Source organism: Anolis sagrei, chromosome 3 (assembly GCF_037176765.1).
Source record: "Anolis sagrei isolate rAnoSag1 chromosome 3, rAnoSag1.mat, whole genome shotgun sequence".
Taxonomy (NCBI): domain Eukaryota; kingdom Metazoa; phylum Chordata; class Lepidosauria; order Squamata; family Dactyloidae; genus Anolis; species Anolis sagrei.
In genome coordinates, this window is record NC_090023.1 from 176701471 (window position 1) to 177278186 (window position 576716).

The 576716-nt window shown below is 41.7% G+C and overlaps 2 protein-coding genes and 2 long non-coding RNA genes across 6 annotated transcripts; 1 reads left to right on the plus strand and 3 right to left on the minus strand.

The window, feature by feature from the left end:
- Nucleotides 1-74511: 74511 nt before the first annotated feature.
- Nucleotides 74512-130601, minus strand: DNAJB12 (DnaJ heat shock protein family (Hsp40) member B12). 3 transcript variants are annotated; one of them, XM_060768824.2, is made up of 9 exons: nt 130418-130601; nt 118570-118744; nt 114740-114885; nt 104833-105012; nt 97402-97481; nt 94892-95001; nt 84363-84535; nt 80957-81108; nt 74512-77417 (listed from the first exon to the last, which is right to left on the minus strand). In XM_060768824.2, the coding sequence occupies exons 1-8, from the start codon at nt 130548-130550 to the stop codon at nt 80987-80989; spliced, it is 1119 nt and encodes a 372-aa protein (XP_060624807.2). In that variant the 5' UTR covers nt 130551-130601; the 3' UTR covers nt 74512-77417; nt 80957-80986. The 3 variants fall into 3 exon arrangements, with proteins under 3 accessions (XP_060624807.2, XP_060624806.2, XP_067321801.1); XM_060768823.2 differs by having other exon boundaries at nt 74512-77696; XM_067465700.1 differs by lacking the exon at nt 130418-130601 and adding an exon at nt 130280-130360 and having other exon boundaries at nt 74512-77696.
- A 58746-nt stretch (nt 130602-189347) lies between these two features.
- MICU1 (mitochondrial calcium uptake 1) lies at nt 189348-470464 on the minus strand. The gene is made up of 12 exons (XM_060768821.2): nt 470340-470464; nt 436533-436694; nt 383895-384078; nt 371498-371660; nt 358178-358221; nt 334260-334374; nt 315427-315509; nt 301111-301308; nt 267812-267949; nt 245402-245510; nt 207093-207182; nt 189348-190365 (listed from the first exon to the last, which is right to left on the minus strand). The coding sequence occupies exons 2-12, from the start codon at nt 436691-436693 to the stop codon at nt 190205-190207; spliced, it is 1446 nt and encodes a 481-aa protein (XP_060624804.2). The 5' UTR covers nt 436694; nt 470340-470464; the 3' UTR covers nt 189348-190204.
- Nucleotides 335031-337507, minus strand: LOC137096496 (uncharacterized). Its single transcript, XR_010909496.1, has 2 exons — nt 335743-337507; nt 335031-335445 (listed from the first exon to the last, which is right to left on the minus strand). It is a non-coding gene; the product is annotated as an uncharacterized lncRNA (long non-coding RNA).
- On the plus strand, nt 351979-354551 carry LOC132771150 (uncharacterized). Its single transcript, XR_009631051.2, has 3 exons — nt 351979-352077; nt 352579-352765; nt 354385-354551. It is a non-coding gene; the product is annotated as an uncharacterized lncRNA (long non-coding RNA).
- Nucleotides 470465-576716: the final 106252 nt, after the last annotated feature.

Below are 576716 nucleotides of genomic sequence, written 5' to 3' on the forward strand. Positions count from 1 at the left end.
GCAACTCCACTGGCTGCCGGTCCACTTCCGAGCACAATTCAAAGTGCTGGTCTTGGCCTATAAAGCACTATACATTTCTGGCCCAGCTTACCTATCCGAACGTATCTCCCTCTATGTTCCACCTCGTGATTTTAGATCCACCCGGGAGGCCCTGTTTTCGGTCCCACCGGCTTCACAAACGCGTCTGGTGGGGACAAGGGACAGGACCTTCTCAGTGGTGACTCCCCGCTTGTGGAATTCGCTCCCCAGCGAGATTAGATTGGCGTCCTCCCTCCTTTCCTTCAGGAAAAAACTAAAATCGTGCTTCTGGAACCAGGCCTTTGGCTAGTGGATGCAGCAGCACTTTGAACATGGAATTGGACCTGATGACTGTTACGATAATTGGAAACGGATATGTGATTATGTGATGATATAATTAATTGTTACTGTTTTTAACCTTTTGTGTATTTATTATATAAATACAATAAATAAATAAATAAATAAATAAGATCTTTCAATGGGCCTATATGAAACCGCAGAGGTCAATATTAGGCACATGCAAATCCAGCAGCCAGGGATTGCCTTCTGTGACATACAGTTTTAGCACAGCTACCTTTTTGGACTGTAACTCCCAGAATCCTCCAGCCAGAATGTCATGGGAATTACAGTGCAAAAGTATAGTCTTTCATAGTTCTGTGTTTGATAGTAGAATTATCTCCAAATTTGTTAGGGATTATTTCCATGCAGGCATGTAGCCGGGGGGGGGGGGGGCCTTGGGGGGCTTCACCCCCCCCCCCGAAATTCTCATGGTGGTCCGTGAGCAGGGGCAGCTCAACCCATTACGCAAAGTAGGCATTCGCAGTATAGTTGATTTTGCCCAGGGGCGCTCTTGGAGGAAAATAGACCTTGACATATGTGAGTTGCAGTTACTGGGATGTATAGTTCACCTATAATCAAAGAGCATTCTGAACTCCACCAATGGAATAGAACCAAATATGGCACACAGAACTCCCATGACGAACAGAAAATATATATCAATAATTGGTTGGGGGGGAGGGGTGCCAAAATACAGTTTGCTTACCGTTGAAAATTACCTAGGGCCACCTTTGTCCACGAGAAAGGCCTTACTGGTACATTATTTACACTGTTACATTTATTCATATCATGATCTGATCACCATGCTCAATATATCCCATATGCATGGGGGTATTGGGTTAATGATACAAAAGGTTTGCTAGGGTAGACCCTCTTTCACTCAGACTCAACCCCCCCCCCCCCCGAATCAAATTCAGCTCCCCCCAAAACAAAATCCTGGCTACAGGGCTGCTTCCATGCTTATGTGTCTAGGATCATAGACATAAGACCAAGAAAGCACACAAACCCATTATTCCCATTAGTGTGGGTGTAGGAAGAAGCTTCTGAGGTCCTGCTTTTCCGCACCCTAACAGAATGCAAACTGCTGCTCTGAGTAAGCCTGCCATGTCCCAGTTCCCTAGATTCTGATATCGTCCTTTGCATAATATGCAAATATCAGTTACTGATGCATTTGCAGGTGCTGTGTCTGCGAAAACATTATCTGTATATGTTAATATGTTTTAAGCCTTTAACAACCATTTTTATTACAAATTCAATGTCTCTTATCTCAAATGCTTGTGACCAGAACTGGGATTTTGGAGCTTTTCACGTTTCGGAATAAGTGTATTTGCATAATGATGTTTCTTAGCAATGAGACCCAAGTCTAAATATGAAATTCATGTATGTTTCATATGCACATTACACATATAGCCTGAAGGTGATTTTGTACAATAAGTTTGAATAATTTCATGCATGAAACAAAGTTTGTGTACATTGGCTTATCAGAAAGGAAAGGCATCACTATGGCCCCCAAACCCCACATTATCTGACGTAGTGAGGTGACATAGTGATGATGTTAACGTATGTAGAAGCATGTTTCTTTGTTTGCCTGCATTTGAAGTCGTATAAAAAGGAAGGTCAACGCCTTTATCCTCACTCTGGTTGGCTTTTGGACGTAATTCTAACCCAGGGTCTCAGCTGACAATAAAAATGTATTTTTTTGTTCTCCCAGAAAGGATTGCTCTTGGTATTATCTCTCCTATCTGCTGCTACAATGGGATTTGTAGTGTAACCCACTGCTTCTTAAACTACGGGTCACAACCCTTAGTGGGGACTCTGTGGCTCAATGTTGGGGCCCCAAAATTTTTCAATAGTAAAAGTTTCCTGAATGTCAGCTAGTGGCTATTTTAGACATTTACACAAATCTACTGTACAATGTTTACAGTGGACTCCGCAGAAGATGCTTCCGCTGTATTTCAAAAAAGGAAAATCAGCCTGTTTAGAAAACCTTGCAAATGTTGCATTGTTATCCATAAATGTTTGATTTTTATGCCTGTTTTATAAACCTTTTTTTATAAACCTGCTAGCCGTCCCCTGCCACGCATTGCTGTGGCCCAGTCTGGTGATCTAGAAAATAAAGTAATGAGAAAGTGTTGGTTTCTAATATATGTAATTTCTCTATCCTCGTGGGTAAACAGTATTTCTTGTTTCTTTGTCAGTGCTGATGTAAAGATTGTCTGGTTTCCCTACTCTGGAACAAGCAACATATAATTGTCCTTTTTTATGGGTCCCTTTCAAATCTATGGTACTATATCTGTCATAAGTGTATGTGTGTGTGTGTGTGAATCATATATATTTATCTATATCTATGACTGGATGGCTCTTTGTCAGGAGGGCTTTATGTTTTCTTGCCCTGGTGAAGGGAGTTGGACTGGATGGCCTTACGGCACCATTTCTCAACCTTGGGTTTGGGACCCCTGGGGGGATGTGTGCGAGGGGGTGTCAGAAGGGTCACCAAAGACCACCAGAAAACACAGTATTTTCTGTTGGTCATGGGGGATCTGTGTGGGAAGTCTGCCCCATTTCTGTCATTGGTGGGGTTCAGAATCCTCCTTGATTGTAGGTGAACTATAAATCCCAGTAACTACAACTCCCAAATGTCAAGGTCTATTTCCCCCAAACTCCATCTGTGTTTACATTTGGGCATTTTGAGTATTTGTGCCAAGTTTGGTCCAGAGCCATCATTGTTTGAGTCCACAGTGCTCTCTAGATGTAGGTGAACTACAACTCCAAAACTCAAGGTCAATGCCCACCAAACTCTTCCAGTGTTTTCTGTTGGTCACGGGAGTCCTGTGTGCCAAGTTTGGTTCAATTCCATCATTGGTGGAGTTCAGAATGATTATAGGTGAACTATAAATCCCAGCAACTACAACTCCCAAATGACAAAATCATAATTTTTTGAGTGATGGTCACTCCTTGTGTTGTGAGACGTCTTGTTGCCAAATTTGGTGTGATTTCGTTCATTGGTTCTTTTGTTTTTAATGTACTCATTACGCACAGAGCATTATATATATGCATGAAAAAATGCTCGTGCCAAAAAGGGTCCTGAGTGGAAAAGTTTAAGAAGTCCTGATCTAATCTATCTGGGTCCCAGATGGTTTCCTTTAAGGCAATGCAAATAAGGAAACCACGGCAGCTAACCAGCAGCTGTAGGAGGAACCAGCATAAGATTGCAAATAAGGATAATTTAAGGCAACCCCAAAACATGGAACTTCACTAGACAAGATGGGCTTTTTGCACGTAGTAGAGCAATCCAGGAAAGGCTAACTCATTGCCGTTAGCATCAGGTGACGTGCATGGTGCAAGGGCTTGGTAGTTCCATGCAAGACAGGCCACTTCTTTCACTACATGAGTTGCATCATAAAGGCTTTGGCAGTATCTGCTTTTCAGAAATGAAACGCCTGACTCACCCCGCTTGCTAAAATAAGTGCCGTAGGTGGCCTAAAGGGAGGGGGTGTACTTCCTTGTAAGGGAATCACCAGCCAGCCGGAGGCCCAGCTGTGGATCATGTTTCTTTATTCTAAAATACTGGTGTTAAGGAAAGGGGATCCCCCTTTGGAAAAGTCTTCCCCCACCTCCTTGGGGAGTCACTGTAGGCACGAGAGGCTCACTGAGGTAAGATTAGCTTCTCAAGATGATAAACTAGACAGTGATCTCAGGAAGGGCAGAAGATTCATCTCGGCAACTTTGGTTTCTCCGTATGAATGGACACAATGAAATGGAACCATTCACAAAGCCCTAAATAAAAGCTCCCAAAACTTGAGAAGCTGTTACCATCCCCATGTCCTGCATATCTCTTTCCATGTTGTGTCTAAGATTAGAGAGGTTTCAGAGACTCAGACCATTCAGACTTCAGAATTATAATAGTTTGACACCATGTTAATTGTCTTGACTCTATTCTATAGGATTTGTAGTTTGTTATGGCACCAGAACTGTCTGACAGGGAAGGGTAAATAAAAACTATAAATCCCTGAATTCTTTAGCATTGAGCCATTGGCAGTTAATGTGATGTCAAACTGCTATCATTCTGCAGTAGAGATACAGCCTCAGCCTCCTCATTTACGAGGGTTGAATGAAAAGTAATACCTCCATCTTCATAACTCCACAACAGATGGCAGTACTAGTATGCAGCAGGTACTGGCTTGTTCAGTAATAATAATAATAATAATAATAATAATAATAATAATAATAATAATAACAATTTATTTGTACCCCGCTACCATCTCCCCAAGGGACTCAGTGCGGCTTACATGAGGCCGAGCTCAAACATAACAATAAAAGCAATAATAACACAGTACAAGCAATTAAAAACACATAAACAATAAGATACACAAAATTATCAATAAAACAACACATAATTTAAAACAGTGGGAAGGCCAAATGTAGAGTTAAAATTGGAAATAATGCTGGGACATGAACGGAAGGTGGTACTGGTGTTTGTGGAAGGGCATACACGCAGACTTAAAGAAATGTAAAGTAATTTGGAGGACAAAGTGCTAAGGGGTCATTATTCCGGGAAGGCACAATGGAACAGCCATGTCTTCAAGTTCCTCCTGAAGACTGCCAAAGTTGGAGCCTGTCTGATGTCTTTAGGGAGTGAGTTCCAGAGTCGAGGGACCACCACCGAAAAGGCCCTCTCTCTCGTCCGCACCAATCGCGCCTGCAATACTGGTGGGATCGAGAGCAGGGCCTCTCTGGATGATCAAAGGGATCGTGTGGGTTCGTATACAGAGATGCGATCAGTAGACTATCCTCTACAGATCCATTTTGGTGGGAAGCCTTAGCATTGAACGGTTGTGTTGTTAAAGTATGGATCCCTGCGCAGACGGTCGGTCAATGCAACTTAAGCAATGTGCAGTCATTGAATTCTTGACAGCGGAAGGTGTCACCCCAAAGGAGATTCATCAGAAAATACAAGCAGTTTATGGTGATTGTGCTGATGTGAGTACTGTATGTCATTGGGCGAGTAAGTTTAATAATGTAGAAGTGGGAACATCTGACTTGCGTGACAAACAAAGAGTTGGACGTCCTGTGACAGCAACCACCGAGTTTCACAAGCAAAAGGTTGACAGATTGATTCAGGATGATTGTCATATCACTCAGAGAGAAATTTCAAGCATAATCGGCATTTCACAAGAACGTGTGGGTCACGTTATTGCTTTGCTTGGCTATCGGAAGATCTGTGCACTATGGGTTGCGGAAACAGAGTGTCCACTTCTTCCGTGACGGCTTTAGAAAGCTTGTACTGATGTATCCGATTGTCTGGTGATTATGTGGAAAAGCGGATAGTGGTAGTTAAAGAGCACATTCTAAGGATTATTTCTGCATTTGATTTATTAAAACATTCCCATCCAAACCCAAGTAATGGAGGTAGAAGCATTGCTTTTCATTCAACTCTCATACCACGAAAGCCCTGGCATAGGGTTGTCAAGAGATGAAGTCAACTTGAAGCTACAGATCAACAATGTACGGTTAGGGTTCAATCTTGCACACAATAGGCAGAAAGTCTCTGTGTGAAATAGATGTCAGCCTTAAGAGAAAAATTATGGCTTCTGCTTTTATGGAGCTACAAGAGATGGTCTTATTATTTTTTACTAGGTGTTAAGATGTTAAGAAGAATGATGAGGGGTCAAGATTTTCTAAATAGTGATGACTCACACAGAAGTCTGTGAATTTGCTCATAAGTGGCAGGAACTTGTGAAGCAACTGAACCAAAGAGCATAGTAAGCATACGAAGCTTTAGGGGGGAAACCCAACTCATCTGACAGTATATTGAGGGTTTGTCCAGTGTAACATTCATTACGTATTTACAATGGACCATTTTGAATGAAGCAGCTCCACCGGCTGAAATTTATAGTGATGGCAATCCTGGTTTTACATGCATAAATGCTTAAAAGTAGTGCTTTCACTGTTTAAACTGTTGTATATTGTGTGCTCCTACTGCAGCGGAATAGATGTGGGTACATTTGTTTTCCGGCAAACCCATCCAAAAGCCATATGAAGGCAAGACTAGGGCAATCTGAAAGCACACTATTTTGTGCAGTCAGATTTAGCCTAATAAGCACATTCTTTTACAACGCTTTTGGAAATTTCTCTCATCAAAGGTTCCTGAACAAATGCAGCACCCATAGGTTAATGTGGAAGGTTATCTCATGGGTCAGTAACTGGTTACAGCCTAGAAACAGAGTAGGAATTAATGGGCATTTTTCACAATGAACAGTAAACAGTGCACGTGCTCCATGGATCTGTATTAATAACAGTTGCTTTTTGTTTTGTTTTGTCCTCCCCCCCCCCCTCCATGAATTATGGATGAACAACAAGGTGACTATGTTTACTGATAACAATATGTAACACAATTTTGTTGACGGGTTCTAAATATCATTTCCTAATTGGTCCTATCATGAAAACATGGAAAAAGTGTGGGGTTTTTGGGTTGTATGGCCATGATCTAGAAGCATTCTCTCCTGACATTTTGCCTGCATCTGTGGCACGCATCCACACCAGCCCAATGATCACATAACCAACATGCACTGTTCGGGGAACCCTTGCTGGCTGTTGTAAACTTGTGTGGATGTTTTGTTTAGATTTATGTTACTATAGAATTCGGTTTGACATGTGTAGTTTAATTAATTGATGTCATGTTTAATTTACTGATGCTAGGTTTTTAATTTGATGTTAGGTTTTAATGCTACTTTTATATGTGGGTTTTTTCTGGGATTTTATGTCAGTATCGTTTGTTTTATTTAGGCATTGAATGTTTGCCATTGCTATGTCGGAATCCGCCCTGAGTCCACTCGGGGAGATAGGGCGGAATACAAATAAAGCATTATTATTATTATTATTATTATTATTATTATTATTATTATTATCATCCATCCCCTGCCATGCGTTGCTGTGGCCCAGTTTGGTGATCTGGAAAATAAAGTAATCAGAAAGTGTTGCTTTCTAATATATGTAATTTCTTTGTTTGTGGGTAAACAGCATTTCTTGTTGTTTCTTTGTCAGTGTTGATGTAGAGATTGTCTGGTTTGCCTACTCTGGAACATGCAACATATTATTGTCCTTCTTTAGGGTCCCTTTCAAACCTATGATACTATATATATATATATCTCTGTGTGAATCATATATTTCTAATATCTATGGCTGGATGGTTCTTTGTCAGGAGGGCTTTGTTTACGTTTTCTTGCCCTGGTGAAGGGAGTAGGACTGGATGGCCTTAAGTATTTCTGTTGGTCAGGGGGATTCTGTGTGGAAAGTTTGCCCCAATTCTATCGCTGGTGGGATTCAGAATGCTCTTTGATTGTAGGTGAACTATAAATCCCAGTAATTACAACTCCCAAATGTCAAGGTCTATTTCCCCCAAACTTCATCTGTGTTCATATTTGGGAATATGGAATATTCATGCCAAGTTTGGTCCACATCCATCATGGTTTGAGTCCACAGTGTTCTCTGGATGTAGGTGAACTACAACTCCAAAACTCAAGGTTAGTGCCCACCAAACCCTTCCAGTGGGAGGTCTGTGTGCCAAGTTTGGTTCAATTCCATCATAGGTGGAGTTCAGAATGCTCTTTGATTGTAGGTGAACTATAAATCCCAGCAACTACAACTCCCAAGTGACAAAATCAATTTTTTTTTTTTAGTGATGGTCACTCGTTGGCCTGATAGGTGTATTCTGCCAAATTTGGTCCAGATCCATCATGGTTTGAGTCCACAGTGCTCTCTGGATGTAGGTGAACTGCAACTCCCAAAATCAAGGTCAATGCCCACTAAATCCTTTGAGTATTGTCTGTTCGTCATGGGAGTCCTGTGTGCCACGTTTGGTTCAATTCCATCATTGGTGGAGTTCAGAATGCTCTTGAATTGTAGGTGAACTATAAATCCCAGCAACTACAACTCCCAAATGACAAAATCAATTTTTTGAGTGATGGTCACTCCTTGGGTGAGTAGGTGTCTTGTGTCCAAACTTGGCGGCAATGCATCCAGTGGTTTTTGAGTTATGTTAATCCCACAAATGAACATTACATTTTTATTTATATAGATTGACACAAAAGCACAGCATGTCACACCAAACGAGATCTATATCCTGGATTTCGTATCACAAAATCACAAGTCGAACACTTCCCAAGCGTCTAGGACTGTGTGATGTATTATTATTATTATTATTATTATTATTATTATTATTATTATTATTATTATTATTATTGTGCAGGTACAGCTGTACCAGGAGCTCCAATTTTGTTTGCTTTGCGTTGAATGTTTTTTCTAGTCCTAAGTTTCAGGGACTCTGCAGATAGGTGGCGTCTTTTGGCTGCAATAATAGGGCAAGCCACTTGTCAATTATAGTTAGGTTCCCTGGTCCCGCCCCCTTTTTGGGTTTGGGAGGGAATAGGAGCCAGTTTGGGTTCAGTCCACACAGAGAAGCCTTTCATGCAGGACATAAAACCAAGAGCTCCTGTAGAAAGCTTCGTCTTCTACAACTTATACAGCCCTACAGCTCCTTTGCTGAGGGACTTCAGTCAGCCATCACTGAAACCTGAACTCCTTTTTCCCTGGAAATCTACAAAGCTCTGCTTGGTAAGGGTCACTCGCAGAAGCCAGAAGCAGTTGGTACCGGGTGCAGGGGCTCCACGCCAACAGAGGCAAAGACAGACTGCCCAGATTAGAAGTTAAGGATTTCCCCATTAGTTAGTATACAGTTATGAAGATAGTGCCTGTTCCCTGTGGACAAGATTGAGAGAGAGCCAATAGACTGTTAAGAAAGCTTTAAAGTACCTGTTTGTTTTCATTAATAAAGAACATTGTTGAACCTTTAAGCAATCTAAAGACTCTGTTTTAAGGAAATCCAATGGCCTTTAATCTGAGGCATCCCCGGCATCCCGTTGGGCACACAGAATTTATGTCCTGTCTACAGTCTTATGCACAGGCCCAGCGTGTGACAGCACAATTATTATTATTACTAGCTGTGCCCTGCCACGCGTTGCTGTGGCCTATAGTAAAAGTTATCAAAGTTGAGGTAGATATCTGGACTATTATGAAAGAGAGGTACCTACCTATTCCTTCCCCCTTTTCCTCCCCCTTTCTCTCCTTTCTTCCTTCTTTACCTCTTTCTTTCTTTCACTACTTGGTTTCATATGTTTGTACCTTGTGGGTTGTGTTATGGGCATGGGAATTGTGGTTAAGTTTCGTTGGGGGGTTTTTGAGTTTTGTTTTTTTGCCATTTTGAGTGTGTTGTTGTGTTGTTTTTCATTTTGAGTAGATATGTTTGTACCTTGTGGGTTGTGTTATGGGCATGGGAATTTTGGTTAAGTTTCGTTGGGGGATTTTTGAGTTTTGTTGTTTTGCCGTTTTGTGAGTGTGTTGTTGTGTTGTTTTTCATTTTGAGTAGATATGTTTGTACCTTGTGGGTTGTGTTATGGGCATGGGAATTTTGGTTAAGTTTCGTTGGGGGATTTTTGAGTTTTGTTGTTTTGCCATTTTGTGAGTGTGTTGTTGTGTTGTTTTTCATTTTGAGTAGATATGTTTGTACCTTGTGGGTTGTGTTATGGGCATGGGAATTTTGGTTAAGTTTCGTTGGGGGGTTTTTGAGTTTTGTTTCCTCGTTGGATGCCCCTAACAAATTTATATATATAGATTATTATTATTATTATTATTATTATTATTATTATTATTATTATTAGCCCATATTATGCAGTTTGACTCTATGCTGACTATATAATGCAGATTCAAACTGCCTTATCTGGCAGTGTAGATCCAGCCAGAGTGCCACCAAACTCAATAATAGTTTTGTAGAGCCAGCCTGGTAGAGTGAGTTGAACGTTGGACTATAACTTTGGAGACCAGGATTCCACTCAGCTATGGAAACCCCTTGATATGATCTTAGGGTTGCTTTAAGTTGGAAACAACTTGAAGGCACACAAGCACAAGAGACAGTATGGCAAGGAAGAACCAGAATGATCAAAGTCAACTATGGGCTCTTCCAGGTAAAGAAAGCATAATGTCTCTCCATATGGCTTATTGGGTTTTCTTGTTTTTGTTGCCTAGATACCTGCTTGTATCATTCATTTTGTGGCTTACTGTAATGATTTCTTAGATTTGCTTGGAAGGTGGGGCGATGGTGGTAGTTTTCTTCCCAAGTTCTTTAAAAAACAAAACAAAACTGGAGTGTGCTTTGTTGAGGAAGTATTACGGTTTGAGGGACACATTTTCTCTTCTCTGCCTTTTAAAAAGGTATTTTTTGAATTACAGATTTATAGGTCCAAATTGCCATTTCACTGATACACTGCAGCACTATAAAATTAAATGAGGAGAAGAGAACATATTGTTCTGATATGTTTCAGCATTAAAAAAAGAAATCCACTCAAGGGTGAGACTAAAATCTTGCAGCTGGTGATGAAAATTGCCAAGAAATGTTGTTTGCATATTTTAAGAAACTCTCAAGACCTTCAGCATCAACTATTGCAATCTTCCCATGCATTTGACCCATTTGGAGGAGCCCCATGCTTGGGGGGGGGATGAAGGTTGGAGAAACATCATTTAGGGCAGAATTAGGGGGTCGGGACTCCTGGAGGGGGGTCATGAGAGGGTGTCAGAGGGGTCGCCAAAGGCCATCAGAAGACACTGTATTTTCTGATGGTCATGAGGGTTCTGTATGGGAAATTTAGCCCAATTCTATTGTTGGTGGAGTTCAGAATGCTCTTTGATTGCAGGTAAATTATAAATCCCAGTAACTACAACTCTCAAATGTCAAGGTCTATTTTCCCCAAACTTCACTAGTGTTCACATTTGGGCATATTGAGTATTCAAGCCAAGTTTGGTTCAGACCCATCATTGTTTGAGTCCACAGTGCTCTATGGATGTAGGCGAACTACAACTCCAAAACTCAAGGTCAATGCCCACAAAACCCTTCCAGTATTTTCTGTTGGTCATGACAGTTCTGTGTGCCAAGTTTGGTTCAATTCCATCATTACTGGAGTTCAGAATTGATTGTAGGTGAAATCTAAATCCCAGCAACTACAACTCCCAAATGACAAAATGAATCATCCCCCATCGCCACCAGTATTCAAATTTGGGCATATTGGGCATTTGTGCCAATGTCCCCTACATGCCATGTTGAGCACCTTCAATATCGCATGTCTCTCCAGTAGTGCAATGGCACCAATGTGCCATTTGGTGATTTTTTAAATTTTCATTTTTAGGGCATTATGCAATTCAGGCATTTAAAAACAATAAAAGGCAAATGTAAATGAGCACACAGTGGTGTAGTGGGTTAAAGCACTGAGCTGTTGAACTTTCTAACCGAAAGGTCACAGGTTCAAATCCGAGGAGCGGCATAAGCTCCCGCTGTTAGCCCCAGCTTCTGCCAACCTAGCAGTTCGAAAACATGCAAATGTGAGTAGATAAATAGGTACGGCTCTGGCGGGAAGATAACAACGCTCCATGAAGTCACATGATCTTGGAGGTGTCTACAGACAACGCTGGCTCTTCGGCTTAGAAATGGAGATGAGCACCAACCCCATAGTCGGACACGACTGGACTTAATGTCAGGGGAAAACCTTTACCTAAATATAAACCATAAAAGCAAAGAGAAACAACCAGCTCAGGAATAACAAGGTGGGGAGGGCGAGAGGAGCAGAATCCCCTCCCCTGACCTCACTTTACTGTCGACATGCTGGCACAGAAGCTGAAGCGAACCATTGTACCAAGGAGATGATGGCAATGTTGCAGGATTGGGTTTTACCCATTAATCGTGAGAGATGGGAGAACCACAAGCAGGATGCACACAGTGTTGTGAGATAACTGCAATTTGACATTCTTTGCCTCTTGTGCGAAATTAACACAAGTTAATATCTTCTGGAGTTGTATCTTCTGGAGAATGTGAGTTCTGGGAGTTGTGAAGGAAGCCAAGGCACTATGCTGCTGAGTCAGACTTGCACTCCGGGTGTCATTTGGTGATTCAAAATGAATTACTGGCGGGGGTGCAGGTAGGATGGGCGGGTAATCTGAATCACCTGATCAAGAGTGCCAACAATCCACTCATGTTCGCATAGCAACCGGTGATATCACATCCTGGTCATACTGTCTCTTCCCAGGGAAAAGAGGGCCAAATCCCAACTTGCATGCAGTCTTCCAAAATCAATGTGATCACAGTCTTCCAAAATCAATGTGACCTCACAACCCCTGAGGATGCTTGCCATAGATGCATGCGAAACTTCAGGAAAGAATGCTTCTAGAACATGGCCATATAGCCCAAAAAACCTACAACAACCCAATGTGATCTCGTTTTTCAGGTCAGAATCATACTAATACTGATCTAAAAACGAGTTACAGACTCAGTTGCCATGGCTAAGGGTGGCCATACTTCTTCCCAAGCCTCTGGGAGTATTTTCTGTTCCCTATAATGAAAGAAGATCTGCGGGGACATCAATACGCTTCTGATGAAGACATTGAGAGAACTGTGAGACACTGGTTGCGAAAACAGAGTGTCAACTTCTTCTATGACGGCTTCAGAAAACTTGTTTAAGAGTATGGCCACACAGTTTGGCACCACTTTAACTTCCATGGTTCAATGCTATAAAATCATGGGAATTGTAGTTTTCAAGGTTTTTAGTCTTCACTGCCAAAGTGAATGATTCCATAGCCTTTAGCCATGACAGTTGGAAGTGAAGTTAAACTGCATTCATTCTAGAGTAAAGATACATCCCAAAGCTCTGAAAACCAGGCTTTGAAACCCCGCTCTATCAAGGAAACCCATTGGGTAACCTTCAGCACGTCACACTCTCTCAGTCTCAGAAGAAGACAATGGTGATCCCCTTCTGTACAAATCTTGCCAAGAAAACCCTGTGAAAGGATTGCCTTTGAGTTACCTTGAGTTGGAAATTACTTGAAGGCACAAAACAACAACAACAACAACAACAACAACAACAACAACAATAACAACAATAATATAAATATATTGGCACGGAATTCACTAGCCATTTTTGTTTTACAAATTTTGAGCCAACTTTGGTTTGAGGCCCAAAGGCAGAACATAGATGCTGCAATTAAAAAAATACACATGTTTAAATGAATGTCTTAGAAAAATTCCTTACTGGTGTTGCCTTAAATCCTTGCCCACTGCTATCAATTTGGGAAAGGTTTATTTTTACTACAACTCCCAGAGTCCAAAATCATTTATCTTGAAATCTTTAACTAAATGAAGACTTTTAGGTTGGGAACATTTGCATCTTCAAGGTGTGCGGGAGGCAGTGGACCAAGCATGGAGGTGTGTTTGTGTTGCACAAAAGTAAATCAGGCCAGGCACCACACCAGCAGATCAGGCTATTTTAAGTCAAGTGGGACAGGAGCCACTCCTAAGGAGAGGGCAAACAAACCATTATGAGGAAATTAGTCACTTGGAACGTCTCAACAGATGAGGAGGCATGAATGCCTCCATTCACGTGAGTCCTTCCCTCACAGCTCTCCCAGGAAGGGTGTTTGTGATACCAGTCAGGGCACAATCCAGAGGATGACAACACAGTAAACACACTGAGACCAGGAGTCATTGTAAAGACCTTTGTCTTCTTGTTGTTGCCTGCTGCTGTTTGTCCGATACCTGGGAGGGGACTCACCAGTGCAATACATCCCTGGAAGGTGTAAGAGCAGAATTTCAATCTATTTAATCAGCTTTTCTTAACCTCAATCCACATTTGCTGTTGAACTACAGCTCACATCTATAGCAGTGGTTCCCAACCTGTGGTCCATGGACCACCCTCTTATAGTACTGGGGCAACTGTACTGTAGGAGGGGAGAGGCTGACCACCCGCAAAAGATTGCTGCTACGATATGGGATGGCAGGATGCTCAACAGTCTCTTTGTCCTGTGTAGCTGATGACTCAGGTCCCACTGAAGAGGATCCCAGATGGTAATCATAAGTCCATCAGCTGGGCTGCCAATAAAATATGAGGGTTGAATGAAAAGTAATGCCTCCATCTTCGTAACTCCTCAACAGATGGCAGTACTGGTACGCAGCAGGTACTGGCTTGTTCAGTAGACTCTCCTCTACAGTTCCATTTTGGTGGGAAGCCTTAGCATTGAATGGTTGTGTTGTTAAAGTGTGAAGTATGAAACCCTGTGCAGACAGTTGGTCAATGCAATTTAATCAACGTGCAGTCATTGAATTCTTGACAGCAGAAGGTGTCACCCCAAAGGAGATTCATCAGAAAATGCAAGCTGTTTATGGTTATTGTGTTGATTGTGTTGATTGTGTTGCATTGTGCATCATTGGGCAAATAAGTTTAAAGCTGTTGAGGTGGGAACATCTGACTTGCATGACAAACAAGGAGTTGGACGCCCTGTGACAGCAACCACCGAGTTTCACAAGCAAAAGGTTGACAGGTTGATTTAGGATGATACAACAATCTGTTGTATCACTCAGAGAGAAATTTCAAGCATAATCAGCATTTCACAAGAACGTATGGGTCACATTATTGCTTTGCTTGGCTATCGGAAGATCTGTGTGTGATGGGTACCCAGGATGCTGATGCCTGAAATGAAAGCGCACCGACTTGAAACTTCAGAGACTGGATCTCACCACCGTACAACATCCTCCATACAGTCCAGGTTTAGCACCATCTGGCTTCCATCTGTTCCCAATAATGAAAGAAGATCTGCGAGAACATCATTATGCTTCTGATGAAGATGTTGAGAGAACTGTGAGATGCTGGTTGCGGAAACAGTGTTGACATCTTCTGTGACGGCTTCAGAAAACTTGTTCTTTGGCTGAAATGTATCCAATTGTCTGGTGATTATGTGGAAAAGTGAATAGTGGTAGTTAAAGAGGACATTGTAAGGATTATTTCTGCATTTAATTTATTAGCACCGGGATTGTGGCGCAGCTGGCTGAGTGTCAGCTGCATTAAGATCACTCTGACCAAAAGGTCATGAGTTCGAAGCCAGCCCGGGTTGGAGTGGGTTTCCAACCAATTGTGTGTAGCCTGTTGTCGACCTTTGCAACCCGAAAGACAGTTGCATCTGTCAAGTAGGAAAATAAGGTACCACCTTAAACATGTGGGGAGGCTAAATTAACTGATTTATGAGGCCATAAAGAAGACTCCACCAAAGCATTCCAGCGGGGAATCATGCGGGGAATGCGGAAGTGCTTCATCATTGTCACAGATGGACAATGAAAGCGACAGCTCCCCTGAAAAAGTTAAATAGCCTCTGTGTATGTCTGTATATGTTTGTATGTCAAAAATTGGCATTGAACACTGTACACTGTACACTGTAATCCGCCCTGAGTCCCCTGCGGGATGAGAAGGGGTCCCGACCCCCAGGTTGAGAAACACTGGTCTAGGAGTTCTGGATTGGTGGCATATCCATTAAAGGGATTGATATATGTTGTTTTTCCTTTCGATTATTTAATTCCTGTGCACGTGTGCATATCAAAACCAGTGGATATGCATACGATCTGAGTAAATAAAAATACAGAGCAAGGCAGGATAGAAAGTGTCAAGAAGTTCATGAATGAAAATACATTTAAGTGTTAAAAAGATATGTTTTATTTTGGAAGATCTGATGTTTAGTTGTCCTTAGAGAGACCTCTGGCCACAAGCTAGATCCTATGGAATATGAGCTAGTTTGGATTAGCACAGATTAAAGAGCCTGGGTTCCATGGGATAGGTACTGAGTTGGAACTGGCACAGATTAAAGATCCTCAGATGCAACGAGGGAGACTTTTGGTGGTAGACTCAGCTCCATGGGATAAGTTCTCGAACTTGGGCCAACATACATTAAGGAGACCGGGCTTCTTGGGATATGCGCTGATCCAAACCAGCGCAGATTAAAGAACTATGTCAAAAAGTGGAAAATGGACTTCTTGGGGAAGATTAGCTGCTGGTGATCTGCTGCAGGGTGGCAAGGACTTCACATAACAGGATGGATCCTGCGGAGGCTTAATGTCCTTTTGAAAAATATAAATCTTTTTGGGGTGGGTGGTCCTGTGTTCGACACCAATATTGGGTTAGATCGAACTACAAATTGCCACCATATAGAACTGCTGTAGATTTACCAACAATATAGGGTTACCCGTCCGTATTTTCCAAGAAGCCAGCCTGCAATAAAGTATTTTAGAACAATGTGACTCTGCCAAACCCTGCCCGCCTCTGCTTGTTTCCAATATCCACTTTCCTTTGTTTTTCTCACATTTTCCAAACCATTACACAATTTTTCAAGCGCACACCTGCAACTCCATAAACATTCAAATAAGTGTGTAATTCAGGGGTGATGTTTAGATTTGTTCTCAAACATCTTTTGTTGTTATGTGTCTTCAACTCAATTCCAACTTGTGGCTTTCTTATGCCATCCCAGGATTCTTGGTCAAGATGGGTTCAGAGGGGGTTCACTATTGCTATTTAGAATTATTTTTTCGTCAGAGAGCTGTGGTTCCTCAACAAACTACAATCCCGAGGATTCCTCTGAAAGCTATATACCGTAATATGAAATGTTAATAACTCATGCAAATTAATTAATGCTCCAGTTAAGTTATTCGTTAAAAGTAACTTGTCTAATTCAGTAAAATATCTCAAAGAATTGTATTACTTGAATAAACTAGAAAATTATTAACTTTATTTGTACCCCGCTAGCATCTCCCGAAGGACTCGATGCGGCTTACACAAACCAAATGTTGTATTTTCAGATACAGTAGAGTCTCGCTTATTTATTTACTGAATTTGTATATTTATTTACTACATTTGTATACCGCCTTTCTCAGCCAGAGGCAACTCAAGGCGGTTCACAATCGGCAACATTTTGATGCCATAACAATATCAGGATTCAGTTAAAAACAATTATAAAACAGTTCAACATTAAATAGAAAAACAATAATATCTATAAAACAATCCTCAACGTCTCCTTACTGAAATCATAATCCAATTACATTGTCAAACGTAACCAACATAAACGGGCCGGGAGTACGCTGGACAAGCAAAAATGTTGGATAATAAGGAGGGGTTAAGGAAAAGCCTGTTAAATGTCAAATTACGTTATGATTTTACAGATTAAGCACCAAAACATCATGTTTTACAACAAATCAAAAGAAAAAGCAGTTGAATACAAGGTAACGTTATGAGAATCATCAATTGCTCCCCAGGCCCCTTTGTCCCCTTCTACACTGCCATATAATCCAGATTATCAAAGCAGATAATCCACATTACAATCTCTGTAACAATAAATGTTTCCTGGGACCATGTAGGTTCCATTGTTTGTCCCATGCTGGGACCCATAATCCAGTGGTTCTCAACCTGTGGGTCCCCAGATGTTTTGGCCTTCAGTTCCCAGAAATCCTAACAGCTGGTAAACTGGCTGGGATTTCTGGGAGTTGCAGGCCAAAACACTTGAGGACCCACAAGTTGAGAACCATTGCCATAATCCAATTAAGAAATCATTTCTGGCACCTTTCCCTGGACTGCTGGCCCCTCTCCAGCAATTGGTCAGAGGGAAATCTACATTGGGAGCGGGGAACACTCTCCTATTAGCCAGCAGGGACCAAGCTCCTGCCTCCACCAGGAACCTCCCCTGATGACATTGGGGCTCAGCCAATCACGGTGAAACTGGTACATCTGGGTGAGAGCGGGAAATTTGAATGTGCACTGTATAAAAATGTCTGTTTTTCACGATAATGTATAATGTATGGAGCCCCCGGTGGCGCAGTGGGTTAAATCCCTGTGCCGGCAGGACTGAAGACTGACAGGTCGCAGGTTCGAATCCGGGGAGAGGCGGATGAGCTCCCTCTATCAGCTCCAGCTCTTCATGCGGGGACATGAGAGAAGCCTCCCACAAGGATGATAAAAAAAATCCAATCATCCGGGCGTCCCCTGGGCAACGTCCTTGCAGACGGCCAATTCTCTCACATCAGAAGCGACTTGCAGTTTCTCAAGTCGCTCCTGACACGACCAAAACTATAATGTATCTCATCTTATTTTCGTGGATTACTGCAAGCTGGCATCACTTTCAGCTGAATGAATAAACCTCTGTGGCTTCTCTTAACTTGGTAAGCTTTGTTTCAGGCTTCCTTGCTTGCCAAGTACACGGATCCACATGCAGCCTAGATCTCACTATTAGTTGCTGCTCTAAATATCTGTTTTTCAGTCACCTCCTAAACAAATCCATTTTAAAGAACTGAATGAGATGGTTGATCACATGTCTCCCTGGTATATGAATAAATCAATCTGCTTTATTGCCCAGGAAATGGTTTTCCCCCAAGACTTAAAAACGCACTCATAATGTCACCACTGCCCACTGTTTCAGACTACTTAAAATTTTATTTGCAGTGATCTTTCAGATTCTTCCAGAAGTACTGTAGCCACCGTGCTGTGGATATATTCAGGACTACATGTTTACTCTAAGGATATTTCTACATGTTCAACTAAAAGCTTCTTTTAGCCTGTATTATGTCAATTTTTAACGCTTCGACGTCAGAGCAAACAGTGCAGAGAGGCATTTTGAAAAACCAAGCATGCGTTCCTTTTAGCCGATGTGAGATTTACTTTACAGATTCAGGAAGCGCAAAATCCAATTTAGGGCTCCGTCATCAAAACAGTGAGAATTAAGTGTGGTTCCCTTCCCACAAATAAAGAGCATGATGATAAAGGTTAGAGGATAGAGAACAAGCTGGAATAGAATCAAAGCAAAGACTGTTGTTGTTGTTGTTGTTGTTGTTGTTGTTGTTATTGTTGTGTGCCTTCAAGTAATTTCTGACCTATCATGGGTGTCCTTGGCAAGAGGGAGGCAAGGGTTGAGAGAAGGTGTGATTTCCTGAAGATAACCTAGTGGGTTTCCTTGGTAGAGCAAGGTTTCCAGAGCCTTAAGGTGCATCTTTACTGTAGCATGAAAGCAGTTTGACACCACTTTCAACTGTCATGGCTCAAGGCTATGGAAGCATGAGACTTGCAGTTTGGTGTGGCACCACCACTCTTTGGCAGGGAAGGCTAAAATCCTTGTAAAACTACAATTCCCATTATTGCATAGCATTGAACCATGGAAGTTAAAGTGGTGTTGAACTGTTAATTCCATACAGAGCAGGAATCTAAGACAAAAATGTGGAGTGCTTGTCAGGACAGGGCTAATGCTGAAGCATTTGGAGAAAGAAGCGAAACATATAACTCACCCAGAAGATAAACCTACAACAGGGGTCCTCAAACTTTTTAAATAGAGGGCCAGGTCACCGTCCCTCAAACTGTTGGAGGGCCAGATTATAATTTGAAAAAACCACGAATGAATTCCTATGCACACTACACATATCTTATTTGTAGTGCAAAAAACATTTAAAAACAATGCAATAATTAAAATGAAGAACAATTTTAACAAATATAAACTTATTAGTATTTCATTGGGAAGTGTAGACCTGCTTTTGGCTGATGAGATAGAGTTGTTGTTGTTGTTGTTGTTGTTGTTGTTGTTGTGTGCTTTCAAATCGTTTCAGACTTAGGTTGACCCTGAGCGAAGGCTGGGTAAATTACCTTGGAGGGCTGTATCCAGCCCTCGGGCCTTAGTTTGAGGACCCCTGACCTATAACTTTCCCCAGAGGGGAGGCCACAATGTTCCTATAGGAATGCTTAAATTCCCTTTGTTTTTCGCTCCTGATTTGTTCTATCGTTATCATTGGCCAGGCTGGTTCTTCCCAACGCATTTTGCTGGAGGAGGTAGGGAGGAAAATAATCCTTGGATCAAATTGATCCACAATCAGTAGATCTTTGTGAACTCCATCTCAGTTGTTAACTAGTTGGCAAGGTGCCTGTGTTGACTCTCCACAGTGAACTGGATCTCTTTAATCCATTTTTGACCCGGATTAACTGGATTAAATGCGCCCCCGGTGGCACAGTGGCACACTGCTGAGCTTGTTGACTGAAAGGTCACAGGTTCGAATCCGGGAGGCGGTGTGAGCTTCCGCTGTCAGCCCCAGCTTCTGCCAACTTATCAATTCGAAAACATGCAAATGTGAGTAGATCAATAGGTACTGCTCCGGTGGGAAGGTAAGGGCGCCCCATGCAGTCATGCCGGCCACATGACCTTGGAGGTGTCTACGGACAACGCCGGCTCTTCAGCTTAGAAATGGAGATGAGCACCACACCCCAGAGTTGGACACGACTGGACTTTATGTCAGGGAAAACCTTTACCTTTATCTTTACCTAAATGGCAGTATAGAAGCAGCCTAAATCCAGCAGTTGAACCACTACATCACACTACCTGTATTTTACTGTTGATATAATAAATATGAAAGGTTTCAAATTGTTCATTGTATTGATTTTAGCACTATTCACTGCTTTGAGTCCCTTTCAAAAGAGAAAAAGTGGCATAAAATCATAATTATTATCACAATTTTTGGTGATTCAGAGAGCTGTAGATTAAAAATATTTTCCCAACTTGTCTAAGGGCACATCTACATAATGAATGCAGTTTAACATTGCTTTAACACCATTTTTAATTGCTATGAAATCTGAGTGTTGTCGTTTGGTGAGACACCGGTGCTCTTGGGCAGAGAAGGTGAAAAAGTTTGTCAAACTACAATTCCCAGGATCCCAGAGAATTGAGCCATGATCACACAGAGCACACTAAGCAAGCCAGAGACTCAATGTGCTTAAAAATACAGTCTTTCACAAAATCAGGGTATTCTAGTTCAAAACACTTGAGCAGATTTTAACCCTGATTTTTTATGTACTGTATTTGTATTATTTTGCATTTATATTTGTATTATTATGTATTTTATTGCGACGTAATTTTTGTTGTTTTGTATTTTATTTTGCTGTATTATATTTTGGGCTTGGCCTCATGCGAGCTGCCCCAAGTCCCCTTTGGGAAGATGGTGGTGGGGTATAAGTAAAGATTATTATTATTATTATTATTATTTTACAGCAGATGCATTAGGGTTTATCAGCAGCCCTTTGCATTATTTCCATTGGCAACAGCAACACACAAAGGGAAAAAAGAGATCTGACCAAGGAGGACAGGCCCCCGAGGCCACCTCTTGACCTGTTCCCTGCAAGCCTCTACTGCTCCCAATGGAATTTGTTCCCATCGTTTCAAAACACTGTGTTCCCCTGGCATGGCTCAGTGCATGAGGCGCTGTGGCAGCGTGACGACAATGCCAGTCGGGCCGGCTGCCCATTCACAAGGGCTTGTTTATTTCTTGCTCAGAGGAGACATACATGGCCAAGGCAGTGAAGGAGGTGGGGCTGTTCCCAGAGATGATTCTCAGAAAGACTGAGCTCATGTGTCCCAGCTGAGAAGAGGCACAAAACAAAAACAACGCTGAAGCACATGCAGCAGCACAGATCAGCCAGAGAGAAGCCGAGCCCAACAAAACCAACAGAGGATGAAGAGAGAGGCGAAAGAGAGGCAGCCCTGTTCATTATCATATTGCGGCTGATCAGGAGCTGCATTTGCCCAGCGCAGGGATCTTAGCCATGATTTAGACCAGGGGCCCTCAAACTTTTTAAACAGAGGACCAGGTCACAGTCCCTCAAACTGTTGGAGGGCCGGATTGAAAAAAAAAATGAATGAATTCCTGTGCACACTGCAGATATCTTACCTGTAGTCCAAAAAACACTTAAATGCAATACAATAATTAAAATGAAGAACAATTTTAACAAATATAAATGTATTAGTGTTTCAATGGGAAGTGAGGGCCTGCTTTTGACTGATGAGATAGGATTGTTGTTGTGTGCTTTCAAGTCATTTCAGACTTAGGTTGACCCTGAGCGAGGGCCGGGTAAATGACCTTGGAGGGCCGTATCCGGCCCTCGGGCCTTAGTTTGAGTGGCCCTGATTTAGACCAACATTGTCTCCTTTCTTGAAAGATAATTATTTGCAGAGCTTACAAACATTATTGCAGTGGTTTCCAACGTTGTTTTGACCAGGGACCACTGTGACCAGGGACCACTTTTCCTTTTAGTACTGAAAAGGTTACAAATCAGTTTTTTGTCAACTTTAGATCAGGTTTGGTTATTTGGGGTGCTAGTTCAGAAAATTGCATTGGATAGACCACATCAGCTCTAGTTTTTTTTTAAATTTTTTTATTTTAGATAACAAAACAATACAATATCAACCTTAGCATCTAAAGACAATATCGAAAACGGATTACAATTTTTATGTCTAGGATACAGGTTGCAATTGTGCTTCCCTTAACCATATATCTTCATTAATCACCCCTTTAAAACTCCCTCCCCACCCACCCACCCTTACCACCCTCTCCTCACCTCCCTCCCACCCCCATCTGGGTTACTTGAATCAATTCATTGATTTAATTGTCTGGAAGGCCTGATTTAAAGTTCTGTACCTATCTTTTCCTTTCGTTTTTTTTATTAAACAAGACCATTTTCTAAACCAATCTTGTCTTGACTGAATATTCAAATATTTATTTTTCTTTTCATAAATAAAATCACTAATTAAATATTCAGAAAGATAAGACCACCAAGTTTTCAGGTCCCACCTTGTTTTATCTTTCCAACCTCTGGCGATTGTGGCATGTGTAGCAGCTATCATAAATTTCAATATCTCTGACCATTCGTTGTTTCCCTCCTTTACCTCTATGTTGAGGGACAGAAATCGAGCTTTATCCCAATGTAGTTTTTGCCCTATTATTTCCTCTATTACTTCTCTAACAGTATTATAATATTTTTGGATTTCAGAGCAGTCCCACCACATGTGTCAGAAAGTACCAGTCTCTCCACATTTATGCCAGCATTTGTTAGAAGTGTTTTTCATAATGTGAGCCAATTGAGAGGGGGTCCTATACCATTTTGAAATTATTTTCTTTTGTGTTTCTTTGATTCTTAGATGTTTAATTTTTTGAGTTTTATTGATCCAGGAGTTTACTAAGTTTTCATTAAAGTTTATATCCTGTTTCCAGGCCTCTACTAAAGTATGTTTTGTATTGTAGGATAAGGCTATTAGTTCCTTGTATATTTCCCCTATAATGCGTTTCTCTTTTTCTATTTTCCAACCTATTATTCTATCCAATGGAGCTTCTGATGTTTCTTTCTTTTTTATTTTTTTATTTTTAATTTTTTTTCCCTTTCTTTCTTTCTTTCTTTCTTTCTTTCATCAGCTCTAGTTACTGATACAGAACACATGCCATCCAGTAGTCGCCATCTGCTCGCCCACAGAAAACCATATTTATTTATTTACTAGCCATCCCCTGCCACGTGTTGCTGTGGCCCAGTCTGGTGATCTGGAAAATAAAGTAATGAGAAAGTTTTGAATATATGTAATTTCTTTATGCTTGTGGGTAAATTTATTTATTTAAAAGTTTTGTATACCGGCCTTCTCACCTCTCTTGAGGGACTCAGACTGGTTTCCAACCATAATATCACATACAATCAATAAAACATCATAATACATATTACAGTAAAACATTAAAACAGCAATTACAATCAATAACTATGATGGTCAGTCGTCACACTAAAATCGTTGCTCATCATCCTCCCTCCATATCTCAGGGTGTTGGCTCACTCGTCGAATGCCTGTCTCCATAACCAGGTCTTCACCTGTTTCCTAAATGTCAGGATAGACGGGGCGGTTCTGATCTCCAGTGGGAGAGAGTTCCAGAGTCGAGGGGCCACCACCGAGAAGGCCCTGTCCATCGTCCCCACCAGGCGCGCTTGCGAGGTCGGTGGGACCGAGAGCAGGGCCTCTCCAGACGATCTTAGTAATCTTGATGGTTCATAGGGGAGAATACGTTCGGAGAGGTAAACAGGGCCGGAGTTGTTTAGGGCTTTATAGGTTAACACCAGCACTTTGAATTGTGCTCGGAAGCTAATTGGCAGCCAGTGGAGCTGGTGTAACAGTGGAGTGGTGTGCTCCCTGTACCCAGCACCCATTAGTAGTCTGGCTGCCGAGCGTTGGACTAGCTGCAGCTTCCGGGCAGTCTTCAGAGGCAACCCCACGTAGAGAGCATTACAGTAGTCTACAGTATTTCTTGCTGTTCCTTTGTCAGGGTTGATGTGGAGATTGTCTGGTTTGCCCAATCTGGAACATGCAACATATAATTGTCCTTCTTTAGGGGTCCCTTTCAAATCTATGATACTATATCTCTCTGTGTGTGAATCATATCTATCTATCTATCTATCTATCTATCTATCTATCTATCTATCTATCTATATCTATGGCTGGATGGCTCTTTGTCGGGAGGGCTTTGATTACGTTTTCTTACCCTGGTGAAGGGAGTTGGACTGGATGGCCTTAAGTATTGTCTGTTGGTCATGGGGGTTCTGTGTGAGAAGTCTGCCCCAATTCTGTTGTTGGTGGGGTTCAGAATGCTCTTTGATTGTAGGTGAGCTATAAATCCCAGTAAGTACAACTCCCAAATGTCAAGGTCTATTTCCCCCAAACTCCATCTATGTTCATATTTGGGCATATGGAATATGCATTCCAAGTTTGGTCCAGATCCATCATTGCTTGAGTCCACAGTGCTCTCTGGATGTAGGTAAACTACAACTCCCAAACTCAAGGTCAATGCCCACCAACCCCTTCTAGTGTTTTCTGTTGGTCATGGGAGAACTGTGTGCCAAGTTTGGTTCAATTCCATCGTTGGTGGAGTTTGGAATGCTCTTTGATTGTAGGTTAACTATAAATCCCAGCAATTACATCACTGGTGGAAATCAGAATGCTCTTTGATTGTGGGTTAACTATAAATCCCAGCAACTACAACTCCAAAATGACCAAATCAATTTTTGAGTGATGGTAATTCCTTGGGTTAGTAGGTATCTTGTGGCAAAATTTGGTGGCAATTCATCTACTGGTTTTTGAGATATGTTAATCCCACAAACAAACATTACATTTTTATATAGACTGCATTTATATCCCATACTCCTCACTACGAATAATCTAGAGTTGATGTGGTAGTAGTAATCTTTTGTGGGAAGTCAGCCTCCACTATCCCGACATCCCTGTTGCCTCGGCACTATAAGAGGGTTTTGTGAGACCAGTTGCTCTCGTTGCCACGTGGTTTCGAGGCAACGCTGTAGTAATGGTGGGGACGCGGACCATATTTTTGTTCTTGTGGACCACTGGTGGTTAACGGACCACAGGTACTACTTTATTGAAAGAGAATAGAGTTTTCTGAACTGTGTGTCATGACACATTTGTGTGCCAGTTGCAGTGTGCAGTAGGCATGGTTAGGTTCGGTCAGAATCTTCATAATTCGGAATAAATATATTTCATTGACATCACCCAGGTGTAGGAACGTGCCTCAAAGACAATGAATCCTGATATGAGAAGTTACTGGATGATATTGAGATCTGATAGGATTAATAAACAAACACGCGACTTCCTGATCTGCATTTCAAAAGCCCCAGCTGGTTGTGGAAATTCACAGGGAACAGACTGTGGGCCAGAAGTACATTGTTTGGATGTTCAAAAACAAATCTGCCTATATCACTGCAATTTTGGGGGCTTTTTGCCAGTCTAAATGCGCTCTAACTGTTGTCCATGCATGTATCAATAGGACAGCCACAGTTTTCATATGAATTATAATCTGGATGTTAAACTATGGTATTTGCTCCTTGGTAGACTTTTCCTGGCTGTGCAGTGCAGGGATTAATGGGAGCTGGAAAACAACAATTTCAAGTTCTGATGTATGCATTCCTCCTGGGGAGCTTCATTCACATCCCTCCAGTATATGTTGTTATTGCTGTGTGCCTTAAAGTCACTTCTTACTTTTGCCCCTGGAGGAAGACCCTCGTGGGGGGGGGGGGGCACCCAGTTGGGATTTCCTGGTTTAGCTGCCCAGAGGGATACCCTTGCTGTTGCTGGGGGGACGCCAAGAGGAGTAGTAGTTCTCATAAAGCTTTCCCTTGATTTGAGTCTACTGGGAGGAGGCTGGTAGCCATGTGGTGGATGGTTTTCACAGTGTTCAACCTTATTTCTCTCACATTTAGCTGCAACTTCCCGTCACACATCGGGCGGGAGCTAGTTTGTAGAGTTATCAACAGCTGTAGGTTTAAGACATCCTGTGATTATTCTGCATGTTTCATTCAATGCTATGTTCACCTGCTTTGCATGGGCAAACTTATGCCAAACAGGGCAGGCATACTTGGCAGTTGAGTAAGACAAGACTAGGGCTGATATTCGTACTAATTTTGGGTCTGTACCCCATTTGCTGCCAGTAAGTTTCCACAGGATGTTATTGCGTGCAGCTAGTTTGTGCTTGGTGTTCAAGCAGTTTCCTATATACTAATTCTACAGTGTATACCCTTAAGTCAACTGTGACCATACCCCGGGAAGGCGGATCTGGCCAGGGTGGTCCACGCCTTAGTCACCTCTAGACTGGACTACTGCAATGCACTCTACGTGGGGCTGCTCTTGAAAACGGCCTGGAAATTTCAGATGATCCAACGGGTGGCAGCCAGGTTGTTCACTGGGGCTCCTTACAGGGAGCGGTCAACCCTCCTGTTCAAGGAGCTCCACTGGCTGCCATTCATTTACCGGACCCAATTCAAGGTGCAGGTTCTTACCTACAAAGCCCTGAATGGTTTGGGACCCGCCTACCTGCGTGACCGCATCTCTGTATACGAACCCACGTGATCTCTTCGTTCATCTGGAGAGGACCTGCTCTCAATCCCACCAGCATCGCAGGTGCGATTGGTGGGGACGAGAGAGAGGGCCTTTTCGGTGGTGGGCCCTCGACTCTGGAACTCACTCCCTAAGGACATCAGGCAGGCCCCAACTCTGGCAGTCTTCAGGAGGAGCTTGAAGATGTGGTTGTTCCAGTGTGCCTTCTTGGAATAATGATCCCATAGCACTTTGTCTTCCAAAGCACTTTACATATTAGGTCTGCTTGTACGTTTTCCACAAATGCCACTTTCATCTTTTCGCCCATGTCCTGGCATCATTTCCAATTTTAACCTTACATTTGGCCTTCCCACTGTTTTTTATTGTGTGTTGTCTTATTGTTAATTGTTGCATATTTTATTGTCTATGTTTTTAATTTTAATTGCTTATATTGTTGTTATTATTGCCTGTATTGTTGTGTTTGGGCTCGGCCTCATGTAAGCCGCACCGAATCCCTTGGGGAGATGGTAGTGGGGTACAAATAAAGTGTTGTTGTTGTTGTTGTTGTTGTTGTTATTATTATTATTATTATTATTATTATTACTGCCAATGGAAACATAGGACTTCTATTTATTTTTTTAAAAAACAGCTTGCCAATAGGTTTGTGTGTTGGGGGGGGGGGGTCACATTTATTATGGCCCAGAGACCACAATTGTTTATTTTTTATTACATATATTTCTATCCCATCCTTCTCCCACAAGAGGACCCCACAAGGATTGCATCGATATAAGTCGTAAGTCGTTTGTAAATAAGACGGTTTGATACATTCAGATTTTAGGTTAAATATCATGTTCTGTTCCTTAGTTTGAAAATGTGCTCAATTAGAAAATGTGCACCATGTGATCAATGAGACTGATACTCCAGCCTTACATGCTTTGCATGGACTGAATCTGAAGAATGTTACAGCAATTCAGAAAAACTTGGGAGGAGGAGGGGATAGAAAAAGGAAGAAAAAGAAGGGTGTCTTATTACTTCCTTTGCTTCTTTCCAAGCCCATCAAGAGCATTTTTTGTCTTTGGGAAAAACAGTTCTTAGAAATGTAAAGAATGAATGAAGGCTCACACTCCAAAACCAACGTCTGTCTCTCCCTTGCCCACCATCCCACAGGCCACAAATTACTATCTTCTTTTATTTGCAGTTGAATACCACATTATTCCTTGGCTTATAAAGGACACTGGATTTGACCTAGCTGTGATCAGCAGTCTCACTACATCTCATAAAGAGTAACCCGAGTCTCCTTATGGAGAGAAAAAACAGGACATAAATAAACAATACTACTACTACTACTAACATGGAATATGGAGCCCCTAGTGGCGCAGTGGGTTAAACTCTTGTTGGCCGGACTGAAGACCGACAGGTCGCAGGTTCAAATCTGGGGAGAGCATGGATGAGTTCCCTCTGTCAGCTCCGGCTCCCCATGTGGGGTGTGCTTTCGCACGCTGGGCCTGTGCATAAGACTGTAGACAGGACATAAATTCTGTGTGCCCAATGGGACGCCGAGGCTGCCTCAGATTAAAGGCCTTTGGATTTTCTTAAACAGAGTCTTTAGATTGCTTAAAGGTTCAACAAAGTTCTTTATTAATGAAAACAAACAGGTACTTTAAGGCTTTCTTAACAGTCTATTGGCTCTCTCTCAATCTTGTCCACAGGGAACAGGCACTATCTTCATAACTGTAACTAATGGGGAAATCCTTAACTTCTAATCTGGGCAGTCTGTCTTTGCCTCTGATGGCGTAGAGCCCCTACAACCGGTACCAACTGCTTCTGGCTTCTGCGAGTGACCCTTACCAAGCAGAGCTTTGTAGACTTCCAGGGAAAAAGGAGTTCAGGTTTCAGTGATGGCTGAATGAAGTCCCTCAGCAAAGGAGCTGTAAGGCTGTATGATCCTCAGCCAAGCTGTGGGCTGTATAAACCCGGCCAAGCTGTAGGCTGTATAACCCTGGCCAAGCTGTAGAAGACGAAGCTTTCTACAGGAGCTCTTGGCAGGCTCGTAGCCAGGATTTCGTTTCGGGGGGGGGGGGGGGGCTGAATTTTTTTCAGGGGGTTTCGGGGGAGCTGAGATTCGTGGGGGGGGGGGGGCTGAGTCTGAGTGAAAGAGGGTCTACCCTAGCAAACCTTTTGTATCATTACCCCAATACCCCCATGCATATGGGATATATTGAGTATGGTGATCAGATCATGATATGAATAAACATAACAGTTTAAGTAATGCACCTAAGGCCTTTTCACGAACCACGATGAGAATTTCGGGGGGGGGGGGGGCTGAAGCATGGAAAGCTTGTCTGTGTGGACTGAACCCCAAAAGGCTCCTATTCCCTCCAAAAACCCAAAAGGGGTGGGACCAGGGAACCTAACTATAATTGGCAGGTGGCTTGCCCTATGATTGCAGCCAAAGGAAGCCACCTATCTGCAGAGTCCCTGAAACTTAGGACTACAACAAACATTCAATGCGAAGCAAACAAAATTGGAGCTCCTGGTACAGCCGTTCCAGAACATGGGGACATGAGAGAAGCCTCCCACAAAGGATGGTAAAACATCAAAATATCCTGGCATCTCCTGGGCAACGTCCTTGCAGATGGTTAATTCTCTCACACCAGAAGCAACTTGCAGTTTCTCAAGCCGCTATTGACACGAAATAAACCTACTATTACTACTAATTCTCCATTCGGGAATAAAAGGCTCACCCTATCCACTGACCTACATGGAAATGCAATAACCCAGAGGCCATTTCCAGATTTCTCTTACGAACCAAGCAAGCCTATAGTTCATACTCCCCAGCTGTCCCAGTTTGGCAGAGACAGTTCCAAGTAATCCTCTGATGTCCTAATTTTGGGGAGCTGCTTTCAAAATGTCCCACTTTCTCTCTCCTGCTCCCAGGGGCGGCTCAACCCATTATGCAAAGTAAGCATTTGCAGTATAGTTGATTTTGCCCAGGGGCGCTCTTGGAGGAAAATAGACTTTGACATATGTGAGTTGTAGTTACTGGGATGTATAGTTCACCTACAATCAAAGAGCATTGTGAACTCCACCAATGATGGAATTGAACCAAAATGGCACACAGAACTCCCACGACAAACAGAAAATATATATCAGTGATTGGTTTGGGGGGGGGGGGTGCCAAAATACTGTTTGCTTACCGTTGAAAATTACCTAGGGCCGCCTCTGCCTGCTCCCACTTTCTCCCTTTGCTCTTGGTTTGCTTTTATTGCGGGAATGGAGTTCTAAGTATAAAAGTAATTTATACTCAGTTTACTCAGTAGCAAGGAGAGAAGAGGAGCAGGAAATAATCTTTCCATTCCCAGTAGGCTTCAGCAAAAGAAGCCTCACCTAGTGCGTGTGAATAACTTTTGCCATCTTGACCACAAATTGATATTGTTCGACCACACATCTCAGTTTTCATTATGAAATGTTGGGGGTCATGGTAGCTTGCTCACTTATTTTCCTTTTCTTTTACCTTTTGCTCTGCTCATTTAGCTTCTCAAGAGAGGAATCATCTCGGTGCACCAAGAACAAATATAAATCATTTTCTGTTTGTCAGAGCTGAGAAATTCCTAGAAAGAGTGATGTTTGTTACAGGCGCCCGAGAGAAACACCAATGTTGACCTCTTTTTTTTCTGGAACAGCCCCTCCCCACTCACTCCCATAAATGAAAGCATCCGAACCATACTGCCAACAGTTCCCTGAATGCTTTTATGGTTCCATTTGTAATTCTCAGAATCTCGATAATAATAACAACAACTAGGTCATGTAACATGATTGCAGAGCTGCCAGCAGAAAAACCATTTGGCCTTTGGCTGGGTTGTTGTGAGCGCTATTTGAATGTCAGCCACTTTCTTGGCATCACTTATGCATCCCCTATTCCCAGTTCTCTGCAGGAAGGTCAAACATGCTCCACTATCAAATATGTGTGAATGTCAACATCGAAAGCACTTGCACCTTGGAAACACAAGCAAATCATTACATCAGATAGAGAGAGGTGTGCGGAATGGCTGAAATCTCATTAGTAATTCATTTCTGAGATTCAGATGGCCCACACTTCAGTTGGTAAAGATTTGGAGGGGGTCTCGTTTTGATTCGTAATCTTCATCTCTGAAACTTCATAACTGCTTCATTAAGATTCGTTCCATTAGTGGCAATTGGGAATTTATGGCTACGAGGATGAAACTTGGCACACTTTATAGGCAACATTTGTGACTTTAAGCCTGCCAAGTTTCAGAGTGTTTCAGTCTATCACTGACTTTTAAGAAAATTTTAAAAGTTTTTAATTTTTTTTTAAAAAAACTGCTTTCTGCACAATAAGACAACATAAGCAGGGCATTAATACTGCAAAAATTCAGAAAGATTCATTCATCTACTGATTTCTAGGAATTTTTTAAAAGTTGTTTCAATTAATAAATTATTTCAAAAAAAACCTACAAAAGTTATCTTTTTATTGTTTCATATCAAAAGCATTGCATAAATTAGTATAAAACCGATAAAAATAGAAGGATGGCATACCCAGCAGCTGAGTAAGACAAGGCTAGGGCTGATGTTCTTACTAATTTTGGGTCTGCACCCCATCTGCTGCCAGTAAGTTTCCGCAAGATGTTATTGCGTGCAGCTACTTAGTGCTTGGTGTTCAAGCAGTGTTTCCTATATGCTAGTGTTCGATCTAAGGTGACACTGAGATATTTAGGATGGAAACAATGTTCAATCTCCTCAAATTGGGACACAGTGAGACAACATGAGAAGGGCAGCAGGCCTACCAAGTTTCAGAACAATTGGTCTACCCATTGATTTTAAAGAATTTATTCCATTTAAGCACATGTGATTAACCAACACTGGTTTTAATGTGGATTTGAACAGAATTCTGGGGAATGTAGTTTAGGGTGGAGCCTTTTGAATACTCTGCTACAGAGGTCCTAGCCTTCCCAAATTATATTTCCCTGAATTTTGCTCGCACAAGAAGAATGAGGTTGCAGTTTGGAGTTGGATATAATTCCAACAGGGGAAGGTTATAGACTGGATATGAATGGACAGAAACAGAAAAAGCTTCTATAAGTTTAAGTTTTAAAAAACAGAAAGGAGCTTGAAAGAACACATCTTATCTATTTCTCCTACAAATACCACGTCACACAAAGGAGGGGAATATATAAGATCACCTTTACAGAAAGCCATGTGATTTGGCATTCTTCTTGATTGGCTGACAAGGAAAAAAACAGCATACAGCTTCCCTTGTCAATCACATGCACCACTATCAAACATGTGTGAATCTCAACATTGAAAGCAAATTCCACGTCACACAAAGGAGACACTGAGGGGAATACATATATAAGATCAGCTTTATAGAAAGCCACGTGATTTGGCATTCTTCTTGATTGGCTGACAAGGAAAAAAAAAACAGCATACAGCTTCCCTTGTCAATCACATCAGCTCCTGGCCCCTCCAAGTCCAGAAAATTATGGGTGACAAAGTATGCTACATTGAAAAATCAAGCTCTAAAACAACAAATCTTTAATGAATCTCTCTAAAAATGTGTAGCTTGTGTTTCGATTAGTAAATGCTTTGGAAGGGTCCTTTCTGATTAGTCATTCGAATCGTCCAAATCTCCCAGTTACGAAGCAGAGCTCTGGAACTTTGCACACCCCTAATAGATACACATGTGCAGTTTGCTCCTATATCCTACATAGAATAGCTTTTAGGGGTAGCAGGTGGGTCTGTGTCAAAGGCATGGTGAGTCTATTCCGGGGTTTAATTTGAATTTTACTGTGGACGTTATGTGGACACGAATTTTACTGACATTATGACACGAAGCTCTAAGAACAGGTTCTGGAGTTGTAAACAACTAGAGGAGGGCTGGATAGCCACTCTTTCCATCGCACTGCTACTTTCACTTACCTTTCATGTGGTTATCTTATCATATCACTGTGTGTTAACTCATCCCAACCCATGCTTTGCCCTCTTCATCTCTGTTATTTTATATGCCAGTGTTGCACAATTGCACAATTTCAGTCTTACCATTTCATATTTTTGGACTGGCGCAATTGTGCAGTAACATTGAGAGTAATGACTAAATTCCTTCTAAAATTCGATTCTGCACCAGTGCATCTTCCATCCTCCTTTACAGGTTAGCAATGGGTCATGATGGTGTAATTTTCCTACTACTGTGGTTTCCAGTGTAATTTTCCTAATGCTTGCTACTCTTACAGCTAAATCATTCCTTTTGGTTTGATGTGGTCCTGGGATTAGTCATTGGATGCGGGAGAAATTGTTTGGTTCTATTACTTTTTTATTTTAAGTAGGGTACTTCTAGGAAACTGCCTTTGTTTGGTGCTGTATAAACTTAGAAACTGTTAAAGGGAAGCATGGAAATATTTTCATAGCAATACACAGTACATTTATGCAAACAGATGGGAGCTGAAGGTAACAATGAAAATCTTCCTGACAGGAACTCTTCACAGACTGAAGCCTATGCTGCCAAGGAAGGTAAACAAACCATGGAAAGATGCCAGAGGATTTTAACTGAACATACTTCAATATAGCTCCATGGCTCATGCCAATACCAAAAGAGCTCTCTGAAAAGAGTGATTTGATTCTGTTCAGGCTCTTATTCGGGCTTTGATTTCAGTGAAATCAATGTTCAAGATCTTGCATTGTCAGACATGATCGCAACATCAGGGTTTCATCGTTACAGCTATGTCTGATGATAAGTGTATCTAAATTGTAGCATTAATGCACTTTAATGATCATGGCTCAATGCTATGGAATCATGGAAATTTTCGTTTGGTGGGGCACAACATCTCCCATGATTCTATTGCAGTGAGCCATGATGGTTAAACTGGTGCCAAACTCCATTATTGGGTCCGACTATTGGTTTTTGTGCTGCTGTTTTTATTTTGCTTATTCATTTGTGGGTTTGATTTCTGTGTCACCATGTCTAGAATAATGCACACGTGTGAACAAAGAGAATCAAATTTTGAAACTGCTCTAAGGACTACCAAATAGCTCAATCCACCATTGGCCATGGAAAAAATGAATTGGCTAAAACTGAGTTTATTTATCATGTAAGACGCGAATTGAGGTTATAATGTATTTAAGAAAACACAAACAAAGCTTGCCCTGGAGACTAGGATGCAGAACAATGGCTTCAAACTACAAGAAATGAGATTCCATTTGAACATTGGGAAGAACCTCCTGACTGTGAGAGCTGTTCAGCAGTGGAACTCTCTGCCCCAGAGTGTGGTGGAATCTCCTTCTTTGGAGGCTTTTAAACTGAGGCTGGATGGCCATCTGTTGGGGGTTTGAATGCAATTTTCCTGCTTCTTGGTAGGGGTTTGGCCTGGATGGCCCATGAGGTCTCTTCCAACTCTATGATTCTAAAGTTTAAAACTTGGCATTATACTAGATTTACTTTGACCAGAAGCTGGTCACTTGGCGTGCCTCTGGTGTCTCTATGAGAAGTGACTTGCAGTATGCTAAAAATGTGTGAGGGCACATTAGAGGATGTAGATTTCACTTTCCACTCTGTATTTGCCTTCATAATTTGAGCACTAGAAGACGTTACAGTAGCAGAAGTTCGGTAGTAGTGTAGCGGCAGATAGAAGAGATAATATACCAAGAGCGATCCTTTCTGGGAGGCAGAAAAGTACGCTTATTTTTAGCTGAGACCCTGGCGTGGAATTGCATCCAAAAGCAAACCAGAGTGAGGATAAAGGCGTTGACTTCCCCTTTTATGCATCTTCAAATGCAGGCAAACAAAGAAACATGCTTCTACATATGTAACATCATCACTACGTCACTTTTGCATCATAGAAATATCAAGTTATATCTTCCAACATGCAAGGGACATGTCTCCGTATTTTTTCTAAAGAGCAGCTTACATCCATGAGGGGCCTACTTTTGACCTGTCAGGAGGGAGAAGATTAACTTCTTGCTTTTTACTTATATCTGTTGGTACCACGACTTTCTTATTTCCCCCCACTGGAACGTTCACCCCCCTCTTGCCTGTGCCTTGGACACAGATCCTTCAGCATCCCTTTTGTCCTGTCAGCTTGGCTTCCCAATACAGAGAGAACATGATTTCCCCCCCACATTTCAGTGCTCCTAATGTATATATCTATCTAAAAATGCTCTGTGCATAATGAGTACCTTAAAAACAAAAGAACTAATGAACGAAATCACACCAAATTTGTCAACAAAATGTCTCACAACACAAGGAGTGACCATCACTCAAAAAATTATGGTTTTGTCATTTGGGAGTTGTAGTTGCTGGGATTTATAGTTCACCTACAACCAAAGAGGATTCTGAACTCTATCAACAATGGAATTGAACCAAACTTGGCACACAGAACTCCCATGACCAACAGAAAATACTGGAAGGGTTTGGTGGGCATTGACCTTGAGTTTGGGAGTTGTAGTTCACCTACATCCAGAGAGCACTGCAGACTCAAACAATGAAGGATCTGGACCAAACTTGGCACATGCACTCAGTATGCTCAAATATGAACACAGATGGAGTTTTGGGGAAATAGACCTTTACATTTGGGATTTGTAGTCACTGGGATTCACAGTTCACCTACAATCAAAGAGCATTCTGAACCCCACAAACGACAGAATCGGGGCAAACTTCCCACCCAGAACACCCAGAACCAACAGAAAATATTTAAGGCCATCCAATCCAACTCCCTTCATCAGGGCAAGAAAATGTAAACAGACCCCTCCTGACAAAGAGCCATCCAGCCATAGATATAGATAGATTTATATGATTCACACACACACAGATATATTACCATAGATTTGAAAGGGACCCTTAAAGAAGGACAATGATATGTTGCATGTTTCAGGGTGGGCAAACCAGACACTCTCCACATCAACACTGACAAAGAAACAGCAAGAAAAACTGTTTACCCACAAGCAGAAAGAAATTACATATATTAGAAATCAACACTTTCTCATTACTTTATTTTCCAGATCAACAGACTGGGCCACAGCAATGCGTGGCAGGGGACAGCTAGTAGAATATATGTATAAATATCCATATTTCCAATATCTCCACATCAGTAGTAGTAGTGGTAGTATAGATTTAAGTTTGGCTGGGGGAGATTATGGGAGTTGTAATCTAATATTTCTGTACAACACCAGTTAAGAAGAAAGCTGTTTTCAAGATGGGTGGCTATGGTGATTAACCATGAGGTAGACCATCAGTTCTGTGCCTGGAAAACATCTACACCTAGTAGAAAGATCCAGTGTAAGTGCAGCCCCAATATGTGGGCTGGACAATCCAAGGGTGGATTGAACCAATAGATGCAGAGTAACAGCTGGATGCAGTGGTTGTGGTACAAATCCAGCTGCACATCATGTGAACTCTCCACAGCAGTTGAGTGGTAAGCCTCTTTTATTTTGGTTATGTAGACAGTCCTTCCAGATCCAACATGGATATTTTTATAAGTTAGCATCTGGTCTTCCTAGACAGCTTCTAGGTTCTGGATATCTGCCTGTCAACTTGTGTGTTCCAGTCTTTTTCCTGCTCTTCCTGTCAATCTGTCAGCATCTCTGCCTGTTCGTCATTATTGTGTGCATCCTTAGTTTGTCCCACTTTATCTGGACGTTTTGGCTGAAAGGTCAGCCTATAACTGACTCTACCCTCAGACTGACCTCCTTATGGATCTATCCTAGTGTACTAACCATGTATTGTTCTGACTCCTTTGGGAGTCACTCTTTAGCTCTTTACAGCCCGGCCTTGGCACCGAGAAATTGTGCCAGTTCTATCCGCTGCCAACACTCCCAGCACCACTTAGACTGAAAATTTTATCTTTGTTAAGGAAACAGGCCTGTAAAAGAAGAGATCCTGTTTGCAACTTCCAAGACTAGAAGGAAGGAAATATGAAGTTAAACCCATGCTCTCCTTTTGATAGATGTTTTCACATGTGTCTTCAATAAAACATGTTCCAAAAAAGCATAATTAATAACATTAATGTGACACTAATGAAACAGTGGGAATTCAGAAAACCCACTACATCTATTTTATGTAGCATTTTTTACCTTTTCCTGGCTAGCTTGGTAGACTACATCCAACTGTCAGGTCACTAGCCGTTTACCCGTCCCTGATGCCAATGGTTCTTGTTGGGATTGGAAGCTGATTTGGTGACCAAAGTGCTCTTCCAGCAGTCACCAGCCAACCCCTCTTCAATGCCAGAAATACAGCTTAATGGTGTAACATTAGAAAATGTTGACCATTTCTGCTACCTTGGCAGCCACCTCTCCACAAAAATCAACATTGACACTGAAATACAACATCACCTGAGCTCTGCGAGTGCAGCATTTTTCCAAATGAAGCAGAGAGTGTTTGAGGACCGGGACATCCATAGGGATACCAAGGTGCTTGTTTATAAAGCTATTGTTCTCTCAACCCTGCTTTACCCCTGCGAAACGTGGACAATATACAGACATCACATGCAACTCCTAGATCCGATTCCATCAGGGCTGCCTCAAAAAAATCTTTGGGAAGAGAGGCGGACAAATGTCAGCGTGCTGGAAGAAGCAAAGACCACCAGCGTTGAAGCGATTGTCCTCTGCCATTAACTCTGCTGGAACGGCCACGTTGTTTGGATGCCCGACCACCGTCTCCCAAAGCAGTTGCTCTAGTCCAAACTCAAGAATGGAAAACGGAATGTTGGAGGAAAGGAAAATAGATTTAAAGATGGACTCAAAGCCAATCTTAAAAACTCTGGCATAGACACTGAAAACTGGGAAGGCCTGGCCCTTGAGCGTTCCAGCTGGAGGTCAGCTATGACCAGCAGTGCTGTAGAATATGAAGAGGCACAAATGGAGGGTGAAAGAGAAAAATGTGCCAAGAGGAAGGCGCGTCGAGCCAACCCTGACTGGGACCGCCTTCCACCTGGAAACCAATGCCCTCACTGCGGGAGAAGATGCAGATCAAGAATAGGGCTCCACAGTCACCTACATACTCACCACCAGTATACCAATTTTGGAAGACAATCCTACTAGGACAACGAGGGATTGCCTAAGTAAGTAAGTAAGCTGTTTGGGACAGAGACTTATCTGTCTTTCATCCTGTGACATAACAGTGGGCAAAGTGTAATCAACTATATGGTTGGACTAAAGCTCCTTTCAATCCCCACCAGTACAGCCAACAGTGAAGGAATGGTAAGAGTTCAATAATACTTTTTTTCCCGTGCCAAGAGTCATTTGAAAAACTGCAAGTTGCTTCTGGTGTGAGAGAATTGGCCATCTGCAAGGACATTGCCCAAGGGACACCCAGATGTTTTACCATCCTGTGGGAGGCTTCTCTCATGTCCCCACATGAGAAGCTGGAGCTGATAAACGGGAGCTCACCCTGCCCCAGATTCAGACTGCCAATCTTTCAGTCAGCAGTCCTGCCGGCACAAGGATTTAACTCATTGCATCACTGAGGGTTCCTTCAATCATACTGAGAGGATGCAATGTGCTTACCACTGATGTAAAAGCTCCCTGACAGGGTTGAAATCCAACAGGTGAGTTGTCCCACCTGATAGACCTCTGCCTACACATAGCAATTAAAGACATAAGAGTCTCAACAGAAAAAAAGGAGGGCAGAAAGGAATAAAGGTGGTAGCGCCATCATTATGTCTGCCTACAAAGTATATATTTACGAGTAAAAGCATTTTTAATTGTCTTTTCACAGATCTTTAACTCTGCTGTTTTGTCCCTCTCCAGATCCACCACCAATAAACGCTGGCAGTTGTGTGAAAGACAACAATCTGGCTCTTAATGATAGAGTGAGCAGAAACAATCACAGGTATTTCTGAGACTGTCTCCTGCTCACACCCTCACATTAAGCTAAATGTCACCATCTCTTCCCTTGTTACTGGAGATTGCAGTGACATTACTTTGGAAAACCTGTTCTGCTGTTATTTGCTCCCATCTGATTGACCATTTGACACAACTAGCACAATGAAACAATAGCTTAGAGCCGTTCCTAGTTCCTGCACATTTAAACATAGGCCACCCTTGACTGATAGAGTGTGTTGTGCTATTGGACATGATGACATGATGGCAACAGTCTTGGACAGCAATGGCTCCCAAAGTGATCCATTTAAGGTGGAATCAGGTGTCAAACAGGGATGTGTTATTGCCCCAACTTTATTCTCCATCTTCATCGCTATGATACTTCATCTTATTGACGGGAAGCTTCCCACCGGAGTGGAAATCATCTATTGGACAGATGGCAAGCTATTTAACCTCAGTAGACTGAAAGCCAAAACCAAGGTCACAACAACATCTGTTATAGAATTCTGGTATGCTGATGACAACGTTGTCTGTGCGCATTCAGAAGAAGACCTACAAGCCACTCTAAACACCTTCGCAGAAGCATACGAGAAGCTCGGCCTGTCATTGAACATTGAGAAAACCAAAGTGGTTTTCCATCAGTTACCAACCAATCCCTCTCCAATGCCAAAAATACAGTTTAATGGTGTAACATTAGAAAATGTTGATCATTTCCGCTACCTTGGCAGCCACCTCTTCATGAAAGTCAACATTGATACTGAAATACAACACCGCCTGAGCTCTGCGAGTGCAGCTTTTTTCCGAATGAAGCAGAGAGTGTTTGAGGACCGGGACATCCATAGGGATACCAAGGTGCTTGTTTATAAAGCTATTGTCCTCCCAACCCTGCTTTTTTTTTATCATGTCAGGAGCGACTTGAGAAACTGCAAGTCACTTCTGGTGTGAGAGAATTGGCTGTCTGCAAGGACGTTGCCCAGGGACGCCTGGATGATTTGATGTTTTTATCATCCTTGTGGGAGGCTTCTCACATGTCCCCGCATGAGGAGCTGGAGCTGATAGAGGGAGCTCATCCTCCTCTCCCCGGATTCGAACCTGCGACCTGTCGGTCTTCAGTCCTGCTGGCACAGGGGTTTAACCCACTGCACCACCGGGGGCTCAACCCTGCTATACACCTGCAAGACGTGGACTGTCTACAGACATCACATGCAACACCTAGAACAATTCCATCAGCGCTGCCTCCAGAAAATCCTGCAAATCTCTTGGGAAGACAAGTGGACAATGTCAGTGTGCTGGAAGAAGCAAAGACCACCAGCAATGAAGCAATGATCCTCCACCATCAACTCCACTGAACTGGCCACGTTGTCCAGATGCCCGACCACCGTCTCCCAAAGCTCTCCTCCAAACTCAAGAATGGAAAACGGAATGTTGGTGGGTAGGAAAAGAGATTTAAAGATGGGCTCAAAGCCAACCTTTAAAACTCTGGCATAGATACTGAAAACTGGGAAGGCCGGGCCCTTGAGCGCTCCAGCTGGAGGTCAGCTGTGACCAGCAGTGCTGTAGAATTTGAAGAGGCACAAATGGAGGGCAAAAGAGCGAAACATGCCAAGAGGAAGGAGCATTAAGCCAACCTTGACCGGGACCGCCTTCCACCTGGAAACCAATGACCTCACTGCAGGAGAACATGCAGTTCAAGAATAGGGCTCCACAGTCACCTATGCACCCACCGCCAATACACTGATCTTGGAAGACTATCCTCCTCGGACAATGAGGGATCACCTAAGTAAGTAAGCTGTTAGACATCCAACTCTGGTGGTGGTTGTTTGTCTGCTTAAATCCAGCGTTACCTTGAAGGAGATGAATAATGTCAAACTCATTGTGATGGGAGATCACTCTTAAGAACAGATGAGAAGTGTGAGGCGGAGACAGGTAGACAACAGCAGAATCAGGTGATAACATTATGTATGGCAGGGATGCCCCAGCTCTTTACTCTGGAAATCTGCTTTGCCCTCTAGAAAATGGTCCGTGTATGTCAAAAACAAACCATGTCTCCAGTGAGTCTCCAGCTCCATTTTGTTTTAGAAAGGAGGGATTTGAAAACGTAATAATTATATTTTCCTGCATAGGAATATAGCTGGGTTTAGGAATATAGCTGGGTTTGTGGGTATGCTAAAATGAAGGCATCAGTCCCCAAATAAGAATTCTGTCCCCCAAGTTAAATTTTTCTTTATTTCCCAAACTTCTAACATTTCAGTTACTTAAAGCATCAGTTGGGTATTTAAAGGGCCACCTGGCAGATTTGGGAAGTCTGATCTGGCCACAGTGGTCCACACTCTTGTTACATCCAGAATAGATTACTGCAATGCACTCTACGTGGGGTTGCCTTTGAAGACTGTTTGGAAACTTCAATTAGTCCAGCGGGCGGCAGCCAGATTACTCACCGGAGCGTCATACAGGGAACATACCACCCCTCTGTTGTGTCAGCTCCACTGGCTGCCGATCCAGTTCTGAGGACAATTCAAAGTGCTGGTTTTGACCTACAAAACCCTATACGGTTCCGGCCCAGTGTATCTGTCCGAACGCATCTCCTTCTACGTCCCACCTCGGAGTTTAAGATCTTCTGGGGAGGCCCTGCTCTCGCCCCCGCCTATATCACAAGTGAGGTTGGCGGGGACGAGGAGCAGGGCCTTCTCGGTGGTGGCCCCTCACCTGTGGAATTCACTCCCCGGGGAAATTAGGTCATCAACATCCCTCCTCTCATTTAGAAGGAAATTGAAAACTTGGATCTGGGACCAGGCTTTCGGGGAATCTGGCAGATAAAAGGACAAGCAATGACTAGTACTGATGGATTCGACAATGTGGAATTGAATTTATTGACTCTGAGTAGGTAAACGTTGAGCATTAGATTGGTTTTTTAGGGACTGTGATGTATAAGTGGATTGTTTTTAATTGTTTTAATTGACTTAATTGCTGTTTATATATGTTTTATTTCTTACTTTGTTGTTGTACCGGCATCGAATTGTGCCTTTTTGTAAGCCGCCCTAAGTCCCCTCTCGGGGGTTGAGAAGGGCGGGGTAGAAGTGCGAGAAATAAATAAATAAATAAATAAAATAAAAATAAACCACTGAGCTGCTGAACTTGCTGACCAAAAGGTTGGTGGTTTGAATCTGGGGAACAGGGTGAGCTCCCACTGTTAGGCCCAGCTTCTGCCAACCTAGCAGTTTGAAAACATGGAAATGTGAATAGATCAATAAACATTGCTTCTGTGAGAAGGTAACGGTTTTCCATGCAGTCATGCTGGCCACATGACTATGGAGGTGTCTATGGACAACGCCAGCTCTTTGGCATAGAAATGGAGATGAGCACCACCTCCCAGAGTTGGATACAACTAGACTTAATGTCAGGGAAACCTTTACCTTTACTTGTGCATTTAGAAATACAATTTAGGCATCTGAAGAAGAGGGGCAGGTAAAGTGACCAAGTAAATACCAGCTCAGCAAATATAAGCATTCTAGGTCTGAAAAGGCAGAGGAACGAGAGACCAGATTGCAATTATCCGCTGGATAATGGAGAAAGGCAAGGAGTTTCAGAAAAACATCTATTTTTGCTTCATTGACTATTCTAAAGCCTTTGACTGTGTGGATCATAATAAATTGTGGCAAGTTCTTAGTGGGATGGGCATACCAAGCCACCTTGTCTCTCTCCTGAGGAATCTGTACAAGGACCAAATAGCAACAGTCAGAACTGACCACGGAACAACAGACTGGTTCCAGATTGGGAAAGGCGTACGGCAAGGCTGCATACTCTCACCCAACCTTTTTAACTTGTATGCAGAACACATCATGCGATGTGCGGGGCTGGATGAATGCAAAGCTGGGGTGAAAATTGCTGGAAGAAACATTAACAACCTCAGATATGCAGATGACACCACTCTGATGGCCGAAAGCGAGGAGGAGCTGAGGAGCCTTCTAATCAAGGTGAAAGAAGAAAGCGCAAAAGCCGGGTTGCAGCTAAACGTCAAAAAAACCAAGATTATGGCAACAAGAATGATTGACAACTGGAAAATAGAGGGAGAAACCGTGGAGGCCATGACAGACTTTGTATTTCTAGGTGCAAAGATTACGGCAGATACAGACTGTGGCCAGGAAATCAGAAGACGCTTACTTCTTGGGAGGAGAGCAATGTCCAATCTCGATAAAATAGTAAAGAGTAGAGACATCAGACTGGCAACAAAGATCCGCCTAGTCAAAGCCATGGTATTCCCTGTAGTAACCTACGGATGTGAGAGCTGGACCTTAGGGAAGGCTGAGCGAAGGAAGATCGATGCTTTTGAGCTGTGGTGTTGGAGGAAAGTTCTGAGAGTGCCTTGGACTGTGAGAAGATCCAACCAGTCCATCCTCCAGGAAATAAAGCCCGACTGCTCACTGGAGGGAAAGATACTAGAGACAAAGTTGAAGTACTTTGGCCACATCATGAGGAGACAGGAAAGCCTAGAGAAGACAATTATGCTGGGGAAAGTGGAAGGCAAAAGGAAGAGGGGCCGACCAAGGGCAAGATGGATGGATGGCATCCTTGAAGTGACTGGACTGACCTTGAAGGAGCTGGGGGTGGTAACGGCCGACAGGGAGCTCTGGCGTGGGCTGGTCCATGAGGTCACGAAGAGTCGGAGATGACTGAACGAATGAACAACAACAACAACAACAGGTCTGAACAATATTCCGCAATGCTAGAAATGGTAAGACCGAAAAAGAATTTAATTGAGGAGGGGAGAATTCTTATTTCGGTGGCAAATCCTTCACTTTAACCCTCCCTGTAGCTGCACCCCTCAACTTGCATTTCTAAATAATATTCACATTTATACCAACTGCAAAAACATGCTGCAATAATAGTAAACAGTGGGGGAAGGGATACAAACATAGACACATCTGTAGTCCATGAGAAAATAACCCCGATATTTTAAGACCAACCAAAATACCACAGAAGTGTGAAAAGTTTTGGTCTCTCTAATATTTTTCATCAGGCTAAGTGGCACCTAAACAAAACGTTGTGTCCACAAGGTCTGCATAGTGAAGAGCTTTCAGACTTAAAAACAGATCAATCAACACATGGAAAATGGAAAACAGAATCCCAGTAATGGGAGCCTACAACAACAGCAGCTAGGCAAAGCCACTCTAAGCCTTAGCAAACAACCAAGCCTTAACATGTCTTACTGCCTGGTGATTAAAAGGATGGATAAACTTTTCACCCCACCTTGATTAAAATCTCGTATGGCAATCAGGAAACCAGTTTAACCAAGGAAGTACCTCGACGTTCCCATCTATACCTTATGGCATTATCAATATTCATGAGACTTTACAGAGTAATGTAAACAGCAGGAGCAAAAACAATATTCAGTTAATAGATCCCTGAACCAAAGAGTATCCATGAAGTGCTGGCCCACAATTTTGGATAAATCCTCTTTGCTGCTGAAGGTCTCCTCCCAATAGTCTTAGAAATAGATGGAAAGCAAATGGAATGGGTTCACAAAGCCCTGTTTCATTTGTAGAGCAAACCCAAGGTTGTTGTTTTGTCTCAGGCAAAGGCAAAATGGTGCTCCCGCTTCCTCAAAATGAACCAGATGGATAAGTGAAGTTTATCTCAGCACGGTCAGTGGGATTGGACCTCCACCTCTTTTGAGGGCATCAGTTAGGGTTGCAATGTGTAGAACAAATTGTGTGGCAATGTTCTCCAAGGAAAGGTGAAAAGTTGGGACTCAAGGAAAAGTTGACAGCTTGCAATTCCTCCCCACATCTACCACATGAAGAGACAACCTCTTTTCCCCAATGGCAAGGCTAACTACTCCACTAGTGATTTAAGACTGATGTTTACAGGGTTGCTGCTCTGCACCCTATACTTGTCCTCATCCAGTCTATTACTGAAGATAGGCACTAGTTTAAGGTCAGAATAGCTTCCTCTGCTTTAGGTGAGAAGGAGTAGTAGAATTGGGTGTTATCTGCATATGTGTGTCACCGCTTTCTGCATATATGTGACTGCTTTGTCTGCATATATGTGACTGTTTTGTCTCTGTTTAATGTTGACCCACAGTTAAGCCTTATAAAAAAAAGCAAGTCTTTGATGCAGTCCATCTTCTCTCACATCTCCTTGTGCACTAATATTGTTGTTGTTCATTCTTTCAGTTGTTTCCGACTCTTTGTGACCTCATGGACCAGCCCATGCCAGAGCTCCCTGTCGGCCGTCACCACCCCCAGCCAGGCATGTAGCCGGGGGGGGGGGGTACTTGAGGGGCTTCAGCCCCCCCCCCCGAAATTCTCATGGTAGTTCGCGAAAAGGCCTTACTGGTGCATTATTTAAACTGTTATGTTTATTCATATCATGATCTGATCACCATATTCAATATATCCCATATGCATGGGGTATTGGGGTCATGATACAAAAGGTTTGCTAGGGTAGACCCTCTTTCACTCAGACTCAGCCCCCTTCCCCAAAACTCAGCCCCCCCGAACCCCCCGTGAAAAAAACTCAGCCCCCTCCCAATCGAAATCCTGGCTACGGGCCTGCCCCCAGCTCCTTCAAGGTCAATCCAGTCACTTCAAGGATACCATCCATCCATCTTGCCCTTGGTCGGCCCCTCTTCCTTTTTCCTTCCATTTTCCCCAGCAGAATTGTGTTCTCTAACCTTTCCTTTCTTCTCATGATGTGGCCAAAGTACTTCATCTTGGCCTCTAATATCCTTCCCTCCAATGAGCAGTTGGGCTTTATTTCCTGGAGGATGGACTGGTTGGATCTTCTCGCTGTCCAAGGCACTCTCAGAACTTTCCTCCAACACCACAGTTCAAAAGCATCTATCTTCCTTTGCTCAGCCTTTCCTCTGGTCCAGCTCTCACATCCATAGGTGACTATGAAGAATACCATTGTACTAATATTAGAAATACCCAATCATAGTTTGTGGCAACAAATGTTTTATCCGAACCTAGCTGTGGTGAAGTGTGAATTTTAATCTACAATTATGTATGATTATAGATAGGGTGAAGTAATTTGTTAAAGAAAGAAACACATTTTGAAGGAAATTAAGTTTGAAACCTGTTTAGTGGAAGGAATATTCCTCTTAAGAGTTGTTTTATGAAATGTTATAAATATAACCTCTGAAGATATGTGCCTCTAAGAGTTAAGAAACACCGAAACCATCAAGCTTGTTCTATACTTCAATAAACTTGTTACAGTTTCTTCTAAAGCCAAGTCTCTGTTACAAATACTTTCAAGTTATGCCACGCTACACATTGAAGAAAGACCAATTCAATATTACAATTAGTTGTGTTATTAATTTAGTAAATCCTTATAAAGTGGTGGCTCCTTTACAAACCGTTATAAACTGGTGCCTTCTTTACAAATTGGTGGCCTCGTTACACTAGCAAACCGTGATTGACAAGCAAATAGACTTGCAGGTCAACAATGATCGAAGATTGTAGTATGTAAGCACCATAGACTTGGGAGTGAGATGCCTGCTTATTCTTTTGACAACAAGCCATGGTTTGCCATTATGCCTGAAAGTTTAATACATTCGGATAGCCTTAATTTGTCCATATATGGATTTCTGTGAAAGAATAGAAAATCCCAGCTTTAAACAAAAGGGCGAAGTCATATTCCAGTCTATGACTCTACTCCTGTGTAGCATTATGACTGTCATCTTTCACATTTCATCTTAGTTCTATCAATACATGCGTTTCAGATGTAGCTCCCCCTTCCCCAGGCAATTTTTGATTATATTTTTTCCTTGAGCTTGGCATCACATATTCCAATTATGATTGTCAATACAAGAAAGAGGAAATTTCAAAATGATCAATAGAGCCAAATTATTTTATTGAGTACAGTAACACAAGCACAATCCATCTGTGTTGGCTTGGAGGTGATGCCAGATGGCATGGAGGAATGTGGTTTGGCTATACTATCGGAAACTTTTATTTGGGGAGTTTGGAGGGGACAGATGGTGTGTTCTTCCACAATACAATCGCCGCTTTGTCTTCTGGCAGTTTTCTTGTGTTTTTCATATCTGCACAAAGGCAGAAATGCATCAGATCTAGCTTCCTCCCACTGCAGTTATCTTAGTGCTGGGCAAAGTTGTAGCCGCTGAGTTTTTGCCCAGTCAGAAGAACTGTGCCAGAAAAAAACGTTGGCAACACTATTTAAGGATGACCTCTCATATCTTTAATTTTGATATTATAATGTTAAATTTAAAACACTCTCAAAAATCCATTTTGTGGAATACTTACTTACTTACTTAGGCAATCCCTCGTTGTCCGAGTAGGATTGTCTTCCACAATAGATGTCCTGGCGGTGGGTACGTAGGTGACTGTGGAGCCCTATTCTTTACCTGCATTGAGAGCATCAGTTTCTAGGTGGAAGGTGATCCCACTCGGGGTTGGCCTAATGCGCCTTCCTCTTGGCACATTTCTCTCTTTCACCCTCCAATCGTGCCTCTTCAAATTCTACAGCACTGCTGGTCACAGCTGACCTCCAGCTGGAGCACTCAAGGGCCAGGCTTCCCAGTTCTCAGTGTCTATGCCAGAGTTTTTAAGGCTAACTTTGAACCCATCTTTAAATCTCTTTTCCTGCCCATTTTGTAGAATAAAGTCTCAAGGATTCACTTGTATTTTCCAGCTGTAAAGCCATTGGCACATGAAGAGATTTGAGGTTATGACTTTCTTTTGAGGAGATGAGAGGAAATGACTTTCTTAGCTGTAAGCAGAGACTGTATGACTTTGAAAGTTACCTTTAAGGATTTGAAATCCTAGAAAACAGTTTTGAAAGGACATTTTGTAGCAAACTCTAGAGAGAACTTCTATACTTTTAATGGCTGTATAGAAAAAGACCCTGCAGCAAATCAAGCCCGATGTCACTTAAGAAGTCAGGATGACTAAAATTGGACTGTCCTACTTTGGAGATAATATGAGAAGGCATAACTCACCAGAAAGGAGAGGTCAAAGGTTCAAATCCGGGGAAAGTGGGTTGAGCTCCCTCTGTCAGCTCTAGCTCCCCATGTGGGGACATGAGAAAAGCCTCACACAAAAGATGGTAAAACATCAAACATCTGGGCATCCCCTAGACAACGTCCTTGCAGACAGCCAATCCTCTCATACCACAAGCAACTTGCAGTTTCTCAAAGTCACCCCTGACAAGAAAAAAAAAACTAGAAAGGACAATAAAGTAGGCCCTTGGTATTTGGTAGAGTTAGGTTCTGAGACATACACACATATGGCATGGACACACAGATCTGTGGATGTTCAAGTGTCCAGAGGAGGGCAACTAAAATGATCAAGGATCTGGAGAACAAGCCCTATGAGGAGCGGCTTAAAGAGCTGGGCATGTTTAGCCTGAAGAAGAGAAGGCTGAGAGGAGACATGATGAGGGCCATGTATAAATACGTGAGAAGAAGTCATAGGGAGGAAGGAGCAAATTTGTTTTCTGCTGCCCTGGAGACTAGGATGCGGAACAATGGCTTCAAACTACAAGAAAGGAGATTCCATCTGAACCTTAGGAAGAACTTTCTCACTGTGAGAGCCGTTCAGCAGTGGAACTCTCTGCCCCGGAGTGTGGTGGAGGCTCCTTCTTTGAGGGCTTTGAAACAGAGGCTGGATGGCCATCTGTCAGGGATGCTTTGAATGCAATTTTCCTGCTTCTTGGCAGGGGGTTGAACTGGATGGCCCATGAGGTCTCTTCCAACTCTATGATTCTAAGTTCCATTATATATTTACAGTCAAATGCTGTTCCACTAAATAGCAAAATCAAGCTTTGCTTTTTGGATTTTGCTTTGAATATACTCAAGTTGTGGATGAGTGAAACTGTGGATACAGAAGCTGTAGCTGTGGAGGAACAAAGCGCAATGTTTAATATAGGCAGTCCCCACTTTACAAACATCCGACTTGCAAATGACTTATAATTATGAACCCGGGTGAGATAACAGGAAGTGAGAGAAATCTATCAATCGGAAGGGAAATTCACTCCTGGAAGAGTGATCATGGGGAAAAGGTGTCTCCACTGAAGTTTTCTCACCAATCCTTGTTTCTATAACAAGCCAAATGTTTCCCAGGGACAGAAAGTAAGGTGAAATCTTCTGAACAGGAGCACAGAGAGCAAAACAAACACCACAGGGGTGTTACCCCTTCCATATGCTATCCAAAGTGTGTGTGTGTGTGTAAGTTACACTCAGTAAATGTACCTGTTCCAACTTACATACATATCCAACGTAAGAACAAACCTACAGAACCAATCTTGTTTGTAACTTAGGGATTCCCTGTAAGATAGAAGGCACTGGGAAAAGAGGAAAACTACAGTATATTTCACATGGATAGACTCAATCCGAGTGGCACAGCTCTGCGTCTGCAGGATATTGATGACAGGGTGGCTTGGAGGTCTCCCATTCATAAGGTCACCATAAGTCAAAGTTGACTTGACAGCAGTTAACAACAAGAAGAGGGGATTTTGGCAGATGGTGTTTTTTTCTTGCAACCAAGTAACAGAAAGCAGCTGCCGAATTTCCTTCTCCAACACAACTTTTGCAGGCAGTTTTAACTCTGGCAATTTTAGCACATTACATACAGTCATGGCATATACAATATGAAACTGTATGTAAAAGATGGTTCAAAACCAAGGAATTCATACTTTTACCAAGGACACTAGGCTGGAATGATCTCATAACCCCCTTTCTCTCCCCCATGTGGGAACCTAAGACTCTTTCAATGGCCACACATGGCAATGCCCCTGTAATTCACAATTTATGGACTTTTCTATGAACTTTTAGAAATTTTTCCTTCTCCAAACCTCATGGATTTCCATTATGATTTTAGACTTTTAATGGACTCTCGGTGGGTGGGATGGGTTGATATGAATTATTTTCCCCTTTATGAATGCATGCCTTATGAACCCCATATATGTGTCTGTGTATAAAATATGAAATGCCACCTTTTTGTGACTCCAGCAAACACAAAGTCTTAGGAAAACCTTTCCCATTTCCTGAGACAGAATTTCCCCTTAATTAAAAGGACTCAACAAAGACTTATTGCATGGACAGAAACAATGGTGCCCCTCAGGCCTCGGAGCATGGTCATCTGAAGGAAGCACACCATGGTGACTCAGTCACTCATCAACAAAAGGGACATCCTGCCTTCAGGAGGATCTGGGTGCCCCATCTGCCTCACCTATTGTCTTCACACTCATGGCCGAAACCAAAGACCAGATAGCATCAACTGATCCCATACCCAGGGCTAGAGATTACCGGGGCTTGGCATCTGCGCCAGCCACTTTTGTGTATTTCACCCCCATGAAACAATACAAGGCTAGCTTGAGGAATCTCTGGATTATCACCAGCAATTGGACTAAACATTAAGTTACATTAACCCACTCATTTTCCTCCCGGTTCATTTTTTCCTGCTTGAACCCCCTCCTCACTCCTCATTGGTTGAGAAGCCGAAGCGGCGCTGACTTTCCCATTGGCTGAGGCATGCCTAAGCCGGCTGAGCCTCCCCTCCAGCTGATGACAACAGCCAATCAGCATGAAGCCAGCAAGAGGGCGGAGGGCGGGAAGTTTGAACCCTGCAGTAATGTTTTCTCTATAAAAAATGCAATGTTTTGCCCTGTGCCTTATGTCAGTTTTTGGCAAGGGATTACAGCTTGACATCCGTACCAGCTGGGATGAAATAAATGCAACTCGGTGGCATTTTCTTCAACTTGATAAGACTTTTTATTGGAAAATCAGGGAAAACTCTATTGGGTGCTTCTTTTCTCACCAGGGATGAAAGGACTCTCTTTGATGGGTCTGGCCAGTCTCTGCCTCCTGGCAAAGACCCCTAAATTCTTGCTCGATATCAACCCCCCCCCCCCCCAATATATAGATATGGCATGGATAGAGTCGCATCGGATAACGCGTTGCTCGTAATCATTTCATTAAAATTACCTTTTCGAAGTGATATCAAAGCTTTTTTTACAACCCGGAAGTCACTTTGTCCTTCTGAAGCTTTTTCTACCATTTTTGTTACGACTCATGAAGTGAGTCGGAAATAATTCAGCATATTTTCAGCCCTCTACTAGCCTGCTGGGAGGCAAGCAGCTTGCATGCTGGGAGGTTCCTTGTCTCCCAGCCAATCAGGGGAGAAGTTTTGGGGGACCTCATGGCTCAGAGGCTCATTCAGAGCTGGGAAGGGAAGGGAGAAGGGAGAAGGGAAAGAGAAAGAGAAAGCGAAAGAGAAAGGGAAGGGAGGTTGTGTTGAAGGGAGGTTGGAAGAAGAGGATGGCGAGCAAGCAAGCAGAGAAAAAGGGCTCTTGCCTGCTATGCCTGCTTGCTTGACTGGCTGGCTGGCTGGGGTACTTGTGAGTTGTTGCTGCTGTTGGGGTTTGGGACGGGTGGGCACCACGAGGGTAGTGTGTGGGTGAGCGGCGTGGGTGGAAAGAGCAACACGGAGGAACCAAAGCACTCACTCCAACATTTTAAAAAGCCAACATTGTAGCAAGTCTATCTGGCCACAGCGTTTTTTAGTTTGTGTTGCACATTGCCTCAAAAGAACTAGATTTCCCATCAATTCAAGCCACTCTTTGAACACAAGCTCTCCTTCCTAAAGTTGTGAAATCAGCTTCCAAGGCAAAAATGGTAGGGCTGTTTGCTATTTTCTTTGTTTGCTGTGAGTTGCCTAAAAAGACAGTACAAATTCCATACTTTCAAGTCTTGCGTATTGCCATTAACCAAGCAATTCTGAAATTTTGGAAAGTTCTGAAAATTCTGAAATTTTGGAAAGTTCTGAAAATTCTGAAAATTTTGTCTGAAAATTCAGAATTCAAGTCCAAATCGAAACACCAGCGCCCCCTACATCCAAAACGAGTTTTGAACCATTTTTTTTTATCTTACTTACCTTATTTAATTACTTAGGCGATCCCTTGTTGGCCGAGTAGGATAATCCTCCAGGGTGGGTCCATAGGTAACTATGGAGCCCTATTCTTGATCTGCATTGTCTCTCACAGTGAGAGCATTGGTTTCCAAGTGGAAGGCGGTCCCGGTCAGGGTTGGCTTGACGCGCCTTCCTATTGGCACATTTCTCTCTTTCACCCTCAATTTGTGCCGCTTCCAATTCTACAGCACTGTTGGTCACAGCTGACCTCCAGCTAGAACACTCACAGGCCAGGGCTCCCCAGTTCTCAGTGTCTATGCCAGAGTTTTTAAGGTTGGCTTTGAGCCCATCTTTAAATCTCTTTTCCTACCCGCCAACATTCCATTTTCCATTCTCGAGTTCAGAGTAGAGCAACTGCTTTGGGAGATGGTGGTCAGGTATCCGGACAACGTGGTCGGTCCAGCATAGTTGATGGCGGAGGACCATCGCTTCAGTGCTGGTGATCTCTGCTTCTTCCAGCATGCTGACATTTGTCCACTTGTCTTCCCAAGAGATTTGCAGGATTTTCTGGAGGCAGCGCTGATGGAATTGTTCTAGGAGTTGCATGTGACGTCTGTAGACAGTCCACATCTCGCAGGCGTATAGCAGGGTTGGGAGGACAATAGCTTTATGAACATGCACCTTGGTATCCCTACGGATGTCCCGGTCCTCAAACCTTCTCTGCTTCACTCAGAAAAATGCTGCATACACACACATAAATGCACACACACACAAACACAACCCACTTGCCTCACTAGCATCAGAACCTCTGAAGATGCCAGCCACAAATGCAGGCTAAACTTCAGGAGAGAATGCTACTGGAACATGGCCATACAGCCTGAAAAACTCACAGCAACCCAGTGATTCTGGCCACAAAAGCCTTCGACAGCACATTAACAGCAACATTATGGAACAAATTTGGAAAAATGTTCAGTTGCCGGTTTGAAAGTGCTATTTCCTGTGTCATTGTGTGGGGCTTACTTTGAAAGTAGTTGTGATACTCCAGAGAAACTTCATCTTTGTGGTTGCCACAAATGATGTGAAATTGGTTGAGACTCAACGAGATAGTAATTGAAAGACTATCGTAAGATTATTGCAGGATGTCCCGCAAAACAAAACACAAAAAGTGTTTGCAGTTTAATCAACTTTCCCCATGTTTGAGTGATTGAACCAATTAGGAAATTACACTCATAATTTAGGAATCAAAAGTGTGCTACATAGTGTAACCATAATAATGGTGGGCTAGAGCCACCCGGGCTTTCTTTGCAGAGGAGTTCAGAATTTATGGTGGGCGAAGACAAAGAGCTAGGAGGGAGGGAAAGAAGGAAGGAAGGAGGGGGGAGACCACGGAGGGCACGTAGCTCATGTCCCACTTGGGGGAGGGGAGGGGGGAATGTGGAAACCCCAGCAGCTGAAGCCAAAGCTTGCAGCTGCAACCCGGCCCTGGGAGAAAGGCGAGAGAAAAGCCCGAGTCAGCAAACTGGCCCCTCTTCCACAACAGGCTGCCAAGCACATTCCTGGCCTTCTCCAGGCCCGCAGGGGGAGGGGGGCTCTGGCTCTTGCCAGATAGGCCTCTCTAACCCCCCCCCCCCTTTTTCCAACTCCTTGGCACTATGCCAGACTCCCCTCTCTATATACCCAGCCAGTTTCAATTATGAATGTTAAACTCTTGTCTTGCGTCCACTATATTTAAATCACACTACGGGCCTTATATCCCAGGATCTGATCCCAGGGTTTCTCTTTATCCCAGATTATCTGGCAGGGGGGACTCATATAATTCAGTTCAAAACCTGGGATCAGATCCTGGGATATAGGGCCTGTCTGGAAGGGCCCTAAGTAACATGATTTTCGTTCCCGGGTTATCAATATTATTTCCTAATTGGTTCCATCATTAAGGAATGGAAAAAGTTCTTCCTTTCTTCTTTATAGTGGTGATGATGTATGAAAAAAGTATAGAAAATATATAATTTAGAACATTGTCCATTGTGTTTATCTTAATCCTTACAAATATTTTGCTTTTTATTTTTATTTTTTACTAGCCGTCCCCTGCCACACGTTGCTGTGGCTCACATGGAGGTTCTGTGTGGGAGGTTTGGCCCAATTCTATAATTGGTGGGGTTCAGAATGTTCTGTGATTATAGGTGAACTATAAATCCCAGCAACTACAACTCCCAAATGTCAAGATTCTATTTCCCCCAAACTCCACCAGTGTTCACATTTGGGCATATTGAGTCATTGTGCAGAGTTTGGTCCAGACCAGGCATGTAGCCGGAGGGGGGGGGGGGCTTGGGGGGATTCAGCCCCCCCCCCCGAAATTCTGGTGGTGGTTTGCGAGAAGGTCTTACTGGTACATTATTTAAACTGTTATGTTTATTCATATCATGATCTGATCACCATGCTCAATATATCCCATATGCATGGGGGTATTGGGGTAACAATACAAAAGGTTTGCTAAGGTAGACCTACTTTCACTCAGATGCAGCCCCCCCGAACCAAACTCACCCCCCCCCCCCAAAAAAAAACAAAATCCTGGCTAGAGGCCTGGTCCAGACCCATCATTGTTTGAGTCCACAGTGATCTCTGGGTGTAAATGAACTACAACTCCAAAACCAAAGGACACTGCCTAACAAACCCTTCCAGTATTTTCTGTTGGTCAGGGGAGAACTGTGTGCCAAGTTTCGCCCAATTCTAATGTTGGCAGGGTTCAGAATGCTCTTTGATTGTAGGTAAACTATAAATCCCAGCAACTACAATTCCCAAATGTCAAGATTCTATTTCCCCCAAACTCTACCAGAGTTCACATTTGGGCATATTGAGTCTTTGTGTAGAGTTTGGTCCAGACCCATCATTGTTTGAGTCCACAGTGATCTCTGGATGTAGGTGAACTACAACTCCAAAACCAAAGGACACTGCCACCAAACCCTTCCAGTATTTTCTGTCGGTCATGGGAGTTCTGTGTGCCAAGTTTCGCCCAATTCTAATGTTGGCAGGGTTCAGAATGCTCTTTGATTGTAGGTGAACTATAAATCCCAGCAACTACAACTCCCAAATGACACAATCAAATTTTTTTTGAGTGAAGGACATACATTGGGTTGTTAGGTGTCTTGTGTCCAAATTTGGTGTCAATTTGTCCAGTGGTTTTTGAGTTCTGTTAATCCCACAAACAAACATTACATTTTCATTTATATAGATTTTTTCCACTACAACCCCTTTTTATATATATTCTTTCTATTTCTTCTCTTTTTCGATGTGATTGATTTTTTCTTTTTTTTCTTTTCTTTCTCTTCCTTTCCCGTTCCCCTCTCCTCCCCCCTTTTTCCGTTTTCCTAATCCATTTCACCTACCCTTCCATCTCTTCCCCCATTTCATACCTCTCCCGAAAATTATCAATAAAAACTATTTCAAAAATGGAAAAAGTTTATTAAACCGAAAAAAACAAACATTTGTTTTGGTGGGACATCCTGAAGCATCTTCTGCTATAGTTTTTCAATGAATATCTCACAACATGGTTTGTGGCAGCCACAAAATGGAAGTTTCTGGAGTAGAACAACTACTTCCAAGGTAAGTACTTCACATCTATGCACGAAATAGCACTTTCCAACCAGAAACAGGAAACATTTCACATTTGTTACATTGTGTCATTGTTTGGTGTATTTTAATATATGTGTTTTGTAGAAGCATGTTTTAACGTGTGTATTAGGAGCCCCCGGTGGTGCAGTGGGTTAAAGCCCTGTGCCGGCAGGACTGAAGACCGACAGGTCGCAGGTTCGAATCCGGGGAGAGGCGGACGAGCTCCCTCTATCAGCCCCAGCTCCTCATGCGGGGACATGAGAGAAGCCTCCCACAAGGATGATAAAACATCAAAAATAATCCGGGCGTCCCTTGGGCAACGTCCTTGCAGACGGCCAATTCTCTCACAACAGGATGCTCCTGACACGACAAAAAACAAAACAAAAAGAAGTGTGTATTTTATATAACAACTATGTGTTTTTAAGCAGTGTTGCAAGCCTTCTCAAGCCAGGAGGAGAGGTGAGTAAGGAAGCCAGGCTTTGAAGCTGCAAGGCCATTCAATGCTAATAAAGCTGGCCAATTGCAACATTCACATGTGCCTCAAGCAGAGAAAAGTTCTTCCTCTCGCCCTGGACATTTTACATCATATATATATATATATACATACATACATACACATACACACACACACACACACACACACTAGCTGTACCCGCCACGCGTTGCTGTGGCCAACCTTCCCTCCCTCTTTCTCTCCTTCCTTCCGTCCCTGTTTTTCTTCCCTTCTACTTTCCCTTTTTCTTTCTTCCTTCTCTATCTGTTTCTTTTCTCGCTTCCTCTGCCCTTCCTTGTCTCTTTTCTTCCTTCCTTCCCTCTCTCTTTCTCTCTTTCGTTCCTTCTCTCCTTCCTTCCCTCTTTCACTTTTTTATTTCCTTCCCTCCTTCCTTCCTTCTCTTGCTTTTTCTTTCCTTTTCTCCTTCCCTCCTTCTTTTCCTTTCTCTCCCTCCTTTTCTCCTTCCTTCCTTCCTTCCTTCCTTCCTTCCTTCCTTCCTTCCATCCATCCATCCATCCATCCATCCATCCATCCATCCATCCATCCCCCTTTATGTGCATGTGTTTTGTGTGTGCATATATGTGTGTATATATTTCTGCATATAATTGTCTATATGTGTATATATGTGTGTTTGTGTATATATGTGGTTTTGCGCATGCGTTGTAATGTATTTTTTGCCGGGTACTCAAGCTAGTTAATAATAACAGTAAGATTGTGTCTGTGTGGTTTTGGAGTCCTCTGGACAATGTAAAGACATCTTGTTTATTGAATTGTTTTTGAGTTGTGTACCCAGTGACACAGGGGGTCAAACTGTTGAGCTGCAGAACTCGCTGACCAAAATGTCAGCAGTTTGAATCCAGGGAGCGGGATGAGCTCCCGTTGTTAGCCCCAGCTTCTGCTAAGTTAGCAGTTCGAAAAAAATGCAAATGTGAGTAGATCAATAGGTAACACTCCAGCAGGAAGGTAATGGTGCTCCATGCAGTCATACCGGCCACATGACCTTGGAGGTGTCTACGGACAACGCCGACTCTTCGGCTTAGAAATAGAGATGAGCACCACCCCCCAGAGTCAGACATGGCTAGATTTAATGTCAAGGGGAAATCTTTACCTTTACCTTACTAGTTGCGTTCAAGATCAGCTCTGACAAATTGTGACTCAAGTGTGGGATTTGAATGAGGTTTTACGATCTATTTCAACTCCAGTGTACGTCGTTCCTATCCCAGAATCCCTGTAGGGATGGCTAAGGGCCATCCCTACAGAAGCAGCTTGGATATGGTTTGGGAGCGTTCATAGCCGGACTTTTCCTACGCTTTGCCCCATATTTTTCCTTTGCTTATATTTCATTTCAGCTCCAGCTGTCCTTCTGCCAAGTAGGAAATGCGTCTTACTTCAAGGCAACTATATTTCCTCTCTGAACAAAGGCAGGTCAGATGTCTGCTTCTCCGCCCTTTCAGGCCCAAGCAAAGGGAGGGACAGGTCCTAAGGCGATTTCCTGATTAGTCTTGGCTGTCACATGTAGGGATTTAATAAGGGATCTCAATGTCCCATGTTGATGAGAAACTGACAGCAATAACATCATGCAAAAGAGAGAATGCTGGCCTGACACATGGCTGGAAAAACCCAAACTTTTCCCATGATTCCAATTGTGGCTTCAAGCAGCCTGAAACTCTCTTAAACAAGCCTCACTGGAGTGACTGGGGGTGCATCTACATTATAGACTTAATACACTTTGATACCGCTTCAACTGCCATGGCTCAATTCTATGGAATTCTGGGAGTTGTAGTTTGGTGAAGCACCTGCATTCTTTGGCAGAGAAAGCTAAAGTATAGCTTTTGTGATTCCATAACATTGAGCCACAGGGAGGAGGGAGCAAGCTTGTTTTCTGCTTCCTTGAAGACTAGGACGCGGAACAATGGCTTCAAACTACAAGAGAGGAGATTCCATCTGAACATTAGGAAGAACTTCCTGACTGTGAGAGCCGTTCAGCAGTGGAACTCTCTGCCCCGGAGTGTGGTGGAGGCTCCTTCTTTGGAAGCTTTTAAGCAGAGGCTGGATGGCCATCTGTCAGGGGTGATTTGAATGCAATATTCCTGCTTCTTGGCAGGGGGTTGGACTGGATGGCCCATGAGGTCTCTTCCAACTCTTTGATTCTATGATTCTATGATTCTATGAAAGTGGTATCAAACTTCACAGATGCGTTTGGCAGGAATGACAGACATGGCCTTCTCAGTGGTGGCCCCTCGGCTGTGGAACGCCCTTCCCAGGGATATTAGATCACCCGCCCCCATCTTAACATTTCGCAAAAAAAGTTAAAACTTGGCTTTTCGAGCAAGCATTTGCAAATGTAATGTAACAGGCAGAGATAGACCCATGGAACGACAGGACGACGTGATTGAATAATGATATCAGTAAGGAGACGCTGAGGATATATGTTTTTATTGTTTTTATTGCCTTTATATGAATTTATATTTTACTAGCCATCCCCTCCCATGCGTTGCTGTGGCTCAGTCTGTGTATATGTGTTTTGTGTGTGTATATATGTGTATGAATGAATGAATGAAGCAGAGAGTGGGTTGTTGTAGGTTTTTTCGGGCTATATGGCCATGGTCTAGAGGCATTCTCTCCTGATGTTTCGCCTGCATCTATGGCAAGCATCCTCAGAGATAGTGAAGCAGGAAGTGTTTGAGGACTGGAACATCTGTAGGGATACCAAGGTGCTTGTTTATAAAGCTATTGTCCTCCCAACCCTACTATATGCCTGTGAGACGTGGACTGTCTACAGACGTCACATGCAACTCCTGGAACGATTCCATCAGCGCTGCCTCCGGAAAATCCTACAAATCTCTTGGGAAGACAGGAGGACAAACGTCAGCGTGCTGGAAGAAGCAAAGACCACCAGCATTGAAGCGATGGTCCTCCACCATTACCTCCGCTGGACTGGCCATGTTGTCTAGATGCCTGACCACCATCTCCCAAAGCAGTTGCTCTACTCCAAACATAAGAACGGAAAACGGAATGTTGGTGGACAGGAAAAGAGATTTAAAGATGGGCTCAAAGCCAACCTTAAAAACTCTGGCATAGACACTGAGAACTGGGAAGCCCTGGCCCTTGAGCAGTCCAGCTGGAGGTCAGCTGTGACCAGCAGTGCTGCAGAATTTGAAGAGGCACGAATGGAGGGCGAAAGAGAGAAATGTGCCAAGAGGAAGGTGTGTCAAGCCAACCCCGACCGGGACCGCCTTCCACCTGGAAACCAATGCCCTCACTGCACAAGAAGATGCAGAGCAAGAATAGGGTTCCACAGTCACCTACGGACCCAAGACAACACTGATCCTGGAAGACTATCCTACTCGGCCAACGAGGAATCGCCTAAGTAAGTAAGTATATGTGTATGTGTGTGTGTGTGTGTGTGTGTGTGTGTGTGTGTATATATATATTTGTGTATATGTGTATATATGTGTGTTTGTGTGTATATGTGGTTTTGTGCATGCATTGCAATGTATCTTTTGGGTTTTTTGGCTTTTTAAGTCTCTCCTGCTTGTTTTTTTTTTTGTGTTTTTATGAGTGATCGTCACTTGTTAGCCTGATAGGTGTGTTGTGTTCAAATTTGGTGTCAATTCATCCAGTGGTTTTTGAGTTATGTTAATCCCTCAAACGAACATTACATTTTTATTTATATAGGTATGCTAATGTTTTAAAGTGTTTTTATGTTGTTGGGGGCATTGCATTGTGCCGAACGTAAACCGCCCTGAGTTGCCAAATTTGTTCTAGATCTCGTTTGTTTGAGTCCACAGTGCTCTCTAGATGTAGGTGAACTACAACTCCCAAACTCAAAGTTGATGCCCACCAAACCCTTCCACTATTTTCTGTTGGTCATGGGAGTTGTGTGTGCCAAGATTGGTTCAATTCCATCGTTGGTGGAGTTTGGAATGTTCTTTGATTGTAGGTGAACTATAAATCCCTGCAACTACAACTCCCAAATGACAAAACCAACCCCCCCTCCCCCCAATCTCACCAGTATTCAAATTTGGGTATATCGGGTATTTGTGCAAAATTTAGTCCAGGGAATGAACATACATCCTGCATATCAGATATTTACATTACGATTTATAACAGTAGCAATATTACAGTTGTGAAATAGCAACGAAAATAATTTTATGGTTGGGGGTCACCAGGGCCGTAGCCAGAAAAAAATTTCGAGAGGGGTTGAAATTTTGGGGGGGGGGGGTTGAAAATTTTGCGGGGGGGGGGGGGGGGGGTTGAAACCTGCCTTCTAGCTCACGCTGAAGCAAAGAGCACAGCAGGGGCAGAGCAGCCTTCAATAGTCTGCAGTTCCGCCCCTGTCAACCACCTCCACCAAGTCTGGCCTCCTTAATGAGAGCATTCAACACATACACCCCACAATGACAGTAATAATAATAATAATAATAATAATAATAATAATAATAAAAAAACACCTTTATTTGTACCCCGCTACCATCTCCCGGAGGACTTGGTGCGGCTTACAAGAGGCCGAGCCCAAATACAACAACAACAACAATACAGCAAAATAACTCAAAAACAAGGCAATAACATTAACAATACACCATGACACAATTAAAATCTGTGGCAGGGCCAAATGTAATAATTAAAATTAAAAAGTGCTGGGCATGACCAGGTGAAAAGGGTAGGCGTTTGGAGGGGGATGGGCATGCAGTTATCCTGTCTGGGGCTTGCCTGAAGTCCTTAGGGAGAGAGTTCCAGAGTCAAGGGGCCACCACCGAGAAAGCCCTATCCCTTGTCCCCGCCAATTTCACTTGTGATGCAGGTGGGATCATGAGTAGGGCCTCTCCAGATGAACGAAGAGATCGTCTGGGTTTGTACACAGAGATGCGGTCACGCAGGTAGGTGGGTCCCAAACAGTGTGAATAAATTGTCAATATTTGCCTGAGGTAGTGCTTGCAGTTCTGGAGGGACTCTTACTTTTTTGCATCTCATAGACTTAGCATGGGGATTTGGTTAACCAGTTAAAATTCATGAGTAAACCAGGTTTTTTTAAAAAATCTGAAACATTTTTGGGGGGGGGGTTGAACCCCTAAACCCCCCCCCCTCGCTACAGGCCTGGGGGTCACCACAACATGAGGAACTGTATTAAAGGATCATGGCATTAGGAAGGTTGAGAACCACTGCTCTAATCAGAGATGCAATATTTATCTGTATCTAGAGTGTATGGAAGGAAGGATTTACTCGTAGCCTGTTTATGGGCCTTTATGTGAACAGATTGACCTTTGATGTGATCCAACGGAGTTCTTCTCATAGTCTTGCAAAGCTCCTGTGTTGCTTTTGGTGGTTTTAGCATTAGCATGGGAGGCCGAAAGTCAATAGATGAGCTTGCCTTGCTCTGCAGAGATCTATACTGTAAGACCTGGTTAATTTCTGCCTGGCGAATCCATGTTAAAGGCACAGATACGAGACCCTTCAAGGGGAGAGAGTAGCAGCTGAATCAACTTGCAAGCCTGCTTTGCTATCAGCATAATAAGCCTAATTTAAATGAAACAGATCATCTCAACCATTTTTTTTCTTAAGAGGAAGGAGAACCATCAGAACAATGGTAGGTCGAATTGCCGTTTTCGGTGGTAATTTTCCATCTTTTAATTGACTGGCAAGCGGCCCAGAACACCCACTTTGTTTACATTCCATCTGCTCCTCCTGTTTTTCAGTAACAGCTTGGTGTAACAGTCTGCAGTTTCAGCTTCAGGCAGCTGGAGACTATTCCCTCTCCCAACATCCCAACACTTGTAGTTAAACATCTTCATTAATGACTTGAAGGAGATGAGCAAACAGCATGTGATGTGGTCTGCTCCAGGTAGAGCCAGTAGACTTGACTTCCACCTATATCAGATGCATATCACAGATGGAGGTTGGAGGTACAAAGAAACGTTCAACTAATTCAGGAGAATGTTTTTTCCTCAAAGTCCAGATAGAAAAAATACTTGCAAATCCATTTTTTACAAGATTGTGCATCTACACTGTAACTTTAATGCAGTTGGATACCACTTTAATTGCCATGGTTCAATGTTATAGAATCCTAGGGGCTGAAATTTGGCACGACAGCTGCTTTTTGTTGTTTATTCATTCTGTTCTGTCGCGCGCTGGGCCTGTAACAGCTGTACTTTTCTATAGGACGTATACTTTAAGCCCAGCGGGAAGCCAGGGGGCCTCAAAGAGAGGTTCTCAGGGATTTTTCTGAAGTCTTTAGAGTCTTTAATGATACAACAAAGTCTTTATTATGGAACAAACAACAAATCTTCAAAGGTTCAAACAACACTTCAAGGCTTTCTTAGACCAGTCTTCAATGGACTGGCACCTGACTTGGATCAACTGAACCTTTTCTGTAGGAAAAACCCTTTTTAACCTCTCCCAGGCTGCTTTCTATCTATGCCTCATCAGTGTGGGTGCTACTACCAAATCCAAGTGCTTCTGGGTATCGAGCAGACCTTACCGGCTGAGGCTTGAAGATATTTCAGCTGAGTTCAGTACATTTCAGTTTCCTTGGATATTCTTTTTTCCCTGGATGATTAGTTTCCCTGGAAGCTCTTAAGAAAGGAAGCTTTTCTATGGGAGGAGCTGGTCTACGTCCTATAGCTTAGCTACCTTGTGTGAGACTGCCCAAAAAATGGCTCCTTTCCTTCCCAGAGCCCAGAACAAGGGGCGGAACCAAAGCTTAATTAAGATGGACAGGAGGCCTGCCCTATAACTGCAAACTTTAACAGAAGGAAAATAAAGTTGGACCTCCTGGTACAGCCATACCAGCACACATTCAGTCACTTTTGACTCTTCGTGACCTCATGGACCAGCCCACGCCAGAGCTTCCTGTCGGCCGTCATCACCCCCAGCTCCTTCAGAGTCAAGCCAGTCACTTCAAGGATAACATCCGTCCATTTTGCCCTTGGTTGGCCCCTCTTCCTTTTTCCTTCCATTTTCCCCAGCATCATTGTCTTCTCCAAGATTTCGTGTCTTCTCATGATGTGGCCAAAGTACTCCATCTTTGCCTCTACTATCCTTCCCTCCAATGAGCAGTCAGGTTTTATTTCCTGAAGTATGGACTGGTTGGATCTTCTTGTGGTCCAAGGCACTCTTAGGATTTGGACCTTCACCATTTGGAGCCATGGAGAAAAAGAACTAAACAGGTTCCTGGACCATCTCAACAGCATCCACCCAAACATCCAATTCACCATGGAAAAAGAAAATGAAGGAAGACTGCCTTTTCTAGATGTCCTAGTCATCTGCAAACCAGATCAACAACTGGGTCACACTGTTTACAGAAAACCCACACACACAGATAGATATCTACATAAAAACTCCAACCATCACCCAAGTCAAAAAAGAAGCACCATTAAAGCCTTGGCAGACCGTGCAAAAAGAATCTGCGAAGCCCACCTCCTCCAAGATGAACTGAACCACCTCAACTGGGCTCTCCAGGCCAATGGATACTCCACCTCAGACATCAGAAGAGCTGCAAGACCAAGAACAAGCCATGAGAGTAAAGACAAAGATCCACCCAGAAGAAAAGTGTTCTTGCCATACATCAAGGGAACCACTGACCGCATAGGGAAGCTGATGAGGAAACACAACATACAAACTATCTACAGACCCACCAAGAAAATACAACAAATGCTTCGTTCAGCAAAGGACAAGAGGGATCCTCTCGCTTCTGCAGGAGTCTACTGAATACCATGCAGCTGTGGACAAGTCTACATAGGGACCACCAAACGCAGCTTTGCCCAAACACGAATCAAGGAACATGAAAGGCACTGCAGACTACTTCAACCAGAGAAGTCAGCCATAGCAGAGCACCTGATGAACCAACCCGGACACAGCATATTATTTGAGAACACAGAAATGCTGGACCACTCTCACAACCACCATGTCAGACTACACAGAGAAGCCCTTGAAATCCACAAGCATGTGGACAATTTCAACAGAAAGGAGGAAACCATGAAAATGAACAAAATCTGGCTACCAGTATTAAAAAATTATAAAATTGGAAGAGCACAACAACAGAGAGGAAACAAACAAGGACATCTAATCACCTCTCAACAAAAGATTGCTCCAGGCACTGCCAGGCAATCAAATGCTAATCAAGGTGGTCAGTTGAAACATTCACACCTAGCTCCAGCAGATAAGAGTCCTTTGTCTCACCCTGGTCATTGCACAGATATATAAACCCTTTTTCTTAGTTCCGACAGACCTCACTACCTCTGAGGATGCTTGCTATAGATGCAGGCAAAATGTCAGGAGAAATGCCTCTAGAACATGGCCATATAGCCTGAAAAAACCTACAACAAACCAGTGATTCCGGCCATGAAAGCTTTCGACAATACACTCTCAGAATTTTCCTCCAGCACCACAGTTCAAAGGTATCTATCTTCCTTCGCCCAGCCTTCCTTATGGTCCAGGTCTCACATCCATAGGTGACTATGGGGAATACCATTTCTTTAACTATGCGGATCTTCATTGCCAGTGTAATGTCTCTACTCTTCACTATTTTATCGAGATTGGTCATTGCTTTCCTCATTGCTCTCGCGTCCCCACAATTCGCACTTGCGATGCGGGTGGGAGTGAGAGAAGAGCCTCTCCAGAAGATAGAAGAGATCGTGTGGGTTCGTAGACGGAAATGCAGTAGCGCAGGTAAGCAGGTCCCAAACCGTTCAGGGCTTTGCAGGTCAAAACCTGCACCTTGAACTGGGCCTGGAAATAAACGGCAGCCAGTGGAGTTCCTTAAAAAGTAGTTACTTTATTATAGTTATGATAAGATTCCGTCCAATTTTGGAAACACTTTAGAAATTATTTTTCCTCCACCCCCTAATTTTGTAGAGTATTAAAACATTGATTTCACTGATCACACAGGCCTAGTAGTATCATATTCTGCTAGATCAGTTTGAATTTTCAGTTAAAGATTTGGACCCCCCCCCCCCCCGGCAATAATTTGGAGTATAGAGCCAGAGTGGTATAGTTATTTGAGTGTTGGTCTACAACTCTAGGGACTAGGGTTCCGTTCCCACTCAGCCATGGAAATTCACTGGACGGCTTTTGGTGAGTCACAATCCTCACCCAAGAAAACCTTGTGATATATTTGCCTTAGGGTTGCCATGATTCAGAAACCACTTGAAGGCACACAACAACAAAGGGCTGTTTGCTGAACCTCCCAATATGTGTCTTGCCCCATAGAGATATGCTCCCATGCAAAATATTATGCAAATTTCCTCGTAAGTAGGTCCCATTAACCTCAGTAGAGTTCAACTGTCTATGTCAGTTGGACAAGTACTTCTTGTGGCATGGAAACACATTAGTGTGTGTGCAACTTTTTCCTGCACCAAGCTGCTTGATCCCAAGAAAGATAACATTTCTTGCCCAAAAAAGAAACACCAGGCAACAGAAACGCTAACCAACTTTTCCGCATAATAAACTGAAGGGGGAAAAGGTCTGCACTAAGGAGACCTAAATTATATAAAATGTCCCTCAATTGGGAGTTGTTATTATGATGCGAAAGGGGAAACGTTATAGTATGCAGGCAGTCATCAAGTTACACTTACTTAGGTGATCCCTCGTTGTCCGAGTAGGATTGTCTTTCAAGATCAGTGTACTGGCGGTGGGTCCGTAGGTGACTGTGGAGCCCTATTCTTGACCTGCATCTTCTCCCGCAGTGAGGGTTTCCAGGTAGAAGGCAGTCCCAGTTGGGGTTGGCTTGATGCGCCTTCCTCTTGGCACATTTCTCTCTTTCGCCCTCCATTCGTACCTCTTCAAATTCTACAGCACTGCTGGTCACAACTGACCTCCTGCTGGACTGCTCAAGGCCCAGGGCTTTCCTGTTCTCAGTGTATATGCCAGAGTTTTTGAGGTTGACTTTGAGCCCATCTTTAAATCTCTTTTCCTGTCCACCAACATTTTGTTTTCCATTCTTGAGTTTGGAGTAGAGCAACTGCTTTGGGAGACGGTGGTCGGGCATCTGGACAACGTGGCCGGTCCAGCGGAGTTGATGGCGGAGGACCATCGCTTCCATGCTGGTGGTCTTTGCTTCTTCCAGCATGCTGACATTCATCCGCTTGTCTTCCCAAGAGATTTGCAGGATTTTTCGGAGGTAACGCTGATGGACTCATTCTAGGAGTTGCATGTGATGTCTGTAGATAGTCCACGTCTCGCAAGCATATAGCAGGGTTGGGAGGACAATCTATATATATAAATTTGTTAGGGGCATCCAACGAGGAAACAAAACTCAAAAATCCCCCAACGAAACTGTACCAAAATTGCCATGCCCATAACACAACCCACAAGGTACAAACATATCTACTCAAAATGAAAAACAACACAACAACACACTCACAAAACGGCAAAACAACAAAACTCAAAAAACCCCAACGAAACTTAACCAAAATTGCCATGCCCATAACACAACCCACAAGGTACAAACATATCTACTCAAAATGAAAAACAACACAACAACACACTCACAAAACGGCAAAACAACAAAACTCAAAAAAACCCAACGAAACTTAACCAAAATTGCCATGCCCATAACACAACCCACAAGGTACAAACATATCTACTCAAAATGAAAAACAACACAACAACACACTCACAAAACGGCAAATCAACAAAACTCACAAACCCCCCAACGAAACTTAACCAAAATTCCCATGCCCATAACACAACCCATAAGGTACAAACATATCTACTCAAAATGAAAAACAACACAACAACACACTCACAAAACGGCAAAACAACTGAGCATGCGAATTGGTGCCCAGCCGCAAGTTCCCTGGAGCGCGCACACAGTTCCCTCTGCGGAAGCCATGCCCACTCCAAGCCCCGCCGCGCCGCTTCCCGCACACACATACCCCCGCCACACGCACACACACAACCCCACACTCCATCACTCCCCCCGCCGCACACACGCACGCAACCCCACGCTCCATCACTCCCCCACCGCCACACACACGCGTGCAACCCCACTCCCCCCCGCTGCCGCACACACACACCCAACCCCACGCTCCATCACTCCCCCCGCTGCCGCACACACACAACCTCACGCTCCATCACTCACCTGCCCCAATCTTACCTCCTTTTACTTCACGCCACCTCCAAACCCCACCGCACCCCTTCCCGCCCTGTCAAAATCCAGGAAAGACAGGAAGGAAGGAAAGAAGGAAGAAAGAGAAAGGGAGATAAAGAAAAGGGGGAAGGAAGGAAAGTTAGAGAAAGAAGGAAGAAGAAAAGGAAAGAAAAGGAAAGATGGAAGGAAAGAAAAGAGAGACAGCAGAAGAGAAAGAAAAAGGGGGAAGGAAGGAAAGAGGTAGAGAAGGAAGAAATGAGAGACAGAGGGAGGGAAAGAAAAAGGGGGAAGGAAGGAAGGAGAGAAGGAAAGAAAAAAGGGAATGAAAGAAGGAAAGAGAGAAGGAAGAAAAGAGACCAGAAGAGAAAGAAAAAGGGGGAAGGAAGGAAGGAGAGAAGGAAAGAAAAAAGGGAATGAAGGAAGGAAAGAGGGAGTGAAGGAAAGGGGAAGATGTAGAGAAAGAGGGAGGGAAGGAAAGAAGGAAAGAGAGAAGGAAGAAAAGAGACCAGAAGAGAAAGAAAAAGGGGGAAGGAAGGAAGGAGAGAAGGAAAGAAAAAAGGGAATGAAGGAAGGAAAGAGGGAGTGAAGGAAGGGGGAAGATGTAGAGAAAGAGGGAGGGAAGGAAAGAAGGAAAGAGAGAAGGAAGGAAAGAGGCCAGAAGAGAAAGAAAAAGGGGGAAGGAAGGAAGGAGAGAAGGAAAGAAAAAAGGGAATGAAGGAAGGAAAGAGGGAGTGAAGGAAGGGGGAAGATGTAGAGAAAGAGGGAGGGAAGGAAAGAAGGACAGAGAGAAGGAAGGAAAGAGGCCAGAAGAGAAAGAAAAAGGGGAAGGAAGGAGATAGAGAAGGAAGAGGAGAAGGAAAGATGGGAGGGAAGGAAGGAAGGAGGGAAAGAAGGAGAGAAAGAGGGAAGGTTGGTCACAGCAATGCGTGGCGGGTAAAGGTTGTTATTTCTATGATTATTATGATGCTATTATTCCTATGAGACCCTTTTAGGGGGAATGGGAGAGGTGTCAGGTCCCAGAGGCAATGCATTGCATTATTGTTATTGTTATGATGGTGGTGAAATAAAAAGAAATAAAAAGCGAAAGAAGGAAGCAAACAGGGAGGGAAGAAAGGCAAAGGAAGAAAGGGGGAGGGAATGAAGGAAAGAGAGAAGGATGAAACCAAGGAGTGAAAGAAGGAAAGAAAGAAAGAGGTAGAGAAGGAAGAAAGGAAAGAAAGGGGGAGGAAAAGGGGGAAGGAATAGGTAGGGACCTCTCTTTCATAATAGTCCAGATATCTACCTCAACTTTGATAAGTTTTACTATAGGCCACAGCAACGCGTGGCAGGGCACAGCTAGTAGCTTTATAAACAAGCACCTTGGTATCCCTACGGATACCAAGTTACAACCATCCGACTTACAAATGACTCATAGTTAAGAAGAGAAGCGAGACAACAGGAAGTGAGAGAAATCTACTCCACGAAAGGGAAATTCACTCCTGAAAGTTATTATGGGGAAAAGAGGTCTCCATTGAAGCTTTAACACCAAGCCTTGTTTCCACAACAAGCCAAATTTTTCAAAACCAAATTATCCCAGGGACAGAAAGTGAGGTGAAATCTTCTGAACAGAGGCACAGGCAGTAAAACAAACATCACCGGGGTGTTAACCCTTTCCTATGGTACCCAAAGCTTTAATATGTGTGTGTGTGTTTGTATGTGGCTGGAGTTACACTTAAAAATGTACCTGTTCCGACTTACAAACAAATTCAACTTAAGAACAAACCTACAGAATCTATCTTGTTCATAACTTAGGGAATGCCTGTGTAGGTTCTGAACCCCAGGTGTTGTGGTCTACAATTCCCAGAAATTTCAGCCAGTCTACCAGCTGTTAGGATTTCTGGGAGTTGACGGCCAAAACATCTGGGGAGTCACAGGTTGAGAATCACTGCTGTATAGGATAAAACAAACCAGTTAGATTTAATGTATTTTCGAAGGCTTCCATTGCTGGAATCACTGGGTTTTTGTAGGTTTTTCAGGCTATATGGCCATGTTCTAGAAGCATTCTCTCCTGACATTTCACCTGCATCTATGGCAGGCATCCTCAGATGTTGTGAAGACCTCACAACCTCTGAGGATGCCTGCCACAGATGCAGGCGAAACATCAGGAGAGAATGCTTCTAGGACATGGCCATATAGTTCGAAAAACCTACAACAACCCAGTTAGATTTATTTGCATCAAAACAATTTGGATCCATAACAAAGAACTGACAAACTTGAAGCACAGTGGTGCTCTTCGTAGGTTAGTGTCAAACCACTTAGCAATATTTGTCCTACAGGAGAGGTGGAAGTATTTTCAGAATATGGGTATCCAAATTGGACATGTTCTTTTGGTGGTTTGTGGGGAGAGAATGCAATGTTTACAATCCAAACAAAAATGTCTTCCCCCCCCCCCCCCCCTATTTTCCTTAAGAGTTCTCAGTTGGTGGTTTCAATTCTCCACTGGGATCATTTTCCAAACTCAAGCAAGCAAGCCTTTTCCTGACAGCCCCGATGAAAGTGTCAGTGACAGAGCTATTTCTAGTCTCAGCAGCTGTCACTAACAAGGTTATCAAGGATTTGTGCTTAATGCAATGCCTTGAACACATGGTACAGTTTAGATCTGCACACCCACTGGCATCTTTTGCCTAACCCTATTCCAAATTTGCATGGGAAAGTTGTGGAGGCCACGCATCCCGACCTCCTTGTCCCTTCAGCTTTGGAAACCTTGTACACATTGTCCACATCGCAAAGCAAACCAACCCCAAAACCAAAGTCTAGAAGTTTGGTTTTCATCTTAAAGGAAAGTGCGAGATTTTCAGTAGAATCAGAGTTGGAAGAGACCTCATGGGCCATCCAGTCCAATCCCCTTCCAAGAAGCAGGAAAATCGCATTCTCCGATCAGCCTCACGTCGATAATAGGCAAGATTCTGGGAAAAAAATGTTAAGGAAGTGATCTGCAAACACTTAGAAACAAATCTGGTCATCACTAATAGTCAACATGGATTTATCAAAAACAAGTCATGCCAGACTAATCTGATCTCTTTTGTTGATAGAGTTACAAGCTGGGTAGATACGGGGAATGTTGTGGATGTAGCGTACCTGGATTTCAGTAAGGCATTCGACAAGGACCCCCATGACCTTCTGGCAAACAAACTAGTCCAATGTGGGCTAGGCAAAACTATGGTGAGGTGTATCTGTAATTGGTTAAATGGACGAACCCAGAGGGTGATTCTCATCAATGCTTCTTCTTCATCCTGGAAAGAAGTGACAAGTGGAGTGCCGCAGGGTTCCGTCCTGGGCCCGGTCCTGTTCAACATCTTTATTAATGACTTAGATGAAGGGTTAGAAGGCAGGATCATCAAGTTTGCAGACGACACCAAATTGGGAGGGATAGCCAATACTCCAGAGGACAGGAGCAGGATTCAAAACGATCTTGACAGATTAGAGAGATGGGCCAAAACTAACAAAATGAAGTTCAACAGGGACAAATGCAAGATACTCCACTTAGGCAGAAAAAATGAAATGCAAAGATACAGAATGGGGGACAATGCCTGGCTTGAGAGCAGTATGTGTGAAAAAGATCTTGGAGTTAAGCATGAGTCAACAATGTGATGTGGCGGCAAAAAGGCCAATGGGATTTTGGCCTGCATCAATAGGAGCATAGTGTCTAGATCCAGGGAAGTAATGCTACCCCTCTATTCTGCTTTGGTTAGACCACACCTGGAATATTGTGTCCAATTCTGGGCACCACAACTGAAGAGAGATATTGACAAGCTGGAATGTGTCCAGAGGAGGGTGACTAAAATGATAAAGGGTCTGGAGAACAAGCCATATGAGGAGTGGCTTAAGGAGCTGGGCATGTTTAGCCTGAAGAAGAGAAGGCTGAGAGGAGATATGATAGCCATGTATAAATATGTGAGAGGAAGTCACAGCGAGTTGGGAGCAAGCTTGTTTTCCTGTTTCCCTGGAGACTAGGACACGAAACAATGGCTTCAAACTACAAGAGAGGAGATTCCATCTGAACATTAGGAAGAACTTCCTGACTGTGAGAGCCGTTCAGCAGTGGAACTCTCTGCCTTAGAGTGTGGTGGAGGCTCCTTCTTTGGAAGCTTTTAAACAGAGGCTGGATGGTCATCTGCCAGGGGTGCTTTGAATGCAATATTCCTGCTTCTTGGCAGGGGGTTGGACTGGATGGCCCATGAGGTCTCTTCCAACTCTATGATTCTATGACTCTATGATTCTAAAGCATCCCCGACAGATGATCAGATGACAGTATGTTACATTCTGTATAGAGGAATATATTTAAACTGGAAGGTGCTTGCAACATTGGCCACAGCAACAATGGCATATAAGAGATAGCATCCCCATATTGAATAGTTGACAAAATTAGTTTACTGGACACTTGTTATCCACTGGGTTTTGTTCCAGGACTTGTGCAAAACTTGTGAATATGTAAGACTTACTGTTTGTGTTTATGTGTTTTAACAAACTTTGTTCTCAGCAAAACCATTCAGTGTTAATTGAAACTGCAAATATTATGCATGACAGAAAAATGTCCCTGAAATATATACAGTAGTAATCAGATTCTTTTTTTTAATGCTCAAAGATTAAAAGTTCAATGATAAAACAAATAATAAGCTACAATGAGGTAATTTGTGTACAGAAATATCTATGTGCATATTATGCCACCTACTCATGCAAGAGGCAGCTGTGGATGCAAGACTGTCTCGTGATACAGCCAGCTCTATTTGCTTAGGTAATTGTGTTGGCACCAGTACATTCACAGCTGTTTTGGTACCATGAAGGGCAAGACAAGCTAAAACTGCCAAGTATTCTAATTTGCATTATTAAAGACATGTTAGTGTTGCCTTTCTACATCTAGGCGCTCAAAAAAGTTCAATAATACAAAGAACAGAGTGGGAAACAGATGCCTAATTTGTTGAGTAATCCAGTACAGCAGGGCGGAGTTAGAAACAAAATCAAATGTATATTATGGTTGTTGTTGTTGTTATTTGAAACACAACAATATGAGTCCACAGCAGACAAGACCACTCTGCTGGCTGTTGTATTGGATCACACGTCAGACACTTCCCAAGTGTCTAGGACTGTGTGATGTATCACTGAATATTGCGTGCAGATCCCAGTAAGGTGGCCTTCTGCAGCTGGCAGATGGTAATGTCAGCACCGATTGTGTTTAAGTGCAGGTCAAGGTTTTAGGCACTGCACCCAGTGTGCTGATCACCACTGGGACCACCTTGACTGGCTTGTGCCAGAGTCTTTGCAGTTCGATCTTTAAATCCTCATATCATGTCAGCAAAGTGGAATCCATGACATGTGAGTGTGGAGAAGAGCATACCACAGGCCACCTACTGCAATGCAACCTGAGCCCCGCTACATGCACAACGGAGGACCTTCTTGCAGCAACACCAGAGGCACTCCAAGTGGCCAGCTACTGGTCAAAGGACATTTAATAGAATACCAAGTCTGCAAACTTTGTATTTTGTTTGTATGTTTTTAATACAATACAACTGTTTTGGTTCGCTTCTGACACAATAAATACATATTATGTGCTTTGAACTGGATTATATGGCCGCGTAGATTCCTATAATCCAGTTCAAAGGAGATAATGTGGACTTTCATCTTTGATAATCTTTCATCTTTGATAATACACAGTCATATCATCTTTGATATGACAGTGTAGAAGGAGTCAGTGACTATTCCAGGATTACCCATTTAGCTGCTGCAACCTCCTCATGGTCATTCAGTGACTGGTGGAGTGGGTGGAACTGGAGAAGTAGCTAGCCATGGCCCAACTTTTCTTACAATTGGCCATGCTGGATTTTGGCTATATGATGTGTACTGTGTCGTCTATACTAAGACACCCATTGCTCTATAATTATTGGTCCTGTGTTGTTGTAGGTTTTTCCGGGCTATATGGCCATGTTCTAGAGGCATTTTCTCCTGACATTTCACCTGCATCTATGGCAAGCATCCTCAGAGGTAGTGAGGTCTGTTGGAACTAGGAAAAAGGGTTTATATATCTGTGGAATGATCAGGATGGGACAAAGGACTCTTGTCTGCTGGAGCTAGGTGTGAATGTTTCAACTGACCACCTTGATAAGCATTTAATGGCTTGGAAGTGCCTGGGGGAATCTTTTGTTGGGAGTGATTTGATGTGCCTGATTGTTTACTCTCTGTTGTTTTGCTGTTGTAATGTTTGAGTTTTTTTAATACGGGTAGCCAGATTTTGTTCATTTTCATGGTTTCTTCCTTTCTGTTGAAATTGTCCACATGCTTGTGGATTTCAATGGCTTCTCTATGTAGTCTGACATGGTGGCTGTGGGAGTGGTCCGCATAGGGAAGCTGATGAGGAAACACAACATACAAACCACCTACAGACCCACTAAGGAGATCCAACAAATGCTTCGTTCAGCAAAGGACAAGAGGGATCCTCTCACTTCTGCAGGAATCTACCGTGTACTATGCAGCTGTGGACAAGTCTACATAGGGACCACCAAACGCAGCATTGCCCAAATATGAATCAAGGAACATGAAAGGCACTGCAGACTACTTCAACCAGAGAAATCAGCCATAGCAGAGCACCTGATGAACCAAACTGGACACAGCATATTATCTGAGAACACAGAAATGCTGGACCACTCTCACAACCACCATGTCAGACTACACATAAGCATGTGGACAATTTCAACAGAAAGGAGGAAACCATGAAAATGAACAAAATCTGGCTACCAGTATTAAAAAACTCAAAAATTACAACAGCAAAACAACAGAGAGTAAACAATCAGGCACATCAAATCACTCCCAACGAAAGATTCCCCCAGGCACTTCCAAGCCATTAAATGCTAATCAAGGTGGTCAGTTGAAACATTCACACCTAGCTCCAGCAGACAAGAGTTCTTTGTCTCACCCTGGTTATTCCACAGATATATAAACCTTTTCCTAGTTCCAACAGACCTCACTACCTCTGAGGATGCTTGCCATAGATGCAGGCGAAACGTCAGGAGAAAATGCCTCTAGAACATGGCCATATAGCCTGGAAAAACCTACAACAACCCAGTGATTCCAGCCATGAAAGCCTTTGACAATACATTATTGATCCTGCTTGGTATAGCCCAATTCACAGTTGCATAGGAAACGGATGGCTCCAAGTCCTTTTGTAACACTCTCATCTATTTCAACCTCCCCAATCCTCCAGTAGCAAATGCCGCATTAGCCATTCACATTTTGGGGCTATTTTGGTCTTCCTCGCCTCTGACCCATTCAGTCATAGGTGGATTTTGATTTTTGCTCTCATTGGAGTATGACAGAATGTGAGGAGGTAACATTGCCTGAAATGTGGGGACAGAACATCCATTCTCCATCAGATACTCTGACAAAGATTTTCACAATACAGCAGCTTTTCACATACAGGACTAGAAAACTCCATGGCTTATGTTGTTTGTACCAGCAGAACACTTAATCCTCACTGTCGCTAACAACTGGGTTTTGCCAGTCTTGGAGAGCAGCAATATGTGCAGTAATAAAAACAAGCATCAGTTCAGCACAGTTCATAGTCAGGGCAATTGTTTGGACCCCACGAGTGTGGATGGGATGGCACCACAACATCCGCTTTTGATGACTCCAACCCGTTTGTACAATCTGAGCTTATGACACAAATGCCAGCAGAGAGCTTTCATGTTATAAACCTTTATTTATAGATGTACAATTGTATAATTGATTCTAAATTAAAAAATACAGCCTTTGCGGATTATCGTTCAGGATCTATGCTTCTTTATTGCACTTTGCTCATTCCATCCATGGCTATCTCTACGTAAGAAATCAAAAGGGCTGGACAGGGAGGCACTGGGGCAGCCAATGCCGTTTTTCAAGATGTCGGAAATTTCATGCTGAACTGTTGAATGGGCGACCCTCTGGAAACAAGAGCTGGGATGGCTGCAGGTCAGATGTTGGGGCTTTAGACAACATCACAGTCCATTACCTGTCATCACAGGGCAATGCGAAGCAGGTAGATCTTCTTAAAGCTATACACTGAATGAATTTCCCCTTCAAATGTGGGTAACATCACAAGTAGTGATTAAATTCATGCGGTGTAACTTGCATTTAATTAGCATACAGTTTGTCAATGCTAAATGAAGTACAGGATTAAAAGGTTATTGTCATATGTTCCATAGTTGATGGTAGTTGGTAGTGGTAGACCTGGCGTTTGGTGATGGAAGGGTTAATGTAAGTCTTGGTTCTAAAGGGCTGAGTAGTTTGTAAGTAACAGTTTACAGGTAAAAGCAATTAAGGGTGGAGGTATGCAGGGGATAGGTTGCAGTTGGGTGTTACTGTATTTAAGGAGCTAACATTGGGACTGATCTTTGGGAGAAAAGTATTATGTCACGTTGCCAGGGCTCTGCCTTATTTAGATAGAGATGAATCAAACTCCCAGTTTTATCAAACAGTTTAATTAAAACAGCAATTAACTTGCTGGCTGTTTTAATAGACCAAAATATAAAACATAAAGATACCACTCAGCCATAAAATAAACAAAAACTGATAGCAAAAGCTACACCGTAGTCAAAGGGTCCAGTCCAGTGGTCAAACGGCGAGAGTTCAATAAACAAAGTCCAAGAGTCTATACCGTAGTCAAAAGGTTCAAGGTTCCAAGATTACAGGAGACAGGTCAGGATACCAAAAATCCAACAGACTTGGGGGAAAAACCAGCAGCATCCACCACCAAAATGTGACAATAATTTTAATTGCTTTTACCTGTAAACTGTTACTGACAAACTACTCAGCCCTTTAGAACCAAGACTTACATTAACCCTTCCATCACCAACTGCCAGGTCTACCACCACCAACCACCATCAACTATGGAACATAGGGCAGTTATCCCTATATACATAGGAATTGCTTAGGAAAGTTCATTTTTGGGAATAAAGTCTCAGAAACCGTGCTCTAGCTCCAAAAATGGAACCTTCTGAAGCACTGCTCCTGACCTGTATTTTGGTATCTCCCTTTAGTCCAGTGGTTCTCAACCTGTGGGTCCCCAGGTGTTTTGGCCTACAACTCCCAGAAATCCCAGCCAGTTTACCAGCTGTTAGGACTTCTGGGAGTTGAAGGCCAAAAGATCTGGAGACCCACAAGTTGAGAACCACCACTACCTCCAGAAAGAAGTATAAAATTCTTTATTGTAAATATATCTGGATGAAATTTAATACAGAAATACAGAAAAAAATCAGTCTGTGTGGTCAAGGGAAATCTCCTCTTAACGGAACACATTTGCCCATTCAAAACCCCCATTTTGTTCCAAAGTAGGGCAAGATCCATGCATGCCTCTGTTGACATGAACTCAGGATCCCTTGCAAGGACAGGAACAATCCTTGTGGATTATGGCCAAACTCGGAACAATTGGGTTTATCATAACTGGGAGCATTCACCTCTCTACACTCAGGGTTATGGCTCAGTTGCATGAAATAACGTATCTTAAGGCTGTTCTGATAGCACTGTATCAGCTTTATTTTAAAAGACAAAACAAAAAATGAGATGAGCATTACGAAGAAAAGGGGCAGGGAAGAGGGACAACCCAGTCCAGGTATGGTAGTATTGTCCTACTTTGGATTTACCGAAAGACATGTAGTCACTATAGCAAACCCTCTTTTGACAGAAAGTCTTTTTTGAAGAAGTTGACAGAGGACTTGTAAACAACCATTGTTGTTGTGTGCTCTTTCCTGCAAGAGGATATGGAGCAGCTCTTCGTAGGCCAACAGACACCAGATTTCTGGAATGAAGTCAGCAGTAGCAGTATGTTAAGCAGAGGGCGCTTTGCTGACTACAGCTTTGTAGCGCCGCGAGATGGAAGAAATTGGGGAGGGAGGACCAAGCGACCAAGAGGACACAGCTTGTGGAAAGCTCTGTGTACCAGAGCTAACACTGATTGGCAAGGCAGATACGTTGGGCCACCAAAACATTAAAAAACAAAACAAAACAAAGAAGCTCCACACAAACACCCAAGCAACCCTGATGAACTTCAAAAGATTTGGGACAACTTCCCCTTCTTCCTCTCTAAAGGAATAAGAACTCTGCTGAGATGCCATCAATTTAGACCCAGACCCAAAATCAGGTCCAAATGTGGATGTAGAAATGTTTTGCAAGATTTGACTGATTTCTCTGATACAAAACAGGGAATAATGGTAGGTCAAATTGTACACATTTTTTTTCTTCTCCAGCAAAGGAGAAGCCGTTAAAAAATACAAAAAAATGTTTTTCGTGTCATTAGACAAGGCTGCCTTATGTAGGAAAGGTATCACAAGGCTGGTTTGCAGGGCGTGGAGGGGAGAAGAGGACAAATTCACACATCCTGGGTTAAGAAGTTCAGCATAAATTGAAATAATTTAATTCTATCCCTGCATAGTTTAGAAGTACAACATATTTACAGCTAATAAGTTAATTCTAAATAATTTCTTTTTGCTTTTTTAAAAAAATTGATTTTGTTTTTGCTCCTACAGATCTTCCAATTTCACCCTCTCTCATTGAAGTGACCAGTGCAATCGCAGAAGGCTCTCTTCTTCTGCTCCCAGGTTTTTCAGCAGGCCTTAAAAGAAAAATAACAACTCAACACTGGCTCTCAGGATAGCGGCATCCCGAGAAAGAGACATTTGACAGCGAAGGAAGGGGGAAGAAAGACATAGAGGTCTTTTTCTTCTGTTCTAAGAGACATTCGAGTCTAATGCTGGACAGAGAGAGAGAGAGAGGAGAGGGCAGTTGTGCGTTGCCAATTCTCCCATTTTAATTTAAGGTCTGATTCTTTAAATAGAAAATCTGTCTCCTTGGCTCAGTGCACTTCCCCAAAGTCTTCAGGCATTTGAAGAGTCTGAGAATAAAAGCAGTAATAGTGTCAGACTACAGTGCATTAAGAGGATAACAAAACCACAGAGGGCATATTTCCATCACCTCCCTTTCCCTGCGATGAGCAATATGTGTATTTCACTAGTATAGCTGAAAATGCTCATGGGCATCCTTAAAGTTACTATATATCAGGGGTCCCCAAACTAAGGCCCGCGGGCCACTTCCGGCCCGCCAAGGGCACTTATCCGGCCCGCGGAGGAGGAGCGCCTCCCCCCCACAGTGCCCCTTCCTTGGTGCTCCTCCTTTGGAAGGCTCACGCTGCCCATCCGCCCGATGAGCAGCGTGAACCAGCCAAGGGCAGCTGCTCTGCGCGTTGTACTCGCGTGTAAAGCACCTAGCGAGGTGCTTTACGCCAGAGTAGGCCACACAATGCTGCTCCTCCCTTGGAAGGCTCACGCTGCCCATCCGCCCAATGGGCAGGGTGAGCCAGCCAAGGGAGGCTGCCCCGGCGCTCCATGCAGTCATGCCAGCCACATGACCTTGGAGGTGTCTACGGACAACGCCGGCTCTTCGTCTTAGAAATGCAGATGAGCACCACACCCCAGAGTCGGACACGACTGGACTTCATGTTAGAGGAAAACCTTTAACTAGGATAATTGTGGAAGATCCAGGAGAAAGAACTCTTGTGGGAGAAAGAACTCTTGTCTTTTGGAGGTAGGTCTGAATGTTTCAATTGGCCACCTTGATTACCATTTCATGGCCTGACAGTTTTTAGGGAGAATCTTTTCTTGAGAGGTGATTAGCTGGCCCTGATTGTTTCTTGTCTGGAGTTCCCCTGTGTTTGAGTGTTGTTCTTTATTTACAGTTATAATTTTAGATTTTGTTCAGACTAGAAATAGGAAGATTTCCCATTCTCTGCTCCTGGAATTACTGCCTAAAGAGGGCTAGAAACAACCCCCTCTAAGGGCCCTTTCACACAGCAAAATAAGATATGTGCAATGTGCATAGGCATTTTTTATTGATTTTTTTTTATAAAAAAAACTATAGTCTGGCCCTCCAACAGTCCGAGGGACAGTGGACTGGCCCCCGGTTTAAAAGGTTTGAGGACCCCTGCTATATATACTCGAGTATAAGCAGACTTTTTCAGCCCCTTTTTATACTTGAGTCCATACATTTTCCAAACTGCCCTGAGTTGCCTGAGGGCTGAGAAGAGTGGCATACAAATAGAGTAAATAAATAAATACTCGAGTCAAGATTATTTATTATTTCACTTTGTTGTTGTGGTTGTTATTATTTTACATTATTTTACTCTATTTATTATTATTATTACATTTAAATTATTTTATTCTATTATTTTTATTACATGTATTATTTAACTCTATATATTATTATTTTTATTACATTTATTATTTTACTATATTAGTATTAAAGGTAAGTCCAGTCATGTCTGACTCTGGGGTGTGGTGCTCATCTCCATTTCTAAGCTGAAAAGCCAGCATTGTCCGTAGACACCTCCAAGGTCATGTGGCCGGCATGACTGCATGGAGCGCCGTTACCTTCCCGCCGGAGCGGTACCTATTGATCTACTCACATTTGCATGTTTTCGAACTGCTAGGTTGGCAGAAGCTAGGGCTGACAGTGGAAGCTCACGCCGCTCCCCAGAATCGAACCTGCGACCTTTCGATCAACAAGCTCAGCAGCTCAGCGCTTTAACCCACTGCGCCACCGGGGGCTCCATATATTACGTTTATTATTTTACTCTATTATTATTGGAAAGATACGTAAGCACATTTACAATGAAGTTGATTAGAATAATGGTTTAATCCGAGTTGGATAGTCTTACCTTAATTTACAGTTTTATGTAAATATTCAAAAACATTTACTGTATATACTTGAGTATAAGCCTAGTTTTTCAGACCTTTTTGGGGGGCTGAAAAAGTCCCTCTCGGCTTATACTCGAGTCAAGGACTGCGTGATGTATCGGCGAATAATGCATGCAGATCCCAGTAAGGTGGCCTTCTGCAACTGGCAGATGGTAATTTTGTCAGCGCCGATTGTGTTTAAGTGCAAGCCAAGGTCTTTAGGCACTGCACCCAGTGTGCCGATCACCACTGGGACCACCTTGACTGGCTTCTGCCGGAGTCTTTGCAGTTTGATCTTTAAATTGTCATATCGTGTCAGCTTTTCCTATTGTTGTTGTTATTATTATTATTATACTGCCTTCTGATGTTGTCAGATGCTTTATCAAGGCGAACACAGCATACAAATCAATGTAACGATGAAGGATGATAATAACATCAGGAGATGCACAATTCTAACTGAAGAAACTATATATGTGACAGAAGCATTGGCCGAGTCATGCGATTCCAGAAGTACAGCTGCTTTTAAATAGTATTAGAAGTGAAAGTAAAAGGGGAATAAATAATGCTTTTTTGGCATCAGATAATACCATTACTCAGCTTTTATGCCATTTGCGTAACATGTAGTCTGAGTTTCAAACTAGGAAAGGTAGAAGCCAACATACTTTTCTAGGCCTAAAGACAGAAATGACTGATATTTCCACACAATCCTTTTCCCTGAACTTTGCACTTCTGATGTTATCTCAGTTGGCTTTGTATATCTCTTGTCCAAGGCTAAGCAATCTGTAGTCTTCCAGCTTTTGGTCGACTACAACTCCCATCAGTCTAAAGCAGTGGTTCTCAATCTATGGGTCCCCAGGTGTTTTGACCTACAACTCCCAGAAATCCCAGCCAGTTTACCAGCTGTTAGGATTTCTGGGAGTTGAAGGCCAAAATATCTGGGGACGCACAGATTGAGAACCAAGGCATTATGGAAGCTGTGGTTCAAAAACAACTGGAAGGTCACAGTTCCCCCAACCTTGCTTTAATCGAATTTTGTCAAACGCTCACCAGCAAGGGATAACTCTTTTTAATTCTGTACAAACATATAGAGACTATATAAATAGACCAAGTTGTTTGCACAAAACAGCTCCCAATACAACTCTAATGATTTCATCATGCCATTGCGCAACTCATCTTTATTTTTTCTTCTGGCAGTTTCCAATGGCATGATGAAAATCCTGCCAACTCCTCAAGTAAAGTATTTCCTAATCTCTTTTATTTTGAATTACCACATTTTTCATTTTCAAAGACAGCAGGAAACACAGTGAACAAATGAAGTGTTTCAGCTGGCCTGAATGCCTTCATATATCACAGAACGTAGATATGGACTCTGTCGGAAAATAAGCACCACGTGACCACAGAAAAAGAAACTTCTTGCACTTACTCAAATCTCTAGGAACTGTTTCGGTGACAGCTATCCATGCATCGATGCTTGAACTTCAGAAAGTCTGCTGCAACTTGGGGTGCCCATCTTTTGCGCTCGCTGATAGAGATCAGAGTCCCCAAAGTAACGTGCCCGGTAGAGTAGCCCTTCCTCTGAAAAAGAAAGCCAAATATTTGGCACCATTGTTGTAGTAGTAGGAGTAATAATAATAATAATAATAATAATAATAATAATTGTGAGACTTTCGAATCCATACTGACAAAGTTTTGGAACACAATACACCAGACATCACGATTGTGGAACAGAAAAAAGTTTGGATTATTGATGTTGCCATACCAGGTGACAGTCGCATTGAGGAAAAACAACAGGAAAAACTCAGCCGTTATCAGGATCTCAAAATCGAACTGCACAGTGGTTCTCAACCTTCCTAATGCCACGACCCCTTAGTACAGTTCCTCATGTTGTGGTGACCCCCAACCATAATCCTAAGATTAATAACTGCCATGTAAATAATGGTCTGCAGGATGTACTTTCATTCTCTGGAGCAAATTTGGCACAAATATCCGGTATGCCCAAATTTGAATACTGGTGGGGTTGGCGGGGGGATTGATTTTGTCATTTGGGAGTTGTAGTTGCTGGGATTTACAGTTAACCTGCAAACAAAGAGCATTCTGAATCCCACCAACAATGGAATTGAACCAAAGTTGGCACACAGAATCCCATGACCAAGAAAATATTGGAAGGGTTTTGTGGAAATTGACCTTGAGTTTGGGAGTTGCAGTTCGCCTACATCCAGAGAGCACTGTGGGCTCAAACAATGATGGATCTGGACCAAAGTTGGCACGGATACTCAATGTGCCTAAATGTGAAAACGAATCGGGTTTGGTAAAAATAGACTTTGACATTTGGGAGTTATACTTGCTGGGATTTATAGTTTGCCTACAATCAAGGAGTGTTCTAAACCCCACCAATGATAGAATTGGGCAAAAGTTCCCACCCAGAACCTCCATGACCAACAGAAAATACTGTGTTTTCTGATGGTCTTTGTCCTCGTGGACAACAAGTTAAACATGAGCCAACAATGTGATGTGGCGGCAAAAAAAGCCAATGGGATTTTGGCCTGCATCAATAGGAGCATAGTGTCTAGATCTAGGGAAGTCATGCTCCCCATGCTCTATTCCGCTTTGGTAAGACCACACCTGGAATATTGTGTCCAATTCTGGGCACCACAATTCAAGAGAGATATTGACAAGCTGGAATGTGTCCAGAGGAGGGCGACTAAAATGATCAAAGGTCTGGAGAACAAGCCCTATGAGGAGCGGCTTAAGGAGCTGGGCATGTTTAGCCTGAAGAAGAGAAGGCTGAGAGGAGATATGATAGCCATGTATAAATATGTGAGAGGAAGCCACAGGGAGGAGGGAGCAAGCTTGTTTTCTGCTTCCCTGGAGACTAGGACACGAAACAACGGCTTCAAACTACAAGGAGATTCCATCTGAACATGAGGAAGATCTTCCTGACTGTGAGAGCTGTTCAGCAGTGGAACTCTCTGCCCCAGAGTGTGGTGGAGGCTCCTTCTTTGGAAGCTTTTAAACAGAGGCTGGATGGTCATCTGTCAGGGGTGATTTGAATGCAATATTCCTGCTTCTTGGTAGGGGGTTGGACTGGATGGCCCATGAGGTCTCTTCCAACTCTTTGATTCTATGATTCTATTCTATGATTCTATGACCACTCTGACACACCTTCGCGACCCCCTCCCAGAGGTCCCGACCCCCAGGTTGAGGAAAACTGCTTTAGTATAAACCAGTGCAGGTGGTCCAAGTGGTCATCGGCACACTGGGTGCCGTGCCAAAAGATCTCAGCCGGCAATTGAAAACAATAAACATTGACAAAATCATTATCTGTCAACTGAAAAAGGCCACCTTACTTGGATCTGCACGTATCATTTGAAAATACTTCACACAATCCTAGACGCTTTGTATTGATTTGTGATTTTGTGATACGAAATTCAGCATATAGATCTCGTTTGCTGTGACGTACTGTGTTTTTGTGTCAGAATAATAATAATAATAATAATAATAATAATAATAATTTATAACCTGCCCTCTGGGCAGTTCAAAAGGCTTGTCAAGTGCCACTATTCTCTTAGGACTGCAAAATTCTCATTGCCAATTTCACTGGAGAAAGGATAAGCTTCCCAGTTTCTTTGGGAAAGATTTCTCACCTCTCCCTTTTGGTCTAGTATGTCATTTCAGGCAGAAGGCCAACACAAATGTTTATCAAGTGCTCAGCCTTACTTCAGACATTTGCAATTATAGTTTATCTTAGAAATAATTTTCAAAGTAGGTTATACTGAGGTGGACAATCTGGTCATCACTAAACCGCTGAATGTACTTGCAGTCAAACATGTCCCCAAGTCTTAAAGGACTACATTAGCCAATCTATTGTGTTCAGCCACGGACCATGACAACTGAGATTGCATTTACCTGCAAGGTCTAAAAATAATGGACAAGGTCCTTGGCCGAATCAGATTCTCAAATGAATCAAGGCTAAGCTTATCTTTGGACAACAACATCCCAACACCTTTGTCAAGCACGGTTAGCATTTGCAAAGCTCTAAAACCCAAAGGACAATAATAAGTCAAGTTGGAGAGATAGCTTCTACTAACAGGGGCGGGAAAATCTGCAAACCCGATCTGGACCCGAAAACAATTTAATCTGACTCTTTACAACCCCACCATTTCTTAAACTATATCCACTTTGATGGGTCAAAAAATGTTAACAGAAAGAGTCTAAACAGGAATGCTGCCTTTACTATTATCTATTATTTTTATAAAGGTTAAACCCCTGTGCTGGCAGGACTGAAGACCGACAGGTTGCAGGTTCGAATCCGGGGAGAGCGCAGATGAGCTCCCTCTATCAGCTCCAGCTCCCCATGCGGGGACATGAGAGAAGCCTCCCACAAGGATGGTAAAACATTAAAAAAATCCGGGCGTCCCCTGGGCAACGTCCTTGCAGACGGCCAATTATCTCACACCAGAAGCGATTTGCAGTTTCTTGTCACTCTTGATACGACAAAAAAACAAAAACAAAAAAAAACAAGTAAAGGTTTTCCCTTGACATTATGTCTAGTCGTGTCCGACTCTGGGAGGGTGCTCATTTCCATTCCTATGCCAAAGAGCTATAGACTCACATTTGCATGTTTTCAAACTGCTAGATTGGCATAAGCTGGGGCTACCAGCGGGAGCTCACCCAGATTCGAACCACTAATCTTTCCGTCAACAAGTTCAGCAGTTCAACAGTTTAACTCAATGTGTTACCAGGGCCTCCTTACTTTTCATAGCATTGAATTATTTCATTCCACAGAGATGTTTGCTTATAGCTGGTCTTAAAACTTCTGGGGTACTCACTTTGTTGTTTTTCCTTCCAACAGTTATTTCTGAGGTTTGCAATGTAATCGTCTTCAACACTCCTTTCCACGTTTTTCAGATTTGTGCCAGTATATTCTTCTGCGAAGCTGTCAGCTACATAATAAGCTACTTTCAAATGATCAGTCACTCTCTTGTATATATGACCGACAGATCTGGTGAAGAGGAAAAAAGAAAGGGAGGATGAAATTCAGGATAAAAAAATAGGTCTTATCAACTAATAAGATGTAGAGCAGTGTTGCCAAAAGAAGAAGCACCCATAAAGCTCCGTAGCCTAGATGGTGGCCTATTGAGGGGGAAAATGATACATTTTCCCATTTATTTGAAGCTGCAAAATTGAAATGCTTATGAAGTATCTGGCTGGTCACACAATATGTGACTTCTGATCATAGTTCAATTGGATGAGTCACACTGTATTGGACAATGACAGGTTATCTGTAAGCAAGAGCAATGTAAACCTGCAAGGGTATGTCTGATTGATTGATTGATACATTGTTCAACGGAGAAAAAGTTTTGGGCCTGAAAATAGTTGTTCTTTTATGATTTTGGGGTGCTGAAAATGCAAATGACATTTAAAAATGTATATTGGCTCTAGTTTTTATGATATAAGCAATCACGTGATCATGTATGGTTGAAAAAATGCATGTTGCGACTTACACTATGGAAGATTCTAGAATACTCTAGAAAGTTTGATGACGCAGTATTAGTGCCGTGTGCAAAAGCCAGAAAGCCCTATATAAGGCCAGACTTTTGAATGGTGAGGGTCAATCAGTTGAAGACTGAGACAGTATCGTTAAACATCATTTTACATTGTTCTTTTTACTGTAGTTATGCCTCGCACGTGTGTAAATAAAGCACTATGGAAAAAAGATATCAAGGCAAATGGACTCCGTCAATGCTGTCAGACTACTGCTGGAGCATTGTAAGAGACAATCCTTTCCTTGAATACAAAAGAAAAGTCAAGAGAAGCAAACAGGATATAAACTAAAGTCACGATTAAAGCGACATTTAAACTTTCAGACTTTCCAACTGCATTAGGCCTACTAATATAGTTTCTTGCTGCACAAACATAAACAATAGACTAATTAAATAAATATTTCTCATGTATAAACTATTGACAATATAATTTGACTAAAATTTAGTAAATATTCACGGTTTATATACATGCAGTAAGGTTAGGCGCGTTATCATAATATTGTGGAGAAAAATGAAATAGCTGTTACATAAAAACCAGAGCCAATTAACACATTTAATTATTATATTTGAATTCAGCATGTTAAATTTATTAAGAAACGGCACATTTCGTTTCCGTAACTGAGAAAAACTGAAAATTTGTAGAACAGTGTAATCCACCTTTCTCCTAATGCCCAAGGTGGCAAAACCTGATTTTGCAGATAAGAAAAAAAACATTGAGGGCAGAAGAAACATTCCTGGCCACATAACATCAGAGAAATCCAGCAATTAATTTTTTGTAGTATATCTATATCTTCTATATCTATATAAATAAAAATGTAATGTTCATTGTGGGATTAACAGAACTCAAAAACCACTGGACAGATTGACACCAAATTTGGCCACAAGACACCTACTAATCCAAGGAGTGACCATCACTCAAAAAAATTGATTTTGTCATTTGGGAGTTGTAGTTGCTGGGATTTATAGTTCACCTACGATCAAAGAGTATTCTGAACTCCATTAATGATGGAATTGAACCAAATGTGACACACAGGACTCCTATGGCCAACAGAAAACACTACAAGGGTTTGGTGGACATTGACCTTGAGTTAGGGAGTTGTAGTTCACCTACATCCAGAGAGCACTATGGACTCAAACAAGGATGGATCTGGACCAAAATTGGCACAAATATTCCATATGCCCAAATATGTACACAGGTGGAGTTTGGGGGAAATAGACTTTGATATTTGGGAGTTGTAGTTACTGGGATTTATAGTTGATCTACAATCAAAGAGCATGCTGAACCCCACCAACTATGGAATTGGGGAAAACTTCCCACACAGAACCCCCATGACCAACAGAAAATACTTAAAGTCATCCAGTTCAACTCCCTTCACCAGGGCAAGAAAACATAATCAAGTACTGGGATTTATAGTTCATCTGCAATCAATGAGCATTCTGCACCCCACCAATGAAGGACCTGGACCAAACTTGGCACACAGAATCCTCATGACCAACTGAACGTCCTGGAGAGATTTGATGGGTCTGACCCGCCATGGTGAGAGTTGTAATTCATATTGCAGTCAGAGAACACACTGAACCTCACTGATGATCCATCTAGAGCAGTGGTTCTCAACCTGCGGGTCCCCAGGTGTTTTGGCCTACAACTCCCAGTTTACCAGTTGTTAGGATTTCTGGGAGTTAACGGCCAAAACATCCGCGAACCCACAGGTTGAGAATCACTGATCTAGAGCAAACTTGCCCAATATGACAAACTTCAAGCATTGATGGAGTTTCAGGGGGTTAACCTGGCCATGATGTGAGTTGTAGTGCACCCACCCACAACCTTATGCATCTTGTAAAATAAAAATAAAAATGACTTCTCTTAAGTACCCAGACAACACCGGGCACACAAGCTAGTTTTTAAATAAAGAAACCAACCAACAAACCTAGTAGTGCTTTGAGAAGTGAATTACAAACATAATTGAAAGAAGAGTACTACTATTCACATAATTCTAGAACCAGTGCATCTTTTGCTGTTTCTTTCTGACAAGTTTTACTTCTCTTATGTCCTCCAGATGTTCAGCAGCAGATCATCAGGTCTGGGCTGCAAACTGAAACAAATCACCATAGAGGATACACCTTTGCTCTTTCCATTCATCCACAAGATGGGTTCAGAACAGATGGGTTTCATTAAGCCAGATTCATTTAATATGGCTAACAGATGGAAGAACACAGCTCTCTTCTCTCCTTCTCATGTCAGCCAACCCTGAAAGCAACTAGAAAATCTACTGCTAATTATAATTTGGAGATATTTTTATGAATCTGGAAAGTAAAAAAAAAGTTCTGTTCCTTCTCTATGGAACAGGAGGGCACAGTAAGATTTATTGTTGGCAAGGGTGCTTCTCTTGTCTGAAAAAAAAATCCATAGGATCTTATCTTTCCAAATATAAAAAGGCCTAGATATAGGTGTTTGTTACGATTTCCTCCTGTTCTGAACATTAAGGCTTCATCATATTTTAAGCAGAAGCAAGAGACACCTAACTGAGAACACACGCATATGAGAAACTATGTCTGCTCACACTGAAATTCACACAAATAAGAGTTACTCTAGCAAACTAATCTGTTGACTGCCCACACAAGAGAGTTTGGAAGTTGCAAAGTACGACTCCAAGAATGCCAACACTAACAATTCTGGTCATGATGGCTGGGGAGATTCTTGTGAGTTGTAGTCCACCCCAAAAAGGACTCAAATGCCTTGCCACATATGTCACAAATGCAGTGAGATGAAAAGAATCAAACTCATCCATCAGCCTTCATCAGAAGATTAGTTTAAAGGGGTTATAGTAAAAAAAATCCAATGCAATTTCATTTACACTCGGGATAGAATGATGATCAATGTTGAAATACAGGCATGCCTCATTTAACAAAGTAAATTGACAAACAAGCCCCCTCCCCCTTTTCTTTAAAAATATATTTTTATATTCCTGTTATTCCTTTGACTATCTGGAAGTTTTGCAGATGGTGAAAGAGGCTATGGTGCTTTTGGTTGCTGAATTGCAGCAGTGTGTCTCCACTAAACAATGCAGTAAAGCTTAAGATACGATCTTAAGAATGGCTCCTGCAGTTGTGTGTGCCTGCTTGTAAAAGGCAAAGTAAACAGCAGCTGCCTCCAGAATCTCTTACTGAGCAAAACAAAGAGAAAGGGGAAAAGAAGATGAACTCCTAGCACAGGGGTCCTCAAACTAAGGCCCATGGGCCAAATACGACCCTCCAAGGTCAATTACCTGGCCTTCGCTTAGGGTCAACCTAAGTCTGAAACGACTTGAAAGCACATAACAACAATAACAATCCTATCTCATCAGCCAAAAGCAGGCCCACGCTTCCTATTGAAATACTAATAAGTTTATATTTGTTAAAATTGTTCTTCATTTTAATTATTGTATTGTTTTAAGTGTTTTTTTGCACTAATAATAATAATACTTTATTTATACCCCGCCACCATCTCCCCAAGGGGACTCAGGGTGGCTTACATGAGGCCAAGCCCAACAACACATCAGTAAAAACAAAACAGCAAGCAAATAAAACAGTACAATTAATATAACTCACATATAAACAATAACATACAGTATTTAAAACCTTATGGCCAGGCCAGATGTAATAAATTAAAAAAATTAAAATAAACATTGGGCGTGAACAGAGGTAGGATGTATCTAAGCAGGAGGGTTTTAAAAGATAATGTAGGGAGACCAATATGTGCAGTGTGAATAGGAATTCATTCATCTTTTTTCAAATTACAATCCAGCCCTCCAACAATTTGAGAGACTGTGACCCAGCCCTCTGTTTACAAAGTTTGTGGACCCCTTTCCTGGCATATTAAAAAATTATAGATCTACAGGTGTGCCCACCACAAAATAAGGAAAGCGGAGGCTGCTAAAAGAAAAAACTGTAGTTAGATGCAGTCTGGAAGAAAGTTTTAAGTGGTCTCTAGGCAGTTCAAAATATTTTGTTTTCTTATGCAATGCTCCCCCTGCCCTGGCTGTTTCATTTCCCATGGGCGTATTATTATTCTATATTTAAAAAATGTAATGTTCGTTTGTGGGATTCACAGAACTCAAAAACCACTGGACGAATTGACACCAAATTTGGACACAAGACACCTAACAACCCAATGTATGTCCTTCACTAAAAAAAAAATGATTTTCTCATTTGGGAGTTGTAGTTGCTGGGATTTATAGTTCACCTACAACCAAAGAACATTCTGAACCCCACCCACAATGGAATTGAACCAAATTTGGCACACAGTTCTCCCATGACCAACAGAAAATACTGGAAGGGTTTGGTGGGAGTGTCCTTTGGTTTTGGAGTTGTAGTTCACCTACATCCAAAGATCACTGTGGACTCAAACAATGATGGATCTGGACTCTATAAGAATACTCAATATGCCCAAATGTGAACACTGGTGGAGTTTGGGGGAAACAGAACCTTGACACTTGGGAGTTGTAGTTGCTGTGATTTATAGTTCACCTACAATCACAGAGCATTCTGAACCCCACCAACGATAGAATTGGTCCAAACCTCCCACACAGAACCCCCCATGTGGGCCACAGCAACACGTGGCAGGGGACGGCTAGACTATATAAATAAAAATGTAGTGTTCGTTTGTGGGATTAACAGAACTCAAAAACCACTGGACGAACTGACACCAAATTTGGACACAAGGCACCTAACAACCTAATGTATGTCCTTCACTCAAAAAAATTGATTTTGTCATTTGGGAGTTGTGGTTGCTGGGATTTATAATTCACCTACAATCAAAGAGCATTCTGAACCCCACCAACGAGGGAATTGAACCAAACTTGGAACACACTTCTCCCATGACTAACAGAAAATACTGGAAGGGTTTGGTGGGCAGTGTCCTTTGGAGTTGTAGTTCACCTACATCCAAAGATCACTGAGGACTCAAACAATGATGGATCTGGACCAAACTCTACAAGAATACTCAATATCTAAGTGGAGTGGAATTTGGGGGAAATAGAATCTTGACATTTAGGAGTTGTAGTTGCTGGGATTTATAGTTCATCTACAATCACAGAGCATTCTGAACACCACCAACAATAGACTTGGGCCAAACCTCCCACACAGAACCCCCATGTGGGCCACAGCAATGCGTGGCAGGGGATGGCTAGTTTTGGATAAAGTATTGTCGAAGGCTTTCATGGCCGGAATCACTGGGTTGTTGTAGGTTTTTTTGGGCTATATGGCCATGTTCTAGAGGCATTCTCTCCTGACGTTTCGCCTGCATCTATGGCAAGCATCCTCAGAGGTAGTGTGGTCTGTTGGAACTAGGAAAAAGTGTTTATATATCTGTGGAATGACCAGGGTGGGACAGAGGACTCTTGTCTGTTGGAGCTAGGTGTGAATGTTTCAACTGACCACCTTGATTAGCATATAATGGCCTGACAGTGCCTAGAGCAAACTTTTGTTGAGAGGTGATTAGATGTCCTTGTTTGTTTCCTCTCTGTTGTGCTGTTGTAATTTTAGAGTTTTTTAAAATTTGGATAAAGTGTTTGCTGAAACGCATTGAACTGTGGTTTGTTTTGGATTTGGTGGTGGTTTAGAAATTCGTCCATATTCTTCCCATGCAATTTCTGCCTCTGGTGCCAAATGTTAACACAATAACACCTAGGAACGCATCTACCTGTCCTAACATGCCAGTGAGCTTAGCTTCTTCTGATGAATTTGCTTCCACTAATGACAATGTAAAATAAGAATCAGACTGATAGCTCAGAATAGCTTCTAAACTCCTGCCTCTTTAACAGAGGGAACATTTTGCAAAGAGAGCTAGTGAGCTCAGATTACCAGATACTCCCAACAGCTCCGGTTAGTTGGCAAATCAGACATAGTGACAAACCATCACTGCCACCTGCAGGCTGGTCCTAAGTACTGACCTGGCACTTCAGCTTGAATGACAAATGCTGCTAGCAGAATGCATTTATATTGAATTCTGTTGCTCAAGCAGTGAGTGGGGCTGCTGCCAAGATGTTTGCCACTTGGTTGATACAGCTAATCTGCTTGTGATGAATCAACAGTGGAACGGATGTATTTGGCTTCCTATTCCAATCTGTATGTGTGTGTATGTTTGTGTGGTGCCTTCAAGTCACCTGTCGACTTATGGCAACACAACAGCATGAATTTCACAGGATTTTCTCAGGCAAGGAATACTCAGAGGTAGTTTTACCAGTTCCTTCCTTTGAAATATAAACAATAGCACCTGGCATTTGTTGGATATTGGGGAATGATAAAAAATGAGACAGCTAAGTCTGGAGTTGGTGAGCAGGGATTAAACACAATGGAAAATGTCAGTCAGCAGGGTTCAAATCTTTCCGTATTACTTCTTCCAGTGAATTAAGCCTGTGCAGCCACCCAAAGAAAAACCCAGCAATGGTGGCTTACACAGAGGAATATAGAAAGGAATAGTTCCAATCTTGACAATTGTTCGGATGAAGGTGCTTGAATGACGGCCCATTTACAGCTCAGAATAGCTATTTCTTACAGTTTACTTATTACCAGCCATCCGTTGCCACACGTTGCTGTGGCCCAGTCTGTATATATGTGCTTTGTGTGTGTATATATGCATATATGTGTGTGTGTGTATATGTGTGTGTTTGTGTATTTATGTGGTTTAATGCATGCCTTTTGTTTTTGGCTTTTTAAGTCTCTTCTGCTGTGTTTTTATGAGTGATGGTCACTTGTTGGCCTGAGAGGTGTATTGTGTCCAAATCTGGTTTCAATTCGTCCAGTGGTTTTTGAGTTACTGTATATACTCGAATATAAGCCTAGTTTTTCAGACCTTTTTTTAAGCTGGAAAAGTCTCCCCCAGCTTTATTATTTTACTTTGTTGTTGTTGTTATTATTATTATTATTATTATTATTATTATTATTATTATTATTAATGCCACCTCTCAACAAAAGTCAACATCGACACTGAAATGCAACACCGCCTGAGATCTGTGAGTGCAGCATTTTTCCAAATGAAGCAGAGAGTGTTTGAGGACTAGGACGTCCGTAGGGATACCAAGGTGCTTGTTTATAAAGCTATTGTCCTCCCAACCCTGCTACATGCCTGCGAAACGTGGACTGTCTACAGACGTCACATGCAACTCCTAGAACGATTCCATCAGCGCTGCCTCCAGAAAATCCTACAAATCTTTTGGGAAGACAGGCGGACAAACGTCAGTGTGCTGGAAGAAGCAAAGACCACCAGCACTGAAGCGATGGTCCTCCGCCATCAACTCCGCTGTACTGGCCACATTGTCCGGATGCCCGACCACCATCTCCCAAAGCAGTTGCTCTACTCTGAACTCAAGAACGGAAAACGGTATGTTGGTGGACAGGAAAAGAGATTTAAAGATGGGCTCAAAGTCAACCTTAAAAACTCTGGCATAGATACTGAGAACTGGGAAGCCCTGGCCCTTGAGCGCTCCAGCTGGAGGTCTGTTGTGACCAGTAGTGCTGCAGACTTTGAAGAGGCATGAATGGAGGGCGAAAGAGAGAAACGTGCCAAGAGGAAGGCACGTCAAGCCAACCCCGACCAAAACCGCCTTCCACCTGGACGCCAATGCCCCCACTGTGGAAGAAGATGCAGATCAAGAATAGGGCTCCACAATCACAGACGGACCCACCGGAATACTGATCCTGGAAGACTATCCTACTCGGCCAATGAGGGATCGCGTAAGTAACTTGACTTGAGAAGTATAAGGCACACAAATGGGAAAAGAAATTGTTAAGGGTGTGTGCGCGGTCAATTGCATTCTGGGGTCAAATCCAAAAATCTGTTCTCTGAATGAAAAATGACTATAAAGAAAGGGTCCAAAAAGGAAGTAAACATTCCACAGCATTGTCCTTTCAGTACATCTAGTACTTTTCCAGATATCATCTACGGCTCTAGCCTTCGTCACATCTGTGCCTTAATCAGTTGGTAAAATTGGTCATTGCACAATGTATCAGCTAATAATAGTCTCAGCTGATACTGTAACTGTAGGCATTCTTTCACCTGACAGAGAAAATGCCTATCACTGGAGAGGAACCAGGTGGCTTGCCAGAAGGGATGTCAAACACTGCAGGGGAATATCCAAAAAAGAAGAGTAGGGGGAGAAGCCAACTTTGCTTTATAGCCTTGCATAAAGGGAAGGGCATTTTTACACTCAGCAATCTCAGTTGGATCCCAGACCCCTGTATCAGTGTCACCTTAATATTCATAAAAGGAATGCATGAAAAATGCCCCAAATCCAAGACTTCCAGACCCAGGAAATGCAAAGCAAACAAGATATCTATCTAGAAAAGGGCTTCTTAAACCTTTTCCACTCATTACCTCTTTTGACCTAAGATTTTTTCCCCCGCAATCCCAGGTATATCTATATAAATAAAAATGTAATCTTCATTTGTGGGATTAACATAACTCAAAAACCACTGGACGAATTGACACCAAATTTGGACACAATACACCTATCAGGCCAATGAATGTCCATCACCCCTAAAAACACACAAAAAACCAAGCAGAACGGACTTAACCCTCCCCCCAAATAAACTATATCTACATATACACATACACTCATATACACATGCACACATATATACATACATACACACACACATATATATACACAAGTACACACAAATATACACATACATATACACATGCACACATACATGCACACATACACATATATTACATATACACATGCACACATACACATATAGACATACATACACACATATATAAACAAGCACACACATATACTCAATATACATATACACATATAATCACAGAAATACACAAATATGTACACACGTATATACACATACACATAAACTCATATACATATACACATGCACACATGCATGCACGTATACACACAAATACACATACACTCATATACATACATACATAGACACACACATATATATACACAAGCACACACAAATATACACATACATATACACATGCACACATACACATATATTACATATACACATGAACACATACACATATAGACATACACACACACATATATATAAACAAGCACACACATATACATATACACATATAAACACAGAAATACACATATACACACATATACACATATACACACACATACACCATCTATCTATCTATCTATCTATCTATCTATCTATCTATATCTATCTATATCTATCTATATCTATCTATCTATCTATCTATCTATCTATCTATTTATATATGCAAACACACATATATACACATATACACAAATATACACACACATAAACACATATACACACACACAAAACATATAAACAGACTGGGCCACAGCAACGTGTGGCAATGGATGGCTAGTAGATATATAAAATAGGTATAAAAATAAAACATTTACTGATAATATACCAGCATTTGCAAGGCTTGCTAAACAGGCTAATTTTCAATGTTATAAAGTACTGTTGGGAGTATTTTCTGCAGAATCCACTGTAAACACTGAAGATTTGTGAAAATGTTTAGGTGGTGTGCAGAAACCTTTTGCTGTTGTCATTTTTTTCGAGACCCCAATACTGAACTAAGGAGATCCCAAACCCAGCCAGAGACTGGCAAATAGTTCCTGTTTTAGCTCTCTGACCCATCCAATACCCTCAAGTAATATTTAATACTGATATTGTACTATGCTAATAATATAATATAGTGTATTGTATGTATATATATCTTGTAAGCCGCTCTGAGTCCCCTTCAGGGTGAGAAGGGTGGCATATAAATATCGTAAATAAAATAAAATAAATAATAAATAAGTGCCAAATATACTAACGGTCTGTGACTCAAACTATAAGGTGGACTGGAGACCATCATCTGGCTGAGAGCCGACACAATGATGAGGATGAGAATAGGCATCAGCTGGACAAACAGCCCAAGGCCACCCTGGAAAAGAGGAAGGAAAGGTGGTTAGTGCATTTGTATTCAGAGAACGGCTTGCCATTGCCCGCTCCTGCCTCACTCTGAGCCATTTTACAGCTCGGGGGTTACAAGAAGAATAAATTTAACATGGAATGAGATTGCCAAGGCAGCTGTAATAATATCCAGTGCTCGGGTCACATTTCTACAGGTTATTCAAAATGCTTGGGTTCAGAAGTATTTTGGATTTTTGATCACTTGAATTGGAATATATGTACATAATAAGGTATCTTGTTAATGAAATTAATTTATGTCTCACTGTATACAGATATGAGAGCCAGCCCGGTATAGTGGCTTGTGTGTTGGATTATGACTGGAGACTAGGGTTTGAATCTTCGCTCAGACATGGAAACCCAATGGGTGACCTTGGGGAAGTTATACTTTCTTGGTCTCAGAGAAAGGTGAAAAGAAAGGCAATCCCCTTCTGAATAAATTCTGCCCACCAAAAGAGTTGTGATACGAGTCTTAAATCAGAAATGACTTGGAGGCACACCATAACATAAATAAATCTTGTCATATTTTGTTGCCTTAAGTTGTTGAGTACAATGTCAGAGCGAAGCTTAAATGCTATAGGTGATTATGTATGTATGTATGTATTTATTTACTTCTATACCGCTGTTCTTAGCCCAGAGGCAACTCACAGCGGTTCACAACACACAGGAAACAGCAAAATTCAATGCACCAATATAAAAACAGTTAACAACCTAATCTAATACACAGTTAGTACACAATTACTATAATAACCATTCACTAGCGTCTCCTCACTAAAAAACATGATCCAGATTCGTCATCCATTGTTCCATTCCTATGTCATTACCATTCATTGCACTAATTATTCGAACGCCTGCACAAATAACCAGGTCTTTACTTTTTTGCGGAATGTATCTATAACCTGGACCATAAGAGCTGTTCAACAGTGGAACTCTCTGCCTCCAAGTGTGTTGGAAGCTTCTTCCTTGAAAGCTTTTAAACAGAGGCTGAATGGCCATCCGTCAGGGGTGCTTTTCCTGCATGTCAAGGGGTTGGACTGGATGACTCATACAGTCTCTTCCAACTCTATGCTTCCTGGAGGCATGTTGAATTTCTGGGCTTTTAGGGCATTTTCTTAGTGCAATTCTTAGGAAAACGTGGCTGTTCCAGTGTGCCTTCCCAGAATAAGGAAACTCTATGCATTATGTCCCCAACGCACTTTATCAGAGATTTAGAATATCTGCATACCCATCCCTCTCCAAAACCCCTTTCACCTGATCATGCCCAGCACTTTTTAATTTTAAATATTACATTTGGCCCTGCCACCGATTTTAATTGTGTCATTGTGTGTTTAATGTTATTGCCTTGTTTTTGATTTTAATTTGCTGTATTGTTGTTGTTGTTGTTTTATTGTTGTAATTGGACTTGGTCTCTTGTAAGCTGCACCGAGTCCTTCGGGAGATGGTAGCGGGGTACAAATAAAGGTTTATTATTATTATTTTCCCCAATGGGAAGGCCCAAAGTCCATGGAGAACTGATGCTGCAGCTCAGGACAACAATGAAACACATTAGCCCTGAGGATTTAGTACTAGACTTTCAATGGGTACTTTTAGGCCAGTGGTTTCCAACCTGGGGTCTGTGGACCACCAGTGGTCCGCAAGAACTAAAATATTTTCCACGACCTCACCGTTACTACACAGTTGCAATGAGAGCGACTGGTTTCACAAAACCTTCTTATAGTGCTGAAGCTTATTAAATATGGTTTTCTGTGGGCGAGCTGATGGCGACTACTGGATGGCATATGTTCTGTATCAGAAACTAGAGCTGATGTGGTCTATCCAATGAAATTTTCTGAATCAGCACCCCAAATAATCCAACCAAATCTAAAGTTGACCAATGTATTTTCAAAGGCTTTCATGGCCAGAATCACTGGGTTGTTGTAGTGCCAGGCCATCAAATGCTAATCAAGGTGGTCAGTTGAAACATTTACACCTAGCTCCAAAAGACAAGAGTTCTTTGTCCCACCCTGGTCATTCCATAGATATATAAACCCAATTTTCCTAGTTCCAACAGACCTCACTACCTCTGAGGATGCTTGCCATAGATGCAGGCGAAACGTCAGGAGAGAATGCCTCTAGAACATGGCCATATAGCCCGAAAAAACCTACAACAATCTAGTGATTTATAACTCTTTTGGTACTAATGTTGGCGAGTGGTCCCTAGTCAAAGTGGTCCTTGGTAAAAAAAAGGTTGGGAACCACTGCTTTAGGCTGACAAAGTGAAAAAAAGTGTATAGAATAGTTATGATGGAGCGGTACAAACCACAAGGTTTTTTTTAACTGAAAAAATACTGCAAAAGGTTTTGAAGGGGCTTCCTTTCTTCTTGTTGCAACTTACATCGCCTTGGTGCTCCCTCCTGTCTTGTCTCTGGTGGTAGGTATATCGCATTCGGCCATTGCTGTATACATGAACATTACCTGTACAGGAGAAAAAAAACATGTTGTGAATCGAAGAAACATTGTTTCAGCCTACCAATTCAGGAATTGCCATGAAATTCAGAACATTCCACTTCTGGAATGGTGTTTAATAGGGTGCCATCAACCGCATGGAGAAGTTCTTAATAACAGGAGTTGACTCTACCATTATTGAGTTCTCAAGATTGGGCGGCACAAAGGGAAGAAGTAGGAAAATCAGTTTCTCAAACTAGCTGAAATTAAACTGGACTTCTACTCAGATCCTGAGCACAATATTTGGAAGCTTAATTCTTCTGAAAACACAGTGGTCTACTTTTATGTACAGCATTTGGGAGTGTTTAATCCATAGAGAACTGGCTGATGTGCCACTGGAAAAAGGTATGAAAGGAGGATGAAAATTTAACGTTGCCCCCACAAGTGCCAAGGAAAATTGGTTGAGACACAACTGCAAAAGAGCCTATGGATGTGAACTCTGTTCCAATTGCAAGAGTAATACAAGACTGCTTCAACATCAAAGATTTTATGCTCTCCTTACAAGACCTGGTAGGTACAGGACCTCAGCATCATTTCACAAGGATCTGCTGCTCTCTAAGAGGCACCTGGTAAGGGTTTGGCTTGTTGTGAGAGGGTGTTGAGACCAATGGATCCTTTGACATTCTTGGGCCCTCTCCCCGCTCACCCCCATCTTCTGCCAGCACCCCCAGGGAGTTGCTCTTTGGCCACCCCCTCCCTCCTTAGCTCCCAGGAGGTTCATCTCACGCGGCTCTCCCCGGCGTTCCCTCCAGACAGGCTCCACCACTCTCGGAGGCTTCCCGTTGCGGGCAGGGGCGCTGGGCTCCCAGTGACGTCTTCCTTTGGGCTCTCTATAAAGGGTGGGGCCTGCCAGGGAGACTCGGATAAGTAAGACCCCTGCTGCTCCCTCCCACCACATCCCTTTCCTGGTTTTTGGGAGCCCTGAGGGCTCATTCTTGGTAAGTTCCCCACCTACCCTACCATTTGGGCTTTGGACATCTCCATAAGCTATTAATGGATATCATCTGAAGCTTGTAGAACTGATATTTATCAGGCCAAGCAATCCCGCAGAAAGGGGGAAAGGGACCTTCCTAAAATGGACCAGGATATGGCATAGGATGTCCCCACTCCCTGCTCCTGCAAATCTTCATATCTACCCGATCTTCTCTCAGCCAAGTGCTGACTGTTATGCATCTGTTTCGAGAGGTTGTCCAAATTTTACAGGGGATTTAATCAGAACTTGGAAGTATTAATTTTGAGGACCACAATCCCCAGAATCCCCTCACCAGCACGTCAAGGTGCAATAGTATTCCCTAGATCTGCCTGTAGTGCTCTAAAATATCCAGGCTCTAATACTGGGTGAGGCAGCATAACTTCCTTTTTTAAAATGCATGCCATTCAGTTGGTTGAAGACGTAGCGGAGCACTAGTGGTCTCATTCGAGAGGCGGGAGTATAAAGTTTTGTCCTGACACAGTTCAGTCGCCATCATGCGTTCGAACAGTGAGGAGTGTGCTTTTGCCGTTGAGGCATACTTTTCGAGCGGATTTGGAGTGGCCGGTCCGCTCTCCAGATTTGGCCCCTTGTGATTTTTTTCTATGGGGTTTTTTGAAAACCTGTGTTTATGTTAACTGTCCAAGGACCCTACAAGATTTGAAGACCAACATCCAGGAGACATTGCCAACATAACGCCTGCTATGCTGGCAAGAGTCATGACAATTGACAGAAATCGGTTTACTCAGTGTATGGAGAATGGGGGACGTCATCTACCTAATTTGATCTTCAAAACTACGTAAAGCAAAACTTTAGGTATGTGCCTACATTATATTTAAAAAATTCTGATTCATACAATGGGTTTTGAAAAAAGGAAGTTATGCTGCCTCACCCTGTATGAGGTATGCTAGAAAACTAAATGCTCCCTAATCTATTGGGTATAGCAATTGGAAGCCCACACAAATGTTATCAATAGAGTTAGGAAGCCAAAACCACTGTAAGTACATGCACTTCTTTGCTCCTTAGCTGTGCTTTTCTAGCTGCCTTTAAAGCCCAAGCCAAGAAACAGTCAGATAGGAAGAGTCCCGGTAGGGTGAGCCCTTCCAGATTATCTAAATGCTTACAATGTGCAAGAATGAAAGCGATCATACACAGCATATCAATGTTTATGAGTGCTTTGAAAATGGAACATGCACTAGTCCCGCTGTGGATGTTCTGCTGAGCTCAAGTTCTCTGTTTGTGCATGTTAGTTATGATTCTGAAAAATGCTGAAATCCACTTTCACCTGGCCCATTGTGGTCAGACCACTTACTACAATGTAGCCTGAGCCCTGCCATATGCACAATGGAGGACCTTCTTACAGTGACACCAGAGGCACTCCAAGTGGCCAGCTTCTGGTCAAAGGACATTTAGTATAATGCCAAGTGTTTAACTTTATGTATTTAAATACATTATAACTGTACACCAAACTCGCTTCTGATATGATAAATAAATACCTGGCCAATTGACCACCTTTCTGAAATGGGATGATAATAAACCACTGAGCACTGCATCCACTTACACACTGGGAGCAACTTCTGTACAGCACAATATTTTTAAATATTTACTAGCTGTCCCCTGTGGCCCAGTTGCTGTGGCCCAGTCTGTGTATATGTGTTTTGTGTGTGTATATGTTTGTGTATATGTGCATATATGTGTGTTTGTGTATATATGGGGTTTTGCACATGCGTTGTAATGCATTTTTTTGTTTTGGGGGGGGGGTTAAGTCTCTTCTGCTGTGTTTTTCAATGTTTTTATTAGTGGTGGTCACTTGTTGGCCTGATAGGTGTCTTGTATCCAAATTTGGTGTCAATTCGTCCAGTGGTTTTTTAGTTATGTTAATCTCACAAATGAACATTAATATTCTTATTTATATAGACTAGCCGTCCCCTGCCACCCATAACTGTGGCCCAGTCTGGTTATCTGGAAAATAAAGTAATGAGAAAGTGTTGGTTTCTAATATATGTACATGCTTGTGGGTAAACAGTATTTCTTGTTGTTTCTTTGTCTGTGTTGATGTGGAGATTGTCTGGTTTGCATATTTTGGAACGTGCAACATATAATTGTCCTTCTTTAGCTTCCCTTTCAAATCTATGATACTATATCTCTGTGTGAGTGAATCATATCTATCTATCTATATCTAGGGTTAGACGGCACTTTGTCAGGAGGGCTTTGATTACGTTTTCTTGCCTTGGTGAAGGGAGTTGGACTGGATGGCCTTAAGTATTTTCTGTTGGTCATGGGGATTCTGTGTGGGAAGTTTGCCCCAATTCTGTTGTTGGTGGGGTTCAGAATTCTCTTTGATTGTAGGTGAACTATAAATCCCAGTAACTACAACCCCCAAATGTCAAGGTCTATTTTCCCCAAACTCTATCTGTTTTCATATTTGTGCATATGGAGTATTTGTGCCAAGTTTGGTCCAGATCCATCATTGTTTGAGTCCACAGTGCTCTCTGGGTGTAGGTGAACTACAACTCCCAAACTCAAAGTCAACACCCACCAAACCCTTCCAGTATTTTCTGTTGATCACGGGAGTTCGGTGTGCCAAGTTTGGTTCAATTCCATTGTTGGTGGAGTTCAGAATGCTCTTTGATTGTAGGTGAACTATAAATCCCAGCAACTACAACTCCCAAATGACAAAATCATTTTTTGAGTGATGGTCACTTCTTGAGTTAGTAGGTGTCTTGTGGCCAAATTTGGTATCAATTCGTCCAATGGTTTTTGAGTTATGTAAATCCCACAAACTAACATTACATTTTATTTATATAGATAAAGGCACAAACATAGAGAAGTTAGTCAAGGTTCCGTTTTGAGGCTGAACAAAGCACAGGCAACAAACAGCTGTGTTTTTTTTTTCTGAATAAAGATGATAGCCCCGTTTGTGGACTACAGAGTTCTGACTTGTGGCATGCAAGGCATTCCATTTAAAACAAGGCTTCAATTCAGAGGAAGCTTTTCAATCACAAATATCATCCAAGTAGCCAAGGGGAAAAATCCCAAACTGTAAGAGCTGGAGAGTTGTTAGGCTTGTCTTTTCCAAATATTCTAGCCGCAAACAATAATTATATCACAATACATTTCCATGAGTAGAGTCTGCTTGAGTTGACAAAGGCATTGTCCAAATTCTGACCTGAAGATAGCATAACGTTTTAATGTGTCCACCCACAACTTCAAGTGTTACAGTCCAGAAAAAGTGTTACTATCTTATCTGACTTATGTGCACAAGAATTTCTTTAGAACAGGTTCAGATGGAGATAGAGATGCCAAGCCGTTTCCTATAAACTGCACCCATTATTGGGCTAAGATGTGATTAAAAGAAACTGCTCAGATCAATTCCAGATAGTTGAGAGTACAGCTTCTGAATTAAATTTGTGGGACAAAAGAACCAACAGATGGAATGCAAGAAGTGTGAGATGAGCCCATCCAATTTTTTTCTGCCAGGCATGCTTCTTTCCATCCACTTTAGCACAGAAAAACAGAAACAAAACTTGTAAAGTTCATCTATGGTTGACTTTTCTTTCAATCGTTTGTTATAGTGCTTGGAAAAATAATTTGTGGTTGTCACTGCTACTCATTACAATGCTGTCTGTTATTTTCGATTACTTCGGGGAAGATCCCCTAGGATAGGGGTGCCAAACTCATTTTCATCAGCCTTATGGTTGTCTTCAACTAGTAATTGCAAGATTGTATAAAGGTAACTGTATTGCCTTGCCATTGAAAATGTCACAGGCCACATAAAATGACCTCACAGGCCGGATTTGGTCCACGGGCCTTGCGTTTGACACACGTGCCCTAGGATTCATGTGAATTTCTGTCAAAATGCTTCTTTTAATATGCTTTGAAAGTAACTTAAAAAGTAATTAGAAAATGCTACTTGTCAAATCAATAACGAAATGTGCAGCTTCACTGTGGGCGGTTCCAGACAACACTTTAATGCGATTCCAATCGGGTTTTAAAAATGTGATTGGACTTGCATTGAAGTCTGCACACAGCCCAGAAAGCTCGTGCTTTTCTGGGGAAGGTGTCCAGATGCCCTGCCGGACTTTCAAGCAGAGCACCAGGACACTAAACAAAAGCCCCCAGAAAAACTTAAAAATTAAAATAACTTACCCGGCCACCATTTCCCTTTCTCTGTAACTCTCTTAGCGCGTAGAAATGACGCACCAATGAGGCCCTTCTTAAGGATATTAGATTGGCCCCCTCCCTCCTAACATTTTGTAACCAAGTTAAAACCCGGCTTTTCGAGCACGCATTTCCGAATAACAGACAAATAGAGATCTATGGAATGACTGAACGATGCCACTGGAAAATGTTTTTAGTAAGAAGACGCTGAGAATTTATGTTTTTATTGATTTTGTATGGTTTTTATATTATATGCAAAATGTTTTAAATTGTATTTTAGGTTGTTGGGGGCATCGAATTGTGCAGACTGTAAACTGCCTAGAGTCGCCTTCGGGCTGAGAAAGGTGGTATATAAATACGGCAAATAAATAAATAAATAGGGGAGGAGCTCCCCGCCCCCTTCTGCTGACACGACACGCACCGGGAGAGCTCCGGAGAAGGGGGAAGGGCAGCTAGGTAAATTATTTTATTTTTAAGGCTTTTCTGGGGGGTCTGAGGGAAGCATTAGAGCCCCTTCTGATGGAGCCCAGAAAACACGAGAGGGTTGTGCGGATAGCCCCCTTAGAGGGGGCAGTCCAGACACTGCCCACAGCTGGAAAGATCCAGGTCATAGAATCATAGAGTTGGAAGCGACCTCATCGGCCATCCAGTCCAACCTCCTGCCAAGCAGGAAGACTGCATTCAAAGCACCCTCGACAGATGGCCATCCAGTGGTTCTCAACCTGGGGTCCCCAGATGTTTTTAGCCTACAACTCCCAGAAATCCTAACAGCTGTTAAACTGGCTGAGATTTCTGGGAGTTGTAGGCCAAAAACATCTGGGGACCCCAGGTTGAGAACCACTGGTTCAAAAGCTTCCAAAGAAGGAGCCTCCACCACACTCCAGGGCAGAGAGTTCCACTGCTGAACAGCTCTCACAGTCAGGAAGTTCTTCCTAATGTTTTTTCAAGAAGACCCAGGTCTTTCCAGCTGATAAATTACTTTAGAGCAAAGCAGGGTTTTCCTGCTTTGGCCCAAAAGCATTTGTTTTTACGTGGGACATCGTTTGAACGCCTCATGTGAAAACGTGGGAGGGTGTGCACTTTAGGTGCTGTCTGGATGCGCCCTGTGTCCTAACGGACAAACAAATAACTAGGTCAGATTCATTGCTCTTACCACCTGAGTACCAAGATTTGGAGAAGCAACCAGTGAATGGAAGTCCACCCCCTCCCCCCTTTAAAGCCAAGATTATGTTGTATCACTAACAGAGAGCAGGCACATTGCTGGCAAACAAAGCTTAAAAGAAACACATTCAAGCAAGAAAATGCCAAGTAACATGCTGTCAGGAATATATTATCTATTTAGCAAAATCCAGCCGGCATCTTGAATTAAATATTGGGCCTTAAAAAATCTTTCTACTATGTAAGCTATTAATGGGGGACATATGATGCTCCAGATGTGGTTGGACTGTAATTTCTAGCATCCTTACTCCTGAAGGGTGTTAGGGTCCATTAACACATGGAAGGACACATGTTCCTTATCTCTGAATTAAAGGGGGAGGGGTAATTCTTCTTTGAGAAGAAAGGAAAATATTTTCCTTCCCCATCCCTTGAACATTCAGCGAAACACATCTTATAATGACCAAATCTTTTCACTCAGAAATGCCATTTTCAATTATGTGGCAGAGTAGTGCTATTTTAGAGCTACCTCAAAGAACAGGAAGGTACATTGGGTCAGAACAATTTTCATTATATTGAGTCATATCTGACACAGGAGAAAGGAAGCATTCTCAGAAAAGGAAACATTTTCCAATACTACAAGCAAATATCTTTCCCAAGGATTCCAGGAATTCCTGTCTCGAATGACATTCTTTGCTAGAAAATCTAATACATAGAACATATTACCACAGGCTACCATTTTGTCAGCTAAAGCAGTGGTTCTCAACCTGGGGTCCCCAGATGTTTTTGGCCTCCAACTCCCAGAAATCCCAGCCAGTTTACCAGCTGTTAGGATTTCTGGGAGTTGAAGGCCAAAAACATCTGGGGACCCCAGGTTGAGAACCACTGAGCTAAAGGGTTTCATCTGGCATAGATTTACTAAAAGGGGCAAATAGATTTATGCATGAGATGCTTCTACTTTGGTTCAAGAAGAAGCCAACTAAGGGATGTCCCATTCCCCTTACAACCGCGCTCTACAATCACATTTAGGCTTACTAGAAGGAAAGCCTCCACCGAAAAACATATTGAAGAGATCCTCTGGAGAGATGTCAGCCTCAAACCCTCGGTTGAAATCTGTAGGGCTGTGTCGCGTGGGACTGATTTTGGCATCTCCGAACTGGTCATACTGCTTCCTCTTCTCTGGGTTACTCAATACTGCATACGCATTACCAATGGCTAAAATGCAAGGAAGAAGAACATGGTTAGATTCTTTCCATGGGGAAAAGGTAACATTAATCAAAGGTGGAAATGGAAGTCCTGCATCCTTTCTCCCCAGACACAAGCCTGTCACACAAGAACGCCATGGAGGTTCTGTCCGAACGTATCTCCCTTTATGAGCCAACTAGACCCTTAAGATTGGCTGGGGAGGCCCTGCTCTTGGTCCCACCCCCTCACAAGTACGACTAGTAGGGACAAGAGGCAAGGCGTTCTCAGTGGTGGCCCCTCCATTGTGGAACTCCCCAGTGACATCAGGCTGGCCCCATCACTCTTAGTCTTCAGGAAAAGGCTAAAGATCTGGCTCTTTACACATGTGTTAGGAGAATAAGATAGCATGGAATTGACCTCAACAGTTTGAATAAACACCAAGAAAAAGTCAATAAATAAGGAAACCAAGACTTGGCACTTTGTTATGCTTTTAATCTGTTATGTTTTTTTAATTTGTTTTATTGCTTTTATGTATGTTAATTGTTTATATGTTTTAACTGTTTTATAGTTTGATATGGTTTGTTTTATGGGTTTTTTTATTATGTGGCATTGAATTTTTGCCAGAGTTTGTAAGCCACCTTGAGTCTCCTGCGGGGTGAGAAAGGCGGGGTATAAATGAAGTAAATAACTAATAAATAAATATACTTTACAGGATTGGTAAAATCAGTGACTCAACACATATGAAATATGTTGACTATTCATAATATGGCATCTGAATAATAATAATTTATTTATTTCAAACATTTATATTCCACCCTTCTCACACCGAAGGGGACTCAGGGCGGAGCATTGCATATATATAGTAAACATTCAGTGACGGGACAAGAATTCATTATATGCTTACATAAACATTAAAAACATTTATCAAAACATTAAAATACACTGTTTAAAACTGTCTTGGTTATCTGTGTCAAATCTAATTGGCCTGGTAAAGTTTCCTATCGCTGCTTTATTGCACTGTCCCAAAAGCTTGGTCCCACAGCCAAGTTCTTTTGAAGGACAGGAGAGAGGGGGCCGATCTGATCTCACCAGGAAAGGAGTTCCATAGCCGGGGGGCAATCACGGAGAAGGCCCTGTCGCTCATCCCCACCAATCGCGCCTGTGACAATGGCAGGAAGGAGAGCAGAGCCTCCCCAGAAGATCTTAATCTCCATAAGGGTTCATAGGGGGAGATGCGTTTGGACAGGTAAATTGGGCCAGGGCCGTTTAGGGCTTTATAGGCCAAAGCCAACACTTTGAATTGTGCCCGGTAGCAAACTGGCAGCCAGTGGAGCTGGCGTAACATGGGAGTTGTATGCTCCCTGTATGCTGCCCCAGTTATTAACCTGGTTGCCTCTCGTTGGACTATTTGAAGCTTCTGAGCAGTCTTCAAAGGCAACCCCACATAGAGTGCGTTGCAGTAGTCTATCCTAGATATAATGAGAGCATGGACCACCACGGCCAAGTCTGATTTCCCAAGGTACGGGCACAGCTGGCACACAAGTTTTAATTGTGCAAAAGCTCCCCTGGCTTTTCTCCACACTATCAAACTTTTGTATGACTCCATACTTGAAGATCTGTTTCAAAGGTCTTTGTTATGCATCCCTTAAACAAAAAAAGGAGTTCAGTTGGTGGGAACCTAGAACTGTACTTTTTCTACAGCAGGTATCTATTTGTAGATTTCATACATCTGATCCCGTACAAACTGTCAGAAGTGCTGTCCAGCAATGAAAGAATTATGTGAGGCTAAATCTGTTAGCTTCACTTGTTGGCCTCACCTAGATGTAATAGATCCTGAATGAGTCACGTTGATTCAGTGCATTGAAGAAATCTGGGACTAACAACTGGGTTTAGCACATGAGGATGCAAATGTATTTTGTTCTTTATCAAATATATTTAGCCAGCAGAGCTGATGGGATTTTCAACCCAACATCAGTAGGGCTCCAAGTTTCCTACATTTCTTTTTAGCCACTAAATAGATCAAGTAATAATAATAAACTGAGTATTTTTTCTTTGGAAAGACTGCTGTATCAAATTACATCTGCAAAACCATGGTACAATTCAGGTAAAGAAATAGAGTTCATACAAAGACCTAGGGCACAGAGGCCATCTGAAGCAATGGAAAAGTGCCAAACAAGGTCCAGTCAGTGATCTGAGCTCCCCAGTGTTATTACATTTGGTCTGCTATGGTTTCTGTTTAACTATTGGTACATGTTATATTTCTTATTTACTCTATTCTGACGTCTTGATTTCTCAATTCCATTCTCTCTCCTTACAGGAAACTGTCCTTGACTCGCATTTTCCTGTCTGTAGTTCCCAGATGTTTAGGACTAGATTGACACATTTTTTGATTAAATAGTAGACACAACACTAGTAATCCTACAATCAAACAATAAAACCTGATTATAGGAGTGAACCTTGCAGTGTGTTACAAACAATATTTCAAATGGACAGAACAAAAAATAAATCATAAGGAGTGATCATTTGCAAGGTTCAGCAAGTCAATGCCTTAAACCTGCTTTTCTCACCCCGGAAAGGGGGGGGGGGATGGACTCAAAGCCGTTTCCAACATATTTATGGCAAAATTTAATGCCTCACATACATATGAAACCTAACATAAAACAACAATAACATATAACAATCAATTAGATCATAAAAAGTAAACAACATTTAAACATTAAAACGTGGAGTTAAAAACATATTAATATAAATGTTAAAATCACATAATCCAAAAATCATGGTCAAAGGCTATTCCAGGAAGAAATAGCTTCCTAAGATCTACAGAGATACTTGCAGGAACATCTCAGCAAGCAAGAGTACAAAAGTGGCGGGGTATAAGTAGCAGAAATAAATAAATAAATAAATAAAACCCGGAACCTCAATTGGTGGCTGAGATCGGATGGGATACTCCCTCCTGGGCACACAGAAGACAGGGTGATTTGGAAGGTGGTGGACAGACTGTGCTCTGGCACGAGATGCAGAGCTAATCTCAAGAAATGGAGCTATAAAGTGGTGTCCACGACATGCAAGTGTGGAGAAGAGCAAACCACAGACCACCTACTAGAATGTGGTCTGAGTCCTGCCATATGCACAATGGAGGATCTTCTCACAGCGACACCAGAGGTACTTGAAGTGGCCAGCTTCTGGTCAAGGGAAATCTAGCATAATGCCAAGTTTTTAACTTTGTTTATGGTTTTTTATACATTAATAGCTGTCCCCTGCCATGCGTTGCTATGGCCCAGACTGTGTATATGTATTTTTGTGTGTATATATGTATATGTGTGTATATATTTGTGTATATGTGTAAATATGTTGTTTTGTGCATGCATTGTAATTTTGGTTTTTTAAGTCTCTTCTACTGTGTTTTTCAGTGTTTTTATAAGTAATGATCACTTGTTGGCCTGATATATGTATTTTGTCCAAATTTGGTGATTATTTGCCCAGTGGTTTTTGATTTATGTTAATCATAAATACACGGACAGTATTTTATTTATTTTTATAGAACGTCTTAAGAAGTGTTTCTAAACTTTTTTAATGCCACACAACCTCTTAATGCAGTTCCTCACGTTGTGGTGTCCCCCAACAGCCAGGCTTTCCTTGCAATCCTCCAATTTTGGGGGGAGGGTTGCCTGGTAGCCACTTGGGCCTCAGGGAGCCTCTACGGTGGCCCCAGATGCTGCCGGGGCTTGCCTCGCCAAGCCTCCACACACTCTGTCTCTCCTTCCTTCTTTCCTTTCCTCAATCCCTCCCCTCCCCAAAAGAAAGTGGACTCTGCCTTTCTGCTTGGAAAGGGATTCCATGGCTAGGCTTCTCTTCCCTCACAACGGTTGGTGCGTCAGTCTTCTTGCGCACTGGGGAGGGGGGCTTTTGCGCATGCTCTGTTAGGTATTTTTTTCTGGGGGGGGGGGAATTATAAAGTTATTTCCCCTTCATTTTTAAAGGTTTTTTTGTTTGAAAGACATAGATTGGATTAGTATGTGTTTTGCTGCCAATTTTAGTGCTAATTCGTCCAGGGGTTTTTGAGTTAACTCCACAAATGAACATTACGTTTTTATTTATATAGATAACTGTATTCTCAATTTGCTTCTGACACTATAAATAAATAAATAAATAAATAAATAAGAAATATGTATTCTTAAATGTAGTCAAACTTTCAAGGTAGTTGCAAAGTTATTTGATTTACAACTTTTTAACCAAAATGGTGTGTATTACATTTTTTGATTTTACTGAAGATACAACTATTGTGTTTCTACACTCTAATCCTGGAAATCGTTTTTCATTTCCTTACCAATGTACACCAAACAAGCAGAGAAACATGACTGAATAAAAGAAGGTCTGAAGACAGAAATGTCATACTTATCAGCGGTCACTGAGAAATGGAGCACTAAAAACACCAGTTGACGTACGTGGCAGAAAAATATTAACCAAGAAATTTCGAGTGTCACTCTTTCCGTGCTCTAAAGTCACAGAAATGAACTTTAGCAGGCAGAAGGAATACGAACATGGGAAAGATAAAGGGACCACTGAAATGGGATTGGATGAAGATAATCCCATGAAAGATGTCCCTGCTAAAGATAAGTGCTATCTAGCTTTGTGCTCCCATTCCTCAAGTTGTGACATGCATCTCTTGGTAAAGCTCTCAGTAAATAATATAAACTCTGCAGGTGAAGAATTCTACCTTTTGCCACTTTGAATACCACAGTTTGATACCCAATGCCAGCCGAGTGTCTGGATAGGCAAGTGCAGATTTAATCAGATCCCAATCTATGTCATCAGAGCCCTTTTCTGTCCCAAAAGAACCCAATAGAGCCCATGGCAGTGCTTTCCATTGCAGTTTGTGTTTGGAAACTTAAATTGTATATCTTTTATTATCGGCCTCCGCAAGGCTGTGGAATTATCTGCCAGAAGAGCTAAATCAGCTGTCAAAATTTAAGATACAACTGAAGACCTACCCTGTCAATTTTAATGTGCATTTTATTGTCAATTTTTAAGCTGTATTTTACCTGTGTATAGATGTTTTATGTATTTTAATAGTGCTTTGTTTTACTTCACTGTTTTAACTATATGGTACCCTGCTGTGAACTGAAAGAAGGCGGACAATAAATAAACCAATACATTATAATAGTAGTAATTATCATCATCATCAACCTCATTTTCAATGTCTCTCTCACTCACTATATATATATAGATATAGTTATATTTGCAGTTCAGTCAGTCCCCAAGTTAGCGGTGTGTTTTTTTTTTATGTATGTAAATAGTGTTTTGTTTTACCTCGCTGTTTTAACCATGTTCTACCCTGCTTCGAACCACAAGGAGAGGCGGGTAATAAATAAATCATTATTATTATGATCATCATCAACCTAATTTACAACCCCCCCCCTTCTCATTATATATCAATACAGGTATATTTACAGTTCAGGCAGTTCCCATGTCACAGACAGAACCTATAGGTTCTGTAGGTTTGTTCTTAAGTTGAATTTGTATCTAAGTCAGAACAGGTACATTTTTAGAGTATAATTCTAGCCAATTATATGTATATTTCAGCTCTGGATAACATAGGGAAGGCTTAACACCCCTGTAACATTTATTTTGCTGTCTGTGGACCTGTTCAAAAGATGTCATCTCACTGGAGAACAAGCCCTATGAGGAGTGGCTTAAGGAGCTGGGCATGTTTAGCCTGAAGAAGAGAAGGCTGAGAGGAGATATGATAGCCATGTATAAATATGTGAAAGGAAGTCATAGGGAGGAGGGAGAAGCTTGTTTTTTGCTTCCCTGGAGACTAGGACGAGGATCAATGGCTTCAAACTACAAGAAAGGAGATTCCATCTGAACACGAGGAAGAACTTCCTGTGAGAGCCGTTCAGCAGTGGAACTCTCTGCCCCAGAGTGTGGTGGAGGCTCCTTCTTTGGAGGTTTTTAAACAGAGGCTAGATGGCCATATGTCAGGGGTGCTTTGAATGCAATATTCCTGCTTCTTGGTAGGGGGTTGGACTGGATGGCCCATAAGGTCTCTTCCAACTCTATGATTCTATGATTCCTGTCCCTGTAATAACTGGATTTCGAAAAATTGGCTTGTTGTGGAAATGAGGATTGGTGAGAAAACTTCAGTGAAAACACCTTTTCCCCATGATAACTATTTCAGGAGTGAATTTTCCTTCTGAGGGGTAGATTTTTCTCACTTTCTGTTGTTTCACCACCGTTCTTAACTAGGAGTCATTTGTATGTTGGATGGTTGTAACTCAGGGACTGTGTGTATTTATTTAGTTATTGTATTTATATCCCGCTCTTCTCACCCCAAAAGGGACTTAGAGCGGCTTTACAAAAGGCAATAGTTTGATGCCATATCAACAACAAATATAAAGTAAACATAAATTTAAGAGCCATACAAAAATTAAAGCTCCAGAGACTAGGACACAATGGACCAATGGATCCAAACTGCACAGAAAAATATTCCACCTAAACATCAGGAAGAACCCCCTGACAACAAGAGCTGTCCAACAGTGGAACAAGTTGCCTCGGAATCCAGTGGAACCCCCCTCCTTCTCTGGAGGCTTTCAAGCAGAGGCTAGATGGCCACCAGCCAGGAGGGTCTGGACGGTGTCCTCCTGCCTGGCTAGGGGTGGGGTGGGGGGCAGGACTTGATGGTCTTTTGGAGTCTCCTCTAACTCTATATTCTTATAAAAACCATGTCCTGGAGCTCCAGGCACCTCCTCACAAGTATTTCTCTCTCACACACATATACACACATATATTATATCCCTTCCTGGTGCTTCAAAGTAGCATAGTCCAACTCCCTTACTGTTTATTTTCATAATCATCATGTGAAGAAGGTTAGGATGAAAACTAATGATTAGCCAAAGGTTACCAAATGGCAGAATGGAGATTTACACCTAGGTTAGGTTGCACTTTTGACTACTAAAAAGAAAACAGTTTCCTAATAATTCTATATCACTAATCCTTAATTAAATGATAAACTTCTTATGATTCACACTATTATTATTAATAGTTATTATAATGATTTATAAATTGTTCCTATTCAGGAAATCATTTTTTTCTTGAATTTATAAATAAAGAGAACTTCTGGTTTTGATTTTGCTGTCTTTGAACTAAACCAAAGGTTGTTTTTGAGTTACAATTATTATTATTATTATTATTATTAACTATATTTATACCTTGCAAAATCTCCCGAAGGACTCGATGCGGCTTACAAAGGCCAAGTCCGCCAACAAACAATAACATACACATACATAATAAAAGTCATAAGCAAATAAAAACATCACGCAAGGCATTAAACAATAAAAACAATGACAAAGTGATGCATTTAAAAACCAAGGGCCGGGCCAGTGTAATAGACAAAATTTAAAAGTGCTAGACTTGACAAGTGAAATGTAGGGATATTTGGAGGTAGGTGCAATGTGCAAATATTTCTGAATCTCTAACAAAGTGCATTTGGGACTTGATGCCAGGAGTTTCCTATTCTGGAAAGGCACACTGGAACAGCCAGGTCTCCAAGCTCTTCCTAAAGACAGCCAGCGTTGGGGCTTGTCTGATGTCCTTGGGAAGAGAGTTCCAGAGTTGGGGGGCCACCACAGAGAAGGCCCTGTCCCTCGTCCCCACCAAACGCGCCTGTGACGCAGGTGGGATCGTGAGAAGGGCCTCTCCAGATGATCGAAGGGAACGCGTGGTTTCATATATGGAGATGCGGTCACGCAGGTACGCGGGTCCCAAACCATTTAGGCCTTTGTAGGTAAGCACCTGCACCTTGAATTGGGACCGGAAGATGAACAATCTATAATAGTAAAGAAGCTGTTGAGATGGAAGTAGTTCTACTCCCTAAATATATAGGTATAAATTTTCTCCCAGCAAAAACAACAAGAACAATTGCATGAATGACATCAGAGCAATTCCCATTCTGTTGAACTGAGCTTGCATATTTGCAAGTATGGCTGCCTCTGAATGAATGTACACTGACTTTCATAGGGTTTCACAGATAAGGGGATATAGTGCTGCAATTTTAAATTGGGCTAAAATTTATTCAGTCCTGAAGGAAGTCTATTGGGTTCTCTGAGAATGAGCACAATTCAAATTTCTCGTGATCATCTTTAAATCTTCAAACAGTTTAGAGTCCAAATATCCAAAGAGTCTGTTTCCATACCATGCTATACACATATGAAGTATTCAGAAAGCCCTTCAAATGATGCTACCAGTGACAAAAATACATTATGCATTTACGAAGGACTTCTCAGTCATGGGACTGAGAGTTTCAAATTTCAAGAGAGGCACAACTGGCACCAATCTTTTTTATTTTTCTGATACAAATCAACCCCTCCTCTCTATCTCTGCCCAGGCAGGGAACAAACATGAATGTCAAATTTAAAATTTAGAGGTTTTCAATTGACTTGTGTTTTTGTCTCATTGTTGAGGAATTGTTATGCCTCTAAATCTGTAATGGCATATTTCATCTTGCATTTCTCATTTTAAAATGGTGTGCTGAGTTATATGAATTATAGATGCATTATAATTCATACCATATAACAATATAAAACCCCGAAACATCCCTAAAAATATGTTGCTCCTCTTTAATTTGCATGCATTATCCTGAGCTCTTTAATTTGCTGTTCCTTACTGATGACTATAAAAAAAACCTATGGTACTTCCAAGGCCATGCCAGAGAAAGCAAGGGCAGACTAGGAAAAGAGGGGCATCTCTTTCTCTTTTTTTCTTCCACTTTTTATCACTTTTTTTAAGGGGTTGTGGTGGCGCAGTGGGTTAAACCACTAAGCTGCTGAACTTGGTGACTGGATGGTTGGCGGTTTAAATCTGCAGGACAGGGTGAGCCCCTTGTTGTTAGCCTCAGCTTCTCCCAACCTAACTGTTCAAAAACATGCAAATCTGTGAGTAGATCAATAGGTACCGTTCTGGCGGGAAGGTAACGGCACTCCATGTAGTCAAGCCAGTCACATGACCTTGGAGGCATCTACAGACAATGGTGATGAGCACCCCCCCCCCCCCGTGGGAAAGCTCGATTCCACAATCCTCGTTTTAATGGGCCCCCTCCGCAAATAACCTGCTTCTCCTTTTATCTCATCCATGTTTTTAATCAGTTTTTTAACCATTTTCTTGCATATGTAGCCGTCCATTGTCACTGTGACTGTGTTTATTGTAATCTTATATCGTTAATATATTCATATTTTTATGTAATTATGATGTTGTTGTTTATTGCATGTGTTTTTTATTTTATTTTGTTGTAATCTGTTGATTGGGCTTGGCCTCATATAAGCCGCCCCGAGTCCCCATTCAGGAGATGGTGGCGGGGTATAAATAAACTTGTTATTATTATTATTATTATTATTATTATTATTATTATTATTATTATTATTATAAACATGACTAGATTTAATGTCAAGGGGAAACCTTTACCTTTTATCACCTTTTTAATTCTCCTGTTGTAACCTGAAAATTTTTAACCATGTGTTTTTTACATTTGCAAGCCACTCTCAATCCCAAACTAGAAAATGGTGGGACAGAATAAATATACTTAATGAGACCAAAGAACTTCTCTGCAAACATGAACACAAACACATGGGTTTTTCAAACTGTTTTAAGATGACAACAAATAATACATTCCCACCAATCCTATCCTTTCTTTAATACATAAATGCATCACCACTTCCATGCCCAATCGCAATTTTCATCATAAGCAAGAACTCTATTTTACCTTTAAAGGCCTCTGTTGCACCTGGTGCATGATTCTTGTCAGGGTGAAATTTCAGCGCTAATTTCCGGTATGCTTTCTTAAGGTCCTCGTCGGAGGCGTCTCTACTCACACCCAAAATTTCGTAGTAGTCTTTACACTGTTTCACCCTAGTAGTTAAAAAGATAAGCACACAGAGCCATTAGATATATGCATATAAGGCTGCATAGCTTCATGTCTCGTTACACCCCAAATAAAATGTAGGGTGAGTGATGCTGACTTCTGGGTTTTCCTTCCTTGAAGGAGTAAAATGGATTAATTACTAGTGTCACAAACCCAAGGCACCAAGTCAATTTTTCTTGCCTGTCAGTGGTACAGTCACACTTAATAATTAAATACTTATATTCAGCAAGCAATGATTCCTTGTCTTGAGTATTCAAGCATTAATATCTCACTGAAACTACACAGGAGGAAAACATAGAGCTGTGTGCATGCAGTGAGCTCATTTATGCCAAAGGTTTGGAAGGAGTTTATGAATCTTTTTGAACATGGGTCTTCTTTCTGGGTTCTCTCTCTTTCCAAGACCGCAGCTCACTGATGGCCATTCCTTTGGTGGGTAGGCACACAGTAAACTCATCCAGAGTGGCATACATACATATATACAAGGATTTACAGACTGAAACATCACTTTCATCATCAATATTCAAAGAGGTCCAGCCCAAGGCATCCTTAATATCCCTGTAAAATCAAGGAAGAAGCTGCTGCAGTTAGAACTGCCCCCTTTGCTATTATGAAGAAAGTCTCTTTCTCTCTCTCCCTGCCAAAGGATATTTTATCGTTTTTCTTCATGAGAAAAAATTGCTGAAAACTGTGCAGTTTTTAAGAACTATTAACAGTCTGTGAATAAGTACATTTTAAGGACAGCAGAAAAAGAATTCCCCATAAATTTTCAGCACATTCACAGTGCCTTGAAGATCAGCATCAACTCAGTGAAAATAGTGCCCCCAAGTGGCATAGGACTTTTAGGCAATGTTTTGATGACATTTCACTATAAACCCAACTTACTGCAAAGAGCTCTCCATATTCATGGATTCAGCACGTACTGCTTAAAATAGTGGGGGGAAAATCTTAATAGCAAACTTTGATTTCCCATTATATATAAACTGCACTGAAACTTCAGCATCCAGGTTTGGTATCCAATTTGGGGGGGGGGGGGAACCTAAACCATAACTGATACCACTATATATGCTGAATTATCTCTAGAATTGAATTTTTAAAAAGAGAATAAAGACTATCGTTCCATAAGAAGTCATCAATTTTTTAAAATTATTTCTTATTCAGAAAAAGAAGACATAGTAAAAGAGCAATAATACAAAAGTAGATTTTTTTTACAATGCATAATGCTAAAACTATACAGCTGTCTAACAAGTTATTACAACATATTAAGAGCTAAACTAAAACAAAAATACAAACAAGGGGTAAAACTCAATAGTGAGTGTGATGTTTGCAGTATTGTTGTTGTATTTATTTGTTTGTTGATTAGTATAATTTGTGTTGATTATTGTAGGCCTGTGTATTGTTGAAGTTGTCATCAATTCTAATCCAAATAAATAGCATTATATAACAACAAGAACTTGATTCTTGTATCCCGCCACCATCTCCCTGGAGGGACTTGGGGCAGCTTATACACAGCACAAGGTGCCTAAAAACAGAACATAAAATAAAAACAATTTTAAAATACAATTAAATAAAACATATAAGCATATAAAGGATTACAGGTTGAATATCCCTGGTCCGTAATTCTGAAATCCCAAATACTCCAAAATAAAAAATGGCCCAATATGGTAACTGAGATTGCGACACATTGTCTCATTCACAAAAGTATTATGCATAAAATTACTTTCAGGCTATGTGTATAAAGTGTATATAAAAATATAAATGTGTCCTCATCTTGAAGATATCTCATAATTTATATGCAAATATTCCAAAATCTTTAAAAAAAATCCAAATTACGGAAAACTTCTGGTCCCTAACATTAGACAGAAAGTCCAATTTTTATCATATTCTGAGATGGTTCCACCACTCCCCATCCAAAACTAAGGCCCCCTGATTTAAAGGAAACATTTTGCCCTGAAAGTCTTAAAAACAGCCTTGGGACACTGCACATTTCCCATCCGTGAATTACAGTATTGGTTCGAATCCGGGGAGAGGCGGATGAGCTCCCTCTATCAGCTCCAGCTCCTCATGCGGGGACATGAAAGAAGCCTCCCACAAGGATGATAAAACATCAAAATCATCCGGGCGTCCCCTGGGCAATGTCCTTGCAGACAGCCAATTCTCTCACACCAGAAGCGACTTGCAGTTTCTCATGTCGCTCCTGACACAACAAAAAAAAATTACAGTATTGCAGTCTATGTGTACAGGTATATAAAGTAATTCCAGTCTTGAAGCAAAAGAGCCTGACTGATATGCCTGAATGAAAGATCTTATAGTAATCGTATCAACTGCTGTGAGGAGTCTACAGAAAGAGAAGAGTGGAAGAATAATACCTGTGTCCAATGTCCAACAAAAATATATAAAGACGTCTCTCTGTATCCATTGCTTCTGGACCCACAAATTCTGTCCTCAACCACTTGAAAATATATATTTTTAAAAACCTCCCAAAAGCAAACCTTGATTTTACTGTTTTATTTAAGGGACACTATTTTACTATACCATTGTATATAATGGGAGATAAGCATCCATGATTTTTGGCATCCACAGGGGGGTTCTGGAACCAAACCTCAGCAAACATCAAAGGCGTCATTCTTAATCTCAATGATACAGTGGTTCCCAACCTTTTCTTGACCAGGGACCACTTTGACCAGGGATCACTCTCCAACATTAGTACCAAAAGGGTTTTGGTCAACTTTAGATTTGGTTTGGTTATTTGGGGTGCTGGTTCAGAAAACTGCATTGGATAGACCACATCAGCTCTAGTTTCTGATACAGAACATATGCCATCTAGTAGTCACCATCTGTTCGCCCACAGAAAACCATATTTAATAATCTAGAGCTTATGGGGTAGTAGGAATCTTTTGTGGGTTAGGCAGCCTCTCCCCTCCCAACATCCCCATTGCCACGGCACTATAAGAGGGTTTCGCGAGACCAGTTGTTCTCATTGCCGCCTGGTTTTAAGGCAAAGGTGTAGTAATGGTGAGGCCGCAGACCATATTTCTAGATAGTGGTTTTATCATGCAAAGTTTTTTTTACTTTTATGGGGGTCCTATGACCCTAGCTTTAGCAAATGTGGAAGGCAGACCATATTCAATACAAAGGAGATTAAATTCTGTGTGGATTTTGCCCCTTCGGAGGACATAAAATAATATGAGGGTAAATGTATTTTATATGTGAGTATGCATGCTTTATTTATGTGCAACCAACCCCAAGGGTTCTTTTGAACAATTTAGATAAACATTAAGAACAGACAGATAACTCTACATCGTGAATGCCATGCAGGATCTCAGCAATAGTAATTGGTTATTAGGTTTTTTATTCTTTTGATGATGCACCCAAAGATGTGATTTGCAAAGTGAACATATAAACTGTACCACAGACATTGGTCCACAACTTCACCATTATGAGGTCGATCTGGAGTTGGAAACCAGATCTGCAGGTTTTGTGTAATTACAATCAATCATGCTGCCTGGGAATAATGGGAGTCAGAGTCCCACAACATATGGAGAGCCACACCACTGCTACTGATCAACAGAGGCTAGCAGCTGCATCCTAATGTTTTCCTCCGACCTCCAAATGTAACTGGAAAAAAATATTCTGAAAGACAGTAAGAATGCAATTCTGAATTATCCACTTACCGTTTCACTGCATCTACCTGATCCTGACTGTAGCCTTTACTGATGTCCCCACCTGCCTCTCCGTTGGCTGAAGGGAAGTCGCCACTCATTTTCCTACGGGTTGGGTTTGTGGGTTCCTTGGGCTGAGAATGGCCATTTGACGACTGTTCACTCTTGGTGAGAGATTCAAGCAGCACTACAAGTAGAAAACACAGTTTGGGTTCAAAATCTTCATTTCTTGCATAGATACAGCCATATGTTATTTTACTCCCTGCCTACTCCCACTATGACCACCCGTCCTTCACTGGCCCTCTTCCCCAGCATTTCAGTACATCCATCCAGGGAAACAGAGCTGGTTGAATCAATGACTGCTGCATCCAGAGAGAAAGAGGATCATTTGATATAAATAATTTGTTGCCTGGCAATTTCATGCCAACAAACAAATCATCCCAAACATTTTGGCTTTTTTTCTGTAGGTCTACTTCCATTATGAGAATAAGAGGCAAAATTACCGTGTTTTCTGGCATACAAGGCGACTGGGGGTATTAGACGACCCCCCAACTTTTAAAGGTAAAATACAGAGTTAGGGATTTACTCGGCGTTTAAGACTACCCCTCCTCCGCCCTCGCTGCTTACCTCCTGGGAAGGCCACTGGGTTTGCCTAGGCCCAAGGAAGCATCTCTGGATGCTGACTCTGAGCAGCGCTGGGCAGCAGCGTGCCTTGGATGTGCTCCCAGAGGCATTCTGGGAGCCGACAGAGTCAGGGAAGTACTGCACTTTGAATTGGGCCCGGAAAATAAATGGCAGCCAGTGGAGCTCCTTAAATAGGAGGGTTGACCGCTCTCTGTAGTTCGCACCAGTTAATAATCTGGCTGCCACTCTTTGGACCAATTGGAATTTCCGGGCTGTCTTCAAGGGCAGCCCCACGTAGAGCACATTGCAATAGTCCAATCTAGAGGTAACTAAGGCGTGGACCACAGTGGCCAAATCTAACTTCACGAGGTACAGTCGCAGCTGGCGCACGAGCTTCAATTGTGCGATGGCCCTCCCAGCCACTGCCGACACCTGAGCTTCAAGCGTCAACGCTGAGTCTAGGAGGACACCCAAGCTGCGGACCTGTGATTACAGGGGGAGAGCAACCCCGTCAAGTACAGGTTGCCACCCTATACCTCAATCTAATCTAGAATTGACCAGGAGGACCTCTGTCTTGTCAGGATTGATCCTCAGCTTATTCATCCTTATTTCAAAGGAAATTTAGTACAATGCCAAACTTTTAACTTTGTTTGTGGTTTTTGTATGCACTATAACCGTATTCTCAATTCACTTCTGACACGATAAATAAATAAGCCAGAAGTAATCCATACTTCAGCCGAGATTTGAACCCTGTTCTCCAGTTCACTATACTATACTGACACTTATCAGAATGCCTGGATAGCCATAACTAGGACACTCTGTGGAACTTTTCATGCCTGTTTCTAAAAGCAGGTATATCTCCTTATGTAACAAGTGATAGCAAACCACAAACTAAAGTGTCATAAGTAAAAGAAAAGTAAGTATGGCTATTATCAGTTGAAAGCAGAGAAGCACAAAAGACAGGACACCATAAAAAAGGTGGGAGACAATTAGCTGCAACTACTGCTAGTCCTAACCTACATAGCTAATGTGAGGAATGATATATGTTGTAGTTCAGTAACATACAGTCCTCATCAACTTCTGTGATCTCAGTATGCTAACATTAAAAAAATCTATTTTGCATTCATTACATATCCTCACAAAACATCAATTCTAGTTTTAGCATATATCATTTCATATCAAATACAGTGGATTGATGCAACCAAACATATACTTCCTAGAGTTAATTCTGCATGTTTTGTTGAGTGGCATGCCAGTTTGCCCCATTAATGCCACTGAAATGGAGCAAAGTCTGTTCTTAATTAACCTGGAATTATTACTGCCTTGATCTAAACATAGAGTAGATGGAAGTTTATTTTAAAGTAAGTTACCGTTTATACTCAAGTATAAGCCAACCCGAATATAAACCGAGACACCTAATTTTACCACAAAAAATAGGAACATTTATTGACTCGAGTATAAGCCAAGGGTGGCAAATGCAGCGGCTACTGATAAATTTCAAAATAAAAATAGTTACCAATAAAATTACATTAATTGAGGAAACAGTAGGTTAAATGTTTTTCAATGTTTACATAGAACTGTAATTTAAAATAAGAGTGACCAACTTTGATTAAACCATTATTCTAATCTTTTTCAGTGTAAATGTGCTTACGTATCCTTCCAATAATAATAAAGTAAAATAATAAATTTAATAGCAACAATAATGAAGTAAAATAATAAATGTAATAATAATAAATAGAGTAAAATAAATGTAATAAAATAATAACTGAGTAAAATAATGAAAATGTAATAATACCAATAATAGAGTAAAATAATAAATGTAATAAAATAATAGTAATAAGAGAGTAAAATAATAAATAACTTTGACTCGAATATAAGCCAAGGGCAGCTTTTTCAGCCTAAAAAAGGGGCTGAAAATCTAGGCTTATACTTGAGTATATACAGTAAATATCACACATTTTAATTAGATATCCTCTGACTTTTTCTAGATACAATCCAATTTAGTCTATAAATGATGGAGTTTGGCTGGGCTATTTAAAAATCATTCTCCTCCATCTCCCCACAATTTCTTCTAATGGACTGACCACACATAGATCTTTATATAGAGAGCAAGGGTTGTAATATGAGGCCTTCCAGATTTGCTGGATTGCTGTTCCTATCACTCCACTGCCATATAAACAAATACTGAAAAATACTGAGACCTCTAGCCCAGCAAGATCTGGAGGGCTACACTTCCTACCCTGATTCAGAGTGATACTCTATTTTACTTAAAAATACCAATAGCAGCAGATTAATTCCGCCTCAGTAAGCAACACTAATTTTACACACAGAATCATTAACCTGCATTAAATTATCAGCTGAATGCCTTGAAGCTATGGGTGGGGGAGATCATTTTAACCATCCTAGATGCTGTGCTAATGAATAATGTAAGCAATTATTTTAAGAGTGTTCTTCAGTACATACTATGTTCAAAGATTTGCACTGCAAGGCTTGAACAAGGCTTCCCAACCTCTACTAAAGTTGTCCCCAAAACAAGTACATCTATGATGAGAATGGACAGCAATATATATATATATATATATATAATCACCTAAAAGACTATAGAAAAGATGCTGTAGAGACAAATGGGTCAGAGACCATTAAAAAAGCCTCACTGATAAATGATTATCATCTTGATTTAAGTAAAGAAAATGTTTAAACTAATAATGGAAATTAATGTGGTGTTTAACATACTGTTAAGGAAATATTTTTCTAACCCCTTTGTTAAAATATTCCAACACAACAGGAAGTAATGAAACAAGAAAAAACACCATATAGGTTGTCTAATGTGGTGCTGGAGGAAAGTTCTGAGTGTGCCTTGGACTGCGAGAAGATCCATACTTCAGGAAATAAAGCCCAACTGCTCACTGGAGGGAAGGATAGTAGAGACAAAGATGAAGTCCTTTGGCCACATCATGAGAAGAAAGGAAAGCTTGGAGAAGACAATGATGCTGGGGAAAATGGAAGGAAAAAAGGAAGAGGGCCCGACCAAGGGCAAGATGGATGGATGGTATCCTTGAAGTTACTGGATTGACCTTGAAGGAGCTGGGGGAGGTGATGGCCGACACGGAGCTCTGGTGTGGTCACGAAGAGTTGGAAACGACTAAACGGATGAACAACAAGATTGTCTAAGAAAAACAAAGGAGCAGGGAGAGGAAGTGAAGATAATCCCCAGTTCTAAATATTGGGCTAACTCTTCCAAAAACTGTAGTACATCCCAAAGTTAGAATTCATCATTTACAAATTGGTAATTCTAAGGATGTAATATCCTGTAGGAGATCACTATACACTCTAAAAGGAATTGTTTCACATCTGGGGAGGAAAAAGTGATTTCGTTTTGGTATGTATTACACAAGAAACAGGAGATATTCATCTAGAGGTATTTCCTGTTAGGTTCCCTTCTGCCCTACTAAAGATCTCAACATTGAGATTTGTTCATCCAGAGCAAGATATGTTATTGCATCATTGACCTATAAATACACAAAGCATACTTGATTAACATCTTCATTAAGATTTAATGAAAACTTTAAGTCTGGTTTCCATTATCTCCTATTTAGTCATTTTCAACTTAGGAAAAATATGCTACAAACCTTTTTTTAAAAACAAGATGTGACATCATGCAGAAAAAAGGAAACAAACAGAATCTCAAACAGTACAGTATTAGAATTTTTGACTGCTTCTAGCTTCCAAATCACTTTTAATAGTGATTTCAAAGGGATGGTGCCCTATATCAGAAAAGGGTCTCCTCAGAACATTACATCCTTAGAAAGAAAGCACAGTCACTGATAAGGCTGGAGGAACGTCATATGGACCACCTCATATTTTGTCCCATATACGTTGTAATATGTGTACACAAGCACCTGTTGGCCTTATCTTCATAGTTTGCATGCTGGCTTATCACATTTGTAGATTACACCAAAGTAGGAGGGATAGCTAATTCCGGAGAGGAAGGAATCAGAACTCAAAATCACTTTAAGTTGGGCCAAAACTAACAACATGTATTTCAAAAGGGAGAGATGCAAAGTGGCAAAGAAAATGAACTGAACAGATATAGGATGGGTGATGCCTGTGAACTAGGAGTCTTAGGCCCATTCTACAATGCCATATAAATTTCAGATTATCTGATTTGATAATCTGGATTATATGGTAGTGTAGAAGGGACCTTTGTTGTTGTTCATTCGTTTCCGATTCTTCGTGACCTCATGGACCAGCCCATGCCAGAGCTCCCTGTCGGCCGTCACCACCCCCAGCTCCTTCAAGGTCAATCCAGTCACTTCAAGGACAGCATCCATCCATCTTGCCCTTGGTTGGCCCCTCTTCCTTTTTCCTTCCATTTCCCCCAACATCATTGTCTTCTCTAAGCTTTCCTTTCTTCTCACAATGTGGCCAAAGTACTTCATCTTTGTCTCGAATATCCTTCCCTCCAATGAGCAATCGGCCTTTATTTCCTGAAGTTCGCTTAGGCGATCCCTCGTAGTCTGAGGATGATGGTCCTCCAAGTTCAGTGTCCTGGCGGTGGATCTGTTGGTGACTGAGGAGCCCTATTCTTGATCTGCATCTTCTTCCACAGTGAGGGCATTGGTTTCCAGGTGGAAGGCGGTCTCGGTCGGGGTTAACTTGATGCACTGGTTGGATCTTCTGCCAGTCCAAGGCACTCTCAGAACTTTCCTCCAGCACCACAGTTCAAAAGCATCTCTCTTCCTTCGCTCAGCCTTCCCTATGGTCCAGCTCTCACATCCGTAGGTGATTACGGGGAATACCAATGCTTTGACTATGCAGATCTTTGTTGCCAGTCTACTAAGGGACCTTAGTAGACCAGAAACTGAAAATGGGTCTACAGTATAATGCAACAGCTAAAAAAGCTAATGCGATTCTAGCCATGGTCCCACTCTAGTCTTCTTTGGCCAGATCTCACCTGCAACACTTGTCTCAAGTTCTGGGCACCACAATTCAAGAGGGATATTGACAAGACGGAACATGTCCAGAGAAGAATGACCAAAATGGCGAAAGGTCTAAAAAGTCCTATGAGGAACAACTTAGGGAGCTGGATATGTTTAGCTTGGAGAAAAGAAGGCTGAGAGGGGACATGAGGGGATGTCAGATTGAGGAAGGGGCAGTCTTGTTTTCTACTGCACTGGAGACTAGAGAGTAGAGCAATGGATTCAAACTGCAGGAAAAGAGATTCCATCTAAATATCAAGAAGAACTTCCTGAGAGTAAGAGTCTTTCGGCAGTGGAATAGACTGCCTAGGAGTGTGGTGGAGCTGCCTTCTCTGGAAGATTTTAAGCAAAAGCTGGATGGCCATCTGTCGGGGGTGATTTGACTGTGTATTCCTGCATGGTAAGAGATTGGCTGGACAGGATGGCCTCTGGAATCTCTTGCAACTGTTACAATTCTAAATCTCAAACAGATAAAGACATATTTGTGAACGTGTCATCATCAAGCAGACACAGAGGTGTCCTTATTTAAGGCTCAGTTTAAGAACAGGTAGTGACACCTGTCTTGAAAAATTACTTCCATTTCAAATTACTTCCATTTGAAACTCTTACCGGGAGTGTGAAGGGCTAGAACATGGAAAAAGGTTTGCTTCTTCAAATGAAGAAAGAAAGAACATTGTTGTCTAAGTAGTTCTTGTAACTGCACACCATGATGACTATGAGATCTCTAACTCTCTTGGATCACCATTCCATTTATTACCATGTCTTCCCATGAAGAAACAACTCTTGTTTAAAAACAAACTGGTCTGAGGACAGTCTTCACCCCAAATACTACGTTTCATCACATTCACGGCCACATTAACATGTGAATGTTTATCATAATTTGACTCAGTAGGTACATATTATACTATCATCTTTCCTAGCTAAAAAAAATTAAAAGGTTTTCTGCTATTTCTTCTCCATGCTCCAAAGCTTGATAATGAGACTGTTTGTGCCCCCCTCCCCAACACTTCATAATGGAAATCTTTGTTATCTAGGTATTAAAAGCAAAGGCAAAAGACTGAATTCTCTCAATTCACCACAAAACTGACATGGATAGAGCACATGTGAGTCCACATTTACAAGTGTACAGTTTTGACATATCAGTTCACACTACTTGTGTAAATTAATAATTCTGTGTAGGGTGATGTACAATGAACAGATGATTCAACAGAGGTCTTACTGCAGACAGAGCAATAGGAAATGTTGCCAGTTTATAAACCCACCCCACCCCCTTTATACAACTTTTAATGTCTGTCACATTTTAAAACAAAGCAGTATTTTCTAAACAGGATTCATTTGGCTTCTCCTGCCTTCAAAAGAAGAGTATTGCAGGAGAGAGCACCACCAGGGGAGGAATGCAGATCAAAGTGTGTTGTTTCTATAGAAATGCAGAGATATCAGATTTTGATATAAGGAATGAAGTAGAGAGATCACTGCGAGTGGGTCAAGAAAAATAGTAATGATCTGAGCAGTGTTAAAAAAAACTCCAGAATCAAGACAGTAAATAAAGAACACCAGTCGGAAACAGGGGAATTCCAGACAGCCAACAATCAAGTTGCAGTTAACACCTCCAAAACAAAGGATGCTCTCAAGCAGTAGCAGCTAGACTTCGCAACTGCAAAGCTACTCAATGCTAATCACGCTGGCTAAGTGCAACATTCACACTTATTTCAAACAGACATCTCTATCCTACCCTGGACATTTCACAAATATATATACACCCCCACTCATTTCCCACAGACCTCTGAACAAACCTGAGGATGCCTGCCACAGATGCAGGCAAAATGTCAGGAGAAAATGCTACTTGGACATGGCCATACAGCCCCAAAAAACTCACAGCAACCCAATGATCTGAGCAGTCAGACAAACCTGTGGCCGCCAACTAGTAAAGGTAAAGGTTGTCTCCTGACATTAAGTCCAGTTGTGTCCGACTCTGGGGTGTGGTGCTCACCTCCATTTCTAAGCCGAAGAGCCAGCTTTGTCCGTAAACATCTCCAAGGTCATGTGGCCAGCATGACTGCATGGAACGCCGTTATCTTCCCGCCGGAGTGGTACCTATTGATCTACTCACATTTGCATGTTTTCGAACTGCTAGGTTGGCAGAAGCTGGGGCTGACAGTGGAAGCTCATGCCGCTCCCTGGAATCGAACCTACAACCCTTCAGTCAACAAGCTCAGCAGCTCAGCGCTTTAACCCACTGCGCCACTGGGGGCTCCTTGGCGGCTAACTAGATTGAGGGAAATGGGAGCTGTAGTATATAGTAGTTGCAGGAAGCTAGGAGTCAATAAAAGGCTAGGCTACTTGGGGAAATGTGAGTGTGTGTGCATCAATTTCTTTCGAGGTCATCTGTCAAGAGTGCTTTGTGTGTTCCTGCATGGCAGACAATGGCAGACTGGATAACCCTGGTGGTCTCTTCCAACCCTTGGGAACATCTATAATGTATAATTAAGGCAATTTGACACTTTACCTGCCACGGTTCATGGAATCCTGGGAGTTGTAGTTTGTTTGGTGAGGCAGGGAAGGTTTGTTTGTTTGGTGAGTCGGATTTCAGGCCTGGTTATGGGACAGAGGCAACTTTGGTCATTTTGGTGGATGACCTACGCAGAGAACCGGACAAGGAGAGTGTGTCCCTGTTGGTTCTCCTCAACCATTCAGGGCTTTCGATACCATCGACCATGGTATACTTCTGAGTCATCTTTCTGGGATGGGGCTTGGAGGTACTGTTCTTCAGTGACTCTGTTTCTTCATGGAGGGGGGGACTTCTTTTCGACTCCTTGGCCACTGGCCTTTGGGATCCCTTAGGGCCCTGTGCTCTCCCTATGCTGTTAAACATATACATGAAACCACTGGGAGAGGTCATCTGGAGTTTTGGAGTAAGGTGCCATCTATATGCAGATGACACCCAACTCTATCACTCCTTTCCACCTAATTCCAAGGAAACCGCTCCTGTGCTAAACTGGCAACTGGCAGCAGTAATGGACTGGATAAGGGCAAACAAATTGAAGCTTAATCCAGACAAAACAAGAGTTGCTCCTGGTCAGTCCTGAGATCTAGGAATCAGGAGTCAGCCTGTTGTCAGATGGGGTTACACTCTCCATGAAAACGCAGGTTCGCAGTTTGGGAGAACTCCTGGATTTGCCTCTGAACCTGGGGGCCCAGGTATCAGCAGTGACCAGGAGTGCTTTTGCACAGTTAAAGCTAGTGCGCCAACTGTGCCAGTTTCTGGAGAAGTCAGATCTGGCCATGGTAGTACATGTTTTTGTTACATGCCAGTTGGACTACTGTAAAGTGCTCGCAAACTTCAGTAGGTCCAAAGAGCAGCAGCCAGACTGCTAACTGGGGCTGGCTACAGGAAGCATACAACTCCTCTGTTGCAACAGCTCAGCTGGCTGCCAACGCATTTCAAAGCACAATACAAAGTGCTGGTTTTGATCTACAAAGCCCTATATGGCTCCAGTCCAGGATATCCCTTCCAATGAACCTGAGATATATCTACAATCTACTAGAAAGGGCCTTCTTTCAATCCCACTATCTGCTCAAGAACTCTTGGTGAGAACATGGAAAAGGGCCTTTTCGGTGGCTGCTCCGAGTGTGGAACTTCCTCCCAAGAGAAATCAGGGTGGTCCCATCCCTGCTGGTCTTTCATAAGTAAGTCAAGACCTTCTTCTGACAACAGGCATTTGGGGAAGTGGAAGGCTTTGGGGAGGTTAGGTGAGATTGAGGGGAATATGAGTTTTAAAGGCCATTTCATTTATTTACTATATTTATATACCCCCCCCTTCTCACCCCGAAGGGGTGATTTGAATGCAATATTCCTGCTTCTTGGCAGGGGGTTGGACTGGATGGCCCATGAGGTCTCTTCCAACTCTTTGATTCTATGATTCAGAGAGGCTTACAAGATATAATTTTCATGTATTTATGTAGTGTATTTTAATTGTTTTTACTACACTTTTATTGAATTGTTTTTGTAACTTTTGTATTGCACATTTTAAACTTGTTTAGTGTAGAGTGCTAGCCGCCTTGAGTCCCCACAGAGAGAAAGGCAGGGTATGAATAAATAAATAAATAAATAATGATAAAAAGCTTGTAAAATTACAGCTTCCATGATTCCAAGCACTAAGGCAGTGTGATTCAAATGGCATCACCTGCATTCATCCTACAGTGTAGATACACCCAATGATTCAGGACTGAATGAATCACAAATCAGCAACCTGTTTTCAAAAACCCCGCAACACGTCTCTGTTATCCCAACAAGGGCATGAGGTCTTTACCATGACTTCCATCTTAACATTTTGTTTTGGGAGAGACTCTGTGGCGAATGTGTGAATAAGCGAAGTGCAATAAGGAAGGGAAGTCCTTTTAACCAGACAGGCAGGAGATCTGAGGGTCCTTCTACACTGGTGTATAGTCCATACATTGACACTGAAATACAACACCGCCTAAGCTCTGCAAGTGCAGCATTTTTTCTGAATGAAGCAGAGAGTGTTTGAGGACAGGGACATCCGTAGGGATACCACGGTGCTTGCTTATAAAGCCACTATCCACCCAATTCTGTATACACCTGTGAAACGTGGACTATCTACAGACGTCACATGCAACTCCTGGAACGAGTCCATCAGCGTTGCCTCTGGAAAATCCTGCAAATCTCTTGGCAAGACAAGCGGACAAATGTCAGCGTGCTGGAAGAAGCAAAGACCACCAGCACTGAAGCGATAGTTCTCCGCCATCAACTCTTCTGGACCGGCCATGTTGTCCAGATGCCTGACCACCATCTCCCAAAGCAGTTGCTCTACTCCGAACTCAAGAATGGAAAACAGAATGTTGGTGGGCAGGAAAAGAGATTTAAAGATGGGCTCAAAGCCAACCTTAAAATCTCTGGCATAGACACTGAGAACTGGGAAGTCCTGGCCCTTGAGCACTCCACCTGGAGGTCAGCTGTGACCAGCAGTGCTCTAGAATTTGAAGAGGCACAAATGGAGAATGAAAGAGGGAAATGTGCCAAGAGGAAGGTGCGTCAAGCCAACCCCGTCAGGGACTCCCTTCCACCTGGAAGCCAATGTCCTCACTGCGGGAGAACATGCAGATCAAGAAGAGGGCTACACCGTCACCTACAGACCAACCGCCAGTATACTGATCCTGGAAGACTATCCTACTCGGCCAATGAGGGATCGCCTAAGTAAGTAATAATCCAGATTATCAAGTAAGATGCTCCACATTATTTGCTTTGAACTGGATTATCTGAGCCTACACTGTCATATAATCCAGATCAAAGCAGATAATCTGGATTTTATACAGCTGTGTAGAAAGGGTCTGAGATAAATGGGGAAAACTGAGGCTCCTTCCACACAGCTGTATAAAATCCACATTGATCTGGATTATATGGCAGTGTGGACTCCTCAGATAACAATTAAAAGTGTATATTGTGGATTATCTGCCTTGATAGGAGCCCCCGGTGGCGCAGTGAGTTAAACCCCTGTGCCGGCTGGACTGAAGACCAACAGGTCACAGGTTCGAATCTGGGGAGAGGCAGATGAGCTCCCTCTATCAGCTCCAGCTCCTCATGCGGGGACATGAGAGAAGTCTCCCACAAGGATGATAAATACATCAAATTCTGGGTTATATGGCTGTGTAGAAAGGCTACGAAGTTTAAGAAAAGCCACTGAATATGACCAGGACAGTTCTAGGAAGGGGAGAACCGAAGAATGGGGTCGATACTTAGTCTCCAATATTTATAGGCCTCAAATCAGGGCCTAGAGGAAAGAGAATACATATTATTAATATTATTAAGAGGCACAAATAAGCCAGGCATGAAGAGAAGGCCCAAGAGGAGGAAAAAACCCCATCTTAGAGTGAGGGGGGAGCAATAACGGGGCAATTTCTCTCTCCCGGGAAGTGTTGCCCCTTCCCACGCAACGCAATGGCTTCTGGGAGTTGTAGTCTCTCAAACTCATTGGGGGCCAACACTTTATCCTCGTCAGACATGGTACGAAGCCGGCTTTGACGGGCGGGACTCCCACTCTTCCCCTTCACCCGGAAAGCAGGCAGGGACCTTGCAAAAGTGGCCTCCTTTCCCCGGATACCTTCTCTCCAAGCTGGGCCCCCGGACTCCAACTCCCAGGGAGCCCCGCGCGGCGGCAGCTCCCGCGCAGGCGCAGTGCGGGCAAGAGGTCAAGCCGGCGAGTGTAGGCCTCCCCCTCTCCCTCTCCCGCCCCGCTCACCGCGGACCCGCTGCGACGGGTAGAGGCGCTGCGCCTTCTCCAAGAAACGCCGCGCCTTTTCCGTCTGGTTGGCTTTGATGGCGGCCACCGCGATGGCGATACAACGCTCCGCCTCGTCCCGGTTGGATTCCATGGCGGCGGCCGCGGCGGTGGGAGGCGCCGGCGCGCGGTGATGGCGTCACGCGGGGAGGGCGCGGCCTCCCCCTGCTGGACTCTCTCGAGCAGTGCAGGCGGCGCGCGCTGCCGTAGTGCCTGTGGGAGAGGCGCGCGCTTGCCATATTGCCTGGAGGAGAAGGGCGCTTCCTTCCTTCCTTCCTTCCTTCTGAGGCTGGACAAGGATCCTAGTCTGAGGCCTTGCTTACAGAAGGGCATTCGCAGCAGTATACAGAATTAGAAGTATGTACACACACACATACACATTTCGAAATGCAGTTACTCTCGTTATATGAACAAATTCGTCACAAACTATGTGTGCTTTCGCACGCTGGGCCTGTGCATAAGACTGTAGACAGGACATAAATTCTGTGTGCCCAACAGGACGCCGGGGCTGCCTCAGATTAAAGGCCCTTGGATTTCCTTAAAACAGAGTCTTTAGATTGCTTAAAGGTTCAACAAAGTTCTTTATTAATGAAAACAAACAGGTACTTTAAGGCTTTCTTAAGTCTATTGGCTCTCTCTCAATCTTGTCCACAGGGAACAGGCACTATCTTCATAAACTTTACATTAACTAATGGGGAAATCCTTAACTTCTAATCTGGGCAGTCTGTCTGTCTCTGTTGGCGTGGAGCCCCTGCACCCGGTACCAACTGCTTCTGGCTTCCGCGAGTGACCCTTACCAAGCAGAGCTTTGTAGACTTCCAGGGAAAAAGGAGTTCAGGTTTCAGTGATGGCTGACTGAAGTCCCTCAGCGGAGGAGCTGTAAGGCTGTATATCTTCCGGCCAAGCCCCGGCCAAGCCGTAGAAGACGAAGCTTTCTACAGGAGCTCTTGGTATTATGTCCTGCATGGAAAGCTTCTCTGTGTGGACAGAACCAAAAAAGGCTCCTATTCCCTCTAAAAATCCCAAAAGGGGGAGGGACCAGGGAACCTAACTATCATTGACAGGTGGCTTGCCCTATGATTGCAGCCAAAAGAAGCCACCTATCTGCAGAGTCCCTGAAACTTAGAACTATAACAAAAATTAAATGCAAAGCAAACAAAATTGGAGCTCCTGGTGCAGATCTACCTGCACACTATGCTTTATAAAACTATACACAAACTTAGGGGTCCTCAAACTTTTTAAACAGAGGGCCAGGTCAAAGTCCCCAAAATTGTTGGAGGGCCAGATTATTATTTGAAAAAAAATGTGAATGAATTCCTATGCACACTGCACATATCTTATTTGTAGTGCAAATAAACCTTAAAAACACTACACTAATTAAAATGAAGAACAATTTTAACAAATATAAACTTAGTATTTCAGCGGGAAGTGTGAGCCTGCTTTTGGCTGATGAAATAGGGTTGTTGTTGTTGAGTGCTTTCAAGTAGTTTCAGACTTAGGTTGACCCTGAGCGAGGGCCGGGTAAATGATCTTGGAGGGCCGCATCCGGCCCCCGGGCCTTAGTTTGAGGATCCCTGCACAAACTCTGCCAAATCACCTTGTCTCTCTCCTGAGGAATCTGTATAAGTAGCAACAGTAAGAGCTGACCATGGAACAACAGATTAGTTCAAGACTGGGAAATATGTACGGCAGGGTTGTATACTCTCGCCCAACCTATTTAACTATTCACTATGAAATCAAACTTCTGTTTTGAAAAATGTAAGTTTAAAAGGCAGGTAAAAAGCTCAGAACCAAAAGGCAACATTTCTAAAGCCCAAGAGTGAGGGAATATTCATCAAGGCTTCGCCCCAAAGTCTTAAAGTTTAGATATGTGAATGACACTTTCACCATTTGGAGCCACGGAGAAGAAGAACTCAACAGGTTCCTGGACCATCTTAACTGTATCCACCCGAACATCCAATTCACCATGGAAAAAGAAAATGAAGGAAGACTGCCTTTTCTAGATTTCCTAGTCATCCGCAAACCAGATCAACAATTGGGTCACACCGTTTACAGAAAACCCACACACACAGATAGATATCTACATAAAAATTCCAACTATCACCCAAGTCAAAAAAGAAGCACCATTACAGCCTTGGCAGACTGTGCAAAAGGAGTCTGCGAACCCCACCTCCTCCAAGATGAACTGAACCACCTCAACTGGGCTCTACAGGCCAATGGATACTCCACCTCAGACATCAGAAGAGCTGCAAGACCAAGAACAAGCCACGAGAATAAAGACGAAGATCCACCCAGAGGAAAAGTGTTCTTGCCATACATCAAGGGAACCACTGACCGCATAGGGAAGCTGATGAGGAAACACAACATACAAACTATCTACAGACCCACCAAGAAAATCCAACAATTGCTACATTCAGCAAAGGACAAGAGAGATCCTCTCACCTCTGCAGGAGTCTACCGTATACCATGCAGCTACATAGGGACCACCAAACGCAGCAGCATTGCCCAAACATGAATCAAGGAACATGAAAGGCACTGCAGACTATTTCAACCAGAGAAATCAGCCATAGCAGAGCACCTGATGAACCAACCTGGACACAGCATATTATTTGAGAACACAGAAATGCTGGGCCACTCTCACAACCACCATATCAGACTACACAGTGAAGCCATTGAAATCCACAAGCATGTGGACAGTTTCAACAGAAAGGAGGAAACCATGAAAATGAACAAAATCTGGCTACCAGTATTAAAAAACAACAGAGAGTAAACAATTAGGCACATCAAATCACCTCTCAAAGAAAGATTCCCCCAGGCACTTCCAAGCCATTAAATGCTAATCAAAGTGGTCAGTTGAAACATTCACACCTAGCTCCAGCAGACAAAACTCCTGGTCATTCCACAGATATATAGACCCTTTTTCCTAGTTCCAACAGACCTCACTACCTCTGAGGATGCTTGCCATAGATGCAGGCGAAACGTCAGGAGAGAATGCCTCTAGAACATGGCCATATAGCCCGAAAAAACCTACAACAACCCATTAATAATAATAATAATAATAATAACACTTTATTTGTATCCTGCTACCATCTCCCCAAGGGACTCGGTGCGGCTTACATGAGGCCGAGCCCAAACACAACAATACAAGCAATAATAACAACAATACAAGCAATGAAAAAACATAAACAACAAAATACACAACATTACCGATAAGACAACACACAATTAAAAACAGTGGGAAGGCCAAATGTGGAGTTAAAATTGGAAATAATACTGGGACATGGACGAAAGGTGATACTGGTGTTTGTGGAAGGACATACGAGCAGACCTAAAGAAATGTAAAGTGTTTTGGAGGACAAAGTGCTATGGGATTATTATTTCGGGAAGGCACATTGGGACAGCCACGTCCTCCTGAAGACTGCCAAAGTTGGAGCCTGTCTGATGTCTTTAGGGAGTGATGCTGGGGAAAATGGAAGGAAAAAGGAAGAAGGGCTGACCAAGGGCAAGGTGGATGGATGGCATCCTTGAAGTGACTGGTTAGACTCTGAAGGAGCTGGGGGTGGCCACGCCCGACAGAGAGCTCTGGCGTGGGATGGTCCATGAGGCCATGAAGAGTCAGAAGCAATTGAACGAATAAACAACAACATCTACAAACACACACACATTTTGAAATTTAGTTACTCTCGTTCTAGTAATGAGTTGTTTACAATCTATACTTTAGAAACACTTTAGAAACAAAGTTCCAGCACCCTACAGTTTTGCAATAACTTTTGAACCATTTTTAATGGATTGCACATCCAGATAGATAGATAGTAAGGTAAAAGTTTTCCTCTGACATTAAGTCTAGTCATCTCCGACTCTGGGATTGGTTCTCATCTCCATTTCAAAGCCGAAGAGCTGGCGTTGTCCGTAGAAACCTCCAAGGTCATGCGGCTGGCATGACCAATGGTTGTAGACTCAAGGCAAGGAATCATTGCTTTCTGAATGTAAAAATCCTGTTGTTAAGTGTGACTGTACCACTGACAGGCAAAAAAAAAAAATGACTTGGTGCCTTAGATTTGTGACACTGTAGTAATTAATCCATTTTATTCCTTCAAGGAAGGAAAACCAGAAGTCATCATCACTCTGAGTTTTATTTGGGGTGAAATGAGACATGAAGCTATGCAGCCTTACCTGCATATAGCTAATGGCTTTGTGTGCTTATCATTTTAACTTCTAGGGTGAAACAATGTAAAGACTACTATGAAATTTTGGATGTGAGTAGAGACGCCTCCGATGAGGACCTAAAGAAAGCACACCAGAGGTAAGGACAGCATTGATCTCAATGGAGTCAACGGCCTTTTAGTAATGAACCAAAGCATGACAAACCAGAACTCGATAGTCTTTGCCTTTTTCCAGTTGCTGTTTGACTGTGTGGTTTGATCGAGGGTGGAGTAGCTGCATCTGAAGCATCTGAAGCCCACTTGTTCTCTGTCCTATTTTTGGCGGGGTCCAGTTTGTGTGCATGTGTGCAGATATGGATCTGCAGATTATGACTGATGGGTTTCTGGTGGTCATCTTTTTCTAAGGATGCGTTCATTCTGAAAATGTCCCAGAAATTCCTTCGTGGGATCAGCGAGAGGTGGTGACCCTAGCACTGTCTCTGGCAAAAATCATATATATATTGATAAATGGGTATAGACATATAGGAGAGGATGGGATAGGGAATGAAAACATAACGAAGCAAGAGGTTGTAAAGCAGGATGCAAAATACGCACACTCAAGCAGAGGAAAAGATAAATTTTATCAAAGGGGAAATTTGTTTTGTTGTGCAAGAATTCCGCTTCTCAGTTCGCATATGTGCTGGTATGAATCAGCGCTTATCTACTGGTTATTAATAAAAGAAATAAGAGTATATAAAATGGAGAATTGGCTTTGGGAGGGTCTGCTAGTGGTGGTCCATCATGGAGGTTAGGAAGACCTCACAGAAAGTGGTGAAAGGAAATGATTTCCTCGGCTTTGACACAGGTATCCTTGGTGAACTATAAATCATTGGGATGGTGGGGTGTGTTTGACAACATATCCTTCCACAAACTGCATCTTTCCTTCTTTTCTTTTTTTTTCTTTTTACATTTTGCCTGGACTGTTAGAAAGAATTGCTTAGAGAGAACAAAACCTCTGAGATTATTGGGAACCGTTTTCTGGATATTGCCAAGAGCATCATGCATTTAAATAAATCAATAGGGCATATACACAGACTGCATACAGATCATTATTGTGTCAAATAAACACTTAGTTCAACTCCCTCTGTATTCAGTTTCTTCCACGCAGATTGAATTAAACTGGAGTTATGGTTTCAGCTCAGGTTGTAAGATCTGGTTGGGAAACTTATCTTCCGATCTCAAGGCACATGCAAAGAAATCTCGGAGCAAGAAGTGTGTGTTTATATATTTTTCAGCTGAGGTTAATGTTTAAGGTCTCAAGTTTAATGGCATCGCCAGGGTTTGGCCTTTCTGATTGCACCAAAATTTGCTCCTGCAACATTACAGGCGGTGCCTGAGTGTCAAACATGTGACTTACAAAGAACTCTTAGGCCCCTTGTACTCTACCATATAAAACCCAGATTGTCAGCTTTGAACTGGATTATATGGCAGTGTAGACTCATATATCCAGTTCAAAGCAGATAATGTGGATTATCTGTTTTCATAATCTATATTATAGGGCAGTGTAGAAGGGACCACAGTTAAGAACAGGACTGAGATAACAGGAAGTGAGAGAAATCTACCCCTCAGAAGGGAAATTCACTCCTGAAAGAGTTATCACAGGGGAAAGGTGTCTCCTCACTGAAACTTTCACGCCAATCCTTGTTTCCACAACAAGCTTTTTTTTTTTTTCAAAATCCAGTTCTCACAGGGACAGAAAGTGAGGTGAAACCTTCTGAACAGCGGCACAGACAGCAAAATAAACACCACGGGTGCTAATCCTTCCCTATGTTATCCAAAGCTATACACACACACTCAAACTCACACACACATACTGTATATATAGTCTGAGTTACATGCAAAAAAATGTACCTGTACCAACCTACATTCAAATTTTACTAGAAAAATAAACCTACAGAACCTATCTTGTTTGTAAAGTAAAGTAAAGTTTATTACGGTCGATGACCAAATCACAACATGGGGACCTAGTCCTGTACATTCACATCAAACCCAAGGGGTTATACACTTCAAACTTCAACAAATTTTAAAATCTAAGCTAAAAACCAATACAAGTAGTTATTAGAATCTAACTCAACCCACAAGATCATCCGACAGAGTCTAAAGAGAGGTAGTGGGGATGGGACCGGGGGGGGGGGGGGATATCCAACTCTATAAAGTCTATATCTTGTTTGTAATTTAGGGACTGCCTCTATAATGAGCTGAATTTAGGTCTTAGGAGCTGGCCTTGAAATTTCAGGTCCTGGTCCTGGAAATCCGTTTTCTCTTTTAGTTCTTTTAAATTACATATTGATGTATAGTTTCAGCACCGCAAAAATTGCGGATTCGAATTCCTGGCGTGCCTGAGCTCTAATCCGAAATAAGACACTGTTGGGGTGGGTGAAGGCAAGAACCAAAGGCTTTATTTACTTTGGATAAAAGTGAATATTGTAGTGTCTTTGCTCTCAAATCAGACACAGAGCAGTGGATATAAACAGAAGAATTTATACAGACTCGACAGCAAGATCAACAAACATTTGCCTCTCCGGGCACTGATTGGTACATGTTACAATCCACACACTGACTGGTTGAAGTGTGCCATCTCTTGCTAATTGGTTCACTAGACTGGCGGTAAATTTAATAAACTGTCATTGCTCAGTTTGAGACTTGGGGCTGTTTCTTGAGTCTGCCCTCTGGGTGTTGAAGGAAAGGAATGTGGGCAGGGTTCAGGGCTGATGAGTGTTGATGGCTTTAATCTTCTTAGCCAGAGAATGGAAATGTATCCCACTGAACAAAAAGACAATCCCAGTGCATCAGATTGCACCTTGGCATGGACTTGGAACCTTCCAAGCATAAAGGGATGAGAGTTACGGGTCAAAATAGCATGTGTTAAATTCTGAATATCTATTAACGTTTGCACAATAGAGTCATAAACACTGAACCTTTGAAATCTAAACAGCATTACAGAGCTCAGATAGTAGGAAAGCTTAGAAAATGTATGTTTGATTGAGGATGCAAAGGATGGCATTTTTAGTGGCTGCTTCTGTTCTATGAAATTCCTTTCCAGGGAGGGTTACTTGGCCCCCTCCTTGTTATCCTTCTGCAGACAGGTAAAGATAGCACCAGCTGTTAATGAAACCGAACACACAAGAGGTTGGAGCAGTTTACTTTTGCCATACCCTGCTGGAAAGAGCAAAATTATATGTTGTCCTTTTCTCTTGCCCTATTATTGTGCATTAATTGTGCTGTGTAGATAGATACACCCTATGTGTGCACTTTCAACTCAGTTTGCAGCAACTGAACTGAAGACAAAGGGAGGAAATGGGAAGAAGAGAGAGAAACTAGGTCATTTTAAAAGCAGCGGAAAACTTTGAGGACTGAGGCTTAACTGGAACTCTTCTCTGTCAAACTGGGAGGGTTTGAGGACATGCATTTGGGGGGAGGCTGGAAAGGGTGGCGTGGGAAACCCTACAGTCGCTAGCATATACCCAGCATTGCCAAGGTCACTGTCTCTCTGGTTTCATCCCTTGTTTCTCCCCCCCCTCCCCCTCTCTTTCTTTCGCTCCCTCCATTTCTCTCTCTCTCTTTCTTTTGCGCTCTCTCTCTCTTTCCCTTTCTTTCCCTCTTTCTCTCTCTCTCTTCCTTTCTTTCACTGCGCTCATATTTTCCCCCTTTTCCTTTCTCTCCCTCCCTCCTTCATTTATTTCAGATATCTGTACCCTGCCCTTCTCAACCCCCAGGGGCGGGGAGGAGACTCAGGGTGGCTTCCAGCCGGTAAAAATTCGATGCCTCCAATCTACACAATAAAATCCAATAATTACACACATTTAAAACATTAAATCACATTAATTAATTAAAATCTGTTTCTGTTTCAATAACAGCCTGGTGGCCTTATCTGAGCTGAATTCTGTAGTCAGAGACTCCATCAAGCATGTCCATAGTCCATTTTCATAGTGATTGTCATCATCATCACTGTCATTGTCAGCAAGATTACCCAAAGGCCTGGTCCCACATCCACGTTTTTAACTTCTTTCCAAAGGAAAGGAGGTACACCAATAATCTAATTTCACTGGGGAGTGAATTCCACAGGTGGGGGGGCCACCACTGAGAAGGCTCTGTCCTCATCCCCACCAAGCGTGTTTGCGACAGAGGTGGGGCCAAGAGCAGGGCCTCCCTAGAAGATCTTAAACTCCAAGGTGGGACGTAGAAGGACATACGTTCGGACAGGTACACTGGGCCAGAACTGTATAGGGTTTTATAGGTCAAGACCAGCACTTTGAATTGTGCTCAGTACTGTACTGGCCGCCAGTGGAGCTGACATAACGGGAGTGGTCTGCTCCCTGTATGACACTCCAGTGAGTAGTCTAGCTGCCACCCGTTGGACTAGTTGGAGCTTCCAAACAGTCTTCAAAGGCAACCCCACGGAGAGCGCGTTGCAGTAATCTATTCGGGATGTAACAAGAGCGTGGACCACTTTAGCCAGATCAGACTTCCCGAGGTACAGGTGTAGCTGGCCCTTGGAGGGTTTGAGGACATGCATTTGCGGGGAGGCTGGAAAGGGTAGAGTGGGAAATCCTACAGTCAATCCTCCCTTCTCCTTTCCTTTCTTTATGTTCTTTTTCTCTTTCTCCCTCCCTCCCTTCCTCATACAGATCTCACCTTTCTTTCCCAGTGACATCACAGAAGGCCACTTCACCTAGCAGCAGCCAGTCCTTCAGCTAGCAACAGCTAACCAAGTGACATTGCAAAGGGCTACTTTACCTAGCAATAGCCTCTGGGGTACAAACTTACAGACAGACAAACAGATATAGTTTGATTTTCACATTTTCATATAGATTGCACACACTAAAGCCAGAATCCAACCCAATACATTTGCATTAAGTTTGGAATTAATTTTTAACCAGGTTGTTTTTCAAAGAGAGCTTTGTAATAACTGAAATATTCCAGCGGGGTATACTGTTTTCATTATTTTTCCCCAGTATGAACTGTCCACAATGGGTACAAAATATTGCAGAACAACGTATCAGCCTCTGGCATAGAGTGCATAGCTCTTTTCTGGGTTTTCCCCCCAATATGAAACTAATATCTGTTTTCTTCTAGCTTGGCTTCTTTTTCTCAACCATGAGATGAATGTGCCCAATTTTAAAAAAGCAATTTTGAATTATGGCTCTATAACGCTTTATATGAGTTCAGGTAATTCTGAGTTCTCCTCTCATATTTTGTTTGATCACTTGGGCAGAATTACAGCTCTATATAATCCAGTTTTTAGGTACTTAACTTGTTCTCTTTACAACCCGCAACTATGCTCTAAATTATGACCTTGCGGCTGACAGGAAATAACAAAAGCTGTAGCAATAAGATGGCCCTCAAAAACATCTCATATACGAGTTCAGATGGCATGTTTTCAAGATGTGTGCTGTCCTTAGAGAGTGCCTGGACTTTGGAGAGTTTTCAAAGAAGTAGCCATGTTAGTCTCTTGCATTATGAAAAGGAAGAAGGTGGGTGGAGAGATCTATAAAGAACATAACAGCGCATTTAAACTAACTGGCTTTTATTTTGCAGAAGCTTCTGTGAATAGTTGACCCCTGCATCCATAATGGATACATTTTGGGACTTGTGAAACCAAGGATTTTGTTGTTGTTTATTCATTCAGTCACTTCCGACTCTCCGTGACCTCATGGACCAGCCCACGCCAAAGCTCCCTGTTGGCTGTCACCACTCCCAGCTCCTTCAGAGTCAAGCCAGTCACTTCAAGGATACCATCCATCCATCTTGCCCTTGGTCGGCCCCTCTTCCTTTTTCCTTCCATTTTCCCCAACATCATTGTTTTCTCTAAGCTTTCCTGTCTTCTCATGATGTGGCCAAAGTACTTCATCTTTGAGAACCAAAGCAAAACTACTTGTCCAAACATATCTCCCTTTATGAGCCAACTAGAGCTTTAAGATCTGCTGGGGAGGCCCTGCTCTTGGTCCCATCCCCTTTGCACGCGCGTTGTGCTGGTAAGGAGCTCCAACTTTATTTGCTTTCTATTTAATGTTTGCTTGCAGTCCAAGGTTTCAGGGATTCTGCAGAAAGGTGGCTTCCTTTGGTTGCAGTCGTAGGGCAAGTCACCTGTCCATCATCGTTTAAGTTTTGGTTCCGCCCCTTTGTCCAGGGCAATTAGGAAGGGAAGGGAGCCATTTTTAGTTAGTCTCAGTAAAGAAAGCTAATTTAGAAGACGTGTACAAGCTTCTTCTGTACAAAAGTTTCAACCCTTAAGACTTTCCAGGGGAGAACAGTCTTAAGAGCATCCAGAGATTTCCAGGGAAACAGCCCTAAAGCTTTGAGGAATTTCGGAGGGTAAACAGTTTGGAAGACCAAAGAACTCCAGCTGGAGAATCTACTGGCCTTACTAGTAGGTCCACTCGGTGCTCGAGACGCAGTTCGACCCGGTAGCGGAGCCCACATCAGTAAGGCTTAGATTACAGTCAGCCTGGGAGAAGTTAAAAAGGGATTTTCCTTTAAAGTAAAGAAACAGTTATTGAAGACAATTGCTTGTCCCTCGTGGACATGATTAGGAAGCCACCAGTTGTTCATTAATAAAGGACTTTGTTATACTTTACAAGCCATCTAAAGACCATTTGTGGTGGAAAATCCTTGAGAACTTCTCTTCGGGGGGGCCTGGCTTCCCACTGGGCTCAAGTTGCACATCCTATTTTAAAGGCAATTCTTTACAGGCCCAGTGCATGACAGAACATGCATCTGGCAGGGATGAGAGACAGGGCCTTCTCAGTGGTGGCCCCTCGGCTGTGGAATTCCCTCCCCAGTGACATCAGACTGGCCCCATCCCTCCAGGCATTCGGGGAGTAGGATAATACAGAATTTGACCTCAATCAAGATAATCACTATGGAAATCATGACTTTGCACTTTGTATGTTTTTAATATGTTTTATGGTATTTATAAGTTTTAACTGTTTCATAATTTAAGATGGTATGTTTATTGTTATGTGCACAATGCGGCATTGAATTTTTTCCATAGATGATAAGCCACTCTGAGTCCCCTTTGGGGTGAGAAGGGCAGGGTATAAATATAGTAAATAAACAAATAAACAAACAAACAAATAAAGACAACAGTAGTGATATGTGTAATGAGATAGGGGATTTCTATTTACTAAAAATGTCTTCATGCCCATCTTTCTAAGGGCATTATCACACCACTCCTTAATGCCATGTTGTTCCATGTAAAATCTACTCCAGCCATTTTTGTGAGGGTAGTGGAATGTTTTTTTTAAAATGTTTTAAATAATATTGATACTCTATATCACACCCTTGCTCCAATTTAACACATCCACTGTGATTAGGGCAATAGGACCCTGCAAAAGTTGGAAAACTACACATTTTTAAAATGCTCATTTTTAAAACTGGAGAGAACACTTCTCTAGGAATCTCTGTGCCCTGCACTTCAACACAACAATAGTAACACATACAATTAAGAAACAAAACATAAAATCATGACACATTTATGTTTATCCATGAAACAAATGCTGAGGTTGTTGTAAACGTTGTAAAATGTGCCCCAAAATAAGAACTTTTCATTATTATTATTATTAATTATTATTATTATTATTATTATTATTATTATTATTGCCATTTATGCTGGATATGAGAGTAGACGGTATTTTGCGCCACCAACTGAAATGCCCTATTCCAAATGAGTATATGATTGTATTGAAGTCTTACCTTAAAAATAGATTTATAAATGAGAAGGAAGCTTCTCAGAAAAACAGATCATGGGTTGTTTAGGAGTTGTTTATTATTTGGCCTGTAAACATTATGCAAATACTGTACCCTTTTTCTCTCTGTGTTTATTTGCATAAAGAAATCTATTTCTAATCATCATAGAAAGAAGTCAGGATAGAATCTAAGCCCTGGAATCTTTATTCATTCGCTCGTCTATTGCTTTTGAAACTCATGCATAATTAAGTGGATCTTTACCGACATAAAATCTCAGACATTTCTTTTGGTGCGTGTGCAAATACTAAATTTGCAAGGAACTGAACCTTGTACCCAGTCTCACATTCTGTCCCCCCCATTATACTTAATATTTGCTTTCAACCTCTGCCCAACTCATTCATTTTTATGAAATCTGGTGGTAGTGAGCATGCAGTGAAGAAGAGGTATATGCCATTCACCTGCAAAGTCCTCCATTAATGCGTATGCTCCATATTTATCAAGAGCAGCTTCTGCTTTCTATTACCTGCTTCTATTCACTCAACATTAGCCGTGTCAAATGGATGCGCATACACAAGGGGTTTGCCAATTTATCTCACTCTCCCCTTCACATTTCTTTCCCTTTTCTTCCCAAACCAAAACATTTCTCTCTGATATCGGTTAGTACAGTGTTTCTCAACCTGGGGGTCGGAACCCCTGAGGTGGTCGCGAAGGGATGTCAGAGGGGTCGCCAAAGACCATCAGAAAACACAGTATTTTCTGTTGGTCATGGGGGTTCTGTGTGGGAAGTTTGGCCCAATTCTATCATTGGTGGGGTTCAGAACGCTCCTTGATTATAGGTGAACTATAAATCCCAGTATCTACAACTCGCAAATGTCAAAGTCTATTTTCCCCAAACCCCATCAGTGTTCACATTTCGACATATTGAGTATCTGTGCCAATTTTGACCAGATCCATCAGTGTTTGAGCCCACAGTGCTCTCTGGATGTAGGCGAACTACAACTCCCAAACTCAATGTCAATGCCCACCAAACCCTTCCTGTATTTTCTGTTGATCATGGGAGTTCTATGTGCCAACTTTCGTTTAATTCCATTGTTGGTGGGGTTCAGAATGCACTTTGTTTACATGCTAACTATAAATCCCAGCAACTACAACTCCCAAATGGCAAATCAATCCCCCCGCCAACCCCACCAGTATTCAAATTTGGGCATACCAGGTATTTGTCCCAAATTTGCTCCAGTGAATGAAAATACATCCTGCAGATCATTATTTACATGGCGATTCATAATGTTAGGGTTATGGTTGGGGGTCACCACAACATGAGGAACTGTATTAAGGGGTCGCAGCATTAGGAAGGTTAAGAACCACTGTAGTGGTTTGCGAATTGGACTGTGATTCTTGTGATAATGGTTTGAATCCCAACACAGCCACATAGAATCATAGAGTTGGAAGAGACCTCAAAGGCCATCCAGTCCAACCTCCTGCCAAGAAGCAGGAATACTGCATTCAAAGCACCCCTGACAGATGGCCATCCAGCCTCTGTTTAAAAGCCTCCAAAGAAGGAGCCTCCACCACACTCAGGGGCAGAGAGTTCTACTGCTGAACAGCTCTCACAGTTAGGAAGTTCTTCCTAAAGTTCATATGGAATCTCCTTTCTTGTAGTTTGAAGCCTTTGTTCCGCATCCTAGTCTCCAGGGCAGCAGAAAACAAGCTTGCTTTCTCTTCCCTATGACTTCCTCTTACATATTTATACATAGCTATCATGTCTCCTCTCAGCCTTCTCTTCTGCAGGCTAAACATGCCCAGCCCTTTAAGCCGCTCCTCATAGAGCTTGTTCTCCAGACTCTTGATCATTTTAGTCGCCCTCCTCTGGACACATTCCAGCTTGTCAATATCTCTCTTCAATTGTGGTGCCCAGAATTGGACACAGTATTCCAGGTGTGGTCTAACCAAGCCACAAAACTCATTGGATATCCTTAGTTAAGTTACAGTTTGATCCTCAGAGGAAGGCAATGGCAAATCTTGCCAAGGTAATATCTATTATTTATTTATTTATTTATTTACTTCATTTGTATACCGCTCTCTCTCAGCCCGTAGGCGACTCAGAGCGGTTTACAACCAAATCAGTATACAAAGTGCACAACATTAGCATTTAAAACAGTAATCATGGCAACTAAATCAATATAACAATACATCAATACATCAATATAACATCAATACATCCATATAACTAATCCATCACGTCTCTACTCACATTTGCATGTTTTCGAACTGCTAGGTTGACAGAAGCTGGAGCTGACAGCGCTCCCCGGATTCGAACCTGTAACCTTTCGGTCAACAAGTTTAGCAGCTCAGCGATTTAACCCACTGTGCCACCAGGGGCTTCGGGGAGATGGTAGCGGGATATAAATTATTATTATTATTATTATTATTATTATTATTATTAGGCTTGTCTCAGCAATTACGTAAAGGCATACAACAACTACCAGTTGAGATAAATATAAATGGGTCTACATCTATCTATCTATAGGCGGTCACACGTTGCCGAATATTATTGTCTTCCAACTTTAGAGTTTTTGGAAAATTGCATTCATAACTATTTGTAGATCATAATTTTTTAGAAAAACATGACCTTTTAGATATCATAACCAGATCCTGTTTGAGTAGAATCTTCTCAGGTGGTATAAACCAAATGTAATTATGCAAGGCAGTTGGCTTCAGTTGTTAGACTGAATAACCTGTTGTCTCTGATCAGTTAGGAAACAGAGAATGTGCCAGTGCATAAAAATAGCAGGTTTAAACAAAGCAAAACAAAAAAAGTAAGCAGAGTTGGGCAATAATACTAGGATGAATAAAATGTGACAAGTGTCACAAAAGATTTGGTGCTTTCTAGGAGCTCCCGGTGGCGCAGTGGGTTAAAGCTCAGCTGAGCTGCTGAGCTTGTTGACCGAAAGGTTGCAGGTTCGATTCCGGGGAGCGGCGTGAGCTTCCGCTGTCAGCCCTAGCTTCGAACCTAGAAGTTTGAAAACATGCAAATGTGAGTAGATCAATAGGGAAGGTAATGGCGCTCCATGCAGTCATGCTGGCCACATGACCTTGGAGGTGTTTATGGACAACGCCGGCTCTTCGCCTTAGAAATGGAGATGAGCACCACACCCCAGAGTCAGACATGACTGGATTTAATGTCAGGGGACAACCTTTACCAACCTTAGAGCTGTTTATCAAACATGAGCATACATTATTTGTATTGCAAAACTAAAAGCAACATGTTTAATATTGGATATTTTTTGGACTCTTTCTTCAAACTTGCTATTGGGAAAGAGGTTCCTACCGTTATATAGTGCAGAACAAAAGGAAGGACCATGGATATAAAAAGCAGGGGGATTAAAAGTGGGGACAATAGTGCACATTTGTTTTTGACATCATGTTCCTTTTTTGTGAATCCTTGCAAGACATAGGTTCAACCAGATGGCCATCGCAGTCCTGCCTATATTTATAATTATTCTTTATGTTTACTTTTCACTAGTTTGGGAGACCTGGTAACGGTTTAAATGTCTCACAAAATGCCCAGGAAAACATATGATTAGGTGAAATGGGTCTCTCTCATTGCCTTTATGATCCTATAAGTCAGAGAGAGAGATTCTTTAAATAGGAAATGTTGCACTCCGTTGAATCAACATTAGAATTAGACTTGGAAATGGGGGAAATAACACCTTGATGCTGAACAAATGTAAGTATAAAGGTTTTTTCATTTTGTGAATTTTTTTGCATACACATTGTACAATAGCTAGACATTGTCTAAGCTTGTCGGATATGCCAAAAATAATGAATGCCCATTCTGTTCTTGCAAAGACCTTGCTACAAAACCATTGTGACTTCTGCAGAGCGACTTTTTTCCAGGATGGAGAGTTGTTTATTAGGTTGCTGTAAGTTTTTCGGACTATATGGCCCTGTTCCAGAAGCATTTTCTCCTGACATTTCGCCTGCATCTATGGCAGGCATCCTCAGAGGTTGTGAGGTCTGTTGGAAACTAGGAAAATTAGGTTTATATATCTGTGGAGAGTTGTTTAATTCATAAGCTTCCAGGGTCTCTTTAGGCTACTATCAACAAATTACACCTGGCTTGCCAAGCATATTGGTTGGCTCATGGGCATGTGTACTATGCCCACATGTGTGAGCTATAGGCCAAAGCTTTGGGTCCTTTGTTTACCCCTTAATTTCCTTTAGCTGAAAGGTCACCCTCTCGACATGCTGAGTCAACATCCCCAGCCACCCCTGTTTACACCAGGCCAAAGGTAATTATGCACCTTTTTCTGGTGGCTATTGTATCAAAGAGGTTAATTAATTCCAAAGCTGACAAAGCTCGGAATCTATTAGACTGAATTCAATAGAGGACAAATGGCAAATGAGAACAGGGAAGTGCAAGGCTTTTATGTCGCAGAGATTAATTAGGACTTGGCCACGCTTGCAATGAGGCCAAAGCTTGGAGTTTTGCCACTTCGCTGATGGTCAAGAAAATACTAAAAGGTTATTGTCCTAAAGCAGGGGTCCTCAAACTAAGGCCCGGGGGCCAGATACGGCCCTCCAGTGTCATTTATCCGGCCCTCATTCAGGGTCAAGCTAAGTCTGAAACGACTTGAAAGCACACAACAACAACAACAACAACAACAACAATCCTATCTCATCACCAAAAGCAGGCCCATACTTCCCATTGAAATACTAAGTTTATATTTGTTAAAATTGTTCTTCATTTTAATGATTGTATTGTTTTAAAGGGTTTTTTGCACTACAAATAACATATGTGCAGTGTGCATAGGAATTCATTCATGTTTTTTTCAAATTATAATCCGGACCACCAACAATTTGAAGGTCTTGACCTGGCCCTCTGTTTAAAAAGTTTGTGGACCCCTGATCTACACCATAGAATTACTGCAGTTTAACAGTGCCATGGCTCAATGTTATAGATCAGTGGTTACACAAAGTATTATGTTGTTGTTGAAACTTCAATGATGCCATATGACAGGTTAATTACTTATAAAAACAATATAGAGGAACAACTTTTCTTTGTCATGGATAAATGTCCATATTCATGTAGGTAAACATAATAGTCCAGTCTGTCTGATGATTTAAAGAGTCACTTGTAGATGTTTTGAAGGACTATTTGTGGCATCCAAAGTTGTGTCAGAGAGAGTTCTACACGGTGGCCAGGTTACAACAAGGTATCCCGGGTGTAGTTCCTTGTTTCGGTGTTAGCAATGAAAACACCTTATTCAGGTAATGAATTCTTAATATTTCAACAGGAGACAAGTCTCTGGTACTACAATTCCATGAATGAAAAGAACAACATTTACATGTGACTCTTTAAATCAGGGGTCCTCAAACTAAGGCCCGGGGGCCGGATATGGCCCTCCAAGGTCATTTACCCGGCCCTCGCTCAGGGTCAACCTAAGTCTGACATGACTTGAAAGCACACAACAACAACAACAACAACAACAACAACAACAATCCTATTTCATCAGCCAAAAGCAGGCCCACACCCCACTGAAATACAAATAAGTTTATATTTGTTAACATTGTTCTTCATTTTAATTATTGTATTTTTAAAGTGTTTTTTGCACTGCAAATAAAATATGTGCAGTGTGCATAGGAATTCATTCATGCTTTTTCCAAATGATAATCTGGCCCTCCAACAGTTTGAGGGTCTGTGATCTGGCCCTCTATTTAAAAAGTTTAAGGACCCCTGTCCTAAAGACTTCCGTTAGTTTGCCCTCCATCAGGTACACTTGGGAATGCATGCATCTGCATGGTAGAATGAATGCCATTTGACACCACCTTAACCACCACCGCTCAATGTGATAGAATCATGGGAGTTGTAATTTTACAGAAATGTAGCTCTCTCTGCTGGTGCCTCACCAAACTACACATCCCAGGATTTCTAGCATTGAGCCATGGCAGTTAACATGGTGTCAAACGGCATTTGCTCCATAGTATAGGGATGCACCCTAGGTGTAAGGCAGGAGTCCCCAAACTAAGGCCCGCGGGCCAGATACAGCCCTCCAAGGTCATTTACCCGGCCCTCGCTCAGGGTCAACCTAAGTTTGAAATGACTTGAAAGCACACAACAACAACAATCCTATCTCATCAGCCAAAAGCAGGCCCACACTTCCCATTGAAACACTAAATTTATATTTGTTAAAATTGTTCTTAATTTTAATTATTGTATTGATTTTTGCAATACAAATAAGATATATGCATAGAAATTCATTCTTTTTTTTTTTTTCCAAATTATAATCTGGTCCTCCAACAGTTTGAGGAACCGTGATCTGGCCCTCTGTTTTAAAAGTTTGAGGACCTCTGGTCTAAGGTTTCAAGGCCTGGGATGAACTGAACTGGCAGCCCTACCTGGATAGGTCACAGGTTGTGAGCTTTAATAGCAGTTTTCAGTGAAATGGGCTGAGCGGGGTAGCATAAAAGGAAAAAAAACCTGGACTATATTGGAACCATTCCTTTTTCAGGTTGACGTTTTAGAGAGCTGGTGTCACCAAGATGGATGGTCTCTTTCCATCATCATCAAGGAGATAGAGGAGGACCCGTGAATTGCAGCAGCCAAGTAGGGAGATCAGCAGATAAGTTATAGTCAATCGAGACAGGTCACTTCCAACAACCGAGCAGAGAAAACAGACTGTTAACACTGCTGTAATTGCTTAGCAGCAGATTTTCAAGCCCTGATGGAGCCATAATGTTTATCGCCTATAATTAAGAAGTAATCAGCAACCCCGGCACCTTTGCCAGCACAAACCTTGCCCTTAATTAACAAAGACCCCCCAACAAGACTGGAAAGGGATATAAGAAGAGCTCCAACCTAGAATTGTGGCTCCAGTTTAAAAGCATCAAGGACTCAGACCTGGCATGGAATGTTACCATATGGAGAAGGTGGAAAACGAAGTTAATGTTAGACATTATTAGGAAAGATAATGTTGCTAATTATTATTCTTAACAGTACTGTTCCATTAGCCAGGCGGAGGCTACTAGGGGGCACTAGAGAGAGAAGGATAGTCCATTGTATGTCCGTTTCCCCCGTTTTCCTGTTATTTTCCCTCCCCACAGCTCATATCATAAATTATTATTATTATTATTATTATTATTATTATTATTATTTACAGTATTTATATTCCGCCCTTCTCACCCCACAGGGGACTCAGGGACTCAGAGCGGATTACAGGATTACAATGGCAAACATTCAATGCCATAATTACACAACATATATAGACAGACTCACAGAGGCTATTTAACATTCCAGCTTTTTTCATGCGGGTATTCTGGCCACCAGGGGAGCTGTTGCTTCACCCTCCATTTGTGACACTGATGAAGTACTTCCTCATTCTTAGCATGCTTGCTGGAGATTTTTATTAAGTCATAAATTAGCCTTCCCGCATAAGCAGTACCTAAATTTCCTACTTGACAGATGCAGCTGTCTTTCGGGCTGCAAAGGTCGACAACAAGCTACACAAATTGGTCAGAAGCTCACTCTGACCCGGACTGGCTTCGAACTCATGACCTTTTGGTCAGTAGTGATCTTAATGCAGCTGACTCCCCACCAGCTGCGCCACAGTCCTGGTGCAATAAATAATAAATAAGGATTGTTTCCACAACGGTGACATGGGTGGGGGGAATAACAGGAAAACTGGGGGAACTTGTTTTACCTCTTCAACCCACCTTCCACCCCCATAAAATGGACTAGCCTCTCTCTCTAGCACCCTCTTGTGGCCACTGCCCAAAAATGAAACAGCACCCTTTTAACTTCTGTGCAGTGTTTTGAAAGATTTAAAGCACTATATGAGCATTACCTACTCTTGTTAACTGCAAGTTGACTTCTATATATGGTGAACTTATCTGCTCAGGTCTAGCAGATTCAGGGCTTATTTGGTTGAGCCTATCCTTCAGGAATGCGGCCTTCCTATTCTCCTGCTACTTTACCAAATATTATAGACTTTTCTAGTGTGTCGGGTGTTCTCAGTCTGGTCTAATTAAAATAACCTTGTAAGATGAACTAGTGGTATGCCTCATATTTGGCTGCTGAACAAAGAGTATTATTTAAAACTAGCCATCCCCTGCCACGTGTTGCTATGACCCAGTCTTTGTATATGTGTGTGTGTATATTTTTGTATATGTGTATATATGTGGTTTTGCAAATGCATTGTAATGTATTAATTTTTTTTTGGCTTTTTAAGTCTCTTCTGCTGTGGTTTTCAGTGTTTTCATGAGTGATGGCCACTTGTTGACCTGATAGGTGTATTGTGTCCAAATTTGGTGTGAATTTGTCCAGTGATTTTTGAGTTATGTTAATCCCACAAACAAACATTACATTTTTATTTATATAGATGAGCTCAGCAAAGCTATTTGTTGGACTACAGCTCCCAAATCCCCTGCCATGCCTGACAGTGGCGGGATTGTGAGGGCTGTGATCTTGAAGCCAAGATGTGTGAGAAATTATGTTATGGGAGGAACTGAGGCATTTTAAAGTGGTTCCTGCTGGTACAATCCTAGTGAGAGCAACACTGCATTCAGGTGAAGCGCTCTCAATTTTTGGGCCTATGTTCTTGGAATTCATGTATTTAAGTTTCTAAGCTGTTCTTGCTTTTAGTTCATGTGTGGCATAATGTGCTTGTCTTCGATTCATGTTACTTTGTCCTTGGATATCCCTGTGGATTGATTGTGGAGATGTTATATGCCTGGATTTTGGGGACTCTCAGCTTTCATGGAAATGACCTTTTCAATTTTGATTCCCCCTCCTTTGGATTTGTTTATTTTTTATATACTCTTCTTTTAATAAACTTTTACTTTTTGGACTTTTTGAATCAATGAAGATTTTGTTAAGAAATGGAGGCTTGTATTTGGATACCTAGAAAAGAAGACAAAATAGATTTCAAAGTAGTAACAAGGGGAATGTATTAATGTAGGATAAGGGTAAGGTTTGTTTTTTTTTGGAGACATTAGTTTCACACTGGGTGGTGCTGGAAGTAATGGCTGGTGGTTTATGGGTGGGGGAGGGGGAATAGTATACCTGTATTATGTATATTCGATTACCCAGGGTTTTCTTGCCAAGGTTTGTTTGGGGAGGGGGGTGCCTTTGCCTTCCCATGAAGAAGAGAGAGAGCGACTTGCCCTTGGTCACTCAGTTAGGGAATTCGAACCCTCGTCTCCAGAATCCTAGTCCAACACACAAACCACTACACAATACTGCAGTGGTTCTCAACCTTCCTAATGCCGTGACCCCTTAATACAGTTCCTCATGTTGTGGTGACCCCCAACCATAACCCTAACATTATGAATTGCCATGTAAATAATGATTTGCAGGATGTATTTTCATTCACTGGAGCAAATTTGGCACAAATACCCGGTATGCCCAAATTTGAATACCGGTGGGGTTGGCGGGGGGATTGATTTTGCCATTTGGGAGTTGGAGTTGCTGGGATTTATAGTTAACATGTAAACAAAGAGCATTCTGAACCCCACCAACAATGGAATTGAACCAAAGTTGGCACACAGAATTCCCATGACCAACAGAAAATACTGGAAAGGTTTGGTGGGCATTAACCTTGAGTTTGGGAGTTGAAGTTTGCCTACATCCAGAGAGCACTCTAGACTCCAACAATGATGGATCTGGACCAAACTTGGCACGGATACTCCATATGCCCAAATGTGAACACTCGTGGGGTTTTGGGAAAATAGACCTTGAGATTTGGGAGTTGTACTTGCTGGGATTTATAGTTCACCTACAATCAAGGAGCATTCTGAACCCCAACAATGTTAGAATTGGGCCAAACTTCCCACACAGAGACCTCCATGACCAACAGAAAATACTGTGTTTTCTGATGGTCCTTGGCGACCCCTCTGACACTCCTTCGCGACCCCTCCAGGGCTCCCGACCCCCAGGTTGAGAAACACTGCAGTACTGTCTCTCTAGCTTTCACCTAAGGATTAACCTTTCAGATTAAGTTGATCTATTTGCAATTGAAAAGAATGACTCAAAGAAGCAGGCTGATCAGCATTATCACTGCAGAGATAAGGCAGGGAATTTGTTTTCCCCAATCCCATTGGAAAGCTTTTACGTCCTCTAAGGTTAAATTGCCCTTCCCTTCTGAAGAATAATCCCCTTCCCAGGCTATTTTCATTTGTAAAAAGATAAACTATTCAAGCAGTTCCAAGCGACTGCCTAGTATAGTTTGCCCCTGACCTCCCTAACATTTTAAAAGGTTAGGCAAACTCACAAGAGACCAGCCTATGGGGCAGAGAAACACTGGCTTTCTGGCAAACATTTCAGACTCATTCTTACCTGGGTTTAGTTTAAAAGCATTTAATCTGCAGGAAATTTAGAAATGCAGTTATCAGAAGGAATTCCTCTCATGAAGGAATGAACAATGTCTTCTAGAATTCCCTGATGGACCATTGACAGTAATGAATGCAAGCGATAGCAGTGACAGAATGCTGATATGGACAGGCAATTTCTCACTCCGATGAGATAAACCTCTAATGTTACCATATAGTTACGGTTGCTTTCAACCACGTTCTTGAAAGAACATAAGAAACTGAGAGAATGGCTAATTTGTATTAACAATTAAGAATCACAACACTGAAAGGTAAAAATAAAAGGAGGAGGGAAAGAAAAGAATAAAAATGAAAAACTATTTTCAAGCACGTTCGCTTTTTCCAGGACTAACTGGATGAGGAGGGACCTTATCACATTGGGATATAATCTGCTTATATCAGTATGCATCCCATATTTTTTAGGACTGGATGCATACTATATTGAGTTGTTGTTTATTTGTTCAATCTCTTCCGACTCTTCATGACCTCCTGGACCAGCCCACGCCAGAGCTCCCTGCCGGCCATCACCACCCCCAGCTCCTTCAGAGTCAAGCCAGTCACTTCAAGGATACCATCCATCCATCTTGCCCTTGGTTGGCCCCTCATCTTTTTTCCTTCCATTTTCCCCAGCATCATTGTCTTCTCTAAGCTTTCCTGTCTTCTCATGATGTGGCCAAAGTACTTCATCTTTGCCTCTAATATCCTTCCTTCGGGTTTTATTTCCTGAAGTATGGACTGGTTGGATCTTCTCGCAGTCCAAGGCACTCTCAGAACTTTCCTCCAACACCACAGTTCAAAAGCATCTATGTTCCTTCGCTCAGCCTTCCCTATGGTCCAGCTCTCACATCCGAAGGTGACTACGGGGAATACCACTGCTTTGACTATGCGGATCTTCATTGCCAATGTGATGTCTCTGTAGGGATACCAAGGTGCTTGTTTATAAAGCTATTGTCCTCCCAACCCTAATATACACCTGTGAGGCGTGGACAATCTACAGACGTCACATGTAACTCCTGGAATAATTCCATCTGCGCTGCCTCCAAAAAATCCTGCAAATCTCTTGGGAAGACAAGCGGACAGTGTCAGTGTGCTGGAAGAAGCAAAGACCACCAGCATTGAAGCAATGGTACTCCGCCATCAACTCTGCTGGACCGGTCACGTTGTCCGAATGCCCAATCACCGTCTCCCAAACAGTTACTCTATTCCGAACTCAAGAATGGAAAACAGAATGTTGGAGGACAGGAAAAGAGATTTAAAGACGGACTCAAAGCCAACCTTAAAAACTCTGGCATAGAACTGAGAACTGGGAAGCCCTGGTCCGATGCCCTCACTGGGAGAAGATGCAGATCAAGAATAGGGTTCCACAGTCACCTACAGACCAACCGCCAGGACACTATATTTGGAGGACCATCATCCTCGGACTATGAGGGATTGCCTAAGTAAATAAGGTGTATGACAAATACACAATTTCTCTTTACAACCGTATATCCTTCTGAAAAAGTATAGGAAGGGAAAACATTGTGTTTAGAGTTAAAAGGCTTCTGTTTTGCAAGTGGTTGCAGTGGTTGGACGTGTACAGAAGCGTTCTGCTGCAACAGAGACTCTCAATCATTCCCTCTCATGTACAGACCCATTTGACAGCTTAAATGTCAAGATAAATCTGTGTTTGAATCATGAATTTACAAATAACTCAAGTTGCAAGGCACTGGATTGTGTCTTTTTGATTGTGCTCAAAACTCTTTTCAGGCAGGCATCTCTTTTGTCCATAGAACCATTGAAAATACATAATAAGGAGTCCTTGTGTGCTGCTAAGCAGAGTGTAAATGACATATCCATTTCATCAAGGAAGCTATGGGGAGTTACAAACATTGACATCATGTTACAGGAGGTCATTTCCTTACAAATCAAAAACCAAAATGTAAAAGCTGAAACACAAGAAAATGTTGTTGACATGCAATATGTGTAATACACCTAGATTTGTATCTCAGTAAATGGTTAACTGCAGTACATGCACTAAATTCAGTAGTTAAGCCTCAGAGCAAATGAATAAATATGTTTCCAGATACTTTGCAAGAAAAGCACAAAATGCTGCTTAGCTTATATAGGAGATCCAGATACACCTCTCTCAATCCTAGAGACCTAACATTTGTTCTAATTTGTTCTAAGTCTTTCAGTAAAAAGTTTTGGCTTTGATTCCTTTGTCCCATGTCTTCAACCCATGTTGTTGTTGGAACTAGGAAAAAGGGTTTATATATCTGTGGAATGACCAGGGTGAGACAAAGGACTCTTGTCTGCTGGAGCTAAGTGTGAATGTTTCAACTGACCACCTTGATTAGCATATAATGGCCTGAAAGTGCCTGGAGCAAACTTTTGTTGAGACGTGATTAGATGTCCTTGTTTGTTTCCTCTCTGTTGTTGTGCTGTTGCAATTTTAGAGTTTTTTAAATACTGGTAGCCAGATTTTGTTCATTTTCATGGTTTCCTCCTTTCTGTTGTTGTTGTTGTTGTTGTTGTTGTTACTTGTTCTCAACATAATTTCAAGTTATGGTGACCCAATGAATGAGTAACTCCAAAGAGCTCCAAGAGCAAGAGTTCCAAACTGCATTATTTAGCCGCGTAGATCTAGTCCTGGTTATCAACTGCCCTACTTGGGTCCTGCAAACCCAGGACTGTGGCTTTCTTGACTAATGAATCAATCAACCTATGACCTTACCAGGTGAGCTGTCAGAATCACCATGTATAGTAACAAATTCAGCAGTGCGCGGAGGCGAGTGTTGAAGCCTGGTCGGAGGAGGAGGAGGGGGACCCTTTGGTAGGGACTTGTGCTCCTGAATTGGAGACTGAATTGGAGCCCGCTACTTTTGTAGTGCCTCAGGAAGAAAGTAGTTCTTCCCTGGATGATGGGAATTGCCTTACAGACCGATAATAATAATAATAATAATAATAATAATAATAATAATAGTAATAATAATAATAATAGTAGTAGTAGTAGTAGTAATATTTATTTATCTCCCCAATGGGGACTTGGAGTGGCTTACATGGGGCCAAGCCCAGACAACCAAAACATGAACAACAAGCAACAGCATCAAAATCACATAGAAAAACCATATGAATACAATAACAAAATACAATAACAGATCTGTTTTTGGAATGTTTCACATGAAACTCTTCCAGAGACTTTCCCTGAACCTGAGAGGAATGCGAGGGAGGTGGAAGACACCACATTGTTGCCTATAACTCAGTGTCTTCAATTACAATAAGATAGTGCCAAGCAGAGGAAATTACGGTTTTCTCGGTGTTTGAAAAATAAACAGAGGGATTCCAGGTGTCGGACATATACTGTTTCCATATGGAAAAAAATAGGTTTCTTAAGTTTTCTTCTTTGATTGCTCTGTGTGAGTGCAACATTGTATTTTCAGGAGAAAGTCACTTTTTCCTTGAGCTCCATGGTAAGAGATTCTTGCCTTAGTTTCATGTCATGTTTTTTCTGTTTGTGATCGGGGAATCTCGTTTGGATACAGTTCTTTGCTTAACTTTTGGGGACTCTGGCCTTATTCTCAGTTCTGGAAATTGTTTATTGCTGCATCAAAGAATACTATGACTGTAAGATATATTTTAGAATGACTTTTGAATCTTTTGCCTTGAATATACTTTTGTTTTGCTCTATTACGTATACCTTGGAAATGCTTTTGTATCTTTTACCTTGGAATTTATTTTTGAAATAGCTTTTTTTCTATAGAACACTCATTTCTTTAATAAACTTTAAACCAGTGGATTGAATATCTTTTGGCTGAGCTATATTTGGGCTAATTAACTCTTCATTTGGGGTGAAAAGGTGTCACTCAGGTGGCTGGGCTGCAACAGGGAGTTTGGAGAACCCCTCACCCCATGCACCACATCGCCAGACTCACCAGTTGTCCCATCCCATGGGTATAAGTGTTGGCTGCCCAGCTCCCCCCCCCCCACCTCACCCCACCATTGATCTCAATTGAACCTCCTATGGCATATACTGCTTCCTCTACAGTTTTATGATGGTGCCCTACTGGAAGTAGTTCAATGTCATGAGATGGGAGGCTGCAAGCTCTGTCATAAATCTGCAGAGGAAGCAGAGCATCCCACCAAAAGTCACACCATCTGATGAGCTTGTTACAGTATGGACCTCCATTTTTTTTCTGAATGCTCTTCACTTTGCCAAACATTATTGGCAGGAATTCTATTGGGCAGTTATGAATTCATAACTACAGTATTTACAGCATTGCGCTAAATTCTGGCTCAATTCTCATTCTCTATCTTCTATACTTACTAGGAGGCAACTGCTGTGATTGACAGAGACCCATTCCGTCACTTGGGAAGCAGCTGATTGATGATCCCAATGTTTAGGTGGATTTTTTTCCCTGCAATTTGAATCTATTGCTCCATGTCCTAGGACCTCATCACAATTGGGCTCCGTCCTAGGACGCTTGCAGGGCGGAGCCTTCTGGAGCCCATTACATAATGCAGGGCTACTTCTAGTGGGGCTCCATCCTGGCTCCATCCTCGAAGCATCATAGGACTGAGACCTGAGAACATGGGAGGCTTCTCATGTTTGCGTTCTCATTCAATAAGCCAAGGAAAGCGCGGTGGGAAGTTGGGCAGCAACAGATTCCCCCATGGGATGGGGAAGGGGGCACTGTGGGCTGTGGGGTGACAGTTTTCCCTGCTGCCCACTAAATTTACCCCACTGCCCCATGGATGACCCCACTGTTCCCTGGCTTGAGGATCTTGATGTGATGAGGTCCCCAGAGCAGAAGGAGACCAGCTTGTTCCCTCCTCAATTTGATAACTTTTCAAATATTTAAACATGGCTATCATGTCCCTTCTTAGCCTTTATTTATTTCTTTCGGGTATTTTTACCCCACCCTTCTCAATCCCCTCTTCTGTAGGTTAAACATACCCAGTTCCCTAACCGGTCCTCATAGGGCTTGGTTTCCAAACCTTTGATCATTTTGGATGCCCTCTCTGGACATGTTTTGTCAATATCCCTTCTGAATTGTGGTGTCCACTAGTGGACACAGTATTCCCAATGATGTCTGACCAAAGGATAGAGCGGAACTTTGACTTCCCTGGATCTTGACACTATACTCTTATTGATGCAGAATCGCATCGGGTTTTTAGTTGCTGCATCACACTATTGACTCATGTTCAGCTTGTGGTCTACTAAGGCTCCTGAATCCCTGTCACTTGCACTGTTTTCAAGCCAAATGTCACCCGCCCTATATCTATATCTATAGCTTCTGCCTTTGTATCCTTGAACCAAGGGCTACATAGGGATCATTAATACTTCATAGTTACAAATGTGTAACTCCAGATTACCAGTAGGAGCCTATCACTGCCTTTGCCATTGAGTCTTGCCTTCTCAGGATATGTCCAAGGTATGGCAGTTTCAACATAGTCGTCCTGGCTTCTAGGAAGAGTTCAGGTTTTATTTGCTCCAAGGCCAATGCATTTGTCTTTTTTGACACCCCACAGCTCTACATTTCAAATCAGTTAATTCTCTACCTATCAGCTTTCTTTGCTGCACAGCTTTTCCAATCATACATATAAATTGGAAGTATAATGGCACAGACAAACCTAATTTTGGTATTCAGTGATCTTCAGTGATATATATGAGGGAAGAGGAGGGGGAGGAGAGAGAGAGAGAGAGAGAGAGAGAGAGAGAGAATGGAAGAGACAGAATAAGAATTACTATTTTTAATGGTAACTTATAATCATTCTTTTTGAAAAGCTCTTAAGAAAAATCTTCCTTCCCAATCCTCCTAAATCTTCAACCAACTTTCCCAGCAAGCATGGCAGCCAGGGTAATGAGAAGGTCAATGGCCTTCGTACGAGTACAAGCGATCGACACGAGCAACCTCATTTTACAGAAGAGGAAAAACGAGTGTTGGTTTTTGATGAAAAAGAGTATGATTTTCTGGAGATCTACTTGGCTTGATGAACTGTAACATTATGTTCACAACTATAAATAATATCTAGCAAGGAGAAATGTTTATTTGCCACTATGATGTTAACATTTCTTTTATTTATTTTGCTATGTCGGTGGTTATTATATCCTTTTATTTTAAAAAAAACACACACAATGAAATGTAAATAATTTTAGAAGCATTTTAATAACATTAGACTCATTTCAAAGCAATCCAATTTGAATTTTATGTTGCTTTCTGTGGTACCACTTTCCAGTTAGCTCTTTATTGTGTGAAGAAGTGCTTTGTTTCATCAGTCCTGAATCTCTCATTCCCTGGATTTGGATGTCAAATATCTACTTTCTCTGCACTACACATCATTTTATAGATTCTCTCTTCATATGTCTTGTAAGTAAGAATGATTCAGATGTTATACCTTGGATCATAGGAGATTGCTCTGCATTCAGATGCAGCATGCATGTTGAATTTTGAACTTTGGCTACAGTCATTGAAGGGGAGGGAAGGCACCACAAAAACCTACAGCTGAGATATAAGAGGAAGGAAAGAAGAAATTCACTTTTTCTGCTCCCATGGTCTTAGCAAAGGCATCCAGGAAGGTGGATAGTGATAATAACTTCTCCTGCATAAGGCCCTCAATTTAATATTTGGCACCAACAGTAAAAAGAATCAGGTAGCAGGTTTGGAAGTGATTTCTCTCTGTGACATTGGAGAACTACTGTTCGTCAGATTAGACACAAAAATGGGTTTGAGAAACCTGTGGTCTTCCAGATTGTTGGAAATGGAGAAGTACAATCACACACCACACACAACTATGTGCCTACAGGGAGAGATAAAGACAGGGAAAAAACAGCATCCTCTAGTGAAGCGATGCCTTCTACCCACATACACATACACACACCCCATGGGATGGAAGGAGAAGGGTGTCTCGAATTCTGATTCCTTCTCCTTGAAGAAGAGTGAGCCAGACTAGTCAACTTCTTCAGACAGCAACAGAACTTGGAAATAGTTGCTTTTCTGGACTACAACTCTCGAAATTCCCAGAACTCCCTCCACTCAAAGAAAAGGTTCTATAGGGTGGCCTAAGTTCCTTATTCAGGGTTTAAGGCCTTGCCATTCTAATGAACAATGTGATTCTATGGCCAAAAGGAATCCCACTGGAGCATTGCAGCACATCCAAATACCTGGGAGTTATCCTGGACCGTGCTCTGGCCTACAAGTAGCACTGCCTGAATATCAAGCAAAAAGTGGGCACTAGAAACAATATCATACTGGCACAACCTGGAGATCACAACCAGATACAGTGAAGACATCTGCCCTTGCGCTATGCTACTCTGCTGCTGAGTATGCATGCCCAGTGTGGAACACATCTCCCCACGCTAAAACAGTAGATGTGGCTCTTAATGAGACATGCATCATCATCACGGGGTATCTGCACCCTACACCACTGCGCCCTACACCACTGGAGAAATTACACCACCTGACAACCGCTGGGGAGTAGCAACCAATAGTGAAAGGACCAAGGCCCACCCCCTGTTTGGGTATCAACCAGCACGCCAACGACTTAAATCAAGAAATAGTTTTCTAAGATCTACAGGGACACTTGCTGGAACACCTCAGCAAGCAAGAGTCCAAAAGTGGCAGGCTAATACCCAGAACCTTAATCAATGTCTGATACCAAATGAGAGACTCCCTCCCGGGCACACAGAAAACTGGGCGACTTGGAAGGCGCTGAACAGACTGCGCTGTGGCACAACGAGATGCAGAGCCAACCTTCAGAAATGGGGCCACAAAGTGGAGTCCAAGACATGCGAGTGTGGAGAAGAGCAAACCACAGACCACCCACTGCAATGCAAGCTGAGCCCTGCCACATGCACAACAGAGGACCTTCTTGCAGCAACACCAGATACACTCCAAGTGGCCAGATACTGGTCAAAGGACATTTAATAGAATACCAAGCCTGCAAACTTTGTGTTTTGTTTCTTTGTTTGTTTGTTTTTAATGCAATACAACTGTTTTGGTTCGCTCCTGACATGATAAATAAACAATAAACAAATATGGCCAATTTTTGCCTGAAGATGACCATATAATCATATTGGAGGACCTACAGATTTTTAGCAAGAACACTCCTCTGTCAATACCTAGGTCCTTCAGTTGACCACAGAGTTATGTTATAGAGGATCTAAAGATTCCTAGAGGTGAAAAAAAAGAGTTTTTAAATTCAGTTTTCTCAGCTTGGTAGGGTTCCCGGACCCCTAACCCTAGTGAACATTGAAAGCTGTCAAAAAACAAGGTCAAAATCTACACAGTGGAGAGAAGTCCTAGGCTTCTAAGAAAAACGTTCAGGTTGTAAAATTGGGGCACACAACTTGAATCCTTTCCCATTATATTTGGCTGCAACTCTCATTAGCGTCCAACACTGTTTTGGCTGAGTAGAATGAATTATGTGTTACAAATCCATTTTCTAGTTCCCTTTAGAGTTAAGTTGGTCAGCATACATGTTGACCTACTATTCAGCAATTAGCTGCTGAATCAACATGTATGTACATCCTATTGACTTAATGGATCTACCTTAATTGGGACCAACAGCTGGATTCATACCCAAATTGCCAGTGCATGCTTTTAGTAATTTCCAATTTATTATGACAATAATAATAATTTTTATTTCTTACCTGTCTTTCTCAATGGCTCAAGATCACAGCACAGTAAAAACACCCTCAACTATTATAAAAATTTCACACATATTTAAATGCAGTTCCATAAAAGATACATATCACTAAGGCAAACCTATGTTGGCAAGATTTGTTAGACTGGGTTAGTATTTGCCTTTCTTTGAGGCTGAGAGAATGAGTTTTGCCAGAGGTCAGTCAATGGGTTTCCATGGCTGAGTAGTCTTCAGTCACAATCCAAGGCTCAATCCAATATGCCACACTGGGTTACAATTTCCCTGACTCTTGGCCATATAAGAGGATAATAGGGAAAAAGATCAAACAATAAAACACCAATTTCTGATATACATTTCAGACGGAGCATGGAAATGTGTTTCAGGCTCCTACTCCCCAGACCATCAGCTGGTATGAAATATTTTGATGAGTGCCTCTTTGTTTATAGGGTTTTTTTCCTAGCTCTTCCTTTAATAGCACAAAAATGAATGCAGGATCACCTCATTCCTAGGGCAGGGGAAAGTCTCAAAAGAAAACCAAGTTGGGGGACCAGAAAATGTCTGTAAAAAGGTCTTACAGCATATGCTGACTTGTCCAAGGCTTTGCTGCAGACTTGCCCTCAGTTTTTTCTATGTGTTCAGAACACACGGGCACAGTTTCCTCTAACGCTAGCTATAGCTGATGAGAAAAAAAGAGATTCATGCATCATTTTGGCTGTATCCACCACCACAAATAAGCAAAAAAAGGAGAAAAGTCCTCACACAATAATCCTAATTATGCACCGACCTGTTCAGAGGGTCGTTTAAGATAACTGAGCAGGTCTTGTAATGCAAATTACTGATGTTACTCTGATATTTGTGAATGTAACATAATCTGATTATTCAATTCTGTTCCATTATCATCAACAAAGTTTGTGCTCGAGAATCGTGCAATTGAGTTACACAATAAATAATGATCGCATAATGTTTTAAATAAGTTTACAATTTTGTGTTCGGCTCCATTTATTTATTTATTTATTTCGAACACTTTTACCCCACCCTTCTCAAGCCTTGTGGGGACTCAGGGCAGCTTCCAATTGGCAACAATTAGATGCCGCATAATAAAATACAAAACACCAATAATTACAAGAGTTAAAAGCATAAAAACATTAAAACAATGTACTTACAGTCTACCAAACTATTACCAGTCTGGAGGCCATCATCTAGCCGTATGCTATGATTGAGAACTCCATTTAACTTATCCATAATTCATTTCCAAGCCATTGTCAACATTGTCGTTGTCATTCTCTGCCTAATTACCCGAAGGCTTGGTCCCACATCCATGTTTTTATCTTCTTTCTAAAGGTGAGGAGGGATGATGATGACCTAATTTCCCCGGGGAGTGAATTCCACAGGTGGGGCGGGGGGGGGGGCACCGCCAAGAAGGCCCTGTCCCTCGTCCCCGCCAAGCGTGTTTGAGACAGAGGTGGGGCCGAGAGCAAGGCCTCCCCAGAAGATCTTAAATTCCGAGGTGGGATGTAGAAGGAGATACATTCATTGCTGTCTTGGCCTGCATGTGGCCCAGGCTGCAGGTTGGACAAACCTGGAGTAGATGCACCCTAGAGTGAAAGCTGGTACTTTTCAGCCTTCTAACTATTCAGCAATATGTCTCTCTTTTTATGACCTCAACAAACGCTTTCTTAAGTAAGACATCACATGTGATACCAGCCCAATTACTGAAATATATATACCCATATGCCTAGCATTTCAAATGTGTAGTCCTCAGCCAGTGCATGTGTGTAGGAAGATGGATGCAAGACAGGGCAAAGACAAGTGTACATTTTCCTTCAGTTTACACCTCCTCCTGTCTTGTTTTAATTTCTCAGCATATCCTTAACCTTTCTAGCTGTGTTTAATCAACACTTTTAAATTGCCTTTTCATGTCCCAAGAGAGACTGGGGAGTATTACTTAAAACAAGCCTACAGACAGTGTCTTAGATGAAGCAAAAGCACACATTTGTTTATAAACGTAGACCAGAAGTTTATTGAGAAGTGAAATCAGGGTAGCAGACAAGCTCCAGAACTCAATCTGAATAAGGGTAATTTATGGACTGCTTATACTGAGCGGTGAGCACTGCACAATGAGATAAATATATAAGACAGACCATTGCTGGATTGATTTTAGATTGTGTCTTGTAATTTGCACCCTGTCCTCTCTATGTTGTACACCGCTGTGAGTCGCCCCCGGGCTGAGAACAGCGGTATATAAGCACAGTAAATAAATAAATACATACATACATACATACATAAATCTACTATAGAAGACATATACCAGATCAGATGAACAGTGTTTCAATGTGGAAGTGGTGGGACTGGTAGAGGACAATTTATATAGGTAAGGGATGCATCTACAACAGGGGTCCTCAAACTAAGGCCCGGGGGACGGATACGGCCCTCCAGTGTCATTTATCCGGTCCTCACTCAGGGTCAAGCTAAGTCTGAAATGACTTGAAAGCACACAACAACAACAACAACAATCCTATCTCATCAGCCAAAAGCAGGCCCATATTTCCTATTGAAATACTAATAAGTTTATATTTGTTAAAACTGTTCAAAGGGATCCCTGTTCAAGTGGTCTCGAGTCTAGTGGTCCCTGATCAAAGAAAGGTTATAATAGAATCATGGGAGTTGCAGTTTGGTGAGGCACCAGCACTCTTTGGCAGAGGAAACTAAAAACCCATAAAACTACAGCTTGCATGATTCCCGCATGAGCCATAGTAGTTAATTTTTTTTCCATGTCAGAAACAACTTGAGAAATTGCAAGTTGCTTCTGTTGTGAGAGAATTGGCCATCTGTAAGGACGTTGTCCAGGGCACGCCAGGATGTTTTGATGTTTTACCACCCTTGCGGGAGGTTTCTCTCATGTCCCCGCATTGGAAGCTGGAACTGACATTGTAGCTTAATATTCTCACAAGTCACATAAATGTGTTGTGTCAGGTGGAGCTGACAGACAGAGGGAGCTCATCTGCTCTTTCCCTGGATTCAAACCTGCAACCTGTTGGTCTTCAGTCCTGCCAGCACATTGCGCCACTGGGGGCTTCTCGGTAGTTAAAGTGGTGTTAAACTACATTTATTCTATAGTGTAGTTGCATCTAGGGCCTATCTTTGAGACATGGACACAAGTAAGCCCTTGTACAGAAGATCGGACCTGTTGTTGAAGCTGAAGCGTGGAGGGCCAAGGAAGTCAAAGCTTCCTTGGACTTCCGAGGAAGCACAGAAGTGCCAACCAGATCTTAGAGAAGTTACTTTTTGGGACTTTGTCTTACAGCATCACAGACACCTCCTGGTTGTGTGGCCGGCATGACTGCTTGGAGTGTCTTTTTCCTTTTTCCTACCGAAGTGGTACCTATTGATCTACTCATATTTGCATGTTTTTGAACTGCTAGGTTGGCAGGAGCCAGGGCTAACAGCGGGAACTCACCCCATCCCACAAATTTGAACTACCAACGTCCAGGTCAGCAGTTCAGCAGCACATGGGTTTAACCTCAACAAGTTAATCTCATGTGTTTAACCTTAACACACGGCCTCTCAACAAGTTGACCTGTGAACAAACCTCCGAGGATGCCTGCCATAGATGCAGGCAAAAAGTCAGGAGAGAATGCTACTGGAATATGACGATACAGCCTGAAAAACTCACAGCAATGCAAAACCTACTCAGCTTGTTCCCCATTCCTTCCACAATATATTTTGCCAGCATCTTCAATGTGAAGTTTGAAGCCTTCCTCCTTATGTAGCCAGAATGGATCGTGGACCCTGGGGTATCAGACAGTATCATGTCTGGGTCTCAATGAAGATTATAATTTCTCTCTATTTGATTTTTTCCCACTGCCAAAAATGAATTTTCCCATAATTGATATGCCCTGAATGACCTTTCCTTCAGTTCGGGCACACATATTAATTTATAGTCTGTCTTTGGGGAGCAGAGCTGTCTCAGACAGTTGCCAGGTCATCTGGAGCATCTCTTTCCCCGTCTCTGTTCCTCCAAACCAAGACATCTCGCATCTTAGCATAAAAATAATAATGATTTTTAAAATCCTCTCCTGAGATAGGGCTGTTATAAGCTCCCTTGACCAGAAGGTGGCAGCATTGTCCCTTGGACTCCAAGGGCTACTTTTGATCATTTCAGCAGCTGTCTTGTCCTGATGGCCTTGGGAAGAAGGTCTTTAGCTGCAGTGCAGGCAGTTTTGCTATGATCTATCCTTCTTACTTATTTATTTTCACCCAGGCGTTTGCTTCTTATGTAATGTGCACCGGGTAGCACGCACATGGTTTGTCGCATTAGATGGGGCTTACAGTAAAGGCAGGGTGTGAAGATAAAAAGTAATATGCTTAGTCTGCTATTTAAATGTGCTTCGGCGTGGGTGGAAGCCTGGTGTGGGTGGGTGTGCGTGACTGGAGCCAAACCAGCATTTACACATGCATGGCTGCTCCTGTCCCATCCTGGAGGCGGTTATTTCAAATCCGTGACTCCCCTTTGAGAAATATATTTTGCCAGCAGCAGTGGCAATGGGTTTTAGAGGGTAGTTTAAATATTTAAAATAATCTTTATTAATTTTCATTAAAAACATACAGTATCTGGGTGGGTGGGTATAAGAAGTGGGGGGGCAAAAGATAGGAATAGAAGGGGGATGATAGTATAGAGGGGATAGAGTGGGGAGAATGCTTTTTGATGGTTGTTTGAGATAAATAGTGTGCCGGGTGTAGAAAAGGAAAATTGGAGGGGTCACTGTGGGGGAAGAGGGGTGTGTGATTGACGTAGGTCTGACGTTGACTTCCCGGTATCTTCCGGAGATTCTTCCTCTTCCTTCGTTCCTTCTTTCTTTTGTACTACTCCTCTCTCGTCTCTCATCTGCTCCCCTCTGTTTGTTTTGCTTACGGCTCTTTCATGTAATTATTTTCATATTTTTTTCTTTTATCAAGTATGTTGTTACTTGTTTCCAGTCTGTTTCTACTGATGGAGTGCCCCCTTTTTTTTGAGAGTATGTAAGTTAATTTGTTCATATTTCTTATATCCAGGATCTTTGTTAGCCATTCCTCTTCTCCCGGAGGCTCTTTTTCCTTCCAGTGCTTTGCATAAATTATTCTGGCCGCTGTCGTTAAGAGGAATAGGATTTTATCCTTATTCTTCTCCATTTTTATGTTGTGAATCCCTAATAGGAATGTTTCTGGTTTCCAGGGTATATCTATCTTTAGGATTTTTTGTAGTGATTTTTGTATATTTTTCCAATAGGTTGTCGCTTTTGGGCATGTCCACCATAGGTGGTAGTATGTCCCTTCCTGTTTTCTGCACTTCCAACATTTTTTGTTCGTATTTTTGTTAAATTTCCCTAGCCTATGTGGGGTTATATACCACCTATGTGCTATCTTGAACCAATTTTCTTTGAGTTCCATTGCTTTTGAATATTTTAATTTCTTATTCCATATTTCTTCCCATTCTTCTTTCCTTATCTCTCTTCCTAAATTATCTTTCCACTTTTTCATATACGATTTCTCGTTTTCCGTGTCTCCTTCTTCTAATAATAATTTTTTGTATATCTTTGAGATTAGTTTATTTTCGGTTTGCATTATCTTGTCCCAGAAGTTTGTGCCTTCTTCAAATCCTTTTTCTTTGTCTAACTTAAAGTGTTCTTTGATTTGTTCGTATTGGTACCATGAAATTCTATTGTTTATATTTTTTTAATTCTTGTTGGGTTTTAATCTTGAATTCTCCTCCTTCCTTTTTTATTATATCCTTATATTTGGGCCAATCATTCCATCCTAATATTCTTCTTTGGGAGGCCTCGAGTGGTGATAGCCATAATGGAATTTTCTTGTATAGTTTATCTTTATATTTGTTCCAAACTTTGATTAGGGATGATCGCACGAAGTGGTTGCCGAAATGTTTTTCTTTTCTTGCTTTATCATAACCTAGATAGGCATGCCAACCTGATCTCAGTCCTTCTCCGTCTATATTTAAGATCTTCTCCTTCTCTAGCTTTGCCCAATCTCTTATCCAAATTAATGCACAGGAGTCGTGGTATAATTTAATGGGTAGTTTAAATGAGATGTCTCAAGTGCTGAACCTGTTTGGTGAACTAGCTTGAATACTACCGCTATATCTCAAACTAAAGCCAGGAGTGTGGCACATAGATCTATAAGGCCCCAACCAGCAAGGATGTCTCCGTTTCAGAAATCAGTTACCCTTTGACCGGCACTGTTTCTGAACTGAGCGGTACGTGTGAAAAAGATCTTGGGGTCCTCGTGGACAACAAGTTAAACATGAGCCAACAATGTGATGTGGCGGCAAAAAAAGCCAATGGGATTTTGGCCTGCATCAATAGGAGCATAGTGTCTAGATCAGGGGTCCACAAACATTTTAAACAGAGGGCCAGGTCACAGTCCCTCAAACTGTTGAAGGGCCAGATTATAATTTGAAAAAAAGCACGAAATAATTCCTATGCATACTGCACATATCTTATTTGTAGGGCAAGAAACAATATAATAATTAAAATGAAGAACAATTTTAACAAATATAAACATTAGTATTTCAATGGGATGCGTGGGCCTGGTTTTGGCTGTTGTTGTGTGCTTTCAAGTCGTTTCAGGAGTAGGTTGACCAAGCGAGGGCCGGGTAAATTACCTTTGAGGACCGTATCCGGCCCTCGGGCCTTAGTTTGAGGACCCCTGGTCTAGATCCAGGGAAGTCATGCGACCCCTCTATTCTGCCTTGGTTAGACCACATCTGGAATATTGTGTCCAATGCTGGGCACCACATTTGAAAAGAGATATGGACAAGCTGGAATGTGTCTAGAGGAGGGCGACTAAAATGATCAAGGGTCTGGAGAACAAGCCCTATTCGGAGCCACTTAAAGAGCTGGGCATGTTTAGCCTGAAGAAGAGAAGGCTGAGAGGAGATATGATAGCCATGTAGAAATATGTGAGAGGAAGTCACAGGGAGGACTAAATTATCCACCCCCTCCCTCAAAGACCCCAAACCCCTTTGAAAAGTAAAGAAAACTTACCCGGCCTCCAGAACACTCTCGGAGCAGCTCTCCTGGTGAGTAGAAATGACGTATCAGGAGAGGGGGGGGAGGGGGAAAATTGCTCCCTCCCCTCAGCTCTCCTGGTGCATCTGGAGAGCTGCTCCGAGAGTGTACTGGAGGCCAGATAAGTTTATTTAACTTTTCAAAGGGGTCTGAGGGCTTCGAGGAAGGGGGGGAGGGCCTCTAATGGGTCAGACCTACCAGAGCATCTGGACACCTACCCCAGAAAGCGTGCGCGTGAACAGGCCCCCAGGAAGATCTGTGTTTTTAAAATGCAGATTCTTCTGGGATAAAGGCCTGTCTGGATCTGGCCCAAGGTGGAAACCACTTGAAGGCACACAACAATGAAGTTTTAGGCCAGGGGTCCTCGAACCTTTTAAACAGAAGGCCAAGTCAGAGTCCCTCAAACTGTTGGAGGGCTGAATGATAATTTGAAAAAAAAGTGAATGAATTCCTATGCACACTGCACATATCTTATTTGTAGTGCAAAAAACACTTAAAAACAATACAATAAATACAATAAATAAAATGAAGAACAATTTTAAGAAATATATACTTTTAGTATTTTAATGGGAAGTGTGGGCCTGCTTTAGGCTGATGAGATAGAACTGTTGTTGTGTGCTTTTAAGTCGTTTCAGACCCTGTGCAAGGTAAATGACCTTAGGGGGCCATATCCGGCCCTCGGGCCTATGTTTGAGGACCCCTGTTTTAGGCTAATAAGCAATGTGGTTTTACATGATTAATAGATGAAGTAATCCCATGGCACACACCTGTAAGGAAACCTGTCCTATTATAGGCTGAGACACCTTCCACACAGCTGTATAAAATCCCCCATTATCTGCTTTGAATTGGAATATATGGCAGTGTAGACTCAAGATATCCCAGTTCAAAGCAGATATTGTGGGGTTTTTTGCCTTGATATTCTGGAATATAGGGCTGTGTGGAAGGGCCCTACATTTCAGTAATGAAGCTGGGAGCAAAATATCCAAAGAACCAGAGCACAGGTTGAGAACCACTGGCATATGACAAATAACCTGAAATATTACCAAAGAGCCTGTTTATTTCCCCATATAAATATCCTGAGACTCTAATACTTAATTGTGCTTAAACTGAATGTTTGTGTTAATTTTGCTGATTTGCTTTGGACACTTCAGTTGCCAGAAGGTGATCATGGGACCCCAGTCAGAATTCACAGTATGGATAATGGCAAAGGATCTTCAATCCCTTATTCTAAAGCAGTGGTTCTCAACCTATGGATCCCCAGATTCGTTGGCCTTCAACTCCCAGAAATCCTATTAGCTGGTAAACTGGCTGGGATTTCTGGGAGTTGTAAGCCAGAACACCTGGGTACCCACAGATTGAAAACCACTGGTATAAAGAGTTGGGGTGAGAATCCATAGCTATTTCATATAATACTCCTAGCCACCATGGCCATGCTGGCTACCAATGATGGGAATGGTAGTTCAACATATCTGGAGGGTGGCAGAAAAGAAATGTTTGTAACCAGATCTAGATCTATCTATCTATCTATCTATCTATCTATCTATCTATCTATCTATCTATCTATCTCCCTGGTTTATTAAAGAAATGCTGATCCCTCACATCAGATACCCTGAGAAATACTGGCACAAGCTACATTTCTCAAAATCAGAAATGTCCATCGCAGGCCCGTAGCCAGGATTTTGTTTCGGGGGGGGGGGGGGGCTAAGTTTGGTTCCGGGGGGAGCTGAGTCTTAGTGAAAGGGGGTCTACCCTAGCAAACGTTTTGTATCGTTACCCCAATACCCCCATGCATATATGATATATTGAGCATGGTGATCAGATCATGATATGAATAAACATAACAGTTTAAATAATGTACCAGTAAGGCCTTCTCGCGGACCACCATGAGAATTTCGGGGGGGGGGGGGTTGAAGCCCCCCAAGCCGCCCCCCCCCCCCCCCCGGCTACATGCCTGGTCCATCTGATGCAATGTTGAATATAATTTGCTTTGTATCTGTAGGAAGGGGTCAAACAGGGACGTGCTTGACCCCTTTTCAATTTGATTTTTTTCTATCAACCATTCTGTACCTCAGGTATAAAGTTTTTTTTAATGCAATAGATGGCAAAAATAAATTGCAAATGTTACTTTGGGCCGACTTTATTATTTTGCTTCCATAAGCACAGATGTGCCTGAAGCGATATTAAATGCTTTGTGAAACTTCTGTACATCTGAAGAGTTATGTTTTAATGATGATGAAACAAACGTAAATGTTTTTCAGAGGAAAATAATTTATCTCCTTCTGACAAATGTGGTGGTGATATTGTTTAATCATTGTTATCTTTGGGCAATCTTTTTCTAAAGAGGGGCAGATGGAATTGCATTTTAGCCAGTACACTAAAAATGCAACAATCTGTTCAGAATACACAGACTCTGGACTCACAAGCGGGAAAATCTTTTTCCATATTATTCGGAACCAGAAGTTCTCTTATATAAACCTAACATTTAGGACCTTAGTGATACTTCCAGTATGAAATCATTTCAAAATTCTAGTTCTGAGAGTTAGATTGGGAATACATCGAGAAGCAAGATGTTGCTTCCTCTGAGGCCGAGAGATTGTGATTCACTTAAGATTGCCCAGTGAGATTCCAAGTCCAGTGGGGATTCTGGTCTCCAGAATCATAGACCAATTCCCAAACTTAAACACTACTTGACTATTGTATAAGCATATTAAATGCAAATTTCCAGTTGATGATCAAAATTCATGCATTGAGGAAAGTGATTAGGGGTGTAGTTTTTTTTGTTAGTCGTTATAAGTTGGATCAAATTTGTTAAATTCGTACTTATAATGTGATATCTGACGTGTGTGCAGCCCGCACCAAAAACTTAAGAATTGAAACTCCCCCAATACTTTTTATTTGAATTGTGTAAACCTTAGAAGCCTCCCAAAGTCAGTTTCATTTTCAGCACAAGCAAACAAAGCAAAGCCAAAAAGGCTGCTATTCCTCTTTATTAATTAATGGCCTTTCATCATTCATAGAATCATAGAATCATAGAGTTGGAAGAGACCTCATGGGCCATCCAGTCCAACCCCCTGCCAAGAAGCAGGAAAATTACATTCAAAGCATCTCCGACAGATGGCCATCCAGCCTCTGTTTAAAAGTCTCCAAAGAAGGAGCCTCCACCACACTCCGGGGCAGAGAGTTCCACAGCTCTAACAGTCAGAATGTTCTTCCTAATGTTCAGATGGAATCTCCTTTCTTGTAGTTTGAAGCCATTGTTCAGCGTCCTAGTCTCCAGGGCAGCAGAAAACAAGCTTGCTCCCTTCTCCCTATGACTTCTTCTCACATATGACATGGCTATCATGTCTCAGCCTTCTCTTCTTCAGACTAAACATGCCCAGCTCTTTAAGCCACTCCTCACAGAGCTTGTTCTCCAGACACTTGATCATTTTAGTCACCCTCCTCTAGACACATTCCAGCTTGTCAATATCTCTCTTCAATCGTGGTGCCCAGAATTGTTGAGAGATATTGACAAGCTGGAATGTGTCCAGGAGAGAGAAGCAGTAGGGAGAAAGCAAAGTTCACTGGGAAAGAAACAGTGAAAGCACAGAATTCTGGGAAATGTAGTTTGGGAAGGTGGGGAGCCCTATGCCTGAAAATTCAGAAGGCCCTGCCCTAAACTACCTTTCCCACAATTCTGGTCAGCATCAGAAAGTTCCAATCAGGATGGAGGAGAGATTTGTCCCTTCTTAGCAGTAGCCAGCCTGCCAGAGTTCCAATAAATTGTTGAATCTGCAAAGAGGAGGAGTGACTGATACTTCTAGTAAGTAAATCTCTCTGCTGGGCTGGGAGCAAATCCCTAAATGGAAGTGCTATTGGTTAACATGAAAGACATTCAATGAGACAAAATTCAAGGATATAGCTCTTGTAGGGTTTTTTTCCTTTAAAAAGTTGTTTATAAATACTTTGAATATTCCCCAAAACTCTATTTGAAAACTTGATGAACTAATAGTGGTAAATGTATTCTACCATTGTAGCAAGTTTCACCCCAACAGCTGTAAAAATGAGAAAGAAAGGAGCCCCTGAAGTTTCCCCATTTGCGTAATTACTGTAACAAAAAAGTAACACAATTTTATTACTCCCGTTATAGTAACAACATTTTTACTATCGATACTTTAGAAACAGTGGGTTGTTGTCGGTTTTTTCGGGCTATATGGCCATGTTCTAGAGGCATTTTCTCCTGACGTTTCGCCTGCATCTATGGCAAGCATCCTCAGAGGTAGTGAGGTCTGTTGGAACTAGGAAAAAGGGTTTATATATCTGTGGAATGACCAGGGTGGGACAAAGGACTCTTGTCTGTTGGAGCTAGGTGTGAATGTTTCAACTGACCACCTTGATTAGCATATAATGGTTTGACAGTGCCTAGAACAAACTTTTGTTAAGAGGTGATTAGACATCCTTGTTTGTTTCCTCTCTGTTGTTGTGCTGTTGTAATTTCAGAGTTTTTTAATACTGGTAGCCAGATTTTGTTCATTTTCATGGTTTCCTCCTTTCTGTTGAAATTGCCCACATGCTTGTGTAGAAACACTTTAGAAACACCTTAGAAACAAAATGCCGGTGCCCCCAGTTTTCTATTGACTTTTGAAACTTCTTTTCCGATCGCACATCATGCATTTAGGGAATAGTTTCAAACATGCTTACTAAAAGTGGCTGAATCTACACTGAATGTAGATTAACTGCATCAAATTGGATTATATGGCAGTGTAGATTGGGCCAGCGAGTACTAAAAACATTGTTCTGCTTTCTCCATGATTTTTCCAGTCTTGAGTCTTTGTCTATTAACACCAAAAGCGGTATTCAACAAAGGCATGCCTTCATGCAATGGAATATGTTTCTCCGATCAAATATGAGAATTCCCATAGGGGCCATATTATAAAATTTGATCATAATTTATGAATGTCCCTTTCCTAGAACCATCTAAATCAAAGAGAATGTATGCAATTGGGATGCCAACTGATGGGGAGGGGAGGAGGGGACATTATAGGAATCACTCCATACCATGAAAAGGTTGGAGGACTCAATGAAGAAATCTCCACCTCTTCATTTATACCAAAGCTTTTTTAAAAAGTGGGGCTAGCAGGCGTGTTCCCATCTCAAGCAACCCATCTTGGGAGACAAAAGAAAAAGAAATAGCATTTATACTTCACCTGTGAGCAGTAGGCCTGGGTAACAACGGAAAAATTTGTTTCTAAAATCGATTTGTATTTGGGGTTTTTTTTTGTTTCGATATTTAAAATAATTACAAAATTTTCCTTTTAAAAAGTTCGATATTTACGAAATTTCGTAAATGGTAAAAAATTAACGAATCGATTTCCGAAACAATAACGAATCGATTCGTTAATGGCGGACGCGACCGCGAAATACGCTAAAAAACCTCCAAAACCTTCTGAAGCTTCCCTCTCCCTCTGTTGTTGACTGTTGGTGTGATATTATAATTTTTTTTCACTAATTAAACCATAAAACTGGCCCAGACATGCGGAAATAATAACGAAACGACCTCAAAACAATAACGAATACAATACAATATCGAAATACGAAGCATTTACAAAACGTTTTTGAAAATTCATTTTTTTTAATAATTGCTCCAGAATGGTTCGTTATCGTTTTGTAATTGAAAAAATTAACGAATTATTAACGAATTACGAATTAACGAAACGAAACCGCCCAGCCCTAGTGAGCAGGGGCGGCTCAACCCATTACACAAAGTAAGCATTTGCAGTACAGTTGATTTGCCCAGGGGCGCTCTTGAGGTGCACTTGGGGGAAAATAGACCTTGACATATGCGAGTTGTAGTTACTGGGATGTTTATGCCCACCTACAATCAAAGAGCATTCTGAACTCCACCAATGATGGAATTGAACCAAATATGACACACAGAACTCCAACGACGAACAGAATATATATATATCAGTGATTGGTTGGGGGGGGGGCACCAAAATACTGTTTGCTTACCTTGAAAATTACCTAGGGCCACCTCTGCCTGTGAGCCACTCTCATATTGAAAGTATAATAATAATATGGTCGCAATGAGTTTTCGGGCTGTATGGCCATATTCCAGTAGCATTGTCTCCTGATGTTTCGCCTGCATCTTCAGAGGTCTGTTGGAAATGAGGAGTGTGTGTGTGTGTGTGTGTGTGTGTATGTATATATATATATATATATATATATATATATATATATATATATATATCTGAAATGTCCAGGGTGGGAGAAAGAACCCTTTTCTGTTTGAAGCAAGTGTGAATGTTGCAATTAGCAAGCTTGAATTAGCACTGAATAGCCTTGCAGCTTGGAGCCCCCGGTGGCGCAGTGGGTTAAACCGCTGAGCTGCTAAACTTGTTGTAGGTTCGAATCTGGGGAGCAAGATGAGCTCCCTCTGTCAGCCCCAGCTTCTGCCAACCTAGCAGTTCGAAAACATACAAATGTGAATAGATCTTTATTTATTTATTTACTGTATTTGTATACCGCCTTTCTCAGCCTGTAGGCGACTCAAGGCGGTTAACAGGGCAAGATTCAATGCTTACAATGTCATAAATACAATTAAAAACATAACATATAATAAAAACTAAACAAATCAATAAAATATAAATTCATAGCGTCTCCTTGTTAAAAACGTTGTCCGGACTCATTGTGTAGTCGTTCCATATTCTTATGTCAGTTACTCTGCATTTGCAAACGCTTGTTTAAAAAGCCACGTCTCTGGCGGGAAGTTAACGGTGCTCCACACAGTCATGCTGGTCACATGATGTTGGAGGTGTCTACGGACAACGCTGGCTCTTTGGTTTAGAAATGGAGATGAGCACCAATCCCCAGAGTCGGGCACGATTGGACTTAATCTCAGGGGAAACCTTTACTTTTACCCTAACCTTAAATAAAATAAATAAAACTTTATTTATACCCCACCACCATCTCCCCAAGGGACTCTGAGCAGCTTACATGAGGCCAAGCCCAACAACAGGTCAATAAAAACAACAAGCAATAAGCAAAATAAACAATACAATTGGTATTACATAGACAATAGCACACAAAATTTTGCAGCTGCAAAGTCAATCAGTGGGGGTACTTGCATAGAGATAGCCTGGCTATGGTTTGCCTGGAGGCATCCTTTGTTTAACTGGCACTCGATTGGGTTGTTGTAGGTTTTTCGGGCTATACGGCCATGTTCTAGAAGCATTTTCTCCTGACGTTTCACCTGCATCTGTGACAAGCATCCTCAGAGTCTGTGTACAGTCTGGAATTCCTGTTTTTGTGTGCTGTTTTTTATTTACTATCTTGATTCTGGAGTGTTTTAATATTAGTAACCAGATTTTGTTCATTTCCCTGGTTTCCTCCTTTCTGTTGAAATTGTCTACGTGTTTGTGGATTTCAGTGGTTTCTCTGTGTAGTCTGACTTGATGGTTGTCCGAGTGGTCCAGCATTTCTGCGTTCTCAAATAATATTCTGTGTCCAGGTTGGTTCATCAAGTGCTCTGCTTTAGTTGACTTCTCTGGTTGGATTAACAATAATAATAATAAAAATCACTATAGCCAAAGCAACACTAAATCCCATGCTTGCTTGAAGTGCAGGGATGGAAGGAAATGTGAGCAGAAGTTAGAGAGCCATGCTGTTTACATGAATCTGGATTGTGTGACAATTGAAACAGAGCAGTTGACATTGTTTTGATTTGAATTGGGGGGCCCATAGCAGCAAACCTAATTATTCCTAAGGGAGTATCTGTCTTTGCGACAGTGACAGCAACGACTCCTTGGGAGCTTTTAAAATAACATTTCTGCTTGCTGTAGAGAAAGACAGATTATAATTCAGGTGTTATGTTTATGAAGTGAGGATCCTGTTGGAAAAGTGTTCTTGCCATACATCAAGGGAACCACTGACCGCATAGGGAAGCTAATGAAGAAACACAACATACAAACTATCTACAGACCCACCAAGAAAATCCAACAAATGCTACATTCAGCAAAGGACAAGAGGGATGCTCTCACTTCTGCAGGAGTCTACCGGATACCATGCAGCTGTGGACAAGTCTACATAGGGACCACCAAACGCAGCAGCATTGCCCAAACACGAATCAAGGAACATGAAAGTCACTGCAGACTACTTCAACCAGAGAAGTCCAACGATAGAATGGACCAATGATAGAATTGGGCCAAACCTCGCACACAGAACCCCCATGACCAACAGAAAATACTGTGTTTTCTGGTTGTCTTTGGCGACCCTTCTGACACCCTCTCACAACCCCCCCCCCCCCCAGGGGTCTCAACCCCCAGGTTGAGAAATGCTGCCTTAAGGCCATCCAGTCCAAATCCCTTCACTAGGGCAAGAAAACATAATCAAAGCCCTCCTGACAAAAAGCTATCCAGCCATAGATATAGCTAGATAGATGTGATTCACACACATACACACACATATATGTATATGACATATAATATCATAGATTTGAAAGGGACCCCCAAAGAAGGACAATAATATGTTCCATGTTCCAGAGAGGCAAACCAGACAATCTCTACATCAACACTGACAAAGAAACAACAAGAAGTACTGTTTACCCACAAGCATAAAAATTACATATATTAGAAACCAACACTTTCTCATTATTTTATTTTCCAGATCACCAGACTGGGCCACAGCAACGCGTAGCAGGGGACGGCTAGTAGTAATACAGATTGCCGTGCTCCAGCTTTGTCCTAAAGCTATTATTGAGTAATTACTGTTCATTATAATAGGACCAGGTAGATGTTATGCTACAGAGTTCTATTTGGCCTCCCTTGTTCTTTAACCTCTGTGTTGAACTGCTGGGAGAAATCATCCAATAATTTGGAGTGAGATGCTGCCAATATGCTGATGACACTCCGCACTGTTGTTGTCTGTCACCTAAACCCTTCAGAGAGAAGAGAAGGCAATGATGTAGCTGGGAAAAAGTTCCTGATAAGCCTCAACATGCTGCCCTAAAATGCTGATTCTGGAAAAGCTAGGAGATATATACTTACATGCCATTACTGCAGTTAAGAATTGCTTCTAGTGTAACCCTTGAATGCCTGTGTTGCACAGAAGCCTGATAAGAGTTGTAATATTTCCTCAAACATTTACTAAGAATGTGATAAGGGACAAGATTGTGAATATGTAAAAGCCTTTTAAAATGTCTGTACAACGACTTGGCAGAGAATATGAAAACCTTTGTTATTAGAGAGAACCTAATTATGATGATATGAGGATAATATTACGTTAACCGATTTGAAGGCTTATGTGCTTACATATTTCACGTACTTACTTATTTACTTACTTACTTAGGCGATCCCTCGTTGTCCTAGTAGGATAGTCTTCCAAGATCAGTATACTGGTGGTGGGTCCGTAGGTGACTGTGGAGACCCATTCTTGATCTGCATCTTCTCCTGTAGTGAGGGCATTGGTTTCCAGGTGGAAGGCGGTCCTAGTTGGGGTTGGCTTGATGTGCCTTCTTCTTGGCATGTTTCTCCCTTTCGTCCTCCATTCGTGTCTCTTCAAATTCTGCAGCACTGCTGGTCCCAGCTGACCTCCAGTTGGAGTGCTCAAGGGTCAGGGCTTCCCAGTTCTCAGTGTCTTTGCCAGAGTTTTTAAGTTTGACTTTGAGCTCATCTTTAAATCTCTTTTCCTGCTCACCAACATTCTGTTTTCCATTCTTGAGTTTGGAGTAGAGCAACTGCTTTGGGAGATGTTGGTCGAGCATCCGGACAATGTGGCCAGTCCAGCGGAGTTGTTGGTGGAGGACCATCGCTTCAATGCTGGTGGACTTTGCTTCCTTTGCTGACATATGTCTACTTGTCTTCCCAAGAGATTTGCAGGATTTTCTGGAGGCAGCGCTGATGTAATCATTTCAGGAGTTGCATGTGACGTCTGTAGACAGTCCATGTCTCGCAGGCGTATAGCAGGCTTGGGAGGACAAGCTAGATAAATAAAAATGTCATGTTTGTTTGTGGGATTAACATAACTCAAAAACCAATGGACAAATTGACACCAAATTTGGACAGCATATACCTAACAACCCAATGTATGTCTTTCACTCAAAAAAATTGATTTTGTCATTTGGGAGTTGTAGTTGCTGGAATTTATAGTTCACCCAGAGAGCACTGTGGACTCAAACAATGATAGATCTGGACCAATCTTGGCACAAGCACTCAATACACCCAAATATGAGCACAGATGGAGTTTGGGGGAAATAGACCTTGACATTTAGGAGTTGTACTTACTGGGATTTATAGTTCACCTACAATAAAAGAGCATTCTGAACCCCACAAACGACCGAATTGGGCCAAACCTCCCACCCAGAACCCCAGACTGGGCCACAGCAATGTGTGGCAGGAGACAGCTAGTAGCTTTATAAACAAGTACCTTGGTATCCCTACGGATGTCCCGGTCCTCTGCTTCCTTCGGAAAAAAGCTGCACTCGCAGAGCTCAGGCGGTGTTGTATTTCAGTGTCAATGTTGACTTTTGTGGAGAGATGGCTGCCAAGGTAGCGGAAATGATCAACATTTTCTAATCAACATATTTTACTTATTGTGAATCCAGTTAAAGAACAGAATAGAAAGATAAAGTCCTTACGGAGGTCCTGCTGAATAATCTGATGGTTCTATAACTTCACATAAGATGCCTTATGTGCAACATAATGGAATAATGCCTTATGTATAATGTTTTGGAATGCAAATTACTGGTAACTGAAGTGCTCAGACAATGCTCTGTCTGTGATTCTCCCTCAGGAGAAATCTATCTATCTCAAAGAGTCTGTTCCCTTTCATGTAAATGTATTTATTATTTATTTATTTACAGTATTTATATTCTGCCCTTCTCACCCTGGGACTCATATACATGGCAAACGTTCAATGCCATAGACACACAATATATATAGAGAGAGACACAGAGGCTATTTAACATTCCAGTTTCATGAGAGTATTTTGGCCACCAGGGGAGCTGTTGCATTAGTGACACTGATGGAGAACTTCCTCATTCTTTTTGCACGCTTGCTGGAGATTTTATGGCATTGTAAATTAGTTAAATTAACCTCCCCGCGTAAGTGGTACCTAAATTTCCTACTTGACAGATGCAACTGTCTTTCGGGCTGCAAAGGTTGACAGCAAGCTACACAAATGGTTGGAATCTCCCTTTGTCCCGGACTGGCTTTGAACTCATGACCTTTTGGTCAGTAGTGATCTTAATGCAGCTGACTCCCAGCCAGCTGTGCCACAGTCCCAGTGGATTAAATGTAGGATTCCAGGCAAGGATGATAGAACCCATTATTAATCCATGGTTTCCAAAAGAACAGGGATAAGAATTCTTTATAGAGTCATAAACAGATGTTAGGGAAATAAGATTTTATGTAGATCATTAGAGTGATATTAAGATGACCTCTATTGTCATGGATAGGATATGGATCTCACATTACACCAGGCATAAGCTTGGGAGATATTGTTGCTTGCTTTTCTTTAATTTTTTCTAAAATTGTAAATCCCATCACAGAGCCTTGTGCCAAAGACATACACTTAAAAACAAAGAAGTCTTAACTTAGGAACTCATTTTGAGTCGCACAGTCCTTCCACACAAAAATCCATTTTGTCTGCAAGTTTTTTCATTTCAACCATATAGCCGGGGGCAGAAATTGAGTCCTTTTCTTGACATTGTTATTAAACAATTGGGAATCAAAAGATCTTTACTGATTTACCTATTACTTGATCTACTTTTGATGTATAGCACACTGAATCCTTATGGAGGGTAGAGTATAAGCAAATATCTAACTCATAACTCAGAGGCAGGGCTGGTTCTATGACATGGATGGATCACTCCAAATAGTAAGAATTTGTCTATTGCATTCTGATCAAAGATAACATTCTGCTAGATTGGTTTGCACACTTCTATTCTTCAAACATCCGTTTCACATTAATTTTGTCTGTGAAGGCGACACTGCAAACTTGTCAATGAAACACAGTAGATACTTGGAGAGTGTTATCTAGTCTACTGAAATGGTATCCTATTTATTTATTTATTTATTTATTTATTATTTATTTGCAGTATTTATATTCCGCCCTTCTCACCCCGCAGGGGACTCAGGGCAGATTACAATGTACAACTACATGGCAAACATTCAATGCCATAGACACACAGCATATATAGACAAACACACAGAGGCTATTTAACATTCCATCTTTTTCATGATGGTATTCTAGCCACCAGGGGAGCTGTTGCTTCACCGACCATTTGTGACCCTGATGAAGTACTTCCTCATTCTTTGCATGCCTGCTGGAGATTTTTATGGTGTCATAAATTAGCCTCCCTGCATAAGCGGTACCTAAATTTCCTACTTGACAGATGCAACTGTCTTTCAGGCTGCATAGGTTGACAGCAAGCTACACAAATTGGTCGGAATTCACTTCAATCCAGGCTGGCTTCGAGCTCATGACCTTTTGGTCAATAGTGGTCTTAATCTAGCTGACTCCCAGCCAGCTGCGCCACAATCCTGGTGCCATACACACACCCCATGGAATGGAAGGAGCAGGGTGTCTCGAATTCTGATTCCTTCTCCTTGGAGAGGAGTGAGACAGATTAGTCAACTTCTTCAGACAGCAACAGAGTTTGGAAATAATTGCTTTTCTGGACTACAACTCTCAATATTCCCAGAACTCCCTCCACTCAAAGAAACCGTTGTATAGGTTGCCCTAAGTTCCTTATTCAGGGTTTAAGGCCTCGCTATTCTACTGAACAATGTGAATCTGACTCCCAGGCAGCTGCACCACAGTCCCGGTGCAAGAGCCCAACTGTGCAGAGTTGTGGTCTATGATCTAGACCGGTCCATGAGCTGCCAGCTACCGGTCCCTAGTAAATCTCTATCAAGGAAACAGTTGTAACCAAATATAATACCACTAACTGGAAGTAGTGATGGGGATGAGAACTTGTGAAGCATTTCCCTGGAGTAGTGATTGCAAAAATCTGATCCTCTGGGTGTTTTGAGCTCCAGTTCTCTGAATCTTGAACATTGACCAAAGTATATGAGACTGCTGGGAGCTGAAATCCAAAAGACCTGGAGGACTAGAGTTCGGGAATAACTGGGAATCCTACATCATGTCTCAGTAGTGCCTTATAACTCATCCAGCTGCAAGAATGGTAGTGATGGAAAAGGTTCTTCTCAGGGCCCTTCCACACAGACTATCCCAGGATATCAAAGCAGGAAATCCCACATTATCTGAGTGTGGACTCGGATAACCCAGTTCAGATATTATGGGATTTTCCGCCTTGATATTCTGGAATATAGGGCTGTGTGGAAGGGCCCACAGATGCGCCTTTTGTTCTTCTCACCGAAAGAGAAGTTTAATAACTTTACTAACATGATCATCTAATGAAAGGATGGAAATTGTGCAGAACTAGAAATTGTTGAACTGTAATTCCCAGTATTCCCCACCAAGGATGGGAGTGGTTACGGTTTACGGGAGTCCCTTTCCAGCAGCATCTGGAGGACCACACAATTTCTACCCCTGTTGTGAAGAACCCATGTCCTATCCAGGATCCATGCGCATAGAGCTATCTACCCATTAGAGTCAAACTCCTTTGTTGTGTTGTTGTAGGTTTTTCGGGTTGTATGGCCATGTTCTAGAAGCATTATCTCCTGACGTATTGCCTGCATCTATGGTGTGGTGTTGGAGGAAAGTTCTGAGAGTGCCTTGGAACGTGAGGAGATCCAACCAGTCTATACTTCAGGAAATAAAGCCCGACTGCTCATTGGAGGGAAGGATATTAGAGGCAAAGATGAAGTATTTTGGCCACATCATGAGAAGACAGGAAAACTCAGAGAAGACAATTATACTGGGGGAAATGGAAGGAAAAAGGAAGAAGGGCCGACCAAGGGCAAGATGGATGGATGGCATCCTTGAAGTGACTGAATTGACTTTGAAGGAGCTGGGGGTGGTGACAGCCAACAGGGAGCTCTGGCGTGGGCTGATCCATGAGGTCACGAAGAGTCAGAAACGACTGAACGAATGAACAACAATAGCCATGTTCTAGAAGCATTATCGCCTGATGTTTTGCCTGCATCTATGGTGTGGTATTGGAGGAAAGTTCTGAGAGTGCTTTGGACAGCGAGAAGATCCAACCAGTCCATACTTCAGGAAATAAAGCCTGACTGCTCATTGAAGGGAGGAATATTAGAGGCAAAGATGAAGTACTTTGGCCACATCATGAGAAGAAAGGAAAGCTTAGAGAAGACAATGATGCTGGGGGAAATGAAAAGAAAAAGGAAGAGGGGCCAACCAAGGGCAAGATGGATGGATGGTATCCTTGAAGTGACTCGGTTGACCATGAAGGACCTGGGGGTGGCGACGGCCAACAGGGAGCTCTGGTTCATGAGGTCACAAAGAGTTGTAAGTGACCGAATGAATGAACAACAATGGCAGGCATCCTCAGAGGTTGTGATGCAGGGGAAACGTCAGGAGAGAATGCTTCTAGAACATGGCCATATAGCCCGAAAAACCTACAACTCCTTTGTTGTATTTCTTTTTTATTTTTCTTCTCCAAAACATAATACATGGTCACTACAACATAATCCCAACAGAAGCCTTTGCATTTGAAAGAAGCAGAATCCATTAGCATGGCGAGGATCTCATTACAGAGGTGCTTTTTGAAGTGGCGAGACAAAGGCTACTGTGTCAACTGTAGTATGAAATGTCATCAAAACACAGAAGAAAGTGGAATATCAAAAAGCAAATGCCAGAGTCCTGCTGGATGAAAGAGAGATTTCACTGTAGAATGCCAGGGGGATTTTCACAAGGTGGGGGGCTGAGGGGTCAGCTTCATGGGGAGCTACCAGTCATTTGCTTTAGGTAGTCAGCTCACCTTGTGTGCCATCTTTATATAATGGAGAAATTTCAGACACACACACAGTACCAGATTTTGGGGCGGGGGGGGGGGGGCATGGGGAATGTCATTACCTGCATCCACTTCCAAGTTCCTATTTTAAGAGGAAAACACTGTGGGAGACAGGCTGCTTAGATGTCTCCCTGGCCTGATTCACCAACAGCTTTAAAGCAGCAGCAACCCCAGTAGTCTATAAAGCTACTTAGGTGACTGAGATCCCTACTGTTTTCAGGCAGTGTGATGTTTAACAAATGCTGATGGGAAGAATGGAAATAAAATTACAGCTGGCACAAAAACAGTCCAAGTGAAAGGGATTTAGGAGTCTTCGTAGACCACAAATTGAACACGACAACTAAAAAAGCCAATGTGATTCTAGGCGGTGTCTAGATCAGGCATGGGCAAACTTGGGCCCAGGGGTGGCTCAACCCATTACGCAAAGTAAGCATTTGCAGTATAGTTGATTTTGCCCTGGGGCGCTCTTGAGGTGCTCTTGGGGGGGAAATATGTGAGTTGTAGTTACTGGGATGTATAGTTCACCTACAATCGAAGAGCATTCTGAACTCCACCAATGATCAAATTGAACCAAATATGGCACACAGAACTCCCATGACAAACAGAAAATATATATCAGTGATTGGTTGGGGGGGGGGGGGCAAAATACTGTTTGCTTACCGTTGACAATTACCTAGGGCCGCTTCTGCTTGGGCCCTACAGATGTTTTGGACTTCAACTCCCACAGTTCCCAACAGGCAGTGTTTTGGACTTCAACTCCCACAATTCCCAACAGCCGGTGTTTTGGACTTCAACTCCCACAATTCCCAACAGCCGGCGTTTTGGACTTCAACTTCCACAATTCCCAACAGCCAGTGTTTTGGACTTCAACTTCCACAATTCCCAACAGCCAGCGTTTTGGACTTCAACTCCCACAAATCCCAACAGCCAGCATTTTGGACTTCAACTCCTACAATTCCCAACAGCTGATGTTTTGGACTTCAACTCCCGCAGTTCCCAACAGCCGGTGTTTTGGACTTCTACAGCGGAGTTAATGGCGGAGGACCATCGCTTTAATGCTGGTGGTCTTTGCTTCTTCCAGCACACTGACATTTGTCTGCTTGCCTTCCCAAGAGATTTGCAGGATTTTCCGGTGTCATGCTTAGTAATCTGTAGTAATGCCCAGTGTGGAACACATCTCACCATGCTAAAACAGTGGATGTGGCTCTTAATGAGACATGCTGCATTATCACGGGGTGTCTATGCCCTACACCACTGGAGAAATTACAGTGTTTAGCCGGTATTGCACCACTGACGTCCACCGGGAAGTAGCAACCAATAGTGAAATTAAGCCGCTCTGAGTCAGCCAACAGCTCATCCCTTGTTTGGGTATCAGCCAGCACGTCAATGACTTAAATCAAGAAATAGTTTTCTATGATCTACAGAGACATTCGTTGGAATGCCTCAGCAAGCGAGAGTCCAAAAGTGGCAGGCTGAAACCCAGAACCTCAATCAATGGCTGATACCAAACGAGAGACTCCCCCTGGGCACACGGAAAACTGGGTGACTTGGAGGGCGCTGAACAGACTGTGCTCTGGCACCACGAGATGCAGAGCCAACTTCAAGAAATGGGGCTACAAAGTGGAATCCGCGACATGCGAGTGTGGAGAAGAGCGAACCACAGGCCACCTGCTGCAATGCAACCTGAGCCCCGCCACATGCACAATGGAGGACCTTCTTATAGTAACACCAGAGGCACTCCAAGTGGCCAGATACTGGTCAAAGGACATTTAATCAACTACCAAGCTTGCAAACTTTGTGTTTTGTCTGTTTGTTTGTTTGTTTTGTTCTATTAGAAATGTAATACAATTGTCTGGTTGTCCCTGACACGATAAATAAAATAAGTGCAATTTTATGATCAGCTTCCAGTGATTTCTAGCTTGACCAGGTTGTCTTAATAAGTAAAAGCAAAATTAATATCTGTTTTGTGCGCCAGCTGCGCCCATACCTTGGGAAGCCTGACTTGGCCACAGTAGTCCACACTCTGGTTACATCCCGTATAGACTACTGCAACACGCTCTACAATCAGTGCATTTACAGTCTTATTTATGGCATTTATATGCCACCCTTCTCACCCCGAAGGGGACTCAGAGCGGCTTAATTTTTTTTTCATCCAATATATTATATTATTAACATAGTACATAATATAATATAATATAATATATTGGATGAAAATATATTTTTTAAGCCGCTCTGAGTCCCCTTCGGGGTGAGAAGGGTGGCATATATAAATTATTATTATATTATATTATATATTATTATTATTATTATTATATATTATTATTATATTATATATATTATTAGCATAGTACAGGAGCCCCTGGTGGCACAGTGGGTTAAACCCCTGTGCCGGCAGGACTGAAGACCGACAGGTCGCAGGTTCGAATCCGGGGAGAGGTGGATGAGCTCCTTCTATCAGCTCCAGCTCCTCATGCGGGGGCATGAGAGAAGCCTCCCACAAGGATGATTAAAACATCAAATCATCCAGGCATAGCCTGGGCAACATCCTTGCAGATGGCCAATTCTCTCACACCAGAAGCGACTTGCAGTTTCTCCACACAAAAAAAAGCATAGTACAATATCAGTATTATATATTACTATATTTCACTATACCATTATATTGTAATATTATTAGTAATATTACATGTAATGTAAATATATACTGTATATACTCGAGTATAAGCCTAGTTCTTCAGCCCTTTTTTTTAGGCTGAAAAAGTCCCGCTCGGCTTATATTCTGATTCAAGGTTATTTATTATTTTACCCTGTTAGAAATACATAATAAATGTATTGTTATTGTTGTTGTTGCTATTATTACATTGATCATTCTACTTTATTATTGTTTTTATTATATTTGTTATTTTACTCTATTATTACTGTTATTATTACATTTCCATTATTTTACTCTATTATTAGTAGTAGTATTATTACATTTATTATTTTTATTGGAAGGATATGCAAGCACATTTACACTGAAGAAGGTTAGAATAATGGTTTAATCAGAGTTCCACAGTCTTACCTTAAATTATAGTTTTATGTAAATATTGAAAATATTTAACCTATTGATGCCTCAATTAATGTAATTGTATTGTATCTATTTTTATTTTGAAATCTACCAGTAGTTGCTGCATTTCCTACCCTCGGCTTATACTCGAGTCAATACGTTTTCCCAGTTTTTGTGGTAAAATTTGGTGCCTATATTCGGGTATATACGGTAATTATAATTATAATATTGTATTATTATTACTAGCATTATATTGTATTACATTATGATATAATAAATATTATATGTATATACAATATACTATATTATATTATATTAGTAGTAAAAAAAAAATATTATCATTTCCCTAATGCCTTCTGCACCCCTCTGCAGGCTCACAGCTTTGCAGAAACAAAAGCATATGGGCAGCGGCTGTTCCAATCTGCTCCACATGCAGAAAGCATCTCCCCACATCCCGTTGCTACAGTGAACTTCTCACACTCCTGTCACCAACAGTGACATAGCTGTATCACTTCTCACTGCTCCCTTGGCACACAAACAGGAATCAGGGCAGAGCTTGGAAATGCTAGCTCCGAGAACTCCCCAGCCAGCCTGTCTGTTGGGAACCATAGTTCAAAAAAGTTATCTTTCCATACTCTAAATCAGTACAGTATGGAAGTCAGAAAGAAACATGCTTAAGAGAGGATGCATACACTAGCAAAGACGCAGACAACAAATGCAGACAGATCTTCCCAGCATTTTAAAGTGAAAGCATGGGTTTGTGATTTTTTTTCCTGCAATGCAGAAATTCTACTCTTTGCTTAATGAGAACAACAACCCACACCTTTCTTTTTCCTGTTGGGCTGCAGTGCATTCTTTCTTGATAAAAATGCTTCTTTTTATTGTTGAAGGCTTTCATGGCTGGACTCACTGGATTGTTGTAGGTTTTTCAGGCTATAGGTCCATGTTCTAGAAGCATTCTCTCCTGACGTTTCGCCTGCATCTGTGGCAAGCATCCTCAGATCCTCACCCGCCTCATAGGAAACCTGCTACAAAACAGGAGCTTTTTTGTTGAGTTCCAGGGCCAGAGAGGTAGATGGCGGAACAGAAGAACGGCCTGCCTCTGGGAAGCGTGCTTGCCCCATCCATGTTCAACATCTAGACAAATGACTAGCCACTGCCAGAAGGGACATAGAGTTTCATCTATGCTGATGATCGTGCCATTACTGCTCAAGCAGGGAGCTTTGAGATTGTAGAACAGAAGCTCCTTGAAGCTCTAGGTGCTCATACTGCAGCCAATAGTGAAAGGACCAAGGGAGAGACATCTCCAGCTCATCCCCTGTTTGGGTATCAGCCAGGACATCAGCGACTTAAATCTAGAAATAGTTTTCTAAGATCTACAGAGACACTTGCTGGAACACCTCAGCAAGCGAGAGTCCAGAACCTCAACCAATGGCTGATACCAAATGAGAGACTCCCCCCTGGGTACACAGAAGACTGGGCGACTTGGAAGGCACTGAACAGACTGCGTTCTGGCACCACGAGATGCAGAGCCAACCTTCAGAAATGGGCCTACAAAGTGGAATCCATGACATGCGATTGTGGAGAAGAGCAAACCACTGACCACCTGCTGCAATGCAACCTGAGCCCCGCCACATGCACAATGGAGAACCTTCTTGCAGCAACACCAGAGACACTCCAAGTGGCCAGATACTGGTCAAAGGACATTTAATCAACTACCAAACTCGCAATTTTTGTGTTTTGTCTGTTTGTTTGTTTGTTTTGTTCTGTTAAAAATGTAATACAACTGACTGGTTGCCCTGACACGACAAATAAATCCTCAGATCACTCTCTATGTATGTTGTTCTGAACTGTGAAGAGTAAACTACTTGTTATTTACTGTTCACCTGCATGGCATTATTTTCTTTCTCTGGCAAGGCAGTGTGTGGGCTGATCGAGTGTGAACTACATGTGGTTTATTTTACATTACGCCACAAACTTCACTACAAAATCTAACAGTAGTTCTGACTAGATGCTTACTTGTGCCAGTTTTGATAAGAGGTGACACAGATTAAAGGAAGAAATAAGGTTTTGGGTTTTGCTGTTTTGGGGTTCCTGTTGTGACTCAGCTGAAACCACAGACACAGACTGAGTTGTGACTCAGATGGGGTCTCAGAATGACTCTGATGAGGATAATGGGATTCAGGTTCCCAATCAGGTTCAAAATGTTCCTCTTGTAGACAATGAGGAACAGGGTGTGCAAGTTCAGTTTCCCACAGCAGGGAATGATGTTTTTGGTACTGAAACTAGCCAGATGCAAATTGACTCAGAAAAGAAGGACAGTTCTCGGCCTGATAGTAGGCAGGAAGGTAACCAGGCTGACACTAACGAACAGCCTGACCTTGATGAAATGGGAATCCTAGATCGTGCTGACTGTTTGGAATTCAGAGTTCGAAGGAGTGTGAGAATAGCCAACAAGAAGGAGGTCAGAGGCCAAAGAAATGCTTTCATGTATTGCAAAGGGTATTAAGCAGTGTGCTTGAAAACAAACCTTTGTCAGAGCAACTTCTTGTTCAACCAAGCAGCTTGTGCTCGTTTTCCTGTGTCGATGGTCTTGGGATTTTGTCATGTTCTCCTGGGACTTTGCTTCGTTGGTGCCATTTGGAATTCTGCTTTTTAGTGCTATATTTGATTGATCTTTGGAACACTATTTGCTTTTTTTCATCTTTTACTTTTTAATAAACTACAAAAACTTCGGTTTGTGTGCAGTTCTGGTGATTTTAGCAAGGTGAATCTATTCTGAGGTGCAACAGTTCCTCACATTTAAAAGCAAACTCACAGTGCTCTCCACTCTTTCTGTAACAGAGTGCTGTCAACTGACTCAACTTGCTGCTTCCTCCCTTTTTCTATCTGGCAGCAAGACAACCTCATTTTATGGACTCGCTGCTGGGAAAAATGTATGCCTGTTTAAATTCACGAGGCTTCCCAAAGAAAGAAAGAAATGACATAGGTGTTCAGGTGTTTGGCTGGGAACCATTATAATTAAAATTATATTTGACAAGCATTCAAGTGCTCTGTAAAGTTCAGCTTCGAGGCTGTATGAAAGAACACATCATAAAGAACTCATTAAGGGGAAAAATTATAGGTAACAGCATACAGATTGGGTTGCAAGTACAAGTCAAAAATCCAAGCAGAAATAGGTTTCTCGTATCACACAGTCCTTGGCCATATTTTGCCTTGAAATTTATGGGTAGCTTAAAGAATAACTGATGTTTTGATATTTAACACGGAAAAAATCACCACTGGCTTTGGTCCCCCTTAAATCCCCCTTTTAAAAAATTCTAAGAAACATCAAGGATAGGGCAGGAGTGACAACCTCAAGCATTATCACTCCTACAATGCTCAAAATATCAGTTACTACGGATACAAGCAATACTGTTATTTTGTAGTATCCATGCTCAAACATTTTATTTTCGGAGAAGGAAGCAGCCGCTGCGATATTCAAAGCTAATTACTGACGATTTGCTTCCTGAGATATATAAAGTAAAAACCTAAGAGAAGACAAAGAAATAGATTGTGTATGTGTACAGCGAAGGCAGTTATTAAGATAGAAAGCTATTTGACAACGCACTCAAGTTTCCGCTTAGGAATTTTTGAAGGAAAAATTGCAGTCATTAACAGTCTTTGCCTTCCAAGGTTGATTTTTTTCCCCAGTGCAGCAGTGGGATCTGGTCATTCTGTCACAGAAGGCCTTCATTATTCCTGGAGCATCTAACACGATGGCCGTTGATCAGGTGGCACAAATGCAGCAGAATGTATAATCCTCCGCCTTAGTGTTGCAGCCAGGTTTCCAGCTCCGGCTGCTTGGGGTTATTGTTTGGGCATGGCAAAATCCCAAGCAGTCTCCTGCGCACATTTCCACATGGCTCTCATCAGCCGAGTAAATCCCATGTCTTTAGGCTTTTCCAAGCCCCTCATAAGCCTCTGCTTCATAATGGCGACAAACTCCTTGTTGCTCAGCTCGCCATTGCCTAACGGAAGGAAAGGAAAAAGAATTAAGATGGTGCCAAAACCAAAATGGTCCCAAATCCTGAAAAGGCAATGGCAATCCAAAAATGGAATATGACAAATTCATTGAGAGCTTACTTAAACTGTCACTGCACTGGGCAAAGTAACCATTTATCATTCATATAATATACTACTCATCTAACTAGCAAAATCTAGGGGGTAGCCATGAACTCCTTAAAGTCTTTTGGGAAAACCTGGGAATTTGTCACAGTTTCGGTCCAACTTACCTATCCGAATATATCCTTATGAACCATCTAGGATAGTGTTTCTCAACCTGGGGGTCGAACCCCTGGGTGGCTCGTGAGGGGGTGTCAAAGGGGTCTCCAAAGACCATCAGAAAACACAGTATTTTCAGATGGTCATGGGGGTTCTGTGTGGGACCTTTGGCCCAATACTATCATTGGTGGGGTTCACAATGCTCTTTGATTGTAGATTAACTATAAATCCCAGTAACTACAACTCCCAAATGTCAAGTCTATTTTCCCCAAATTCCACTAGTATTCAAATTTGGGCATATCGAGTATGCATGCCAAGTTTGGTCCATATCCATCATTGTTTGAGTCATCAAACAATGCTCTCTGGATGTAGGTGAACTACAACTCCAAAGCTCAAGATCAATGCCCACCAAACCCTTTCAGCATTTTGTTGGTCATGTGAGTTCTGTGTGCCAAGTTTGGTTCAATTCTATCGTTGGTGGAGTTCACAATGCTCTTTGATTGTAGGTGAACTATAAATCCCAGCAACTACAACTCCCAAGTGACAAAATCTATTCCCCCCCTCCCCCACCTCACCAGGATTCAAATTTGGGCGTATCAGATATTTGTGCCAAATTTGGTCCAGTGAATGAAAATACATCCTGCATATCAGATATTTACATTACAATAACAGTTATGAAGTAGCAACGAAAATAATGTTGTGGTTGAGGGTCACCACAACATGAGGAACTATATTAAGGGGTTGCGGCATTAGGAAGGTTGAGAATCCATGTAGGATCTAGGACGTTAAGATCTTCTGGGGAGGCCCTGCTCTCCGTCCCACCTTCCTCACAGATGCGTTTGGCGGGGACGAGAGTCAGGGCCTTCTCAGTGGTGGCCCTCGACTGTGGAACGCCCTGTCTAGGGATATAAGATCGGCCCCCTCCCTCCTGACTTTCCAATAAAGGTGTAAACCTGGCTTTTTGAGTAGGCATTCCCAAATACGGCATAGTTATACGAAATCATGTAAGCACTTGACGGCGCAATTGAATAATGACTTGACATGGAGATGCTCACGATAATGTTTTTAAGGCTTTTTATATTCTTATATTGTATGCTAATGTCTTTAACAGTATTTTATTATTGTTTTACTTGTAATAATTGTTGAGACATCAAATTGTTGCCAATTGTGAATCGCTGCGAGTTGCCTCTGGGCTGAGAGGGGTGGTATATAAATGTGGTAAGTAAATAAATAATAAATGTCCCCCCACTGTTGTCCTCCATTCACTAGCCACTCATTTCATCTAGAGCAGCCCCCTCGCTGATGGTGTTCCGAAGAAGATTAAAAACCTGGATGTTCGGACAGGCATTTGGTTAATTCGGTGCAATGAATGTGATGATTAAACGATTGGTAATATGGACGACGAAACTGGATCACGATTTTAGTCAGGAGATGCATTGGATTGTTATTGATGTACCAATATTGTGTATTATGTTTTTATGGTTTTAAATTGTATACTGTTGACTATTGGATTTGATATTTTGTTGTAAACCGCGTTGAGTCGCCAGCTAGGCTGAGAAACAGCGGTATACAAGTACAGTAAATAAAATAAATAAAATAAATAAATGATGTACACTACAAAAAGCCTGTTAGTGGGAGCTACCCCAGGGGCCATCCAGTCCAACACCCTTCTGTCATGCAGGAAAAGCACAATCAATTCACCTCCAACAGATGATCACCTAGCCTTTGCAATAATGATGATGATGATAGGAGCAACAAATATGAAAGTTATTATAAAAAGGATTCAACAAGACCCTTAGTTTTTTAAAATTACATATGCTGTGACTTGTCTCACTGAGATACACACAGTCTCTGAGTTACAAAAATCCAACTTGCACATGACTCCTACTTAACAAGGCTGAGGGTGACAACAGGAAGTGAAAGGAAATCTATCCCTAGGAAGGAAAATTCACTCCTGTAAGAGTTATCATGGCGAAAAGGTGTCTCCACTGAAGCTTTATCACCAATTCTTCTTCCCATTACAACCCAAAATTTCCAAAATCCAATTGTCACAGGACTGAAGGACTTTGCCTGTTTTCAAAAGATCTGCTTTCTGTCTTCACTCTTATTAAATTCTGTATCTGACAACTTATCTTCAGAAGACAGTTTCTCAGAGAAAGTCTATTGAGGGCCTCTCCCAGGAATGTGACCTTGTGAATCTTCATGAGACACCTCAGTCCTCTCGTCTGGGCTTAACTCAGACCCAGGCAAACCCTCATCCCCATTGCCAACAGACCCAGGCCCACCATCAGGAACATCATCCCCACTCCCAACATGAACCCAGACATAATCACAGGCTGAACTACAACAATACGTGCTGTTCAACAGTGGAACTGTCTGCCAGGGAGTCTGGTGGAAGCTCCTTCCTTGGGGACTTCCTAGGAGGCTGAATGGCCATTTGTCAGGAATACTTCGCTTGTGCTTTTCCTGCACAGCAGAAAGGGGTTCGACTAGATGACCCATGTGGTCTCCTTCAAGTCTATGATTCTATGAAGGTGAGGTTAAATCTTCTGAACAGGAGCACAGACAGTAGGCCTTCCCTATGCTCTCCAAAATGGAAAAAAATATGGCTGGAGTTACACCTGTTCCAACTTACATACAAATTCAACTTCTGAACGAATCAACAGAACCAATCTTGTTTGTAATCCGGGGACTGCCTGTATAGGCATGTTTTCCAAATCAAGGAATGTCCTTGAAGGAGGGCTTCAAGGGTCTTTGAGTGAAATTAAGCAAGGGGCTTTGAATGAAATTAACAGCAAAAGAGAAACATACCCTTTCTCTGTAGAAAAATAGCAATACAGAAGAAAATGTTTTAAGAAGAATGTTTTAAGGTACAAGAAGGTACTTTCTTACACAGGATGTGTTGTGGTTAACTTCAAAGGTTGTAGTAAAGTGCAGAGTATGCATGTGCATGAAGGTACTTTCCATCAAAAAGTCAAGGGAGAGGGGCTGGAAAGAGAGTACTTTCCATGAAAAAAAATGTTTTCTTTTGTTAAAGGTTAAAATTGTTGATGTCAAGCAGTGGTACTTTCCCTTTTTGTTTGCACTGGGGTATAAAGATATGCAGATTTCAAGGGAAGTGCGCGGCAGTCACTTGAAGGATAGCATCTGCGTATGCTGTCAGGCTGTCTGTCTTCTTCATGAAAAAACTAAAATAAAAACTTGTTTTTTGATCTTTCATTGGGACAGTCTCCTTCCTTTTGTGCTCCCGCGACGTGGACCTAAGAAGACCCAATTTAGGGTCTCTAACATCCTCTATACATGGAAACAATGCTATTCTACAAAACGACTGCAGCAACATCCTGAAAAATGTGCATCTTACAGCACACATCACGGATAATTAAACAGATCATGAATATACTGAAGGTCACATGGAATTTATTTTTATTTTTCTAACTATTTCCAAGTGGATACAGTTTCTGGCTACGTAGCTGAACTTGTATCTTCATCTTGGCTGTCCGTATCTCATGAGATTACTTCCAAGCCTCAGAAGAGTATAAATACAATGAAGCATGACCACACAATTTACAACTGGCAGTGCTGTAATCCATACACCGGCTGATCTTTCCCATGGAAAGACAAGGAAGATTACTTTTTTCGCAACAGAAAATCATGTATCAAAACGTCTATTAAACTAGAGGTTTGATGACCTCCTGACAGCAGTTGTTATCATTCAGCATATCTTTTCCTTGCACTATTCCAGGAAATCATCATTTTGAAAATAGGTTTTCAAAACAGTTTAAGTTTTTTTTAAAGGCCATATACTGAGTACAACAGTGGCACACAGCTACTTCTTTTTAAGTATGTTTTACCCAAATTACAATTTTTTGCATCCATCTCCAAAAATTCCCATGTTTGTTTTTGATATTAATTCAAAATATCAAGACTTTAGATTGCAGATTGCTATCTTAGCCTGAAATAAATGAGGGTGAGTGAACAAGCTCCCTATTGACACACTTGCGAGCTGCTGCTGCATTCTTTAAGTGGATGCAGGTCACAAATCAACCAGAAATACATATCAAATCTATATAAATAAAAATGTAATGTTTGTTTCTGGGGTTAACATAACTCAAAAAACACTGGGGGAATTGACACCAAATTTGGACACAATACACCTAATAACCCAATATATGTCCCTCACTAATAAAAACACTGAAAAACACAACAGAAGGGACTTAAAAAGCCCCCAAAAGCTAAATGACGAAAAGCTCCTTCTTCCCTTTTTTCTGTATTATTTAATACAGAAAAAAGGGAAGAAAGAGGGAGGGAAGGGGAGAAAAAAAAGGAAGGAAAGAAAGAAAGAGAAAGGAGGAAAGGGAGAAGGAAGTTATGGAAACAAAGAGAAAAGGAAGGAAGGAAAGAAGTAGAGAAGGAAGAAAGGAGAGAAAGAGGGAGGGAAAGAAAAACGGGGAAGGAAGGAAAGTTACAGAAGGAAGGAGAGAAGGAAAGAAAAAAGGGAAAGAAGGAAGGAAAGAGGGAGTGAAGGATGGGGGAAGGTAGAGAAAGAGGGAGGGAAGGAAAGAGAGAAAGAAGAAAAGAGAGACAACAGAAGAGATAGAAAAGGGGAGAGGAAGGAAAGAGATAGAGAAGGAAGGAAGAGAAGGAAAGACGGGAAGGAATGAAGGAGAGAAAGAGGGAAGGTTGGCCAAAGCAAAGCGTGGCGGGTACAGCTAATCTATATAAATAAAAATGTAATGTTCGTTTGTGGGATTAACATAACTCAAAAACCACTGGACCAATTGACACCATATTTGGACACAAGACACCTCTCAGGCCAACAAGTGACCATCACTCATAGAAACACTGAAAAACACATCAGAAGGGACTTAAAAAGCAAAAAAAACAAAATTACATTACAACGCATGCGCAAAACCACATACATAAATGCAAACACGCATACACACACACAAAACATATATACGCAGACTGGGTCACAGCAACGCATGGCAGGGGACGGCTAGTCTATATAAATAAAAATGTAATGTTCGTTTGTGGGATTAACATAACACAAAAACCACTGGACGAATTGCTGCCAGATTTGGCTACAAGACACCTACTAACCCAAGGAGTGATCAACACTAAAAAAAATATGATTTTGTCATTTGGGAGTTGTAGTTGCTGGGATTTATAGTTCACCTATAATCAAAGCACATTCTGAACTCCACCAATGATGGAATTGAATCAAACGTGGCACACAGGACTCCCATGACCAACCGAAAACACTAGAAGGGTTTGGTAGGCATTGACCTTGAATTTTGGAGTTGTAGTTCACCTACATCCAGAAAGCACTGCAGACTCAAACAGTGATGGATCTGGACCAAACTTGGCACAAATATTCCATTTGCCCAAATATGAACACAGATAGAGTTGGAGAGAAATAGACCTTGACATTTGGGAGTTGTAGTTACTTGGATTTACAGTTCACCTACAAACAAAGAGCATTCTGAACCCCACGAATGACAGAATTGGGGCAAATTTCCCACACAGAACCCCCAGAAAATACTTAAGGCCATCCGGTCCAATTCCCTTCACCAGGGCAAGAAAACGTAATCAAAGCCCTCTTGACAAAGAGCCATCCAGCCATAGATATAGATAGATAGATATGATTCACACACACAGATATAGTATTCTAGATCTGAAAGGGACCCCTAAAGAAGGACAATTATATGTTGCATGTTCCAGAGTAGGCAAACCAGACAATCTTCACATCAATACTTATATAAAAATTACTTATATCCATCAGTGTTTTGATTTCAAGAAAGCAAAATGGTGCAATGCAGATGAAATTAGTGGGAAATTGGAATTATAAATGCATTCGAACCATACATTTATTCAAGAGGTGCGACTCACATGGGCTGCTTCAATATACGTGGAATAAACCAAGTTTCTGTACTTAGCTTCAAGTGACCATTTTAATAACTGTTTTGATATGTTTTTTGAAAGCCAAATGAGGTTATATTAAAGCCAAATATAAAACCTGGAGACATGGGAAATCAGAAAGTTAAATGCTTTCGAATACGCATATTAATTTAAGAGGTGGAACCAGGCAGGTTGCTTCACAATGTTGTACAAACAAAATCCTTGAACCTTCCTAAGTAGGAGGTATAATTATGTTTTGATATTATATTGTGAATGTAGAAGAATTCCTACGCTGAACAGAGTTAATTAGACAATGTATTTCTTTTTTCCCCTTAGATTAATTATTGCTTAGATTCAGGCTCGGTTGTCTCCTATTCTTTGTGCATAACAAGGATGTTGCCTATTGCTGTTAGCCTTCAAGTAATTTTTGACTTATAGTGATTCTAAGGGGAACCTATCACAGAGGATTCTCAGCAAGACTTATTCAGAAGGGGTTTGCCCTTTCCTTCCTCTGATGCTGAAAACACATGACTTGCCTATGATCATCCAGTAAATTTCTACAGCCAAGAGGGAATTCAAACCCTCACCTCCAGTCATAAGACTTCATCACATGCAGTAAAATCAGTGTTTCTACACAGTGGGTTAAAGCACTGAGCTGCTGAGCTTGTTGATCGAAAGGTCGCAGGTTCGATTCCGGGGAGCGGCGTAAGCTTCCGCTGTCAGCCCTAGCTTCTGCCAACCTAGCAGTTTGAAAACATGCAAATGTGAGTAGATCAATAGGTACCGCTCCGGCGGGAAGGTAATGGCGCTCCATGCAGTCATGCCGGCCACATGACCTTGGAGGTGTCTATGGACAACGCTGGCTCTTCGGCTTAGAAATGGAGATGAGCACCACACCCCAGAGTCAGAAATGACTGGACTTAATGTCAGGGGACTACCTTTACCTTTACCTTTACACACTTAAGAAACAAGGTATCTTGCCATTTCTAAAGTATGGGTTTTCTTGATGATTCCTAAGTTGGTTGACAGGTTACTTATTCTTCGATTCCCCATGTAGAGATGTGTAAAAATGCACAATTTGACATGTGATGGGAATTCCTCCTTGCCGACTTGTAAAGATAATGTCATCATGGAGGAAGGAGCCATGACAGACAGTATTACTCCCTTTCTTCCACCATTACAGTTTTGGCACCGAGGAGGAAGGAATGGTAATTTATATATCTTTTTAAATGTAAAATATATAGACTTAACTTTTGAATTGAGAGCTATCTGTAACAGATTGAAACTAAATCCAGACAAGACAGAGGTCCTCCTGGTCAGTCGAAAGGCCGAACAGGGCATAGGGTTACAGCCTGTGCTTGACGGGGTTACACTCCTCCTGAAGGCGCAGGTTCGCAGCTTGGGAGTGATCCTGGACTCATCGCTGAGCCTGGAACCCCAGGTCTTGGCGGTGGTCAGGGGAGCTTTTGCACAATTAAAACTTGTGTGCCAGCTGTGCTCGTACCTTGGAAAGTCTGATCTGGTTACATCCCATATAGACTACTACAACGCTCTCTTCGTGAGGTTGCCTTTGAAGACTGCCCGGAAGCTACAACTAGTCTAACGAGCGGCGGCCAGACTACTAACAGGACCGTGGTACAGGGAGCATACTACTCCTCTGTTACATCAGCTCCACTGGCTGCCAATCAGTTTCCGAGCACAATTCAAAGTGCTGGTATTGACCTATAAAGCCCTAAATGACTCCGGCCCAATCTACCTGTCTGAACGGATTCTTCCCTATGAACCATCAAGGTTATTAAGATCTTCTGGAGGGGCCCTGCTCTCAGTCCCACCACCCTTGCAATCGCGTCTGGTGGGGACGAGAGACAGGGCCTTCTCGGTGGTAGCCCCTCAGCTCTGGAACTCTCTCCCACTGGAGATTAGAACTGCCCCTTCTCTCCTGACTTTTAGAAAGCTGGTGAAAACTTGGCTTTGGAATTTAGCATTCGATGAGTGAGTCAATAACTCTTGACCACACTGACAGATGGTGATGAATTGTGATTTCATTCTGATGACTTGGCCTTATGTAATTATATGATTGTATTTTAATGTATTTTATGTATCAGTGCATTATGTGGTGTGATATTTTAAACTATTGTTTATGAATCTTTTGTTGTGAACCGGCCTGAGTCCCTCTGCGGAGGTTGAGAAGACCGGTATATAAAAGTTCTAAATAAATAAATAAATAAATATTTCGGGCATTTATACCCCGTCCTTCTCACCTCTGGAGAGGGACTCAGGACGGCTTACAACAGGGAACCCACGGTGCCGATCCAATACACTAAAAATCACAATACAATTGAACTCAATAACGCCATATAAAACAATAATTTTAAAACAGACCTTCTCAACCTCTGAGGATGCTTGCCATAGATGCAGGTGAAACGTCAGGAGAAATGCCTCTAGAACATGGCTCTATAGCCCGAAAAAACCCACAAGAACCTAATTTTAAAACAGTTTGCCAGTATAAACATCATCCAGGTCAAACCATTATGATTGTTAAAACATTCTCTTCCCAGTTATTCCAACTTATTGCTCAAAAGCTTGACCCCACACCAGCTTTTAAGTTTTTTACGAAAAGTCAGGAGGGAGGGGGCCGATCTAATGTCATTGGGGAAGGAGTTCCACAGCCCAGGAGTCACCACAATGAAGGCCCTGTCTCTTGCCCCCCCCCCCCAACCGCACCTGCGAAGGTGGTGGAACTGAGAGCTGGGCCTCCCTGTATGATTTTAGCATCCTTAGAGGTTTGTAGAGGGAGATACATTCGGACAGGTAAACTGGGCCGGTGCCGTTTAGGGCTTTATAGGTTAAAGCCAGCACTTTGAATTGTGCTCTGTAGCCAGGGGCGGCTCAACCCATTATGCAAAGTAAGCATTTGCAGTATAGTTTATTTTGCCCAGGGGCACTCTTGGGGGAAAATAGACCTTGACATATGTAAGTTGAGAATTAAACTTAAACATAAAAAATTAGTGGAGGGGGAAACTGCTCTCTCCTGGAAGGAGTGGACACAAAACTCGAAGGGCAAGTTTAGTAAGTTAGAAGAACAAGGTGCCCTGAATTGGTTTGAGAGACAACAGCTGTATAATTGGAGAAAGGATTGGTTAAGCAAAAATCCCAGATGTAGAGCACTGAATAAATTTGAGGAATGGTTAAGTAAGCTCAAAAACCAAGAAATAATGGGGAAAGGATTAATTGGGAAAATATATAATGGTTTAATTGGTGAAGAAATAGGGCTGAAACTGTTAGAAAACGTATGGGAGGGAGACCTAGGGCCTCTGATAGATTATGATTGGAAAAGGGTCCTGAAGTGGAGAGTGGCTAAGAACCTATCAATAAGATTAAAAGAAAATGTATACAAAGTGATATGGAGATGGTATACTACGCCAGTCAAACAACATCAGATGGATAGCAAGCAAAGTAACCTCTGCTGGAGATGTGGCAAACACAAAGGGACATATTTTCATCTATGGTGGGAATGCCCCCAAGTGAAGAATTTTTGGAAGGATATATTTACCGAAATAAACAACATTATAGGATCAAACATTATGCCGGATGCTAGGTTAGCATTATTAATGGACACCACGAAGCTGAATGTAGAAATAACTAAGAAAGAATTGGTGACTATTTTGCTCACAGTGGGAAGAATTATAATAGCAAAGAACTGGAAAATAATAACTAATCTAACACTGGATGCATGGTATGGGGAAGTTTGGAATGTAGCTTTAAATGATAAACTAACAATGGAAATGAGGGTATTCAGGGGGGAAATTAACAGGTCAGATTTTGAGACATACTGGTCGGTCTTTATTAAATATGTCTTAGAGAGCGAAAATGGAAAACAACAGAATTTGGTTGGTCAGGAATTTTGGAGATGACATTTGATTAATGGCTGATTTATAAATACATGGTGAAGGAAATTATACTTGTTCAGGCCTTGGTGGTGGGGTTATGTGTTTGTAAAATGTTCACTGTTTTGGGTTTTGTCTATTTTGTAAGTTGTTATTGTATTTAAATAAAATCTTTAAAAAAAAAAAATAAAAAAAAAAAGACATATGTAAGTTGTAGTTACTGGGATGTATAGTTCACCTACAATCAAAGAGCATTCTGAACTCCACCAATGATGAAATTGAACCAAATATGGCACACAGAACTCCCACGACGAACAGAAAATATATATCAATGATTGGTTGGGGGGGGGGGGGCAAAATACTGTTTGCTTACCATTGAAAATTAACTAGGCCCTCCTCTGTCTGTAGCCAATAGACAGCCAGTGGAGCTGCCGTTTGTACGCCTATAGAATCATAGAATCATAAAGTTGGAAGAGACCTCATGGGCCATCCAATCCAACCCCCTGCCAAGAAGCAAGAATATGAGCTGGGGATGAGCTGGAGATGTCTCTGCCTTGGTCCTTTCACTATTGGCTGCTACTTCCCAGCAAATGTCAGGTGGTGCAATACCGGCTAAGCAGTGTAATTTCTCCAGTGGTGTAGGGCGCAGATACCCCGTGATAATGCGGCATGTCTCATTAAGAGCCACATCTACTGTTTTAGTGTGGTGAGATGTACACTGAGCATGCGTACTCAGCAGCAGAGTAGCATAGCGCAAGGGCAGATGTCTTTACTGTGTCTGGTTGTGATCCCCAGGTTGTGCCAGTCAGCTTTCGTATGATATTGTTTCTAGCACCCACTTTTTGCTTGATATTCAGGCAGTGCTTCTTGTAGGTCAAAGCACGGTCCAGGGTGACTCTCAGGTATTTGGGTGTGTTGCAATGCTCCAGTGGGATTCCTTCCTAGGTAATCCTCAGAGCTCGGGATGCTTGTCTGTTCTTAAGGTGAAAAGCACATGTTTGTGTTTTAGATGAATTAGGGATCAGCTGGTTTTCCCTGTAGTAGGCGGTAAGAGCACCTAGAGCTTCAGAGAGCTTCTGTTCAACCATCTCAAAGCTCCCTGCTTGAGCGGTAATGGCACGATTATCAGCATAGATGAAACTCTCTGTCCCTTCTGGCAGTGGCTGGTCATTTGTGTAGACGTTGAACATGGATGGAGCAAGCACACTCCCCTGAGGCAGGCCATTCTTCTGTTTCCGCCATCTGCTTCTCTGGCCCTGGAACTCAACAAAAAAGCTCCTGTTTTGTAGCAGGTTTCCTATGAGGCGGGTGAAGTGGTAGTCCTTTGTGATATTATACATTTTTCTCAGGAGGAGGCAATGGTTTACAGTATCATAAGCCGCTGACAGGTCTATGAAGACAGCTCCTGTGATCTGCTGCCTTTCAAAGCCATCTTCTATGTGCTGGGTCAGGATCAGCACTTGCGATGGGCATAAAATTGCACTGGCGGACCGAGAGATTCCTTCATAGAATATTTTAATTAAATTTGCGAATAACCAAATCCACAAAAGTAAAACCCATAAATGTGGAAGGCCAACTGTATAGCACAACAGAGTTGTACTTTCTGGACTTTGATAATGCAAATTTCACCACCTTTGAGAATGCAGATGAATTTAAAATACGAAACATGAATACTGGATGTTGGAATGAAAGGCAACACACACAATGAAGCCTTGGGTTCTTTCTTAAGCTGTAATCTTTTCCAGCCTGCCAAACTTATGTAAATATATCCTGAGTGGCTCCTGCCTCTTGGACATGCAAGAATGAACAAGCTGAAAAAACGGAATCTACAGGAGAGCTTCCAAGTGAGAAAAGTGTCACACAACAAAGGTTGACAGCTTATTAAAGAGGAATATGGGAAATCGCAAGAGCACTAGCCTCTGCCGAAGAGATGTGAGTGGCACCAAAGTAATTGAACTCAAACCACAAGCCATACCATGTGTTAATTTCAATGATCTCCAAGGACAAGGAATTGTTGCTTGGTTAAGTTTTACTTGCAGATGATTCAAAAGGGGGAAAAGAACTGGACGCAGAGGAGAAGGTTACCAGCAAGACAGACAAAATTATGCATCGACTTTGTCATCCACTGGACTGATCTGGAAGCAGGCCTTCGAAATCCCAGTCCAATTTACTATTAATTTTCTAGGCCTGTTTTGTTTCTCCCAGACCTTCTGACAGTGAAAGAAGAGACAATTTGTGCCAGCTCTAATCCCAACACATTTTGCCTCATCACTTAGAGCTTCGCTTAAGAGGCAGCCTGTCTCTTCCAAATTATTTCTTTGTGGCAAGCGATCCCCTCTCACTCTCCACACATAAGTCAAAGGAGACATGATGGAAAGAAGGAATTCAAAGGCAATTCAAGGAAGTTCAGCCAGAAGTGAGCCCTTGATCAGTGACTTTCAAATAGCCAGAAAGCTCTCTGAAGCACCTTATTAAATCTCTACTGTGAACTCTGCTGTCCTTTTAAGGCCGTTTTAACATAATCTATTTACTCTATTTGAATAGGAATCCTAGCTATTGCATATTCTTTCATAGATCACCCAATAGTATATATCTTGCAAAGGATTATCCTTGTACAACTGTCTCTTTGTCTGCAGTATTTCCATTATACTAGCACACAAATACTGCAGAATTAAGAAATAACTCCAAGATATGGAACATGAATTTAGCAAAGCAGAATTTAGGAACTGCTTTGCTGAACCAATATAAAGTGGGTACCTAGTATAACCTATACAAGCAATTATTCCCAGGAAGTTCATGAGCACCACGTCTATAAATCAGCTCATTGGTCTCTTACACTTGCTAAGCCATGGTTCAGGGAGGGATAGTGTAAGAATGTGAGGAATGAAGAGGGAACTACAGTTAGGAAAAAGAAAACTTACCCCCTTGCTACCACCTCAGGACTACTACCTCACCCGCCTCATAGGAAACCTGCTACAAAACAGGAGCTTTTTTGTTGAGTTCCAGGGCCAGAGAAACAGATGGCGGAAACAGAAGAACGGCCTGCCTCAGGGGAGCGTGCTTGCTCCATCCATGTTCAGCATCTACTCAAATGACCAGCCACAGCCAGACGGGACAGAGAGTTTCACAATTCAAAGTGCTGGTGTTAACCTATAAAGCCCTAAACGACTCCGGCCCAGTTTACCTGTCCGAACGTATTCTCCCCTATGAACCATCAAGATTGCTAAGATCGTCTGGAGGAGCCCTGCACTTGATCCCACCGGCCTCTCAAGCGCGTCTGGTGGGGACGAGGGACAGGGCCTTCTCGGTGGCGGCCCCTCGATTCTGGAACTCTCTCCCACTGGAGATCAGAACTGCCCCCTCCATTCTGTTGTTCAGAAAACGGGTGAAAACATGGCTATGGAGTTTGGCTTTCGACAAGTGAATGAATATTTCTGTGATCGGATGGATGACGATGAATGACGGACAACGAATTCACTATGACAACTGACCATTGTTATTATGTGATTGCATTTTGTTGTTTTAACATTTTAATTGAATATGTTATATGACTTTTTAATAATTGTTTTGTGATATTATTGTTGGAAACCGACCCGAGTCCCCCGATAGAGGGGAGAAGATGGGTATACAAAATTGCTACATAAACAAACAAACAAATAAATAAATCTATGCTGATGATCGTGCCATCACCGCTCAAGCAGGGAGCTTTGAGATGGTAGAACAGAAGCTCTCCGAAGCTCTAGGTGCTCTTACTGCCTATTATAGGGAAAACCAGCTGATCCCCAACCCATCTAAAACACAGACATGTGCCTTTCACCTTAAGAACAGACAAGCATCCCGGGCTCTGAGGATTACCTGGGAAGGAATCCCACTGGAGCATTGCAGCACACCCAGATACCTGGGAGTCACTTTGGACTGTGCTCTGACCTACAAGAAGCACTGCCTGAACATCAAGCAAAAAGTGGGTGCTAGAAACAATATCATACGAAAGCTGACTGGCACAACCTGGGGATCACAGCCAAACACAGTGAAGACTTCTGCCCTTGCGCTATGCTACTCTGCTGCTGAGTACGCATGCCCAGTGTGGAACACATCTCATGACACTAAAACATTGGATGTGGCTCTTAATGAGACATGCCGCATTATCACCGGGTGTCTGCGCCCTACACCTCTGGAGAAATTACACTGCTTAGCCAGTATTGCACCACCTGACATCCGCTGGGAAGTAGCAGCCAATAGTGAAAGGACCAAGGCAGAGACATCTCCAGCTCATCCCCTGTTTGGGTATCAGGCAGCACATCAATGACTTAAATCTAGAAATAGTTTTCTAAGATCTACAGAAACACTCGCTGGAACACCCAGGCAAGCGAGAGTCCAAAAGTGGCAGGCTCAAACCCAGAACCTCAACCAATGGCTGATACCAAATGAGAGACTCCCCCCCTTGGCACACAGAAAACTGGGCAACTTGGAAGGCGCTGAACAGACTGCACTCTGGCACCACGAAATGCAGAGCCAACCTCAAGAAATGGGGCTACAAAGTGGAATCCATGACATGCGAGTGTGGAGAAGAGCAAACCACTGACCACCTGCTGCAATGCACCTTGAGGCCTGCCACATGCACCATGGAGGACTTTCTTGCAGCAACACCAGAAGCACTCCAAGTGGCCAGATACTGGTCAAAGGACATTTAATCAACTACCAAACTCACAAATTTTGTATTTTGCCTGTTTGTTTGCTTTGTTCTGTTAGAAATGTAATATAATTGACTGGTTGCCCTGACATGACAAATAAATAAACCTCCTTACTTCAATGGAGGTTCGACTAGTCACTCATAAAAACACTGAAAAACACAGCGGAAGGGACTTAAAAAGCCAAAAAAGCAAAAAGACGCTACAGTGCATACGTAAAAACAACTCCCCTGGCAAACAACATACACAATAGCATATCCACACTCTCTTCTGGATTACAGCTCCCAGCATCCCTTAGACCAGGCCCTTTAGGAGAGAAGGATGATCCAAGCTGCAAGTTTTCTTCTCCTTGGATTTCTTTGAGAGCATCCCAATCCCTGAATATTTCCAATTTCCTATTCCTGGACTGCAACTCCCAGCAATCCTTCAGGTAGATAAGATTAGATAGAGATAGAAAGTAGGCTTGGGTAACCACGGAAAATTTTTGTTCTAAACTCGTTTCGTTTTTAGGGGGGCCCTTGTGTTTCGTTTTTTTAAAGAATTCCGAAATTTTCCTTTTCAAAATTTCAAAATTTACGAAATTTTGTAAATTTTGAATTGATTCGTTAATGGCAGACGCGATTGCGCAATATGCTAAAAACCCCTCCAAATGGGACAGGGGGAACTTCTGAAGCTTGCCTCTCCCTATGTTGTTGACTGTTGGTGTGATAATTTATTTTTTACCACTGATAAAACACACAACAACTATAAAACTTGCACCAGACATACGGAAATAATTACGAAACTATTACGAAACAATTTTGAAACAATTTTGAACCAATTACGAAACAATTACGAAACAATACGAAATAAATTGGAAAAATTGTTTCGATTTTTAATTACTCCTCACAGTAGTCCTGCATGGCTCAATATTGGATCGTGAGCTAATTTAAATACGAATTAATAACGAATTACGAAATTAACGAACGAAACTGCCCAAGCCTAATAGAAAGGTAGGTAGATAGATAAATCGATCAGGAGGACTGCTGAGAGTTGGTAGAGAATAGGTAGCTGCTGAGACTACCAAGAATAGGTAGAGAAGGAAGAAAGGGGAGAAAGAGGAAGAGAAAGAAAAGGGGGGAGGAAGGGAAGAGGAAGAGAAGGAAGGAAAGAGAGAAGGAAAGAAAAAAGGGAAGGAAGGAAAGAAGGAAGGAAGAAAGGAGGAAAAGAAAGAAGGAGAGAAAGAGGGAGGGAAGGTTGTCCACAGCAACGCGTAGTGGGTACAGTAAGTAAGTAAATAAATAAATTTCAATATTATGGAAGCAACTGTTGGAAGACCTCTGAAGGGTATTTCAATCCCCTGCAGCAAATGGGAAGGGGAGGCTGAACAGGTAATTACAGTACAGCTGTGGATCTGATACAACCTATTATACTTAATGACATTAGTATCACGGTTTTCCTCTAGGGAGGTCTATACCACACAAGGTCCTTCCCTGCTCATTGTAATCTTCATGAGGCCACCTTGTACAACAGACTAGACCAGGGGTCCTCAAACTTTTTAAACAGAGGGCCAGGTCACAGTCCCCCAAACTGTTGGAGGGCCGAATTATAATTTGAAAAAAAAAATGAATGAATTCCAATGCACACTGCACATATCTTATTTGTAGCACCAAAAACACTTAAAAACAATACAATAATTAAAATGAAGAACAATTTTAGCTTATTAGTATTTCAATGGGAAGTGTGGGCCTACTTTTGGCTCATGAGATAGGATTGTTGTTGCGTGCTTTCAAGTCATTTCAGACTTAGGTTGACCCTGAGCGAGGGCCGGGTAAATGACCTCGGAGGGCCATATTTGGCCCCCGGGCCATAGTTTGAGGACCCCTGGACTAGACTGAGAAACAGACACTGCCCAGAAGTTATTTAGCAAACATTATAGACGCAAGGAGAACTAAACACAGCTCTCTCTGGTCCAAAACACACTCAGCACGGCTCTACAACATGAACACTGACAGTACTCACCATCACAGTCAAAGAGAGCAAACACCACATCACAAACATGGTCTGACAGCTCCACTTTTGCCACCGTCTTGGCTACCTGCTGCATAGTATCTGAAAGAGAAAGCGGAATATACTGCAGGTCAGGTAAGTGATATAGTGGAAGAGATGAAAGGACAAACATTCATCATACTCATATTGCCTCTGGTCATTTAATCACTAAACACAACTGCAGCAGGAGTTCTGTCCCCCAAGTCACTCATCCCCACCTCTTCTGTCCTGAAATGACAAGTACTTTTAATACAAGATGCACTTGGTAGTTGGAAGGGTAAAAGGTGCTGAAACCAGCATGTAATTTCTCATCTAACTGCACTGCTGAAGCCAATCATACCAGATGTAGCCTGTCGTTCTGCTGATGGGCATTTCATTACAATCCATTTGACATGCCAGTGGAGAATTGGGTAGAGAGATGAGTAGCTCTGGTAAAAGGAATGTCATCTTAGAAAACTGCAGAAGCTCAGAAGTATGCAATCAAAGGAGTGTGTTTGGTATGTTCAGGAGGGGACATAAGGATTGAACCTACAAGGACAAAGCTTGATAATCAGTGGGTTGTTGTAGGTTTTTTTCGGGCTATATGGCCGTGTTCTAGAGGTATTCTCTCCTGACGTTTCTTCTGCATCTATGGCAAACACCCTCAGAGGTAGTGAGGTCTGTTGGAACTAGGAAAATTGGGTTTATATAGCTGTGGAATGACCAGGGTGGGACAAAGAACACTTGTCTGTTGGAGGTAGGTGTGAATGTTTCAACTGACCACCTTGATTAGCATTTGATGGCCTGGCAGTTTTTTGGTGTAGTTTGTTAGTGCCTGGGGGAATCTTTTGTTGAGAGGTGATTAGATGTCCCTGATTGTTTCCTCTCTGTTGTTTTACTGTTGTAATTTTAGAGTTTTTTTAATACTGGTAGCCAGATTTTATTCATTTTCAAGATTTCCTCCTTTCTGTTGAAATTGTCCAAATGCTTGTGGATTTCAATGGCTTCTCTGTGTAATCTGACATGGTGGTTGTTAGGGCGGTCCAGCATTTCTGTGTTCTCAAATAATATGCTGTCTCCAGGTTGGTTCATCAGGTGCTCTGTTATGGCTGACTTCTCTGGCTGAAGTAGTCTGCAGTGCCTTTCATGTTCCTTGACTCGTGTTTGGGCAATGCTGCGTTTAGTGGTCCCTATGTAGACTTGTCCACAGCTGCACAGTATACAGTAGACTCCTGCAGAAGTGAGAAGATCCCTCTTGTCTTTTGCTGAACGTAGCATTTGTTGGATTTTCTTGGTGGGTCTGTAGATAGTTTGTATGTTGTGTTTCCTCATCAGCTTCCCTATGCAGTCAGTGGTTCCCTTGATGTATGTCAAGAACAACAACAGAGAGGAAACAACCAGAGACAGCTAATCACCTCTCAACAAAAGATTCTCCCAGGCACTAATAAGCCACACCAAAAAACTGCCAGGCCATCAAATGCTAATCAAGGTGGTCAGTTGATACAGTCACACCTAGCTCAAACAGACAAGAATTCTTTGTCCCACCCTGGTCACTCCACAGATACGAGGGGTATTTTTTAAGTAAGGTCCGTTTTGTTGTAGACACTAGTAGTTCGCGTGCATACCACAACAAGCGCATGCGTTGTGTACCGGCATGCCTCAGGAACAACTGTGCTCAATTTCCGCTCTGTAGCTTGCCTGTACGGTTCTGTTCTGTGCTTTAAAATGTTTAAGACTATCAACTCACCCTCCGCATGTGAGGTTCGCTCAGTGACACGGTTTTTGTCAGCAAGGAACCTGCCCACTGCAGAAATTCATCGACGGATTTGTGAAGTGTACGGTGATACTGTTATGAGTGAAAGCAAAGTGCATAAGCGGGTACGACAATTCAAAGATGGCTGTGACAACGTCCATGATGAGGACTGCTTCGGTTGCCCTTCTTTGATTACAGACGATTTGGTTATCGGAGCAGGTGGCAAGTTTTTATGAAGAGGGTATTTTAAAATTGGTTCAGAGGTATGATAAGTGTTTGAACAAACTTGGCAACTATGTCAAAAATAGAGTGAAGTATGTACTTTCTGAAAATAAATTTACTTTTTTGAAATAAACTTTCGTTCCAACGGACCTTACTTAAAAAATACCCCTTGTATATAAACCCAATTTTCCTAGTTCCAACAGACCTCACTACCTCTGAGAATGCTTGCTATGGATGCAGGTGAAACGTCAGGAGAGAATGGCTCTAGAACATGGCCATATAGCCCGAAAAAACCTACAACAACCCAGTGATTCCAGCCATGAAAGCCTTCGACAATACCTTGATAGAAAGCTTTCCTTTGTGGTTGCCTGAATGACAAAGGTGGAAAGTATACTCAGACCATGAACATGTTCTTTTTAAGGATCACAGCTCTCAGAATCCACAAATCATTAACTTGTTAATTCTTAGATCTATGCTGTCTAAGTAATTTCAATATAGAAGCAGTCCCCGGGTTATAAACATCCAATTTACATATGACTCATAGTTAAGAATGGAGGTGAGATAACAAGAAGTGAGATAAATATACCCCTCAGATGGGAAATTCACTCCTGGAAGAGTTATCATGGGGACTGCGTGTAGGAATACCTACAACTCCTATAAATCATGGTGAATTCTCCCCAAACCTCTGTAGTATGTTCACTTGCTGAACAACCTCTCAATAATATCTCAGCCTGTTTATTATTAATATGGTGGCAGCGGAAATCTTTTGAAGAATCATTTTAAGTCTCTTTGTTGTGTGCCATAGAAAATAATCAGAAAGGTTTAAGGGAGAGGCAGTGGGCAGAATCTATACCAACGGAGAGAGCCAGAAACACTGGGATGTCTGTGGTGGAGGAAAAACAGAAAATCTAGGGTGAAATTGTTCTCATATGAAGGCCTTCACTTGGGTGGTGGACAGTATGGTGTTTGGGAGGGCTCTTGTACATTTTCATGGTGCTCACTTAACCTGCAATTTCATTGGAGGGAGGGCCATTGGTGTCTCCTGTGTAGTGGGAGCTATAGCTGTTTGTGGGGGCATGAGCTTGTCTATGTAAGTGGACACCCCAGCCACAGCCATATACATATTTTCACTTATGGCTGGAGTTACACTTAAAAATGTATCTGTTCTGATTTACAAACAAATTCAACTTAAGAACAAACCTTTAGAACCTGTCTTGTTCATAACTTGGGAGACTGCCTGTACTTGAATGTGTTTTGTTCATCACAGTAGATTGTGGACTTGGTTGACATATATACACATGAAGGTATGATTCCAAACAATTATTTCAGCATGTACACCCTACAGTCAATGTCAAACTTTTTAATCCAAATAAAAAACTATGTGTCAAAGATAATAACAAATCAACTCTATTGCAATACAACTGTTTTGGTTCGCTCCTAACACAATAAATAAAATAAACAACTCTATTGAGAAAATAAGCACAATATACCATGTTATTTATTGTGTATATTCTCACAAATCCATTTGAAGAAAAATTCCCATCCCTCCCTCATTATCCTTGGCGGAGAAAATTTCACCCCATCACCCAAGGAATAATAAAGGAAATGAGAAATGATAAACAAAATCCATTTTGTTCTTGCTGGACCCCACAAAGAAAGAAGTAATCCCTAACGCAATGAGAGCAAGCAATGAAGAGCCTTTGTAATAATCTTTGCAATTTCAAGGATTAGTTGTAAGTGAAAATCTAAAATGTCCAAAGACGGCTAAGTACCTTCATAAACAAATCTGCCTGGGATAATTCCAGTGTAATAAATGGAATATGTTTAATGTCGAACAGGAGGACAAATTCAAGATTTAATTAGCCTTTTTTCTCATTAAAGAGAGAAATAAATAAAACAAATTTCTCTATATCTAGAGAATAAATTAAGAATGACTTTACTGTTATTCTTCATCTACTTATCATCTACATTATTTCAAATACACAAACAAAATTTTACAGTTATAGTTATGGTTATATATTGAAGTGTTCTGCCTCATGCAATTAATGCTGCATGAGGGGTACTGAATTGTGTCTCTACCCCATTTCTACCATCGAAGTGTTGGAGAGGAAGGACTCAAGGCGTGTTCAAGTCTAGGAAGGAAAATCAGAAGGCTAGGATTGGTTAGAAAGATGGGGACGGAGCCTACGTGATCGAAAGGAAAAAAGTGGCTTTTAAACTGAGGTTTGAGGTCCCAGTTTGCCAGTTGGAGGTTGGAAAGAGTAGAGAGAAGACGTGTGGGTGTTAGCAAGAGCAGTTTGTCGTTTGTGTAGTATTCAGAATAGCTATTGAGAATATAGCTAGAATACTGTGTGGAACAGCACCCCGTTAGTGGTCTGTTCATTTCCTAAGGAAGTCTAGTTCAAGGTTTTTGGCTAGATTCCTAAGGGGGATTTTTGGGAGTTACTTTCAGAGATTCATTTTCTGAAGTAATTTTCTGTGTTGTAACTGTGAAGACTTGTAACCCAGAAGTTTTAAGATCTTTACTCTCATGGAACCACAAGCTTTTTATGCCAATATTTTACTGAAACCATTAAGCATTTGTACCTGAATTATTCAAGTCTGTTCAATAAATGTTCTTGTTATTTTTATCAACTTATACCAGCCTCAGTGTGAATACCTTTGTGGTCAAAGAGTTATTCAAGTCAGCTTTTAACAGCCTTTAAGAAAACTATAGTGACACAGAATGTGTTACTGAACAACCTCTCAATAATACCTCAGCTTGTTTATTATTAATATGGTGGCAGCAGAATTCTTTTGAAGAATCATTTTAAGTCTCTCAGTTCCAGTGGTTCCCAGTTCCTAACCTTTACAAATACAGTTGGTTCAGTAACCATACTCACTCTATATTTTGGTGAGCTAGTCTGTAGTGATGGTGTATCGTTATAATTTGGCTGAGCAGCGTTGGGATTATTTTTCTATATTTCCCCGTCCATAAATTACATTAATTTAAAATCTCACTACTACTACTCGGCTGCTCGTTATAAGCATATGCACTACATTGTGTGGGCTCCTCTTACTTGGTAGTTTAGAAACTCTTGGCCTGAATCTCACATCCACTGATCATGCTGGTTAGGGGAGTTTGGGAATTGCAGTCCAAAAAAACTCTTTCGAACTCTATGCAACTATAATTGTAAGCCATTGTGAAGGAGTTAAGGAAGTGAAGCTGTCCCACCTCCTCAGATCTCCTGACCAACGACAGAGAACAAGGGACAACTGTGACTGTAGATGAAAATCACAACCAAAATATTGTTGCATAATTGCTTCAGAAATGCCTATTCAGGATTTTTATACTGATGGTCTCCTTTGGCTTGCTTACAATTGTCCTGATTAGTTTGTCCTCCTACACCTGCAAGAAAAGAGGACACTAGGCTGGCACAAATACTATCCTTCGACGGATTGAATTCCAATGAAGGGCAAAGCAGAGGCAGCAAAGATATCATCCCTTTGATTTCTTCTTATTCAGTGGTGCAAATCAGGCCAATGTCTACTTTGAGCATAATGACCTGGAGAATGGTTCCCTTGGCTGGAAAGAAAAATTGCCAACTTACTTTCCAATGTACAGTAATGGAAACCCCTGACCGGTCATGAGCATCAACACTGACATTTAAAAGTGCAGCCACTGGAAAACCACAAATTCCAATGGCTGAATTGGTGGTTTTTATCCTCACTTATGTTGCAGAGGAGATGAGAAACTCATTCATACTTCTGCTCTTACTACATCCAGGGGTATCATTCACCTGGGTTTATCATTTGAGTCTGCTACAAGTTCAGTCTCTGGAACACACTGGACCAGATGCACAGTGAATATACTCATAGTCAATTTACCATTTTATTCCATTTCCACAATACATTGTGGAATCAGTACATAAAGCAGTTTGCAGCTGAGTAGTACAAGTTGAATACCCCTTAACCAAAATGCTTGTGACCAGAAGCGTTCTGTATTTCGGATTTTTGGAATATTTGTCTATACATAACTGGATATCTTAAAGACAGGACCGAAGTCTAAACATATTTGTTTATGTATACATATCACCCCAAAATCATTTTATACAATAGTTTTAACTATTTTGTGCCTGAAACAAAGTTTACATAGACTGAACCATCAGAAACCAACTATCTCAGCCACCTTATATAGGCAATTTTGTACTGTAGAACAGATAAGGGATACTCTATCTGTATAAACTACTGCAACGTGTTATTATTATTATTATTATTATTATTATTATTATTATTAACTTTATTTGTACCCCGCTAACATCTCGGCATGAGCTTCCGCTGTCAGCCCTAGCTTCTGCCAACCTAGCAGTTCGAAAACATGCAAATGTGAGTAGGTCAATAGGTACCGCTCCGGCGGGAAGGTAACGGCGCTCCATGCAGTCATGCCGGCCACATGACCTTGGAGGTGTCTACGGACAACGCTGGCTCTTCGGCTTAGAAATGGAGATGAGCACCACACCCCAGAGTCAGACATGACTGGACTTAATGTCAGGGGACTACCTTTATCTTAACATCTCCCTAAGGACTCGGTGCGGCTTACAAAGGCCAAGGCCCTCAATAAAACAATAGCATAACAAATACAACAATAAAACTCATAAAGCAAACCAATAAACATTAAAGCTACATGGGGTTGCCTTTGAAGACTATCCGGAAGCTTCAAATGGTCCAACGAACGGCAGCCAGATTGCTAACAGGAGCGGCGCTAAGGGAGTGTACAACTCCTCTGTTGTGCCAGCTCCACTGGCTGCCAGTTTGCTACTTGGCACAATTCAAAGTGCTGACTTTAGCCTATAAAGCCCTAAACGGTTCTGGCCCAACTGACATGTCAGAACACAACTCCCCTTATGAACCATCTAGGACAGTGGTTCTCAACCTGGGGTCCCCAGATGTTTTTGGCCTACAACTTCCAGAAATCCTAACAGCTGATAAACTGGCTGAGATTTCTGGGAGTTGTAGGCCAAAACATCTGGGGACCCCAGGTTGAGAACCACTGATCTAGGACCTTAAGATTGTCTGGGGAGGCCTTGCTCTTCCAGTTTCCTATAGGAGGGCAAAAAGCAATCCCCTGGGGGAAAGATGCCACGTCCATCCTTCCTTTATCAAGAATAATAGCCCCCAGGCGCGACGGCACACTTGTTCTCCAGACCCTTGATCATTTTAGTCACTCTTCTATGGGCACATTCCAGCTTGTCAACATCTCCCTTAAATTGCGGTGCCCAGAATTGAGATTACCTAGTATGCTTTGATGCATTTGTTTTAACTTTCAAGAAAATACGTTTTTCCTGTTTTTTCCAAATCTAGGCAAATGTAACCATAGTAGGCTTCACAGAAAAAGCTCCATACACCACATTTTACATGCATTTCCTGTCCAACATGCTGATATATTTATGAATACTTGCAAATAGGCAGAGCATCAAAATTTACTCGAGTGGTGTGTGGGTGGGGGGTAGCTAATTCCCAAGCAATTTCTGTATAAAATCTGTCTCAATGGGGCTAAACAATTTTGAATTAGTGAATCACTTTTGCCAAGTGAACAGCAGGGGAAGCTCATTATGTGTAACCAAAGCACACATCGAGCAAGATGGTAAATTATGCTGCATCACTCAAGGTTTCAAGGGGAAAACAAGTATAGATACATGGCGGGAAAATGCCATGGCCACTTATAGCTTGCCAGAGCTTCCAGCTATTAAAAATTATCAAGCATGCATACGATGTATCTGAAAACACGTCTTTCATCCCAAAGGTCCCCAGGCATAAATTACAAATTACACTTGGGTAAATGCAAGGCATTTGACTTGATAATGAACTGTAATTCACGTTAATGGATGCACCGGATGAAGGCAATCAGTCCTGCCAAAAGGGCTCAAGTGAAGGTCTTTTGTGAACCAACCTATTTGCACATGCTTCAAACACCCATGAATCATAATTAAATTAGAGCAGCCCAGTCTCCCCACCACCACCACCCCAGTCGCGTTACCTTTTATCAGGTAGTTAGAGACAATTAATCCCAAGGTTCTTGCATTTATCAGGACTCACCTTCCTATTTACGTTGATAAGGACACATATGACAACCAGAGACAAACTAGAGTAAGTGTTGATATTTTTGTGCTCTGATCCTCCTTCCAAAGGGCCTCTAGAGTACATGAGCAAAAACAATCTGTTGCTGTCCTGAAGTCTAATGAATCTTGGGCCCAAGCTGACACAAAACAGATGGGACAAGCACACCTCTGCATAATGTTGTTGATGATCCTCTGTTTGCAGTTAATCACTTGGCATGGACTGGTAAGCACCCCTCTTGGGATGGCTTTCAGATTCTGCAGTTTGCAAGTATCTGCTGTAGAGTCTAGTGGCATTCAGGACAAGAATTATTGGTTATAACACCACTTGGATGAGAGACCGCCAACAAATACCAGGTGCTGTCTGCTATATTTCAGAGAAAGTATTCCTTGCGAAAAAAAATCGTATATGAAATCTCTAAGTTGACAGGTGGCCCGAAGGCAAAAATTACATGTACACAGCACCACCAAAATAACCTATATCAGAGCTCTGAAAGGTTACAACTGTGCTCAGTTTCCGCTCTGTAGCTAACCTGTACGGTTCTGTTCTGTGCTTTAAAAATGTTTAAGACTATCAACTCACTCGCCACATGTGAGGTTCGCTCAGTGATACAGTTTTTGTTACCAAGGAACCTGCCTGCTGCAGAAATTCATTGACAGATTTGTGAAGTGTACGGTGATACTGTTATGAGTGAAAGCAAAGTGCGTAAGTGGGTATGACAATTCAAAGATGGCCGTGACAACGTTCATGATGAGGACCGCTCCAGTCACCCTTCTTTGATTACAGTGAACTCTTGGTTATCAGAACAGGTGGCAAGTTTTTATCTTTCTCTTATCCTGGCAGAACACCTAACTCCCCTGTCCAGGTGGCGATCCTGGCATATCCACCCTCTACGATCAAAGATAGCCTCCTCCTCCAGGTTGCTCATTAGCACATTCCTTTCATAGAATCATAGAGTTGGAAGAGACCTCATGGGCCATCTAGTCCAACCTCCTGCCAAGAAGCAGGAATATTGCATTAAAAGCACCCCTGACAGATGACCATTCAGCCTCTTTTTAAAAGCTTCTCCTATCTACAGTCTCAAGCTGGTTCACATCAAACTGTCTCACAACATCTCTGTCTTGGGAACTAGGCATTCCAGAATACTTTCTTTCACTCTGGCTAACTGTATTTTCTAGGCCATCTTCTGCATCCACAAACCCCTGACAATCTAGAGCAGTGTTTCTCAACCTGGGGGTCGGGACCCCTGGAGGGGTCACGGGGGGATGTCAGAGGGGTCGCCAAAGGCCATCAGAAAACACAGTATTTTCTGTTGGACATGAGGGTTCTGTGTGGGAAGTTTGGCCCAATTCATTGGTGTGGTTCAGAATGCTCTTTGATTGTAGGTGAACTATACATCCCAGCAACTACAACTCCCAAATGACAAGCCCCCCCCCTCCCCCCCCCCCCCACAAGCTTCACCAGTGTTCACATTTGGGCATATTGAGTATCCGTGCCAAGTTTGGTCCAGCTCCATCGTTTGAATTCACAGTGCTTTCTGGATGTAGGTGAATTACAACTCCAAAACTCAAGGTCAATGCCCACAAAATCCTTCCAGTATTTTCTGTTGGTCACAGGAGTTCTGTATGCCAAGTTTGGTTCAATTCCATTGTTGGTGGAGTTCAGAATGCTCTTTGTTGTGGGTGAACTATGAATCCCAGCAGCTACGACTCCCAAATTACAAAATCAACATCACCAACCCCAACCCATCAGTATTCAAATTTGGGTATATCGGGTATGTGTGCAAAATTTGGTCCAGTGAATGAAAATACATCCTGGATATCAGATTCATAACTAGCAAAATTACAGTTGTGAAGTAGCAATGAAAATAATTTTATGGTTGGGGGTCACCACAACATGAGGAACTGTATTAAGGGGTCATGGCATTAGGAAGGTTGAGAAACACTGATCTAGAGAGTCCTGTTCATTAAAATCAAACGTGGAAACCTCTCTAGGGTCCTACTCTCAAAAATATGAACATAGTCATATTCTTGAGGCACAGAAACCATCCCAGGCTGTACTTCTACAAAGTGGTCCTTGGTCAAAATGGTTCCTGGCCAAAACAAAGGTTGGGAACCACTTATATAAAGGAATATATATGTTTGGACATTCAAATAAGAAGGTCTGAAAATAATTTTCAATCACAGTAACCCTGCAAATCTGATGTGTGCTTTGCCGTAAATAAAGGAAAGCTACAAACTATGAAAAGAGCACTTAGTTAGAAGGACGCTGTGCTCCCTGTGTGTTAATGCTTCTGAAAACATGCCCCAATTTGGTTCACCTGGAATGGTAGCCATGGTCTGAATGCATGAAAGAAAGCTCATTAGTGTAGGTTGGTTGAAAACCCGTTAGTTTTGAATTAGTTATAAAAGTCATCCTGTGAACAAAAACTTAATAGGTTTTCTGGGGTCAGACCAACAAGTGTGCACAGAGAATATGGTGACCCAGTTTGCAGGGCACTGGTGTATTTTTTCCAACCTTTTGCAAAAACTGCAGTAAACAGAGTGCAATCTGCTTTCAATTTGCAGGGGACATTGTTGTGTCATCATTTTAACGTAAGTCTAAATTATGTGGGGGGCGGGCAAATGAGGGACAGAGACAGATAGATAGTGTTTAACTAGAGCAAGGTGTCTCCAGACCAAAAGCAACATCTGGTGCTGGGGAAAATCTCATGGCAGGAGAAGGTGCAACAGAATAGGCAGTTCTCACACCATTCCCCTATGCATGCATGTTGTTATCAAAAATAGATGCTACCAGCAAACTTTTGCAGCAAAATTGGCTTGTTCCCAGATCTCAAAGCCCGGCGTTGATTCTCCAGTCCTCTGAGGGAAGAATCTTGGGACAAGAAAACTTCCTTTAACAGTTTATATGAATCCTCATGCATTAGATTTTACATACTCTGAGCAAGTGTGGTTGATGCTTAACATATCATGCTTATTGCCAGGGTTTAATCCTGATTTTTTAGGCCTGGCAAGCAAAGTCTAGTCATTGCTATTTAAAATAAAATTCCTACTGCAAAATGCATCCCAATTACACATTCTCTTTAACCTCCTTGATCCATTTGCTATCAGAGCAATGGACCTTTAGACCAGAGCTTTCCAAACAATTCATATTGGTGACACACATCTTTTAGCAACACAGTAATTCAGTTTTACTAGTAAATCGAAGGTTAAGTCAACCCCTTATAAGAAATATTCTAAATGTGCTATTCTATTAATATAATATAATATAATATAATATAATACGAGGGGTATTTTTAAAGTAAGGTCCGTTTGAACATAATGAACTTTTTTTTTCAAAAAAGTAAATTTATTTTCAGAAAGTACATACTTCACTCTATTTTTCGACATAGTTGCCAAGTTTGTTCAAACACTTATCATACCTCTGAACCAATTTTATAATACCCTCTTCATCAAAACTTGCCACCTGCTCCGATAACCAAGAGTTCACTGTAATCAAAGAAGGGCGACCGGAGCAGTCCTTATCATGGACGTTGTCACGGCCATCTTTGAATTGTCGTACCCACTTATGCACTTTGCTTTCACTCATAACAGTATCACCGTACACTTCACAAATCTGTCGATGAATTTCTGCAGCAGGCAGGTTCCTTGCTGACAAAAACCATATCACTGAGCGAACCTCACATGCGGTGGGTGAGTTGATAGTCTTAAACATTTTTAAAGCACAGAACAGAACCATATAGGTTAGCTACAGAGCGGAAACTGAGCACAGTTGTTCCCGAGGCATGCCGGTACATAACGCATGCACTTGTTGCGGTATGCGCGCGAACTACTAGTGCAGTGTTTCTCAACCTGGGGGTCGGGACCCCTAAGGGGGTCGCCAGGGGGTTCCAGAGGGGTCGCCAAAGACCATCAGAAAACACAGTATTTTCTGTTGGTCATGGGAGTTCTCTGTGGGAAGTTTGGTACAATTCTATCGTTGGTGGGGTCAGAACGCTTTTTGATTGTAGTTGAACTATAAATCCCAGCAACTATAACTCTGAAATGTCATGTTATATTTTCCCCAAGTTCCACCAGTGTTCAGATTTGGACACATTGAGTATTCGTGCCAAGTTTGGTCGAGATCCATCACCGTTTGAGTCCACAGTGCTCTCTGGATATAAGTGAACTACAACTCCAAAACTCAAGGTCAATGTCCACCAAATCCTTCCAGTATTTTCTATTGGTAATGGGAGTTTTGTGTGCCAAGTTTGGTTCAGTTCAATCATTGGTGGGGTTCAGAATGATCTTTGATTGTTGGTGAACTATATCCCAGCAACTACAACTCCCAAGTGACAAAATCAATCCCCTCCCCCAACCTCACCAGTATTCAAATTTGGGTGTATTGCGTATTTGTGCCAATTTGGTCCAGTGAATGAAGATACATCCTGCGTATCAGATATTTACATTATGATTCATAACAGTAGCAAAATCACAGTTATGAAGTAGCAACAAAAATAATTTTAAGATTGAGGGTCACCACAACTTGAGGAACTGAATTAAGGGGTTGCGGCATTAGGAAGGTTGAGAAACACTGTACTAGTGTCTACAACAAAACGGGCCTTACTTTAAAAATACTCCTCGTATATTGTATATACGTATAATATTTATAATATAATGTAATGCAATATAATACTAATAAGATATCATAATTATATATTTATATTACACGTAATATTACTAATAATATTACAATATAATGGTATAGTACAATATAGTAATATTTAATACTGATATTGTACGATGCTAATAATATTATATATTGTATGTATATATATCTTGTAAGCCGCTCTGAGTCCCCTTCGGGGTGAGAAGGGCAGCATATAAACCCGCATGGGGAGCTAGATCTGACAGAGGGAGTTCATTTGCGTGCTCCCCAGATTTGAACCTTTGACTTGTCAGTCTTCAGTCCTGCCAGTACAAGGGTTTTTACCACTAATGCAACAATACAAAGTGAAGGGACTGGGACAGGGAAGACAGGTGCTGGCATTCCAGATGCATGAAGCATCTTTTAATAACCCCATCCACAACCTCTGTACAAATCTCTATCACACCATGCTGCAGTTAGCATTAGTGAGACTCCCACTTTGCTCAGGTTTAACAAAATTATCTCAAGGGCAACTGAACAGGGAGGTTGCAGACCTACATAGGCTTAAATAGCTCTGTGTTTGCAAGTTGTACTCTTCTAAGCTCACATTGACTACAGATAACATTGTAAAAGGAAAATCATTACCACTTAATGTGAAGGTAAACGTGTCTAGAACCAGGGTAAAATAAAGGGCTTTGAAATCTAACTACAGGTGAGGAAAAACACTTTAGAAAACAAGATTTAGCAAAACCAGTCATGATGACTACTTCACGCATCATTCTTAAAGACATCATTGGGGAGAGTGCAGGGCCGACCCTAGGTAATTTTCAAGTGTAAGCAAGCAGTATTTTGCCCCCCCCCCCCCCCACTATACGGCCATATAATCCCTTCGCCCCTGGGGGCGCCTCAAGAGCGCCCCTCGGGGGTTCGCGTTATACGCAAATGCATAACTCGTCTATTCCTTCAGCCACCCCTGGGAGGGTGCCAACTTGCCAAACCTAGATTCCACCAATGCCATTTTTCTGCTGAAAACCATTCCCAGTCTATTTGTCAGAAAGTGTAGCATGGGGAGGAAGGGAGAAGAGAGACTGCGGGGAAAGGATCTTCAGGGGAAATACTGCATGATCCAGATCAGATTTGCTAAGAGCAAGAAAATGGCCAGTTGTAAGCTTTTTAAAGCATTTCCTTAATGTAACATGCAGTCTTGCTGGTAGATTTCCAAGCTGGAGGGAGATTAGGCTTAAAGCATGCTACCTCCTACTCAAATGGAATAAATTCCTGTTAGGATTTTGCTCAAGCATTGGTTCCATGGAAAATAAAAGCAGTAAAATTACTTGTTGCCAAGGACTGTATGAAGCAATGCTAAGGAACAACACCAAAGCTAGCCAAACTCATTTGAAGTTTGGTTGCTGCGAGTTTTCCGGGTTGTATGGCCATGTTCCAGTAGCATTCTCTCCTGACATGTCACCTGCATCTATGTCAAGCATCCTCAGAGGTTTCTTCAGAGGCCTGTATGAAGTACTGAGTAGCCTTGCAGCTGCAAAGCCTGGCTGTTGCTGCATCCTTTGTTTGGATGGTGTTAACTGGCACTTGATTGTTTTGTTGTCTGGATTTCCCCTATTTCTGAGTAGTGTTCCTTAATTACCTTCTTGATTCTGTTGTTTTTTAAATACTGGTAACCTGATTTTGCTCATTGTCGTGGTTTCCTCCTTTCTGTTGAAATCGTCCACATGCTTGTGGATTTCAATGGCTTCTCTGTGTAAATAACAATCAAGTGCCAGTTAACATGGGCTATGATGAGGACAAAAATATGTTTATCAGCTGGCAAGCACAATGGATTTTAGAAGCCCTAGTATTATTATTTTTTAGGTTAGATCTGACAAAAACAGGGGCCATCTGGGAATACACAGATTTGAACACGCAACAATACAGGCATACTTTTTTTGTTCTGTTACAGTAACCACTGGGACCTGTGAGCAAATGAAGTGCTAACAGCTTGTATACTAATATCATTTATTTTCAGAATTCAAGGCCATCAGAAATCTGAACATGAAGCCAAAAGTATTTGGTTTTTGAGCTGCCAAACAACCTTTGGCTGAAGAGGAATGGTTATAGAGAATGCAGCCAATTCAGGAAGAAAGCGTCTGAACAGCAATAGGTCTAAAGAGGGTCTTGGGGTATGTTTCCATGGCCCCATAAAGACTTTTATACCTGGCTTGCTCATTGGTTTCGGCAACAAAAGGGTTTTACTGATGCTAATGATGATAATTATCTTCATTTTGCATGCTGTCTCCACAACTTTGGCAGGAGATTAGTGCAGTAGAAAGTTAATACTATAATATTATCTCAGACTTTATCCAATCCTCAATTGATTTATTTCATTCTAATATTACAGGTAAGGAGAAACCCTGAAAAACTAACACTAATACTTTTGAGTGAAGGAATAACTATTCTGAGAAATATTCAGCGCTACCCAAAATAGGTGTTTACAAATCAGTGCTGGTCTACATGCCTTTGGTTGCCAATCCCTGGAAAGCTTCCAAGAAAGAAACAAATAATTTTACCCAAAGGTATCAGTCTCTACCACACTGAAATACCACACTGAAATATGCGGAAACGAGCGCATACACTCCTCCAGAGGAGCCCACAACTGGTGCAGTCATATCGGCAATAGACACCGCCAAGGAACCTTGGAAAGAAAAGGCACTTTTATGATATAATCCTGCCACGTGTTAATCGGCACCTTCCTTCCTGGTATAGCTTGTGCACTAGGCTTGCGTGATCAATGAAAAAAATGTTTTTAAACTCATTTCAGATATAGGGGGCGCTCATGGTTTGTATCTAAAGTCAATTCCGATTTTCAATGGAAAAAAAGTTCAAAACTTTTCAAAACATCCGAGACTTCCGAATCCTTCGTTAATGGTTTAGCAGTATTATTTCCTGTTTCATTGGGTGGTCTTTACTTTGAAAGTAGTTGTTTTACTCCAGAAAGGGGGGGGGGGGTGGCAAAGGGAGGAAATTCATCCACTCTGGTTTAAAATGGTTTAAAACGGCTTCTCTGTAATAACCCAGCTATCCCAGGGCATTTTAAAATGCTGCTCGTGCTAATCACAGGGAGAAGGAGATGGAAGAGAGGGGGGGGGGGGATTCTCTATTCCGTTTTAAAATGCTGCTCAATAATAATAATAATAATAATAATAATAACAACAACAACAACAACAACAACAAACCCCCTTCTGCCTTCTTGCAGGGAATGCATAATTAAAGCATCCCTGACAGATGGCCATCCATTCTTAATAATAATAATAATAATAATAATAATAATAATAATAGTACTAGTAGTAGTAGGAGTAGTAGTTTTAACCTCCTGGCCCAGGAAGTTTAGGCAGGCAAGCTCTGTGAGTGCTGCACCCGCTGTGTCCTCCTTGCCCAGTGCAGGCCAGAGTAAGAGCCATCGCAAACTAGCCTCCTGCGAGAGCAAACGGTGCCAGCACATCCATGACGTCATGAGACTCCACCTCTCTCTCCGTCCCTTTCTCTGCCTCTTTCTCCGTGCCAGAGTGGTTTTTCCTTTGCTAGGGCAGCATTGCCGGCATACTCTCGTTGTTGAATTCTGTTGAATTCCTTTGCCCTAGCAAAGGAAAAACCACTCTGGCACGGAGAAAGAGGCGGAGAAAGGGGCGGAGAGAGAGGCGCAGTCTCATGACGTCATGGACGTGCTGGCACAGTTTGCTCCCGCAGGAGGCTAGTTTGCGATGGCTCTAAGGAAAGAGGCCAAAGGCTACCTTCAGGAGCAGCAAGCCCCAGCTGTGCCCAGAAAGGACAGAAGAAGCATGAGGAAGGAGGCAGGAAGCAGCAGAGGTCACACTCGCCAACTGCTTCACTCAGCCAGAGGCTTCCCAACGCTGGGAGAGAGGTGCCCCTTGTTGGCAATCCGCAGAGGAAAGGTGACCGGCAGGAGGAGAGAGAGAGGAAATTCATCCGCTTAAGCTGAGGCCAGGGACCGGAAGAGGGGTAAACGCAGACTCACTTACTGATTCGTTAAGAGAAATGGCAGAAAAAGCTTCGGAAGGGCAAAGGGACTTCAGGTTTGCTTAAAAACGTCGAAATCGCTTCAAAAAGCAAATCTTTCAGAAGATTCCGAGGATTCCAACGGTACCTACCCATGCCTATTGTGCATGGATTCAGAGTGGTCGGTTCAGAAACGGATTGGCAGAAACGGAGTGGCAGAAACGGATTGAGGTTCAGCTGAAATGCACCAGCGTAATAAATACTAGCAGTTCGAAAACATGAAAATGTGAGTAGATCAATAGGTACCGCTCCGGCGGGAAGGTAACGGCGCTCCATGCAGTCATGCCGGTCACATGACCTTGGAGGTGTCTATGGACAACGCTGGCTCTTCGGCTTAGAAATGGAGATCAGCACCACACCCCAGAGTCAGACATGACTGGACTTAATGTCAGGGGACTACCTTTACCTTTTTAATAAATACTAGTCTGCCTCCTTAGATTGCTTGAGAGACACTGTTTTAGTTAAGGTGAATCTCTGCAGACAGAATAAAACAAGCCAATTCCAGGGTCTCCGGAAAATCAGCAATGAAATTAAGTGCTGAAATGAGCAGTGGAGGCAGCAGCCCCTGGTGTATTTCTGTGTTGCTGCCTTAATGCAAAACCTTTCCCTGAGTAGTTATGTCAGAGGCAATCCAATCTGGATCATCTTTTTTTTTCCAATGAAGAAAAGATTGGGGAAGTGGGGTTGTGAATGAAGAGATTTGTGGAAGCTTAGGGACATTGAAATCATTCTTGCTAACCTAAATGTTGATTTTAAAAGCGCTTTGAAATGGTTAAATTAATAATCTGCTGCTACAAAACTATCTCAAAGGTCAAAGGGACATGTATAGAACAAATTCAAATCCATTAAACTTACATTACTTGCAGTGCGGTATAACATTTTCTCCCCAAGATTTAAGAATGCATGCCGTGCATATAAATAGAGCATATTAGCCAGGACATTCTGAATGTTAATATAATTCACCAAAATATGCTAATATATTTCAGAGCTCTTTCAGCAAGTGAAAGAAAATAAAGAACAAATAAAAACCAAACACCTCTCTCACAGAGGCTGGATGGCCATTTGTCAGGGGTGATTTGAATGCAATATTCCTGCTTCTTGGCAGGGGGTTGGACTGGATGGCCCATGAGGTCTCTTCCAACTCTTTGATTCTATGATTCTATGTGTTAGTTTTTGAGATGCCAGAAGAATCTCTGTCATATAATAAACTGTAGTTTAGTTCTTGTTGCACTCCAGGTCAGGAAAAAGCCCTCTCACTTAAAACACACCGCTTGATGAGTGAAGAACAAATCCTCTTTTGCTCAAGCTTAGTAAATAGCCAGTAGAAATAAATGCTTGTAAGGGAATAAGAAGGTTCCAAAAAGTAATAAATCAATAAAATGCAGGAACTCAAAGCAATGCCCACACAAGATATAAAAGTAATCCAAGACAGTGTTTATCCAGACAGGAATCAACAGGATTCAAAGACAATCCAAAAGGCTAAAAATCTCCACAGGAACAAGACCACTTGAACAGGATTTCCATGGTACATGAACTTGATTTCCCAACGATGCCTGATCTAACAGGTTTTCCCTTGAAGCAAATCTTATATCCCAAAAGCCAGAAACTGGTTTCGCTTTCCCCCACACTTGCTCCTTATCTGACGGAGCCTTTCAAAGCGAAGTAAACACTGAGTTTGCTGTCGATCCTGGCTGATATCTAGACGCCTATTATTCAACTCCCTATCTGGCTGCTCATTAAAATTTCCAGGTGTCAGACTGTTTTCCAAACCCAAATCTTGAGAGCTCACTGAAAGAGGGAGTCGGCCATTATCCCTATGCTCAGCAGGAATATTCTCATGAGAAACTTCCCTTTGCACTGGGGCCTCTCTGTCATTGTCTGTCTGAAAATCATTGACCAAACCATCTCCATCTTGCACCCCAGCCTCATCATTTCCCACATAGTAAACACTGAGTTTGCTGTCGATCCTGGCTGATATCTAGATGCCTATTATTCAACTCCCTATCTGGCTGCTCATTAAAATTTCCAGGTGTCAGATTGTTTTCCAAATCCAAATATTGAGAGCTCACTGAAAGAGGGAGTAGATTATCTTCCCTATGCCCAGCAGGAATATTCTCATGAAAAACTGCCCTTTGCACTGGGGCCTCTCTGTCATTGTCTGTCCAAAAATCATTGACCAAACCATCTCCATCTTGCACCCCAGCCTCATCATTTCCCACATTAGAAGCCTCATGATCCTGGAACACAAACACAGGCTGATTCTCAACATTTCTCACCATGGCTATATATCTCAAGATCCTTGGCTGCTCTCTGTGCTGCCTGAAAACTGAAGTGACCACACCTACCATATATACTCATTTGTATGTTGATTTCATGTATTGGTTTGGGACCAAAATTATGGATCTTGAGATGACCCATGGATAAGTTGAGGATCATATTGTGAAGAGGCACTAGTGGTGCCACAGGGGACAGACCACCTGCACAATTTTCCAGCTTTTGGTGCTTTTTTAAAGGTTCTCCTGAGGTCGACTAAGCTCTCATCATCCACTATTCTACTCAGATAATGGGATGGTTCATTTTATTTTCTTTTTTTATATAAGAGAGAAGGTACAGTACTTACACTGAGAAATTGATAAATCAACCCAGGTTATTTTACTCAAATTCTTAAGACTTAGAAAAAAGCATACAGTGTTCCTTCGCTCCTTTACGGTTCGCTTACCACAAACTTGCTGTTTTGCAGTTTTCCTTGCACGGCCCTCCTCCTCCTCACCTTCCCTCCCTCCTCCCCTCTCTCTCACTTTGCCATCTCTTTCCTCTCCTCTTTCCCCTCCCTCCCTCGCCTGGCACTTTCGCCTGTGCGGCACTTCTCCTCCTTGCCTTCCCTCTCTCCCTCCTTGCCTTCCTTCCTCCTCCGTTGGCCTGATAGATGTATTGTGTCCAAATTTGGTGTCAATTCATCCAGTGGTTTTTGAGTTATGTTAATCCCACAAACAAACATTGCATTTTTATTTATATAGATATAGGGCTGGGCTTTAGCACAGCAGGCTAAACCACTGTGCTGCAGAAATATCCTCCTGATCCAAAGTTCAGCAGTTCGAGCCCGGGCTGGGGATGAGCACCACCATTAGCCCCTCCTCACCTGCCTACCTAGCAGGTCGAAAGCAAAAATGCGAGTAGATAAATAGGTACTGTTTTAGTGGGGAGGTTATAAAGGCACCTTTAAGGACATTGATCAGGAGGAAGCTCCTTGGCATGGAAGATGGAGTGACAGCACCCCCCTGTGGTTGGAGTCGAACACAGTTTTCAAGACTTTCCTTTAGGAAAATAACTGAAATCGTGGTTTTGGAACCAGGCTTTTGGCTAGCAGGCACAATGGCACTTTGGACATTAAATTGGACCATATGATTGTTATGATAATGGAAATGGCTAAATGACTGTATAATGTTATTGTTTTTAATCTACTGTGCATTTATGGTTTTTATACTTGTTATACTGTGACACTGCGGCATCAAATTGTTGCCATTGTTAGTCACTCTGAGTCCCCCCCTCGGAGGTTGAGAAGGGCGGGGTAGAAATGTTGTAAATAAATAAACAAATAAATAAATTATCCTCGTTTTTTAGTCAGACTGAGTTTATTTGCTTTTTACAGTCATGGCTTTTATAGCTTTAATTAGCACTTACATTAGTCAATTACTACAACCTTTCTAATCTAACTGCACTTTGCTTGCTTTTCGTATTTAATAACTGATAGATGTACTTCTGTTGCTAGATACCCATTTATGCAAGATTCATTCAGTGTTAAAATAATGTTTTTGCCCCCTTTTCTTTCCACATCTATTTAGACTCTTTTGACAGCTTTGTTATTATTTTTTTTGAACGGCAATAATGAATCTCAGAGCAATTTGATTTTTTCCCCCTTCTCTGCACGCTCGCTTAAATCACGCCACAGACTTGATGGCAAAGATAAATTCAAGTGAGCCCTGAGACAGAGAAGCTTTCAGGATTTAATGAACATAAGCAGGCTTCTCTAGAGAAAGCTTCTCATAAAACAAACATTTTTTGCATTCAAGGTTTTTTTTTAAAAGTTCACTGTCAATCTTTTAATATCAAAGCCAGTGAGAAACTTAAAGCTATTTGCATTTGGTTTTAAAGGCTGTATTTTTAAAACTTACTTTTCATCACTGACAAAAGATTGTCAACATGTATAACACTTTACTTTACATCAGTACACACTGTGAATCAATAGAAAGTGTCACTCTTCTTCAAGTTCTTATTGTGTCTTTGAAGCTAATGCCTCAGATCTACTGAATAAGCTCTTCCCTACATACCAAAAAGCCTTGAAATGCTCTAACCAGATGATGAAGCTTTAAGAGCATAAACTAAAATGTGGAAGCTGCTAATATTGCAGGATTTTTATCTCTCAGGGTCAGTGGGAAATACAGAATATCCCGGGAATCTCTTGGCAATACCACTCAATGTGTCTCTAGGCCTTTCACGTGGTCATCTTTCTACATGACATTTCCAGATTAATATTTTATTATAGGCTCATGGTTTCAATACATGCAAATTAAGGAATATTTTAATTTGGATAAAAATAGGCTTTGGAGAGAGGAAGACTGTAATGAATCCCTTGGCGAGCTAGCTTAGGCCTAGGAGAGTGGGCCTGGCAAAGCCACGGCATTCATTTTGGAGAAGGGAGACAGGGAGATGCCATCTTAGGTTAGGTTTGCCTTAAGGGGCGTGTTCTAGTCTTGGAGGGAAAGCTAGAAGGGTAGGATTGGTTAAAAAGATGGGGGCGGAGCCTAAGTGATCTGAAAGAAAAAAGTGACTTTTAAACTGAGGCTGGAGTTTTCCCAGTTTGCCAGTTTGGAGTTGGAGCTTGGAAAGGGTGTTAGCGAGAGCAGTTTGGGGTTTTGAAGAAGGACTTTGGGTCAGTCTTTTGTTTAGTATTCAGGGTAGCTATAGAGAAATATAGCCAGAATACTGTGGGGAGCAGCACCCGGTCAGTGGCCTGTTCTTTTCCTTAAGGAAGGCTAGTTCAGGTTTTGGCTACATTCCTAAGGGGATTTTTGTGGGAGTTACTTTAAGAGATTCATTTCCTGAAGTAATTTTCTGTGTGGAAACTTTAAGGCTTGTAACCCAGAAGTTTTTAAGATTTTTTCTCAAATGTAACCACAAGCTTTTTACTGAAACCATCAGGCATTTGTACCTGAAATATCCAAGTCAGTTCAATAAAGGTTCTTGTTATTTTTACCAACTTATACCAGCCTCAGTGTGAATACCTTTGTGGTAAAAGTGTTATTCAAGTCAGCTTTTTACCAGCCTCTAAGAAAACTAGAGTAACACAGAGTGTGTTACTGAACAACCTCTCAATAGTACCTCAGACTGTTCATTGGTAATATGGTGGCAGCAGAAACCTTTTAAAGAATTCTTTTAAGTCTCACAGTTCCAGTGGTTCCCAGTTCCTAGCTTCTAAATATACAGTTGGTTTCAACAACCATTCTCCCTCTATATTTTTGATGAGCTATTCTGGAGTGGTGTGATCTTTATAAAGACCTTCTGGGATAATATACTGGATATGGAAAGGAAAACAATCACTAAGATATATGACAAATTAATTGGTTGGGCAACGGAAACAGAGATTAAAAACCTCTATGATCAAGTGGGCAAGAAATGTTGGCAGAACAATTAGTTTAAAGGAATGGGAACTAGTCTGGACAAAGCGTTTAAAATATACTTATGCTTCTGATTTAAAAGAAAATTGTTTAAAAATGTTACATCATTGGTACATAATGCCAAAAAAATTAGGAATAATCTATAAAAATTCAGATAATAGATGTTGGAAATGTAAGACACAAGAGGGATCGTGGTGGACATGTGGAAAAACATCAGATTATTGGAAATTGGTACATAAGGAATAGGAGGTGACGGGAAGGGTGGCTGTCCAGCAGCACTCAACTGGATGATCAGCACTGTCTCTGGAACAACTAAGGTTGTTGTTATTGGTGGTCTATCTGAAATTCGCCACTCTAAATCAGCCGTGAGGTAAGTGGTCCATGCAGATCCATCCCTAGAGGGTATGTTTTAAATCAAATCTGTGAATAATGAAATTCATAAAAGTCAATCTCACACATGTGGAGGTCCGACTGTTTTTTGTGCCCTTGGAACATATGTGGCCTACTGAGAGGTGAAAATTTGGCCTCCACTCCCCATGCAGTTGCTCACCCTCTGTGTACATCAACATATGTTCAGTCAGTAGCAGATTTTTTTTTTTGATATTACAGTTGCTACACTTTTCCAGCCAGCCAGACCAATGTGAAAATAAGTGCAGCCCTGCTGAGTGTATACTGAACCTATGCAAAAAGGGTTGTAGTTTATAGTTTTCTTGCATACTATCCATTTTATACATTAGATTGTGGTCATGTGAAATTACTACACACATGTATCTAATCACAGGAAGAAAAAGGTTTAGTTGTCAGTCCCTTACTAGTCCCAATTACCATATCAATTGCTGAACTGTAACTCAACCTTTTTAGAAAATCTATTGATTTAATGAGCCTGTTCTGGTTGGGAGCAGTAATAGTATTTAGATCTTTAGTAAGTAGTCTGAGAAATCCTGGGATGGAAAGGGACTGTTTTGGTCCTCTATCAAGGATGGAAAGTCTATCAGTCTGAGGCCTACTTGCAACCACCGTCTTCTGCATCTGATCTGTTCACATTCATACAAGGGTTGAATGAAAAGTAATGCCTCCACCTTCGTTATTTGGGTTTGGATGGGAATATTTCAATAAATCAAATGCAGAAATAATCCTTAATATGTGCTCTTTAACTACCACTATTCACTTTTCCACATAATCACCAGATAACTGGATACATTTCTGCCAACGAGGAACAAGTTTTCTGAAGCCATCACGGGAAGAAGTCGACCGGCGTCTCACAGTTCTCACATCCTGGGTACCCATCGTGCACAGATCTTATGATAGCCAAGCAAAGCAATAATGTGGCCCACACGTTCTTGTGAAATGCCAGTTATGCTTGAAATTTCTCTCTGAGTGACACGACGTTCATCCTGAATTAACCTGACTACCTTTTGCTTGTGAAACTCGGTGGTTGCTGTCACAGGATGTCCAACTCTTTGTTTGTCATGCAAGTCAGATGTTCCCACCTCAACATCTTTAAACTTACTTGCCCAACGATGAACAGTACTCACATCAACACAATTACTATAAACAGCTAGCATTCTCTGATTAATCTCCTTTGGGGTGACACCTTCTGCTGTCAAGAATTCAATGACTGCACGTTGCTTAAGTCGCATTGACTGACCATATGCGCAGGGTTCCATACTTTGCACTTTAAAAACACAACTGTTCAATGTGAAGGCTTCCCGCCAAAACGGAACTGTAGAGGAGAGTCTACTGAACAAGCCAGTACCTGCCGCATATCAGTACTGCCATCTGTTGAGGAGTTACGAAGGCGGAGACATTACTTTTCATTCAACCCTCGTCTATCCATTTATTTATATCCCACCTTTCTCCCAGAATATGATTCAAAATGGCTCAAAAAAGACAAAATGTATAATACAAATAAAATATTTACAATCTAGTTCATATCTCTATCAAGAGATATCTCTATCTATTTCCCCTTCAGCAACCCAGAGGCTAGGGAGAAAAAGAATTGGGAGGTTTGGCAAAATTATTTCTGGCTTTGATCTTACATACATGCTACTGAGTCAGTGTGATCATTACTTCTAAACAAGACCAACTCTTGGCTTTTTAAAAAAATTTAAAAACTGTTTCTTTCTTTGATATTTTAAACCATGAACTTTAGCGATAATTGTTTCCAAAGCAGAGTCTGAGATGTGGAACAAAACAGAATTTTCAGTCTGCTAAGGTAAAAATGAATTAGCAAGAAGCTTCTTCAAGGTCACTGATCAGTTGCTGAATGCATTACTGCCAAGGATCCTAACCATCAATCTTCTCTCCATATCTCCAGTGTTTTGTGGTCCCCTGAAGCCTAAATCCAAACCTTACATCTTCCCCTCGAAAGCAGCTGTAGGAACATGACTTATGACTATCGTTGCATTAATGCTTCTAACAGATTTTTAAAAAATAATTCTGTCAGACTAAAGACTGAAGAGACCCCTCTACTTTCTGCCTGCCCACTGCAACTGTGGCAAAAATACTCCTCCCCAGGGTATCACTTGGTTTTCTCGAGAAGAATGCATCCATCAGTGCCAGTTATGAGAGCAGTTGCTCAAAAAAGAAATGGAAACTGACAGTTGCAGATTTCAGTGGAGCACATGGGTACAATTGTGTGCTAAAGCCAATTATCTGCTGAAACACTAATTTTATGCACCATGGAACACTTGGTCAAGAGGGGCAGAAGTACCAGCAATGTGATATGGAACCAAGGTGGTCTTCTTCATGCCTTAGACTGCAGTAAGGACACAGTATTACTTAGGGCAGTGGTCCCCAGATGTTTTTGGCCTACAACTCCCAGAAATCCCAGCCAGTTTAGCAGCTGTTAGGATTTCTGGGAGTTGAAGGCCAAAAACATCTGGGGCCCCAGGTTGAGAACCACTGACTTAGGGGATCCCTCGTTGTCCGAGTAGGATTGTCTTCCAAGATCGGTGTACTGGTGATGGGTCTGTAGGTGACTGTGGAGCCCCATTCTTGATCTGCATGTGCTCCCAACCGGATCAGACTCATTAAATCAATAGATTTTCTGAAAAGGTTGAGTTACAGTTCAGCAATTGATACAGTGAGGGCATTGGTTTCCAGGTGGAAGGCGGTCCCAGTCGGAGTTGGCTTGGTGCGCCTTCCTCTTGGCACATTTCTGTCTTTCGCCCTCCATTCGTGCCTCTTCAAATTCTACAGCACTGCTGGTCACAGCTGACCTCCAGCTGGAGCGCTCAAGAGCCAGGGCAACCCAGTTCTCAGTGTCTATGCCACAGTTTTTAAGGTTGGCTTTGACCCCATCTTTAAATCTCTTTTCCTGTCCTCTAACATTCCATTTTCCATTTTTGAGTTCGGAGTAGAGCAACTGCTTTGGGAGACGGTGGTCGGGCATCCGGACAACGTGGCCGGTCCAGCGGAGTTGATGGCGGAGGACCATCGCTTCAATGCTGGTGGTCTTTGCTTCTTCCAGCATGCTGACATTTGTCCGCTTGTCTTCCTAAGAGATTTGAAGGATTTTTCGGAGGCAATGTTGATGGAATCGATCTAGGAGTTGAATGTGACATCTGTAGATACTCCCCGTCTCACAGGCTTATAGCAGGGTTGGGAGGACAATAGCTTGGTATCCCTACGGATGTCCCGGTCCTCAAACACTCTCTGCTTCATTCGGAAAAATGCTGCACTTGCAGAGCTCAGGCAGTGTTGTATTTCAGTGTCAATGTTGACTTTTGTGGAGACTTTTGTGGAGAGGTGGCACCACACTGCGGGGCAGAGAGTTCCACTTCTTAACAGCTCTCACAGTTAGGAAGTTCTTCCTCATGTTTAGGTAGAATCTCCTTCCCTGTAGATGGAAGCTATTATTCCGTGTCCTAGTCTCCAGGGCAGCAGAAAACAAGCTTGCTCCCTCCTCCCTATGAATTCCCTTCACATATTTATACATGGCTATCATGTCTCCTCTCAGCCTTCTCTTCTGCAGGCTAAATAATGCCGAGCTCTTTAAGCTCCTCCTCCTAGAGCTTGTTCTTCAGACCCTTGATTATTTTGGTTGCCCTCCTCTGAATGCATTCCAGTTTGTCAACATCTCCCTTCAATTGTGCCCAGAATTAGACACAGTATTCCAGATGTGGTCTGACCAAGGCAGAATAGAGGGGTAGCATGACTTCCCTGGATCTTGTCACTAGACTCCTATTTATGCAGGCCAAAATCCCATTGGCTTTTTTTGCCGCCATAAAAAATTGAGCATGTTCCTAAAAACCTTCTTATGAATTCGTAGACTTTTCCATAAGAACAGCTTCTTGATTTCTTTACTGCAATTTATCATAACTAAATCAAATCACAGAGGATCTCGGGTGCAACAAATCAACACAGCATTTTGTTTGCTTCATTAAAGACCAATAGCACACCGATGAATGCAGACGGGACCACAAGCTAGATACATGTTTCCTTCAGGTTTTTTTTAATCCTCATAAATAGTTTTTTGTGCTTTGACTCCAAATTTCCTCAACTACACTTCTGTTCAGTTCTTGCCACTGGTATATGAGCCTCGATTGGATTGCTTTTTTCTCTAGCTTTTTCCATCACTGCACACTTATCTATGTACTTGCCACCCTTAAACAGGCCAGATTTCTTGCCTCAATCTTGGTATTTATAGAGATTTACTGGCTAACATTCAATGAGGAATCTACTTAAACAGATTTTATTTTCTTGCGCTAGAATAGCTTTGGGTGTATTGCTGTGGAAGCAAGAAATACTTCTTGCCTTTTCTATCTCCATAGTCTTCAATACCCCATCGAATAATTTCTCCATTCTCTTTTCTGCAGGTTCTTGGTGTACCCAAGGAGAATTAAGAGGGTATATACAAAATTGTAAAAGGTATTTTCCATTTTCTTTCACACTCACAGTTTTTCGCCATGTATATTTTTGATTTGAGATTACTTAACAGAGATCCTATTACAATTCTAATACCCAAGCACTAAAAAACCTAATCCAAGCTTATTGCGTAGATAAGATACCACAACTGAGATTTCTGATTCATTATTTATGATGATGATTCATCCAGCCTAGTGGGTATAAGTCTCCAATTAAAATAGGACACCTCTCAAAAGGATGCCTTTATGCAAAAAAAAGAAAAGAAAAAAGAAATGTGGAAAATATTTTTAACATGTATGTTCTTTATCAATGACCAATCTCAATAAAATAGTGAAGAGTAGAGACATCACATCACATTGGCAACGAAGATCTGCATAGTCAAAGCAATGTTATTCCCCATAGTCACCTACGGATGTGAGAGCTGGACCATAGGGAAGGCTGAGCGAAGGAAGATAGATGCTTTTGAAATGTGGTGTTGGAGGAAAGTTCTGAGAGTGCCTTGGACCGCCAAAAGATCCTACCAGTCCATACTTCAGGAAATAAAGCCCGACTGCTCATTGGAGGGAAGGATATTAGAGGCCAAGATGAAGTATTTTGGCCACATAATGAGAAGACAGGAAAGCTTAGAGAAGACAATGATGCTGGGGAAAATGGAAGGAAAAAGGAAGAGGGGCCAACCAAGGGCAAAATGGATGGATGATATCCTTGAAGTGACTGACTTGACCTTGAAGAAGCTGGGGGTGGTGACAGCCAACAGGAAGCTCTGGTGTGGGCTGGTCCATGAGGTCACGAAGAGTTGGAAGCGACTGAATGAATAAACAACAACAAAATCCTTGGTTTCACCAGTCCCAAAATGTATCTATTGTGGAAGCAGGGGTCAACTATTCACAGAATGTTCTTTATATCTGATTGGGTTGCAATTGAGAAGGAAATACTGAAAGCTTTCAATTGAAAAAGTGCTGCCTACTATTCAGAGTGAGTATATGCATTGGAATTTCTATTGCTGTTTTCTTTTGGAAGTCTGCTTCCAAATCAATGATGATTGCTTAGGAAAAAAACAACAGCTGAAGTATGAAATTTGGTATGAAAATTCCACAAAAAACTGTGGTTTTGATAGTTATCTATTTTTATTTCATGTCAAAAGCATTGCATAAATATGTATAAAGGTAAAGATCAAGGTTTTCCCCTGACATTAAGTCCAGTCGTGTCTGACTCTGGGGTGTGGTGCTCATTTCCATTTCTAGGCCGAAGAGCCGGCATTGTCCGTAGACACCTCCAGGTCATGTGGCCAGCATGACTGCATGGAGCGCTGTTACCTTCCTGCTGGAGTGGTACCTATTGATCTACTCAGCACCGGGATTGTGGCGCAGCTGGCTGAGTGTCAGCTGCATTAAAATCACTCTGACCAAAAGGTCATGAGTTCGAAGCCAGCCCAGGTCGGAGTGAGTGTCCGACCAATTGTGTAGCTTGTTGTCGACCTTTGCAACCCGAAAGACAGTTGCATCTGTCAAGTAGGAAAATTAGGTACCACCTATGTGTGGGGAGGCTAATTTAACTAATTTATGAGGCCGTAAAACGACTCCAGCAAAAAGCACTCCAGCAAAGCATGCGGGGAATGCGGAAGTACTTCATCAGTGTTACAGATGGACGATGAAAGCGACAGCTCCCCTGGCGGCCAGAAAAAGTTAAATAGCCTCTGTGTATGTCTATATACGTTGTATGTCTAATTGGCATTGAATGTTTGTCATATATGTGTACATTGTAATCCGCCCTGAGTCCCCTGCGGGATGAGAAGGGTGGAATATAAATGCTGTAAATAAATAAATAATAAATACTCCACATTTGTATGTTTTCGAACTGCTAGGTTGGCAGAAGCTGGGGCTGACAGCGGAAGCTCACGCCGCTCCTCGGATTCAAACCTGCGACCCTTCAGTCAACAAGCTTAGCAGCTCAGTGGTTTAACCCACTGCGCCGCCGGGGGTTCCAAACAAGTATAGAACGGATAAAATAAGTATAGAACTGATAAAATAGAGGGGAAACAAGTGGCTAAATAATTTTAGACCAAAAACGGGAAACAGCGACTGCATTGTCTGTAGCTTTAAACAATTCTTCTTCTGTGCATGCAGGGCATTGTGGGCAAGCATACAGATACTGAGAAGTGCCATTTTGCCAGGTTGTCTTTTGCTCTGCCTGCTACACTTCTGAGTCTGTTCAGGGACTTCCAAGTCGCCCATTCTTGGTTTGCCTCTGGAGACAGACCCTCATGGAGGGCCATCCATTCAGGATTTCCTGGTTTAGCTGCCCAGAGGGATACTCTTGCTATTGCTGGAGGAACATTAAGAGAAGTGGTGGTTCTCATGAAGCTTTTCCTTGATTTGAGTCTCCTGGGAGGAGGCTGATAGCAATGTAGTAGATGGCTTTCACAGTGTTCAACCTTATTTCTCTCACATTTAGCAGCAACTTCCCGTCAGGGAGTGCAATGCCAGCTAGCTTATAGAGTCTATCAACATGTGTAGGTTTGAGACATCCTGTGATTATTCTACATGTTTTTTTTCAGAGCTATATTCACTTGCTTCACATGGATAGACTTGTGTCAAACAGGACAGGCATACTCAGCAGTTGAGTAAGACAAGGCCAGGGCTGATGTTCTCATTATTTTTGGGTCTGCACCCCATGTGCCGCCAGTAAGTTTCTGCAGGATGTTATTGCTGTTGATAGGTGTTGACAGTAACAAGGAAGAAGAGAATATCACATGCACAGAGAGCATCTTCTCATTATACGAACTTGTGCTGTGGCAGAAATAGGTTGAATGTAGAAGTCTGAAGAACAATAGTGGCTATATAATGAGAAAAAGCCTATCACCCTTATACATCTGAGCCTTTACATGCTGGATTGTGGGTGTTATATGATAGTTTGGATACACAGATTTAAGACAGTACATGTTGCACTCCAGGACAAGAAAAGCCTCTGACTGTAAACACCACACTGTTGATTGGAAAACAATCCTTTTACTGAAGATAATTAAAAAGCAGCAAGTAAAAAGCACTTAAAAGAAATAGGTAAATCAATTAGGTAAGAAGATAAGCAGGAGCAAAAATAGTCCAGGGTAAAGTTCAGCAAAGTCCATAAAAACAAAGTCCACACTTCTCTAATATAATTCAGAAAACCAGGAAACATTGATCCAAGGCATGAGTATGCATTCATACAATCCAAGAATCCAAACCATGAAACAAGAAATACTTAGACAAGAATCTTCCATGCAAGGCTTCCAAGACTAAGGATGAAAACTACACTTGACTCCAAACAAAGCTTCATCTGACTATATTTCCCATACTTGGAACTCCACCTCCCCCCCCCCCCCTCGTTCAACTATTCCATGGGGGACACCTGGCTCGAGAGCAGTACATGTGAAAAAGATCTTGGAGTCCTCGCAGACAGCAAGTTAAACATGAGCCAACAATGTGATGTGGCGGCAAAAAAAGCCAATGGATTTTGGCCTGCATCAATAGGAGCATAGTGTCTAAATCTAGGGAAGAAATGCTACCCCTCTATTCTGCCTTGGTTAGACCACACCTGGAATATTGTGTCCAATTCTGGGCACGACAATTGAAGAGAGATATTGACAAGCTGGAATGTGTCCAGAGGAGAGTGACTAAAATGATCAGGGGTCTGGAGAACAAGCCCTATGAAGAGTGGCTTAAAGAGCTGGGCATGTTTAGCCTGAAGAAGAGAAGGCTGAGAGGAAATATGATAGCTATGTATAAATATGTGAGAGGAAGTCAGGAGACTAGGACACGGAACAATGGCTTCAAACTACAAGAAAGGAGATTCCATCTGAACATTAGGAAGAACTTCCTGACTGTGAGAGCCATTCTGCAGTGGAACCCTCTGCCCTGGAGTGTGGTGGAGGCTTCTTCTTTAGAGGCTTTTAAGCAGAGGCTTGATGGACATCTGTTGGGGTGCTTGGAATGTGATTTTCCTGCTTCTTGGCAGGGGGGTTGGACTGGATGGCCCACTAGGTCTCTTCCAACTCAAAGGCTGAGAGGAGACATGAAAGCCATATATAAATACATGAGACGAAGTCATAGGGAGGAGGGAGCAAGCTTATCTTCTGCTGCCCTGGAGACTAGGACGCGGAACAATGGCTTCAAACTACAAGAAAGGAGATCCCACCTGAACATTAGTAAGAACTTGCTGACTATGAGAGCTGTTCCGCAGTGGAACTCTCTGCACTAGAGTGTGGTGGAGGCTCCTTCTTTGAAAGCTTTTAAACAGAGGCTGGATGGCCATCTATCAGGGGTACTTTGAATACAATATTCCTGCTTCTTGGCAGGGGGTTGGACTGGATGGCTCATGACGTCTTTTCCAACTATGATTCTATGATTCTTAGCACTCAGAAATTGGTTTAACTTTAATTGAGATTCCCTTATCTTTTTCTGTTGGATCCTGGCAGACCGCCGAAGCCACTGTTCGGCCTGCCTGTTTTGATTAATCTCCTGCCTCCTATCTATTTGCTCATTAAGTTTTGCAGCTGGGCCAGGTGCCCAGTTGTTTTCAAGCCCCAAATCCTGGGAACTCTATGGTAGCAATTCAGGGAGTACACCAACATCCCAACACCCTGCAGGAACCCTCTCATGAGAAACTCCACTTTGCATAGGGGTCTCCTGGTCCTTCTCTGCATCAGTATCATTGACCAAACTATTGCCATCTTGAAATTCATTGGCATCACTTCCCACATCCAAAGCACCCTGATCCTGAAACACAATCACTGTTGAACTCCAACAGTCCAGTAAATGCCATTTATAATTTCAGGGACTTAGGGCTTTTCCACACTGCCATTTATCCAAGGATATGATCCCAGATTATCTGCTTTCAACGGGAATATATTGTGGCAAGTTCTTGGTGGGATGGGCATACCAAGCCACCTTGTCTCTCTCCTGAGGAATCTGTACAAGGACCAAGTAGCAACAGTAAGAACTGACCACGGAACAACAGACTGGTTCAAGATTGGGAAAGGCATACGGCAAGGCTGCATACTCTCACCCAACCTTTTTAACTTGTATGCAGAACACATCATGCGATGTGCGGGGCTTGATGAATGCAAAGCTGGGGTAAAAATTGCTGGAAGAAACATTAACAACCTCAGGTATGCAGATGATACCACTCTGATGGCCGAAAGCGAGGAGGAGCTGAGGAGTCTTCTAATCAAGGTGAAAGAAGAAAGCGCAAAAGCTGGGTTGCAGCTAAACATCAAAAAAACCAAGATTATGGCAACAAGAATGATTGACAACTGGAAAATAGAGGGAGAAAATGTGGAGGCCGTGACAGACTTTGTATTTCTAGGTGCAAAGATTACTGCAGATGCAGACTGTGGCCAGGAAATCAGAAGGCGATTACTTCTTGGGAGGAGAGCAATGTCCAATCTCGATAAAATAGTAAAGAGCAGAGACCTCACACTGGCAACAAAGATCCGCCTAGTCAAAGCCATGGTATTCCCTGTAGTAACCTACGGATGTGAGAGCTGGACCTTAGGGAAGGCTGAGCGAAGGAAGATAGATGCTTTTGAGCTGTGGTGTTGGAGGAAAGTTCTGAGAGTGCCTTGGACTGCGAGAAGATCCAACCAGTCCATCCTCCAGGAAATAAAGCCCGACTGCTCATTGGAGGGAAGGATACTAGAGACAAAGTTGAAGTACTTTGGCCACATCATGAGGAGACAGCAAAGCCTAGAGAAGACAATGATGCTGGGGAAAGTGGAAGGGAAAAGGAAGAGGGGCCGACCAAGGGCAAGATGGGTGGATGGCATCCTTGAAGTGACTGGACTGACCTTGAAGGAGCTGGGGGTAGTGACGGCCGACAGGGAGCTCTGGCGTGGGCTGGTCCATGAGGTCACGAAGAGTCGGAGACGACTGAACGAATGAACAACAACAAATATGAGTCCCCACTGCCAAATAATCTGAGATAAACAGATAATCTGAGATCAGATCCTGGGATATAGGGGCAGTGTGGAAGGGACCTTAGTTGCTTTTGACATATCTCCTTTTTCAAGTGGATGGTATTCCACTGTAAGAAACCAGATTTTACAAGAACCAGCCTCATGTACAATTCCATTCCTGTATGTATTCCTATTCATTTTGGAAAATAACAACGCATCAAAAAAACCAATTACCCCCTTCCATGTGAAATGAAAAGCAAACAGTTCTTGAAGCTTGTTTACATGACTAACTTTCTACCCATTCCTTTCAATTTATAAAATTTCAATTTTATACAAACAGAACATGTTGCCACAGGGCTAACAATGATTTACACAGTGCACATGGCATATACTTAACTATGAAATAAAGGTCTTGCTGCAACCATCAGTCAACTTATTTTTTAATACTACACATTACAGGAAGAAAGAGTAACGTTCCTTAGTTGTTTAGGTGCTTGTTTGAGAAGAAACAAGCAGATCCTTTCCTTCATTCAGCTCTGCTGTTGATTTGTTTAGGACAAGCTGCATTATGCTTGAAGAAATTGCTTGAATAATGAGATTATTAATCATCATCAGAAATGCGTATGTGTCCCCAAATCTAGACACAGAAAATGTGACTGCCTCTCCCCAAACAGCATCCGACCCCCTTTTCAGGATTCTCAAAAGACAACCCTTTGCCATCTTTAAAAGCTTCGGCTTGCTCTGTCACGCCCACATGGGCTGACAATATGGAACGCACACAAAGAATTGGGACAGTGTGAAAAATTAATACTTGCATCAGCAAGAAGTATGCAAATATTAGTTTTTAAAATGTTATTTACAATCCACCTCACTTACGATTCCACTAGTATCTATTCACGGTCTGAAAATTTTGCAGCCGCTTAATTTTACGAAAATTCAAGACTGCTGTACTATATTCCAGCACAGGAAACAAAACAGTGTAAGGAAACTTAAGTTGGTCTACTGCAAATAACATCTCTAATTCATGAGAAGTATTGCAAACACTGACTACATTTGTATGCAAGTAAGCCATGATATGAAGATTCAAAACTAGGACAGGTAAGTGATAGAAATAAATTATTATTATTATTATTATTATTATTATTATTATTATTATTATTATTTGAAACACAACAAGATGAGTCCACAGCAAACAAGATCACTCTGCTGGCTGTTGTACTGGACCACACTGCAGATTATAGTGAGCACTTCCCAAGGACTGTGTGATGTATCGGCGAATAATGTGTGCAGATCCCAGTAAGGTGGCCTTTTGCAGCTGGCAGATGGTAATCTTGTCAGCGCTGATTGTGTTTAAGTGCAGGCCAGGGTCTTTAGGCACTGTGCTGATCACCGCTGGGACCACCTTTACTGGCTTGTGCCAGAGTCTTTGCAGTTCGATCTATAAATACTAATATCGTGTTAGCTTTTCCAGTTGTTTCTCTTCAATCCTGCTGTTACCTGGGATGATGATGATGATGATGATGATCTTTATTTATACCCCGCTAACATCTCCCGAAGGACTCAGTGAGGCTTACAAAGGCCAAGGCCCTCAATAAAACAACAGCATAACAAATACAACAATAAAACTCAAAACCAATAAACATTAAAGCAATAACAGTAAAACATTAAAACAATAACATCATGACACATTTAAAACTAAGGGGCCGGACCAAATGTAATGAATAAAATTAAAAGTGCTGGACATGACAGGTGAAATGTAAGGATTTTGGGGTAGGTGCGATGTGCAGGCAATCTTAAATCTCTAGTAAAATGCGTTTGGGACATGATGCTGGGAGTTTCCTATTCTGGAAAGGCACACTGGAACAGCCAGGTCTTCAAGCTCTTCCTAAAAACTGCCAATGTTGGGGCTTGTCTGATGTCCTTGGGGAAAGAGTTCCAGAGTTGGGGGGCTACCACAGAGAAGGCCCTGTGCCTCGTCCCCACCAAATGCGCTTGGCAGGGCCTCTCCAGATGAACAGAGGAATCGTGTGGGTTCATATACGGAGATGTGGTCACGCAGGTAGGCGGGTCCCAAACTGTTTAGGGCTTTGTAGCTGAGCACCTGCACCTTGAATTGGGACCGGAAAATGAACGGCAGCCAACGGAGCTCCTTAAACAGGAGGGTTGACCTCTCTCTGTAAAGAGCACCAGTTAACAACCTGGCTGCCGCCCGTTGGACCAGTTGGAATTTCCGAGCAGTTTTCAAGGGCAGCCCCACGTAGAGCGCATTACAGTTGTCCAATCTAGAGGTGACCAAGGCATGGACCACTCTAGCCAGATCAGCCTTTATGAGGTACGGTCGCAGTTGGCGCACAAGTCTCAATTGTGCAAAAGCCCTCCCGGCCACCGCCGATGCCTGAGCCTCAAGCGTAAGTGATGAATCCAAAAGGACACCCAAACTGCGGACCTGTGACTTCAGGGGGAGTGTAACCCCGTCCAACACAGGTTGCCACCCTATACCCCGATCCGGTTTACGACTGCAACATACTTTGTTTTTTAATACGATTGTGAGATCTGGAGTATTGTGCTCCAAAACTCTGTCTTTCTGAATCCGGAAATCCCAGAGTAGTTTGACATGTTCATTCTCTGTAACTTTTTCTGGCTTGTGTTCCCTCCAGTTCTTTGTTGCAGGCAGATGGTATTTGTAGCGCAAGTTCCAATGAATCATCTGAGCAACAGTGTTATGCCTCTGCTTGTAGTCTGTCTGCATGATCTTCTTGCAGCAGTTGAGGATGTGATCTATTGTTTCATTTGCTTCCTTGCAGAGTCTACACTTGTGATCTGTTGTCGACTTTTCAATTCTGGCTTTGATGGCATTGGTTCTAATGGCTTGTTTTGGGCTGCCAAAATCAGGCCCTCCGTCTCCTATTTCAAAGTTTCATTTGTGAGCCACAGCCATGTTTTTTCTTTGTCAATTTGGCTCTCAGTTTTTCTCAGGAACTGTCCATGGAGAGCCTTTTTTCACCAGTTTTCTCTTCTGCTCTGGATTGTGTTTTACGGTATTATTATTATTATTATTATTATTATTATTATTACTACTACTACTACTAAAGATGAAGCACATTTTTCTTAAGTGAAATTCTGCTCAGCTGTGTGATGCAGAGCCCTGGGAGGAATACTGGTAAACAAGCGCTCACAAAGAAAATCCAAGGCCACTTCATCACAATCAATTCTGTTCTCTAGTTTGGAGATGCTGTGTGTCAAGGCATAAATATGTAAAAGATATATAGCTATATTAAGATTATCCATGAAACATCTTTCTTAACTTGTGTCCCACTCACACTACAGAATGAAAAAAATGCTGTTCTATGGAATACTGGAATTGGCAATTTGGGGAAAGGCAATGTACCCCCCCCCCTCAAATGGAACCAAGACAGCTAAAATGGAGTAATCTATACACATAATAAAAGTGAAAATATGTATGTATGTGTGTGGCTGGGGTGTCCACTTAGACAGACAAGCTCCAGCCTCAGCAAACAGCTATAGCTGCCACTACTCTGGAGACACCAATGGCCTTCCCTCCAATGACATTGCAGATTATAGTGAGCACCACGAATGTGTATAAGGATCCTGCCAATGTCCTCCACAAACACCATACTGACCCCCACCCAAGTGAAGACTTTCATATGGGGACAATTTTATCCTAGATTTTATGTGTTTCCTTCACCACACGGAGGAATTGATCAGCAACTGAACATACTAGAGAGGTCGGGGGAGAATTCACCATGATTTATAGGAGTTATGGGTACTAGAATGTAGAGTTCACCTGCAATCTAAGAGCATTCTGAACTTCAACAATGATGGACCTAGAACTAACTTAGAACCCCATGACCAACAAAAAATACTGGAGGTCTTTGGTGGGATTTACACCTACATGCAGAGAGTGCTGTGAACCTAAAAAATGATGGATCTAGACCAAACTTGGCATGCATACCGGTACCCAATAGGCCCAAATTTGAATACTGTTGGATTTTGAGGGGAATTGGCCTGGACATTTTGGCATTGTAGGTCCTGGGATTTACAGTTCAATTAGCATTCTAACTCCACCAAAGATGGAATTGTACCAAACCTGGCACTCAGAGCCCTCATGACTAGCAGAAAATATTGGAGGTCTTTGGGGAAAATTCATATTGATTTGGTGAAGTTGTAGTTCACCTACATCCAGAGAGCACTGTGAACCCAAACACTGATGGATCTGGACCAAACTTGGCACAGATACCTGATATGCCAAAAAAATTTTACGGGAGGATTTTGGGGAAAACTGACCTTCCTTTCTGGGAGTGGTAGTTCACCCACAACCATGACCTCCATCAATGATGGATCTGGACCAAACATGGCACACAGAACCCTCATGACTAACTCAACCTCCTGTAGGGGTTTGAAGGGACTGACTCACCATAGTGGGAGTTGTAGTTTACAACCAGAGAGCACACTGAACCTCACTGATGCCTCTACAGCAAACTTGCTCAACGTAACAAACTTTAAATAGTGATGGTGTTTTTCTGGGTTAACCTGGCATGATGTGAGTTGTAGTTCACCCACAACCTTATGCATTTTGCACAATTAAAAATGACTTTTTCAAATAACCCAGGCAACGCTGGGGGCACAAGCTAGTAACTTTATAGTTATGAAGTCTAAATTGGTCCCTGGATGAACTAAAGTAAAAGACAATAAAAAACTAGCATTTCAGAGAGTTTGCCTATCAACTCACCGTGGTATCCTGTTTTCTAAATATAGAGAGCATAAGTATTTTTAAGTGGATCATGAACAATATGCTGCCTGCTTCTTTTACTATAAAACTGACAATTATTTCAGCAGACTTTTAAAAAATTACCTGAAACCAAGCATAGCCACTCAAGGGTGCCGGAGGTCGCCGTCAAAAAAAAATATGAAGGACCATGCCTGCCACCCCTGCTCTAAACATTACAAAATGTATAATTTACAAGCAGTCACATAAAGGGGAATATGGAAGCTTGGATTTCTCTCCAAGTGAACAAAGGAAAATCACAATGCTCAGTACCTTTATCAAGTGATGCTCCAGCCATGTGATAAAAGCTTAAAGCTGTATCCACATCATTTATATTTTTTAGGAAGGTGAAGAAGTTTTCTACCTCTTCAAAGGTCAGCCCCTGCAGTGGATTGAAAATGCAATCTGGTTAGGGTTCAAACAATAAAATTAATAGGAAAATCAAACAGCATGGGTGTTTAGTATAATTTCACATAGTCTGTTATCTGTAAGTCACTGGAGTACTTCTATATAAATAAAAATATAAATAAAAATGTAATATTAATTTATCAGATTAACATAACTCAAAAACCACTGGATGAATTGACACCAAATTTGGACACAATACACCTATCAGGCCAACGAGTGACCATCTCTCATAAAAATACTGGAAAACACATCAGAAGAGACATAAAAAACCAAAATAATAAAAATTACAATGCATGCACAAAACCACATATATATACGCAAACCACATGTACACAAATAATTTGGTTGTTGCCCTACCTTTTGCAATAGCTTATGAATCTCAAATACTACTGGCACTGTTTGATGGAGTCTGACACAAGGTTTCTTTAACTTTAATCCCTAACATTTCTTGGTGATGAAGTACCATCATAAAGAACCTTATGGACCACCATTTTGAGCTGAAGCTGTCTCCTCCCAATATGACTAATGGTTCACAACTGAAGAGCAATTGGAGGGTTTTTTTTTTTAGCTCTGATCTTGTCACTAGACACATCTGAGAAGTAACTGTCATGCTGGAAGGGGATAGGTACATTCACCCTACTTGGTGGAACTTTATGGTACTTCATCCTGCTTCAAGTTCTACTAAGAGTTATAGTTACAGAAGCCCTATCCTGGATCTAATACAGCAACTCTAGACTGCCCTTCATGGCAGTTCACACTAAACATACAAACATCAACTTCACAATTGGTCAAAACTCAACTAAACTTTGAATTGTTGAAGGCTTTCACAGTTGGAATCACTGAGGTGTTCTCTGGTTTCTGGGCTGTATGGCCATGTTCTGGCAGCATTTTTTCCTGATGTTTTGCCTGCATCTGTGGCTGGCATTTTCAGAGATACTCTGAAACATCATGAGAAAATGCTGCTAGAACATGGCCATACAGCCCGGAAACCACACAACACTCTACTGAACTTTTCCTATCCCATCAAGTCAGCATGAGACAGAAATACCAGTTATGAGACATGCCGCATTATCACGGGGTGTCTGCACCCTACACCACTGTTTAGCCAGTATTGCACTATCTGACATCTGCCAGGGAGTAGCAAGCAATAGTGAAAAGACCAAGGAAGTGACATCTCCGGGCCACCCCCTTTTTGGATATCAGCCAGCACACCAACGACTTAAATCAAGAAACAGTTTTCTAAGATCTAGAGAGACACTCTCTGGAACACCTCAGTAAGTGAGAGTCCAAAAGTGGCAGGCTCAAACCCAGAACCTCAATCAATGGCTGAAATCAAATGAGAAGCTCCCTCCTGGGCACACGGAAATCTGGGTGACTTGGAAGGCGCTGAACAGACTGAGCTCTGGCATCATGAGATGCAGAGCCAACCTTCAGAAATGGGGCTACAAAGTGGAATCCACGACATGCAAGTGTGGAGAAGAGCAAACCACTGACCACCTGCTGCAATGCAACCTAAGCATGCACAATGGAGGACCTTCTTGGAGCAACACCAGAGGCACTCCAAGTGGCCAGATACTAGTCAAAGGACATTTAATAGAATACCAAATCTGCAAACTTTGTGTTTTGTTTGTCTGTTTGTTTGTTTTTTAATGCAATACAACTGTTTTGGTTCGCTCCTGAAAAGTGACTGAAATTAAATTATGCCAGTGCAAGCTACTTGCCTCAAAATAATCTTAAGAAGGGAATGAGAACAACCAAACAAAATTGATTAGATACAAAATATGCAGCAAGTATAACGAGAAACCATTGTAGTGGAGACTTAGCCACTATTACTTGACTAATTATTACTTTTGCTTAATTTATTTTGTTTTTATGTATTTTATCTTAATGGTTATATGGTTGTTATTTTTATTTTACATGGGGTCTATCTTTACTGATTTAATGTTTTGATGTATATTGTATGCTGCTTCAGTTGTACTGTTATTGTCTTGTAAGCCACCCGAGTCCCTCTGGGGAGATGGGGCAGAATAGAAATAAAGTTGTTGTTGTTGTTGTTAGCTGGTAATTATATTAAGGAAGACAGTCTTGCTCTGAATTCTTGCCTTCTAAATCTTCAGACCAATACTGTCTTCTCTATATTCTATGGACTTGTTTTCCTCTCATTATACCACAATTGACTGTTCAGAACTAACATCTCTTTTGAAAGACCTTAATCCAAAATTCACTTTATTATACCTCTGAGTAAACAGGGCTATCCCTAGTATTTATCATATCTTTACACCTATTTAAATATCTATCTGCCATCAAAGCTATTTAAAATCAATAAGAAAGCAAAACCGGCATCAAATTAATGGAAGTCTTCATTTTGACACTGCTAGGTTTTGTTGGAAAGGAGAAGAAAAAGTTAGAATTCATTAGGTGTGAATCTAAGCATTTTCCAATAAAATCAACATGCAGAGCAAAACTCAGATCCTTAGATACTTCTCCAAACCAGAATGTCGAAGTATTAGATACTAATTGAAAGCCACGAATTCAGTCTGCCAAGAAAAACAAAGGAGCTCACTGAACTTAGATCTTCAGATAAAATGCAACATCTCTCATTATATTGTATGAAATATGTTTTGTATTATGAGCTGCCCTTGGCACGAGACGCAAGGGACACAAACAACATCTTCCAAAAACTTTGTTACAGCTCCAACACACTATTTATTTACTTACTTACTTACTTACTTATGTACTAGCTGTCCCCTGCCACGTGTTGCTGTGGCCCAATCTATGTATATTATATTTTGGCTTTTTAAGTCTCTTCCGCTGTGTTTTTCGGTGTTTTTATGAGTGATGGTCACTCATTGGCCTGATATGTATATTGTGTCCAAATTTGGTGTCAATTCATCCAGTGGTTTTTGAGTTATGTTAATCCCACAAACGAACATTACATTTTTATTTATATAGATTTAGAACATTTATACCCCATCCTTCTCGACCTCCAGGGAGGGACTCCGGATATCTTCAAACAAGTAACAATCCCAGGCCGACACAATATAAAACAGATAAAATATAGCAAAAATACATTAAAATGGTTATAAATATACATTAAAACAGTTCGCTAGGTTAAAACGTCATCCAAATCAGTCCAAATTGCAGTCAATAGAACTCATCATCACCAGTAAAATCAGTCTATTCAGCAAATGCCGAATTTTACTGACATGCACAAATATTTTATATTGCAAAGAAGAGGCTAGGTAATTAAAAATAACTGATTTTTCAACATGTCTTGCTTAGAAGTTAATATGCTATACAATTGAAAAAGGGAGATCAATTTTTTATCTTTGCGATACCTAAGAGAATGAACCTCGTTTTATATTCAAGCCATGCACTGTATTATCATCAAATCTCTTTAGAAGTTCAAAGGAAATGATTGGATGCCGGCAATCTAAAAACTACAAGGCATCAGCAATATTCACTATTAAACACAAACAGTCCAATCTCTTATCTATTAGTGCTTTAAAAAGAAAAGAAAAAGGACTCTTCTTGTTCAGCAGTGACTTTGGTGATGCTCCAGAATAGAAGATTTCAAAACTGGAAATCTACTCAAGCCCACTAATAAAACATTGTTTGGGTGAGACCAACTTTCTCATTCTACCCATCAGGTAGATCTAATGATAGATGATGAGGTCCATTCCTCTTCAGGACACGTGTCGGACTAACCATGCAGATTCTGTTCTCATCACAAGCAGATTCTCATTACAAGCTGTCTTCTCCTCTATGTATTAAGAATGGTTTCATAATAAGACCAGTGGCAGCACCCCTATTTACACAGTAGTATCCAACTGAAACATCTCTCTCCCAGGCGATGACACTCCTGCTCTTCCCAGCAAGGTGCCTCCTCCCGCTGCCACAGCCAAGGTTAGTGTTGTGTTTCTTGGGCGGAGTAATAATAATAGTAATAATAATAATAATAATAATAATCTTTATTTATGCCCCACTACCATCTCCCCCAACAGGGATTCGGGGTGGCTTACATGAGGCCAAGCCTGAACAACAAATTACCACAAAAGAAAAACCAAAAACACAAGCAAAAACATAGTAAATACATAAAAACATAAGAATACAGTGAGCAATATACAAATACAATATCCACAATCACAATGACAATGAGCCGGCCGCGTGTGCATGATAAAATGTTAAAACTCAGGGGTGAGATAAAAGAGGAGCAGATTATTTGCAAGAAAGGGCTCAAAGAAGAAACGGGGTTGTAAAAACCAAGCTTTCCTACAAGGGGGGGGGGGGGGGAAGTGTACTCCAGGGACAAAACATTGAGGGGAGCAATAGTGTAAGGTTGTGTGACGCAACGGAAAAGCCAGGTTTTAAGATTCTTTTTAAAGGTTTCTAAGGTAGGGGCTTTCCTAATCTCTCCGGGCATGAGTTCCAGAGTCAGGGGGCCACAGAGGAGAAAGGAGGAAAGTCACGTGGGCAGTTAACTTTGGTGCTGTTTTTGAGGGAAAGTATGTTTTCACCTGTCTCTGGTATGACATCTATATAATAGTAGGCATGTGAATATCTTGAAACACTCATCATTTCATATGCTGCGTTGTGTCCAAATTTAGTAGCAATTGGTGAAGTAGTTGGGGAGATATGAGGTCCCTCACAAACGGACATTACATTTTTATTTATATAGATGTGGTTCAAATTTTCAACTTCGAATTTGGGGGCACTGCAGATACAGCTTTTTTCTTCAAGTGGGATATGACTGAATCTCTATCAACTCCATTTGTTCAAATCTGGTCCTTCTAAAAGCAATTCTTAGGTGTCTTGGCATGTCAACTTTTAAGTAAAGCTGAAAGTTTTAATGACCAAACTACTTCAAGGAGCCTGTGTTTGACAGAATGGCTATACCATTGTAGTGAGGGAGAGAGACTATTTCTGTATTTAAGAAAAAACTCTTTACTCTTATAATAATTCAGTTTCTTCTTTTATCTTGGCTGGGACTTTTTGTGTGCTGGTTAATCTTTGTACAGACAATGAGACTTCTGTATAACAAAGTAACACAGTTTATTTATAACTTCTGGCTCCAACGCTTGTGGTTACATTTGTGTTTTGTTGCAATCTTGAGGCTTACAGTCAGTATAATATGCTTGGTTTACTTTTCTGAAATAGACTTTCAATGTTTCACATTCCCAAACATGTTACTTGCTTTACACACTCTTGACTGAAATTATATTCTGACTAAAGCACCACTGGCTTTCTTTATGTTCCTTAAACTTGAGCTCTATTTAACTAACTGCTTCTATATATCAGAAGTCTTTAACACATCTTCATAACTGCTTATTTCTAACAGGAGTTCCTAACTCTTTTCTCTCACAGAAGTTCCTAACTGTCTCTCACAAACAGGAAACCCTAACTCACTTCACAAACAGCAATTCCTAACTCACTCTTTTGACTCTCTGACTGCCTATTTTTAAACTTTGGCTCCGCCCCTTTGGAATGTTTAGCTCTGCTCTCTCTCCAACTGTCATTTTGGCCTAGCAGCCTTTTCAAATCCTGGGCCTATGCTAATCTGCATATGACCAATCGGCTTCCATATGCAAATGAATCCTATCTCTGCTGTTGCTACCCTGTCTGTGCCTATTCTTCCCTATCTGCCATATATAAACATAGAGCTATACACCAAAAATTTAACATAGAGTAGCAATTTCGCTACAACCATCCTTTGAGTTACTAACCTTTTCTCATCGTCCCTATTATGACCTAAGCAAGAGATCTGTACTCTACAAGTAAAACACCAATTTCTAACATTCTGGGAATCTTGCAAAGAACAGAATTTGCAAGGTTAGTCCGACATATGTCCTGAAGAGGAAGCACTACAGTGCGTTTAATGTGGCATCCTGCATAGTGATTTTAGGATTGAAGTCTTATGGTGTGTGGAACACTGATCCCTACGGAAAGTTGCATAAAAAAGTAGCAAAAGTATCTGGACATCAGATTTAGACTTCAAAAACTTTTGCTGCTCCGAAGGAGGGAAAAAGATAAGAGTCTCTAAGAACACAAAACTTAAACAACCCTGATGGCTTATCTTCAAATGAAGGGCTGGTGTATCTAGACATGGTATAAGGATTCGTTCTGTATCTTGATTTACTTGGTATTATGACTTTGCAAACATCTCAAAGGTATCTATCTGTTGCCCTTTGGGCAAACGGAGATCTCAATGACACACATTTTCTATAGGAGAGCAGTTGTAAAGATGGTCCTTCAGCTAAATGGCTCATCCAATCCCATGAGTCTTGATGGTGTAACTGATTCAGAAGAAATAAATGGCTTGGCTCAAAAGAGACACTTCCATAAAAATAATCTACTGAGTGGCAAAATAGTGAAAACTGACCTCAACTTTTCTTCTGAAGTGCCCTCACTGTCACTTCCTCTGGCTGGTAACAAAAATTCAGTGACATCAATTTACTGCAATGTATGGCATGAAATGGATGAATGGATTCAGTATTATTTTCTGGGCTCAGGAGATTAACAGAAGGGAGTACTGCCAATCTTTACTTCTTTAAAAACACTATTATAACATTGAGCTTTGACTAGAAAGGTTAGCGAGGCAGCTGCTTGTCCATCCATCCCCTTAGGATATGTTCACTTAAAGAGAAAAAGTAGGATGCCAGTGGGCAAGATTATACACCCAATGAAGAGAGAAAATCTGTGATTTAAAGCACATTGCATGCTTGATACCAAAATCCAAAGCCTGAGAAGGATGCCAGTTGATAACTTAATTGAAATGCTATGTTAATTGAAATGTCACCAGAACTGTAAGCAACACTGAACACATAACCAACCAACATCCAACTGCTGGTCTCACATTGACTCATTGGACCTACTCTAATTCATATTAGCAACTGCATTTAGATGTAAGAATGTAAGTAAAGCCTTTTTATTTGAAGCTAGCTGGCATGCGCCCCCCCCCCCCCCCGATGTGCGATGGGAAGTTGCTGCTAAATGTGAGAGAAATAAGGTTGAACACTGTGAAAGCCACCCACTACATGGCTACCAGCCTCCTCTCAGTAGACTCAAATCAAGGAAAAGCTTTATGAGAACTACCACTCCTCTTTGCGTCCCCCCAGCAACAGCAAGGGTATCCCTTTGGGCAGCTAAACCAGGAAACCCCAATTGGATGCCGCCACCCCCCCCCCCCCCCCCACGAGGGTCTTCCTCCAGGGGCAAACCAAGAATGGGCAACTTGGAAGTCCTTGAACAGACTCAGAAGTGGAGTGGGCAGATCAAAAGACAACCTGGCAAAATGGCACTGCCCAAAAGAACACCACACCTTACTATGGAGCAGAACAGACAACTCCGCATCTGTATGCTTGTTCACTATGCTCATGTACAGAGGATGAATTGTTGGAGGCTACAGACAATGCCATTGCTGTTGCCTATTTTTGGTAAAAAGATATTTAGCCACCTGCGCTCCTTTGATTTTTATCCGTTTTATACTAATTTATGCAATGCTTTTGATATGAAATAAATAAAATAAATAAATTTGAAGGTTCTATGGATCTCCTACTTTGTAACTGCTGATTTACTGTACTTAGTATTATGGTGATTTCAGTGGTGTCAATTGTTTCACTCGTATTTTTGTGACTTGCTGTATTTACAATCAGTTTTTATATTGCCATAAAAAGCTTTCATAGAAGGGGTAAATAAAATTGTAATCTGTGAGACGCAAGTCCTAGAAATAGAAGCAATAAAAAGCTTGTTGACGCTTTTGTCACTCCCGCTAACTTACTTTGGAGAAAATAAACTGCTAGTCTATCAGAGCAAATAGGAACACATAAATAGAATACAAAGTGGTTTATTGTGCTACCTCCTTTGGAAATGCAAACAGGCTAGGACAGATAAGAACTTTTAACTAAAGCACACACAATTAAATGAAAATATTTCTGGAGCAGACGTTGGAAGCACCACTGAACAGCAGGGTTTCCAAATGTAGCAGGGTTGGCTTATTACTACATCCAGGGGTGAGGTGACCCTTCCTGTTATGACAATTAAGTCCAATGACCTAACTCTTCTGTTCCTCCTTGGAAAAGGAAGGTGCCAAGTTGGAAAGCAGGCAGGTTAAGTCCCATGGCTGCTCACTCTTTCTCCCCTAGAGAAACCTGCTCTCCTTTTTTGCAAACACAAAACTGAAAATCTTGTGTTTGCCATCAACTATCTAGTTACATCTCAAATAGAAAAAAGGCCCAGCCAATGCTTCGTATGCACCGGGAACCCTCAGTGGCACAATGGGTTAAATTATTGTGCTGGCAGGACTGGTCGACCAACAGGTTGGCGGTTTGAATCCGGGGAGCGGGGTAAGCTCTCATCTGTCGAGCTCCAGCTTCTCATGCGGGGACATAAGAGAAGCCTCCCACAGAATGGTAAAACATCAATCATCCAGTGTGGAACACATCTCACCACACTAAAACAGTGCATGTGGCTCTTAATGAGACATGCCGCATTATCACGGGGTGTCTGCGCCCTACACCACTGGAGAAATTACACTGCTTAGCTGGTATTGCACCACCTGACATCCGCCAGGAAGTAGCAGCCAATAGTGAAAGGACCAAGGCAGAAACATCTCCAGCTCATCCCCTGTTTGGGTATCAGCCAGCACGTCAACGACTTAAATCTAGAAATAGTTTTCTAAGATCTACAGAGACACTCGCTGGAACACCTCAGCAAACGAGAGTCCAAAAATGGCAGGCTCAAACCCAGAACCTCAACAAATGGCTGATACCAAATGAGAGACTCCCCCTTGGGCACACAGAGGACTGGGCGACTTGGAAGGCGCTGAACAGACTGCGCTCTGGCATCATGAGATGCAGAGCCAACCTTCAGAAATGGGGCTACAAAGTGGAATCCTCGACATGCGAGTGTGGAGAAGAGCAAACCACTGACCACCTGCTGCAATGCAACCTGAACCCTGCCACATGCACAATGGAGGACCTTCTTGCAGCAACACCAGAAGCACTCCAAGTGGCCAGATACTGGTTAAAGGACATTTAATCAACTACCAAACTCATAAATCTTGTATTTTGTCTGTTTGTTTGCTTTGTTCTGTTAGAAATGTAATATAATCAAATGGTTGCCCTGACACGATAAATAAATAAATAAATAAATATCCGGACGTCCCCTTGGCAACGTCCTTACAGATGGCCAATTCTCTCACACCAGAAATGACTTGCAGTTTCTCAAGTCACTCCTGACACACACACACCACACACACACACAACTTTTAATAGCAAGCACCTGAATGACACAGTGAAGAAACACACTTGTATAAAGTACCAATAAAAGCCAGGATCCTCAAATATCTGATGGATACATGGGATATACCATGCTGGGAGGTACCGAATATACTCGAGTATAAGCCGACCCAAATATAAGCCGAGGCACCTAATTTTACCACAAAAAACTGGGAAAACAGATTGACTCGAGTATACACCGATGGTGGGAAATGCAGCAGTTACTGGTAAATTAAAAAAAATAGATACCAATAAAATTACATTCATTGAAGCATCAATAGGTTGTTTTTGAATATTTACATAAAACTGTAATTTAAGGTAAGATTGCCCAACTCTGATTAAACCATTATTCTAACCTTCTTCAATGTCAATATGCTTATGTATCCTTTCAATAATAATAAAGAGAGAAAAATAATAAATGAAATAATAATAATAATAATAATAATAATAATAATAATAATAATAATAATAGAGTAAAACAATGGAAAGCTATATAAATAAAAATGTAATGTTCGTTGGGATTAACAGAACTCAAAACCACTGGATGAATTGACACCAAATTTGGACACAAGACACCTAATAACCCAATGTATGTCCTTCACTCAAAAAAATTGATTTTGTCATTTGGGAGTTGTAGTTGCTGGGATTTATAGTTCACCTACATTCACAGAGCATTCTGAACCCCACCAACAATAGAATTGGGCCAAACTTCCCACACAGAACCCCCATGTGGGCCACAACAACACATGGCAGGGGACGGCTAGTGTAATAATAGCAGTAATAATAGAGTAAAATAATAAATGCAATAATAATAATAATAATAATAATGTAAAATAATAAATGGAACAACAACAACAACAACAACAACAACAACAACAACAGATTATAATAAATAATCTTGACTCGAGTATAAGCTGAGGGGGGCTTTTTCAGCCTAAACAAAGGGCTGAAAAACTAGGCTTATACTCAAGTATATACAATAAATTCTCTGATTCATGGCATCACTACATATCATGTTACTGGTGTTTTTGCAAATGACCTTGCAAAAACAAAGGGAGTTTTAAAATTTTTTCTTACGTGGGTTGTTTTAATAATAGAAAAAATTGAGCAAAAAATGAAATGTCCGAGGTTTGAAGATACTAACTTGCGTGATATGGAGATGAAAACAGAAATGGTTTTTGCACGGACAACCAAATCCTGACGATGAGATGGAATGACAACGACTGAATGTAAGCGAGAGATGACATTTGTAATAGATAGCTCCTCTAATTCAATTAGTTACTATATTGCTCTCTGTAAAAGGCTGTCAAAAGTTTGCTGTGTGGCAGTAAACACAAAGTGCTACCCTTGCATCCCTTTTATCTGTGCTAGAGTCCATCCTCAAGAACAATTTGTTCCAAAGGTTATAAATGAAGCCATTTTCTCAAGTATGGAACCTTGAACATTTAATGACTCTTCAGCCTTGGATCCTGCGTAATCCTTATACAGAGGGTCATCTGTACAAAGCCAACTTTTAAAAAAAGATTTTCTACTCTGTTAGTCAGCTTGTTTCTCTTCTACCCCTATTCCTTTTTCCCCAATAAAGATGTAACTTTGTTGTTAATTATCATTGGGAGGAAGAAGCCACATGTCCACTCACTTGGTTCTTCTCCTTCTCACAATTGTTCTTTTATGGTCCTGTATTACAGCTGATCAACAAAACCACAAAATACAAATTCAGAGGCACAGAAAGTTGGTTTAGCCACAGTTAAATGTACTTAGGGTGAAACTAATTTTGATTAGACTGGTTTTGATTAACCATGTGCCCCAATGATAGAGTAACTTGGTATTTTCTATTTTTACCCAGAAACACGGGACATGCAAAGAAAAAGAGTGAGCCTTTGTAGCCCAAGTATTTCCCAGTAAAAACCACTGGCCCAGCAGGGAGAGAGGTCTCACACAAGTAAAGACTTTCTGTATATATTTCACATTTCAATATTAATGTCAAAAATATGTAGTATGATTTTACATTTGCCATTCATCTACCGGACCCAGTTCAAGGTGCAGGTTCTTACCTACAAAGCCCTGAACGGTTTGGGACCGCCTACCTGCGTGACCGCATCTCCATATATGAACCCACACGATCCCTTCTATCATCTGGAGAGGCCCTGCTCTCGATCCCACCAGCATCACAGCCGCGATTGGTGGGGACGGGAGAGAGGGCCTTTTCGGTGGTGGCCCCTCGACTCTGGAACGCACTCCCTAAAGACATCAGACAGGCCCCAACTCTGGCAGTCTTCAGGAGGAGCTTGAAGGCGTGGCTGTTCCAGTGTGCCTTCCCGGAACAATGATATCATAGCACTTTGTCCTCCAAAGCACTTTACATTTCTTTAGGTCTGCTAGTACGCCCTTACAATACACCTTATCTCCTTTTGTCCATGTCCCAACATTATTTCCAATTTTAACTTGGCCTTCCCACTGTTTTTAATTGTGTGTTGTCTTAGTGATAATGTTGTATATTTTATTGCCTATGTTTTATTTTTTATTTTTTAATTGTGTTGTATTGTTGTATTTGGGCTCGGCCTCATGCAAGCTGCACCGAGCCCCATGGGGAGATGGTAGCGGGGTACAAATAAAGTGTAATAATAATAATAATAATAAAAATAATACATAGGATTTGTGCTACATTAGAACAGTAAAGACAAATATCACTTAAGTAAAATAAACATTAAATATTAAATAACCGGAAAAATAAAATAAGGTGTAAACACTAAACTAATCTGGGAATCTGCTATTGCAATACATCCAATGAAGTGGTTTAAAACCAGTAGAAAACAAAGATTAGGACTAAGTATGTTCCAGTCTATTTGAATACACGAAGCTCATTCCAGAAGCGTGTTGAAGAACTGGTCCAAGAGTCCAGAAAAGCCTTGACTCCCAATGTGACCATCATCCCACTTTCTTTGCTAGTTAACTTGCACCCAGTATGCTTTATTATGCCAATAATAAAGTTGAGCAAAGAGTTTTCCTGGTTGAGCAAAGAGTCTTCATGAAAATAAGAAAATCTGAACGTTATCTCCCTCTACGAACCACCAAGCATGCTAAGATCATTCGGGGAGACCCTGCCTGGTGGGAATGAGAGATAGGGCCTTCTCCATGATGGCCCCTTGGTTATGGAATGCCCTCCCCAATGACATTATATCTGCCCCCTCCCTTCTGACCTTTTGGAAAAAAACTTAAATCCTGGCTTTGGGATCAAGCGTTTGTGCAATAGTTGGAGCAACTGGGAAGAGAATGTTTTAGTGGACCGTAAAGGACTGATTTGGAATATGTTTTGAACCGGCGTACTGTTTTTAATTGATTGGTCATAATTGTTTTAATTGTGTTAATTGTAATTATGTTTTTATTTTATTTTATTTTTGGCATCTAATGCAGGCGTCCTCAAACTTTTTCAACAGAGGACCAGGTCACAGTCCCTCAAACTGTTGGAGGGCCGGATTATAATTTGAAAAAAACACATATGAATTCCTATGCACACTGCACATATCTTATTTGTAGTGCGAAAAACACTTAAAAACAATGCAATAATTAAAATGAAGAACAATTTTAACCAATATAAACTTATTAGTATTTCAATGGGAAGTGTTGGCCTGCTTTTGGCTGATGAGAAAGGATTGTTGATGTTGTTGTGTGCTTTCAAGTCATTTCAGACTTTGGTTGACCCTGAGCGAGGGCTGCATAAATGACCTTGGAGGGCCATGTCTGGCCCGCGGGCCTTAGTTTGAAGACCCCTGCTTTAAAGTAATTGAAAAGTCATTCATGACATGAGCAACTATATATTTTGATATCTATGGTGTGTGTGTTCTTGGAACCATATCCCAGTGGAAAGTGTTGGCCTGCTTTTGGCTGATGAGAAAGGATTGTTGATGTTGTTGTGTGCTTTCAAGTCATTTCAGACTTAGGTTGACCCTGAGTGAGGGCCGCGTAAATGACCTTGGAGGGCCGTATCTGGCCCGCGGGCCTTAGTTTGAAGACCCCTGCTTTAAAGTCATTGAAAAGTCATTCATGACATGAGCAACTATATATTTGGATATCTATGGTGTGTATGTTCTTGGAACCATATCCCAGTGGGAAGTGTTGGCCTGCTTTTGGCTGATGAGAAAGGATTGTTGATGTTGTTGTGTGCTTTCAAGTCATTTCAGACTTAGGTTGACCCTGAGCGAGGGCCGCGTAAATGACCTTGGAGGGCCGTATCTGGCCCGCGGGCCTTAGTTTGAAGACCCCTGCTTTAAAGTCATTGAAAAGTCATTCATGACATGAGCAACTATATATTTGGATATCTATGGTGTGTGTGTTCTTGGAACCATATCCCAGTGGGAAGTGTTGGCCTGCTTTTGGCTGATGAGAAAGGATTGTTGATGTTGTTGTGTGTTTTCAAGTCATTTCAGACTTAGGTTGACCCTGAGCGAGGGCCGTGTAAATGACCTTGGAGGGCCGTATATGGCCCACGGGCCTTAGTTTGAAGACCCCTACTTTAAAGTCATTGAAAAGTCATTCATGACATGAGCAACTATATATTTGGATATCTATGGTGTGTGTGTTCTTGGAACCATATCCCAGTGGGAAGTGTTGGCCTGCTTTTGGCTGATGAGAAAGGATTGTTGATGTTGTTGTGTGTTTTCAAGTCATTTCAGACTTAGGTTGACCCTGAGCGAGGGCCGTGTAAATGACCTTGGAGGGCCGTATATGGCCCACGGGCCTTAGTTTGAAGACCCCTGCTTTAAACTGATGGAGGGCCGGATTATAATTTGAAAAAAACACATATGAATTCCTATGCAGACTGCACATATCTTATTTGTAGTGCGAAAAACACTTAAAAACAATGCAATAATTAAAATGAAGAACAATTTTAACAAATATAAACATATTAGTATTTCAATGGGATTGTTGATGTTGTTGTGTGTTTTCAAGTCATTTCAGACTTAGGTTGACCCTGAGCGAGGGCCGTGTAAATGACCTTGGAGGGCCGTATATGGCCCACGGGCCTTAGTTTGAAGACCCCTGCTTTAAAGTCATTGAAAAGTCATTCATGACATGAGCAACTATATATTTGGATATCTATGGTGTGTGTGTTCTTGGAACCATATCCCAGTGGGAAATGTTGGCCTGCTTTTGGCTGATGAGAAAGGATTGTTGCTGTTGTTGTGTGCTTTCAAGTCATTTCAGACTTAGGTTGAACCTGAGCGAGGGCCGCGTAAATGACCTTGGAGGGCCGTATCTGGCCCTCGGGCTTTACTTTGAAGACCCTGCTTTAAAGTCATTGAAAAGTCATTCATAACATGAGCAACTATATATTTTGATATCTATGGTGTGTGTGTTCTTGGAACCATATCCCAGTGGGAAGTGTCGGCCTGCTTTTGGCTGATGAGAAAGGATTGTTGATGTTGTTGTGTGTTTTCAAGTCATTTCAGACTTAGGTTGACCCTGAGCGAGGGCCGCGTAAATGACCTTGGAGGACCGTATCCGGCCCTCGGGCCTTAGTTTGAAGACCCCTGCTTTAAAGTAATTGAAAAGTCATTCATGACATGAGCAACTATATATTTTGATATCTATGGTGTGTGTGTTCTTGGAACCATATCCCAGTGGATATTGCTGGCCCGGCATATGTACAAGGAAAAGAGAAAGCCTTTCTAAAATAAACAAGCAGAGAAACATAGATGCTTTCAGTAACTCAATGGTCTGGGTAATGCAGAGGAAGAAATTCAATAGAAAGGATGATTCCCATGTAATGAAAGAGATCTTGCATGCCTACGTGGCTACGTAAGAAAGGACCACTATCAATCCTGAATTGGTTGCTCAAGAAGGGAGTTCCTTGCAAACTGTTAATGGAACAATATAACTGGACGAACGCTTTATTGATATCATAAATCTAGCAGAGCTTCTGAACAACAGAGAGATTCTTTCAGTCAGGTTGGTTAGCTTTAGATTAGAGAGGAACACTTTTTTCCTCACAGGTTTCCTTGCAAAACCACCGAGGCTTAGAGCTGACAGGAAGACTATATTTCAGGCATCATTAGCTTCCCTTAGCTTTATAGGACAATCCCAAAACTGCTCTGCTAGCATCTGCATTAGTAGAGTAAATGCAACTTGCGTTGGCACAGTCATTTAGGCAATGGAGCTAGAGACCAAGATATTTTAATGAGATTCTGACTAAATGGGAAGAAGTGCCCTTTTGCCTTCTCCTTTGCTGTGAATGCTTACATCATCTTATCTTGCAAGCAGTGCTAATATGCATGTCTAAGATGCACGACAAATAAATAACAGACCCATAAGGATGTAGATTTGTAGATTACTCTGCAACCGGTTAACACATGCTTTGTTGTGGGGCATGGAGTGGACTAAAACAAAAAGGGTGAGACGATAGAATCACAGAATAATATAGTTGGAAGAGACCACCAACCCCCTGCCATACAGAAAAAGCACAATCAAAGCACCCCTGACAGATGGCCCATGTTTAAAAGCTTCCAAGGAAGGAGCTTCCACCACATTCTGAGGCAGAGAGTTCCACTGCTGAACAGCTTTTCTTATAGTCAGGAAGTTCTTCCTAATGTTCAGATGGAATCTACTTTCCTGTAATTTGAACCCATTGCTCCAAGTACTAGTTTCCAAGGCAACAGAAAACAAGTCTGGTTCACTCTTCCTTAAGGTGTCTTTTCACATATTTATAAATGGCTAGCATGTCTCAACCTTTTGTTCTGCAGGCTAAGCATACCCAGTTCTTTAAGACGCTCCTCATAGGGCATTGTCTCCAGAATTTTGATTATTTTAGTTGCCCACCTCTGGACATCCCCTAGCTTGTCAATATATCTGTGGTGCCCAGAATTGGACACAGTATTCTGCTACAGTAAATTGTAGTAGGACCAAGTGTGTGTGTGTGTGTGTGTGTGTTGAAGAAATACCTTATGATGGTAATTATTATGTGCAGCTGGTAATGTAGGTCAACCAGCAATCTTGGATCACACCCGGTAACTGTATGGGTTTCTAGAATACAGTTCTGGAGAGTTTTTACTCTGAGATCTATGCTCAAAGGCTCTGCTCCGAGGAGCAGGTTGGAGAGAAGCCGTTATGCTGCTCTAAAGGAGGCTATGGTGGAATAGCTGTTTGCTCAAGGTTTATGTTTTGCTTTCTCATTTGACTTAAGATGAAGATGCCTTATTTTGTGTTATTTACAAAGACTATGTAAGTTTCTTGCACTGTTTGTTTTTTGTATGCAACATTGCAAGTTTGTGTTTCATCTCTGCTACTAAGAGTAAAGATTTTTCTATTCATTTCTACTCTTGTCTCTGTGTCTTGTGCATGGGAAGTGGCTAAGATCCGCTTGCTGCGCAAAATATTCTAGGTGAGGTCTAACCAAAGCAGAATAGAGAGGCATTATGAGTTCCTTCAATCTAGACACTAGACTCCTTTTGATGCAGCCCAAAATCCCATTGGCTTTTTATCTGCCGGATCACAGTGTTGGCTCATGTTCAACTTGTTGTCCACAAAGACTCCACCAGGCATCACCCATCCTGTATCTTTGCATTTCGTTTTTCCTACTTAAGTGTAGTATCTTACATTTGTCCTTGTTGAAATTCATGTTAGTTTTGGCCCAGTTCCCTAACCCGTTAAGCCCATTTTGAATTCTGCTCCTGTCCTCTGGAGTATTAACTGTCCCTCCTAATTTGGTGTCACCTGCAAACTTGATCAGCATGCCCTCTAAACCTTCATCCAAGACATTAATAGAGACAGTACTGGGCCCAGGACCAAACCCTGTGGCACTCCACTAGTCACTTCTTTCCAGAATGAAGAAGTGCTCAACCTTCCTAATGCCGTGGTCCCTTAATACACTTCCTCATGCTGTGGTGAACTCCACCATAAAACTTCATCACTGAAATTTTGCTACTGTTGTGAATCATAATGTCAATACCTGATATGCAGGATGCATTTTCATTCACTGGCCCAAATTTGGCACAAAATACCTGATACACCCAAACATGAATAATAGTGGGGAAGTCGGGGGGGGGGGGGGGTGTTGACTCTATCATTTGGGAATTGTAGTTGCTGGGATTTATAGTTCACCTACAATGAAAGAGCATTCTGAACTCCACCAATAATGGAATTGAACCAAACTTGGCACATAGAACTCCCACGACCAACAGAAAATACTGCAAGGGTTTGGAGGGCATTGACCTTGAGTTTGGGAGTTATAGTTCACCTACATCCAGAGAGCACGGTGGGCTCAAACAATGAAGGATCTGGACCAAACTTTGCAGTACACCCAAATGTGGACACTGGTGGAGTTTGGGGAAAATAGACCTTGACATTTGGGAGTTGTCTTTGCTGGGATTTATAGTTTACCTACAATCAAAGAGTATTCTGAACCGCATCAATGATAGAACCCCCATGCATTGAAGGGACTCGCTGGTATGTATGCTTTGTATGTATCCCTTGTATGCTCTCCCTTGCCCGCACATGTTAACCACGTTGCCATACACCAAGCACACCTGGTCTCCCCTCCCCGCTTTGAATCTCAGAAACAGCCCTCCTCTTGGCTGAGAGGCTGGCCAATCACAGCGAAGAAGGGTTTTTGGTGGAGGATTCACTGTCACGTTTCCAAAAAGGAAGAGAAGGATGGGCGGAGAGTTCTTCACCCTTCTCTGCCAATGGGGTTCCTAAGACCATAAGAAATATATGTTTTCTAATGGTCTTTGACGACCCCTCTGAAACCCCCACGCAACCCCCCAGGGGGTCCCGACCCCCAGGTTGAGAAACACTGATATTTTTGAACTGCTCAAGTAAAGCTGAAACCTGCTTTTACCGGAGACTCCAGAGTCTGTTATTCAGTGCTTCCGCGATTATTTTGCCCACATTAACACAACAATGCATGTGATTTGACTACCTGCAAATGCTCCATAATTTAAATATATTCTTTATCTTTCCATGCACATTGTTTCCTGAATGTTTACTACTGTCCTCAAAAATAAAGCCATTTTTGGAACTGAGAAGGATTGCTAAAGAAGGTCTACATTGGCCAGAATTAGGGTTTCAACTTCAATATATTCCCTACCTAGTGCTGGAATTAAGCAATTAAAGAATAAAAAGGGGGTTAATGATTGTAGTTGTACAGGTCCTTAATTCTTATTTTTACTTGCATTCTTACAATGCAATTTAGTCAGAAACGGAGTGGTATTGGTTTTCCAAGGAGCGGACATGACATTTCTTCCCTAGCATCACTGAGCACTTTTCATTAGCAGACCAGAAAATGTCCTTTCACTTTAAGTGTTGCTATTCAAAGTCTCCTCACATGTATCAACTTCAGCAATGGGTTCAACCATTTTCCCCTTAAAATTATGAGCTTAAGTTTCCATAATTTATTTTCTCCATATAAATTCATAATGTATAAATGACAAATTACCCAGTCATAATGGGCAATTAATTCAAGGTCACAATAGAGGGTTATACATCTTTTCCTGGTTAATTCAGGCAAACAGGTGGAAATTAACACAGGCGGGGTGTCACAACCCTGAGTTGTGAAAGCTATGGGCACAGAGATAGCACTATGATCCCACTTTTTAAAAGATTAGAAATACTTCCATTTATATTTTGTTTATTAATATTTTTCCAAGGGTTATGATGGGGAAATGGAAAGGATAGGGATGTTATTATTAATTTTAGTGAATTGTTAAATCTCAGCAAATATTTGATGAATCATCAAGAGAGGCGAGAATGATATAGGGGGCAAAGGGAAAGCATCGTATAACATTTTTATTGTATTAAATCCAGTTCTTAATCTCTATTACCCTAACATCCATTGTTTAAACTACTAAGTTTCTGAAAAGTCGATATATTTTCTATATAAAAGAGTCTTGTTGTTGTTCATTCGTTCAGTCGTCTCCGACTCTTCGTGACCTCATGGACCAGCCCATGCCAGAGCTCCCTGTCGGCCGTTTCCACCCCCAGCTCCCTCAAGGTCAGTCCAGTCACTTCAAGGATGCCATCCATCCATCTTGCCCTTGGTCGGCCCCTCTTCCTTTTGCCTTCCACTTTCCCCAGCCTAATTGTCTTCTCTAGGCTTTGCTGTATCCTCATGATGTGGCCAAAGTACTTCAACTTTGTCTCTAGTATTTTTCCCTCCAATGAGCAGTCGGGCTTTATTTCCTGGAGGATGGACTGGTTGGATCTTCTCGCAGTCCAAGCCACTCTCAGAACTTTCCTCCAACACCACAGCTCAAAAGCATCGATCTTCCTTCGCTCAGCCTTCCCTAAGGTCCAGCTCTCACATCCGTAGGTTACTACAGGGAATACCATGGCTTTGACTAGGCGGATCTTTGTTGCCAGTCTGATGTCTCTACTCTTTACTATTTTATCGAGATTGGACATTGCTCTCCTCCCAAGAAGTAAGCGTCTTCTGATTTCCTGGCCACAGTCTGCTAAGTTTCTGAAAAGTCGATATATTTTCTATATAAAAGAGGAGTCTTACTGTCCTTTATTTTAAATTGAATAACCTGTCTTCTTAAACCTTCTCTAACTTTCATATGTAGAATCAAATTTGCAGTTTGGTAAATTTAGAATTATAAAACAGAGAGTTCTAGTGCTTGTCCAAATTATAATTTACAGGATTACACAATTTTCAGTTCCTGTTATTAGTATTTTTAAAATCATCATCTGCATTTTGAAAAAAGGCATGCATATATTCCCTTACATTAAGCCTAGTTGTGTCCGACTCTGGGGAGTGGTGCCCATCTCCATTTCTAAGCCAAAGAGCTGGGGTTGTCTGTAGATGTCTTCAAGGTTATGTGGTCAGCATGACTGCATGGAGTGCCGTTACCTTCCTGCCGAAGCAGTACCTATCAATCTACTCTCATTTGCATGTTTTCAAACTGCTAGGTTGGCAGAAGCTGGGTCTCACAACAAGAGATCACCCTGCTCTCCGGATTCGAATTGCCAAAGTTTTGGTCAGCAAGTCGACAATGTGTAGGGCTGAGTTAGAACTGGTCATTTTCAAAGGCTTGTTGAAACCACCAGGTCTTCAAGCTCCTACGAAAGACCTGGTGGTTTCAACAAGCCTTTGAAAATGACCAGTTCTAACTCAGCCCTACACATTGTCGAATATGGCCTTATCCTTCCTACCAATTACCCAGATCATTTCCTCTAATCGGCCCCGGAATGAATAGCCACAGGCCCGTACCTAATATTATTATTGCCTGCCATAGCATTGCACTTAGTTCCCGGGGCCCCTAGAATTTTTGGGCTTGCACAAATCTTGGCCCGGCCTTTTAAATTTTAAATTGCCTTGAACAGGCAGGATTACTTTTAGTATATGTGTGTTCTGGCGACAATTTTTATGCTTATATTTTGTTTTGTTAATCTTATGGTTATGTTGTTTTTACTTTGTATGTTTTGTGATGTTACCTAGGAACTGCTCTGAGTCCCCTCAAGGAGATGCGAGTGGTATATAAATAAAGTATTATTATTATTATTATTATTATTATTATTATTATATAAGTTAGGCACCTCAGTCGTTTAACTCACGGCGTCACCAGTGTGTATACACACACACCAGTATAGGTTGAGTAAAGGGTATCTGAAATGTCTGAGAATAAAATTGTTTGGGATTTTTAAAATTAGAATTTCTGTATTTGCATTTATGTACACAATGACATATTGGAAATAGGTCTGTAATCTAAACAAAATATTCATTTGTCCAGAATGTGCACCTTGTCTGGAAGCAATTTTATACAGAATGTTCTTAATAGTTTTGTGTAAAAAATTAAGTTTTTGTACACTGGGTCATCAGAAATTTCAGCACCTATGTGGACAATTTTGGATTCTGGAATATTCTGGAATTCAGGATTCATTAAGTTAATGAATCCAGTTGAGGGCTATGGTATTGTGTGGTGTAGTATGAAAGGACTTTATGTTAACAATTCTTCATTTCAAAGGTATGCTCTGAATTTCTTCTAATATAGCACATCTAGATAATACCAATTCAGATTTCTCCTATCAATTTGCTTCAATCTATACAAATATTCTGGCCTCAGTCCTATTGTTATCCCTAGTAGATTTATGGAATCAATGGGATTAATGTAAGTCAGGGGTCCTCAAACTTTTTAAATAGAGGGCCATGTCACAGTCCCTCACACTGTTGGAGAGTTGGATTATAACTTGAAAAAAAAAATAAATGAATTCCTGTGCACACTGCACATATCTTATTTGTAGTGTAAAAAACACTTTAAACAATACAATAATTAAAATGAAGAACAATTTAAACAAATATAGATTTATTAGTATTTCAATGGGAAGTGTGGGCCTGCTTTTGGCTGATGAGATAGGACTGTTGTTGTTGTTTTGTGCGAGGGCCGGGTAAATAATAATAATAATAATAATAATAATAATAATAATCTTTATTTATACCCCGCCACCATCTCCCCGATGGGGTCTCGGAGCGGCTTACACGAGGCCAAGCCCGAAACAACAATTGCAATAAAGAAAAACCAAGACACAACCAAAAACATGAACAATAAACAATAACATCATAATTACATAAAACATATGGATACACAACAATGTAAAAATTACAATAGGCACAGGCACAGTAACAATGGGCGGGCTATATGTAATGATTAAAAGACAAACTGATTAAAACTAATTAAAAACTCGGGCGAGATAAAAGAGAGAAGCAGATAATTTGCGGAAGAGGGCTCATTATGGCGGGGGAAGTGGAATCAAGCTTTCACCACGAGGGGGGACACGTCTAATCCAATGACAGAGCTTTGAGGCTGAGCAGTCATGTGAAATTGTATACCTAGGCTGTATCCGGGCCCCTGAGCCTTAGTTTGAGGACCCCTGATGTAAGTGTTACTTCTCCTAGAAACAATTCAACAAATCTTCTCTAGTTGGAATGACCAACTCATTGGCTCTATTAAGCTTCACAACAAAGGAACCACTTTCTTCCCGCTTCATGGTGGGAAAGGCTACTCACCTCTCCATCCTGGAAATGCTTCTTGAGTTGCTTCAGCATGAGACTGAGTTTTTTGGATTGCACTCCACTGTAAGCCAGCAACATGCTGCCAAATTGACGCTCTGTGATCCGCCCATTCACGGGATCATGCCTTTCAAACTAGAAAAGAAAAAAAAGAACGATATCTAAATGCATGCATTCATTTAAATGCAGAAGACCACTTTAGCAAGCTTTGCAACTGCTGGTTTGTTATCAGTAAATGTTTGGTTTTTATACTTATTCCCCTGGTAGCGCAGTGGGAATAAGTATGTGCTGCCAGGACTGAAGACCGACAGGTCGCAGGTTCGAATCCGGGGAGAGGTGGATGAGCTACCTCTATCAGCTCCAGCTCCTCATGCGGGGACATGAGAGAAGCCTCCCACAAGGATGATAAAAAAACATCAAAATCATCCAGGCGTCCCCTGGGCAACGTCCTTGCAGACGGCCAATTCTCTCACACCAGAAGCGACTTGCTCCTGACACAACAAAAAAATATATCTATATGCTCCAATCGAAAGGAGTTCTGAGTCAAAAAGTTTAAGAAGAAAATAAAGAACAGTTTATTTCCAAATCTTAAACCCATTTTTATTTTCATTTATTTCACTGAAATGTTTAGAATCTGCATTATATAAAACGGACTAGTCCCATTTAAAACAATCTGAAACAATAAAAGATGATTTAGAGGTAGTAAAAACATGCTGGGCAAGTTAAACAAAACCATTTGCTGTATTACTTATTTTATAATATATTAAAGTATTTACCATATATCTCACCCTATAGTTGACAATCTCTATACACAATAAAATCAATAAAGAGCAGTTTAAAAGAATTTTAAAAGAGTAAAAACATATTAAAAACCATGTAACGCTTGAAGATAATTTAAGATGAGTTTAAACATGTTAAAATAATAATGCTGCTAAAGTCCTTTGTATAAAGTATTTCATCTTGGCTTACAGGACTTGGAAGATAAAACTCCTGTCTTTGTAGAGAGCGGGGTGGAGGAAAAATGATAACATTCTTATCTGCAAAAGCTCTTTGCTATCAGGGGATGGAGATAAGTGAGCCCTGGACTCAAAGGCACTCTTGCCTCACTCTCTCAGGGTAGAAGTCCACACTCCAGTTCAATAGCATTTTCACTTTTACCCAAGAGGTTCACAACATAAATACCCATAATGAAAGGAGAATACAAAAATCATTTTGGGATAAATCGCAGATATAGCTGAAGTGGCATTGTGCCCAATCACATATTGCCTCTTATCTGGAAAAAGCAAAGTATGATAAAAGACATTTTTCTAAACATCTATGCATTTATTAAATCAGATTCAAACTTTGAGGCCAGAATCATAGAATCATAGAATCACAGAATCAAAGAGTTGGAAGAGACCTCATGGGCCATCCAGTCCAACCCCCTGCCAAGAAGCAGGAATATTGCATTCAAATCACCCCTGACAAATGGTCATCCAGCCTCTGCTTAAAAGCTTCCAAAGAAGGAGCCTCCACCACACTCCGGGGCAGAGAGTTCCACTGCTCAACGGCTCTCACAGTCAGGAAGTTCTTCCTAATGTTCAGATGGAATCTCCTCTCTTGTAGTTTGAAGCCATTGTTCCGCGTCCTAGTCTCCAAGGAAGCAGAAAACAAGCTTGCTCCCTCCTCCCTGTGGCTTTCTCTCACATATTTATACATGGCTATCATATCTCCTCTCAGCCTTCTCTTCTTCAGGCTAAACATGCCCAGTTCCCTAAGCCGCTCCTCATAGGGCTTGTTCTCCAGACCCTTGATCATTTTAGTCGCCCTCCTCTGGACACATTCCAGCTTGTCAATATCTCTCTTGAATTGTAGTACCCAGAATTGGACACAATATTCCAGGTGTGGTCTATCCAAAGCAGAACAGAGGGGTAGCATTACTTCCCTGGACCTAGACACTATGCTCCTATTGATGCAGGCCAAAATCCCATTGGCTTTTTTTGCCGCCACATCACATTGTTGGCTCATGTTTAACTTGTTGTCCACGAGGACTCCAAGATCTTTTTCACACGTACTGCTCTCGAGCCAGGCGTCACCCATTCTGTATCTTTGCATTTCATTTTTTCTGCCAAAGTGGAGTATCTTGCATTTGTCACTGTTGAACTTCATTTTGTTAGTTTTGGCCCAGAGACCTTGGAGAAATTCATACGTTCGGGATTCTTTACTTACTATCATGCAACTGTGGATAATAGTTTAAATATGTGAAAAGATACAGTATTTCTAGTAGAAAAGCTTATTCTTTTGTAGTTTTTTTTGGGGGGGGGGGGGATTTAGGTGATCTCTCATTGTCCGAGTAGGATAGTCTTTCAAGATCAGTGTACTGGTGGGTCCGTAGGTGACTGTGGAGCCCTATTCTTGATCTGCATCTTCTCCCATAGTGAGGGAATTGGTTTCCAGGTGGAAGGTCCTTCCTGGAGGGTCGATCCCAGATGGTGAAGCTGGGAGACACCTGCTCGGACTCCTGGCCTTTGACCTGTGGGGTCTCGCAAGGTTCCATTCTGTCTCCTATGCTTTTTAACATCTACATGAAACCGCTGGGTGAGGTTATCCAGAGTTTTGGAGTTGGGTGCCATCTCTATGCAGATGACACGCAACTCTACTACTCTTTTCCACCTAACTCCAAGGAAGCTCCTCAGGTGCTGGACGAGTGTCTGACCGCTGTGGCTGTCTGGATGAAGAAGAACAAGCTGAAGATCAATCCCGACAAGACAGAGGTCCTCCGGGTCGATCGTAAACCGGATCGGGGTATAGAGTGGCAACCTGTGTTGGACGGGGTTGCACTCCCACTGAAGTCACAGGTTCTCCTGGACTCATCACGTACGCTTGAGGCTCAGGCGTCGGCGGTGGCCAGGAGGGCCTTTGCACAATTAAGACTCGTACGCCAACTGCGACCATACCTCGTGAAGGCGGATCTGGCCAGGGTGGTCTATTCCTTAGTCACCTCCAGATTGGACTACTGTAATGTGCTTTACGTGAGCTGCCCTTGAAAACGGCTCAGAAATTTCATTTGGTCCAACGGGCAGCGGCCAGATTGTTAACTGGCGCTCCTTACAGGGAGCGGTCAACCCTCCTGTTTCAGGAGCTCCACTGGCTGCCATTCAAGGTGCAGGTTCTTACCTACAAAGCCCTGAACCGTTTGGGACCTGCCTACCTGCGTGACTGCATTTCTGTGTACGAACCCACACAATCTCTTCGATCATCTGGAGAGGCGCTACTCGCGCTCCCATCTGCATCACAAGAGCGATTGGTGGGGATGAGAGAGAGGGCCTTCTCGGTGGTGGCCCCTCGACTCTGGAACTCGCTCCCTAAGGACATCAGGCATGCCCCAACTCTGGCAGTCTTTAGGAGGAGCTTGAAGACGTGGTTGTTCCAGTGTGCCTTCCCAGAATAATGAACCCTTAGCATTATGTCCTCCAAAAGCACTTTATACTGATTTAGGACTGCTTCTACATTTCTACATTTCCCCCAATGCCCCAACTCCTCTATCTTGTTCATGCCCAACATTATTTTTAACTTTATTACATTTGGCCCAGCCATAGTTTTTAAATGTGTTTTGTGCCACTGTTCAATGTTTATGTTATTTTGTGTATGAGATTTATTTTAATTACTTTAGATTAGTATTTGCATTTTGTTTCGTTTTGTAATTGTTATTGCTTGTATTGATATATTGTGAGCTCGGCCTCATGTAAGCCGCACCGAGTCCCCTGGGAGATGGTAGCGGGGTATAAATAAAGTATTATTATTATTATTATTATTATTATTATTATAAGGCGGTCTCGGTCGGGGTCGGCTTGATGCGCCTTCCTCTTGGCACGTTTCTCTCTTACGCCCTCCATTCGTGCCTCTTCAAATTCTACAGCATTGCTGGTCATGGCTGACCTCCAACTGGAGCACTCAAGGGCCAGGGCTTCCCAGTTCTCAGTGTCTATGCCAGAGTTTTTAAGGTTTGCTTTGAGCCCATCTTTTCCTGTCCTCCAACATTCCGTTTTCCGTTCTTGAGTTCGGAATAGAGAAGCTCCTTTGGGAGACAGTGGTCAGGCATCTGGACAATGTGGCCGGTCCAGTGGAGTTGATGGCGAAGGAGCATCGCTTCAACGCTGGTGGTCCTTGCTTCTTCCAGCATGCTGACATTTGTCCGCTTGTCTTTCCAAGAGATTTACAGGATTTTCCGGAGGCAGCGCTGATGGAATCGTTCCAGAAGTTGCATGTGATGTCTGCAGACAGTCCGTGTCTCACAGGCGTATAGCAAGATTGGGAGGACAATAGCTTTATAGACAAGCACCTTGGTATCCCTATGGAAGTCCCAGTCCTCAAACACTCTCTGCTTCATTTGAAAAAAAGCTGCACTCACAGAGCTCAGACGGTGTTGTATTTCAGTGTCAGTGTTGACTTTTGTGGAGAAGTGGCTGCCAAGGTAGCGGAAATGAGCAACATTTTCTAATGTTACACCATTAAGCTGTATTTCTGGCATTGGAGAGGGATTGGCTGGTGACTTCTGGAAGAGCACTTTGGTTTTCTCGATGTTCAATGACAGGCCGAGCTTCTTGTATGCTTCTGAGAAGGTGTTTAGAGTGGCTTGTAGGTCTTCTTCTGAATGCACAACTCCGTGGTACATATTTCAACCACTAAAGAATATTTACTACAGCCATCTGAGATATAATGTGGTTGCAGTGCCTGTCAAGCAGTAAACATATACTAGAGCAGATGATAAACCAAAAGAACAAAGCATAACAAATGCTGTCTGTTGGGAGTCATAGAGTTTCCACCTGTATCGGGAAGAAAAACCTGCCAATAAAGTTATAAAGCCACAGGAATATAATAGGTCGGTGCTAACTTGACAAGCTATGCTCTTCACAGAAATGCTTCCTTCACACTGTCAAAAGCTGGATAGAATACTGCTGTATCATTTAGACAGGACTGCATAATAAACCAAAACCAGTTGCAATTTGTCAGTCACTTTGACAGCATTTAAGTGTTTTCCAACTTTGCAAAGGTTTGCCAAAAGCTCTGGAGTAAGCACATGTTGTGCTCATCAAAATAGCAAAGAACTGCAGTAAGCATGCCAACATTATGCCTTACGTAACTTACTAACCCTGTGCTCCCTTGAGCGGATGTCCCCTGCCAAAAATGTTCTTTATACAAATCCTTCAAATATTTGGCAGACGGACACCAAAAATCCTTCAATGCTTATCATGGGTTAACATTCTCTGTATATTTAAAAACCATATTGCTTCAGTTTTCTGGCATAGAATAGGATCAAGGTTTGAAGAGAGAAACCTGGGTTTTACATAAGACATTTTCCCCAGTTTATTATTGTATACTAGCTGTCACCTACCACGCGTTGCTGTGGCCCAGTCTGATGATCTAGAAAAGAAAGTCATGAGAAAGTGTTGGTTTCTAATATATGTAATGTGAGTAAACAGTATTTCTTGCTGTTTCTTTGTCAGTGTTGATGTGGAGAGTGTCTGGTTTGCCTACTCTGGAATATGCAACATATCCTAGTCCTTCTTTAAGGGTCTCTTTCAAATCTATGATACTATATCTGTGTGTGAGAGACAGAATCATATCTATCTATCTATCTATCTATCTATCTATCTATCTATCTATCTATATTTATGACTGGATGGCTCTAATTACATTTTCTTGCCCTGGTGAAGAGAGTTGGACTGGATGGCCTTAAGTATTTTCTCTTGGTCATGGGGGTTCTGTGCCCGGGGCATCTTCCTCGTTCCCCTTCCCTTGTGCTCTGTGCCCACTTCTCCCACCGACGGCACCACTATCGCCATCATCTTGGGCTCCCTTGGTAGTTGGCAGACAGTGCCCACCGAGGCCAGAGTGCATCAATAGCAGGCGCCCCAGGCAGATGGTTGCCATCAATCACTCTGCCATCTGCTATCCATCTTTGGAGGCCAAACAGAGGGAACAGAAAAGACAGAGCAGGAAACACTAAGTGTTTTGGACTTCAATACCCAGATTCCTTTCTCATTTTACAAGGTAGCAGAGACTTCTGGGAGTTGAAGTCTAGTGTGTGGGAATCACCTCCTTGGGTCTCATGGAGACACTGCGGTGGCTCCAGCTGCTGCCGGGGCTTGCCTCGCCAAGCCTCCATGCCCTCCATAGGGCCAGGCTTCCTCCTTCCTTCCCTCAATCCCTCCTCTCCCCAAAAGAAAGAGGACTCTGCCTTCATGCATGGAAAGAGACTCCACAGCTAGCCTTCTCTTCCCTCACAACGGTTGGTGTCATTCTTCTTGCGTGCTGGGGAGGGGGATTTGCGCATGTTCTGTATGGTATTTTTCTTTTTGGGAAGTTTTAAGTTATTTCCCCTTCATTTTTAAAGGTTTTTTGTTTGAAAGACATAGATTGGATTAGTATGTGTTTTCCTGCCAAATTTGGTGTCAATTCATCCAGTGGTTTTTGAGATATGTTAATACCACAAACTAACATTACATTTTTATTTATAGAGATGATGAATGCATATGTCTCTTCCCTCCTTCTATCCCAAAATCACATTTCCTTTCATGAATACCTTGGAGAAAAGATGTGTTCTCTGTAATCAGCTACTCACAGGATCCACTCTGTAGTAGCTTAACATTTTGTGCAAAATAGGACAACAGTTACAATTTCAAGCACACATATTAAGGGCAAAGACCACATAACTTAGTGGAATTTATCTTCGAGTCAATATGCTTTAGGCTGTTCTGTGTATTGTCTGTGTGTGGAACAGCAGAAATCTGAACTACAGAACAACCATGAAATGAGGTATAGCAGAATATGATTTATTTTATACAAGCAAACATCCCTTTAAAACACACTGAAATGAGAACTGCTTTAAGTTCAAAATTAATCTAGTCAAACGTGATGCTTCAATATGGGATGTGCAAATACTTCATAAAAGCACTTAAATATGTAATAAAAATAGCTAGTTATATAGTCCCCCCAAGGAAGCACTCCTCCATGAATAATCATACCCTATTTGCTTTCCTCCAGAAGTAGTTGAAATAAGAAATATTCTCTTCCTCTTCGGTTGCCCTTGTAGAGATGTAAAACATACATACAAAATGGCCTTGAGATCAAGCCTCCTTTGAGACACCATGGAATAAAATTTAACCGATCAAGGATAATGGCTTCTCACTGAAAGCCATTTCACTGCTGTTGAATAAATGATGTAAGGAACTTTCTATTGTTGCACAATGAAACAACACCGAGTTGTGGCAGATAGCTTAATATATTTCCAAAAAACATCATTGGTATTTTTCAGTGTAGCTTTTGTCCTTTCCCATACATTTGTCACACAATGAGGACGGACACTTTAAACAGAGCAAGATAACAGATCAGATCTCAAGACTGCCTCATTTCATGCACAGGCCTATATTCTTACAAAAATCTGATAAGTGAAGAGTTTCCCTGAATGAAAATTGAACGCTCTCACAACTCTTATACTATGAGGGTTGAATGAAAAGTAATACCTCCACCTTTGTTACTTGGGTTTGGATGGGAATATTTTAATAAATCAAACACAGAAATAATACTTAGAATGAGCTCTTTAACTACCACTATTCACTTTTCCACATAATTACCAGACAATTGGATACATTTCTGCCAACGAGGAACAAGTTTTCTGAAGCTATCACAGAAGAAGTCAACACTCTGTTTCCGCAACCAGCATCTCACAGTTCTCTCATCCTAGGTAGGTACCCATTGTGCACAGATCTTTCGATAGCCAAGCAAAGCAATAATGTGACCCACACGTTCTTGTGAAATGCTGATTATGTTTGATATTTCTCTCTGAGTCATACAACGATCGTCCTGAATCAACCTGTCTATCTTTTGCTTGCGAACCTCGGTGGTTGCTGTCACAGGACATCCAACTCTTTCTTTGTCACGCAAGTCAGATGTTCCCACCTCAACATCTTTAAACTTACTCACCCAACACAGTACTCACATCAACACAATCACTATAAACAGCTTGCATTCTCTGATTAATCTCCTTTGGGGCGACACCTTCTGCTGTCAAGTATTAAATGACTGCACATTGCTTAAGTCACATTGACCGACCATCTGCACAGGGTTCCATACTTCGCACTTTAACAACACAACCATTCAATGCTAAGGCTTCCCGCCAAAATGGAACTGTAGAGGAGAGTCTACTGAACAAGCCAGTACCTGCCGCATACCAGTACTGCCATCTGTTGAGGAGTTATGAAGATGGAGGCATTACTTTTCACTCAACTCTCATACAAAAGATTTATTTTCATAGCGTAACAGTTTACATACAAAGCACACTGAGGCAGTGAGACATAGGACCCATCTACACCATCATATAATGTATTTTGAAACTGCATTATATTATTTTACACTGACCATACGATGCAGTTTTAGACTGCATTATATGGTAGTGTAGATGGGACCATGGTGTTTTGAGTGCTGGACTACAACACTAGAAGACTAGCATTGAAATCCCTACTTAGTCATGGAAATCCACTGGATGACCTTGGGCAAGTCACACTTTCTCAGCCCTACAGGAAAGCAATTCCAAACCTACTTTTCAATCTTTCAAGAAAGTCATAGGATAGGGTTGCCATATATATATTGAGGATATATAAAAACAACAAAGCACGATTTCTGAATGCTAGAATGAAGGCCACTGTCTATGCTTCTGAACAGGTCATTATTTTCCACAGGCCTCCTGATTCAAAGGAAGCAACTGTGTGTTATAAAGCCGCAGTACCCCACCCCCCCAAGCTTATGATTCACAAAGAGACTACAAATATGTATATGATTTCCCTCCTTTATTAAAGTCCTTTCCCGGAGGTGCAGATTTGCGCAAGTTCGAAGCTTTAGAAGATCAGGAAAAGGCATAGAAGCAGATGTACCCCAGAACTATATATAGTGTGTCTAACCATTCAATACATTGTATCAACTTGTTGATTTCTGTGCAACTTGTATTTTTAAAACTCTGCACTGTATCTATTTCTTAAATAAAGTATATATAAACTACTTCTTTAAAATGTAAGCTTGAGACAGCCAGTCTTCCTGTTTAGATAATCTCCAGGGAATGGGAAAGATTGAGAAAATCCCCCTAGCCATTTCCCACACCCGATAATAATCAGATCCATAGTGTGTATGCAAGGATAGCTGATCCAAGAAGTTTGTGCATTTTACTTGCCTTTCTCTGTATGTTTATGCTTGTACATTTTGAAGCAAATTGCTCATACTTGTATTCTTTGTGGCCAAATAATAATAAATCTCTGCGGCTTTGTTCTGCCCCGAACATGTTGTTTATAAGGAGGGTGACTTGAATTTCTTGAGAACAGATTGAGGTGGCACAGATGAATGTTTAACAAGAATTAAATAACAAGAAAGTTGAAATCCTCACTCCTCCCAAGATTAATTAATAAAAGTCTTTGTAAGAAAAGGCAGACGTCTTGTTGCATTGAGGCTTCTACGAAGGTTGAATGAAAAGTAATGCCTCCACCTTCGTTACGTGGGTTTGGATGGGAATATTTTAATAAATCAAATGCAGAAATAATCCTTAGAATGTGCTCTTTAACTACCAGTATTCACTTTTCTACATAATCACCAGACAATTGGATACATTTCTGCCAATGATGAACAAGTTTTCTGAAGCCGTCATGGAAGTAGACACTGTTTCCGCAACCCATTGTGCACAGATCTTCCAATAGCCAAACAAAGCAATAATGTGACCCACACATTCTTGTAAAATGCCGATTATGCTTGAAATTTATCTCTGAGTGATACGACAATTGTCCTGAATCAATCTGTCAACCTTTTGCTTGTGAAACTCGGTGGTTGCTGTCACAGGACGTTCAACTCTTTGTTTGTCATGCAAGTCAGACAAATTTACTCGCCCAACGATGCACAGTACTCACATCAACACAACCACCATAAACAGCTTGCATTCCCTGATGAATCTCCTTTGGGGTGATGCCTTCTTCTGTCAAGAATTCAATGAGGACCTTAAGATTGTTTGGAGAGGCCCTGCTCTCGGTCCCGCCATCATCATAAGCACTGCTGGCAGGGACGAGAGACAGGGTCTCCTCAATGGTGGCCCCTCAGCTATAGAACACCCTTCCTATGGAGATTAGATCAGCTTCTTCGCTTTTAGCATTTCAGAAAAAACACAAGACACGGCTATTCGAGCAGGCATTTGCGAATACTGAGTAATGGACATAAGAACGGAATCAACTACAAGATGGACTGGACATTGTTTTAATGAGTATTTATTGAATTATGTTTTATTTCAGCTGTTATGATTTTATTGATATTAAAGTTTTTATATTGTAACTGTGGTTTTGGTGGCATTGAATTTTGCCTTGTAAACCACCTCGAGTCACCGGAAGGCTGAGAGGGGTGGTATACAAATACTGTATATAAATAAATAAATAAATGACTGCATGTTGCTTAAGTCTCATTGACCGACCGTCTGTGCAGGGTTTGATACTTCACACTTTAACAACACAACCGTTCAATGCTAAGGCTTCCCACCAAAATGGAACTGTAGAGCAGAGTCTACTGAACAAGCCAGTGCCTGCCGCATATCAGTACTGCCATCTGTTGAGGAGTTACAAAGGTAGAGGCATTGCTTTTCATTCAACCCTCTTATTCACTTAACTTTGCTTCTTGTCCTCTTGCAAAAGAGCGCCAATGTTAACGTGCTGAATGGTCCTTTCTCCAGACTCATTCAACCCTCCTTAAACAAAATAACTGACTTTAGGGGTGTAGCTGGGTTTGGCTACGAGGCTCTGCCTCTGGGTAAGTGTGCAGAAGTTATTAATACTTCACATGTTTTAAACTGTATATATATGTGTGTGTTTGGGTTAGCTACAGTAACACTGGAGCAGCCTATTTCACAGATCCTCAGTCAGCGTTATCATGGAGACCAAGGCAAGCTGGCAGAAGGAGAAATGGGAGGAGCCAAGTGGAGAGAGTTTTGAAAACAGACAGTTTGAGAGTCAGTTAGGAATTGATTTTGTATCTGAGAGGAGAAAAAGAGTGGAAGTGAAGAGTGGGAGAGTGAAATGTGAAGCAAAGAATTGTGTCTTTTGGGAAGCCTGAATAGCTACTGGAGGTTTCTCAGTCTAAGGAGGCTAAAAGGAGAAACATAGCCAGTTTTCTTTAGTCAAGGAAAAGGCTAAAGGATAAGCTTGGTAATTTATTTGATCAAGGAAAGATCAAATAGGGAAGATATTCCTGTACTGAAACATTGTTTAGTAATAAGAGCTTCACCTCAGTAAGATACTGTGTAACCTGGAAGAGTGAAATGTTTAACTAACCAAGTATTATTCAAAGTTCTATAAAATAAGTTACAATCTTGCAACCACACGCTTTGTACTCAATAAACCAGTTATCTTTTGTTGAAGACAGTCTCATCTCCATCCATTCTGCGTCTGTATTGCCACATCTCACAGTAATACCTCATATCTCACGTTGGTGGCAGTTACCATAGATTACATATAACAATTGGCCTCCACTATACCAGTTGGTGGCAGAATTCAGAGAAATAAACAATAAATCTCCCTCTACTGTCCTGTCACACGACAGCATGTGTGCTTTCTCTCCACTCCGATCACCTCCTCGCAGTAAGGTTCATAAAAGGATGCCTTAAAGGAAAAAGCTAACTAAGTTATCTCTCATAATTATTGTTCACAGAGAACTAAACTTTTTCTAACTAATAGAGGCCCAAACACAGGGAAAATGGTAGGAGCTTCTGTCAGGGTATGACAGCTTGGCCTCAACCTGGCGAGTTTGTTTCTTCATCCTGGACTATCTAGTTTAGCTTACGCTCACCAGGCACAACATCTTTTAACCATAGTCCTAGGTGAAATCACTACACATGCAGAAGTACACCCTGCAGAGATATTACAGGCAGCCTTCTCAAATAATTCTAGTACTCTTCTCAACCAAAAGCGATCAAGCAATTGAGTCATATACTCAGTGGAGATGACTAACGAATGTAGGTGGAAGAGACAATGCCAGATCAATAAATCTCATTAGGAGACATAGAAAAAAAATCAGGCCTGAGGACCAAATTAATTTTTTTACTTCAAGTCTTCTTGAAGTCTCCTAACAAGATGAAGATAAAAATGTTGACTCAGTATGCAGAACTAATTACTTATCACATTCTCCAAGCCATGCCCCTGGATGATGTGGATATATACAAGTGCAAATTCCATCTACATTCCCACATAATTAGGGAACCTTATGGTTTTTTGTGAGAAGGATAGAGACATTTCACTATCATTGTTTTTAAGCAATTGGGAATCTGACAACCTTGCTGATCCACTGAAAAATCATTCCCTAACGTCTCAGTCTGTATACAAGTGCAAATTCTATCTACATTCCCACATAATTAGGGAACCTTGTAGTCTTTTGTGAGGAGGATAGAGACCTTTCACTATCACTGCTTTTAAGAAATTGAATGGTCCCCCAAGAGGATCTGCCTCCAAGGGCAAACCAAGGATGGTCAACTTGGAAGTCCCTGAACAGACTCAGAAGCAGAGTGGGCAGATCAAAAGACAACCTGGCAAAATGGCACTACCTAAAACAGTAGTTCTCAATCTTCCTAATGCTGCGACCCTTTACTAGAGTTCCTCATGTTGTGGGGACCCCCAATCATAATTTTTTTCATTGCTACTTCACGACTGTAATTTAGCTATGGTTATGAATAGTCATGTAAATATCTGGCATGCATGATGCATTTTCATTTGGCACAAATATCCAATACACCCAAATTTGAATACTGGTGGGGTGGGGTGGGGGGGGGGGGGAGGGATTGATCTTGTTATTTGGGAGTTGTAGTTGCTGGGATTTATAGTTCACCTACACCTAAAAGAGCATTCTGAACCCCACCATCAATGGAATTGAACCAAACTTGGGACACAGAACTCCCATGACCAAGAGAAAATACTGGAAGGGTTTGGTGGGCATTGACCTTGAGTTTTGGAGTTGTAGTTCACCTACATTGCTTTGGACTCAAAACAATGATGGATCAGGACCAAACTTTGCATAAAAATCAGTATACCCAAATGTGAACTCTGGTGGAGTTTGGGGAAAATAGACTTGACATTTGGGAGTTGCAGTTGCTGGGATTTAAAGTCCACCTACAATCAAACCACATTCTGAACGCCACCAATGAGAGAATTGGGGCAAACTTCCCACACAGAACCCTCATGACCAACAGAAAATGCTGTGTTTTCTGATGGTCTTTGGTGACCCCTCTGACACCCCCTCACAACCTCTCCAGGGGTCCCAACCCCCAGGTTGAGAAACACTGACCTAAAAGAATCCTCCACCTTATGTGACTGTGGAGCAGAACAGACAGCTCCGCATCTGTATGCTTGTCTGCAATGCCCTGCCTCATGTACAGAGGAAGGCTTGTATTGTTGAAGGTTTCCATGGTTGGAATCACTGGGTTGTTGTACATAGGGACCACCAAACGCAGCGTTGCCCAAACACAAATCAAAGAACATGAAGGGTACTGCAGACAATTTCAACTAGAGAAGTCAGCCATAATAGAGCACCTGGTGAACCAACCTGGACACAACATATAATTTGAGAATGCAGAAATGCTGGACCTCTCTAACAACCACCATGTCAGACTACACAGAGAAGCCACTGAAATGCAAAAGCATGTGGACAATTTCAATAGAAAGGAGGAAACCATGAAAATGAACAAACTCTGTCGACCAGTATTAAAAAAAAGTCTAAAATCATAACAGCAAAACAACATTCAAACACAGGGCAACTCCAGAGAGGAAACAATCAGGGACAGCTAATCACTTCTCAACAAAAGATTCCCCCAGGCACTAACAGGCCACATCAAAAACCTGTCAGGCCATCAACTGCTAATCAAGGTGGCCAACTGAAACATTCACACCTACTCCAACAGACATCCTGGACATTCCACAGATATATAAACCCAAATTTCCTAGTTCCAACAGACCTCACAACCTCTGAGGATGCCTGCCATAGATGCAGGCGAAACGTCAGGAGAGAATGCTTCTAGAACAGTGGTTCTCAACCTGGGTTCCCCAGATGTTTTTGGCCTACAACTCCCAGAAATCCCAGCCAATTTACCAGCTGTTAGGATTTCTGGGAGTTGAAGGGTTGAGGACCACTGTTCTAGAAAATGGCCATATAGCTTGAAAAACCTACAACAACCCAGATGAAGACTTGTTTGAGGCAACAGATAATGCAGTTGCTGTTGCCCGTTTTTAGTCAAAAGATATTTAGCTCCTTTTATTTTTATCAGTTTTATACCAATTTATGACATGCTTTTGATACAAAACAAACAAACAAACAAACAAAAGCAATTGGGAATCATATGATCTTGCTGCTCCACTGAAAAATCATTCCTCTCTCTATTTCTGATTATCTCCATGGCAAAACTACAACTGGGAACCTGCAGGTAGGTGGGTAGTTTGGACTCAAGGGAGTTTTTTCTTATTTACATTTTAAATAGATTATCATCACATTTTCTATTTCCCAGCTGGAGATATACTTTGGTGCCACATACAACAAAGAGTGTCAGAACACCTGAGGAAACAAGGTTTATTATTTGTTCTTTGTTCCTGTTGTCTGTCTACAAAGGGTGAACATCTGCTTAAAGGCCCTTACATACATGCCCAATTTGTTGAAAAAAGGACAAACTGTTGTCCTGTAAAGACTTGTTTGGAGAAATCCTGGAATCCTGCCAGTGTCAGAAGAAGTGGGCCTTGAACAGGCAGAAAACAGTACAGTAAAAATGCACTAAGAATGATGGATTCTGTTTGAATACACAAGCATCAGCATGTTTGAACATTTCCCGTCCATTCGGATGATTGTAAAACAGCAAATTCAGGAGAAAGCTCTTGGTAGCTTGGATCAGAACTACCCTATAAAACAAAATAGTCGTGGCCCAATCGCTCCTTTTTTCAAACGAGAGCAACAGAATTTCCAGGCGACTGGATGCTATGTCTGAGCAGATGAGATCCAACACAGTTCTCCGGAGCTGACATTTAATTTACTTTATATTCCTTAGTGTCAATGAAAAAAAATGTGAGAGGAGAAAAGAAGAAGTGGGGAAGCATCTTGAACAGAAGAGTCACTTGAAGAGGAATCAAGTTGGCAATCAAGATCTATGCCTCGCAGATCTCAAAAGTAGTTAAAAAAAACTGGGGCTGAGCAGTGCAAAGCAACAAAATTTTCCAAGGGCACTTGTGTATTGTGCAACGACGACAGAAAGGAGAATCCTCCAAAGAAATAGTAAAAAAGAAAGACAGAAAATCTTTTCAGTATTTTCAACTGGATAGCAATGTTAGAAACAAAGATTAAAACAGAATTTACTCTTAAAAACACCAGTTGATATGTGAGGTATTCCTTGCTGTAGCAAGAAATTTTATAAACAGTGATAGCGGATGGAGTTGCTAGGGCAATGCTAGTTATTACACTAAAGAGTATGAGCTATACAGCATTTTCAGTTTTTCACCTGGACACCTGAGTACAGTATAGTGTCAAAACTCTTCTTTTACAGAATAGGATTGAATAGAATAACTTTATTGTCATTGTACATGGTACAAAGTCAAATGGCTTCACTTTGAAGGAGTTGGGGGTAGCTATGGCCGACAGGAAGCTCTGACATGGGTTGGTCCATGACGTCACCAAGAGTCGGAAGTGACTGAATGAATAATGAATGGACCCCTCCCCCAGCACCAACTGCTGCTCTGGGCCAGAGTGAAGAGAGAGGGGGCCAGGGGACAGTTCCATCTTGTCTCCTGCATATGTCATCAGCTGGGGACCCCTCTTCCCAGCACCAACTGCCGCTCTGGGCCAGAGTGAAGAGAGAGGGGGCCAGGGGACAGTTCCATCTTGTCTCCTGCATATGTCGTCAGCTGGGGACCCCTCTTCCCAGCACCAACTGCCGCTCTGGGCCAGAATGAAGAGAGAGGGGGTCTGGGGACAGTTCCATCTTGTCTCCTGTATATGTCATCAGCTGGGGACCCCTCTCCCCAGCACCAACTGCCGCTCTGGGCCAGAATGAAGAGAGAGGGGGTCAGGGGAAAGTTCCATCTTGTCTCCTGCATATGTCATCTGCTGGGGACCCCTCTTCCCAGCACTAACTGCCGCTCTGGGCCAGAGTGAAGAGAGAGGGGGTCAGGGGACAGTTCCATTTTGTCTCCTGCATGTGTCATCAGCTGAGGACCCCACTCCCCAGCATCAACTGCCGCTCTGGGCCAGAATGAAGAGAGAGGGGGTAAGGGGACAGTTCCATCTTGTCTCCTGCATATGCCATTAGCTGGGGACCCCAACCCCCAGCATCAACTGCCACTCTGGGCCAGAATGAAGGGGGGGGGGGCAGAAGACAGTTCCATCTTGTCTCCTGCATATGTCATCAGTTGGGGACCGCTCCCCTCTGTATCAACTGCTGCTCTAGGCCAGAGTGAAGAGAGAGATATGTGGTCCATGAGAAATATGTGGGTCTCCACATCCTTTTCTGTAGCTCTTCTGCATCCTGCTCACACTCCCGCCAATTCTTCCACAGAGATTTGTTAACGTGAAAGCAAGAAAAGCAACACCTTTATTTTCAGATTCCAATTTTGCCTTCAATCATGTTTTCTTTGTTGTTGTTTTTTGTATTATCTCTACTTCTTGTGTTCTTTGCATTCCCTGAAGCCTTCCAGAAGCCCAAATCTACTCATAAACAAGGGGTAGACAGATAAAATTCCTTGCTTAATGAAAAATGATAGCTTTAAATTGAAAAAGTTGTTTTACTTGCTGCAACTTCAACAGATTTTAGAAACAAGACCGAAAGGCTTCCTAAAGATCTGGGGAGTAGGAAATGGTTCCTAGAATAATGGTAGTTGCCCAATTCTGCATTAGTCTTTCTAGTCCAGTACTGTCTAGTCTGTTTGTCAACAATTCTCACAAGTATTGTGTAAAAAAATCTCCCAAGACCTGCTGTCCAAGTTCTTCACTAGTCAAAATTTTAGAATTTAGACTGGGACATTACATGTGATGCCACTGAACTATAACCCTTGGCCAACATTTTCCAAATTATACACCTTCTGTATTTTACTGCATTGCTGTCACTAACATAACATTTCAGACAACTCCAAGTTTTATGTGTGCCTGTCCAAGACCAATGTTTGACAGACTGCCAAGACCTCTGCAATCCCTTTGTAAATTAAAATGTCTCAGTGTGAAAGGTACTGTCAGACTAACCAACACGGGGACATAGATTATCCTGTTTTTTAAATAAGGCAATGTTTAAATGTAAAGGTCTTCAGGATTTAATGTGACATAAACTTTCACAGGTAAGAAACTATTTTGTCAGATGTATGAAAAGTTATTTTCAGTTGTCAGAAAAAATAAACACGAGTACAGTGAGAAAGGAGATTGGTGACAAGGAAGAACAGGGAGTTGTTGGTTGTGTACCGTCAGGCTGTGTGCCTTCAGTTTGTTGTAGATGGGTGGTTTACAGTTTATGGGAGTTTCTTCTCCAAAATGGTGGGGTTGCAATTACCATAATCTGAGATTGAAACAGTATGACCTCTAAGGTTATCCAGTGGGAGATACTGTGCAAGTCACACTTTCTCAGCCTCAGAGGAAGACAATGGTGACCCCCCTCCCTAACAAATCTTGCCAACAAAACCCCAAATGAAGGGGACAAGAGACAAGGACCTGATTTAATTTGATTGATAAATACAATAGTATTTTATTTATTTTATTTTGTATCAAAAGCATTGCATACATTAGTATAAAACTGATAAAAATAGGAGCGCAGGTAGCTAAATATCTTTTGACCAAAAACGGGCATCAGCAATGACATTGTCTGTAGCCTCCAACAATTCTTTCTCTGTACATGAGGCAGGGCATAGTGGACACGCATACAGATGCGGAGTTGTCTGTTCTGCTCCACATTCACACAAGGTATGGGATTCTTTTAGGTAGTGCCATTTTGCCAGGTTGTCTTTTGATCTGCCCACTCCACTTCTGAGTCTGTTCAGGGACTTCCAAGTTGCCCATTCTTGGTTTGCCCCTGGAGGAAGACCCTTGTGGGGGCCATCCAGTTGGGATTTCCTGATTTAGCTGCCCAGAGGGATACCCTTGCTGTTGCTGGGGGGACGCCAAGAGGAGTGGTAGTTCTCATGAAGCTTTTATTTGATTTGAATCTACTGGGAGGAGGCTGGTAGCCATGTAGTGGGTGGCTTTCACAGTGTTCAACCTTATTTCTCTCACATTTAGCAGCAACTTCCCATTGTACACTGGGGGGCAATGCCAGCTATCTTGTAGAGTTTATCAACAGGTGTAGGTTTAAGACAACCTGTCATTATTTTGCATCTTCCATTCAATGCTATGTTCACCTGCTTTGCATGCCAAACAGGGCAGGCATACTCGGCAGCTGAGTAAGACAAGGTTAGGACTGATGTTCTTACTAATTTTGCGTTTGCACCCCATGTGCTGCCAGTAAGTTTCCGCATGTTACTGCATGCAGCTACTTTCTGCTTGGTGTTTAAGCAGTGTTTCCTATATGCTAGTGTTTGATCTAAGGTGACACCGGAATATTTAGGATGGAAACTATGTTCAAGCTCTTGACCTTCCCAGGTGACTTTCAATTTCCTGTTGGCTTCACGGTTGTGTAGGTGGAAAGCACACACTTGTGTCTTGGCAGGGTTAGGTTTCAGGTGGTTATCTTTGCAGTAGCTGGAGAGGTCTTTCAAGGCATTATTAAGTTGGATTTCAACTGTTTCAAAGTCTTTTGCTTGGGTGTTAGGTCTAGGTCATTAGCATATATAAAGCTCTTTGTGAGTGGTGGTTGTGGCTGATTGTTAGTAAAGATATTAAACAAGGTCGGTGCAAGAATGCTGTCTTGGGGTAAACCATTCTTTTGCCTCCTCCATCTACTTTTCCTGCCTTGAAACTCCACATAGAAGCTACAGTTTTCTAGGAGAGTCTGGATAGTTTTTGTAAAATCATAGTCTCGGGTAATATGGTAGACTTTCTGCAGCATTTTTCTATGCTGCAGCTTGTCATAGGCTGCAGTAAGGTCGACAAAAACTGTTCCAGTAATGCAACCTTTCTCATATCCTTCCTCGATGTACTCAGTCAGATTAAGAATTTGGGCTGTACAGTTTTCCCCTGGTCTGAAACCTGCTTGTTGTCCAATAAGCTGGGGTTCAATAACAGGTCCCAATCGATTTAGTAGTATCCTCTCATATATTTTATATAGATGACATAGGAGTGAGATAGGCCGGTAGTTCCTGGCATTGGAGGCATCTTTACCAGGTTTTAAAATGGCAATTATCTTAGTTTTCCTCCATAGTCTGGGAATCAGTTTGTGTGCTAAGCATTGATTGTAATTTTTTAAAAAACCAATAGTATGAAGAATAAGTTTGATTAAATAAATAGTCTTAGTCTTCTTAATGTTAGAAGAGATCAATTAAAGAGTCTGCCATGAGAAACATACATGAAAAGGCTTAAAGGGCAACAAAATATCACCAAATGGGAGCAATAAACAACCCATCACCTTCCTTAGTAATGCAAAGGAAATCAATTGAAGGGTAAAGCTTACAGGGGCAGGACCATAAACCTTAGAAGCAAGTATTAGATGTAAGAAAGTTTTAAACAAGAATAGTATTTGATCAGTGAAGAGTAGAGACATCACACTGAAGATCCGCACAGCTAAACCAATGGTATTCCCCATAGTCACCTACAGATGTGAGAGCTGGATCATAGGGAAGGCTGGGCGAAGGAAGATAGATGCTTTTGAACTGTGGTGCTGGAGGAAAGTTCAGAGAGTGTCTTGGACTGCGAGAAGATCCAACCAGTCCATACTTCAGGAAATAAAGCCCGACTGCTCATTGGAGGGAAGGATATTAGAGACAAAGTTGAAGTACTTTGGCCACATCATGAGAAGCAAGGAAAGCTTAGAGAAGACAATTATGCTGAGGAAAATGGAAGGAAAAAGGAAGAGGGGCCGACCAAGGGCAAGATGGATGGATGACATCCTTGAAGTGACTGGTTTGACTCTGAAGGAGCTGAAGGAGGTGATGGCCGACAGGGAGCTCTGGCGTGGGCTGGTCCACGAGGTCACGAAGAGTCGGAAACGACTCAACGAATGAACAAACAACAAAGTATTTGATGGATTGAACCAAATATACTTGCTCAAACAGGACCCAGTAAGTCCAGATGCTGTTTGATATATTGAATGATTGTAATTGGGAAATTGTGGGTAAATTGCTTACTTGAACTATTTTGATAAACAACTGATCGAAGTACCATATGTACAGGATGAAAGGGAATAGAGACAAGAGGAAAGGGAGAAAGATAGAAGCATGAAGGTGTGAAAGGTACTTGGAAAACCTATAAGAACTTCAGCTGTGTCTCGTGTGGTGCTTTCTTTCATAGCTGCTACCTGCAGAACGTTTCTTTACAAATAAAGGCTATTGTATCTTCATCTCCTCGCTTCTCATCACCTCATTGGGAAATTGTCTGGGAGGATAAGGGTTTGCCTTCTTAAAGAGGCATCACAACTAAGGCTCAATACTGTGATAAGTTAAACTTAGAGTCACCATAAATCGGAAGACACACAACAATACTGTTGATCTCACATATCAAAAAGAATAAGAGTCACTCTTTCACACTAAGGCCCTTTATATGTAACACTGTTACATCAATGAATGCTCCAAAATCACAAATACGATATTTTAAAGGAGGGATGAGAAACTGGGCCTCCCCCATTATTCTGGGCTGTGTCTCCCACATTCCATAAACTACAGGCTGGGTTGGCAAGGGTTACAAGATAGCAACATCTGGAGATCTAGAGTTGCCAAAGTTGTGTGCTTTGGGAGAATGGAACGTTTTCTAGACTAGATTGAACATCACTCAGTCAATAAGCATACTACCATTCTGGTCAAAGCAATCTTAGTTCACTTGCACACCTGTCTATCACCATGTTCAAGCAAGTTCTGAATACTTAATGTCTTTCCTGGATTTGATGAAAAAGCGATAGAACTGCTGGCCATCTGTCATCTATATATTGATGTACTTCAATCAAACTATCCAGATTATCTTTTAAATGTCAAGAAGCATAGAGGATCAGATGAACTGACAGGGCCCCAAAACACTATTTCCAAGGAGCCAAGTAGAAACCTCTATGCTTTACATTACAAAATTGACAATAAATGGAACAAGAGCCACTGTCTCCCATTTTCAATTCAAGAAGGACATTGCAGCCAATGGAATGTAAAGCCACTCAACAGCACCAAAGGAATTAGGATAGAATGCATCTACCCTGTAGAATGAATGCAGTTTGACACCATTAAAGCTCACTGTATTTCTTAAAACCACACTGGCATTCTTGTTCAGCTCAACTTCCATAGTAGGGTCTAATTCACATTTATATTGTGAATCATTTTTATTTATCATTTTATGTCATGCATTTGGCCCGCCCGTTGTGTTTGATTTTTCATTACGTTATTTTGCACTGCTTATTTTACTTGAATGTTTTATTTATTTGATTGTGATGTCATTTTTTGTTGATCTGTATTTTATTTTTGATGTAATACATCGTCAGGCTTGGCCTCGTGTAAGCCGCTTCGAGTCCCCTTTGGGGGAGATGGTGGCGGGATATAAATAAAGATGATGATGATGATGATTTTATACTGGTGTATATAAATACTATTACCTAATATATGGTTTCACACATTTCCCCTAAGGCCTTGCAAACGTATAGATTTTATCCATTCCCCCATTAATTATAGTTTGTCAGTACACATTTTCTAACTTTACTTAATAATAAGAATAATATTAATAAATGTATTAATATTATCCGGCCCTGTTTACCTCTCCGAATGTATTCTCCCCTATGAACCATCAGGATTATTAAGATCGTCTGGAGAGGCCCTGCTCTCGGTCCCACCGGCCTCGCAAGGGCGTCTGGTGGGGACGAGGGACAGGGCCTTCTCGGTGGTGGCCCCTCGACTCTGGAACTCTCTCTCACCGGAGATCAGAACCGCCCCTTCTATCCTGACATTCAGGAAGCAGTGAAGACGTGGTTATGGAAACAGGCATTCGATGAGTGAGCCAACACCCTGAGATATGGATGGAGGATGATGAACATCAAATTTAGTGGGACGACTGACCATTGTATTTATTGAATGTAATTGCTGTTTTGCTGTTTTAATGTTTTAATGTTTTATTGTAATATGAAGTATGATGTTTTATTGACTGTATGTGATATTATGGTTGGAGTTCCTCAAGAGAGGTGAGAAGGTCGGTATATAAAACTTTTAAATAAATAAATAAATAAATAAAATATTAAAAGGGACTCGGGGTGGCTTACAAAGCATCACATAATAGTGCCATACAACACATAAATACATCAGAAATTTACCAGAATCAATAACAGCCTCAAATGACATAAAACAACACTCATGAAAATTAACTAAAAACACAATAAAAATATTCAAAAACAATAAAATAATCAATACAACGCAGCAATCTCTACCCATTAAAAGGGCAATACAACCACATTGAACATTCCAGCCACAAACCCATTAAAGATATAAACATTGAAGTGCCAGAGTAGGTCATCATCTGTTTGAATCATCTAATTTAGCTGGTGCCTTAACCACTGTCAAAGGCTTGTTTGAAAAGCCATGTTTTCAACCCCCTCCAAAAGCACTGAACATATATATGATATTCTTGTGCTGTGTTTTTAGGTTGAACAGGGCCAGACTAGATGCCCTCTGGGCATCCCTTGGTGAAGCCTACCTGTAGTTGAAAGGCCAGAGCAACATCCACATGTGGTGGTAGGCAAGGGAGGTGATGGAGAAGCAGGTGGCAAGGGTAAGGGTATAGAAAGTGGGGACAAAGACCTTGCAGAGACCCTTATTGGTGCCCAGAGCACTGGTGGCGCAGCTGAACCATGGCTTACATGGGTACAGGGACGGCTGCGTTGGGGGTGTGGGTGCTGGCCAGCAGGAACTCCAGTGGCTTTCATTTCTTCTGCTTGGCCAACATGCTTATGATGGCCGGCACTGACAGGCCCGCTCACAACAGCCAGGCCACTGCATTGCACTCCAGCATCACCTGCTCCTAGCTCCTGGTGGATGGAGGGAAGGAGAGGGAGACCCGTACATCCCTATAGGTCAGGCAGCAAGGGTGGCTTCAGAGCAAGAGGGGTGGCCATAGCTCTGGATGAAAGGCAGCTAACAAAGGAAAGAGGAAGGCCAAGCAAGTCCCAATCAGACTTTTAATGGGGTTGCCTCCCTCTGCTCCTTTGCTGCTGCTGCTTCTCCCGTGTTTTTTTACTTATTTTTAGTATTGTACATTTCTAGACAAGTACATTTTTTGTAAAGATTTTTGTTTTTCTTTTTTTTAAAATCTGATATTTGCAATCATATTTCCCAACTAGCTGTCCTCTGCCACGCGTTGCTGTGGCCCAGTCTGGTGATCTGGAAAAGGAATGATAAAGTGTTGGTTTCTAATATATGTAATTTCTTTCTGCTTGTGGATAAACAGTATTTCTTGCTGCTGCTTTGTCAGTGTTGATGTGGAGATTGTCTGGTTTGCCTACTCAGGAACACACAACATATCATTGTCCTTCTTTAGGGTCCCTTTCAAATCTATGATACAATATTTCTCTGTGTGTGAATTATCTATCTATCTATCTATCTATCTATCTATCTATCTATCTCTATCTATGGCTGGATGGCTCTTTGTCAGGAGGGCTTTGATTATATTTTCTTGCCCTGGTGAAGGGAGTTGGACTGGATGGCCTTAAGTATTTTGTGTTGGTCATGGGGGTTCTGTGTGGGAAGTTTGTCCCAAATCTGTCATTGGTGGGGTTCAGAATGCTCTTTGATTGTAGGTGAATCCCAGTAATTACAACTCCCAAATGTCAAGGTCTATTTTCCCCAAACTCCATCTGTGTTCATATTTGGGCATATGGAATATTCGTGCCAAGTTTGGTCCAGATCCATCATTGAGTCCACAGTGCTCTCTGGGTGTAGGTGAACTACAAGTCTCACACTCAAGGTCAATGCCCACCAAACCTTTCCAGTATTTTCTGTTGGTCGTGGGAGTTCTGTGTGCCAAGTATGGTTCAATTCCATCATTGGTGGAGTTCAGAATGCTCTTTGATTATTAGTGAACTATAAATCCCAGCAACTACAATTCCCAAATGACAAAATCAATTTTTTGAGTGATGGTCACTCCTTGGGTTAGTAGGTGTCTTGTGGCCAAATTTGGCAGCAATTTGTCCAGTGGTTTTTGAGTTATGTTAATCCCACAAACGAACATTACATTTTTATTTATATAGATAATTGGAAACTGAAAGATGAATGCATCTTTCTTCTTAACTGTGCCACAGACCAAAATATGGTTTAATTCATTTTTTTAAAAACTTAATTAAAACAATTTATTTTGTTTTACTTAAGATAATCTCTGTATCACATTTTTTTAAAAAAGAAGCCCTAATGATTTCAGAAGTATAAGTAACGCAAAATGGGGAAAGCAGAGAAAACGAAGATTTATTAAGTACTGAAGAAGTGGGTAAATTATTACCATTAAAATGTCGAGGCTGAACAATCAACATAATACACACTGGTAACACTAAGAGGAGTAAAACACTGAATATTTCCCAGAAGGTTATATAGCCGCAAACAGAGAGAAAGCTCCATGGCATCCCTGACTCAGACAAACAGAACCACCTAGAAGCTTGGTAAGAAGCTGGGGACAATGTTGGAAAGGATTAATTGGTAGCAATTATGGTAAAGCTGGGGGGATCTACTGAAGGCTTTGTTTAAGTAAGAGTTTTCACAGAAGCAAATGACTTGTCATAAATCCCTTGGCCATCATCAGCATTTCCATAGCTTTCTTCTGCTCCAAAAGACCAATTAAGGGGCAGGTACTAGGTTAACAAGTATGTCTTCTGGTGACAGCAAGCTCCTCATGGATGCCAGGTGCTTGAGAGATATTTCTGACATATCATTGACCTTGCAAATGTACTGCAGTCTGGAACGGAAGGCTAGAATTAATAGCAGCCTCCAGCAGTTTCCAAAACTTTAATGAGCAATTAAGAAGGTTATGTAAAGAAGCACTGCACCTTTAGCTTCCAAGTCATGCATGAAAGTAACTTAGTCTGCAAAAAGCCTACATTTTTCCCCTTCCCATCCATAAGCCTCTTCTTGTGAAGTTCCAGAAAGAAGCAGGGCACAGATTCTTGGGATGGGAAAGAACAGTACTTTTGGAACTCCAGTTCTCAAGCTTCAGACTTGTTTGTGATTGTTTTGCTTATGCTGCCATGAAATGACATATGCACAATGTTGTTTTCGTTCTCTGAGTCTAGAGGCCCCATAAGGAACCCTTGAATCTCCATCCAGTTCAGACATGAGTGAAGTTTGTGGAATGTGCCATCAATGGCGTCAGCAAGTAGGTCTCTTGACCCAAACTGTTATTCTTTTCTTAAAGAACTGAGAAAGGTGAGACCCCCCAGATGTTGTTGGCAACATCTCTGAAGACTCATCGCCATTTGGTTATGCTGGCTAATCAGAACTACAATGCAACAACATCTGAGGACAACATGTTTCTTAGCTCTGAAAAATACCTTTGATATGAGATGTAAGATGTGTAGTTTACACTTCAGTAAATGAGTTCTTCTATTATACCTTGCCAATGAATTTTCAAGGTCAGATAGATTTGGGAACTAGCAATGAAAGTCTTGGGTTTTTAACTTGACTAGCAGAATTCAATCATAATAAAAATTATGTTATTCAAAAACACCAAATTCTCTCTTTCTCACTTCATTTAAATGCTTAAATCAGGGGTCCTCAAACTTTTTAAACAGAGGACCAGGTCACAGTCCCTCAAACTGTTGGAGGGCTGGATTATAATTTGAAAAAAATGAGTGAATTCCTATGCACACTGCACATATCTTATTTGGAGTGCAAAAAACACTTTAAAACAATGCAATAATTAAAATGAAGAACAATTTAAAAATATTACAGCATAGATAGTCTCCAAAGTCCACAACAGATTACATTTCTACTTAGAACTCTTTCCCTCCATCTTTGTGAATGCGAATTTGCAATTACTGGAGAAGTAGTAATTTCATAGGGAGACCAAGGTGCTTGTCCACCCAACCCTGTTATATGCCTGCAAAACGTGGACTATCTACAGATGTCACACTCAACTCCTGGAATGATTCCATCAGTGTTGCCTCTGAAAAATCCTGCAAATATCTTGGGAAGGCAGGTGGATAAATGTCAGCGTGCTGGAAGAAGCAAAGACCATCAGCACTGAAGTGATGCTCCTACGCTATCAACTCCGCTGGACTGGCCACACTGTCTGAATGCCCAATCACCGTCTCCCAAAGCAGTTATTATACTCCCAACTCAAGAATGGGAAACGTAACACTGGTGGACAGGAAAAGAGATTTAAAGATGAGCTTAAAGCCAACCTTAAAAACTGTGGCATAGACACTGAGAACTGGGAAGTCATGGCCCTTGAATGCTCTGACTGGAGGTCAGCTGTGAGCAGCAGTGCTGCAGAACTCAAAGAGGCACGAATGGAGGGCGAAAGGGAGAAATGTGCCAAGAGGAAGGCACGTCAAGCCAATCCTGACCAGGACCACCTTCCACCTAGAAACCAATGTCCTCACTGCGGGAGAATATGCGGATCAAGAATAGGGCTCCACAGCCACCTATGGACTCACCACCAAGATACTACACTTGGAAGACCATCATTGCTTAAGTAAGTAAGTAAAGTAAGTAAAGTACATTTCTACTTAGAACTCTTTTCCTCCATCTTTGTGAATGAGAATTTGCAATTACTGGAGAAGTAGTATATAAACCAGGGGTCCACAAACTTTTTAAACAGAGGGCCAGGTCACAGTCTCTCAAACTGTTGGAGGGCCGGATGATAATTTGGAAAAAAAAACCATGAATGAATTCCTATTCACACTGCACATATCTTATACACAGTGCAATAATTGAAATGAAGAACAATCTTAACAAATATAAACTTATTAGTATTTCAGTGGGAAGTGTGAGCCTGTTTTTGGCTGATGACATAGGATTGTTGTTGTTGTGTGCTTTCAAGTCGTTTCAGACTTAGGTTGACCCTGAGCGAGGGCTGGGTAAATGACTTTGGAGGGCCGTATCCGGCCCCCAGGTCTTAGTTTGAGGACCCCTGATATAAACTCATCTACCACACAAACAGTACACTTGATTATTTTAAAAACATCTGAAATGGGAAAATGTCACGTAAGGGAAGACCACGTGTTTTCTGAACTGAGATATGTGTTCAGCAAAAGCAGAAAAAATGGTTAGAATACCTGTTTACTGCGATATAATATCTGAGATATAAGATAAAAATGTGGAAATCGGTCACAAAACTGGCTTACTGCACAAGCTGCTATTTTGTAAAGCACAGCAGTGAAATACAACACGTTGCTAAGAAATTCAAGTGAGCAATCCATTTTACAAGACTCCAACTTGAAAACTCAACTAACATTATAAGGGCACTCTGAGAAATCCAGCATTAATGAAACCAATTACTGCAGATTAAACCCTCTATTGGTTTTAGACTGTCATTTTATAAAGCACAAAATGATGATGGTTTAGCTCACAATTGAAAAGAATAAATATTTCTGCAGTAGTCCAACAATATTAAACCACTGCAGCTGCATCATCTTTGGATGTACATACAGAACATAATTATAGCAATTTGATAACGCTTAAAGTGCCACGGCCTCTTCCTAGGCAATCCCAGAAGGTCCTTAGAATTTTCTATCAGAGAGCTCTAATGTTGTAGTTCAAGAACTATAGTTTTTGTGTAATCACCTAAAATAAAATAATAGTAATAATAATAATAATCTTTATTTATACCCCGCTACCATCTCCCCAATGGGGACTCGGAGCAGCTTACCTGAGGCCATGCCCAAACAACAAATTACAATAGAGTAAAACCGAAAAAGCAAACCGAAAACGCAACAATAAACAACAACATCATAATTACATAAAACATGTGAATACATAACAATATAAAATTACAATAAGCACAATCACAATGACAATGGACGGACTACATGTAATGATTAAAAGAAAAACTAATTAAAACTAATTAAAAACTCGGGTGAGATAAAAGAGAGATTATTTGCGGAGGAGGGCTCATTATAGCAGGGGTTGTGGAATCAATCTTTCCCACAAAGTGGGGGACGATGACAGGATGTTGAGGCTAAGCAATAGTGTGGGATTGTATATCTACTCACCAAAGGCACAGTGGAAGAGCCAGGTTTTAAGGTTCTTTTTAAACATTTCTAGGGTAGGAGCTTTCCTAATTTCTCCAGGTAATGAGTTCCAGAGCCGGGGGGGGGGGGGGGGCACAGAGGAAAAAGCTCTTTCCCTTGTACTTACCAGGTGAGCTTGTGAAACTGGCAGGGGCAAAAGAAGGGCCTCCCCAGAAGAACGGAGGGTCCGAGTTGGTTCATGGAGGGAGATACGGTCACAAAGTTAGGTGGGTCCCAAACCATTTAGGGTTTTAAGGGTGATAACCTGCACCTTGAATTGAGACCGGAAAATAAACGGCTGGGGCTCCCTTGGGAGCTTTTACCTTGAGGCTTTTATATTACAGGCTTGAGACACTCTTGTAGTAAACGAAGTAACAAAGTTTATTTTTAGCTTCTGGCTCCAATGCTTATGGTTACATCTGTGTGTTTTGTTACAGTCTTGAGTCTTACATTCAATACCATTCACTTAGTTAACTTTTCCTATCAAACTTCAACTGTTTCACATCAATAAATATGTTACTTTTTCATATACTCTTGACAGAACTATATTCCGCCTTAAACCACTCTGGCACTTCTTTATTTTCCTTAAAACTTAAGCTCCATTTTCCTAACTGCTTTTCTCTCACAGAAGTTCCTAACTGTCCTTCCCAAACAGGAATCCCTAACCATTTTCTGACTCTCTAACTGCCTATTTTTAAACTTAACTCCGCCCCTTTGGAATGTTCAGCTCTCTTCCCTCCAACTGCCATTCTGGCTCAGTGGCCCTTTCAAATCCTGGCTTACACTCATCTGCATACGACCAATTGGCTGCACGTATGCAATTCTGCCACATTGCAACATAGAGCTATACATCAAAAATTTAACATAGATCAACAAATTCGCTGCAGGGGAGTTGACTGCTCCCTGTAAGTTGCCCCAGTTATTAATCTGGCTGCTGAACATTGGACAAGTTGTAGTTTCCAGGCCGTCTTCAAGGGTAGCCCCATGTAGAGTGCATTACAATAGTCTAGTCTAGAGGTCACTAAGGCATGGACCACCATGGTCAAGTCAGACTTCACGAAGTAAGGTCGCAGTTGGCGAACAAGTTTTAATTGTGCGAAGGCCCTCCCGGCCACCGCCGACACTTGCACATCAAGCGTCAGCGCTGAGTCCAGGAGGACCTCCAAACTGCGAACCTGTGATTTCAGGGGGAGTAACCCATTTGTATGAATCACAGAGACCAGGAGGAAGAAATTGTAAGTCCCCCAACCATTGCACCATTAAGCTATCAAGACAGTTGTGTGGATATGCCTTTTAACATTTCTTTCACATCCAAACACTGGATTAGTCATAGGAATCTTGGCCTCTAGCTGAGTTCTCTACTGTCTCTATAGCTATATAGTTGAGTTCTTTACTGTCTCTTATAGCTTGAAATAAAACATAGTGTAATCATAAATGTTTTTAATAGATCACTTGAGATGTATTGCCACTTAAACTGCAGTGATTAGGTCATTTTGCTCTTTCTCTTTTACTCTTCCCAGTTTTGCCATTTCCTTCTTCCCTCTGGTACCATTTGTGTCTCCTGAAAATCTGTTCAAGAGGATAGGAAAGCCTGTGGTATCACACTGAAAAATGGGGGAATCCTAGCCTTCATTGGATGGAAAGAGTCTTTTCATTTGTAGACGTCTGAATCTTCCTGTCTTTTCCATTCTACAAATTCTGCTTTCCAATAAAACAACTTCCTGACTGGGTTACTTACTAGTTTTTAACCCTGGGAAACATATTTCAAGGGGGAAATAATTATTATAGGAGTGGTTTCCAACCTTGTTTTGACCAGGGACCACTTGGACCAGGGATAACTTTGACCAGGGACCACTCTCCAACATTAGCACCAAAAAGGTTATGAATCAGTTTTTGGTCAACTTTAGATTCATTTTGGTTATTTGGAGTGCTGATTCAGAAAACTGCATTGGATAGACCAATCAGCTCAAGTTTCTGATACAGAATATGCCATCCAGTAATTGCCATCTGCTCGTCGACAGAAAACCATCTATATAAATTAAAATGTAATGTTGTTTGTGGGATTAACATAACTCAAAAACCACTGGACGAATTGACAACAAATTTGGCCACAAGACACCTACTAACCCAAGAAGTGACCATCACTCAAAAAATGGTTTTGTCATTTGGGAGTGGTAGTTGCTGGGATTGATAGTTCACCTACAATCAAAGAGCATTCTGAACTCCACCAATGATGGAATTGAACCCAACGTGGCACACAGGACTCCCATGACCAACAGAAAACACTGCAAGGGTTTGGTGGGCATTGACCTTGAGTTTGGGAGTTGTAGTTCACCTGCATCCAGAGAGCATTGTGGACTCAAACAAAGATGGATCTGGACCAAACTTGGCACGAATGTTTCATATGCCCAAATATGAACACAGATGGAGTTTGGGGGAAATAGACCTTGACATTTGAGAGTTGTAGTTACTTGGATTTATAGTTCACCTACAATCAAAGAGAATTCTGAACCCAACTAACAACAGAATTGGGGCAAACTTCCCACACAGAACCCCCATGACCAAGAGAAAATATTTAAGGCCATCCAGTCCAACTCCCTTCACCAGGGCAAGAAAACGTAATCAAAGCCCTCCTCACAAAGAGCCATCCAGCCATATATATATATATATATATATATATATATATATATATGTAATTCACACACATACAGATATAGTATCATAGATTTGAAAGGGACCCCTAAAGAAGGACAATTATATGTTGCATGTTCCAGAGTAGGCAAACTAGACAGTCTCCACATCAACACTGACAAAGAAACAGCAAGAAATACTGTTTACTCAAAAGCATCAAGAAATCACATATATTAGAAACCAACACTTTCTCATTACTCTTCCAGATCACCAGACTGGGCCACAGCAACGCATGGCAGAGGACAACTAGTATTTAATAAGCCTCGGCACTATAAGAGGGTATCGCAAAACCAGTAGCTCTCGTTGCAACAGTGTAGTAACGGTTAAGCTGTGGACCATATTTTAGTTTTTGCAGATCACTGGTGGTCCATGGACCACAAGTTTGGAACCGCTAATCTATAGGTATTACAAAACACCTTTACCCATCCACATCCCTCCCAAGATTGACCCTGTTTTAAGACTCCCCTGGCTTCAGTACACAACATTTTCTATGTTGTTTTCCTAAAGATGTTAAAACTGAACACAGGGTAGACATACTGAGGGCAGGGTAATTATCCAGCAGATTTGATTCAATATCTTCTACTAACATATGGATTTTTTTTTTTACTTTGACTAATACAATTCATGGAAACATAATCATCTTTACACAGCATCCTGAGCTGAGCTAGTATATACTTGATTACATTTCTCAAAAAAGAAGCAGATTAATCTCAGACAATTATGAGCTATGTTGTACATGACAGCCCATTTTAATTAACAAAAATAGCATTGAATTATGACGATCATATATTGCCTGAAATTTGATTAGCATATGCTCTTTTTGGCCCTGTAAGACTTATAATTATCTTAAGTGAATATTGATTTAGACGTAAACCATAGGTCATACAAAACTAATATAGATTTATATAAAAAATATAAAGCCCTGCTCAGCTACTTTCAGCGTGACACATCCCTTCAAGTATAATATCTCAGGGGGGAAAATAAGTTCATTGAACCTATGAGCCAATGGGGCAGATTGGCAACTGTCTGCAGGGACCCTTGACATTTGGGGTCAGACCAAAGGACTCTAAGCAAACTAAATTTTTAAAAAGGCCTTATTAATTTCACCAAATACAAATCTATATCATGATACAATGTCATTCATTTAAGAGACCATCTACACTATAGAATTAATGTAGTTTGATACCAGTTTAACTTGCTGTGGAATCATTTATTGTAGTTTTGTAAGTCACCAGCACAATTTGGCAGACAAGCATAAAGGTATTATAAAACTGCAACTCCCACGATTCCACAGCACTGAGCTATGCAGTGGTGTCAAACTGCATTAATTCCACAGTGTAGATGCACCCTTATGTTCAATCTTTCTCTCTTCATTTGTCATTCAACATTCATGCTGCTCCCAGTATCATCTACATAAATAAAAATGTTCGTTTATGGGATTAACATAACTAAAAAAATCACTTGACGAATTGCTGCCAAATTTGGCCACAAGATACCTACTAACCCAATGAGTGACCATCACACAAAAAATTAAATTTGTCATTTGGGAGTTGTAGTTGCTGGGATTTATAATTAACCTACAATCAGACAGCATTCTAAACTCCAATGATGGAATTGAATCCAACGTGGCACACAGGATTTCCATGACCAACATAAAACACTCAAAGGGTTTGGGGGGCATTGACCTTGAGTTTGGGAGTTGTAGTTTACCTACATCCAGAGAGCACTGTGGACTCAAACAATGATGGATCTGGACCAAACTTGGCATGAATACTCAATATGCCCAAATATGAACACAGATGGTGTTTGGGGGAAATAGACCTTGACATTTGGGAGTTGTAGTTACTGGGATTTATAGTTCACCTACAATCAAAGAGCATTCTGAACCCCAACAATGAAAGAATTGGGGCCAACGAGTGACCATCACTCATAAAAACACTGAAAAACACAGCAGAAGAAACTTAAAAAGCCAAAAAACAAAAAAATACATTACAATGAATGCACAAAGCCACATACACATATACGCAAACAACCATATATACAAATATATACACACACATATACACATATATACACACACAAAACATATATACACAAACTGGGCCACAGCAACACATGGCAGAGGACGGCTAGTTCTAAATATTATTCTGTGTTAAATCTGAATGGGAACACCTACATTAAGTTACTTTTAAAAAGTGTGTAGAGAGAGACACACATCAGTCAACACGAATCAATTCCAAGCATACAGAAAGTATTTCTAGATCACATAACTAACCTCAAGTTTGAGGATGTCATGCTGAAGTTTGCGCTGGAATTCCAGGAAGTGGGAGATTGTCAGCTTGCCCTTCAGGTCGGCTCCAAAAAAGTATGTGGTCAATGCAGAGTTGAAGCCAGTCTTCAAGGTGTTCCCAGTGGTTGAGCGGTCCCTATGGCGCATGCCCATGCTTGTCTGGGAGCGGATGATGCTCTGAACCTAATTGATTGCAAAAATAGAAAAATAGCTGTAACATGGCGCAATGTATCATAGTTCACCATAATGTATACACTATGATGTGGCAGTTATAGTCTTCCTGGACAAAGATAACCCAGCCAGAATAGTTCATACATCCACAACCTTGTGATTAGGTTACTGTAATGTATTCTATGTGGAATTGCTCTTCATGTTATCTCAGGAGCTGCAGGTAGTGCAAAATGAAGAGACAACATTGATGATTGGAGTACAATACAGACATTATATAAAGGTGATCTTAAAAGAATGGCAACTGGTGCCAATACAATATTCCACTGTGAATTCAAATTACCATGACATTTCAAGACCTAAGTGGCTTGAGACCTCAATACTGAAGGGGACACATCTCCTTATATGTGTCTGCATGAGAACTGAGGTCCACTGGGGAAATCAGCCTCTGTGTCCTGCCCATGAAAATGTGGAAGATGGCCTCCTCCTTCTCCTCTTAATTAATTATTTATGTTTCTTTTGATCCTGTCTTTCCCCCCAGTTTAGGATTCAAAGCAGTTTACAGCAGATTAAAATACAAACAATCCATAGTAAAAATTATAAAATACAAAAATGAAACTATCCAAGAATTTAACCAGCTAAAAACATAAACTGCTAAAAAAAGCAGTAGAACAAAAATAGCAGATAGTCTAGTATAACTATTTTGAGTAAAATAACTCTCAATATCTTGGGCTAAAATTCCCCCAGTTTCATATAATGACCATGGCTGACTCTAGGAATGTCAGGTTGGGTAGATCCTTTTTAAATGCAATCCCTAACAGATTGTGGAGCAAGATGAGATACTGATACCAGTCTTTCTTTCCTTTCCAAATTTAAAAATTTCAGGTGCTCTTTCAACATGACTAATGCCGTGCCAGTGAGAACTAGGGTGGGCACACAAAAGTGCTGGCAACAAGAACAGATCAAGAGGCTCTTTCAAACTGGCAGCCATTGCTGGCATTGAGAAGATCTGTTTTCCGAAAGTCTGGTGAAAATTAGATTGGTGGGAAACAGAACGTATTGGTATATCTCAGGGCCCTTACACACAGCCATATAACCCAGAATATTAAGGCAGAAAAGCCACAATATCTGCTTTGAACTGGGTTGTCCAAGTCCACACTGCCATATAATCCAGTTCAATGTGGATTTTATACAGCTGTGTGGAAGGGGCCACACATAGCAAAGCCTCTGACAATGATGTTCCTTTTTACAAAGTATTTTTAAGCCTGCCTCCTTTTCTTCTTGTCCTGTATTTATTCTGAAAGTTTTTGGCAGCACTGGCATTGGAAATATAGAGAAAGAGGAATGGAAAATCACACACTTTTAATATTGGGTTCCAGCATGTGTCCATAGTGAAAATGCAAAAACATATGAATTGGGAAAGAATGGGATTCTACTCTAGTTAATCCTGCCTTAGCTGTATGCGCTTGCCTACAGCAGGGAAGGTAAACAGCAGCTGCTTCCAGAATCCCTTACTCAATTGGCAGGAAGAGCAAAACAAAAGGAAGTGGAAGAGAAATAAGCCTCTTCCAGCTACCTCCAGCATGCTAACAATCATAGATATGTAAGCTTAGCTACTGGAATGGCAATGATAAGAAATGTGGAGATTGGTAAAAAGAGCCGGGGGGGGGGGGGGGCATCCCTAGATGCCTTTAAAATAAGTTTACAAGTGGTCTCCAGAAGATTTCTGTCTCTGGTACCAAATTTTATGTTAAAGATGAAATGTCCAGGAAAACATCTGTTAACTGAGGTATATCTGTAGTTTGCTACACAAACAAGCCTCCTCGCGTCTGATCAGCCTACATAATAAGCTTGGCTATGAGTAGCTCAAAGGATTTCACAGTGATGCACGCTACAGAACTGCATACAAATATACGCATTTGCATATTTGTACTGTTGTTGGAAATGTATCATGGGGTTTTACTGACAACATCTGTCCAAAGGAGAGTTTGCCTTTTGTCTTCCTTTGATCCTGAGAGGATGTAACTTGCTCAAAATCACCCATTTGGGTTTCCATGGCTGAACAGGGAACGGATTTGAACCCTGCTTTCCAGAGTCACAGTACATATCTCAAACCAGTAACCATGTTGGAGCTGTGCATATTACATATGCAAGTTAAAATATAAAAGTGATGTTAATAATGATGGTGTTATATAGTGTTTTGAGTGATGGATTTAGACTTCAAGAAACAAGGATTCGAAACCTTACTCAGTCCAGAAAACCCAGTGGGTGACCTCTCCAAGCCATAGAGAAAGGTAATGGCAAATCTCTCCTGAATAAATAACACAGCCCACACCCAAATATCTTGGTGTCTTGATTTTTAGGGCCGTTTCTGGACTTATTTGGGATGCTGATTTAGAAATTAGAGATCATATCAACTCTAATTTCTTAGATATGGTTATTATGGTTCTCTATAGGTGAGAAGAATGCAACTGGTAGATGCCATATGCTCTGTATCTCAAAAGCTTGAACTAATAGGGGAACACCGGAGCCATTTTTGGAATCAGCAGGTCACATGCACCCAGAAACAGGCCTAACAGTTGAGGCAACAAAATGTGTGTTGGCCAGTATAATTCTTCCCAAGGGCAGGGTTACTATAAATTGAAGTTGACTTGAAGGCACAGAAGTACAACAGTCATCATTTACATGAAACCTCCTTTACTTAATGAATTAAGCTGCGGACTGATCGTTTACCATGCTTTGATTAAAGTATGGGAGGACCAGCAATGACCTCACAATATGACTGAGCTGGATTTGCCAACTGACTATTTTAGAAGAGGTCTCAAATGCTGTCCCCTAAGAAGACCATGACTATGTCTACACTTGCTGGGGGGAAATCCAATTGAAAAGGCTCTGAGTCTGCTCTGATGTAACTTCAGGAGCCTTTTGGCCATCCAAACAGGAATCCACGTTGAGGGTGCATTGAGGCTGCCACTGCTGCCTTGTAGCCAGATAATAGCTCACTCTCAGAAGCTTGTTGGCAACATCACATTTCTGGTACCATGGCTTGGTACCCAGCATGACATCATCAAAAATGTGGTGCTGTCAAAAAGCCTCTAAGAGAGAGCTACTTGCTGGCAAGAAGATGGCAGGTTATGACCTATAAAGCCCTAAATGGTTCGGGCCCCACCTATCTCCGCGATCGCATCTCCCTCTATGAACCGGCGCAAACTTTAAGATCTTCCGGGGAGGCCCTCCTTTCGCTCCCACCACTGTCACAAGCTTGATTGGTGGGATGAGAGAGAGGGCCTTCTCGGTGGTGGCCCCCGGCCTCTGGAACGCCCTTCCTGGAGAAATAAGACAGACCCCACCCCTCCCCTCTTTTCGTAAGAGCCTGAAGACCTGGTGGTTTAAACAAACCTTCGAGAATGACTAGTTCTGGCTCTGCCCCAGATACTATAGAAATTGGCCATATCTTTTTCTATCAATTACCCAGGTCACTTTCTTCTATTAGGCCCTGGAAATATACAGCCATAGACTCTACCTAATTTCCTGGGCCTTCTAAAATCGCACTAGCCTGGCCCGGCCTTTTAAACTGCCTTGAACAGGCAGGATTATTTTAAATATATGTGCTATTTTGGTTTTTAATACTTATTTTGTCTTGTTAATTTTATGTTCATGCTGTTCTCTTTGTATGTATTGATTATGTCACTTGGAAACCGCTCTGAGTCCCCTTGGGGAGATAGAGCGGTATATAAAAAAAGTTTTGTTGTTGTTGTTGATGGCGGCAAGCTTGTTGACAGTGTGGATACTGGGCCAAGTCATATATACCCCAATCCAGCTGACCACACTTCCAACACTTCAGGAGCTTCCAGGAAGCTCTGGAATAAGCCCTATGTTCCACTATCACAGAATAAAAGCTGGATGCAGCGGGTATGTTGTGAATCCAAAATCCAACCCATGCTTTGTGTGGACTGACTGCGACAACTAAGCAGAAAGTTCAAATTATTTTGGCTGTGCTTTTCCCATAATTAAGAGAGAAAAGTAGCAATATCTCAACGTGAAGTTAGAAGTTGAGTAATATCTGCATTATGCTATGAAGAAAATGGTATGTTGAAAAATAAACACAACTGTTCATCATCTTCTCCCATCAGCCCAGTTCTGCTATCAAAACTACAAAACTACACACATCAAGTAGTATGCAGAACACATCATGCGATGTGCACGGCTTGATGAATGCAAGGCTGGGGTGAAAACTGCTGGAAGAAACATTAACAACTTTAGATACCGCAGTGAGTCGCCCTTGGGCTGAGAATCGCGGTATATAAGCGAAGTAAATAAATAAATAGATAGATAGATATGCAGATGACACCACTCTGATGGCCAAAAGCGAGGAGGAGCTGAAGAGCCTTCTAATCAAGGTGAAAGAAGAAAGGCAAAAGCTGGGTTGCAGTTAAACATCAAAAAACCCAAGATTATGGCAACAAGAATGATTGACAACTGGGAAATAGAGGGAGAAAACGTGGAGGAAGACCGACTTTGTATTTCTAGGTGCAAAGATTACTGCAGACACAGACTGCAGCCAGGAAATCAGGAGACACTTACTTCTTGGGAGGAGAGTAATGACCAATCTTGATAAAATAGTGAAGAGTAGAGACATCACACTGGCAACGAACATCTGCATAGTCAAAGCAATGATATTCCCCATAGTCACCTACGGATGTGAGAGCTGGACCATAGGGAAGGCTTTTGAACTGTGGTGCTGGAGGAAAGTTCTGAGACTGTCTTGGACCGCCAGAAGATCCAACCAGTCTATACTTCAGGAAATAAAGCCCGACAGCTCATTGGAGGGAAGGATATTAGAGGCCAAGATGAAGTACTTTGACCACATCATGAGAAGAAAGGAAAGCTTAGAGAAGACAATGATGCTGGGGAAAATGGAAGGAAAAAGGAAGAGGGGCCGACCAAGGGCAAGATGGATGGATGGCATTCTTGAAGTGACTGGATTGACCTTGAAGAAGCTGGGGGTGGTGACGGCCGACAGGGAGCTCTAGCATGGGCTGGTCTATGAGGTCACAAAGAGTCGGAAACAACTGAACAAATGAACAACAACCAGTGTAGTTTTGATGGATGAACTGGGCTAAATAGATGTTGAGAGTAGCACACTACTCTCAACATCCATTCAAGGACCATGAACAGACATCGCAGAGATCGAGGAAGGGCCAACCTCTGGACCAGTTGCCTTTTGGAACTACTACACATAGAATATCCTCATCAGCTTGACTAGGAGCTATGGCAGCTGGGGAATTCTAAGAGATGTAGTAAAGCCAAGTGCTCTGTGCCCTGGTGCTTTCCTGGTAAAAGTTTATTTTTCTAGTGATTTTTTTAAATCAACCTGTCTTGAGGTTGGGGAAAGCTTTCTGGTTGAATTTCAATTTGGGAAGTGACAAGATTTTAATAATTAATAGATGGGGGCCCAAGGGCATAGGAGTTGAAAAAGGAAACGGGCAAGGTGCAAATCTTACCACTCTGCTCTAGTTCAACCAGTTTCAGGGATGCACATTCTGCCCAGTCCCCATTGCTTAGTCCCCACAGAATTGGTTTGAAGGCACATAAACAAAAACGGTTCCCTGAGAAACATAGAGTATCGCAAGAGAGAGTGCATTCCCTTATAAAACATCCATAGCCTTTAAATAACTTATCTATAATCACGGATTAGCTTATCAAAGCATGGGGATAGGGCAAACACAATTGCTCAGTCTAGATGGGGAACCTCTACACAGAAGATTATGCTTGCAGAGAAGAGCAATTCACAATATGTAAATGCCAGTTACACTTATTCTCTATCAAAGGAAAAGCTATGCACCTAGTACTAAAATATGTCCACTATTTTACTGACTGCAGTCTGGTTTTTTTCATACTAGGAAAAACTCAAATGGAGACTTGGCAGGTTTAAATGATCAAATAACATTGATTTTAAGATTCATTAAAAAGGCACACCGTGTTATATTCTCCTGGTGATAACTTGAATGGTGCAAATTGACACCGAATGTCATTAAATCATCTGAGGAGATTGCAATATTGGAAATGGAAGGCCCAATGAAAACACAGGTTTGTCTGCCTTCCATTTTCATTTATCATCTTTTTGAAAATGTCATCTTTAATAATGCTACTGCATTTTCCTGGTCCCCTAAAATGATTTTTAAAAAATAATTTATGTAAAAAGCAATAAAAGAGGCGCTGTCATAATGGGAATACTCGACAATAAATACTTCTAAACATTGGGATCAGAATTCAAAATATTGAAAGTTTGATCACCGTTGTTCACAAACCCATTTCCCACCCCCCCCCCCCCCCCCACCCACCCCAAGGTAGTTTATTCTTCTGCTTGGCCTTTGTTGTGTTTATGTGCCTTCAAATCAATTCCAACTTAAAGTAGAGAAAGTAAATACATGGGTACATCTCTACTGTAGAATTAATGTAGTTGGAAACTTTAACTACCATGGATCCTTGGGAGTTGAAATTTTATAAGGTCTTTAGCCTTCTCTGCCAGAGAATGCCAGTGACCGACCAAACTACAAGTCCCAGAATACCATAGCATTGATCCATGTATGTTAAAGTAGTGTTAAACTGCTTTAATTCTACAGTAGATACATCCTATATAGCATTTGGATACATCTTAATCAGATAGCAGAGACCATGCATGACCTTTTATAGAATACTTATGTACACAAAATCAGGACTGTCTGTGCTTTTAGCATTCCCATTTTCGATCTCTAGGTGTGAAAGCTGGATAGTGAAGACAGCTGGCAGGGAGAGAATTAATTCATGTGTAATAAGGCGCTGGAAACCGAATTCAACAGACTGCCAAAATAACTACTAAGTGAGTCCAAGAGTAAATCAAGCCTGAACTATTTTTGGTAGTCAAAAGACTACATGGAGTATATTTCACATTGAACACCTCATGAGATAGAATTGCTCATTAGAAAAGATAATAATTATTTGTAAAGTAGAAGGAAGGCTGCAGAAAATGAAGAAGACTGCATTAGAGATAAATTGACTAGGTTAAGGAAGCCACAATCCCAAGTTTTGGAGAATGGAATTCCAAAACTTTTGGAAAATGCCATTTAGAGATCATAATTTTTTAAAAAAGCATGACCTTTCAGAGAAGAGCAGAAAACCCATTAAAATATGTTTGCTTGTATACGTACAACCAGATATAATTATGCAAGGCAATCGTTTCAGTTGTTAGACTGAATAAACTGTTATTTCTGATCTGATAGGAAAACAGAGATTTTGTTGCACTCCAGGACAGGAAAAGCCCTCTGACTTTAAAACACCGCACGTTGAATAGGAAAACAATCCTTTTATTGGAGATAATTAAAAAGCAGCAAAGTAAAAAGCACTTTAAAGAAATAGGTAAATTCAATCAGTTAAGAAGATAAGCAGGAACAAAATAGTCCAGGGTAAAGTTCAGCAAAGTCCATGAAAATAAAGTCCACGCTTCTCTAATATAATCTAGAAAACCAGGAAACATTAATCCAAGACATGAGTATGCAATCTTAAAATCCAAGAGTCAAAATCATGAAACAAGAAATATTTAGCATGAATCTTCCAAGCAAAGCTTCCATGAAACAAGGACGAGAACTTAACTTGATTCCAAATAATGCTTCATCTGGCTACATTTCCCATACTTGGGACTTTTATCCCCTCGTTAAGCTATCCCAAGCACTCAGAAATTGGTTTTGCTTTAACTGAGATTCCCTTATCTTTTTCTGGCAGAACGCCGAAGGCACTGTTCGGCTTGTCTGTTTTGACTAATCTCCTGCCGTCTATCTATTTGCTCATTAACTTCTGCAGGTGCAGAGTTGTTTTCAAGCCCCAAATCCTGGGAACTCTCTGGTAGCAATTCAGGGAGTACAGCATTATCCCCACACCCTTCAGGAACATTCTCATGGGAAACTACACTTTGAACGGGGATCACCTGGTCATTCTCTGCATCAATATCATTGACCAAACCATTGCCATCTTGAAACTCATTGACATCACTCTCCACATCCAAAGCACCCTGATCCTGAAACACAATCACAAGCTGAGCTCCAAGAGATTTGCCAGTGCATAAAAACAGCAGAACTTTAGAAGTGTTTTTAGTGCCATATATATCTATATCTATATATCTGTCTGTCTATCTATCTATCTATCTTCTCCCATAAAACAACTTATTTTATATCATGCACTCAAGAGACAAAAATGAAGCAGACTTTGATAAAAATAACATATCTGGTTTACTCACAACCTTCATGTGTTCAGCATGCACAGGTACAAAACTTATCAGTTCAGATTCAGATATGTTTGAGATAATTCTCTGTGCCATTCGGCCAGAACATCTCTTTTAACAAGACAGCTATCAACTGGTCACATAGTCAGAAGGAGAGAGAGGAAAAGCATAGAGTAAAGGAAGCTGTATATCAGAACATATATCCAAACAGATACTAGATACTAGAGACAAAGTTGAAGTACTTTGGCCACATCATGAGGAAACAGCAAAGCCTAGAGAAGACAATTATGCTGGGGAAAGTGGAAGGTAAAAGGAAGAGAGGCCGACCAAGAGCAAGATGGATGGATGGCATCCTTGAAGTGACTGGACTGACCTTGAAGGAGCTGGGGGTGGTGACGGCCGACAGGGAGCTCTGGTGTGGGCTGGTCCATGAGGTTACGAAGAGTCGGAGACGACTGAATGAATGAACAACAAATCCAAACAGTAAACAACAGGGTCATAGATAAACATTACTAGAGAAGGCTTGAAGAAGGTTGTCATTTCCAACACCAAATCAGACCTGATCAAGGCGGTTAGTAACAGGATTTCGTGGTGGTCGTATATTCATAGGTTTGCGATAAATCTAAGCTGATTTGACGGCAACTAACAACAACAAAAAATGTGTTATTGTACCAAATATGAGTCCTAAACTGGATGGGGTCCTATCTAGTGATGGCCTCATTCATTCCTTTATCTATTATTTATACTTTGATCCAATTGTATACTGAGTTTATATTCTTAACTGCTTATTATTCCTCAGTTTAACAGCAACCCAAAAGAGAAAATAAAGACCTACATTATTCATCCTAGTCACACAGCATTTTCTCTGACTGGGACACAGCATGATATGCATATTTCAGGACTCAGGCAATCAGCACTCAAACTAGGTATCAAAAATTAGGAAATCTCCACTATACATTCTCAGGCTGTGATCTTTTGCATAGGCTTCGTTCAAAGTAGCAAGATCAATTTAATGATGAATGTTCTTAAGGTGCTGCTCTGTATAATACTACTTATTATTTTGTTGCTTTTGAAGATTGCATTAAAAGCACCCCTGACAGATGGCCATCCAGCCTCTGTTTAAAAGCCTTCAAAGAAGGAGCCTCCACCACACTCTGGGGCAGAGAGTTCCACTGTTGAACAGCTCTCACAGTCAGGAAGTTCTTCCTAATGTTCAAGTGGAATCTCCTTTCCTGTAGTTTGAAGCCGTTGCTCCGCGTCCTAGTCTCCATGGCAGCAGAAACCAAGCTTGCTCCCTCCTCCCTATGACTTCCCCTCACATATTTATACATGGCCATCATGTCTCCTCTCAGCCTTCTCTTCTACAGGCTAAACCTGCTCCTCATAGGATTGTTTTCCAGATCCTATGAAGTAGCAGAATGAAAGCCTTTCATTGGTAGAAAAAATACTCATGTGTGTTAGCCCCAGTTTGAAAATGCGATTGTTTGAAATAGCCCAAGAAGCAATTTAAACGTTTTTCAAAGTAAAATATAAAGTACCTGGAAGTTAGAGGTTGGCAAGTAATACTTTTCAAATCATTCAGTATTCTGAAAAGAGTTTGCTCCTAGTGGGAATCTGTGGATCCTACAGCCAACACAAATATGGATATTGTATATATTTGTGTATAAGTCAAGGGCAGATTTGGGGGCCAAAAGTATTGATTTTGCTTTGATCCATAGTTAAGTCAAGGGTGGAAGTTAGACGCACCCTTTCCTTTTAAAAAATGCTTGGAGGGAACATGCTTAGGAAGAGCTAAAGAAGGGGGAGGATCTGTTTATTTGAGGGGTCATAATTAGGAGAGAGGGTGCAAATACAGAAGGGAAAAGAATATATATGAGGAGGAAGAAGAATGTGGCCTGGAGAAAAGAACAGGAAAAGCAGCCTAATAGAGGCAATTTGCTTTCCCTGCTCTTTCCCACCTCCTTTTTGTGTTTTCTAAACTTTTCCCAAATGCAGCCCATATAGAGCATTATTTCCTGTTGTCTAACTGAAAGGTTATTATAGTTAGTAGGGTTCCTAGGTGATGCATGCCATATGCCAGCATATATGGAAAACACAAGAATGGCCATCAGACTGGAAAAAATCAACTTATATCCCCATACCAAAAAAGGGAAATGCAAAAGACTGCTCAAACTTCCGTACAGTGGCCCTTATCTCTCATGCCAGTAAGGTAATGCTCAAGATCCTGCAAGGAAGACTCCAGCAATATATGGAGCGAGAGTTGCCAGATGTTCAAGCTGGGTTTAGAAAAGGCAGAGGAACGAGAGACCAGTTTGCCAATATCCGCTGGATAATGGAGAAAGGCAGGAGTTTCAGAAAAACATCTACTTCTGCTTCATTGACTATTCTAAAGCCTTTGACTGTGTGGATCAAGGGTAGAAGTCAAGGGTAGAAGTTAGACACCCTTTCCTTTTAAAAAATGCTTGGAGGGAACATGCTTAGGAAGAGCTAAAGAAGGGGGAGGATCTGTTTATTTGAGGGGTCGTAATTAGGAGAGAGGGTGCAAATACAGAAGGCAAAAGAATATATATGAGGAGAAAAGATCAGGAAAAGCAGCCTAATAGAGGCAATTTGCTTTCCCTGCTCTTTCTCCCCTCCTTTTTGTGTTTTCTAAACTTTTCCCAAGTGCAGCCCATATAGAGCATTATTTCCTGTTGTCTAACTGAAAGGTTATTATAGTTAGTAAGGTTCCTAAATCTCAGCTGCCTTTTTCAATCCACAGGTGAGGAATCTCAGAGCATTTCCTTGAAAAACATGTATGTTATGTGTGCACATGAACATACACATTTGTGTACATGTGCTTTTCCTTTGTTAGACTTTGGATTGCAAATTGCGCCTGATTCCTGTTGATGCTCCATTTAACATGCTTAATGTTACCAACAGCCTCTTCTTGGTTAGACATGATAGCATTGGAGGCTCAGGGCCCGGGGTGGCATTGAAGAGACAAACTTAATGACTGCGGTTAGAGTTGGAGAGTGGCCTCTCTTTTAAAAATAAATAAATGATAGATCGGCAAAGAGTTGGATCTCCTGCAAATAATCTGACACTTCCCACTTAATATTTTGTTTTTTTGGCTTCAATCCTGTCGGCCTTTGCTATTTGATTTAGTCATTACAGAGAGTGATTGCTCAATGATTGACACAATACCCAGCAAACAAAAAGCTTCACTGCTTTCTAATGCTGTGGGCAAATTGCCAACGGAGCCAAACCTTTACTGAGCCTGGAACCTTTACTGAGCCAAACCTTTACTGAGCCTGGAACCCCAGGTTTTAGCGGTGACCAGGGGAGCATTCGCACAGTTAAAGCTTGTGCGCCAGCTGCGCCCATACCTTGGGAAGTCTGACTTGGCCACGGTAGTCCACGCTCTTGTTACATCCCGTTTAGACTACTGCAACGCTCTCTACGTGGGGTTGCCATTGAAGACAGCACGGAAGCTTCAATTGGTCCAGCGTGTGGCAGCCATGATACTAACAGGGGCGGCACACAGGAAGCATACAACCCCTCTGTTGCGCCAGCTCCATTGGCTACCAATTTGCTACCGGGCTTTGGCCTATAAAGCCCTAAACGGTTCTGGCCCAAGTTACCTATCCGATCGCATCTCCACCTACGAACCCACTAGGACTTTGAGACCTTCCGGGGAGGCCCTGCTCTCGATCCCGCCTGCAACACAGGCGCGGCTGGCGGGGACGAGAGACAGGGCCTTCTCGGTGGTGGCCCCTCAGCTGTGGAACGCCCTTCCCACGGACATCAGATTGGCCCCCTCACTGATGGTATTCCGGAGGAAAGTGAAAACCTGGTTATTTGAACAGGCATTTGAATAAGCAGTGCAATGAATTTCAGGAAATGGAACTATGACTGACGAGTTTGGATCATGATTCTAGTTATGAGACGCCACTGAATGTTTATTACTGTTAAATTGTTTAATTTGTTTCTGTGTTAACTGTTTTTAAGTACCTTGTTGATGCCGCATTGAATTTTTGCCTTGATTGTTCGCCTTGTTTTTGCTTGTTGTAAACCGCTACGAGTCGCCTTAGGGCTGAGAATGGCGGTATACAAATGAAGTAAATAAATAAATAAATAAATTTACTTTTCTTATGTATAGGGAAAAATGCAATTTGTTTTGTTTCCAGTATGAAAATGTTTGTTTTTTTAAAAAATACAATTTCCATATCAGAATGTCTAAAGGACTATGAAAGTCCTTTGTTGTAAATGAAAAAGAATCCCCAAAGTCCCGATTGAAAAAGGTGGGAGGGGGGTGGTGGTGGTGGTGGTGGTGGTAGAGATAAAGTCATTTATGGAGAATGGAGAAGTAGTAAAGTTGGCTGCAGATCAAAAAACTACAGCCAAAGGCAATACATTCAAAGAGGAAGAAATAAAAGAAGTTGCATGTAATTTGTCTCTATTACTGCTAAAATAGCTGTGCAAGAAACAAGATCATATTCTATTATTTGTAATTTAAGCAGGTTTGCAGTTGAGTGGAGTTTTATTTGTTTTTGAAAACATGGACAATTCACAGTGTACTTAAAAGCACAATTCAAGTTGAATTAGTCTGACTGTACATCTTATTTATTTATTTTAATTGAGAGTTGTGTATTCTAGCCAAATCTCTGCAGACTGTGGTAATCCTGGAAGAATGCACAAAGAGAGTAGGAAACAGATGTGTGAAAAAAGTTATTTTAAAAGCAAGAATTTGCGGTCGGTCATTATGCTATGAGGAAAGGCCAGTATATGGTAGAGGCTTGAGTCTTGTACTACAACTTGGAGACCAAAACTCAAATCCTTATTTGGCCATAGAAATCCGCTGGGTGTCTTTGAGCAAGTCATATTTTCTCAACCTCAAATGCCTTGGTTAGACCACACCTGGAATATTGTGTCCAATTCTGGGCACCACAATTGAAGAGAGATATTGACAAGCTGGAAAGTGTCCAGAGGAGCGACTAAAATGATCAAGGGTCTGGAAAATAAGCTCTATGAGAAGCGGCTTAAAGAGCTGGGCACAGGCATGTAGCCGGAGGGGTGGGGGGTGGGGGGCTTGGGGGGCTTCAGCCCCCCCCCCCCTAATTCTCATGGTGGTCTGCGAAAAGGCCTTACTGGTATATTATTTAAACTGTTATGTTTATTCATATCATGTTCTGATCACCATGCTCAATATATCCCATATGCATGGGGGTATTGGGGTAACGATACAAAAGGTTTGCTAGGGTAGATCCTCTTTCACTCAGACTCAGCTCTCCCCCCCCCCCCCCGAACCAAACTCAGCCCCCCCCCCCCCCGAAACAAAATCCTGGCTACGGGCCTGGCTGGGCATGTTTAGCCTGAAGAAGAGAAGGCTGGAGTATAGTGGATGCGCCTTCTTTGGAGTCTTTTAAACATAGGCTAGATGGCCATCTGTCGGGGGTGCCTGAAATGTGATTTTCTTGCTTCTTGGCAGGGGGTTGGATTGGATGGCCCATGAGGTATCTTCCAATACAATGATTCTATGATTCTATGCTAGACTGCAGAAAAAGGTGCGGAAAGACTTGAACAGCTCTGATTTTAATCTTCATTTTCCTCTGAGGCTGAGAAAGTGTGAGTTGCCGGGGTCACTCAGTGGGTTTCCACAGCCAAGCAGAGCCAAGCAGAGCTTCAAGTATCCAGAGTTGTAGTCAAACAAAATGGGAAACATGCACTCAGCTTTTCTGTATTTACAAAGATAAAGTCAAACATACTTCAAGAAGAAGTATGGGCTCTTAATAGCAGAGTATTATGCATAAACATAAGAAGAAGAGGAAATTAGACTAATGGCAAACAAATATCTACTCCTATGACAAGGTTTCAGGGGGAGGGGGAAGACTTGCCTGTTCAAACTCTTCCATATCCACTTCTCCATCACCATTTAGATCAAACATCTTGAAAGCAATTTCAAAGTTCCTCTGAGGAGCTGTACAGAAAGAAATACATTACAGAAATGAACATATGTTATAAAATAATAAGAAGGCAGAGCACATTTGATCTATGAATATTATCGGTACAAAATATTTATTTTCAAGAAATGCAATAGTTTCGAAAAACAAATATTTTCATTAGCACGGATCTTTCTACGCAAGTTTCCATCATGGTTCACACGGGATGTGCTACTCTTCTGGACTTATGGACACTCTTTTTATATAATGTTGTAAATTAATGTGCAATATTTGCTACAATCCCCACAAATGGAAAAATTGATAAGATGAAAAACAGTCAGGGTAATAGTGTATAACTAAACTGGAAAGGTACGTCAATAATGGGAGAAGAAGAAAAGAAAATATAGGAACAGAACATTGAGATTACAAACACGGAAGTGAACGGGTTTTACATAGTACGCAAGCATATGTACTAGGCATAAAATGTAATTCCATTTATTATCATTGGGGGGACCTGCATATCCATGTTTATGCATGGATGTTAGCATATATCACAGAAAAAGGCATAAAAACAAGAACATACAGCTCAGTGCACTTCCATTTTTCATAATCTATACACAATAAAAGTGAATGTTTGTATGTGTGTATATGGCAGCTTTCTGATTGGCTGCCACTTTCACAGGTCACTGTGACTTGCACGAGCGACGAACCTGGACCAAAGTTAGCACACATAACTCCCATGACCACCTTTACGTCCTACTTACAGCAAACATCTCTGCTATGTTTGCTGTAAGTAAACTTCCAAAATCTATTTTAGTATCATTCATCAACCCAACCAAAAGTATTGCATTAAAAAAAACACTGCCAGTTAAATACAAATCATTTGCTCTAATAGGGAAGCTCAATTATTATTACTATTATTACAAAGGTCCACAGCATTACATTCAAAGCAGTTGCTTGAAACATTCTGCTGCAGGTCTTTGTAAAAATCCTGTGGTATCCCTAAAGTGACTTCTAGGGGCCTGCAAATCTCTTGGGTAGGCAAGCGGACAAATGTCAGTGTGCTGGAAGAAGCAAAGACCACCAGAATTGAAGTGATGGTCCTCCGCCATCAACTCCGCTGGACCTGCCACGTTGTCTGGATGCCCAACCACTGTCTCCCAAAGCAGTTGCTCTACTCCGAACTCAAGAATGGAAAATGGAATGTTGGTGGACAGGAAAAGAGATTTAAAGATGGGCTCAAAGCCAACTTAAAAAACTCTGGCATAGACACTGAGAACTGGGAAGCCCTGGCCCTTGAGCGCTCCAGCTGGAGGTCAGCTGTGACCAGCAGTGCTGCAGAATTCAAAGAGGCACAAATGAAGGGTGAAAGAGAGAAACATGCCAAGAGGAAGGCGCATCAAGCCAACCCCGACCGGGACCGCCTTCCACTTGGAAATCAATGCCCTCACTGCGAGAGAAGATGCAGATCAAGAATACGGCTCCACAGTCACCTACGTACCCACCGCCAGTACACTGATCTTGGAAAACAATCCTACTCAGACAATGAAGGATCACCTAAGTAAGTAAGTCTATGGGCCCTTCCACACAGACATATAAACCTGAATATCAAGGCAGAAATTCCCACAATATCTGCTTCGAGCTGGGATATCTGAGTCCACACTGTTCAAAGCAGATAATCTGGGATCTTATTCAGCTGTGTGGAAGAAGCCTAAGACAGGAGACATCTACTCCTACTTTGTAATGTCTGTACCATGAATTTCTTTGCCAGGGAATATCTTGGAAGAAAAAACGTTTGTACCCACTAACATTCTGTTTGCTGTCCAATTTCACATGGAAAATTTTAGTTGTATTCCCTAACCTGCTATAGCTCAAGTATACAATCTTTGCTTTAGGGTTACCATCTGGATATCTTCAAATAAACCAACCGGGGAATTTTAAGTAAGCCTTAATATTTATATGAGGCATTTCAAAACCTGAGTCCATTTGAGTGATGTTGCTACCACTTCAAGGAAAGTGATAAGTCTAATTTGCCTCTAGCAAAATCGCTCTCGCTTCAGAAGGTAGAAAGATATTCTTCCTTAAATATTTGCCATTATACAATAATTCCTACTATTAATGTCTGTAAAAATTCTCACCATTCTACATTATGCATTTATGCAGAATAAGTGTCATTATATGAAACCATAGCCAATTAGTTCACGTTCTCTCATTCGATTTGAAGCTGATGGAAATGCATAACAAATGTGGAAAAGTGAAATCCAATTAATGGGGTCTTTAAAAAAATTGCAGATTGTGGTATTTTCTTCTGCCTTACTGCTAAAGTGCAACACACACACACAATGCATGCCAGTATTAAACAAAATATATTTCCAGACTCTTCTAGAATTTTCAATCACAGCAGAATATTAATTTATATGCTTGGGGAGCAAGCAGAACAATACATTCTTATCTATAAGAATTATGTTGCTCCCTCTAAAGTACATAGTCCTTTTTCCGAGGCATTGATTTACAAAACCAACACCAGTGAACCTGTGTACCAGTAGTCAATGCTTGTGCCAGACTTTGGAAGATGCACTGAAAAGCCCCACTTGGCACAAACCTTCCCCAGTCTATCTGCTATGGTTGCAACCTTTAATCTCAAGGCCTCTTTCCAGAGAGGTTACATCAGACATGAGCAAACTTTTTGCATGGGTGCTACATGCTGGGTCGGGTGATTGGCACAGGGTGGGGGAGGTCAAGGGGGTTGGGGCTGGGGGAGGAGGGATTTGACATGCAGCTGCCCAGGGTTCCTGAGAGAGCCCCAACAGCCGTATGTTATTGCCCTGGCCCTTGTAATTATTCCCTTACCTTGGTACGCTAGCTTAGGCCTAAGAGAGTGGGTCTGGTGAAGCCCCAGCATCCATTTTGGAGAAGGGAGACACCATCTTAGGTTAGGTTTGCTTTAAGGGGGCATGTTCTAGTCTTGGAAGGAAAGTTAGACCACTAGGATAGGTTAGAACGATGGGGGCAGAGCCTAAGTGATCTGAAGGAAAAAAGTGACTTTTAAACTGAGGCTTGAGTTCTGAGATTGCCAGTTGAGAGTTGAGGGTTGAGAGTTGAGGGTTGAGAGTTGAGGGTTGGAACGGGTGTTAGAGAGAGCAGTTTGGAGTGTTTTGAAGAAGGAATCTGGGTCAGTCTTTTGTTTAGTATTCAGTGTAGCGATAAAGAATTATAGCTAGAATACTTTGAGGAGCAGAACCCTGTTAGTGGTCTGTTCTTTTCCTTAAGGAAGTCTAGTTCAGGTTTTGGCTAGTTTCCTAAGGGGGATTTTTGTGGGAGTTACTTTCAGAGATTCATTTCCTGAAGTAATTTTCTGTGTTGAAACTTTAAGACTTGTAACCCGGAAGTTTTTATGATCTCTTCTCAAATGTAACCACAAGCTTTGTATGCCAGTTTTTTACTGAAACCATCAAGCATTTGTACCTGAAATATCCAAATTTGTTCAATAAAAGTTCTTGTTATTTTTACCAACTTATACCAGCCTCAGTGTGAATACCTTTGTGGTAAAAGTGTTATTCGAGTCAGCTTTTTACCAGCCTCTAGAAAGACTTTAGTGACACAGAGTGTGTTACTGAACAATCTCTCAATAGTACCTCAGCCTGTGCATTAGTAATATGGTGGCAGCGGAAACTTTTTAAAGAATCATTTTTAAGTCATGCAGTTCCAGTGGCTCCCAGTTCCTAACTGCTAAATAGACAGTTGGTCAATATAATAATAATAATAATAATAATAATAATAATAAAATTGTAATATAATTGACCGGTTTGCCCTGACACGACAAATAAATAAATAAATAGTTGATCAACATCTATTCTCCCTCTATATTTTTGATGAGATAATCTGGAGTGGTGTCATCGTTATAATTTGGTAGCCTGCTGTGTGGTTGTTATAATTTGAAGAAGCAGCGGTGAGATTCTTTATGATTTGGCTGAGTGAGGGTCAGATTCGTTATAGCCCTCTTCTCAACATGGGGTGGATGGGGAGATAGGGGAGAGCTGGAGGAAGGAACCTGAGGGTCTACATCCATCCTATGGGCCGGGGTTTGCCCACACCTGCCTACTACCATCAGTGAACCTTCTCCACGAGTTGTGTTTTTGGGTCCCAGGTATATAGGTATATAAGATAGGTATAACCATCAATCATTTAATGATAATGAATCAGCATTTGAAATGCTTGCTAAACATGCTGAATTTCTTTATAGTGGAATACAGCTAAAGTATCTTCTGCAGAATCCACTGTAAGCGCTGTGTGTTGCTGTTAACAGATTTGTGTAAATGGGTGGCTGCGGCTAGCACAACAGCTTAACCACCAACTTCTGTAAAGCTTGTTGACCGGAAGGTCAACAGTTCAAGCCATGGGTGGGGTAAGTTCTCGCCATCAGCCCTAGCTTCTGTTTACCTAAAAGTTTGAAAACAAAGCAATGTGAGTAGATAAATATGTACTGCTTCGGCAGGGGAAGTAAACATGCCCCTGAAAAACATGCCAGCAAAAATTTGATCAGGAAGGCATCCAAGGACAACAGCCTCCTTGGATTGGAAATTGAAACAACAGCACCACCCCATGGCCTAGTCGAGTACAGCCTCCAGATGATGGAGATGGAAAAAGAAGGAAGCCTTGCCTCTTACTGTCTGTCTGTCTTTGTTGTTAGTTGTGTAACTGCATTGAATGTTTGTCATGCAAGTTTCTGTAATCCACTCTGAGTCCCCCCTGGGGAGATAGAGTGGAACAGAAACATAGCATATTATTATTATTATTATTATTATTATTATTATTATTATTGTAATGTCGAAGGTTTGTCCTCTCACCTCTGCAGGAGGTGTCCTCTCACCACAGCTGCATGGTATACGGTAGACTATTGTCCTCTCACCTCTGCAGGAGTCTACCGTATACCATGCAGCTGTGGACAAGACTACATAGGGACCACCAAACGCAGCGCCCAGACACGCATCAAGGAACATGAAAGGCACTGCAGACTCCTTCAACCAGAGAAGTCAGCCATAGCAGAGCACCTGATGAACCAGCCTGGACACAGCATATTATTTGAGAACACAGAAATGCTGGACCACACCAACAACCACCATGTCAGACTACACAGAGAAGCCATTGAAATCCACAAGCATGTGGACAATTTCAACAGAAAGGAAGAGACCATGAAAATGAACAAAATCTGGCTACCAGTATTAAAAAACTCTAAAATTATAACAGCTAAACAACAGAGAGGAAAAAACCAGGCACAGATTAACACCTCCCAGCAACAGATTTTCCCAGGCTCAGACAGGCCTTCAAATGCTAATGAAGGTGATCAGCTAAACATTCACACCTAACTGCAGCAGGGAAGAGCTCCTTGCCCCACCCCAGCCATTCCACAGATATATATAAACCCATTGTCCTAATTCCAACAGACCTCTACCTCTGAGGATGCTTGCCATAGATGCAGGCGAAACGTCAGGAGAAATGCCTCTAGAACATGGCTCTATAGCCCGAAAAAACCCACAAGATTATTATTATTATTATTATTATTATTATTATTATTATTATTTGAAACACAAGATGAGTCTACAGCAGACACTCAAAAAAGTTCAGTAATAAAAAGGACAGAGTGGGAAACAGATGCCTAAATTGTGGAGTCATTATTTATTATTATTATTTATTTCATTTACTTATACCCCGCCCTTCTCACCCCGGGGGGGACTCAGGGCGGCTTACAGAGGAGGCACAATTAAATGCCTAAATCAATTGACAGTAATATAAAATACAAAAAGCAATTCAGCAGTTAAAATTAAAACATCAGTACATAATAAAATATTAAAACAATCTCATGCTCGGGTTCAGAGTCCATATATCCATTCCATTCCATTTGTCCTTGTCTGTCGTCAGATCCTTAATTTAGCTGCCAGTGTGTCCAAAGGCTTGGTCCCAAACCCAGGTCTTCAGTTTTTTCCTGAATGTCAGAAGGGAGGTCGCCAATCTAATCTCCCCGGGGAGTGAGTTCCACAGGTGGGGGGCCACCACTGAGAAGGCCCTGCTCCTCGTCCTCGCCAGCCTCACTTGTGAGAGTGGCGGGGTCGAGAGCAGAGCCTCCCCAGAAGATCTTAAGCTTCGAGGTGGGATGTAGAGGGAGATCCGTTCGGACAAATACACTGGGCCGGAACCGTATAGGGTTTTGTAGGTCAAAACCAGCACTTTGAATTGTGCTCGGAATTGGATCGGCAGCCAGTGGAGCTGACGCAACAGGGGGGTGGTATGCTCTCTGTATGCCGCTCCGGTGAGCAATCTGGCTGCTTCTCGCTGGACTAGTCATCCAGTACAGCCGAAAGTGAGCTTGCCAGGGCTATCATAAGGGGCCCGTGACTACTGATTTTTTTTTTATTGTGTCAGAAGCGACTTGAGAAACTGCAAGTCACTTCTGGTATGAGAGTAATAAAAGGTCTAGAGAACAAGCCCTATGAGGAGCGGCTTGACGAGCTGGGCATGTTTAGCCTGAAGAAGAGAAGGCTGAGAGGGGATATGATAGCCATGTATAAATATGTGAGAGGAAGCCACAGGGAGGAGGGAGCAAGCTTATTTTCTGCTTCCCTGGAGACTAGGACGCGGAACAATGGCTTCAAAGTACAAGAGAGGAGATTCCATCTGAACATGAGGAAGAACTTCCTGACTGTGAGAGCCGTTCAGCAGTGGAACTCTCTGCCCCGGAGTGTGGTGGAGGCTCCTTCTTTGGAAGCTTTTAAACAGAGGCTGGATGGCCATCTGTCAGGGGTGATTTGAATGCAATATTCCTGCTTCTTGGCAGGGGGTTGGACTGGATGGCCCATGAGGTCTCTTCCAACTCTTTGATTCTATGATTCTATGAGAGAACTGGCCATCTGGAGAGAGGTTGCCCAGGGGATGGCCGGATGTGTTGCCATCCTGTGGGAGGCTTCTCTCACGTCCTGTGACTATTGATGCTGGGCATGATGGAAGCTCTAAATAGTCATTAAAATACAGAGAATTCAAATTTGACAAGGGAATTGTTTTTTCCATATGCCTTCAAGACACCTGTCAACTTATGGCAAACCATTCACATAGATTTCTTAGGCAAGGAATACTCAGAGGTGATTTTTATTGCCTTCTTTTGGAACATAACACGTCATCATTCCAGAAATAAGGCATTAAAGAGGCAATCTGCAATTTATTTAATTGGGAGCCATGGGAAAGGGCAATGCACTCAGCATCTTAGAAGAGGAATGTCTCTCTCAGACATAGTGAACAACTGAAGAATGGTAAACATGAGGTCTGTGTGGTGAAAGAGTCTTCCAATAGGTTATAATATTGATTCACATGCTAATAGAACTCTATCAACAAAAAAAGGAAAAATGCCTGAAACCATCATCAAAAATTCTAAGACAATCTCCCGAATAAATACGACATTTAATATGAATAATTTCTCAAGAGGATTTAGTTCAAAGCAGAGTGAATATTATTCTACAGTACTCCCACATTCCTTGTCTTGTTCTATGTATAGTGAAGAGAAAGGCATGGCTTCCTATCACAGCATTACAACATTAAGCCATGAAATGTCTTGCCCGAACAGAATTAGCTGCATACTTTTATGACAGAGCTCGGATAATGCTCAAAGAAATGCATTCAGTTTTCAGTGGAAGTTCACAGCACTGAAGATTTATCCCTCTTTTCAAATGTTTGCATAACACAAAGATTAAATTAACAAATGTGTGAATCATTCCTCACAAGAATTCCACAAGGTGATACCTAAAATTTATATGATTGGAAATAGAGATATGTTTTAGTAACTTCTAAACCAGTGCTAGTCAAAGCAATGGCCCAGAGACCATTGCCAACACACAAGCCATTGGCTACCAATCTCTGGAAAGAAAGGAATATGGTGCAAATCCCTAGCAAAGTGGAAAAAATTACTTCCACTCTCAAACATCAGATAACATGGGAAACACCTATCAGCTCTCATAGTTTAGTTCTCCGAACAATTAGAACTTTATGTATCCTGTACAATGGTACTTTCAAAAACCACTCATGGTCCAAGTAGGATTGTTGTCCAAGACTGGTGTACTGGTGGTGGGTTCGTAGATGACTGTGGATCCCTACTCTTGATCTGCATGTTCTTCTGCAATGAGGGCATTGGTTTCCAGGTGGAAGGTGATCCCGGTCGGGATTGGCTTGACACGCCTTCCTCTTGGCACGTTTCTCTCTTTCACCCTCCGTTTGTGCCTCTTTGAATTCTACAGCACTGCTGGTCACAGCTGACCTCCAGTGCTCAAGGGCCAGGGCTTATAATAATAATAATAATAAACCTTTATTTATACCCCGCTACCATCTCCCGCAGGACTCGGTGCGGCTTACAAGAGGCCGAGCCCAAAGTACATCATTAGCAAAAACACAACAACAACAATAAAATGCAAAAATAAATAACCCATAACAAAGCAGAACATTAACAAAAACACAACACTATTAAAAACCTGTGGCGGGGCCAAATGTAATGGTTAAAATTCTAAAAATGCTGGGCATGTCCAGGTGAGGTAGGATGAATATTTTGGAAATAAAAGGGTGTGCAGACAATTCTAACTCTCTCATAAAGTGCATTAGGGACATTAGGACTTCCCAGTTCTCAGTGTCTATGCCAGAGGTTTTTAAGGTTGGCTTTGAGCCCATCTTTAAATCTCTTTTCCTGCCCCCCGACATTCTGTTTTCCATTCTTGAGTTTGGAGTAGAGCAACTACTTTAGGAGATGGGGGTCAGGCATCCAGAAGTGACCGGTCCAGCGGAATTGATGGTGGAGGACCATCGCTTCAATGCTGGTGGTCTTTGCTTCTTCCAGCATTTGTCTGCCTGTCATTTCTTCTGACATTTGTCTGCCTGTCTTCCCAAGAGATCTGTAGGATTTTTCGGAGGCAGCGCTGATGGAATTGTTTTAGGAGTTGCATGTGACATCTGTAGATAGTCCACATCTTGCAGGCATATAGCAGGGTTGGCAGGACAATAGCTTTATAAACAAGCACCTTGGTATCCCTATAGATGTCCCGGTCCTCAAACACTTTGTGCTTCATTTGGAAAAATGCTGCACTCCCAGAGCTCAGGCGTATTTCAGTGTCAATCTTGACTTTTGTGGAGAGGTGGCTGCCAAGGTAGCGGAAATGGTCAACATTATCTAATGTTACACCATTAAGCTGTATTTCTGCCATTGGAGAGGGATTGGCTGGTGACTGCTGGAAGAGCACTTTGGTTTTCTTAATGTTCAATGACAGGCCGAGCTTTTCGTATGCTTCTGCAAAAATGTTTAGAGTAGCTTGTAGATCTTCTTCTGAATGTGCACAGACAATGCTGTCATCAGCATATTGGAGTTCTATAACAGATGTTGTAACCTTGGTTTTGGCTTTCAGTCTGCTGAGGTTAAATAGCTTACCATCTGTCTGATAGATAATTTCCACTCCGGTGGGAAGCTTCCCATCAACAAGATGAAGTATCATAATGATGAAGATGGAAAATAAGGTTGGGCCAATAACACATCCCTGTTTGACACCTGATTCCACCTTTAATGGGTCACTTTGGGAGCCATTGCTGTCCAAGGCCGTTGCCATCATTTCATCAAGGAGGAGCTGCAGATGTTCACAAATTTGTTAGGGCACCCAATTTTTTGGAGGATGGTCCAGAGAGCACTGAGATTCACTAGTGTATGTAGTGAATATGAAATATACTAGTGCATGTAGAAAAATAGCTAAGTTAAAATTTTCTACTAAAGCACAAACACTAAAGAGAAAAGATTTATCTGCAGTAAGCAAAATTGCATTAACACTCCACTGGTTTTAGAAACCTGAAATCTGCAAACAATTTATAGATATGCATAACAACATATTAGAATCGAAACAGACAAAGGGGTAGGTAAGCATAATGCTACATTACACTTTAAGCAGGCAAAATTGTTTCTTTACAACCCATCCTTATAAACTCAATGAGATGTAAAATTCCATTAAAGAAACTTTAAATATATTACATTTCTCACCTTCGCATTCAGAAAATAAAATGTAATATTATAGCTAATAGGCAGGGAATAGAATTATTTGTATCATGCTGATTTATTCATAGAATGTCCTTTGAGGAAAAGGGAAGAACAATGCACTTTAAACCAACAGAATGATCCATATAAACTTCCAGAAAAAAACAGAAATGTATTAGTAGGAGCACAGCCTTTTAAAACCCAACAAAACACTAAAATGTTTACATTGCATCAATTCACAGTGAAGGATGGTAGCAATCAATCGTTTTGATTACTGTGCCACAAAGCAACCCAATGTATTAGCTGATTCTTTACAAACACACACACACGGGTTGAATGAAAAGTAATGCCTCCACCTTCGCAACTCCTCAACAGATGGCAGTACTGATATGCGGCAGGTACTGGCTTGTTCAGTAGACTCTCCTCTACAGTTCCATTTTTGGCGGGAAGCTTCAGCATTTAACGGTTGTGTTGTTAAAGTGTGAAGTATGGGACCCTGCACAGACGGTCGGTCAATGCGACTTAAGCAACGTGCAGTCATTGAATTCTTGACAGCAGAAGGTGTCACCCCAAAGGAGATTCATCAGAGAATGCAAGCTGTTTGTGGTGATTGTGTTTGTAAGGACGCCACTAGTTGTAGGGACGTTACTGATTTGTCAGGGTCTCCTACAATTTGTAATGGATCTACAACCTTGATAATACAGCCACTAGCCTGTAATATTTTGTTTGTCTTCCTTCGATGTGTAGCGTGACTTGACTCAAAAGTATACGAAACAGAGCCTTGGATTTAAGATAAACTGTAATAAGTTTATTGAAGTATAGAAGAAGCTTAATGGTTTCAATGTTTCTTAACTCCTAGAGGCACGTTCCTTTAGTGGTTACATTTATAACAGGTTTTAAACTTATTTTCTTCAAAATGTGTTTCTTTCCTTAACAGATCACTCTAGGCACTAGCCTACTCTTTCCCTCTGTTATCTCTGTTACAGTAGAGATTCTTATTGGGGTTCTCTTCCCCTTTTTGCTCAAACCCTAACTACTAATCTAAATAAGTCAACTTGACCTATCTAAACCACACAGGCTAAAATCCTAAACTTTCCTGATTCTAAACACAGTAGAACCAGCTTTCCCCTGCAGTTCTCTGACCTGAGACTGCCTATTTTAAAATACCTGCTCTTGCCAAGTGGCAGTTGGCTCCTCCCCTTTTTACAATGACAACCCATCTCACAGTGAGCTGAGCTGGCTACCAACCCCCCAGTTATGCTATTTTAAATGCTTACCCCTTTAAACACCTACCTATAATTATACATTACTGTAGGTTAACATTCACACTTCACCACAGTGTTGATGTGAATACTGTGTGTCGTTAGGTGAGTAAGTTTAAAGATGTTGAGGTGGGAACATTGACTTGTGTGACAAACAAGGAGTTGGACGTCCTGTGACAGCAACCACTGAGTTTCACAAGCAAAAGGTTGACAGATTGATTCAGGACGATCGTTGTATCACTCAGAGAGAAATTTCAAGCATAATTGGCATTTCACAAGAATGTGTGGGTCACATTATTGCTTTGCTTGGCTATCGGAAGATCTGTGCATGATGGGTACCCAGGATGCTGGTGCCTGAAATGAAAGCACACAGACCTGAAACTTCAGAGACTGGATCTCACCACCATACGACATCCTCCATACAGTCCAGATTTAGCACCATCTGACTTCCATCTGTTCCCAATAATGAAATAAGATGTGCGGGGACATCATTATGCTTCTGATGAAGGCGTTGAGAGAACTGTGAGACGCTGGTTGCGGAAACAGAGTGTCGACTTCTTCTGTGACGGCTTCAGAAAACTTGTTCATTGTTGGTAGAAATATATCCAATTGTTTGGTGATTATGTGGAAAAGTGAATAGTGGTAGTTAAAAGAACACATTCTAAGGATTGATTTATTAAAATATTTGGGAATATATATATTCCCATCCAAACCCAAGTAACGAAGGTGGAGGCATTACTTTTCATTCAACCCTCGTACATACACTTGGTCTTGTTAATTTGGTTTTAGTTTGACTAATAGTAAGAAGGGGTGGACACTGAACGCTCTTCTTTACTGCCAATGACAGATTTTTTCCAAACTTATTAAAATGCGGTGTTTCTATCCTTTCCTCTTAAAAATAATAAAATAAATGAAGTATCTTGGTTATACAAATGGATACAAATATGGTAATAAGTCTATGGAAGTGGGATTTAAGCAGCAATAATGAATACAGTTAAACTTATCTCTGCAACAGAGAGATAAGAGACAATACTTAGATGAGAGTACAAGCCTTATCTTTTAGCAACATTACATCAGTTATTGGCTGACCTTCACAAGGCTGAAGGGAAAAAATACCCAAACGTAAGGACAACTTCCATAGTGAATTAATGGAAATAGCTACTTTTAGACTTGCTTTGCTAGAAGGCTAGAATCTCTCAGGACAGCATGATGGAGATCACATTTTTTTAAAAAGATTTCAGCTGAGTTTAATATAGTAATATTGCTACTGCCCCATCATTACTTTCAGTCAAACAAATACACTTACTGAGAACAATTTGGCAATTTGGCAAAATGTTCTGCTGATACCCAATACCTAGAGGATGGCAGATGTTAATAAAGTCCTTTCATAGATCTTCTTATGATACTGAAGGAAATGAGAGGTTCTATTTTAAGCAAGACAACATGACCCGCGTATCAATATCCCAAGACCCTCAGTGGAAATCTGAAACTGTGTATAATAACGAACTATGTATTTTGGTTGTACTTGACTTGGAAGCATACTATAGACTCACACTGGAAGACCTAGAGCAGTGGTTCTCAACCTTCCTAATGCCGCGACCCCTTAATATAGTTCCTCATGTTGTGGTGACCCTCAACCATAACCCTAGCATTATGAATCGCCATGTAAATAATGATCTGCAGGATGTATTTTCATTCACTGGAGCAAATTTGACACAAATACCCGGTATGCCCAAATATGAATACTGGTGGGGTTGGTGGGAGGATTGATTTTGCCATTTGGGAGTTGTAGTTGCTGGGATTTATAGTTAGCCTGTAAACAAAGAGCATTCTGAACCCCACCAACAACGGAATTGAACCAAAGTTGGCACACAGAACTCCCATGACCAACAGAAAATACTGGAAGGGTTTGGTGGACATTGACCTTGAGTTTGGGAGTTGAAGTTCGCCTATATCCAGAGAGCACTCTAGACTCCAACAATGATGGATCTGGACCAAACTTGGCATGAATACTCAATATGTTCAAAAGTGAACACTCGTGGGGTTTTGGGAAAATAGACCTTGAGATTTGGGAGTTGTACTTGCTAGGATTTATAGTTCACCTACAATCAGGGAGCGTTCTGAACCCCAACAATGATAGATTTGGGCTGAACTTCCCACACAGAGACCCCCATGACCAACAGAAAATACTGTGTTTTCTGATGGTCTTTGGCGACCCCTCTGACACCCCTTCGCGACCCCTCCAGGGGTCCCGACCCCCAGGTTGAGAACCACTGACCTAGAGAGACCTATAGACACTTTGTGGGGAATCGTTTTCGGAGAATTGGTAAGTGAAACTGGCTATCAAATCCTGTACTGTAGTTACTGTTCCCATTTAATGACCTTTCTGACAATTTGCTGGTGACTGGTTTATATGCAACATTGACTACAGGCGTGGCCATCTGATCAGGGTATCTTTATTTACTTTCAATTAAAGGTAGATGAGATATGATTTGGATTTCCCACATTTCTTAAACATTAACAGCATGGATATGACATTGAGGGAGTGGAGGTTTCCCGTTGCACCGTTTTCACCATATTGATCTGCTTCCAAACTGCTATTAGCCCTAATCAAAACTTGGAAGCAGATTGTTTCCAATAACACAATTAAATTAATTCTTTTTTCCCCCAGATACCTAAGTTACATTATGACTGTTATCATTACTTTTACAGTCATGGGATGTGTGTAGCCTTGCTATGTATGTGTTTTGTACCACATGTCAGCAGCCTGTGACATTGTGATATATTTCTCTAAAAGGGGCCCTTCCACACAGTCATATAACCCAGAAGGCAGAAAATCCCACAATATCTGCTTTGAACTGGATTGTCTGAGTCCCCACTACCATATATTCCAGTTCAAAGCAGAAAATGTGGGATTTTATTCTGCTGTGTGGAAGGGGCCTTAGTGTGACTGTTTTCAGTCCCCTTCTACACTGCCATATAATTCATATGATTAAAGCAGACAATCCAGATTATCCGCTTTGAACTGGATTATATGAGTCTACACTGCCATATAATCCGGTTCAAAGCAGATAATCTGGATTATATATGGAGGTGTAGAAGGGGCCTTAGTGAGTTCTAAACAACAAGTAAGTAAAATTAATTTCAGAAAACTAATGACTTTTACAACCAAAATTTGAAGTAACTTTCAAGCCCCTGAATAAATGTCTCTGCGTTCTAGTCCAATGCTCAAACTACTAATTTTCCTTCCACACTGCCATATAATCCAGATTATCAAAGAAGATAATCCATATTATCTGTTTTGTACTGGATTATAGGGTTCTACACTGCCATATAATTCAGTATAGGAGTCTACACTGCCAAGTAATCCAGTTCAAAGCAGATAATCTGGATTTTATATGGCAGTGTAGAAGGGGCCTTAGCCATGCTACCAGTAATGTACCAAGCAAATATGCTGTTGCATTTCACGTTTCGTCTCCAAATTACCTCCTCATAATAGCTATGAAAAGGCACCCATCTATATAAATAAAAATGTAATGTTCGTTTGTGGGATTAACAAATGTCAAAAACCACTAGACGGTTTGACACCAAAGTTGGACACAATACACCTATTAGGCCAACAAATAACCACCACTCATAAAAACACTGAAAAACACAATAGAAGACTGTTCTGTCGTGCGCTGGGCCTGTAAATATTTGTCTTTAGTACAGGATGTGTAACCTTTGCCCAGCGGAAAGCCAGGGGCCCAAGGAGAAGTTCTCAGAGGTTTCCCCACAAAGAGTCTTCAGATGGCTTGAGAAGTACAATAAAGTCTTTTATTAATGAACAATCAAACAAAACTTCTCTTGTCTTCAGTAAAATTAAGCAAATGATTTCAAGCTTTAGGTAACTGGTGAATTCCTAAACTTGCCCACGAAGGACAGGCAACTATCTTCAATAACTTTTTCTTTAAAGGAAAAACCCCTTTTTTAACTTCTCCCAGGCTGACTGAAATCCAACCCTCACTGATGTGGGCTCCGCTACCGGGCCGAACTGCTTCTCGGACGCCGAGTGGACCTACCAGCAAGGCAGTGGATGTTCTCCAGCTGGAGTTCTTTAGTCTTTAAGGCTGTTTTCCTGGAAATTTTTAAAGCTGTGGGAATGCTTCCCTGGAGTTCTTAGGAGGCTCTTAAAGCTGTTCTCCCCTGGGAATTCTTAAAGGTTGAAGCTTTTGTACAGGGGAAGTTACACACATCCTATACATAAGCTAACCTGGCTGAGACTAACAAAATGGCTCACTTCCCTTCCCAATTACTCTGAGCAAGGGGCGGGACCAAAAGTTAACAATGATGGGCAGATGGCTTGCCCTATGACTGCAGCCAAAAGAAGCCACCTATCTGCAGAGTCCCTGAAACCCAGGACTGCAACCAAACATTTAATACAAAGCAAATAAAGTTGGAGCTCCTGGTACAGCTGTACCAGAACAAAGACACTTAAAAAGCCCAAAAATAAAAAAATACATTACAACACATGCACAAAACCACTTATATACACATATACACAAATATATACACACATATACACACACACATACGTAAGACATATACACAGAATGGGCCACAGCAATGTGTGGCAGGGGACGGCTAGTGAAAACATAAAGAGGAACAGGAAGGGAATGTATCATTCCAGGACCTGATATGACAGAAAGAAAACAGCCTTATCAGACTATAAAGTCCACATGAACTACTACGATTCACATATATCTTCTTATACACAGAACCCCAGAAACCGTCAATTTGCACCAAAAAGTACTAATGTTCTCTAACAAACTTGTTTTAAGCAATTATTCCTTTTTGACTCAAGATGAATCATGGTCTGTAAGACTCTCTGTTTTTTCTTCTGTCAATTTGGGTAGATTGGGTGACAGCTCTGTTGTTGGCATACTATTTTAGCCTTACAGGATGAGATGAGCGACAGTTGTAGGTTTGGAAACCTAAACATTCTTAACCAGAATTGACCTTGACTAAGATCAGTAGGACTTACTTCTAAAGAAATATGGTTTGGTCTGGGATGCAAAAGCAATAAACGAAATATTTTTACTCCTGTTGATTTTGTCAGGGCCCTGTTCCCGGTATCATTTTCCTACAACTCTTCCTCCAATAACTAAACCCACCACCAAGCAAGAGGCAATTTCTCCTAACTCATTTCGGAGAAGGTAAAAAAGGAAATCTCATCTCATTTCATTTAACCTTGTACCTCATTGCGAAGGAAATTCAAACTGCACTGATAAAAATTCGAATTGAGGAGCAGCTGATGCCACGAAACTGGTGCAGTGTCCTCCAAGCTCTTTTGCTTCGGCATCCTTTAACAGGAGGCTCGAAGTATTGACACATTTTAAAATGTTATTTTATTATCTCTTCCAGGGGGAAAGGGAATCGTAGAAACACTGGGCAGACTAGGAAAGCAGACTGCAGGAGAACAGTAAATTACTTATAAATAAAATATGGTGACAGACTTCATTTACTATGCAGTATGGAAACAGCTCCCTGCTTGTAAAATGCAAATGAGTTTTATTTAAGCCCTGTCCAGCTGATGAGCACTGCGGTAATAACAAAAAGAATCGCTTCCGCCCATTTTCTTTGCCTTATTGAACTAATGCCTCATAATCCTACCTCTGGGATTGCATAAAATGCCCACTTAGAACAGATCTATATAATTTTTAGAAAAATCATTGCAAAGGGGCAACAACGAAAGGAGTCAGGCTAATTTTCTTTAACAGAGGGGAAGGAACTTGGCAGGCCAAAGACTTTAGATAGCAACCAATATCTTAATTTTGGCACTCAATTTCCCTCGCTTGTAATTAGCTTTCAAAGACTCACACAGTGGTGCCGAGTGGGGCCCAAAATCAGCACAATTTAGCAGATTAAATCTGAATTTAAATATAGCCACGACAAACCCAATTTTCCACGCTTTTTATAGAAGCATTTCATGTTGCTTCCTCCCTCCACTCCTTTTGATTACATATATTCCATGCTCAATTCAATTAGTTAAAATAAGTGTTTAACAGACCCATTCCTTATATGTCTAATCAAAACCAAGTTCAATGAAGTCAACAGGTAAATATGTAAGCAACTTTCGTAGCTCCAATAATATTTGTTTTGAAGTAAAACTGTTCTCTTTAAAGGATATAAAATAATTAAAACTAATGAATGTGAAATTATTACCACACGTAAGTAGCTCGTTAGCATTCTATTACTTAATCATGTATTAATATTCATTGGGCTTTGTTCTTAATGGTTAATTTCATTACAAGGAATGACTAATTCAATTACAGGCCATAACTATGGTTTAATGTTGTTGTGTGCCTCTGAGTAGTTTCTGAAATATGATGTGTCGAAGCGGATAGATGTGTGATTTATAGTTTTCTGCTTCCAAACATGCTCTCTGCGCACTGGATTGAAAAAACAAACAAACAAACAAAGAAGGAAGGACTGACGGAAGGAAAAGAAAAGAAAAAAGAAAGAAAAAAGACCCAAGGACCAAATGAAAGGGTTCCCCCTCCCCCCACATATTAGGTTAAACTCTAAATTAGTGATTGTGCAACATATACTGTCCAACCACAAAGGCAGCTTAGCTTTAAAAAAAAAATAGCAAGCAGTTTATTGAGGGTAACATAAACCAAAGCAATAAAAAGCAATCCACAGTAAAAGGTAATCCAATAGATTAGGAAGAAATAGGAACAAATAGTCCAAAAAAGTCCATGAAACGAAATACTTGATTTCAAAGGTAAATAACAGCAAAGGCACTTAATTCATGAATCGAACAAAGACAAGAGTCCAAGAACTTGGCATGAAGAACTTACCGTGGATCCAATGTTGCTTCGGTCGGAAGCTAGATTCCGTACTTGGCACTTATATCCCTGCCCTATTTCCCAAACAGCTAGGAAAGGATTTTTCCTTAATTTTGGTTTCATGTCTAACTTCTGCTGTAATCTGGCTGAGCACCGTAATTGCTGGCCTGTTTGTCTTTGCTGGCTAAAAACACTTATTCTGTTCAAGGCTTCACTGCTACTCTCTTTATTAAAATCTCCACCTGGAGATAACTGACCAGGGAACTGCAGCGTAAGCTCAAGACCTTGCAGCAATACAGGCCTCTTAGCTTTAGATCAGTGGTTCTCAATCTGGGGTCCTCAGATGTTTCTGGCCTTCAACTCCCAGAAATCCTAACAGCTGGTAAACTGGCTGGGATTTCTGGGAGTTGTAGGCCAAAAACATCTGGGGACCCCAGGTTGAGAACCACTGTTTTAGATGTTTCTGAGGATGAGGCTGCACAGGTACAGAATGTCCAATGAAAGTCAAAGAGACCACGAGGAAGAACTGCAATTGAGTTACATAAACCAACGCCCCACTAAAATGCCAGGCTAAATGTAAATTTAAGGAATAAAAACATCAAGAACTCACATGTATTATAGAAATAGTATGAAACAAAAACATGCACTTACTAGAGAGAACGGTTGTGAGGAAGATGTAGTCAGAAAAGGAGATCAGGCCACATTCTCCAAGTGCATAAAAGATGCTGTCTTCATCTGCAAACTTTTCACGTTCCTGGGAGATTCTCTATTTTAAGAAATCAACAGTGCCACAATCCCAAGAAAAGAAAAAAAATATAGTCAGTAAATATAGTATCACGTCGTTTACACTTTAAACATGGCCTCTACCCATCCATTTTCCCAGATACGCCCTTCTTGTTATCATTCCAGAATCCTTTTTAGCCTTTAAATCTGTCAGATGTTTCTCGAAGATTAAAAGCTAAGAATCAAAATTTATTGTATAATGTGCAACACAATGCTATCCTGTGCATACAAACCAGGGAGAAAACTCCATTAAGCTCAGTAGGACTTACTACTGAGTAAATATGCATAGAACTGTGTTGTTAATACTACTTTTAAGGCAAAACTGTCAAGGCAAGACAGGGTTCGCTGTTGCTTGTCAATTTAATAGTTTGAATGACAATGCATTCCAAAGGATCTCTGTTGCCATTTTAACACACTGTCAAGAAGGCATTTCACTGACAGTTTTGGGAATCTTTATTTCTTTTAAAACAATGTATTAGTACCTCTGTCCAAAATAAGCTAAATAGCAACCACTTCCCCATTGTTCACTGAAGAAATGATGGCCAGGTACAGAATAAATGGTGCTTGGTTCTTAAATCTACTTATAAGTACCTCAAGTAGGTCAAGGACTGGAACTATTTTTTGTGTGTCAGAAGCAACTTGAGAAACTGCAAGTTGCTTCTGGTGTGAGAGAATTGACTGTCTGCAAGGATGTTGCCCAGGGACATCTGGATGTTTTACCATCCCATGGGAGGCTTCTCTCATGTCCCCACATAGGAAGCTAGAGCGGACAGATGGGAGCTCACCCCGTCTCACGGATTTGAACAATCAACCTTCAGGTCAGCAGTTTAGCCAGAACAAGGGTTTAACTCATTGCGTCACTGTGGCTCCCTACCTGAACTACGCTGTTATGTTATATGTTACAAAGAGATTGGAAAACGGTTCACACATAATGTTTTTAATGGTTGCTCTTAATCAGTTTTGTGTGTGTGTGTGTGAGGAGTGACTTGAGAAACTGCAAGTCTCTTCTGGTGTGAGAAAATGGCTATCTGCAAGGACGTTGCCCAGGGGATGCCTGGATGCAAGGCTTTCAATTCCCTCCCCCCAAATTTTTCAGGTTAAAAAAAAACCCCTGGTTTACCCATGAATTTTAACTGGTTAACCAAATCCCCAGGCTAAGTCTATGAGAAGCAAACATTAAATTGATTTAATTAACTCTATATAAAATATAGAATGAACCTTGCTATTTAAATTATTTTGTGTTTTCAATGGTTACTCTTAATCAGGTTTGTGTGTGTGTGTGTGTATGTGTGTGTCAGGAGCGACTTGCAAGTCTCTTCTGGTGTGAAAGAATGGCTATCTGCAAGGATGCCCGGATGCAAGGCTTTTAGCTGGGGGGAGGGGAGGTTAGGGGTTCAATCCCTCCCCCGAAAAACCTGGTTTACCCATGAATTTTAATTGGTTAACCAATTCCCCATGCTAAGTCTATGAGAAGCAAACATTAAATTGATTTAATTAACTCTATATAAAATATAGAACAAACCTTACTATTTAAATTATTTTGTGTTATCGAACTACTCTTCATGATTTGCTTTTTTCTTTTTCATCCCCCCCCCCCCCCATTTTTTTCTGGCTATGGCACTGCCCAGATGTTTGATGTTTTACCATCCTGTGGGAGGCTTACCCCGCTCCGAAGATTTGACCCGCCAACCTGTCGGTCAGCAGTCCTGCCGGCACAAGGGTTTAACCCATTGTGCAACCAGGGGCAATGTTTAACATAGGGGTTCACAAACTTTTTAAACAGAGGGCCAGGTCACAGTCCCTTAAACTGTTGGAGGGCCGGATTATAATTGGGAAAAAAACATGAATGTATTCCTATGCACATTGCACATATCTTATTTGCAGTGCAAAAAACACTTAAAAACAATACAATAATTAAAATGAAGAACACTTTTAACAAATATAAATTTATTAGTATTTCAATGGGAAGTGTGGGCCTGCTTTTGGCTGATGATATAGGATTGTTGTTGTTATTGTCGTGTGTTTTCAAGTCATTTCAGACTTAGTTTCTCAAATGACTTGAAAGCGCGTCTGGTGGGGACGAGGGACAGGGCCTTCTCGGTGGTGGCCCCTCGACTCTGGAACTCTCTCCCACTGGAGATCAGAACCACCCCTTCTATCCTGACATTTAGGAAACAGATGAAGACTTGGTTATGGAGACAGGCATTCGACGAGTGAGCCAACACCCTGAGATATGGGTGGAGGATGATGAGCAACGATTTTAGTGTGACGACTGACCATTATAGTTATTGATTGTAATTGCTGTTTTAATGTTTTACTGTAATATGTATTATGATGTTTTAATGTTTTACTGTAATATGTATTATGATGTTTTATTGATTGTGTGTGATATTATGGTTGGAAACCGGTCTGAGTCCCTCAAGAGAGGTGAGAAGGTCGGTATACAAAACTTTTAAATAAATAAATAAATAGGTTGACCTTGAGTGAGGGCCGGGTAAATGACCTTGGAGGGCCGTATCCGGCCCTCTGGCCTTAGTTTAACACATGTAAAACAAAGCTTTTGTTAACACTAGAAAGGGAAAAAATGGAGAAAAGACGTTTACTCCAACAGAAATAAAGAATGTGATAGAAACACATCCCTATGGCCTACTCTCAATGTCAATGCCAAGACCATGGTTAAGAGATTAGTAGTGTAACATCCACTCCAAACTACGGTAAAGTAAGCAAAGGGATGATGGCAACTGTAATTCTGACATAATCCTTATGAGGAGCACATAGTTTTCCTAAATTTCATTGCTCAACTGAAAATCATTAAAAATGTCTTCTGAAGTTTTAAAGGCCAGAAAGGATGGACTAAATGGGTTAGAGGTTGGGTTCTAAGCTTTCAAAATAGCAAACTATTTCAGTAGAATTAGAAGACATATCACACACACACACACAAACCAGACACACAGAGGAGGGAAAGAGAAATATTAAAGTGGAGTTGTGGTTAATGTGTTTGAAAACATGCAGGCAGAGAAGCACAGAAATCACAAGCTGACGTATAGGAGCAGTTGAGGGAACAAAGGACACCACCAACAGCACACCAGGGTCCAGTTATACAACTGTCCCCTATCTGTTACCTCTGTCTAGCGAGGATCCCATCATATATACAAGATAAAGGAAAGACAATTTGTTAAGCAGTGACACTCACAGCACATTAAAATCATCACAGTATCTGTTGATGTATTATATCCAAAGAATAAAGGAAGTCTGGAGCAATTAACTACCCTGATTACTTTATGTTCTTAATTAAGAAATATAGACAAGGAAGTTGATTCTTTCAAACATTCAGATGCCTATCAAGGTTACGGTATCATTTGTGTCTTAAACAGAAGACAATTTTTAAAATTAGATAAAAGCCAGGCTATTATCTGGCATTTTAAGAATTACAGTAGATAAAAACCAGGCGTTATCTGGTTCCCAATGTGACAATGGGAAAGAATAATCACACTGATCATAATTACAAATTCTAATCCAACTCATAACCTATCAAACTTGCACAAAGATGCACACAAATCTTTTGAGGAAACGGGACTGTTAAAATGTCAAGTGTGAAACAAGAGTTAGAACCTGTTATCCGTGTAAACACTTTTCGGGAAACTCAAAATGCATCCTAATTTTTATTTTATTTTTGTCGTGTCAGGACCGACTTGAGAAAATTAAGGAAGTTAGACCTGAGTCTGCAAGACCAGAACAGGGTTATTGATGACAGGAGGTCTTGGAGGTCTCTCCTTCTTCATGCTTCATGTTGTTGCCATAGGTCAAAATCCATCTGATACACTTAACAAGAACAATGCTTTTCACAAGCTCAGTCTGATGGGTTTTTTTGGGGTTTTTTTTGTCGTGTCAGGAGTGACTTGAGAAACTGCAAGTCGCTTCTGGTGTGAGAGAATTGGCCGTCTGCAAGGACATTGCCCAGGGGACGCCCTGATGTTTTTGATGTTTTATCATCCTTGAGGGAGGCTTCTCTTATGTCCCCGCTTGGGGAGCTGGAGCTGATAGAGGGAGCTCATCCGTGCTCTCCCCGGATTCGAACCTGCAACCTATCGGTCTTCAGTCCTGCCGGCATAGGGGTTTAACCCACTGTGCTACAGGTGGCTATGTATCTTAATGATAAATAGATGAAATTCCCAGTAAACAAGTATTTGCCCACTATTCAGGCTATTTTGGGATTTGTGAGATAAGGGTTGAATTAAATCTACTTTAAGATTTCAAAGTGCTTGAATTACTGTATACATTTGTATATAAGTCAACCACAAGTATAAGTCAAGGACTGATTTTGGGTCCCAAATTATGGATTTTGATAAGGCTTTTCTTTAAAAAAGGCCAAAAGTGACACTGCAGTGGAGAGAACAGAAGGGATTGGTGCTTCTTTTGGATTCTCCCTGAGCGAACTAAGCTCTCCCTTTTGCCTTATCAGGTTTTTTTGGGGTCCATTGCTTGCCTAAAATTTCTCAATTTATATATGGCTATATATAATATAGTATGCATTTATGAAAAGATTCCATAAGCTATATAAAACGGAGATGGATATCTGAGACCCATATAGGATATGCAAGCATGACTTCACCCCTTCTGATCACAAGGTCCATGCCATCTCACAAGCTATTCAAGAAATTAATCAAATGCCTTAAAGTCAAATCTAGAACAGGTCTTGGGATCCAGAATATGAATTCTGGCTCCTAAGGTTTTGCTTGTTTTCAAAACTCCAATTATTACTAAAGGACGATCATAGATGAGTTTATAAGACAAACTATGCTCTGGAAACAACTTGTAACCATTCTGTTTTCTTCTTTGGTTGTGGACGGGACAGACTGTCAACAGTACTATTCTCTTTCCATCATGTTAATATCTTGCAGTGTAAACGTTTAGACTGTCCATCACATTTACTAAATTTCACTGAGTGCTACACTTAAAATGTGGTGTTCATCACAGTAGGTTTGGTTCAAGTGTAAGACAGAGAATACTTCGCATATTTTTAGCGTGGAGACCAGCATTCTTTTCAAACGTTTCAGGAGGTGGTGGGGAAGTGGATTTTTGGTAATGATCTGGATGTTTGGCCAATTCTGTAATGTGATGACATTCGTTGCTCTCAGGTTTAAAATGAAACGTTTCCCCAATTTGTGGGAGGGGAAATTGTGGGAGGAGCCAAAAATACCCGTGTTAGGGAAAGCATTACCTTTTGCTCACCGAGTTTGTACTTTGCCAGAACAATATCTTTTTTAAAAATAGCCTTTCCTGGTCCTGTCCTTTCTTTTCTTTTCTTTTCCTTGCCTTTCCTTTTCCCTTTCCTTTCCTGTCCTTTCCTTCCGCGACATGTCTGTGCCTTATGTTGTATGGGAAAGCCGGGAGAGAAAGATTATTATTATTATTATTATTATTATTATTATTATTATTATTATTATTCCATGTCTCCATGCTATGTAGTCCTGGGGGTTATAGTTTCCCAAGACCCATACCCTTCCCTGGGCGAATTTACACTATGGAATGACTTCTCTTGGACACCACTTTAAATACCACAGCTCTATACTATGCAGTCCTGGGAGCTATAGTTTCCCAAGGTCCATACCTTTCTCTGGGTGCATCTGCACTGTGGAATGAATGCAGCTGGATCTTACTTTAAATGCCATGTCTCCATGTGATGGTCTTGGGAATTGCAGTTTCCCAAGGTCCAAGAACTTTCTCTGGGTGCATCTACACTATGAAATGAATGCAGCTGCACCTTACTTTGAATACCATAGCTCCAGGCCTGAGAATTACAGTTTTCCAAGGTCCACACCCTTCTCTGTGGTGCAGTCAAGAGAGAGAGAGAGCATTGTTTTATTTATTTATTTACTTTACTTTACTTATATACCGCTGTTCTCAGCCCGGGGGCAACTCACAGTGGTGTGGGGCGACTCACATTTTTGCTTTTCCTCCCTCCCTAGTTCCTTGCTTTCAGAACTGAAGACACCTAGCCGCGGATATTTCAAAGAGAGCAGGTTTTATTCCCACAAAGAACAAGGGGGAGGGATGATTGGCAGTACCTAACAATTACAGTGTGATGGCAAATCTACTGAAAGAATGCTGAGTACAACTGAGTAACACGGATACATTAAACAATGTGATGAGGCTAGGGAAGTCATCTGTTTCATTTCAAAATTGAGTCAGACTGATCTCTATTTTATCAATCACTTCCCTGCTTAATGTGATGAAGTCCTATTTTTCTGTACACATTTAACTTCTACATCCCAGAGAAGATTTTCCATGTTTAGTCATGCTCTGGAGTATGGTTATGGGCTGTACTTTTAAAATTAAATGAAGGAAAACTCATCAATAATCATCCAACTCTTCCCTGCATTGTTTTTTTCCTGGATAGTTTAATTTTGAAGGAACTAACACACCAGGAAAAGAAATGTGGTCAACCAAAATGATTCGAAATTCTATGTCAAACTTCTACTAGAATTTATATTGTTTCCTAAGATAAAAACAGCATCAATTGGTATATTATAATTACAATTACCTAGTCATGGTCAGAATACAAAATGCATATTACCATGGTCAGAATACAAAATGCATATTAGAGTTTTGATTTCTGAACATCACATTCTGAGGGACCTTTCTGTTCTTATTCTCTTCTATAATTCTGCAAGGTATATTAATTCTACAGGCATAAAATCAATTGTTCAAGCACACTCTACTAAATAGTATTCTCTCTTCAGTATAAAACCGAGCTCTCAAAATCGTGACACCATTATCCTCTGATTTTCCTTCCTTCGTTATTTTATTATTATTATTTTTGAAATATTGCTGCACAATGCATTGTTATTCTAGGAATTGAAGTTGGATAATTTAAGAAGCAACTCAACATGCAAATTGTGATAGAAAAAAAAGCAGTAAATCGTGTGTATCATGTTAGTGGTAAATATATTATACATGGAAGTTACTCACAAAACCAGTAGTATTAATAATAAGTAAAATGATTTCAGTACAACTCTCCATACTGGCAGGTCTTTTTGCAGCTGGATTAGCTACAACGCTAATTTAAATTTGTCAAATTATATTAAACTCCCTCTTCCAAAAAAGGAGATTTTCCTTTTACCAAGAAGAAAAATGAAGGATATTCCAAATTAATCATCATGGTCTGTTTGAATTGTTGTCTGAAGACCACCTTACAGCTAAGTGTGCAAAAGCGATCACTCTGTTAGGAAACAGCCTATTTAAAGCAATATTCCGGGAGTTGTTTAATCCTGTTAGACTCAAGCATACAAGACAGGCATACAGACATATGCATACATCAGTTGAATATTCTTTCATTATATATACTGACACAAGCAAGGATGTGCATATACAGGAGAGGCTAACAATTCATTTTCTGCCAAATGGATTTAGATGGCCAGCTCAGAGAACAATCAAAGCAATGCTTCTTGCAGATGTTGCTGTACATGGACCATGCAGGAAAAGTGAACAGCTACTTTAAGACATAACAAAACAAACCATCTGTCAAAATGACAGCAAATACGCTTGCGAATACCCATTTTGTCCAATATATTAAATAAAACCACTGAAGGCAATGCTTCAAAGTGTTCACTTTCCAAAATACAACGGTAATGTAACACCAGTCATCATGTTGTAACCCGAGGGGGGAAATCCACGTATAACCCTTGAACCCATTTCAGAAAGCCAGGAAGACAAAAGGAAAGGGGGGCTTTGAAAAGGGGGGCAAGAAGATGTTTTCCCATCTATTCCCATGTACTTGAAGTCCTGAGCCGGCTTCTTACTAATGATGGTAAATGCTTTTTCAACAACATTAGAAACTTGAGAGATCCTAGGCTCTAGGCACACTACAAGAACAGAAATCTTGGCAAAAGGCTTACCCTGCCTCATCATTCAGGTTGACTGTAGCCCCTATACTGATAAAAATTAGACGTTTTTAAATGTCTAATGGCTCCAAAATATCCTGTACCTCACGTCTAATTACAAAACTACAAGAACCTGTCTTGAAAAGTCAGATCAGGGTTTGGAAAAAAAACTTTTTCATACTACATTTCCTAGAAATGCCCTCTCCGTGGAATTTGCGGATTTGTTGTTCAAAAGAGGTAAGTTCAGACTTATACATCTGGCTCATTTGATCTTGGCCCGTCAATATTGCTTACACTATTGTTTATTATGTACAGACCAAAGTGTGGTCCTCCAATATATTTTTGTATTTCTGAACACCTTTTGCAGGAGCAAAAAAACAAAAACAAAAACAAAAACAAAACAGATAAAAGTGAACTGGGTTGCTGCAACTTTTCTAGGCTGGATGGCCATATTCCAGAGGCATTCTTCCTCATGTTTCATCCACATCTATGGCAGGCATCCTCAGAGGTTGTGAGGTCTGTTGGAAACTAGACTGATATATAAACCTCACTTGCCTAGTTTCCAACAGACCTCACAACCTCTGAGGATGCCTGGCATAAATATGGGCGAGACGTCAGGAGAGAATGCTTGTGGAATATGGCCTTACAGTCTGGAAAACTCAAAGCAACCCAGTGATTCCAGCCATGAAAGCCTTCGACAACACATTGAAAAGTGAACTATCTCTCTTGGAAGCCTCTGGGGGTGCATCTAGACAGCCACTTTATTCTGGAAACTTCCACAATAAAAAGGGGGCTGTCCAGACAATGTCCTGGACAAACCCAAATTAATCCACCACAAACCAGGAAAACTCCGGCTTGTGGTTAATTAATTTTGATAGTGGGTTTATTCTGCAAAAACCCAGGATAAACCCACTACTTCCGGTGTCTGGACTGCAATCCAGACAGTATTCCCATGGTTTTCTGGTCTAAATTAGTCCAGAAAACACTGGTAATACCAGCTCCCTACCCAGAAGTCCCCCAAAGCAGAGTAAAAAAAGAAAGAACTTACCCGGCCTCCATGAGACAGCTGCCGGAGAAGGCGGGGGGGGGGGGGGAGGAATCACTCCTTCCCCTACCCTTTCTCCTGGTGTATCATTTGTACGTGCCAGGAGAGTTATGGCAGCTGTCTCATGGAGGCCAGGTAAGTTCTTTTGTTTTTTTACTCTGTTTTGGGGGACTTCTGGGGAGGGAGTTGGTATTCCCACAGTTTTCTGGGCTAATTTAGCCCTGAAAACCATGGGAATACTGTCTGGATTGCAGTCCAGACACCGGAAGTAGTGGGTTTATCTATAGTGTGTGTAGATGGGCCCCCAGGGACATCCGCATTTTTTTAAACGCGGATGCTCCTGGGATAACAACCTGTCTGGAAAGGTCCTAAGAGCAGATGGTTCACTTTTAAACTGGTTATAGTAATCTTCTGCACTATTTATCTTAAAATAACATTTTCAAATTCTGAAGTGACTTTCTGGCCATTTCACGTTTATGGTCATCTTTGTTTTCTGGCATTTTGGAAGTTTATATGGTCCCCAGAATGTTCTACAGGGGAAAAAATTGCCATGGACCTACCAATTATGTCTACCCTTGTATAGACTGAGTGCAGAAAGTTTATATAGCTCACATGGGGTTCAAATTCCTGTATTTAGAGGCCAAACAGATGTTTGCAGAATTGCAAAATTATTGTAATTATCTGACTGTTGTAAGACAATACGTACATCTGATTAAATAATTTTTATAGATATAGGTTGCATAGATGTCTTCTGTACTAAGGAAGAAAATGGCTAAGAGTTTCAAAACTGTTATTATGACAAAGTAGGATTGCCACCTTTTTACCTGACGAACGATGTACTGTCACATAAGGAATGTAGAATGGATAGAACTCCAAAGGAAGGACTTACAGTAAAAATAATAGTCATGTTGTTTCAATTTTATATTAACTATTAAATATGAAACAAGAGAAAACAGGTCATCAACACCAAATGGCTTTTATAGTACTTTTATTTTCCATCATATAGATTTTGGTTATCAGTATGGATAGCAAAATAACAAACAAAACAAAAATAAATCATCACAGTCTTGCTCTTTTAAGTATACAGTATTACTTATTAAACACAACCAATATTAGTCTGGACATATAATTCCGTGTCCAGAGTAAATACCGGCACAAATCCCCTTTTGATTCGCTGGATATGGTCTTCTACCAATGGAAGCCCCTTCAATTCAATAGGAACCAGATTCCAGCAATTGCTTCCTGCTGGAGGAACGGAATGGTCTGGGTTTCTTAAGTACTCGTCCTCCTAAAAAAATAAGTACTGCTCTATAGGGTAGCCTCTGAATCTTCCACAACAGCATGGGAATGGAGTTGGGAAAATCAAAGAGAAAACCATCTCTCCATCCACTTCAACCCCACAAAACTGTGTTGAGTTCAGGCCTGGATCCAATCCATTATTTTTTTATTTATTATGCACAAAGCTTCCCAAATATGAGTACATCTAAAATTACAAATAGGTGGCAATCCATTATGGCATCAACATTTTGATAAGCTTAGTTAAACCCACTTCAGTATTATCTGATATATGAAACAGCTATCTTGACGAATAGCATCTCTGAACCTTAATCAGACAACGGTATTACAGGAAATTCATGTAAAATCGACCATTTGTATTGCACCATGAGAAAAGGAGGTGAATGTTTCGTGATTTTGCCCATGCTATTAATGTCAATGCTTCCATAGCCACCCCCCAACAATGTGATCATCTTAAGCAGTCATTGTATAGGTTTCTCACCCAAATTTAAATAATATATACAACACTTCATGAGTAGAAGTTGTAATATGGTTATAATATATTTCCGTCAGCCTTAATTATTAGATTTATAACACTAAAACTTTTTTTGTATTCTGTGCATTACTTCAAATTGCAAAACCTGCATATCTATGGGGGAGAAATATGACTACTTAAGATTGTGTGTATTTGAGTGCTGTAATGCCATTCTCTTTCAGTCCCTATTGACCACTTCAGTTTTGTTAACTGTGCAATGTGCACCTAATTTAAAATTATATACTTGGCTACAAAGCCTAGAGTCCTGAACTATTATTTACCCCTGTAGCTGAAATTGGGAGTAAATAGGCACTTGATTATTATGAATTGCTCCTAAGAATGTATACACAAGACTTAGCTGAACAGTAGGAATTCCCAGACACAAATGAATATAGCTCAAGGACTGACAACCATTACCAGGCAAGAAATAGTTCAGTTCTTAAAGGGACATTTGAGGAGACATTTTGCTTTACTAAAAAGATACTATCCATCTCTACTGGTTATTTGGGAAACTGATGGATTCAAATAAAAGAGCCTATCTTGTCTAATATGATGCATAACACTCTTTAAATTAATACCACTTTGGGTGAATCCATACTACAGTTTGACACCACTTTACGTGTCTTGGCTCAATGCTATAGAATCATGGGAGTTATAACTTGATGAGGCATCAGAACTCTTTGGGAGAGAAGGATAAGACCTTGTAAAATTGAATTAATTCTACAGTGTTAGTACACCCTTTGTTCCCATAGAGAAATAAGAGTTAGGGCCCTTCTATTCTGACATCAAATGGGAGCCATTCAAGTGTCCTCAGTGCTGAATTGGAATTGCATAGAGTCTGCATTGGGAACTTCTCAAACGCTTCAAAGGCTAGCGGCCAAAGAGAATCTTTACCAGTTAGATGCTCCAAACTTAGTTTGGCGCTAATGGGAAACCACCTTAGGAATTCCCTGGACCCCTACGGCACAGAAAATCCCAACTTCATCCTGATGGGATGGGAGTGGGAGCACTGATGTCAGGAAGGGCACTGGGAAGCAAGCAGATTCCATGTCTTACTGCCACACAGTTTGGGGGGGGGGGGGTACATCAACAGGGGGTTGGCGTCCTGTGTCGCCGGACTGCCTGAGTCTGGGGATGTGGTATGGCAGTCAAGACAGTTGCATCTAGATCATCTTGGGAACAGATACAAATGTTTTCACTGCCCCTAAGCCAGGGGAAACCTGAATCCTGGGGCAGGATTCAGGCCTTCCCTAAACTCAGGTAAACCCGGAACAAGTCTCTATCAATATGTGTGTTTACCTGTGGCAGGACTGATCCCTCCAACCTAAGTGCTTAGTGTAGGTATGCCCATCGATAGCACTGTATTTAATTCCCAGTCCCCTCATATTTTGAGTTTGCACTAGCCTCGGCCCATCCTTTTAATTGCTCTGAACAGGCAGGATTATTTTTAATACATATGTGTTATTGTGATAATGTTATGCTTATGTTGTTTTGTTAATTTATGCCATGCTGTTTACTCTATGTTTTGATGATGCTACTTGGAACTGCCCTGAGAGATAGAATGGTATATAAATAAATAATAATTATAATAATAATAATTGATCAGGGATGTCAAATTCATTGTCACCGAAGGCCACATCAGCCTTATGGTTGTCTTCAAAGGGCCCGCTGTAATTGTAAAACTGTATAAATGTAATTATGTTGCCCTGGCATTGAAAAGTTTGTGGGCCACATAAAATGATGTGGTGGGCTAGATTTGGCCCACGGGCCTTGCTTTTGACATGTGTGCCATAAACACCTTTAAATTCTCCTTTGATTTCTGTGTAGGCTAAATATTTCAAAATAATGTCACTTGTCTTTCTGATCTAGATACTATGTCCTTATAACTAATGATGTGCCAAATAAATCGTTAGAGCAGTGGTTGTCAATCTGTGTGTCTCCAGGTGTTGGCCCACAACTTCCAGAAATCCCAGCCAGTTTACCAGCTGTTAGGATTTCTGGGAGTTGAAGGCCAAAACATCTGGGGATCCACAGGTTGAGAACAACTGCTTTAGAGAATCCCAGCTGAAGAGACAAGCTTGCATATTCTCCAAACCCTGATTGTAGGTAAAGGTAAGGTAGTCCCCTGACATTAAGTCCAGTCATGTCTGACTCTGGGGTGTGGTGCTCATCTCCATTTCTAAGCCGAAGAGCCAGCGTTGTCCGTAGACACCTCCAAGGTCATGTGGCCAGCATGACTGCATGGAGCGCCGTTACCTTCCCGCCGGAGCGGTACCTATTGATCTACTCACATTTGCATGTTTTCGAACTGCTAGGTTGGCAGAAGCTAGGGCTGACAGCGGAAGCTCACGCTGCTCCCCGGAATCGAACCTGCGACCTTTCGATCCACAAGCTCAGCAGCTCAGTGCTTTTACCCACTGCGCCACCGGGGGCTCCATACCTCCAAACCCTGATTGTAGCCAGCTCAAAAGTGTGACAAACTCAGCCTTTAATCCTATATACAGATAATAGGGAGTGTATCTGACTGCAATGCATTGGGCTTATTCCAATGTCAAAGTTGGAGACAGGTGGGGCAGCATGTGCTATCAAAATCATTCCATGTTTTATAGAAAACTATTTTTTCTAAAAATGTGTAGAAATATTAAAATAGTTTTTGAGACCTTTTTTCAGAGTTAAGTTACTTCCCAATGAAACCTGAGAAATCTAAATAATCCATGAAAACAGAATAATGGAAAATATCACTTTTAACCAGGGTATTTTACTTCTATCTTTAGAACTAGTTCTAGTGATATATTGCATACCCTGCTCCTACATCCTGAACTCTAGCCTATCTTTTCCTCTGTATCAGTGGTTCTCAACCTGTGGGTTTCCAGATGTTTTGGCCTTCAACTCCCAGAAATCCTAACAGCTGGTAAACTGGCTGGGATTTCTGGGAGTTGTAGGCCAAAACACCTGGGGACCCACAGGTTGAGAACCACTGTTCTATATGCTCAATTTGAAAAAGGATTTCAACAGAACTTGCAGGACTGGGGAGGGATTTACTCTAAAATTTCCTCATATGTAAAAGTTGCAACCAATGGGAACTTCTACTATTGGTGGTCTTCAGAGGCTAGAAAGAGAAATATACATGTAGCCCTTGACAGCAAAAGAATAAGTATCCATCACCATTTCAAAAAGCCGCACCTGAAATGCAAGGCTAGCATTCTACAGTCAGGAATAAAACATGACATCAATGTCCCAAGACCCTTCACAGGCAGCAAGAATTGATCATGCAAGGGATGACCCCTTGCAACAAAAGCAAGAAGGAAATTCCTCTTGAAAAGGGACAGAACATATTTTGCATTCCCCATTACTGATGTTAGCCACCATTCACAAACAGTTCTACACATCTGTTCAAAGAAATCATTTAACTCAAGGAGCAATTTGTGCTGTCATATTACTGGTATATTCTTGTCTTATCCAATTCACATTCTTTTGCTCAAAGGCCAAGAAGAGTTACTTTAAATATAATTAAAATCTCACTTAAAAGGGCAATATAAGCATCTGTGATAGAGAGAATACTGCACATATGGTATCTTCTAAAATCAATGTGATGTTATGCTTTAGAATAGAAGGTCAATGGCAGAATTGTTATTGAGTTCCGCACATCTCTGAAAAAAGAATGAGACATTTATGCAACTGTGAGAGGTAAGGATTTATTGATAACGGATCATCAAGCTGCCTCTAGTGGTCTGTATCAGCATGAAAAAGGCCACTCTGTGTTTTAGCAGAGATGCTAGTAGATTTATTACCAGACCCCTACAGCCATAGCTCACTCCCTGAGCAAAGCAAGTTGACAAACTAGGACGTGGTCCATACATCACAGCTTGTCCTGTAGAATTTCATACTTCTGCAATATTTCACAAATGAAAACTAGGACATGAGAGGCCAAGCAACATCATAATATGGTCAAGATGGCAACGGCAATTTATTAATAAAAAAAACAGACCAGCTAGGACAGGTATCCTCAAACTTTTTAAACAGAGGGCCAAGTCACAGTCCCACAAACTGTTGGAGGGCCGGATTATAATTTTAAGAAAACATGAATGAATACCTATGCGCACACTGCACATATCTTATTTGTAGTGCAAAAACACTTTAAAACAATATAATAATTAAAACAAAGAGCAATTTTAACAAATATAAGCTTATTAGTATTTCAGTGGGAAGTATGGGCCTGCTTTTGGCTGAAGAGATAGGATTGTTGTTGTTGTTGTTGTGTGCTTTCAGGTCATTTCAGACTTAGGCTGACCCTGAGCAAGGGCCGGGTAAATGACCTTGGAGGGCCGTATCCGGCCCTCGGGCCGAGGAACCCTGAGCTAGGAGAAGGTGCTGCAGTTTACTTTTCCCAGAACTAACTGAAGGACAACATCTGTCCCCCCCCTTCACTGTTGAATTAACTGAATGTAGACTACGTTGACACTCTGAACTCAGTTTGCAGCAACTGAAGGTAATTTAGTAAAGTTAGCTGAGTATAATCTGGGACATTTTTAAAAGAAGCTGAAAATGAGATGACATAAGAGTAATTAGGAGTAATAAGCATTTAATCTGAGGAAGAATGTGGATTCAAGAAAACCAGTTCCTTGTGGAGCACCTACAGAGGCGCCCCAGGAACTAGCTGGAGGCTGGGACAGTGGCCACAAAGATCTGCTAATTGTGGATCAATCCAATTCAATAATTACCCCCTACTTTGGCTGGCAGGCTGTTCCAATAAGAAGCCATCCATCTGATGAGAATCAACTCTAGATAAAACCAGGGCAAAGCAAGAAAGGGAAAAGGAATGTTCTCATGGGAATGTTGTGTCTTCCTCTCCAGCAGAAGGAATTTGTTTACCTTCCCCCTGAATTGTATATTCATTTTCTCCTCCTGAATGCTTCAACACTAGTCCTTTCCTGTGTGGCAGGGGGTTGGAATAGATGGACCATGTGGTCACTTCCAACTCTATTATTCTATGATTCGATTATTCCTCAGAAGCGCTCCACATTTTGGTCCCAGACTCTTGCTCTAAGGCAGTGGTTTTCAACCTGGGGTCCCCAGATGTTTTTGGCCTACAACTCCCAGAAATCCCAGCCAGTTTACCAGCTGATAGGATTTCTGGGAGTTGAAGGCCAAAAACATCTGGGGACCCCAGGTCGAGAACCACTGCTCTAAGGTAAAGTAAAGGTAAAGGTTTCTCCTGACATTAGGTCTAGTTGTGTCCGAATCTGGGAAATGGTGCTCATCTCCATTTCTAAGCCGAAGAGCTGCTGTTGTCCATAGACACCTCCAAGGTCATGTGGCCAGCATGACTGCATGGAGTGCCAATATCTTCTGCAAGCGGTACCTATTTATCTACTCACATTTGCATGTTTTCGAACTGCGAGTTTGGCAGAATCTGGGGATAACAGTGGGAGTTCACCCTACTCCCCGGATTCGATCCATCAGTCTTTCGGTCAACAAGTTCAGCAGCTTCGCGGTTTAACCCGCGGCACCACCAGGTGTCCCCTGCTCTACATGGGATAGATGATTGGCTGCAGAAGATTTTATGGCCTGAACTGGAATATCAGATGAGGCTTTTTTAACACACTATTTATGGATATGCAGTTTTGGTGTATATACCACATTAGCCCAGTAAACAGAGGCCCAATAGCTGGGACCATTTACTGTGATTTAAAGAGGTGATCTCTCTTTCTTTCAACTAGCTGCATGAAATTTGACAGGCTATTTTTGAAAACCAAGGCTATTATCCTATAATTTTACATAGCATTTTAAAGCCAAAAGTCTACGAAGATAAACAGGAGCAAACTTTGCTGAAACTAGTGTAAACCCTAACCTCTGCCTCAATTGAATCTTCAACAAATTTTATCAAATTGTCATATGGTGGAGCAATTTTGAGAAATACTCAGAAAAATCTGAGAGTGGGGAAATGATTGTGAATATATGGCCTACTAGCCATCCCCTGCCATGCGTTGCAGTCTATGTATATGTGTGTGTGAATTTGTGTATATGTGTATACCCGTGTATTTGTGTGTACATGTGGTTTTGTGCATGTGTTGTATTTTTTTTGGCTTTTAAAGTCTCTTCTGCTGTGTTTTTCAGTGTTTTTATGAGTGATGGTCACTCATTGTATTGTGCCTAAATTTGGTGTAATTTCATCCAGTGGTTTTTGAGTTATGTTAATCCCACAAACGAACATTACATTTTATTTATATAGATGGGATGGGTTAAACCTTGTGCTGGCAGGACTGCTGACCAAAAGGTCGGCGGTTTGAATCTGGGGAGTGGGGTGAGCTCCTGTCTGTAGCTCCAGCCTCTCATGCGGGGATTTGAAAGAAGGCTCCCACAGGATGGTAAAACTTCCGGCGTCATCTGGGTAACATCCAGACATAATTTTTCACTAAGGTCCATAATTAGATGATTTTCAAGCTTGAAACATAAGACCGTGATACCAACTTTAATTTACTCAAAGTTGGTAAATCCTAAACTTTTTGGGGGAATGAGCACCTTTCTCTCAAAAAGGCAAGCAGATCCATCAGTTTCTGAAAATGTGTCGCAAATTATTTATGTCTCAATGGGCTAAAACTGCTGTAGGGCAAGTTCTTTCTTAGTATCTTAAAAAGTATAATTGCAGTTCTGTGTCTGTCAATACAGATATTCCGATGCTAGCAAGCTGACAAGCCCATCATAAAAAGCCTCTTAAAGAGTTCAATTGCTTCCGAAGGAATGCCCTATTTGCTTAGGCCATAATCTGTCATATTAAAAAGGCGTTCCTCAGGGGAGTCTTCCATCATTGCTTCTTTCACAAGCGTATGCATTTGTCAATGAGACAACGCAACACAGCATTGCTGCAATTTGAAATTATGCATCCTTATTTGAAAGAACTACTCAGCGTAGAAGACTTCTCTCCTTTGGAAATACCCCAAGGCATTGGTACAGTATGCTAGACATAAACATCAGCAAATATAAGATCTAGGGAGCTTTATAGAGAGATCACTGCATTTAATTAGAAACATATTTTTTATCATTATCCTGTTTTTTCCTTGAATTCCCTCAGTACCTTTCAGTTAAAATCACGCAGTGATAGAAAGAGGGAAGGCATATTAATAAGCTCAGGCATTAACTCTGCAGCTATTCAGGTTTTAGCACTCTTCTGCTCATGTCAGGACTGTCCTTGAAATCTTTCTGAGATAACAGTCAAGCTATATAGGCAATAACTGAATATCTTAGACTGGATCCTTCTAGTGTGAATGCTTTCTGAATAAATATAAATATCACCCTCTGAGGTTCAGAGGATCACCACAATTTCTTCCTTTGCATAACTGCAAATCCCTTATGGATTAATCAAAATTGTGACTACACTACTTTAATATCCTGAAATCTTTATCACTACAGAGCGGAATCTAATTTATCAAAAATATTTTTTCGGGTCAGGAGCGTCTTGAGAAACTGCAAGTTATTTCTGGTGAGAGAGAACTGGCTGTCTGCAGGGATGTTGCCCAGGGGATGCCCAGATGATTTACCATCCTGTGGGAGGCTTCTCTCATATCCCCACATGAGAAGCTGGAGCTGACAGACGGGAGATCACCCTGCTCCCTGGATTTGAACCACGGACCTTTTGGTAAGCAGTCCTACTTGCACAAGGGTTTAACCCATTGCACCACCAGCGACTCTTATCCCATGGCCCACTTTCATTCTTACCTTTTAAAAATCAGAAATCTAGAGTCCTTGCAGAGTTGTCTAGTGCTCATAATATTTTGAAAGCCATGGGAATGGCTAATGGCTTTTCCATTTAATCTCCATCTGGCTAAATGCGACAGAACCTATTTTGTCTCACTTTGATGTAGTTCAATCTGACCAAATTTCACAGTGCCTCTTTCTTGGGCCAGCATTTGTTAAATATGAAAGCTACAAAATCACATAATGCATATACTCCTTATAAAATATAAAAATAGTTAATAGATTGGAGGCAGTTAATTTTATTCGCTCCAAAAAAATTAAGATTATTGCTTTCATGTTATCACACAGTAGAAATCAACCACTGTTACTCAGTGAATAGTTATTGCAGAAACATAGGGAAAGGATAATTACACATTACTCAGACGATTTACCAAAATTAATTCTGTACATGAAAGAGCCTAACCTTTAATTCTTGCTGCCATATTTTTGTTGGGCTAGATTGAGCTGCCATATTTCAGAACATAAAGCTGTTTCACACTCCAAATAAACCAGTCTTTTTTAAATTAATGGGGAAAGAGGCTAAATATAAACTGTCCCTTTTCAAAGGAGGTGCACATGAGACCTGAAGCACAAATTGGTTGAAGCAACATGCTGACAAGTCAGTACCTGCCAAAAGTCCTGATGGGAGGGGAAAAGGTTAGGAAGAAAGGGAAGAAAGTGAGCAACTGTTTTGGTTACAAAAATAAAAATGAACAAATTACAGAGAACACATCATAGCAGGAGGAACCACAGAACAAAGGAACAACAAAAATCAATTAATGTTTCAGGAACGAGAAGGCTCCACACCTCAAAACCAAGAAATAATAGAAAGCAGAGAAGATCAGTAACATTTGGGAGTGATCTGCTAAAATGTAATGAATAGAGATTAGTAGTTACTAACAGCAGAAAAAAGAGAGAAGAGAAACTAGTGAAATGCTTCCAGTTTATGCCAATATCGCAGTATGATTAGCTGTTTGTTCGCAGAAACAAAAGAAATCTCCCCATAGTACCCCCATATTCTTGCAGTCCTCAACCTGATGCCCGCCAAATGCAAATGTTCCTGCTATAGACTACAGCTCCCAGAATTCCTATGGTAAAAAGATAAAGGTTTTCCCCTGACATTAAGTCCAGTCGTGCCTGACTCTGGGTGTTGGTGCTGTTCTCCATTTCTAAGCCAAAGAGCTGACATTGTCCACAGACAACTCCAAGGTCATGTGGTCAGCACGACGGCATGGAGCACCGTGTCATGTAATATGTTCTGCAGTTGATGGTGGTTGGTGATGGAAGGGTTGATGTAAGTATTAGTTCTAATGGGTTGAGTAATCTGTAAGTAAGAGTTCATGGGTGAAAGCAATTAAGAGTGGAGGTGTGCAAGAGGTAGGCTGCAGCTGGGTGTTTCTGGATATAAGTAGCAAGCCTTGGAAATGATCTTGGGGAGAAAAGTATTTGGTGGTGGATGCTGCTGGTTTTCCCCCAGGTCTCTGGATTTTTGGTATCCTGACTTGTCTCCTGAACTCTTAGAATCCTGGAACCTTGGATCTTTGGACTGGCTGTTGGCTACGGTAGACTTATTGAATTCTCGGCGTTTGACCACTGGACTGGACCTTTGACTACGGCGTTATCTTGAACCTGCAACAGTGTTTGCTATTTTTGTTTATTCTGTGGCTGAGTGCTATCTTTGTGTTTTATATTTTGGACAATTCAAACAGCCAGAAAGTAAATGCTGTTTTAATTAAATTGTTTTATGCAAACTGGGTTTTCGTTTGGTTCATCTCTGCCTCTGAATAAGGCAGAGCCCTGACAGCATGACACACTGTTACCTTCCTGCCAGAGCAGTACCTATTGATCTACTCACATCTGCATGTTTTTGAACTGCATAACTTCCCTGGATCTAGACACTATACTCCCATTGATGCAGGCCAAAATCTCTTTGGCTTTTTTTGCCGCCACATCACACTGTTAGCTCATGTTTAACTTGTTGTCCATGAGGACTCCAAGATCTTTTCCACATGTACTGCTCTAAATTGGCAGAAGCAGGGGCTAACAGCGGAAGCTCACATCGCTCTCCGGATTCGAACTTGTGATCTTTCGATCAACAAGCTCACCAGCTCAGCAGTTTAACCCACTGTGCCACTGGGAGCTGCAGAATTCCTAAGAGGACATTAAATGTCTTCCACTGAATATATAAGGTTAGGTTATTTGAAGGCCGTAGCTTTCCCAAGCTCTGGCTGGAGTTCAAATCTAATCATTTGCAGTTAGCACAGCCCATTTTACTTCAGCTGCTAATAATGGGTATTCCAGTTCAACACATGATTTGGGGAGACTGCTATATTCCATGCATAAAACTTAACGACTAATTTAATTATCTTTAAAGAGACGTCTACCCTGATGGGCAACACCTGGATTATGACTAAAGCATAACAAAATTAAACACTGCTTTTAAAGATTAATGGCTAGCCCCAGGTTGAAATCTGAGATGGATATAAACCACAGACTACAGTCTGAGTTCTCTTGCAAAAGAAGCTTATTGGAAACTAATACAACACACTTACATTCTGGGTTTGGGTTTCCCACACCCTACAAAACATAGCACGAGAAGATATCCCAATAAAGCAGGATAATTTAATGAATAATAAAATAAAAATATGGGAATAATATGATGTACGGACTGTGCACAAGGAAATACAGAAAATTCAGTGTATGCTCTGTTATGAAAAACTTTTCATCTGAATTCTCTTTCAGATTAAGTTCTTGACAGTTTGAGTTTTCTGTTAGGCAGCAGCAGTATAGAACAATACATATGGAAAGAATCACCTTACACAGTACTACAGGTAATATAAAAGTTTTGAAATGGTTTAGCAGAGTGAGTTCATATTCTCAGAACAGATTCAGTCAGTCTTCTAACGTGAAACTAAGCTATATGTAAAATGTACATAAAATAAAACAGATCTGGAACATGATTCACATTTCCCGACAACCAGTCGCAGACAAAATTATAATAACAATTTAAGGAAACTCATTTCTGGCATATTAAAAGAATGTTAACAAGACCTGATGTGCTAATCTTTCTGAGTGATATCATAAATCTGTACTGCCTCCTCAACAGAACTCAGCGTTATTATTCCAAAACAATAAACATTTGAGACTTAGGTCCCTTCAACACAGCCATATAACCCAGAATATCAAGAGAGATAATCTACAATATCTGCTTTGAACTGAGGGCCCTTCCACACATTCCTATATCCCAGGATATCAAGGCAGAAAATCCCACAATATCTGATTTGAACTGGGTTATCTGAGTCCACGCTCATATAATGTGGGATTTTATGGTTAGTCCAGTCACTTCAAGGATACCATCCATCCATCTTGCCCTTGGTCGGCCCCTCTTCCTTTTTCCTTCCATTTTCCCCAGCATAATTGTCTTCTCTAAGCTTTCCTGTCTTCTCATTATGTTGCCAAAGTACTTCACCTTTTCCTCTAATATCCTTCCCTCCAGTGAGCAGTTGGGCTTTATTTCCTGAAGCATGGACTGGTTGGATCTTCTCACGGTCCAAGGCACTCTCAGAACTTTCCTCCAACACCACAGTTCAAAAGCATCTATCCTCCTTCGCTCAGCCTTCCCTATGATCCAGCTCTCACATCCATAGGTGACTACAGGGGATACGATTTCTTTTGTCGAAGGCTTTCATCGCCGGAATCACTGGGTTGTTGTAGATTTTTTCGGGCTATATGGCCATGTTCTAGAGTTCACTACCTCTGAGGATGCTTGCCATAGATTCAGGAGAAACGTCAGGAGAGAATGCCTCTAGAACAGTGGTTCTCAACCTGGGGTCCCCAGATGTTTTGGGCCTACAACTCCCAGAAATCCCAGCCAGTTTACCAGCTGTTAGGATTTCTGGGAGTTGAAGGCCAAAAACATCTGGGGACCCCAGGTTGAGAACCACTGCTCTAGAACATGGCCATATAGCCCGAAAAAACATACAACAACCCTACAATTGCTTTTACTATGCAGATCTTCATTGCCAATGTGATGTCTCTACTCTTCACTATTTTATCAAGATTTATTTACTATATTTATATATTTATTTACTGCCATATAATCCAGTTCAAAGCAGATAATGTGGGTTTTTATGCAGCTGTGTGGAAGGGGCCTTAATATTCTTTTTTACAGGAAGGCCAAGAAAAAAAATGAGATTCTGCAAGACAGTATATGGCCATGTAAAAAGGTTTCGTAGCCAATTCTCCTACAACCTTCTCATGAGAGAGAAAAATGATAGCAGCTTCATCACAACCTCCATCACTGCCATCATTCAACCTCCTTTTGCTACTGTCACATTAAAAGAGTCTATCCTCCCAGCCAGCTGGACTGGAGGAGAGGGTGGGTGGCAATGATATTCCATTTGGGCAATGAGCAGAACGAACTAAAGTGTAAAAAGCAACAATAACAACAAAAGATTCATTGCAGTCAACTACAATGCTGACCATTTGGGTTAGGCACTGGGTTGAAACCTCCTCTTCCATGTAGGCTTATGGGAAGTCAACTGCTCTCCAGAATAAGCAGACTAGGCCTGCATCAGTGGGAATGACAGAGGCCATTTTCTGTGAGCTCTTTAAAACACATCAGCATTATTGTATTCCATTAAAATGAAAGGTCAGCCAATAAAAAGTCAAAGCAATAAGGCAGTAAGCAAATTTCTTTCTCCCTAAGGTAATTACTTGATGAGGTATAGAAGTGAACAAGGAGGTAAACCCAACTTGGAAATCTGCACCTCATTTTCAAATATAGCGTCATATTTCTAGTAGAGGCTTAAACACAGTGTGAAGGAGCCATGTGATTATAGTTATTGATACCCAACAAGAAAAGTTGTAATCTTCTCATTTCAGCTTTTGAGAAGCTGAGCTATTTTACACATTGCATTTTTGAAGTAGGGGGAAAAACAGTGAATAATGAAAATAAGTTTTTCTTAAATAATTTTTGTTGCAAATACATATGCAAAAGCTTAGGCTGAGTAGGAAAAATATTGCTGGTAAAGAAGTCTGGAGAATAAGAGTAAAGAACAGTGTTTTTCAAAAAATTAAGTATGATCTTGTTCATCCAGTATTAGTGCAATGCAAGACAAGTAGACGGAGGCTGTTTAGTATGGTATTTTTTTCCCATTCACCATAGGATTAAAAAAAATTAAATCCCGACAAGCTCTGCTATAAAACCTACAAAGCTTTGTTAAAATAATATATCGTCTTATAAGAGAGACTATACATTCCACAAGTAGCTAAAATAACAATTGGCATGCAATAAGAATTTAAAGACTCTCACCTTTCCATCGTAGCGTTTTACCACAAACTGATCAAGACCTAGGTCTGAAAGGAAGAACAAGGACAGCAAATTAGATTGCTTAACTAATATGACATTGAGGCTGGATATAGACTGCCATATAATACAGATTATCAGATCAGACAAACTACATTATCTATTTTAAACTGGATTATATTTATTTTATTTATTTACTATATTTATATCCCATTCTTCTCACCCTGAAGGGTACTCAGAGCGGCTTACATAATTTGGATCCTAGTTACGTTGTCCCTTTAAAAGGCAATTTCTGAAACGTCCGAGGCCAATTTCCCAATGAGGTGCTAAATGGCGAGGAGATGGAAATACAACAGATTTTGTTTGCAAATCGAGACCTGTGAGTAGCACCAGTGAAAGAAAGCGCCACACTGGATGAAGCTTCTCATGAGGTTTTTATAGGATTGGCAAGTACATTTTCACACCTTCAAACATTTCTCCTTACATGCCTCTCTTTCTCTTTTCCCTTTCATCCTGTACATATGATACTCTGGTTAATTGTTTATCAAAATAATTCAAGTAAGCAATTTCCCCACAATTTCCCAATTACAAATCATTCAATCTATCAAACATCATTTGGACTTCCTGGGTCCTGTTTGAAATTTTCCTCCTTCCTTTGAGGCTCCCATTTGGTTCAATCCATCAAAACACCATTCCTGTTTGAATTATCTTACATCTGAGACTGTTGCTTCTCCCTGATGTTTATTACCCTGCCCCGTCTGTTTAAGCTTCCTGGCTTGAGATTTCCCATGCAGACCCTTCAATTGATTTCTATTGCATAACGAAGAATGGCTATGTATTGTTCCCTTACAGCTTCCATGTGGTGGTGTTTTATTGCCCTGTTTATGTGAGCCTTTTTCATGTATGTTTCTCATGGCAAACTCTTCTATTGATCTCTTCTATGTGAAAAGACCGAGACTATTTATTAATCAAACCTATACTTCATACTATTGCTTTTATTAATCAAATTAGGTCCTTGTCCCCTTCAAAACAGTGACAAAGAAAGAAAGGAACAGCAATGAATGAGTTCACTGTCATAAATATTATTTTGGAAGACATTAGAAATTAAGGAATATGTTAGAAAAGTTTGATTGCAAATTGTTCGGCATACACTGAAATTTTTTTAAAAGGTTAAATCATGTAAGAAGCAGAAATATAGATAAATAGGATTTTAAAAATATGGTTCGGTAAAAGAAACGGCAATGAATGAAAATTGTATGACAATTTGGAAACCATTTTGTGAGAGCATCTTTATTAAGAGTATGGACGAAATATAAGAAATACTTTTATGATAGGACACCATTATGGGTCTCACCGATGGAGGCCCATCAAAGAAGATTGTTAGGCTGGAGAGCGTGGCCAACATATAAAGACATTTTAGTAAGAAATACTATTGAGATTAAATCTTACCAGCAAATAAAAGAAACAAATGTGAACATGTCATGGCTACATTACCTGCAAATGAAAGAATATATTAAACAAGATAATAAGATGGGTTTTGCCTGGGAAGAAACAATTTGGGACAAGATTTTGAAGATGAAGAAAAAAGTAATCTCAAGTCATTTATAATACACTTTTAACTTGGTTAACGGAATGTGAACAGGTTAAACCATGTATGATAAAATGGGCAGAGAATATAAGAAGACCTATCCAATTTAGAGAGTGGGAGCAGATGTGGAACAATAAGTTAAAATATGTTTATGCGACAGATTTAAAGGAAAACTGGATAAAAATGTTCCACAGATGGCTCTTAAAAATAAAAACTCTTCTGATAAATGTTGGAAAGGTTGTCATCAGACAGGTACCTTTTATCATATGTGGTGGACATGTAAAGAAATAGTGAAATATTGGTCAATGGTACACGAAGAAACACAAAAAATCCTGAAGAAAGTATTCAAGAAGAAACCAGAATATTATCTATTAGGTTTTACAGATTTAGAAATACAATTAGATGAAAATGAAGACAGATTATTTACATATCTTACGACGGCAGCGAGAATATCTTTGGCAAAACTTTGGAAACAGGACAGTATCCCTACCATAGAAGAATGGTTAGGGAAAATTAGAGAAATAAGAGAGATGGATGAACTAACTTTTTTAAAAAAAATACCGGGAATCCGATAAAGAGGACAGATTGGACACTCTTTGATGACTATGAGAAAGAAAGAAGCAAGTAAGAGGAAAAAATTTTGTGGAAGCAACGGAAACATTTTTCTTTTCGGAGATGCAACACATGATGAGGAGATGGAAGTCAACTCTTTTTTAATTTTTGTTTTTATTTTTCTGTTTTGTTTTTTTTAATTGGAGAGGGGTGTGGTGTTTTTTTCTTTTTCTTTTTTTAACGTTTCCTACTTCTAAATATTCACCCTCTTTCACTGTAATCTTTTTATAATATTTCAATAAAAAAAACTTTAAAAAAAGAAAATTGTATGACAATGACAGGTACTGACAATAGTTAGATACAGTTTTCTCCGAATTATGACTCTTCTATGTGTGTTTTTGTTATTGTTTTTTTAAGAGCATATAGAAAATGAGTTACTGAAGGAGATCTTAAATAATGCCATGGCATCTTATTACTCAGACAGTAAGATGAAAGGAATGAGGGTGGGAAAACAGCCTTTGATCATTGAGGCAAAGAATATATCATCACCACCTGTTTACGAGTAAAAATGATAAAATGCTTCACATTTATTCGGAAGTTCATAATAGTCAAGGTGCAGAAAATGGAGTTATTAATCAATTCAGAATATCTATTAGACTCTCCCAAGCCAAAGCAATATACCTCCATGGTCATCAATTTTAAAATCCAAAAGCAAAGTTATAAATTTGTCAAACAGCATACTGGATTTGTAGATTTTATATTAACGAGCAACCATCTGAACAGATTTTGGGGAAGGGTACTTGACAGAAGACTTTTAATCCCCTTTATAGCCAATGGCACAAATTTAAGCACATGCTTAACTTTCTCCTCTCAAGGTCAATGAGACCTGAAAGTGCTTAACTCTGGCTTGGGAAGTCACTATAAATTTGTATTAAATCCATGCACACCTCTAACCACAACTGGCATCAAATAAACCCATTCTCTAGATTCATGGCACTCAACAAAGTAATATCAGAGATAACTGTCAACAATTATATTTGGGGCTGAAATTTGGGGGCACATCCATTTGGCCAAGATCGAAGCCTTCCAAGCTAAGCAGCTTCGCACCCTCCTGGGCCTTTCCAGATCAATGCTGATGGCGGCAGTAAGGGCGGAGCTAGGAATGCTCCCAGTAAAAGCTCAAATCTTAATGAGACAGTTTAATTACTTGTTAAAAGTAAACTGTATGGATCCCAGTTATAAGGAAATCTGGGGAAAACTATACCAGCCAATTGCCATTAATTATAAGGAACTTAGCAGGGAAAGGAACAGGGTTTTTTTAAATAGTGAACCCCACAAGCTGCCAACCAAATTATATAAAGGTGCAGGGGAATTTTTGAAACAGGAAATAGGCAACTGGGAGATCATGAAACTGTTTCTTCAACTGTTTTCACTGCCACCTTTTTGTTTGGTATTAAGGCTGAGTTGTATGTGAAGAGTATACTTCGTAACACCCTTTTGTGTTACAATAGTGTTTGTTTTATTTAGAGGGTTTAACTTACAATGATGTTCACACAGAGGTTGTTATAGAGTGTTAACAATAAATAAAACGTTTATTTAACAGGCTTAAACTTCTTCTGGTACAACTGCATAGTGGTTTCAGTAAGTTACTGGTACATAAGCTTCTGGTTACGTTTGACGTACAATTCTTAGGCAGGTTCTCTGTTCAAATCTTGATGTTAACAAAACAGGAAATTATCTCAGGAAATTAATCGCTGATAATAATTCCAAACAAATTCCCCCTTTCTTGGAACCTAGCCAATAACCTTTGGCCTAGCCTTCCTCAGGGACAAAGAACAGAGCACAAGCAAGGTCCTGTTCCACTATCTGTAATCCTAGCTAATTTCTCTAGGTCTTTAATACCACAAAAGATTAACCCAGCTCTCCTATCTAACACCAACCAACTGTTATCACCAACTGACAAAACTCCCAACGGTCAAATTCCAACTGCCAACTCAAGCCTCAGTTCAAAAGGTACATGTTTTTTCTTTTTGAATGCTAGGCTCTGACCCCTATTTTCTAACCAATCCTGGTCGTCTAATCTCTGTTTCCTGGATTAGGACACGCCCCCTCTAGAAAACCCTTAGCTAAGATGGCATCTCCTTGTTTCCCTATCCTAAGATGGCTGCCAGGGCTTCGCCAGGCCCACATTCTAGCTGCTTAAGGTAAGGAGTTCTTTACACCAGTAGACTTCCTCGCCTATATCTAGAGCATCAAGTCCAGCGTGACCAGAAGTCATTGTGGCTGGTGGCTCTGAATGATGAATTGGCTGGAATCAGCCTGTCTTTGCAATTTCTGGGTGCTCTGGGTCCTGGGGCATGGCAAGAGCTCATGCAGCACACTCAAGATGTCTATGCTCAGCTGGACCTAGAGAGTATAGGTAGGTCTTCTACCACAAGGTTTTTAGCTTCCCACAAAAGGAATATTCATTTAGATCACTATCTAATTATTCCACTTCCTCTACCCTTAAGAAGAATATATACTAGGGCTAGGTTTGAACAACTCGGTATTATGATGCAAACCGGACGGTACTGTAACATCCCAAGAAGTGAGAGATTCTGTGTATGGGGAGAACAAACTGGAAGATATTGAACATTTCTTAATTGACTATCCAGCATACACTGAATTGTGAGACAGATATTTACATCCAATATTATCCAACTGCAGGTCCCCCAACAGAAATGATCTTCTGACATCCCTCTTGCGAGGACAGGAAAGATCCAGCATAATCAGAGTAAGCCTTTTTATTCTGAAAGCTATCAAGAAAAGAGCAGATTTCCTGAAAGAAGAACCAGGAAAACAAGACTGACTGTAAATAGAAGGTCAGCTGCTGTCCTCCTTTTTGCCTTGTTTTTTACTCGTGTTCTAATTTGAAATGATCATATGATTGGTCAAATAAATTATTATTATTATTATTATTATTATTATTATTATATCAGTGATAAGTACTCCAAAGAGTTTATGCTTGATTATTTTGGTTGCACATCTTAGGTTTAGTTAAGACAAATGAATCTGCTTGAATCTGCTCAGTAAATTCAGCAAGAAACTGGATAACATTATTATGTAGAATATCTGCAAACTAAACTTTCTGAGTGCTAGTTTTCATGCAGTCAGAACAGCATACCATCTTATACACAAGAGAAGGTACTGGCATGTTTGGGGGAAGTCCATGAAATACAGAAGTACTAAAAATGTTTAGAAAAAAAATCTGAAAGAGCAAAAAAGTCCCTCTCCTCCAACAAGTAAGGACTGGATATGCTCCATATATGCATCATGTTGACTGATTGTTGTGACAAAAGGAATAGAGTGGAATGCCATTGTAAAGAAGCGTTAATCCCACCGCTTGTCAACAAAAATGTAAAGAAGCAGCGCTAATCTCACTAGATGCCACCAAAAATTATGTGAGGAAGCATTAATCTTCTTTAATGCCACCAATATTCTGTGAGGAACCTTCTTTTAAATATCTATTAAGCTGCCACCAATATGTTTAGAGACGCTGGTTTATGTCTCTGTTTATCTTTAGTTGGGTTGTGAGGTGATTTTGGTAGTGTGGAATGCACCAAGCATAACAGCAATGGAGGAGGCAGGTTTGAAATAAAAAGAGAACAAGTTTTATTGTTAACAGAACGTAATTGTTTCAGTTTTGAGAGTTTGAACTTGGCACAAGGCTTGATGTTACAAAATGGCTGGTTTGAGATACTTTCAGGCTTCTGAATGTTACAAATCTACAAACTCCTTCTTTAGTGAAGTGCTTATACTATTCCAGAGTTCCCTATTGTGAATGTCCACACTGTTTGCCCTATACTCGGAACAAACCACTGATCACCAGTCTTTCCTTACTGGCGATCCTTAAAACCCCCTCTGTTAGATTCTTTAACCTAAGTAATCTAACAAGGTAACACCTTCAGCTCTCTTGCTGAAGAAATATTCACAAATTCTAAGAACTGCTGAATTCTCACAGCTTCACAACAGAGCCCTAACTAACTGGCTCTGCTCTTCTCCGGGTCTCCTCCACCGGACTAAACTACTTTCCCCAGAGTCCTTTCTTGACTCTGCTATTTCCCAGAGCCCTTAACTGGCTCTGCTCTTCTCCGGGTCTCCTCCACCGGACTGGAGCTTAACTGCCACACTCCAACCTTTTTCTCCTTAAGCTCCGCCCACCTCCTCTTCTGCCTTGTCTTGTCACCATGGCAACCTATCCCTCACAGCTAGGCCATGGCAATAAATGTAATACATAAATGCAGTTTAAACACAGTACATTAAACACTCTATAATAAACATTATAAATAACACTTTATAATGAACACATCTCTACACCTTCCTCCCCAGAAATATTATTTTTGTATATTTCTTAATCCTAGAATAGCAAAAATAATCTCACATATCATTTAACAATAAATATACATATACATCAATTCTGAAAGGGAAACGCATCATAGTTAGGTACATTTCAACTATACATATATACAAACCTTTAACCTATGGAATTCTAGTATCATCTATGGATGTGGTATCAAAGTCTCACATTTTTATACTTATACATATATTCGTAAATATCTATTGCCTATTGTAAAACATATATACCTACCACACTTTATTATAATGGGATTATATCTTATATCTATGGTATGAAACATATACAGTTCACCACTGTAATAACATCATATATTTTATAAGTCTATAATAAAACAGTATACCCATTTTGTTTAAATATTACACTATACTATTTTATACTATATTACACTACCTTACACATACATTAGATTTTAAAAGCTAAATCCTTTTCCATGGAATCAGTATTGATGAAACACCTTCCAATGAAACTAACAGGCTAACACTAAACCTATATCTATATAGCTTACCTGAATAAAACTATCCTTGTCTAAATGTGTTTCTATCCCATTAACATATATAATTGACTTTCTACCTAGTCTGGTCAATTTATAAGACATTTATCTATTTACCATACCACAACTTTTTTCCATACATATGGTCCCACTTTGTTAATAGCCCACACAATAGTTAAACTCCCACATTTGATCATTGACATGTCTTAGTGTCCAATGTCCCATGGTTCAAACACAACCTCGGTTGTATTGGACCAACTGTCCACAGCAATGTCTCTTTATGATGATCTTTTAGCTTCTTTCTTCCACTTCTTCGTTTCTTCTTTTTAGGTTTCTTCTTTTGTCTGACCTTCCAATTATCAGGAACAGTTCTGTTTCCATCGATTTTCAGGGCTTGAACAATGGCTTGCTTCCGTGAAGCATCAGGTTGTGGTGAATAATCTGGAATTCCTCGAGCATCTTTTCTTAGCACTGAAGAGAACTCACTGTCCTTGGAAGAACGAACACGAATATTGTCCTTCTTCATGGCAAGCTCATCACTGCTATCTGGACAAACTTCCAAAGCTAGAAATTGCAGCTTTTTCTTTTTATCATCACCAATATAGTCTGTGTATATTAGTTTACTTGTCAGTCTATCAGCTTGGCTTTTATTCTCTCTTTCCTCTCCATTCAAGGTTAAAGGAGATCTCTCTTCCGACACATGGCCAAATCTTCTTTTTCTGTTTACTTTCTCTTCAGATGTATGGATCTTTGTTTCACAGAAGACCCCTGGATATTCTGAACTCGCATCAGCTTCTACTGTTACATCCAGAGTTTGTTTTCCTTTAGCTCTCTCTTTTACTTTTATTTTATTGTCTTTGTCAAAAAGTTCGGCTGAGGTAATTTCTTTATGTGGAGCTGAAGGAAATACATCTTTTAAGGTCAAGGATTCCTCTTTCTCCTCAGAGTTTATCACTTGTCTTTCCAGACCTATTGTTTCTATACTCTCTTCACTGGCTCTCAAACAATCAGCCACTGGAATCGGCTCTGCTGCAGGGCTTGTTCCTCGCTTGCATGGTCTCTTCTGGCTGTACACTTCTGACTTTATATTTGGAACACCATCTTCAGCAATAAATCTACAGGGTTGTTCTTTTGCTCTTTGTTCCTGTTGAATTTCTTTGACTCCTCCTGTCTTCTTAATAAGCTCAGCAACCGTAGTGCTAGATTCTGGCTTCTCGTCCCCATCTTGTTGTATGGCAAAACACAGGGCTTTCTGTTCAGGGCTTTCATTGTTACATTCTTTCTCCCCATACGCCATCTTACAGTATTTAATCTCTTCAGCCAAATCATTTCCAATTAAACATTGATATGGTATGTCAGGACTGACTGCAAAATCCCACACACCCTTCCATCCTTTATATTCTATTGGCAAGGTCACCACGGGTGTCGGGATCGCGGGACCTAAACCTTTTAATCTTACTTCAGAGGTTGGCTGTTGAAATTTCTGAGGTATTATTTCAGGGTGCGCGATGCATATTTCGGAACCTGTATCTCTGAGTGCTTTCCTGTCTTTGTGATCAATATAAATGGTTTCTAAATAGTCCTTAGATGGGCTGCCTGACAGGATAAACAGACATTGTTTCTCTTGAGGCTCTGAGCTTGAACTCTCCTTTGAAACAGTATCTGCTTCTGCCCTTGGTGTTTCTTTCATTTTATTCACAAAGAGGGTTGTTTTCTCTTTCCTTAACAAGGGACATTGATATTTTAAATGATTACATTCTCCACATAGATAGCACCGTCGTTTTACCTCAGGAGCAGTTGGTCTTATTACACTCTGCCTCCTACAGGTGGTGTCTTCTAAGTCAGCACCCTTTTCTTGCTGTGGGCGCTTTTGTTGTGAATAAAATGGCTGCCTGTTTGTTCTTTTGTCCCCTGGCAGATCTTCCCTTTTAAATCCTTCTTTCAAGGTTGTTATTTGATCTGCCATACCCGCTGCCTCTACAATCGTGGATGGCTTGCGATCTTGAATCACCCAACGAATTTCATAAGGAACTAATTGGAAAAATTGTTCCAATTTCAAAAGTTCCCTCAGCTGTTGATAATCTTCTACCTCAGACGTCTTTATCCAACTATCGAACAGTTGAGACAATCTAGAGGCCACCTGAGCAAAACTTTGTGTTTTATCTTTCTTCAACGTCCTGAACTTAAATCTATAATATTCAGGAGTCAATCTATATTCCTGTTGAACCTGTTTCTTAAACAGATCATAGTCTCTACAAGACTCCTCCGGCATCTGTCCATAAATCTGCAAAAGTTTCCCACTTATCTGTGGCCTAAGGTATGTCATCCATTTTTCCTTAGCCACTCCAAAATCACGACAACATCTTTCAAAAGATATTAGGAATTTCTCTGGACAATCCTCCTTGGTATATTTTGGGAATTTCTTCATCAAATCTGGGGTATCCCCTCCAGATCTCCCTTCCTGAACATCACTGGATGTTTGAGATAAAGCTAATCTTTGCTTTTCTAGCTCAAACTCCATTCTCTTCAATTCTAACTCGCGTTCCACTTCTCTCTCTCTTTGTCTTTCTTCAAATTCTCTTTCCCTTTGTTTTTCTTCAAATTCTCTTTGTTTCGCCTCTCTCTCCATCTCCAACTCTCTTTGTTTTTCTTCAAATTCTCTTTGTTTCGCCTCTCTCTCCATCTCCAATCGTTTCATCTCTAATTTGTACTTAAGAGCCATTTCTGTCATAGGCACTGGCTCTGTCTCTGCCTCAGAGCTTGAACTTTCTTCTTGGTCTCCCTCTCTTTCTTCAGCCAGCTTTCTCTGTCGCCTGGTAGCCATTTTTCAGCAACTTTTACCTCACAACTTATTTTAAAATTAAACTTAAGGCACTCGATTAGTTGTTACACGAATCCCGTCGTCTGCCACCAAAAATGTAAAGAAGCGTTAATCCCACCGCTTGTCAACAAAAATGTAAAGAAGCAGCGCTAATCTCACTAGATGCCACCAAAAATTATGTGAGGAAGCATTAATCTTCTTTAATGCCACCAATATTCTGTGAGGAACCTTCTTTTAAATATCTATTAAGCTGCCACCAATATGTTTAGAGACGCTGGTTTATGTCTCTGTTTATCTTTAGTTGGGTTGTGAGGTGATTTTGGTAGTGTGGAATGCACCAAGCATAACAGCAATGGAGGAGGCAGGTTTGAAATAAAAAGAGAACAAGTTTTATTGTTAACAGAACGTAATTGTTTCAGTTTTGAGAGTTTGAACTTGGCACAAGGCTTGATGTTACAAAATGGCTGGTTTGAGATACTTTCAGGCTTCTGAATGTTACAAATCTACAAACTCCTTCTTTAGTGAAGTGCTTATACTATTCCAGAGTTCCCTATTGTGAATGTCCACACTGTTTGCCCTATACTCGGAACAAACCACTGATCACCAGTCTTTCCTTACTGGCGATCCTTAAAACCCCCTCTGTTAGATTCTTTAACCTAAGTAATCTAACAAGGCAACACCTTCAGCTCTCTTGCTGAAGAAATATTCACAAATTCTAAGAACTGCTGAATTCTCACAGCTTCACAACAGAGCCCTAACTAACTGGCTCTGCTCTTCTCCGGGTCTCCTCCACCGGACTAAACTACTTTCCCCAGAGTCCTTTCTTGACTCTGCTATTTCCCAGAGCCCTTAACTGGCTCTGCTCTTCTCCGGGTCTCCTCCACCGGACTGGAGCTTAACTGCCACACTCCAACCTTTTTCTCCTTAAGCTCCGCCCACCTCCTCTTCTGCCTTGTCTTGTCACCATGGCAACTTATCCCTCACAGCTAGGCCATGGCAATAAATGTAATACATAAATGCAGTTTAAACACAGTACATTAAACACTCTATAATAAACATTATAAATAACACTTTATAATGAACACATCTCTACACCATATTCTCAGCAGGAGTGCAATACTTTGTTGCAGATCTCAGATAATGAGTATATCTGCTTGGATATTATTGCATTTCAACACCACATTGAACAATAAGAGTAATTAGAAAAGCAAGGAAGTGATTATCATAAAGCTCTATATATTCTGAGAAGTACTACATTTCTATATTTTACTGCCAAATGAGTTCGTCGAAATATCAATTTACAAAACATCTACTTTTGCCAAAGAGATGTTGACATAGCTTTTAATAGAAGTATACTAAAAAAAAATTTCCAAAGCAGGACACATAATTAACACACTGTACTTTCATTATCTATACGCATAATAAAAGTGAAAATGTGTATGTGTGTTTGTGGTGGAAGTTTCCACTTACACAGAAAGCCTCCAGTCTCCACAAACAGGCTTCTCAGCACTTGGAACTATAGCCAGTTTGTGGAGACCGGAGGCTTTCTGTGTAAGTGGATACTTCCACCACAAACACACATACACATGGCACTCCCTCCATTGACATTGCAGGTTACAGCAAACGCTGTGAACATGTAGCCAAACCCCTATCAATGTCCTCCCCAAACACCAAACACCCAAGGAATGCTCTCATTCAGGGATCATTTCAATCTACATATTCTGGTTCTTTCTCCTGAATGGACACCCCAGGGTTCCTTTCTCTCTCCATATTTGCATGGCCTTGCCCACTTAAATCTTTCCTACTCATTCCTATGGCGCACAGCAAACAGGAATAGATTGCCATCTGAACATACTAAAGAGGTTTGGGAAGTATTTACCATGATTTATAGGAGTTGTAGGTACTGGGATATATAGTTCACCTGCAATCTAAGAGCACTCTGAACCTCAACAATGATGGACCTGGAACTAAATTGGCATGACCAGCAAAAAATACTGGAGGTCTTTGGGGGAGATTCACCTTGATTTGGGGGAGTTGTAGTTCACCTACATCCAGAGAGTACTGTGAACCCAAATACAGGTGGATCTGAACCAAACTTGGCACCCATACCTGATATGTCGAAATTTGACTACTGGAGGGGTTTGGAGGGAAGTAACTTTCCTTTCTGGGAGTTGTAGTTCACCCACAACCAGAGAAGCTGTAACCTCCACCAATGATGATCCTGACCCAAATTTGGCACACAGAACCCCCATGACTAACTTAACCTACTGGAGTAGTTTGAGGCGACTGACTCATCATAGTTGGAGTTGTAATTTACCCTAAAGTCAGAGAGCACACTAAACCCCACCAATGATGCATCTGGAGCAAACTTGTCCAACCTAACAAACTTTAAGTACTGATGGAGTTTCTCAGGGTTAGCCTAGCATGAGGTCAGTTATGTCAGTAATTGACTTTTTCAAATAACCTGGACAATGCTGGGTACCCAAGCTAGTATAAAATTAAAAAAGAGATGGTGGAGATGGTGTTCCTAAGAAATACCCAAAAAGAGATCCAGAGATATGCATGAGGTTTCAGGAAAACCTCTTGGTAAACGATCCTTTCCTCAAGAGTTATTCAGCATCAGATAGTAACCCCAGGTCACTAACAATAGGTGCTTAACATGATAAAGAGCCTCTCACAGTTCTTAATTACTTTCCATAAGCATCTCTCTATTCCTATTACCTGTGCTTCCACATATTCTCACAGCGCAGCCAGTTTTTATGTGCTTCGATTCATCTTTAGCCACATATGTGGAGCCACAGATCTCTCCTGAGACAATTGCAGGGTAAAAATAATGAGTGATGCAATGCTTGAAATTTCCTCCTTGTCTCTCAAGGAGGATTTATTCATCCCTGCTGAATTCCTTCAATGTAGCCTGTTTCAACATGGTATGAACCGGCAGTGTCCAAAAGTGGCATATACTCTGCCCAAGGAAGATGTTCCAACACACCTGGAAATCTTTTCCCTGGCTGGCATCTTAAAGACACCCAAAGAAGCTACAAACCGTTAGCATCTCCCAAGTCTCATTTTAGGAAAGAAAATGGGTAGCCTCAAAGTCCACATTATCATTTTGAAAGAACTCTCAAAAAATGACAGCAAAGGAACAAATCCTGGTTCTCCACAAATAAAAGGTTTCCTGCTCCAAAACAGCAATGCTCAGCAACCTCATTTTTGTCTGGAGACCAGACAAAAATGAGATTCAAGCAGATCCAGATAGCAATAAAACTGAATTTATATAGGTTTTGGGGGAATATCCATGAATTTGAACCAAGTAATTCTTAAAACATTCCTAGGCTCAATCAATGTAAGGGAGGTTGTAATGGAGAGAAGGCAATTTGGCCAATTTTGCCCAATTTTGTAGTTGATTAAATTTTCAGATAGATAGCAAAACTTCTACAAAAACACATGCGCTTGCTACCATTGTAAATAAAATCACTTACGTTCTGGTTGTTTTTCGTTTGGTGTTATAGATCGCACAAAATCTTGTGGTGTCATAAACACTTCTGACTCTCCGTGCTCACTTATGACTTTCAAGGTAGCAAAATATCGGAAGATTTTATCAGGAGTAGAGTATGCTCGGATCCTGTTTTCATACTCCATCACCTAAAAGGAAACACAAAAGATGAAATTTCCCCGTCCCAAAACGGCATTATTATTATATGACCATATGAGAGGTCATATCATCATCATCATCATCATCATCATCATCATCATCATCATCATCATCATCATCCAGCATATATATTACATCCCAAATAGATTACTGCAACACGCTCTACGTGGGGTTGCCTTTGAATACTGTTCAGAAACTTCAATAAGTCCAACGGGCGGCGGCTAGATTACTCACCGGGGCATCATACAGGGAGCATACCACCCCGCTGCTATGTCAGCTCCACTGGCTGCCGATCCAGTTCCGAGCACAATTCAAAGTGCTGGTTTTAACCTACAAAACCCTTTACGGGTCCGGCCCAGCGTACCTGTCCGAACGTATCTCCTTCTACATCCCACCTCGGAGTTTAAGATCTGCTGAGGGGACCCTGCTCTCGGCCCCACCTTTATCACAAGCGAGACTGGTGGGGATGAGGGACAGGGCCTTCTCAGTGGTGGCCCCTTGCCTGTGGAATGCACTACTGGGAGAGATTAGGTCATCAACATCCCTCCTCTCCTTCAGAAGGAAGCTAAAAACCTGGATGTGAGACCAAGCCTTCGGGTAAGATGGCAGATGACAATGACGATGCTAGATGGATTACGGATTATGATTTGGTGAACATTGACCACAAGATGATTTTATTGCTGCTAGTATACTGTTTGATTGTTTTAGTTAGTTATAACTGTTGATATTATATGGTAAATTTGTGTATTGTATATTGTATTGTATTTTGTGAATTGTTAGGCATCGAATTGTGCCTTTTGTAAGCCACCCTGAGTCCCCCCTAGGGGGTTGAGAAGGGCGGGGTAGAAGCACCCCAAATAATAATAATAATTAATAATAATAATATATCTCGTTTGCTGTGTCATACTGTGCTTTTGTGTCAGTAAAACAACAACAACAACTTTATTTATATTCCATCCTTTTCCCAGAGGGGACTCGGAGAGGATTACAGTATATAAACAGACACAGGCAAACATTCAGTGCCTTGATTTCAATGAAATACAAATGAGACATAAATAGGCAAAGGCTTCTCCTTTCATTTCTGGCTCTAGAGGCGGTGCTCATCTCCAGCTCTGGGGGAGGTGCTCTTTCTCCATTTCCAAGCCAAGGAGCCTGCGTCAGTAGACATCTCCTGGTTGTGTGGCTGGCATGATTGCTTGGAGCGTCTTTTGCCTTTTCCTGCCAAAGCGGTACCTATTGATCTACTCACATATACGTGCTGGACATATCATTCCACATATAGCCCTAGCCAAAAACTAAATAATAAAATAACTTACTGACTAGAAAAAAAGAATTCAGAGAGGAAAAACCATTATTAAATGCCATCTTTTTGTTTTATTGAAATTTCCATAATTCAGGGTTCTTTTTTTATTCTTTACCACTGGCTGCAGTCTGTTAACCTCTAACAAGATAATAATCTCAAGATGTCACAGTAACGTGCATTAATTAAAACAATCAAAAGAAATTTACTCATGAGCTGTTAAAGCCCTCAGTTTAATAATAACTAGTAAAACCCTATGGTGGCGGGATGTGTAAAATTATCCGTACATTCAAAGACCCGGGGGATGTGACACATCTTTGATCAAAGAAGCACTGGGACAAATACATTCTCTTACCCAAAGGACCTATGTTAGTAGGGATGCTATAACATTTAATGGAATACTGATTTTGCATTCACAACATTTCCAGCTGATTAACTTTTCCTCATAACAGCAAAATCCAATTATCACAGGGATAGAAAGTGAGGTGAATTTTTTTGAACAGGAGCACAGACAAGATATGTATTTATCACTTATACCACCAATACACATCTTACTCCCACCTAAAAACAATCACCATAAATATGTCAAATTAAAATGTTAAAAATGACTTCCCACCTCTTATTTGAAAGATGTAAGATAAAAATACTTATTTACTGTATGTACCCGAGTATAAGCCTAGTTTTTCAGCCCCCTTTTTAGGCTGAAAAAGTTCCCCTCGGCTTAAACTCGAGTCAAGGTTATTTATTTTATTACTCTGTTATTAATATTATTTTTATTAAATTTATTATTTTACTCTATTATTATTACATTTACATTATTTTACTCTATTATTTTATTACATTTATTATTTTACTGTATTATTATTACATTTACATTATTTTACTGTATTATTTTTATTACATTTATTATTTTACTCTATTTATTATTATTATTATTATTATTACATTTATTATTTTACTCTATCATTGTTATTATTACATTTATTACTTTATTACTATTATTATTAATTTTCCATTACTTACTCTATTATTATTTTTATTACATGTTATTACATTTAATATTTGACTATTATTATTGGTAATAGGTAAGCACATTTTTCTTGAAGGAATAATGATTGAATCAGAGTTGGCCAGTCTTATCTTAAATTACATGTAAATATTCAAAAACATTTAACCTACTGATGATTACCAGTAGCAGCTACATTTCTCACCCTCGGCTTATACTCGAGTCAATACATTTTTCCAGTTTTTTGTCATAAAATTAGGTGCCTCGGCTTATATCCAGGTTAGCTTATATTTGAGTATATAAGGTAAGTATTTTTATTGCACCCGGCCATAGTCTATGTTCTAATCATAGGTTACAACAATCTAAGCCTTTGGGGAGATAATGCGGCATATAAATAAACATAATAATAAATATAAATATAATAATAATAAACTCCTAAAAATGAAAAAAATATATTTCAAAGTAAATACAAAGAAAGAGATCATACATAAAACAAAATATTAGCTCAATCTTTTAGAAGGAAAGAACCTGCCAGAATCAATCTATAAAAGACAGCCACAGAACTTGCACTTCATGATGCAACATTTGAGGAAGCCACTAAAAAGGCCCTTTCCATTTTCACCACCAGTTATGTCTTTCACCTTTGGGACATGTTCCTTTCTTTCACGCTAGAAAATATTCTACATTCAAATGTTCACTGCTAGCACTTAAAATAAATTAAAATAGAGTAATAACCTTAGAATTTAGAATATCAAATATTTGAATATTAAAATATTGAGACCCTCCTCCTTCTATAAGAAAGATCTTAACTGAGTTTGCATGTTCCTGAAAGTTATCTATTGACTTCTGGATATCCTATGAATTTCATGGGGTTTTCTTAGATGAGGAATACTCAGAGCTGGTTTGCCAATGCACTCCTTTGAAATACAACTAAAAAATTTGATATTAGGCTTGTGCACAGTTTCAGATTAAAAGCGAAAAGAGCTTTATATATGCCGATGACCTTGGCCTAACAACACAAGCAAAAGACTTTGAAACAGTTGAAATCCAACTTACTAATGCCTTGAAAGATTTACTGCAAAGATAACCACCTGAAGCCTAACCCTGCCAAAACACAAGTATGTGCTTTCCATCTCCACAACCGTGAAGCCAATAAGAAATTGAAAGTCACCTGGGAAGGTCAAGAACTTGAACATTGTTTCCATCCTAAATATCTCAGTGTCACCTTAGATCGAAAACTAGCATATAGGAAACACTACTTGAACATCCAAGCACAAAGTAGCTGCACACAATAGCATCCTGCCAAAACTTACTGGCAGCACATGGGGTGCAGACCCAAAATTAATAAGAACATCAGCCCTGGCCTTGTCTTACTCAACTGCTGAGTATGCCTGCCCTGTTTAGCATAGGTCTGCCCATGCAAAGGAGGTGAACATAGCATTACATGAAACATGCAGAATAATCAAAGGATGTCTTAAACCTACACCCGTTGATAAAACTCTACAAGCTAGCTGGCATTGCCCCCCCCCCCCCCCCAATGTGCAATGGGAAGTTGCTGCTAAATATAAGAGAAATAAGGTTGAACACTGTGAAAGCCATCCACTACATGGCTACCAGCCTTCTCCCAGTAGACTCAAATCAAGGAAAATCTTTATGAGAACTACCACTCCTCTTGGCGTCCCCCCAGCAACAGCAGGGATATCCCTCTGGGCAGTAAACAAGGAAATCTCAATTGGACCCCCCCCCCCCCCCATTATGGTCTTCCTCCAGGGGCAAACCAAGAATGGGCAACCTGGAAGTCCCTGAATAGACTCAGAAGTGGATTGGGCAGATCAAAAGACAACCTGGCAAAATGGCAATACCTAAAAGAATCCCATACCTTGTAGAGCAGAACAGACAACAGGCTTGTCCATTGTGCCCTGCCTCATGTACAGAGGAGGAATTATTGGAGGCTACAGACAATGCCGTTGCTGTTGCCCATTTTTGGACAAAAGATATTTAGCCGCTTGCACACCTTCTATTTTTATCAGTTGTTTACTAATTTATGCAATACTTTTGATAAGAAATAAATAAAGTTTCAGATTGGTCGGTTTTCTTCGATCAAGCCAGTTTGTTCGGATGGCCGTAACGGTAAAGGCTCAGCCTCCATGTTGTTTCCGCCCAAAACAGCCCACGTGGCTGCCGGATGCAGCTTCTTCTCAGACATGATTCCTTAACCTTGTTCTTCAAACCCAGACTCCCTTGAAAGGAAGATAGGAAAGGGTCCCAGGAGGGGTGCTTCCTTAACCCCGTTCTTCAAACCCAGACTCCTTTGAAAGGAAGATAGGAAAGGGTCGTCTCACCTCTTAGTTCAATATTTTCATATGATCACTTTAAAATTTCAATTTCCATCATGGTTTACAGCCTATTTTTTACATTTACATTTCTGATTAAGGATGGAATGATAGTACTTGAATGTTTGAGGGAAGGGGATGAACATGAGGAAGAACTTCTTGACTGTGAGAGCCGTTCAGCAGTGGAACTCTCTGCCCTGGAGTGTGGTGGAGGCTCCTTCTTTGGAAGCTTTTAAACAGAGGCTGGATGGCCATCTGTCAGGGGTGATTTGAATGCAATAGTCCTGCTTCTTGGCAGGGGGTTGGACTGGATGGCCCAGGAGGTCTCTTCCAACTCTTTGATTCTATGATTCTATGAAATACTGCAGTTCATCAGAACATTTCCTCTGATCAAGGACATATTTCAGAGGAATTCAATTCAAAACACATAGCAGTAGAAAGTTCAGCTTATGTCAGCTTCCTTGCCTTTGCATTCTTAATAAGTTGTAGTTTAACATCAGACAAATCAAATGAAAAAGTAATTAAGTTCTAAAATACTGTGTGTCTTCATTGAACATGGGCCTATGCCTGGTTAAATTCTGAAAAACAGGGAAACTCTTATAAAGCAATCTCATAACCAGATGCCATCTCTGAAGCTCTCTCCAGTCTGTGCTATTATAAGCCAAACATTCTGCAATATGGATAATATTGGAGCATGGTAATTATCCTCTTATCACTGATTGTCTTTTTTTTCCTGCCCAATCCTCCTTTACAGAAATCAGAGCAGCATATCTGAGGCATTTCCAGTTTTCTGTTCAACCAGAGAAGGGAGGCCACACAGTGTGTGAGGCACATGAAGACTGAGAGGTAGCAAATCACCGAGAATCACCCAGTGAGCATCACAGCATAGCAGCAATTTGAATTCAGATCTGTACAGATAAGTACGTACTTATGCAATTTTTTCATATGTTGGTACATTGATGAGGAAACTGAGATAGCAGCTCCAGAACGGTTTGCTCTGAAATATTATGGTAAGGGTATGGTAAGGGTCAGTACATCCATAGTTATTCAGCCTTGCTTTACTGACCACAAGCTGCTGATTTGTACTCTGTCGAAGCTGGTGGTAGCCTTTCAATGGCATGTTATAAATAATTTTATGGAGAATTGGATAAAGGAAAACACCTTTCCTTATTACAGTCCAGAACAGTGGTTCCCAACCACCAGCGGTCTGCAAGAACTAAAATATGTGGGTTTTTTCAGGCTATATGGCCATGTTCTTGAGGCATGCCTCTAGAACATGGCCATATAGCCCGAAAAAACTCACAAGAACCTAGTGATTCCAGCCATGAAAGCCTTTGACAATAAACTAAAATATGGTCCGCAGTCTCACTGTTACTACACCATTGCAACAAGAGCGAATAGTCTCATGAAACCCTCTTAAAGTGCCGAGGCAATGGGGATGTTGGGAGGGAAGACGGTAACTACCCACAAAAGGTGCAACAACAAGTGTCCTGACTGCTGCTGCTTCTCCTCCTCCTTCCTCCCCCTGAGCAGAGCTGTTCCATGTGGTACCTAAAAGTGGGGTGCCTTGGTATCTTCATTTTTAGGCATGTTCCTTGGGTGTAGCGGTTCAGCCTGGGATTATTTCTTTGCCACAGGTTTCAAAAGAGAATGAACATGATCAGGACCCTTCAGGGGTTCCCATGTCTGACTTTAATGAACAGGTTTCTGTTGATTCTCAGGGGTTTGTGAATGCAGATGATGGCCTAGAAAATGCAGTTAGCTAGAGTGAAATGGGGGATTCTGGGATCGCTGGTTCGCAAGGCAAAGATGTCTTGAGACAGCCTGATGAGAAACAGGCTGAGGCCGAACAGTCAAGGTTAGATAGAGATAGCGAAAGGAATGTACTAATGAGCAAACTGGAGGAGGCAATCTTCGATCACAAAGGGCAAATCTATTAAGATCATCACCTGGACTTAGGGAGGAGGCTTTCATCAAGATTAAGAGAAAGAAGGGGTTTTGGAGAGGTTTCCCAAGGGAAACGGAATGCTTTTGCCATGGCTTTCTGAATAAATATAGGGCCTGTGAATCCATGCTCTTCAGTGAGTCCACGTTTAGGTTTCATGCCTTTGGTTTCATACTGAGACTCTTGTAATATCTTGCTCCAGATTCATGTTCATGCTGAGATTCCTGTAAGTGTTGTATCCTGATTTCAAGCTCCTGCATTTGGTTTTGTTCAACTTTGCTCCTGATTCTTCAAGGGACTTTGTTTTACAACTTTTTGGACTAAAGGGCTATTTCCTGTAGACTTGATTAACTGGACATTGGAACTCTCCTGTTCCCCTGATGTGGACTTTACTGGATAATCCTACATTGCTTATGGATTGTCTTTTGGACATTCTCTTATCTCATTTTTGATTGCCTTTAACCTTTTTGACACTTACTATATTCATCTTCAATAAACTGCTTTGCTTATTAAAGAACATTGGTATGTTTGTGGGTTTAAAGGTGCTCATCATAGCCTTGGTGTGCAACATTGGGTTAGTTGGGGTACTGATTCAGAAAACAGCATTAGCTCTAGATTATTAAATATAGTTTTCTGTGGGTCAGGAGATGGCAACTACTGGATGGCATATGTTCTGTATCAGAAACCAGAGCTGATGTAGACCACATCCAATGCAACTTTCTGAATCAGCACCCCAAATAATCAAAGTGAATCTAAAGTTGACCAAAAACTGATTCGTAATCCTTTTACTACTAATGTTGGAGAGTGGTCCTTGGTCAAAGTGGTCTCTGGTCAAGTGGTCCCTGCTCATAAAAAGGTTGGGAACCACTGGTCCCAAGGAAAGAGAGACAGTTGCTCTGACCAATATGTACAGCTGGATTTGGAGATCTGATCAATTATTTTTCATAAACATATTCTCATTATTATTATAACATTTATTTATTCCTTGCTTTATCTCTCCTGTCAAAGAGAAACAGTTTAACATTCATCCAAACATGGAATAATCAATTAAAGTGCAGTCAAACAAGTAAAACAGCTACATCTTAATTTGGGCTCCAGATATTAAATCTGGCTGCTCTGATTTATTGGTTAGGGAGTTTACTCTCAAAGACTAACCGGAAAATTCTGCTGTATCAAAACAAGTATTGTACTGGACAGGACTGAAATTCCACCCATTTCAAGGAGTACACTTCCGTGAAATTACAAAAAAGAGGACATTTCTGCAAATGTCAAAATGCAACTTAATACAAATGTTCAGTGATAAATGATATGTTCACAAGTATACTCAATAAGGCATTTCATTCAAGGAATTATGTCCCAGAATCCTAATACAGTACAATAAAAGAGTTTGTCTTCCCTAATTCTTCTAATATTTAATAACTTTAGTACACTCAGGAATTGAAATTTTGTCTCTTTTGTAGTAAGACTATACTTTTTTGTGCATTCTCTTATTTCAAAACCCTATAGTGTTTTGAAGTAAGAGGGACCATGGTGGTGCAATGAGTTAAATCCTTGTGCTGCTGAACTGCTGACCTCAAGGTTGGCAGTTCGAATGCATGGGACGGGGTGAGCTTCCACTGTTAGCCCTAGCTCCTGCCAACCTAGCAGTTCAAAAACATTATTATAGTGTTTCCCATCAGAAATGCACTGAGAACATGGAAGAAATTCTTTCTTCCCATTTGGACTCAAGGGCGCTACTGCATTCCTCAATGTCTTCTTAGCTTTTTCAAGCTATTCCAAGGAAGTCCTAGTATAGTATACTACTTTTTCAAATGACTGCATACACATCAAGCCATTCATATTTTTTAGACTGATCATCCACCCTCAGTCACAACTGCATTCCTACAATTACCATTTCTTTTGTTTGTTCTTCCAAGTCCTTAAGGTACATTAGGTACAGAATACATTGGCAGCCCTTGATATATTAGTATATGAACAAGTCTAACGGATTTATCTATCAAAAGACAATGATAATATGCCTACCTCCAACAGCAATTGACATTCCAACATGACCTGTGTGCTAAGCTTTGATTTACTGAGCTATTATTAATTGCCTAATTTAATGGGACCAAGACAGGGACACTAAGCCTTAAACAAAACCTATCTCCTTCCACCTTTCTTGTATATACTATATACACATACACACATGCATTAAACAGATTGCAGCAGATTGCTGTGCATATAAAGTATTAGCTCATCTGCATAAATTAACACATACATCTTGTCTAGGATACTGGCAAAGGTCCTCTGATTCATTTTTCTTGAATCAGTTCCCTCCGCCCCCTCAAAAAAAGGAAAGCCTCTTGGAGTAACTTCATATATACAGGTTGCAATTCAAAGGGGAAACATTGGATTAGTGTTCAGTGGATTAGTTCAGTAGAATACTAAAATTAAGCTGTGTTTTCCCTTTACATGCATAAGCTTTGTTGTTGTTGTTCATTCGTTCAGTCGTCTCCGACTCTTCGTGACCTCATGGACCAGCCCACGCCAGAGCTCCCTGTCGGCCGTCACCACCCCCAGCTCCTTCAAGGTCAGTCCAGTCACTTCAAGGATGCCATCCATCCATCTTGTCCTTGGTCGGCCCCTCTTCCTTTTGCCTTCCACTTTCCCCAGCATCATTGTCTTCTCTAGGCTTTGCTGTCTCCTCATCATGTGGCCAAAGTACTTCAACTTTGTCTCTAGTATCCTTCCCTCCAGTGAGCAGTCGGGCTTTATTTCCTGGAGGATGGACTGGTTGGATCTTCTCGCAGTCCAAGGCACTCTCAGAACTTTCCTCCAGCACCACAGCTCAAAAGCATCGATCTTCCTTTGCTCAGCCTTCCCTAAGGTCCAGCTCTCACATCCATAGGTTACTCCAGGGAAGACCATGGCTTTGACTAGGCGGATCTTTGTTGCCAGTCTGATGTCTCTACTCTTCACTATTTTATCGAGACTGGACATTGCTCTCCTCCCAAGAAGTAATCGCCTTCTGATTTCCTGGCCACAGTCTGCATCTGCAGTAATCTTTGCACCTAGAAATACAAAGTCTGTCACGGCCTCCACATTTTCTCCCTCTATTTTCCAGTTGTCAATCATTCTTGTTGCCATAATCTTGGTTTTTTTGATGTTTAGCTGCAACCCGGCTTTTGCGCTTTCTTCTTTCACCTTGATTAGAAGGCTCCTCAGCTCCTCCTCGCTTTCGGCCATCAGAGTGGTGTCATCTGCATATCTGAGGTTGTTAATGTTTCTTCCAGCAATTTTCACCCCAGCTTTGCATTCATCAAGCCCCGCACATCGCATGATGTGTTCTGCATACAAGTTAAAAAGGTTGGGTGAGAGTATGCAGCCTTGCCGTAAGCCTTTCCCAATCTTGAACCAGTCTGTTGTTCCGTGGTCAGTTCTGACTGTTGGTACTTGGTCCTTGTACAGATTCCTCAGGAGTGAGACAAGGTGGCTTGGGATGCCCATCCCACCAAGAACTTGCCACAATTTATTATGATCCACACAGTCAAAGGCTTTAGAATAGTCAATGAAGCAAAAATAGATGTTTTTCTGAAACTCCCTGCCTTTCTCCATTAAAGCATAAACTTTAGGTTGGCACAATTGACCATCTCCTTAACTCCTACAGTGAAGTCACAATGAACAAATCCAAAAGCCTCATTTCAGTTTTTCAACCAGCTGCCTTCGTTGCATTTCATGCAGTCTGCAGCGCTTTCAGCAGAGTGAAATGCATCAGAAGTCATTCCTGTCCAGTGTGATAACAGTGTGTAGAAAGCTAATTGTACCTGAGCTTTCAATTATTTAATGGGTTTGGGAAAAAATCATTTTGAAAATGCAGCTGCAGCTACTCCCAAGCAGGGAGAAAAAGGAATAATTATTGCAATACGTGCATGTGTCAATGTATACCAGGCATGTAGCCCAGGGGGAAGGGACTTGAGGGGCTTCAGCCCCCCCCCCCCCGAAATTCTCAGGGTGGTCCACGAGAAGGCCTTACTGGTCCATTATTGTTACTGATCCATTATAATGTTATGTTCATTCATAGCATGATCTGATCACCATGCTCAATATATATGGGGCTATTGGGATAACAATACAAAAGGTTTGCTAGGGTAGATCCTCAGCCCCCCCCCCCGAATCAAACTCAGCACCCCCCGAATCAAAATCCTGGCTATGGGCCTGATGTATACGGTATGAGGTTGAGCGTAAAAAAAAAGGATGCATACTGGGACCAAAAAAACTACCTTCACATAGAGAATCATGGGATCTGAACTTATGGGTTCTGAACTAGCAGCAAGTGACAAAGGATCTTTGAGTTTCGGTCAACAGCTCAACAAAAATGTCAAACCAGTGAGAGGCTTCTATTTTTTTTAAAAAACTTGTCAATATTATATTGCCCTTATACAAATGGAACTATATCTGGAATATCAATTTTGTTCACCTAATAAAGGATAATTGTGGAGATGGAAAAGGTGTGGTCAAGGGCTTTCACAGTAGTTAAGAGATTGGAGCATCTACTCTAGAGACAAAAACCCACCCCCATTTGGGACTATTTCAGGGTCCAGGCATGTAGCTGGGGGGGGGGGGGGGGGCTCGGGGGGCTTCAGCCCCCCCCCCCCAAAATTCTCATGGTGGTTCGCGAAAAGGCCTTACTGGTGCATTATTTAAACTGTTATGTTTATTCATATCATGATCTGATCACCATACTCAATATATCCCATATGCATGGGGGTATTGGGGTAATGATACAAAAGGTTTGCTAGGGTAGACCCTCTTTCACTCAGACTCAGCCCCCCCCCCCGAAACTCACCCCCCCAAAACCCCCCCTGAAAATTTTTTAGCCCCCCCCCCCCCGAAACGAAATCCTGGCTACGGGCCTGTCAGGGTCCTTCCACACAGCCATATAACCCAGAATCTCAAGGCAGAATAACCCACAAAATCTGCTTTGAACTGGAATATCTGAATCCACATTACAGATATCTGCTTTGAACTGGAATATCTGAATCCACATTACAATTTATTTATTTATTTATTTGCCATATTTATATCTCAGCCTTCTCAACCTCGAAGGGAACACAGAGCGGCACACAAAGACACAATTCAATGCCATACATTACATACAATACATACCCAGCAAATTATTTATATATTTATATATATATATATATACACACACACACACACACATTAAAACACCTGCTAAAACATATCCACAGTAAAATTATTAAAATCACATAATCCAATATCACAATCCAGGCCATTCCAGTTATCATTGTACCATTCCATGTTCACATATTGCACTTCATCCAAACACTTGGTCCCACATCCAAGTTTTCAATTTTTTTCCTAAAGGTCAGGGGGGAGGGGGGTTAATCTTATGTCACTAGGGAGGGAGTTCCACAGTCGAGGGGGCACCACTGAGATTGCCCCATGTCTCGTCCCCACCAACCGCACCTGCAAAGAAGGTGGGACTGAGAGAAGGGTCTCCCCAGAAGATCTTAATCTCCAAGATGGTTCATAAAGAGAGATGCATTTCGATAGGTAAGCTGCACCACAACCCAATTCAGATAATATGGGATTTTATTCAGTTTAACGGAGAATATCCTGTGCAAGAAGTATACATACTTTACGGTCTCGAAATCCAGAGCGTTTCTTCTTCTTCCCTTCTGCAGGAACATCCTCATCACTTGACTCTACAGCTTTCCTATCATCACATTCTTCATTCACGGCTTCTTCTCCATTCTTCATCTTCTCACCAGAGTCTGCCCTCATATCATGTTTCACGGATGATGGTGCTTCGGCCTGGGCTCTAAGATAAAACAGAAAGAAAACAGGAAGTGGTGAGCTATTCTAATAATTTAATAATTATATTATAGACTAGCTGTCCCCTGCCACGCGTTGCTGTGGCCCAGTCGTGATCTGGAAAATAAAGTAATGAGAAAGTGCTGGTTTCTAATCTATGTCATTACTTTATGCTTGTGAGTAAACAGTATTTCTTGCTGTTTCTTTGTCAGTGTTGATGTGGAGAGTGTCTGGTTTGGCCACCCTGAAACATGCAACATATTGTCCTTCTTTATGGGTCACTTTCAAATCTACGATACCATATCTCTCTCTGTGTGAATCATATCTAACCATCTATCTATCTCTATCTATGGCTGGATGGCTCTTTGTCAGGAGGACTTTGATTACGTTTTCTTGCCCTGATGAAGAGAGTTGGATTGGATGGCCTTAAGTATTTTCTCTTGGTCATGGGGGTTCTGTGTGGAAAGTTTGCCCCAATTCTGTCGTTCGTGGGGTTCAGAATGCTCTTTGATTGTAGGTGAACTGTGAATCCCAGTGACTACAACTCCCAAATGTCAAGGTTTATTTCCCCCAAACTCCATATTTGGACATATTGAGTGCTTGTGCCAAGTTTGGTCCAGATCCATCATTGTTTGAGTCCACAGTGCTCTCTGGATGTAGGTGAACTACAACTCCCAAACTCAAGGCCAGTGCCCACCAAACTCTTCCAGTATTTTCTGTTGGTCATGGGAGATCTGTGTGCCAAGTTTGGTTCAATTCCATCGTTGATAGAGTTCAGAATGCTCTTTGATTGTAGGTGAACTATAAATCCCAGCAACTACAACTCCCAAATGAAAAAATCATATTTTATTTTATTTTTTAGTGAAGGACATACATTGGGTTGTTAGGTGTCTTGTGTCCAAATTTGGTGCCATTTCATCCAGGGATTTTTGAGTTCTGTGAATACCACAAACGAACATTACATTTTTAGTTATATAGATTCCTTAACCTACATATTCAACAAGAAAATTGCAAAATCAGTACAATTTCGATCCTTCTGCAAAGAAATAGAAAAGTTCTATTCAAGGTGCAAACCCAAATTGTCACCTACTGATTCTTTTCCACAGCCAAGTCTCACCTCTTTTTCACCAAAAAAACAGAAGCTTAAAGGATAAACCATTTCAGCACCTTTAATGACAAGCTAAGCAGATTTAGTATGCCATGGCTGCATCTGATAAAGTAAGCTACAATTCATGAAAGATTATGACAAATAAAATATATCAGTCAATAAACAGCCATAAGATTTTTATTTCTTCAAAATGTTGTTTATTTCAACTTAGTTCCTATATCTGACATGTCTTACAGCTCGCCATTTTATCTGTCATCCTTTATCATGAGAGTTAGCTTCTGCAATATATTTTGTGTAGAATGTTTAATGATATAAAATATAGAGCTTGCCTCAATGCAGGTGAATGTAAGCTTCAGCTTCAAAAATAATGACGAGAAGCTACATTTTCTTCTGGAGATCATCTTGATCATTTTGAAAGGAAAGTGTCATGTGATAAAATTCATTTGTTCTAATACAAGTTTGGATGTTTTTTGAACGACTATAAACAAATTGTGATAGATACATTTACCAATAACCATTAGCTATGGTTGCAATTATGAATGGATGATGAACATCTGATTAATTAGATCAGGGGTCCTCAAACTAAGGCCCGGGGGCCGGATATGGCCCTCCAAGGTCATTTACCCGGGTTAACCTAAGACTGAAACGACTTGAAAGCACACAACAACAACAACAACAACAATCCCATCTCATCAGCCAAAAGCAAGTCCACACTTCCCATTGAAATACTAATAAGTTTATATTTGTTAAAATTGTTCTCCATTTTAATTATTGTATTGCATTTAAGTGTTTTTTTGCACTACAAGATATGATATGTGTAGTGTGCATAGGAATTGATTCATGGTTTTTTTCAAATTATTATCCGGCCCTCCAACAGTTTGAAGGGCTGTGACCTGGCCCTCGGTTTAAAAAGTTTGTGGACCCCTGGATTAGATTTATAACCTTGTGGTGAAAAACACAGTTGAAATAGGAACATATCAATGACTGCATGGTAAAGTGGGCACAAAATTTTGGATACAATTGGAACAATGGGGAAATCTGGTAAATGGAATAAAATGTACATTATGTATTGTTGAAGGCTTTCATGACCGGAATCACTGGGTTGTTGTAGGTTATTTCAGGCTATATGGCCATGTTCTAGAGGCATTTTCTCCTGACCTTTCACCTGCATCTATGGCAAGTATCCTCACTACCTCTGAGGATCCTTGCCATAGATGCAGGGGAAACGTCAGGAGAAAATGCCTCTAGAACATGGCCATATAGCCCGAAAAAATCTACAACAACCCAAACATACATTATGTTAAGGAAGATTATTACTAGATGATGTATTGTTAATATTTCACATCAAAAAAATAGGCCAAAATGAAAAAAGGGTTTATTGTGTATGTTGGAAATGCGAACAATAGGTGGGAACATTCTATTATATGTGGTGCACTTGTGGTAAAGCCAAAAAAATCTGGAATCTAATACATAATTGGATATAGGTATTTTTGGACATTAATACCCAATCAAAAACTGAATTGTTCCTTGTATTGTCAAAGGCTTTCATGGCTGGAATCACTAGGTTCTTGTGGGTTTTTTCGGGCTATAGGGCCATGTTCTAGAGGCATTTCTCCTGACGTTTCGCCTGCATCTATGGCAAGCATCCTCAGAGGTGAGGTCTGTTGGAAATAGGACAATGGGTTTATATATCTGTGGAATGGCTGGGATGGGGCAATGAATTGTTCCTGTAAGGACAGATCACATGGAGAAGAGATACTTGTTGCATGCACTCTAGCACTGAAACACCTTTTAACCCAGCACCACACACAAGTCCAAAAGTTCTATCTAAGAAGATTTATTGAGGAAAGCAGGTAAAAAGGGGGGAAAGGCAGTTTCTCAAAAGGGTCAACAGAATAGCTAATGCAAAGGTTAAGGGGTGGAAAGAAAAAATGTATTGAAACTAAAGCAATGTCCTCATTGTGTAGACCTATGTAAACACCTGGCGCTGGCCTAATATTGTGGTCCTTGCGCTAATATTGTGTAGACCTAATACTGTGTAGACCTCGAGTTGGCCCCTGTAGGTTTTTGGGCCCAGCCTCCTCCGCATTAGTACCAACTAACTGGTCGGAAGGAGAGACCGAGGGCTCTACTGAGCAAGTGTGAATAACCACCTATGCTGCCCACTCCCGAGATATCAACTCCGGAAGCGTATCCGCTGATTTTCCAACCGTCTAAGTCCTTGGGGTCATAGCAATTTTAGTTAATTACCACCATTACCGCAGACGGGTAGTTATATAATTATCAACTAATACTGTCCGGTAGTCCTGTTGTCACTGCTATCATTGTAATAAGAACGATTTAGAACATCTAGGCGCCGGCTCCCTGCTGCTAGATTGCATTAGCACTTTCACCCCTTCCCGATCCCTCTGTGCCGCACTTTACCGTTAAGTAGAGCACTTTAGATCTAGCACTCATCACGTGTGTTGTACGTTGAATGTGTGTTGCTGCTAAGAACTTACGATCATTCTTGATTACTGACGGACTGTTCCCGGAATTTTTGCACTTTAAGAACTTTAAGATCTGGCACTTTAAGACCTGGCGATATCTTGCACTTTAAGAACTAACTATACCGATACCACCATCCGAATCGCCGCTACTCATGTGGCCCCCTGCCCCCTTTTGGATACTGCTTACGCTGCTCTGGTGTGGTGGTGGGGGCGGAAGAAGAGGTGGCCTGGAGCCTGGGATTGAGAGTGTGGTGGGGAGGGGGGAGGAGGGGGAGAGGGGATGCTGGCAAGAACTAATAAGGTCAACAACAAGCATAGGAGAAAATTCTCTTATGGCTCAGAACTGCGGCATGGAGGGGGGGAGATGTTCCACTAGCCGAGGGGCCCCCATAGAGGTCGTGGTGGGAAGGAGGAGATGCGGGAGAAGGAGACCACGAATTCGGCCTAATTCGGACCGCTTTCCCAAATTCACTATTCCAAATAGGTCTCCTAAGGGAATTTGGTGTAACCAGGTGAGCGGGCCCTCTGGCTTGAAGGTGGTGTTGTTGAACGCCAGGTCTGTCAACGGAAAAACAACTTGGATTCAGGACTTAATCCTGGAGGAGCGGGCAGATCTGGCGTGCATCACGGAGACCTGGTTGGATGAAGCGGGGGGCGTAAATCTCTCCCAGCTTTGTCCTCCAGGCTTCTCCGTGCAACACCAACCTAGAGCCGGAGGACGGGGAGGCGGGGTCGCAGTGGTCTACAGAGATTCCATCCATCTAACCAGGAACCCCATCCCGCAGACCACAAATTTCGAATGCGTCCACCTGAGGGTGGGTGACCGGGACAGAATAGGGATTCTGCTAGTGTACCGTCCACCTCGCTGCACTACAGTCTCCCTTCCTGAGCTAGCGGGGGTGGTCTCGAGCCTGGCTGTGGAGTCCCAACGGCTCCTTGTGCTGGGGGACTTCAACATCCATGCCGAGGCAACCCTCACAGGTGCGGCTCAGGACTTCATGTCTGCCATGGCAACCATGGGGCTGTCCCAACAAATAACTGGCCCCACCCACTGCGCTGGACATACATTGGACTTGGTTTTCTGTCAGGGATGGGAGCAGGGTGGCGGTGTGGAGGAGCTGTCCATCTCTCCGTTGCCATGGACCGACCACTTCCTGATTAGATTTAGGCTCACTGCGCCCCCTACCCTCCGCAAGGGTGGAGGACCCATTAAGATGGTCCGCCCCAGGAGGCTTATGGATCCGGACGGATTCCTGACGGCTCTTGGGGAGTTTCCCGCCACCGCGGTAGGTGATAATGTCGAGGCCTTGGTCGCTCTCTGGAATGGGGAGATGACCAGGGCTATTGACATGATCGCTCCGGAACGTCCCCTCTCAAGTAACCGAGCTAAACCAGCTCCTTGGTTCACTGAGGAGCTGGCAGCGATGAAGCGAAAGAAGAGGGTTCTAGAGAGCGTGTGGCGATCGGTCCCAAACGAGTCAAACCGAACACGGTTTGTGTCCTTCCTGAGGGCATATGCCGCGGCAATAAAGGCCGCAAAGAAAACTTTCTTTGCGGCCACTATTGCGTCTGCAAAAAACCGTCCGGCGGAGTTGTTCCGGGTTGTCAGAGGTCTTTTAACTCCTCCCACGGGTGGGAGCCCTGACAACTCGGCAGCGCGCTGTGAAGCATTTGCTCGGTTCTTTGCAGACAAAGTCGCTTTGATCCGCTCTGAGCTGGACGCCACATTAGATGCAGTCTCTGTGGATGTGACACAAGCACCTGCTTGTCAGTTTTTGTTGGATTCTTTTCAGTTTGTGAAACCCGAGGATGTGGACAAGATACTTGGAGGGATGAAGCCCACCACGTCCATCCTAGACCCCTGCCCATCCTGGCTTCTTAAGGAGGCCAGAGGGGGATTGGCCGAGTGGGTAACGGTGGTGGTTAATGCCTCCCTTCGGGAGGGCAAGATTCCAGCGAGCCTAAAACAGGCTATTATAAAGCCGCTGTTGAAGAAACCATCACTTGACCCCACTAAATTGGACAACTTTCGGCCTGTTTCCAATCTTCCCTTTTTGGGCAAAGTCATGGAAAGCGTGGTGGCCTCACAACTCCAGGTATTCTTGGGAGACACGGATTATCTGGATCCGGCACAGTCTGGTTTCAGACCGGGACATGGTACCGAGACGGTCTTGGTCGCCTTAGTGGATGATCTGCGCCGGGAGCTAGACAGGGGGAGTGTGTCCCTGTTGGTGCTCCTGGACCTCTCAGCGGCCTTCGATACCGTCGACCACGGTATTCTTCTGGGGCGCCTTGCAGGGATGGGCCTTGGGGGCACTGCTCTGCAGTGGCTCCAGTCATTCCTGGAGGGTCGTACTCAGAAGGTGTTGTTGGGGGACTCCTGTTCAACGCCACAGCCGTTGACCTGTGGCGTTCCTCAGGGCTCCATCTTGTCCCCCTTGTTGTTTAACATCTACATGAAGCCGCTGGGTGAGATCATCCGGAGTTTCGGGGTGCGGTGTCACCTGTACGCAGATGACGTCCAACTCTGTCACTCCTTCCCACCTGCTACTAAGGAGGCTGTCGAAGTCCTGAACCGGTGCCTGGCCGCTGTAATGGTCTGGATGAGGGCGAACAAACTGAAATTAAATCCAGACAAGACAGAGGTACTCCTGGTCAGTCGCAAGGCCGAACAGGGTATAGGGTTACAGCCTGTGCTGGACGGGGTCGCACTCCCCTTGAAGGCGCAGGTTCGCAGCTTGGGTGTGACCCTGGACTCATCGCTGAGCCTGGAGCCCCAGGTTTCAGCGGTGACCAGGGGAGCATTTGCACAGCTCAGGCTCGTGCGCCAGCTGCGCCCGTATCTTGGGAAGTCTGACTTGGCCACGGTGGTACACGCTTTGGTCACATCCCGCCTTGACTACTGCAACGCTCTCTACGTGGGGCTGCCCTTGAAGACGGCCCGGAAGCTTCAGCTAGTCCAGCGCGCGGCAGCCATGTTGTTAACGGGAGCTGGACGCAGAGAGCACACAACGCCTCTGCTGTCCCAGCTCCACTGGCTGCCGATCTGCTACCGGGCCCAATTTAAGGTGCTGGTGCTTTCCTATAAAGCCCTAAACGGTTCCGGCCCAAAATACCTTGCAGACCGCATCTCGGCCTACGAGCCCACGAGGGCCTTGAGATCATCCGGGGAGGCCCTTCTCTCGGTCCCGCCTGCCTCACAGGCACGTCTGGCGGGGACGAGGGAGCGGGCCTTCTCGGTGGTGGCCCCCCGGCTATGGAACACTCTCCCGATTGAGGTTAGACAGGCGCCCTCCTTGATGGCCTTCCGTAGGGGCCTAAAAACATGGCTCTTTGAGCAGGCCTTCAACTAAGTATAGTTATTTGACACTGGAATGGATTAGGACTGCGATTTTTGGCTATGACCCCAGGACCTGACGAAGCGGATTTTTAGTATAAGTGTATGTCGTGCTGTATTTGTTTGTTTTTGTATGTCTAGACCCGCTGTACACTGTCTTTTTTGTGTTGTTCACCGCCCCGAGTCGCCTCCGGGCTGAGAGGGGCGGTCAATAAATGAAATAAATAAATAAATAAATAAATGTAAAGATAAATGTATTACAAATAGTTGTTAATAATACAATAAAGAAAAATAAAAAAACAGAATAGCTAATGCAAAAATAGCAATAATCTAAAAAGGTAAAGTACATAAAGGTAAGACTGTCAAAGTCCACAATGATAATTCAAACATGAATCCAGAAACTAGATCACAGGAACTTTCCCAAGCTAAATCCTTCCAGGAAACAAAGACATGAACCAGAACAGAAATCTGAAGATACTTGAAACATGAACTTGAGAGCAGAGACAGCAAGAGAGACATTCTTTGGCAACATTGTCTTCTCTGAGAATCATAAGGCCAACACCACCTCATTTAAGTCCAGCTAAGAAGCCATATGAATGGGAAAGGCGTACGGCAAGGCTGCATACTCTCACCCAACCTTTTTAACTTGTATGCAGAACACATCATGCGATGTGCGGGGCTTGATGAATGCAAAGCTGGAGTAAAAATTGCTGGAAGAAACATTAACAACCTCAGATATGCAGATGACACCACCCTGATGGCCGAAAGCGAGGAGGAGCTGAGGAGCCTTCTAATCAAGGTGAAAGAAGAAAGCGCAAAAGCTGGGTTGCAGCTAAACGTCAAAAAAACCAAGATTATGGCAACAAGAATGATTGACAACTGGGACATAGAGGGAGAAAACGTGGAGGCCGAGACAGACTTTGTATTTCTAGGTGCAAAGATTACTGCAGATGCAGACTGTGGCCAGGAAATCAGAAGACGCTTACTTCTTGGGAGGAGAGCAATGTCCAGTCTCGATAAAATAGTAAAGAGTAGAGACATCAGACTGGCAACAAAGATCCGCCTAGTCAAAGCCATGGTATTCCCTGTAGTAACCTACGGATGTGAGAGCTGGACCCTAGGGAAGGGTGAGCGAAGGAAGATCGATGCTTTTGAGCTGTGGTGTTGGAGGAAAGTTCTGAGAGTGCCTTGGACTGCGAGAAGATCCAACCAGTCCATCCTCCAGGAAATAAAGCCCGACTGCTCACTGGAGGGAAAGATACTAGAGACAAAGTTGAAGTACTTTGGCCACATCATGAGGAGACAGCAAAGCCTAGAGAAGACAATTATGCTGGGGAAAGTGGAAGGCAAAAGGAAGAGGGGCCGACCAAGGACAAGATGGATGGATGGCATCCTTGAAGTGACTGGACTGACCTTGAAGGAGCTGGGGGTGGTGACGGCCGACAGGGAGCTCTGGCGTGGGCTGGTCCATGAGGTCACGAAGAGTTGGAGACGACTGAACGAATGAACAACAACAAAGTAGCCATAAGGTCATGCTGAACGCACCTGGGCTTCAAGGTCTTCTCACGGACTCTCTCAATGTCTGTATTTCACTCCCTCCATTTCCAAACCTAATCTGGCTTCTTAGAAGAACTCCCCATTGGATGAATGCCATTTCCCAAGGTAATTGGTTTCACTTTCCCTGGCTGTCTGGGAACGATCACAAGAATGCAAAACATCTTGAACTGACTGCATTTCTATTTTTTATTTTTTTTATTTTTTTTGGCATTGACAAACTCATCACTAGCAACTCAGCAAACCCCTCATCCTCCAACATAGTGGTTCTCAACCTGGGGTCCCCAGATGTTTTTGGCTTTAAACTCCCAGAAATCCTAATAGCTGGTAAACTGGCTGGAATTTCTGGAAGTTGTAGGCCAAAACCCCTGGGGACCCACAGATTGAGAACCATGGCTATATCCCTTTCTAAAACTCATCAACCACAGGTGAATAAACTAGATTAAAAGTGTATACTTTATGCTTCATATACACTAGTTACTCCACTGTTATAGAAATTCATATTTTTGCATCTTCAATTCTCCTGAAAAATGAAAGAATAGGGAGGGCACCAGAATCTTTCCCCAGAAAAAATAGATATATTTTGATATAAAATACATCTTCTCTACGCCTGAAATTTCTTTAACATTTCCCAACTCCCCAAATAAAACAAGCAGTTCAAGCAATAAAGGATGAACTACAAAATTGGTTTTGCTGGCTTCATAACAATCAACCCTTCTGGGCTCTGCTCTTTTGATTTATTTTTTTTTCTTCCTGAAAACTGATATGTTTGCCTTTCCATTCTGAATCCAGAAAACATGTAGTGCAAAAGGATAATGTTAATGGTAACTGGACATTTCCCACAAGCCATGAAATCAGGATCAAGATTATGTTTGTTGTACCAATGCAATTCATGATGGGGAGGTAATTTAAGCTCTTGTGCCTCACAGACAATTCTTAACAATTCGCTCCTTAGTTTTTAATTATAAATTGAAATACAATATAAAGGTCAAGTTCAAAGAAACATTCTATGCGCAAAACAGACATGCTACAAACAGACATGCTACAAATCTATTTGCATACTACTTCCAAGTTCTGTTAGAAAAAAACTACTATTTTTATATTATATATTTAAAATAATAATAATAATAAAATAATAATAATATGCAGACTGTGCAAGGAAGCTGATGAAACCGTGGATCATCTCCTCAGCTGCTGCAAGAAAATCACACATATGGACTACAAACAAAGACACAACTCTGTGGCCTAGATGATTCACTGGAACTTGTGTCACAGGTACCACCTGCCGGCGGTAAAGAGTTGGTGGGATCATAAACCCGCAAAGGTCATGGAAAATGAACATGCAAAAATACTGTGGGACTTTTGAATCCAGACTGACAAAGTTTTGGAACACAATACACCAGACATCACGATTGTGGAAAAGAAAAAAGTCTGGATTATTGATGTCGTCATACAAGGTGACAGGTTAGAATAATGGTTTAATCAGATTTTGGCAGTCTTTCCCACCCTCTGCTTATACTTGACTCAATAGATTTTCCCAGTTTTTTGTGGTAAAAATTAGGTGCTGGGTTGTTGTAGGTTTTTTCGGGCTATATGGCCATGTTCTGGAGGCATTCTCTCCTGACGTTTCACCTGCATCTATAGCAAGCATCCTCAGAGGTAGTGCGGTGCCTCAGCTTATATTCGGGTCGGCTTATACTTGAGTATATACGGTATCTCCAAATACAACAGAAATCTCAGGGAAGGACACGCTGAAGATGGGTGCATCAAAGAGAACACGAAAAATAAACTATAAAACTGGAAAGGAGTTGGACATGTCCACAAAATTTAACACTGGGGACAAAATATAGCTTGCTTATCAAAATATACTCAAAGTGATAAATAATGAAATCAGGAAGCCATCCAAAGAGATGTACTGCAGCTATCTCTCACCTTCAAAACAGAAAGGTTTCCAAACAAATTAATTATTTGTGTCTTAAGAAAGTTAGAAATGAAGCCAATTTGCTTGGAGAAGCAACTTGGAACCTAATTCTATATGTCATGTAAGAGCTGGAGCAAGTTGCATTGCCAAATTGATGGGAGACAATGATGATAGATGTATCAAATTCAATTTATCTGCAAAAGGAATATTGCCAAGTTCAATCGCATGTGACTGCTAAACAGGAAACCTTTAAAAGGAAGTTGAGCGGGTATGTCAAGAGGGTTACATCTCTCTAGAACAGTTGTGGTCTACTGCAAACCACAATAGCAGAAGCTCAGATAGAATGTACACCACAGACGTATTTTTAAAAATGTTTCTGAAATGCATTAGAAGCAAGAACCCTTCTACTGTAATGACTGGACTGCTGGACAAGAAGGGTGTTGAAAGAACATTAAGGGGGATAAGGGGATTGTGGAGAAGCCAAATGAATTATTTGCCTCTATCTTCACTGTGGAAGATAAAGAGCAAATACTAATAACTAAATGTATATAATGGCATCCATGCAGTCATGCCGGCCATATTACCTTGGAGGTGTCTATGGACGATGCCGGCTCTTCAGCTTAGAAATGGAGATGAGCACCACATCCCAGAGTCATACATGACTGGACTTAATGTCAGAGGACAACCTTTACCTTTACCTTAAATTTATATTTTTAGGAATGAAAAAAGAGATCACCTCCTCTGCACACATTCCAGCTTGCCAACATCTTCCTTCAACTGCAGAGAAGAACCCAATATTCCAGATGTGGTCTGACCAAGGCTGAATAGAGAGGTAGCTCAGGCATGTAGCCGGGGGGGGGGGGGGCTTGAGGGGCTTCAGCCCCCCCCCCCCCCCGAAATTCTCATGGTGGTTTGCGAAAAGGCCTTACTGGTGCATTATTTAAACTGTTATGTTTATTCATATCATGATCTGATCACCATACTCAATACATCCCATATGCATGGGGGTATTGGGATAATGATACAAAAGGTTTGCTAGGGTAGACCCTCTTTCACTCAGACTCACCCCTCCCCCAAACTCAGCCCCCCCCCCCGAACCCCCCCTGAAAAAAATTCTGCCCCCCCCCCCCCACCCCCTGAAATGAAATCCTGGCTACGGGCCTGGGTAGCTTGACTTCCCTGGATTTAGTACAGTGTCTAGATCCATGGAAGTCATGCTACCCCTCTATTCTGCCTTGCTCATAACACATCTGGAATACTGTGTCCAACTCTGGGCACCGCAATTTAAGGGAGATGTTGGCAAGCTGGAATGTTTCTAGAGAAGGGTGACTAAAATGACCAAGGGTCTGGAGAACAAGCCCTAGGAGGAGCAGCTTAAAGAGCTGGGCGTATTTAGCCTGCAGAAGAGAAGACTGAGAGGCCATGTATAAATATGTGAGGGGAAGTCATAAGGAGGAGGGAGCAAGTTTGTTATTAACTTGTCCAACGCTCGGCAGCCAGATTAATAACTGGGGCAACTTACAGGGAGCAGTCAACCCCTCTGTTTAAGGAGTTCCACTGGCAGCCGTTTATTTTTCGGTCCCAATTCAAGGTGCAGGTTATCACCTACAAAGCCCTAAACGGTTTGGGATCAGCCTAGCTTCGTGACCGTATCTCCCTCCATGTACCATCTCGGGCCCTCCGTTCATCTGGGGAGGCCCTTCTTTCGCCCCTGCCAGCTTCACAAGCTCGCCTGGTAAGCACAAGAGAGAGAACATTCTCCTCTGTGGCCCCCCAACTTTGGAACTCACTACCTGGAGAAATTAGGAAAGGCCCTACCCTACAAACCTTTAAAAAGGATCTTAAAACCTGGCTCTTCCACTGCGCCTTTGGAGACTAGGTATATAATCCCACATTACTGCTTAGCCTCAACATTCTGTCGTTGGAGTATATGTAGTCCCCCCTCTGTGGGAAAGCTTGATAACTCAACCCCCTCTATAATAAGTCTCTTTTTATCTCGCCCGAGTTTTAAATTAGTTTTAATTAGTCTCCCTTTTAATCATTACATACAGCCCGCCCATTGTCATTGTGATTGCATCAATTGTAACTTTTTATATTGTTTGTATTTACATGTTTTGTTTTATTATGATGTTACTGTTTACTGTTTGTGTTTTTGGTTGTGTTTTGGTTTTATTTTTATTGTAACTTGTTGTTCGGGCTTGGCCTCATGTAAGCTGCTTCGAGTCCCCACTGGGGAGATGGCGGCGGAGTATAAATAAAGATTATTATTATTATTATTATTATTATTATTATTATTATTATTTAACGCTGCCCTGGAGACTAGAATGTGGAACAATGGCTCTAAACTTCAGGAAAGGAAATTGCACCTGAACATTAGAAATAACTTCTTAGCTGTGAGAGCTGTGTAGCAGTGGAACACTCTGCCCCGGAGTGCGGTGGAGACTCCTTCTTTGGAGGCTTTTAAACAGAGGCTGGATGGCCGTCTGTCAGGGGTGCTTTGAATGTGATTTTTCTGCTTCTTGGCAGGGGGTTGGACTGGATGGCCCACGAGGTCTCTTCCAACTCTATGATTCTATGAAACCGAATTAAACAGGAAAGACAATATTTATTTATTTATTTATTTATTTATAGCATTTTTACCCTGCCCTTCTCAACCCCCGAGGGGGGAACTCAGAGCGGCTAACAAAGGCAGCAATTCGATGCCACAATCAATAACACAGTATAAAACCATAAATACATACGGAGTTAAAACAATAGCAGTTAATTATAACCAAATTATCATAAGTCATTAAAAGAATACTCAGTCCACAAACCCACTGATAGAACCATAAAACCGTATCCTCACACATATCGTTTTGCCAATCCATTTCCAGTCAAAGTGCTGCTTTATGTTTATTGTCCGAAAGCCTGGTCCCAAAACCAAGAATTTAATTTCTTCCTGAACACCAGGAGAGATGGGGTTGATTGTATTTCATTTGGAAGCGAGTTCCACAGGCGGGGGGCTACAGCCGAGAAGGCCCCGCCTCTCATCCCCGCCAGATGCATTTGCAATGTTGGCAGGAGCGAGAGCAGGGCCTCCCCAGTTGATCTTAAGTTACGAGGTAGGACATAGAGGCAGATGTGTTCGGACAAGTAAGCTGGGCCAGAACCATGTAGAGCTTTATAGGTAAAAACCAGCACTTTGAATTGAGCTCGGAAGTGGACAGGCAGCCAATGGGGCTGACACAACAAGGGGGTGGTATGCTCCCTGTATGTAGCTCCTATTAGTAATCTGGCTGCCGCCTGTTGGACTAACTGCAGTTTCTGAACCGTCTTCAAAGGCAGCCCCACATAGAGTGCGTGCAGTAATCTATTCGGGATGTGACCAGAGCATGGACCACCATGGCCAGATCAGACTTCCCAAGGTACGGGTGCAGCTGGTGCACAAGTCTTAACTGTGCAAATGCTTCCCTGGCCACCGCTGAAACCTGGGGTTCCAGGCTCAGCGATGAGTCCAGGACCACTCCCAAGCTGCGAATAGTTCTAGACATTATGAAAAAGTTAAAATGGGCAAACGATCAGATTTTGATGATATCAATCTAAAAGATTTTAAAGAATTAAAATGTGAATCAACAAAGATCAGTAAAAAAATATTCGACTTGTCTCTGAGAACAGATTTCATACCCAGAATGTGACAAGCAGCGAGACAATGTTAAAAATTCTGAAACAGCTAAGGCTAAGACAATTATTGTTCTAGGTAACCTAGTATACAGCATTATTAAGATGAAATGAGAAAACGTACAGAAGAACAAGATGCACCCTAAAAAGTCAATTTTGAATTTTGCATAGGTACTGTCTCATTAAAGTTTTAGATGTCTTTGAGAGTGTCAACAAACATGTGAACAGGAGCTATTCAGTGGTCACTTTGTTCTTGGGACGTTCAAATACTTTTTCATAATCCTTCCCCAAAGACATGGCTGCCGGGGGGGGGGGGGGGTGACAACATTCACGTCCTCTTATGAAATGTTATTTGGTTAAAAAAATGGGACTCATAATGCAGGAATAAATGGACAGATCTCACAACAGAAGGGTGTAAAAAAACCACAGACTCCCCTCAAAAAATCCAGTAGTCTGCAGTAAAGCATGGATTGTGGGGCAACCAAATGTACTTTAAAATTATTTAGGGCAAGGTGGTATAGATTTATTGGAATGATGATCACAATGCAAAATACAATTCACAAATAAGCAAGTAGAAAACAATGCCGATTGAGCCGAACAATCATAACCTCACATATATATGTATTACCTGAGCAAGTGGTGACTGATCAGAAAAAAATTTAGAGACTTTAATGGATAGTTTCATGAAAACATGGACTCATGTGTAATACAGGGTTAGTCAAAATGCATAGGCCAATAAGCCATTCAATTGAATGGCTTATTGGCCTATGCATTTTGACTAACCCTGTAATATTTCTACCCAAAACTATGTGCAAGCACTCTTAGAATACTATATATAGACTTACTGTAGTCTCCACAATGCAAAAACAATATTGTACAGCTGGGGAAAAAAATCTGAAAAAGCAAATACAAGCTACTTTGCACTGATTCTATTCCTATTCCAGGTTATTGTTATTTGAAAGGAAAATAAGGGTGCTCATGACATATATGGTATGGAGAAAACATACATAGAAATGTCCTCTTCTCTCGTAATGCTAGATTCAACATTATCCAATGATACTGAATGTTGGGAAATCCAGGACATAAAATTAAAAGGAGCAATTTTAAATATGGACGAGGGAGAATAACATGCGAAAATGGGGGAAATGGTTTCCTCCTTCAACCCTCCTCCCAATAAAATGGAATATTCCCTCTTTCTCTAGCGCCCCCCTGGTGGTATCCATCTGGATGCAGCGTTTCTCAACCTGGGGGTCGGGACCCCTGGGGGGTCGCTAGGAGGCATCAGAAAGGTCACCAAAGACCATCAGAAAACACAAGGAGGTTCTGTGTGGGAAGTTTGGCCCAATTCTATCATTGGTGAATGCTCTTTGATTGTAGGTGAACTATAAATCCCAACAACTACAAACCCCAAATGTGAATGTCTATTTTCCCCAAACTCCACCAGTGTTCACATTTGGGCATATTGAGTATTTGTGCCAAATTTGGTCCAGATCCATCATTGTTTGAGTCCACAGTGCTCTCTGGATATAGGTGAACTACAACTCCAAAACTCAAGGTCAATGCCCACCAAACCCTTCCAGGATTTTCTGTTGGTCATGGGAGCTCTGTGTTCCAAGATTGCTTCAATTCTACTGTTGGTGAGGTTCAGAATGCTCTTTGATTGTAGGTTAACTATAAATCTCCGCAACTACAACTCTCAAATGACAAAATCAACCCCTTCCCCAACCGCACCAGTATTCAAGTTTGGGCATATCGGATATTTGTGCCAAATTACATCCAGTGAATGAAAATACATACGGCATATCAGATATTTACATTTTGATTCATAACAGTAGCAAAATTACAGTTGTAAAGTAGCAATGAAAATAATTTTATGATTGGGGGTCACCACAACATGAGGAACTGTATTAAGGGATCGTGGTATTAATAATAATAATAATAATAATAATAATAATAAACCTTTATTTATACCCCGCTACCATCTCCCAGAAGACTTGGTGCGGCTTACAAGAGGCTGAGCCCAAATACATCAATAAAACAACACAGCAAGGAAGGTTGAGAACTACTGGAATAATGGAAGAGTACCAAATGTTGTTTGGGTGTATTTTTGAGAAAAGCAAGATAAAAACAATGTTATTTCTAGGAATCGCTAGATATTTCAATGTTACTCTATTGTCAATTTCTTCCAGTCATGCTGGAAAACCTAGATGTTTCTAGAGAATGCCTCTTTACAAATCCCTCGGTCTTCCAACTGGATTTAGTTTTCCACCATAGGTTTCTGCTAGAAGGCCAAGAAATTCCTAGAGAAGTGATCTCTCTAGTAAAAAAAATAGCAATTTCTTCATTCTTCATTCACATTTTTTCACTTTCACAGGGGTTCTGTGCTTCTAACCCCCAGCAAATGTGGAGGATTGGTTGTAGTATCTTCTCAGCCTGAGAGATCAGCAGGAAACCAGGATAGACAGGACGATCCCCCAGGAATTCTTTATAGCTATTCACCAACTGGACAGATGTGAATTTTAAACAAATCTAAGGCAGAAGTCACTTACTTCAAAAGTAAAGGAGGGAGGAACCCAAACTCCCGGTTCTTTTCTTGCAAGCTCCTGATCAGGTTCTGACAGCTACTGTACGTGACAGACTTGAAAATACTAATAAATTCAAGCACTCTGCAGAACACAAGGGACACACTAAATCGTACGGAACTGCTGCCAGTGTCCTTTGAGCAAAGTCACCATTATGAATGCAAATGAACGCATTCCCAGCTTATGATGGTAAAACAGCAAAGCATCTATAATAATGTAAATCATAAAAATTGATGAAGTTTCTGCTGAATGGGCAATGTCATCATCTCATAGGCTGCTGGGCGAAATAGTATAGGAAAGCCAGTTTTTCAGAGCAATTCGATGCAAAGAGTTCCAAGTACGTGTGCAATGTAAGGCTGCAATCTTTTATCCAAATTCTTGGCAGCAAGTACCTTCATGGGATTGACTTCTGGGAAGACATGATATATAGCATTGCATCTTAATTCACTTCTATAGATTGCCCTAACAGCTAGCTGAATGAAAAAGAACACATTTAACAATAATTATTCACAAAGGGATGGCTATGCTATTCTGCTGCAAAAAAAGAAATGGAATGGTGACTGGCTGCGAGAGATAGGTGCATGTACTACTAGGTCAGGAAGCCCTCGGTGGCGCAGTGGGTTAAAGTGCTGAGCTGTTGAGCTTGTTGACTGAAAGGTTGCAGGTTCGAATCCAGGAAGCACAATGAGCTTCCGCTGTTAGCCCCAGCTTCTGTCAACCTAGCAGTTCGAAAACATGCAAATGTGAGTAGATCAATAGGTATCGCTCCAGTGGGAAGGTAACGGCGCTCTATGCAGTCATGCCGGCCACATGACCTTGGAGGGGTCTACAGACAACGCCGACTCTTTGGCTTAGAAATGGAGATGAGCACCACACCCCAGAGTTGGACACGACTGGACTTAATGTCAGGGGAAAACCTTTACCTTTACCTTACCTACTATTATTTTGCGACTTGCGCTAGAAAGCAGGAACAGGCAACTATAGCTCTTCAGATGTCAATGAACTGCAACTCCTAGTATACTTCATTACTGGCTAAAGATTGTTACAGTAAGTTGTAAAAGGATCAACATCAAGTGCATGTGTTAAAGAAAAGCTTATACAGTTAATCATCATGTGCAGCCAATAGTGAAAGGACCAAGGCAGAGACATCTCCAGCTCATCCCCTGTTTGGGTATCAGCCAGCACGTCAATGACTTAAATCTAGAAATAGTTTTCTAAGATCTACAGAGACACTCGCTGGAACACCTCAGCAAGCGAGAGTCCAAAAGTGGCAGGCTCAAACCCAGAACCTCAACCAATGGCTGATACCAAATGAGCGACTCCCCCCTGGGCAAACAGAGGACTGGGCGACTTGGAAGGCGCTGAACAGACTGTGCTCTGGCACCACAAGATGCAGTGCCAACTTCAAGAAATGGGGCTACAAAGTGGAATCCACGACATGCGAGTGTGGAGAGGAGCAAACCACTGACCACCTGCTGCAATGCAACCTGAGCCCTGCCACATGCACCAGGGAGGACCTTCTTGCAGCAACACCAGAAGCACTCCAAGTGGCCAGATACTGGTCAAAGGACATTTAATCGACTACCAAACTCACAAATTTTGTATTTTGTCTGTTTCTTTGCTTTGTTCTGTTAGAAATGTAATATAATTGACTGGTTGCCCTGACATGACAAATAAAATCATGTGCAGCTGCTAATCTAGGTCAGCTAGTAAGTTTGAGCCACGCCCGGTGGGGTATAACCTTATGTGTTTTTGAATACGCTTTGGCTTTTGCTTTGAGGAGCTTATGCTCACAACATTTTGCTCAACCATTTGCGCTGCTCATTTGAAGGAAGATGAAGATGCCATGATCTTTGCATTCTGTAACTCTTACAAGGACTATGTAAGTTTGTTGCACTGTTTATTTTGTATGTAACACTGCAGGTTTATCTTTTGACTCTACTGACAAGCGTAAACTTTTCTGTTTTTTCCTTTTGCCTTTGTGCCGTTTTTGTGTCTTTTGCATTGGACCAGAATAAATTCTGCTTAAGCGTAATAAAGATGACTAAGTATCTGAGTTGCAACACAAGAGCCTATCTGAAATAGTTAATGAACAATGAATGTCATATATGGACTTGACTTGACTCTCAACACTTTATGATTTTATTTAAAAACATGTACTTGAAAATACAATGGGTCCTTGGTATTTTCTGAAGTTTGGTTCCAGAACCAAAATCTATGAATATTCAAATCCTTTTATATACAATGGCAAAAATAATGATCAACTTTTTAAAAAGTAAAGAAGAGTCTTTAAAGCCATGGATGGTTGAATTTGTTGATGCAGAATCTGTGGATACATAGAGGTGATTGTGCCAGTAAAACTACACAGAGGACAATTCATTTTAATTTACAATATAAAACACGTTATATCATTGGATTACCTATAACAATGAAGTACAAGATCTCCAAATTTGAGTCTGTCCTCCACAACCTTCCCAAAGGCAACCATAGTAATGACACACAAGCTTTGTGTATCATTTTTATCTCTACATGCTACAGCTTGATTCATTAATCACAGCAGGAATACATTTACATACTCTGTAATACTACTTCGACAAGTTACATTCATGAGTTTGGCTCATTGGTAACAGCAATAATGAGAGGTAAAGTATTTCTGCTGTGTGATAAAACTTATGAACCAAAAATTATGATACACAAAAGATCTTTCTCCTTCACAAATTTGATGGCATTCACTGTTCTGAAATTATCAACAATCCATGCCTCTCTTCACCAATAACTGGGGAAAGCTGCTTATACAACAAGTCCTACACATTTATGTGTTTAAATTTTGCAGATTTGATCAATATGTTATCTATATCGCTAGATCCTCCTGTGCAACTCACTTTATGGTCAAATTGTAAGTCAGTTTACAGTAAAAGTTGACTTGAGAGTCATGCTAGAAGATTCCTAGAGAGTAGAGGTGTGTAATTCGGCCAAAAGGCATGCTGTTTTGGGTCGATTGTTGGTTGACCTCTCATTCTGTTTAACAGGAAGTTACTCGAATGGGGAGAGGTTTTGCCGTTTTCATTTGGCAAAGATTTGGCCCATTGGCTACAATGGGAAACTTTAAAGGCTCAATCCTCAGCCGTTTTAAGGCCTATCTGCATGAAACCTAACTCAGTTTTACACCCCATTTACAACTGCAGGCCTACTAAATTTCAAAGCAATTCACCAATCTACTGATTTTTAAAGAATTATTTTAAGTTTTAATGATAACATATTAAAAAAAATAAGACAATCCACAAGATATGGTTCTGGAAATTGTAGTCACCAGTTGTGTCTATTCTCAGCCAATCAGAACATGGACACAACTAGGCTTTATATATATATAAGATAGTTTTATTGAGTTTTCTAAAGTACAGCGAAAGAGGGAGAATAATTCAAGAAGATAGAAAAGTGGGAAATTTTAAGCAAAAAAAGAGTGAGAAGAGAAAAAATAAAAATAAACCCCCACCCACAAAGAACACAAAAAAGAAAAAAAATTAAAATTTAAAATTTAAAAATTTAAAAAAAGAAAAAAATGAAAAAAATGAAAAGAGGTTGGACTTCTTTCTGATTCTGCCCGTATAGTCCCTTCTTTTGATCTATGTCTTGTATATGATTCCAATTTGTATCTTCTTTATTTCCACAGCACAATTATAAGTTCTTATATCTCGTTTCAATATAGACACAACTAGGCTTTTTATTGGCTGAGAAACAGAGAGAGAGAGAGAGAGAAACTTCAACTCCCATCATGCTCCAAGAGGAATTTTTCAATATCCACCCTATGCAAGTGCTGCTGGGAAAACGGGTTCCCAGGACCCTCTCTAGAGAAGGAAGGATGTTTCCAAGAAGGAATGGAGGACACTACTTCTGCCGGGGAGAGAGAAAAGCTGCGGCAGATCCCTGCTACAAGTATATTGCGGTCTTAACTCCTTCCTCTCCAGAAGCAATAAAATCTGGCTCCCTTAATCTGTTTTGCCAGGCTTTGCGGCTACCTCCTTGTTGCTACTGGGGGTTTGCAATGGGCTTTTTCTAAGTCTTAGAAAGGATCAGGGATTTTTTTTCTGTTGCAGCTGTTACAGGTTAATTGAGTGCGATATTGTTTCCTGTATATAGTAAGGCACCAAGTGTTTGTAAATTTTGAGCATTGCATTCTAAGCTTTGCTTGAGGGCTCATTTTGAGCTGAAAAGCCTTTGTTTGGTGCCGGGAGCAGTTTCTGCAGAGTCCTGAAGATAAAGTTTGTTTACGGCAAGACAAGGTTACTCTACTGGCAACAAAGTAAGGAAGACTGTATATTATTCTACATGTCTGCATATCGCTGTTGAATGAAGAGGACTCACCAAAGATATTGCTTTTGTTATATATTGGTGAGAGCAATTCTTCTGTCTTGTTTTGTATACAGTGAATAGAACCTCATTTTATTTCTACTTAAAGCGAAAGACTCATGTGTTTGTTTATGAGTTATTTTTATCACACTTAGAGTTAAAAAGGGCTAAGTCATTATGTGGGCTACTAAAGCTAACGCTGACACTCCTCTCCATTCTGTTTTGTGATATTATACAAAATGGACCACTGAATATGACAAATCATTTTCATTCAAACTGATTCAGGTTCAAGCCTACTAGAGAGGGGTTTTTCATAATTAATTTTCTCCCACTCTAATGGGGCTCCTGAACCCACATCTCCCACAAAAGTGAAGTATTTACTGTATTATCAGAAGTCCATGAAACCCCAGGTCCCCTCTGTTCTATGAAACACCTGACATTATCCTTTTAGCACAAGCTTGTCCTACTTTCAAAGAATCTAGTATTACAAGCCTGTAGTCCAACTGTTCCTTTCTTAGGTCAAGATACTAGATTGTTGGATCACTTTTGCCTTCTACTGACTCTGAATGTCTTCAAAATCCTCTCTTCCTAGGCAGAAAGCTCTCCAAATTTAATTGATACAGACCTTCAACCCACGCTTCTCAAACAGCAATGTCAGTCAAGATTGAAATACCTCCCTTCCTGCTTTTCCCCATTTTCCTTTGTCTCAGAAAGCATGCTTGGTTATTATTTGGTAGGGCATCTATAAGCACTGTTGCTCAAGCCTGGGCACCAGGATGAGAGAGAACATGGCTATTTAATGTTTCCCTAATGGAAGTTAATATTTGAAAGATGTTCTCCCGGCAGTTGAATGGTTTTTGAAGAAAACACTGTCTCCCAAGTCCAAAATGTGCAGGACTCTGTTTAAGGGGGGAGCCAAGAAAAAAAAACACCCAAACAGGTAATTTTAATGACAAGGGAAGAAGAGAGAGACATAATTTTGAGATAGCTACAAGTGTGCCTGGATACCAAAATCCTCTCTAGGCCAGATATTGGTCAAGACTAGAAACCACGTAGAACACTTTTATTTTCATTACAAGTCCTAAGTGATCGAAAATGACACGTAGAACAAGCATACTTCCCATATGTAAACATCAGATGATGTTCAGCTCTATCACTCCTTCCCATCTGTTACTAAGGAGGCTGTTCGGGTCCAGAACTGGTGTTTGGCAGCTGTGACGGTCTGGATGAGAGCACCAGACAAGACAGAGATCCTCCTGGTCAGTCGAAAGGCCAAACAGGACATAGGGTTACAGCCTGTGCTGGACGGGCTTACACTCCACCTGAAGGTGAAGGTTCTCAGCTTAGGAGTGATCCTGGATTCATCGTTGAGCCTGGAATCCCAGGTTTCTGCGATGGCCAGGGGGAGCTTTTGCACAATTAAAACTTGTGCCCCAGCTGCGCCCATACCATGGGATGTCTGCCTTGGCCATGGTGGTCCACACTCCTGTTACATCCCGGATAGATTACTGCAACACTCTACATAGGGTTGCTTTTAAAGACTGTTAGGAAGCTTCAACTAGTCCAGCGCGCAGCAGTCATGTTGCTCACTAGTTCATCATACAGAGAACATAGAACCCTTCTGCTATGCCAGCTCCACTGGCTCCCAGTCAGCTTCTAAGCACAATTCAAAGTGCTGATTTTAACCTTTAAAGCCCTGTACGGTCCCGATCCAAATTACCTGTCCGAATGCATCGCCCATTACGAACCATCACGAAGTTTAAAATCAGCTGGAGAGGCCCTGCTCTCAATCCCACCACCATCACAAACGCAACTGGTGGGGACAAGAGACAGGGCCTTCTCTGTGGTGGCTCCTTGGTTGTGGAACTCCTTTCCCAGTGACATCAGACTGCCCCCCTCCCTCCTGTCTTTCAGAAAGAAACTAAAGACCTGGTAGTGAGACTGAGCATTTGAACAGTAGCAGCAGAAATTGGGATAAGACTCAATGTGATATGTTTGACAATGAACTGTTCCAGATTTTTTAAGTGGCGTGATTTTAATCAAACGTTTTTAATGTAATTTATTTTAATGATCTGTTTAAGTTTGTCATTGTGGTTGGCACTCAAATGAGTGCTTGTTATAAAGCAGCTCTGAGTCCCCCACCCCCACCCCAGGGGTGGGGGGACAGCTGCCCCCCTCCCTCCTGGGTACAAATGTACAAATGGACAGGGTACAAATGGACTAAATAAATAAATAAAGTTACCTGAAACTGGGTTGCAATAATAATAAAAATAGTATGAATAATATGACAACAATTATTGATATGATCCTTCATTATGTTCAAAGTGACCCATACTTAGCCTTAGTATTTTATTCTGTACATGCGGCCCGCTTCCTGTTCTGTGTTATGAATGATTTCATTGTAATTTTATACTGTTTGCTGTATTCTTATGGTTTATGTCTTATGTAAGTTATTAGGCTTTTGTTTGTGTTTTGATTTCATTTATTGTATTGCGTTGTTGGGCTTGGCCTCATGTAAGTCGCCCAAGTCCCCTTTGGGGAGATAGTGGCAGGGTACAAATAAAGTTTATTATTATTATTATTATTATTATTATTATTATTATTATTATCTTAGTGCTCCTTACAGCACAGCTCAGTGAAGCTGACTCACTTCAGATAAACCTCCTTTGGTCAGCATTTGCTGCCCCTTTTGGTCCTTCTGGAAAGCATTTGCACATTTCTCTGACCTGGAAATGCTGAGCTCTATTTTTTATGTATTATACCTCTATAAACTGGTAATGGGATGAGTATAATTGCTAACTTTACGACTACTTGAGCTGTGTTGTTACACATCCCCTTGGTCTCTAATGATTCCCCATCTCTCCGTATTCCATCAGTTGACATCACAAGTCCAAGCAACCCTGACCTGCATGCATTTACATCCTAAAAATATTTTGATAAGCTTACTAATAGGCATGCCCATGACATGAAACAAAACCAAAAAGCATTTTTTTCTATGAATCACGCCTCTCTACTCTTAAAATGAACCTTCAATTTGTGTTATTGCCGTTATTCAAAAGACCTACAGAAAGCTTGATATGACCACAGAGGACCTGTGCCAGGGGTGAAATGGGAACACTGCACAGCTTGTCAATTCAGAGGATATAAATTCTCCCTTTCAAATGTTCCTGCACCAAAGTGATAAAAGCCAATTAGCACACTAAAACACAAAAGCTGAGTGTCTAAAACAGTAGTGTCCCTTTTCAAAATCAAAATAATACAGTTATATAAGATTGATTTTCAGGAGAAACTGCATTTCAAATAAGTGGACATTAGGGGAAATCCCGTCTGTGCCAAGGCTTACAAAAAAAGATATTCAACACAATCTGTTGTCTATGATACTAAAAAGTCACCAGATCACATCTAATCTTGGTTGCTAAGCAGGTTCAGCCCTGGTTAGTACATGGTGGTAGAGTAACAAGAAATACCAGGTAATTTATTTATTTTTATTTCGTATTAAAAGATTGCATAAATTAGTATAAAACCGATAAAAATAGAAGGAGCACAGGTGGCTAAATATCTTTTGACCAAAAACGGGCAACAGCTATGGCATTGTCTGTAGCCCCCAACAATTCTTCCTCTGTACATGAGGCAGGGCATAGTGGGCAAGCATACAGATGCAGAGTTGTCTGTTCTGCTCCACAGTCACACAAGGTGTGGGATTCTTTTAGGTAGAGCCATTTTGCCAGGTTGTCTTTTGATCTGCCCACTCCACTTCTGAGTCTGTTCCTCCAGGGGCAAACCATTCTTGGTTTGCCCCTGGAGGAAGACCCTCGTGGGAGGCCATCCAGTTGGGATTTCCTGGTTTAGCTGCCCAGAGGGATAACCTTGCTGTTGCTGGGGGGACGCCAAAAGAAGTGGTAGTTCTCATAAAGCTTTTCCTTGATTTGAGTCTACTGGGAGGAGGCTGGTAGCCATGTAGTGGGTGGCTTTCACAGTGTTCAACCTTATTTCTCTCACATTTAGCAGCAACTTCCAGTTGCACATCTGAGGGCCAATGCCAGCTAGCTTGTAGAGTTTATCAACAGGTGTAGGTTTAAGACATCAGGTAGTGTAATACCAGGTAATGTAAACTGTATTTGAGAAGAAGGATCTGGCAAAACCACTTCTGAGTATCCTATTCCTAAGAAACCCCATGAAATTAATAATGTGATGTACAACTTCAAGGCACACACACAAACCACAGAAAACCATAAGAATTTCCAAATACATATTCCTGTAGGTGTGTCCTGGCATCAAGAGTATATGGTTTCCTACAAAGCATCACTGGAGACTGTTCACCATCACTGGAGAATGATTTAAGAACGAAATACACAGAATGTCATGACTTTCTTCCCAAATTTACTTCCTGAGCCATTTTTTCCTTCTGTGACAATGAACATTTTCAATTTAGTTCCCAATCTAGACCAGTATCTCAGAACAGAGGTGCAACAATATTTTAACTTTACAAAGAAAAGAGCAGACACCATCATAAGCCATCCCCTTATCCATTATTATATCTGAAGCAGTTCTATTAGATCAGTTATTTCTCCTGTCAGTAAGGCTTTAGAATACTAACGCCTTTGTTGATGGATATCTACAAAGGAATCTCTACAAAAGGCTGAGGTTTCTGGAGTAGATGAATACTTTGATGGACACAACCCAAGCACTAGTTCATAAAGGATGGATGGAATTTAAAAAATCTCACTGTTATATCACTTTAATAAATGTTCACCCTAGAACACATCCAACACTCTCTTGAAATTGCACATTGCAAGGAACGATCAGCCTGATGGTCAAGCACTTAAAATGCTTTCAGTATTACTGATCTGCTCACTGAGGTTTCTAAGGAAATGCATTGTCCTTGAACACAACTTGAAAATCTTTGCACTTTGAGCCCTAACACTTCAGTACAAAATTCCAGCACTGTAGTGGTGCACTATTAAATTCCTGAAAAGGTAGAGAATTGAAATTATGAACTGGTGTGCTAGCTACTAGCACATTTAAACCTACAACTGGTCCTCCACATTTCTGGGTTGGACTTCTGTGGATTTGATCCTTTACAGATGTGATTACAATGTTCTCTCTAAGTCCTCCAGGTTGACTATATAGTCAAATTGCATAGAGTCACGCTGCAGGACCTAGAGATTCCTAGACACAACACGTGTCTAAGAATCTGTAGGTCTTTCACTGTGATTCTATGGTCATGCTGGAAGATCTAGAGATTCCTAGAAAGGCATACTCTCAGGTTAAAAATCGGGCTTTTTTCATACACAGTGCTGGCTTTGGCCTATAAAGCCCTAAACGGCCCAAATTACCTGTCTGAACACATTTCCCCCTATGTACCAATGCCGAGATTAAGATCCTCCGGGGAGGTCCTGCTTTCCATCCTGCCATTGTCACAGGCGCGATTGGTGGGGATGAGAGGCAGGGCCTTCTCACTGATTGCTCCCTGGCTATGGAACTCCCTTCCTGCTGAGATCAGGTCGGCCCCCTCCCTCCTGTCCTTTAGAAGGATGGTAAAAACTTGGCTGTGGGACCAAGATTTCGGGACAGGACAATAAAGGGGCAATAGGAAAGATGACCAGGCCAATTAGATTTGACGCAGATGACTAGGACGGTTTTAAATGGTGTATTTTAATATTTTGATTAAAATTTTTTAATGTTTATGTATGTGCATGTGAATTTATGTCCCGGCATTGAATGTTTGGCGTGTATATGCTGTGCTCCACCCCGAGTCTCCTTCGGGGTCAGAAGGGCGGAATATAAATGTTTTAAATAAATAATAATAAATAAATAAATTATTTATTTTTACTTTCACAGAGGTCCTGTGCCTCTAACACCAGTGAATGTAGAAAGCTGACTAGAGCCAGGGAGACATCAAGAAAAATACAACATTCTTTGTTTTATAATAATAATAATAATAATAATAATAATAATAATCTTAATTTATATACCGCTCCATCTCCCCGGGGGGACTCAAAGTGGTTTCCAAGTAACATCATCAATACATACAGAGTAAACGACAAACGTAAGATTAACGAAACAATATAAACATAAAAATTGTCGCCGTAACACATATATATTAAAAGTAATCCTACCAGTTCAAGTCAATTTAAAAGGCCGGGCCAAGATTAGCGCAAGCTCAAAAATTCTAAGGGGCCCGGGAATTAAGTGCAGTGCTATAGCAGGCAACAACAGTAATAGGTACGGGTCTATGGCTGTTCATTTCCGGGGCCTATTAGAGGAAGTGACTTGGGTAATTGGTAGGAGAAATAAGGCTATATTCAACAATGTCTAGGGCTGAGCTAGAACTAGTCGTTCTCAAAGGCTTGTTGAAACCACCAGGTCTTCAAGCTCTTATGAAAGGAGGGAAGGAATGGGGCCTGTCTAATTTCCCTAGGGAAGGCGTTCCAGAGGCTGGGGGCCACCACTGAGAAGGCCCTCTCTCTCATCCCCACCAACCGTACTTATGACGGTGGTGGGAGTGAATGGAGGGCCTCCCTGGAAGATCTTAGAGTTTGCGCCAGTTCTTAGAAGGAGATGCTATCACAGAGATAGTTTTATGAATGTTATGTTCTTGGATACAATAACAGATGCCTTAATTAGTAGTTTATTCTCTGAATTTTTTAAATAAGAGCAACTTACAAATTAATTGCAAAGAAGACAACACAAAAAAATCTGTAAAATTTTCCAGTCAAAGTGGTATCTCGGTACACCTTCTCATAAAATTCAGGAGGGACATAATGCCTGTTTTAAAGATTCCTCTTCTTACAGAGAGCATAATAAGTATGGAATAAAGGGACACAAGTCTTTATCGATCGTGAATGTTTGCTTATCTTGCAAGCACTCTAGCCAATGCTGTTCAGAACGGAAACTTATCATCACAAATTAAAAGTGATTCTTAATGTGAAGACTGCCAAAAGTTGTAACAGCCAAACACAGTTTTTTGTCATGTATCTACTATCTACATCACTGGGTTGGTTCATATATATGTTTGTTCTTGCATTTATACAAATGATCTAGGTCTTTCAATCAGTATAGCTGCACCATAGATCTCTCAGGTCATTCATTTAATGCAGGGGTCCTCAAACCTTTTAAACCGGGGGCCAGTTCACTGTCCCTCAGACCATTGGAGGGCCAAACTATAGTTTTTTAAAAAAAAATCAATTAAAAAATCCCTATGCACATTGCACATATCTTATTTTGCTGTGTGGAAGGGCCCTTAGAGGGGGTTCCTTCTAGCCCTCTTTAGGCAGTAATTCCAGGAGCAGAGAATGGGAAATCTTCCTATTTCTAGTCTGAACAAAATCTGGCTACCAGTATTAAAAAAAACTCTAAAATTATAACTGTAGATAAAGAACAACACTCAAACACAGGGGAACTCCAGACAAGAAACAATCAGGGCCAGCTAATCACCTCTCAACAAAGGATTGTCCCTAAAAACTGTCAGGCTATGAAATGGTAATCAAGGTGGCCAATTGAAACATTCATACCTACCTCCAACAGACAAGAGTTCTTTCTCCCACCCTGGATCTTCCACAATTTTCCTAGTTAAAGGTTTTTCTCTGACATGAAGACCAGTCATGTCTGACTCTGGGGTGTGGTGCTCATCTGCATTTCTAAGCTGAAGAGCCGGCGTTGTCCGTAGACACCTCCAAGGTCATGTGGCCGGCATGACTGCATGGAGCGCCAGAGCAGCTGCCCTTGGCTGGCTCACACTGCCCATCGGGCCTGACAGATAGCGTGAGCCAGCCAAGGGAGGGGCACTGTGGGGGGGGGGCGCCCTTGGCGGGCCGGAAGTGGCCCACAGGCCGTAGTTTGGGGACCCCTGGTTTAATGCATGGAACTCCACCACTGGAGCGCATACAGTATGCAGTTACTTTAGGTCTGTGAAATTGCACCAAAGTGTCTTATCTATACATCTGTACAGGAACTGATGACATTATTATAAAGTGATGGCTTTTCTCAAGACTCTTTGACTGAATATGACTATTTAACTTAAATTTCCTCTTTGTTTATTTGAAAACATACTCAGATATTCAAGGTGAAGACGAAGTCAGTTTAGGTGACATATTTGACATCCTTCAATAATCCCTGAGTAGTGAGATCACTGTACCGTGACAGTATGAAAGTCCTTTGCACATAAAGGACAATAAGTCAGAACTAATATAAAGACACCAAATCAAGTCATTCAGACTACCAGATTGTTTTGGGAACAGAGGAGAGGGGAGAGAAAGAACACCATGATTTATCACACAGAAAAAGGAGGGACATTCAATTCTATAGCAGAACACACACTCTGCACACAAAAAAAGTCCCATCCACACTCTATGGCATCTCCAGTTAAAATAATAAATGACTGAGGGGAAAATTCTTCCCAAGATATTAACTGTTAATTTGTTTTTAAACAGCCACCTTGAATCTCATACTGGGAGAAAGTCCAAATGATTTTTAAAGTCTTAAAGAGCCAGTGTCAAGTACTAGTTTGATCACTGATTCTCTGTTTGAACATGGAAACCCACAAGGTAACCTTGAGCGAGTCAGACACACTCAGTTCCAGAAAACCCTGTGATAGGTTTATCTTAGGATTTCCGTAAGTCAGAAACAATTTGAAGAAATGGCATAAAATTCGGACCGCTTACCCATATTAACAACCCCCAACCGGTCTCCTAAGGTAAATTGGTGTAACCAGGTGAGCGGGCCCTCTGGTTTGAAGGTGGTGTTGTTGAACGCCAGATCTGTCAACGGTAAAACGACCTGGATCCAGGACTTAATCCTGGAGGAGCGGGCAGATCTGGCGTGCATCACGGAGACCTGGTTGGATGAAGCTGGGGGCGTAAACCTCTCCCAGCTTTGTCCTCCAGGCTTCTCCGTGCAACACCAACCAAGAGCCGGAGGACGGGGAGGCGGGGTCGCAGTGGTCTATAGAGATTCCATCCATCTGACCAGGAGCCCCATCCCGCAGACCACAAATTTCGAATGCGTCCACCTGAGGGTGGGTGACCGGGACAGAATAAGGATTCTTGTAGTGTACCGTCCACCTCTCTGCACTACAGTCTCCCTGCCTAAGCTAGCGGGGGTGGTCTCGGGCCTGGTGGTGGAGTCCCAACGGCTCCTTGTGCTGGGGGACTTCAACATCCATGCCGAGGCAACCCTCACAGGAGCGGCTCAGGACTTCATGTCTGCCATGGCAACCATGGGGCTGTCCCAACAAATAACTGGCCCCACCCACTGTGCTGGACACACATTGGACTTGGTTTTCTGCCAGGGATGGGAGCAAGGTGGCGGTGTGGAGGAGTTGTCCATCTCTCCGTTGCCATGGACCGACCACTTCCTGATCAGATTTAGGCTCACTGCCCCCCCTAACCTCCGCAAGGGTGGAGGACCCATTAAGATGGTCCGCCCCAGGAGGCTTATGGATCCGAACGGATTCCTGACGGCTCTTGGGGATTTTCCCGCCACCTCGGTAGGTGACCATGTCGAGGCCTTGGTCGCTCTCTGGAATGGGGAGATGACCAGGGCAATTGACAGGATCGCTCCGGAATGTCCCCTCTCAAGTAACCGAGCTAAACCAGCTCCTTGGTTCACTGAGGAGCTGGCAGCGATGAAGCGAAGGAAGAGGGAACTAGAGAGCGTATGGCGCTCGGACCCAAGCGAGCCAAACCGAGCACGGTTTGTGTCCTTTCTAAGGGCATATGCCGCGGCAATAAAAGCCGCAAAGAAAACTTTCTTTGCGGCTACTATTGCGTCTGCAAAGAACCGTCCGGCGGAGTTGTTTCGGATTGTCAGAGGTCTTTTAACTCCCCCCACCCCGGGTGGGAGCCCTGACAACTCGGACACGCGCTGCGAAGCATTTGCTCGGTTCTTTGCAGACAAAGTCGCTTTGATCCGTTCTGGGCTGGACGCCACATTAAATGCAGTCTCTGTGGATGTGACACAAGCACCTGCTTGTCCTATTTTGATGGATTCTTTTCAGTTTGTGAAACCCGAGGATGTGGACAAGATACTTGGAGGAATGAGGCCCACCACGTCCATCCTAGACCCCTGCCCATCCTGGCTTCTGAAAGAGGCCAGAGGGGGATTGGCTGAGTGGGTAACGGTGGTGGTTAATGCCTCCCTTCGGGAAGGCACGATTCCAGCGAGCCTAAAACAGGCTATTATAAAGCCGCTGTTGAAGAGACCATCACTGGATCCCACTAAATTCGACAACTTTCGGCCTGTTTCCAATCTTCCCTTCTTGGGCAAAGTCATGGAAAGCGTGGTGGCCTCACAACTCCAGGTATTCTTGAGAGACACGGATTATCTGGATCCGGCACAGTCTGGCTTCAGACCGGGACATGGTACCGAGACGGTCTTGGTCGCCTTAGTGGATGATCTCCGCCGGGAGCTAGACAGGGGGAGTGTGTCCCTGTTGGTGCTTCTGGACCTCTCAGCGGCCTTCGATACCGTCGACCACGGTATTCTTCTGGGACGCCTTGCAGAGATGGGCCTTGGGGGCACCGCTTTGCAGTGGCTCCAGTCATTTCTGGAGGGTCGTACCCAGAAGGTGTTATTGGGGGACTCCTGTTCAACACCACAGCCTTTGACCTGTGGTGTTCCTCAGGGTTCCATACTGTCCCCCTGCTGTTTAACATCTACATGAAGCCGCTGGGTGAGATCATCCGGAGTTTCGGGGTGCGGTGTCACCTGTACGCAGATGACATCCAACTCTGTCACTCCTTCCCACCTACTACTAAGGAGGCTGTCGAAGTCCTGAACCGGTGCCTGGCCGCTGTGACGGTCTGGATGAGGGCGAACAAACTGAAATTAAATCCAGACAAGACAGAGGTACTCCTGGTCAGTCGCAAGGCCGAACAGGGTATAGGGTTACAGCCTGTGCTGGACGGGGTCGCACTCCCCTTGAAGGCGCAGGTTCGCAGCTTGGGTGTGACCCTGGACTCATCGCTGAGCCTGGATCCCCAGGTTTCAGCGGTGACCAGGGGAGCATTTGCACAGCTTCGGCTCGTGCGCCAGCTGCGCCCGTATCTTGGGAAGTCTGACTTGGCCACGGTGGTACACGCTTTGGTCACATCCCGCCTCGACTACTGCAACGCTCTCTACGTGGGGCTGCCCTTGAAGACGGCCCGGAAGCTCCAGCTAGTCCAGCGCGCGGCAGCCATGTTGTTAACCGGTGCGGGACGCAGGGAGCGCACAACGCCCTTGCTGTCCCAGCTCCACTGGCTGCCGATCAGCTACCGGGCCCAATTCAAGGTGCTGGTGCTAACCTACAAAGCCCTAAACGGTTCCGGCCCAAAATACCTTGAGTACCGCATCTCGGCCTACGAGCCCACGAGGACCTTGAGATCATCCGGGGAGGCCCTTCTCTCGATCCCGCCTGCCTCACAGGCACGCTTGGCGGGGACCAGAGAGCGGGCCTTCTCGGTGGTGGCCCCCCGGCTGTGGAACTCCCTCCCTGCTGAAATTAGACAGGCGCCCTCCCTCATGGCCTTCCGCAAGGGCCTGAAAACTTGGCTCTTCGAGAAGGCCTTCAATTAAGTGCTATGCTTTGGAACGACCACCGGAATGGACTATGACTACGAGACTGATCATGACCCAAACAAGACAAAGCGGATTTTTAGTTTTAGTTTAATTAATTGTGTGTTAGTAAGATGTATGTTTAGCCCTGAATTTATTGTAATTGTTGTCTTTATGTTCTATGTTCTGTACACCGCCACGAGTCGCCTTCGGGCTGAGAGTGGCGGTTAACAAATGCAAATAATAAATAAATAATAAATAAAACAGAACTGATGAAGGACAGGAATCAAACTCCCGAACATGTAGAGAACAGCAGCTACAGAAGAATCATAGAATCATAGAATCAAAGAGTTGGCAGAGACCTCATGGGCCATCCAGTCCAACCCCCTGCCAAGAAGCAGGAATATTGCATTCAAATCACCCCTGACAGATGGCCATCCAGCCTCTGTTTAAAAGCTTCCAAAGAAGGAGCCTCCACCACACTCCGGGGCAGAGAGCTCCACTGCTGAACGGCTCTCACAGTCAGGAAGTTCTTCCTCATGTTCAGATGGAATCTCCTCTCTTGTAGTTTGAAGCCATTGTTCCGCGTCCTAGTCTCCAGGGAAGCAGAAAACAAGCTTGCTCCCTCCTCCCTGTGGCTTCCTCTCACATATTTATACATGGCTATCATATCCCCTCTCAGCCTTCTCTTCTTCAGGCTAAACATGCCCAGCTCCTTAAGCTGCTCCTCATAGGCTTGTTCTCCAGACCTTTTATCATTTTAGTCGCCCTCCTCTGGACACATTCCAGCTTGTCAATATCTCTCTTGAATTGTGGTGCCCAGAATTGGACACAATATTCCAGATGTGGTCTAACCAAAACAGAATAGAGGGGTAGCATTACTTCCCTAGATCTAGACACTATGCTCCTATTGATGCAGGCCAAAATCCCATTGGCTTTTTTTGCCGCCACATCACATTGTTGGCTCATGTTTAACTTGTTGTCCACGAGGACTCCAAGATCTTTTTCGCGGACAACAAGTTAAACATGAGCCAACAATGTGATGTGGTAGCAAAAAAAGCCAATGGGATTTTGGCCTGCATCAATAGGAGCATAGTGTCTAGAAGACTGGACTAAGTGGGCCAAGGGTCTTAACTACCACAAGACTGATTCATTCACGGTTTAAAATCAGGTATAATATAGTGCAAGAAAATGCATACAATCTTCTGCCTTGAGAGGAATTCATAAAACAACCCTATTTTACTGCATGATAATCACCCCCCTCTTTTTTAATAAATAATTTTATTGAGTTTTTTCTTCAACAATGAAAGAGGGGGAACAATCAACATGGTAGGAAAGTAGGAAATTGAAGGAAGGGTAAGGTAGTGAGGGGGAAGAGGGGAAGTGAAATGACCAATAAATAAATAAATAAAATAAATAAAAAAAATAAAATCTTGAGCTTCCAGCTCGGTCTACAGAGGTGCGAGCATTGAGTTACTTGTATCTTCTTAAGGTCTCATTCGCACCGTAACACTTCTACAAATTTTCAGTTTTTCTCAGTTACGGAAACGAAATGTGCCGTTTCTTAATAAATTTAACATGCTAAATTCAAATATAATAATTAAATGTGTTAATTGGCTCTGGTTTTTATACAACAACTATTTCAATTTTCTCCACAATAGGTAATTCGTTAATATTATGATAATGCGCCTAACCTTATTGCATGTATATAAACCGTGAATATTTACTAAATTTTAGTCAAATTATATTGCCAATAGGTTATACATTAGAAATATTTATTTAATTAGTCTATTGTTTATGTTTGTGCAGCAAGAAACTATATTAGTAGGCCTAATGCCGTTGAAAAGTCTGAAAGTTTAAATGTCGCTTTAATCGTGACTTTAGTTTATATCCTGTTTGCTTCTCTTGACTTTTCTTTTGTATTCAAGGAAAGGATTGTCTCTTACAATGCTCCAGCAGTAGTCTGACAGCATTGACGGAGTCCATTTGCCTTGATATCTTTTTTCCATAGTGCTTTATTTACACACGTGCGAGGCATAACTACAGTAAAAAGAACAATGTAAAACGATCTTTAACGATACTGTCTCAGTCTTCAGCTGACTGACCCTCATCATTCAAAAGTCTGGCCTTATATAAGGCTTTCTGGCTTTTGCACACGGCACTAATACTGCGTCATCAAACTTTCTAGAGTATTCTAGACTCTTCCATAGTGTAAGGCGCAACATGCATTTTTTCAACCATACGTGATCACGTGATTGCTTATATCATAAAAACTAGAGCCAATATTCATTTTTAAATGTCATTTTCGTTTTCAGCACCCCAAAATCATAAAAGAACAACCATTTTCAGGCCCGAAACTTTTTCTCCGTTGAACAGTGTAATCGATGTTAGTTCATAGTGGCGAATGTTAAATGTTAAGTTTAATTTTTCTTCTTAGGTACTCTTTTAGTTGGTTCCAATTTACTGGCTTTTCACTACTCTGTTCCCTTAGTAAATAAGAAAGCCTATCCAGGTCCATATATTCTACTATTTTCTTGATCCAATCCTCATTGGAAGGGATTTCTTTCATTTTCCATTTTTGAGCAATTAATATTCTTGCGGCAGCTGACAGATACAAAAAATTTTTTCATCATTTTTCTTTAAATCAAGATTTGTTATATTCAACAAATAATATTCAGGCTTCATGTTGAATTTTGTTTTAATTATATTTTGTGTATGTTTATGGACCAGAGTCCAGAATTTTTGGATCTCCTTACAACTCCAAAATAAATGATAGCAAGTTCCCGTTTCTTTCCTGCATTTCCAACATAAACGATCAAGCTTTTCATTAAATTTGGAAAGTTGGACAGGTGTCAAATGCCATCGATAGAACACTTTAAGCCAGTTCTCTAATATGTTCATGGATTTTGTAAACTTTAATTTGACCTTCCAGACATGTTCCTACTCTTTTAGAAGTATAGAGTGACCTATATCATTTGCCCACTTAATCATATTTTCCTTTATTAGGTCTTTCTCATTGCTCCATTCTAATAGATTTTGATATATTACTTTGATCAACTTTTTTTCCTTTCTCATTACAATTTCTCAGCAAGTATCTTTTTCATTGAAACCTACTTTTAAGATCTTCCTTAAAACATTCTTTAAGTTGTAGGAAGTGGAACCAGCCTATTTCTTAATCTACTTCTTTCAACCCACCCCCCCCTTTTTTTTTAGAATGGGGTGCGACTATTATGCGGTGACTACAATTATGCAGTGAAAAAAGCCCCTGTAGCCCAGAAAGGAGGTGCGTGAGCGGGTTTCCCTCTTCACATAATAGTCACACCCATGAACTAAGGATGTGACTATTATGTGAGGAATCCTAAAAAAACAAAACCAGGAACCAAGACAGGGGTGTGTGACTATTATGCAATGACGTTTATTGTGTGATGAAATATGATAATAAGGATTTCAGTTGATGAGAACATATTTTTCAAGAACTGTGAAGAAATAAAATATGGACGTCCCCAAGGATAACAAAATGTCTGACATGATAAAAATAGAAGGAAAAACTACACAACGATGAAAAGTTCATCTAAAATAACAGTATTCTATCAACGGCTTGTTTCAACAAAAATGGGGTTGGGGGACTTTCTCACCTACATATCCTCTAACTGTGGCATTTCCCAATATAGACTATATTTTTGAGAATTAGTTTGTGAATGTAAATTACAAGGCATTAGAATATGACAGTTACAGAAAACCTTTTCCTCTTTCCTGAACCAAAAGCAATGTATGCAAAATTGTCTAGCACAAATCCAGCTGTCAGGAACAGGCACAAAATTGTGGGATATCATCATAGAAACAGAGATGGAAAAACGCCTCTCTAAAAATCTCCATGAAGCAAGGATGGCTAAGATACTGTGATTAGGCAGAATCAATAAGAAGGTCACTAAAGAGCAGGTTGCTTGAAAGACAGATGAGCAATTTTTCCAAGTAATTCAGCACATACACTAATGATAATCCTCTACTGAAAAAAATGAAGATACCAAAGCACAGAGCATATGTAACATTTTCTGTCTCTAACTCCGAGTCAAGAGAGTGGATTGAAAAAATGGTGAGGGTCATATGCAGATACTCAAACCACAAGAAAACTACATTAAGAAAGGAAACAGGACATAATTACTGATTATGGATTTGTTTCAGTACAGACTACATTAGCAATGTTCATTAGATGTAAACTTTTTGTTGTGATTGCATCTCTATCACAAGCAAGTCCTATTGATAAGACAAATAGATGAGTTTTTGAACCTAGAAAGAGTCTATAAAATCAGCTCCGCAGTTATATCACAGGCATCTAATTTATTTATTTACTATTTATTTATTTACGGCATTTATATGCCGCCCTTCTCACCCCGAAGGGGACTCAGAGCGGCTTACAATATATATTTTCATACAATATATTATATTATTAGCATAGTACAATATCAGTATATATTACTCTATTGCACTATACCATTATATTGTAATATTATTAGTAATATTACATGTAATGTAAATATATAATTATAATTATAATATTGAATTATTATTACTAGTATTGTATTACATTATAATATTATAAATATTATATGTATATACAATATACTATGTTATCTAATAAAGTTACCCTCCTGTAGAAAATAATTAGCCAATTTGTAATATGTGTGCAGGTGTTGGTGACAATGCAGACACTCCCTGTATACTAGACATTTGAAAAATTGTGAGGATTCACAAGTATTAAATGCAAATTTTGAGTTTTTAGCATTCAAGATACACTGCATTTGATTCAACTTAAGAGTGCACAGAGTACCCACTCACAGCTATTACATATTTGTGATGCTTTCATCTATCTAGAATTCTGGGTTGTTGTAGGTTTTTTCGGGCTATATGGCCCTGTTCTAGAGGCATACTCTCCTGACATTTCGCCTGCATCTATGGCCAGCATCCTCAGAGGTAGTGAGGTCTGTTGGAACTAGGAAAATGGGTTTATATATCTGTTGCATGACCAGGGTGGGACAAAGAATTCCTGTCTGTTGGGGCTAGGTGTGAATGTTTCAACTGACCACCTTGATTAGCATTTGATGGCCTGGCAGTTGTTTGGTGTGGCTTGTTAGTGCCTGGGGCAATCTTTTAGTTCTAACAGACCTCACTGCTTCTAAGGATGTTTGCGATAGATGCAAGCAAAACGTCAGGAGAGAATGCCTCTAGAACATGGCTATATAGCCTGAAAAAACCTACAACAATCCAGTGATTCCAGCTATGAAAGCATTCGACAATATATCTAGAATTTGTTTTTATGAGCTTTTCTATCACTTTGTTTCTGGCTTCCCTTGGTAACTACGAGTGTATGATTGTTTTTTAAAAAGATAACAAAGTGGGAACTTTCAACACGAGTTTCAAAAGTATCCTACACTTTGATGCTTCACTGCAATATCTACAGTAATCTCTGATGACAGGCATCTCACCTGTAGGTCAGACAGCAACAAATTGATGCTATCTTTGCTATTCGCGTTAAAAAGTGGAGAAGGTTGGAATTAGGAAACACAAAACAAACTATACAGAAGAAAAGACACCAAAGAAAAATACATATGAATCTTGTAAGAAATGCCTCACACCTTTATCAAGCAGCACCAAGCCTTCTGGAGACATAACTTCGTCACAACACTATCTGTATTTCTATTGAATGCATTGGTATTGAGTTGCTATGTGTTTTTTGGGCTGTATGCCCATGTTCCAGTGGCATTATCTCCTGATGCCACTGGAACATGGCCATACAGCCCAAAAAACTCATAGTAACCCAGTGTTTCCAACCTTGAAAGCCTTCAACAATACATTGTACTGGTATTATTTTCATTTCCTATTTGAATTTACAGATATACCACCCCTTTAGAAGTTAAAACCCAATATATCCAGCAGAGGGTGCCCGTGTTGCTCTCTAAAACCCAATATACAGAACGAAGCATGACATTTAAGAGCAAAGCAGTTCAAAGAAAATTCAATTGTCGCTAATACAGGTGTATGAACATTTTCATTTCAAAATTATTTTGTAGTGGCTTCCCGCTTCAGGTGAAAAAACCGGTACGGTACAATTACCACACCTCAAAGCAAACCTCATTCTAATAATAAAACACCAATTACGCTAGTGATTTCAGAATGAGTCACTAAAATATGCAGAGCTGTAAATATCCCAATGCACCTAACACAATTCCTCTGCCTAGCATACCTGTCTGTTGTGTGGGATGTCTCAACCTCGTTTCAGCATTCACCAAGACATTTTCCTACGGCACCATATTAATTGAAATCTCTTGCTTTCAGCTATGCAACGGTAACCTTCAAGTGGTATATTTGACTTTCAGGATGCCCTTCCAAGCTCTTTAAACCCTTAGCTCAAAGAAGTACCCACACAACAAGACTGAACCAGGAGCAATATTTGTACCGCTGTGCTTTCGGAGATTAACTATATAATCTCATTTCACCATTTACCCTCAATTTTGTCTTCAGTGCACCCTTTATACGAAGGTCCTTTTTCTTGACTCCATCTCGGAAGAGTTCTTCCCTCACAAATAAGTTGCTCCACTGCTATCTCACTCCCTGTTTTTATCCCCAGTATTTTAATTTGTTTTGTGTCTTGAATTGTTTTATTTTACTGTATATTGGTTGTAATATTCTTATAGTATATGTTTTATGTAATTGACTATGTTGCTGTTTATTTTCTGATTTTATTTTGTTGCTGTGTTGTTGGGCTTGGCCCCATGTAAGCCGCCCCGAGTCCCCGTTGGGGAGATGTTGGCGGGGTACAAATGAAGATTATTATTATTATTACCATAAAGTTCACAAAGTCTTGCCAATTGTCTAATTATTTGAGAATGAGATTGGTGTTAAGGCTCATCCTTGTCACATGTACATAAGTGAGGAAGTCCCAGGCTGCCATATCAGATTGGACAAAATTAAAAAACACAACAGGACTCTAAATGAAGGAGAACATTTTTATAAAGGCCACAGAAATGATAACACTAGTCAACAAATGTGCCTCAAATGTTAGACATATTTTTGGGTATATTTGACCTGCTGACTCCAAAAATGATATCAATTTTCCTGTATCATCTCTAGTTTTTGAGATATACGAGGGGCATTTTTTAAGTAAGGCCCGTTTTGTTGTAGACACTAGTAGTTCGCGCGCATACCACAACGAGTGCGTGCATCGTGTACCGGCATGCCTCGGGAACAACTGTGCTCAGTTTCCGCTCTATAGTTTACCTGTACAGTTTTGTTCTGTGCTTTAAAAATGTTTAAGACTATCAACTCACCCGCTGCATGTGAGGTTCTCGCTCAGTGATACGGTTTTTGTCAATGAATTTGTCAGCAAATTAATCGACAGATTTGTGAAGTGTACGGTGATACTGTTATGAGTGAAAGCAAAGTGCGTAAGTGGGTACGACAATTCAAAGATGGCCGTGACAACGTCCATGATGAGGACCGCTCTGGTCGCCCTTCTTTGGTTACAGACGATTTGGTGGCTTCAGTTGAAGTGAGGATTTATGAAGAGGGTATTTTAAAATTGGTTCAGAGGTATGATAAGTGTCTGAACAAACTTGGCAACTATGTCGAAGAATAGAGTGAAGTATGTACTTTCTGAAAATAAAGTTACTTTTTTGAAATAAACTTTCGTTGTGTACTTATGCTCCAACAGACTTTACTTAAAAAATACCCCTCGTAGAATATATGCCATATGCCAGTCTTGATCTGTTTGCCTATAGAAAATCATGATAACCATATCTAAGGAACTGGTACTGTGATGCAGTCTATCCAATGCAATTATCTGAATCAGTGCCAGAAATAATCCCAGGAACAGGCCTAAAAACCAAGACACAGAGAATTTTTTTTGTTGGGCTGTGTAATCAACTACAGTTGTTACATGTGCCTGAGAAATATGCTTCCAAAGAGGGGAGGTACACTTTATACAGTAGTCTTTGAAAAGAAGATATGTGTCTATAAACCAGAATTTGTTAATAGAGATTAACCACTGTAACCAGTGACAACAAGAAACCTTTCCAGGCTTGGAAGCTTTAGTAAGATAGAAGAGGTCTTTCAGGTTATTTGCATACCTCAAGTAATCAACCTAAGTGCTTGCAATTAACTGTGTAAATCAGAAATGTTTTAAGGATTAATATATTTTGAGTTCTGGAAAAGAAAACAAGCAGAAAATGTATGTGTAGAACATGTTGCAGGTGTCATTGTCAATCACATCATACCCACTGATTGTCATCTTTTATTTATAGGACCACATTTATCCAGCAAAGATTGGGCACCAAGAAAAACACAACAGGCAAGACAAACAAATAATATTCTCATTAATCCTGGGAGAAAGACTCTGGAGGAGGAATACGTCATAGCCAAACGTTACACTAACTCTGGAATTCTGGCCTAATAAACTTCACACAGACTTTGCTTCCAACTTGAATGTACAAAACAAGGGTGGTCAAGTATGTATTGTCAGAAATATTGAAAAATAACAATGTATTTTTAATTACAAAAATATTGGTCAATCACCGAAAGGGTTAAATTGCAATGACTAAGCAAAACCAGTAAATACTTATTTATTTACTTAGGCAATCCCTTGTTGTCCGAGTAGGATTGTATTCCAAGATCAGTGTACTGGCGGTGGGTCTGTAGGTGACTGTGGAGCCCTATTCTTGATTTGCATCTTCTCCCACAGTAAGGGGATTGGTTTCCAGGTGGAAGGTGGTCCCAGTCGAGGTTGGCTTGACATGCCTTCCTCTTGGCACATTTCTCTCTTTCGCCCTCCATTCGTGCCTCTTCCAATTCTACAGCACTGCTGGTCACAGCTGACCTCCAGCTGGAGCGCTCAAGGGCCAGAGCTTTCCTGTTCTCAGTGTCTATGCCACAGTCTTTAAGGTTGGCTTTGAGCCCATCTTTATATCTCTTTTCCTGCCCACCAACATTCCGTTTTCTGTTCTTGCGTTCAGAGTAGAGCAACTGCTTTGAGAGATGGTAGTCGGGCATCCGGACAACGTGGCCAGTCCAGCAGAGTTTATGGCGGAGGATCACCGCTTCAGTGCTGGTGGTCTTTGCTTCTTCCAGCATGCTGACGTTTGTCCGCTTGTCTTCCCAAGAGATTTGCAGGATTTTTCGGAGGCAGCGCTGATGGAATTGTTCCAGGAGTTGCATGTGACATCTGTAGACTGTCCATGTCTCGCAGGCGTATAGCAGGGTTGGCAGGACAACAGCTTTATAAATAAGCACCTTGGTATCACTATGGATGTCCGAGTCCTCAAACACTCTCTGCTTCATTCGGAAAAAAATGCTGAACTCGCAGAACTCAGGCGGTGTTGTATTTCCACATATGTTAACATTTGTGGAGAGGTGGCTGCCAAGGTAGCGGAAATGGTCAACATTTTCTAATGTTACACCATTAAGCTGCATTTCTGGCATTGGAGAGGCATTGGCTGGTGACTGCTGAAAGAGCACTTTGATTTTCTTGATGTTCAGTGACAGGCCGAGCTTCTCGTATGCTTCCGCGAAGATGTTTAGAGTGGCTTGTAGGTCTTCTTCTGAATGCCCACAGACGATGCTGTCACCAGCACGTTGGAGTTCTATAACAGATGTTTTGGCGTTCAGTCTGCTGAAAGGTGGTAATATAACCAGGTGTACCTGTAGAGTTGTCAACCCCTGTGTGAGAGGCCTTTGTGATAGACTAGGCTGTGTGTTAAAGCTGTGTTAAGAATCTCTGTGCAAGTTCTGTGTAAGGTTCCTGTGTGAAACTAGTGAGTAAAGTAAAGGCTCTGTGTGAGCAAACCTGAAGCTGCATGCCTGCCAAGAGCAAGGAAGCAAGAAATGAAGAGCAATTAACTTTATTTGGGTAACAAGAGACTTTACTTTATAAGTGCTGAAACTATGTTATTTTTGTTACAAGAAAGAAGCCTCCAAAGGAAGTGAGAAACGGGTCTGTGAGTTTTTGTTCTGTTGATCATTTTGTGGCCGATGATGCTGGGTTACACCGTTGCAAGAGGACTACTCTACTGTACCTTTATGGGGAGGGTCTTTTGTTTGTCTTTTGTTTGTAAGTCCACTCGCCCAACATGTATTACATCTGAATGCAATAAAATTGTTTAGAGTGCCCAAATAAGGAATCAATCAGGTCTAGGTTTAAAGCTAACCACTGGGCGTACGTTTTCAATTCAGCCTTTCCATGTTTGGAAATGCTGTGTTTGTGATGTGTGTGTTTATGCATATGTCTGTGTGCGCAACAGGAAGAATGAAAGCAAGTCCAAATGTTTTCTTTCCACTTGCTATTACAAACCACTGATTGAATAAGTGATATTAAACAAAACCCTGTTTTATCCATTCATCTACAAATAATCTATTCACTGCAATGTAGTTCCTCATTCTGTTTTGTCATATCAAAAGGGTGCATTTGTTTTACATTTCCAATTCATGAATGCAAATGGGAAGACAACAGAACACGAAATGTACAGACATCTATCTCCTAACAGTCTTGGACAGCAATAGCTCCCAAAGTGACCCATTTAAGGTGGAATCAGGTATCAAACAGGGATGTGTTATTACCCCAACCTTATTTTCCATCTTCATCACTATGATAGTTCATCTTGTTGATGGGAAGCTTCCCACTGGAGTGGAGTGGACCAGGGCAATAGACACGATCGCTCCAGAACGTCCCCTCTCAAGTAGCCGAACTAAACCAGCTCCTTGGTTTACTGAGGAGCTGGCGGTGTTGAAGCGAAAGAAGAGGGAACTAGAGAGCGTGTGGCGTTCGGATCCGAGCGAGCCAAACCGAACACGGTTTGTGTCCTTTTTAAGGTCATATGCCACGGCAATAAGAGCCGCAAAGAAAACTTTCTTTGCGGCCACTATTGCGTCTGCAAAGAACCGTCCGGCTGAACTGTTCCGAGTTGTCAGAGGCCTTTTAAAACCCACCATTCAGGATGGGTGCCCTGATGACGCGGCAGCTCGCTGTGAAGCTTTTGCTCGGTTCTTTACAGACAAAGTCGCTTTGATCCGCTCTGGACTGGACACCATATTAACGGCAGTCTCTGAGGATGTAACACGAGCATCTGCTTGTCCGATTTTGATGGATTCATTTCAATTGGTTCAAACCGAGGATGTGGACAAGGTGCTTGGAGGAATGAGAGCTACCACATGCATCCTAGACCCCTGCCCATCCTGGCTTCTAAAGGAGGCCAGAGGGGGATTGGCCGAGTGGGTTAAGGTGGTGGTTAATGCCTCCCTTCGGGAAGGCATTTTTCCAGCCAGCTTAAAGCAAGCTGTGATAAAACCGCTGTTGAAGAAACCATCACTGGACCCCACTCAATTGGTAAACTATCGGCCTGTTTCCAATCTTCCCTTTTTTGGGCAAAGTCATGGAACGTGTGGTGGCCTCACAACTCCAGGCATTCTTGGTAGACACGGATTATCTAGACCCGGCACAGTCTGGCTTTAGGCCGGGACACGGTACCGAGACAGCCTTGGTCGCCTTAGTGGATGATCTCCGTCGGTGCTACTCGACCTCTCAGCGGCCTTCGATACCGTCGACCACGGTATCCTTCTGGGACGCCTCGCGGGAATGGGTCTCGGAGGTACTGCTCTGCAGTGGCTCCGGTCATTCCTCGAGGGTCGGTCTCAGAAGGTGTCACTGGGGGACTCCTGTTCTACCCCACAACCTTTGTTTTGTGGGGTTCCTCAGGGTTCAATACTGTCCCCCATGTTGTTTAACATCTACATGAAGCCGCTGGGCAAGATCATCCGGAGTTTCGGGGTGCGGTGTCATCTGTACGCAGATGATGTCCAGCTCTGTCACTCCTTCCCACCCGCTACTAAGGAGGCTGTCGAGGTCCTGAACCGGTGCTTGGTCGCTGTGACGGTCTGGATGGGGGCGAACAAATTGAAATTGAATCCAGACAAGACAGAGGTACTCCTGGTCAGTCGCAGGGCCGAACAGGGTATAGGGTTACAGCCTGTGTTAGACGGGGTCGCACTCCCCCTGAAGACACAGGTTCGCAGTCTGGGTGTGATCCTGGACTCATCGCTGAGCCTGGATCCCCAGGTTTCGGCGGTGACCAGGGGAGCATTCGCACAGTTAAGACTCGTGCGCCAACTGCGACCGTACCTTGGGAAGTCTGACTTGGCCACGGTAGTCCACGCTCTGGTTACATCCCGCCTTGACTACTGCAACGCTCTCTACGTGGGGTTGCCTTTGAAGACGGCCCGGAAGCTCCAATTAGTCCAACGGGCGGCAGCCATGGTATTAACAGGAGCAGGGCGCAGGGAGCATACAACTCCTCTGCTGTACCAGCTCCACTGGCTACCGATTAGCTACCGAGCCCAATTCAAAGTGCTGGCTTTGACCTTTAAAGCTCTAAACGGTTCTGGCCCTACATACCTATCCGAACGTATCTCAGCCTATCAGCCCACCAGGACCCTAAGATCTTCAGGAGAAGCCCTTCTCTCCATCCCGCCTGCTTCACAAGTGCGGCTTGCGGGAACGAGAGATAGGGCCTTTTCTGTGGTGGCCCCCCGGCTTTGGAATGCCCTCCCTACTGAAATAAGATCAGCCACCTCGCTAATGGCATTTCGGAAAAAACTGAAAACTTGGATGTTCGAGCAAGTTTTCAACTAATTCCGATGTGATGATGTTTTGATCATGGACTAGCAATCAAGGATAACGAATTGGATTACGACTTTAACTATGAGACGTTCCGGTCTGTATTGGTGGCCCAATACTATGTATGTATATGTATGTATTTTTATATTTTATTTTATATTTTTAAAGTGAATATTGTATTTTTAAATATGTTGTAAACCGCAATGAGTTGCCGCACAGGCTGAGATATTAGCGGTATACAAGTGTACTAAATAAATAAATAAATCATCTACCGGACAGATGGCAAGCTATTTGACCCCAGCAGATGGAAAGCCAAAACCAAGATTACAACATCTGTTATAGAATTCCAATATGCTTATGACAAAGTTGTCTGTGCACATTCAGAGGAAGACCCACAAGCCACTCTAAACACCTTCGCAGAAGCATACGAGAAGCTTGGCCTGTCATTGAACATTGAGAAATCCAAAGTGCTCTTCCAGCAGTCACCAGCCAATCCCTCTCCAATGCCAGAAATACAGCTTAATGGTGTAACATTAGAAAACCTTATTTATTTATTTATTTCCGTCACTTTTACCCCGCCCTTCTCACCCCCTAGGGGGGACTCAGGGCAGCTTACAGAGAAAGGCACAATTCGATGCCTTGTCACATATACATACATATATAAAAACTATTAAGCAATTACAAATTAAAATTAAATCATCAATACACAGTAATACTAAAAACACAGTAGTAGGCTAATCCTGAGCTCAGCGTTCGGAGTTCCGTACATCCATAAATCCATTCCATCTTGTCCAATTCCAGCTCGTCATCAAGTCTTCCTTTAACTGCCTGAATGTCCAAATGCCTGGTCCCACATCCAGGTCTTCAACCTCTTCCTAAATGAAAGAAGGGACGTTGCCGATCTAATCTCCCCAGGGAGTGAGTTCCACAGGCGAGGGGCCACCACTGAGAAGGCCCTGCTCCCCGTCCCCGCCAATCTCACTTGTGATAGAGGCGGGGTCGCGAGCAGGGCCTCCCCAGAGGATCTTAAGATTCCGAGGTGGGACGTAGAGGGAGATCCGTTCGGCAGCCACCTCTCCACAAAAGTCAACATTGACACTGAAATACAACACTGCCTGAACTCTGTGAGTGGAGTATCTTTCTGAATGAAGCAGAGAGTGTTTGAGGAGCAGGACATCCATAGGGATACCAAGGTGCTTGTTTATAAAGCTATTATCCTCCCAACCCTGCTACACACCTGCGAGACGTGGACTATCTACAGATGTCACATGCAACTCCTAGAACGATTCCATCAGTGTTGCCTCTGAAAAATCCTTCAAATCTCTTGGGAAAACAAGCGGGCAAATGTCAGCGTGCTGGAAGAAGCAAAGACCACCAGCATTGAAGCGATGGTCCTCCACCATCAACTCCGCTGGACTGGCCATGTTGTCTGAATGCCCGACCACCGTCTCCCAAAGCAGTTGATCTACTCCGAACTCAAGAATGGAAAACGGAATGTTGGTGGGCAGGAAAAGAGATTTGAAGATGGGCTCAAAGCCAACCTTAAAAACTGTGGCATAGACACTGAGAACTGGGAAGCCCTGGCCCTTGAGCGCTCCAGCTGGAGGTCAGCTGTGACCAGCAGTGTTGTAGAGTTTGAAGAGGCACAAATGGAGGGCGAAAGAGAGAAACATGCCAAGAGGAAGGCGCATCAAGCCAACCCCAACCAGGACCGCCTTCCACCTGGAAACCAATGCCCTCACTGTGGGAGAAGATGCAGATCAAGAACAGCTGTGGAACGCCCTTCCCACGGACATTAGGCTAGCACCATCTCTAATGGTATTCCGTAAAAAAGTTAAGACCTGGTTGTTTGAGCAGGCGTTCGAATAGTTAGTGCAATAATTGGTAATGAACATAGGAATGGAAAATGGTTGACGAGTCTGGATTATGTTTTTGTGGATGAGATGATAGTGATTAGTTATTGTAATAAGTGTTTATTAATTGTGTGCTGCACGGGATTGTTAACTGTTTTATATCTGGCATTGAATTTCTGCTGTTCTTGTTGGTTGTGAACCGCCGTGAGTCGCCTTCGGGTTGAGAACAGCAGTATATAAGTAAAGTAAATAAATAAATAAATAGGTCTCCACAGTCACCCACAGACCCACCAACAGTACACCGATCTTGGACTCAGACAATGAGGGATCGCCTAAGTAAGTAGTAAGCATAAAATACAACACAGCCACTTACATTGTCCTTCAGCTTCAGGTTTGAATCACAAATATTAAGAAGGGAAAATGCCCCTTTGATCTTGAGATAAGCCCTACAGTGAACCCATTTTCTGATTCATTTTAACTCCATGGAAACCAATTAACAAAAAAACCAAACAGTGCTTAAAAGAAGCATTTTCCCTAAGAAAATCGCAGTAGAAAACCCCACAAATCTGATTCATCTTCAGGCCTAAAGGAAGAAGTTCCCTGCAGCTGACGAGGATTCCTATAATGGGGCTTCTCATTGAACTCTTGATGAAGTGCCACGAGATCTAGAAATAGACTATTCAAGGTTAAGCAGAATCTTGGGAGCCACACATTCCTCATTAGTGTCACATATCATCACAGGCAGCAGGTCTTCTGCGCTGCATGAGAAGCTTTGGAAAAAACCAGGGGGAAAAAACAGAAAACACTATCCTCCCACCTCTCAGGAGGCTGCAGCTTTGCAGCACAGCACGGTTCCATATACCAATGAAAGTATATTTGCTTAACTAATTGAGAGAAAACAAGCGTTGTGTTATATCATCTCTGCAGTGGGTGAACTTTCTTGGCAGAATATTTACACAAAGCCTCACTTTGTATTAACAACTGTGGGCAATTAGAAGAAAGCCCCCTGAATGTTTGCATAACCTTGAGAGGTTTGGGGCTTGAGCTTCAGGCATGGGAACAAATACCTGTGGATTTTTTTTTTAAAAATTCCATTGCTTTGGGTGTGCCTCTAAACTTAGGTTATATCATGACCAAAAATCCCAACCGGAAATACCTTTTCAGTTTCAACAGCTATCTGTCAAGTGAGGGCCACAAGGAAATGTCAGGAGACATTTTTATTGACTGCTCAAGTATGAAATTCTTCACTTGCAGCCAAAACATAAAGACTGCTATTTGGGTCATACTTACTGCACGAGAAGCAGTAAAGATAGCAAGAATTCCTTTTCAGAAGCAATGTTTGGAATTTCATAGAGAGCCATCTAAAAGTTTCATTCAAATCTTACAGTTGCTAGATCAATACATATTTTCTGTATTTTTATTAAAATGTTCTTGCATGACTAAAGTAAGAATTTTATTAAAAGAACTGCATTAGGGTTTATGAAAAACACGTTATTTTGTCACAAGACTACCGGAAAGAAAGTGAGGAGAAAACTGAAGGCAAACCAAGGCTGGCTCTACACTGCCCCTATATCACAGGATCCGATCTCAGATAATAACTACTACTACTACTACTACTACTACTACTTTACTGTTATTGTCCTGCTTTGCCCTTCAAGAACAGCCTTAATACAACATTGAAAGTGAAAGAAAAATGCTTTACTTCAGCAAACACAGAAGAACAGCAAATGTAGTTGAAAAATGCAACAGAAAGCAAGGAAGTCTTAATGCAGACACAAAACTCAAATCTCTGATAAAGTCCAAAAGAAATAGCAGTTGTACATCAAACAACAGGCAATTATCACTAAATCCTTAGAAGCAGACACAAAGCAGGTACAATCTGAGCGAAGACATCAGCACCAGGGTCCTTTGTTACCAACGAAAGCTACTGCTACTGTTTCTAATTTATAGCTCATGCATTCACCCCATGCAGGAGGTACTAGGGCTGCTCCCAATTACCTTGGCGTTTCTAGCAGCTATTCTAGCTGAACTCCATCTGTGCTCTGTTTCCTTTTGCCTTTCCAGGAATGTGGGCACTTGCAAGATCTCATTATCTGATTCCATTTCCCCTTCTGATTCCTGAACATTTTCCTGCTCCCCTTTCTCTTCTGAAGATGAGAAATCCCTAACAGTTCTACCCCATCACCATCTCCCTGAAGGACTCAGGGTTTTTAACATATGGGACAGAGTGTCCACAAGACATGAAAGGAAAAACCACAATCAATTAAAACAAAAACACCATTAAAATAAAAGCATCATAAAATACAACAATCCAGATAAAAACATACTAAACCGAAAAGTAGAAAAACAGATTACATTGAAACTTCAGACAAGGTTCAACGAAACCAATGACCAGGATTGCTAAAATGTGCATGACCAAGCAACAAAAGGGCCTGGTAATGGATAGTGCAAACAGTGTACTATAGGGCCGGGGAAGTGGATGAAGTGCAGAACAGAGTACTATGTGGTGACCTATGGACTAGGAATTTATAGTTTAGGGACTAGTCATTCTCAAATTCTTGCTGGAACATCCAGCTTATTTGTTTATCCCAGATTATGTAGCAGTGGAGAGTCATATAATGCAGTTCAAAGCAGATAATCTGAAATCAAATCCTGGCAAAATAGAGTACTGTATTAGAGTATAAAGGTTCGAATCCGGGGAGAGGCGGATGAGCTCCCTCTATCAGCTTCAGCTCCAAATGCGGGGACATGAGAAAAGCCTCCCACAAAGATGATAAAAACATCAAATCATCCGGGCGTCCCCTCGGCAACGTCCTTGCGGACGGCCAATTCTCTCACACCAGAAACGACTTGCAGTTTCTCAAGTCGCTCCTGACATGACAAAAAAAAAAAAACAGCACTGTAGATCCAGCCTAAGTTCTTCTGTTGCCATCGCCATCTTTTCACTATAATTATATTATCATTATCATTTCTGCTGCCAGATATACAATTTTGTTATTTTAGGTACAAGTGATATACCACATAGATGAGGTCCAAATGCCTGCATCTGCTAATCACTTTGATAAGTATAATATTATATTGTCAAGTTACCCAGGGATCAATTTTCAACTGAAAAGAGTGAATATAGGTTATTTATTTATTTAAAACTTTTGTATCCCGATCTTCTCTACCTCCGTAGAGGAACTCAGACCGGCTAACAGCAAGGATTCAATGCTAACAATACAATCTAAAACATCGTACATCAACAATAAATTAAAATACATATAGACTAAAATGCATAAAAGCCAGTTCGTCAAGATAAACCATCTCTTATCCGGAATGCGAAAATCTGAAATACTCCAAAACTCAGAATTGTCCACATGAGTGGATGATATACTGGCACTTTTGCTTTCTCCTTGTTTTGCTTTTGTTTCATGCACAGAATTATTGATAAATGTTGTATAAAATTACCTCCAAGCTATGCGCATAAGGAGTATACAAACCGTCAATGAGTTCTGCATTTAAATTTGGGTCCCATCTCCAAGAGATCTATCTCAATGTAGACAGTCCCCAAGTTACAAACATCTGATTTACAAACAACTTATAGTTAACAACAGGGATGAAACAACAGAAAGTAAGAGAAATCTAGCCTTGGAAGGGAAATTCCCTCCTGAAAAGAGTTATCATGGGGGAAAGGTGTCTCTTCCGAAGCTTTATCACCAATCCTTGTTTCCACAACAAGCCAAATTTTTCAAAATCCTATTATCTCAGGGACAGAAAATGGATAAAATCTTCTGAACAGGGCACAGACAGCAAAACAAACACCACAGCAGTGTTAACTCTTCCCTATGCTATCCAAAGTTTGTACTGTATTACACTGTATTGCATTGCATTGCATTGCACTGCATTGTATTGTATTGTATTTGGCTGAAGTTACACTTTAAAAATGTACCTGTTCCAACTTACAACAGAATACAAATTAAGAACAAACCAACAAAACATATCATTTTCATAACTTGGGGACTGTTTGTGCACTTACATATACTGGGTGGTTTTAAAGACATTTTCCCATGCTGTCATGTGGTATTTTGAAAATGCTTTGGGTCTTTCATTTGGAAATATGTGCTTTGCATATAGAAAGTACCTATGTAAATCTATAAAAACTAAAAATATGTCTAATAATCTGTGCCAAACTATACACAGGACATGTATTTTTAGTCACATCAAAATGAGATATATGTGCATGCACTATAGTGTTTGAGCTATTGCAGATATTTCTGTGCTTATAACACAAAATGCCACTCAAATGACCACTGTTCATCTAACATGGTGGAAAAGATTTTGGGGGAAAAACAGTCATAACACCCTATTATTATTATTATTATTATTATTATTATTAACATAGCCACAGACTAGAGCAGCATTTCTCAAACTGGGGGTCGGGACCCCTGAGAAGGTTGCGAGGGGGTGTCAGAGGGGTCACTAAAGACCATCAAAAAACACAGTATTTTCTTTTGGTCATGGAGGTTCAGTGTGGGAAGTTTGGCCAAATTATATCATTGGTGAGGTTCAGAATGCTCTTTGATTGTAAGTGAACTATAAATCCTAGCAACTCCAACTCCCAAATGTCAAGGTCTATTTCCCCCAAACTCCACCACATTCTGGCATATTGAGTATCCGTGACAAGTTTGGTCCAGATCCATCACTGTTTGAGTCCACAGTGCTCTCTGGATGTTGGTGAACTACAACTCCAAAACTCAAGGTTAATGCCCACCAAACCCTTCCCATATTTTCTGTTGTTCATGGGAGTTTTGTGTGCCAAATTTGGTTCAATTCCATTGTTGGTGGAGTTCAGAATGCTTTTTGGTTATAGGTGAACTGTAAATCCCAGCAACTACAACTCCCAAATGACAAAATCGATCCCCCTCCAACTGCACCAGTATTCAAATATGTGTGTGTCAGGTATTTGTGCCAAATTTGGTCCAGCAAATGAAAATACATTCTGCATATCAGATATTTACAATACGATTCTTAACAGTAGCAAAATTACAGTTATGAAGTAGCAACAGAAAAAAATTTATGGTTGGGGGTCTCCACAACATGGGGAATTGTATTAAGGGATCGTGGCATTAGGAAGGTTGAGAACCACTGGACTAGAGTCTCTTCTTCTCACACACTTACTTCCAATGGAACTACAAGAATGGCAAATACCTCTACAATTGATGATTTTCTGATATTTTGGATTTGGGAATTCCAAATAAGGGATGCTCAATCTGTGTTGGCTGTTTTCACTCGAAAACAGATGCCTCAGGAACTTGGCAAAAGAAGCGTAGTTAAAAATAGACCACTCAGTGTTTGCAACCTAGTTTCATGGCTAACACAATCTTGACGTTACCCTTCAAGAACTGAAGTAAGCTGTATTTCCAATTTCAAGTTCCTACCTTTTCCAAAGAAGTCCAGTGCTTGCTGTCACAGCTGTAGTTCCTACAAGAGCCACCATCAGCATCCTGCGCCGGCTATGAATAGTCTGGCCTGTTCCATAGTGTCTCCTAGAAAGGGCAACACAACCTGCCACAGCAGGGAGAAGGCGAAAGCGTAACATCCTGGGAAGGAAAACAAAGAGCACAGTAAGAGGAGTAACATGAAGGTATTGTCGAAGGATTTCATGGTCGAAATCACTGGGTTGTTGTAGGTTTTTTCGAGCTATATGACCATGTTCTAGAGGCATTCTTTCTTGACGTTTCGCCTGCATCTATGGCAAGCATCCTCAGAGGTAGTGAGGTGATTACAACCATCACCTCACTACCTCTGAGGATGCTTGCCATAGATGCAGGCGAAACATCAGGAGATAATGCCTCTAGAACATGGCCATATAGCCCAAAAAAACCTACAACAATCCACATGAAGGTAGCTAATGTTTCTGTTATCTTTGAAGAAGGGAACAGCTGTACACACTTTTTAACTCATAGGCTATCAGAAAAAGACAAGAAGGAAAACCTCAGATCTTGCGAGATCAGTTTTCATTCTAATTCTAGGGTTGAAAAAGCACACGTAACTGCTAGGCTGCAAACAGCCATGCACATGAAAGCAGGGGTTCAAAGCAGAGCAGAACGGTGACCAGACCAAGACAGAGCATGAGGACAAAGTTCACCCAAATTGAAATCAACTGGAGACGAGATCTGGAATACACATTCCACCTGAAGGATATGGGATGCAATGCAAGTGTGAGGCATGGCACACCAGAGCACAATATATGTAGATGCTCGTCGGCTGACAAACAGGCATCAACAAGGCTTCAGTATGGCTGGGACTCAAACACCTTGATATATCAATTGATGAGCAAAGCAGGCAGAGCAATATTGCATAAGCCAATGGCCTCAGACAAGAAGCTTGGGATGCTTCTGATGTGAACCCTGCCACTTGGAACTTTGATGCACTCTTCCCAAGTTTGATGTCTTCACTGGGATGGTTGTAATCTAAAACCTCTGGAAGACACCAGGTTAGGGAATACCTTTTTAGACTAGACAGCAAAGATACTGACACATCAATTATGAAGTCAGAAAGCTTCATCCCAACCTAGAATCCCCAATGCTTCTATCTAATGTAATGACCCTATCATTGCCATGGTATATGTCAAGCTACTGAAAAAGAAAGAAGATGTGCTCCCACAATGGTTCCATCTAACAAGAAAGAGAAGCCATGAAGACTACAGTTGGTTGTCCACATTTGTGGGTTAAACATTCATGGATTTGATTATTTAGTGTGTTTACCTCCACTGCTTTCCTACACTCCTAACACAACACTCTCTCTCTCTCTCTCTATATATATATACACACACACACTAGCTGTACCCACCACGCGTTGCTGTGGTCAACCTTCCCTCCTTCTTTCTCTCCTTCTTTCTTTCTCTCCTTCCTTCCTTCCTTCCTTCCTTCCTTCCTTCCTTCCTTCCTTCTTTGCCTCCCTCTTTCCTTCCTTCTCATTTTTCTTTCATTCTCCCCTTCCTTCCTTCCCTTACTCTTCCCTTCCTTCCCCCCCCCCTTTCTTTCCCTTCCTCTTTCTCCCCATTCTTCCTTCTCTACCTATTCTTGGACTGCAACTCCCAGCAGTCCTTCTGATCAATCTACCTACCACACCTACTTATCTCTATCTAACCTATCTTATCTGGGAGTTGCAGTCCAGGAGTAGGAAATTGGAAATATGCAGGGATTGGGATGCTCGCAAAGAAATCCAAGTAGACGAAAGTTTGCAGCTTGGAATCAGTGCATTTGGATCATCATCCTTTCCTAAAGGGCTGGTCTAGGGGATGCTGGGAGATGAATATGCTATTGTATGTTTTGTTTGCCAGGGGAGTCATTTTTGCACATGTGCTGTAGCATCTTTTTGCTTTTATGGCTTTTTAAGTCCCTTCCGCTGTGTTTTTATGAATGATGGTCACTAGTTGGTCTGTGAGGGGTGAAGTGTCCAAATTTGGTGTCAATTCGTCCAGTGGTTTTTGAGTTATGTTCATCCCACAAATGAACATTACATTTTTATTTATATAGATACACACATATATTCTCTCTGGGCATTTGTCAGTCTTCCAATTCAATTCTATGGTCAATTTCTAATGGAGGCTGACCACAAAATTGCACTAGAGAACAAAAAAATGTCTAGAGAAGTGTTCTCTCAGGCTAAAACAAATAATATTTGCAAAATTTATTTATATTTATGATTTTTCCACTTTCATTGGGACTTTCTGCCCTATCACTCACAAATGTGGAGGGACTACTATTGTGCGCCACTATCACATCTTTGTGAGTTCCTGAGGGTTGGAAGCTGATTCAATATGTGTAACATATAGTTTATACCATTTGTGGTGACTGTTTTCCTTCCAGCTCTCTAGAATTCTTCTTCCCAACATCTCTTTTTACTCTCAAAGCACACTTTTGTTTTTCTTCTACAATATATATGACTACAGGTGTTGATGCTTAAAAATGCAGTGTGCATCAAAGGAGTTTTGCTCAAGATATAGTGTCTAGGTAAAAAAATACAAGTACCACTTCAGCTCAAATAGCCTTTCTACAGAGTGCGAAAAAGTACAATTGACTAATAGTTTGTAGTAAGATTCATTGGTAGTTAAGATGTCTGTATGATAAAAGTTTGCTTTTTACAGCTAACAAAATTCAGTTCGCAGGCCAAATGACTGTAGGAAGAAAAGCAAAAAACTGGTTACTGATCTAAGTGGTATTTAAAAGTGATGGCTTTAAAATGGAAACATCATGTCCAAGCACAAACAACCATTTAAGCGGTACCTGTGGGAATTGCAAAAATGGAAAGAGTTGAAATAATAATGACTCCAATATGTAAACACCTTTACCATGAGACAATGCTGCTTTCATTACCAACCTTTTAAGCAGCAGCAGTACGACCAAGCAGAAACCCAACAGCATAACTACAAGAAAAGTCCCAGGTCACAAACTCAATAGCCAGGACAGCAACCCACAGCACCCCCAATCATCAAAAAGACAGTGAGGCTCAAGTTTTCTGAGGCTGAAACTCAGTGAGCAACATTGTCTGTTTGTGGTCAACCCAATGAGTATTGTAGTTCAGCAGCAGTTACAGCAGCAAGAGGCTGATGGGTTCACTGATGACTTAAGACTTGTGCGCCAACTGCAACCGTACCTCGTGAAGGCGGATCTGGCTAGGGTGGTCCATGCCTTAGTCACTTCCAGATTGGACTACTGTAATGTGCTCTACGTGGGGCTGCCCTTGAAAACGGCCCAGAAATTTCAATTGATCCAACGGGCGATGACCAGGTTGTTAACTGCTGCTCCTTACAGGGAGAGGTCAACCCTCCTGTTTAAGGAGCTCCACTGGTTGCCATTCATTTTCCGGTCCCAATTCAAGGTGCAGGTGCTTACCTACAAAGCCCTAAACGGTTTGGGACCCGCCTACCTGCGTGATCACATCTCTGTGTACGAACCCACACAATCTCTTCGTTCATCTGGAGAGGCCCTGCTCACGCTCCCACCTGCATCGCAAGCGCGATTGGTAGGGATGAGGGATAGGGCTTTCTTGGTGATGGCCCCTCGACTCTGGAACTCTCTCCCTAAGGACATCAGGCAGGCCCCATTGCTAGCAATCTTTAGGAGGAGCTTGAAAACGTGGTTGTTCCACTGTGCCTTCCCAGAATAAGGAAACTCCTAGCATTATGTCCCAAAGCACTTTATCAGAGATCTAGGATATCTGCATGTCCATCCCCCTCCAAACACTCCACCTTGTCGTGTCCAGCACTTTTTAACTATAATTATTACATTTGGCCCTGCCATTGATTTTAATTGCGTCATTGTGTGTTGTTAATGTCATTGCTTTGTTTTTTTGAGTTGTTTTGCTGTTGTTGTTATTGTTTTTACTATTGTATTTGGGCTCGGCCTCTTGTAAGCCACACCGAGTCCTTCAAGAGATGGTAGCGGGGTACAAATAAAGATTTATTATTATTATTATTATTATTATTATTATTATTATTATTATTATGAGTCAGATGTGGTTGTGGGCTTGGGATTCATTCAGATGCAGGGCCTGAGAATGTAATTGCCTCTGATCCTCAAAGCCAGCCACAGGAGTTGGAATCATCCTCTCTAGATAAGAAGTCTAGTGAAGACGAATTGATGAGAAACTCTCATGGGAAAGCACCTAAGCAATACTGACCTAAGCAAGGAAGCACACTTGCAGATTACAGCAGATAGCCAGCTTCATAGGTCAACACGGCTTCATGAGAAGCAGAAATTCCAGGGCAGATATAATGCTTTCATGTCTGTATATTAGGAGCTAACGGACATTCTGATTTCAGTTCAGGCAACATGGCTTTCAAGTACAGCTAGGCCTGGGTTCTCTAGTTCTTGTTTCAAGTCTTGGTTTTGGATTTAAGCATTCTGGGAGTTCTCCATGTTCTTGTTTTGTATCCTTGTTCAAGTTTTGCTTATGGACTTACACTGCATTTGTATTTTGGGACTATCTTTGGACTGTATTGTTTTTGGATTTGTAAGAGACAATTGATTACTGACTTTTTGGATTCTATATCTTTTTCATTATCTCTACTTTTTACTATATATCTTTTGTGTGTTTGTGCAATAAACTGTTTGCTTCTACCCTGGACTCTTGTGTGATGCTATTGTCATAGGTGGCATCGGACCTGGGATATGACAGTGAGTTTCTATGGCTCAAATAACTATACCATGCTGGCTCTCTCTTTAAGCTTTAGCAGAAGGCAATGTCAAACCTCGTCTGGGAAGTCTGACTTGGCCATGGTAGTCCACGCTCTGGTTACATCCCGTTTAGACTACTGCAACGCTCTCTACGTGGGGTTGCCCTTGAAGACGGCCCGGAAGCTTCAATTGGTCCAACGTGCGGCAGCCATGATACTAACAGGAGCGGGACGCAGGGAGCATACAACCCCCTTGTTGTACCAGCTCCACTGGCTGCCCATTTGCTATCGGGCTCAATTCAAGGTGCTGGCATTGGCCTATAAAGCCCTAAACGGTTCTGGCCCAAGATACCTATCCGACCGCATCTCGACCTACGAGCCCACCAGGACTTTGAGATCTTCCGGGGAGGCCCTGCTCTCGATCCCACCTGCTTCACAGGCACGGCTGGCGGGGACGAGAGATAGGGCCTTCTCGGTGGTGACTCCTCGGCTGTGGAACACCCTGCCCGTGGACATTAGACTGACTCCTTCCCTGATGATATTCCGCAGGAAATTAAAGACCTGTTTGTTCAAAAAGGCGTTCGAACAAGAAGTGCAATGATTGGTAATGACTATAGGATTCGAACAAAGGAAATGATACTAGATTGTGGTTTGGACGATGAGACGACGCGGAATGGCTTTCGTAGTAATGTTGATGTTTTTGATGATGATGTTCTTCTTTAATGCTGGATGTGGATTTTATATTATGTCTTGAATTTGAATTTTGTTCTTTCTATGTTGTACACCGCTGTGAGTCGCCCCCAGGCTGAGAACAGCGGTATATAAGCAAAGTAAATAAATAAATAAAACTTAATGATAGGGTGGCCCTAGATCAGAGTCAACTTGAAAACACATAACAACAATATCTACATTTGCATTTGGCATCTTCAACACCCCCGTTTTTGTTTGTTTTTTCCCCTTTTCTACCCAATCAGGTCTATCACAATTATCCACCATACAAATCTGTAAAGAACAAGACTTTCATCATCATCATTCTTTCCTGCAAGATGTACATAAAAAAGATTAATGAAAGTTTCTGAGAGAACAAGCAGTTTGTAAACAGATTTGTCTCACAGCCTTGGCATAAACTAAACACACTACTTTAAGTATGTTTCCTTCTGCCTGGTTCCCAAAAGAGAAAGTCAATGAAATGTGAAAAGGAGTAACTATGATTAAATCAAATATCTGGAGCCAAATTGCGAGTAAAATTGAAACAAATGATGAATTCCAACATAAGAAGTGTGAAAATGGGAAAACATATTTGAGTAGAGTAAAGAGGAAATCTGCACACAGTTGTCCATCTTCATTCACAACGATTAGGGGTCCAGGACCCCTGCAAAAGTGGGGAAAAAATCTCAAATATCACAAGCCATCCATAAACATGGACTCTACAGGGTCTATTTCCACCAACAGCCCTGGACTGTCACTCCCTTTCCCATCTTCCCACCACAAAGCCTCAACCAGATTTTAGACCTCTTTCCTGTTGAGACAGGGGTTGATAATCTGTTAGTAGAAGAAGAAAGGAAAGGAGATGGATTGTTGGGGAAAGAGTTCAAGTTAGTTAAGCAGCAGCTTCAACATCCCAAAAAACCAAACCCACGGAAGAGAGACCCGTGAATCTAGAAGGCCAACTGCGGATTGAGAACATAGCTGCAGGAAAAAGGATACTTGGAAGAAGAAAACAACGTGTCATGGTAAGCTCTGATAGCGAGGGGGAAGAGGTCCTGTTTGAAGGGCCAGTGTTTGAGCTGAAGCCCAGTAGCGTCCTCAGCCGAGATTGGAAGAAGAGCCTATGGAGGAAGCTATTACTTCTCAGCCTGCACAGCAAGGACAAGGAAGTTCATCTGAGCAGGCAAAGGAAGGGTTAAGTGTTCCGGCTCTTTTAGACTTCCAAAGGGAGAAGGTTCAACTTCGCAGGTTCTTCAGGTTAGCAGAGAAATGTGCTATTAATAGGCAACACCTGAGAAGCTAGCATAAATGGACCAAGCTGTGAAACAACTAGTTAGTAGCCAGCTGCATTAAATCACTACTGACCGAGAGGTCATGAGTTGGAAGCCAGCCTGGGTTGGAGTAAGCTCCTGACCATTAATAGTATATCTTGCTGTTGACCTATGCGGCCCAAAATACAGTTTTATCTGTCAAGTAGGAAATTTAGGTACCTCTTTATGCGGGAGACTAATTTAACTAATTTACAATGCCATAAAAACTTCCAGCAGCATGCAGAAGAATGAGGAAGTACTCTATCAAAGGACTCGGTGTCACAAGTGAACAGTGAAGCAGCAGATCTCCCTGTGGTCAGAATCGAGCATACCCTCATGAAGCTGGAATGTTAAATTCCTCTGTCTGTCTATATATGTTGTATGTCTAAATGGCATTAAATGTTTGCCATGCATATGTGCATTGTAATCCGCCCTAAGTCTCCTGCGGGGTGAGAAGGGCGGAATATAAATATTGTAAATACTCTAAATAAAAAGGCACTGACAGCAAATTCAGTGTTTGGAGCTGTGACCTCAGGCTGTGATCTCTGGTTTCATGAACTTGGGAATATTTCTCTGGCATTTGTACTTTTGGATTCATCTTAAACTCTAGACACTGCTGGAATTGGTTGAAATCTTGAAACAGACTACTGGCTTCCCTGGTGTTATTCCTTTAGCTGGATTCTGTGGTTTGGACTTAGACAGTCTGCTAACCTCCTGTTAGAAAATGGGGTTTTGGCTTTAAGACATAAGGTCCAAGATGATTATTATTTTTTATTAAGATGAGAGAAAGGGGAAAGGCAAAAATTAAACAAGAAATCTGCTCACAGATATCAAACTTATTGACATTAATATCTGGAATACCAACTTTTTTGCAGTACACATTGGCACATGCTCTCTCTTGTTCCCTTAAATTCCATTATTTTCCTACCTTTTATGTCTGAAGGGCTGGAAATCAGTAAAGGCATGAAGAACAAATTATGGCACTGAATGAAGCCAATGACCACTGAATTTTAATTCTGCCAGCAGGCAGACAAAATTTGAGTTGCAGCAAAGGAAGGAATTAAAAAAAGAAGAAGAAACAGTATCATAAGCAGCCAGTCTACTTAGTAACATGCTATTTTTAAAGGCAGTCTTGCGCACAAGAATTTATTCACATGCAGCATTTTTCAGCAGGCTCCTGTCCCTTTCCAATTTGCTCATTCTTCATCATAGGCCTGACAATACATTATGCACTCTTGGCCTCTTTAGCACTACTACTTGGCAGGCAGCTCTGCACTTTATAAGATTACTTCTTAAGACTTCCAATAATACCCAAGTCTATATTGCCTTTGAAGTCAACACTGGCAAGCTATGTCAACAGAAGCTTGATAAAGACAAGACAGCCACCAATCCAGATAAAAGTTTCTAGCGTGTTCGTATTTGACAGTTTCAGACTCTTTCTAACTTTGGAAAATGTAGCCACAATGTGTTTCTAACAACAACAAAACTTTATTTATATATTGCTCTATCTCCCCAAGGGGACTCAGAGCGGTTTCCAAGTAACATCATCAATGCATACAAAGTAAACAACATAAACATAAAATGAACAAGACAATAAGCAAAAAAATCACAATAGCACATGTATATTTAAAATAATCCTGCTGTTCAAGGCAATTTACAAAACCGGGCTGAAGCTAGTGCAATTTGTAGAGGGCACGGGAAATTAGGTAGATTCTATGGCTGTTCATTTCCGGGGCCTAAAAGGAGGAAGTAACCTGGGTAATTGGTAGAAAAAGATATTTTATATATGTTTCTAATGCATATACCCATTCACATGCACACACTTCTACCCAAGAGAATGACAGAACAGAGATAGAAATTTATCACAAAACTGCACAATTCCTTTGGAGCAGTAGCACAGGGATGTACAACCTGAGGGATGCATGAAATCCTTACCCATCCCCTATGAAAATATGGCCAAATTCAACTCAAATTTGAACTTTAAAACGCTGTTTTTGGGAGACTACTGATGTTTTGTGACCTCATGGACCAGCCCATGCCAGAGCTCCCTGTCAGCCGTCGCCACCCCCAGCAACTTCAAGGTCAAGCCAGTCACTTCAAGGATAATATCCATCCATCTTGTTCTTGGTCGGACCCTCTTCCTTTTTCCTTCCATTTTCCCCAGTATCATTCTCTTCTCCAAGTTTTCCTGTCTTCTCATGATGTGGCCCAAGTACTTCATCTTTGCATCGAATATCCTTCCCTCCAGTGAGCAGTTGGGCTTTATTTCCTGAAGTATGGTCTGGTTGGATCTTCTCACCGTCCAAGGCACTCTCAGAATTTTCCTCCAGCACCACAGTTTGAAAGCATCTATCTTCCTTCGCTCTGCCTTCCCTATGATCCAGCTCTCACATCCGTAGGTTACTATGGGGAATAACATTGCTTTGACTATGCGGATCTTCGTTACCAGTATGATGTCTCTACTCTTCACTATCTTATCAAGATTGGTCATTGTCTCCTCCCAAGAAGTAAACATCTTCTGATTTCCTGACTGCAGTCTGCGTCTGCAGTAATCTTCGCACCTAGAAATGCAAATTCTGTCACTGCCTCCATGTTTTTTCCCTCTATTTGCCAGTTATCAATCATTGTTGACAGAATCTTGAGTTTTTTTATGTTTAACTTGCAACTCAGCTTTTGCGCTTTCTTCTTTCACCTTGGTTAAAAGGCTTCTCAGCTCCTCCTCACTTTCAGCCCTTTGCATTTCTAAGGTTGTTAATGTTTGTTCCATCAATTTTAACTCCAGCCTTGGATTTGTCAAGCCCCACACATCACGTGATGTGTTCTGCATATAAGTTGAATAGGTAGAGTGAGAGTATACGACTTGCCATACTCCTTTCCCAATCTTGTACCAGTCTATTGTTCCATGGTCTGTTCTTACTGTTGCTACTTGGTCATTATACAGATTGCCTGATCTATAGGCACATGATAAGGCCATATTGGTGATACCAAGCTGGCCAAGATATTGTCATTGCCTGGATGGGAAACCATCTGGAAATCTCAGGAGTGATGACTTGAGTTCCATCCTGGAAGAAAGATGATATAAATGTGTTCTAAACTGAGTAAATAGCACAATACAGTTAGGCTACCAATCAGCTTAAGTATGGTTATTAAGCAGAGGTGATCTGCCGGATTACTTGATCTTTTTTTTCCCTGAGCTCCCTTCAAAAGAACTAACTTTCTCTCCTATGTGGTCTTAACAAAACTAATGCTAACAAGAGCTTAGCCCATTACTACAATGGGTCTTTCTGAATGCAACTTCCTTCTAGAAGAGGGTGGTATGTTATTTTCCAAGGAGGCAAACGTGAAAAGGAACCATTTAAGAGTTGTTGAATTATTCTGCAGGTAGACTTGTAACCTGCACTGCAGCATCTTTGGGCAGCTTTCTTTCTTCGGTCAGCCTCTGGAGACCAGAATAAAAAATGCATCCGAAAGGAATAGATCAAAGCAACTTTTCTATTTGCTTGCCCTGTATGATAAAATGGGATAGAATTTCCCATTTGGAATGGGAAAAGATGTGGTCAAAGGGATTGAAGTTTACATTACACTATGTAACACAATTGATGTTCATAGGTTATAAACGTCATTTCCTAATTGGTTCTATCATTAAAATATGGAAAAAATTTATTAAACTGCAAAACCTTTGCTTTTGCAGGGCATCCTGCTGCACATTTTGCTATAGTTTTTCAATGAATATCTCATAGAGTCACAAAACAAAGCTTCTGGAGTATAACAACTACTTTTAAAGTTAGACCCACACAATTAAACAGGAAAAAGAGAAGTCTGACTTGGCCACGGTGGTCCATGCTCTTGTTACATCTTGAATAGACTACTGCAACGCACTCTACGTGGGACTGCCTTTGAAGACTGCTCAGAAGCTTCAGCTAGTCCAATGGTCGGCAGCCAGGTTGCTCACCGGAGCGATGTACAGGGAACATACAACTCCTTCCTTACGCCAACTCCACTGGCTACAGATCAGCTTCCGAGCACAATTCAAAGTGCTGGTTTTAACCTTTAAAGCCCTAAACGGTTCTGGTCCAGACTACCTATCCAAACGTATCTCCTGCCACGAACCATCACGAAGTTTAAGATCTTCAGGAGAGGCCCTGCTCTCGATCTCACCACTATCACAAACATGGTTGATGGGGATGAGAGACAGGGCTTTCTCAGCAGTGGCCCCCCGCCTATGAAACACCCTCCCTAGAGATATCAGATTGGCCACCTCCCTCTTGTCTTTTAGAAGGAAAATCAAGACCTGGTTATGGGGCCAAGCGTTTGATCAGTGAGCAGCAAGTGGAAGAAGATCACACAACTTATGGCAATGAATTGACCCAGACTGGTTTTTGGATTTCGATTTTAATGGATGTGTCTTAATTAATTGTTTTAATTGTTGTTTTAATTTTTAATATTTTGATTGTACTGTGGCTGTTTTTATGATGCTAGCATCGTATGATGCTTTTGTTAGGCCGCCCTGAGTCTCCCTTCAGGGGAAGAAGATGGGGTGTAATTATAGGAAATAAATAAAAAAATACATAAATAACACTTTCAAACCAAGAACAGACAACATTTCAAATTTTATTACATATTGTTATAATCTTGAAGAGATTTTTTATAAAATTATGTACAGACAGGCCACAAATAGTTGTTTGTTGTGTGCTTCCCATACCCAGCCTCAAATAACAATGTTGATACAGCTCTTTGAACCAATAGGGAGTTTCTGTAATGGCAATCCCATATAAAGTGTGTTAAAGTAATCCAAACTAGATGAATTTAAGACATGTGTCAGCATGACCAAATCTAATGTCACCGGAATGAATGTGTCTGGCGCAGAAGTCTTAATGGTCTGAATGCCCTTTTGGCCACCGCCAGAATGGTTCAGGATTGATTTCAGGAGTACATCAAAGCTTAACGCCTGTATCGATCTCTGAAAGGCATGGCTAAGCTTGCTTTGGATCAATTTTGGAAAAACTAGGTGCACTTGTGACAGATGAAACCAAACCGGGACGCTCCTATCTCCCCCCACTTTAACGTAGAGCCAGACCAGTAAGGCAGGGTAGTCTTGTTTAACGTATGTAGCCAAAGCAAACTGCATGGGTCTTCTCAAAATCAACCTATATACCTGCACAAGCACTACAACCACTTGCAATTCCAAGGTGGTAGGGGAATCTAGGGGCAGTCTGGGGGTGAAATTAACTGCCATGGTCCAGTGGTATGGAATCATGGGAGCTGGATATTTACTAGGTCTTCAGCCTTCCCTGCAAGAAATTGCGGTACCTTGTCAAACAACAACTCTCATGATTTTATAGAACTGAGCCATGGTAGTTGAAGTATCTAGATCCAGGGAAGTCATGCTACCCCTCTATTCTGCCTTGGTCAGACCACACCTGGAATACTGTGTCCAATTCTGGGTGCCACAGTTAAAGGGAGATGTTGACAAGCTGGAAGGCGTCCAGAGAAGGGCAACTAAAATGATCAAGGGTCTGGAGAACAAGCCCTATGAGTAGAGGCTTAAATAGCTGGGCATGTTTAGCCTTCAGAAGAGAAAGCTGAGAGGAGACATGATGGTCATGTATAAATATTTGAGGGAAAGTAACAGGGAGGAGGGAGCAACCTTGTTTTTGCTGCCCTGGAGACTAGGACGTGGAACAATGGCTTCAAACTACAGGAAAGTAGATTCCACCTGAACATTAAGAAGAACTTCTTAACTGTGAGAGCTGTTCAGCAGTGGAACTCTCTGCTAGAACTAAAGGAATTAATTGCCAATCTGGTAAGAGCAGCAAGATTGTTAATTGCTATATTCCTATCCTACTATTCGTTCTGTCCACCTTATTTACCAGCCTATACTTTAACTCGTTTGCATATTGGCCCCCTCCCCCCAAAAATGAAAATAGAGGTATCTATGTTGTTGCTTATCATTCTTGTTTATCACTTATGATGATGCTGTTTTTATATTGTTTTAATATTTTATTGTTTTGTTTTTAATTGTATGTTGCTTTGGGAATGGTCCCATGTAAGGCACCCCAAGTCCCTTCAGGGAGATGAAGGGAGGGTAGAAAAATAAAGTTGTTGTTATTATTGTTGTTATTATTATTATTATTATTATTATTATTATTATTAAAATGGAAAGAAGGGGGGAGTGCCAATTGGAAGAATGGTATAGGGAGATCTGGGATATTGCAATAAATGATAACCTGACAGGTAGTATAAAGATTAAAAGAGGACTACTGAAAAAAGATGATTTTGGGAAGAAATGGGGAAAATTGATAGAATATCTATATATAAAAGGTAAGGGCAAAAAATCTGTAATAGAAACAATGGAATTTTGGAAATAAATATTGTAATTGGTTTGTCTAGAGTGAAGGGTCAACACTAGGTGATTGGACAATATGTAATAAAGCGGAGGATGAAATATTAAGACATATGCATTTTGTATACAATTTGTTAAAGGAAAGTGATAAGTATAAGAATGTTTATACACTGAATATGTAAAACTACAATAAATAAAAAGTTTTTTTAAAAGCAGTGGAACTCTTTGCTCTGGAGTGTGGTAGAGGCTTCTTTGGAGGCTTTTAAACAGAGGCTGGATGGCCATCTGTCAGGGGTGCTTTGAATGTGATTTTCCTGGGTTAATATATTTGTTAATATATTTGTTATATTTGCACCAACTGGGTTAAGGGGTTGGGAAGAAAAGGACCAACGAAAATGCATAGAATCCCACACCAAAACTCATATCGGATTGTTCCGTTTTTATTGCATCTGATTGTGTGTTGGACTAGGTTAGGACCATTTATTTATTTATTTATTTATTTATTTCCTATATTTCTACCCCGCTGAGCCCCCGGTTAAACCCCTGTGCCGGCAGAACTGAAGACTGACAGGTCGCAGGTTCGAATCCGGGGAGAGGCGGATGAGCTCCCTCTATCAACTTCAGCTCCTCATACAGGGACATGAGAGAAGTCTCCCACAAGGATGAAAAAAACATCGAATCATCCGGGCATCCTCTGGACAACGTCCTTGCAGACAGCCAATTCTCTCACACCAGAAGCAACTTGCAGTTTCTCAAGTCACTCCTGACACGACAAAAATAAATAAAATACCCTGCTCTTCTCACCCTCGAGAGGGGACTCAGGGCGGCCTCACAAATGCATCATAGAATGCCAAACATAATAAAAACAATCAACAATCAGCAATGCATTAAATTTTTTTTAAAAAAAACAGTAATTAAACAATTAATTAAAAGCATGCCTGTTAAAACCAGAATCCAAAATCCAATCCAAGGTCCAGTCTGGGTCAGTTTATCTCAACTGTTACACAAAGTAGTAGGCAGGGATATTTTTTTCTATCCTAGTTTCACTGTTTTTAACACAGAAGCTCCTAGCTACAGATACTACTCATTCAATTCTTTTTATTAAAAATGCACAGCATTACTTCAATTTACCTGCTTCATTTAGTGTAGCATCATCTGTTTTAGAAAACAGCCTTCTGCTTTTTTTTCATTGCTCATAACCAGTGACATGTTAGAGAGGATGATAACTGTTCTGCCGTAGCACCCATGGGAGCTAATCAGCAATAGTGCTTCACTACACTAAATGATGTGTGCGATATAGTTTTACAAAAACACATCTACACCTCAATTTGATTTCAGGATCCAATTAGTTTTAGCAGATTAACAAAGCACAAGCTGGAATCCTAAAAAGAAGGGCGATGATGTTTGTTTTTGGTCTTTTTATTAGAGAAAATTAAAAGCATTCTACATTTTGATATGATTTTAAATTATTTTCATCAGGAGTAAAGAATTTTTTTTGAGCCCAAATCCTTGGAGACTGTGTTTTGTCATAGAGCAGGGGCAAAGGAGTAGGACCAAAAATAACAGCATATTTGAACATACAAGCTTTACTGGCAGTAACTAAGACTCAGGAGAGGTATTTCCCCAATTTAGAGTCAGGAGGAAAATACAAAAAAAACCAACAAAACCCTTCTTGCCTCCCATGAGGTTGAGCTCACAGGCCCCTGCTTTCAGTCTGATTTGAGCCGCAGTAGGGAGTTCCGCAGTTCCTGAACGCCTGGACAACATGAAGACAAAAATACTGTGGCTCCTGCAGCAGCTCGAACAACAAGGACCCTTTTCTGTTCCTCACTAAAATGAGCTCCCCCATCTCAATGCAACAACCCTTAATAAAAAAGTATTCTTTTACACTAATTTTTCCTCTTCATAGTGATACATTGTGTCCCTTTACTGTCTCAAACATCAACAAGCATAAGCCATTCCTTTCCCGAACCGGAGATCCCTGCTGGCTCGCCCGGGATGCTCTTACAGCAGGGATCTTCAAACTTTTTAAACAAAGGGCTAGGTCACAGCCCCTCAAACTGTTGGAGCGCCAGATTATAATTTGAAAAAAACAACCATGAATGAATATCTATGCACACTGCACATATCTTATTTGTAGTACAAAAAACACTTTAAAACAATACAATAAATAAAATGAAGAACAATTTTAACAAATACAAACTTATTAGTATTTCAGTGGGAAGTGTGGGCCTACTTTTGGCTGATGAGATAGCATTGTTGTTGTTGTTGTTGTTGTTGTGTGCTTTCAAGTTGTTTCAGACGTAGGTTGACCCTGAATGAGGTCCGAGTAAATGACCTTGGAGGGCTGCATTCGGCCCTCGGGCCTTAGTTTGAGGTCCCTTGTATTACAGCGTCCTGGGAGGCCGAAACTGCATTCCTCTGGAGTTACCAAATTCCCAGAGAACTTTCATAAACTTTTCTTCAACTCTCATGAACTTTCCAAGGACTTTTTATGAACTTTTGCCAACTTTTATCAACTTCTCGGAAATTTGGAATACTTTTATCAACTTTTGGGAATTCTCAGATTCTCCAGGAACTCTTTTGTCGAACCCCTATAAATTATGAACTCTCATGGACTCTTTTAATCAACGTCCCCAAACTTTTTATGAACTCTGATGAACTTTTGGGGGGATGGCATGATCTCCCTTGGGACCATGCGTGATTTCCCCTTTCCTTGTGAATTCCTTGTATGTCCCCCTACCCATTTTTCATTCCTTATGTGTATGCATGTCTATATTTTGAAAAATGAAGGGAAAAGCCACCTTTTTCATGAAACAAGCACGTCATGGCTCCTGGAAGCTTTCCCAATTTCCTGGGCCAGTAAATCCCTAAACAAAAGACTCAACCAAGACTCATTTGCATGAACAATAATTAAATGGTTCTTATCTGACCAGATCTTGGAGGGCAAAGCCAGGCCATCTGGAATGGTAGGACCTATGGACATTTAAATCACTCAACACAAAGTGTATCTTCCTATCTGTGGGAAACCAGGAATTTCCCCACAGCCTCTCCATTGTGCCATATCCTGACCAGCAGAAACCAACCTCAGCTTCATGAATGACCCCCATATCTCAGAACTATAATACAAAAGGATCTAGCCCCTTGGGAGATAGACGAAGATGTTATTTCAAAAGATAAGCACGATAACTTTGATCCAACTGGAGGGCTTAAGCTATCACTGGATCGTTGGGCAAACATTAGTCATTTTAATCCTGTCGTCTTTCCACTCTGATCATTGTTACCTGCCTGGCCCGCCTCCTCCTTTCCCATTGGCTGAGGGGCCGAAGCGGGGCTAGCGCTCTGATTGGACAGAATGCAGACTTGCTAACTGCGCCTCCCAGCCAGCTGATGACTCCAACCAATCAGCATGAAGCTAGCAAGGGGGGCAGGAGCGGGAAATTTGAATTTGACACCTCTGTATATCCTATAATTTGCCCAGGAGCCGACATGACCCTCATTTGCCCAGGAGCCAACATGACTCGCAAAAAAAAATAATACAGTTATTATTTTCCCTTGCGAGTCATGTCGGCTCCTGGGCAAATGATTGCGGTCATCATCTTTTACAGCTGGAATGAAATAAACAATTCGGTGGCTTTCCTTCAACTTGGTGAGGTTTAAAAGCATAACTTTCATCCGTATTAGGTAATGAAGAAACTTAATGTCTGAGCATTAGCTTTGTGAAGAGCTGCACATTCCTTTTTAAGGTGAGATTTATTGGGAAAATTAGGGAAAAATCTTTCTGGGTGTCTTCTGTCTCGCCAGGTGTCCGGATCTTCTTTTAAAGGTCTGGCAGGTCTCTGCCTTGGCAGGGCCTCCCAAATTCATGTTCAACATCACCCCCTGGCAGGAAGTAGCCAGTCTTTGAAGCCGCAAGGCCATTCAATGCTAATCAAGGTAGCCAATTGCAACATCCACAATTGTTTCAAGCAGACAAGAGCTCTTTCTCCCACCCTGGACATTTCACAGATATATAAACCTCACTTGCCTAGTTTCCAGAAGACCTTACAACCACTGAGGATGCCTGCCATAGATATGGGTGAAATGTCAGGAGAGAATGCTTCTGCATATAGCCCTGAAGACTCACAGCAACCCAAACTAGTGGAGAAATCACTTTCTGATGGTGTTATGAAGGAAATATGGCCCTCTAGAAAAGTCTATAAAATTTACATTCACAGATTAGAAGTACAGATAATATTTGCAGAATGCAACAAAAAAATAAATGAACAGCAAGTGCACTATTTAAATAATATACATAAACACCTCACACACAGGACCTCTTAATGTATTTGAGTGGCTCTGTTCTTACTGCTTGTTAAGCCACCAAAACTAGCATTCCCAACATTGCCTTACTGCCACTTTCACTAAAATTGTTCCTTTTTCAGCTACCCATATTGTTAAAAAGACCCACAGTACTTGTGTTATTCATCTGCATTAGATTTCCAGAGGAAGATGACATTTTGAACGCACATAATTTCATTTATGGCACTCAGACTAATATTATATCACATTAATTTTAACCAAGTAGGGAATTTCATTTCTTAGAGAATAAAATTAAGCCACCACTGCCTGAAAACTCTCACTCCACTGACTGCTTGGCCCAAACCCTTCAGAACAATGGCTTCAAACTACAAGAAATGAGATTCCATATGAACATGAGGAAGAACTTCCTGGCTGTGAGAGACGTTCAGCAGTGGAACTCTCTGCCCTGGAGTGTGGTGGAGGCTCCTTCTTTGGAAGCTTTTAAACAGAGGCTGGATGGCCATCTGTCAGGGGTGCTTTGAATGCAATTTTCCTGCTTCTTGACAGGGAGTTGGACTGGATGGCCCATGAGGTTTCTTCCAACTTTATGATTCTATGATTCTATGAAGCCAACATACCTTCATCTCATAGAAATTATTTTAAAGTTACAACATCTGTTATAGAATCATAGAATCATAGAATCAAAGAGTTGGAAGAGACCTCATGGGCCATCCAGTCCAACCCCCTGCCAAGAAGCAGGAATATTGCATTCAAATCACCCCTGACAGATGGCCATCCAGCCTCTGTTTAAAAGCTTCCAAAGAAGGAGCCTCCACCACACTCCGGGGCAGAGAGTTCCACTGCTGAATGGCTCTCACAGTCAGGAAGTTCTTCCTCATGTTCACATGGTATCTTCTCTCTTATAGTTTGAAGCCATTGTTCCGTGTCCTAGTTTCCAGGGAAGCAGAAAACAAGCTTGCTCCCTCCTCCCTGTGGCTTCCTCTCACATATTTATACATAGCTATCATATCCCCTCTCAGCCTTCTCTTCTTCTAGTTAAAGGTTACAACAACTGTTACAGAATTCCAATATACTGATGAATACATCATCTGTGCACATTCAGAAGAAGATCTACAAGCCACTCTAAACACCTTCGCAGAAGCATACGAGAAGCTCGGCCTGTACATCGAGAAAACCAAAGTGCTCTTCCAGCAGTCACCAGCCAATCCCTCTCCAATACCAGAAATACAGCTTAATGGTGTAACATTAGAAAATGTTGACCATTCCCACTACCTCAGCAGCCACCTCTCCACAAAAGTCAACACTGACACTGAAATACAACACCACCTGAGCTCTGCGAGTGCAGCATTTTTCCAAATGAAGCACAGTGTTTGAAAAGCGGGACATCCAAAGGGATACCAAGGTGCTTGTTTATAAAGCTATTGTCCTCCCAACCTTGCTATATGCTTGCGAAACGTGGACTGTCTACAGATGTCACAAGAAACTCCTGGAACGATTCCATCAGCGTTGCCTCCAAAAAATCATGCAAATCTCCTGGGAAGACAGGTGGACAAATGTCAGCGTGCTGGAAGAAGCAAAGACCACCAGCATTGAAGCAATAGACCTCTGTCATAAATTCCACTGGACCGGCCACGTTGTCCGAATGCCCGAACAACCGTCTCCCAAAGCAGTTGCTCTACTCCGTGCTCAAGAACGGAAAATGGAATGGTGGAGGACACGAAGGGAGATTTAAAGATGGGCTCAAAGTCAACTTTTAAAACACAGAGAATTGGGATGCCCTTGCCCTTGAGAGCTCTAGCTGGAGTTCAGCTGTGACCAGCAGTGCTGTAGAATTTGAAGAGGCACAAATGGAGGGAAAAGGAGAGAAACATTTTTTTGCTATTGAATTTTGCTATTGTTAATCGCATTGAGTCACCCAAGGGCTGAGAAAAGTGGTATATAAATGAAGTAAATAAATAATAAATTAATAAATGTGGCAATAGGAAAGAGCGTCAAGCCAACCCCAACTGGGACCGCCTTCTGTCTGGAAACCAATGCTCTCCCTGCAGGAGAACATGCAGGTCAAGAATAGGGCTCCACTGTCACCTACGTACCCACCACTAGTACACTGAACTTGGACAAAAATCTTACTCAGTCAACGAGGGATTGCCTAAGTAAAAGTATTTTAAGGTATTTTAAAGTTATCATTCACCACTAAAAAGGCATGGAAATCCAAAAGTCCATGCTGGATCTATGTCACCATACTATTCCCACCTCTGGTCTAAGTAGCATCTTTTGCCACTTACTGTATCAATGACTCCTAAGCTATGTTTTACAATGTCTACCTGTTGTCCTTTTACTCACTACTTCATTTCACAAATGTCAAAGTAAATTAGGAGACAGCACTTCAAGTGCTTCATTTCACAAATGGCCACAGAGCCCATTCACCATCAGAAAGGGCTGTTGTTGTTGTGTGCCTTCTACTTGTTTCCAATCTATGGCCACCCTAAGGCCATCATAGGGTTTCTATAGTCTTCCATTATATAAGAAACAGATGTCTTCAGTGCTACTAACTTTTGGTATTTAAGGAAATCAATTCATTATAATCACTGAACTACAGTCACTCAGGAATTTCTATCACAGTGTTTAAGGAACTAATTTACTATCAAATTGAGCTATTTGGCACTGACAATTAGTACAAGTACAAAATGGTTCTGGGAATACGACAGCAAAAAAGGAATAGTAAGGTAACCAGAGAGATTTTGGCATATAGTTTCTTCCATAATTAACACGTGCACCATTGTTCCTAATCAGACATATTTATGTTTATAACTGTAAAAACAACACTGTATTTATTGTACATTTTTCTTTTTTTCTCACAGCCTTAGCTGTGGATCCTTGCCTTTCCTGACTTATAAAAGAAGCCAGAGAGCAACTGGCAGAGTGAGTAAGGTGAGTAGTGAATGCCTCACTGCAGCAAGGTAGACGTTCGTCCTGCCTTGAAAGGACTATAGAGAATGATCCTTGAATCCAAGCACATTGGATAACCATCTGCATGTCTCCAATAACTCTTTTTTCTGGGCAACTATTTGGATTTTAGCCTTCCAGTTCCAGTGGCTAAAAAGATTATCTAGATTCAATTCAGTTTGTCTTCAAACATGATTATGGGACAGAGATAGCTTTGGTCATTATGGTGGATGATTTACACAAAAGACTGGACAGTCAGTGTATGCCCTGATGGTTCCACTGAACCTCTCAGCAGCTTTCAGTGCTGTTTTCCATGTTATCCTCTTGAACAGCCTGGTTCCTTGAAGAAGCACACCCAGAAGACAGATCTGGAGAATTTATATTGGAGCCCATGGTCATTGGCCTGGGGATCCCTCAAAGTTTGGTAATAAAATTAATAAATTAAATTATTATTAATAAAAATAACAATAATAATGCCAGAATTGAAAAGTCGACAACAGATCCCAAGTGTAGACTCTGCAAGGAAGTAGATGAAATAATGGATCATATCCTCAGCTGCTGCAAGAAGATCTCACAGACAGACTACAAGCAGAGGCACAACACCGCTGCTCAGATGATTCATTGGAACTTGTGCCGCAAATACCATCTGCCTGTGACAAAGAACTGGTGGGATCACAAGCCTGAAAAAGTTACAGAAAATGAACACGTCAAACTACTCTGGGACTTCCGAATTCAGACTGACAGAGTTTTGGAGCACAATACTCCTGACCTCACAATCATGTTAAAGTATGGATTGTAGATGTTGCAATCCCAGGGAACAGCATGATTGAAGAGAAACAACTGGAAAAACTGACACAATATGAGGATTTAAAGATCGAACTGCAAAAACTCCGGTACAAGCCAGTAAAGGTGGTCCCAGTGGTGATCGGCACACTGGGTGCAGTGACTAAAGACCTTGGCTTGCACTTAAAAACAAGCGGCACTGACAAAATTACCATCTGTCAGCTGCAAAAGGCCACCCTACTTGGATCTGCACACATTATTTGTTGATACATTACACAGTCCTAGACACTTGGGAAGTGTCTGACATGTAATTCAATACAACAGCCAGCAGACTGATCTTGTTTGTTGTGTACTAATCTTGTTGGTTTTATAATAATAATAATAATAATAATAATAATAATAATAATAATAATAAATTGGAGTATAATCCAAACAAAATAGAGATGCTCCAGGTCAGTTTGAAGACAGACCAGAGAATAGGAATTCAGCTTGTTCTAGGCGGGATTATATTTCCCTTGAAAGCTCTGATTTGCAGCTTTAGAATATACCCAAGTCAGATCTGAGCCTGGATGCTTGGTTTTCAGAGGTCTGGGAATGCATTTTCACTTAAAACTGGTGAAATCTGTGCCCATTTTATGGGATGCCAGTTGTGATTATAGTGTCACATACCTTCAATTCCCCTCCATAACAGGTGACTTGAAGGCACACACGTGCATTCAGTTTTCAGGTGAAATGGTGGTTCAACGTCATCTTCCCCAGGGGATCTGATATTCCAATTTTCATACTTTTAAGTTTTAGCTGACATGAGGACAGAATTCTTTTTTTACCTGAAGTTATTTTTAGTCATGTTAAATTTAGAAGATTAATTTTTAAAATGTAAAAACGTAGTTAACTTGGAACTCTTCTTATTCTTTTTAAGCTTTATCCTAATTAGTCCCATTATGTCTTAAGTGTTAAAGCTCTTAGAATTTTTCTCTCTTTAGCTCTCATATTTAATTGCTTAAGTGCTTTATTTATCCATCTGAGTGCCTAACTCACTCCACAAACCTCTCAAGATCTTTCTCTTATCTCAGTCTAGATAAGATAGTATGTAACAGGGGGCATTTTTTAAAGCCACAAAGAGCTTTAACACTCTACCTGGCAAGTAATAAATCCAAAGTTCTTTAGTCTCAGAGGGGGGAACGTGTTTACCTGAGTGAACAAGAATGTTAGGGTGGCAAAGCATTGCTGCCAGAGTACGATTACAGGTACCAAAAAGATTAGCTGAGGAAGAATCTTTCCTCTTTACTGACGAAGCAATATAAAATTTGACATTGTTTATCATTTTTATGGAGCCCCCGGTGGCACAGTGGGTTAAAGCACTGAGCTGCTGAGCTTGTTGATCGAAAGGTCGCAGGTTCGATTCCAGGGAGCGGTGTGAGCTTTCGCTGTCAGCCCTAGCTTCTGCCAACCTAGCAGTTCGAAAACATGCAAATGTGAGTAGATCAATAGGTACCGCTCCGGCGGGAAGGTAACGGCGCTCCATGCAGTCATGCCGGCCACATGCCCTTGGAGGTGTCTACGGACAATGCTGGCTCTTCGGCTTAGAAATGGAGATGAGCACCACACCCCAGAGTCAGACATGACTGGACTTAATGTCAGGGGACTACCTTTTTATCATTTTTATATCTATTTATTATCTAAAATCAACACACTCCAATACAAATAAACATACACATATACCTCTACAAGTACTTCTACCCTGACGATACATTTACAACAAACTATGACAACACTAAATAGAAGAAAAAAGAAGAAAATACACATTGAAAAGAAAAGGATGAATACATTTAAAATTTCTATCAGTGATATAAATGATAATATATCCTAATTCCTCCATGGTCATAAAAGATTTCACATACTACTAATCAATCAAAATGACTAATTCTCAAATCCTGTGATTAACATCTTCTCTTCCTTGCATAAAAGTATTGAATGATTCCCAATCTTTCTTAAAACTGCTCAATGATTTTTCTCTTATCGAAGTAGATATTTCATCCATTTCAGCCACTTCCAACGTTTTTATGGATACTGCAGACTGCTGAAAAGCCAAATAAATTATGCTACAACTAATGAAGCCTGAACTTTTCCTAGAAGTCAATATGACTAAATTGAGACTGTCCTACAGGTTAAGTACAGTAATCCTTATCTAAAATTTGACCCGGACTGAATTTTGGATTCTGATTTTTAATAGTGTGTTAATCAATTGTTTTAACTACTGTTTTAATTTTTAATATTTTAAATGTACTGTTGATTGTTTTATGATGATGACACCGTGTGGTGCTTTTGTGAGGCCACCCTGAGTCCCCCCTCGGGGGTGAGAAGGGTGGGGTATAAATATAGGAAATAAATAAATAATAATAAATAAAATCCTTAAAACCACCAATGTTTTGGATTTGGGGTTTGATTAATTTTTTGAGGATATTTTATTTTGGAAACATGGGTGGGGGTTTCAGCAGAAAGAGGGTTTCTTGAGGAGGTTGAGTTTAGATCTGGAGCTAAACAGATGGGGGAAATGGCCAAGTGTCATCATAGATTAAGCAGCATACTGCTATGCTAGTAGAGGAAGAAGAGGAGAAAACAGTAGCTATGGACTCAGCAGTACAACTGCTTCTGTCATCTCCCGTCTGTGGAACTGTGGCTATTCCTATGCATTTGTCTGTTGTGGACATGATGACAGCCATGAAACAGAGCTTACAGGAGATGGCTGTCTTCTTATCCAAACACATTTTCTCTCACTTCTTGTTGTCTGACCCTCTTTCTTAAGTATGAGTCATTTGTAAGACAGATGTTTGCAAGTCAGGGATTGCCTGTACTACGTACTGCAGTTCAAACTTGTGTTGCAGCTCAAAAAAAAGGAGATTTTGGATCTCACTGGAATTATAGACAAGAGATCCGAACCTATACTTTGAACATATCATGAGAGGCTATGGCTCACTCTCCCTTGACGGACTATCACCTTGTCGTGGTGAGGTGGCTTGCGTGTTCCATTGAACATGCGGGCACAACGACTGGAGTCATACACTCCCAGGAGCGACTGTGGGGGAGGTTTCAGACCAAGCACAGTCCGAAGACCCAAAGACCTCAACGGCGGAGCAGACGGAGGATAACATGGTACATGTTACAACGGCTGTGAAGGCGGAAGAAGGCTGCAACAGATTGAGAAGCCACGGTCATCTTGGTAAACTATGCCACCCGAGGAACCTTACTCTGTGAATTCTGTGTGTTGATCAGTGTGCACTGGCCTCCACACATTTAAAAAAATCATACACAGGCATCTTCCAATGCCAGTGATACCACTTAATGGTGTAAAGATGGGCTCAAAGCCAACCTTAAAAACTCTGGCATAGACACTGAGAACTGGGAAGCCCTGGCCTGTGGACACTCCAGCTGGAGGTCAGCTGTGACCAGCAGTGTTGTAGAATTTGAAGAGGCACGAATGGAGGGCGAAAGAGAGAAACATGCCAAGAGGAAGGTGTGTCAAGCCAACCCCGACTGGGACCGCCTTCCACCTGGAAACCGATGCCCTCACTGTGGGAGACGATGCAGATCAAGAATAGAGCTCCATAGTCACCTACGGAACCACCCTGGAGGATTATCCTACTCGGACAACGAGGGATCACCTAAGTAAGTAAGTAATGGCTCACTTTAAAAAAGCCAGTGATGCTTGGCAAGGTACAATACAGTAGGAAAAGAGGAAGATCACATTTGAGATGGATAGGCTCTGAATCTGCAAGACTTGAGCGTTGCTATTTATGATAAAAAAGATCTGGGGGTCTTTCATTCTCCATATGCCAAAGTCTGTTTGACAGCAAAAGAGACATTGGAACTTGCATATGGGCATTATACAATTTGCCAACAAAACTGCCTTGAATTACAAAATTGCTGTTCAACCCAAAGTCATTTAAAGGCATCTCGAATAAAAATGAAATCATCATCTATTCTAGGCCATTTCCAATTCATACAGAAACCTCATGCACATTAGATCAATACATTGAAGAACTCCTCTTCTATCTCCAATTCATTTCAGTGTGCTATCATAAACAGCATAACAGTAGTGCTGGTAGTTACTAGCAGCGCTAACACAGCAAGTAGTGAAATTTATCATTAACTTTTATTGATTAGAAAGCTGTGAAGTTTCTCACTGTTACATCCAAGTCGCAGCTAGAAAGTAGCATTTTATAACTGTTCATCTGCAAAGCATCTACTACCTCCTTTCCCTCCGGAATCATGTCTTAGTTCTGGAGAACAAAGTCATGGATCACAGCTGGAAAAGGCATTACTCTACAACCCATGGACCAAGAAGAACTTTCAGGAATCTTCAACAGAATCATATCTAAGCTTTATAACACAAAGTATACAAAGTCAATTTGAAATGATGGAGGGCGAGGAAGGGAATCTACCAACTATGAGAATTTCAAAATGAACATAAACATTCACAGCTGGAGTAAGAAAAATAGAAGAGTTTCAACAAGCAACCCATTATTCAGCCATTCACAGACTAAAGCTGTATACCTAGAGATCACATTGACCAAGCAGAGACAAGCAAGTGTTTTAGGATTAATAGTACCAGATAACTTAAGCCAAAGTACAAACATGACAAAGAGAGCATATCATGGTGGGTACAAGGGAGCAATTGAGAAGTCCTACATAATCTGTCCCAAATTCAAAATCAATTTGTAATTGACTTGGGCAATACATTTCAAAGGGATGGGAAAGATGTCTTGTACCCCCTTGATCTATGCTGATCTACCAAATGTACCCCAAAAGAACATCTACAACAACAGGCTGACAAATGTGTCTGTAAACTTTGTCAACATTTAATTTATATGAGAATGCCTGGTACAATAGCTGTGTATGCATGCCCAGGATTATGCAAGTACTGATCAATATGTTTGCTACCGGGCACAATTCAATATCAATCAGTTTGCTACTGGGCACAATTCAAACTGCTGGCTTTAGCCTATAAAGCCCTAAACGGTTCTGGCCCAACCTACCTGTCCGAATGCATCTCCTCCTTTGAACCAGCTAGGATGTTAAGATCATCTGGGGAGGCCCTGCTCTTGATCCTGCCTATGTCACAAATACATTTGGCAGGAACGAGAGACAAGGCCTTCTCAGTGGTGGCCCCTCGGCTATGGAACACTCTTCCTAGAGAGATTAGATCAGCCCCTCTCTTTTAGCATTCCGGAAGTAAGTCGAGACCTAGCTGTTTGAGCAAGCATTTTGAAAAGGCAGTGTAACAGACATAGGAATATGGAATGATTGGATGATGAGATTGGATCTTGATTTTAACTAGGAGATGTTAATGATCTATGTTTTATTTGCCTTGTTATGATTGTATTTTTATGCTATTGTTTTTAACTGCCTTAATTGTTTTATGATGTTTCTGGGCATTGAATTTTGCCTCTGTAAACCACCTTGAGTTGCTCGTGGGCTGAGAAAGGCGGTATACAAATATAGCAAATAAATAAATATGGGCGAGGGAATGAAGATCAAAATGTCATCTGTGTGTGCATCTTCACATTGCCTGTCAAGTTATGGCACTTCATAAATCTCATATTTATTTATTTCAAATATTTGTACCCCGCTCTTCTCTATCCCCGATGGACTGAGGGTGGCTTACAGCTGGCAACAATTTGATGCCTCCCTTATACACACAGATAAAACAGCAATTACAAAATAGATAAAACATTAATATAAATTAACACCATTTAAAATAGTGCAAATTAAACTGGTTGGCAAAATCTAAATCTGAGTTCTACAATCAACAACTTGGTCCGAAGCCTGTCCATAGTCCATTTACCATAGCATTGTCATAATTTATCAACCTACTATCCAAATGCCTGGTCCCATAGCCACGTTTTCAACTTTTTCCTGAAGGACAGGACGGAAGCAGTTGACCTAATTTCGCTGGGGAGTGAGTTCCACAGGCGGGGGAGGGGGGCACCACCAAGAAAGCCCTGTCTCTCGTCCCCACCAAGTGCATTTGCGAGGCAGGATTGAAAGCAGGGCCTCCTTGGAAGATTGTAAGCTTCAGGTGGGACGTAGGGGGAGATGCATTCGGACAAGTAAACTGGGCCAGAACTGTATAGGGCTTTATAGGTCAAGACCAGCACTTTGAATTGTGCTCGGAACTGGACAGGCAGCCAGTGGAGCTGACATAACAGGGAGATGGTATGTTCCCTGTATGCCGTTCCGGTGTTTTTGTTTTTTTCGTGTCAGGAGTGACTTGAGAAACTGCAAGTCGCTTCTGGTGTGAGAGAATTGGCCGTCTGCAAGGACGTTGCCCAGGGGATGCCCGGATGATTTGATGTTTTTTTCATCCTTGTGGGAGGCTTCTCTCATGAGGTGCTGGATTTGATAGAGGCAGCTCATCCGCCTCTCCCTGGATTCGAACCTGCGACCTGTCTTCAGTCCTGCCGGCACAAGGGTTTAACCCACTGCGCCATCGAGGGCTCCATTGCTATTCCAGTAAGGAAGGAATAGTTAGACCCCTTCCACACAGCTGAATAAAATCCCACATTATCTGCTTTGAACTGGAATATATGGCAGTGTGGACTCAGATAACCCAGTTCAAAGCAGATATTGTGGGATTTTCTGCCTTGATATTCTGGGACATAGTGCTGTGTGGAAGGGCCCATAGAGGTGCTTTTACCAGTTCCTTCATTTGAAATGTAACCTACAGTACCTGGTATCCAATGCCTGTATCCATTGTTAGTATTAACCAAGGCTGAAGCAGCTTATCAGACAAGATCTGCTAACTTTAGCAAATTGGGGCATACTGTAGTTTAATTAATATTTCTAATGCCACTCTATCATTTTGCCTGCTCTCAGAAACACAACCATAAGATCTAACATAATTAGTCAATCTACCGAAATCTCTTCTTTCATTACATTATAGGTGTTAAGAAAACAAACAGAGTGAGAACAGAATTGTTTTTCCTCCTGTACTGATATAAGTGTGTTGTGGCTTTAGATATTTTAGAGACCCTTCTATCAGAATTCTCTCCACAAATGGGATTTATCTTTTAAAAAAACAAAAGAATCTTTGAAAAGTTCAACAATTTATTATCACATAAGAGTTCATGGATTATCCACTACTACTTCAGATGCATGAAATATTAACCATTAATTACAGGAATATACAGAACATGCCTAACGGAGAACAGAGAGTAAGACTGCGGAGTCTGAAAGAAATTATAAACAGAAAGTACTGACAATAGCAATGACATTGTTTGCAATGATCTTTCATAAAGCCATTGCTTGCATATCCAATTAACATATGATAAATAATACCAGAACATTTATATTAACAGCAATAGTTGCTTTGTAAATGATAACACAATTATCACTGTCTAAAGTTAGGAAGGCAATTGTTTTTCTTCCAACTAACGTGTATTATGTTAATTAAGGGCTAAAATACTATCATTGTCTCACTCCGTTTTCAATTATCTTCTAAATATCCTACACTAAACTCATCTGTGTCTGCTGTGTTGCTGCAACTCCTGCTGAAGCAGCTCTGAAGATAAAAATATCACAGATACATAAAATAAATGTTGACAAACAGATCTGGATTTGTTTTCCTGAATCTACTTCAGGGCACACAGAATTATGGGAACACAAACTACTAGGTATTTCCTTTTACCAGGGGCTAACAAGAGACAAATCCATTCCAGGTTTTCTCAGAAGTTAAAGGAACTATCCAAGGTACTCATCTAATTTTGAGGATAAGAGTTCAGCATTGTGGAAAATCCCTCTAAAACCAGGAACATAATCCTCCCGTTAACATGGGAATCACGAGCTGCCACCACAATTTATGTATATAATAAAAGTCAGTGTTTGTATGCGGAGGGAGGGAGGGAGCGCAGTGTATGTGGCAGCTTTCTGATTGGCTGCCACTTTCACAGGTCACTGTGACCTGCACAGGTGACGGACCTGGACCAAACTTGGCACACATAACCCCCATGAACCCCTTTACATCCTGGTGCAGATTGGGGGAAGTGGACCACGGATTATGGGATTTTTAGTACTTTCAAACGCTTTGGTACCCACAGACCACTATGCCCCCCACCAATGACAAATCAAGACCAAACTTGGCACACAGAGCCCCCATGACCCACTCTACATCCTGGTGAGGTTTTCAGGAGGACGGACCATGGATGATGGGACTTGAAGTACCTTCATCCACTTCTCGAGACCGCTGCAACCTTCATCCAATGACTGATCAAGACCAAACTTGGCACAAAGAGCCCCCATGACCCACTCTACAACCTGGTGCAGTTTCAAGGAACATGGATTATGGGATTTGAAGTACTTTGACTCACTTTCCAAGACCACTGTGACCCTCATCCAATGACTGATCAAGATAAAACTTGGCACACAGAGCCCCCATGACCCACTCTACATCCTACTGCAGTTTGGAGGAGGGACCACGGATGATGGGACTTGCACTACATTCACTCACTTTCAGAGACCACTGCGACCCTCATCCAATGACTGATCAAGACCAAACTTGGCACAAAGAGCCCCCATGACCCACTCTACATCCTACTGCAGTTTGGAGGAGAATACACCACAAATGATGGGACTTGAAGTCCACTCACTTCCCGAGACCGCTGAGACCCTCATCCAATGATTGATCAAGACCACACTTGGCATACAGAGCCTCCATGACCCACTCTACATCCTGGTGCTGTTTGGACCTTCACTAATTTCCTGAGACCACTGCGAGCCACATAAATAACTGATAAAGACCAACCTTGGCTCTCAAATAACCCAGGCACCGCTGTGTCCCCAAGCTAGTTGACAATAAAAGAGACTTGGCCAGCGTTGTTATTTATACCGTGTGTGGGAAGTACCTTCAGGTCACTAATCAACTATAAATTTCATAGAGTTTTCTTAGGCAGGGGATACTGACTTATCTGAGTTATCTGAGTCCCCATTCAGATACTGTGGGATTTCCTGCCTTGATATTATAGGGCTGTGTGGAAGGACCCTAGGGGCAATTGTGCCAGTTCCTGCCTCTGAAATATAACCTACATTACCTGGGATTCGTTGGCAGTCTCCCATCCAAATACTAACCAGGACTGTTTGTGCCTGCATGTAGTTTTTAAAAAGGGATTAAAGAAGGCCAAAATTCAAAACGATCCTAACAGATTAGAGAGATGGGCCAAAACTAACAAAATGAAGTTCAACAGTGACAAATGCAAGATACTGCACTTAGAGAGAGAAAAATGAAATTCAAAGATACAGAATGGGGGACAATGCCTGACTTGAGAGCAGTACGTGTGAAAAAGATCTTGGTGTCCTTGTGGACAAGAAGTTAAACATGAGCCAACAATGTGATGGAGCGGCAAAAAAAGCCAATGGGATTTTGGCCTGCATCAATAGGAGCATAGTGTCTAGATCCAGGGAAGTAATGCTACCCCTCTATTCCACCTTGGTTAGACCACACCTGGAATTCTGGGCACCACAATTGAAGAGAGATATTGACAAGCTGGAATGTGTCCAGAGGAGGGCGACTAAAATGATCAAGGGTCTGGAGAACAAGCCCTATGAGGAGCAGCTAAAGGAGCTGGGCATGTTTACCTGAAGAAGAGAAGGCTGAGAGGAGATATGATAGCCATGTATAAATATGTGAGAGGAATCCACAGGGAGGAGAGAGCAAGCTTGTTTTCTGCTTCCTTGGAGACTAGGACACGGAGCAATGGCTTCAAACTACAAGAGAGGAGATTTCATCTGAACATCTTAAGCCGCTCCTCATAGGGCTTGTTCTCCAGACCCTTGATCATTTTAGTCGCCCTCCTCTGGACACATTCCAGCTTGTCAATATCTCTCTTCAATTGTGGTGCCCAGAATTGGACACAATATTCCAGGGGTGGTCTAACCAAAGCAGAATACAGGGGTGGCATTTCTTCCCTGGATCTAGACACTATGCTCCTATTGATGCAGGATAAAATCCCATTGGCTTTTTTTGCCGCCACATCACATTGTTAGCTCATGTTTAACTTGTTGTCCATAAGGACTCCAAGGTCTTTTTCACACGTTCTGCTCTCGAGCCAGGCATTGTCCCTCAATCTTTGCATTTCGTTTTTTCTGCCTAAGTGGAGTATCTTGCATTTGTCACTGTTGAACTTCATTTTGTTAGTTTTGGCCCATCTCTCTAATCTGTCAAGATCGTTTTGAATCCTGCTCCTGTCCTCTGGAGTACTGGCTATCCCTCTCAATTTGGTGTCGTCTGCAAACTTGATGATCATGCCTTCTAACTCTTCTTCTAAGTCATTAATAAAGATGTTGAACAGGACCGGGCCCAGGACAGAACTGCTTCTTGGCAGGGGGTTGCACTGGTTGGCCCATGAGGTCTCTTCCAACTCTTTGATTCTATGATTAGGAAAAACTTCCTGTGAGAGCTGTTCAGCAGTGAAACTCACAGCCCCAGAGTGTGGTGGAGTCTCCTTCTTTGGAAGCTTTTAAACAGAGCCTGGATGGTCATCTGTCGGGGGTGCTTTGAATGCAATTTTCTTGCTTCTTAGCAGGGGGTTGGACTGGATGGCCCATGAGGTCTCTTCCAACTCTAGGATTCTATGATTAGGAAGAACTTCCTATGAGAGCTGTTCAGCAGTGGAACTCTCTGCCCCGGAGTCTGGTGGAGGCTCCTTCTTCGGGAGCTTTTAAACAGAGACTGGGTGGCCATCTGTCGGGGGTGCTTTGAATGCAATTTTCCTGCTTCTTGGCAGGGGGTTGGACTGGATGGCCCATGAGGTCTCTTCCAACTCTAGGATTCTATGATTAGGAAGAACTTCCTATGAGAGCAGTGGAACTCTCTGCCCCGGAGTGTGGTGGTGGCTCCTTCTTTGGAAGCTTTTAAACAGAGGCTGGATGGCCATCTGTCGAGGGTGCTTTGAGTGCAATTTTCTGCTTTTTTGGCAGGGGGTTGGACTGGATGGCCCATGAGGTCTCTTCCAACTCTAGGATTCTATGATTAGGAAGAATTTCCTATGAGAAGATAATGGATGCTAAGAATTGTGACAGGTTATCTAATCTGCTAGAGGAGCAGAACAAGAATAAACAAACAAATTGGAAACAACTAGAAGAATATCTGAAAAATAAAATCAAGTTGGAAATATAAATTCTATGGGAAAGAAGAATAAGAACTCTAAAAGGAAAGAAAATGAATAATGAAGTCAGATAATTATGCCTCTGTGGACTGAACGGAAGTGGAACTCACATATGTCTACCCTACATCCTATCCCTACCCACCCCTCACCTCTCTATCCAATCCCCATACCCTCCCCTTCCCTACCCTCCTAACCTATCCCACACTGTCTGTCTAAATTCTACAACTTTCTATCACAATTATTGTTCTCACTCTTTCACTGTAAGGAAAATTGCATAAAATACTAATAAAAAAAGGAAGAACTTCCTATGAGAGCTGTTCAGCAGTGGAACTCTCTGCCCCGGAGTGTGGTGGAGGCTCCTTCTTTGAAAGCTTTTAAACAGAGGCTGGATGGCCATCTGTCGGGGGTGCTTTGAATGCTATTTTCCTGCTTCTTGGCAGGAGGGACTGGATAGCCAAGGAGGTCTCTTCCAACTCTATGATTCTATCTCTTTCAGAGTAGGGGGGTGAAGCAGGGTTTGGGGGTGGCCCACCTTCCCGTCCTTGGAGGAGAGGCGAGGGTGCCTCTGTTCATGTTCACTAACAAAATGAAGTTCAACAATGACAAATGCAAGATACTCCACTTTGGCAGGAAAAACGAAATGCAAAGATACAGAATGGGGGATGCCTGGCTCGAGAGCAGTACGTGTGAAAAAGATCTTGGGGTCCTCGTGGACAACAAGTTAAACATGAGCCAACAATGTGATGTGGCGGCAAAAAAAGCCAATGGGATTTTGGCCTGCATCAATCGGAGCATAGTGTCTAGATCTAGGGAAGTAATGCTACCCCTCTATTCTGTTTTGGTTAGACCACATCTGGAATATTGTGTCAAGTTCTGGGCACCACAATTCAAGAGAGATATTGACAAGCTGGAATGTGTCCAGAGGAGAGCGACTAAAATGATAAAAGGTCTGGAGAACAAGCCCTATGAGGAGCGGCTTAAGGAGCTGGGTATGTTTAGCCTGAAGAAGAGAAGGCTGAGAAGGGATATGATAGCCATGTATAAATATGTGAGAGGAAGCCACAGGGAGGAGGGAGCAAGCTTGTTTTCTGCTTCCCTGGAGACTAGGACGCGGAACAATGGCTTCAAACTACAAGAGAGGAGATTCCATCTGAACATGAGGAAGAACTTCCTGACTGTGAGAGCCGTTCAGCAGTGGAACTCTCTGCCCCGGAGTGTGGTGGAGGCTCCTTCTTTGGAAGCTGGATGGCCATCTGTCAGGGGTGATTTGAATGCAATATTCCTGCTTCTTGGCAGGGGGTTGGACTGGATGGCCCATGAGGTCTCTTCCAACTCTTTGATTCTATGATTCTATGTGCAGAGTGCCCTGCCTGGGATGCTGGGGAGGGAGCAGCTTCTCAACTGGGTATTTACAGCGCCAGGCCCTGAAGCAGAAGGGAAAGGAAGAAAGGAAGGAAGAAGGAAAGAGTCCAAAGACTCTTGCTTGATGGTTCTTCCCGTAGGAAACTTACCTGGAGAAGGGTTGCGCTGCCTCTCAAGGCGGAAGGAAGGCGGAGCGGCGAAGGAGAGCTCCTTCTTCCCTTCACAACATCAAGTGAAGGCTCTGAGGCACTTCGCCCCGCCCACTCCCTTCCTCCCTCCCTCAGCCTTCCATCCGACGCGCCGTGATGACGTCAGGAAGAACCCCACTCCATCCCCCTCCCCCCTCGCCACTTTCGAACCTTGGGCTCCTCTCTCTCGGCCGCCCTGCCTGCCTCAGTTAAGGCTGTTTTTTCCCCGTGGAACCAAGGGAGGGCTTAGATGGCCTCAGCGGCAGAGTGCCATGGCTAGAGTCCTGAAGGTCAGGGTTCGAATCCCGCTCAGTCCGCGGCCATCGGAAGGCTACTCCCAGATTTTTATCATGGTTATTTCTATCACTAGATTGGGTACCCAGCCATCAAAAAAGCAGGGTTTGGTTTGGGAGGTTGGATAATATCAGTTAGGTCAGTGTTTCTCAACCTGGGGGTCGGGACCCCGGGGGGTCGCAAAGGGGTGTCAGAGGGGTCACCAAAGACCATCAGGAAACACACCCTAATACCTGGGAGTCGCTCTGGACCGTGCCCTGACCTACAAGAAGCACTGCCTGAACATCAAGCAAAAAGTGGGTGCTAGAAACAATATCATACGAAAGCTGACTGGCACAGCCTGGGGATCACAACCAGACACAGTGAAGACATCTGCCCTTGCGCTATGCTACTCTGCTGCTGAGTATGCATGCCCAGTGTGGAACACATCTCACCACACTAAAACAGTGTATGTGGCTCTTAATGAGACATGCCGTATTATTACGGGGTGTCTGCGCCCCACACCTCTGGAGAAATTGCACTGCTTAGCCGGTATTGCACCACCTGACATCTGCTGGGAAGTAGCAGCCAATAGTGAAAGGACCAAGGCAGAGACATCCCCAGCTCATCCCCTGTTTGGGTATCAGCCAGCACGTCAACGACTTAAATCAAGAAATAGTTTTTTAAGATCTACAGAGACACTCGCTGGAACACCTCAGCAAGCGAGAGTCCAAAAGTGGCAGGCTCAAACCCAGCACCTCAACCAATGGCTGATACCAAATGAGAGACTCCCCCCTGGGCACACAGAGGACTGGGCGACTTGGAAGGCGCTGACCAGACTGTGCTCTGGCACCACAAGATGCAGAGCCAATCTTAAGAAATGGGGCTACAGGGTGGAATCCACGACATGCAAGTGTGGAGTGGAGCAAACCACTGACCTTCTGCTGCAATGCACCCTGAGCCCTGCCACATGCACAATGGAGGACTTTCTTGCAGCAACACCAGAAGCACTCCAAGTGGCCAGATACTGGTCAAAGGACATTTAATCAACTACCAAGTCTGCAAAATCTGTGGGGTTTTTTTAATCTGTTTGTTTTGTTCTGTTAGAAATGTAATACAATGGTATGGTTGCTGATGACATGATAAATAAATATAGCGGCAGAGTGCCAAGGCTAGAGTCCTGAAGATCAGGGTTTGGATCCCGCTCAGTCCGCGGCCATCGGAAGGCTACTCCCAGATTTTTATCATGGTGGTTTATACCACTAGATTGGGTACCCGGCCATGAAAAAAGCAGGGTTTGGTTTTGGAGGTTGGGTAATATCAGGTCAGCGTTTCTCAACCTGGGGGTCGGGACCCCGGGGGGGGGTCGCAAGGGGGTGTCAGAGGGGTCGCCAAAGACCATCAAAAAACTCAGTATTTTCTGGGTTGTAGGTTTTTTCGGGCTATATGGCCATGTTCTACAGGCATTTTCTCCTGACGTTTCGCCTGCATCTATGGCAAGCATCCTCAGAGGTGGTGAGGTCTGTTGGAACTGGGGAAAAGGGGTTTATATATCTGTGGAATGACCAGGGTGGGACAAAGGGCTCTTGTCTGCTGGAGCTAGGTGTGAATGTTTCAACTGATCACCTTGATTAGCATGTGATTGCCTGGCAGTGCCTGGAGCAATCTTTTGTTGAGAGGTAATTAGATGTCCTTTAGAGGGTTTTTTAAATACTGGTAGCCAGATTTTGTTCATTTTCATGGTTTCCTCCCTTCTGTTGAAAATAAACAAAATCTGGCTACCAGGAGGGAGGAGGCTGATCTCACATCACTAGGGAGGGAGTTCCACAGTCAAGAGGTTACCACTAAGAAGGCCCTGTCTCTCGCTCCCCATCCGTCGCACCTGCGAAGGAGGTGGGACCAAGAACAGGGCCTCCTCAGAAGATCTTAATATCCATCCTGGTTCATAGAAGAGATGCGTTTGGACACGCAAGCTGGACCAGAACTGTTCAGGGCTTTATAGGCTAAAGCCAGCACTTTGAATTGTGCTTGGAAGCAAATTGGCAGCCAGCGGAGCTGATGTAACAGGACGTTATGTGATCCCTGTATGCCACTCCAGTTGGCAATCTGACTGCCGTTCATTGTACTACTTGCAACTTCCTATGTTGGTTTTGGTTTCTGTTGTGATTGTAATGTGTGAATGTTGTATTTCTCTCATTTTAATTTTGCTAATTCGTTTTCATACAGCTTTGAAAAGTTGGAAATAAATATAATGAATTATCTGTTGGAGCTAGGTGCGAATGTTTCAACTGACCACCTTGTTTAGCATTTGATGGCCTGGCAGTGTCTGGGGCAATCTTTTGTTGAGAGGTGATTAGATGTCCTTGATTGTTTCCTCTCTGTTGTTTTACTGTTGTAATTTTAGACTTTTTTAAATACTGGGAGCCAGATTTTATTCATGTTCATGGTTTCCTCCTTTCTGTTGAAATTGTCCACATGCTTGGGGATTTCAATGGCTTTTCTGTGTAGTCTGACATGGTGGTTGTGAGAGTGGTCCAGCATTTCTGTGTTCTCAAATAATATGCTGTGTCCAGGTTGGTTAATCGGGTGCTCTGCTATGGCTGACTTCTCTGGTTGAAGGAGTCTACAGTGCCTTTCATGTTCCTTGATTTGTGTTTGGGCAATGCTGCGTTTGGTGATCCCTATGTAGACATGTCCACAGCTGCATGGTATACGGTAGACTCCTGCAGAAGCGAGCACATCCCGCTTGTCCTTTGCTGATGTAGCATTTGTTGGATTTTCTTAGTGGGTCTGTAGATAGTTTGTATGTTGTGTTTCCTCATCAGCTTCCCTATGCGGTCAGTGGTTCCCTTGATGTATGGCAAGAACACTTTTCCTCTGGGTGGATCTTTGTCTTGACTCTCGTGGCTTGTTCGTGGTCTTGCAGCTCTTCTGATGTCTGAGGTGGAGTATCCATTGGCCTGTAGAGCCCTGTTTAGGTAGTTCAGTTCATCTTGAAGGAGGTGGGGTTCAATTGTGCTTCTTTTTTGATTTGGGTGATGGTTGAAGTTTTTGTGTAGATATCTATCCCTGTGTGTGGGTTTGTTGATCTGGTTTGTGGATGACTAGGACATCTAGAAAAGGCAGTCTTCCTTCATTTTCTTTTTCCATGGTGAATTGGATGTTTGGGTGGATGCTGTTAAGATGGTCCAGGAACCTCTTTAGTTCTTCTCCATGGCTCCAAACGGTGAAAGTGTCATCCACATATCTGAACCATATCGTGGGCTTTTTTGTTGTTTTTTTTCCAGGGCTTGTTTTTCAAAGTGTTCCATGAAGAAGTTAGCTATGACCGGACTGAGAGGGCTCCCCATAGCTACTCCATCTTTCTGTTCATAGAATTCATTGTCCACTGAAAGTAGCTGGTGGTGAGGCAATGGTGAAACAGAGCTGTGATGTCTTCTGGGAACTTCTGGTTGATTAGTGCAGTGGTGTCCGCTACCGGGACCATGGTAAAAAGAGACACCACATCAAAGCTGATCAGTTTGTCATTAGTATTTAGCTTGAGATTGCTGATTTTTTCTATGAAGTCCTTGATGTAGTGTGTAGTGAGCCCAATATGGCTTTGTAACTGTGCAGCAAGAAATTTTGCTAAGTCGTACATGGGGGATCCAATGGCACTCATGATGGGTCTGAGTGGAGTGGAGTCCTTATGGATTTTTGGGAGTCCATTAAGCCTAGGTGGAAGGGCTTCCAATTTACATAGCTGTTGTCGTATGTCAAAGTTATTGAGGAGTTCTTAATCAGAGTGTTGGCTTTTCCGGTTATTTTGGAAGTTGGGTCTTGTTTAAATTTTCTGTATATAGTTTCCACTGTTAAAAGAACATAACTTCAACCATAAAGCATGAATTATTTCCTCAGTGGAAAGGAGAACTGGAAATTCCATAGAATTAACCAAGTTTTTAATTCTAAAGTACTAGGTACCACACATTTTCAAACAGACAAGAAATTAATGGAGCAGAGGATTCTGTCATTTGATTTCCTTCAGAGCATGAAATTAACATTGCTTACATTTTGATTTTGTAGTTGTGTATAAAAAGATTAATGATTATTACACAAAGCCTTTTGCAACCACATGGTTCATTTAGAAGGCAAGAAGCAAGAAAATATAAGGAAAATGAGTTTGCATTAACATACAGAAAATTGCTGAAGATCTGGCTTTGAGCCTGTTGAAGAAACAGTAGAAGGATACTGCAAGAAAAAATTACCCTACCATTAATGTTGTATATGAAAAAGTACATTTTGCTCCATTTAAAATGTGCATAGTGTGCATTTTGTCACAATTGAAAGTATACAATCCAGGTGTTTGGGCCGTTAAAGCACCAATTTGGTTCATCAATCTACAAAATGCTAATAATAATAATAATAATAATAATAATTTATTTATATTCCCCTTTATCTCCCTGGAGAGACTCATAGTGGATTACAGTATACAGATATAAGGCAAACATTCAATGCCTTTTACACAGTGAATATTAACGACATACAATACACAGACAAAGGTAAACACTTTCCTCTTTCATCTCCAGTGTATGGAGGCGATGCTCAACTCCGGCCATTGGGAGGTGCTGTTGTTCAATTTTTCTATGCTGAGGAGCCTGCTGCCCTTGGATATCCAATCATGTTTTTCTGGCATTTATTTCCTTATTTTTATTTACAATATTTATATTCCACCCTTCTCACCCTGAAGGGGAGTCAGGGTAGATCACAGAACACATATATGGCAAATATTTAATGCCATTATACACCGAAAGGACAGACACAGTACATAGATAGAGATATATAGGCGTCTTGGAGGTTGTGCTCAATTCTGGCCATGGGGTGGTGCTGTTGCTCCATCTTCATGCTGAAGAGCTCTATTCACAGACTTCCTCCTTTTTCTTGAATCACTGGCATTTTTCTGGTATTTCCTTATGATGCCATTAAAATACCACTCTGCTTTTTTAAAGCGGTACCTATTTATCAACCACAGCTGTTTTCAATCTGCTAGGTGTGCAGTGAGCTGGGCTGAAGGTCAGGGGCTCACCCCCAACCCAGGCTTCAAACTGCCAACCTTTCGATTGGCAAGATTCATTGCTGCTGGTGGTTAACCTGCTGTGCTAAAGCCCAGCGCCATTTTACCTTCCCGCCGAGGCCTTACCTATTGTTCTACATGCATTAAATGTTTTTAAATTGCTAGGTTAGCAGAAGCTAGGGCTAACAGCAGGAGCTCACCCTGACTCATGGCTTCGAACTGCTAACCAGCCAGCAGATTTTCTGCAGCTAGCAGTTTAACCCGCTGCACTACCGAGGCCCCAGTTTTCTGGAAATCATATTTGAAGAAGTTGAGCTACTTTCTTCCTTAATTTCTACTACTTTCTTCCTTAATTTCTCAGCCAACCATAGCCAACCAGCATCAACCAAAGAATTTTCTCCTGCAAAGTTGATCTCCTGCAAAGTTGAGTAAAAGTACCTAATTCTTCACACATTTGATTTTATTATTTACAGTATTTATATTCCACCCGTCTCACCCTGCAGGTGACTCAGGGCGGATTAAAATGTACATATACATGGCAAACATTCAGTGCCATAGACACACGACATATATAGACAGACACAGAGGCAATTTAACATTCCAGCTTTTCTTGAGGGTATTTTGGCCACCAAGGGAGCTTTCCCTTCACTGACCATTTGTGACACTGATGAAGTACTTCCTCATTCTTTACATACGGAATAATGGATGATGTGACTGACTTCTGATTTTACTGTTGAGGCGCTAATTATTGTTATACCGATGTTCAATGATTTATGTTACAATTGTTTTTAATTGCCCTATACTTGTCTCGATGATGTTGTTCACTGCTTTGAGTTGCCTGAGGGCTGAGAAAAGCGGTATATAAAATAAATAAATAAATACATGCCTGCTGGAGATTTTTATGGCCTCATAAATTAGTTAAATTTGCCTCCCCACATAAGCGGTACCTACATATCCTACTTGACAGATGCAACTGTCTTTTGGGCTGCAAAGGTCGACAGCAAGCTACACAAATTGGTTGGAAGCTCACTCCGACCTGGGCTGGCTTCGAACTCATGACCTTTCGGTCAGTAGTTATCTTTAATGCAGCTGACTCCCAGCCAGCTGCGGCTCAGTCCCATAGGGGAGGTATAACAATTATTTAATATAAAATTGTTTTGTTTCAATGAACACCAAAAAATATAAAATACAGCTAGACACTTGTCTTGGTTCCACTTTTTTCAAGTGGCAGATGCATTCAAGGAGGACAAGAAAGCGGACTTTGCCTCGCAAGACAACTTTTGGGACTCAATAATGGTGAAGGAGAAGAAACTGATAAAAACGCTCTACCACAAACTGTTAGAATGGGACACAGAAACGGAGCTAGTTAAAGAAAACATGATTGCCTGGGCAAAAGACTTTGAACATACCATTTTACTCCAAGAATGGGAAAGCATTTGGAAGGGGAAAATCAGGTATGCCAAGTCGGCATCCATAACAGAGAATTGGTACAAGATGGCTTATCGGTGGCATCTCACGCCCCCAAAAATATCGAAATTTTACAAAGGGGTAAACAGCAATTGTTGGAAATGTGGCTCCCAACTAGGATCATACTTTCATATTTGGTGGCAGTGCAAGAAAGTGAAGGGATTCTGGGCGGAGATCCACAAACAGACTCAACAAATAATACAGATAAAATCCGAATTAAAACCCGAATACTATCTACTTTATTTACTAGACTTCAACCTAGACCCCAATAAAGACAGGATACTATATCATTTAGCGGCTGCAGCAAGAATCGTCCTGGCGAGCAAGTGGAAGAAAAGAGAGCTTCCAACTACGGAAGACTGGCTATTAAAAGCCAGGGACCTAATGGAAATGGACTCACTAGCTAATTTAGTGTACGATAAAAGTAAGAAAAGAAGGACTGACTGGGAGCTAATGACGTCATACTTAAAGGAAAAGAAAAACATTGCACCAGAATGCTGGGGTAGGAGGTAGTGGAAACAAGCAAGACAAGACAAAGAAAGGAAACAACAAACTTTTGAACAACACCGCAGACTATTTTGGAAGTCAAGCTTTTTAAAAAAAAAATACTATACCCCCCCCCCCCCCCTTCATCCCAATCCCCGGAACCTCACCTTATCCTTCCCTTCCCCCTCCTTCCCTCCTCCTCTTTCTCCCTCTACCTGACCCCCACTCTCCTGCCCCACCTACCCCCCTCCATTCCTACTTTTACCGCCCTCCCACCTCCCTCACTACTCCGTGTTTTTTTATATGTCTCTTATTGAAAATGTGAATAAAGATCATTTATAAAAAAAAAATACAGCTAGACAAATGGAGGATCTGGATAAAAAGAAAACAAAAATGTTGCAGGTTGTGGGACTTCAAGTTCCTTTGCAAAATCCATTCAAAATCAGTCAACAACACTGTTAACACATCTTATGTTGGTTCATAAGAAGACGACGTCTGCTTATGTACATAAGCAGACGTCGTCTTCTTATGACAGCTTTTGGCAGATTAAAAACACAAAAGATAACATTCACAGATTGGCCCACGATCCAGTGATTTCATTACTCAGTCAGTTTTTATTTTCACTGTATGGTACATTAAATTCCCTCTCTAAATGGGGTCACTAGCTCAGAGGGACTTTTATTTTTCCAGGCAAATTGCTGTAAGTATTTAGTTCTGATGAATAATTTCTCCCTTTTTATGTCATCAGCGCTGAATGCTTTTGACCGCGAAGCCTTCCTTTTTTCAGCAGAATAGATGAAGTCATGTTTTATACATAAACACAGCTTCCTCCATGGTGCATATGGCTCCAAGAGACCACCTGTCCCCATGTGTTACTGCAAAATGCACAGGTGCTAATACTTATAGCAGGGGAAGCTAAAAACAGCACATTTTCCCATCTGAATGTTTGTCTATATGTTGAGCTTCAATTGTCCCAGTAACAGCTTGAGCAAAAACCTATGTTGATGGTTTAATGAAAACAACTACAATGTTATTGCAAGTCTGTTGTACTATCACAGTTGCAAATTGCAGAATCCGGGTACTGTCACTGTTGTTTAATCCTTTAACATAGTGACCTTATGTTTGGTATACATTTTTATTAAATCAGCTGTATAACACACTTCATACATAGTTGCAGTTCAAGGTGAAGTAGAGCCTATTAGGCCCAGATCAGGCAATTATCTTCTATTTTGGTGATTTGGCACCCTCTTCCCGGGGTCCTGTATGTTCTAGCACAGGCTTGCAGGAAGGAAGGAAGCTAAATTTGAGATTGAAGATAACCCCCCTCCTAGGACTCTGTAAAAGATGGTTCAAAATCAGGGAATTCATCGTTTTGCCAAGGACACCAGGCTGGAATGATCCCATAATACCCTATCTCTCCCCCATGTGTGAACCTAAAGCTTTTTCCATGGCCCCACATGGCACTGCCCCTGTGACCCAAACTAGCATCTGACCAATTTGGCTATTTATTTATTAATTGGATTCCTTTTTCATGAATGAAACTCCTGTTTTATGAATGGACTCCGACTTCTCAGCGCTCCCATTGACTCCAGTATGCTCCCCATGGACTCTTACGGACTTCTCTAGGACTTACACACTTTCATGAACTTTCTTGGAACTTTTATCAACTTTTGAAGGACTTTAGAGGGAGGGAGGGCTGACATGGTTCCCCCTTTGTATGATTTATCCCCTATGAATTCCTTGTATGTTCCCTTCCCCATATCACTATATGTTAGTATGTCTATATTTTGATAAATGAAGGAAAAGCCTTCTTCTTCTGCATGAATCCACCTCATGGCTCCAGGAAGCTTTCCCCATTTCCTAAGCCAGTTAATCCCCACACAAAGGACTCAACCAAAACTCATTTGCGTGAATAATAAATAAATGGCTCTTATCCGACCAGATCTCGGCGGGCAAAAGGCTAGTCCATCTGGAGAGATGAGACCTATGGGCATTTGTATCACCCAACACAATGAGTGTCTTCCTGTTAGCGAGGAATTGGGATTTCACCACAGCTTCTTCTCATTGTGTCAACCCAACTGGCCAAAACCAGCCTCAAATTTCACCAATGGACTCCATATCCAGGATGGAAGGACAACAAAAGGATCTACCCCCTGAGCTAAACAAAAATATATTTTCAAAAGACTTAAAACAATAGCCCTGGCCAGCTCGAGGGCTTAAGCTATCACTGACCGCTTGGACAAATATTAGTCATTTTTATCCTGTCATCTTTTTGTTACTTTCATTGTTTCCCTCTTGCCTGCCTCCCTTCCCCCTCACTGGCTGAGCGGCCAAAGCAGGGCTCAGGCCACCATTGGCTCTTCCGCTGGTTTGCTGACATAACAGCCAATCATAACAAAGCCAGCTCGGGGGGGGGGGGGGCAATTTTTACCATCCTTCTGAAGGACAGGAGGGAGGGGCCGATCTAATCTCAAAAAGAAAAATGGGTTCTCCTGAAACTATGGAGACCAAAATCCACTGATTGTGGTAATATGAAAATAACTAAATTAACTCAATGTATATATAACAAAAACACATATCAAAAAACCTACCAAATTCACATTAAGTAGAAACAACTGGTTCTTTTCTTGAAGTATAAAACAAAGTCTTCGTTTGAGAAAATGTCCTGTTCTTTATTACATATGAGTAGACTCCAGTAGTCACATGAATTGACTCCAACCTGCAACCGGTTTCGACTCACAAAAGCCTTCGTCAGGCGGTTGGGTCTTTTATTATTTTATTTTATTTATCGTGTCATCAGCAACCATACCATTGTGTTACAATTCTAACAGAACAAAACAAACACACAGATTAAAAAGAAAAAGAAAAAACCAAAAAAACAGAGATTTTGCAAACTTGGTAGTTGGTTAAATGTCCTTTGACCAGTATCTGGCCACTTGGAGTGCCTCTGGTGTTGCCGCAAGAAGGTCCTCCCTTGTGCATGTGGCAGGGCTCAGGTTGCATCGCAGCAGGTGGTCAGTGGTTTGCTCTTCTCCACACTCGCATGCCGAGGATTCCACCCTGTAGCCCCATTTCTTAAGATTGGCTCTGCATCTCGTGGTGCCAGAGCGCAGTCTGTTCAGTGCCTTCCAAGTCGCCCAGTCTTCTGTGTGCCCAGCGGGGAGTCTCTCATCTGGTATCACCCAAGAATTGAGGTGCTGGGTTTGGGCCTGATACTTTTGGACTCTCGCTTGCTGGGGTGTTCCAGCGAGTGTCTCTGTAGACTAAGAAAACTGGTTGGGTCTACAAACAACACATAACATGAATACACATATACAATTGAATACCCTTAAATACCCTTCAATCACTACTGTAAAATTAGCTGCTAAAGATAGGGCATCCCATCCTGCGCTCATAACAGTGATTAACCCTTCAACTTAGAACAGTAGAATTTATTTATTTATTTGCTTACTTAACGCATTTGTATACCGCCTTTCTCAGCCAGAGGCTGTTTATAGTTGGCAGTGATTCGATGCCATAACAATGATCAAAAATGAGGTTAAAACAATTATAAAATCAATTCAACATTTAAAATGTAATATAAAAGAAACAATAATGTCCGTAAAAACAAAATCCATAGCGTCTCCTTACTAAAATTGTTGTCCAATTTCAGTCATTTCATAGATTCGTTTTCGTCTAATTATGCTCCAGTAGTAAAAGCTTGCTCAAAGAGCCAGGTCTTAACCATTTTGCAGAATGTTAGAAGGGAGGGAGCTGATCGTCTATCCCTGGGAAGGGCGTTCCATAGCTGAGGGGCCACCACTGAGAAGGCCCTATCTCCCGTCTCCGCCAAACACATCTGTTTAGAACTTTATAGGCTAAACCCAGCACTTTGAATTGTGCCTGGTAGCAGACTGGCAGCCAGTTGAGCTGGCGCAACAGAGAAGTCATGTGCTATCTGAGCACTACTCCCGTTAGCAACCTGACTGCCGCTCGTTGAACCATTTGGAGCTTCTGTACAGTTTTCAAAGGCAACCCCATGTAGAGAGCATTGCAGTAGTCTATACGGAATGTAACCAGAGCGTGGACTACCATGGCCACTCACTCTCCTAATAAGTAGATAACTCTTACTGTGATATCAGCTCTTTTTTTCCTCTTTGCTGTCTTATTGTGTGCTCTTGCCAGCAACAAAAAGATCGCATACAATGCCCTAGAAATGTTCTTGGAATTGTATGTCCATATAAGAGATGGAAACACTCATAGAAAGCAAGGAGACAAGGAGAAAGAGTTACAATCAGAATAGCTATGGTAGCCGCATTGTTCGTGAAAGTTCAATTTGTGTGAGAAGCCAGTATCAGACAATGAACTATGCACTGTTCTTCATGAACAGCAGTATAAAACATGTTTATAACGCTTGCCTCCAAACATTAATTTTGGCATACCCTCTCCATGTATCAATGAGACTGTTCTCATTGAAGGGCGAAAAATAAATGGAGCATTAAAGTGAAGGAGAAAAGATACACCGAGTAGAGCCACAATCAGGAAACAGGGAGGTATACAAGGATTGAATGAAAAGTAATACCTCCACTTTCGTAACTCCTCAACAGATGGTATGGTACTAGTATGCAGGAGGTACTGACTTGTTCAGTAGATTCTCCTGTACAGTTCCATTTTGATGGGAAGCCTTAGCATTGAACAGTTGTGTTGTTAAAGTGTGAAGTATGGAGCACTGCGCAGACAGTCAGTCAATGCAACTTAAGCAATGTGCAGTCATTGAATTCTTGACAGCAGAAGGTGTCACCCCAAAGGAGATTAATCAGAAAATGCAAGCTGTTTATGGTGTTTGTGTTGATGTGAGTACGTGCATTGTTGGGTGAGCAAGTTTAACGATGTTTAAAGACACCAAAATGGAACTGTAGAGGAGAGTCTACTGAACAAGCCAGTACCTGCTGCATACCAGTACTGCTATCTGTTGAGTTATGAAGGTGGAGGCATTACTTTTCATTCAACCCTCATACATCAGGGACAGAATATGGGACCAAATTTATGCTCTGTGTCTTAGTTTACTATCTATTTAAGGGCCCTTCCATACAGCTATATAAAATCCACGTTGAACTGGGTTATATGGCAGTGTGGACTCAGATAATCCAGTTCAAAGCAGATATTGTGGATTATCTGCTTTGATATTCTGGATTATATGGCTGTGTGTAAGGGCCCTATGACACCTTCTGACCTAGGGCAATTTGTTATTAGCTTTAGTGATATCACTAAAAGTTATGATAGTTCACATCTCAAAGAATTATAATAGCAAAGGCAAACTCATCAAACGTAGATTTAATTTTTGACCATTTGGACTAATCCTAGAGCAGAGGCAAGAAACTTTGGCCTTCTGCTGTTTTTCGCCTGTGCATCTCCCATTTTCTTTCCATTAGCCTTACTGAGTGTGTATTTGACTGCTTGGCACAGCAATCCCTTCTCATTTATTTCTCTAGGAAATAAATGAGACGGAAGTAAGGAAAAACAATGCCTTGTTTTTCTTATGTGCTTTCAAGTCATTTCTGATGGATTGTTACACTAAAGTGAACTTATCATAGGAGTTTCTTTGGAAGATTTGTTTTGAACCATTTTTTTATCAACCAAGCCTAATATATAATAGGTCTTTGCCTTTCTTTTTCTCTAAGGCTAAGAGTTGCCTGGGTTTAGAAAAGGCAGAGGAACGAGAGAGAGCCCAAATTGCCAATATCCGCTGGATAATGGAGAAAGGCAGGAAGTTTCAGAAAAAAACATATATTTCTGTTTTATTGAGTATTCTAAAGCCTCTGACTATGTGGATCATAATAAATTGTGGCAAGTTCTTGGTGGTATGGGGATACCAAATCACCTTATCTCTCTCCTGAGGAATCTGTATAAGGACCAAGTAGCCACAGTAAGAACTGACCATGGAACAACAGACTGGTTCAAGATTGGGAAAGGCATACAGCAGGGTTGTATACTCTCCCCCAACCTATTCAGCTTGTATGCAAAACACATCATGCGATGTGCGGGGCTTGACGAATGCAAGGCTGGGGTGAAAATTGCTGGAAGAAACATTAACAACTTTAGATATGCAGATGACACCACTTTGATGGCCGAAAGCGAGGAGGAGCTGAGGAGCCTTCTAATCAAGGTGAAAGAAGAAAGTGCAAAAACCGGGTTGCAGCTAAACATAAAAAAAAACCCCAAGATTATGGCAACAAAAATGATTGACAACTGGGAAATAGAAGGAGAAAATGTGGAGGCAGTGACAGAGTTGTATTTCTAGGTGCAAAGATTACTGCAGACGCAGACTGCAGCCAGGAAATCTGGAGACGCTTACTTCTTGGGAGGAGAGCAATGTCCAATCTCGATAAAATAGTGAAGAGTAGAGACATCACACTGGCAACAAAGATCCACATAGTTAAAGCCATGGTATTCCCCGTAGTCACCTACGGATGTGAGAGCTGGACCTTAGGGAAGGCTGAGCAAAGGAAGATAGATGCTTTTGAGCTGTGGTGTTGAAGGAAAGTTCTGAGAGTGCCTTGGACCATCCATACTCCAGGAAATAAAGCCTGACTGCTCATTGGAGGGAAGGATAGAAGAGGCAAAGGATCCCCCCAGCCAGGCTTTGAATCTGCAAGGCCATTCAGTGCTAATCAAAGTGGCCAGCTGCACCATTCACACTTGCGTCAAGCAGAAAGGAGTTATTTTTCCCACCCTGGACATTATGTCTAGTTTCCAACAGACCTCACACCTTCTGAGGATGCCTACTATAGATTTGGACAATACGTCAGGAGAGAATGCTTCTGGAACATGGATATACAGCCCAGAAAACTCACAGAAACCCAAAGAGGAGCATGTTTGCTCCCACTGCTAGCCCCAGCTTCTGCTAATCTAGCAGTTGGAAAACATGCAAATATGAGTAGATCGATAGGTACAACTTTGGCGGGAAGGTAGCAGCACTCCCTGAAGTCATGCTGACCACATGACCTTGGAGGTGTCTACAGACAACACTGGTTCTTCGGCTTGGAAATGAGCACCACCACCCAGGGTCGGACTCGACTAGACTTAATGTTAGGGGAAACCTTTACCTTTACTATGGAAACAAAACAGGATTGACAACCATTGTTTGAACCCCCCCCCCCCCCAATAACCCATAATGAAATTTAGCTGCTGAACATAGCATGACATTGTGGTTAGTAGCTGGACGTCAAGACATGTGCTGGAGAAAGAAAAAGGAGTGAGGAAAACACTAATGCGGGATATCCTAAGGCACACTTGCATTTAAGCATTAGCCTGGTAGACATAAGGAACTGCCAGGAAGGTAGCCAAGAACAGCTTGTGGGCATAAGCATGAAACACGTGCATGTATGTTCAATGAATGGGTTGGTGTTAGATATATGAAGGGCTTTCTCCTGTCCTTTCATCCAGCATAAAAGCTAAGCAGATCACTAAGAAACCCTCTCCACCTCCATGCCCTGCACAGATATGAAAGTGCCTGCTCCTGTACTTCCAAATTCTTGTAGTCTAGACTTATTTCAAGAGCTGTCAAAGGAGTTGACAGGTCCAAACGTTATATTATGGCCTGAGGAAAAAAGCATACCAAGGCATTCTACAAATGGATTGAAATGTCATGGTGACCCTAGACAGCTTATAATTGACATGCTGCTGTACACAGAGGGTTTGTTTGCTTTTTGAAAAGCATATACACCACTCTGTCAATTTAGGTAGCAACTTCATTCTGACATAAAGGTAGAATCATAGAATCAAAGAGTTGGAAGAGACTTCATGGGCCATCCAGTCCAACCCCCTGCCAAGAAGCAGGAATATTGCATTCAAATCACCCCTGACAGATGGCCATCCAGCCTCTGTTTAAAAGCTTCCAAAGAAGGAGCCTCCACCACACTCTGGAGCAGAGAGTTCCACTGCTGAATGGCTCTCACAGTCAGGAAGTTCTTCCTCATGTTCAGATGGCATCTCCTCTTTTGTAGTTTGAAGCCATTGTTCCGTGTCCTAGTCTCCAAGGAAGCAGAAAGCAAGCTTGCTCCCTCCTCCCTGTGGCTTCCTCTCACATATTTATACATGGCTATCATATCTCCCTTCAGCCTTCTCTTCTTCAGGCTAAACATGCCCAGCTCCTCAAGCCGCTCCGCATAGGGCTTGTTCTCCAGACCCTTGATCATTTTAGTCACCCTCCTCTGGGCACATTCCAGCTTGTCAATATCTCCCTTGAATTGTGGTGCCCAGAATTGGACACAATATTCCAGGTGTGGTCTAACCAAAACAGAATAAAGGGGTAGCATGACTTCCCTAGATCTAGACACTATGCTCCTATTGATGCAGGCCAAAATCCCATTGGCTTTTTTTGCCACCACATCACATTGTTGGCTCATGTTTAACTTGTTGTCCACGAGGACTCCAAGATCTTTTTCACACATACTGCTCTCAAGCCAGTAGTATAAGATGAGTTTAGAGTTCTACACCACCAAATATTTTATTACTTGGTTCAAGTCAGTATGTGTCCACAATGGTTGGCTTGCAACTGAGGGCCAGATCCACACTTCTTTCTGCCAGTTCTGTCTACTAGTTAGTTCGTTTTTTCACTCAGGTTCTTCCAGCACATTGTTTTCCCATTCCCTGTGGGTCACTCCATCTCCCAACCTCTCATTCGTTTCCTAGTTCCTTTTCCTTCCTTAGACCTTTTGTGAGCTATCTTACTATAACATTTATAAATCATCTAAGTCAAATCTGTTGCGCTAAGCGTAGTTCAGTCAAGTCCAATGCAGAAGACACAATAACATTGCAATCAGACAAGAGGAAAAAGAACAGAAAAAACTTAACTCTTATTAGGAGATTTAAAACATAAACTTGCAGTGTTACAAACAGTGCAACAAACTTATATAGTCTTTGTAAGCAATACAGAATAAAGCTTCTTCATCATCATCCAAATGAGAGAGCAATAGAAATAGTTGAGCAAAATGCCTGAGCAAAGGCTCCTCAGGGCAAAAGCTGAATTGTATTCTAAAATCCATACAGTTATACCCCACTGGGTGTGGTCCAAACGTACTAGTTGACCTACATTAGCAGCTGCACATAATAATTAACAGTATAAGGTTTTCTTTAACACACTGATACTTGATCTTGTTACGACTTACTGTAACAAAATCTGCTACAGCCCTGACCCAGATGTTTTTGTTTAGGACACATTTACTCTTCCTACATGATATTGACTTGTCCAGACACTCTTGAAAGCTTCTGAAAAGTCTCCCTTTAAGTATCTGTTTAAAAACTAAAGTTGCAATAAAACCATATGCTGTTTATACCAGTTCTATTAATTTTTGTGGGAAACTGATGACTTCCATGTCAATGAAGCATTGATCCTCTCTAGGGTTTGGGTGTTTTTAAAAGTGCTGTTCAAGGTGCTTGTTCTGTCATGGAGCTAGTTTCCCCGAGGTGAACTCAGACTCTGGGGCTTGCCCCCTCCCAGGAGAACCACTCCTCAACAGCTGATTGGGCCTTCCTGGGCCAATCCCTCCTGTTGCACTCCAGGACAGGAAAAGCCTTCTGACTTTAAACACCACACCATTGGATAGAGAAAAAAAACCAATCCTTTTATTGAAGATAATTAAAAGACAGTAATGTAAAAAGCACTTTAAAGAAATAGGTAAATCCAAGCAGGAACCAAGTAGTCCAGGGTAATAGTCCAGCAAAGTCCATAAAGTCAAGACTTCCCAAATAAAATGCAAGAAATCAGGAAATATTAATCCAAGGCATGAATATAAAAGCATAGAATCCAAGAATCAAAATCATGAAACAAATGCCTGAATGGATTTTCCAAGCAAAGCTTCCATGAAACAAGGACGAGATCTTGACTTGATTCCAAACAATGCTTCATCTGACTACATATCCTGTACTTGGGACTTTTATCTCCTCATTAGCTATGTCTCTAGCACTCAGAAACTGGTTTCACTTTAGCTGAGAGTCTCTTATCCTTTTTCTCAGAGCCTGGCAGAACGCCGAAGCCACTGTTTGGCTTTTCTGTTTTGACTACTCTCCTCCCATCTATCTATTTCTGTAGGTGCCGAGCTGTTTTCAAGTTCCAAATCATGGGACCTCTCTGATAACAATTCAGGGAGCACACCATCATCCCCACACCCTACAGGAACATCTTCATGGGAAACTACACTTTGAACAGGGATTTCCTGGTCATTCTCTGCATCAATATCATTGACCAAACCATTGCCATCTTGAAACTCATTGACATCACTTCCCACATCCACAGCACTCTGATCCGGAAACACAATCACAGGCTGAGCTCCATCACATCCATCTCCTCCCCTCAACCAGGAATCCACACCTGGAGGTGGCAACATCATCAAAACACCAGCCAATAGGAGAGTGAAGTCAAACCACACCTCCTTTTGGCCAATCAGGGAAGGGAGTGGGCAGAGCAGGAAGTCTGAATAGCTGTCAAATGTATAAAGCATGTATTTCTAGCACTAGGCTTACATGTATCCCTTCTGGCCGGATTGCGAATAAATCTCTGTTACTGCTTTCAACCGTTGGTGAGTGTGCTTTCAGTTGAGGAAAATCAGGTTTAGCATAATGCTCACCAGGCAGGACCCTCCATATCTGCAGTCCTTATTCTAAATTCAACCTTGGTAGTAGTTTATATCTGAAAGGCCACTTTTCTCCACTTCTGCTCTATATGAAACGATTGGATGAAGCATCAGAAAGTTTAAAGGCAGAAAGTTTTTAAAGACTTGGCCGCTGCATTCTTTTAAACTGAACAGTTTTTAATTGCTTTTTAATTTTTAAAGTCCATTTTATCTTTTTCAGTGAGGTTTAAATCATTGCAATGTTTAATATTAATATATGTTAATACTTTAATATCAGCGAGGCTTAAATCATTGTAATGTTCCCTTTTTGTATGTTTTTGCTGTATTGTTCTTTGAAAGTTGCTAAGCTTTCTTGAGTCCCAGTTGTGGTGCAACAATAACAATAGAATTTAGATCATATTTATTTACCACTAGCTGTCCCCTGCCACGCGTTGCTGTGGCCCAGTCTGGTGATCTGGAAAATAAAGTAATGAGAAAGTGTTGGTTTCTCATATATGTAATTCCTTTATGCTTGTGAGTAAACAGTATTTCTTGTTGTTTCTTTGTCAGTGTTGATGTGGATATTGTCTGGTTTGCCTACTCTGGGATATGCAACATATCATAGTCCTTCTTTAAGGGTCTCTTTCAAATCTATGATACTATATCTGTGTGTGTGAGAGAGAATCGTATCTATCTATCTATCTATCTATCTATCTATATTTACGACTGGATGGCTCTTTGTCAGGAGGGCACTGATTACATTTTCTTGCCCTGGTGAAGAGAGTTGGACTGGGTGGCCTTAAGTATTTTCTGTTGGTCATGGGGGTTCTGTGTGGGAAGTTTGCCCCATTTCTGTCGTTTGTGGGTTTCAGAATGCTCTAATTGTAGTGAACTATAAATCTCAGTAAGTACAACTCCCAAATGTCAAGGTCTATTTCCCTTAAACTCCATCTGGGTTCATATTTGGGCATATGGAATATTTGTGTCAAGTTTGGTCCAGATCCATCATTGTTTGAGTCCACAGTGCTCTCTGGATGTGGGTGAACTATAATTCCCAAACTCAAGGTCAATGTCCACCAAACCTTTCCAGTTTTTTCTGTTGGTCATGGGAGCCCTGTGTGCTAAGTTTGGCCCAATTCCATCATTGGTGGAGTTCAGAATGCTCTTTGATTGTAGGTAAACTATAAATCCCAGCAACGACAATTCCCAAATGACAAAATCAATTTTTTTGTGTGGAGGACATAAATTGGACTGTTAGGTGTCTTGTGTCTAAATTTGGTGTCAATTCCCCCAGTGGTTTTTGAGTTCTGATGGTAGCACGAACTAACATTACATTTTTATTTATATAGATATTTATATACAGCCTTTCTCAGTCTGAAGGTGACTCACGGCGGTTTACAATCGGCATAATTCAATGCCTCCAACAACATAAAATATAGTTAAAACATTCAATATAGTATAAACCATATAAAAACAATAAAAGCAATAACAAACAATAAAACACAAATCCTCAACATCTCATTACTAAAATCATCTTCCAGTCGCATCGTCCAATTGTTCTGTGGATCTAAATTAGCCTGTTACACTGCATCTGCGAATGCTTGCTCAAAGAGCCAGGTTTTAACTCTTTTTCGAAATGTTAGGAGGAAGGGGGCTGATCTGATATCCCTAGGGAGGGCGTTCCATAGCCGAGGGGCCACTGCTGAGAAGGCCCTGTCTCTTGTTCCCACCAGTCGCATCTGCAAAGGAGGCGGGGCCGAGAGCAGGGCCTCCCCAGATGATCTTAGAGGCCTAGATGGTTCATAGAGAGAGATGCATTCGGACAGGTAAGCCGGGCCAGAACCATTTAGGGCATATCTACTCTTGGAAGCTAAACGGGATTCCTACTTGGATGGGAGAATGCTAGGAAATACAGGGCTAGAAAAGAATCCTGCCTCAAGCTGAGAAAGCTGCAAGTAAATCAGAACTGGATAAACTGATCTAAACAGACCAGTTGTGGAGAGGTCCCCGATGGCGCAGCAGGTTAAACCGCTGAGCTGCTGAACTTGCTGACTGAAAGGCTGGCGGTTTGAATCCAGGGAATGGGATAAGCTCATGTTGTTAGGCTCAGCTTCTGCCAATCTAGCAGTTTGAAAACATGCAAATGTGAGTAGATCAATAGGTACCACCTTAATGGGAAGCTAATGGCGCTTCATGCAGTCATGCCAACCACATGACCTTGGAGGTGTCTACGGACAATGCCGGCTCTTCATCTTAGAAATGGAGATGAGCACCACACCTCATGGACCCCATTTGGCTGGTCATACCACCCCATTGACATTGGAACCAACAGAGCTATGGTGTCAAACTACATTAATTCTACAGTGTAGATGCATTCTAAGATTGCTGCCACAAACTAATGCAATCACTTGCAGAGGTGGTCCTAGGTAATTTTCAATGGTGAACAAACAGTATTTTGGCACCCCCCCCCCCCAAACCAATCACTGATATATATTTTCTGTTCGTCGTGGGAGTTCTGTGTGCCATATTTGGTTCAATTCCATCATTGGTGGAGTCCAGAATGCTCTTTGATTGTAGGTGAACTTTACATCCCAGTAACTACAACTCGCATATGTCAAGGTCTATTTTCCCTGAAGGGCGCCTCAAGAGTGCCCCTGGGCAAAATCAACTATACTGCAAATGCTTATTTATTTATTTATTTCACACGTTTCTACCCCGCCCTTCTCAACCCCCAAGGGGGGGGACTCAGGGCGGCTTACAAAAGGCACAATTCGATGCCAACACAAACAATAAGATAAAAACATATATAAACAGCAATTAAAAACAATTAAAACAACCAATCAATCATACATCATAATCAATAAAACCAATCTAATGCTCAACGTTCGCCAGCTCAGAGTCCGTAAATTCATTCCACATTGTCAAATCCTATCAATTCTAGTCGTCAATTGTTCTTTGTCTATCTGCCAGATTACCCAAAAGCCTGGTCCCATATCCATGTTTTTAATTTTCTTCTGAAAGAGAGGAGGAATATCGATGACCTAATTTCCCTGGGGAGTGAATTCCACAGGTGGGGGGCCACCACCGAGAAGGCCCTGCTCCTCGTCCCCGCCAACCTCACTTGTGATAGAGGTGGGGCCGAGAGCAGGGCCTCCCCAGAAGATCTTAAACTCCAAGGTGGGATGTAGAAGGAGATGCGTTCGGACAGATACGCTGGGCTGGAACCGTATAGGGTTTTGTAGGTCAAAACCAGCACTTTGAATTGTGCTCGGAACTGGATCGGCAGCCATTGGAGCTGACATAACTTTGCGTAATGGGTTGAGCCGCCCCTGCACATTTTTTTGAGAGTAAATGCTCTCAGTCTCAGCAGGACACAATTCTCAGCAAATACATGTAAGATCTGTTAATGTGGCTTTGTATTTCTTTTTCATGGCTTATAGTACTATTTTACTTTTCCCCATTTCATTTCATTTTCTTGATCTATATTTAGGAAGGAAATGTAAGATTGCAAAGAACTTTTCATCTGAGCTCCTTTTCTGTAATAAAATCTAATTGGAAGTGCTTTTGATAGTGCTGAATAAGGTTTCTTTAAAAATATAATCTTCAAAACCTTAGAAGAAAAGCTTTGTAGTCAAGCTCATAACCCAGTTATGATAAAATACTCATACCGAAATAATGTAATCCCCTTGACTCCACGGTCACCCAAAAGGTTTAAATGTAAATGTTTGTTGTTACATTAGCTTGCCAAATTGTGCTGCATGCCAAAAGAAAAAAATGTGGAAAATACATTCTTAAGAAACCTCTTAGCAATTCTAATTAGGCATGATATGGGAGCTTCCTAAGTCGTAAATCTCACCTCTTAAAAATACATGCACCTGGGCACAGTGGTGAACTGTGTTTAAAATGGGTTGTTGTAGGTTTTTCAGGCTATATGGCCATCTTCTAGAAGCATTCACTCCTGACGTTTCGCCTGCATCTAGGGCAACCATCCTCAGAGTTTGTGAGGATCTTCTGGAGCAAGATACAAAAAGCACTGCATTATTTTTTCATTCAAAGATACAATTGGAGCCCAAATTATTTTTATTGGGAATGTCAGATAACCAAAGAAAAACATTAAACTACGAAGTATTGCACTACATGATAAGGATATCAGAGGTGACCCCCCCACCCCCCAGACGCTGTAAAAGATGGTTCAAAACAAAGAAATTCATAGTTTTACCAAGGACACCAGGTTGGAATGATCCCGTAATCCTCTATCTCTCCCCCATGTGGCCCCATGGCCCACATGGCAATGCCCCTGTAATCCACACTTTATGGACTTTTCTATGAGCTTTTAGAAACTTTACTCCACTTTTCATGGACTTTGGAACTCTTATGGACCCTATACCAAACCTTTATGAACTTTTATGATATTTCACTGATCTATATGAACCTTTGGTGTACTAGGAAGGACTGACAGGGCTTCCTTGAACTTGCTTGGTTTATCCCTTATGATTTCCTTGTATGTTCCCTTTTCCCATTATATGTGTGTATGTCTATATTTATGAAATATGAAGGAAAAGCCACTGTTCTCAAAATCCAGCAACTCACTTGGCTCAGGAAGTCCCCTCATGCTTCCTGAGCTACTAATCCCTAAATCTAATTGCTGCTCTGAGTCGCCTTCGGGCTGATATGAGCAGGGTAGAAATAATGCAAATAAAATAAATAAATAAATAAATAAACAAAAGGATACACTAAACCATTTTGCATGACTGATAAACTGATGACCCCACTTCCTCAGACTTTGGAGAAACCAAAGGTTAGCCCATCTAGGAAGTGGGTCCCAAGGGCATTCAATCATTCTTCATAAAAGGTGTTTGCTCACCTCAGCCTCTTTCTTTTGTGTCACATCTCCCTGGCCGATACTGTCTCCAGATACCATCTACAAATCCCATATTTTGGACCCCAGGAAAACAAAGAACTGGCTCTCAATCATTCTCCAGATACCCAAAGGCAATAAGAAGCATGTTTGAGAACTCAACAGAAAGCTATCGCCGCGATTATGCAAATCGTTTACTACTTAATCCATTCAGAAATCTTTCCCGGTTAATTGTTCCACGTTTGGACCACCTCTTTCTCTCCCATTGGCCGAGAGACCGAAGTGGTTTAGGCCTCCTGATTGGCCCAGCCTACCGTGCCTCCCTCCAGCTGATGACTCCATCCAATCAGTATGGAGCCAGCGAGGGGGGGGGGGGCGGAAGCGGGAAGTTTGACTCTGACAGGCTGTATTTTCTATAAGAACGGTACCTTTTCCCTTTGCTGAACATGTCGGCTTTGGCAAATGATTGCAGTTTGACATCCGCTCCAGCTGGGATGAAATAAACAACTTGGTGGCATTTTCTTCAACTTTGGTGAGATTTATTTGGGAAAATTCAGGGGAAAATCTATTTTGCATGTTTCTTTCTCGCAAAAGTAACGGATCCTCGTTGGTGGGTCTGACTGGTCTCTGCCTCCAAGGCAAAGACCCCCAAATTCTTGCTCGATATCATTAATAGTAGCAAGAACAGTATACACACCGTTCTGGAAAAAGGCAGACCTCCCAACAATAGAAGAATGGATAGTTAAAGTCTTTAAAATAGCAGAAATGGACAAAGAAAAAAAAAACAAAATACATTATCAAGGACTGGTAAACATTGTTAAACTATGTTAAAAAAGAAGTTTTTACAGAAGGTTTCATAATTTTACCTGTTAGAATCTGTGTAGGGAATTTATAAATATAAATATTAGGTCAGAAGGAAGAATAGAAAAACAATGGAATAGGAAGGAAGAATGGAATTATAATTCCCAAGGGAGGGGAAGTCATTAAATTGGGAGGGGTGGGAGAAGAGGAAAATATAACCAAATACAAATATTGTACAGTTTTTAAGTATTTGTTGTGGTTTGTGAAGAATCTGATGCTTCAGATGATAAGGAAGGGAGTTTCTGTCGGGTCTCAGGAAGGGGTTTTAGGGAATGGAAGTGGCATGGAGACATATGTTAGTGAATCTCCCGATAGTTCTCAGGATGTTAGAGAAAGTGAAATATGTTTCCATGAGAATCTGCCCAAGTTTGCTCCTGAGAGGAATGTGAGGGAGTGTGAGTTTTGTCCTAGGTCAGAGTGGCTGCAGCTGTGCCTAGAGAGTGTGAAAGAGAGACGGACTTGCTTTTCCCAGCAGCTTCGAGATAAGCAGCAAAGAACCAGGTGTAAGGGGAGTGATGTCATGGGAGGGAATTGAGGCTTTAAAGTGGGTTCCAACTGTACAGCTCTTTGTGAGAACAATGTGGCATTTCAAGTGAGAACAACTCTTAAGTTTCGTGGTTTTGCTTCATGTGTTCAAGTTTCTGGATTTTGGATCTTGTGCATGTTTTCTTGGTTAAATTTCAAGTTTCTGGATTGCAATTCCTGTTCAAGTTTTCATGATTTTTGGGCTGGTTTATTCTGTTTTGTTCTCCAGTTCTGGATATACCATAACTTTGATCAAGTGTATGGATTTTGCCTTGTTTCACTGTATTGCCCCAAAGTGAAGTTCCAAGTTTTTGAATTTTTGTGATTTGATTTATGAAACTGATATTCACCTATACTTAGCAATTTGGAGTTTCTGGATTTGTCTTGTGGATTTTTATTGTTCTTTTTTATTGTGCTTTTTCTTATCTTTTATATCTTTCTTAATAAAATTTACTTAGTGGATTTTCTCATCGCTGCGTGGTGTTTGGGTAAAAAGCTGTCCCATGGCTGGGGTGCAACAGTATTGTATTGGTTCATGCATATATACATATATGTAGATTTGTTTCACTGTTTTTATGAATATGTAAATTCATCAGGAAAAATAAATAAACAGAGGCTGGATGGTCATCTGTGGGGAGTGTTTTGATTGTGCTTTTCCTGCATGGCATCGAGTTAGATTGAATGACCCATGTGGTCTCTTGAAACTCTATTATTCTAACATTATATTTTCAAGCTACTAAAAGATTATTAACATTTTGAATGTATTGTCTAATGTTTCAGGGATCCCACTTGCCATTGGACAAGCTGACATCCTGGCTAGTCTGCCACTGATTATAGTCAATCTTTAAAGGTTTATAGCATGTATTAATTTATTTCCCTGCCTTTTCTCCACATAACTTATTGTACTGTAAATGCCTCGGCATTTTATTCTGACAACTACCCTGTGAAATGAGTTACAATAAGAAAAAAATGACTTGCTTAAAATCACTCTTTGAGCTTTGTGTCTAAATGGAACTTTTAAAAGATCTCAGCACAGTCTATATACTGACCCTGAAAAAAATCAGCCAAGTTGCTTGATTCATTTTACAGCATTCCTATGGTGACAAGCATTATCAATCAGCATGTGTTCAGCAGCAAGACATATATATTTGATGCTGTTATCACAAGAATAATTATCTTTGCAAAGGGCTAGCCAAGAAAATGTTAACCATTACAGTGTTTCTTAAATTAAAAATGCATCAGGAGTTGCCTGATTTGAATTTTTTCGAAGCTGAAATATGCATCTTTACAAGTATACTGTTCCAAAAGTGCTTATTTCAAAGTAAAGTGCAAAATATATGTTTTATTGATATAGAAAAAGGACTACACAGCTTTCAAGATCGGAGAAGTTGGAGAAAATATATATGCCACTGAGGAATCTACGGTTTCTCATCTCTCAACCCCCACTTCTTATCCAATGCTCCATTCTTCCGATATATACAGTATATCTATTTAGCAGTATGTAGGTACAGTCAGCCCTTAACATTTCCTGGAATTAGATGTGTAGAATCCCTGCAAAAATGGGAAAACTATGAATAGATGTTGACCATAGAGTTATACTGGAGCACCGTTCGAAACTACATTATATGGTCAGTGTAGATGAGGAACTAGAGATTTCTAGAGCTATCATATCAACCAAATCCAAAAATAATGAAAGCCACAGAATTTAAACCTAGATCAGGTAGAGTTCAATGTTTCCTGTCCCAGAAGTAAAATAAAACATTTTTAATAGATTTATAGGAATAAAAGTGGAATAACATTAGGAGGATAGAGTGGTAAGAGAAGGGTCTGGGGGGTGATGGGGCTCATGCAAAAGAGAGGACACCACTTTATGTCATTCTGGCTTGTTGCCTTTGGAAAACTATACATTCCCAACTATAAATCTTTTTATTAGGGGTGGGGGTAGTGGTTTTCGATAGCAAATACTCCCATCCTGCCTCTGCAGTGGCCCAGGGATTGGCGATAAGAACCATCTCAAGGCCAATCTAGAGTTCAACACTCTGGATAGGCTCCAAGATATTGTGTTTGTGTAGACCTGCCTTAGGAAAGGAATATGGGAGAACTGGACTCAAATCTCTGCATGGCCATGAAAACTCACTAAATGATCTTCGGCTTTCTTAGAAACACTCTTAGCCTCAGAGGGAGGCGAAAGCAAACTCCCTCTTTGCAGATCTTGCCAAATAAGCTTTGTTAGGATTGCGTGAGGATTGTTGTAAGTTGGAAACAACTTGAAGACACACAAAATACATTTTAGTGCTTATTAGCCATTTCTATCTATATATATATAAATGAAATGTTCGTTTGTGGGATTAACATAACTCAAAAACCACTGGACGAATTGGCATGAAATTTGGACGTAATACACCTAACAGTCCAATGAGTGACCATCACTCATAAAAAGACGGAAAAACACGGTGGAAGAGATTTAAAAAGCCAAAAAAATTAAAAAATACATTACAACTCATGCACAAAACGACATATATACACATATACACATACATACACACACACACACAAATCACATATACCCAGACTGGGCCACAGCAACGTGTGGCAAGGGACGGCTAGTCTATATATATATAAAATGTAATGTTGGTTTGTGGGATTAACATAACTCAAACACCACTGGATGAATTGACACCAAATTTGGACACAATACACCTATTAGGCCAACGAGTGACCATCACTCATAAGAACAAAAAAAACGCATACACAGCTGAAAGGACTTAAAAAACCAAAAAGACATTAAAGTGCATGCATGAAAATGACTCCCTGGACCCGCCCCACTCAATTTCTACTTGAGCCAAATGTGAATGTTGCAATTGCCCACCTGGATTACCTTTGAACAGCCTTGTACCTTAACACCAGCAGGAAATGTTTGGTGGGAGGTGTTCCCTAGCCCAGGTTGTTCCATGTCTGGAAATCTTCTGTTTTCTGAGGACCACAGCTAGTCAATTATAAATATAATGGGGTCTTGATAGCCAGTGGGGTTTGGTTCCAGTACAACCTAGGAATATCAAAACCTATGGATACTCAAGTTCCTTAATATACAATGGTGTAATAAAATTGTGTCTCTTATGGCAAAATCAAGGCTTATTCTTTGGATTCTTTTTCATATTTTCAAGCTGTGGGTAGTTTGAACCCATGATTCAGAGATCATGGATATGGAGTGTCAATTGTACTGCAAGTTTTTTTAAAAAAAATGGGAAACAAAGGAAAGAGTTCACAAATTCTCCCTTCACCATTTCCCAGTTTCATATTGGAGCTTCTATTTTTCCATGGACTTTTATTTGTCCATTGATGATACTGAGTTATGCACTAGATTATGGTAATTACCCTGCTACACCCTCCAAATGAAGGTGCCAATTAACAACTCGAATTTCACAATCCACAATCATGAATTAAAAGCCTGCAACAATTTATTTTGCTATTCAGTTCTCCACCACAGGAAAGCTAGTATGAATGGCTTGGCCGAGGTCATGTAAGAAGCTGAAGATGGAAAAACCAAGTGAAATGTAAGCTTTATGAGATGACTGGCACCTGCTCTCATCGTAAGTCACGTACAAGGCTTCGGCACTGAAAGCATGCAGCAGCTGAAACAGAAAGTGCTCTTATTAAAGAAGGCAGCGGACACATTTCATGCTCCAGTGCTGCTTTGACAGCCCATCTCTCATTACCGTTATCAAAGGTCTTCTCTCCACATTTCTTCTTCCTCTTAAGTTTTTGAATAGGCATGGTTTAAACAATTGTATAATGCCTCCGATATGTAGAAGTGGGGAAATCAGTTGATTTGGAGAGCTCGTATATGCATCACGGGAGCCTTGATCTAGATACTCAGAGTCACTCCTGCATGACAAGCTCAATAGAATCTCTGCCAGAATTCTTTGTCATTTTTTCGACAGATGAGGGTGCCCAGAGATTGCCAAAATGGAAATGGGAATGACAGAGGCATTTAACTGGTGCATGTTATATGCCTTCAAGTCGCCTGTCACCTTCTGGTGACCTTATGAATTTCAAACGGTTTCCTGAGGCAAGGAATCCTCAGAGGTGGCTTTCCCAGTTCCTTTCCCTGAAATGTAGCCTAAAGAGTCTATTTGTTGGCAGTATTCTATCCAAAATAGTCTAACCAAGGCTGATCCTGCTTAGCTTTCACAATCATACATGATCTGGTTCCTACTCTAAACCATGCACTTTATTTCTGGCTCACCAATTGGTTACTTGACACTTTTCAAGGATATCCCTTAGCTCGGTTCATTTTATTCCACACTTTCCACTGGCTCCAATTCGGAAGCATTGCACTTAATTGAGCCTGATTCCAGCTTTGACTGTTATCTCAGCCTTATTATTTTAAGATGTTGTTTTTGATTGTGTTATTTTTTATTGGATTGATTTTAATGCTGTTTTGTCTGTAACGTGGACTTGCCCCCCTTGTAAGCTGCTTCGAGTCCTTTCGGGGAGATGGTGGTGGGGTATCAAAATAAAGTTATTATTATTATTATTATTATTATTATTATTATTATTATTATTATTATTTTATGTTCTCGCACAAAAACCCAAATCCATTATAGCACCAATGCAGCAGTGTAAACAAATGGCAATACAACCTAACCATCCCAAAAATGACAGTAACAGTCTTGATTCATCCCTGACATCCCACTTTATTAGCAGCTTTAAAAACATCCCAGAGCATGTCTATGCTGACAGGGAAGGATTAGCCCCAGAGGCAGACACAAGCATGTTCCCTAATCCAATTCAGAGTGGGATTAGAGTCCATAGAGTCCACCCAGGCTGAAACCGCATTGACCATATTGAATTGTCACCTCACCTTCTATGTCACTGCTACCACTCCTAGCTGGCCACAGAGCTTCTTGTGAGTTCTGGGTATCATGAGCACCGCATGCTGCTTTCAACGGAGGTGTATGGGAATCCAGAAAGAATTCTCCTTTGTCCCCAGCTTCCTTCAACTGCTGCAAACTGAGTTAAAAGTGTAGAAGGATTCTGCACACAATTGACTAAAGGCACTTCTACACATGTCCAAAAATCCAGACATAACCGGGTTAAAAGGGTGTATGTACGTGGCTAAACAACATTTAGGCAAAGTGAAAGAAGAATCAGGTTAACCGCTGAAAAGCATGTGTTAAAAACGTGTGCTTATAATCCGATTCTGTCTGAAAAATGCACACCTTTGCAGGACTGGATATTCCTGCAGTCATGCAAAAAACAAGCTTTCTTTCCTTTCTCCCTGTGTGTTCTGCTCCAGTGCACGTGCACTTTTTAAAAGCCTGAAACAGCTGATTGAGCTATCAAAACATGGCTCAAGGGAAGCAAAATGAGAAACAAATTAGAACTCTCTTTGAAACTTTATAATATTAAAGAGAGCTTGAATTAACAACTGGGTGAAACAAGAGATCTGGCGGAAGTTTTTTTAAAAAAATTATTCCGTTATGTGCTGACCCTCATATATGCATATGCAAATCTGCTTGTGTTTACATTAAGAAATTAGCATGTGCACATATGAGGTTCGGCACATAATGGAGTGATTTTTTTTTTAAAAAAAAATCTTATGCCGGATGTCTCTTCATCCACCCTCCATCTTGATCCACTACAAAGGAAGGCTGTGAGGATAGCAAGGGACCATTTCCCAGGACTGACAGGTCTGTGTGTGTGTCAGGTCCCAGGATTGTTTGCCTCCAGGGAAGCAGAAAACAAGCTTGCTCCCTCCTCCCTGTGGCTTCCTCTTACATATTTATACACGGCTATCATATCTCCTCTCATCCTTCTCTTCTTCAGGCTAAACATGCCCAGCTCCTTAAGCCACTCCTCATAGGACTTGTTCTCCAGACACTTGATCATTTTAGTCACCATCCTCTGCACACTTTCCGGCTTGTCAATATCTTCCTTTATTAATAACGTTTACCATTTTGACCACACTCACATTTCACATAGACTGATTTTATCTGTAAAATGTATGGTCTTATGGTAACAACAACAACAACAAAAACATATTTTGTATCTTACTGGTATTTCCCAACAGCTTAAGGCAGGGTACAACAAAGTCAAAACTTATGAACATAAAATACATACCATAAAATACATAAATAAATAAAAACACACCATTATAAACATTATAAACATTCAGCTGTTGGAGCTCTTCTGGCAGGTCATTCCACAGTATTGGAGTAGTTGATGAAAAGGTCCTTTAGGTGAGTCAGGTTCTGGCTGATTTGACCTCGTGTTCTAAGTGGCAAATTATGCAGGGGAAGGCAATCGTATCGGTAACCTAGATCCATACCATGTAGGCTCTGAAGGTCAAAACAGTATCTAGGCACGATTATCTAGCCTCCACCAATGGTGCCCCTACAAGCGTATTCATTGAGCTTCTGTTATATTCTGTTTCCAGGCTTTGGTATTTCTGTCACATAACACCAACCCATGAAGTGTGTGTAGAAAGGTGAGATTAGTTTATTTTGATAGAACTTGTTCTCATAGAACCAAACCAGGGTATAACTCACACAGAAGGCTGATAGTTAGCTCCTACTTGGCCTCCATTTTTTATAATTCACGGGACTTTATGATGTACAGCAACTATAGGTAATCTACATCCAAACCATGTAGGGCTTTAAAGGTCAAATTGTACCTTGCCATGGTTAAATAGCCTTCACCAATGGTGTCCCTACAAGCGTATTCATTGAGCTTCTGTTGTATTCTGTTTCCAGGCTTTGGTATGGTTGACACATAACACCAACCCATGGAGTGTGTGAAGGAAGGTGAGAGTAACTTATTTTGACAGAACTTATTCTCATATAACCAAACCAGAGTGTAACTCACACAGTAGGCTGATAGTTAGCCCCTACTTGGCCTCCAATGTCTATAATTCACAGGACTTTTATGATGTACAGCAACTGTCCAAAGACCTAAAACTGTCTTGTACAAGCACAAAATACATCTTTCTCCTTTCCGCAGCATTTGAAAAATGACTGTGAGACTTTATGGAACTCAGCCATCTATGTAGGGGATAATAGGAAGGTCATTTTCAGAAAGAGAAAAGTTCAAAGTTGGAAACTCATTTCCCTTGATCCATGTTGTCCCTTAGAGTGTCCAGACCATCCTGCCCTGCTCTGACATTTGATACTTGTTTCTGTCACATTGATGTATTACAAACTGCCCACCAAGACATAACAGAAAAATGTCAAAATCATACATAATACAATTTTATATTAAATGACATAGCTGCATAAAAGCAACGACTGTAGTGAAATTGTGCTAAGGCATTTTAGAGGAACACATCTTGATATACCCCATCAAAGAATGAGTTTTCAATCTCAATATGGTGCAATTAATAGCAGCTGACATTTGAAAAGGTTTGAAGATTGGGTTGGTTTGAAATGAAGGCCTTGCATAATAAGTAATCATAAGAGATTTTATGTGTGAGAAAATAAGTGATTAAATATATCTCTGCCACAGCAATGATTAGATTACAGTACCAATGTACTTAATTTAGCAGCAAAAAATAGCAAAAAGTAATATAGCAAACAACCGGTGTAATTATATGTTGATATGCCACACAGTGCAGGGCTCGGGAAAATTACTTTTTTTATTGCCAACAGTAGAGCTCGGGATTAGAATCATGATGCAATAGCAATGCACTTCAAGTCTCATTTGCAATGTGGCCTACAGAAAATATAAAGGTTTAAACCACTGGGTGAAATTCTTGGTTTACTGAATTCAGTAAATCTTCAAATAGTACAATTTTATGCATGCCTATTCCAAAACAAATCCCAGATATTTCAGCGAGGCTTATGTTTATGTCTTGAGTTGTATATCTCCCAGAATCCCCAGTCTGCTTTAGTCTGGGGTTTGTGTACTTTAACATAAAATAAATGAATAAATCTGTTTTATATTACCGTATATACTCAAGTGTAAGCCGACCTGAATATAAACTGAGGCACCTAATTTTACCACAAAAAATGGGAAAATTTATTGACTCGAGTATAAGTCAAGGGTGGGAAAAGTGGACTCAAACAATGATGGATCTGGACCAAACTTGGCATGGATATTCCATATGAACACAGATGGAGTTTGGGGAAAATACACCTTGACATTTGGGATTTGTAGTTACTGAGATTTATAGTTCACCTACAATCAAACAGCATTCTGAATCCCACAAACAACAGAATTGGGGCAAATTTCCCACACAGAACCCCCAAGACCATTAGAAAATACTTAAGGCCATCCAGTCCAACTCCCTTCACTGGGGCAAGAAAATGTAATCAGAGCCCTCCTGACAAAGAGCCATCCAGTCATAAATATAGATAGATAGATAGATATGATTCACACACACACAGATGTAGTATCATAGATTTTAAAGGGACCCCTAAAGAAGGACAATGATATGTTGCATATCCCAGAGTAGGCAAACCAGACATTCTCCGCATCAACACTGACAAAGAAACAGCAAGAAATACTGTTTACCCACAAGCATAAAGTTAAAAATGTATTATTTTACTCTATTATTGGTATTATTACATTTATATTATTTTACTCTATTATTATTTTATTACATTTATTTTACTCTATTTATTATTATTATTATTATTATTATTATTTTACTTTATTATTGTTGTTATTACATTTATTATTTTACTCTATTATTGGTATTATTACATTTGCATTATTTTATATTATATTATATTGGAAACCAACATTTTCTCATTACTTTATTTTCTAGATCACCAGACTGGGTCACAGCAATGCATGGCAGGGGACGGCTAGTCTATATAAATAAAAATGTAATGTTCGTTTGTGGGATTAACAGAACTCAAAAACCAGTGGGCCAACTGACACCAAATTTGGACAGCATACACCTGACAACCCAATGTATGTCTTTCACTCAAAAATTTTTGATTTTGTCATTTGGGAGTTGTAGTTGCTGGGATTTATAGTTCACATACAATCAAAGACACCCCCAAGCTATTACTGCATGTGCTGCTCTAAACATCACCATCATTAATTTTTGATTTTTGTCCTTAACTCTTCTATCACCATATATTCCTATTAACAAAATTTGCATATGTATATAAAATTTTGTTTTAGTATGTAATTCTACCTGGTTTAGAATTTGACTCCAAAAGATAATCAACAGTTTAAATAAAATAAAAATAGAAAAATACAAGGAACTAGAACTGAAAATCATAACAAAATGGTACAGAACACCAATTCAGCTGGCACATATGATTCAGGGATTAAATCCCAAATGTTGGCATTGTGAAGTTGGGAGGCATGGTATTCACTAGGGCTGGGCGGTTTCGTTTCGTAATTTCGTAATTCGTTAAAAATTCATTATTTTTTTTGTTACGAAGCGATAACGAACCATTCAGGAGCCTCCTAGAAACGAAACGAATTTTTCAATTCGTTTCGTTATTGCTTCGTATTCGTTTCGTATTAGTTTCGAAATCGTTTCGAAATCGTTTCAAAATCGTTTCGTTATTATTTCCGCATGTCTGGGGCAAGTTTTATAGCTGTTGTTTGTTTAATCAGTGAAAAAAATTATAAATATCACACCAACAGTCAACAACAGAGGGAGAGGGAAGCTTCAGAAGTTCCCCCTGTCCCATATGGAGGTTTTTTAGCGTATTGCGCGGTCGCGTCCGCCATTAACGAATCGATTCGTATTCGTTTCGTATTCGTTTCGTATTGTTTTGTAATTTTACGAAATTTCATAAATATCAAACTTTTTTAAAGAAAAATTTCGGAATTCATTTAAATATCGAAACGCAAAAAAACCCAAAAAAACGAATCGAGTTTAGAAACAATTTTTTCCGTGGTTGCCCAGCCCTAGTATTCACATCTATGGTGGGAGTGTGAAAAGATACAAAAATTCTGCAGGAGTTTTTTTTCTTAACTAGTATGTTGAGATGTGCTGATGGACATACCCATGTCTTCTTGGAATCAGTGTTTCAGGGAACAGAAAATAAGAACAAAGTGGCAGAAAGTGAGAGTTCCCATGGGAATGATGCAGTTTCCTCTCCTGGCAAAGTAATTGTTTACCTTCTGGCCTGCTGTGTTTCAGCATTTTTTTAAAAAGCACTTCAGCACCAGAGTCATCTTGACATGTTTTCTGCACTTTCCAGTCCTTTTTTCAAGCCCTCCATAAGACGTACTGTGATCTGTCTTGTTCCAGACTTTCTAGTTAGGTTTTTTTAATACACTGCTTCTGGCTTGATGCTTGCTGTAGTGCGAATTGGAGCGGTACGTTTAGTGGACACCTAAGCTTTGAGTCGGCTTCAAACTGCATTATAGTGTCTGTGTAGATCTACTTATTAACTCCTCCAATTGCTTTACTGCCTGTCCTAATTCACTTATATTCCCATTCCTCCCCACACACACACACACACACACACTTTCTTATTCACTATTTTGATTGAATATGAGAACAGAAGAAGAAGAAGAAGACTTAATTTTTATACCCCACCTCCATCTCTCCGAAGGGACTCAGGGCGGCTTACAAAGGTGAAGTCGAACATGACCTCCCCCCCCCCCCCCCATAAGAGATAGTAACTTATAGTTTTGCTAAGGGCAAGGACGCCAGGCTGGATAATAAGGGTTAAGCCTTGGTCAGTTTGGTGTGTCTCATTTAATCAAGGCTTTATGCTCTATTTTCATATGTTTACAGCAGAAAGTAACAAATTTATTACTGAAAATCATGCCACAAAAGTATTTGAATGTTCCCATCTGTGGCACACCTAGGCTCCTGATGGTCCCCCATCTCACAAACAAGGGACTCTCTTTCCCCCTCATGGATATTTCCCTTTATGGACCTTCCTATGAATAATATGAACTATGGACACTGGGGGAAGGTAGTTGGGTTTACTCTCTGTATTATGATTTCTATATTTTTCATATTTTCTCCTGTGTTTCTATATTTCCCTTCATGTATTTGACCTTGGCCTGACCCTTTTGCCTCCTTCCCCTCTCCTTGGGGGAAATCTACAAGGAAGCTGCCCTGCCTCTGGAAAACCAATCAGCAATCATGAAAAGACCCTTATCTTTGGACATCCTTTGGAAATCTCAGATTAAGACATCAATGCTTATCACAGACCCATCTCAGGATGATCCCCGGACTCGATAAGCCTAAGGACAATAAAACTCCATAATCCACTCCAGAATGCATTGACTCCCTTCATCCCACCTCCCTCCCTTCTGATTCGCTGGAGCGTCGAGGCAGCAGAAGCCTCCTGATAGGCTCTGGCGCCCCACGAAAGCCCTGTGATTGGCCCTGATGCATGGGAGACGGCCAAGCCTCCTCCCAGCTGTTTGCGCGTCAGCCAATCCCCTTCAAGCTGGGTGGGAGGGGGAGTGGGAATTTTGAAACTCACAACGCTGTATTTTCTATAGAAATGGCCTTTATTTCTGTAATCACATGCTCTGCTTGGCAAATGATTGCTGCATTGCATCCTTTTCAGCTGAATCGCAAATAAAACATCTCAGTGGCACTTCCTTCAACTTGGTGAGACCTTTTATTGGGAAAAATCAGAGATTGGGTGCTTCTCTCTATCTCACCAGGGTAACGAACTCTTTAAAGAGTCTGATTGGTCTCTGCCTCCGGACAATGACCCCTAAATTCTAGCTCTATAACAAAGGGACAAGACAAACACAATAAAATAGAATAAAAAACAAACAATATCATGACTAAACAATAATAGAAGCTGAGTTTAGAGAACTCAGAGTTTGTAAAGTGGCTCCTAAATAGAACTGAGGGAAAGTACAAAATTCAATAAGGTCGGACTGGGAGGTTAATGTCCTTAGCCATTAAAATGTCAGGATTACAGAAAAAAGGGCCAAACCAAGTGCAAGAGCTCTGGTAAGATCAGGCCAATTTTCTGGTGAACTGCCTAGTCAATGGCACAGCGGAACATCCAAGTTTTTAAGTCCTTGCGGAAAATGGACAGACTAGGATCCAGTCTGATTTCCCTAGGTAGAGAGTTCGAGAGCTGAGGGGCCACCACTGAGAAGACCCTTTCCCTCATCCCCAGCAACTGCGCTTGAGATGGTGGTGGAAATGAGAGAAGAACCTCCCCGGATGATCTTAGGGTAAGCGCTGGTTTGTAGGGGAAGATGTGATCATGAAGATAGGCAGGTCCTGAACTGTTTAGGGCTTTGTAGGTAATAACCTGCACCTTGAATTGGTACCAGAAACTTATTGGCAGCCAGTAGAGCTGTTTGAACAGGGGGAATATTTTAGTGCATTTGCATATCTCTTATCCAAAATGCCTGGGACCAGAAATGTTTGGGATTTTCCATTTTTAAAAAATCTAGTAATATTTGTAATAATTGTGGCAAGTTCTTAGTGGGATGGGCATCCCAAGCCACCTTGTCTCTCTCCTGAGGAATCTGTACAAGGACCAAGTAGCAACAGTAAGAACTGACCACGGAACAACAGACTGGTTCAAGATTGGGAAAGGCGTACGGCAAGGCTGCATACTCTCACCCAACCTTTTTAACTTGTATGCAGAACACATCATGCGATGTGCGGGGCTGGATGAATGCAAAGCTGGGGTGAAAATTGCTGAAAGAAACATTAACAACCTCAGATATGCAGATGACACCACTCTGATGGCCGAAAGCGAGGAGGAGCTGAGGAGCCTTCTAATCAAGGTGAAGGAAGAAAGCGCAAAAGCCGGGTTGCAGCTAAACGTCAAAAAAACCAAGATTATGGCAACAAGAATGATTGACAACTGGAAAATAGAGGGAGAAACCGTGGAGGCTGTGACAGACTTTGTATTTCTAGGCACAAAGATTACTGCACATGCAGGCTGTAGCCAGGAAATCAGAAGACGCTTACTTCTTGGGAGGAGAGCAATGTCCAGTCTCGATAAAATAGTAAAGAGTAGAGACATCAGACTGGCAACAAAGATCCGCCTAGTCAAAGCCATGGTATTCCCTGTAGTAGCCTATGGATGTGAGAGCTGGACCTTAGGGAAGGCTGAGCGAAGGAAGATCAATGCTTTTGAGCTTTGGTGTTGGAGGAAAGTGCTGAGAGTGCCTTGGACTGCGAGAAGATCCAACCAGTCCATCCTCCAGGAAATAAAGCCCGACTGCTCACTGGAGGGAAGGATACTAGAGACAAAGTTGAAGTACTTTGGCCACATCATGAGGAGACAGCAAAGCCTGGAGAAGACAATTATGCTGGGGAAAGTGGAAGGCAAAAGGAAGAGGGGCCGACCAAGGGCAAGATGGATGGATGGCATCCTTGAAGTGACTGGACTGACCTTGAGGGAGCTGGGGGTGGTAACGGCCGACAGGGAGCTCTGGCGTGGGCTGGTCCATGAGGTCACGAAGAGTCGGAGACGACTGAACGAATGAACAACAACAACAACAACAAGTAATATTTTAGATTTATGTCTCATGGAGATGGGACCCAAACCTAAACATGAATTTTATTTATACACAATATTTTTAATATATTGAATCATCAGAAAGTAAAGGTGCCACTACGTATCTCATCCACCCATGAGGGCAATTTCAGATTTTGGAATTCTGATAAGGATGGTCAACATCTATGTATCTTAGTAAAATCCAAATAGTATTATTATGTGTGAATGTGTGTGTTGTGTTTTTCATGCATCTCCTTACTCAGAACCTCTTTTCTTTGATGACTATAGTTAGTCCTTTATATTTTCTACTAGCTGTCCCCTGCAACGCATTGCTGTGGACCAGTCTGTATATATGTGTTTTGTGTGTATATATATTTGTATATATGTGTATATGTTTGTTTGCATATATCTATATATCTATATATCTTTATATCTATATCTATATCTATGTCTATATCTATATACATATATATGTGGTTTTGTGCATGCGTTGTAATGTAATTTGTGTTTTTTTTGGCTTTTTAAGTCTCTTCTGCTGTGTTTTTCAGTGCTTTTATGAGTGATGGTCATTCATTGGCCTGACAGGTGTATTGTGTCCAAATTTGGTGTCAATTCGTCCAGTGGTTTTTGTGTTATGTTAATCCCACAAACAAACATTACATTTTTTTATATAACTAGCTGTTCCCTGCCATGCGTTGCTGTGGCCCAGCCTGTGTATATGTATTTTCTATGTGTATATGTGTGTGTGTATTTGTGTATATGTGTATAAATGTGTATTTGCGTATATATGTGTGGTTTTGTGCATGCGTTGTATTGTAAATTTTGTTTCTTGGCTTTTTAAGTCTTTTCTGCTGTGTTTTTCAGTGTTTTTATGAGTGATGATCACTCATTGGCCTGACAGGTGTATTGTGTCCAATTTTGGTGTCAGTTCGTCCGGTGGCTTTTGAGTTATGTTAATCCCACAAACGAATATTACATTTTTATTTATACAGATTGCTTTCTATTGCTTTCAATAATCTATTTTATAAAATGAGGTTTTATTACATTTAGCCAAAAACTGCAACAGTTTAGAAACAAAAACAAATCCACAATAAGTGAAAATAAAAAAGCAGCCTACTTTTGAACCACACTGGAACTGTAGCAAGCGTAACGTATAGCGGATGTTCTGACAATCCTTTTAAAACTGATGATGAAGTGCTTTGAAAACCACTAATAAAATAAGTACATAATCCCCTGACAGCTATAGCACATAATGCTACCATATAGGTAGAGTAACTTGATTTTCCTTCAAAAACTGCACCATTATATCCCATGGATTTTTGACAAGGGAACACAAGGGAGTATATAATGGAAATGTTCTCCCTGGGCTATCACATAAGGTCCAGATCAATAAGTAATGTGTGGGATCTTTGACCTGAATACAACTATTTAAGACCCACAGTGGGAAGGCAGTCAGAGGTAATGTTTAATCAGACTATCTGAAATGAAATGGGAACAGTATTTTGGTGGAGTCCCCGGTCAGGACTGAAGACCGACAAGTCACAGTGAAGCCGAGGAAGAATTTAAAAGGGTCTCGCCCTGAAGGAGAGACCCTGTGGACCCACCAAAGAGGGCTCGCTACTTTGGTGAGCAAAAGAAAGGAGAAGCCATAATTAAAAGATTTCCCTAAGTTCCCAAAAGAATCTCACCAAAGCTGAAGGAAGCGCCACCGAGTTGATTTTATTGCGATCCAGCTGGAAAGGATGCAAAGCCGCAATAATTCGTCGAGCAAAGCATACAGTGTACACAAAATAAAGGCTTTTTATACATAAAACAGAGATGTCAGATTTGAATTTCCCGCTCCCCATTCCTCTGCCGGCTCGGTGATGATTGGCTGGCGCCAGGCCCGTAGCCAGGATTTTGATTGGGGGGGGGGGGGCTGAGTTTTTTTCAGGGGGGGTTGGGGGGCTGAGTTTCGGGGGGGCTGAGTCTGAGTGAAAGAGGGTCTACCCTACCAAACCTTTTGTATCATTACCCCAATACCCCCATGCATATGGGATATATTGAGTATGGTGATCAGAACCACCATGAGAATTTCGGGGGGAGGGGCTGAAGCCCCTCAAGACCCCCCCCCCCGGCTACATGCCTGGCTAGCGCTCTACAGCTCGGAGGAGGCGTGGCCACCTCCCGAGCGCCTTGGCCAATTGATGAGCTCCTGCCGCCTTGGCGTCCTGGCCAATCAGGAGAGAGGGAGGCGGGACGAGAGGGAAACAATTCAATTAGTCTTTATTAAGAGTTTTGTTACAATGTTTGGGCTGGGGAGAAAAGCAAAGGAGAGAGCTCAAGGTTAGAGAGAGTCCTTAGTTGAGGCTGCTGCTGGGGCACATTTCATCAAAGTTGGCCCAATGGGGCATCCAGGAACTTCGGAACTCCCTGCAGTTGGTCAGATCAGCCGGAAAGCAGGGGCCTCAGGCGGATTCGACATCAACAGGTCCGAATCCGGGGAGAGCGCGGATGAGCTCCCTTTATCAGCTCCAGCTCCCCATGCAGAGACATGAGAGAAGCCTACCACATGGATGGTAAAACATCAAAACATTCCTGGGCATCCTCTGGGCAACGTCCTTGCAGATGGCCAATTCTCTCACACCAGAAGTGACTTGCAGTTTCTCAAGTCGCTCCTGATACAAAGAAAAAAAAGTATTCAAAGCTCTACATACAGTAATCCACAATTTACCTCTACATCAGTGGTTCTCAACCTGTGGGTCCCCAAATGTTTTGGCCTTCAACTCCCAGAAATCCTAACAGCTGGTAAACTGGCTGGGATTTCTGGGAATTGTGGGCCAAAACAAATGGGGACCCACAGGTTGAGAACCACTGCCTACATAATTTTGTATCAGGATGGAAGGTTGGCTAAATTATTAAATCTCCAGATGCGTCAACACTATAGAATTAATGCAGTTTGACACCACTAACTATCACTGTTGAATGCTATGGAATCTGGGGATTTGTAGTTTGGGGAGGCAGCAGGACTCTTTGGCAGAAACAGTAAAAGACTTCAATACTGCGAATCCCAGGATTTCATAAGAGTGAGCCATGGCAGTTAAAGAGGTGTCAAACTGCATTAATTCTCCACTCTTGATGCAGCTTGAGATCCTATTGCTAAATGAAGCATATGTATTTATTTTTAGAGTTAACACCATTTTTCTGCCTCCCCCTCAACTGACATTGTGTGGGCTGCCTATGAAGAAAAAGACATGCAATGTTAAGAGAGAGAGAGAAAAGGGGACACAGTGGAAGCGTTTGTACGTGGACCTTTCCCTTCGGAAATTCATTTTAAATGAATTTTAAATCCCAAGCAAATAGAAACATCTCTGAGCATTCCCAAAGTCAATACAAGTCTGTTTTTATTTCATTTTTTTTTGTTTGCACTTCAACATTTTTTTCCTAACTCATGTGATTTTTATTCCCTATTTTTCTGAAAGTGATTGCATATAAGAGCGGGATTGTCAACACTCCTGTTCATGTCATAATTTTGTTATTTTTTTGTCAGCTATAAAACATATGAGTGACAAAACCACACAACCTCTGAGGATGCTTGCCACAGATGCAGGCGAAACGTCAGGAGAGAATGCTTCTAGAACATGGCCATACAACCCAAAAAACCTACAACAACCCAAACATACGAGTTAATAATAATAATGATAATAATAATAACTTTATTTTTATCCTGCTCTGTCTCCCCGAGGGGACTCAGGGCGGTTTACAACAAAAAATTGGCAAACCTCCAGTGCCAACAAAACATAACAAAAACAGATCAAATCATATACAATAATATAAAACAACATTCAGGTGTACTTATTGGTGCACTCGCCTGCTCACCCATGATGATAAATTGAATTGTTTACTGATTGTTTAATGTTGTTGTTTTATTTTGTTATATTGTTGTTTTGTATTTTAATGTGTTACATTTTAACTGCGTTGTTTGGGCTTGGTCCCCATGTAAGCCGCCCCGAATTATTATTATTATTAATAATAATAATAATAATAATAATAATAATAATACAACCAAAATAAGAACATTGGAATTTAGTCATACTGTGCAGGTACAACTGCACCAGGAGCTCCAATTTTGTTTGCTTTGCATTGAATGTTTGTTGTAGTCCTGTTTCAGGGACTCTGCAGATAGGTGGCTTCTTTTGGCTGCAATCATAGGGCAAGTCTCCTGTCAATTATAGTTCGGTCCCCTGGTCCCACCCCCTTTTTGGGGTTTTGGAGGGAATAGGAGCCATTTTGGGTTCAGTCCACACAGAGAAGCCTTTCATGCAGGACATAATACCAAGAGCTCCTGTAGAAAGCTTCGTATTCTACGGCTTGGCCGGGGAGCTATACAGCCCACAGCTTGGCTGGGGTTATACAGCCCTCCAGTTCCTTTGCTGAAGGACTTCAGTCAGCCATCACGGAAACCTGAGTTCTTTTTCCCCTGGAAGTCTACAAAGCTCTGCTTGGTAAGGGTCACTCACGGAAGCCAGAAGCAGTTGGTACCGGGTGCAGGGGCTCCACACCAACAGAGGCAAAGACAGACTGCCCAGATTAGAAGTTAAGGATTTCCCCATTAGTTACAGTTATGAAGATAGTGCCTGTTCCCTGTGGACAAGATTGAGAGAGAGCCAATAGACTGTTAAGAAAGCCTTAAAGTACCTGTTTGTTTTCATTAATAAAGAACTTTGTTGAATCTTTAAGCAATCTAAAGACTCTGTTTTAAGGAAATCCAAGGGCCTTTAATCTGAGGCAGCCTCGGCGTCCCGTTGGGCACATGGAATTTATGTCCTGTCTACAGTCTTATGCACAGGCCCAGCGTGCGACAGCACACATACAAATAAAACATCTGGGACATGTTTAACTAATACATTTAATAATAAACAGTTAAAACATTAACAGGTATAAAACAATTTGTGGCAAGCCACCAGGGCTGGGGTAGATTTTCATTATCTAATGTTTAGGAAAGTGCTAATTGTCCTCCTCTCCATAAGCTAGAGTACATGTGCGTTTTAACAGCTTTTTGGAGGGGAGGAGGGAAGGGGCTGTTTTGAATTCTTTCGAGAGGGAGTTCCAGTGGTGGGGAGTGATCATGGAGAAGGCCCCCTCTCTCGTTCCCACCAGCTATGCTTGAGAAGAGGGTGGGACTAAGAGAAGGGCCTCCTCTGTGGATTGCAGCTGTTTTAGCTCAGCCAGCTGAGGATGTTGATGAGGGGTCTAGGGGTGCAGAGCCTCCAGCTGAGGATGTTGATGAAGGGTCTGGGGGTGCAGGGCCTGCAGCTGAGCATGTTGATGAGGGGTCTGGGGTGCAGGGCCTCCAGCTGAGCATGTTGATGAGGGGTCTGGGGTGCAGGGCCTCCAGCTGAGGATGTTGATGAGGGGTCTGGGGGTGCAGGGCCTCCAGGTGAGGATGTTTATGAGTGCTCTGGGGGTGCAGGACCTCCAGCTGAGGATGTTGATGAGGGGTCTGGGGGTGCAGGGCCTGCAGCTGAGGATGTTGATGAAGGGTCTGGGGGCGCAGGGCCTGCAGCTGAGGATGTTGATGAAGGGTCTGGGTATACAGGGCCTCCAGCTGAAGATGTTGATGAGGGGTCTGGGGGTGCAGGGCCTCCAGCTGAGGATGTTGATGAGTGGTCTGGGGGTGCAGGGCCTGCAGCTGAGGATGTTGATGAGAGGTCTGGGGGTGAAGGCCTCCAGCTGAGGATGTTGATGAGGGGTCTGGAGGTGCAGAGCCTCCAGGTGAGGATGTTTATGAGTGCTCTGGGGGTGCAGGACCTCCAGCTGAGGATGTTGATGAGGGGTCTGGGGGTGCAGGGCCTGCAGCTGAGGATGTTGATGAAGGGTCTGGGGGCACAGGGCCTGCAGCTGAGGATGTTGATGAAGGGTCTGGGTATACAGGGCCTCCAGCTGAGGATGTTGATGAGGGGTCTGGGGGTGCAGGGCCTCCAGCTGAGGATGTTGATGAGTGGTCTGGGGGTGCAGGGCCTGCAGCTGAGGATGTTGATGAGAGGTCTGGGGGTGCAAGGCCTCCAGCTGAGGATGTTGATGAGGGGTCTGAGGGTGCAAGGCCTGCAGCTGAGGATGTTGATGAGGGATCTGGGGTGCAGGGCCTCCAGCTGAGGATGTTGATGGGGGTCCGGGGGTGCAGGGCCTGCAGCTGAATATGTTGATGAAGGATCTGGGGGTGCAGGGCCTGCAGCTGAGGATGTTGATGAGAGGTCTGGGGGTGCAGGGCCTGTTCAGACAGAGGGGATGTTGGAACAGGAAGGCATTTCTCCATTTGGGAGAAAGGAGAGCTCTCTGTGTGAAAATGAAATTGTTTTGCAGAATGACAGGTTGGAAGAAAGATTAGATAGAGAGGCAAGACTGCTTCTCCGTGGGAATAATTCTAGGTGCAAGGCAGGCGATGGGGAAAAGCTGCCGAAGGGCCGAAGGAATGCTTTCATGCATTGCTGTTCTTATTAAGCGGGAAAATGGCTTTCGATTTTTCAGATCAACCAACTTTGCAATTAGAGCAAGGATCTTTTGCCTTGATTCTCTCTTCAAGTCATGGCCTGGTCAAGTTCTGCTGTAAATCTTGAGGATTTTAACATATGAACTCAAGCTAATGTGTTGTTCTTTGATTCTTGGCTCACTTAAGTGGATGTTTTATTCCTCATCTTTGAATTATTCAAGCTCATGAGTTTACCTTGCTCCTTGGATTTATATTCATGTTTTAACCTTTGCATTGGAGTTTTATCTCTAGTTTTGTGAGACTCTTTTTATCTTACCTATTTGGATTTTTTACTCTTTTACTGTGTGTTTTTTCCCCCAATAAACTGATTATTTCTATGTTGCGCTTCTTGGTGAATGCTTGAGCAAGTGTACCCCAGCTGAGGTGCAACAGGAGCACCCATACCAGTTTGTATGCTGAGATGCAGTTTTGCAGATAGTTTGGGCCTGAACCATTTAGGGCTTTATAGGTAACTAGCTGTCCCCTGCCACGCGTTGCTGTAGCCCAGTCTGTTGATCTGGAAAATAAAGTAATCAGAAAGTGTAGGTTTCTAATATATGTAATTTCTTTATGCTTGTGGGTAAACTAGTATTTCATGCTGTTTCTTTGTCAGTGTTGATTTGGAGAGTGTCTGGGTTGCCCACCCTGGAACATGCAAGATATCATTGTCGTTCTTTAAGGGTCCCTTTTAAACCTATACTATATCTCTCTCTGTGTGAATCATATCTATCTATCTATCTATCTATCTATCTATCTATCTATATCTATGGCTGGATGGCTCTTTGTCAGGAGGACTTTGTTTATGTTTTCTTGCTCTGATGAAGGGAGTTGGACTGGATGGCCTTAAGTATTTTCTGTTGATCATGGGGGTTCATTGTAGGAAGTTTGCCCCGATTCTGTTGTTCGTGGGGTTCAGGACGCTCTTTGATTGTAGGTGAACTGTGAATCCCAGTGACTACAACTCCCAAATGTCAAGGTCTATTTTCCTCCCAACTCCATCTGTGTTCATATTTGGGCGTATTGAGTGCTTGTGCCAAGTTTGGTCCAGATCCATCATTGTTTGAGTCCACAGTGCTCTCTGCATGTAGGTGATCTACAACTCCCAAACTCAAGGTCAATACCCACCAAAATCCTTACAGTATTTTCTGTTGGTCATGGGAGTTCTGTGTGCCAAGTTTAGTTCAATTCCATCATTGATGGAGTTAAGAATGCTCTTTGATTGTAGGTGAAGTATAAATCCCAGCAAGTACAACTCCCAAATGACAAAAGCATAATTTTTTGAGTGATGGTCACTCCTTGTGTTGTGAGAAGTTTTGTTGCCAAATTTGGTGTGATTTCGTTCATTGGTTCTTTTGTTTTTAAGGTATTCATTATGCACAGAGCATTTTTATATATATATAGATAACCAGCACTTTGTATTTAGCCCTGAAGTGGACCAGCAGCCAGTGGAGCTGCCATAACATGGGAGTTGCCCTATCTCTATACGGCACTCCAGTTAGTAACCTGGTTGCCAATCTTTGGACTAGTTGCAGCTTCCGAACTATCTTCAAAGGCAGCCCTTTGTAGAGAGCATTTGAGTAGTCCAAACGGGATATAACTAAAGCATGGACTACCATGGCCAAATCAGGCTTCATTGCAGAAGACATATGTAGAACTGGACCTTCAGCACTTTTCAGCCCAATCCTATGTATATTTATTCTGCCAGCCTAGAAACTAGGTGAAATGCATGAATGCATCTTGTATATACATAGTAGCCACAGGCAGTTGCCTCGGCATTGTAATTTTGCTAAGACCTCCAAATTTCTATTTTTAAAAGTTTTTTTATTAAAACATGATATTAAAAAGTGCACATGTTAAGAACAGTTTAAGTTATAATTAAAATATAATTGTCAAAATACAAGATAAAAATGCAGCACATAACTTTCAACAATCTTCAGCTGTGTGATTAAAAATCAAAGGACTACATAAAGTGAGAGGTCTTTGTCTGCCAGTAGATGGAAAACAGAGAACTGATGTAACTTTGTTCTTGTGCTGTGATCCTGATATAAATCATTCACTGCTCTCTCACTCTGAAATTCCAAATCATGTCAGAAGTGAAGTTGTCATTAGCACCAAGTTTACATGCTTTCTTCCTTGAGAATTATGAAATGAAGAATAAAATCAATGGACCCTTGGTATCTACTGGGATTTGGTTCCAGATTCCTTGTGGTCCCTTCCACACAGCTGTTTAAAATCCACATTGAACTGGATTTTATGGTAGTGTGGACTTAGATAACCCAGTTCAAAGCAGATATTGTGGATTATCTGCCTTGATATTAGGGGTTATATGACTGTGGGGAAGGGTCCTACAGATATCAGCATTTCTAGAGAAGAGCTGATTCTCCCAATGGTGACAATGAAGTTTTCACTGCATGATCAAAAATGTGTGTTTGGAAGTGTTATGCAGATGCCGTGTTTAATCTGGATTTTTTTAGTCTGACTAAGTAATAGTTTTAGTTTGACTCCTTTTTAAAATAAAAAAGAACCTGGAAAACTGTGTATACATGGACACTACAGTAGGCTTGTTTGATAAAAAAAAAAGGTTCAAAACTCATTTCGGATGTAGGGGACACTGGTGGTTTGGATCTAAAGTCAATTCCGATTTTCACAGAAAAAAAGGTCAAAACTTTTCAAAACTTCCCATATTTCCGACTCCTTTGTTAATGGTTTCAAAGTGTTATTTCCTGTTTCATTGGGTGGTTTTTACTTTGAAAGTAGTTGTTTTATTCCAGAAGTGGGAGGGGGGAAGAAAAGGGAAGAAATTGCGGGAGGGAAAGGAAATGAAGGGAATCCATCCAAACTGGGGTTGCTTTTTTTTTTTGTCGTGTCATGAGTGACTCGAGAAACTGCAAGTCGTTTCTGGTGTGAGAGAATTGGCCGTCCTCAAGGACGTTGCCCCAGGGGACGCCCGGATGATTTTGATGTTTTTATCATCTTTGTGGGAGGCTTCTCTCATGTCCCCGCATGAGGAGCTGGAGCTGATAGTGGGAGCTCATCCGCCTCTCCCCAGATTCGAACTTGCGACCTGTCGGTCTTCATCAGTCCTGCCGGCACAGGGGTTTAACCCACTGCGCCACTGGGGGCTCCTATCCAAATTGGGTTAAACTGCATCTCTCACCCAAGACTGATTGGGAGGGAAAGGAAATGAAAGGAATCTATTGAAACTGGGTTAAACTCCATCTCTCATCCAAGACTGACCGGGAGGGAAAGGAAACTGAAGGGAGTACATCCACACTAGTTTGAAAAGCTGAATCATTTCCAACTCACTTACTGAGAGAAATGGAGGAAAAAGCTTCGGAAGGGCAAAGGGATTTCAGGTTTCCTTAAAAACTTTGAAATTGCTTCAAAAAGGAAATCTTTCTGAATTTATTCCGAATTACGAAGATTCTGACTGAACCTAACCATGCCTAATGGACAGTTGTGAAGAGATGGAAGGAGGGAAGAGCTGTGATTTGGAAGTCCAGGATAGCTTTACAGTGGCATGATGGAGTATATCATGAGACATGAAAATGAAGAACAGAAGTCTGAGAAGAAGTCATCTGCAGACCAGATGAACAGAAAGAGAACTTTGGCTTTTGCTCTTTGGTGGTGCATGGTGGTGTTTCTTGATTATTCTTTGGAAATAAAGGGAGAGAACACATTACTAGGAAGGGTAGAGAAGTCACCAAGAAGTGGAGATACCATGGTGACAGCTTTGGTGTAAAAATCAAAATAGAACAGAACAGCATGTCCTTGGGAAAGCATCCCTAGTGATAATTAGAAGATACGCTGGAAAAAGATGTGGGTTCATTGCACTGCCCTCTGCTGTGAAATTCTAGGTGAGAAACATCTACTAGGTTTACAACATTGAGAGTATTTTTAGTACAGTGGGGAATGTTTAAATACCAGGGTCTATCGTTTGAAACTTAAGGAGAACTGAGAAATGTCCATCAAACTGAAAGATAAGTTTGGCATACAAGACTAAATGTGCACTTTTTTAAAGGAACCCCAACACTTCCATGTGCTTTAGTTATTAAAAACAAGATAGGAGTTTAGTTTTTCATCTAGGCATGGGGCATTTTGACTTTCCAGTGAGGGATTAACAGATTATGGTTTTCAAAGATGAAAAAAATAATACTTTTCTCCCTATGTGGACTGTAAAGTAGCTTGAATTGAAATCAAAGAGAGAGAAATGTGTGTTTTTCATGAATATCACATTTACCTGCATCAGATGGGGCTTATACTGGCAGCATATACCAGTTCAGCCCTTGTTGATCCTTGGAGCCTACTGGCACCCATCTCATGATGCAAAGGAACTTCCAGTGGGGCACCGTCGATCAACTAGTGTGGAACTGGCATATACTGCTGTGGCAACACGGGAGGCTTTCCATGTTGCGCCATAAAGAATGAGGGGAAGCCACATGGTCAACACTTCCCCCTGTGGGATCGGCTTAAAGTTAATCCAGGCAATGTGGAGTGTGGGGCAACAGGTTCCCCCGCCCCCTGACAGTAGTCACTGAATTTGCCATGATGCATGGTGATTCTGGTGGTCCATGTGAAGAGGTCAATAGTCTTTCTTTTAGTGCTTTTATAGCAAAATTAAAGACTGTCTGGGCAGGGTGGACAAACAAATCCCACCTCCGCCCTAGATATAGCGGAGAACCAAGGCTGACCCTATGTTGTAAATGCAAGTGACCGAAGTACTTGGTAGAAATAGCTGCCACCACCTCAGAATTGCTGGCCTGAGGAACCAAAAGGGTGTGAATGTATTTAGGTAAAGAGTGTTTGAGCTCTTGGACTTCTATGGCTTCCTCCCTAGCTGACTGGAGTGTAAAAATGTGTTGAAAGAATGAGTTCTGAGGGAAACAAATGGATTGAGGCAAACACCAGTTAAAAGTTAACTAAGAAAGACTTTATTTAAACTTTATATATTAACAACAACTCGTTAGAAATGAGTGGTACAGAATCTTGATGTAATTGCCATAACTTGGTTGCTTGAACAGACAGTTCCCCTGACAGAATAGCTTTTACAGCTGTGAGTCCCTTTAACAAACTGTTCTCCTTTTAGACACAGTTTCTCTTAGAGCACAGACTACAGTCTGCCTCAACTCACTGGGCTATAAGGTATCTTTAAACCTCTCTTAAGTTTAATAAGACACAGCTCTCTTTTACTAGTCCTCTCAACGTAGTAAAACTCTAGCCTAATGTCTTCACCTTATTCCCAAACCTAGAGGCTCACTAAAAGCTCTTCTTCTCCTGTTAGTTCCCTGCTGTAACTTCCTATCTCAAAAATCCACACCCTTCTCTGTCTCTATCTAAGACTCTTCTCCCCTTTTTGTCAAAACTGGCTTTTATTTATCGTGTCATCAGCAACCATTGTATTACAATTCTAACAGAGCAAAACAAACACAGAGATTAAAAAGAAAAAGAAAAAAGAAAGAAAGAAAAAAAACCACACAGATTTTGTAAATTTAGTATTTGGTTAAATGTCCTTTGACCAGTATCTGGCCACTTGGAGTGCCTCTGGGGTTGCCGCAAGAAGGTCCTCCATCGTGCATGTGGCAGGGCTCAGGGTGCATCGCAGCAGGTGGTCAGTGGTTTGTTCTTCTCCGCACTCGCATGCCGAGGATTCCACCCTGTAGCCCCATTTCTTAAGATTGGCTCTGCATCTCGTGGTGCCAGAGCGCAATCTGTTCAGCGCCTTCCAAGTCGCCCAGTCTTCTGAGTGCCCAGGGGGGAGTCTCTCATCTGGTATCACCCATGAATTGAGGTGCTGGGTTTGGGCCTGCCACTTTTGGACTCTCGCTTGCTGGGGTGTTCCAGCGAGTGTCTCTGTAGATCTAAGAAAACTATGTCTTGATTTAAGTCGTTGACGTGCTGGCTGATACCCAAACAGGGGATGAGCTGGAGATGTCTCTGCCTTGGTCCTTTCACTATTGGCTGCTACTTCCCGGCAGATGTCAGGTGGTGCAATGCCGGCTAAGCAGTGTAATTTCTCCAGTGGTGTGGGGCGCAGACACCCCGTGATAATGCGGCATGTCTCATTAAGAGCCACATCCACTGTTTTAGTGTGGTGAGATGTGTTCCACACTGGGCATGCATACTCAGCAGCAGAGTAGCATAGCGCAAGGGCAGATGTCTTCACTGTGTCTGGTTGTGATCCCCAGGTTGTGCCAGTCAGCTTTCGTATGATGTTGTTTCTAGCGCCCACTTTTTGTTTGATGTTCAGGCAGTGCTTCTTGTAGGTCAGAGCACGGCCCAAAGTGACTCCCAGGTATTTGGGTGCGCTGCAATGCTCCAGTGGGATTCCTTCCCAGGTAATCCTCAGAGCTCGGGATGCTTGTCTGTTCTTAAGGTGAAAGGCGCATGTCTGTGTTTTCAAAACTGGCAGCTTATTTTCCCTCTCTAAGCTGACTCCTCCCCCAATTGCTACACCCAATCAGGAGTCAGCCTGACTCCTCCTCCTGCTCTACTTGACTACCAAGATGCCAGCCACTGTTATGCAGGCTTCGGCCTAGCCGACTAAAAGGTAGATCTATTACAGCTTTTAATCCAGACCTAGAAAAAAACCTTTTCCATATAACTTCAAAAAGTAACCATTGGCTTTTTTGGCCATTCTGGAAGTTGTCATCCAAAAATATTTTTCCCAAGAGCATCCAAGTTTTGCTGATCCCATACAAATTGATATGTTGGGCATGGTTGTGCCGAGACTAAGAAAGATGAATAACTGATATTGGAAGATGTTGTGCTAAGCGTATTTCAGTCAAGTCCGATGCAGGAGACACAATAACATTGCACTCAGGCAAGATGAAAAAGAACAGATAAACTTTACTCTTATCAGCAGAGTTAAAACATAAACTTGCAATGTTACAAACAGTGCAACAAGCTTACACAGTCCTTGTAAGCAGTACAGAATAAGGCTTCTTCATCTTAATCTAAATGAGAGAGCAGTAGAAATGGTTGAGCAAAGGTTCCTCAAAACAAAAGCTGAACTGTATTCTAAAAACCATACAGCTATACCCCACTGGGTGTGGTCCAAACTTACTAGTTGACCTACATTAGCAGCTGCATAGCATAAGGTTTTCTTTAACACACACACACATACTTCACTTCACTTCACTTTATTTCTTAATTAGTCGCTCTCCACCAAGGTGCTCCGAGCGACTTGCAATCTAAAGTAGCATATACACAATATAAAAACATTCAACATAAAAAATATTCAACAGTGACTATTTGGCAAATTAGATCTGATTACTTAAATGCACAACCAAACAGCCAAGTCTTGAGTGCCTTTACAAAAGGTCGCAACTCCGACATTGCTCAAATGTATGGAGGCAAAGAGTTCCACAGAATTGGAGCATAGGTCGAAAAAGCTCTACACCTTGTAGCTTCCAAGTGTACCTCCCTAGGGCCCGGTATGTATCCAGTTACGACTTACTATAACGGAAGAAACCAAAGAACAAGCTCAAAACATTGTCTATGTTTCCTTTGGCTCCTCTTGTGCTTGTGGAACATAAATTAATGAATGTGTTATTCTAAGAGTGGGACTGAGAGCAGGGCCTCCCCAGAAGATCTTAATTTCTGCAGGGGTTCATGAAGGGAGATGCGTTCAGACAGGTAAACTGGGTCAGGGCCGTTTTATGATTTCCAAAAGCAATGTGTTTGATCTGATTGATATAAAGTCTGTTTTTCATTGGTTTGATGTACATATATTTCTGGAATTTTGACAACTGTGACTGGCAGATCATGTATAGCAGTAATAATGTGTTATTGGAGAAACTTGAGTTCATTGCTGACCAATCATGTCCATCCCTTTTTGTGGGTTGGGTTTTCCAGAAAGGACAAAGGGTAGCTGGGTGTAACAATGGTGGTGATGGGCTACTTCGGGTTAGGATGTTGCTCTTTGGTGATGGGACTTCCTGCTCCCTTTTCAATGGGAGAATGGGAAATTGTGCTAAAATTATAGGATTTCTGATTGTCCTAAGTGGAATTAATTATGATTTCCCACAATTGGAGGCTGGTTGAAGGTTTTGACCGTTGCCTGATTCCAAATGTTTGTCTGATGGAATTTTCTGTGCCCCACTTGTGACCTTGCTTATTTTTGTGTTGAGGGAGAGACAGACGGAGTTCCAAGTGGGGACTTTCTGTTCCTTGATGACAGGCAGTGTACCAGATCATCTATCCAAGCCCCCTTTCTGGACAAGAAATGCAGAAATGCTTTTTGCACATGGGACTGGCTTTGGACCTGAAAAAGTTTGTTTGAAGGGAAATGTTACTATCTCCTTATCACAGTTCATCCATTATACCTAGTCAGAGGCATCTTTCTCCAGCAAAATTACACCAGATTTCATTTAGAGGGGACGTGGTTTTAAAAAGGGATTTTTCAGAGATGTTCCCAATGCCTATATGTCACGATTTACTGCCATATTGGCCTATTTCTGCAGTAGGCCTATGTTTTCAGAAAATGCTGATTGTTTGAGAAATCAGTGCTCCAAAGAAGAAGTTACTATTCAAGGATAACAGTATATCCAGACAAAACCAGCTAGCTGATGGCTAGTTAGAACCCCCACATTTCCTAGTCGCTCTGAAGCCATGTTTGCAACAGACTAACAGATAAGATACAGTCATGGTCAGAGAACAATGGACTATAGTTATGTTATAGTTGTGCCATTGTTAGGATCCCACATGTGCTATAATGTCAATCAAAATCATAAACAACAAATGAACAACTGTATAGCTAACTTAGACCAATGAAATGGTCTTTGGTAACCAATGAAAATGTATATTCCATCTATCTATCTATCTATCTATCTATCTATCTATCTATCTATCTATGTATCTAAATGCTCTGTGCATAATGAGTACCCTAAAAACAAAAGAACCAATTAACGAAATCACACCAAATTTGGCAACAAAACATCCCACTACACAAGGAGAGACCATCATTCAAAAAATTATGATTTTGTCGTTTGGGAGTTGTAGTTGCTGGGATTTATAGTTCACCTAGAATCAAAGAGCATTCCGAAATCCATCAATGATGGAATTGAACCAAACCTGGTACACAGAACTCCCATGACCAACAGAAAATACTGGAAGGGTTTGGTAGGCATTGACCTTGAGTTTGGGAGTTGTAGTTCACCTACATCCAGAGAGCACTGTGGACTCAAACAATGATGGATCTGGACCAAACTTGGCACAAGCACTCAATACGCCCAAATATGATCACAGATGGAGTTTGGGGAAAATTGACATTTGGAAGTTGTAGTCACTGGGATTCACAGTTCACCTACAATCAAAGAGCATTCTGAACCACACGAACAACAGAATTGGGGCAAACTTTCCATACAGAACCCCCATGACCAACAGAAAATACTTAAGGCCATCCAATCCAACTCCCTTCATCAGGGCAAGAAAACATAATCAACATCCTCCTGACAAAGAGCCATCCAGCCATAGATATAGACAGACAGATAGACAGACAGATAGATACATAGATACATAGATAGATACATAGGGAGTTGGAGTTGCTGGGATTTATAGTTCACCTACAATCAAAGAGCATTCTGAACCCTACCAACGACAGAATTGGGCCAAACTTCCCACACACAACCACCATGACCAACAGAAAATACTCAAGGCCATCCACTCCAACTCCCTTCACCAGGTCAAGAAAATGTAATCAAAGCCCTCCTGACAAAGAGCCATCCAGCCATAGATATAGATCGATATATATGATTCATACACACACAGATAGAGTGTCATAGATTTGAAAGGGACCCCTCAAGAAGGACAATGATATGTTGCCTGTTCCAGAGTAGGCAAACCAAACAATCTCCACATCAACACTGACAAAGAAGCAGCAAGAAATACTGTTTACCCACAAGCATAAAGAAATTACATATATTAGAAACCAACACTTTCTCGTTACTTTATTTTCCAGATCAACAGACTGGGCCACAGCAACACGTGGCAGGGGACAGCTAGTTTACTATAAAAACTCTGCAGCCCCATTGGGGGTTGCGACAAACCCTTTGATTGCATCCCCGTATGCTTGTTTGTCATTATTGCTATGGCCACACAATAAATAGTTTTTGTTTTTGTTTTTGCAGTTTAAAAGATTCAACTTTTGTGGTGTCCATCCTTGCCCTTCCTATTAGAAAGGGGGCTTTTGTCTTTTTTGGGAAATATTTTGGTTTCTTTGCCCCTACACATTAATATTGAAATCTGAAATATATAGAGAAAGTCTTTACTTTGCCTTTCTTTTCTGATTCTCTTGTTTCTATGTCATGTGGATCTTTCAGATGCTAAGGAGACAAGGAAGAGGCTGAATTAAGATGAAAAAAATGAGCACACACCATGCATTCCTGGGTTGTGTAGCAGTTCTCTTGACCAGAGTAGTTTCACTCTTACTGGTGCCCTTGCATAGGAAGTTACAAGGGGTATTTTTAAAGTAAGGTCCATTTGAACATAAGTACACAACGAAAGTGTACTTCAGAAAGTACATACTTCACTCTATTTTTCAACATAGTTGCCAAGTTTGTTCAAACACTTATACCTCTGAACCAATTTTAAAATACCCTCTTCATAAAAACTTGCTCCGATAACCAAGAGTTCACTGTAATCAAAGAAGGGCGACCGGAGCGGTCCTCATCATGGACGTTGTCACGGCCATTTTTGAATTGTCATACCCACTTATGCACTTTGCTTTCACTCATAACAGTGAAACACTTCACAAATCTGTCGATGAATTTCTGCAGCAGGCAGGTTCCTTGCTGACAAAAACCGTATCACTGAGCGAACCTCACATGTGGAGGGTGAGTTGATAGTCTTAAACATTTTTAAAGCACAGAACAGAACCGTACAGGTTAGCTACAGAGCGGAAACTGAGCACAGTTGTTTCCGAGGCATGCTGGTACACGACGCACGCGCTCGTTGCGGTATGCGCGCGAACTACTAGTGTACAACAAAACGGGCCTTACTTAAAAAATACCCCTCGTACAAAAGGATACAACTGCCAGGACGAACCTAGATAGGTATAAAACTGTAAATAGTGATGATGGTGAAATGTGAGGAGGAAAACATGTCATGTTTTAGGAGCACGGTAAGAAATAATGACAGCAAATGGCTTCCATATTGGCCCAGGAAAAGCTTCTTGGATGGTTCCTTTTAATTTCAGCTGCAAACTTAGAGTAAATTTACAGATAGTATTCAGATGTCAGAACACAACATTTACTGACAAAATGACAGTGCCACCCAAGAACTGTATCTCTTTTCGAACTCCCAGAATTTATAAGATGAGTGAATGGATGTTTCAATATGCCGAGAAAGATTTTGCACAGTCATTATTAATTAGAAGTATCATTGCTGAGCTGTTGGTATCTTATACACAATTGCAGTAATCTTTCTTTCTCACAGCAGTTGGGAGATGCTTCAAAGCTGAAACTCCAAATTTATGATTTGGCATTATCTATTTGTGGGCAGGAGCCTAGTGAGGATTCCATAACCTGTAGTGTAACTTGCAATATTTATAAGATGAAATGTAAATATATTAATATTTTTATGGAAAATGGTTAGATAAGAGGACATTTTGGATGAGAAAAAAATTAATTAGTCATGAAGCTTTAAAAAATGGTGGTAAGGATGATATAAATTTTTTCCACCCCAAAGTCTTGCTTCTTTACTTGTTTAGTCAAGTTTATTTCATCCTACTCTTCTTCCGTGAACTTTAGGAAGCACACACATCGCACCCTAACTCTCTATTTCTCACAATAAGCAGGTAAAGCTGTTGTTGTTCATTTGTTCAGTCGTCTCCGACTCTTTGTGACCTCATGGACCAGCCCACGCCAGAGCTCCCTGTCGGCCGTCACCACCCCCAGCCCCTTCAAGGTCAGTCCAGTCACTTCAAGGATGCCATCCATCCATCTTGCCCTTGGTCGGCCCCTCTTCCTTTTGTCTTCCACTTTCCCCAGCATAATTGTCTTCTCTAGGCTTTGCTGTCTCCTCATGATGTGGCCAAAGTACTTCAACTTTGTCTCTAGTATCCTTCCCTCCAATGAGCAGTCGGGCTTTATTTCCTGGAGGATGGACTGGTTGGATCTTCTCTCAGTCCAAGGCACTCTCAGCACTTTCCTCCAACACCACAGCTCAAAAGCATCGATCTTCCTTCGCTCAGCCTTCCCTAAGGTCCAGCTCTCACATCCGTAGGTGACTACAGGGAATACCATGGCTTTGACTATGCGGATCTTTGTTGCCAGTCTGATGTCTCTACTCTTTACTATTTTATCGAGACTGGACATTGCTCTCCTCCCAAGAAGTAAGCGTCTTCTGATTTCCTGGCCACAGTCTGCATCTGCAGTAATCTTTGCGCCTAGAAATACAAAGTCTGTCACGGCCTCCACATTTTCTCCCTCTATTTTCCAGTTGTCAATCATTCTTGTTGCCATAATCTTGGGTTTTTTTTTTTTATGTTTAGCTGCAACCCAGCTTTTGCGCTTTCTTCTTTCACCTTGATTAGAAGGCTCCTCAGCTCCTCCTCGCTTTCGGCCACCAGAGTGGTGTCATCTGCATATCTGAGGTTGTTAATGTTTCTTCCAGCAATTTTCACCCCAGCTTTGCATTCATCAAGCCCCACACATCGCATGATGTGTTCTGCATACAGGTAAAGCTGAGTGACTCCAAAATACGTTTATGTCTAAGCTGATTTCTTAATATAGCTGGGCTTCCCAGAAATCAACCATGTAATGTCTTGCTTAAGGGACCTTTCAAATATGTATAAACCAGATTCTCTTTTCTCCATGGCACAGAAGAACATACCATCACAGTCAATCTTTGGCCCTTGAGGAAAGCCTCACCCAGTGAGATGCAGAGCTTCTCCTTTGAGTCAGAGAATGAGGCATCGATACCTCCCAGCATGAGAGAATGCCAGGGGTAGGGAATATGGGTGAGATTTGTGGCCTCTTGAAAGGTAGCTTGCTTATGAGGAAAGAGTCTATAAGAGTGGAGCTTTCCTTGTAAACAAAAATGTCCTCAGGAAGAGAACATCTACATCAGGGATCCACAAACTTTTTAAACAGAGGGCCAAGTCACAGTCCTTCAAACTGTTGGAGGGACGGATTATAATCTGAAAAAATAAATAAACGAATTCCTATGCACACTGCACATATCTTATTTGTAGTGCAAAAAACACATTAAAACAATACAATAATTAAAACGGAGAACGATCTTAACACATATAAACTTATTAGTATTTCAATGGGAAGTGTGGGCCTGCTTTTGGCTGATGAGATATGATTGTTGTTGTTGTTTTTGTGTGCTTTCAAGTTGTTTCAGACTTAGGTTGACCCTGAGCGAGGGCCGAGTTAATGACCTTGGAGACCTTAGTTTGAGGACCCATCTTGTCTCCTGCATATGCCATCAGCTGGAGACCCCTCCCCGCAGCACCAACTGCGCTCTGGGCCAGAGCGAAGAGAGGGGAGACCAGGGGACAGCATCATCTTGCCTCCTGCATATGTCATCAGTTGGGGACCCCTTCCCCCAGCACCAAATGCCACTCTGGGCTGGAGTGAAGGGAGGGGGGCATGGAGCAGTTCCACCTTGTCTCCTGTGCTATTCTAATAATATAATATAATATAATATAATATAATATATACTATATTGTATATACATATAATATTTATAATATTATAATGTAATGCAATATAATACTACTACTACTACTAATAATAATAATAATAATATGGTATTATAATTATATATTTATATTAATATTACTAATAATATTAAGGTATAATTGATATAGTACAATATAGCAATATTTGAAACTGATATTGTACTAAGCTAATAATATATTGTATGTAAGCCGCTCTGAGTCCCCTTCAGGGTGAGATGGTCGGCATATAAATGCTGTAAATAAATAAATAAATAAATAAATAAATATGCATTGCTGAAGTGCAGTAATGAATCTGAAAGGGGGGGGATCAAAAAAGCTCCAAGGGAATGACTGGACAGCAAGAGGCTAATTGACCAAGTGGACCAACTGGGAGCAGCAATTGAATATCTCTATTCTTAACTGTCAGGTTTCCTCCCCCCCCCCCCCCCCCCAATATGCCTCTGGTACACTTATGCTCATCTCTCTGGATATGGGAGGTGGAAACCTGTAATGCGATTTGAGGCTAGGTTACATGATAAATGTGATCACCTTCCTGCCCTCAAACCGGTTCCAGGCATGGCAGTCTGATGAACCCTGCAGCAAAAGAGGTTCCTCCCAAACCAGTTTCAAACTAGATTATAGTGTTAGTATAGAAGCATCCTGAGACCTGGGATAACTAGCTTGCAACCTGCCTGAAACAGGACAGTTTGCTATTGCCTACAATTAGAGATATCACAAATCCTGCTGCATGTCTGTACATTATAATCCAAACCTGCATTTAAGTTATTTTAATTCTTTTTAGCAGCCTGGCATCACTGGAGCCCTAGAAGTCACAAAGCAGCTGCTTCATTGTGTAGAGATTCATGGGGGGTATTCTTGCTCTTCTCTCATCACGTCTCTTTTTTTTGCCATGGATGAGATGTATTGAATGAGAGTTTTTACTCCCTGCTGTTTCTCCTCTTTATGCCTTTCCAATTTTACTTCTGAAGCCAGTGGTGAGCCCAATACAAGAGAACATGCCCCCAAAGAAGCAAAACTCTGTTCATACACATTCATAGTTGTTGCTTGTTATCTTTACTTTGCACAGAGTTTCTGTGCAAAGATAATGATCCTGTAAGCAGCTGTGCTGCTTCCTTCCTGAATAGTACTTGTACTTGCTGTAACGTAATACAAAACTGACCAGAAATATTTTGGGGTTCTGTTGCTATCCAGGTTGCTAATAAATATCTGTCTGCTCATTTTCCCTAGGCGTGTCTGTTTTCAGAATATTCTCTGCGATTTCAAATGGCAACACTCTTGACCAGATGGAGTTAAAATGTTATGTTTTTGGATTACAGTGCTGGCCATGTGGGATGGGGAATTCTGGATGTTGTAGTTCAAAAAGCAATGTTTCTAAGCTCTAGTTAATAGTCAGCTGCTTCAATGAATCAGCAGGAGCGCTGTATTTTCCTGCAAGCTTTTGATATGCATTTGTTATATTTATTTATTTACCACAATTATATCCTGCCCTTCTCACCCTGAAGTGGACTCAGGGCAGTTCACAGCAAAGGCACAATTTGATGATTTGTGTACATATAAAATAGAAACAACATACAATTTAAAATCACATAATTCAAACATATCACTTAAAATAATTACTTAAAATCACACAGTCCATGACTATTTGTTATAATAAAAAGAATACTAGATAAACTCCCTGTGTGGGTGTCTTCTACATCATTTCAAGCCCAAGACTGTAAGTGGTTTAATTTTTTTTTGTTGTGTCAGGAGCGACTTGAGAGACTGCAAGTCACTTCTGGTGTGAGAGAATTAGCCGTCTGTAAGGACGTTGCCCAGGGGACACTCAAATGCTTTGATGTTTTATCATCCTTGTGGGAGGCTTCTCTCATGTCCCCGCATATCAAAAACATCCGGGCATCTCCTGGGCAACGTCCCTGCAGACAGCCAATTCTCTCACACCAGAAGCGACTTGCAGTTTCTCAAGTCGCTCCTGACACGACAAAAAAAATGAGGAGCTGGAGATGATAGAAGGAGCTCATCCGCGTTCTCCCCAGATTTGAACCTGCGACCTATTGGTCTTCAGTCCTGCCGGCACAGGGGTTTAACCCATTGCGCCACCAGGGGCTTCAGTTGTTTAAATGAAAGGTATATTCACTTTCAAAATCGAAAAATTTAAAGCAGTCACAGAAAGCGAGATCAGGACCACGGGTAGCAAGACCCACACCACGTATAGCAAGACCCATTGGATGGCTGTGGAACCGTGTCTAGTGAGATGAAGAAGCTATAACCCAATCTTTCCCAGTCAAGTAGTCTCACCAGTTGAAGAAAAAGCCACTAAGATATTGTATTCAATCCAACCAAAAGAGATGCCAGCCAGCGCTACTCCACTCAAAGAACCTATTGTGATGAGGATTAATGTGTAGACAGACACATGCAGATGTGGATGCTTTCTCCCTTCAATCAAGGAGCAAACTCACACGCTTGTCTTGTAGCAGAGTTTATACAAAAATATATACAGAGTCCAAATCTTCTCTTTAAGCCACAACCCTCTCAGAACTCCAATCTTCCAATACCTTTTCAAAAACCTCCAACCTTCCAACTCCTTCCAACACCATCAACCTCCTCCAACACCACCAAGCTCACCACAAAAAGTAATTCTTTCTTACTCCTTTATTATCTAAGCAGTAGCCAGCCTTGTGCTGATTGATGGAGCCAGTCTCTGATGTCACACCAGGGTGGGAGGATTCCCTCTGTGAGGTGAGACTGTGGCAGGGAATCAGAGAATGTTCCCCACTTCTGATTGAGATTTCCGCTCTCCAGTGGCTGACAGGGGACCATTTAGACAAAGAGACGCATGGTTCTATGAGTGGATGATGGTGTCCCAACTCTGGGATGAACAAAGATGCCGCCCTGAGTCCCCCCAGGGGTTGAGAAGGGAGGGGTAAAAATGTTTGAAATAAATAAATAAATAAAAGATGGCCATTTGGTTCCATGAGTTTTATTGTCTTGCTGATTGTCTGAGCGAAGGAAGATAGATGCTTTTGAGCTGTGGTGTTGGAGGAAAATTCTGAGAGTGCCTTGGACTGCAAGAAGATCCAACCAGTCCATACTTCAGGAAATAAAGCCCGACTGCTCATTGGAGGGAAGGATAGTAGAGGAAAAGATGAAGTACTTTGGCCACATCATAAGAAGACAGGAAAGCTTGGAAAAGACAGTGATGCTGGGGAAAACGGAAGGAAAAAGGAAAAGGGGCTGACCAAGAGCAAGATGGATGGATAGTATCCTTGAAATGACTGGCTTGACCCTGAAGGAGCTGGGGGTGGTGACAGCCGACAGGGAGCTCTGTCGTGGGCTGGTTCATGAGGTCACAAAGAGTGGGAAGCGACTGAACAAATAAACAACAACGACATAGGTGGTTATAAGGAGTTAGAAATACTTTCCCTCATGGGTAAGGTTGACAGATTTCAGCATGTAGAGACTTTAATATTAGGGTGTAGACTAGTCAGACGGGAGTGAATGAGGGATATTATATATGTTGTATGCCTAATTGGCATTGAATGTTTGCCATGTATATATTGTAATCCTCCTTGAGTACCCTGTGGGGTGTGAAGGGTGGAATATAAATACTGTAAATAAATAAATATGTTGGGGAAAAATTAAGGTACTGTTTCCCACAAATAAAAATTCTGCTCCCTAAATGTTGTTGTGTTTTTCAGTCTCAAATTTCTCATATAGGAAACACTGAGAACTAAAAGTGGTTCACGGCTAGAAGTCATTCACTTGGAAAAATGAGAAGCCTATGGCTGCCTGTGATCAGTTAGCAGCCTAAAGTTTGAGAGCCAAGTTATCAGTCAAAAGCTGGGAACCAAAACTACAGGAACACACCCAGAAGACCAGTTTGGCTTCAGGAACAAGTCTGATTCTCTGTGCTAATTTGGAGGTCTCTCACAGAGCAATCAACCAATGTTGTTTTCACTGGCTCTATTTAGAGAGGCTGATGTTCAGTACAAATAACTGGGGGCAAACGAACAGAGCTGCAGGCCAAAGGTTTAATTACTACAATGCTAGAAAGTTCAGGATTGAAGTAAAAATTTTATGAGGGCAACATTCTGAAGGAAATGGCACCCGCCTCGGAAGTATATATCTGGTGGGAATCCTCCTGCCATTATGTTTCCCTCTACCTGTGTGCACTTATTCTGCAAATGCGTAATGTTTGTAAATAGTTATAGATGTTGGGATGAGCTGGTGGAAAAGAGCCATTGTGTATCATAGACCTGACAAGTGAACCAGTTTGGCAGATGTTGAATCATGAATCAATCTTGTGTGCCTCATTTCCACTAGGCACTCTTTTTCAGAATCTAAATAGTAGGGACATTCACCAGCCATTTGTTTATTTAATTTATTAGCGGCACATATTTGTCCTCCGAACAATCCCAGGACAAAACAAGTCCGTTTTAATCATGAATTTTAAATGTGTGTTCACTATATTTTAATCTTTTTTTCTGGTATTTTAATATATATATTTGTGGAAATATGTTTTAATTTTTTTCATGATTATGTATTTTAGCTATGTTGCAACCCACCTTGAGACACAAAGGGCTGCAAGTAAGAAATAAAATAACAATTTATTATTATTATTATTATTATTATTATTATTATTATTACACAAAAACACAATACATCACAGCAAACGAGATCTATATTCTGGATTTCGTATCACAAAATCAGAAGTTGAACACTTCCCAAGCGTCTAGGATTGTGTGATGCATTTTCAAATGATGCGCGCAGATCCAAGTAAGGTGGCCTTTTGCAGTTGACAGATCATGTTTCTGTCAACGTTTATTGTCTCCAAATGCCGGCTGAGATCTAGTGTGCCGATGACCACTGGGATCACTTGTACTGGTTTACGCAGTTTGATTTTGAGGTCTTGATAATGGCTGAGTTTTTCCTGTTGTTTTTCTTCAATGTGACTGTCACCTGGTATGGCGACATCAAGAATCCAAACTTTTTTCTTTTCCACAATCTTGATGTCTAGTGTATTGTGTTCCAAAACTTTGTCAGTCCGGATTCGAAAGTCCCGCAGTATTTTTGCATGTTCATTTTCTACTATCTTTGCGTGTTCATTTTCCACTATCTTTGCAGGTTTATGATCCCACCAGTTCTTTGCTACTGGCAGATGATACTTGTGACATAAGTTCTAATGAATCATTTGGGCCACAGAGTTGTGCCTCTGTTTGTAGTCCGTCTGTGCAATATTCTTGCAGCAGCTGAGGATTTGATCAATGGTTTCATCAGCTTCCTTGCACAGTCTGCATTTTGGGTCATCAGCCAATTGTTCAATCCTGGCCTTAATGGCATTTGTTCTGATGGCTTGCTCCTGGGCTGCAAGAATCAGGATTTGTCTCCTTCTTCAGTGTTCCATTCGTGAGCCATAACCAGGTCTTCTCCTTGTCAACTTTTCCTTCAATTTTGTCAAGGAATTATTATTATTATTATTATTATTATTATTATTATTATTAGAAACACCACAAGATGAGTCCACAACTGACACTCTGCTGCCTGTGGTATTGGATCACACTTCGGGCACTTCCCAAGTGTCTAGCACTGTGTGATGTATCGGTGAATAATGTGTTCAGATCCCAGTAAGGTGTTTTGTTTTGTTTTTTGTTTTTTTTGCAGCATACAGATGGTAATCTTGTCAGTGCCAATTGTGTTTAAGTGCAGGCCAAGGTCTTTAGGCACTGCACCCAGTGTGCCGATCACCACTGGGACCACCTTTACTGGTTTGTGCCACAATCTTTGCGGTTTGATCTTTAAATCCTATTATTATTATTATTATTATTATTATTATTGACCTATCTAATATTATTACCTATCTAATTACCTAATTCTAGCAAGCAAATGCTTCCCTGTCCCATCCCAATCCTTTTCCCTGCCTACCCTCCCATCCAAGTGAGTGAGTGATGTAGGGAATGCACATATTTATTCTCTCCCACTTCCCATCCCCTTCACAATTGCCTGCCCACTTAAATGAATGAGTGTACAAAGCAGGAAATGCATGTGTTCTCCCTACACACACACCCACATCCCATTCTCATGCCCAAGTGAATGCATGAATGCATGAGCGAGAAAATGTACACACAGCCATTTCCTCCCAGCAATCAAAGATTTGATGACTGACTTAGGACCTCATCACATGGAGGTCCTTTACGCGGAGGGGGAGGCAGCGGGGGAATCCGTAGGGCAGTGGGGCAAATTGTGAGACAGCAGGATGAATCTGACACACAGCCCCCCACATTATCTGCATCACCCACTTGCCCTTTCTGGCTTTCTCCAGCACTATCCCAAGCATTTCCAATCTGAACACAGGTAGTCTCCTGTGTTCAGATTTCCCTATCGTAGAACACTTTATTGATGCAACCGGCACAGAGCCCTGCCAGAAGTAGCTGTGTGTGGTGTGATGGGATCCGGTGGGCTCCATGCTGGCTGTGTCGACGAAGTGTTCTACGATTGGTAAATTTCCCAATGTGATGAGATCCTAAGCCCAACATGGTTCAAGATGGACCCATGTGTAGTATGATAATGCTTTATAACATAATGGGGAATTGGGACAGGGGTCCTGTTTGTGCCTGTCACACTGGAGATTGCTCATGATTGTTGGGAATGTTAGTCAACAGTTTCCCAATTGACAGGGGGACAGAACTTCATTGATCACAGTATCTTCTGACCACTACGTTGGAACTGAAAGGATTGGGACGGGATTCACTGCACAGCACTACATGCTCATGAATTTGTAATTCCCTACTAGGATTCTCGCCAGGATGTCCTAGAATCTAATCCAACAATCAACAATCCCAGAGTCATTGCTTGGTAGAAATTGTCCCGTACATAGTCCAAACTACAGAGAGCTTGTATAACTGCTAACAGGAATGTGCTTCGGAAATTTGCAGCTGGGATAGAATGTCTTTCGTTAGCACAGAGACTCCTGGTGGGACAGAATTCAAGAACATAAAAAATAGACCACTTTCAAAAAGTGGAATCATTCCCTTTGTGCCTGGAAAGTGTTACAGTGGCCCTAAAAACTTTAGTATCTGATTTATGCTCCTTCTCTATCAGCTATATTTGCCACAGAGTTTTATAAATCCCTGTAGAACAAGATTATTATTGCCTTCAAGCAAAGAGTGAATCCATAACCTTGGGCATCAACACTCCAGTACCAAAGAGTTAGTATGAAACCATTTGCCGGCAGCAAGCCCTCTGGCATGGGGTGGTTCGGAGGGGGAAAGTAACTTGGCCTTGATCTTGTTGTGGTTGCCTCAGACTTGTCTTGCACAGAATGACAATTGCCAACTGACCAGAATGTAAAGCTTGCAATGTGTCAATAATAACAAGAGACATCATCCAGAGCTCATTGCAAGATATAGAAAGTCAAGGGGAAAGAAAAGAAAGACTTGGATCCCTCCCAGATGATGGGAAAAATCTCAAGTTTGTTCCAGTACAAACCAATTTTATTTTGGAGGTCTATATGACATTTTCTTCATCTCAAACTATTTTCTGGAAACTCCTAACACTACAAAGGGCTTTTAATTCCTACCTCCCTGGTCAGTTTCAATTAACCTATTTTTTATAAAAAGAAAAATATTTCTACTTGACTGTGTGTTTCTATTATCTTGGAAGTACTTAATATTACCAGTAAGCACAACTATTGTTTCCAGGACACAGATTCAACAGAGATCAGGGGAGGGAAAGAGGAATGTTTGCACCAAAACAATATGTTTAACTAGTGTGATAGCCATGCTATCCCCCTCCCCAAGGTATATATAGGTTAAATGAGATGCCTCATTGTTGACCATAGCAGTAACTCCACATTTCACCTGTTCCTTGATGTGTGAGAGACTGTATGCCACATTTGTACATTCCCTAGGAATTTTCCCTACATCTAGCTCAGTGTTTCTCAACCTGGGGGTCAGGACCCCTGTGAGGGTCGCGAGTGGGTGTCAGAGGGGTCACCAAAGACTCTCAGAAAACATAGTATTTTCTGTTGATAATGGGGGTTCTGTGTGGGAAGTTTGGTTCAGTTCTATCATTGGTGGGGTTCAGAATGCTCTTTGATTGTAGGTGAACTATAAATCTCCCAAATGTCAAGGTCTATTTTCCCCAAACTCCACATTTGGGCATATTGAGTATTTGTGCCAAGTTTGGTCCAGATCTATCATTGCTTGAGCCCACAGTGCTATCGGATGTAGGTGAACTACAATTCCCAAACTCAAGGTCAATGTCCACCAGAACCTCCAAGTATTTTCTGTTGGTCATGGGAGTTCTGTGTTCCAAGTTTGGTTCAATTCCATTATTGGTGGAGTTCAGAATGCTCTTTGATTGTAGGTGAACTATAAATCTCCCAAATGTCAAGGTCTATTTTCCCCAAACTCCACATTTGGGCATATTGAGTATTTGTGCCAAGTTTGGTCCAGATGTATCATTGTTTGAGCCCACAGTGCTATCGGATGTAGGTGAACTACAATTCCCAAACTCAAGGTCAATGTCCACCAGAACCTCCAAGTATTTTCTGTTGGTCATGGGAGTTCTGTGTTCCAAGTTTGGTTCAATTCCATTATTGGTGGAGTTCAGAATGCTCTTTGATTGTAGGTGAACTATAAATCCCAGCAACTACAACTCCCAAATGACAAAATCAATCATCTCCACAACCCCACCAGTATTCAAATTTGGTTGTATTATTGGGTATTTGTGCCCAATTTGATCCAGTGAATGCAAATACATCCTGCATATAGGATGTTTACATTACGATTCATAACAGGAGCACAATTACAGTTGTGAAGTAGCAACAAAAATAATCTTCTGGTTGGGGGTCACCACAACATGAGGAAATGTACTAAGGGGTCGTGGCATTAGGAAGATTGAGAAACACTGATCTAGCTGTATTTGGTTTTAAATTATTTTTCTTCTTTTTTTGGATATATTTTTGATTTTTTTTAAAAAAAATAAGATTTTCATTTAAAAAAGCAGAAGATCACATAGGATACTGACATGTTCTTGTGACAGGATACTGACATAGATCACATAGGATACTAACATGTTCTTGTGATAGCTCTTGAAATGAAGTAAGGAGGCAAAGGGGGACCTTTGCTTTCTGATGATTTAATGCACAGAAACTTTGTATCAACTGCTTTTAAAATCCCCCCTAAAATTTCCCAAAAGCAAATCTTCATTTTACCACTTTATATAAGTGACATCATTTTCCTGTGCCATGGTATATAATGGGATTTGAGCATCTACAGGGGGGTTCTAGAAGCAAATCCAGTCAATACTAAGGGTCCACAGTATGGCTTTTCATGATTTATTTGGAGGTTGGGGGAAAGCTCAGTGTTTGGGATGAACCAGATGGAATGGTGGAGACAATCCTGAATTGTGATTTGAACCAAACTTTAAACAACTGAAATACCAAAACAGTCATTCATTGATAGTCACAGTTCTAGTTTTACTAAAAAAATAAATAAATCCAAGCAGTGCTTATCTGTCCACTGCAGTGCTGCCAGCGTTGCACTCCAGAATAACGCTCTGATTTTAAAAACACTACACGCTGAGTAGGCAAAACAATCCTTTTTATTGAAGATAAGTAAAAGCAGCAAAGTAGAAAAACTCTTTCAGAGAAGAGGTACATCCAATTAGGTAAGAAGATAACCTGGAACAAATTAGTCCAAGGTATGGTTCAGCAAAGTTCAAAACAAAGTCCAGACTTCTCAAATAAAATCCAAAGAAACGGGGAAATGTTGATCCAAGGCAGGAATAGGTAATCACAATAGACAAAGAGTCAAACTAAACATGAATCTTCCAGAAAAGGCTTCCATGAGACATGAGCAAGAATGTAGTAGGAATCTGAAACGATGCTTCATCTGACTATATTTTTCATGTGTGGAAATTTATATCCTTACATTAAGCCATTCCAAGCACTCAGAAATTGGTTTCATGTTCCCTGAATGCCTCTCATCCTTATCTGTTGAAGCCTGGCAGAACACCGAAGGCCTTGGTTGAGCTGTCTGTTTTGGTTAATTTCCACCTGCCTGTCTATATACCGAGTGCTGAGTTGTTTTCAAGCCCCAAATCCTGGGAACTCTCTGGGAACAATTCAGGGAGTAAACTCTCATCCCTATGCCCTGTAGGAACATTCTCAAGGGAAACTACCCTTTGTCATTCTCTGCATTAATATCACTGACCAAACCATTGCCATCTTGACCCTCATTGACATCATTCCGCACATCCAAAGCACCTTGATCCTGAAACACAATCACAGGCTGAACTTCAACACAGAGTGTCATGTTTAAGTACAAGAACACTTGAAATAAAAGGTAGACAATTACTCACAAAGTTCAGGGACTCTGCAGATAGGTGGCTTCTTTTGGCTGCAATAATAGAGCAAGTCACCTGTCAATTATAGTTAGGTTCCCTGGTCCCGCCCCCTTTTTGAGTTTTAGAGGGAATAGGAGCCATTTTGAGTTCAGTCCACACAGAGAAGCCTTTCATACAGGACATAATACCAAGAGCTCCTGTAGAAAGCTTTGTCTTCTACGGCTTGGCCGGGAAGATACAGCCCCACAGCTTGGTTGGAAGATATACAGCCTTACAGCTCCTTCACTGATGGACTTCAATCAGCCATCACTGAAACCTGAACTCCTTTTTCCCTGGAAGTCTACAAAGCTCTGCTTGGTAAGGGTCACTCGTGGAAGCCAGAAGCAGTTGGTACCGGGTGCAGGGGCTCCACGCCAACAGAGGCAAAGACAGACTGCCCAGATTAGAAGTTAAGGATTTCCCTATTAGCTACAACACAGTTTATGAAGATAGTGCCTGTTCCCTGTGGACAAGACTGAGAGAGAGCCAATAGACTGTTAAGAAAGCTTTTAAGTACCTGTTTGTTTTCATTAATAAAGAACATTGTTGAACCTTTAAGCAATCTAAAGACTCTGTTTTAAGGAAATCCAAGGGCCTTTAATCTGAGGCAGCCCCGGCGTCCCGTTGGGCACACTGAATTTATGTCCTGTCTACAGTCTTATGCACAGGCCTAGCGTGCGACAGCACAAGAGCAGTTTATACTGTGCATTGTATATGCAAAAACACACACACATATTTACACAAAAGCATAAAAATGGACTTGTTTTTATTGGATAGGCTCCTGGCTTCACTCCAGTAACTCCACATACAAATGGCTCTTTGACAAATTTTACAATCATGGTTTTACAATCATGTTTTCCTTAGTAACGCCTATGTAACATCTATGCAAAAGAATAGAAGGATCTGGGTTTACTTTCTGTGAGCACACCCACTGCCTCCATGTTTGCTCAATAACCCTGCAATTGGAGACATGGTTGTATGTTAATTTGGGTCCCAGCTATCAAGAGATTGCTATTTAGTTCTGCAGCTGTTATTTTGCAGAGTGATGCTCAAGTGGAAGTGACCAATATGCTATAGGCAAGGGAAGAGGAGGGAGGGGTGTTTCTTCGCCAGATTTAAAAAGGGTAATTTGAAGCCTGTCGGTTACGATGAACTTGTAAACCTTAATCAGCCATAAAAAATCTTACCCAGCAGGCAAATTAAGAGGAAACTGGAAGGTGGCAACATGCATTGTGTCAACACCAATGCACTTCTTATGGTCCTTGGAGTTTGGAAGGGGCGAGTCAGCAGGTATTATTTAAAGCCCAGCAAAATCTACCACACAAGGGTCCTCTGCCCCAGAAACATGGGAGCAGGGCACTTGAGCGTCATCCCCAGCAAGATTAAGCCCTCCCCCCTGCAAACAATTAAGCACCAGAGATCAGGACCACCATGATTCCCATATAGTTGTGAGGTCTTTTAATTTTTCCTCCTTTTTAGGTATCTGTTATAGAGCAGGAATTTAGGGGTCTTTGCCAGGAGGCAGAGACCAATTAGACTCATCAAAGAGTTCTTTTTCTCTGGTGAGACAGAGAAGCACCCAATCCCTGATTTTTCCCAATAAAAGGTCCCACCAAGTTGAAGGAAGTGCCACCGAGGTTTATTAGCGATTCAGCTGAAAAGGATGCAGAGCGGCAATCATTCACCAAGCAGAGCATGTGGTTACAGAAGTAAAGGCCATTTTAATAGAAAATACAGAGTTGTGAGTTTCAAAATTCCCACTCCCCCCTCCAGTCCAGCTCGAAGGGGATTGGCTGATGTGAAAACAGCTGGGAAGAGGCTTGGCCGTCCCCCATGCATCAGGGCCAATCACAGGGTGCCAGAGCCTATCAGGAGGCTCCTGTTGCCTTGACGCTCCAGCGAATCACATGGAAAAATTCAAATACTTTTGTGGCATGATTTTCAGTAATAAATTGGTTACTTTCTGCTGTAAACATGTGAAAATAGAGCTTAAGCCTTGATTAAATGATACACACCAAACTGACCAAGGCTTAACCCTTATTATCCAGCCTGGCATCCTTGCCCTTAGCAAAACTATAAGTTACTATCTCTTATGGGGGGGGGGGTCATGTTCGACTTCATATCTACCTTCAGGATACATGTATAAGGTGTCTGTCAGACACAAATGTCTTTTGTGTTTAGATTCCAGTCCCATCGCCCAGATATCTCATTATGTATATATATTCCAATATCTAAAATATCCAAATATGTAACATTTCTGGTCTCAAGAGATACTCAATAACAACTTCTCCTCCTCCTCCTCCTCCTCCTCCTCCTCCTCTATATTCAGTGCTTTTATCTTTTGGCAAATATATACATGCAAGTGCACAAACTTTATAATGACCTCCCTGTCAGGCTTGAGCCATTCCTCCACTATCATCTTAGTCTACTTCAGGGGTCCTCAAACTAAGGCCTCCAAGGTCATTTGCCTGGCCCTTGCTCAGGGTCAACCTAGGTCTGAAATGACTTGAAAGCACACAACAACAACATCAACAATCCCATCTCATCAGCCAAAAGCAGGCCCACACTTCCCATTAAAATACTAATAAATTTATATTTGTTAAAATTGTTCTTCATTGTAATTATTGTATTGTTTTAAGTGTTTTTTGTACTACAAATAAGATATGTGCAGTGTGCATAGGAATTCATTCAACAGTTCGAGGGACTGTGACCTGGCCCTCTGTTTAAAAAGTTTGGTCTACTTTCATAGTCATTGAATGACCAAAAGATTAAATTCAACAAAAAAAAAATGTAATACAGTGGAAGTGAATGTCAAAATAGACGTGACTCTAATTTGGTGTATCAGGATTGCCGGAAACATTTTTCTGCCCGAGAAAGGGCAGCAAATGGTGCCTCCACCCACCCAAGCCAAGCTGCACAAAACTCAAAACTACCCTGACAACATTATTACCCGAGGCAGAAAGGTCATGTTCTTCCACACCCTGAACAACTCTCCCACCAATAGAACTATAGCAATAATAAAGTACTGGATCAACAATTTGCTGCCCAAACATGCTTTGTGAGACAGCTGTCTCATGAAAGCATTGGCCCCAGGATGCACTTTTTTTTGTTTGGTAAATCATAGAATTGGTAAATATCTAACATTTCAGAGATGAAAGCCAGGCTTGTATTCAGCTGACAAGGGTGTGGCTGGGGGAGAAAACAAAGGGAGAAGAAGGATACTACTATTTTGGCAGAGAAACTGTGGAATTTATGTGCTGAGTTTAGGAAAACCTGAGAGTCTGTGTGTGTATGTACAAGGATTGAATGAAAAGTAATGCCTCCAACTTCATTACTTGGGTTTGGATGGGAATATTTTAATAAATCAGATGCAGAAATAATCCTTAGAATGTGCTCTTTAACTACCACTATTCACTTTTTGACATAATCACCAGACAATTGGATACATTTCTGCCAACAATGAACAAGTTTTCTGAAGCCGTCACAGAAGAAGTCGACACTCTGTTTCTGCAACCAGCGTCTCACAGTTCTCTCAACGTACCCATCGCGCACAGATCTTCCGATAGTCAAGCGAAACAATAATGTGACCCACACGTTCTTGTGAAATGCCGATTATGCTTGAAATTTCTCTCTGAGTGATATGACGATCGTCCTGAATCAATCTGTCAACCTTTTGCTCGTGAAACTCGGTGGTTGCTGTCACAGGACATCCAACTCTTTGTTTGTCACACAAGTCAGATGTTCCCACCTCAACATCTTTATTTATTATTTACTTCATTTATATACCACTTTTCTCAGCCCTCAGGCGACTTTAAACTTACTTGTCCAATGACACACAGTACTCACATTAATACAATCACCATAAACAGCTTGCATTCTCTGATGAATCTCCTTTGGGGTGACACCTTCTGCTGTCAAGAATTCAATAAATGCACGTTGCTTAAGTCACATTGACTGTGCAGGGTTCCATACTTCGCACGTTAACAACACAACCGTTCAATGCTAAGGCTTCCTGCCAAAATGGAACTGTAGAGGAGAGTCTACTGAACAAGCCAGTACCTGCCGCATACCAGTACAGCCATCTGTTGAGGAGTTATGAAGGTGAGGAGTTATTCAACCCTCGTATAATCAATAAATGCAATGCTTTGTATGTGTGCATGCACACACACAGTGTGATTAATAATAACTATAGTACAGGTTGAGCATCCTTCCAGGACCCTCTCTGGATACCAAATCCATAGATGCAGGAGCCCCATATACGATGATGCAATAAAATGGTGTCCCTTATACAAAATGGCAAAATCAAGGTTTTGCCATTTCAGGAATTTTTAAGCACTTTCAAGATGTGAATGTTTGCTTCCGTGGATACAGAATCTGCAGATAAAGAGAGCCGACTATGCTTTGCCAGGCCAATTACTCCTGACATAACTCATAATTGGCTCAGCACACAATCAATTCACCATTTTAGTCCGAGGTGGAATTTCTCTGTGATGGTTTTTCAAAGTAATAATGAATTTAACTTCATGGTAATACAAGATGGACTGAGGGCTTTTCAGCCACTTTCTCCACTATTTTTAGAACTTCTTTAAATAGAAAATCCTCCCTGTAATTCCTGCTGTGCATTTTCAAGATATTTGTCCCACTAACTGGTTTTTCCTTCCAACCACCCCTGCCGTCCTTGTTGTGGTTTCTGGAAACTCCTTGGGAAATAGGATTTGCTGAGGGTGAGAAAGGCAGTGTGGGTGGGAAATGGGTTGAGAGCTTTCCACCCAACTTGGAACAGTCAAAGTCAGATTGTTGAACAAGGAAGAGGGATTTCACCTCCCAGTTCTATGTACAGACTGACAGTTGAACTTAATTTTTAAAATGGTGATAGGATAGTGTCTCCCTCTGTAACTATTAAGAACCATGGTATATTATATTATATTATTATTTATTTGCGGCATTTATATGCCGCCCTTCTCACCCCGAAAGGGACTCAGAACGGCTTACGAGATATACATACAATATATTATTAGCATAGTACAATATTAGTATTATATATTACTATATTGTACTATACAATTATATATTATTAGTAATATTACATGTAATATAAAATATATAATTATAATATTGTATTATTATTATTAGTAGTAGTATTATATTGCATTACATTCTAATATTATAAATATTATATGTATATACAATATATTATATTATATTACATTATATTATACTAGCTGTACCCACCACGCGTTGCTGTGGCCACCCTTCTGTCCCTCTTTCTCTCCTTCTTTCCTTCCCTCCCTCTTTCCTTCCTTCCCTCTTTTCCTTTCCCTTCTTCCTTCTCTACCTGTTTCTTTCCTCCCTTCCTCCCTCCCTTCCCTCTCTCTTTCCTTCCTTCTTTTACTTTTTTATTTCCTTCTCTCCTTCTTTCCTTCTCTACCTTTCTTCCTTTCCCTCCTTCTCTCCTTCTTTCCCTCTTTCTCTTATTTATTTATTTTATTTATTTGCTATACTTGTATACCGCCGTTTCTCAGCCTAGCCGGCGACTCAACGCGGTTTACAACAACTTATAACAAACAACAGTATACAGTTTTAAAAGCATAAAAACATAATCCACAATACATATATCAATAAACAATCCAATATATCTCTTGACTAAAAACGTGATCCAGTTTCGTCGTCCAAATTGCCAGTCCTTCAATCATTACACTTATTGCACTGGGTTAACCGAACGCCTGCTCGAACATCCAGGTTTTTAGTCTTTTCCGGAATACCATCAATGAGGGGGCTGATCTTACCTCCATGGGAAGGGCGTTCCAAAGCCACGGGGCCACCACAGAAAAGGCCCTGTCTCTCGTCCCCGCCAGCCGCACCTGTGAAGCAGGCGGGATAGAGAGCACGGCCCCCCCAGAAGATCTTAGGGTCCTGGTGGGCTGATAGGCCGAGATACGTTCGGATAGGTAAGTTGGGCCAGAACCGTTTAGGGCTTTAAAGGCCAACGCCAGCACTTTGAATTGAGCCCGGTAGCAGATCGGCAGCCAGTGGAGCTGGTGCAGAAGAGGAGTTGTATGCTCCCTGCGCTCCGCTCCTGTTAGTATCATGGCTGCCGAGCGTTGGACTAATTGGAGCTTCCGGGCTGTCTTCAAAGGCAACCCCACGTAGAGAGCGTTGCAGTAGTCTAAACGGGATGTAACCAGAGCGTGGACCACCGTAGCCAAGTCAGACTTCCCAAGGAATGGGCGCAGCTGGCGCACAAACTTTAATTGTGCAAAAGCTCTCCCGGCCATCACCGAGACCTGGGGTTCCAGGCTCATCGATGAGTCCAGGATCACTCCAAAACTGCAAACCTGTGTCTTCAGGGGGAGTGTAACCCCATCTAACACAGGCTGTAACCCTATGCCCTGTTCTGTCTTTCGACTAACCAGGAGTATCTCTGTCTTGTCTGGATTAAGTTCCAATCTGTTTGCCCTCCTCCAGGCCAACACAGCAGCCAAACACCGGTTCAGGACCAGCACAGTTTGGTTCATCTCTACCTAAATACAGCAGAGCCCTGGCAACATGACACAAGCAGCTAAAACTGAAACACTTTAGCATCTATTTGAACTCCCACCATGAAATAAAGAGTCAGACACAAGAACATGGATCTAAAGGGCCATTTTCTGACCTATTTATTGAAAGAATTTGCAGTAAGCTGTAGAGGGAAAATCTGTAAAAATGCAACATATAACTCATGGCTTAATGGCCACCTAGTGAGCCTAGTCCCTGGGCCAGGTGTCACTTCCTCTGACCACCTCCAAGGACAAGCGTGCACCAAGGATCCCAAGGGCCAAGCAAAATTCTTTGTCTGCACCTCTCGGCCGATCATAGTTGGAAGGCCATCATGAGGGCGCTCCCTCCCAAACCTCAGAGTTTTTCAAGAGTGAGAACCCTCAATCCAGCCCCAAGGGTAGCTCCCATTTTATGAAAACTTCTGGGGACTTTTGTAGGAGTCCACCCTTCACCCCCTAAGGCGGGGGTGCCACGGTGCCTACCATAACCATTTCACCTTTAACATGCCACAAAAAGGGACAGGCGTCTGGCTAGTCCCTTTTCCCCACTAGGCTGGCCAACATCTCTTTTATTCCCTCTTTCAAATCACTCACAAACAAAACATTCCCCATATCTGAGAGCTGCACTCCATCAGGCCTGAACAACTCCGGCCGTTTGAACACAATTTCTCGGTGCAGGACTAAACAGCCCCCAATCTGCCCCATGGCAGTTTCCACTTCCCGATTGACCTTCCTTCTGGCCAAATCGAGTTTCTTGGGATCACAATCCCTTGGCCACCGCAATCATGGCAACGGTGCCAACCATGCAATCCGAACTACAGACCACCGTTGCCCGATGAGATTGCAATCTTTCTGGGCTTGATGAACACAATTTCTCGGTGCAGGACTAAACAGCCCCTGATCCACCTCATGACAGTTTTCATTTCCCAATTGACCTTCCCCCTGGCCAAATCAAGTTTCTTGGGCTCACAATCCCTTGGCCACTGCAATCGTGGCAACAGTGCCAACCCTGCAATCAGAACTCCAAGCCACCGTTGCCTGATGAGATTGCAATCTTTCTGGGCTTGATGGACACAATTTCTTGGTGCAGGACTAAACAGCCCCCAATCTGCCCCATGGCAGTTTCCACTTCCCGATTGACCTTCCTTCTGGCCAAATCGAGTTTCTTGGGATCACAATCCCTTGGCCACTGCAATCATGGCAACAGTGCCAACCATGCAATCTGAACTCCAGGCCACCGCTGCCTGATGAGATTGCAATCTTTCTGGGCTTGATGAACACAATTTCTCGGTGCAGGACTAAACAGCCCCTGATCCACCCCATGGCAGTTTTCATTTCCCAATTGACCTTCCCCTGGCCAAATCGAGTTTCTTGGGATCACAATCCCTTGGCCACTGCAATCGTGGCAACAGTGCCAACCCTGCAATCAGAACTCCAAGCCACCGCTGCCTGATGAGATTGCAATCTTTCTGGGCTTGATGAACACAATTTCTCGGTGGAGGACTAAACAGCCCCTGATCCACCCCATGGCAGTTTTCATTTCCCAATTGACCTTCCCCTGGCCAAATCGAGTTTCTTGGGATCACAATCCCTTGGCCACTGCAATCGTGGCAACAGTGCCAACCCTGCAATCAGAACTCCAAGCCACCGTTGCCTGATGAGATTGCAATCTTTCTGGGCTTGATGGACACAATTTCTCGGTGCAGGACTAAACAGCCCCCAATCCACCCCATGGCAGTTTTCATTTCCCCTTGACCTTCCCCCTGGCCAAATCAAGTTTCTTGGGCTCACAATCCCTTGGCCACTGCAATCGTGGCAATAGTGTCGACCATGTCATCAGAACTCCAAGCCCCATTGCCTGATGAGATTGCAATCTTTCTGGGCTTGATGGACACAATTTCTCGGTGGAGGACTAAACAGCCCCCAATCCACCCCATGGCAGTTTTCATTTCCTAATTGACCTTCCCCCTGGCCAAATCAAGTTTCTTGGGATCACAATCCCCTGGCCACTGCAATCGTGGCAACAGTGTCACCCATGTAATCAGAACTCCAAGCCACCATTGCCTGATGAGATTGCAATCTTTCTGGGCTTGATGGACACAATTTCTCGGTGCAGGACTAAACAGCCCCCAATCCACCCCATGGCAGTTTTCATTTCCTAATTGACCTTCCCCCTGGCCAAGTCGAGTTTCTTGGGATCACAATCCCTTGGCCACTGCAATCGTGGCAACAGTGTCAACCATGTAATCAGAACTCCAAGCCCCCATTGCCTGATGAGATTGAAACCTTTCTGGGCTTGATGGACACAATTTCTCGGTGCAAGACTAAACAGCCCCCAATCCACCCCATGGCAGTTTTCATTTCCCAATTGGCTTTCCCCCTGGCCAAATCAAGTTTCTTAGGATCACAATCCCTTGGCCACTGCAATCGTGGCAACAGTGTCAACCATGCAATCAGAATTCCAGGCCACTGTTGCCTGATGAAATTGAAATCTTTTTGGGGCTTGAAAAATTAGTGCCTTTTCCTTTAATAGACCTGAATCATTGTCCCCCAACTGTATAATTAACATATCATGAGGAGGTCCCCACCTCTCCTTGAATAACATTGATAATAGCACCCTGCATCGGAGTCCTCTTCTACCCCACCAGTCAACTATAACCTGGTCGCTCAGACCCAACTGGGTCCTAAGGTGACTTCAATGGGCATGTCTCTCCACCCAGAAAACCCAGTTATGGGCACAGACGAGGACACGTCTGCGAAGCAATCTGCATCTGTGAACTAAACAAAAGAAGGGGGTCAATCATCACTGAGTCATTGTCTGGAATGGTTGTTACAACGCTCAAATGCCTTTGAGCACCATTTCCCCATGCGCTGAACATCTTGGTCTTTGAATCCCACGCCATAGCGCTGCCTTAATCCAAAGGAATAAGTTCCAAAATTGACCCCACCCAAGCCCAAAACTTGTAGGGCCTGTGAGGTAACTTTCCAGAATTGATATTTTGTAAGTGGGAGGGAGCCCACATGCCTAAAAAGGACACACGAGTCTCTTTCCCTTACCTCTATGTATCGATGAAGAGCTCTCACAGGGCACAAGGTCTCATCAGCACAGGTAAGTAACTGCACTTTAGTTCCCCTTACCCGTTTGCTCCATTTTGGAATAGTGAATATGCAAGATTGCCTATTCTGGCCCTAACTCCAGATCCTGCATTGACAGCACCCTATCTGAGCCATCTCTATGATCTTATCATTAATTCGCTTACCTGCAGGGCCCCAGAGAAAGCAGTCAGAGCTGCAGCATGGAAAAGCAAGGCCTCGAAGTGAGAATGACAATTCCCAGGCCAAACATTTGCCAAACCCTTCAAGGTGGCTGGCCCCAGTGGCACCCGAGTATCTTTCATCGTGCCCACTCCCAAGACCGCCATTCTGATATATTATGGATCCCAAAACTCTTGGTTGGGTTTGGGTACCCCCGTCTTTCTATTGCAACTATCTTGAATCCCAAATTCCCAGGAGCATTTATTTTGGTCCCCTTGTTTCAAACTAGCATTGCTAGGGGAAAAAATAGTCCTTTCCAACAAATGGCCACTGTGGGCCCTGTCCCCTAGCATGAGGCGGGCAGGGTTCATGATCCTCATCCACATCTCAGGAAATGGCCTATCCCTTGGCAAAGTAGGAAAGGAGGCAGCCTTCAATGAAAAGACTCATCGTGGGAGAGCCATGCGGGTCCTTGATAGTCTGTATAAGCTTTCTGTATAATATCTAAGTATTAGGTCAAGGTGTAAGCCAACCGTGGCTGTACCCTGACAATGACTCCCATGTAAATAACCTAACTTGCTAACCAGTTACGCCAGGATCTATCTACCTTCTGTTTCTTTACCTCTTCTCATTCTTTGTCATCCAGTTGCTCCCAGTATTTATTTATTTTTATTATTATTATTTTTATTACCTTCCTGTGTAATAATGAGAATATATTGACATACTCACATACTCATCAACATACCCTTCAAACTTTTATCAATTGTTCTCTGAATAAGCTGATCTCCTAGCTCCATAGTCAGGTTACCTCGTGGGATGGCCGAGTAGGCTTGCAAGGTGAGCTGTTGTCACACCCAGCCCTGCCCATAAACCAACACTCCAGGCTAAGCTCCACTGGTGGCTTTGTATGTGCAATGGCACCACCTGATGTTACTGTTGATAACGGGCCTGCCAGAGCATTTCCAACAGAAAGTGACCCAGGGCCTGCCACCGAGCTCGGTTGTGTGCCTATTGCCATAGGAACCAAGGGGGTAACACCTACATAAGGTGGGGCCTGAAGCACAGTTGGTGCCATCTAAGAATATGTCGGGGCCTGGGGTGCTGATAATGCTGCTGTAGAGGCCATTGGAACCAAAAAGGCAGGCACATGAGACACCACTGGTGCAAACTGAGGCATTGTAGGTACTCTGGCAGGGGCCACTGCTCCAAAAAAGGCAGGCAACTGAGGCACTGTTGGTGCCACCTGAGAATGGGTAACAGTCTGAGGCACTGGAGATAGTAATGAAGAAGCCTTGGTGCTAGAAATGACAGAAGCCTGGGGCACCGTTGGTGGCACCTGAAAATAGGAAGGAGCCTGAGGCAGTGATGGTAGTATTGTAGGGTAAGCAGGAGTCTGAGGCACCTGCAAAGGCACCAAGGAGCCACAGGGGCCCGCACACTTCCCCAGGGCCAAGCCCACCACCGCTGCTCCCAGGATTGTCAAATATTGAGAGGACCATGAGGAGTTCAATATCGCTGGCCCTGCAAAGGATTGAAGCTGGAGTGTAGCTGCACCTGACTCTCGTGAGTGCCCTGTTGAAACCTCTGTGCAGGCAGCTGGGGCAATGGTGCAGCCCCCCAGCAGCGACCTGCTGAACCGGTGTAGTCCCCTGCGCCCAGCAACTGCTTCAGGGCAGTAGTGCCCACCTCCTGGGCAGCAGGGCCCCTCTGCCCTCGGAATGTGTTTTCTCCATGAACGTGTTTACCTGCTGAAGCAGAGGGGCCCAGGAAATAAAGAAGTCAATCCCTAATTGAAGGCCTATGCCCTAATGGCACTGTCTGCCAAATGCAATGAAAAATGGTAAGTTTGGTGAAACAAAATGGCTGCCAGTAGGTCAGGCTTCCCTAAAGATACTACAAAATGGCCACCCTACTACCAAACAGGGTCCCTGCTGTTCAGAGATTAGGCCCAAAACAAAATGGCCGCCTTGCCAAGCAAAGGTATTAGAACAAAATGGCCACCACACTACCAGGCAGGCTTTCTCCTGGCCATGTGGTTAGGCCCAAAATCAATTATAGCTATCCTATCAATGTTAGTGGGGCAGAAAGTATGGAATAACTATAATACATTTTTTGAGGGGGAAGGGGGCAAAATAGCAAGGGTATAATTAGAGCAGCAAGCAGGGCCACTCCCCCCCAACAAACAGGCCTTCCTCCCAGGAGCAGTTGGCACTGTGAAAGCCCAGGGAGCTGCTGGCAACTGCAAAGGAGAGTGAGCCTCTAAAGGGGCAAGAGAAGTACCCAGGGGCCCCTCCAAAGGAAGTCCTACCAGAAAGGCCTTTCCACAGGGGGTGGGGTGGAAAAGGACACACACACTTCCTCCCGGAGGCACGCAGAGGGAAGAGTGGGCTCTCTGGCACTGCTGCAAGAGAGGGCAGGCCCAAAGAAGGCCCTCCAAGGAAGGAAGAAGCCTGGAGGCAGAAGGGGCTGCATGCCCCTGAGGGGCAAGGAAGGAGGTGGGCAGTCCTGGAAAGGCTCCTTAAAGGGGGGGGGGGGGGAACAAGGTGCTGCCAGTGCCACTGGAGCCACCCAAGAAAGGAGCAGCCACCCAACTCACCCCCTCCCAGCCCCACACAAACCAGCCTGGAAGAAGAGATCCAGTCCTGTGAAGAAGGCCAGACCAGAAGCTGACTTTCTCAGGCACAACCTCTTCTCACGCCGTCCAAAGGAAACTGAAAGAGTAGAATAGAGCAGCCTCACCCAACTTTTTGCTCCGCCCCCTCACATGCATAGGCCAGCAACTATCCAGCCCAAACCCAGTCTGCCTCCTTCATGGGGTAATTCAAAATGCCCTCCCGCATCCTAAGCTTTGCTTGGCTGCGGGTGGGGCTTGTTGTTGCTACTGCGCAACAAATTGACTCAGCTCAACAATACCAAATTTGGAACTGTATTATTATGCTTTTCAGCTCATGTCAAAAATAACAACTCTACTGCTTGTGTAAAGTAAAGGTAAAGGTTTCCCCTTGACATCAAGTCTAGTTAAGTCCAACTTTGGGGGATGATGTTCATCTCTATTTCTAAGTCAAAAAGCCAGCGTTGTCTGTAGACACCTCCAAGGTCATGTAGCCAGCATGACTGCATGGAGCGCCGTTACCTTCCCGCCAAAGCAGTACCTATTGATTCACTCACATTTGCATGTTTTCAAACTGCTGGGTTAGCGGGAGCTGGGGCTAGCAACGGGAGCTCACCCATCCTGCAAATTTGAACTTCCGACCTTCTGGTCAGAAAGTTCCTTCCTCTGAAATTCAGCCTACAGCGGCTAGTATATATTGGTGGCCCAACCAGCCAGAGATCAAACAGCTTGGCTTCCATCATCAGGCAGGATCTAGTGCCTTTCGCTTCATATTGTTGTGTGTCTTTAAGTCATTTCTGACTTATGCTGACCCTTAGATGGACCTATCACAGGGTTTTTCTAGAAGAGTTTGTTGAGAAGTGCATTCCCTTGCTTTCTTCAAAAGCTGAGAGAATGACTTATCCAAGGTCGCCCAGTGCTTTTCCATGGAGGAGTGGGGATTCAAACTCTTGTCTTTCAGTGTCCTAGTCCAACTTTCAAAACACTTTGCTTACTTTCCATACTTACTATTCCTTTGTAAATATCTGAGGAAATCCATTCTTTGTACTGAATCAATAGAACTATTTCCAGCAGCTTCATATTTCTATAATCCAAATGCTACTACAGATGAGTAATAACAAAGTAGGTTATTGGACTAACAAAAAATAATCTAAGATATATGTAAAGCTTTTGGTATTTCATTTGCATACTTTATTCCATTAGCCCTCCAGAAGTTAGCCAATATCACATAGTAAATCATAAAGGATTTGAAAAGTTGTAGTCCAAAATAATCCAGATGCAGGCGAAACGTCAGGAGAGAATGCCTCTAGAACAGGGGTCCTCTAACTTTTTAAACAGTGGGCCAGGTCACAGTCCCTCAAACTGTTGGAGGGCCAGATTATAATAAAAAAAAATGAATGAATTCCTATGCACATTGCACATATCTTATTTGCAGTGCAAAAAAACACTTAAAAACAATACAATAATTAAAACGAAGAACAATTTTAACAAATATAAATATTAGTATTTCAATGGGAAGTGTGGACCTGACTTTGGCTGATGAGATGTTGTTGTTGTTGTTGTTGTTGTTGTTGTTGTTGTTGTTGTTGTGTGCTTTCCAGTCATTTTAGACTAAGGTTGACCCTGAGCAAGGGCCGGGTAAATGACCTTGGAGGGCCGTATCCGGCCCCCAGGCCTTAGTTTGAGGACCACTGCTCTAGAACATGGCCATATAGCCTGATAAACCCACAGTCCAAAATGTTTGGAGCTAAAGGATTCCCCACTTTGCTTTAATACGATACTGGCTATGCTGGCTTTCCATACTTATTATTCAGTTTTACATATCTGAGGAAATCCATTCTTTGTACTGAATCAATTGAACTACTTCCAGCAGCTTCATACTTCTATAATCCAAATGCTACTACAGATGAGTAATAACAAAGTAGGTTATTGGACTAACAAAATAATCTAAGATATATGTAAAGCTTTTGGTATTTCATTTGCACACATTATTTCACTGGCAATTCCTATGCACATTGCACATATCTTATTTGCAGTGCAAAAAAACACTTAAAAATAATACAATAATTAAAATGAAGAACAATTTTAACAAATATAAACATTAGTATTTCAATGGGAAGTGTGGACCTGACTTTGGCTGATGAGATAGTGTTGTTGTTGTTGTTGTTGTTGTTGTGTGCTTTCCAGTCATTTTAGACTAAGGTTGACCCTGAGCAAGGCCAGGTAAATGACCTTGGAGGGCCGTATCTGGCCCCCGGGCCTTAGTTTGAGGACCCCTGCTCTAGAACATGGCCATATAGCCCGAAAAAACCCACAGTCCAAAATGTTTGGAGCTAAAAGGTCCCCCACTATGCTGTAATATGACACTCAGCCTAGAAATAACAGAGCTTTTCCCTAGTGCTACCAGGAAAATTGTGCAGTTATTCCATCTTCTTCTAAATAGATTTTCTGCAGTGTTGGAAGCTGGGTGGAAAGGCAACAGGGAAACATCTCTAAGCCTCTTATACAGTTTCATGAATGAGGCTGGGAAGATACGCCAGAAAGAACCCTGTACTGGAAGCAGGCATGTAGCCGGAGGGGGGGGGGGGGCTTGAGGGGCTTCAGCCCCCCCCCCCCAAATTCTCATGGTGGTTCGCGAAAAGGCCTTACTGGTGCATTATTTAAACTGTCATGTTTATTCATATCATGATCTGATCACCATACTCAATATATCCCATATGCATGGGGGTATTGGGGTAATGATACAAAAGGTTTGCTACCCCCCCCCCCCCCCCCGAAACAAAATCCTGGCTACGGGCCTGACTGGAAACCTCAACTATGGATCACATTGATCATATTTGTTGGGTGTAATGGTAAATTTGGAAGTGTAGACTCTCATCTTGCCTGTCTCTTCAGCAATGCCCATAAGAGGTACTAAAAAAATGCAAGGAGCTGTGTATATCTGATTATACAAGAAAGATGTGTGTATATCTAAAGCTAATGGATTTGGCTTGCTCAGGTCCAAGTCACCTCAAAATACCAGGGTAGCTCATAAACAATGCATTGTTACTAAGAAAACCCAGCTGCTGGAAGCGTTGCAGCTAAATTCAGTGGAAACACAGGAGTGCAGGGAAGTTGGCAGATGATGACATAGTCCATGCTTCCAGCTGACTCTGCAAACTCTGGCTCTGTATGTAACTTGTGGTAATTGCAGGACCTTTCAACACCAATAGCTGGAGTTAACTGTATATTTTACCGGAGGAAGTGGTGAAACTTTGGCAATCCAGATGATTTAGTGCTTCTCAGCTATCTGAAGTGGGGAAAAACCAGAGAACACTATATTTATACTCATTGGATTCAATGTTTTCTTCCCCCCCCCCCCCCCTGGAAACTTGCCAATAGATCAGCGACCTGGACTTGTCTAGGGACAACTACTTTGAGTAGCAATGTTTGAAACTGTTCTGGAACTGCTCTGTTGTAGCCTGGGAGAGTCCCCAGAGCCTTTTGGGTGTCCAGAAGGATGGACAGGGCAAGGGTACATTGGGGACATCAACACCACTGTTTTGCAGGACACAAGCAGCTCCTCTCCAAAAGCAAAAGAAGTTGATTTTCCTGGTAATATGGCTGAACACTCTAGTGCAGTAGTTCTCAACCTGTGGGTCCCCAGATGTTTCGGCATTCAACTCCCAGAAATCCTAACAGCTGGCTGGGATTTCTGGGAGTTGTGGGCCTAAACACCTTGGGACCCATAGGTTGAGAACCACTTTGCTAGTGTAACCTTACTATTTATTTATTTATTTATTTATTTATTTACTATTCTTGTATACCGCTGTATCTCAAGCCCGAGGGCGACTCACAGCGGTTTCCAAACAGCAACAGCAAAGACAATAAAAACAGCAACAATTAATATGCAATAACAATTAAATTACACATTTCCATTACTAGCTAATAAACAAACATCAATACACAATTATCAAAAAAATACACAATTATCACAAATCCCATCCCCGATCGCCTCATCATCCAAGAGTGATCGAAATTCGTCGTCCATTGTTCCATTCCTATGTTCAAATTACCAAAATTGCACTGAATTACTCAAACGCCTGCACAAACATCCAGGTCTTCAACTTTCTACGGAATGTCATGAGAGATGATGCCAACCTAACATCTACAGGAAGGGCGTTCCACAGCCGAGGAGCCACCACCGAGAAGGCCCTATCTCTCGTCCCCGCCAACCGTGCTTGAGAGGCTGGCGGGATCGAGAGCAGGGCCTCCCCGGAAGATCTCGAAGTCCGGGTGGGTTCATAGGCCGAGATGCGGTCAGATAGGTATCTTGGGCCGGAACCATTTAGGGCTTTATAGGCCAATACCAACACCTTGAATTGGGCCCGGTAGCAAATCGGCAGCCAGTGGAGCTGGTGCAACAGGGGGGTTGTGTGCTCCCTGCGCTCCGCTCCTGTTAGAATCATGGCTGCCGCGCGTTGGACTAGTTGCAGCTTCCGGGCCGTCTTCAGGGGCAGCCCCACGTAGAGAGCGTTGCAGTAGTCTAGGTGGGATGTGACAAGAGCGTGGACTACCGTGGCCAAGTCAGACTTCCCAAGATACGGGCGCAGCTGGCGCACAAGCCTGAGCTGTGCAAATGCTCCCCTGGTCACCGCCGAGACCTGGGGCTCCACTAGAAGAGATGCTGCCACCATGTTTCTGCCAGCAAGCTGTTTCTGGTTGGTGATGGGGCACTAGGTCTTTTGGACATGTACACAGTGGATCAATCTGAATCCAGCTTCCCACACCTCCAAAGATTAGGTATTGCTCCAGAGTATCCAAGAAGCTTTGGAGTAAATCAAATTTCCCCTTGAATTGAACTAACATCTGAACACATCAGTTCTGCTTCAGAGCCACCCATGTGGTGGACTCCTCGCAGCAGCTGAGATATGAGTCAACATTATTTGGCCCATGTAGGGCACATCTACACTGACCACTTAATGCAAAGGACCCCAAAATAATCTCTGTGGCAGTCAAACTACACATGAGTCTGATCTGTGATTTTAATGTGGCCTTGTCTTGCATTAATCAAAGTGATAGTATATTCCATATTATGGCCTAGAATTCAGAGCAACACGTGATGTTGGTCTCATGTAAACAGACCAGTTATGAGAAGGAAATGGCTGCAACTGTTTACACGGCCATCCCATGCTTCCTGGGCTTGGGTGGCCCAGGAATATGAGATGGCACTTACCATCCCCACCAGTTCTCTATGTTGTGGCAATCTCTGAGTATTACACAAGCTGTCACCTACAATGGGTTGTTGTAGGTTTTTCGGGCTATATGGCCATGTTCTAGAGGCATTCTCTCCTGATGCTTTGCCTGCATCTATGGCAAGCATCCTCAGAGGTACCATTACCTCTGAGGATGCTTGCCATAGATGCAGGTGAAACATCAGGAGAGAATGCGTCTAGAACATGGCCATATAGCCCGAAAAACCTACAACAACCCAGTCATTCCGGCCATGAAAGCCCTCAACAATACATTGTCACCTACAATTTTTTATTGTGTCAGAAGCAAATTGAGGGTACAGTTATAATGTATTTAAAAACACAAACAAAGTTAAGAACTTGGCATTATACTAAATGTCCTTTGACCAGAAGATGGCCACTTGGGGTGCCTATGGTGTCGCTGTAAGAAGGTCCTCCATTGTGCTCAGGCTGCATTGTAGTAAGTGACCTGTAGTTTGCTCTTCTACAACAATGGTCCCTGAGTGGTGGAGCATTCAGGGAAAGGAGATGCAGAGGAGGAGGAGATTCCTCCTCTCCCCACTTCCTTGTCACCCCAGCCAATGTCACTGCAGGCAACGGCCAGTCGACAGAACCCATATTGTTCCTGGAGAGTGCAATGACATGGAGAACATAAGGTGATGGTAGGGTGACCACCTGGTGTCACTAAACCGGGTTCAGATTTGGAAGTCTCTTCCTCCTTCACAACAATCAGGGGTGTTGATTGTGTAAACCAGGGGTCCTCGAACTTTTTAGACAGAGGGCCAGGGCACAGTCCCTCAAACTGTTGGAGGGCCAGATTATAATTTGTAACATGAATGAATTCCTATGCACACTGCACATATTTTATTTGTAGTGCAAAAAAAAAAACCCCACTTAAAACAATACAATAATTAAAATGAAGAACAATTTTAACAAATATAAACTTATTAGTATTTCATTTTTTAAAAAAAAATTATTTGAGAAGAGAAAATACAGTTATATAGCGATATACTATACATTTCCCTCTCTTTTATTTACATTCACCCCTGTGCTCCCCTTCTCCAGAGCCATCTCTTTTCCTAAAGTCCCACCAAAAAACCAGTTCTTCATTTGGAGGTAAATTCCCATCTTCTTTTTCCAATATTTTTTCTAGAAATTTTCTCCAGAGACTTTCAAAGTCATTTTTTTTTTTACATAATCCCTTCTAATTTATTAGTATTTCAATAGGAAAGCCTGTTTTCGGCTAATGAGCTAGAATTGATGTTGTGTACTTTCAAGTCATTTCAGACTTAGGTTGACCCTGAGTGAGGGCTGGGTAAATGACCTTGGAGGGCCATATTCGGTCCCTGGGCCTTAGTTTGAAAACCCCTTGTGTAAACCATACTGGAACCAATGCAACATATGCCACACCAGATTGTTCACAGGATAACAGTGCTTCTCTACAGACAAGGCACTATAACTTGTTTAATGTTTTGTCTTATGTCTGTTATTACAAGCTGTGCTTTTTATTTAATTTTAGTTTGTTAAGTTATAATTCGTATTAATATGTTGGGTTGTATAAATTTTGTTATTATGGATGTATTGTTGTTGTGTTTGGGCATTGAAAGTTTGCCTTTTATGTTTGGAATCCGCCCTGAGTCCCTCTGGGGCAGGCATGTAGCCGGGGGGGGGGGGTTCGGGGGACTTCAGCCCCCCCCCCGAAATTCTCATGGTGGTTCGCGAAAAGGCCTTACTGGTGCATTATTTAAACTGTTATGTTTATTCATATCATGATCTGATAACCATACACAATATATCCCATATGCATGAGGGTATTGGGGTAATGATACAAAAGGTTTGCTAGGGTAGACTCAGACTCAGCGCCCCCCTCCCCGAAAGCCCCCCCGAACCCCCCTGAAAGAAATTCAGCCCCCCCCCCGAAACGAAATCCTGGCTACGGGCCTGCTCTGGGGAGATAGAGCAGAATATAAATAATAATAATAATAACAATAATAATAATAATAATAATAATTATTATTATTATTATTATTATTATTGGCCCTCTTTAGTGGAGCTGATGGGAACTGTAAGTCAGAACATCTGGAGGGGCAAATGTCTCTAGCTACTGTTTGACATCATTGTCATACTAGTGCCTTCTTCAATAACCAGTTCCTTGGATTGGGAGGGACGGGGACCAAAGAATCTTATTGCTTAATCCTCAAACTTTTTATATAGAGGGCCAGGTTACAATCCTTCAAACTGTTGGAGGGCCGGATTATAATTTGAAAAAAAATATGAATGAATTCCTATGCACACTGCACATATCTTATTTGTAGTGCAAAAACACTAAAACAATACAATAATTGAAATGAAGAACAATTTTAACACATGTAAACTTATTAGTATTTCAGTGGGAAGTGTGGGCCTGCTTTTGGCTGATGAGATAGGATTGTTGTTGTTGCTGTGTACTTTCAAGTCGTTTCAGACTTAGGTTGACCTTGAGCAAGGGCCGGGTAAATGACCTTGGAGGGCCGTATCTGGCCCCTGGGCCATAGTTTGAGGACCCCTGATTTAATGCATGTTAAATAAACACACCATAGTTTTCTTGTTAGGAAGACGAATATCAGAGAGAACGATGGGATGTGTGTGTGTGTGTGTTTAATTAATGTAAAAGCCTTCTTACAGATTCCACTGGATTCTGATCCCATTATTGCAGGAAGCAATCATTTACTTGTTCTAAATACAGTGATGCAAGTGCACACTGTTTGCTGATTCTACATTTTTTCCTCCAGGCTATCCTTACTTAAATAAGAATATATATAATCTGTTTGAACTGGGAAAGACAAACAGCTGCCGCCGGATAACGTAATGAGGAGTTTCATTTAACCACTAATTGCCACAAATAGTGTAGTAAATGCCTTGCTTTGCATTAAACAAACAACATACTTAAGGATGTCTTTCTGGAAGGCACTACTTAGATTTCTCTATTTGAGCCTAACATATTTTGAATGAGAGGCCCAGTTCAAAATGCAAATTGCATATAGCCTTGCTAACTTGTTTGTTTTGTTCGCTTCTTGGTTTATTCTATGGATTTATTGGTGTGTCTTCTAAAAAGTTACGCTTGAAATTAATATGATATTGCTTTTAGATTAGAATAAACATGCATGTTCCAAAAATAGCAAAGGAAGACGTTTACCATGATGAACTAGAATGATGATGCATGGCAGTAGTGACCCAAGTGGAAACATTGCAGAAGGAGAAGCTGGGTCCCATTCACAACACACAGAACACTATATTCCACCTCAATTGTCATCGCAATAGGAGCCCCTGGTGGCGCAATGGGTTAAAACCTTGTCCTGAAGACCGAAAGGTCGCAGGTTCGAATCCAGGGAGAATGCAGATGAGCTCCCTCTGTCAGCTCCACCTCCCCATGTGGGGACACGAAAGAAGCCTCCCACAAGGATGGTAAAACATCAAAACACCCGGGCATCCCCTGGACAACGTCCTTGCAGACAGTCAATTCTCTCACACCTGAAGTGACTTGCAGTTTCTCAAGTGGCTCCTGACATGGGAAAAAAGTCATGGCAATATTTCCTTCCTCGTTTCTCTTTTTTCAGCCCTCAAAGTACCCTGTCTTTAACTCCAAAACCCAGGTTTCCACAGGAGTGAACCATAGTAGTTTGACTGGAATAATTGTGCTACAACTGTGTTGTGTGAAAGGGCCCAGTGGACACTGAAGTCAACATGAATCCCTTATATATTTTCAGCAATTTTTAAAAGCATCACTTGTATTCCTGATTGGCCAGCGTCACCTATGTGGCAAGTCCTTCAATCACTATATTTTTTTATTTGCCATCATTGATGTCATTTGGCTATAAGATATCATGATGTCATTGAAGGATGATCCCTGATTAGGTTCTTGTGGGTTTTTTGGGGCTACAGGGCCATGTTCTAGAGGCATTTCTCCTGACGTTTCCCCTGCATCTATGGCAAGCATCCTCAGAGGTAGTGAGGTCACTACCTCTGAGGATGCTTGCCATAGATGCAGGCGAAACGTCAGGAAAAATGCCTCTAGAACATGGCCCTATAGCCCCAAAAAACCCACAAGAACCTAGTGATTCCAGCCATGAAAGCCTTCGACAATACATTGATCCCTGATTAGTTGGTGCTCCTTTCTATGAAGGAGTTTCCTAGCATTACTGATAAGAAGACCCAGGAAAAAGTGAAAAACCTGAGAGGAAAAAATGGTACTATTCCATTATCCGGGTGGAGGCCACTAGGAGGTGCTAGAGAGAGAAGGATGGTGAATTTTATTGGGGGGAAATGAAGGAGGATAACAATTTCCCCCATTTTTGCTGGGTATTCCCTCTTCCCATATCATAAACGAGGGTTGTTTCCACAATGGAGACATGGGTGGGGAGAATAACAGGAAAACAGGGGAAAATGGTTTTACTCCTTCAACCCATTCCACTCCCATAAACGGACTATCCTTCTCTTTCTAGTACCTCCTAGTGGCCTCCACCTGAATAATGGAAGAGTACCCAAAAACCTTTCCTTTCCTGTTTCTCCCAAAGCCCCTTTTTCCATGAAAAATATATTAGAGATAGAATGTAGACTATTTTTTAGAATGATGAATGAAATGTTGGTTTTCAATATTTACTTCGTTAAAATCACGAGGGGAAAGTTGGAGGAACAGAGGGTAAAGTTGGAGGAACAAAGGAGGCGGAGGAGTTAAGAGAATATTAAGAGGAGTAAACGACTCGAGAGGCGGGAAGAGGAGAAGAGGGAAGCAAGGAAGGACAAAAAAAATCAAGAAGAGAAGTAAGAGAAGAAAGGTCGGGAGAAGGGGTGACTGTGGGCAGGACGAAGAGGTGAAAGTATAGAGAATAGGAGTAAGAACAAGGAGAACGTGGTGGGCGTGAGAAAGAAAGGGAGAAGAAGAAAAGGAGGAGGAGGAGAGAGTAGGCCGATAACCGAAGGCCACAGGAGCACAAGGAGATCCGAGGAGACCAGCAACGAGATAGGCAGAGAATGGTAAAGAAAACACACCAACACATTAACAAGGACTCCTCCAACGAAACAAAATCATAACAAATGATCTAACAACTTAACAAACAGAACGACAAACCCCACGACAACACTCGCCTCCTCCCAACGCCCCCCCCCCACCAAAAACCCCCGGCTCGCAGGCTACGACCCTCCAACCTGCCCTCCCCGCCTTCCACTTCCAACAATCCAGCTTAAACTCAAGTTAACTCCACGGCACCTCCAACCCAACTTCAGACCCCTCCAAAACCCAAGCCTGGACATATCATTGGGTGCTATAACAAAAGCAGCCAAAGTTACAGCAGCCCAAATGATAACTAAACTCTAAAACAAAGGCCCCACTTTAATACAAGAAAAAGACCTTAAAAAAAAGTAATAATAACACCAACAATTCCCCCTCCCCGCTCCACCGTTCCCCCTGAACTCCTGACTCAGTCGCTTACTGCGAACGAGAGGTATTATTATTATTATTGTGAAAAATGGCATTTATACCTTTTTGGAAAACACCATTTGGAGAACATAACCTTTTAGAAAAGCATGACCTTTTAGAGAAGAGCCCAAAACCCTTTAGAGTAGAATCTACTCTTGTGGTATACAACCAGATATAATTATGCAAGGCAATGGTTTTCAGTTGTTAGACTGAATAATTTGTTATCTCTGATCTGTTAGGAAAACAGAGATTTTGCCAATGCATAAAACGGCAGTTTTTAGTGTTTTTAGTGCCCCAAAATATATACTCTTCCATAAAACAACTTGTTTTATATATTGCACTCAAAAGACAAAAATGAACATACAGGACATACAGGAATCAATAAGCAACAAGATCATATATAAACATTATTAGAGAAGGCTTGAAGAAAGTTGTCATTTCCAACACATTTCTGTTTGACACTATAGAGACTTTATGAAGACAAAATCATTTCCCCCGTTTTAATCAAGTTGTTTCCTCTCTTATGTTACTATGTAAAGAAACTGGCAAAATGCCCAATGGTCATTGGTACATGATACAGAATGGTGCACAATGGCTATCGCTGCACAATGCACAACTGCATATTTTGTCAGTATCCCATTGCAATTTTTTGCAATTCGGTAAAAGGCTTTCTTATCACCTCTACTATGTAATACAGTGGTTCCCAACCTTTGGGCCTCCAGGTGTTTTGGACTTCAACTCCCAGAAATCCCAGCCAGTTTACCAGCTATTAGGAGCTGTGGGAGCTGAAGTCCAAAACACCTGGAGGCCCAATGGTTGGTAACCACGGACAGGTGTATGTGATGTTATGTCACACAAGGTCATTTTTTTTTTGTCGTGTCAGGAGCGACTTGAGAAACTGCAAGTCGCTTCTGGTGTGAGAGAATTGGCCGTCTGCAAGGACGTTGCCCATGGGACACCCGGATGTTTTGATGTTTTTATCATCCTTGTGGGAGGCTTCTCTCATGTCCCCGCATGAGGAGCTGGAACTGACAGAGGGAGCTCATCCGCACTCTCTTCTGATTTGAACCTGCGACCTGTCGATCTTCAGTCCTGCCAGCACAGGGGTTGAACCCACTGCACCACCGGGGGCTCCACAAGGTCATTTAAGATTCTGGCATAAACTTTTAATATCTCAAACAAAATAAATTTATGGCAGACCCAGTTATAGGTATTGTAATTTATGTTCCTAGAGTAATAAAATCACTTTTGATTGATAAAGAACGCTATGTTGCAATGTTTAGACAATTGTGAAAATTTTTATTTTTAAAAGAAGAGGCTCTTTTCAGAATGGTTGGAAATGGCATAAGATAAGAATAAGTGAGAAAGGAACAGTGGCAACGGTGCCTCTCAGACAAAAAAGTAAAACTTTCCAGACACAAAATCAGAATCTCGCACCTATCAAGAATAATTGGGCCTTGTAGTCTCAAAAGTAATTTTCCCATGTGAGCCTCAAGCAATGCTGCTTGTTGCTTTAGTAGGTTAACCTCTGTTATAACCTTAATGTTCCTGGATCAACTCAGATGTAATCCCCATCAGATCAAAACTACAAATATGCAGTGTATATATTAACAAACCAGGATAGTCAAACAATATCAGGTTGATTTTAAAAATCCTTCCTTTCTCTTCTGTTTACTTATTGTTCTCTCCTAATATCTGCCTCATCTGCAAAATCATATTTCAAACAACCTCAATCAGTTGGATCATGTGGGGACATGATGCAATTTCCCTAGTAAATATTCAACAGTGAAATGAGGTTGCAAAGAGTTGACCCTCCATTATCTCACAATATTAATGGTGAGAGGGATCAAATTCAGAGAAATAAGTATGACATTAGCACCTGGATCCTTGGGAAACTGCCAGACTTGTAGGGTCTCTGGTTGTCTACCTCTTTGCAATTGTCTAACAGGAAATTGCTTAATACACCGGCTTACGTTAACCCTTTTATTCTTGTAATACTTCTCCCAATCTCTAGCTTTTTCTTAACCTTTCCAGCCATTCGACTTCTTCTTAATTCCTCTATAACAGAACTGGCAAGTCCTAATCTATTGGCCCATGTGACTTCCCCATTAGGCATACACACTTCTTCTGCTGTTATTTTCAATCTACAATTGGAAATAAGAGGGTATTTGAAAGCATTTAAACTTTGAAAATTCTACATTAAATTCAGCTGTGCTTTCTAGGCCAGAAAGGTCTTGCACTGGTTCAAACTCCCAAATAGACATCCTTGAGACTGATCGGCCCTCCAAGGTGATTTACCCGGCCCTCGCTCAGAGTCAACCTAAGTTTGAAATGACTAGAAAACACACAACATTCATGGTTTTTTTTTTTCAAATTGTAATCCGCCCCTCCAGAGGCGGCCCTAGGTAATTTTCAAAGGTAAGCAAACAGTATTTTGGAGCCCCCCCCCCCCACACCAATCATATATTTTCCGTTCATCGTGGGAGTTCTGTGTGCCATATTTGGCTCAATTCCATCATTGGTGGAGTTCAGAATGCTCTTTGATTGTAGGTGAACTATACATCCCAGTAACTACACTTGCCGCACTTGCTCCCTTGCCTGGCCCACTTTGGGTCCGGAGGTGTGCCTGAAGACCCCAGCGTGTGCACCAAAAGTCACCTCTTCTCCTGACTTTCTCCTTAGCCGTTGGGACCGAGAGAGAGAGAGAGAGAGAGAGCTGGAGATGCCCACCTTTCCTGAATGTAGATGCAAAAACAAAGGAGGGAGCAGAGGTGGGAGACAGGGCCATAGCCAGAAAAAAATTTCAGGAGGGGTTGAAATTTGGCGGGGGGGGTTTGAAAATTTCGCAGGGGGGGGGGGTTGAAACCTGCCTCCTAGCTCACGCTGAAGCAAAGAGCACAGCAGAGGGCAGAGCAGCCTTCAATAGCCTGCAGCTCCACCATTGTCAACCACCTCCACCAAGTCTGGCCTCCTTGATGAGAGCATTCAACGTCTCCCCCCCCCCCAATTTGGTTGCTTCACTACTGTTCTGTCGCGTGCTGGGCCTGTAAATAATTGTCTTTAGAACAGGATGTGCAACTTTTGCCCAGCGGGAAGCCAGGGGGCCTAAAGAGAAGTTCTCAGAGGTTTCCACCACAAACAGTATTTAGATGGCTTGAGAAGTACAACAAAGTCTTTTATTAATGAACAATCAAACAGAAACTTCTCTTGTCTTCAGTAAAGTTAAGCAAATGATTCCAAGCTTTTAGACAACTGGTGAATTCCTAACCTTGCCCACGAAGGACAGGCAACTGTCTTCAATAACTTCTTCTTTAAAGGAAAATCCCTGTTTTAACTTCTCCCAGGCTGACTGTAATCTAACCCTTACTGATGTGGGCTCCGCTACTGGGTCGAACTGCATCTCGAACGCCGAGTGGACCTACCAGCAAGGTAGTAGATGTTCTCCAGCTCGAGTTCTTTGGTCTTTAGGGCTGTTTTCCTGGAAATTCTTTGGAGACTCTTAAGACCTTTCTCCCCCGGAAGGTCTTAAGGGTTGAAGCTTTTGTACAAGGGAAGCTTGCACACATCCTATACATAAGCTTACCTTGCTGAGACTAACTAAAAATGGCTCCCTTCCCTTCCCAATTGCCCTGAGCAAGGGGCGGGACCAAAACTTAACAATGATGGACAGGTGACTTGCCCTATGACTGCAACCAAAGAAGCCACCTATCTGCAGACTCCCTGAAACCTAGGACTGCAAGCAAACATTTAATACAAAGCAAATAAAGTTGGAGCTCCTGGTACAGCTGTACCAGAACAACTACATCGACTATTGCTGCAAGTAATGGCAATGTGAATAAATTGCTAATATTTGCTTGAGATAGTGCTTTCAGTTCTGGAGGGACTCTTGATTTTTTGCATCTCATAGACTTAGCATGGGGATTGGGTTAATCAGTTAAAATTCATGAGTAAACCAGGTTTTTTTTAAAAAAAACTGAAACATTTCGGGGGGGGGTTGAACCCCTAACCCCCCCCCCCTTGCTACGGGCCTGGTGGGAGATACCTCCAGCCGGAGGGGCTCTCTCTCTCTCCCTCTCCCTCTCTCTCGGTCCCAATAGCTGAAGAGAAAGTCAGGAGAAGAGGCGACCTTTGATGCGCATGCTGGGGTCTTCAGACATGCCTCTGGACGCGAAGTGGGCCAGACGCGGTGGCTCCGCCCTTTGGCCCACCCGCGGATTGGAGAGAGGAGAGGAGGCGGGTGGAACGCCGGGGGATCGGGAAAGGGAGCCGGTCATGGGGAAGGGATCAAACGCGGAGAACAATTGAGCACCGGCTCTGCTCACGCACCCGGTGGCCAGGTGGAGCAGGAACGAGAGGGGCTAGGCGAGGCTCAAGGGCCCGACCCCTTTGGGAAGAGGATCGCCCGGCAGCGAGGCAAGAAAGCCGAGGCTCCCCCCGGACTGCTAGGGCTGTTGTGAGCTGAGGGGGCGCTCCCCAAGTGGCGGTCGAGGGGCATTTACAGAGGTGCCTCTGTGCCCCTGGCAAAAAAAAAGTGTTCTGCGACCGCTTACTTCGCGTAATGGATGAGCCGCCCCTGCGCCCCTCCAACAGTTTGAGGGACTGTGACCTGACCCACTGTTTAAAAAGTTTGAGGACCCCTGCTCTAAAGTATGGCCCCTTTACTTGTGGGATCTGTACCCATGGCTTCATATACCTGCATTTGGCAAACTGTGTCATTTCCATGAATTTCCTTGGTCTTCCAGGCAATTATATGGTATGCTTCTGCCAAAAGTTACCATAATGTCACTCTGAAGAACCTAAAAAATTCTAGAGAGTTGTTTCCAGGGCAACTCTATGGCAATCTCCATACCAGGTTCTCCAGGGAAAGTTGACAGTAACCTTCCTGTTTCCACTATATGTTCAAGAACATATTCCCTGTGGATATGGGAGGTCATACTATATTCTTGGTTTGACAGTTGTCCAAACTGATAAGGATTACATCTGATCCCATCGACCTGACTGTGGCTCCACCTTCCTGTCTTTGGCCATTTTCCAATGCTAATTCCAATCTAGTCCTGCCCATTGCTGGAATCCGACCTCTTGCATTTTTTCCAAACTGGAATTTGAGCTCTAGGCAAAAAAAAAAAAAAAAAATCCACCCTTGCTTTACTGCCAAACTGTAAGCCTCTCCAAGTTCCCCTCGGGGTGAGATAGAGCAGGGTAGAAATATAGTAAATGAATAGTAAATAAATAAATACAGATACTGCTGGAAATGTCACAATGTGGCAATCTTCGGAAAGAGTCTGGAGTTATTAGACTGAAAACTGGAGGCATATCCTGTACCACTAATATTTGGTTGGTGGAGGCTCATATACAACACTTTATGACATCTCCTCTTGTATGCAGTCACTGAATGTACAGGAAACATTTCCAATTTTCAGTCTGATAACCCTATTCAATAGGACCCAATTGTTCCAATGTAACATCTACCCTCAGTTTACATAAATAGTAGGCCTGTGCAGAATGGGAAAAATGTTTCAATACTCATTACAAATTAGGGGATGGGAGGACAAATCTTTCCCTTATCCTAATTGGGGCTTTTGATGCTAAGTGGAATTCTGGGAAATGTAGTTTAGCGCAGGGCCTTTTGAATTCTCTGCCATAGGGATCCTCGCTTCTTAAATTACATTTTCCAGAATTCTGTGCTCGCTCAGTCTCTTTCCCAGCTCACTCAGCTCATCCCGCCCTGCTGCTTCCTTTTCCTCATGGCTAGAGGCAGACTATCTCTTCTTAATTTAAAGAGGAATGACAGCCTTTTTGGCTACACCTCACTTGCACTGAAAATGAAACTGACTTCCAAGCATTACAGAATTCAAATGAAAAAGGTTTGGGTGTTTCTTGATTCTTAAGTTTTTGCATAGGCACCCCTCTCCCCATGATTTTTAATATTTGTTCATATATACAAAACTTACGAATTAGATACGACTTATGATTTAAACCAAAGATTTGCACACCCCTAATAAATACCAATTGGAGAATGGAGTAAGTTTCAATAAAGTCTCTCTGTTCTTACATACTATTCATTGGACTTTGTTTTCATCCTAAATATCTGGGTGTCACTTTAGATCGAACATTAGCATATATGAAACACTTCTTGAACATCAAGCACAAAGTAGCTGCACGCAATAACATCCTGCGGAAAGTTACTGCAGCACATGGGGTGCAGACCCAAAATTAGTAAGAACCAGCCCTGGCCTTGTCTTACTCAACTGCCGAGTATGCCTGCCCTGTTTGGCATAGGTCTGCCCATTCAAAGCAGGTGAACACTGAATGAAACATGCAGAATAATCACAGGATGTCTTAGACCTACACCTGTTGATAAACTCTACAAGCTTGCTGGCATTGTCCCCCCCGCCCCCCAAATGTGCGACGGGAAGTTGCTGCTAAATGTGAGAGAAATAAGGTTGAACACTGTGAAAGCCATCCACTACAGGCTACCAACCTCCTCCCAGTAGACTCAAATCAAGGAAAAGATTTATGAGAACTACTACTCCTCTGGGTGTTCCCCCAGAAACAGCAAGGGGTTTTTTTTTTTGTTGTCGTGTCAGGAGCAAGTCGCTCCTGGTGTGAGAGAATTGGCCATCTGCAAAGATGTTGTCCAGGGGACGCCTGGATGATTTGATGTTTTTATCATCCTTGTGGGAGGCTTCTCTCATGTCCCCACATGAAGAGCTGGAGCTGATAGAGGGAGCTCATCCACCTCTCCTCGGATTTGAACCTACAACCTGTCGGTCTTCAGTCCTGCCGGCACAAGGGTTTAACCCATTGCACCACCGGGGGCTCCCACAACAGCAAGGGAAGCTAAACTAGGAAACTCCAACTGGATGCCCCCCCATGAGGGTCTTCCTTCAGGGGCAAACCAAGAATGGGCAACTTGGAAGTCCCTGAACAGACTCAGAAGTGGAGTGAGCAGAACAAAAGACAACCTGGCAAAATGGCACTATCTAAAAGAATCCCATGCCTTATGTGACTGTGGAGCAGAATAGACAATTCCGCATCTGTATGCTTGTCCAGTATGCCCTGCCTCATGTACAGAGGAAGAATTGTTAGAGGCTACAGACAATGCCATTGCTGTTGCCCGTTTTTGGTCAAAAGATATTTACCACCTGTGCTCCTTCTATTTTTTATCGTTTTTATACTAATTTATGCAATGCTTTTGATACAAAAATAAATAAATTGGACTTTGAATCCATACCCTTAAGGTGCTGGACACCTCCCTTAAAAGAAAAAAAAACAGTGGCAAGAAACAGCTACCGTATCCAGAGAAACAAGATCAACAGGAAAGCATGTGAGTTATCAGCACCTGCTCTCCTCCCATGTACTGTAGCAACAATAGATGGGTGTGTGCCGCTCAGGGTTTTTTTTAAATCAGTTGGAGAGTTACTGCTAGTTTTGCTTTCTCATCATCTCCCCTGCCCATGACAAACTTGGAAGGATGGAGGAAGAAAAAAAGTAGGAATGTCAACAGTCACTGGCATAGGATTTTTCTCTTGAACTGGATACCTGAAGAGGGATTTCTTTTCTCGTTCATGGACCTAAATCCAAGAGAGAGAAAACACTGTAGTCCAGTTCTGAATGCAGGCTGTGCAAAATCCAGCTATGCAGCTGCCTTTCTCTTTTCAGTTAGAGCCAGGGGGACGGCCAACAGTATTGACAATTGCTCTACAGTCAACTAACTTTGTTTGCCATGGGAGGGGATGGCTGGAAGCCCAATGCTAAGAGTTGACAGGTAGCAAGTGAGGCAGGTAGTAGCCTTGGTGATTGACTCTCTTATTGGTATTGCATGAGTCAAGGGATCCACCCTTCATTATGGGGAAAAAATAAGCCAGTAAAACGCCATGCCTAACAAGCCTGCGCCTAATGAGCAACCATTATGTTTCTGTGTTACGGATGTGGTTTTACAGAGTTTGAAAAGATTAGCTTTATTTATTTTGGATAACAACTCACAGAATGCCCTAAGCCAACATGTTCACTCACACTTTCCCAAGCTCTGTTTTTTAACTGATTGTATTTTATGATAGTTTTATATTTGTGTTTGTTTCTTGTTCGTTGCCCAAAGGACAACTGGTCGTGACAAGGTGGAATATAAATTTACTAAACAAATAGAAGTCCATAATCACAGTGGGTTTTCAGGATGTCCAACTCACCAATGTAGGTCAGCCTGAATCTTTAGCACCCGACCATTGACACATACATTTTGAAACAAATTTCTTTTTTGTGTTGTCGTAGGTTTTCGTAGCCAGAATTACTGGGTCTGTGCTGTCATGCACTGGGCCTGTAATAATTGTCTTTTTTTCCAATTTTTTTTTATTTTTTCAGCATAATATAGGGTTACATGGAAAGTGGGGGAATATTTCTGAGAAGTAGGGGGAAAAAGAGGCAGAGAAGGAAATTTGGACAATGTGAAAAACTGAAGAAATAAAGATGAAAAAATAATGAAAAAAAAAGTAGACCAAAAAGAAGAAGAAGAAGAAGAAGAAGAAGAAGAAGAAGAAGAAGAAGAAGAGGAGGAAGGGCTCATCCCGTGGTATCCGGGGGGGGGGGGGGGAGGAAGAAGAAAAAAGAAAAAAAAGGATGATTTAAAAAATGTACAATAAAAATAAAATAAAATCGGACTTCCCTCTAATAATAATTGTCTTTTGAACAGGACGTGCACTTTGTGCCCAGCGGGAAGCTAGGGTGCCTTGATAGAGAGGCCCTAAGGATTTTCCTCTGGAAGAGTCTTTAAAGGCTTGAACATTTTAACAAAGCCCTTTATTACTGAACAAATTAAACAAATACTTCTTCAATCTTCAACGACAATCATACAAATGACTGGTGGCTTTCTTTATCTTGCCCATAAGGGACAGGCAACTGGCTTTGAGAACTGTTTCTTTTCTTTTGAAAGAAAAACCCTTTTTTAACCCCTCCCAGGCAATCTACTATCTAGGCTTTGCTGATGTGGGTCCTACTACCGGTTCCAAACTACGTCTTGGGTCCCAAGTAGACCTACCAGTCAAGGCTTTGTAAATTTTGTTGTAGTAGAGTCTGCTGGCAACGTTACAACTGATAGTAGAAGTAGTAGAGGAAGGAAATGAGGTGCCCAGGTGTTAGATGAAGAGCAGCAAAAAAAGAGAATCCGGGAGATACTTATATTACCCACAGACGAGGAATCATTTGAAGGTTTCTCTGGCAGTGAAATGAGTGAGGAGGAGGAAGGATATGGGAGTAGAGGTTTTAAGAGGATTACTCGGGAGCAAGAGTCAGATCAGGAGCATCAAAGAAAGAGGATCCGGGACATACTTACTTCTCCCCCTGAGGAAGAGGATTTCATGGGCTTTACTGGAAGTAATGGGTCTGGGAGTAGTGAGGATGAAGAGGAACCATTGGACTGGACACAAGTTCAGGAGATCAGGAATGTGTGCATGCAGCCCACATCCAGCGACATCTTTGAGTGGTTTTCTGGTGGGAATTGGCAAGCTGATGATACCATGGAATCATGGGGTGATTTAAGTCTTGACAAAAGGTGGAAGAGTTGGAGGGATGGGCGTTGGCGTTCAGCTGTAGAAGCTAAGCCAGCTGACAGCGATGAGGATGGGGTGGAGGGCAACTCATCAACGGATGATGAGTTGTAGGATAAATGAAGGCACTGGAATGACAGAACTTTGCAGTAGGCAAAGTGTTGGTTTCATGCCTTGCATTCTGTCACTGCCACTTCTCTTGTTGGGCTTGGGTCCTGGAACTGTAGGTTGCTGTGTTCTTTGTGTACTGACCGGCTTGGATTCTCGTAAGTGCGGATTTCCCCTCTCCTTGACCTTGGACTGTTTCTGACGACGGCGCTGCCTTCTGGACTCTGGTATCTTCAACTGGGACTTCTTCGACTTTGGACTGTTTTTGGCTGACGGCTTCTCTTCACTGCTTTTTGTTTGGGCTTTATCTTTGAACTGTGTGTTTTTGGTGCATTTTGCTAGAACTCTTGTTTAATCCGGATTTTTTTGCCACTTTAATCTGGTTTATTTTCTAAGTTCGTTTTTCAAGCTGCAAATTGCTGCAAACCTTGAGTTTTGACCAGAGGCACTGAAGTAAGTGTCTCTGAGTCTTGTTCACTTTGACTTAATAAACTGTCGTTTTGATTACATTCTTGTGTCTGGCTGTTTAAGGCATCAGAGTTCTGACACATACACACACTCATGTACATATACACATGTACACATACATGCACATGTGTATATATATACCCAAGCACACACAAATATACACACACATATATATACGCACATGCTCACATACATGCACACACACACATATAAACACAAATATGTATATACACAAGCACACACATATACACAATATACATATACACATATAAACACACAAATATATATACACATATACACACATATATACACACACACACACCCCCACACACATATATATACACACACAAACACACATATATACACAAATATTTAAACACATATATACACACAAAACACATATATACAGATTGGGCCACAGCAACATGTGGCAGGGGACGGCTAGTATGATATATAAAATATAAAAACCGTACAAAGCCTTAAAACATTATCGTGAGCGTCTCCATGTCAAATCATTATTCCATTGTGTTATCAAGTAGTTCCAGAAATGCCACTATAGTCTTTCTAAATAACTGTCTTGTTTACCAGTCTCTGTTCAATGGGTGCTTTCTTGTAAAACACCTTCCTCTTTCTGCAACGGATTCATCTGGGTCCAACAGATCACATAGCCCTGCATTCCCCTGCCAGCAACTTAAGGCCTGTTTGTGGGTAATGATGCATATTTAAAGCAATGCTATGCTCAAATGAGCCGTGTTGTTTTAAAAATCCCTTTAAGGAATGTGGCATATGGACACTTTAATCCAAAGTAGCAAATGCTGGAACTGTTCTGCTGCAGTGTTGGCATAAGGCAAAGGCCAAGAAAATCTAGTGGCGGTTTGGCGGCATCCGTTTGTAGGAATCCCAGGGTCAAATCCCGCTCAATTTATGAGGTTCATAAGCTCTTCATGCGCAAGATGTACACATTCTGCCAAATGGACAGGAGCAAAATGTAAACCAGCAATCAGGTCCCAGGGGAATGTTGTTGGTGCATAGCTGAAATGCAGAAAAACTAGTTTGTAGCAAAAGACTCCAGCAATATATTTTGCCTTATGAAAAGCCATCTCATTTCCAGTTAAATCCAGGCCCACAGAGAGAAATAAGCAACTATTTCAGTTTCTTACATATGCAGGTATTTCCTCCCTCTAGAGAAGTAATTAAGACCCTATTTCTTTTCCCTTAGGGCATGGCTTTTTGACTTTCAGACGTACTTCTATAGTGTCCTTAACTATATCTTACATATCAATGAGGTTAGATTTCCCGAGTTGCCAGCAGAGGCGGCCTTAGGTAATTTTCAATGGTTAGCAATTAGTATTTTGCCTCCCCCCCCCCCCCCCAACCAATCACTGATATATATTTTCTGTTCGTCTTGGGAGTTCTGTGTACCATATTTGGTTCATTTCCATCATTGGTGGAGTTCAGAATGCTCTTTGATTTTAGGCGAACTATACATCCCAGTAACTACAACTTGCATATGTCAAGCTTTATTTTCCCCCAAGAGCACCTCAAGAGTGCCCCTGGGCAAAATCAACTATACTGCGAATGCTTACTTTGCGTAATGGGTTGAGCCGCCCCTGGTTGCCAGCCTTAGCGTTTGAAAATGCTAGTCACAAGGCAGACTCTAATAGATTCCATTGGGAGTGGGCAAGAAATGTTTTCCATATTAGAACGGCCAGTTCAGGATCATCCCAGATCCTGAGGCTTCTGGGCCAAATGCACTGAGTACGAGCTTATAGTGTTGGCATCGTATGGTGCATGTTGTGAGGCTACCCTGAGTGTCCCCCCCCCCCCCCCCCCCCCGTTGCGCAGCAAGTGGATCTTAGCCACGTCCCATGCACAAGATTCACAAGATTCACAGACAAGAGTAGAAATGAGCAGAAAAAATATTTACTCTTAATAGCAGAGATGAAATACAAACTTGCAATGTTGCATACAAAAATCAAACAGTGCAAGAAACTTACATAGTCTTTGTAAGTAACACAAAATAAGGCATCTTCATCTTAAGCCAAATGAGAAAGCAAAACATAAACCTTGAGCAAACAGCTATTCCACCATAGCCTCAGAGAAAAAGCTCTCCAGAACTGTATTCTAAAAACCCATACAGTTATACCCTATTGGGTATGGTCCAAGATTGCTGGTTGACCTACATTAACAGCTGCACATAATAATTACCATCATAAGGCTTTTGTTCAACACACACAGACATTTGCTCCTGCTACAACTTACTGTAATACCCCCCCCCCCCCCCGAGGGTGAGAAAAGCGGGGTACAAATATAGGAAATAAATAAAATAATAAATAAAAACCAAAGCCATGAGAGAAGCCTCCCTGCAGGATTGTAAAACATCTGGGTGTCCCCTGGGCACAGAGGCGGCCCTAGGTAATTTTCAACAGTAAGCAAACAGTATTTTGCCCCCCCCCCCCCCAACCATTCATTGATATATATTTTCTGCTCGTCATGGGAGTTCTGTGTGCCATATTTGGTTCAAATCCATCATTGGTGGAGTTCAGAATGCTCTTTGCTTTTAGGTGAGCTATACATCCCAGTACTACAACTTGCATATGTCAAGGTCTATTTTACCCCAAGAGCGCCTCAAGAGAGCCCCTGGGCAAAACCAACTATACTGCAAATGCTTACTTTGCGTAATGGGTTGAGCCGCCCCTGCCTGGGCAACATCTCTAGACAGCTGATTCTCTCACACCAGAAGCAACTTGCAGTATGCAATCAACCAAACAAACAAACACACAGATCTTTTCAGAACCAACTATGACAATAATCTCAATCAACATCGAAGGCATGTCAGCTGCCAAAGAACAGTTGCTTTATGAATTGTGCTGAGATAAGAAATGTGACGTTTCATCACTATTACCTCTATATACAAATGAAGAGTTGTGTTTCTCTTTTCCTGAGAACTTTCATAGGCACCAAAGGGCCGTAATAGTTGGTGACTTTAACAGCCATAGCCACACATGGGGCTATGCTCAAGAGGATAAAAATGGAGAGGCTGTCCTTTCGTGGGCTGAACTGGACTAACTATCACTTATTAATTATAGTAAGTTCCCACCATCCTACCATAGTGGAAGATGGCATCGAGGATACAACCCAGACCTTCGATTTGTGAGTGACAGCATTGTGTAGCTATGTATTAAATCAGTGGGACCACCAATACCAAACACACAGCATCAACTGATAGTATGCCAATTATTTCCAACTATAAAGGTTCAGGAAGTTCAATTTAAATGAAGATTCAACTTCAGAAAGGCAGATTGGTCTAAATTCTCATATATGATAGATGACAAGATTATATCAGTTAACCTAATTCTTGAGGAATATGAGCGCTTTATAGTAAAAATCTCCTGATGGGCTTCTATACCAATGTGGATGTGCAGGACTGGGTCCCCCTGTTATGATCTGGTCATCAACTGTAATAAAGTTTACTTACTTACTATACCAAGAGGCTGCAGGACACACTATCTTCAGGGCATTACTCCTGATAGGGCCACCTTATTTATTTATTTATTTATTTATTTATTTATTTGCAGTATTTATAGTCCGCCCTTCTCACTCCACAGGGAACTCAGGGCAGATTACAATGTACATATACCGGTAAACATTCAATGCCTTAGACACACAACACATATAGACAGACAGTCAGAGGCTATTTTAACATTCCAACTTTTTCTGGCCACCAGGGGAGCTGTCACTTCACCGTCCATCTGCGACACTGATGAAGTGCTTCCTCATTCCCCGCATGCTCGTTGATCTTTAGTTAAATTAGCCTCCCCACAAAGTGGTACCTAAATTTCCTTCTTGACAGATACAACTGTCTTTCGGGCTGCAAACGTCGACAACAAGCTATACAAATTTGGTTGGAAGCTCACTCCGACCCAGGCTGGCTTCGAACTCATGACCTTTCGGTCAGTAGTGATCTTAATGCAGCTGACAACCAGCCAGCTGCGCCAAAGTCCCAGAAGACTATTACAGGCTCCACAATGAAGACCTATTTGGTGAGCAAACTCTTCAGGCAGCATAGAGCATTTTGTCCTCCATCTCTGAAGCCAAGAAAGAACAGTGGATAAAGCTGATAACAGAAGTCAATATGGACAGAAGTAGTCAGAAGGCATGGAGGCTGTTAAGGAGGTTGAACAATGACCCTTCACCAACTAATATCCATGCCAACATAAAAGCAGATCAGATAGCACATCAACTTCTGAAGAATGGGAAACCCAATCTTGCCACCAAACTAGGAAGGAAACCAATATCCAGACAACCAGATAATGAGAACCCTTCATGAACTTTTTACATCTACCGAATTGGAAATGGCTCTCAATAAATGTTAACATAGCAAAGCAGCTAGCCTCGCTGATCTACAGTTGGAACAAATTAAGAACTTTAGCCCAAAAGTAAGGTGCTGGCTGCTGAAGCTGATGAACAATTGCATTGTTGGAGTTCAGCCTGTGATTGTGTTTCAAGATCAAGGTGCTTTGGATGCGGAGAATGATATCAATGAGGTTCAAGATGGCAATGGTTTGGTCAATGATATTGATGCAGAGAATGACATAGAGATACTGGTTCAAAGTGTAGTTTCCCATGAGAATGTTCCTACAGGGTATAGGGATGATGGTTTGCTCCCTGAATTGTTCCCAAAGAGTTCTCAGGATTTGGGGCTTGAAAACAACTTGGCACCTGCAGAAACTAATGAGCATATAGACAGGTGGGTGGAAATTAGCCAAAACAGACAGCTCGACCAAGGCCTTCGGCATTCTGCCAGGCTTCGACAGATAAGGATGAGAGGCATTCAGGGAAAACGAAACCAATTTCTGAGTGCTTGGAATGGCTTAACTAGGGGATATAAAGTTCCAAGCATGGGAAATATAGTCAACATTTTAGAATCCTGCTAAGTTCTAGTTCTTGCCTCATGGAAGTTTTGCCTGGAAGATTCATGTTTAAGGATTTCTTGTTCTATGGTTTGACTCTTGGTCTCTGGTGATTGTATA

Coding starts and splice junctions, on each gene's coding strand:
- DNAJB12 (XM_060768824.2), bottom strand. CDS start 130,550: ATGGAATCCAACCGGGACGAGGCGGAGCGTTGTATCGCCATCGCGGTG. Junction 118,745..130,417: donor CCCGTCGCAGCGGGTCCGCG/GTGAGCGGGGCG, acceptor TTCTACTTGTAG/TGCTGCTTGAATCTCTCACC. Junction 81,109..84,362: donor TTGGAAGGAAAAACAACAAA/GTGAGTACCCCA, acceptor TTTCTTTTTCAG/AGGAAGGGCTACTCTACCGG.
- MICU1 (XM_060768821.2), bottom strand. CDS start 436,693: ATGTTACGCTTTCGCCTTCTCCCTGCTGTGGCAGGTTGTGTTGCCCTT. Junction 371,661..383,894: donor CTGGATTTCGAGACCGTAAA/GTATGTATACTT, acceptor GTTTCCTTTTAG/GTGATGGAGTATGAAAACAG. Junction 245,511..267,811: donor AGCATTTCCAGGATGGAGAG/GTGAGTAGCCTT, acceptor AATCCACTGCAG/GGGCTGACCTTTGAAGAGGT.